This window comes from Achroia grisella, unplaced genomic scaffold (genome assembly GCF_030625045.1).
Source record: "Achroia grisella isolate CSIRO2021 unplaced genomic scaffold, CSIRO_AGI_Agris_v1 utg918, whole genome shotgun sequence".
Classification (NCBI taxonomy): Eukaryota; Metazoa; Arthropoda; class Insecta; order Lepidoptera; family Pyralidae; genus Achroia; species Achroia grisella.
The window spans coordinates 1,211,812-1,788,527 of record NW_026713067.1 but is presented as its reverse complement, the minus strand read 5'-3'; the positions used below and the strand labels follow the sequence as shown (position 1 = coordinate 1,788,527).

General features: G+C 33.1%; 14 protein-coding genes across 20 annotated transcripts in view; 7 read left to right on the top strand and 7 right to left on the bottom strand.

The window, feature by feature from the left end:
• The window catches only part of LOC131853987 (protein FAM114A2), a 9,334-nt gene extending 5,490 nt beyond the window's left edge, over positions 1–3,844 (top strand). The window contains exons 7-10 of the mRNA XM_059205105.1: positions 250–394; positions 1,117–1,308; positions 1,989–2,112; positions 2,965–3,844. Coding sequence (XP_059061088.1) covers positions 250–394; positions 1,117–1,308; positions 1,989–2,112; positions 2,965–3,039 — 536 coding nt within the window. The 3' untranslated portion in view covers positions 3,040–3,844. The remainder of the gene's footprint in view (positions 1–249; positions 395–1,116; positions 1,309–1,988; positions 2,113–2,964) is intronic.
• Positions 3,845–19,975: 16,131 nt separating this feature from the next.
• Positions 19,976–38,323, top strand: LOC131854009 (uncharacterized). Its single transcript, XM_059205131.1, has 2 exons — positions 19,976–20,815; positions 37,488–38,323. The coding sequence occupies exons 1-2, from the start codon at positions 20,347–20,349 to the stop codon at positions 37,541–37,543; spliced, it is 525 nt and encodes a 174-aa protein (XP_059061114.1). The 5' UTR covers positions 19,976–20,346; the 3' UTR covers positions 37,544–38,323.
• An 80,273-nt stretch (positions 38,324–118,596) lies between these two features.
• Positions 118,597–167,036, top strand: LOC131853960 (cyclin-dependent kinase inhibitor 1-like). Its single transcript, XM_059205057.1, has 3 exons — positions 118,597–118,669; positions 121,387–121,846; positions 166,053–167,036. Exons 2-3 carry the CDS (start codon positions 121,405–121,407, stop codon positions 166,199–166,201), a joined length of 591 nt encoding a protein of 196 aa, XP_059061040.1. The 5' UTR covers positions 118,597–118,669; positions 121,387–121,404; the 3' UTR covers positions 166,202–167,036.
• An 11,479-nt stretch (positions 167,037–178,515) lies between these two features.
• Positions 178,516–292,053, bottom strand: LOC131853984 (homeodomain-interacting protein kinase 2). 4 transcript variants are annotated; one of them, XM_059205099.1, is made up of 25 exons: positions 291,597–292,053; positions 281,510–281,695; positions 205,145–205,290; positions 200,372–200,556; positions 197,631–197,700; positions 196,748–196,883; positions 194,047–194,265; positions 193,486–193,640; positions 192,666–192,842; positions 192,316–192,469; positions 192,037–192,138; positions 191,423–191,533; positions 190,571–190,756; positions 189,948–190,064; positions 189,292–189,521; positions 188,666–188,731; positions 187,555–187,665; positions 186,841–187,148; positions 185,896–186,065; positions 185,169–185,351; positions 184,187–184,264; positions 183,611–183,783; positions 183,220–183,312; positions 182,632–182,829; positions 178,516–182,077 (listed from the first exon to the last, which is right to left on the bottom strand). In XM_059205099.1, exons 2-25 carry the CDS (start codon positions 281,690–281,692, stop codon positions 182,065–182,067), a joined length of 3,564 nt encoding a protein of 1,187 aa, XP_059061082.1. In that variant the 5' UTR covers positions 281,693–281,695; positions 291,597–292,053; the 3' UTR covers positions 178,516–182,064. The 4 variants fall into 4 exon arrangements, with proteins under 4 accessions (XP_059061082.1, XP_059061080.1, XP_059061084.1 ...); XM_059205097.1 differs by having other exon boundaries at positions 291,731–292,053; XM_059205101.1 differs by having other exon boundaries at positions 186,841–187,127; positions 291,731–292,053.
• A 1,776-nt stretch (positions 292,054–293,829) lies between these two features.
• Positions 293,830–313,238, top strand: LOC131853997 (uncharacterized). The gene is made up of 15 exons (XM_059205118.1): positions 293,830–293,926; positions 298,873–299,063; positions 301,150–301,328; positions 301,954–302,506; positions 303,190–303,340; positions 303,972–304,116; positions 304,479–304,587; positions 305,479–305,561; positions 305,730–305,821; positions 306,227–306,347; positions 306,456–306,691; positions 306,980–307,186; positions 311,632–311,758; positions 312,408–312,531; positions 313,018–313,238. The coding sequence occupies exons 1-15, from the start codon at positions 293,839–293,841 to the stop codon at positions 313,168–313,170; spliced, it is 2,559 nt and encodes an 852-aa protein (XP_059061101.1). The 5' UTR covers positions 293,830–293,838; the 3' UTR covers positions 313,171–313,238.
• Positions 313,239–316,930: 3,692 nt separating this feature from the next.
• On the bottom strand, positions 316,931–323,009 carry LOC131853983 (nuclear transcription factor Y subunit alpha). Of its 2 annotated transcripts, none has more exons than XM_059205095.1 (9): positions 322,881–323,009; positions 321,929–322,102; positions 320,880–320,943; positions 320,220–320,345; positions 319,726–319,817; positions 319,226–319,408; positions 318,808–318,890; positions 318,467–318,554; positions 316,931–317,575 (listed from the first exon to the last, which is right to left on the bottom strand). In XM_059205095.1, the coding sequence occupies exons 2-9, from the start codon at positions 322,091–322,093 to the stop codon at positions 317,501–317,503; spliced, it is 876 nt and encodes a 291-aa protein (XP_059061078.1). In that variant the 5' UTR covers positions 322,094–322,102; positions 322,881–323,009; the 3' UTR covers positions 316,931–317,500. The 2 variants fall into 2 exon arrangements, with proteins under 2 accessions (XP_059061078.1, XP_059061079.1); XM_059205096.1 differs by lacking the exon at positions 322,881–323,009 and adding an exon at positions 322,644–322,867.
• Positions 323,010–323,871: 862 nt separating this feature from the next.
• On the top strand, positions 323,872–326,304 carry LOC131854008 (uncharacterized). The gene is made up of 4 exons (XM_059205130.1): positions 323,872–324,038; positions 324,125–324,301; positions 324,849–325,177; positions 325,312–326,304. Exons 3-4 carry the CDS (start codon positions 324,855–324,857, stop codon positions 325,967–325,969), a joined length of 981 nt encoding a protein of 326 aa, XP_059061113.1. The 5' UTR covers positions 323,872–324,038; positions 324,125–324,301; positions 324,849–324,854; the 3' UTR covers positions 325,970–326,304.
• Positions 326,305–330,878: 4,574 nt separating this feature from the next.
• On the bottom strand, positions 330,879–332,119 carry LOC131853981 (uncharacterized). The gene has a single exon (XM_059205089.1). It carries the CDS (start codon positions 331,961–331,963, stop codon positions 331,283–331,285), a length of 681 nt encoding a protein of 226 aa, XP_059061072.1. The 5' UTR covers positions 331,964–332,119; the 3' UTR covers positions 330,879–331,282.
• A 335-nt stretch (positions 332,120–332,454) lies between these two features.
• Positions 332,455–437,146, top strand: LOC131853958 (N-alpha-acetyltransferase 15, NatA auxiliary subunit). The gene is made up of 16 exons (XM_059205056.1): positions 332,455–332,612; positions 332,889–332,973; positions 334,118–334,380; positions 335,131–335,438; positions 335,834–335,968; positions 337,054–337,194; positions 337,715–337,982; positions 338,312–338,468; positions 338,733–338,857; positions 340,019–340,232; positions 430,052–430,149; positions 430,919–431,017; positions 433,166–433,274; positions 434,864–435,027; positions 436,041–436,217; positions 436,680–437,146. The coding sequence occupies exons 1-16, from the start codon at positions 332,556–332,558 to the stop codon at positions 436,923–436,925; spliced, it is 2,646 nt and encodes an 881-aa protein (XP_059061039.1). The 5' UTR covers positions 332,455–332,555; the 3' UTR covers positions 436,926–437,146.
• On the bottom strand, positions 342,189–357,112 carry LOC131853957 (uncharacterized). The gene is made up of 2 exons (XM_059205055.1): positions 356,872–357,112; positions 342,189–345,981 (listed from the first exon to the last, which is right to left on the bottom strand). The coding sequence occupies exon 2, from the start codon at positions 345,979–345,981 to the stop codon at positions 342,658–342,660; it is 3,324 nt and encodes a 1,107-aa protein (XP_059061038.1). The 5' UTR covers positions 356,872–357,112; the 3' UTR covers positions 342,189–342,657.
• Positions 437,147–442,074: 4,928 nt separating the features above from the next.
• LOC131853928 (probable deoxycytidylate deaminase) lies at positions 442,075–443,281 on the bottom strand. The gene is made up of 3 exons (XM_059205018.1): positions 443,225–443,281; positions 442,904–443,114; positions 442,075–442,132 (listed from the first exon to the last, which is right to left on the bottom strand). The coding sequence occupies exons 1-3, from the start codon at positions 443,226–443,228 to the stop codon at positions 442,075–442,077; spliced, it is 273 nt and encodes a 90-aa protein (XP_059061001.1). The 5' UTR covers positions 443,229–443,281.
• A 24,406-nt stretch (positions 443,282–467,687) lies between these two features.
• LOC131853927 (deoxycytidylate deaminase-like) lies at positions 467,688–477,931 on the bottom strand. The gene is made up of 5 exons (XM_059205017.1): positions 477,891–477,931; positions 470,732–470,881; positions 468,879–468,940; positions 468,564–468,768; positions 467,688–467,829 (listed from the first exon to the last, which is right to left on the bottom strand). Exons 1-5 carry the CDS (start codon positions 477,929–477,931, stop codon positions 467,688–467,690), a joined length of 600 nt encoding a protein of 199 aa, XP_059061000.1.
• Positions 477,932–486,447: 8,516 nt separating this feature from the next.
• On the bottom strand, positions 486,448–517,187 carry LOC131853978 (deoxycytidylate deaminase-like). Of its 3 annotated transcripts, none has more exons than XM_059205085.1 (5): positions 517,101–517,187; positions 496,971–497,129; positions 495,591–495,661; positions 494,201–494,414; positions 486,448–487,120 (listed from the first exon to the last, which is right to left on the bottom strand). In XM_059205085.1, the coding sequence occupies exons 2-5, from the start codon at positions 497,066–497,068 to the stop codon at positions 487,033–487,035; spliced, it is 471 nt and encodes a 156-aa protein (XP_059061068.1). In that variant the 5' UTR covers positions 497,069–497,129; positions 517,101–517,187; the 3' UTR covers positions 486,448–487,032. The 3 variants fall into 3 exon arrangements, with proteins under 3 accessions (XP_059061068.1, XP_059061067.1, XP_059061066.1); XM_059205084.1 differs by lacking the exon at positions 517,101–517,187 and adding an exon at positions 498,389–499,011 and having other exon boundaries at positions 486,448–487,116; XM_059205083.1 differs by lacking the exon at positions 517,101–517,187 and adding an exon at positions 498,389–499,007.
• An 88-nt stretch (positions 517,188–517,275) lies between these two features.
• Positions 517,276–522,748, top strand: LOC131853977 (alpha-(1,3)-fucosyltransferase C-like). The gene is made up of 3 exons (XM_059205082.1): positions 517,276–517,360; positions 520,964–522,044; positions 522,363–522,748. The coding sequence occupies exons 2-3, from the start codon at positions 521,050–521,052 to the stop codon at positions 522,655–522,657; spliced, it is 1,290 nt and encodes a 429-aa protein (XP_059061065.1). The 5' UTR covers positions 517,276–517,360; positions 520,964–521,049; the 3' UTR covers positions 522,658–522,748.
• Positions 522,749–576,716: the final 53,968 nt, after the last annotated feature.

Here is a 576,716-nt window from a genome sequence, read left to right as displayed (position 1 = left end):
TACTGTTCCGATAAATACCTTCGGGGTTATTTCCTGCTGAATTCATCACGATGGATTTCCTGGCCTCCATTCTCATTTTATCAACCTCCACTGATGCCTCGCCAATGTATACCATTTGAGTATCATTCTTAATTCATCCATCGAAGGACAAAACTGTGCTTAATTTCATTTACATATCTCCTTTTGAAGTAGAAAGACTGTTTAACACCAAATAGTTGTATGAATCAAATATAAATATTCATTTTTCAGAACTTTGCGAAATGCCAGAGGAGGATGACGATGATGACGAGGAATCATCGGCGAAAGATATGTCGAAAGCTGACGCATTCCACGAGAAGCTGCATACTGCAACGCAGGATCTTGGTCTTAAACTGCAATTCCAACCTTTGATAAAGTAAGTTAATAAAGACTACTATACTATATACATTTCAATTGAATTGCATTAATTGATTACACATAGGTGCCTGTGTGGGGGGTACCTTTGTCTTACCAATTTCATCCAATAAGCACCTTTGTAATTTATGTTTTGTTTACATCAAGACCTACACAAAGTTATATTGTACCTACTAATTAATACCAATCATGAAATCGAGAATTGAACCCGCAACCACTGGAAGTAACTAGGTGCGGTAATCCACTAGACCACTAGTAGTAGTCGTCTAGATTTGAAGTATATACAACAAATATACCGAATACATTTTTTGTATCTACCAATAAGAGAAAAACATTACACAATGAATGGGTAAGGAAGAAGCAGAAGATGATGATGTGCTATGCCCTCAGTTTTAAATGTGGAGAGAAGAGGATTGGTAGGATTAAATACATAAGTGGAGATCAACCTGACGTGGTATATAACAATGGGGCTTTCCATTGCTGTGTACCATGTCAGATTGATCGCCACTCAGTTCCTCCTGGAAACCATGTTAAAACTTTAAATTCATATAAAGCAAATTCACCAGGAATTTACCTGGTGAATTTGCCATGCTATGCTAACTGACCTGACCTCATACTCATCTTATCAGTAGATATGTACCCCGCCAATGTATACCATTAACGCAGGAGATTGCGCCATTCTATTAGCATCCCTTTAAAAAGTGTAAATATGTATATTTTCAGGCAATATTCAGAGATATTAACTTGGCTGGATACTACAGATGCTGATTTGACTCAAAAAGCTGTGTACAAACGATCAGTCAGCGGACTGGCTCAGTCAACTGCATTGTCAGTAGAATTGTACCACAAAACAGCTGAAATGCTTCTCGTCAAGACCAGACGCTCTACTGCAGATGAAGCCGATGCTCTTACTCAGTAAGGTTTTGCTATTTATTATTGTATTGTAACATGTAAAAGATTTAATGTGACATGTACAGTTTAATAATTTTGCTTATAGTTCTTGACCTATTTTACTTACTTGAATCTGTATTCTGCATATGCCAGTAGAATCATACTATTACGATTCAAAACATCTTAAAATTTAATTTAATTTGAATAAGTATTTATATTATATTTTCTATGTAAAATTGCATGTTTAGGCATGAAAAAAAAAAACATTTTTGATTGAACTTAAATCATTAATTATTATTAATGATTTATGTATTGACAAATAATTATTTAAATACATATTGTATGAGTCTGCTGTGACCCACACAATCTTGATGCTATGATGTATAAATGATAAGTCCGGGGTGCTTTCCAATTTAATATATTGAGTACACAATTATTTTGGACTGATGATTGCTTGTGACTATTTGGTGTACTGAAGGGAAAACGGTATGTGTGGGCGTTATATGGACGCGGACGCGGACATATATTATTAAGGATAAATCAAAAACTACTAATCTAGTCTTGATCAAATTTATATGTAAACATACTAAAAGCACTAGCTTTCAAATAATCATCAAAATCGGTTCACATAAAAAAATGATAACAGTTAGTTAAAAGTAATTTTTTTTTGTTAATATTATTTATTATGCACAATTTACTTGCAGGATGACAGTGGCTCTCACAAAACATGTTAGCGAATTGGCGACATTGTTCACGGAGAAATTGAACTCTATACCTGTTGAAAATAAGGAACAAAATAATAATTATATAACTAACATATTTTTGGAGGTGAGTACTACATAATTGATTACGTCTTATAGCTTATGTTTATGTCTTTCGCCAATAATGTTTCCACTTCATCCGGAAATACTAACTGGTGTTAAATGGCATGCGCGCACGTGACACTCTTGGTGTTTCATGCGTCCATTGGCTACAGTAACCATTTACCATCAGATGGGCCGTTTGCCACCTACGTAGTATAAAAAAAAATGAAGGACGCCAAAAACGTTATGCCGTACGCCCGTAATGCTCCTCAATTGAATATACCGGGTCATCCGCGTCCCCCAAGAGGGTGCAGGTTGGGCCACGGAGTGAGCCTTTTTGCCCCGGCATTGACTCCGGGAAGAGAAATTCCCGGTAGACTGTATTTTGTTCCTTGTACATTTATTTTCTGAGGATATTTGCGATCAGTCTTAATAGAGGGGAAAAGGATTGTTAGTAATGTGGACTAATAACCCCATTGCTAACAATGTACCATGGCAGGTTGGCCTCCATGCGGTACCCCCTGGAAACCACCGTGGTAAATTGCCATTTGCCAAGATGGGCTAACTCACTTCATCTTGTACATGGGCAAAAAATCTTTTTTCCCCTCAAGCCTTGCCATTCTAGAGAAATAAGATCAACCCACTGTACTCTGAAATTTCACTGCCATGTGTCATCATCCAAACAAAACACTTTTACAAAGTAAGCTTCACTGTTAGATAAATGGGTGATAAAGAGCAAATTACTTTGTACAAAACCACATGGAAGAACTCCCTAATGAAATCGAAACAAATATAGTAGAATCGAAAACATAATAACTCATTAAAATCTCAAACTTATACGAATATTATTAATTGTTATTCTGTATCTTGTTCACAGGCGGGAAATAGTTCGACATATATACAAAATGCATTCCAGTTAGCTCTGCCGATATTACAAATTGGTGCTGTATAGTTAAAAGTAACTGACTGTGTATATACATATATATATGTAACTTACTTACTAACTTTACCATATATTCTTGAAGCCTAAGTTCAAATTTTTAACTACTGATTTATATAATACAAATAAATATTATTTCCAAATATTACTTCAAAGTGTTAATTACGATGATAATATAATATAATAACAACATTTATTTACAAAGAAACATTGTACGATATATATTTATTAAATCATATGTTATCTGTTATAATTTAGATATATGTATATCTATATTAATATTAAAAGAGGAAAGCTTGTGAGGTTGTAGGGTCCAATCTATGGATCTACTGGACCGATTTATTTTAAAACCCTATAATTTTACTGTCATTTCTCATTACTAATATAATATAGTAGTGCAACTCAGCAATAATAGCAAAGATTTATGTAGATTTTTAGTACAATATGTTGTGAAAAATTAAGATCTTTTAAAATACCTTATATCTCAGGCCAATTGCAAGTACCATTTAGTCCCAAGCTAAAATCCAGAGCAGAGGTCCTGTTATAAGTAATATAGTCAACTTATTACTTATAACAGGACCTCAGGATTAGAAATACTTAGATTTTTTTATAATTACATACCTAATATGCACAGAAAACATCCAGAGTTATACAAATAATCAGACTCATGAATACAAATGTTTGTACCACACGAGGAATCGAACCCGCGGTGTGCTAAACCATGAGACCACCGAGGTGTCAAATAATACTACATTACAAGTTAAAATGGCTTCCACTCAGCTTTTGCCGAAGATTGTACTGCAGTATTAATTTTACTTCTTTCTTATTTTCTTTCTTCTACATAAAATATATTAATACTAATTTCAAGTCATTGATCTATGACTATATTGTTCATTTTTAACTTTTTCTATTTTGTCAAAATTACATTCTATTTCTTTTTTTAAGTTGCACTTTAAAATTAATCAGCATTTTCTAGTATATCCAATTGGCCTATTTACATATAAAATATATTTCATATGTTTTGTAAATTAAACACATTAAAATTTCAAAATAATATATTGTATTTTTATATTTATTGTAAAGCCGATTATGTGTTCTTAATTTTTTTTTTATAAGATTTTACTCCGTTCGTCGTGTGGTGTGGGTGACAGCTGTCGACATGATGCTTTCTTGTTTTGCCACACTTTGATGCGCAGACTATAATGTGTATAAATTGTATATGTATTTTGTAAAGATATAATTGTAAATAATAATATATTATTATAAAATTATATATTTTTTAATTTATTTAATATAGCTAGCTAGCTAGCTGTCCCGCGCAACTTCGCTGCATTACACTTACTTGACATTTATCATTATATGTCCAATTTACAAAATATCTTTTTTAATTATAGCCTATGTGTAAGCTATATTAGATACTGTAAAGTTTCATCAAAACCTGTTCAGTAGTTTTTGTATGAAAGAGTATTAAACATCCACCTATACCCACAAACGTTCGTGTTTATAATAATTGTGTGTGTGAATTAATAAGATAAGTATATGCTAAACATCTGGTTAGCATTTAACTGAAATAACAAATATAAAAGATATCTAAAAAATATATAATTATCATAAATATTTTCTTATTTTCACTGTCCACCCAATGGCAGTCTGGAAGAGATTGTTCAGCGATAAGACCGCCTTTTGTATCAGTTACTGTATATTTATAATTTTTTTTTGTTCTGTAATTGGTGCAATAAAGAATATAAATAAAAAAAAATTACAATATTATAATAATATATATTAATAGTCTATGGTAATGTAGATACATTAGCATAAAAATATTAATAAGTTGATTCTTTTATAACTTAAAAGTTTTATCGAATTTACCGAATTTGATAAAATCTCGTAGATTATAGATATGAACATTTCATTATAGAACAATTGAGACTAAGCATGAAAGCTGGATATTAATGGCTTGATCTGAAGATGAATTGGAAACTGGTCACTGCATCTACTGGATGGCAATAAAACATAATCCTAGCAAACGAAATTAATATTGTTATTAAAATAGTAAATTATTAAAATAGCAATGAAATAGAAATAATGTTTTTTCTACGATGTTATCTACTAGTGTTACTGTATAAGTAATATAATAATGTACTTTAATCGTATAAACCTTATCGCCATCGATAAAAAAAGGTATTATTTAATTTTCAATGCTATCTATAAGCTCCTACCAATCCCTGTATTGATACGCCGTGCTACTTAAGCTCAAATAAAATTATATATACGTACTAGCTATGCTCGCGGTTTCTCTCGCATGGAATTTATAGTTTATGTCTTATTCTAATGTATAAGCTATATTAATTAAGTTTCATCAAAATCCGTTTAAATGAACAAACACTTCACCTGTGTGTAGTGAAAGTTACGAGATTTCGGTACTGTCTACTGAATCAAGATCAGTAAGACCAATATATAATTATTACGTCCCGTAGCGGCACCCTCGTACCTTTCTCATTGATAATATTAACATTCTGTACTGTAACATTGTATTCATCTCGGATCACTCTCAATATTGACGGCCTCGCTAGTCTAGCGGTTTAGCGCAGCGCCATGGTCGCGGGTTCGATTCCTCGTACGGTGCAAACATTTGCATTCATGAGTATGATTGTATCGGTCTGAGTATTTTCTATGTACAATATGTATGTATTTATGAAAAAAGATTGTATCAGTTATCTAGTATAGTACCCATAACGCAAGCTTTAGCTAGCTAACTTGGGTCTAGATGGCGCTGTGTGAATTATCCTGAGATTATTATTATTATATTCAAAGTCTATTCATAGAATTTCTGCTGACCGTACAATAACAAAATGGCGTCAAATAGATATCACAAAGGATCGCAAGCAAATAGGCATAAAATAATAATAGCCGAGATAATCTGCGAGCCGGCCTTTGTCCGACCACCTGTTACTACGTGCACCGAGTAAAGTATTGTATGGACATGACCATGATATGAATTTTGATACACTACAAAGTCTATATATCCACATATCAATGTGTCCCCATAATAATACAGCGTATGCATTGGCGTAGTACTTGTTTATAATACGGCATGAGCGTATGTGAATCTGCCCCTATGCTTAAATTTTTTCGAGTCGGCGTAAAAACTGAAAAATGCCTTCGCTTTCAGGCTTAGATTTTTACAACATAAATACTGACATACAATTAGTATTGCTGTCAATTATTGTGGCCGTTTTATAATAGATCAAAATAATATAATCAGTGAGTGAGTCACCGTAATGCAGCTTTATATATTATAGATATATAATAGATTTTTTACTAGTCAGAGGCATGACGGTGAGGCGAGGCCGCTGATAATCTTTAGTTTCAAATGCATCGAACACAAACAATATACTTGACGTGTCAGTGATCAACTTTTCAAAGGTGCGTTAATAACGAGATGTATATTCTACCAAGTTCGAATTTACCGCTTGGGATATGATGCTCCTCTAATTCAGGGGCTAATGTGAATCTTGACACTTTGCATTTGATATTATACTGTATTTATTTAAACTCATTGTTGGTAAAAATAGGTTATGTACCTCTCAGCCTTGTTATAACCTAATAAATAAATAAATATTATAGACAGATATATATACGACTTCGACTTCATATGCGTCGTTTCCAGAAAAAGGCGTGTTATTTCAATTAACATTGTTCTTTGTAAACGATTGTAATAAATGAAGCATTTCATTTCAAACACTAAACTCCTATAATAAAGAAGTCAATACATTCAGGCATTCATATGGATTGTCGTTTCTGACATTATCGCGTACTATCCCATAGATGAGCAGATAAAAAATCCATTTAATTTCTCTCAGTAACAACACCTATTACATGTATAAAAAAATGTTTTTTAATACATTCATTGTACCTACATAACATAAAACAGAATTAAAAAAAAGGTATCACGCGGCATATCCATATTATTCTATATAATTTCACGAAAGTCGTTCGGCTTTCATCCCTCGCAGATCGCCGCATACAACATGTAAACACATCTGCTGCAGGCAAGGGTTGCTGTAGATTTGTTATCGTCAGTCGAACGTTTGACGACTTGTAATGATTTATGATGGCACTGATTGACATCTATTCACGTATGTTTGTTGGTACAGATTCACTTTATTGTACACTAGAGGCCCTACTCGGCTTCGCTTTTTTTAAATTTTGTTAGATACCACTATCTATATGATAAATTTTAACACTTATGTACCCACACACACACATCCTTGGATATTGATGTTCTTTATAAAACTGTCGTATTATTTTCGCTTATGTTCATCAGGGATAACGTGGTATTCAAATGGTGAAAGAGTCTTTTAAATCCACTCAGTAATTTCGGAGCATATGGTAAAAGAATTTTTCAAATCGGTCCAATAGGTGCAGAACCTATTCGATGCAAAAGAATAATCAAATCTTTCTTTATTTACAATATTAGATATTATTAGTACAGATTAGCTATTACCCGTTACTCTGCATTTTTTGAGATAAATATAGTCTAGATCTGACCCCATGATGTAATATATATATGTATATACGTGTTTCTGATGCCTTTTAGTACTAAACTGCTGAGGTGTCTTGATTGAAGTACTGTTCAATTAAGACCTCACAGCTGTTTAGTAGTAAAAGGTGTCAGTAACAGACGTAAGGACATATTCCGTATTTTTAAAGTTGGTTTTTAGCACAGATTATATAATATTACATAGTTTTTAGAAAAAAGAAAAAAAAGAAAACATATTAAATAAGCGATAAAAATTAGGTCATTAATTGTGGTACGGAATAGCTCTCCGTATTTTAGGGACTGGTATACTAATAATAATATTTACAGTTCCAAGTTTTTCCAATTTGGTCTATACGAATTAGTAAACTAATTTAGTACTTAAATCCTATGTGTTAGTACCGATTTTTATTTGCAGTCACAAATTATTAAAAGTTAGCAAAGATAGGTACTTACCGGTCGTCGCGTGCGCAGTGTCATTTGTATCAAAACAAAACAAAATGAATAGCCTGGCAATATTCGTGATTGCTGCTCACCACCCTCTGTCATTAGCGTAATGCTGCACGCTTGAATGACTGAATTATTACTTTTTTTAAAGTAAATGCAATAGCAAACAATTACTGCAATAGTTGTTTTTTTTTTCAGATAATTTCTACGAGCAAAGGTGCGTCGATACTGCTAAGATAAATTATTAACCGATTTTGACAAATAATACGATTTTGTTAAACAAAACTGCAGTATGTACATCTGTATGTATAATCTCTCTAATATAATTTTTAAGTTATTCTGAAACTAACACCAATGAATCTCGTCAGAATAAATAAATAAATTATTAAATTATATATGAGACCAAAAGGAAAACATAGGGTATATATCCGACATAAATTCTTTATCTTTACATAGTTTAAAATCTGTCTGTTCCCTTAGAACTTTTAAACTACGCAACCGATTTTAATGCAATATTTAGTAGTACATAGAGTGATTCAAGTGGAAGGTTTATATGTATACCTAATACATGTAGGTACACCCGTACTAAGTCGGGGCGGGTAGCTAGTAAGTAAACATATTTTTTAAACAAAATATGTAATTCAAAATGTGATTGGTACTCATTGCCAAAAAATGTTATGTTACTATTATATATGCACCAGGAATTAACCAGGATAATAATAATAATAATTTTATAGCATATAGGACAAACGAGAGTGGCTCACCTGATGGTAAGTGATTACCTCCGTCCATGAGCACTCGCAACATCAGGGAAATTGCAAGTGCGTTGCGGACCTTTTGAAAAGGAATAAGCTCTTCTCTTATAGGTTTAAATATCGTATCTGTTTGGAAAGTGTAGTTCCATTGTTGGAAGGTGATTCCACAATGTGGTTGTGCTTGGTAAAACTTTCTGGAAAAACGCATGGTGGAGGACCATCATTCATCCAAATGATCAGGATGGTATTTATGGACTTAGCTAGCAATGAGGCCTCTAGTTCATATTACTACCCAACAGCCGACTGTTGCCAATTGCCATAAGGGGGCCGACAGCTTATTTGCCATTCTGTCTGTAACTAACAGACAAATAAATGCTACGGTCACGGTGTTCTAACGGTTTAGCACATCGCTTTACATCCAACGGCTGCGGATTCGATTCCTCGCACGGTGCAAACTTTTGTATTCTTGAGTACGATTGTTTGTGTAGGTCTGGCTGTTTTCTAGGTATATTACGCATAAAAAAAAATATCTAAACAGACGAATAGTTGTCTAGTACCCATAACACAAGCTCTGCTTACCGTGGGACTAGATGGCGCTGTGTTAATTGTTCAGGATCATTTATTATTATTTAAATAAAGGGTCGAGAATGCTGTTAACATTAAGCTCGCCATTTATACCATATTTGGTCAGCGGCAATAAAGTTATTTAAATAAATAGGTGTCACTAAATTAGAGGCCAATATCCTTACTTCAAAAGTAACTTTGTCTGTCTGTCTCGCTTTCACGCCAGAACTACTGAACGGATTTAATTGAAATTTAATACATAGATAGTCTAGACACTGAGAAAAGCTATAGGCCACTTTTGAATGCGAAAAAAGGGTTGTAAGAGGTTGAAGGTTGTATGGAAGAATCGTCATTTTTGAAGCTGGAAGCGTGAAACCTATTCTTTAGGTTGTTGATTGAGTTGAATGAAATTCTGTATGGAAATTTATAAATTTTGCAAAGGTGCGTCGTTATAGTTTCGATTAATTTCTAGCAAAGCCTTTTATTTAGGCTTTTATTGGGTTATATTATTAAATATTTTTTTATTATTTAGTCAAGATCACTATTTTACTCGGACGAAGTCGCGGGTACAGCTAGTTAATTATATATTACTTCCACGTTGCTCTATTGGTGGTTTATTTAGTATTCAGTCACAACTTAACGTGATTCCCAGTAGTGGAAATTCGACCACACGCATAAGTTTTGAACCACAGAACAAAAAAGTAGACTAGTTTGTACTGTGGTTTGAACGGTTCTATTATTTATGCAGAGAAGAGATAATACAAGTAGTTACGACAGTGTTCGCTTGGCGATGGCACTATTGTGTCCTATAATTTGAGTTTGTACGAGTCAAATCTATGTTAGTTAGGGTACAATGGGACTGGCATGTACTTAGATGGTACAAAGTTCCTAAATTTAAAAAGAAATAAAAAAATAATCTGTGATAGTGTGTGGAATGTATTTGAAAAGCATTATTCTAAAAGTAATGTCAGCTGTCTGCATGTCATAACTAATCTAGTGGTTCAGCGCATCACTTTACATTTGGTGGTCGCCGGTTCGACACTGCAAATATTGATAGTGTTGAGTATGATTGTATCGGTCTGGGTGTTTTCTATGTATACGATGTATGTATTTAAATATTTCTATCAGTTATCTAGTAACCACAACACAAGTTCTGATTAACTTAGGACTAGAGGGCAGTGTCTGAATTGTCTAGGGTTATTATTATTATTATTACCTTAGTAAAAAATTTAATTACCTTTCCTACACTTTCAAAGCGGTTATAATTTCTTGTTTCACATATTAAATATTAGTATTCAGCCACAGCTTTACTTAAATAAACAAAGTTGCATGAACAATCATGCATATATTAACAGCGACACAACGATGACAGGTAACTTTCGAGCCATATTTGGTATGGTTTTTAAATTAGTATTCGACACATGGACAACATTCGTGAGGGCCGATTTAAAACAATTTTATTTTTAAACTGTGTAACTTATAATATACTAGCAGTCCCGACAAACGTTGTTTTGCTATAAAATAAAAAAAAATTTAGGGGTGGACTACCCCTATCATTTAGGGGGATGAAAAATATATGTTGGCCGATTCTCAGACCTACTCAATACGCTCACAAAATTTCATGAGAATCGGTCAAGCCGTTTCGGAGGAGTATGGGAACGAAAACTGTGACACGAGAATTTTATACATAAGATGTAGGTGAATAAAATCGAGAGTCGAAATAAAAAGTAGATACCCATTGGTAGACCACTACACTAAAATTAGGGACAATATCGAAATAATAGCGCTGGGGCTAAAATTAAATCGGCAGGCACACTATGTGAAATCAACCCCGATTGCCCACATCCGAGGCCGTCTAACAAAAGACACAGGAAGTTCCTCACCACTGCTCCGATATGACTCCGATTTTAGGTCGTATAATATTATAAATGCAATGTAGCATTTCAGGTTGACCTTTATGCGGTTCCCCCTGGAAACCACCATAAATTTCTGGCGAATTTGCCAAGATGGGCTAACTGACCTGACCTTATGCTCAGATTATCATCCTCTACCGGTAGCGTGAACCGTAAAGATCACCATCCCATTAACATCCATTAAAATATTATAAATGCGAAATGGAGTCTGTTTTGTATAGTTATACTTACATGTCTTAAAAGCTTAATCAATCCACACGAAACTTTCCACATTGATAGATAGTTGTCAAACCAGCTAACAGTTCATGCAGACAAAATCGCGAGCGGAAGCTAATACAAAATTTACTCTTTAATTGGAGTCAGTAAAATAAGTATTATACATGTAAATAATTAAAATATACAAGTTATAGAATATGATAAAAAAATCTAATCCAATCCAGTCAATTGAATCTAGATACTTTACTATCTAGATTCAAATGACTGGTTACCAGATGGAGGCAAATTGCGAAGAGCTCTGTCGGCAAGGACCACAACGAATAGATACCATCATAAAAGCCAAAAGTGAACGACTGAAGAAAAGGATGAAAGAAGAAAAGGATTTACTATCACAGACTATAATGGTAACGCGACTTCGTCCGCGTGGAATTTAACTTTATTTTTCTAAAATAAAAAAAATCTAAAATAAAAGTAGCCTAAGTTACTCCTTATTACATCAGCTACTTGCCAAAAATAGTCCCGTCAAAATCCGTCGATTTCAGAGATTAGCCGGAAAAAACAGACATACAGACAGAGAGACAAAAATGTTATTTTGGTGTATGTACCATATTTATATACATATGCATGCAGTAAAAAACGATTATTTCAATATTACAAACAGACACTAATATTATATTGATTAAGTAGACTGAGCTCGATTTGGTATTAAGAATCTTGGAGGTCTGCTGCATCACAATTAGGTGGACCACACAGACGTACTTTACATTCGGAACAGGTGTTGAAATGGTAATCAAAGAATACCGCTTTCCCATAATAATGAAATATTCAAGAATAAATCAGATTTTTATTAAGTTTGAAACAACATTCTGTTCTATGTACAGCACTTTTTTTAACACATTTGGTTACAAGGATCTGTTACCTTCCTCAGTTTGTAAGTGGTCACTAACGTTCGTCTACAGTTTGTGTACAGCACTACGGATCATTCAAAATTGTAACCCAAAAACGTTTTATCGATAATTTCTATACAAACTTTCATCCCCTATTTTATTTTACCTCCTAAAGTTATTTTATTTACAAAATTTGAATCTCATATTCATATTTAATACACAGGCTATAAATCAATTTCAGATTTAAAGATGACGATACAACATTTCATCTCCTCTTTCATTCATTACAAATAGTTTATGTGCTTTCTCAAAGTCTAGACCAGACTATCTGTGTACCAAATTTCATTTATATCGGTCCAGTAGTTTTGGCGTGAAAACGCGATAGACATACAGACAGACAGACAGTTACTTTCGCAGTTATAGTATTATTATGAAATGAAGGATTCATTCCTTGGCTAAATGGTTGTACAACCGTATAGTGATATGTACATTGTACATATTTCATCAGTACGCTTGAAAAAAAAGTCTATTCACAAATGTGCCAACACTTAAGCAATTCAACGATCCATCTTTATGTTTGTTTACATTATTATTATATATAATATATTAGAGATACTTGAACATCTCATCTGTCCGCACTACGAATAGAAAAGGTGTTTCATAGCATCTGCGTTCTAAATTCCTAAATCCCTTTTCGCCGACATACGGCATCTCTTGATGTGCCATAAATTATTTCTTTTAACAATATGTCGGCTTTTCGTGTTGGACGGATGGGGAATAATTAGGAAGTTTAGCAGATGTGAATTAAGAGGGATAGTTGGTAGATCGAACGCTTTATGAATTTTATGACTTGAGTATAAAATTTTGCTATAAAGGTATGAGTACCATTTGGAGTATCCCATAGTTTTCTGGTTTTAGTGATTTTTTTTGTATTGTGTAAGAAAAGGTAAGCCTGTGTTAGGTAGTAGATAATTGATACAAATACATAGATAGATATGGATATGAACGAGGATAATATTTTAAGAAAGGTGTTACAAGTGAATGTGGATGGTTATAAGGGCAGAGGAAGGCCGAAAAGAGATGGATGGACTGTGTGAAAGATGATATGGTAAGAAAGGAAGTAAATAACGCGATGACAGGGATGAATAGAAGCGAAAAACATATTACACCGACCCCAAATAAATGGGATAAGGTAGAAGCAGATGATGACATAGATAGATATATATTTTTGTCCTAAATACATACATATATTTAGACATAGAAAACACCCGGACCAATACACACAATCATACTCATGAATCAAAGGTTTGTGCCGTGAGGAATCGAACCCGCGACCATTAGAAGTAAAGCGGTATACTAAACCGCTAAACCACCGATGCAGTCATCATTCATCATTATGTTCCCCCTAAAAGTAGTTTAATTACTCCATGCACTTGTGTTGTAAAGAGTTCTTCTTCAAATATGACCTGTGCACTCTAAATTGTAAAGACCAATATATTTGGAGACGGAAACATAAAGCCCACGCAAAAAGTAACGTTAGCAAAAAAAACCGCATTAGTGTGCAGGTCTGCGCCTGCGCCTGCGCGGTGAGGGCGTGAGACAATACACCACAACTTCCGAGACATTTTACAGGTAAAACAGACGTACATACACCAACACAAGTGTTTGGAGTTGCAATAAATATACATAACATTTAAAAATGCATCTGCAGAAACTTTTATCCCCTATTTCAGTCTTCGAGATTGTTTTGTGATTAAACGTAGTTTGTATACATCCTTGTGAAAAGGAAATAACCAGACAGACTGAGGCATTTTCGCATTTATACTATTTTATTAGTATATTTTTATTTCTTTATTAAAAATACTTTAACGCATAAAGACACAAACAAAGGTGCACATGGAGAACCTAACAATTTGAAGCATTTTCTCCCGATCAACCATACAAATAGAGATTCGTGTGGGTGGTGTATATTGCTAGAACGAATATAATTTGTGTGTATTTGGTATTACTATAACGGATAGACAAGCCAAGACACACAAAACTTTAAAAATAATACGTAGACATCATCCCCGTGCGCATAGGTTGCCTTTCAGGCGGGCAGTGTCGCGGTATACAGCTAGCAGTAATAATAATTCACCTTAACACTTTCGTATATGCGTATACGACTGTACCGGAAGTTGACCGGTGTAAGTACTCATTGTGTACGTTTCCGCCATTTTTATTACACCCTCCACGAGATGAATGCGAATAATTTGCGATATTAAGGTTTTTCAAATGAAACACAATGTTTCATTGTTACTGATATTTATGTAACTTTACCAACTACGTAATAGTGGAATGGAAATAAAGCCCACTATAGTCCCACAGTTGGTATCAGCGTCCTTCATAGAAATTATCTTTCTAATATTATAAATGCGAAAATCAGTATTGATCGAATGATGGATCTTTGTTACACTTTCACACAAAAATATCTGAACGGATTTTGATGAAACTTTACAGTAATATAGCCTATATATCAGAAGAATAATTTAAAAAGATATTATGACAATATTTCTAATTTTATGAGCTAATAAGATGATACAACATACTTACAAACAGGCAAAGACTGTACTTTTTTAACATACTAACTATCCGCCCCGACTTCCTATGGGTAAACATGTATTATACATTCCTCTTTAATTACTTTATCTATTGCTAAAAACTGTGTTAAAATCATGGCATTACATATAATATATCTAAGGGAACAGACAACCAAAACGACTTCATTTTATATTATTTAAAGAAGAATGAATACACGGAATAAAAAACATTATTTCAACATAGTAACTAATTATATAATTTTGTTGTTTAATATATCATTATGCATTGGCACTATAGTCCGTAGGTACCATTTAGACCATATTGTACCTGCCGATTGTCCGCTTCTGACCCTAACCCTAATTTTACGGTGGTTGGACATTGGCTAGCATTTTTCAATTTAATTTTTCCCTATAACGATTTCCGATATTACAATATGACACCGAAATTATTATTTTGCCGGGGAATTAATTTGAACACGTGCTTTTTGTTAACATTATTGATTTAAAATTTGACAGATGTCTATAATGGATATTGTTTAATCAAACAGGTAATTTGTTTATAATGTTTGCATAGTATAGAACCAATTCACCGGCGCTGTCTATTCGCTTATATCTTTTAAATCAGTTTTCAGCAATAGATAGAGTGATTCAAGAGGAAAGTTTATGTATAATAGAAGCCGAGAAAATCAAAGATTTGCAAAACATCCGTACGAAACCTGGACAGATCGCGTAGTTGTATTTAAAATAATAATAATAATAATCTCAGGACAATTCACATAGCGCCATCTAGACCCAAGTTAAGCTAGTTAAAGCTTGTGTTATGGGTACTAGATAACTGTTACAAATACATAGTTAATTTTTATTTTTCGTAAATACATACATAATATACATAGAAAACACCCAGACTGACATAAACAATCATACTCATGAATACAAATGTGTAGTGTGTGAGGAATCGAACCCGCGACCATCGGACGTAAAGCGGTGTGCTAGACCGCTAGACCACCGAGGTCGTCAAAATGAATTTATTAGTTGTACTTTAACCACGGAACATGATTTTATCGGACTATGTCTATGTTTCTAAATCGATTCTAAATGTGATATTATCGGAATATTTAGGAAAACGAAAATAAAATTAGCCTATATGAAGAACATGAGACATGTTAGTTTAGGTCTTGTAATTTCGAACTTATGTCAAGGAAAACGACGAGTACATTTAAATAGACTTGTATAATAAAATTGAAGTCACAAAATCACGATCAAAACAAATATAGATAATTATTTACACACATTTAGTACAAAGAATCATTCTTTTTTATTTTGGTTCTGTTTATACTTTAATGGAAAGGCAAAGGGAACTGCGTCTATACAGTCATCATAAAACTTTTTTTTTGTTTTATTTATCCTTATAGGTAAGGCAAGGACTCTTAGCCCATACAGCCGTCTTATTTTGACAAGTGATATTTTGACGTTTGTCAAAATCAAAATTAAATATTTTCTGTTAGTATAGTATTATTTGATGGGTTTCAGCCCATTCACCCGGAGGTTTTTGCCCCGGAGTTAATGCCGGGGTAAGGTGGTTCGCCCCGAGGCCTCAACCTTCTCCCTAGGGGGTGCGGATGACCAGACAGCAGCATATTTCTGACACTGTCAAAAATAATATAAACGTGATCTACTATAAAATAAAATACGACCAACTGTTTAGCATTTTTTATATTTAAGATCCGTACATATCTACATCCATAGATCTAAGAATCATACAGAGTTTCTTTGGCAGTTGGATAAACACTTTCGATATAAGGTGTAAAATCAAGTTTTCTCAAATCTTTTACAAGTTTCAACGAGCTAAATTAATTAGTGTCGTTCCCACAGCGTGATAAGGAACAGGACTTTAATCCCAACGTTTAATTAAATTGAATGTATAATTTATTAAGTAGTTGTTTATTTTAATTCGTTTTAAACTCTTACACATGTTGTTCGGCAAAATCATCATATACTAATTTTATTAATTAACTTTTTTACATTCCGTATATTTTGACAGGAAATCTCCCTAATATTATAAAAGCGAAAGTTTGTGAGTATGGATGGATGTTTGTTACTCTATCACGCAAAAATCACTAAACTGATTATGATGAAACTGTACAGTATTTGTAGCTTATACATCATTATCATCACTAAATTTTACGCGTGTAAAACCGCAGACAAAGCTAGTACGCAATAATGATCTGACAAAATATTGTAACACAGATAAATAACATTAAGTATTTACTAATAAATTATCAGATGTCGATATAATTTTACAGGAGTTATGTAATAGTGATATTTGTCAAAATAAGCTTATGAGATATTTTTTGTTTTATTAAGAAGGCTTCTAGCTAATAGTAGGCATATAATGTATTTGTTAATTTTTCGACAATTGTTGGTTAATAATATTTATTACCATCACTGGAATGTCGGTCAGAAATATTAAAAATGTTACTCCGACCCCAAATAAATGGGATAAGGAAGATATTCATGAGTGTCAGCCATATCAAAGAAACACAAAGTCGACAGGATTCAAGATCACGACCTTAGAAAAGTTCTAAATTTCGATATCAAACCACTAGGCTATAAAAAATTGAATACCTCTTAAGTTGAATATGATTAGTTAAATTATTTCAAGTGTATCTTGAAATAATTTCCCATAATTAAACTACTAACCTAACTTAACCTACTTTTTTTAAAGATAGGTTCTAGTCCTCAAGTCTACAAGGTGTGTAGGTACCTAGTAGTAACAGAACAACGAGTAAAGATTTCAACAGCATTTGTTGAAAACGCTTCACTAAGTTCCTTATTGCAGGCCTACTAGGGGGATGTCGAACATTAAAATGGCACATATACGATCTTTGCGTTGCAACAATTGACCATCCATTTTCAAAGTAAAATTCAATTATCTTCACTCGTTGTTCTGTTGTAAACTTATCCATGATAAAAATTTCCAGGGATTATATTTTTTAATTCTGAAAAGAGAAAAAGAAATATATTAATAGAAAAAAAGTTATTTAATTTTCAAAATGTAAAGTGACTTCTGGGCCACCCTTTCGGCGCTTAGACTAGTGATATCAGAAGGTCGCGTGTTCATATCACGTCGAGGTCACCAGTTATGGGCTGTACCAGGATTATATCTTATACCTATACAACATTCTCGTGTCACAATGTTAGTTACCATACTCCTCAGAAATGTTCATTTTTATTAAATTTTATATACATATTCAGTAGGACTGAGAATCGGCTACTACCTAAGTGATAAAGGTTGTCCTACCCCTAAAATATTTTTAACAAAATCTTTATTTTTATAACGTGGAATTAAAAAATACATATGTCCCTAAATTATAGGTATGCAAACCTACTTTCGTAACTTATTGTCTCTTTAAAAACTAAATTATATAAACTTTCGCTCTGCAAATTTATTTAATATAAAACTAGCTGTTCCGGCAAATGTTATTTTGCCATATAAGTTAAAATCGCTAGGGTTGCTGATAGTGAAAATTTAGGGATATATGTATTTTTTAATACCACGTCATAAAAATGAAGATTGTGTTAAAAATATTTTAGGGGTGATTTTTAAAGAGACATGTCACTGCCATACATATAATATATGTATACAACCGCATACTCAAAGAAAGAAGCACTGTAATATAAATAACATATAGGTAACACTTAAAGTAATGTGGTACATCGTCAAAAGCTAACCACTACCTGTCTTACATTCAGGCTGTAATTTAGGCGAATTTGTAATTCTATATATTACATATATTACAGTCGTATAGAACGAACACAATGGAAAATAAAATGAATGTTGCGCTATAACAGGAGCAGTGAAAATGTTTCAAACCGCTTCTCAACAAACATTAACTAGAAGGCTCTAATTTAGAGATCTTTTAGTTCATAAGTATATCTTATTAATATTATAAATGATAAAATTTGTTAGTATGGATGGATGTTTGTTACTCTTTCACGCAAACACTACTGAACCGATTTTGATGAAACTTTACAGTAATATCGTATAACGCTAACAGGCTACAAATATCAACTGGGTGAAGCCGCGGGCACAGCTACTAACTTTAACCATTTCGTGTCTTTTGCAGAGATAGTAAAAATATGTTATCATAATATTAATAGTATAAATAATATAAAACAATAATAAATAATATAATAAAATAAATTATACTATTAAAAATACAGATAAAATAATTTTATAAACTATGTACCTACCTAGTTCTTTTATAGGTATACAAAAGTTAGGTTTATTTAGCAGTTAGGTTCTAATATAAGTTAATTTCATTATTCAGACAATAACTGGTTTAGCTAAATATTTATATTTGTTTTCTTACACGTTTTTTTTATTTTATTCTAATAGCAGATGGAGAGATAACCTCAAATATGTTGCAGAGTCGATGGATGTAATATTTTAAATGGTTTGAATTCAATACGGAATAAACTCAGTACTTAAGGACAAAATATGGAGTATATGTATATATTATTATGCCTATTTTGATTCTCTTATTAAAGTTTAAGAATAATGGAACAATGTAAAGTGTAAAAACTAGAAGAAATTAAACTATTATTATTAATTTATTGAAGTGCATAAGTGGCATAAATTGTTCTATCTCGAAAATGATTTTATTGCTTCATGAATTTCCGATGCATGTAGTGTCATGAACAAATGTTACACTTGGTCCCACTACATTGGACTGGTCTAAACTGGACTGGACTATACTGGAGACTGAGTCTTCATTTAAATTTACCTAAGTAAATATATATAAAAACAGAAGTAAGAAATATTTCAAAGTTACACCAAAGTTTATATAAAAAATATGTTAATAATAAAAATGGTAAGAACAACAGAATAATACGTCTGGTCTTACTTATCGTTCAGTAGCTAGGTACAACTGATAACGTAATTCTGATCTATAAATAAATCTCAGTGCCCTCGCCACGGCCGCACGTCGGTCGCTAAGATCTCGGTACAGTATTATTCGAGCACGTGAATAGTTTATAGAAATATCCCCTTTCTTATTCATTTCACCTGTATTCTGAGACGGACAAAAAGACGTCCTTGATTCTATTGTTAAGGGTTTGCGCGCCAAGTGACTGCCAAAATCGTCGCATGCGCAAGCGCGGGAAAACGGCAGCGTCAGTCGTAATCGGTATGGACGCGCGCGCAGACGTAACCACGCTGTCGTTTATAGGTTAGAATTGGCGCGATTTCGTCCATCCGCCAGGTGTACTCGTTATAGTCTTTCCCCTTCTCGCATACTATTCTTTATATCCACCCTCTCGCTCCCTACCTGCGCGCAACAGCTGTTTTCTCGGGAGATTAGTCAGATGTTTCTCGCGAACCAGTCGTAGCTCACCTGACGCTTTAGTTGTGCTGATATGGCCGAGGGACGTACACCGAAGCAAAGGAGGTTCGAGATGGCTGTACCATTGAGGAATGTTTCCAACACCCCAAGGAGAAGACGGGGAAGCTGTAAGTGTTTATTCGGAGCACCAGACCGGGACGAAACCAAGCGTCTGGTGGCGGAACAGTACGCCAGAGATAGGAAGCGGTTTATAAGACGTTTCAACTTTGATGTGGAAACGCAATGTGCGTACAAAGCTGCCAAATTGGATTCGCCTGTCAAGTTCTACGAGGAGGATAAGGAGAACGCTGATAGTCCAGTCAGAAGTGGAGCAGGGGTGTTGACGTGTGTTGGGAACACGGGTCTGAGGTCACCATCACGGCGTAGTCCTGGAAGTGCTGGAAATAGCCCCCGCACGCCGCGCACCCCTCGAACGCCTAGAGCATCTCGCACGCCCGTCACCCCGCGGACTCCGGCATCCAGGAGGCAGCTGCAAATGACAGGTCAGTACTTATACATAATTTAAGCATAAAAATATCATCGTAGGTATACTAATATTAATAGCTTTGTGTCAAATTAATTTTGAATAGTAACGGGCTCTGTGGACTACCTCACCTAGTATTTGCAAGTTCAATCCCTAATACAATTTCTTTACAGTTTAGAATAGTAGTCTTTTTTTATAATACGTATTACACTTGTGTAGAACGACTACGACTTCTGCTTGCTTTGGCTCTAGATGACTGTGTAATATGTCCAGAATTATATACCACTAGCTGTGCCCGCGGTTTCGCCCCCATGAAATGTATAGCCTATGTGTTGTTCTAATGTATAAACTATATCACTGTAAAGTTTCAACAAAATCCATTCAGTACTTTCTGCGTGAAAGAGTAACAAACATCTATCCATACTCACAAACTTTTATATTTATAATAATATTAATAAGATTAATATATTTTAATAATAAATGACTTCCATACATTCCCTCCCATTGAAGTAGACAGAAACAATGGATCGCAAATGCTTCAATTTAAACATACCTCGTTCGTCATCCTCATTAATTAATCTCTACATATAAAAACTCCAATTAAGTAGCTTCTATAGAATTTAAACCAGTAGTTTCTCTGTAACACGTAACTTAAAATTGACTATTTTATAGTATTTCTTTTTAGCTGAATAACACAATACAATGTCATAAATATTCATTACTTGCTTATGCCAAAAGGAACACCATTAAACTTTATGGCCCTGCCAGGTCACAATGTTCACTTAGATTACTCAAAGGCATAATACCTATGAAAACTAGGCCAGCCAAGTTTATCGTGAACAACTTGTACAAACATCAGGATAGCAAACACTTATGTTGAGTTGCACCTGCCTGGGTGACTACAAATTCCTCAGTTACGCGAGTTCCTGAAATAATTCCAAACTCGTCATGGTATATTATATCTGTACATAATCTTATTAACTTCTTATCTAACTAAATTACTAATAGCATAAACGCGAAAGTTTGTGAGTATAAATGGATGGATATGTTACTCTTTCATGCAAAAACTACAGAACAGATTTTGATGAATCTTATCAGTAACATCGGAGTAAAACATAGGCTATAATTTAAAAAGATATTATGTATTTTGGTGGAAATATAGATATAAGTCTGAAGCAGACAAAGTTGTACGGGTCAGCTGGTATACTTATATAGCTGAAGAGTTTTTGTCCATTTGAATGCATTTATCTCTGGAACTAGGAATTGAATGTGAAATTGACATATTGTGTTTCAAACCCAATTCTTGAAAAAATTTTTATGCAACTAGCATAAAACTTACAGGATATGTGTTATTCCAATGCATAAGCAACATTACTGTAAACTATTTTCAAAATACGGTCAGTAGTTTTTGCGTGAGAAAGTAACAAACATCCATTGATCCATCTACCTATACTCACAAACTTTCGCGTTTAATAGAAGCTGAGTAAAAAAAGCAAAAATGTACGCAAAGCGAGTCATTAATAATTGGTCGGTACTGGCTGTATTCTATAACCGTTAACAATCTTATCTTAATTAATATTATAAACGCAAAAACTACTGAACGGATTTTTATGAAACTTTACAGTAATATAGCTTATACATCAGAATAACATATAGGCTATCATTTGAAAATATATTATGTAATGTAGGTGAAACCACGGGCACAGTGAGTAAACAAAAAACATAATATATAAGATTTATGACGATATTGACACCAAAATTACGCCAAACTTTTTTAGTGATTGTCCGTCTGTTTTTGTTTGATGTTCAACTTATTGTTTGTCTTTACCCGTATTAATAAGTCATTACAAAGTAGTCAACATTTTTTTTATTACACATGCACATAATATGATGGAAATGCATACCTATTTAAATATAATTGCACCTCCATACTGATATTCAGTTTCGTTAAGTAACTTTTGCATAAATATGCATTATTATAATTTTTTATACACTTTTATAAAATATAATGTCCAACGTAATTATATTAAAATTAATATTTTATCTCGCGTCTCTTTTGTAATGAAATAAGGTGTTGCACCAGTAGCAAATAAGGCATCAGAATAGCTTCGCGTTTATGGCTATCTTGCTATTAAACTTCACCATAAGATTTAAGGTGCACTAAACATTATATATAGTATACATACAAAATTTATATATATAATATAAATAAATTATTTACTGGTTTACTTACTTACGTTTCTATTAAGAGTGTTAAATTTAATATTTAATTTATGACTTTCTAATAACAATTCTTAGAAAATTTATGTCCTAAAATGAATCCATGATTTAAATTTTAACTTTCTACATCTGATAGTTTTGACTGTGCATTGATAGTCAGGACAACCCAAATATAATATATACAACTAGCTATACCGGCGGTTTCACCCGCATAAATTTATAGCCTATGTAGTATTCTGATGTATAAACTATATCATTGCAATGTTTTTATTTAATACATTCAGTAGTTTTTGGATGAAAGAGTAACAAACTTTAGCGTTTATAATTAGTATTATTATTACTAATATATATATATTTCAAATAATATTGTAAGATATACCTATTTGCTTTTAATGTTTCAAGCGTTAACATAGTACTAGAACAGATAAGAGAATATTACATAATACTATCTGTAGGTACTACATTACGAATGTCGTACATAAAAATACTAATACTATAATTAAAAAGGTGCATTTTCCGGTCTGGTTACTGTTCAATACGACAGCTGAACAAATCTTAATGTAATTTGACGTGAAGATAGATTGTATCAAGAGGACGGGACACAGGCTATATTTATCTTAAAAGCAGGCGAAGTCGCGGGAAAACTACAAGTAGTTTGCTATATAATTAACATTCGAACCATCTCAGTCAAAATCCATTGGATCATGGTTTTTGAGGTCATTGTCCGGTTACGTCATCTAAGGTCCAAGTTTTTGCTTTGCTCACTGAGTTCCTTCCTCTGTTTGTTACTAATGTGCTCCGGTAATTTAAACTTTATTTCCTTAACGCTATAACCTATTACGGCTTACTTGCGTAACTTTATATTGCCCGTAAAGAGTTTATAGTCTCTCTAAAATAAAAAAGCAACAATGAATCATTTTGATATATAATTAACATTGATCGCTTCTTCTTCATCGTTTTTCTTTTGTTTAATCTTATAATGCGTTCAGCAAATTAATCTCAAGTAACAGTTTGACTTAAAAGCACCAGTATCTTAAAAATTGTAGTAAATATTAAATGGAATATATCTACGAAATAAAATAACGATATAGGTAATTTTCAGTATTCGTTATCTCTTCAGAGACATTGCGTCCTCACGCAAGCACGATCGCAATACTTTCAAATTTTCTTTCGAATTTTAGAGTAGAACGTAGAACTTTTAGAGAGAGAAAAATTAATTATAATAATTTGTTTCATTAAATTGAACATCTTAATGTACATCTTATTGAACATCATAGTTAACATCTTAATCTTAATAATATTATAAACACGATAGTAGTGAGTATGGATATTTGGTACTATTTCACGCAAAAATACTGAACGCATTTTGATGATGTTTTACAGTAATAACTACATCAGAATAACACATAGGCTATAATTTTAAAAGATATGAAAATTGGGCGAAATATAACTTGTAATGCAGACGAAGTTGCGCGGATCAGCTAGCAAAATAACATAATTAAAGGTGGCAGGCGGAACAATAAGCAGAATTTTTAAGGACTATCATCTAATAGCACTAATTCAGAGTTAAATTGATATTCTGCAGATCCCAAGTCTCGTAATTATAACATAATAGTTATACACAAGCATTATATAATTTTGTACATTGATAATATATATTTAATGTACATTATTTACATGCGATAAACTGTCTAGGTAGGTTAAATTCCATTAAATCTGATACAGTATCCAAATAAATACGAAGTCGAGTGTTGGCTCGGGTGTGACCACTTGACCCGATTATCATAGCAAAGTTTCAAGTTTTTTTGACTGAAACACAATAAAACATGGTTATTAAACAAAATATGGGAGGCAGGGTATTGTTAGTGGCTTTTCAATAATAATAAACATCTTTATTTGTCTCCAATAAAGTTGTCTATAATAAAATTTGAAAGTAATATACGAGACGAAACGGTCTATAACTCAGAGGGAGCAGTGAGTCCATCCTCTCTGCTATTCTGTTATATTAATACAATCAGACATCGATTCAGAAGAAGAGATTTATTTATTTATAAATTGACCACGATTGCCCTGATAAATTGACCTGACTTCATGAATCACCTTATCCTATTAAATCAATAAAAAACATAATTATACAGTTAGTTATACTTATTTTTATTTTTAATATTCTATGGCTAATAAAAAATAAATCAGATAAGTCACTTAGCTAATTTACATATGTACGATTGCATACTTTTTGATTTATTTGTTAAACGAATCATAATTTATTATATGTTATACTGGTGCCATAGCAAGTTCATGTTGAAACATGTTAAGATTATTTATAAATATATGTTTTATTTTTATTAGTGAAAAGATTAGTTTAAGCTGTTTTCAGTTATCTACCATCTATCTATAAACGCAAGCGTGACTGATTTGACATTTGTTTATTTAAAAAAATACCTGCCATAGATAATATTATTATTTTCAGAATATATTTTGCTGTTTGTATATTGGGTGCCAGTATTATTTATACTCTGAATCATTACTTTTTTTTAGTGTAAGTTATAACTACGCTACTTATAAGGCATGCAAAACAAAATTCCCATATTTATATACTTAATGTATGTTTTCAGAATTTAACTTATTTTAACATAAAATAATATGGACACTTATATATCCATACACTTACATGTTATTTAAATTAATTACCATCTCTGAAGTGAATAAGGAATACAAAAATGTTGTGGTAAAAAATATTGATTCAGTCCTATCCGAGAATAATAGTTACCCATTATGATGATTATGCGTCATTCCAATGTGTTATTAGTAAAATGCAAGCCTATTTTGTAAATATTTAAGCGATGTTGATTTTTTTAATTAAATCTAGATAATCCATGCAACTTCGGGAAAATCACATATGCAACGGAAGTTCCGAATAAGAATAAATCTCCGTTTTGCACATTTTCATTAATGCTCAGTTCCTGTGGCTCGTAACGTTATATTATATAATAATATAACCTTAAGCCTGCTTAGATAAATGGCTATCCAACATATAAAATATTTATTTTATTCAAATTAACAGTGCTTATAATATTTCCTTGCATTAAATGTTATTTTACGTACAACCAAACAAACGAACTCTTCAAATTTATATTAGTACAAACAATATTCAATTAAAACTGTTTCAGTACTTCTAAGACAAAACAATAAATACATCGCCGGAGAGTTAGAAATATAAATTGACAACAAAAGTTATTTTTGCTTTAAAGTTAGATTCAAACTTACTACCTTTTTGTCTAAGCCGTAATAGTAGTCCACTAGGCTATGAAGCTCTCTGAAAAAACACTGTCCGAATATAAAATAGTATTAGAGAGTCAGTTCTAAAGAAGTTGTAATTTATATCAAGGAATAAATGTAATTTACATATGTGCCCGTGGTTTTATAGCGTATGTGTTATTCTGATGTATAACCTATATTATTGTAAAGTTTCATCAAAATTCATTCAGTAGTTTTTGCGTAAAAGAGTAATAAACATATTCCATACTCACAAACATTTGCGTTTGTAATATTAGTAAGATAAGATAAAAACCTCGAATTATCAGATAAATGTAGAAAGCTCTCCACCTGTAGTATGGCCTCAATTGACGTAACGCTCATGACCACACCCGGTCTGACCCGCCGACGATGACCGAATCTCACGTGAGTCACGTATCAGGAATCGAACCTCGGCATTTTGGGTCAGAACTGTGTAACTACCTACCTCAACGTATTTTGAGAATGGTTCTTTTCCTATAAAAGTATATTGCAAAGTGTCTATTACTGAGCACCAAAATAATAACAATATAAAAAGCAAATTACTTTACAAGAATAAAAATGACAGCCTAGCACACCGACTTAGAGGTAGGTCGCGGGTTCGATTCCTCGCACGGTAAAAACATTTGTATTTATAAGTATGATTATTTGTATTGGTATAGATGTTAGATGTTATTACAAAAAAAATTATATGTATTTCTATCAGTTATCTAATAGGTATATAATATATAACACAAGCTTTAGGTAGCTTAACTTGGGTCTAGACAGGGGTCCATGATGTCCCAGGGGTCTATGACAAACTGCAAGGGGTCTACGACAGCTGTTATCTTGTTGTTTTTACTATATGTTTTTAACACGAAACTTTACTACAGTTAGAAATTTACAAAAAATCAATACCAGGTAAGAATGGGGGGTCTATACAAACCAGAAAAATATCGCAAGGGGTCTACGACACAAAGTTTGGGAACCTCTGGTTTAGGTAGTTGAGAATTGTAGTTTTTAATTATAGTGGGTTCAACCAAACGGTTTAGGTGTAACAAAAAAAAACACCCAGACAGATAGATAGATTTTTATAATATTTGCAATATATATATATATATGTCATTTACTGTTGGTCAATGATTACCATATTTATTTGTTTATACTTGCACACCCATATACCCAATAAATTTACATATAATAAATTAACAATACACACATGGAGTATAAAAATATCGAAGAGTCATTTCATATTTTACTATAACAAAAAAGTGTATATATGTGTATTTATATGTAGTTAATACTTGTCATTCAACAGATGGGCTGACATAGTGGTTTCTCCAATTACAATAACATAAAAATTACCAACACTATAATTTCACGCAATAATTTATTCTTCAAATGAATCGTTTTAAAACAGAAACAGCATACAAAATTAGTAGTATAATATAGAATGTTTAATTTCGAACCCAAATACCTAAATTCCTTTCGATCATCCAACATGCACAGTGGAGTGGCGGAGAGGCAATTGTTATACCCTGCAGGCACAGACGATAATGCTTAGAGATGGATACACTCTCAAATATTTAGGATTATTTATTCATACTAGCTGATTCGGCAAACATTGTTTTGCTATCTTATCGAAAACTTTTGAGTATGGATGGATGTTTGTTACACTTTCACGCAATAAGTACTGATCGGATTCTGAAACTTTACAGAAATATAATTTATACATCAGAATAACACATAAGATAAAAATATCAAGCGAGCGAAGCCGCGGGCCCAGCTAGTATATATATAAATTAATCAATTATCGACTGCCGAGAGTAGAAAAAAGTTAGGTTACTACTTACTATCAGGAAGATCATCAGCTTGTTTTCTATTCCACTAAAAAATAAGCAATTATTTTTATATTTCTAAAGTTTAAGATTTCCTTCCTGCTGAACTTTTATAACCAAACTTTATGTTTTTTAGAATGTAAGCTCTCTGGCTTCCACGTTTGTTCTCAGAGAATAAGAATTATCCAATTAAAATTCTGTTGTCTCTGAACCGGAACGGAATCGGGAACCGTGACGCGCTACCCCACCGAACCAACAACCGTGCCCTATGGGAGAATGCGCTTGCGCTGATTCAAAGTCGACTCCAAGTTTCATTCTAAAGTTATTATTTTAAAATTTAGATGAATAAATGTTGGTTTTATATATTTTTAAGAAAATCTTTAAGTATTTTAAAATCTAAACTAACCTAATACAACTAGAAGTATTAGATTCGTGTATTGAACTCTATAAATAAGATTTAAGAATACTTTCATCTAAAAATTTACATAATCAGAGAGTTATATAAGTATTAGGTACATACATAAATATATATTTTAATCCTACATTCCTACAATATCCAGTATTACCATAGACAAGATGACGTTTAACAACTAGTAATATAATATAGAGAAATACGAAAGAAATTTAAAAGTAGACTGGGCTGTACGGTCGAAGGATGTTTGCCTGTTCCATCATTGAAATGGAGATGGGCAAATATGAAAGTAAATATAATGTATGTTTTTTATTGAATTCTAAATAAGTTTTACTTCACGATATTAACAGAATCAAATTATAATATTAAACAGTTACAAGATAGAAAATAAACGCCGAATCAAAATACAATTGTGAAGCAATCTTCAAACCCCGAGGATAATGACCTCGATAAAAAAAAAGAAAAAAATATAACCTCAAGTCAGGAGTCACGAGACTGTAAAGATGGGCAATTCTACGAATGATACTTATCTCTCACATATAAAGATCAGATTGGTTTGAAATACAAGTTTCTAAGTGCAACACTAACTTTTACAATAAGAAAGAAACGATCAAACAAAACGCTCACTGTACATTACTGAGTAGCCATCAATAAATATTAAAACGGGCTGAATAATTCACGCAAATTATGCACACGTAAGATTTTTTATTTCCATTGTTATTAGTAAATATCTAAATATGGGTTAGTTGTAATTAATATTCAGATATTTATTTTATTATAGTTAAATAAAGTAAAATAAAATAATAATGTTATATTAATAAGCAATTTACAGTCAAATCAATTAAAGTATAAGTAGTTTTATTTAAATTTATCAAAAAATATCAAATATATAATAAACGCGATGTAACAAAAACAGGAATTATATATTTTTCATTAATTTACAATTTCATTTTAATGTCTCAAGATTACACAATCCAAAATTAATCATTGTGATTTTGGGCATTCAAATATTGTTATTAATGTTTAAATAATTGAATATGATTTATAAAAAAATATATTTCTTATCTTACTTTGTTTTAAAACATGTCTTAAAATATAGTCATGTAATGCGTCCCTTTATTCCGCCATTTTGAATTTACTTAAACTCTCAAATGAATGCCCTCAATGAACTGAGTGTTCTACATATTGCATTGCAATGTAATGAAGATAATATTTATGACCTAAAATTTTTTCAGTTAGGTATGCAAGTACCGTTTTGTACTCGTATAACATACAGCCAACAGTATTTAGTGTATGATCCTTGAATAATTCGATTGACTGCACTGACAGTATACGCTGGCGGGGCAGCAGTGGAGGATGATAGGCTGAGGAATTCACTAGATCTCTTCTAGAGTAAAATTTCAAAATCAAATGCAATTTCAAATTATACTATTCTTCCAAAACATAACAGGACTAAAATGAATAAATCCATAACAGTCTTCGTTCTGCCATTGGCACAGAAGTATGTAATTAGGAGATTGCTACTGTATATTATTCTGAGTATAAAAAACTACGAACATAAAATAAAAAACTGCACACTAAAGTCATTGAATCGCAATTGGATTTATGAATAGGTCGGCAGTTCAATTAGCCAATCGTGGTGAGTTCATCTGGAATTAACCTGGACGTATACCAGGTGGGACGACGCGAAAGTCGAACGTTGTAAGCATTGGAGGTATTAGTCTCCATTACTAAGAATCCTTTGCTACTATATCTGTTATATTTTCTCATGGATGATAATGGAATTGTGCACCAGCCTGCGGTGATGGTTTACGCTGGCAGGGTACCAATGGAGATGAGCATGAGGTAAGATCAGTTAACCCACTGGTAAATTCACCATGAATTGGTTTCCACGATGGTTTCCAGGGGTACCACGTGGAGGTCAACCTGACATTGCCAGCAGTAAGGTTATTAAACCACATTACTACCAATCCCCTTCCTCTTTATCTGTTATATTATACAGAAAATATTTTTTCTGTTTGTAATCTGTACTCGCTTGACCTCCAAGTACAAGGAGAAAGGGTCCAATTATCCGGGGTCAATGACCACGCGTGCCCTGATAACTGTTGGCCCTTGTTCGAACCTTATCGGATGACGATAACATTAAGTTAGTGCTCTCGATCACGCCAGAAAACCATCTGAGTTGAATTTACCTCATCAGCGCCATTTAACGTAGGGCATCGCCCTGGCTGATGGCTATGATGATGGTTTTAGTCATTAAGATGAAATGTCAGCCAATAAGGAACGCTATTTCCTTAGGGTAGTCAGAGAGGACCTAAGTTAGAGATGAAGCCAAGGTATATGATTTTACCCTAAATCCTATACCTTCACCTCTCAGGTAGGTAAAGGTAAAGCCCGAAATAGGTTTATGTTTGTTTAAGTTACAATTGTCAACTAGACTATAGGTCTTATTGACAGCCAAATAGATTACTAAGAAATTATCTCCAATAATGATATTCTCGTATATTAAGTTATTGTTGAAAGTTGTATTGAATACATATTTTATAGGATAAGTAACAAACAGACATAAAAGCCGCAGAGCACCTCCACAAATCGTAAATTCAATCATTAAAAAAAACATTTAAAGGTACATTTTACATATTGGTAATTTAGTCTATATGTAATTTTTTTTTAATGATAGATTTTATGACGATTTATTATGATGTAATTGAGTCGGCCACTCGTTGTATAGTGCTTTATTTCCCTTGGCTGTGTATAGATAGAGTGATTCAGGAGGAAGATTTATATATATTATATATAATATATAAGTAGTTAGTCTAAAATAAAAAGGAGAAAACTAAACTAAAAACTAACTAACTAAACTAAACTAAACTAATAAATAGTAATGTATAATACCTGAATGTTTCCGTAAACATTCTGTTTACCAACATTTATGTTGCATATACGTGTTGTATGGTTGTACCGTATCCCGTTATTATGGCGGGTGAATAACCTACATGTGTACAAACACTCCACAAAACAAACGTATCCAACACTAATATAGAAATAATACTAGTAGTTAGATGCAGTACATAATCTATGCAATTGTGTAATAATAGAGTTTTTATGTATTATTATTTTTTTCTAAACTTGGAAGTGCTATACGCAGACTATATGTATATATATGTGGGAGTATCGCGAGTGATATTTGAAGATTAGTTGTTTAGAATATATGGTTAGTAGCACACAAATTTCATGGGGGTAAACCTATGCTAGGTTTCACCCCATGAAATTTGTGTGTTTGTTCTATGTTTGAGCTATATTACTATAAAGTTTCATAAAAATCTGTTCAGTAGTTTTTGCGTGAAAGAGTAACAAACTTAATAATTTTAGGTTAGGAATGAAAATAATTCCTTAAATTAATTTGTACAACCTTATTATCTTAATTATATTAATATGAGGACTGAAGTCTACTCTACATGTATAAAATATTACATAAGTATTTCAAAATACTCTAACAAAATTAAAATAATAATTATTTTTGTATGACTATCAACAGAATATAAACTTTAATTCTACTAAAACGATAATAGAATAAGAAAGATCTATAGTTAATTTGTGTACAGAAGAATATTATTAATATATTGTATTTGTATAATATAATTATATTGTATTTGTGCCTTAAAATTTTACAGAATAATTGCATACTATATACAAAAAGACCTATTACAGTATAGAAAAAGATTTCTTTGAGATAACATCAGGGAACATAGTATGCGGCGTTTACCCAAAAAGAACACAATCGAATCGAAATCTTTTTGTACTCGAATTATAAAAAAATATACTCGAATAAGCACAGACATATTTCAAAGGTGTAAATTGATACCATCGATACATAAAACAACAATTTGAGTATCAAAAGTACAATGTTTCGGCGAAGGAATGCACTGAGACTACAAGAAAGGACATGCCGTTAAGTTTCTAAGAATTTAATTGATATGTATTGATTGTCTTATTAATTTATTTTAAATTTCATATTACTAGTGGTCGCCCACTGCTCGAAATTCAACCATGATTAATCTATACTTAATATTATAAAGACGAGAGTCTGTTTGTTTAAACACGCTGATCTCAAGATCTACTGGTGCGAGTTGAAAAATTCTTTTTGTGTGTCAATTGGTCGAGGAAGGCTTTAAGGTATATTACTTACGCTACTACCAATAAGAGCGGAGCTGCAATAAAAAATATTGCAAAAGGTGGCGAAATGAAACGCAGACGATGTTGTACGGGTCAGCTAGGTTAAATTATTAGTCGGAACATTATAAAGGTTTTATTGTCAAGGGCCATTCTATTCTCAAATTGTTCACAGACTTTGTCGATAAACAAAAGAGTCTGTTATATTTTTACATTGATTTAATGAAGTTTTATATATATAATTAAAAAATAAATTAGTATTCTCCTTCGAGAATATTAGATAGTAAAAATCGATAATATAGATATAGATGGATAGAGAAATTTAATACACTTTTAGTTGATATAAAATAAACTAAAAGTGTATTATTAAATTTCATACTACTCTGTCCACGCAATTTTCGTAAAAAGAGATAAAAAGTTTTACTTTATGCGTATTGGTGTATATTCGCTAAAGTTATTTACAATTGAAAATGTATTAGGATCATAGTGATTAAGCAGTATACTTATATTATATATAATAATCTTTGTTTTGAATATAATTTGAGTTTTAGACACAATATGCATATAAAGGTGCATATTCGTGTCAACAATTTATGACTTTTTTGTTTATTAACCAATTAGAAAAAACAATTACTACTTTTTAAGTTATGCTTACCATATTATATTTGTATAATAACAATCAAAGCCTGAGATTCATTCAATTCTAACGATAATTATTTTGAGTTCTGTATATTTTCAATATACAAAAACGTGCTCACTGCATTTTTATTATTATATACGTATAAACCACCAAAATCATTTCTAATTTTATCTGTACATTCATAAATTGTAAAAGCCACTACAGATTAACAAAAGCTTGCATAACAGAAAACAAAAACGCAATAAACATTATCAATTGTAAACATAAAAACTCAGTTGCTCATTCTACAATGGTCCCAAACGCGTAACCCAGGTAGCGTCTGTACGTTTGTTTTTTTTTCTCACTCGTCGAAACTGGTTTTTCGCTACAACCTCCTGTCTCAGACTTAGAACGCCTTCAAGTCATCATTTTATTTTTTCTTTTTAGGGTCCCGTCTGGCAGTGATATTTCAACGTCGTCTGATCGTAATATATGTAGGTTTTTTACTGTCCAAATCTAAACAATGTCATTGACTTTGAGTTTGACTAATTGCAATAGCTCGGTATTTTTATATGATACATAGTTTTTTTTTACTACAGTTATCATACATATAAATAAAATTGGAGTGACTGTTTGTAATATTGAAATAGCCGTTTTTTACTACATGCATATGAATATAAATACGGTACGTACACCAAAATAACATTTTTTACAACTTTTGTCTGTCTGTCTGTCGGTCTGTTTGTTCCGGCTAATTTCTGAAATGGCTAGACCGATTTTGACGAGACTTTTTTTGGCAGGTGGCTGATGTAATAAGTAACTTAGGTTACTTTGATTTTAGAAAAATAAAGTTAAATTGCGCGCGGACGAAGTCGCGGGAACAGCTAGTAGTACATAAAATCTAAACTATTCATGTGTAATTGCATCTCTCTATTTGTTACTTATTTAGGAGTGAACGGCAATACGGATGTCACCCTGGAATAAAGTATATATGACCCAGCCACGCGTTGCTGTGGCTAAGGTTCTTGAATAAAATAATATTGCGACTATAAATTGAGATGTAAGCTATCCAGATAGGACAGTTGATTCAAGTTGTGCAATTAAAATTTGTTATCGGTTCAGTAGTTTAAGAGTCCATCGCGGACAAACATCGTGATACGTAACTTTTATATATAAAAATATATATATGAGAAACCATAGAGCAGAACTTTTCTAATCTGTGTTTAAAACAGTGAACGAAATTTTCAAATCGTTGCAGTGCTTCCTTTCTTCATACTTAAATATCTCTCTTTTTAATATTAGCATCAATTTTTTATATTAGGTAATTCCAATGGTAAACAAGTTGATAATGTACCTGATGATAAGTGGCACTCATCTCGTCCACGAACATGCCGTCATCAAATGACGCTCTCGTGCATTGCTATTCAGGGTCATCCCTCTGTCATAGTTCTTCGTACTCAAATTTGGACTTGGACCCATCTCTCAGGTGGTATCGAACCAATTAGCCTGAGGCGAGACTTCGCATCATTTTGTGTGTTCTACCGAATATACAATTGACTATGTTTTCAAAGATTATTCGACATGATGCCTACGGCTACCTTTTACCATCGCATCGCTCGGCATCTGGAGGGAATTTATCCGCACACGCTAGAACTTAAGTTCGTAAGTTAGTCTCGGACGAAGAGCATCCTCCCGCGTACGCTTAGATTGTGGAATTAACTACCTGCTGAGGTTTTCTCTAGAGACTACAGCATGGGGTTTTCAAGAAGATTTCTTAAGGGTCGGCATTATACAACATGCGATGTTATCAACCAGTTCACCATGAGTAGTGTGAGAGTAGTTGTTGGCGGTGCAAATATAAATAAATCATATAATAGACAATAAGAGTGGCAAGAGCTCCACCGACAAGAGCGTCGCTCTTAAATTATGAATAAATAGACAATACAGATAAAAATGTTTTATTTCTTAATTAGTTATATGACCATGATTGAACCATATTTGAAATTTATTTTCTTCTTTCTTCTGTAAATATATATGAATAAATATCATATATATCTATATATACACATATATGACATTCAAATCAGCCACAAATAATGGTAGAAATTAAAAAAAATATAGTAGAAAATATTGATGTTGTGGTAATCGCAACACTTGACATGCCCACATTTCGCTCAGTATATTGAAATCCGCTTAATACATAGTATGTAAAATCAAAATACTCTTAAAATGAACTCGAATATTCACAAGAAACGACCGACAGTGGTGAATTTTTGGAATTACACACGTGATATCGTGATCGGGTATTTTAATCGGAATCGAATCGGCGATACGTTTTCAGTAACAGGAAACAATTTGGTGCGGAATGGCTTTGTTGCATTCATTTCTAAGAACGTTCAAGCAAATTAAACATGATACAGTTAAGCTCCCAAATTCTGTTTCCTAAATTGCATTATTTAACTAAAACTAGATGTTTCTTGCGAGTTCGTCTGCTTTGTATTAAATAATAGGTTAGATATTTAACTTTTTTTTTTAAACTAGCTTAGGTTACTCCTTAAAACATTAGATATCTACAAGTGAAAGTCCTGTGCAAATCTGTCCAGCCATTTCAGAGATTACAATAGGCAGACAGACAAAAAATATTAAAATATATTTTCAACGAAGTACCGTAGTGTACTTTCATATAAATTTAGTGGAAAACTATTATATACTGAAGTTACAAACAAACACTCAATATAATTTATTAGATAAATTTGAAGTATCTGTTACACATTATGTTATATATTATATACCTATACATACACACAGATACAATACCACGAGATGACAATCATTGGTCTGACGCGTGATGATGCCGAATTGAATCCAGACTCGAGTAAATTTAGAAGTTTTCTAAAATCAGCCAGCAATTCGCAGCCAGACTGGCCAATGAACTCGGCACTTCCTACCGACCGTACCTCATATGTTGTCGCTAATTTTATTTGTCTATCTTCACGCCTCAGACTGTTTTTCTGGGATAAACAGAGGCATTGTCATCTATCGACTGTGTGGTGAAAGCAACACTTAATATGCCAACATTTCGCTCGGAATATTTAAATTTAATGTACCGAGTTTATGGTTTGTTATTCGAGTGTTCATCACTAGGGAGTCAATCAGAAACATAAATTGACACAATCAGTCAGATTTGAACTTAGAACCTCTCAATCATCATCATCGTGATGGTATCTTTGCTTGGTTTTACAATAATACGATAATTAAAAAATCCTCATAATGACGAAAAATATATTTATTAAGTGAATTTATTTTAGAAAAATATTTTTATAAAATAAAGTCGCTTCCGCTGTATTCGCTTAGATCTTTTAAAGTACGCAACGGATTTTAGCCAATAGATATTTTGATTCAAGAGCAAGGTTCATAGACATGAACCCGTACGAAGTCGGAGCGGGTAGCCAGTTGAATATAAGTAAAGTTTTTGTACACAGTGATAATGCATTTATGAGATAAACAAACACAACTGAGTATGAAATGTACATATATAGGTTTAAGATATACATACGTACTGTTTTTCGCCCCCCACATATATAGTAATTTAGTAGAAATATTCTGTTTGCATGCGAAACCAAATGTTTGGCATTGGAAAATATTTACATTGAGTCTGGCTAAAGCGACATTGATGTATGACTTATATCATAGTGTTACAATATATATATTTTCATATAGATGCCAGCTATTTACAATTCTCATAGTATAAAAACAAAAAGTATATTACAATTTTTTAAATAGTGGATAGATGCACTCGCCTCCACTAACAATATGCACTAGCGGGGTAGTAGATAAGCATGAAGCCAAGTCAGTTAGCCGATTATGTTTGCCATAATCGGTTATGGTTTCTGGGAGAACCGGGTAGACTTATCATGGTACATAGCTAGCAATGGAGCAAATTTTGATATAATTAATCTATGCAATAACAGTGCTAATGAAGTCAATCAATCAACACAGTACTTAGTTACAGTATATAGTAATACTTATAGATAAAATGTCTAATTGTATAATAGATAAAACTCTATCGGTACTCCCCTTTAAAATGTATTTATAGTGGTAGTAATAACTTACTTAGTTTAAGAGTTTATTAAAAGAATGTTTTCTTTTTTTTCAGATTACTGGACACTAAGGAAACATGCAGACGCTGCTACCGGCGATAAAGAAAATTAGCTAATATTTTTAAGTCCACACTTACTGTAGTTAGTTTAGTTTATAGTTTTGTCAAACATTTACTAATTAATTAATATTTTGTTACATATATAAGAAAATTCCAATGGCGTATACCGTCAATGGAAGATATAGATATGTACAATGAATTGCTGTGGAATTATATTATTCTTAATTATTCCATAGTATTGCCAGATATTTATATAATTTATTCTTAAAAATGTAGTGTGATGTAACATTATGGTCTCTGGTTGCTAAATATGATTTTGAAAAAAAAATCAATTTCGTTTACTCAAATTTAGAAAATTCTTTAATATTTCTTCTGTATAAATTGGTACTAATGTTTTTTGTTTGTAAATCTATATATGTATATAGGTAAATTATTATTTCTAGGCAAACTGATTACACTTATTAGGCACAATTGTGTAAGAGGCTAAAAATAAAATTTTTAACTATTTTGATATTAAAAAATTGTCCATAGTGCCTTCTTATAGTTAGCGAATATTCCAAAGGAATCGATATTTTCAAATCACTTGTAAATAATAATAAGACATATGTCATTGGTGCTTATTAAGGAAAACCTTTACATAGATGATACTTAGAAAAAAAAAATGCAAAATTATTTACAGTAACTTAAAGTATATTTATACCCCCCTATTTGTAAATACACCTAAATACTAACTAATATATTTTGACTGTTTTGTCTTTTTCTTTCCCTCCACTTTTACAATTTGAAAGAAAGTGACAAAACACTATAATAGTAATATTATAAAGCTGAACAGTTTGGTTATTGCTAATCTCGGGATTCATAAATTATACTTTACTTTAAAAATATATATTTTAGTGTTGAATAACGCATTTATAGAGGGATAACCTATTTATAGAGGAAGACTATAAAATATCATGCCACCATGATCCATGACCAAAATAAATATATCTTTTTATAGAAGACAAATTCCGTGGGTAGTAGAGAATAAGGGGGTAAATATATACTAATCGAACAATAATGTCATATTCTTTGTTTGCCTAATGATATTTAAAAAAAAACAGGAATATTCTTAAAGGGACAGTATACCGAATCAATTGATAACACTGAATAACAACTAACTCCCCGACAAGCTATATTTTTACTATATTTTTAATCATTATACAATAAAATAGAAATTTATTTTTTCTAACTTTCATACAAGAATATATATAAAAAAATTCTAACGTACAAACTGCGCGGTCACATGATTAATTTCCACTTCGTTTTCTGCTGGAAGTGATTCAGTGTCATGAGTCTTTCGGATTATAATTCCTTTTACAACACATCCTGTATAGTGTAGATATATATTTTTAATTAAACCATATTTGTATGAATTACAACATTATCATTTGAAACAGATTTTATCACTTTGAAATCTAAGTGTTAGCAATTACGTTGCATAATTGAACACCCGAACTCATGTTAGTTAAGTTTCTATGTAGAATCTAGTCTGTGATCTCTGCAATATTAAATATCGCCGTTAAATAAGGTTGGAACAACATCTTAATAATCTGTCCTTTAGTATTTTAACGTAGTATGTATATAAATATTATCTAGTATAGTTTTAACAGAAATATCACTCTTTATTATATATGTAATAGGTATTTTCTTAATACTTACTCCTATGATTATATTTTTATCATAGTTCTTTATATTTTTTAAAACATTGCTCTGTGGTTCCACATTGTAATTGACAGTTTTATGAATGTTGACACTGCCCAATAAAGAGAAATATGAGAAATAAACCAAGATTGAATCTGTATAACTAACAAACTGTTTATACACAGGTTTCACATTAAAACTGCTTTGTTTTAAGTGAGTATCTGCATGTATGCCATTAAAGCAATCCCGCCTTAATTGCATATATGCAGAGTAAAAATAAAAAAAAAAACATTAGTTTCACAGATTCACACAAAAAAATGATTTTGTTCCTAGTGTTGCAAAATCTAAATTCTAATTTGGTAACTTACCATATCCTACTTTTAATACTTACATGAAATTGTACTAAAATCTTTACAACTTGTAATTTAATTTTAGAATTTAAGTCAAATTAATATTAATAATATTTTTAAGAAAATAAATTATTATTGTAAAGCGGGTCTGTTGAATATAAGTACTTAAATGAAATATTACTGACTATAAAGTTACCCTCATATTTAATGGCAACATCGTAATCTTCTGTCAAGGCTTGAATAGTTATAACTAATGAAATAACAAATACTGACATGCAGACATGCCTGTATGGGCGCAATTCCCTTTGCCTTTTCTTTACACATACAAACAGAACAAAAAAAGAATATTAAAACAATAACAAAGTTATAAAACTACTTTATAAAATTTGGAATTTAGTCTATTCTAAATTTGAATTAGTTCAATATTCACAATTGTAATTAGCCAATTTAAAAAGATATATATTTTGGTTCGGTTTTTCCCAACCTAGGGAAAGGCGAAAGGACTTAGTCCATACGGTCATTTTCTTCGGTAGATACAAAAACATAAAGATAATACATTTGTATTTTGTTTTAATATACCTACTTACTATTAGGTTTTAGATACACGCTTATTCATCCTTTATAAAATTAATCCTATACTAAATGTGATGTAATGATTTATAGTAGGTATGACAACAAAATCATGTACTGTGTATGTAACGTTATAAAACTCAATAACTTGACAAGAGATTACAAACACTGCCATTCTAAAGGGTAAGAAGGGGGCTTCTGAAAAAATCTATTAGGTATATTATATTATTTGTATTTATATATTACTGATTATATATAAAAAACATGAATTAATATCAAATTAAGTCATTATTAATACAAAGACGGATATTTCATGTACACTAATTATAATTTAGGTAGCTAACTAAATCATACGCTTTGTGAAGAAATGTGTTAATAAACTGTCACTATCACTATTATCTGTTTTCTTTTACACTCTCCAAAACTATCATAGCCATAGATAGCAGTCCATTAATTGATAAAACATGACACCGCAGTCCTCTGGAATTATAATACATGCATTGCATCACGGATCACATGATATCTTTAGTGCTATTCGTGTATATAGGAGACGGTTACCGCTTTTACATCAGGTGGGCACAACTAGCTTACTCTTCAAATTTAAAAAGATCTTCATTTTTGTGTTATTCCCTATTCCCACCTAATAACATGTTTTTTATTTTATATAATTAATTTCATACCAATAAAACTATTTCAATAATTAACATACTCATACGCATATGTATATTATTGTTTTATTACAGTTCTTTCGTTCATTATCTAATCATTCTGAAAAAATCTAAGCAACTGAATGGCATATTTTTAAATTATTCTGATTTAAAATCATACTACAGAAAAGATTTTGTTGAGCTTTCTATGGAATCAACTAAACATGTACATATTTTTAAATAAAAAACAATTTTCCTAATCGGCATAACTGACAGTTCTGAGGTATTAAAATGTAAAAAGATACAATAAAATTGAGAATGTTCTTTTCTAAATTACTTAAAATTAAATATTAAACTTTTATAATTAATTTTAAGTAATTAAGTTAGTTAAAACTTAGTACTAAAATGATATATACAAATCGACTTATAAATGACTGTGTTCTGAGGTAAAAAGTGGATATAAAAATTAAATTAAATATAAAACGTCGTTTAAGTTAGTTAAAACTTAGTACTAAAATGATATATACAAATCGACTTAAAAATGACTGAGTTCTGATCTGATGAAAAATGTAAATAAAATACAATCAAATTGAGAACATTTTTGTTAAGTTAGTTAAAAAATAGAAGTACTAAAATTATATAGGTATAGGTACGTAAATTATAATGAGTACCTGTAGGATGTAAATGTTGGAATTCTACCGAAATAGGACCAGAATGTAGGTTATAGAATGAAAGGACTATATGTGTGATGTAAATCAAACAATGGATAGAAAATGGTAAATACTTATAATGAAGGTACGTGTACAAAAAGTGACAATAAAAATATATGACAATTCTAAAGGAAAATACATTTAAAATTGGTAGAAAAATAAACATATAAAAATATGCAAAGAGTTTGCAACGGTACATATAGGGACTCCCTATAATTTCACTCCCACAAAGATGGAGGTCGGCACTTAGAAATACACTTACATCATTACACAATTTCTGACATAAACTGAAAAAGTCGAATGCAATTTCAATAAAAAGACAGCTTGTGAGTCATTGCGTTAATATAATGACTCACTTCTCTCCCTCAATGTCCAGATACTCAACACCAGGAACGCATCTCACGGCCATGACTCATTGCATTTTGAGTGTTACTAAGTCGCTTTTGTTTCTTTTCCATTAAAAATATGTCCATGAATCATCGATTCTGAAATCTATAGTAACCCTGGATAGTCTATACTGTAGCTTCCAGTCTTGAGCTAAGCAGAGCTTGTTTTATAGGTTCAAATACCTAATACCTAATAACATAGGAATCGTCCACACACCAGATCATGTTTGTAGATAGATAGATAAAATGTTTGTTTACGATAACACAATTTTACACACACAAAGCACATATTTACAATAATAATTAAAAGTAGATACACAATTACATTAGTCAGTCAACTTCTAGTTGTACTGTGCGAGGAATCGAACCTGCGACCTACGGAACTAAGGCGGTGTGCTAAACTACCGAACTACCGAAGCCGGTCAACATATGTATGATGCAAGTTGCCAAGATAGTCTTTCGATACTTGCTGTGGGATCTAAATTTTTACGGTGCACTATGTTAATTCACTAATCTTGAAAATATTAAATAAATATTGCATCGTATCCTACAAAACACACTGGAAGCATAAAGATCTTAAATAACTTCTCAACACGAATTTCAGTGATACCTAAAGTGTACAGATAGACAGCTAAATGTCATACATAATTATGCAAAATACGATTTTCAAGTTGGCAATTACGTATAAATATGATGATCCTGGTATGTCAGGTGTTTATTAAATGCGGCTGTTATACGTAATGTATGTACAAGAAGAGAGTACCATCAGGCTGGTGATATGTAAGTGTAACATATATAGTAGGTATATACATTTATTTTTATGAAAAATATTGTTATAATTACCTAATATTGCAACATGTAATGCGCCTGCTAAGGTATCAATAGCAAATTGTTTGTCTTGTAAGATTAAGACGAAGAAACGATTAGGTGTGTTCTGATTTTTTTAATATTTGTTAAAGAATTCGTTATATTTATTCTAATATCAAAATATTATTTTTATTAAATTTATATTTTTCATGATATTAGTTTGCATTAAGATATTCTTCTTATAGTTAGAGGATCTTTACAAACTTATATTGCTTTTCTTAAGAAGCAAAAATGTAAGCGTCGTCACCTAGCGGCTTACTACCATGACTTGATCTCAAACTGACATCTTAATGTCAAATAATAAATATAACGGGTACTTATCCTGACTGCACAGTTTTTAGTAGTTTTACTAATGTTTCTGTGCAAGAATCTTTAAACTTAAGTTACAGACAAAGAGAAAGCCATCACAACTAAATTTATTACATCAAAATATTCAAGGCTTTCTTGGCAAAGAATTAGAGATAGAATTATTTATAAGTAAATTTAATATTGACATTGTATGCCTCACAGAGCATTGGTTAAAACAGTCCAACATGTTATTTCAGTTACCAAATTATGAAATATTGAGTACTTTTACACGGCAAATTTCAATTAGAGGGGGTTCAATTATTTTATTAAAAAATAACATTAAAGGGAAAGAACGTAAAGATATTGTAGCACTTTCAAATGAATGCATTATAGAATTATCATGTGCAGAATTAGAGAAACACATAATTATATGTGTGTATAGGCCTCCTAACTCAGACTATGAAAAGTTTGAGTCCACCATGGAAGATGTACTGAAGTTAGCATTCAAAAGTAACAAATTTATTTTGGTATGTGGGGATTTCAATATTGATCTTCTTGTTGATAATCCTGTGAGTAATAAAATTAGAAACCTTTTTAAAAGTTTTGATCTTGATCATATTTTCTTTGAACCTACTAGGATTACATCCACTACGGCAACATGTATTGATAATATATATTGTAATTTTAGTATTTTAAATAAATCGATTATAAATAGATTGCCGTCAGACCATTGTGGACAAATAGCAACATTCGCATGTAATGAAAAAAAATGAGATTATGTATAAGTTCTGCAGACCAACAACAGCATTTAAATTACAGAATTTTAAAAACAGATTAAATGGAAGTTTACCGTTTTTGATATTTGATAATATTGATCCAAATATATCATATAATCGTTTTTTCAATATAATAAAAAATCATTTTGATAAAAATTTTACAGTAAAGAAACTTAAAGTCAGTAATTCTAAGTACGCTGAATGGTCTACATTAGGTATCAATATAAGTAGGGAAAATATGTATCAATTATATGATATTAGATCCTATTTGCGTGATCCTATATTCGATGAATATGTCAAAAATTATTCAAAGTTATTCAAAAAAGTATGTAAGGCCGCCAAGGCACTTCATTTAAAGAATAAAATTAAGTTTTCTAAAAATAAAATAAAAACTACCTGGAATATAATAAATACAGAAACAGGTAACATTAAGTCGTGCCAGTCAGAATATGAGTTAAAAGCAGAAAATGGCGTTATTATTGATAATAAACAACTAGTTGCTCAAACTTTTGATAATTTCTTTTCAACAATACCTCTCAAAGCTACGGAAAATTTAAACTCATCACCTAGTTTAGCTGAAACATTATTAAAAAATACCATAAATCCTTGCGTTCATGACTTTACTTTTCATCATATCAGTTGCTCCTGTGTAATAAAAACGTTCAACGCTCTCAATCTAAAAGGAACTGAGGATATCTGGGGTATGTCAGTTAGAGTAATGAAAACTGTAATAAGTGAAGTTGCTTCACATTTGACTGAAATATTTAATATGAGCATTGATCAAGGTATTTTTCCAGATCTAATGAAAGTGAGTAAAATAATACCGCTATTTAAATCCGGTGACAAAGACAATATATCAAATTTTAGACCTATCTCAATTTTACCAGTATTTAGTAAGATTTTTGAAAAGATACTACTTACACAAATGTTAGCTCATTTTAATACACATGATTTATTTCATAAACAGCAATTCGGATTTATGAGTGGACGGTCTACTACTGATGCAGGCATTAACTTAATACAAAGTATTTTCGGTGCCTGGGAAGATTCACAGGATGCCATTGGTGTCTTCTGTGATCTCTCTAAAGCGTTTGATTGCGTTGACCATATATTATTACGCAAACTAGAACATTATGGAATTAGAGAAAAGTCCTCAGAACTCATTGGATCATATTTGCGCGATAGAATTCAAGTGGTAGACATTAAAGGAAGTAAGTCCAAGGGGTCATTTATAAAAATGGGTGTACCCCAGGGTTCTATACTTGGCCCATTTCTTTTTCTTGTTTACATAAACGACTTACCATACCAGTTTCAAAACATACTTGACATAGTATTGTTTGCTGATGACACATCACTTATTTTCAAAGTGAAAAGAAATACAAAGGATTTTAATAATATAAATATTGCTCTTGAGGATGTTCTAAACTGGTTTACATCAAATAATCTAGCGCTTAATTCAATGAAAACAAAATGTGTTAAATTCTCTTTACCAAATGTAAAACAAGTAACGACAACTGTTAGTCTGAATCATCATGTTTTGGACTTTGTTGATGAGACTTCGTTTCTTGATATTGTAATAGATAATAAATTGCAGTGGGGTCCACATATATTCACATTAGCCAAAAGACTAAGCTCGGCTGCTTTTGCTATCAGAAAAATTAGACAGTTGACTGATACTGCAACAGCGAAACTAGTGTATTTTAGTTACTTCCATAGTATAATGTCGTATGGTATTATATTGTGGGGAAGAGCGGCTGATGTAGAATCAATTTTTATATTACAAAAAAGAGCAATTCGTTCAATATATAATCTACCGTGTCGCGAATCTCTTAGAGAACGCTTTAAAGAAACAGGTATCCTTACTGTTCCCTGTCAATATATATATGAAAATATTATGTACGTACGCAAAAACTTAAATTTATTTCCAAAAAATAGTCACTTACACGCTTATAATACAAGGAATAAAAATAAATTAAATATGCCTAGTTATCGTCTCAAAAAAGTAAGTACATCTTTCATGGGACATTGTATACGTTTTTATAATAAATTGCCAGATAGTGTTTTAAATTTAAGTGAAGGCAAATTTAAGATACATGTAAAAAAAACACTTTGCTCTAAAGCTTATTATAAAATAAACGACTACTTAAATGACTACAATGTGTGGACTTAATTACAATTTTAACTTTTGTTATGAGGCATATAATTTTTCCCATTGACATGGATAATGTAATAACATTAAAGAAACTTATTATAAATGATTTTTTATAATTTGTAATGACATATTGTAAATTAAATAATGTAAATTTAATATTGTAATGGGTGAAAACTGTGATCGGTACAGCCTATGCTGTAAATAATATAATTGACGTAGTGGAGTAACCTGAAACAGTCATGCTCGCTATAAAGTTCAAACTTGTGGCGGCGTGGTGGGCCGGGTCGATGTGCTCCCTCAAATATGGTTGAGTACAATGATGGCTGGCTCATACGTCATACTCGTGAACGGGTGCTACTTGTGGGGACTGGTCTGTTCAGGTTGTGAACACTGATTAAATTTTTTATTCTTTGCGATAGCATATGCTGGTGGTCACTCTATTCTCCCAAATTTGAATTTTAAAAACTATATTTATTATAAACATGTTCCACTATTATTTGAAAAAAATACGAGCTGAGTTTCTTGTCAGTTCTTCTCATCTCGATATCATTCCGAACTGACGGTAGATTTGACATATCATAAGAGTCTGTAATAGACCTACATGAATAAAGATATTTTGAATTTGAATTTGAATTTGAATAACAAATATTCCTGATTGACTCCCCAGTAAAGGACATATCGATAAAAAAGGCAAATTGAGAGACGGTGGTAACGCCTGCCAGATTGAAATTAATATAAAGCAAAATTTGGATATATCAAGTTTTGCTCTCATCGCGGTTTACAAAGTCTCTGACTGCCCTATCTGGTATAACAATACTGAGTTTATAATTATTTTATATACGTTATGAATTATATATATAAGTATATAAATAATTCATAACGTTACCTCACATAGAATGTTTCTTAAAAATAACGTTATTTTACTAACAAAACAATGGAAATGCCTATGTAAGGCCAGCTTACTACATATATCTCATCGCATTGCCATTTTAAAACATTGTTAGTTATAAACAAGATATATAATATATATATAGAATATAGTAAAAATATTGAATAATTATTAGTATGTAGTAATAATTATTCTTTGGTAAATATATCCTTATATTATAGACGCCTTGAAAAAAAGTCTTAGCATGTACACAAAGAAGAGAATATGATATGCATATCTTAGGCTTACCTTCTATAGCTTGATGCACAAGCTGTGAATTAATAAGAGCTCTGTTGTTAAGTAGAAACTATGAAATTAGTCTCTTAACTGATAGAAAGATAGAAACGTTCTAAATTAGAAAATAAACCAAATATCTTATTTTCAGCTCTCTGGCTTTTTAGTACATTTTTCTGCGGGTACCTACTTAAATGTGCGTGATATATACATTATCACGCACATTTACATTTTCATCATCATTACATAGTATAAAATAAAGTCGCTGTCGCTGTCTGTCCCTATGTATTCTTAAATCTTTAAAACTACGCAACGGATTTTGATGCGGTTTTTTTTAATAGATAGAGTGATTCAAGAGGATATAATACAGGTACACCCGTGCAAAGCCGGAGCGAGTAGCTAGTAAACAATAAATAAATGTTAAATAATAACATCTACGATACGATGGTGGTCAAAGAATTTTATTGACGTTTCATCAGCAACCAAGTCAGTCAAAAATATAATTTGATTCACAAATTTTATAGAAATAGTAATAATAATGATTTAAATAAACTTAATATTGCTTATATTTCCTATCAGATTTGAAATCACGATCTTCAGATGCATACCACGACCTTCTGCACCTGTATCAATTCTTCTTTATATATTTACTTATATGCCTAATAGTATTTTTTAAGGATTGTTATTCTTAAGGATAATATATTCATATCAAGATTGTAATACAAAAATATTCAAATTTGTGTTGGGTCATTTAATTCAATTTTAAAACCACACTCATACGCACATACACACAATAATACGACACGTGCGAGCACCATAATACCAAATTACCGTTAATTTGCAACCCATTTTTATTTTAAATAGTTTAAAAATTGGTCATTTTTCATTTCAAGCACAAACATTGCAATTAGGCTCAAAGGGAAAAATTTAAATATCGAATAATTTGGAATGTGTGGATGAGCGATGGCGCATGCGCGGTGAGCGGGTTCTGATTGGCTATTGTTTGGTGTGCAGCTTGCAACCATCAAGAGGTACTCACTGCAACATTTTGTTCTTGTATGACCCGTCATGCAAGAACAAAATGTTGCAGTGATAATATACCCTGATACCCGTATCAGGGTATATTGTTATGCTATTTGAGTATTTTATAAAACCGTAGATTCTACATAGTAAAATTATTTATTTCTAGATTCTATATATTTTATGGATGATAATGGAATTGTGCCCGCTTGCACTAACGGTTTACGCTGGAGGCACCTGTGGAGAATGATAAGATGAGTGTGAGATCAGTCAGCTTGCCATTTTAATTAGATAGAAACATATCAAAGAAGTTAACGACTAACCGGATGGTAAGCAGTAACAGTCACCTATATACATTAACAGTAACAGCACACAGATATCACGTTATTATGTGACATCTGTGATACCACTCATAAGTTGCCATTCCAGAGGACCAAGATGTTATGCCTCAAAACCTTCAGTTTTCACTGACTAATCTGTTTAGAAATCAAACGGACCCACTAAACAGCCTTTTATTAAGTCTACCTCAGTGTTTTACAATTACTATCAGTCCTATATATACAATATTCCCTAATTTTGTTTAAATTTAAAATACTCGTACCCAATTAGTGGTGATAAATAGTACTTTAATTCCACAAATATAGTAATAAAAGAAAAATTCCCGCCCATAAATATAGCATAAATGAAAATATAAATTAAAGTTTAAAAAACTAAAGTATTTCTTTAACTAAGAAAAATTAGATATAATTAATTAATGGTACATATTAACCAAAATTTCATTCCTTATTAAAAACGGCCCGATTCTATGAAAAGTCGTGTTGTCCTCAACAGATGTCGCTGCAAGTTGTAAAACAGTCGTCTAACAATATATTTTTCATAACTTTCATATTGTTTCAAACCTTTCATTTTATTTTCTTTTAATACAAAACGTTTTTATTCTATTAATATTCCTGTTAATACATCATCAAATTACATCTAATATATATAAAATATTAAATATGACTGCACTTTTTGTCCATTCGATAATAGATGGCGTTAGTGCAAACTAAAACGGGTGTTACTGCCATTTATCGGTATATTTTATTTTATTTACCTACATATTTTAAGGAAATATTTTTGTCTTTATTAAAAACTTATTTTTAGTTTGTTCATATTTATGAGGTGCTATACAATTAATTTCATTAAGATAAAATTTTGTCAACCTAAGTGAATTAACTGAAGTTGTAAGTTTTGATCCGGTATAAATGTGAGATATGGTAAAAAAATTGAGAAAGAACAGGGTACTAATAACAGGCAATAATGCTAACTTCGATAGACCTTTATAATCCTAATTGGCTTTTGTCATGTATAAATTTAACGCATGACGAGTAGCAGGCGGCGACGGGTCAATGTGCAGGCTTGTAAATAATAATACATCTGTAATTATGCGGTATGCCGCTTTAGAAAGAGGGTTGTTTTATTTTCAGTTATACGAGTTATTTGTGTTAAAAATCAATGAGCTAAGTTATTCTTATAATATCATTGCCTTGCCTTTATCCCATTATTTGTGGTCGGTGTAGTATGTCATCTTCTTCTACTGATCCGGCCGTCATATACCATATGAACATACTCTCTTTTATACATATCGTCTAAATGATTTCTGTATCTATATAATAATTGCGATAAATTACTAACTTAATAATATAGTAAAGGTGAAATTGTGTCTGACAGATTGTTGATATTTTTTCATGACAAAAATTGCTTGAAATTTTTTAATATATTTGACATAAGGATAGATTGTATCATGAGGAAGGACATAGGCTATCTTTTATCTCAAAAAGCAGCCAAAATAGAAACATATAATATGACATATATTTTATATGTTTTGCACTGCAATACAAACGTATTAAAATCTTATATTATAATTAAATTATTTTATTAATTATTATAGTGAAGGCTGTATTCATCGCAGGATTATTAGGCTTCCGGTATACAGCTAGTAAATTATAAAGTTTTAATTTATTGAAACATTAGTTGTAACAGTCAAGCTTCTTCCATAAGTGAAAAACATATAACGCCGATCTCAAATAAATGAGATAAGGAAGAAACAGAACAATATTATTGTTTAAAGATATCTTTTGATGTGAAGTTGTAGTAGCTACGTTGAATTTCATATATATTTTTTTACGTTAAATGTAGGGGTGTATAATTTGAGGCTATATATAAAGTTTAAGTACAATACTCCCCAAAAAACATCTTGAAGGGTAGTGCACACTCCAGGTGTCTGTTAAATTGGAAAAAAGCTAATTTACCACGGTCAACCCCTGGCGTCTTATGCGCTTAATGAAGACACTATTCCTATAGACCAACAAATGTTACAGACTGGTAGGGCCGCAGCTTTATTTCTGTATGTTTGTAACGATTAAACTTGAAAACTACTGAACCGAATACAACCTGAGTGATAATATAATCTATATTAATAACAAAAAAATTTTGAATCCCGTAAAACTTCTATATTATTACTATATATGTGTATTATGTTAAAAAATTGTCATAAAAATTCTTTCATCGTATGCGCTGTGGAAATGTCCACCCGTGCAAAGTCGGGTCGTACCGCTAGTCTTTATATATTCCTGTTTCAAAGTGCGTAACTTTTACCGAAGTGTAGTTTGTAAAAATACGTTGTTGCCGAACAGTATTTATTGCCCATTTTTATTATCTATTATACTATTATTTAGTATTTATTAACTATTGCCTGATGATGCCTCGTTCACAGATGAAACACGTATACGTCGCAACATGGGTCTGTTTGATCAGTAATAGAGATGGTCGTACGGCTTCCGCTTCTTTCTTATTATTTCGAGTAGTAATCGTCGTGACTTAACATTTGTGGTCTCACACATGCTAATGGTACTCGAATTAATCAAAATTATATAAATACATTAGCTAATTTTCACTTTCCATCAGAATTAGCCTTAAGATGAGTCTGCGTTCAGAATGAGTGGTAGTATAAAAAAATATGACTTTTCAAAAGTACTTGTATTGAGTTTATCAAGAACACATTATTGTACCTACTTAACCAACATGCTGCTATTCCGAAATGATGATGAATTCAACGATGACTTCTATTTATAATATGTAAATATTCACCTAATTTTATTTATTTCGAGGAACTTTATATCCATATAATATAACTTATAGTATTAGTGTGCATAACGCACCTTTTTATATGATAATTATATTTTTTTATATATATTTATAATTTATATTTAAATATTTTACGTTTCGTTCCTTTTTTATTGTCATGTTTGAAATATATGTCTTTTACCATCAGCGACCGTAGTTTCTCTTGTAACTAAAATTAAAATATAATAGTATACAGTCCTTAAGAAACATCAGTCATTAAAAATTAGTATTATCTTATCTTGCCTATAGCCACCTTGATATAGTATAAAATGAAGTCGCTTCCACGGTCAGATTTTTAAACTACAGAACGGATTTTAATTCGGCTTTTAGCAATAGATGAAGTGATTCAAGAGGAAGTCTTATATGTAATACATGCACGGGTAGCTGTATAAAATAATAACAGAAATAATTGTTTCTGTGGTCACGACACTGTTGACGGCAGACTTCCACGATTTATAAGGATCATGAATTTTGATTAACAAACTGTCTATGCTATTCTTAACCCCCATACCAGATGTTTAAGGACCAGTAAAGTTATACACCTGGCGATGCCCAGCCGGCCGGGACGGGGGTGTGATCGACCCATTGTCTTAGATTCAAGCAGATAACAGCTATTATAGGGTTCATTTTGGTACCGTGTAAATGTTCATTAGATTTTTTTTTATGTTGGGGAGAAAGGGCAGCTCCTTAGACCTTGATAGGGCTGATTGATATTAAATAAATATCAATATTTAGAGAGATAATATTAATGTTAAATCCTTAGTAATATCGATACATCGATGTTAAATTAATGTAAATGTTAATGTAATATGGATTCTACTCTCCACATTTAGTCTCTCATCTGGGCCGTTCTGCATGTAGAACCGAGACTACTAAAGCAGCCAGCCAAGCTCCTCCCAGAAGCGCAGAAGCCTCCTTGTGTCTTCACAGGCTTCACCGAGTGACTTCGCCGTTCCAAGGATTTGTGTTCGTTGTGTGCCCACTGCTGTGCGGCCGTTTCTTCGGCTTTGCAGCCTCGACAAAGGGGACTGTCTGTAGCATCTATTGTGTACAAGTGTTTGTTTAAGGGACAGTGGCTCGTTTTCCTATTATTATTTTAAGGTTTTATCTATTTAGGTTAAAGGGTGTATAAATGACTCTAAAATCAGGAGCAATATTTGAGCAAATATTCCCTCCCGGTTCTAAATTGTATAGATGACCAAGTGTGAAGCGAAATCATCGTCTGTTCCTCATAATGTCGATTGACGATAATCTCGACAATATCGACATAATAAAACATCTTAAAAAGTACCTTGCAGGCTAAAAAACCGTTTATTTAATGCAACTTATAATATTTAATTTAAAATACAATGTTGCCATAACGTAATAACTATAGTAAGCATTGGCGATCGAAAAATAAATGCACTTTTAGACTACGGATAAACTTCGATATTTCATTATGTCTATATTTTGTTACTTAAATATTTATCATACATTATTTTTTTGCGTGTAATAATCCGAGAGGCGACTCTCTCATCCGTCGCCTTTAGGTTTCCCTCCGTAACCTGCCGCCACTTCATCCAACCTGAGTTAATCCTGTGCTTTATGGTTCGGTCTAGACCAGTCCACACAAGCAGCACTCGTTCACGAGTATGACAAAGAATAGTTTCTAAATCTAACTTATAATATGGGGTTTATTTCCTGTCTTAAACATATCTTATTCAGTGCAAAGCAAATGCGTGTCGCTAATTATGTATAAAATTGAGGAATACCTTCATTTTTGGACACAAATTCCCCCAAAACCGACACGAAACCCCTACTACATACCTAATAACCATATCTACATTTAAATCGATGTCATCACAAAATGAATTCTGCGGTGGTCGACACGAGTAACATTAGACATGTAAATTGACCCAACCCATCTGCCACGCCACCTGGCGGCCGATAGTTGAATTAATTACAATATAGTGGCACGCGCCATGCGCCCGCGCATCATGCTACCTACCATTTTATTGTGATCTACGCTTATATGAACTTATACGGAACTAGCACATTGCTACGGCATCGGATGACTGTAATTATTGTAGAGATATCTAGTTTCTTTAAAAGAAAATACAGTACCTATAAATATCTGATTACGTGGCTATCTATTTGCAAAAGAATTTTTAAAATAGACTATTATTTGAGTTTATCTGTTGCAAAATAATAAATACTTTTTTTCTGTAATATAGATTTAGATACGTTATTTAGATAAGTACATATATAATTTTAATGTTCCAAAAATTATAGGAAATCTGCAGGCAAACTACTGTAACTTAATTACGACGCTATCGAAATTTCAAACAATTCACAACTAGAAGAATTTCGATGGTGTATAAATAGGAATCCCTTGTTATTTTAAACACACGGATATTGAAAATTTGCGATTAAGTACTTGACGTACTTACACAATTTGTGAATATACTACTCAGGAATGGCTACAGAGAAAGTGCGAATTTCAAAAGTATAGACTCCTTCAAATTCAAAATAATTTATTCAGATAGGACCTTTTGGCCTCTTGTGCACGTCATATTTTTATCACTATTCGTAGTGTCCTGTTCGGCTAGCTATTTCAGTTGAGAAGAACTGTTAACAAACTCAACTGGTACATTTTTTTAAGTTATTAATATTATTTTTTTGGTAAGTTTCTATATTTAAATAATATTTACTTCTCTTTATGAATAAAAATATATTTAATGCTAAAGTGTATCTGTCTGTCTATATATCTTTTCATGAAGAAACGTCTTAAAGAAAGATGTGAAGACAAATGGCATCACCATTTAATTTTGATAAACAATTTTCATTGTGTTCGAATTTTTAAAATAAATAATACTGTTTATTTGAGTATTTCAGTGCGTTTCATCATTTTACTTAAAACCCGAGAGCTAATATATACTTAGCCCAGAACGTAGGTTTGGTTTTTCAAAGAAGCAACGGTGCCAGTGTCTTCAGAACACTGCTTCGATGTGCAACATTGGATAAATTTTTTTTTGTGTGAAAAATATCATAATGTCAAATTTATTCTTTGACAATCGAATAGACCCAAATTGAAATGAATTCATTAAGTTTAATTACTCTAAACTATTTAACCAACTCGGCTGAATTGAAGCGTCTCATTACATAGGGCTCAATTTATACTGGCTAGTAATTAAAGTGAATTAATTAGCATGTCATTGTGCCATACGACGCCCACTATCTGATGATCTTAGGGATTTTTACGACCTTTGTTTATGGCGTTGCTTGGTTAACTGTATAATTGTAATTACTACGTTGTTTCAGGCGGCCTCGTGGTTAGCTACCCCGGTTTACAGACCTCAAAGGTCGTTGGATCAATTCTTGCCGATTCCATTTTTTCATATTTCAATTTAAATTGCTAACTGACTCTCCGGTGCTATTAGAACACCGATATGAAACTAAATGCTTTTTGCGAGAATTGATATAACATTTGATCTAGTCATTATTATTTTGTAAATCATTAAAAAAAAATGAATATTTCATTTCATGCCTTCTGATTATGAGCCGAACATTTGTGCCCTATTTTATTGTAAGACCTACACTATTACGAAAACTATGGTCAAAGAAATAACTTATATATTATCTAATTCTATGTAAATTTATCTATTTATCTAATGAACCTAGAGGTAAAAATTTGTCTGCTTGAGTACCTCAGTCTCATCTAATTTAGCCGACAAGCAGATAGCTTTGTAAGCTGTTTCGAGGGTGCTGAATAACCATAGACGTTAGGTACGGGAAAAGAGGCATTTGATCGTAGTATTCTGGAATGGCAACACATGAGTAGGATTGCAGATATCATATAATTATGTGATGTTGATGGTGCTGTTCATGTATATAGACGACGGTTACCACATACCATTAAGTGGGTCCTAAATTTGTTCGAAGATATATCGACAGACGAAACCGCTAACACGAATACCACATAAACATATTTATTTAAAATGGTATTTTCATTTAAAACAATGAATCACTATAAAAATACAATGTCTTTATTATGTATCTTGATATCCGCGCGTTAAACAATTATTTGCTATACGACAATATTATAATGCACTTAAATAATAAATATAACAATAGGTATATATTAGTTCTCAAGTTTCTCTTCAATCTCTAACCTTTATACAAAATTTTTGTTTTTTGTCAGCACTTTGGCGCCAAATTTATTTTACTTTTTTAATATTGATTTTAAAGGCTACGGAACGATATGAAACAGTTATATTTGCATTGTTTAAATTAACAAATTCTTAAAAACAATATTATTAAAGTAATATTAATAGTAGGATATTGAACACCTTTCGTTACGTAAGAGTGAAAGTCTTGTTGCTGCATAATCAACAAAGGGCTTATCAAATTACCGATGCAACGCGAGTGAACCAAATAGTAAATAATTTGCATACAATGTCGGGTTATCAGACTATATCGTTGTTTTAATACATTCATTACTCAGAGTATGTCGACCACCGGTCATCAGGGGTCGATAAATATATTATTATAGTTTGAAATTAATAGTAACAAATAACAGGAAAATAGAATGGTAAATAATTAGTATATACTATAGATAAAAAAGGAAAGGAAGTAAATAAACTAGCTTTTAAAAAAAGTAATTCAATTGTGTTTCCTGCCAGTTCTTCTCAATTGGATCTATATACTGAACTGGACGATAGGGAAAAATATAATATAAAAATTTGACGTTCATAAGCGGCTATAATGTCCTACATGAATAAATGATTTTTGCATTTTGAATAGATAAATAAGATAATAGTAATCTTACTAACATTATAAACGCGAAAGTTTGTGAATATGGATGGATGGTTGTGTGTTAGTCTTTCACGCAAAAATTATGCAAGCTGAACGGACTTCGATGAATTTTTATAGTAAAATACTATAGCTTACACAACAGAGTAATACAAATGCTAAAAATTTCGTGGGTATGAAACCACAGCTAGTATTTTTTTATAGCAAAATATGTACGATTGTTTGCATTTGTTTAATGTATTTGTATCGTGCGAGAATCGAACCCGCGACTTTTGGAAGGTAACCCGCGGGGTAAAGTAAACCACTAGACATTAGGTATTCAGATGCCATTAAAAAACTTACAATATAACGAATATTTATAAACAAGATTGGAAATACTTATTATTATATTATTCTTAACAAATCTATTGATTTAATCATTTAATCTCGAAAACGGCGTTTCAACGTGTGCGTGCTTTATCAGCATAGTTTGTTTGTCAGTCTGTATGTCATAGCTACATTATTATTGCTATTGTCACTGCGGGATACCGGCAAAAGTTAGCAAGAAGAGGCACGTTCTGTTAAGGAGATGTAACGTACCAAAAAATATAAATCTACTTTCTTATATTTTTATACTATTTGTGTCTTATATTTGTTAGCTTTTTGGTTTGTAAACAAGCAAATATAATATAATAATAAGCTATGAGTCCATAAGGTATTCTCAAGCGAAATCACAATTTTGATTATATACTACAAATTCAAAAAAGTTTAATAAATTTATATCAAAACCAACTGTTACCCGTTACTGTTCTCGATTGCATAAATTTTCACTACCGACTTAACCGTCTTTTACTTTATTTATTGAAATAAAAAATAGCCTATATACTATGTATCTTCACATTAAATTATATTAAAATCTGTTCAGCAGTCACATTTTTGCAGTGTGAATGTGTGTTTTTCAATAATTTTTTTACATGAACCAAATAGCCTTTCGTCGTCTCTTGTGATATCTCGGCGTGATACTTAAAAAAAACTAACAGGAATACAATTAAAGTAAACTTAACCTGTGTGGAAACAAAAGAACTTCCACTTAACACAGACTTGACAGGGCGCGTGCGTCGCCACGCATGTCCAGCAGAGGCCGCCACTGATCGTATCTATGCGCTTGCGCATCTGCCGTGCGCATTACAACCTCATTATTGTTACACACAAATGACATCTCGATAAGGAAATTAACGTTAAATTTTTAATATGGCTATGAGTGTTATTATATAATTCATTTAATTGTTTTGAACATTCTAAATTCTTCAGAAAACTTTATTTATTAATTTATGAAATAAGTTACAGTTTTCTTAGGGACAAAGGAGCTTGCGGCTCACCTAATGGTAGTGATTACCGCCACCCATGAGCACCCGGAACACCAGAGGAATTGTAAGTCTGCCAGCATTTTAAGAAGGAATAACCTCTTTTCTTGAAGGTTTCAATACCGTATGGGTTCGGAAACAGCTGTAATAATTTGTAGAATATGTTTTAAATGATAATGTTGTACAATATGGTTTAAATGGCTTTTAAGCCAATGAAAACTAATCAACCAATAATAGTTTTTAGTTATTTAACTGGATTGGCAAACAAATTGACAGAAAAGAATATATAATATAAGTTATCTTCATCGAGTCAGCTCTAAGCTAAAATAGGCTTATCTCACGGATTGCACTACAAGCATCATGTGACTATGATACACGTACAGAAACAGTGTTTAATAATACAAAATAGTTTATTTCACAGTTTATTGCATTTTATATATGTATAATAAAAAAAAAAAAAAAAGTGCGTGAGCCTTATCCTTTTAAGTTTGTATAAACTTGTATTTTTTTTTATGAATGATAATGGAATGGTGCACCCGCCTGCGCTAACGGTTTAAGCTGGCTGGGCACCAGTGAAAGATGACAAAATGAGCTTGAGGTCAGGTCATTGGGCCCATCATGACATATTCACCAAGAATTTATCACGATGGTTTCCAGGGGGAACCGCGGGGAGATCAACCTAACATGGTACATTGCTAGCAATAAGATCATATGTCCACATTACTAACCATCCCCTTTCCCCCCTATAAACTAGTATTAGGATTAGACCTCTTCCTCAAGATGTTATCTTAGTACTTGTGTTATTATATGACATTAACAGAAACGTCGACCTCGGTGGTCTAGCAGTTTAGACACCGTCTTCCTTTCCATGGTAGCAGATTCAATTCCTCGCACAGTACAAACATTTTGTATTCATAAGTATAATCGTTCGAATTTTGTATAATCGACTTTAAAAATGAATTTTTTAAGGTTGTTTTTCTATAATTTATTGTAGGCAATGTTGTCGCCTAGTGCTTTACTACCATGATTTACAGCCATGAGGTTGTGACTTGAAATCGGGCCGACACAAAAAACCTTTGTGTTAATATTTCTGACTAACTCTCCGGTGATGTTTATACCGATATCAAACCAAAAATAATCCGAGAGACGTCGCTAGTCTCGCCTCTGCCACGTTGATATAATAATCCTATTGAAACGAGGGCATTATTTCATTCACCACAACATTGACTATTACCAGTACCTCTGACTACCCCACCTACTGTAACAGTCATGATGGTATTTTTAAAAAATATATTTTTATATTTATTAAAACGAAAAGCATTAAAGTCGTTTTCCCAAAACTTATTATTATATATAACTAGCTGTGCCTGCGGTTTCACTCGCATTAAATTCAATATATAAATTTTATTAAAAAATATAGCCCTAGTGTTATTCTGATGCATATATAAGCTATATTGCTGTAAAGTTTCATCAAAATCCGTTAAGTAGTTTTTGCGTGAAAGAGTAACAAACATCCATACTTACAAACTTTCGCATTTATAATATTAATTAATAAGAGTTTAGAGTTAATACAGTTTAGTGTTAATATTAACTAAACTTGTGGCAACGCCTGCACTCTCCCACTCTCCCACTGTAATCAAGAGACGATTTATAACAATTTTTTAACAGCAGGGCGCCGCGCATGCGTCCAATACACTTTTTATTATGACTACATGACGGTTGCATCTGCCGAGTGATATTAATGATTCGGCTTAAAAACACATTTCTCATTGTACAGTCCGATTCACATACTTTCATGCAACGTCAAGAGTGTTCACAATTATATTAATTAATAATAATAATAAAAAAACAGCAAAAGCTGAGAAAATGAGACATTAGTGAAAATAATAATAAGTGTAAACCAGAGGTTCCCAAACTTTTTATGTCGTAGACCCCTTGCCATACTTTTCGGTTTTGGGTAGACCCATTCTGACCTGATATTGATTTTTTTTGTAAATTTCTAACTGTAGAAAAGTTTAGTGTTAAAAATATAAAGTAAAAACAACAAGATGACCGCTGTCGTAGACCCCTTGCAGTTTGTCATAGACCCCAGGAGGTCGATATAGACTTTGGGAATCACTGGTGTAAACGAACCTACAACACAGCCGAATACATATAAACCAATGCAAAAAGCAGCAATATTAAATATCTGTCGTATCGTGCGTAAACTTTGATAGGAAGACAAAGTAACAATTAATTAAACATATTATTATTAACTCCAACCCGTAATAACGAATTTTGAGAATATAAAATGTATAAATAAATAGTAATAATAATAATATTGTCTCGAGGACAATTTACACAGCGCCATTTGGTTCCAAGCTAAGCAGAGCTTGTGTTATAAGTACTTAGACTACTAATATAAATATATAGATACATTTTTATTGTAAATACATACATAATATACATATACATATACTAACCACATAAATACATAAACTTTCCATCATGTCATCATCGTCATCTTCCATCACACTCAGGTAACGAGTTCTGAATTGTGTATTTACGTGGTTAGTTACCCATTATTTGTGACAAAGTACAACAATTAATCAATTATGTTATTTTCTAAATCTATAAGTATTATGTACGTATTATTTTCTATAATAAGAGTGGAAAGATAGATAGAGAAAAGGAATGAAACGACTACCAAAAAGGTAATTGGTTCAGAAAAAGGTTAGTTGCGCGCTTGAGTTGTGGAGAACAGAAAGTGTTAAGTGTTAATTATTTATTCCAAAATATTGCATAACAATAAAACATTGATGTGGAGTTTTTATACTATTACTAATTCACCCCGCGAACGCAGTTCCGCCTCAGAATTAAAGGAGTTTTGAAGTTTAGTTACGCAATAAATTTCTGAACGCACCCTGTTATAGAGTTTCTATAGGAAAATAGAATTGAATTTTGCTATTCTCCATGCAATTTCTTCATATTTTATCACCTTTATGATATGACACCTGATTAAACCTTCCCTGGACTTCCACGATTATTTCAATACTAAAATTAGCCAAATCGGTTCATCCGTTCTCGAGTTTTAGAGAGACTAACAAACAGCTATTCCTTTATACATATATATAGATTGTATAAAATGTAAGTACATCGATAATATGATTAAAGCATATTCAATATTCATTTAATTTTTATGTACTGTGAACACAACTACTATTTTAATTAAAAATCAAATGATAGTAATAAAAGTGTATATTTCCCGAAAGGGCTCACAGCGAAAAAATAACAATAGTCAAAAGTAACACATAAAAAACAGATATCAAAAATACAAAGTTTCTAAAAAGAATGGTAGACGAGCTGCCAGCAACATGTAGAAAGTAAGTATTAGTGTAATAATATGTTATCTGTGTATTAGTTATAAGGATATATCGCATATTTAATTATCGCGTTGTATAGCTATCACTTTCAATATTTGCATAAGTTCAAGTGCAGAATTTCATTATTTTATTTTATTATTCGTTGATTATTTTAATACTACGTAGGATAATAGGATGAAAACAATTTTTTTAGTAATAAATGTACGAGACATAAAAACTCATTATATTTTTGTTTTGAATTTTGAATTTCGAATTTCGAAAGGAACATTGAATAAACGGCTTACATATGGATTGTATGTTAGCACAGATAACATAATATTACATAATGTTAGACATAAAACTCTTTTGTATTTTTTAATTTCGAATTTGGAAACGTATTTTGAATAAACGGCATATATATAGATTGTATGTTATATATTGTACATTTTTATTGCCACCTGGTTTCCTATATACAATTCTATATACCATAATGGTTCTATTAATACAGATTCACTTTTTATTGATAAAGATACTATAGGTTGTTAATGAATTAATGCCCTCATGCACCCGGCCTTTTTTTATTTCATAATAAGTGAATAAAAATCTGTATCCAAGTGGTAACCGCAAGGCGCCGCGCACAATAGACCCTAGTGTAGATACGGGTTCATTCAGGATTGTAAAGACGTTTCACACGTTGCCCTAAAGTCTGCCATTGACGACGCATCTTAATATTGTTGACAATATTGCTAAATTGTAGCTGTCAACACCATATTCTATTTTCTTTCTCTCCGATTTGTAAAAGCCCAATGGTGGTTGTTAAAATTAATGTGCTGTATAATAAATTAAAACTAAAATTGTAATCCAAGAAAGTATTTTATTTATCCAATATATAATATAATGAAATATGGTGAAATTTATTCCCCAAAAATATTTTTTATGTTTACATGTATCTTCTTGTCTGGTTAACCGTACTTTTTATTATATTGATGATTATTTTTTTGTAGGTGTTATAAATATTTTTATATACTTAATAATAAACAAGCTGATGGCTCACGTGAGTGAGTGGTAACCGTCGACTATGAACATAAACAGTACTACGGACTTATTACATCGAATTATTAATTTTGTTGCATTTTAGCGGAATTACACAAAATAATGTAAATTAGTATATTTGAGAGAACAAATATTCTGTGCGGAAACCTGACTATCATTATACTGACTGGTTATCATCGGGCAATGAGTAGAGCTCGGATATAACTTAGAAATGTAGAAAATGATTGTTCGTAGGAATAGTGAAGACCAGACTTCCAAGCTTCATAATATTTTGTTACAAGATGCGCATGCGCATAGGGGACGTGTGTAGCAGTCTTTAGAAACGATGATGTCTGTTACAAAGGACTGCGTGTGAGATTGCTGAAACACTTGTAGTACTCATTGTCAAGTGTATATACTTCCTACTTTCCTTTATAATATATTGTGTGTATACTTCCATTGTTGACAAGTGTGGCCCCCAGTAGAAGTATATTTTTCTACGACAAACTATCGTTCAGCTTCACCCAAGTTAGTGTACATGGGTTCGATTCCTCGCACGGTACAAACATTTGTATTAATGAGTATGATTGTTTGTATCGGTCTGGGTGTTTCTATGTATATTATGTATGTATTTACAATAAAAAAAGTACTATGTATTTATATGAGGAGCCAAGTGCCCATAACACAAGCTCAGATTAACTTAGGACTAGATGGCGCTGTGTGAATTGTCCAAGGATATTATTATTAAATTTAATTTAGTGCGCATGCGCATAGGGAACGTGTGTAGCAGTCTTTATACTCGGTACTGTCTATTACAAAGGACTGCGTGTGAGATTGCAGAAACACTTGTAGTACACATTGTCAAGTGATTCAATACTTTCATTGTTGAAAAGTGTGGCCCGCAGTGGAAGTATATTTTTTCTACGACAAACTATCCTTTAGCTTCACTCGAGTTAGTGTGCACTGATAATAATAATAATCTCAGGACAATTCCCACAGCGCCATCTAGACCTAAGTTAAGCCAGCTAAAGCTTGTGTTATGGGTACTAGATAACTGATTTTTTTTTCGTAAGTTATCTAAACTAGTTACTGTTGTGAGTGAATTATTATCAGAAAAAGAACAGACAGGACAAACTTCTACATTATATACATATATTACTTTATTATTTTTACATATAATAAAATCGTGACTCATTAAAAGTACTTTGATTTTCATGAATTAGTACTATTTGGTAGTTTGTATTCATACATTTCAATTTGAAAATGTAATGTTACAACAATTACTTAAAAGAGCAATACGCAAGTTCCTTGCTCGTTCTTGTGATGAGACAGATATCCGAAATAAGAATCAGTAGATTATAAAAGTAAATGGTTAAATATAAGTTTATATAACTAGAGGATTTTCTATTCTGTTTTATACTAGGTAAAAATTTAGTATTTATTTGTTTGTGCTAAGGTTTTATACTACTGTTGCTACAACATTTTCGATATATTTTTTTTTATTTTTATTAATTACTAGTGCGAAGCCTTGGTGGGTCGCTTTAAAGTATAAAACAATTTCGCTTCCCGTTGTCTGTCTGTACCTAGAGTGACTTTTTTTTTAAAGGATGATAATGTAATGGAGAATGGTGCACACGCCTGCGCTAACGGTTTACGCTGGCGGGGCACCAGTGGAGGATGATAGGATGAACATGAAGTCCGATCAGTTAGCCCAACGTGACAAATTCACCGTATCACGATGGTTTCCAGGGGGAACCATGTGGAGGTCGATCTGACATGGTATATTGCTAGCGACCCCCATGCTATCAGTCCACATTAATAACAATCCTCTTCCCCCCCACTCAAGAGTGTGACTCAAAAGAAAGGTTTAGGCTATATAACATCCCACTACTGAGCACGGATCTTTAATCGCGCGATAACCTATAGTCCACGCGGACTAAGCAACGGGCGGAAAGCTAGTCAACTATAAAAATATAATACGCATACAACTGCATTTTATATTAATGAAGCGGTACAAAGCTCTAACATAGACCAGATGGGTGAAACATAACACTGTGGCATGAGGCGAAACTTTTTTCACCACAATTTTTTGCCTAAAAAAAAGATAAGCAAACCATTTGGTTTTCGCTATGATTTATGTTACTGTGGATTGAAGTAGGCCTATGTTTTTGTGGGCATAGAGTTTTGTGTTTCTATACTTATCTTCTACACGGGTGCTTTATTGTAGCCGCCACATATTGCAGAACATTGCTCCCCAAACAATAATTAAATTCAATTATTAAATAAAGATAATTGACTCAGCAAACACAGTAACTAAACACGAAACATTATTTATGATAAAAACTACTTTTTTTAATTCACTTTGTTTGTATTATTATGGGTGTTTTATGTATATTTTCTCTATCTTAATACTATTATAAACGCGAAAGTTTGTTAGTAAGGATGTTTGTTACTCTTTCACACAAAAAATACTGAACGGATTTTGATTGAAGTTTACAGTAATATGTATAATATGCATTAGAATAACACATAGGCTATATTTATATTGAAATTTAACGCGGCGGAACTGAAATTTATCTGTACTGTATCTATCTATCAAATCTACAATATATCAGAACTAAGAGCGAATTGACAAGAAACTCGTACTTATTCATTTCAAATGATCTTGTTACTTTATTACAAATATACAGATTCATGTTTAAATTCAATTATATTGAATCTAGTGACCACCAGGTTATGCTATTAATCAGCAGTTGTAACCCGAACAGAGCAGTCATCAAAAGCAGCACCAGTTCACGAGTATGGATTACCCAGCTATCATTATACTCAACTATATTAGAGGTAGGGTAAAAGCACAAATAGTGGACCATCGATCTCCATCAATCAACGAACACAATCCTTCATCGGTCGCGCACGGCTTTTATCCCCGCATCTTAATAGTTCATTAGGTCGCATCGTATTGTCAATTGGAGTTGGTTCAAATCCAGCGCAGCATCCAACAATCGATTTGTTACGGTTAAGGTAAATTTTTCGATAATTGAGATGAATTTCTCACATGCGACGTTGTTTTATACAGAACGTTCCATTTTAGACGGACTTTTATTTTATACTACGATGGTGGCAAACAAGCATACGGCCCATCTGATGGTAAATGGTTACTACTATTTACTTTAATATTTTTTTAAATGTAATTTTGATGGTAAATAAGCTGACTGAATCGTTAAGGGTAGCACAATACATAGATCTATGCCCTCCATCTATGATAAACAGGTATCCAACGTTTTAGATATTTCCAGTAAAATAAATAAATGTATTATATATGTATACTAAATTACTTTTAATAGCTAGATATAAATGTAACATCTTACTAAATAAATGTATATGTATTATAATAATAATAATCTTTATTTAACTCAGTAGGATCGTTACAATATTATTTATACAATAGGTACACTTTCAAAACAATATTATTATTATTACTAAGTTAGTTTAATAGCTAGATATAAATGGAACAGCCTGTATATTGATGTGCATGAAGCTGGCACGGATTTGATGCATCGTAACAGATTTACAACAGAATCATTCGTAACATGAACTAGGATTGTAGCGGCAAATTACCTTTAACAAATTATTTGAAATAGTACAAATTTGTTACAGCAGACTAATATTATAAACGCGAAAGTACTATTTCTAGAAATAATCTTTATTCAAATAAACTTAATATAAGCACTTTTGAGTATGGATGGATGGAGGTTTGTAACTCTTTCACTCAAAAACTATTGAATGGGTTTTGATGAAACTTTACATTAATATGCATTGGCTATAATTTAAAAAGATATGTAAATTAGGCGAAAAATAACGCTAAATATCAGCCATGTCTAAAGTAGCATGAGTCAGTTATACCACAGATAACATAATTATGTTATACTATGTAATGTTATCTTATCTGTGGTTATACATACTAATATTCGAAAGTGCGTCTGTCTATCTATTTCTCTGTTTATCTTACCTTTACACGACTAAACCACTTTGTGGAAATTAATAAATAAGGATGTAAAATATCTCAAAATATTGTCTGAAAGGGGATGAAAGTTAATACAGATGAAGTCGCGGGTAAAAAATCCTTTACTTTGCGTTTAAAATCATCCTTTAGCAGGCTAGTGCAACATTTCATTATCATATCCAGAAAAATCACCTTAAGGCCTTTTTTCCCAGTCAGTAGGTAGAAATACACTTTGTCCAAAGTGTGTAGCGCTTTCCGTTTCTCAGACGACTTCATACAAAGTGGACGATACGAGCAGTTGCAATTTGCAACTCTCACGTCAATAATATTTCTACTTTAAAAACAATTTACTAACACGACTTGTATGAAATGAGTGTGTAATAAAAACTGATGTTTATGTATATTTCATTGGTCCCCACATCCCTGCGCATGCATTGAATTCAATTATTATCTCCTGCATCCGTTAAACTTGAACGTATCGCGTAGTTCTACCCTCAAATTGGTTCTGGTGTATTGAATTAAACGACAATAAAGAAGATAAAGTTTAATTGAATGAGTTATGGCAATACCCATAATTATAATATGCGAAATTTGAAACATCGGTGGTCTAGTGGTTTGTATGTCAGTCTTATTTCCGATGGTCGCGGGTTCGGTTCCTCGCACGCCTCTTCGGTATCAACATTAGTAGTTTTCTATGTATTATATAATGTTATTTATATCAGTTGTCTAGTACGGTATTTCCCAATTCCCAATTTCTTTTCTATAATAATACTAATAATAATGTCAGGACAATTCACACAGCGCCATCTGGGGTCAAGTTAAGCCAGCAAAAACTTGTGTTATGGCTACTAGATAACTAATGGAAATATATTTTTTGCTGTAAATACATACATATTATACACAGAAAACACCCATACAATCATACTCAAGAATACAAATGCTTGTGCCGTGCGAGGAATCAAAGCCAGTATGTATCATATATGTACAGCAGTATGGACATCACATTATTATGCCGTGCGATAAAGGAATCAAAGCCGCGACCATTGGAATCCACGTAAATATTCTGTGGTACAAGGTGTCCATTGGAAGTAAGGCGATGTGATAACCCGCCAATCCACTGAGGCCGTCGTTTTATATGTTCATGTATTTTTTCTATACCTCATGTCAGTAATTGGTGAATAAAGCATTTATCTGTCTATCTATCTAATAATGCTAACTACATTGCAAGTAACTAGTAACTTAATTTTTAATACCACAACCATTCCTGTGCCGCAACAGCTGCGAAGAATCTACAAAAGTGCTTGACTGTTACGACAGGAAACTAACTCCACTTCCTAAGTATCGAATTATACCGACTTCCTTCTCGTATCGCATTAAATTTTACTTCAGTGATGCAACGCTACGCATTTGCAAATACTGTTTACTAAAGCTAGAATTTAATTCTAAATGAAGAGACATAAACTTTAATTAAATCAGATCTATTGTTTCACAAATTTCGTGTTCCTTAATATAAAATATACTATGTTTATCCTCCTGATATCATCTACCTATATGTCAAATTTAATTAAGATTCAGTCGTTTCGTGAAAAGGTAACAACAGACAGATAAAAACATGTGTGACATCTATAATATCACTATGGATTTTTCTATTGAAATATCCACTAGGTACTACAAATGCTTTATTGTAGAAGATATTTATTTATCTTAAAATAGGTTATAGTGAATTAACCTTAAAAGATAGACAAATATTGTCAGGGACCTTTTTTTATAACATTTAAAGGAGAACAATTCCATCGTACATATTTTTTGAGTAACTTTAACCATTTACGCGGTAAACTTGGAAATTGACATCCGGACATCATTGTTATATAATAATAATAAAAAAAACCATTTACGCAACGCAAGCAGCGGAGGCACTCCAACTCAAGGAATACATATTTCGCCACATTTTTTCATTGCAGTTCCGCTCCTATTGGTCGTAGCGTGATGTTACATAGCCTATAATACTCGGAGATAATATACCTTGCTAACAGTGAAAGAATCTTAAAAATCGGATCAGCAGAAATGGAGATTACCACGAACAAACATACAAACTTTACTTCTTTATAATATTAGAAAACTAAATACTCGCCCTGGCTTCGCCCCGGCTTCGTCCGGGTGTACATGTATTATACATATAAACCTTCCTATTGAATCACTCTATACATTAAAAGAACCGCTTTAAAATCTGTTGCGTAGTTTTAAAGATTTAAGCATACATAGGGACGGACAGACAGCGACAGCGACGTTATTTTGCACTATGTAATGATATATCACAGACGTTGCGTTGGTAAACGCATATAAACAGATATTATGTATTTAACTAGCATATTTAAAATTTGTCCCGTGGGAACATAGAGGAGTGAATCAGCACGCAACGCGATTCAATCTCAACGTTACGCTCTCCTGCGTTCACACTGATCCTGCGTAGCTATCCTTCGGTTTTATTAACTTTAACGACTTCAAAAAAATGAGGAGAGCTTAACTTAACAGTATTTTTTACTATTCAAGCAAATTTAAAAAAAGAGCAGCTTCGCATTTCAGTTGTAATTTATTAGGAGTTTTTACCTTTTAATTTTCTTGAAGTAATATTATTAATTGACTAAAGATCTAAACGTAGTTTTTGAGTTATCCGATTAAAATAATATGCTATTGAGTAAAATAATGTATTTGTGTTTCTTGCCAGTTCTTCTCTAAAATAGCTACCCAGACAGGACGGTATGGATAGTGATAAAAAACTACCACCTACATTGTAAGTAATGACTAAGTTTAAAAACTATATTTAGTCTCAAAAAGCAATTTCAATCGGTAACTAATACTATTATGGGTATTTTATTAAATTACAATAATTGTCTGTTCGTTTGTGTGCGGTTTTCACTAATATGTACTTAACCTCACTTAGGGCTTAACTCAACTTTTGGTAAAACAAAAAAGTTATTCTGTACATTAAATTTACGAAGTCGCTGGTTCACCTATATATATAACAGACATATAAGTACATGTTCTTACATAATTGTTATTATATGCGTGTGTCAAGATAACCATCTGAGTATGGTTCGACAGGTCTAACTCTCCGACAGGATACTGGGGTGCATTCTGATGAGGTCACGGTTCGATTCCCCGGAGGGAAGATGTCCTGATTTTGTTGCGTACCTACTTGTTACATTTATATACTAAACGTCCAGTGGACCTTAGCCGACAATTTTTTTAATGGCAATGATTTTAACAGCCTTCTACATCAACAGTATACTCTGGTCGAGTACCTTAGGATGAGGATAAAGACATGCCAGGTAGATCTCCAGCTCGTTCAGGTTTCCAGGATAGACTACGTTTAAGTTGGCATGTGTGGAATTAAATTTACAAAAACTGTTCCCTTCTTCTTCTTCTTCGTTTTAAAGGACAATATTTTCCCAGAATGTTGCGACGAATATATTCTTCAACAATTACAAAAGACAGGTCAATAGATGGGCCATAGTCTGGGATGGCGCTCTGCGGTATTCGGGTGCTCAAGGTCAGCGGTAATCAGTTGCCATCAGATGCTCAGGTGCCACCACGATACATAATATATATACATATAGTATTACACAATAGCTAAATGCCGAGGGAAAAGGGGATTGTTAGTAATGAGGACAAACAATGTCATTGACCTCCATGGATACCATTGTGATAAAATCTTGGTGAATTTGTCACGATGGACTAACTGACTTGACCTCATGCTCATCTTTTCATCCTCTACTGCTGACCCGCCAACATTACCCGTTAGCGTAGGGGGGTGCAACATTCCATTATCATATATAAAAAATAGTTATATGCCCAGTTGCCCGTGTCATTATTAAAATGATGTTACGTTTTTTTTTTCCAACATCCCGAATAAACTTGTGTACTGGACAAGTAATAAAAATACTGAAATACATTTTTTTAGTACATACATACATAATATATATATATAGAATACACCCAAACAGATACAAACAATTATACTCATGGATACAAATATTTACATCATGCGAGGAATCGAACCAGCGACATATATAAACTAAGGCGGTGAACATTATTAATTCTTAAGTTAACAAGAATAAATGATACAACTAGTAAATATTAAATAACTTTATTTGAATTAAATATGACTGTTGCAATAAATAAGATAAATAAAAAAAATCCATCACAAATATATTATTGCACAATGGTATTGTCTCATAATATAAAAAAAAATAATTAATTTAAAAGCTAATTTATTCTGCATTATTGCAAAAATTATAGCCTATCTATAAAATTAGCAAAAGTTATGGCCGCACAGACTACAGTAAAAAATTACAAAACACTGTATTTATTATCGTAATAAAATTATGGTAAGGAAACAGCCTGTATAACGTGTAAAACTCCTTCTTTCTTCTCCTACTTTAGAATAATTATATGGTCTTAGTAACAATTATTCTATGGTAACACAAATACAAAAATGAGTTTGTTCGATCATCTTATATTGGATATTAAATTATTCTGGTCACGCGGTCAAAACCTGGATAAAACTTGGTTATATGCTACGGCTCTCTCTAAGCTAGATTTATACATGAAATAATAATAATATCTTAGGACAATTCATACAGTGCTATCTAGTCTCCTGCTAAGCAGAACTTGTGCAATAGACAAGTGATATAAATACAATGCATAGATACATTTATTTTTTAAAGACTTAGAAAATATACATAGAAAACTTTCAGACCGATCAGATCAGATTACACTCATAAGTACAAAAGTTTGTAGTCTGCGAGGAATCGAACCCGCAAACCTCAGGGAGTAAAGCGGTGTAAAGGTGGCATCAAAGCCATATTCATTCAAGTGGCATTACATCATTGACAAAGAGTGACACGAGTTAAGAAGACAATATAGCACAGTGTATCAAACGTTGAAACAGCAAAGGGTTACGAACAAACTCACTTTTTAATTCATAATATAAATGTGGTAAATATATAAATGACTAGAGATCAGACCACATACAACTGAGAGAAGTATAGAGAAAAAAATAAACAAAATTATATATGAAAATGCGTATAACGAATGGGTAAGATAAGGCTCTGAATACAACTCCTTGATAAATGTTACATTACATTTTATAATTGTTTCTTTTTACACTTTCCTTTTTATGTCATTATTATAGATACGGAAAAAAAATCTAATAATATATATATAGGTATATATATAATAAACCAAGATTCTAATGTACCATACATTAGAATTTTAGTACAGCTGTCATCGGATTGCGTTACTATACACATTCGATTTTTTTTTATTAATCTACATCAGTCGCAAAATTTCTTTCAGCATTTAATATTCGCAAACAAAATCTATAAAATTAATCTAAGGAAAGAGCATAGATTCCTTTTGTAGATTTTGTCCGCATCTGCAAGCCAGTCTCAAACAATAAAAACATACGTTTCTATAAAATTGTCCAAACATTTCTCTTCTAGAAGCAACACAGGTTGTTACACGGATGCAATTCTGAAAAGGCTTTCTAAAATATAGTATTTACTATATTTTATAAAGCACCTCCCATATATGTATAGCTAACTTATAAGTCTTATCTATATTTATCAAATTGAATCCTCAGAAACTTACATATCATCAATCTTCGTTACCTCCCCTTCAGGCTATATTTAACTGATCAGCTCAATTATTTGAAATTATTTCTTCACTATTGACGCAATAATTAACGTACAAATATTTTTATAAATATAAAAAAATGCAGCCTTATATTTAGAAAAAATAATGAAAACAGCATTTTAAAACAGATATACGTTACGGTTCGTACATAATAAAAAAATATATAATTTTTAAGTACACGCCACACCTATATTTATACATTTACATATTTCATTTAGTTATTAAATATTCAGATATGATGATAAATATGATAAAAATAGACAAATATGATGTTTTCCGAAATACATTTATCAGGTTTCTCTTTTGTATTTTCTGTCACTTTTAAAAAAATCATTAAGGCAACAAATATATTAATGTTATAACTATATCTGATACGCGTAATCGAGTCTGTGTCACAAATTCCCATATTGCAATATTTTTCATTGCAGATCCGGTCTTAACTGCCTCAATGAGATGTTAATAATTTGTACAAATTTGTTTAAGATAACCTGAGATAACTCCGAACATTCAAAGTCACAAACAAATAAATATGAATTACATATATTCTTAAACATTGGCCTGCATTCATATAAATATTGTAAAATAGTGTTTACATATCATCATTTAGTCTTACATTATACGAAAATAGTTTTTTCTTCACATATGAATATATATTGCTTATAATCATCAATACGATTTGTTCGACCTTTTATTAAAATTAAGTTATATTCGGTGTTCGTATTCGTCCTTTCTTTTAATTTATATCGAGAAAAATATTACAGTGATTTTAAATTAAACTATACTATAATGAAAAAATTCCGTAAGATCTATGAATAGCATAATGCAAAGTCAATGTTTTCCTCTGTCCGTTTCTATGCTTAATTCTTCTAAACCAATGGATTTTGTAGGTGTACTGGATACTTTAGCTTAATCTCAATAAACATTTTAACCTACTTCATTATTTTTATTTTATTTCTTTTTAAAAGTAATCTAGACTGAATAAATCGATAAAAATGTCAGTTAATTCTTTCTGTGATAGCCCTGGTGTTCTAGCGGTTTAGCACAAAGCCCTACTTCCATTGGTCGCGGGTTCGCGTTTAATATTGCGATTGCAAGGCTACTACAGATCTATAGACTAGCGGTCGTTCAGTGCTCGAAATTCGACCATAATTATTTTATTAATAATTAATTTGTCTGTAGATATACTGAGTGCTAAATTTAGCACTCAGTATAACTACAGACAAATAATATTTAAGACAAGTAATAGTAATATATTCTCAATTTGACCACAGATTTTAACAATAAAGAAAATAATATATGTATATGCGTGTGTGTGTCATATATAGGGTAGTGTATATAATGTTTTTTTTATTGATGTAAAGTATTTTTGTGCATAATAAAAAAATAGCTTTCTGCACTCCTTCTCTATATAAACAATAAGTGCGCAAATTTCATTTCATACTCCTCCGAGCAATTTATCGTGAAAATAGGTATAAAGTTTATGCCTCATGTATTGTTTATATAGATTTACATAGATAACATTTACCTAATTCAAAATTGTCAATATGGCAACTAAACAAACTCCTAACCAAACTATGTAACGCAGTAACTAATGACTCTCATTGGATTATGAAATTATGAAAATGTAATTTGTTATTATATATGAGTTGCAATTCTAAACCTTTCAAATCTCAAATGATCATAAAAACTTAAAAATATCTATTGTTAGGCTGCAATTCAGAATTGTTAGCAACTGTGTTACATAATAAAGTAGCACGTCTTATATTTATATAGTTTTTTACATACTGGTATAATTTATAAATATGAATAAAATATGTTTGTAAAAAAACTATCTTATATAGAATTACATTTGTAAATTTTTTTTAACTTCCTTAGAACGTTCTGGTCTTTCAGTAACCGTATTACTTTTCTTTGGAGTGGAAGCTTCACCATCGATACTATTCTGTGGAGTACCAGCATTAGGAGCATCAGGTTTATTACCTTCGTGATTTTTCTCCACCTCCTCACCGGGTTCCTTTCTAATTCCTATCAAATCATACCTACCACCTTCAGTCCATTGATAAGAGCCTTCTACTGGAGAATCAGTCGATATATCAAAGTTATACAATCTCAACATTTTTTCTCTATCTTTTATCATTTCTTCTTGTAGCTTGTTTACGGAATTATCAATATTTGCCTCTTTATTGCTTGGTTCGTCATTAAATAGATTTCTGCTAACGTTTTGACTCGCCTGCCTTGACATCGTGCTCATTTTTAGGTAGATTATTAACGAAATGACCTGTAAAGAAAAATCTACGTTAGTATAAGAACAGATGAAATCGAAAATTCGCAGTTCAGACTCTTTATTATGACATGACATGAGCATGAGTTGCCATTCCGAAGGATTAAGATGGCAAGTCTCCGTACCTTATAATTTCACTATCATACCTCACCCTTCAGCCGAAAGCATACAAAGCAAGCTGTTCAGCGGTGGTCATAGTTGAAACACAGGTATCTAATAGACATTTTACGTTTCAAAATATGGTTTGTTGTATTTTGAATGAGTTCAATTCGATATTGTATATAACAGAGATTTAAATAATAGAATATCAATCCAAAAATATAATAATGTAATTTTTTTATAGCATAGGGGACAAACGAGCTTTCGGCTCACCTGATGGTAAGTGTTTATTGCCCATGAACATTCGCAACACCAGGGAATTAGCAAATACGTTGCCCAGCCTTTTAAGAAGGATTATGCTCTGTTCTTAAAGGTTTCAATATCGTATCGGTTCGGAAATAACATTTCTGGAAGGTAATTCCACAATGTGGTTGTGCGTGGCAAAAACGTTCCTAGAAAAACGCACGGTGGATTATAAATACAGTAAACGATTTTTATATAATTTTTTATCTTAGTCTGGCTTCTTTATATCAACCATTAATGAACTGTGAAATAAATGAATGGAATTTGTTTACGTTTATTCGGCAGGTGAAGTCTAATTTTATATTATATATCGTAACATACAGAATACGGAATTTTATACCAAAGAATCAAGTTCATAGAACAAAAAATAATTATAATATATCTTGTCGCAAAGCTTGTGTTATGGGTACTAGACAACTGATATATATATAATTATAAATACATACATAATATACATACGCTAAACTAGTAGACCACCCAGGCAGCCGATATTACCGTACCTATTGTGGACTATATGAAGATATATTTACTTTTAACAAAGATAGTTAAATACAAGATGATAGATTCCTTAACTACATTTTTAGATAGAAAATTTAAAAATGTTGCATCGTGCGAGGAACAGAATCCGTGACCATCGGAAATAAGACGATGTGTTAAACCGCTAGACTACCGAGGCCGTCAAAGGTTTTCTTAAACAATGTTCTAGAACATTCCATATAGCGATCGGATGTTTATAAAATAGTAGTCTGAACAATTAACAGCAAATCAGACTGGTTGTTGAATGACGAGTTAATATTATAAACATTGTATATGCTGTTTTTGTTTAGTGAGGATATCTTTATAATTCTTTAAAGCGAGCGTAACCCGAAAACGCAAACGTAGTAACGTATGTAAGCTGTTTGCTCCTTCTCATACATTCATTCTGAACTTCTATATATGTATCTATGATTACATCAATTGCACATATACAGACAATAAACAGACAAACGTAGTTTATAAATATTGAGGTCACTCTTAATTGGAGCATTAAACGATTGTTTTCACATCTTTTATGTGTAATATCACAGATAACATAATATTACATAGTATTTTATTTTTAGACAGTATGCAATTGACACAAAAGAGGTCGACATGACTCGACATTCTGTTATAATGAGGTCATGTACGTCAGGACACCAGGGCTTTCATGTGAAGGTTAATCTGACATAGTATGTTACTAGCAATTAACTTACTAACAATCCCTTCCACCATTATTCTTATGGTAAATATAAATTTAATTTTAAAATAAAATCATGCCATAAGCTCCATAGAAGAGAAAATTCGTTTATTCAAATAATTATATTTAAGCACATTTAAATTATTAGACTTATTTTTAATCTATCACCCATTCGACACATTGTCTTCTCAGAACAAAATGAACGAGCAAGAAACTTGAGTGTTGCTTTAAAATAAATGTAGTAATCGTTAGGGACAAGAATTGAAGGATATTCTTAGGGGCGATGGTTTTTATCTCCTCAGGATAGAGTGTAAACTTTCGAAAGGAGATATTACGTTTATGCATGAGTGTGCAGTCCAGATAGGATGTTTAGTGGCGTTTCCTCTTCAGTTTTGGCAAAATCTGCAGATTTTTGTTGTGCACTTGACTACTGGGTTTTTTTTATGAATGATAATGAAATGGTCCTCCCGCCTGCACTAACGGTGTACGCTGGCGGGGAGCCAGTGGAGGATGATAAGATGAGCATGAGGTCAGGTCTGTTAGCCCATCGTGACAAATTAACCAAAAATTTATAACGATGGTTTCCAGGTTTCGCGGTCGGGTTGACCTCCACGCAGTCCGCGTGGAGGTCAAGCCGACATGGTACATTGCTAGCAATAAAATAATCCACATTACTAACAATCCCCTTTCCCCCCTGGGCTACTGGGTTACTGTGTATTGGTGCTGGAGCCGGATCCGTCCGGGTAACGTTATACGTTGGTGCACCAGTAGAAGATGATAGGAGGTTAATATGAGGTGAGTTACGAATTCAGCAGGAATTAACCACGATGATTTCTAAGAAATACCGCTAATTAGCAATGAGACTACTAGTTATTACTCGAAATTTCTCATACATCCCATACATGTATTTATATCTATATTCATATAATAAATATAATTATATAAGATAATTTTAGGTAAACAACATAAAATACTTACAGGTGTAAAGCGGCTTTACGTAAGAATAAACATTCCCATAGTGACACATGTTCCCATCGTACCCACAATACGATAAAGATTTGCAGAAAATTGATTACAATGTATCAGGGGAGTATTACATTGTCAAATATTGAGACGAACTTCAACTCTCCAAAGACAGACTGTATAAAGTCGTCTGCATGGATACATTAGGCTATTTCAGCAGTCAAGCAGCTTGCTTACTTGCTTGTGTTAGTTGCTTGCTTGTAAGCTGTGTATCGATTGTAGGGTGCAGATTAGGGAATGAAATTACAGGATAAGGCATGACATATTAGTTCTCTGGAATGGCTACGCATGAGTGGTACGAGTATCACATGAGAACGTGACGTCCATAGTGTTGCTCATTGGGGAAGTTTACCACTTACCATCACGTGAGCTTTCGGTTTATTTGCCATTCCAATAACAAAAAGATGTCATGTAGCAAGGACTGAATCTAGTAGAACTATTACTCCCACATATACAGCGTATAGATTAACTATACAATAGTTTTTTTTTAATAATCTACGTTTTCTAAGTCATACACGATATTAAGAAATATTATAATTATATTGGAAATAAGAGAATAGAATAAAAATAAGAATGTAAATTCATAATTTGTCCGAATCTTTTACATTCAATATTTGTTGATGTAATGCCTCCTTCTATATACTATCAGAAATATTATCGAACAAATAATCATATTGAACTTTATCTTTCGAGTTTCTTATCTACGAGTGACTTCATTTGTTGCGAAATATGTTCATTCAATCTGGGATAGAACTTGTTAAATTGTACATCCATTTCTATTTCTAATTGATTGTATGGTTATGGAAACAACGATAAGAAATAAAAAAAAAACGATATATTATATGAGGTGTCATGACTCATTAAGAGAGAAATTCAGAGACGCAAATATTCTCGCCTTTGCTTCTCAATTTATATACTCAAAAATTCTATATGTACGCAAAAATCTTCACTTATTTCTAAAAAACAGTTATATTCATAACATTAATACTAGATTTAAAGACAAACTTGCTGTCCCCAAGTATCGTTTAGAAAAAGTCAATGGGTCTTTTATGGGAATGGGTATAAAAATTTACAATAAGATACCAAAGAATATACTGAAATAAATTCAAAACATCTGTTAAATCATATTTACTGAGCAAAGCCTATTACTGACTGAACGATTACTTGAATGACGAGCGTGCATGGCAATAGTTGTTCATGCTCGGCATTTTCATTTAATATCAGACAAAACTTGCCCACGACGGCCAGACATAGGTACGTCATTTTAGTAAACGTGAAAGTTCTTGTTTGTGAGTCCCCAACACAGGTAAGAACGATCCCCAAACATGAAACCTGGATCGTGGTTCGTTAAAAAAAATCATATCAAATTCGATATTTTAAGAAACTCCATATTTTCATATATTGTTCGTAGCATTATTATAACTTGCGCTGCTCATTGCAACCAACCCCCCGCCGGACCCCCCTAAACTATACTATTTTAGAAATAAACTTACGTCATTTTAATAAAGCTGAAATTTATATATATTATTGAGAGTTCTCTCAAACTGAGTTTCCTAAATTGCCAGACAGTTTTCTTGGTTCCTTATCCTAATCATTGAAACCGTATATTGGGTAACAACGGTGTAACAATTTCATATCAAATTCGTTATTTTAATCATTTATTCACATATTTCTCGTAACAGTATTATAACTTGCTCTGCTCGTTGCCAGACCCTTAGCCCAACCCCCGCCGGACCCCCCTAAACTATACTATTTTAGAAATAAACTTACGTCATTTTTATAAAGCGGAACTTTATATATTTTATTGAGAGAACTATTAAACTGAGTTTCCTAAATTGCCAGACAGTTTTCTTGGTTCGACAACGATCAGAGCAAGTTATAATACTGTTATAATAGTGCTACGAACAATATATGAAAATATGGAGTTTCTTAAAATAACGAATTTGGTATGATTTTTTTTACACCTTTGTTACCTCGCCAAAGGAACCACGATCCAGGTTTCATGTTTGGGGATCGTTCTTACCTGTGTTGGGGACACACATAAAGAACTTTCACGTTTACTAAAATGACGTATATATAAGTAAACATTGTATATAAACTGGCTTTTAAAAAAAAGAAATTCAATTTCGTTTCTTTCCAGTTCTTCTCAATTGAATCTGTATACTGAACTGGACGGTAGGAAAAAAGTAGAATATATAAAATTTTGACGTTCATAAGCTTCTCATATCGTCATAAATGTCCTACATGAATTTGTATATGAAAACAGAGGCGAGGCGGTAGATATATATTGATATTTACTTATATTTGAACTAGTAAAAACAAACAGAGATTGTTATAAGTAACTAGAATAAATCTCTGCTGATCTTGGGATTAAATGGCGTTATGTATATAAACCCAAATTAAGCAGAAATTATGTTATGAGTAACTAGTAGTCACAACATAATCTTGAGATTAACTGGCATTATGTCAAATGTTATTATAGCAATTATTATATATCTGTGTAGCAACATAATGTTGTAGTTTTAAGAAAAAAATAAGGGGATTGCGCATACGCATTTATATTCATGTAGGGCGAAAAGGGACCCATATCATTGGGATCTTTACGCGCAGGTACACCTACATTACTGAGATGTACTTTAACAGACGTAAACGCATTAATGACCACCGCGGAAACTTTGAGAAACACCGACTAGAATGTCGACGGTAACGACATTTGTATGAATGGGGTCCTCCACAGTGCGTTTTTCCAGAATATTTTTGACACGCTCAACCACATTGTGGAATCACCTTCTAGTAATGGTATTTCCGAATCAAAACATGAAACCTTTAAGGAAAGAGCTCATTCCTTCTTGAAAACCGGAAACGCACTTGCAATTCCCCTGGTGTTGCTCATTGTATCAGTCTAGCCATAACCCAAGCTTTGCTTAGCTTAGGACCAGGTGTGTGAATTGTCCTGGGTAATTATACTGACGGCCTCGGTGGTTTAGTGGTTTAGCACACCGCTTTACTTCCGATGGTCGCGGGTTCGATTTCTCTCATAGTACAAACATTTATGTATTGTATTGTGTTGTGTATGTAAGTTATGTATTTATAAAAAAAATCTATGTATTATTTCAGTTGCCTAGTACGCAACTTAACTTCGGACTAGATGGCGCTGTGTGAATTGTCCAAGAATTATATCATTATATATGTATCTTATTAATATTATAAACGCGAAAGTTTGTGAGTATGGATGGATGTTTGTTATTCTTTCACGGAAAAACTACTGAACGGATTTTACATCAGAATATCATATACGGTTCGACTCTTCGTACGGTGCAAACATTTGTATACATAAGTATAGTTGTTTGTATCAATCTGAGTGTATTCTATATATTTACAAAAAATATATCTGAGTATTTATACAGTTGTCTAGTACCCATTACACAGGCTCAGCTTACTGTAGGATTAGATGGCATGTTATTTTCACGAAATTATTCGGTATTATAATTATAATACTCTAAATTTAGAGTTATAGGTCGCACTGACCAAGTAATTCTTAAAATATCTTCCTCAAATATTAAGTCTTCCTGTAAAATCTCGCACGATACGACAAATATTTAATATTGTTTCCTTATTATCATTATTTTGCATCTGTTTACGTTGATTCCGCTTTGTAGTATATACCAGGGATGTTAGGGAGCTCCGTAACCGTAACCGTATCCGAAATAATAATTTCGGATACCATCGGATACGGGCGAAGCCTAATTGGGACACGTTATTTAATAATTGTATTAGCTGTTTTTATTTTGAAATTCCTTAAAAAATTGATATCCGTAACCTAAATTATCTGAAACTAACGGATAATCTGAAATAATTTCATATCCTATATCCGAATCCGATCCGTATCCGAAATTTGATATCCATAACATCACTGGTATATATCACACTTACATACAGGCCAGTGTGTGTATATGTGTGAGTATGTAATTTGTGAGTTGAGTGCGTTATTCATTTGTTTGGTCGCCTTTCCAGCAACTTAAACTAACATAAAAGTAAACACATCTAGACTAGATTATAATGTCGTGTTCCTAACGTTCCAGGACCTTGAAGTGCGAGTTCGTTTGCTCCGATTCGGTCTACTGCCCACAATAGGGAGAAGCATCATAAAAATATAGCGTTTGTAACTTTTACTCTCACTATGATAGCGAAAGTTATTGCCGTCCAAAGATAGATAGATAAACGATTTATTTTATACTAGCTGTACCCGCAACTACGTCCGCGTGGAATATGCTTTTATTTTTTCTAAAATAAAATATTTTTTTCTAAAATATAAGTAGCCTAAGTTAGTCCTTATTACATCAGCTACCTGTCAAAATCGGTCCAGCCATTTCAGAGATTAGCCGGAACAAAAAGACAGACAAAAATTGTAAAAAATGTTATTTTGGTGTATGTACTGTATTTATGTTCATATGCATGTAGTAAAAAACGGTTATTTTGAATATTACAAACAGACACTCCAATTTTGTTTATATGTATAGATGTATAGACTAGCTGACCGTAGCGACTTCGCACCCGTGTTATTCAGATCAGCTTATAACTTTATTTGTTTTTAAAGAGATTGGAACAAAACTAACCCTTAATACTTAGTCTAGCTTACTCGAGTATTATGACATGATCAATATAGGATAAAACGTCTTTGAAGTTAGCACGCACAATCTCACAAACAGACAATAATTCTAATTTTTTAGGTTCTACTAATATTATTATGAATTCAATAATAATATTAGTTTAAATAAACATATCGTATATATTATTGGTAAAAAATTCGACTACCTGTTCAGTGAAACTTCGTTCGCGTCAAAAATAACTTTTTTTTTATTACAATAAATAAGATTTCTAAAAATAAAAGTAGCTCAAGTTATTCCATTTAACATTAGCTGTCTGTGAGTGAAAGTCTCATCAAAATCGGTCCCATCAATAGATTGTGACAATCGTTTTACCTGCTCTGATAAAACTGGGTAATGTAATATGGGTAATGTTTACCTACATTCTAATTGTACGAGTGTAAAACACATTCCCATAACTGTCAAAGGCGTCCGCGGAAGCGGCAATGCGTTCTAAATTTAAACGGAGGGTACAGGAGTCTGCAGTTAATAACATGCGCACGCGCCGCGACTCTAGTGTTGTGCTACACAATAGAAATTAACGAGAACATGTCGATAAATGTGACTTTATATAGTTCTTCAAATTCAAGATAAATTAATATACCTATATAATGGAACAGTCTTAAAAAAAAGTTTTCGAAATCTTCTGTATAGCGCGCGCAAACATGATTGGAATCCAATACACAAACCGCGCTAGAAAAAACATTTCCAATACTTTCTTTTGGTGATCGAATATTTTTAGTGCGGTTTTTGACGCAATTTTCTCCAATATGAAGTCTTGTCGGTCTACCTGTGTCAAAAATGATTCGATTCCACGTTTTGTTTGGCATTCTATTTGCATTATAAAATTAAAATTTATTCTTATAATTAGTGGCTTTCCAATAATCTGTGGTGGATTTCCGTAAGGTCACGCATTAGTTCTCTTAGGGCATAAAAATAGCACACGACGTTGCAGCATTTGCAGTTTCAGAAATAAATGCAGTTATTTTAAGGTATAAAAAATGTGTCACGGAATGTAATCCGATTTTACATTTATTCCAATTCCAATTGGATGTTATCATGAGAGCGTCACTCTCGGGGAGGACGGGAGGGAGTCAGACATTTTGAAAATATTTGTATATTTTTATGCTATTATTTTTTTATTATATATTAATAAATACAACTCGCTTTTCCTTCTCCTTAGTAGGTACAACCTTTCAGTACAGCACTAATGCAAGTTTTTGGAAGGAAAGGATTGTTAGTAATGTGGACTGATGATCTTATTACTAGCAATGTATCATACGCGGTTCCCCCTGGAAACCACCGTAATAAGTTCTTGGTGAATTTGTCACGATGGGCTAACTGACCTGACCTCGTACTCATCTTATCATCTTCCATTGGTGCCCAGTCAGTGTAAACCGTTGTCATAGACGGATGCACCATTTCAGTATCATCCATAAAAAAAAACAGATTTTTTTAATATCGACAATAATGCAATAATTATAAATTACTAGAGCATCCCTAACAATGCCGCACGGATGCAAAATGGCGTCACAACGAACCACTTCCCCCCGAAAGCCGGCAAGTGCATCCGAAACTGATATTATACAGTCGTTTATACGGAGTACCTTTCTTACTACCTATGTTTAACAAAAACTTAGACAAGAGTATAATATATCTTTTTATTCTTCTTTATTATGAGTCGCAACGTAATGTTAAACAGATCACAACGAGATACATGCGTTTGTACACATGAGTCAAAATTCAAAATTCAAAATGTCTTTATTCATGTAGGTCTATTACAGATTCTTATGATATGTCAAATCTACCGTCAGTTCGGAATGATTTCGAGATGAGAAGAACTGACAAGAAATTCAGCATTTTTTTTTAATAATGTTGTGTAACTATAATTCAGTTTCATTTAAATTCAAATTTGGGAGAATTGAGTGACCACCAGCATACGCTATTGCAAAAAACAAAAAATCTAATCAGTACCTGAACAGACCAGTCACATTCAGCACCCGTTCACGAGTATGACGGATGATTGTTTGTATAGGTCTGAGTATTTTCTATGCATATTATGTACTAGCTATGCCGACGGTTTCACCTGCATGAAATTTATAGCCTATGTGATATTCTAATATATAAGCTATATTACTGTAAAGTTTCATTAAAATCCGTTCAGTAGTTTCTTCGTGAAAGAGTAACCAACATCCATCTATCCATCCATGTCTGGGTGTCTAAATGATGAAAACACGTAGATTATGATAGTAAAATATATGAATATACTGCTGCGAACTATAGTAAACACAATGAGACAATAAGTCAAATATATGAAATAACATATAAAAAGAAAAGTTTCAAAAAATATAATATTAAAAATAATAAAAAAAACTAAAAGAGTTCGAGGCGGTCGATCGCCAACATAAGCTCTGCTTAGTTTAGAACTAGATGTCACTGTGAATTATCCGGGGTTAAAAAAATTGCCCGGAATTCTGGCAATACCTAAATCTTCACACGAAGACAATGAAATGAACAAATTATCACCGGTCGCTTTTATTAAAAACGAATAACGATTAATAGCAGTTAACAGATAAATTGGTGGTCAATTTAAAGATATTACTTAATAGGAGTACATTGCAGCCGGGTATTAAGGCCCGCATCTGACTGTCTGTCTGTCAGTCAGCATCCCTCTTCTTCCTAATTTACATATTGAGGACTGTTAGATGTGGGGCTAGTGATATGTAGGGTTGCCATCTCTAAAATTTGGAAGCCAAGACAAGGCGCGTGAAAACCCCGGATTTTAAAGTCCAGAAACCGGACATGTCAAAAGATTTTTTTAAACTTAGTCAGTATAATAAAAAACAGTTTAAAATGTCATAAATCACCTTTCTTATTTATATTCAGACCTTCAAATTAAATGTAGTATAATTTTTTTATTATTTTTTAAATGTACCTAACAAAACAGAATCTTATTACAGTTTGTTACAAATTGTTTTAATAAACAGTTCGTTTTTTTTTTTGTTTTTAAAATAAAACACAAATTATTATTATACTTTAATATTAAACCTAAAAAAATTACATTAATATGTACATATATTACTGTACGTTAGGGAAAAAATATGGAAGCAAAATCTTATGTCAGCTCATACCTAAAGATGCTCCGAGGGTTTTAATGTTCTTTATCACGTACCCAGGGCATGTGTTAACACAAATTCACTGATTAAACACTTTATTTCACCACTCCTTGTAATTATATTTTAGGAACATCGCGCGTGCGTGTTGTTCGTAAGAACATGTCAGCAATGCCTAACAATTTTCTGCAATTCTGAACCAAAATTGTAAATTAGTGGTTTATTATACCGACTTATATTATCTGTTCCTGTCTGACTTATATTACAAATCTTTGTGTATTTTATATCAGAATTAATGAAAATACTGATAACCCTATTTAATATTTATTTAATTAATTATTCTAAGGTTCGGTAGCCTGTAACGTTGTTCAAGAAATAAACTCAAATGCAAAAAGCTGTCTGGTAATTTCAGGGTAATCTCACACTATCATGATTTATTATCTATACATATAAATAAAATTGGAGTGTCTGTTTGTAACATTGAAATAACCATTTTTTACTACATGCATATGAATATAAATACGGTATATAGACCAAAATAACATTTTCTACAATTTTTGTCTGTCTGTGTGTTTGTTCCGGGTAATCTCTAAAATGGCTGGACCGGGTTTTACGTGACTTTTAGCAAGTAGCTGATGTAATAAAGAGTAACTTAGGCTACTTTTATTTTAGAAAAACAAAGTTTAATTCCACGTGGACGAAGTCGGGGTTACAGCTAGTATTAGTATAAATCTACACCTATACATTTAAGCATCATGTTTTTCTATGTATATTATGTGTGTATAATATACATAGAATATTTCAGTCAGTTCACGTATAACATAAGCTCTGCTTAACTTGGGACTAGATGGCGCTATGTGAATTGTCAAATAATTATATCATTATATATGTATCTCATTAATATTATAAACTCGAAAGTTTGTGAGTATGGATGGACGTTTGTTACTCTTTCACGCAAAAACTACTGAACGGATTTTGATGAAACTTTACAGTAATATAGCTTACATTAGAATAACATTTAGGGTATAAATTTCACGCGAGTGAATTCGCGGGCACAGTTAGTTAAGATATACATTTCGTATGGATTGCTCTAAATTCATAACCTATTTCCTGCGTTTATACCCAATCGTAGTTTTTAATGTATTCACCAATTTAAAGGACGATTTGATTCCACACGGATCACTCATCCGTGACGTCCACACTCCACAGGATGGGAGCGACTTCCTCTGACACGTATCCGTACCCTAATAGTTGGATAGCAATGCACCGGATGACTTTTCCGTTATGCGAAACAAGATTCTACATACCTATCCACTAACTATCTCTGCTAGCTGTTTCACCCGTGAAATTTATAGCCCATGGGCTAGAAATGTTCATCCATCGATCCACACTCATAAACTCCCGCGGATATTATATTAGTACTAGCTGGCCCAGCAAACGTTGTTTTGCCATATAAATTAAAGTAAAGATAGAAGGGTGAAAATTTCTAGTATCTATTTTTAATGCCACATTATAAAAAAAAAAATATTAGGGATGGACAATCCTTATCAATTACGGGTATAAAAAATAGATAGTAGCCGATTCTCAGACCTGAATATGCATATAAAATTTGATAAAAATTGGTCAAACAGTTTCAGAGGAGTGTTAACATTGACACGAGAATTTTATATAGCTATATAAGAATATACTAGCTATACCAACATTTTACCTATAGTTTAATTTAAAAGAAATTGAGGTTGATTTTTCTTTTTATTATTAGGTTCCTAAGGATCGCAGAGTCAATTTTAATAAACTTATAAATTTCACTCTAAAATATCATAAAAATATTTTCTAATCTGGTTAACATAACATACATACATACATATAAATGTAATTTTTTTCATTGAAGACAGTCTGTGGTGACGTAGTTGTTTAAAACTGTCTTACCTTGTTCATAATCGCAGGTTCGATACTCACACATTAGCGCGGGTATCAAACCGTAATGTTATTAATATATAATTTGTATTCATCAGTGTTTACGCACTGCTTATGCATTAAAGAAATGTATTTCTTTCAGCTGCTTAGCATCATCAGTATCCGAAGGTAATTCGCTTAGGCGGTATGTGGATTATCAAATACTGCTGTAATTTTTGAAATTAGACTTTTATAACACAATTATAAAGTGGACTTTCCAAAAATTGTTATTTTTGAGTTAAGCCAGTATTATAATAAGTGTGAAATAAAATAAAAAATCATTTATTCATACAGGACATTTTAGCCGCTCATGAACGACAATTTTTTTTTGTACACAGTTCAGTATATTATTCAGTATATACAGATTCAATTGAGAAGAACTGTCAAGAAACTCAACTGAATTTCTATTTTTTTTAAAGCCAGTTTGTTTACATTGTGTATTTATGTAGGTGTCTATGTTTAACATGACGTGAAAATCCCGTGTATGAACTACTATTGCCATGCACATTCGTCATTCAAGTAATCGTTTAGTGTATAATAGGCTTTGCTCAATAAATATGATTTAACACATGTTACTCAGGAGAGTATATAATACAATTGACAACAGTCAGCAGTATCGTATAAATTAATTAGTGAAATCAGTTACAGTACGACACGGCTAGCCGGTTTAAAACAATCGGCGACAGGATGCGTCCGCACCATATCGTGTGGTCACCACTGCCGTCACCGTCCCCGGTCCTATTGTTCAGAGATGACGGAGCACTTGCAATAGGATTAATTACATTTGACGACTTGCGGTGGCCTAGTGGTTTAGCACGACGCCTTGCTCCCGATGGTCAGGAATTCAATTCTCTCAAAATATTTAATATTATTTATTGTTACAGTATATCCTTTAAATCTAAAGTCAATCAAAAATACATAAAAAATGTTTTTTTTTTATGTATAAATTATTAATGTTATCTATATATTACTTCGCTTAAATTTTTATACCCTTATTTTTAATGAAAAAAGTAATTATATATTTTGGAATAACGAGGCTTTTTTTAAAAGAACGCCTCCCCACTGTAGGGACGATTTGGGGGTATGTAGGACTCTTATGTACTTACTAAAAAACCAAATGTTGTACCTACGAGAACCATTTTTTATAGCCTAGGGGACAAACGAATGTGCGTCTCACATGACGGTAAATGACGCCATCCATGAGCAACCGCAACGCTAGGGGAATACAAGTGCGTTGTTGGCCTTTAGGAAGTAATAATCTCTTTTACTAAAGATTTGAATATCGTATCGGTTCGGAAATACCATTGCTGGAGGTTCCACAATATGGTTGTGCGTGGCAAGTTCCTGGAGTCATTTCCAGAGTAGTGAGAGGAGTCCTAGGCAGCACATAAAATCGCAAAAAAGCAAATTTGCAACAGCAACAAACCCAGTCAATCGTTTATAAGAAACATATAACGTATCAAAACAGGTCATTCGATATCAGCGGGTCATCCGATTGTCTCCAATACTATTGTATCGTAAACATCCTGCCGATTATGTGACACCATCCGAGCGTAACTGAGAATCGAACCCGTCGTCTATTGTGAAGAGGAAGTATCGATTCAGAATGATTAGAACCTGTAAAATTGAATGGACTCTGGTTAACGATACATAGAGTCACGCAGTGACGCCAGTTTGGGCGAATACCCCAAATTTGGGGGATTTCGTGGCGAAAGTGGAAATTTGGCTAAAACAAATGTGTGGGGAGGGTGTTATATGGATTTTTGGGTCATGTCCAAGATGTAAAAAAACTAGAACTGTAAACTAAGATGTCTAAAAATGTACTTAGTTTCATGAACCCATCGAAATATAAAAAGAAGAATCATTATAGAGCAAGCGGGCAAGAAAACAAAAAAAAGACATCAAGATTGTAAAAGGACTCCTAATGCAGACATATTTGTTGTTGGAAGATTTTTCTTCAAGTTTACATTTTGGGGAATATTGGACAAAATTTGGAGGAAAACTAAAAAATCACCTAGCAACACTGTCGTCACGCCACTTTGCAGCTGATTTCCGTCAATTGTTCGTTTTTATTTAGTGAAAGTATTTGTGGCGTGATCCTATATTACACTATTTATGTACAAATTTAACTATTTAGTGTAGTAATATAAAACAAATTAGCTATTTTCATCTGTCTCTACTTACTTCTGTTAAGTTATGTTAAATTACTGTTAAATTACGCAATGGATTTTGTATACCTAGATGTTATCCGCGACTTTTAAGATAAAAGATAATATACATCCTTTTTGTTACTGTCTTTATATCATTTCATTAGAAACCGTTTAGTCATGAATAGGTAACAAATAAATAGATGACTCTCTTTCGCAGACTATATACTATTAAGCCCATTCTTTATCAATATGTATAGTCCCTTGCATTCTTTGGAGACGTCTCTATTACTACAACTAAGATATAACACATGTATCTTGGGTAGAAAGGGGATTGTTAATAATGTGGACTAATGATCCCATTGCTAGCAATGTATCATGTCAGGTCCCCCTGGAAATCCACGCGATAGCCCTGAAAACCAACATTATAAATTCCTGGTGAATTTTCCACGATGGGCTAACTAACCTAACCTCATGCTCATCTTATCATCCTCCACTATTGCCCCACCAGCGTACATCGTTACCACGGCCGGGTGCATCATTCCATTATCATCCATAAAAACATATGAATCTACAAATCTCGTTATATTTCAAGTGTTCATGTTACAAGTTGAAGTGTAATAAATGCAGCGGAAATTGGCTTATACCATATAATAATATAATGGACCAAGCACGCGTTCAATCATAACATGCGCGCACACATACGAGTAGATTGCTCCTCATCATATCCGATGGAAGACGAAATCACGCAATTTTCTCCATATGGATTATGTATCAATTTTCAAACTGATTCAACAAAATTGAATATTTGAAAAGAGATTTTATTCTAAATGATACATTAAGTAGATATATTAATTTTGTGTTTTTAGAGAAAACTAGCAATCCGTATGGGCTTCAGCTTCGCACGGATGCATTACAAATCATGGAATTTCTTATCTCGTTGTATGCACATAAATTATACATATAAACCTACCACTTCAACTTCACTTCACTCTATCTATTGCTGAAAACTGTACTAAATCCGTTGCGTAATGTAAAAGATGTAAGCGAACAGACATGGGCGGCGACTTTGTTTTATATTATGTAAAGATAAGTACTTAAAACTACAAAAGGAAAATCAGGTGAATTGTCAGTAATTAAATAAATATAATAAATTAACACATTGAGTAGTGCTATTACTAAAGTCACTCTATGTGACGTTACGTCAGGACAAACATAATTATAATAGGCTAGTTAGTGCAACCATCGTATCTGATAAGTTGCGTAATTGTGGTCATGATTGCTGCACTATACCATGGTAATTATAAATAACAACTACGCTTATAATATTACGAACATAATAATTACTCACCCGAAGTCACAGATGTAAATAATCTTTTAGATAGAAATAATCTTTTTACAAATAAACTTAATATAAGCAATTTTTTAGTCGGCCAAGAATTAGAAAAATTTTAAATAGTCACTTTTTTTTCGACTATTCGTTCGGAACGCAGTCTCAACACAAGAAGAATGAGTAAAAAACTTGTGCGTTGCTCTTATAAATATTGTATCTCTCGTCTATCTGATAAATGTTGTTCTAGCAGGGCCGGCGCTAGGGTCCTAAGCACCCGCATGCAATTTTTATCCTAACACGGTTTATGTCTCCGTATTCATAGTTAAGTTACATTATTTATTACAATTTATTAAGTACTCTATAGATTGTACATTTTAATAAAATTATATTATAGTATATATCCGAATCTCGTGATGGCGCCCGTACGATAGGCAAGCGTGGCATGCCCGTTTCCGCCGCCGGCCCTGAACTAGAATGAGGGGCTTTGGCGATAATTGAACAAACATCCAAAGAGTAAGGTTTTATATGTTAATGCCTAGGTAATTCTAGTAATATAAAAACCTTACTTTTTGGATGTTTGTTCAATCAGATTATCGGATAACAATTCTAGAGACAAAGTTTAACAAAGTTAGATTTTTTCTACAGAAACATTATTATCATTTATAAATTCCTCAATTTTATAATAAACTATTATACAAAGAAAATGTTTTATAAGACATTTGAATCTTTTTTCGGACAAGTTGAGGAGCAAACGATGGTGAAGCATTATCATCGATTATTATTTTTCAACTAATAGCTGTATATTATATAAGTATATATGAAATTTAAGACAGAAATAGCCCATATCGTGGTTATTTTTTTCTATGGAATGGCGCTTCCGCCTGCGCCAAAGTTTGCGCTGGCAGGGCAGGCAACAGTGGAAGGTGATAAATGGTAAAATAAGCATGAGCTCAGGTCAGTCAGCCCCTCGGGACAAATTCACCAGGAATTTATTACGATAGTTTCTAGAGAGATGATGATTACTTGAGCGCTCAGTTCGTTATTCCTCTTTATTTCGTGAGGAAATTTGTACTAGTATTATTATATTATGCATACTATACTAGTTGCTAACTGCGACTTTGTTTGTTTTTAGAGATAAAATATAGCTTATGACTGTTGAGAAACTCTTTTGATATTAATATATTTAAAGTTTATTTTTTGTATTCCTTAATCAAAACTATAAATCAAAATTATATATATGTCACTTTACTGTCTCTACCATTTACCATTAAATATTTATCCCTTTATAAATAGTTTTACTACATATTTCTATAACAATGATACCTCCTTCTGATAGGTACATTTCATCATGGTATAAAAATTTATTAAAACGGATACACTTACAAATTTATAATATCTATGTGGACGAATTTCTTCATTTAACACAATTTATGAAGAGCAAACTGCAGTTTAGCCTAAAAACAAGGAAACTTCCACCCCTCGCTCGCAAACCGGTAAAGTAACCCCACACTAAACTATAACCAAACAAACGCACGCGCAGCTTTGAAAGATCGATTTCCTATCCCCGCTTTTGCATGCACATCTGTTAAATCTCCATCAACAGCGATATACTCCTCTATATCCGCAATATTGACTATCCATTGCTCTTTTCCACTTACACTAAGATTTAAATCGGTGAATGTTCCACGCAATGTATACAAATATTAGTAAAGTGTTGTGCACGTATAGAGGTGAATCTTCAGTCATATTACAAGTCTATATTGGTATTTATAGATTATTATAGAGGGAGTCTTAAATCAGGGGGAGCGGTACAAAATTGTTTTCAAAACTCTACATTTACGTCAAACTTGTTTCATACTTCCTCTGCATTGTGAGCTACTTTTTGACCACTGTTTTATTTGAATGGTCAATTATAAACACGTTATGATTATTCTCAATCAAGTTAAAAATTAAGAATGTTATTTGTATTAATTTTTTAATTTAAAATATTTAGTTTGGTATATTAATTGACTCGTGTAAACCTAGTCACGAATGTAAACGTAGCACTATTATGTAGTACAACCATCATAATTGATGATTATTTTCAAGTTATAGCCTGACTGTAAATGATTACTTTAAGTGATAAAGCCGCGCTTTGCATTGCATGCATGAAAGTGTTCTTTCTCTATTTATTTTTTTTAGTGGGCAATAAAGAGTTATATTATAATCATAGAACTATTTATATAATAATAATTGGGGAGTACAATGGATATCTTAGACATTACAATTGAAGCTCTTCTAATTTGGTAACAGTCTGTTCTGTCTGTTGTACAGTGTCCTTAAGCAGCAGTGGCCTACGGCGATTACCAGCCTAGGTTGTTTAGTAGCTAGCTTTTCCATCACAGTTTGCAATTGCTGATACACTTTCAGTAGTTTTTGCGTGAAAGAGCAACAAACATCCATACTTACATACTTTCGCGTTCATAATATGATTAAGATTAAAATGTATTGAACAAAAAATATAAGACAACGTGTTACTGGCAGCTTGTCCACCATTCTTTTTATAAACTGTATATTTTTGATATCTTTTTTTTATATGTCACTTTTGACAATATTGTTTTTGTTACTTTCCTTCTCGCTGTGAGCCCTTTTGGGAAGAATACACATTTTTACTAGTAATTTGTTTTTATTAAAATAGTAGTTGTGTTCCCGCTCCAGTAACACAACGTAAAACATTTCGTGAATTTTGTTAAATCTAAAAAACAGTTTAATCAACTGCCTGATAGAATGTTATATGACGGTTCATTTATTACAAACGGTAATGATATTTGTGAAGCTTTCATCGACTACTTTCATTCTGTTTTTGATAATTCAAGTCATAGAAAAAATTCATGCAATAGCCCACGACATAATTCAATGACAGACATACACAATATTAAAATAGAAAAATGATATATTATATTATATATAAGGGAATTAAAAACTATAAATATACACAAAGGAGCTGGTTCTGATGGTGTACATCCACCTATAATCCGAAACTGTGCTGAGGAATTACTAGTAACTATAAATGTTCCTTATCTACAGGTATTCCCTTCCCTTCCCTTCTATTTGGAAAAAAAACCGTAATAATCAATTCCTAAAAATAATACTTTACAACAAAGCTTAGTTACACAGTACTGCCTCATATCTGAATCATTACATAGTATAAAATAAAGTCGCTGTCGCCGTCTGTCCCTATACGACAGCGACTTTATTTTTAAAACTAGGCAACGAATTTTGATGCAGATTTTTTTTTAATAGATAGAGAAGTTCAAGAGGGATATTTATATATATATATATATATACACTCGTGCGAAGCCGGGGCGAGTAGCTATGTACAGTATAAAACAAGCTCTGCTTAGCTTACGACTAGATAGAGAGCACTGCGTGTATGTCCCAGGTTCTCATTTGTTGTTATAATATTGAACTGTACCTAGTAATGGTAATTATAGATTTATGAGCCTGTTTGATAAGAGAGGTCATTACGCCCTAAATGATGTATGAGTATCCTCATTGCGAACCTAATACATATTATTAGATTATAATTACTTACTGGAAGCATGCTTTATTAACGCGAAGTATACACAAATCCTTTTCTTTTTATACTACAACTAGCTACTCGCCCCGGCATCGCCCGTATGTATTATACATATAAACCTTCCTCTTGCTTGAGTCACTCTATCTACTAAAAAAACATCTTCACAATCCCTTGCGTAGTTTTAAAGATTTAAGCATACATAGGGACAGACAGCGACAGCGACAGCGACTTTGTTTTAAACTATGTAATAATAATAATGATGTCAATAATAAAATTATAGTATGTATAAGATCATGTGTTATGCCATAGCAACGACAAAATATATTATTATTTAGCTTGCAACTAATAGTATATTCGGCAGTATACCGAATAACGAATATTCGGCGAACCCCCTGACCGATTAAACGATTATAAAAGAAATAGATAGATGAATATATACGGAATGAATCTATTTTCATTTTACCAAATATTACCCTATAACAAAATATTATTATTTATTATTATTATTATTATTTATTATAGCTTTGCATTCCATAATTTTACAGTAGTTACTATATATTACTTAAGTATTCGGTATTCGTCCAATTTACAGGTTATAGCGTACCATACCATGTATCTATAAAGATTTCTGTTATTTCTAAGCAAACAAGTATAGGGCCTATTTGATAGATATACTCTATGTTTAAATACATCGAAATCCTTACTGCCTCTGTCTATATATCTCTATATCTCGTTTTCACGCCAAAGCTACTGAACCGATTTAAATTAAATTGGGTATACAGATACTCTAGACCCTGGAAAGGACATTGGCTACTTTTTAATGAGAAAAAAGGGTTGTAAGTGATTAAAAGGGGAGATGAAAGGTCTATGGAAGTATCGTCTATTTTAAAGCTAGATTTGAAACTTATTTTGTAGGCTGTTGATTAAATATAAATAGATGTTATATTTATTGATATTAAATGTTTGTAAAAATGTTACTCTTAATGGGGTAAAATAAAATAGGAGTTTGTATGAAAGCTTTTGAAGCTAGAATGATAACACTTTTTTCTTTGCTTTTTATATTTAGTCTAAATAATAAAAAATGTTCTCCAAGGTCACTATTCCACGCGGACGAAGTCCCGGGTACAGCTAGTATAGAGTAAAAAAGGTTTAGTGACTGTATTTTATACCATTATAAAATACTGCGGCTCTGTTGGAATATGAATAATATAGTATTAAGGAATAATTTAAAATAAAATAAATTTTAATTTACATAACAAAATCAGTACCTTAGATTGTGACGTCGTGAAGTTTGGCCTTGAAATAAAAACGTTTTCACTACGTACTCGTAAGAATATGAAACTGCTTGGCAGTCTGTTGGCGCATAAGTACACTCATTTTTACTTCTACTCAATTTTCAATTAAACTATTATATAATATAGAACTTAAACTATTGCATTTTTTCGAGCTTTTTCATTTTAATTTAAATATTTCCTTACTTGAACAATCGTTTATGTTAAAAACATTTTTAAATAATCGTGGCATCCTGTACCTTCTTACCACCGATTCAATATACTTATTTATAGTTGTTTGTCTCATGCTATACTTGTTGTTTTTTAACCTTATACTCATTGCATTGATATTGTTCTAATGCCTTTTTCATTTATAAGGAGAATATTACATTTTCTGAATAACAAATTGTAGTTTCTTTTACATGTCTTTTTATATTCTGTATCTACCTAGTGTTTCAAAAGACGTATTTGTATGTTATACAATTTTTCATATTTGAATTTAAATAAATTAATACCACGTCTGCTAATGCTTGAACAATATCGACCTTTATGTTAAACTTACACAAAACAGATCTTAGTTTGTTACATATATTGTTTATATGTATGTTCCAGTTAAAACTACAGTCTATTGTGATACCTAAATAAATTCACCATATCGATATCTTCACAATTACATTGTATTCTACTACTGTGAAGACATTGATTCAATATAAATAATATCGATTCATCCAGTCACACTTGTTTGTATATATATATACATTGTGTATATATATATAAACCTTCCTCTAGAATCACTCTATGTATTAAAAAAAAACGTTGCGTAATACTAAAGATTTAAGCATACATAGGGACGGACAGACAGCGACAGCGACTTTGTTTTATACTATGTAATGATGTACAAGCATACATTTAGTTTTATATACATTCAATAATATACCATTATCATGGGACCACATCAAGATGTTCTCCAGGTCGTATTATATGTGTACATTTTTCAATACTTTCGATATTTCTATCTGCATATACCAAGCACGTGTCGTCTGCATCCATATATGTCGTAGGTATAATAATTTATTACGTTAATCATACTATATACGTGCAATGTGTAAGGAAGGGGCGTCCATAAATTACGTGAGGTATTTTTTTCTGTAAACTGTACTGTACTGTATATAACACAGACACACTTATATTGTCAAAAATGTCAAATTCATTCGCTTGCAAATTACTGATCTAAATGAGTTGTTAAATTAATTATTATTTGTTATTTTTAATTCTGTTATTATATACACCGTCATATATTCAATCTTTTATTAATATCACTCCTTCTGTATATCAACACGCCAACCTAACCACACACGTATTACCCACTCAGCTCTTACACTCTCGTTTATAGAGTCGCACGTTCGGCTGACAGTGGCGCGAAAACTAAGGACGGGCTGCACTGTACTGTAAATTCAGATTAAATTGAGGTATTTGGTATAAAATAAATATGGTAGTTTGACAGTCAGTAGAATAGAATAGAATAGAATAGAAAATCATTTATTCAAATAAACTTAATTTAAGCACTTTTGAATAGTCATAACAATTTGTTTTTATCTACCACTCGTTCGGAAAGCTGTCTCATCACAAGAAGAACGAGCAAGAAACTTGTGTGTTGCTCTTTTAAATAATCCTTGTAAGTTTACATTTACAAGTCGAAACGTGTGAATACAAACTACCAACAAGCACTAATTTTTTGTTCAATCAGAAAAAAATCATGTTATTTGCCAAAACGCCCCCTCTCTCCAACGTAAGATTAGGTGAGATTTCACTCGACCCCCTCCCCCCTTAAACATCTCACGTAAAATATGGACTCCCCCTAACCAACAGGCCCATTTACCGAACCTGTAGCCATTTTTACCACAACCATAACCACATCACTTTTCAAATAAAATTCCTGACCGGATGTGACATTAATTAGAGTGAACAGTTGTCTATTATGTAAATAATTTCGGAACCATTCGTTTACTGGACCACTGATTCCACATTCCCTCATTGCCTCCAGTAGCTAGTCCACATGTACTGGACCAGGGTACAAGGTATCAAATGCCTTTATGATACCTATATATATGGTTGATTATGGAATGGTGTATGGAATTTTAGTAAATTCACCATTAATTTATCATGATAGTTTCCAGGGGGAACCGCGTGGAGGTCAATCTGACATGTTACACTGTTAGCATGGGCTTCCACTGGTGCCCCACCAGCGTAAACCGTTAGCGCATCGATATCGATATTTGGCGGTTGCATCATTACATTATCTTAATACTATAAACGCGAAAGGTTGTAGTAAGAATGTTTATTACTATTACACAAAAACTACTGAACGGATTTTGATGAAACTTTACATTAATATTGCATCAGAATAACATATAGGCTATATTTTTTATTGAAATTTAACGCGGGTGAAACCGCGGGCTCAGCTAGTCATCCATAAAAGAAACTACAGCATGTGCATTCATGAATCGGATCGATGTCAGGCAAGTAATAAATATATATTTGCGTTAACCTCAAAATCTACTGAACAGATTTTCATACAGTTTTCATTTATTAAGAAAATAATTGCTGGCGATGGTTTAAGTCTATAATATAAATACTACCCGTGCGAAGCAAGGGGGACTACATCATGTTAGGAATATAGAAAGCAAAAGCATCTAATTCCTGATTAGTTACTGTTTTCCTAATCATCTAAATATAGATAATAGGTACGTATTTAGATATTAAACATGTTGCAACCTGCATCGATCGGTCGAACAATGATTAATAATAATATAACAAATGAAGAGTGAAAATTAATTATTTAATTACAGAAAACTCTAGGTACACTCTAGAAAACTCACCAGATTAATCTTGCACTTAACACTCGGGCACTAATAGTTTTTATGGTAACACAGTTTTCAGTTAAATTAATGGAAACAAACGCGGGATGTTCACGCGTCTGTACTAGCGCGCACTCTGCACCAAACAGCTGATTGTGCGACGCAACAGGAGCCGAATGGTAGATTGATAAGGAGTCGCGCATGCGCTTTAGTCTATAGAGTTTGTCTATATTTTAATCACTGAACTTCTTAGGACTACTGGCCGAAGAAAGTGTCGTATCGGCGTTTCAGCACTGTACACAGTATCTACTACTGTGTCTGTACACAGGATAACATTTCTGTCTGGTCTATAAGGTATTTATAATACAGGCCATTGGTAGCCTGAAATTAATAAATAAAAAAATATATAGACTATTTTATATATTACCAGCGGCCCATCCCGGTTTCGCATGGGTGGACATTTTTACAACATTTTACATTTTTATCATTTTACATTTTGATCCTACCTAAATTGACTAATTTTGTTTATATATATTTTCTTATGTATATTTTATGTTGCTTTTGTTATATTTTTCCTTTTTTGTGGTTTTAGGTGTGTGTATTTATTTTTAAGAGCTTTTCTTTGTTTTTTTGTAACCTCAAAGCTTCACTGTACACTATGTTTGCAGTGGTATTTGTAGGTGATAATAAAACATATTGATTTTCAGGAGATCCTACTCGAGAAAGGGCAATATATAATCGCCCATGAGAGAAGCACTCTTTTCTTAGGTTTGTCCCTGTGATTTATTTATCCTAAGGGCAAACGATACCTTCACAGGAAACTCTAACCTTTTGAAGGACATAGGTAAATCCGTTGCAGTCATCAGGATTCGCAGAGCGAGCTGTTCGGCCGCGGGCCCAGTGTTGATTGTTGCTACAATCACATTGTCTCGTAATTATTTTGTCGAAAGTCTTGTACCTACTGGGACTGGGAGGCACACATACTGGGAGGGCTTAAATTTCTCAATAGCATAATGAAACTAAAATTAAAAGGAGGTACTCCCCTCCTTTTAATTTTAGTTCGTGGGGTGACAAACCGACACGATTGTGACGCAAACGCTCTCTGATTTGCGAGACGATCTGAATTTTCAGAAGATGTTCTCGAATACTTGGTATTTTTGCTAATCACGCTTGGGAAAATTTTGGGCCAATATAAGCCTGAAATAAATAAATAAAAAAAAAAATATAGACTACTATCTATCGCCCACAGAAGATGTTAAAAATTGACATAAAATTAGATAAATGAATCATTTGACGGATGATATGGCGAGAAAGGTAGTGAATACAGAAATGTTGAATGAATATGAAACAGATAAATTGACAGGTAGGAAACAGGCAGAATAAATGTTACGATGATTTTAATGGTAAGGCATATGGGAAGGAAGATTGTCGTAAAAGTGATTGAAACGCGTCTAGATCAAACATGCAATATATGCGCATTCGTAGTCGTTTAATGTCATTGTTGTCGCGCAAAGACCGTAACGTACAGTTGTCATTTTACAAAGAAAGAATTAAATTAAAGAGTTAATAACCTGAATGTTTTTATTTTTCGGACTACTGTAATGCTGTCGGCCGCAGCTGGCCCTTACAGCTTCACCGGATGATAGGGGGCGAGTGCAAACGGCACTCCAAATCCGCGGAAGAACTTATGGAGCGGCTGCAGACCATCTCCCGCTTGACGGATATGACTTTAGTCTGAGGGCACCTAAGGGTTCGAACCTCGGCTTAGGCCGTCGTAATTTCGGTCCCCGTTTGAATTGGAAGGGGGATCGATCGGAGGGGAACCTTAATGACGTCGTTCTATAATATTTATAACCTAATGTTACCGTCAGAGATCGCTTAGATTTTGTTCGAAGTATTCTAAGAGGATACCTCAGTTACCTCCTCGGTTACCTATTAAGGTTACAGATGCTAAGCAGCATGCTTTGTATGCTGTATTTCTGTTACATTTATTAGGTGATGAATATAGGATAATAGCTTAGCATCTTGGTCCACTGGACTGGAATGACAACGCCTGAATGGTATTACGGATGTTACATGAAAACGTGATGTTCGTAGTCATATTCATGTATTTAGGCGACGGTTTCTTTTTTTTTTATTATTATTATGAGTGGAATTGTGCAACCTGAATGCGCTAACGGTTTATGCTGGCGAGGCACCAATGGAAGATGATAAGATGATCATGAAGTCAGGTCGGTTAGTCCACTGTGACAAATTCACCAAGAATTTATCACGATGGTTTCCAGGGGGAACTGCGTATGGTACATTGCTATTGCTATCAGTCCACATTACTAGCAAAGTCCCATTTCCCGACCTTTAGGCGGCGGTTGCTATTTACCATCACGTAAGCCGTCAGCTTGTTTACCATACCAATTAGGTACATAAAAAAATTCTGTCTCCTCTATATCTTCCGGTTTGTAAATAGCTCTTCTGGTAAATAGCTCTAGCTTCTTCTTGGAGGGCTATATGGCTGTAAAATTACAATGCACGCACAATGCACACCTAGTCCTCAGAACGGCCAATAAAGAGGTTCATGTCTTCGTATTCCAAAACAGTTTTAAAGTTGATTATCAACACGCTTAACTTTTTGTACTATGACTGAAATGAAATGAAATTATTTATTTGCGAAATATTGCTACAGACTTGACTTGACAGTTATAAATATCACTAAGTCAGTTGGTCTGTAAGGTATATATATCATGGGTCAATGGTGTTACTTATATAATACTAGCTGACCCCGCTAACGTTGTTTTGACATATAAAATAAATGAAAAATAGGGGTTGGTGATAGAAGGATGAAAATTTAAGGTTGTACCTATGTATTTTTAATGGCAAATTATAAAAAAAATGTCCAAAACAAAAAAAAATGTTAAGAGTGGACAACTCTTATCTCTTAGGGGTATAAAAAATAGATAGTAACCGATTCTCAGACCTACTGAATATACATATAAAATTTTATAAAAATCGGTCAAGCCGTTTCTAAGAAGTACATAACACGAGAATTACAAAATTATTGTTTGCATCAGTCTGGGTGTTTTTTATGTATAAAATGTATGTATTTACGAAAAAATAAATATCCATGTATTTGTATCAGTTGTCTAGTACCCATAACGCAAGATCTCTAGCTAACTAAACTTGGGTCTAGATGGCGCTGTGTGAATGGTCCTGAGATTATTATTGTTAATAATGCAACAAATTTAATGTGTATTAATTACGAAACATCAAAATGAATAGACGAAATGAATGGTTGCGTGATATGTGTCAGTGATTTTAATATATTATGCATCACGCATTACACATTTCTCACTATAGTGAGAAATGTGTTATATATATATATAAAACGGTACCGCTGTCCGTCAACAATGGTATCTAAAGCATAGCAACCAGTGATTTGTTCACGCAATTATTAACTAATGTAATGAAAGACCCGTGGTCATACTCTGGAACGCATTGAGAAAGTACATCAACTATATTACTGTATACCAGCAGGATATAGAGAAACGTTTCGATTGAATATTAAATTATCTTTAATACTAGCTGAACAACTTCGTCTGCACATCACTTACTTGACATTTATCATATTTCGACCGGTTTACATAATATTAATTTAAATTGTAGCCTATGTGTTATTCTGATGTATAAGCTATATTGTTGTAAAGATTGATCAAAATCTGTTTAATAGTTTTTGCCGTAAAGAGTAACAAACATCTATCAATACTCACAAACTTTCACGTTTATAATATTAGCACAGATACTATAATATTACATAATATTAGTAAGATATAAAATTCTTATGAATAAGTCGTAGCAGTTTAGCACACATTTTTTTATTTCTGATAGTCACGGTTTCTTTTTATTATTATATAACTAGACTGACAAAAAACTGACAGCGTTATAGTAAGTGGTACATTACCATCACCGCTGCCATATAATTCCAGCATTACAATAGTAATTACCACTCATGCGTTGCTATTCCAAAGCTCTGAGATGTTACACCTCCATATACCGTAATTTAACTGCCTTATCTCTCTTAAAGCAGGTATTGTTTTTATTGGGTGGTTTGGGCTATTGTCAGGTGTTTTTTTTAGAGGATGATAATGGAATGGTGCACCCGCCTGCGCTAACGGTTTACAAAGACATAAAGTCAGGTCAGTTAGCACATCATGAGAAATTCAGCAAGAATTTATCAAGATGGTTTCCAGGGGGAACCACGTGGAGGTCGACCTGACATGGTACATTGCTAGCAATGGGATCCTTAGTCCATATTACTAACAATCCCCGTCCCCCCTATTGTCAGATATTTGTAGCACCTGTAGCACTGCGATCTACATACATCTATTGTGCTCGCCCTTTTTCAGAGTTCGCTACCTAGACCCACCCGTCAGGGACAAGAATTGAAGGATATTCTTAGGAGCGATGATATTTATCTCTAGAGTACTAGTAAAGCAGAGTACAAAGCCGGCTGCTTGAAATAGGTGAGACTAAAGTATCTCTATAGAAGACTTTTTATAAAGTATAAATTCTCGCACAATACAAACTATTTCGACGGCCGTGATGACCTAGCGGTTTAGCATACTGCTTTACTTCCGATGGTCGCGGGTTCTATTCCTCGCAAGGTACAAACATTTGTATTTATGAGTATGATTGTTTGTATCGGTCTGGTGTGTTCTATGTATGTATTTACAAAAATATATATCTAAGTATTTATATCAGTTGCATAGTATCTAGTAGTAGTATATAGTCTAGTAGGCAACACAAGCTCTGCTTAACTTGGGACTAGATGACGTTGTGTGAATTGCTCATAAGTATTATTATTACTTGCATTGCTCAATGTGATTTTATTAATATTGGTAATCGCTGCACGGCTAGTGTAACCTACTTGAAAGAGATATACCTTTATTTCCCATAAAATTATTCGTTTCATTTTACAAGTTTAGCAATTCAAAAAGCGCATTGTGCTGTCATGTTTTCATTCACAGATTTACACTCCTTACCTCTACACTTCATAATTTCATGTCGAAAATTTTATACAAAATGGCCGACCAAATCACATCAGTCTTTTAATCAACACACCGGCTGTTTAATTGACCACCTTAGTAGAATTCATGACATACTCAACATACTTGTAAGTAGCTACGTAGAAATAACTGAGAACGGCCAAGCGTGAATAATTCTTCTACATCATTGATTCCGTCACTCTATATATATTAACAGTTCAGTACCCAGAATTGACAATTAGAATAACTTTATACGAAAAAATTAAATCAAAATATCTTTATTCATTAGGTCTAACTAATATTATCATATGTAAAAACTACCTCAGTCAGTTCTTTAGAAGAAAGGAAGATCTAAGAAGAACTGACAAGAAATGTAACTCTTATTATTTTCAAATGTGCTTGTATATGACGATAAGGATATACAGTATTACCATTTAATAATAACAACAACAACAATATCTGCGGAGATCCAGACGACCAAGTTGTATATAGATTTCTAGTTATACATAAACAAGGCGTTTCGGTGGTCAGTTACATGGTGTTTCTAAAACAAACTGATTTAGAAAAGCTAGGAAATTATATTATCTAGCTGAACCCGCGAACTCCGTTTCACCTCAAAATTAAATATGTCAAAGGTTTTAGAAGTTTAGTTACGCAATAAATTTCTGAACGCACCCTGTTTGACAGGTATCGGCAGATTCTATTGGAAAATAAGTGCCGTTTTTACTATTTTATATACAATTTCTTCATAATTTATCACCATTTAAACATTCTCTGGACTTCTTATAATATTCGTGATATTTCAAAACTAAAATTAGCCAAATCGGTAATAAAATAAATAAGAACTTTTGAATTGTCACATTTTTTACCACTACTTGAACTCAAAACAAGAAGAAAGAACAAGACACGTACGTGTTTCCCTTTTGTATAAATGTTCTTTTAAATTCTTGTCTATGTTTATTTAAATATTTAAAATTTTAATTGTTTAAATAATTTTTAATTTAAATTAAAATTTTAAATATTTAAATAAACTATATCACACAAGCGCTACGCACACATTCTTTATTATGCAAGATTTATGCTTTTGACTGCAAATTTGAAAACGACCTATATAACAAGTAATATTAAATACTATTCAATCTTATCATACATATTTTTATGTTGGAAATTGGTAAAATAGTACTGTATAGTTCTGCCTGGTATGGCAAAACTCCCGGCCCATTTAAACAAAGATAAACTATGTCGGTTTGAGCCGATGTTCGAACCGCTAGCGATACTCTCTAACTAGAGTCGTATCTTTCAGGCCGATTTGATTTTGTCACTTGATAAGTCCTTCCACGGGTTTCGTGTGACATCTGCACTTGTTCCTATATTCATACTCAAAGGCCAGCTACGAACAAAAGCTTTGTAATTGGTCGAAAATAACTTACCGAGACCTACAAAAAACATGATCATCACAGAATACACGCGCCGCCTCCATGTATTGCCATTTCTGAGGACCAAGTTCGCAGATGTTATTGCTATGCTATATCAGTAACCTGTGGCCCTAAACACAACTTACAAAGTACGCTACTTATCGACAGAATTTTGTAAGATGCAACGCAACACAACACGTCTTTCTATAAAGTCTAGCTCTAGTGATTAGTAAACAGACACGAACGTGTATATATATTTGTGTTTTTCAATTATATATATTTATACAACACAATGCGTTACAAGGAAATAATTTCAGAGCAAATACTGAATATTCGGTATTTTAGCAACTCTTCGCAAGCGATGCGTCGATCTGTATCATCGTAGCGTCGCTTGCTGCAAATTGTGACTCTGCCGTCACCTAACACAACTTGCATTGCATATTTCAAAATGTATTTATTATACGTCGGTATCAGTGTGTGTACAGTTTATTTCGGAAGACTATTATTTATGAATAAAACCGCAACCGTTTGCTAACATAATAATATATATGCATTCACATAAGAGACAACAACCGTTTTCTTTTATCGTAAAACGCACTAATAGTTTTTAAGTATTAAATTCATTATTAACCGGAAGAAATTAATCGGAGAAATGCAATAAAGTTTGTGAATGTATGCAGAAAAGTTAGATTTAGCATATATTAAACTTATTCCATATGCGTAAATGAAAAAAATGTAGCCGAATAGGCCGTATAATAGATGTAGAATATTCATGGCCTCTCCAAATATTACAACGGTAATAGAAACAACAGTGTATGAACAGTTCTACCATAAGGCATATATAGCTATAGGATTAAGTTATTCAAACACATAGGGTCCGTAATGCCATCAGCTCAGCGGAACTCTAAAAATATAATAGATGAAAAGGGCATTGCCCGGAGGGACGACCCTCCGAGATTCGGGTTTAAGAACTATGCCGACAGGCAGGCAATCGTGAGAGCATTCCGAGATACGGACATATGGGATTATAAGTATGTACATTACGTTCGCAGATGTATTAAGTAATCTCCGGTAGTGTGCTTTGAGGCAGTGAATAAGGAGTCTTTGTTATATTGACGGTCTCGGTGGTCTACTGGTTTAGCATACCGCCTTACTTCCGATAATCGCGGGTTAGATTCCTCGCACGGTACAAATATTTGTGTTCCTGAGTTGTTTGCATTAGTCTGGGTGTTTATTATGCATAATATGTATGTATTTACAAAAACAGGATTTAAGAGACATCATACATATGATGATCTCTTACTATTGCATCTTGCTCTCATAAAAGACCCAAATACATTTGTCTTACTAGCTATACTATTGTAAGTAGCCTCAAAAAGATTAAGATATTTTTCTATTCTATTCTATATTTCGAATATAATAGATGTATATTCTATTATATTTTCTATAGGAATTTATGTAGGCGTAACTTAGTACAACTAACATCCTCTCCATAGAACCATATTAAACAATTACTAACCTAAACTTGTGCCGTACCAAATCGCGGCTAAAATATATCCATCCATTAATTATAAAATATCCAGTAATTAAACACAACAAAAGAGAAACATATAAAATACTAACAGACCCGGCCACGCGTTGCTGTGGCTAAGGTTCCTAAATAAAATAATATAGTGACTATAAATTGCGATGTAAGCTGTAATCTTTCAAGTTGGATCAATTTGCACGCAATGTACAAATTAAAATTGCAATGAGTTCAGTACTTTAGGAGTCCATCGCGGACAAACAACGTGACACGAAATTTTTATATATAACGATATAAATCAAAAAATACTACATATAGTAAATTTAATGGATTTACATAATTTTCTTTAATTCCGCATGACGGCCTCGATTGGTGTAGCGGTTAACCACACCGCTTTACTGCCAATGGCCGCAGGTTCGATTCCTCACACTGAAACATTTGCATTTGTAAGTATGATTGTATCATTCTGTTTGTTTTCTATATTACGTATGTATTTACAAAAAAATATCTATGTATTTATATCAGTTATCAAGTAGGTACCCATAATACAAGCTCTGCATAGCTAGCTGATGTGTGAACTGTCTATAGATATTATATTTTTAGTATGTATGTGACCACAAATATTCAGTGCGAAAACCTGACCGCCGATACTTGATGCGACCTTCTCTATTAGTGATTGATTTCCGACCGTTATTGTATTATCTACAAACACCTCTGCTTACAGCTTGGGAGCCTGATGTTGACTGTTGAAAATGAAATGAAATTAATTAAGTAATTTATTTGCGAAATATTCGTACAGTAGATATGATGTTACATGAAATATTATTGATCAGCAATATTTACCATATAGGCATGCAAATTATGTGAAAGTATTCGTTTTACTCAAATATTCTTGGACATTGTAAAAATTACTAAGTGACAGCCAATGTTTTAGTTTGCGTTTGAACAATATATGAGATCTCAGTTCTCTAATCTCTGTTGGAAGATTGTTGTACACTTTCGACGTAGACAATGACCGATCACTAGAGCTCTATTAATCGGATTAAATAAAATAATATTAATTCTAGAAATTACGAACTAAAATATATATATTCAGTTTCACTAGCTTTCAGCTTAATGTACTGTAATGTAAAGGGATACTCTCTACAACTAACCATTTCACAATAATGATAATAAAATAGAAGTATTTGAATCGATTCCCAATTTGACCATCAAACATACTTCCGTTCACCACACCTGCAAAAAAACAAAAGACGAAACGCAATTTGGAGATGCATTCATGGATAAACTCCATCCCTTCTTTGTTTTCTATTTTTTTTTCTCGAATCTTCTGATTAATTGGACCATATTGTTTTTGATGGAGTCCGTTGACCTCCACCACGTGTGGACACACGTGTAAGTTTGCTTTGTCCAACATCTTTGTCCGAAATCTTTTTGAAAGTCTTTTCTAAGCTCTAAATTTTGTGACAAGGGCAACTTGGAACAGAGAAAGATAGGAGTAGTGGAAATATTTAAAAGCAATTTATTATTTATTCTACAATAATAGGGACTCACAAAATATTGTAATAATATATTTTATTTTTACAAATATTCTCTATCAATTATGATCAAATGGTTTACTACCCCAATTTATAGACCCCAAAAGTCGTAAGTGCCAATCTGATCGACAGAAAAACTTTTTATGTCAATTTACATTTCTGACTGACACTTCGATAATAATATATAAATGACTACAATATACTAATTAAATACGAAAATTGGTAGTAGTTTGCCCTATACATTAGATTAAAATATACTCGGCGAAAGTTAAGCATTGCGTTCACCACGTCATCTATCGTTTTAATTGCCTATAACTACTCTCTATAGGGAAGTTGTGATGTTAAATAATTTATTTTCATAAGTAAAAATAACAAATGCAACGAATTTCATGGAATATCCTGCGATGAAAATAATATAGTGCGTTGATTTTATTCATTGGTACTTTACTATTATAATACTAAATAAAGAATTGTATCCAATTTATTGATAATCAATCAACTACACTTCTAAATAACAACGATAATCAACTATGTTTAATGAAATATATACTTGTAAATTATTCTAATATCATCATTTAGTTGACTAATATCATTATACAGCGTACATTCTTACTTAGCGTTTCTACTACTGTAGGAAGCTGAAATTTAGAACATATGCTTATTTTACAAAAGTAAACATCTGCTTAAATAAAATCAAACCAGAAATCATTTATTCATGTAGTTCATTTTAACCGCTTATAAACGTCGTCTTTTGTATTCATATTTTTTCCCTACCGTCCAGAGATACAAATGCAATTTAGAAGAACTGGCGAGAAACTCAACTGAATTTCTTTTTTTTTAAATCAAGTTTATATATACTAATAATAATAAATACTAAAACTAAAATTCTAATAATACTAATAAATTATAAAAAGACGAATTTAATAATAGACGCTCCATATTTTTTATGTCCAAACCTTCCAAACTCAAACCCCTTTCTTAGAAGCTAACACTTGTTATATTGTACACAATGAAACCCTCCAATTTACTCTCCATTCAGGTGTGACATCAAAAACTCCATTCTATTCATTCAAACAAACATATAAAACGTAATATATTTATATCATAATTTGTATACATAGAAATAAGTTACTGGATACTTTAAAATTTATATATAGTAAATATACAGTTATTTTTAAAGTATCCTATAATATCCTAATTAGTAACTTCTAATATCCTAATTAATGTTATAAACGCGAAAGTTTGTGAGTATGGATGTTTGTTACTCTTTCACGTAAAAACTATTTAACGGATTTTGATGAAACTTTGCAGGAATATACTTTATGCATCGGAATAACATATAGGCTATATTTTTATTGAAATTATATATAGAAATTAAACGCGGGTAAAACCGCGGGCACTGCTTGTAATATATAATATCACTACACAATTAACACAGCCTCATAGCCCAAGCTGCCTGCGTTGTAAATATTAGAGAACTGCATAAAAACTACTGTAAATGCATATATGATATGCAAAGAAAACACCAAATAAAAACAATAATAATTATAAATACAAATGTTTTGCTGTGCGAAGAATCGAACCAGCGACCATTGGAAGTAATGGCGGTGTGCTAAACCGCTAGACCACCAATGTCGTCTGTCCGTATAAATTGGCAAACAAAGAATAAAGGATTCCCTAATTTGAAGTGTGTGTAAAAAAAAATTAAGTGAAATTATTGGGTATCTTGGTCCTCCGGTATAACAATAATGTCACGAGATAACGTGATGTCCGTAGTGTAACTCATGTATATTTCATTTTATTTTCAGCCCATATTATATACATATAGGTGATAACATCAGAAGTGAGATTAGGGCACCTGGAAGACATTCCTGGCGATAATAAGGATTAGCAATTGTAAAACAAAACGAAAATGAGTCGGTCCACCAGTGGGACTGTTGTCGACAGCGGCGCGAGCAGCAACGCTAGCAATGGCGCTAGCTCTGATATATATACATATAGCTTAAAGACTAACATATCACTTATTGTTCAAAATCTACCCTATACTCGTTGTAAGCACAGACTATTTTTCAAGCCCGTTTAGTTTCAGGATAGCACGTTGATGGCGACCAGGGCCACAAACGATTTGAAGCTCACGTTGTATATAGGTACCGGGTACCACTTACCATCAGGTCGTCCAAAAGCTTGATCGTATTAGGCACATTGATTTTAGAAGAAAAAGTCTAATCAATCATATTTAAAATAAGTAATGGTGCTAAGTAACAGTTTATAAGTAACATGCAACTGTGATCGGTACGAGAACAAATTATATTTACTGCTGTATATGTATCCACTGTATATCTCCATGAGATCGTCATTCTAATTACATGAAATAATTCTACTTAATTATTAAAGATTTAATTGTACAACCCAGTCGAATCATGCCATTGTTCGTAAATGCCATGATTCATGGTAATAACATGACAGTTTGTTGACATCCCCATTACCATATCAGTCGAAATGCAAAATTGAATAATATATTACTCCTATATATATATCCTACCCTTAATGAAATACTGTATTAACTCAAAAACTGAAATTTTGGGGATTCGACTCTAAAGCTTGAGTTTTAAAGTCTTCGTTCCAATGAATTATTTTCGAGTTAATGCACTATTGTATTACATATTCGATATATGCTTCCGTTAGTAACATAGTTGGCTAACCGCAACGTATTGTGACATTTATAATATAATTATCTATTATTATAATTTAAACCTTGACAAGTTGACATAAACCATAATGTTGCTTTTTCTATATATTTGTTATTAATTACGTTATATGTCTTTTTGCGGTTTGTTTTCGTTGAATTATTATGTCAACTATGTTTTTATATATTACATGATGTTACATTGTATCATGTATTATATGTATTTATAATTACGCTGATTTCTAATAATGTGATAGAGTACATACATTATTAGATTTTTTCATAAGACCCTATACTAGGGTTGGCAAGCTCAAATTTAAAAAAACCAGGACTATCCAGTTTAAAAACAGAACGCAGTTATAGTATTGCAATAGTTATATTAATATCTAGTGAAATTCAAGTAATTAATATAATCAGGTTTTTAATCAAAAGTATTGGATAAAATTATACTGTTTACAATCAGTAATTAAGAGGCGCACATATTTTAAAAATCCAGGACACTGCCAAATAACTATTCATGACTTCCCAGGACACTTCAAAATACTATATGAAGTTAGTAAAATTATAGGCTAAGAGCCACGACAGTCTAGTCCTCTAGAATGGCAACGAATGAATGGTGTGTCACATAATAACGTTAATTCCGTAATGCTGTCCATGCATATAGGCATTAACTTGTTTATTAAATGGTAAATTACAATGTAAATTAATTTAGTATCAATTACATGATATAACAGACCATAGGAAATAACAATGAGTTGGACTTCGTCTATATGTATATATATATCCTATAATTATATTAACTGATCATATGATGACGTTATCCGTGGACAGAAAAAATTTTTTAAATAATTTCAAAAGTAAAATACAAATAGCAAAAAATGTAAAACGTCTTTTATATAATATATGTATATATATCATTATAGCTATATATATTATTATAGCTTTCGTACCGGATGCATCTATGAGCGTTACCGCAATAAAATCGAGAATATGTACTTCGCAATCTATCCACTTAAAGGATACACCGTGATGATATGCAATTCGATATCAACAGACTGATGCAGGTATCAAGCAATGACACTCACAAATACATAAATAACTTCCTTGTCCATTGCGCATTGGTGATCATTTATTTTGTATGTCACTTCAACAAAATCGGAGATGAATTGAGTGCACTATATGTCGGTTTCTAGTAAGGTTCGGAGTAGGGGTCCTGTAATAGGCGGCATCCTCCTGCAATCACTGCCAAGGAGTTCGTGACGCGTGAACTCATTTTTGTTCTGTGGTAGACACACAGGACTAGTTTTTTTTTATTGTAACGTAACGTATAACTCCTATAGATCGCCCGAAGTAAGAATTCAATTTCAGAATCAAAAATCAATTGCCAGTTTATAAAAAAAAATTTTTTTGCTATGTGACAGTGTTACCAAGAAATTTTTATTGTAACGTAAGGTATAATTCCTACAAATCGCCCGTACCTAGGGAATAATGCCACAAAGCTACAATGTAATGTTTATTTTTCTATTTTAGTTTAAACTGGCAATTGATTTTTGGCAGTTGAAGTTAAAACTACTTATTAAATAGATATCTACCCATTTCTGTAGTAATATGATAATGAAGAAAGATTTAATTTATAGCGTCTTTGTAATAAATAAATTAACAGTTTCAAAAACTCTTTCATTGTTTGATAGATGAATTGGTTACAGAGTGATATAGTCTATTTATGAGTTATGAGTAGTAAAACCACAGATAATATAATATTACATAGTAAAACTAAAGCAAACTAGTAAAATAAAGCAAACCCGGGGCGATATACGATTTAATATACATATTTTACCAACTCCAATAGGAAGTGACGCATTAAAAAAAAGCAACAATAAAGGCACAAATCCCAGTTGTGAGTTTTTAATTAATAGAATATGATATATCTGTATTCATATTTGTTTTAAATGAAATGAATAATAGATGCACCTACTGTCTCAATAATAGATTTAATTCGCATGCACTCAAACGTTTAAACGATCAGATTAATAAAAAAAAACCTGGATACTAATATATGTAGATATAAATAACTTTAACATTATATTTATAACTAGCAACCCGCCCACACGTGCATATGTATTATACATATAAACCTTCCCCTTTAATCCCTCTATTAATTGCTAGAAACTGCATTAAAAGTTGCTTAGTTTAAAAGTGAATAGACAGCGGAAGCGACTTTATTTTACAATTCCCTAGATAACTTACACCAAAAAGGTGATGAATTGACATATCTCGTCGAAAAATTCTGTTAATTTCTACGTCAGACTCCATAAACTACAAATTAACGCGAGAAGTAGAAATGCACCTTGAAAAGTTGAATCAAATCTGAAAAAATAGTGTTGTTGGTAAATGTTAAAATATTTTAGAAAAATTGTAATAAGTATAATTAATATTATGTTAAATTGAAAGAATTCTTTAATTAATTTCTAAACTTAACATGATGGTTTGTATCATGTAGAAATGAAGTTACGGGGAACCGATACTCTCATACTTTAGTAAAACTATACTAATTGCGTCCTATAAATCAATCACATTATCATATTATCATTAAATCACATCGTGTGGGCCGCGCCGCCGACGCGCTGCGCCTGCGCACGTACAAGATTGGCACCTGTCAACCTCCGACACGCTGCGTGACCACGATACACATTATTGCCTCGTTACATCCACACAACAGACAGTAAAATGACGGTCATTCAGTTGAAAGTCGCCTACTGCACTATATTCTGCAGTCACGATGAACAAGTCTTCTTTTAATCAACTACAGAAAAAATGTTCTATTTATTTGGTTATGGTTACTGATTAAAATGTTTAATTTTGACAAAAATGCTAATAGGATAGCCCGATTCAATTTAAACATGAATCTGTATATTTGTAATCGCGTACAAGCTCATTTGAAGAATAAGATCTGTGATTTTTGTCAGTCCGAACTGACGAGCATCAGTCGTTGCCGATACAAATTCAATAAAATGATCTTGGTATTTTTGCCGAAAACCGGACCCCTCTTATGAAAAAAAACTATTAGTTATTTAATAATAATAATAATGAATTTCAGGACAATTCGCCATCTAAACCCAAGTTAAGATAACTAAAACTTGTGTTATGCGTACTAGACAACTGATACAAATACACAGATATATTTCTTTTTTCGTAAATACATACCTATTATACATAAAACACCCAGATCGATACAAACAATCATACTCATGAATACAAATGTTTGTACCGTGCGAGAAATCAAATCCGCGAACATTGGAAGTAAGGCGGTGTGCCGCTAAATCACCGAGGTAGTATCGTATTATTATACTCGTATGACACTTGTACAGTACAGTTGCACTTGCAAATTCAGAGCACTAATCAGTTATAGTTAACACTGTCTTATATAATACTAGCTGTGCCCGCAGTTTCACTCGCATGCAATTTATAGTCTATATGTTATTCTAATGTATAAGCTATATTATTGTAAAGTTTCAACAAAATCCGTTCAGTAGTTTTTGCGAGAAAGAGTAACAAACATCCAATACATAACATACATACTCACAAACTTTCGCGTTTAAAATATTAATAACCAGTAATTAATATTAACAATACGTAACATACCTCTAAAAAAGGGAGTAAATTGAGACATCTGTCAGTCCCTGATAGATGTTTTGCGGCAAAAATCGTGGACTTGACGATGTTGCCACAGTAGATTTAAATTACCATACGAGTCTGTAACAGACCTACTAAGATATATTTATTTGATTAATTTGCTTTGTACTTAACCCGAATAGTATATTAGGTGATTGGTTACCTGATGGTAAGTGACAACCCTTGGTTGTATATAACTAGTGTATACATAAATATATGACGTCAGTGATACATCACATACGTTGCTATTACATTGAACTAGGATATAATGCTTTCGTCAGCTTGCTTGCCATTCCAGGTAATACTCCAAATAGAAATAGAAATAGAAATAATCTTTATTCAAATAAACATAATATAAGCACTTTTGAATAGTCAAGTTTTTTTATTCTACCGCTTATTCGGAATGCAGATTCATCACAAGAAGAATAAGCAAGAAACTTATGTGTTGCTCTTTTAAAAGGCCAAAGCCCGAAGAATTGTGAAACAAAAGTGGCAATGACCAGGGCATATAGCTCGTAAGACAGGTGGCCAATGGGGCAGTAAAGTCCTCGAATGGCGACCGCAAACTGGAAGACGCAAAAGGGCTTTAACAAGGTGGACCGACTATCTGGTCAAGATCGTTGTTCAGAAGTGGACGTCTTCCGGGCTGAAATGATGTTGATGAATTTCTATATATTCCAATCAGTCAGAGTTAATAATTTCTAACTGCAAACAAACTAAATACACTGACCTATTTAAAATGCTTCAGAAAAACTATTAACAATATATATTATAATAGCCTGTATCATTCCTCATTGGTCTCGACAATAACTACATTACAAATCAGACAAAAACTAATCTCAGACAAGAAGTAGTCATGTCTTATTACCAGACCGTTTTGTTAGATCGCTTTCAATTTTTTATTGATGAGACCGTTGGTATGTACATAAAAACATTAACAAATTACATCGGTAGTCAAGTAACTATTGTCATTCGAAGCACGGTCATAAGAAACCATATAAATAAATGTATTGAATGTGTCTAGACAAAAGTTGAGTATACCCACATTATTAGACATTACTACAATAGCATTATATTCAAAGCTAGCGACCAGTCCTAGCTTCGCTCGGATGCTTTACAAATCTTTGAATTTATCTATACCATAACACTCATATATTATACATATAAGCCTTCCTCTTGAATTACTCTTTGTATTGCTAAAAACTGCATTAAAATCCGATGCGTAATTTAAAAATTATAAGCAAACAACGGCGGCGAATTGTTTATAGTAGATATAGATAGAATATAAAGATAGAAAAAATAATTAGGGTAATTAAAAAATAAATCAACTGGCAACTAAAAATTCATTGCTAAGCGCAAAAACTCAAAACTCTGTTGAAATAAACCGTATGACATGAAATAAACTAAAATTAAACGTTTACTTGTACGGAATGTCTTATGCATGATGATTATTATATCGTCCTTGAATAAATTTAGATATTTTTTATTTTTCTTCATACAAACCGTTCCTATTTGTCTTATGTATGATTATTGTATCTATGGTTGTCTTATGTATGATTATTGTATCTATAGATTCACTCCCATATCGGTCCCATTAAAAAAAAATTGAAAAGTATGCAGTTGTTATTTATTTAAAAGTACTTAATAGTTAAGTGTCTAAACATAATTTATTTCTTTCTACCGTCAACACAATCTTACAAACAAACCAAATTTGTCAACGCTTCTAAGACATCAGTCATCATCTACTTGCTATAAATATAAATCATAGTTGTCATTATTGTAATTCTTAGAAATACTCAGGCGGCCCTGACGGTCTAGCGGTTTAGCTCACCTTGCTTCCGACGGTCACGGAATCGATTCCTTGCACGATGCAAACATTTGTATTCATGAGTATGATTGTTTGTACTAGCCTGGATATTTTCTATGTATATTATGCATGTATTTAAGTATTTCTATTATTTAGTACTAATAACGCAAGTTCTGCTTATTTTGGTACTAGATGGATTTTCGAACCGATACGATATTTAAACCTTCAAGAAAAGAGCTTTTTCCTTCTTAAGAGGCCGGCAACACACTTGCATTTTCCCTGTTTGTGATCATGGTCGATAGATAATCACTTACCATCAGGTTAGTCGCAAGCTCGTTTGTCCTCTATGATTTAAATAAAACTCTACAGTCTACAATAGTAAAATTTCTAACAAAGGTCTATTAAAATTCTAATAGAACCAGTTTCAAAGGTGTTGTCGAGTGGTGTTAATAAGTACGTGGCACTGATCATAATGATAGTGACCTACTTTTTAAAGGAAGGAAGTAATATTTAAAATGTAATTTACAAGATAATATATATATATGATAAAAGAAGTTAATTTCAGCTGCTTTAGCAGCTGTTTGTACAAGTGATAATACATTTTCTATAAATAATGTCTTATTTAAATGCTTCGTGTGACAATGTACTAGTCTTACGTAAATATATAAATCTACACATTTACGTAAGACTAATTTTGATCTGCAACTTCGTCCGCATGGCCCTAATTGACAGAAATTAATAGTCAAAGATCCTATGCATTTCAAATGGTCCAAGTTTCGTCACATGAATTTAATCATTTTAGATCTTACTTCCCTGTCACAGATAGTCACATTAGTATACTCACCCCTCTATAGTGTGACGTCATATATATTGCGGTTTTATTAAATATAATACTAATTTTAACTTTATCGTTAATAGTTAAAATTTCGTGCTTTAAATTATTTTGAAATGTGACGCTAAAGAGGCATCACTCACTTTTGTTAATATTTAAACATACTTTTATTGTACATATTTATATATAAAATACTCAGATCGCTACAAACAATCATACTCAAATACAATGAATACAAATATTTCTATCGTGCAATGAATCGAACCGGCGACCATCGGAAGAATGGCGGTCTGCTAAGCCGCTAGATCACCGAGGAATGGTTGACAGGTGTTTGACTGCAGTTTTTTGTTGTTTCCAAATGGAGAGCAAATGTATTTCCAATATATCATCTGGTTACACAATATCTTTGACTTCCCCTTCGTAACGTTATTACGAGTGTTTAAAAAAAAGATGAGCGTACTTCTAAATATAGCCTGTAGTCCTGTTTCCGTGATATTTTATAAACCAACCAATCTTTATTATACCAGCCAAAATGGCAAATTAAAAAATAAAAATTTGCTAACGCAATGAGACCTGCCAAAGTGGCAACGTTGAAATATAAAATTTTACATTATCTACTAAATAAAAATGGTATTTTTGTGTACCATTTCTATAAAAGTAACACAAAATTGTGAGTGCAGTGTAAAATTTAGTCATTCATTTCCGTAGGTTAAAATCTCGTATAAAAATTGTACGAGAACGAAGATGTCCTAGTACCTCGTACTAAAGACTAAAAATCTCGTGCGGGTAGCACGAGAATCCTCGTGTAAGTATTATGGCCTTCAAGAGCGTTGCCAAGCCTAAGGGTTTTGAGAATCGATTTATGTGTTCACAATTTATGTTCAATTGTTTTCCATAAACGAAGTGTTCATCTAAAATTTATTTAAATCATCAATGAGTAGGTACTCATAATAGTCATTGGTTCGATACTTGTTAACATTAATAGTGTCATGAAGACTCCGTTATGGTAAGCACTATGAAAAATTCACACAACATAACTGGACTGTTAATTAGAAATTAAAATTAACGCAGTTTTAAGAATATAATCCACTATTTTAGTTAATGGGTCGTGGACACTCGTGGAATCAACTACTGATCTTCTGATGGCTCATCGAAAGAGCAGCTAGAAAGAAGAGACTTCGGCATTCAGTGGATGACACTTTTACTTGTGCGAGGAGAAAGTAAATAATCGTATGTCCTAATATTCTCTTATCTGTGGCAACGGGGAATGATGGCTTCATTGCAATATAACTTTGTGTCTACTAGCATGGTTAATTCCTGGATGATATCCACACGAAAGGCGGCTGGTATGAATTTCATGCTCATCCTTCACTGGTGTCCCGCCAACATACCTTTAGCGCAGGCGGGTCCTTCTTTCCACACAAATCCAGGCAAAAAAATCCTTTCTTAGTTCTCTCAATTGTTGAGAGCAGGTGGATCCACCGTTCCGTATACATCCACACAAAAAACTAATTCTTCTTTAGTTCTCTCAATTGTTAATTCTGCTATCAAATATTAACATTCGTTTCTATAATATAGGCGTCCTGCAGTCAGTATCAATTCATAGAACGCCCAAAACTCAGTTACTTTTTAAACAAGCTACGGAACTTCTCACAGAGAAAGCAGTTTTTTCATCGTTCGTAAATCACGTTGTGGTAATTTGTGGCACATCTGCATCGAACGGAAACATTTTTTGTTTCAGCCGCAAGCCAACATCGATTTCCGTTATAAATAGGTCAATATGCCAGAAGAAAGATTCCCTAAAATGTTGGAAACATTAGTAAAAACAGTAACCACCTTTGTTTCAAGTATAGTAGTCCGTTGATAAGCGGTTACTTTAGTCTGTGGACTAACAGATGACTACTTTAGTCTGTCGGCGAACCAGAAGACCAGTAACCCCAAATAATTTTTATTTAAAAATGATGCCTGTCAATTACATAAAAACGATAGTTTAGTATCTATGGAGTAACACTTGATTACCTAGTTACCTAACCAAGTGTTACGCCATTTTTAGGATACTTACTAGTCAATGTCTGTACTCAATTTGTCGTTTTTTACAGCCCTACTGAGCGAATTACTTTAAAAAAACCTTTAAGAAAATCGTTCAGATAAATAGTTTTAGCTAACTTCTTACTAGATGGAGTGGCGACGGCTCTGGAAATCATCACAGTTAAGATGAGTTGAATGCATACCCAATATATTATACGTACCTATATAATATATACTTTATAAGAGTAAACAATTAATAGCAAATCTCATTCCAAAAACCTCAGTACTTGTTGCATAAAAAATTCAGATAAAATATAAAAATTGGAAATACCGTATGTGCTACGTGTACAAACAATTCAATATTACATAGTGGATACTTAATAAATTAAACAACGCCAATTAGTAATGTCTTGAATTACTTTTAGCCAAAAATATTAATAATAGACAATTTCCAAGACTTCCATTGTAAATAATTTCAGCACAAAATTTACCTACGCTAAGTCAGGTTGAATAAGTGAATAAAGTCATATACTATTGTAAATAAATAAAAGGAATGATAAATATCTAGAAAAGCACGCACTGCCGAAAAGTAAAAGGCGCGAACGATTTTCCATCTGTAAAACTCGTGCGCTGCGGAAAGTGTCTCATTTCCGGCCATCCGCTGCCTCGACCAACCGAAAATTGGCGCCTAAAAATCCTACAGCCAATCACTCAAATGGCCGCCATTTTCAGCCAATGAATATCGAGCCCGCGCTCTCGCCACCGCGTCATTGTCATAACTTGAAAATTAGTACGACAGTGCAGTGAACCCCGTCGGTAAATTCTCGATTTTCCACGGATTTCATTATAATCTTGTAGGTAAGTGTTAAAAAAAGTATTTGTAAGATATTTATTTAAAAAAGTACGAATTTTATACACCGCGCCATATTGTTTCTCTCAGCGTAATTAAATTATTTTGCTATTTACTAACACATACTGTAACAGTAAAGTAATATTTGGAACATAAAACTTAGTGAATAAACTTTTAAATTTATTTAAAAATATTCTACACTTTTAATAGCATTTGAAATTATGTTACTAATATAAAATATCTGTACTAAATTACGAAAGTATTCAACGCATAATCGAATCGACTAATTTTCGTTTCGGCAAAATGGCGGCGTCGTTCTTGCGCTATTAATACATTTGCTGTCTCTTTCACATGCGCTCGCATATCGTATTTAAGACTGAGATAGATATATGTTTGACATTGAGATGCGAATAATGCAGCACACGTAACTAGACACGTCTTCGTAAACAAAGCTATAATGTTGCCACTCCTAATTTAATTTTTTCCTTGATTTCGAATCATTGTTTTAAATTGCGCGTTACAATATCAAATGTTTTCTTTTGTACAAACAATTTGTTCTATTAAAGGTTACGTAAATGAAATTCATTATAGTTTCGTACGGCGTTACTTAACATGTTTTTATACAATGTTTTTTATTACTGAAAAATATTGGTCTTCATAATTTTTATTTTAGGTTGTTTAACTATAGATAAATAAATTAATTTAATTTAACCTTTCAGTTCAAAATTAAATTAAATTAAAACTATTTATTTTTCCTCATAAAGAAGACACAGAGATACATTAATGTTCATGAGTAGTTTATTTCATTTAAAAATATAAATATTCGTATTAATGAGTTTGTGTTTTTTAAATATTAAATTTAAGTATCTAAGATTTTTTTTTATTATAAAGTGTTACTAAGATTGTATACAATATACTTATGTAAATATATTGTTAATTTTGATCGTATTTTCTTGGCTTTTTGTTACATATATAGATATATGTCTATTGTTTCTATTTATATTTCTGAAATCCATGAAGCGGAGGTGAGGTGCTTGTTTGAGGAAAAATACCGAGATAATTAAGATACAACTAGTACGACAGCGATATATAATAGTACAAAAGGGATGTCAAACAAATATGAATATAAAATTGGATTAATACAAATATGTACGTACAACTAAATTAGGTGTAGCCCACGCAGTTAATATTTTTTAAACGCTTATTGTATTATTATCCCCATTAATTTTGCCATCATTATCTTCTGTAATATATATTTTAATTAATAATTACAGGGCTATATATATATATATATATATATATATATAAACATATAATATAAATAATAATAATGTAACTGTATTCAGTATTATTATGTGGGTCAGGATTTGAACGTAAGAGTTTATATTATTAGTTGATAGGTAAAATTGTTACACATAACCACTAAGCCAACCAACTGATATCATATAGTTGTGAATTTAGTATTCCTATGACATAATTGTATTTATATTTGTATAGATTGTTTGCCATTTTTATTTATTTATTTTGATTACAATCTACTAACTAAACATATATATATATAGATATTATATAGATCTTGTAAATAAAAAATACTACAGCGAGCGAATTTCAAAAGTTAGCAAAAAAAACTTAATATTTTGAGCTTGTTGGCGCTAGGTGGCGCTGAAAATTAAGTTCTACTGAATTATCCTAAATCAATATACAGTTTTCATTTGAAATTTTCAGAAATTACGTATATTAATATCCTGTTGATTTTATATAAATTACGTTATTTAATAAACAATCTTTGAATATCTTTTAGAAATCAGTAATATAAAAAAGAGAACAAAATTTAATCAGATATTAAATTTATTTAAAAAAAATCTATTCTTTTATTTTTGTCTTCCAATATTTGTGCAATATTTTATTGTATAAATTAGTCTAAAAGCAATACTGGATTTTTTAAGCGTTTTTACGTAATTTGTATATTGAAATGAAATTGTCAAATTAAATAATAAAAAATATTATACAATACATATTTTAGTTTTTATAGTATGACATCAAAACGGGGAAAATAAAATATGCGAAAACACTCAGTCTAAATTAGTCAAAAAATAAATTATCGCATTAAATTTAACTTCTTGAACTTAAATAATAAAAAACATTAATAACTATTTCAGGTTTGATTTTGTAACAACAAAACGGGGAATATAAAAAATAAGCGAAAACACTGTAATATTTTCATGTAATGGATGCCAGCGCCGACGCACTGCGGCTAATGCCACCTATCGTCGAGAAGTGGAACCACAGACACAGTACATTTGTACGCGTAGATCGTGACTCCCGTGACCGGTGACGCTTTGTTCGCTTGTCGAACCGAGTTCCGACCAATCCAACCATCAAATCGATTTGATCGACTTGCAGTCCACCATTCATAGTCGCGACTCGCACGCACACTCGATTCACGACCAACCACGCGCAACGCTGCGAGTCCGCGACGGACTCGACTCGATTCAACGACGGACTCGAGCCTCGATTCAGTCTGCGATTACATGTACTAGAGTGTGCACGCGTTGCGTTTACTCCGCGTCTCACCGCGTCATTCACGACTTGTTTACACATACAAATCTAATAACAATTCGTATTCTTATTGGTGCGTGATGGACACAACAGTTAGTTAGTTATCTGCTTTATAATTCACAACGTGCTCTCATCAGTAACTGAATTTTGACCTTGTTTGCGCTAGGTGAAGAGAGCGTCGCGGATGCTATCTGTGAAGTGCGTCAGTGCTGCAGTGCGCTTGGACTTTGAAGACATGTCAACGTTAAGTGTTAGGGCACCCGGCCTACAGACGACCACCGTGCTGGACACAAGGTCGCTGCGTGTCCGCGGAGTGACCACGCTCGACAGTGTTAGAAGGAACCTGTTTGGTTCCATCGATAAGGAGGAAAATAGAAGATTCGTTGAAAGAGAACTGGCGAGACAGTTGGAAATAGACAATCAGAAATGGGAATACGACTTCGCTAATGATAAACCTTTGCCTGGCGCTCAAAGAATCACATGGCAGCTGGTTCCCGCGTCTACAATCCCTGCGGTTCTAAGAAGTGCACCGATCACAATATCCACTGCTGTACCAAGTTCGACTCCTCAAGAGACAAAAGTAGTCTCTAGTCCCGAGAGCAGTAAAACACAGAAGAGAATAACAGGTCAGTGCCCTTATGACATTTTTATAAAATTGTGTTTCAAAGTGTTCCAAATTTAAACAATACTATAGGCAGTATAAAGTAAATTAATCTATCCAACGTCACCGTACTATGAAAACCTAGTAAGTAACATCTAACAAATGTATCTGTATTTTTTATTTAATATTCATTTCTGTGATGTGAATGAATATACACTATAAAACAATAGATTATAATTAAATGATGGTTATATCTACTGTAAATTTTGGTTTCACGTAGTACATATTGTATTATTTTCTAGTTACAGTTACGACAAAATATGAATAAGTTTATTTTAAAATTAATATTTTTTATATGGTTAGTATGATTGCACAAACTCACATAACTCGTATCATAATTTTATAATATTATTGTACCTACCAAATGAGAAGGTTTACGGCATGTGGTCTAGGTACACCACAAAAGAAAACTTGCGTAATAAAATTTATTATAATAAGAATCTTACCAAAAATATTCTTCTGATAGTCAATTGGGAAATTTTGACTTTTTTAATTCAATTAAATCATGAAAGGGTAGATACATGGTTATTAATTAGGATATAGGACCCATTCTTTTTTTTTTGTCCGTAGGGAAACGAATGGGCTAAAGACATTCACCATACTGCCTACTAAGCTATTTATAAAACATATAATACCATAATATAAGTGATGCAAGCTGTATACAAAAAAAAAACACTAAGTCGTAGATTAACACTAATATTTTATAGTCTGTGATTGATCGAGTTAGCTTGCCCTACCTTTTAGTGTCTTGTAATTATGAATCATTGGTAATTAGGTATATAGGTATTATGTAGCCACTTAAAAGTCCACAGATAAGATTTTGGTTTCCTGTCATAATATGGGAATGTATCGTTCAGAAACTGCAGTATCTATTAATTATCTATATTATATCTATTGGGTGGGTCTTTATATTATTGTTAGACATATTGTAACTGTCTTTTTTGCCATTTCTACTTTTTATATTAGTCATGAAAATGTAGGTAATGTAAATAGGTAGGTACTTAGATTTCTCAGCAACAATCCTAACTTCCTAACTAAAGATAATAAATTTGAAATCGCTAAAACTGCTGAAACGGTTATGATGAATTGTGGTATGGAAATAAACTAAACCCTGAAGCCGGTTGTAGGCAAATCTTTCACTCTAAGAATCTTATAAGAAGTGGTATGAAGGAAAGTGTAATTTTTTTATGAAACCTTATTTTGTCCTATTTGCGTCAAACATTGTAGTATAATTGTTTATATAAATCATAATTAAAAATCGATATTAATACGACCGAAGTCGCGGGTAAAATATAGTTGTATTTATAAACAACGCTTGAGTTAGTAGGCATTATGGCAGATGTCTGTACAAAGTAACATGACATAATGAAGCGATAAAACAATAGGTATATAACTAACGTTAGGTTCTTTTGTTATCAAACATAAGCCTTGAAACAATTAGATATTATTATTAACATTATAATTTTCAGAAACATTATTTGTGGTAGATACACTAACAAGTACTAACACCCCATCCAAATGTGGACATCACATCAAGCAGTTAACATGCCTCTAACTACCCCAACTGAGACAAAAGTCGTGACATTCTGAATAATATTTTATTAATATTGATGCTAGACTAAAAAATGCTACGAGTAAATAATCACATTAGTTATTACGTTTTATATTACACAGTCCACTGAGCAAATAATCACTACGTTTTAACACGGATTTATATGTATTTGTTAATCATTTATGCATAACTTGAGTGGTAACGATTTTAAATCGCACAGCCAAATTATCGGCATAATTATTCAATATTTAAACAATGACAGAAATTGTAGTAGGTACTATATATATTTTTTTAATTTTGAGGCCTTTATTACAAGTAAATAATGATATCGTTTAAAAACTTTTCCAAAATACATTGATTTTTATTTAATAAGAGAGGTTAAGACAGTAAGCTTATACAGCCATGCCTTTGAACAAAGTAAAATCTATTCATACAGCCCTAAATATTTTTTGTTCACTAATCTGATACCTTTCTTATTCAATGTTATTTAGCCCCTGTACTAAAAGAAATCGCTTCATATATAAACACAAGGCCAATGTTAAAAATATTTTTTGTCCACCAAGGTGTCAATGAGTTCATAAAGGGTCCAAGACGGAAGCGTTCATTAAATAATTTACTGGCGTATAATTAAAAATTAAGATTTAATAAATCTTTTCTTAGTTCAATCCTAATGACTTTTTTTAATCTAAGGGGACGGAAATAATTGTATAACTGCTTATTAAATTGTTTTTCTGCGTTTAAATACAATAACTCTTCAGCTATTATTACTAAGTTGTTAATAGTCTTGCGTATTTAAGTTCGCGATTTAGAGGGTTCATTTTAGTTCGCTGTTCTTCTGCCAAGTATTTCTTGGATTTAGTTCGTTCGCTGCCTACTCATGTTGAAGCAGTCAGGCTGCCTTATCCTATTTTTTAGACCACTATTGAGGTCTCGATTTTTATGCCTTAAATGTTTTAAGTACTTGTTACTTTTTAAGATCGTAAATACGCGTTGTTAGTTTTCAGCCCACAAATATGTGGGCTAAAAACTATATATTCGTATATTTTAACAACATATATATTGGATTCTACAGACAGAAAAATAGATTAATTGTGTGAAATGATGATATGTACAAAAGGAGAGTATGCTCAGATATGACGTCCCTTGAGGTTCAATGGAAGAAAGTGACATACTGCGCCAACTCCAAATAATTGGATAAAGGCAAGGCATAGTTGATTATATAATATAGTATTTTTCGATGTAGTAACGAACGAAAGAGCGCTTTTGCGAACTAGTTCGTTCATGAACACAAGTCTAATTCCTAAGTTGTTTTGTTACAACGGAGAGCCGTGTAGGAGGGCGTATAGTTACGCTGTTATAAACAGCATGACCTAGATAATGTTTGTTTTGACATATTGCCTACTGAAGTGTACGTACAGACATCTCCCACTCTTGTCCCATTTTAGATTGCACATGTGAACACTCAAAGACATTAGTATCGTTGTAATAATAAGACTACTTACTACTTTATTTACTATATTGTAGTCTAAACAAACATGCAAATGAATAAACATTCAATTGTAATACACAGTAGAGTTCAATTTGCAATGAATATTAATTCGTATATAGAATTTACATGTGGTAAACAATGGATAGGACACAAACAATATAACCACAGCTTTTTTTTTTTAATTGACAAAGTACTCAACAATAGATTAAAACTATTCATGGACACTGTGGTATTAATGAGCAAGTAACTAATTTTAGTTGTAGATATTTCATGACATAGTTAGCAAATATACGATAACGTAACACGTGACGTCGTAAGTGTAAAATGACGCATAAGATGAGATGAACGCTCTAACGCGCATCCTGTGGTACTATTGGAAAAAATAATTAGAGGTATTTGAATTTATCAGGATCTGAGGCCACAGATTACGTTACGAAATTTTAACTATTAAAATGTAACTTTATGACCAGTTTAACACTAATTCACTGAAATACGAGAGACAGAATTGATGTAAATCAGCAAAATGAAAATAATATTTAAAATAACGTCGTGTATATGCAATACTAGTTTAGTCAGCGACTTTACCCGTGTAATCGGAATAAAGCACTAGCCATTGGTTACTAGCCAAAACGCACCCAAGTCAGTTAAGCTATTTCTGAGACTAGGCTGCACAAACTCACAGCCAAGCAAGTAAAAAATATAACAAACATTGTTAGGGTTCGATTAAATTAAAGTCAACCAAAAATAGTTTTTCTCATATATATCCTATTATATTTGAATTATCAAGTCCAATTACTATATTACGTTATACACAATACATATAATGTACAGTACAGATTTTACTTTAATAATTCGTTTAAGTAGGAAAAATTTATATTAATATAGAAAACATGACGTTCAAAAGCGGCTAAAATGCCGTCCATTAATATATTATTTAATTCGTTTAATAATAAAAAAAATTAATAATAATAAATTAGTTTAATGCTTTGCTAATAATATCTTGTTCTTGCAGTTTGTTTGCGGTGTAAGTTTACCCAACTATGCATTTTAAAGAGGGTATTATTTTTCAATAGGAAATCTTATAACCCTCATAAAAACGTTAGCCGCTATTTCAGCAGATGTACACATTTGGTGTATTTTCGAAAAGCTCTCAAACAATCAGGGGTCACAAATCTTTTTGTCTGTAACTGACCAACCGTAATATCGTAGTGGGGGGTAAGGAAACATTCGGGTCAACATCTTACCCTTATTTCTTACGTAATTACACCTTACTAGTGTCATTGAACTCTAGTGTTTAGAGTCGTAAGTGGACTAAGCCGTGGGGTTTCTTATTGTTGCATTAGAATTAGAAATAGTTGCAAATTTGAATGGGGTTCCTTCACCTCTGTAGAACAGAAGTCATACGCGGTCAACAATTTTTTTGTTACATTAATATTGCCGTTAGAAATCTGTTCTGCATTCGAAATGCGTGGTTCGTATTCAATCTATTACTACACAGAATTGTAGAAAGAATCATCGTTTGATTTTATTAGGTTTTATAGACAAATTAGCATTTCTTTTTTCAGATCTTTTCGTCCTTGCTCTTTTTTGTTATTAATTTCGCTACTAAATTACTTTTACTACACGTGATTCTACTTCCGAACAGATTTTATTACAGAGATGCATATCTGACTGACAAGTCTGACAAGCGCTGTACAAAAACTATAACATTGATTTTCTGTATTATTAATCTGATAGTGAATTTGTATATTTGCATACTCTATAGTATAAACCCATGTTATTTTAATTAATTATTTAATAAAAATGTAGTAATAATAATAGTATTCGTGATGAAGAAGGACTACTTTTAATCCATGTAATAAATAAGATAATAGATTTTTTGTACATTCATCCAATAATAGACAAACACAGACAACAAAAATAGATGTAACACTGTAGTGTCGTAAAGTAAAGCAATTGTTAACGTCAACGAGGGTATCAGCGAACGAAATCGTGATATAATAATGGTGAAAACTAGTTTGTGTATTTCATTGATATATCACCAAACACAAAGATTAATATAAATAATCCTGAATTAAGCGCCATCTAAACCCGCGGTATGCCCTAGTGTAATAAAATTTTTATTTGTAAATAATAATAAATATACTGCATTGTATCCGCAGTGATATGTCACCGTGGTGTCATAATGGCGCAGCCGGCGCGTGCGCCGCCACCCCTCTACTTTCACCCTCGCGGACACTGTCTCACTAACGGTCATATTGATTTTTTAACTGTCACTCCGCACCACATTGATTTGTGACTACTTTCACAGTTAGAAAAAGTTAAATGTACTTTTTTATTTAAGACACTAACTTTGTCCAGTGTCTTTGCTCGTGCGTTAATGTTGATTTTGTCAATTTGATTATGAAGTAGAATTCTTTGGAGTTTGATGCAAAAATAGTTAGGATTCTTTGTAATAAAATGTGCTTAAATCCTCCCTTCACTGTACACAATGAAATAAAATTATAATTAAAATCTGTTTGTAAATAATGAAATGCCAACATTTATGTATAAATTATTCACTTTTGCTTAAATTAATTTAAACAACTCTTTGCTTGTCTTGGTCATAAACACAACAAAAAAAGAATAACCCAATAGGGGCAACCCTTTGGAACTGATAACGTTGCATACATTCAGCAATTGATTTTTATTTATATTAGAGTGTAACTAGAAGTTTATAATCTGTTACATCGGCGTCAAAACCGTCAACCTGTTACCCCGCAATCACATGACAACATTATTTATGAACCGTTTTTGTACAAGCGTGACATGTCGCGAAAACGATGCGGGTGATTACGAAAAAAACGGTTGTCAACGCACGTGTTCCAAATTTGAAAATTTCAGCAGATAGGGGAATGTAACGGTTGCGCCGCATCTGCGTTACCCCCGCGAGTTTAGCACCCCCACTTGCGTTGCTGGAGTGTTAGCAACCCCTTGCAGCTAGGGAGCAATATTGCCCATGTTTCACCCCCGGGCTATATTCCACGTCCAATGACCGGGGGATGCTTATGTTTGCTGTCATCTGTTAACAAATGTCTGAAGGCAGGATATTAGTTTGCGTAAGTGAAACAATTCAAATTGAAGTAATTAGATTGCTTTCTAATTGTTAATTTTGTGACAACTCCGATACTTTTTATATATATAACAATCAGAAATATATGTAGTAATAACTGTATACTCGTATAATTAATTTGTTGCGTGACGAATATTCCTATTTTTGTTGAATTAAAGTTTATGGGTTTTTATTGAGCACAATTTGAGTACTGATCATTGAACTAATAAACACTTATATTATGAGTATATATTAAGAATTGATACTGTCTTTACGAGAACGAAATATAAATAAAAAAAATATTTTGTTTCCATACGACAAGACCTAATTATGGGAAGTAAAACTATTAAAAAAAATATTACTTAACATAGTTTGTACTACAAAACGAGTTAAATTCGACATAATGCACGTCCATCACGATCACTCGCCATCGTTGTAAAAAGTGTTGGCCGACAATCCTCATTATGCACTTGCTAATGCAGAAACGTAATTGCTGTATTCACCGGCACGAGACTAATGCCCTACGTTATAGTTCTCACGGCTACCACCTCACGTGTGCACCAGCCCTAAGGAAACTGGCCAGGACATGGTTCAGTGCCAGCAACGGTTACAACTTGAAATCATAAAAACTGCCCTTTCACACACAAAAACAACACTTTCACAGGGCTGAGCAACGAGTCACTTTAAATAATGCGCTTGAATCCACTGTCTAATCGTCTGATATTATATTTAATTATTTTTTTTTATTTGTAAATCATATTTGCAGCCAGGGATCAATATACAGTACAAGGTGCATCTGCAATTTATTGTAGAAAAATATTATTAGGAAAACAAAAATTGATTCAAAAAGTACAGTGTCCTCATAATATAAGAATTAAATTCTAAATTTAAAAATTGGCTAAACTTAATACAATCAATTTACTTTTTAAAATGAAAATTATCATAAATTAGCCCTGTATTGTGACATGCCAGTAGTATTGAATAATATTCTATAAGTTATTTTTGATCATTATTAATGTAATTAACACTTGTATAACAATTGCATAAAGAAATATTTCATTTCCAGTTTTGCTTATTTACAATTAGTAATGACATCTTGTTTAGTGGGCGATGCGGCTAAGGCAATTTGTTCACTGGTGAGGTAATGGAGTGATTGGTTTTAGGGTACAATGGGACTGACATGTACTTAGATGGTACAAAAGTCCCTAAATTTAAAAAGAAATTAAAAAATAAAAATCTTGTTTAGTACTTATTATTTATTATATCTCCTTACAATTTATTCTTATATTAGTATTTTTTACTAATTCACTAGTGACACAGTGCCTGGACTTTTCACGGGTATTTAAATTAATTTACTACCGTTAGCGCAGGCGGGTGCACCATTATCATCAATACCTATATATGTGTAAGGTTTTAAATTCTTATCAATCACTAACGGGTGATATCTAAATAAAGAAAGAAAATCTGTACATCTATACACATATAAATAAAATTGGAATGTCTGTTTGTAATATTGAAATAACCGTTTTGACTATATGTCTATGAGTAGAAATACGGTACATACACCAAAACAACATTTTTTACAATTTTTGTCTGTCTGTCTTGTTCGGGCTAATATGTGAAATGGCTGGACCGATTTTGATAGGACTTTTATTGGCAGGTAGCTGATGTAATAAGGAGTAACTTGGGCTACTTTTTATTTTAGAAAAATAAAGTTAAATTCCACGCGGACGAGTCGGGGGTACAGTTGGTATATAATGAATTAATTAATATATGTCATACGAAATCATCTCATGTAGGTATAAATATAAATGATGCGATCGTTCTAAATAACATTACCTTGTATATATAAAATTGTCATTACGTTATCTCGTTAATGGGTTGTTTGTTTGTAATGAGGACAACATTAACATGGCATTGAAACAAAACAACATATTTTAATAACACTAACTATATCTTGACTGTGATTGCATGATTACACATAACTAACAATATTCCACTACCATCCTTGTGTTTTGGGCTGTATATCTTTACATAGTATAAAACAGCATTTACGCAACTTTTTTAATGCACTTTTCACCAATAGATAGAGTGATTCAAGAGGAAGGTTTGTATCATACATGCGTGGTACAGTATAGAACAAACCGTGAAATTCAAAGATTTGTAATGCATCCGCGCGAAACCGGGACGGGTCGCTAGTATGCTGTATTTTAATCTAGGGCATGGTCTATACGCTATCCGTGTATCAAATTTCATTCACATCCGTCCAGCAATTTAAGCGTTTACAATGTAGGGTACACTGCATCTCCATTACGATACTCAAAATTGAACTCTACATCATCACTAATTATTATTAGACATATTTCACTTAATAATAATAACATAATAAAGTTTCAGGACAATTCAGCACCCTCTAGGACCACACTAAGTATAGCTTGTGTTATAGGCACTAGACAACTGATATAATTACATAGATGTTTTTATATATACGTAATATAGATAGAACATACCCAGACAGATGCAAACAATAATAATAATCCCAGGACAATTCACACAGCGCCATCTAGACCCAAATTAAGCTAGCTAAAGCTTGTGTTATGGGTACTAGATAACTGATACAAATATATAGCTATATTTTTTTGATATATTATAGATAGATACATATTATATATAGAAAACTCCCATATCGATACAAACAATCATACTTATGAATACAAATGTTAGTACCGTGCGGTGAATTGAATCCGCGACCATCTAATGTACGACGGTGTGCTAAACCGCTAGAACCCCGAGGCCTTCAAGAAATTAAAGTTAGAAATGTTCTAAAAGAAGTCGGCTTTTTTTTAAATTAATTAACAACCTTATTCATTCCCATAAACAATTTTATCGTAACCTAGATTTAGATTTATATCAAATGACGGGAACCGCAACTTTCTTGTATCAAATATGGCGTCCCTCCCCCATTCCTCAAAGCTCTATGGAAGCGGTGTCATAAAAACAGCTGACGGTTCCGGACGAGGGGTCCCATGGGTTTTTGTAAATACTCAGTTCGCCATAGACCGTAAAATATTAACTTTCTATTGTAAGAAAGCGACATTAAAATTTTACTTTCATTAATTTGTAGGATTACATTTAATATCATTCGAGTTAATTAGTATAGAGATAATATAGAGATAAGCTTGTCTGTCGTAACATATGTGTTCCACGTAAGGCTGTTATTACATTAACAAATAAATAGGACAATGCATGCGTTTTTGAAATATATTTAAATTGGTTAATACCTAAATTCAGTAAGCTCATAGAATTTTTTTGTTTTATTCAATCAAATGAAATCAAAAGTCATTTGTTCTTGTAGGACTTCATTTCATAATATGTAAAGATACACATACGCAGACTATATAATGTTTGTATTGTATAGAAAGAGAATCCGCGACCATTTGCTGACAAGGCAGCTAGTTAAACTACACCGGTCAAGTGTAACAGACCTCCGTGGCTCTTGTTTTATCTGGTCAGTTCCCATAGCCCGTTTACATTTATCTATAATTTCCCAATAGTGCACGATTCAATAGCGTCGGTAATTTCAGGGGAGATAATTGATACTATCAACAATATATCACCCTTGTTAAATGTTTCCCATGAGCCAACGGGAGGTACACGTGCGATCGATACTGTGGGAAACACGAGTTATGGTTTATTTAATTAATAAACTGCTATATAATATAAATTCCCTGTTTTGTCTCGCGAACGCAGATACACGCACAGTACTGTTATCGTTGTACGCCGACTTATTATGAAGGGTATAAAGTTCATAATATATTATCAAATACTATCAAAATTTACATATTTTATATTACCTATGTTCATGTGTGAATTAGATTTTAATTAATAAAACTATTATATTTGTCACTATTGCGGTACTCAAGTGTACTTGTAAAATTAAGTTCCAAATTGTATTTTCAATCACATTTTCGTTACTTTTTATTATATTATAATTAAACAAAGAAAAGTATAAACCAACGTCTGTGGACATATTTAACATCTAAATTTCTGCAGATAGGAAATACAAATAATAAATTAATCTAAGCCAAGAATGACGTTAATTTCGTCTTCTGTCACTTTGAAAAGAAATATATAACGGTGTTTATATTAAGTGACATAAGTATGTTCATTGAATAGTTGACAATATTGACTACCCCACCAACGATTTTAGTCGTGAAAATATGTTATTCGGATACAATTTTTTGGTTGCGTGACAAATTTAAACGTTGTATCAACGCATACCAGCTGAATAGTGGCTCTATTATCTACTCAATTATTAGTTATTGTATCGTTACATGCCTATTAACGACAGCTAATATTTAGCCAACAGTTATCAATTGGTACACGATACACAACGGAATTACCTCTCTCGTTACATAGAGTTCGTTGAAACAATACGAGGGGTGATATTTTTTATCGCACAAGCCCTTGTGCACCGGATCAATAAATAATTACCATATTGCAACTGTGTGAACGACCCCTTATCGTACTTATTGCCGTTTTTAATGGAATGGCAAACTAACTGATAACCAAACAAAAAGTGGTCATCATGTGATGCTTTTTCTGCGGAGTAAACTTTCATGCCTATGTGCTCTGTAAGGCAGAAATAGGTAAGTCAGAGGTAAATCCTCTTTATGTAAAGTCGCCACTTTCCATCATGTGGGCTGGCAATTCTAGTGACATAAAAAAATTACCTCCATCGCTACATAGAGTTCATTGAAACAATAAGAGGGGTGATATTTTTTATCGCACAGGCCCTTTGCACCGGATCAATAAATAATTACCATATTGCAATCGTGTGAACGCTCCCTTATCGTACTTATTGGTTTTTTATATTCACAACTATAGACAACGCCTTGCATACTAGTATTTTCATTTATTTATGTATTTGTTTCATTTAATACTAGCATTCAGCTCCAACTTTATACGAAGCAATTATAGTAAGCAGAGAGGCCAACTATACGAGGATCCTGTTACAAATATATGATATTTGACCTATATACGAGAATATTTTCATCCTCATACAAATTTTAACGAACAAAAATACTATTATTTACGAGGTTGGTGTGAGAAATTGAGTACAGATTTTTATTTCATTATACAGTTACATAGACTAATTGCAGCGACGACATACGTAGGTTGAAGGCAATAACTGGATGAAAATGTCTGAATATTGGGGTCCAGTGGCGTGCCTTGGCAGAGGCCTCTGTACAGCAGTAGATTGCAGAGCGCTGATAATGATGCTACAACACTAAGTGTTTTAAGATTGGCAACACTATATAGTAGCGAACACTATTTCTTAAAATTGGGATGTATAAAACATAGGTGTTACTCGTAGATTAAGCTTTCTATAGGTTCTAAGAATTTTTTAAATCGTTCAACAACAATTATCTGTCAGGAATAAATGTTTCTCCTTTTAGTATAGAAGTATATGTTGTTCTAACGACTTTTAATTAAATTACAACGGAAGGGATGTAGTGTATTTCCCGCCAGTGTAGTATTGAATTATTGTCGAATTAATAAATAATAACATTTCACACTCTTACGAACGTAAAGCACTATTCCAACAAAAGCACTCAATCAGATTTCATTCTTTTCAATTTGCCACCGGCCGTTCATTATTGTTTTAAATGGTACGCGTCAATTTCAATTTTCGAACGCGTCGGATTTATTTTTTTTCTGCTGTCGAACAGCTGTCTGGAGACTACAGAATAATGCGTTGCGATCAGACCTGGGTCTGAACTAAATCTTTTAGATAATAATAATAATAACCCAGGATTCATACAGCGCCATGTAGTTCCAATCTAAGCAGAGCTTGTGATATATACATTTATTTTGTAATTACATACATAAACACAGAAAATACTCAGACCAATACAAACTATGAGTTTGTATGAACCCTTATAATGTGTGGTTGGTTATTTCAGTAAGGTACAGTCCTCTCCATTTAAATAAAAACGGTAATGTTCCGCATCGTGCGCCCGCGCTGATAAAGTACCTAAAGGGTAACTAACAGTCGTCGGTTTCAAACGTAACGGTCAGATATTACAATATTCGTTATATATATTTCATAATTTTTAACATTAAGACGTTGCAAGTATATTTGAACTGATTTCAGAAGAGAGAAGGTTGAAATTCATCAATGCACATATTTTGAGTGTTCATTATTACAGAATGTATAATATTTAACAGTAAAATTAATAAAAAGCCAATTATGTGATATAGATGTGAAGTCTGAAAATTAACTGTGATATCTACAATTCTAGTTTTACGCTTGCTTACTTTGTGTTTTATAATCCTACATCCTACAGATCTAAAGGTCTGTTTCTTATCTGTCACGATTAAACTGCCGAACGGATCTTAATGAAAATTATCGTTACGATAGATTACGAAGCGAGTAACAGACATTTTATCTCAAACAAATAGAGACAATATCGCAATAGAAGCAACAAGTAGTTCTGTATGATCTTATCTGTAATATAGATATACTGTATAGCTACCTGTTTGAGTATTTAAGTCGTAACCGTAAGTAATTATTATAAGTTAAATAATATACAACCACGTAATAAAATTCGATCACATCTCTAATAGAGTAAAGATCCTTACCCAACTCAGTTCCACATCTTTTCGTGTTTTCTTTTCTATTTCAAACAGAAAAGAAAACGCAAGTAGAACACTGGAACGCACTTAACGACATCACGCATCTCGCAACATGCGTCTTACGGAAGTGAGTCTAACGACGTGGGAACGTTGCACCGTAATTATATGTCGCAATACATCCTGCTAAGTTGGTTAGAGTAATAATTGACCCTGCCTAATGACGTCGAAGACCATTCCCATGGTATCTTTAGCCGATTTACGCCTAACATAATCTAACGCAATTCTTATTTTGTTTTGAAATGAGCATAGTTAGTTCATCTGAAAAAATTTAGATAGGACTATGAGTAGCTTACTTTAGATTTAGTTGCTATATTTAATATAGCTTTTAAACATGACTGAAAGTATACAATATTAGATCATCTCGCGGCACTACTTGTATGGAATATAGGTGATCAGCTTTTTATAGATAGAAAAAAATATACATTCAATCAAGTTTTTTTTTTATATCAGCAACGAAATGACGATTTCATCATCAAGATCAAAATATTTTCAGTTTTGACGAAGATATAAAAAGCATGTAGTGTTAGTAATATCTTCTCTGTTCATCTTAGTAAGTCTTCTCTGTTTTTTTGTCAGCTAAAAACTGCAGATGAGACATCCTTCAAGCATAAAGAGTAATTCACGAGTAACATGTAAATCATAACATTGCAGTCCAAATATTTCAAAAGAAACACACTTCGAAATCCTTTCCCGATGAAACATTGCTTCATCATTATGCTAATAAATCTAGCAATTGTTGTCAGTCATGTGAAGGGCGTGAAATGATACATCGCTCTTTCAAAGTACATACTTTGGAGACATGGAGGGGCATCAACACATTATTCATTCCGATATTACGGATGAGTGAAAAACATAATCGAACCACTCGAGACGTGGTCGGATTAGACATCTCCATTCGTCGTACATTTTAATATATTTTTATTGTTATTGTAAAATCTTGATGCTCTATTGTGCACAGTCAAATTGTCAACGGACACAAGAATATTAATAGCCCAAGGTGTTGATATGTAGAACATAATACTAATACAGAAAACGCTTCTCACGTTAGACGAAAAAATAAGGTTGGGAAATTCGAGCTTGAGTAAACTATCAACATCTTAACAAGAAATACTAATTTTAATAAACAAAGCAAACAGCCACAAATCGACAAGCTCTTGAATTTCAAAATGTTAAACTAAGTATATTTGTCCAAGCCGAGATCCTACAAAAGCGGGTCGTGTTCATAAATAGACGACTAGTGAAATGCGTAGGCGGATGGAAGGACAAATATTCCCGGAGAATGTCCACTCCGGGTCATTTACAATCAACTTTCGCTTTTTTTAGTTGCTTCATGTTGAATTTGGGGTCATCTATACAATCTATTGTTGTCAACCAACGGCTTACACCACGTGTGAACTTTAGCTCCTCAACGATTTACTCGAATAATTCCCTTTTCTCAATATAACACTTCATTCTTTGTGACAATTGAACTGTCACAAATGTCCCGTAAGTGCGCATCCATCAAGAGGTTTCTTACCCCGCAATGATGGATAGCATTCAATGAATGGGAATTTAACATAAATGTTAAATTGAAATGCTAATTCCTAATAATTATTATTTCGTTGAAATAGAACTGAATGTATAGTAAATGATTACTGTTGAGTTCACATCTTTGTTCATTGTGCGTGAGGGACGAAACATCAATACGACATGCAAGAATTAAAAAAGCTTGCTTGTATTTTCTCGACATAATTGATCTGCAAAGAATATTTTACATTTGTCATCAAAAACTCAACACAAACAGATCGAACAACAAAATGCACTGTTCAGCAAAATGTAACGAAAGTAGGTGACTATAATTAAATTGAATCATAAGAGGAAATGAATGTAAATAATTCACTGGCGTTTTATTAACCACCAGCTCACTGACAGTGAGTTAATAAAAAAAAATTTACAAACTTCCGCTCCACTTTAGAGCACATATCTACGATATAAACGAACATTTACAACACAAGTAACAAAGTTAAATAAAATTGTAACCATCTATCTAAAAAGTCGACATATAGCAAATGGCTCCAGGCTCTTTGACCTGTCCATCCACCCGTGACACTGTCCCGCCCTTTGATTGATAATCTCTTTCAAGAACGACTCTAAAAAATGTTTTAAGTCGTCCCTTACTGCATTCAATAAATGACGTAGCTAACTTTGAAAAAGACTCCCACTAAGAATCGACTTACGTTTATAAGGGGCATCATTGAATGGAAGCCACGACAATAAAAATATTATACTGTTAAAGTAAAAATTCATATTTCATACTATTGTCATAGTTAGAATTAAAGATATAGAGTTACAATCTGAATTTTAGATTTGTTTGTATTTTGATGGGTACGGTATGTGAATGAAATGTATAATGAAGCTAATTGTGTGTGAAGAGACATTTACAGATATGATAAATATGAATATTTATGATAATAATAATCGCTTTAGGCCATATGAAGGGTCAAGTTTATGATTGACAATTATGTAACTGCCGAATCATGTGTAATAAAACAAAACTATATACCTAAATTTGTACTGACCGAAAGTGAATATTTGTAAATAAATGATCTCAGTAATAATGATCTTTGCTGAACTTTTTATTTATGGTCTGCTTGTAACGTCAATGCCTACTAGGTCACAGGCAATGACTTATTAATACTCCATGGTCGCAGGTATGCTGCCAATGTCATTTACTTCATAACAACTGACTCACTGACTACACGTAATTTACTAAATGAGGAAAGTGATAATTTGCTCATTCAGGTAAACCGCAAATGGATGGTCATGAAAATAATGTCATGCCTTTGTAACTATTGTTTATAAAAGTGCCATCCGAGAGAGATATTATAAAAGTTTAAACACCTAAGATTATGATATTATGGGTGTATCATTTTCTTGTTAAGAAAAATTATGAACTGTAATGCACAGTTTTATATAATCCAAATTTGGATTTGGATATTTTAAAGTATTGTTATTACTTATTCTATTTAATTCGGTTTTAATGTGAGTTCTTCTAGTTTTTAACTGTCATCAAAATAGTTAAAAAATAATAGTCATTTAAACCACAGCCATAAAAAGGCTGCGAATTTACTACGACAAATGTAACTGAGCTCTAGAGTCGTTCCGTTACTTGGGGCCCTATAGGGTTTCCAGCTAACGGTATCGCTTGGCTACTACGCCTGAGGTCTGTAATCTTGAGAGCCTTGGACTCTGCTTTACTTTGATGTAAATCTAGTAGTTAGTTTTAATTTACATATATTTCTAAGTTTAGATTAATTCTACCAGTCAAAGTACTATGTCTAGACAGCTGAAATTTGGTGTTTGGTTTTGTGCATTTCAATAGCTGCACGATGCTAATGATGTGCACGCCGTTTTGCGTTATTGTAAGCCGTAAGGATTTTTTTTTTAAATTACGTCCCCACCAAAATATTGCCAATATCTATCTTTCTTCCTTACCCGATTGATTTGAGGTCGACAGCATATGCGACACTACTAGTACTACTTGTACTAGTGGGTTTTTAAAATATTCTATAATAAGGACATTTAGTCCTTAAAAATTAGTACCTTTTATTGGTGGTTTTGATTTCTATAGTTAATATTTTGTTAATAAATTTTTTTACAACAATTTTATTAAAGTATTTCAATATCCTAACAGTAAATAAGAAACAAAAATTATACTTTACACAATACAATGTTGTTGTTTAATGCAGTTTACATATATGGCATCAAATGTGAGTCAGCTAACGGTACACAACTAAGTTCACCCGGCGTTACGTGAGACCAGTGTCATAACAGGATGCGTCGATGCCCATATATTTGTGTATAAACCTATGTTAAATTGTTTTATGGATACGATGACCTTATGAGACTATTTTGAACGGTAATACTTCATTATAAATGGGTTAAGTGTAAATTAAATTACAATATAATTTATTCTATTATATAAGAAAATTATGGAACGGCAACATTAAAAGAAAAAGATACAATACACATGCATTACTCATAAACTTCAATTTATTATGAATATGTTTTATGAGAAATTACCTTAATTATCCAATTCGCATTTTAAGAAAATGAGCGGCCAAAATCCTTTGAATGATATTACACCGCACTGTAGAATGGTATTTTCATTCAGATGCACGCAAGGACCTGAGTAAGTTAAGAATCACGAATAATACAATTGTATTACCATTCATTGAATCTTCATATAACCACATGCAAAAATTGCCCAAAGTTGAATTCGCGTATTGTGACTTTTCCATATCCAGTATCTTTGCAAACGGCGCCGGCGCATCGAGGTCGTCGAACCGACGCCACAGCGATGTTATTGAACGTACCACAACAACACACACACATTGACAAATGTATACGAATAAATGTTGTGTCAATGTGTTGAATAGTTATTAAGTTAGTGAACTTTAAAGTTGCTAGTAAAGTAGGAGATACAATTGAAAATAAAAAAAATAATACTTGTCACTCATAAACATTATAAAATCATTATAACAAATAATATCAAGAAATCATTGTAACAAAGGAACTAGAAACGAGATTGTGTATACTGTTAACAAGTGGAGTATCACAAGGTACATTTATAGGACCTACAATAGGTAACTCATGCAAAACGTGATGAAGCTTATCACACTCCATCATATAAATGGAACTGTATAATATTCATCCAACTCGAAGGTATAGCGTAAGTATGAATTAAAATAATTGTATCTCGAAATGTCAAAACATTTATAGTGTAGCACTACCCTAAAGTATACGACCGCGGTAGCTCAATTAACGGTATCCACGACAACAACGCCTTTCGCAAAGACTTATTCTACATTCAAATAAGTTGGTGCGCGTACACACATTGTCAACGTAAACAAAGCAACGTTGTGACAAACAATTTGCTTAGCCGTGAGTTATTGTCATTTGCATTTCTCCGTTCCGTTTGTGTAGACTTTCCCACTTCTTTGCAATTAGTTCCAGAAATTGTGTTAGTTTCTGTTACTATTATTTATTACTTTAATTGTGTCGTTGTCAATACCCTTATGTTCTATATTTACCAATATTTGTATACATTGTATGTAATATCATTATCTTTATTGCTTTGTTTATTATTGAAGTATATAGGTACGTACATTGTAATTGATGAATAAAAATATAAGTTACAAAGTAGCGTACAAAAGCACCTTACTGAAGTTACAGCGTTATCTTGTATGCGTACGCGCACTAAACAACTTCAAAGAGCGGAACTCGGTAACAGCAATTTGGAACGCTAGTTACTCCCTCAAAAGAGCGTAGGCGGAGGTGCTTGAACTCGCCACAGTTAAACTTTTGGTCATCAACATTCATGCTTAGATGAAATTTCGCAAATTATCCAATGGTTGGTTTCAACATGAACTTAATACATATATTTATGTATAGATCATCCTAACTAATGAAAACATGTCATAAACTTATGTTAGTTCTTCTATTTTGTCTTTTCTTTCAATAGTCGAATTTCATTTCTAAATAAATTATTTGTCGTCTCGTTACTAGATTGCGGTAATTTAAATTTATAATAAGAATATAAAGTTTAAATATACTGTTATTCACAAAATTTTGAGGTAAACGTATCATTGAGTTGGTGCGCCTCGCACCTATGCAAACAACACGTGTGTAGTGTTTACGCAACGAAAGATTTTTTTACAACCAAAAACTGTCGTTATAAAATAAGTAAAATTAATGTAAGCAGAACGTATATAGTAGTAGATAGCATGTTTTTTATGAGATGTCGGTGGTCCCATCTGCGCTAATGGCATTCGTTGTCCCGTGGAAGATGATAAAGTAAGGATGAAGTGTAATGGATGAAAATATTAGCCCATGCTTACCAAGAAATAACCATATTGTTTTTTTGGAAATTTGGCCACTAGTCCCCCGTCTACTATGCTCCACAAAAATCATATAATTCACTGAGTAACAGTGTCAATGTGCGGTAACTTTCTGCAGTGCTACGTGCAATTACATTGTATGTTTGTCACATTTACATTGTATGCTTGACTGTACGTTTGAGAATGGTGTCGAGAGACAGTGTCGCTTGTTTGGCGAATTCGAATATAACCATAAAGAAGAGTTTACAAACAAAGTTGGGTTCGTCGCACTCAACACAAGTGTATGTGCGCAATAGAAGCGCAGCTTTAAAGCGAGCGTCGCTCAGAGGACGCCGATTGAGGTTATTCAACCTTTTTCGGATTTAGGAACAAAATGATGCATTTTGCTCTCTACAATCATAGGTTCGAGAATAGTTCGATTTTGGTGAAGGAAATTATTCTATTTTCTATTCTATCATAACCTCAGAATGCTTCAGTATATATACCTTTATATAGTACCAGTTATTACGGTAGTATCTAATATTAGGTGAGGGAAGATACTACTCCATTTACATTTACAGTATGTATATACCATTATACAAATCACCACATTACATTCCTTGAAAATAAAAGTAAATTTATTATCGAAAACAGTTATCGGCATAGGAACCTAGTACAATTTAATTTTATAGTAAAAACAATCTATATCCTACATTTGAAGAAAAAGACGCTCACTATGTGAATCATAGAAGTATAAAATCATCATTGAACCAAAAATAGCTAAGAATCATTTCAATTAAATAAACTATTAATATCATGGAAACTTAAAAAAATCCAATATAACAACAGTCTATGCGTCGAGCTACTGCTATAGTGTAACATATTATTACATATAGCATTTATTAATAATCTTATTTACTTAGCGTATTGACGTTAAGTATTTATAAATAGTAAACCGCGTGATTTGATATTACAAAAGTTTATAGACCGCCGCAAATAAAACATCGAATGTTCGATTGTTTGTTAAGAATACACAAACATAGGTATATATGGATCCTGAAGTGCATATAAATCAATAAATGTTGCCATGGCAATAGATAAACTGATAACACAACTGGCTCGTACACTATCTGGTCGGTACTTTTCTAAATTTATCATAAAATATGTTGTATTATATAGTAAGTTGATAATAAGTTTCATGAGTATAAATTGATGTAACTAATACTATAATAGTTAGAGTTAATCCGTTAACCCCTGATATAAAATTTCAATATTATTTAGTCCCGAATAATTTTCTACGAATAGTACTACAATCTTGTATCTATTTGTTAGATGTAGTTAAACATATTATTGATAAAATTATTGTAAAGTATACTCCTCAATTGAATAAATTGGTTGAATGATGTCAAAGGTATGAGCTCTCGTGTATCTCAGTGTACAGTCGGAGTTCACGAAGATTTCAACAAACCGACCCTAACATAAACAAGACTATATTTACTGCTTTATTCATAAGTTGTAAAAAGAGTCATTAAGTATGATGGATGACATGGAACAAAAAACTATACACTGCATGTCTATGTCTTGTTTCATTTTGCTATAATGTTTTCGTTACTTCGTACACAACACTGCAATTTACTAAGCTTGTTTTTATTTGATTTTGATGACGGCCTTTATGATGCATAGGGATAATTGTCACCCACAAACATTATCAACACCCATCATAACACAGGTTGCAATTTTAGTTATGTTAGCAATCTAATAAATACCTAATTTGAAAATTGATGATATACAAACTTCTTTTATATTCTAATAACTAGCTGCAATGCATTTAATACCTGTACATGATACTAAAACCACAGCACAACCACGTGAAAGTGGATATCGTAATTAAACCAGTAACCGTTGCAGCGAAACATGTCCCCGGAGCCCAGCGTAACTGGATTAGAAATCTACTGACTTGATTACACTCGGCGCTGTAACTTGTGGGCGATTATTATAATAAGCTATCATTTTATCCTGGTCCGATAATAGTGATTATACAGGATCTCACGTAATATTTCAAGTATTATAGAGCATAACTTTTGAGATAATTGGATATGAATGAATAAATATAAGTTTCAATACTAACCATATTCATATTATAAAGATAATCAGCAAGTGCTATATTTCATATAAAAACATCTCTGTCATAGTAGCCCCGTGAGAAATATTTGATATTTTACTATATTTTTTAAATATTCGGGAATACGTATAAAACTCCTAAGTTTTATTTAGAACCATAATTGTCCAATTAGACTTGTTGATTGCATTAATTTAGTCTTTAACTGCTAATGCTAACGATGTACGTTATTTTTTCCAGGTAAGCAACATGTTCTTGCAGTAATTATAGCGTCATACCGTAAGTACACTAAGAACTCCAATTATTTATATAACAGACAATCGAGAGTTTATTCACTCTCATCTATAATTCACTCAAATTAACGTAATCTTTCATAATCTATTCCAACGTGTAATTTGAACGATTTCAACAAATCCCTTCTATTACATCCATAATTATAGAACATTATACAAAACGTATCCATAATACTACATAATTTATTAAGAATTTAAATTCTTGAAGATACACCATATTTTATACTTTGTACATTTATGGTTAATTATATTCGGTTATTTCTTTCTTATCAGACAGTTACTAAATCTGAGAATAATCTAAACGTTTCACGGTTTACCCAACACATTGGTTCAGCCAGTCTTGTTTAATAAACACATTATGACTCCTACTTTTGTCTTGGGACTACTTAGAACGTTTTTGTTTCATCGGCTGTTTAAATACCTGTGTGAAAAAAGCTATAGTGCGTGAGCGACTTATTTGTGGCTATGTTTAGATTTTTTCAGGTCAAAAGTTCCCACTTGTAAGCTAAATCCCTTTTAAGTTCTGATTCATAGTTAAGTGGCAAAAAAATGTTGTTTCGATTAGCTAAAAGCGAAAAAACGCAAGTGATAAAGTTGAAAAAGGTTATTGAAATTTTGTCCACGTTTAAGTTAAAATGACTCCTCGTATTTAATTTCTAATCTATACCATGCTGAAATCAGTCCAAGCTCAAATTAGAATCTAAAACATCCAATTCGAGAATGCTATGTAAGTTTAATAATATAATTTTATCAATAACACATAATACAATTGTTAAATTTCATCAACAAGTACCTACTAGTAAGTACCTAACCTCCGTCCACTTATACCGTCTAGACAAAAGTAAAAAAATCTAAATTACTATTCGTTTAAAATATCCTTGTCACTAAAAATATCATTCTAAAACTCAAAGCCATGGCTTTTAAGTAACATTACGACGTCTGTATGGGGTTAAACTGCGATAAGAAGATCAAGGGGTATCTTGCAGAGTACACCCAAGTGGGTTACTATTACTACGAAAGTCCTTCGCGTGTTTTTTGTCCCACTAACCGCCTTTAGGATTCTGTCTGGGAATATCGATAAAAGTATATCGCTGTCATAAAAATGCTATTACTTATGTAACTTAAAAACAACTCTCCACCCGCATGTTTGCTTGAAATATTACAATACTGTATGGTTGAGATTATACGAGTACATATATTTTTTCAATGTTAGAGGGATAATATCTACTTCTTAAAGATAATTTCTATCTATAAGAAAATTTTAGTTAGAAATATATTTAAAACATGATACATGAACATAGAAGGTACTATTATGGCGTAGAATTACCTTAGCGCTTCTAAAGAGTCTTTAATTTTTCAATCCACTTACACATTAGTCGTCAATTTTGTGCATGTACTATTCTTTTTCATGTTTTATTAATTTTTTACTTTATTGGCAACACAGGTATAAAATGTATGCGGCTTTAATTAAAAAGTACAAACCGGACCCAACCCAGTTTCTTATAGGAGCTCATCTTCGTACACTATCATTGTAACTTCCTTCATGTTTTAATACTTTGGAGTTTAAACAAGATAACGTATTGATTCTAGATAGTATTCTAGTTACTATCGTAGCTTGTTGTGCTTCACGTTGCGTCGTCTATCTTTGCGATAAGATTATAGTAACTTGTGATTGTGTTCAAGTAAAACAATTTGATTTTAGTGTTGACTATGGTGAACTAATGTTTTTATCCTATATTTTTGCTTTATTTTTGCTTATAGCTAATAAATAGTTTTGTTAATTTCATCTTTTGTGCACATACTAATTATCTTAGACTTTACATTACGTAACTAATGCGGTAGTATATATTTTTTTTATAATATTGTTGTAATTTTTCTGACTGTTCTAAATTAGTAATGTTCACTCCAGTAATAATGGTATAAAATTGGTTTCTTGGTGCAAGATAATTAAGAGTGGGTGTCTTATTAGACGAAAAGCCACGCCAACGCAATGCATCCTCTTCTAAGAAACCTCACATGGGATTATTAAAGTCCACTGAAGTGTCAGGTTCTTTTTCACTCCAACAATGGAGTGAGAGGAAACATACGCCCGCACTCTTCATTTACTATTCGTGAGCGCTCGTAAAATGATTTTGGGACCGACAAAAAACTGTTTTGGTTTTTTCTAGCCAGGATTCTGGTCGTGTCAAAAAAACACACTCCTCTTGTTGGAGATTTTGTACTGTCATAAATAAACTACTACGGGACGTTGTAGTTTTTTGTGGGAGTGAAATTCAAATTTGTTGATCCAACGGTCATTTAGGCCACGCTTCAACGGTTCGGGATGAACTTATCGCGTTGCGTTGCCTGTGTTGTATGGATGTATGGTTTTAGTTATTGCGTTGTATTTCTCTTATCTCTTAAAAGTGGGTCAGTACTAATCTAATGTATTTCGCAAGGACTGTTTCCAGTTACAATTTTCATAATTACAAACTAGTATAAAAATTAGAGTTAAATTATTACGCTCTTAGTGCCGAATAAAAATAGGTAAGTTTTAATTGGTCAGAAGCTGTGGTAACATTTGTATAGGGGAAGCTGCATGGTGCTAGATGCAATCTCGTCGAGATGCGCGGTCAATGACCGTGTGAGAGAGATATAACAGCAGGTGTGAGCGAGAACAGTATGATGCGTACGCACAGAAAAGGAATGAAAATTATTGTATTATTGTTTGGTCCTTGTAGAGTTTTGTTGTGTCCTTATGTGTGGGTGTGTGCGTGCGTCTAATCCTGATGTGTTTTGTTATTGTTTAGTTTCGACTCCGTCAGTATTGAGGCATGACCACGGAATATTAAGTATCTAACTAAATATTATTTTTAGAGTACAAACTCAACTATGCGTAACGTACGGTAGTGGGCGTGTGTCCTAACTAAAATGTAATTCTAAAAACATCGTAAACTAAAAATATAAATCCATATTATGTTATATTAAGCCGGAAGGGAATTGGACACAAATTGACTGAATACGCGATTAAGCGCGCGATTACGACAGTTTTTTGGCTTAGTCCTTCTCCCGGCATATCGACACGTTTCTAATTGTATCAATCAAAGCGTCACAATAAAATGTTCCAATAGACGTCTATGCCATGATTTATAAAGATGCAAAAAAATAAAACCTGTTCGTCATCTGTCAAAGTCACAATTCCCGCCAAATTGTATTCCCATGCTACTGACGAGAGCAAAGCTTTACTCTCGATAATTTCTAATGATTATGCATCAACGCTACCTGCAAACTGCAGTACACGAGCTCACGCAACGGACAATGTGCATTCATCCATTCACATTGTAATTCTTAAAAAAAACTCACAATCGCATAAAACGCGCTGTTTATTGCTCAAAATACACAAATAATGCCGGACTTGTTCCATTGAGGGTCAAAATGGTGGCATTGTTGCTCTAAGTTGTCTAACTTGAATAGGAATAGGTTACGAAGGGACAAAGGTGGTGACATGTCTAAGGAGATAGAATAAGGGGCCAGTTTCGGACGCTTAGGTTATGTTAATGAAGTTTAATTGAGTTTATAATGGTCAGCATGATGGATTCGTGCATGCATATACGGGGCGCGAGAACTACCGTGACTCAGCTCGACTTTTTAAAATTAAATGTCGCTGTACCCATTCCATTTTGTGAATAGCAATAAACTAATTAATATTGTAATTTTTTGCATCTTTCTTTACAATTGGAATCCCAAACAAGTTTATGGAAAGTGGTAACCGTCGCTTATGAAATAAACTACGGACATGGCGATATAAACTGTGGCGCCATTGTTATTAATGAAGTCTGAGATGTCTTCTTAATAGCTTATAATTTCACCTTTTGAAAAGGAGCACAAACTTTGTACAATGTCTCCCTCTGGTAAAATATTGGATAGCCGATAGAGGAATTTAGAATAACAACAATTATTACCCGGTTGTTACCAGATAGATTTAGACCCAACAGTTAAGGGCCATCAAGTTCCTTTTAGGCCAAACCTGTTACGAGATTTTTTTTATTTATTTAGTATATTGCTTATTTCATGTACTACTACAATTTTATTCTGTTCGACGATTATTTCCACTTTTTCTTTTAGTTTTTGAACCATAAATGAATACTCAAACCTACATAGTGTAAGTACACTATACAAATTTTGTAGTATGGGAGACAAAGAATATGACTACTTGTTTAATCAAATTTACTCAAATCTTAGTTTATATTAAACAAAATTTGGAAAATGGAGGATAAAGAATGCGACTACTTCTTTAAAACTCACTCAAATGAACTACTTTGTTTTCACAGAACAAGGATTGTCGTCTTGCTTTCCCCCAAATTATACTAAAAATTTAGGTTTTGAAGGAAAATCCAACAAAGAAGACTTAGTGACCGTTTCCCAAATATATTATTTTATTATATTTATTTTACTTTATATTCTTAGTCTTTAAACCAAAAAGCATCAATTTTATTTCTACCATAATCCCACCATATTTTCTCCGTAAAATACCGTTAAATTTGGGAGAGAAAACCCAATCTGGCATCACTGAAATAGAACGCGGCCTACGTACACAAGAACTATAATTTCTAAATAGGGAACGCAGGAAACCGCACCTGCTCACTCAAAACAGTTATCACCGATCCACGTTAAACAATCGTCAAACAAGAAACAATACCATGCTTGTCATCTATTATCGCAAAGTAAATGTAAGTGAATGGAGGTGTTCAAATGAAGCGATGTGCCGCGGTAGATCTAGTGGTAAACACACGCACGTGCTTTCAAACCAACAAAGGATGTTACACATTTTGTAATTAGCTATCATTCTTCTGTTACCATATTACAATCATACGGCTTCATTACGTAACACTGTTACTGACAAATATTAGTGTAACTAATCAGATCTGAACACGAATAATATTACAGCATTTACATCTCTTGACGTTTCGTATTGATTTAGGATTTTCTATGAATTATTCGAGAGTTGACGTTTCGCAAATGCAGCTGTGAAATGGTCCATACACATTTGCCAATTCGTAGATTTCATTTATTTAATAGAGCAACACTCCTAAATAATTTAACACCTGTAAGAAGTGACAATATGTTTTAAAATATCTACTAAAAATGTAAATACTAAAATCTATATGTATTCAGTATATTATTAATTTAAACTCGTGATTTCATCAGCGCGACCATGATTAACCGTATCAAGACGCTACGTATGCACCAAATTTCATTATTATTAGTCAAGCCGATTAAGGCATAAAAGCATACAATCCGCATTTACAATATTGAATACATTAACATTGACTTGAGGAAACAACCGAATTTATTCAAGTGACTATAAATCTAGATGTAATTTCTGAACAATAAGTCAAATACCTAAATGCGTACAAGTTAAGGTAAATGAACTTTGTATGTATATTTAGCTATTGTTATAAATATGCTTGCAAACAACATAATAAGACGACAAACCGACTGCAATGATTTATTATACTTACAATACTTTTTAAAAAATCCTTCGAGTAACATTTGTCAAAGGGTCAAAGGCCGACCTCTTTGTCACCCTTGCCCAAAGATACAATACGTGAATGCAACAAAGAAATTCTCACTAATATTATGAACGCAAAAATTTGTTAGGATAGATCTTTGATAAAAAAATATTTCGATTCCAATGAAATTGGCTACACAAATAGATCGAATCCTTGATAAAAACATTGGTTGCTTTTTATCCTCATGGTTTATGCACATAATCAGGCTCAGTTTAAATAACAAATGCGAAATGGTTCTGTTTATTAACGGGTCTCAATGGAATTTGTCGCTATATACATAGGACGAACTTAAGAAATTCAATTGAGTTTCTTCCCAGTTTTTCTCAATTGAATCTGTATACTAAACTGGATGGTAGAGAAAAAGTATAATACAAAATATTTTGACGCTCATAAAAATGGCTAAAATGTCCTACATGAATAAATGATTTTTGAATTTGAATTTAGACTATATTTCATCTAAGTGCGAAGACGATGTCTCGAGACGTAGTTTAATAGTTGTATTTAACTTAGCAAACAAAACATCTCCATATGACGTATTCTGACAGAGGCCAATGCAGAGATGCAAGTTAAGAATATCCACACGCCACCTCCCCGATACACGGAGATTCCGTAAATAAATATAGTATCTTTTACGAGCTGTTTTTACAAGTACAGTCATCACAGTCGACGTTGACACATATGTTTTTATCGGTATAAAAAAGTTTTGTTCAATATTTTAAAACACGACTATTTAAATAACAATTTTGTTGCACAATATTTACGGTAGTCCTAAGAGTAGATTTTAATAATCTGGTCGCGATACAGCGTTGTGTAAGCAACTTCGGTGGCTTAGTTGTCGCAGGATATAGATCGATATCTCTCACTATACAAAGATTCGTATTCATTATGATTGTCTGGGCGTTTCCTATTATTGGTGTATGTATTTACATAAAAAAAAGTATTTTTATCAGTTGTCTAGTACCCGTTATATACCGTAAGTATGTCTGCTTAACCTGGGTGTAGATGACTTTACAAGTTAATATCTTATAACCGATCTTGTACATGTAATAATTCAAAATTCAAGTTCAAATTTAAAACAATATCATTTAAATAAATCCTGAAAGACATAGGCATGTGCTAAAAGAATTTATTACAAATTTTTACAATGATTCGCTATTCTCATAAAAGAAACGTTGGCATGAATATTATGTATCAAATCGCTTTAGATAAGCAAACATTTGCATTGAAAAGTGGCATCGTGTAGACAGGCAGTCTGCTCGTTAAACTACGGTATCAGTAATAATATTTCATTTAGCATTCTACAATCATTTTTTACGAGTGTATAAGTAGTTATATTACGTTTTGTTTGCTATTATACTATGCTATTGTTTTCCACTAATAAAAAGAACTTATGCAACACACCTAGCTTCTGTTATTATGTCACAAATGACGATAATTATATCTTTAATATTATAAGTATCGTCTTCTTAAATTAATATTTAACTTGCATTGCATCTTAAATTATAAATATGTTAAGTTAATCGTGGTCATTATTTTATAAGCACTGCTTCTAAAGACGCTACTATTTTTTTTATAAAATAATGAGACAAAGACATTGTTCTTATAGTCATAAATGTTTATCACATTAATATTAATTATTAGCTTCTTTATATATAATTCTCACTATTATGTGACATCTGATTACACTGTATAGCAGATTTTCTTCTATTGCCGTTGTCATATCCAAACTCCATACATTACGACTGCCTGTCTAACTAAATGGCTGAAGAGATCGTAATAAAAATTTTGACGTGAAGATAATTTCTAATACTAGCAAGGACTTTTATTTCAAAAATAAACTGGAAGGGTGAAATAGGGTAATAGGGGTAAGATATGAAGCCTCTGAACGTTTACAGCTAAAATTACATAAATATTGCCAGTTTTAAAATTTTTAATTAAACGATTGGCACCCGTTCATTATGGTAACATTCCCATACTATTTGCCGTATTCTAATTTATAGTTCACCCTCCCCATTCCGTGCATAAAGGATTTTTGGAGATTTAATTTTGTGGGAACCCATAATCAAGTTACGCTACGATGGACTCTCTCTGATTTTGTTTTGTTCATTTGTTTTATAAAGCAGCGTAATTTCTCGTTCCGAGTGGCCGAATCGATGTTAGATTCTAAATTGATGTTCGTTAAATTGTTTTGTTTATTAATTTACGTACGTATTACATAATATTATGTCAAATCAAGCGTTAATTTAAAGTTATTATAAGCCATTCATTTTTTTTATACCGATTTTTCTGATATATAATATAAATTCGTAACGGTTACGTGGTCTCTATACAGTGATACGTGACGTTGATACCTTTCTTCTTATCTTTTAAATTTAAAATACGCTACTCAATTATTGCGCTAATTCTGAACAAAATATAATAGTTTCTGAAATCGATATAGTTCACTGAATTGTAAATACTAATGAAGTATTAAGTAATTAGATTCTGTTTCTCGAAATCTTATAAATCTATAGAAAATTCAACTTAAAAGAAAGTAATAGTAGTAATAGTAGGAAGTAAGTATCGAGAGGAAAGTCAGGTCGAAATAAACTTATGACCTTTTAATAATTCTTTTGAAATTCGAATTACATAAAAACGTCTTGTACTACAGTAATAATCAAAACTTACAATCCACACAACTCGACTCGTTGTCTAAACACAGCGTGACTCCCTTTTGTCTCAAGAACGTTACAAAATATCGAATGCAAATGTTACACAATTAAAAAAAATAATCCTGTAATAACACAGTGTAATTGAGGCGGAATTAATAGTACTCCATTCATTCTATTTTGATGTTTTGATTGTTGCAACTTGTTACTTTGTTAATTTATGTTAATTCTAACATTTGTTACCCTTCAACTGGTTATGTGAACACTTTCGCTAGAGAACCGTTTACCTTTTGTTTTTTCTCTTGTCTCCATAACCTCACAATTATATGTTATGTCAGGTATTCGTCATTTAAAATAAATGTTACTATTAACATGATATTTATTTATTGGTATGACATTTTAGTCGACCGGAATGGCAAATTCGAGTGGTATCACAGTTGTTGGATAATCGTGATGTCCTTTTTACTTATATAGGCGACGTTGATATTTACCATCTTGGGTTGCTTGTTGTATGCCATTACAAAAAAATAAGAATAAATTCTCAGACGTGATTCTCAGAGTCTGTCCTATATGCAATGACTTTCTATAAATTTAAATTCCTATGTAAAATGTCGCATGTTGTTAAGCCGCCAATAGTACTAATACCCTTTTGTAATGCGTACAGTAAAGTAAAATAAATATATAAACAATAAAATTGTAGAGGATTGACAGAAACAGCATTTACTGAATACAATAAAAATTGATATCTACAAATAAGTTTGTAAAATCAAAACATAAAATGAATGCAATAATAATGAGACATGTTACGGTGGAAAAAATATAGGTTGAATGATTGTCGAAACAGATATGCAATGTGAAAGTGGAAGGATAAAGGTACGGTATAGTTTGTATATTTGTCACACAACGAATCTTGATGATTCTTATTGTGATTAATATGTTTTAGTCCAAATTTGTCATATCCCGTTAGTTTTATTTTGTGAAACAAAGAATTTAGTATATTTTGGTTGTATTGTGTGCGTACGATGCAGGGATATTAATATGATATATAAAGTAGTTTATTACTAAAGGGGCAACCTTTTATTCATAATCTGTGGTTTCTATTATTCGTTAGGCATATTATGTTAATTTGGAAGGCAGTGACAAAATACACAGTCAAAGTAAATATGTAGAATGTTTTAGTATCTATGAATAATAAATAGGCTTCTATTAATTAATTAATTTCTACATACATACTCGAAACTGCACAAAACACACACAAAGTTAAAATATATCTGTAGTAAGTTTTACTATTTATGGCTTCTATTAATTACTTTTAATAAGACATAGATACGCGAAACTGCACATGTAAAATTAAAAATAAAAATAAAACTAGCGATTGCATAAAGATTATAAAAAATAGATAAAACAGCGTAGCCCAGTTCGATGAAGCTAGTACAAATCTGTATGGGTTTCGTTTTACACACAATTTGCATAGAGTCGCGAAACAGGTCTGATAGGTTACTGGGCTTACGTGTTTCCCACGATCACATTGCCATCACTCCTCCCCGCGGACCACAAGCTGATGAGCCAAGGTGTAGAATTTACATTTTACAACTACTATTATTTAGATTATTTGATAAGAATATTTTATTTTATTTATTTACACTTTGTTGCATAGGATACAGAAAATTATTTATAAAAAATAAGAGGCGGTAATATCGCTAAGCAATTTCTTCAGGACAACCTTTAGGTAGATGGTAAAGTTAGAGAAAGTATAGAAGGTACATATTATTACACATATTATTTGTGAATGGGTGATCTGTATTTGTAGACAAGAATATTTGTTATGTAAACATTACACTTCAAAATTACAAAACAATTTTGTTACAGTACTATTTATAATTACATAAAAATTATTAACTACTTTATTAGCTAATAATACGTAAATATAATGATAGTAAATTAAAAATAATAAAAAAACAATGTCGAATCATAACAGTAACAAGTAAAAATAGTAATATCGCTATAATTATGTTTAATTACACATTTTAAATAAAACGAAACATATTTATTATCGTTATTCTACTTGAATTTTACCGTTAAGGTGTTAAAGTACTAATTAGAAATAAGTAATGAGCTTTGCACGGAAATAATACGGGACTATGTTTTTATCCAATAACATGTGCTTTTAACGTATATATTTAATAAATTACATAACGTGTTTTGTACATTAACAGGTAATTATATTTTAGTCGTCTATTAAACATTTTACAAACAATTTTAATAATTACTGCAAACTGCGAAGAAAACTTATCAATAGGTATGTGTAAAAAATAACTTAATTAACCCACTTGTTCCGCACTTGCTAATTAACTATTAAACTAGTCAGTTGACGGGAATGCATGTAAATATATTTGTATCGATATTTATGCAGTATGTAAAGTACTGTATTTTTTTACAAAAAAAATACAGTATAATTAAAAAACCTAAATTTTTTTAAGTCGATTCAAACGTGTTCAGTTTGCAGTGTATTTACACACATTATGTGCAATAATAAAAACTAACCGAAAAGTCTCAAAGCATTTCCTTTCCCAAGACCGCGTCTGACCCATATTCATTACTTCTTATTATATGATTATTCTATTTGATCCGTCAATGCTTGACCAATTGAGTTTACGAGCGACCCCGTTCGCTCGGTCCGAATTTCCAAACGCATTATAATTTTACGACTCTTGTGTCAAACTACCCCTAAATGCTTTACTTTCACACGTTTTAAAATGTGGAATTTGTTGAAACTAAACGAGCTGACCGCTCGTAAAAGCTTGTTAGTAAAAAATCATACGACGCCTGCATAATAATGTCGTAAAAATTATATTTATGTTGAAAATCATTTCGTGGCTATAGCCTTTTATAACAAAACGATTTTTATACGTTTTAAACGTTTTATTGCCCATAACGATGCTTGAGACCGTTTCTAACTTTACAAATCTTCGGACACCCCAAAACGGTTAACATTAGTACCTCAGTTAAGGTAATTAGAGCTTCGTGACGTCCGAAAAAATATTTACACCAAATTACCAGTTCGTAGGTAGCTTTTTTGGAACGGGTTGAAGAAATAGATCATTCCCTCGGGGTGGGTGGTCCTGCGCGCCTCGCGCCTCCCTCCTCGATTGTATCAGTTCAAACGTTAACATTTTTTGCTTAGACACACGACTGCATTGTAGTTCACGTTCAAATGTGACGGAGCCATTAAAAAGGGCCCCGAAACTATACGCATTAGTTTTCGCCATTAACATTCGCAAAGCTCTGTCGCGACACTTTAGATAAGCGTTATCTTTGACACTCAAAACGATAAGTGGTTGTCAAAATCACAAAGCTAAAAATTTCTAACGCTTGTATTCTATTATATTTGAAAATACCAATAGGCACTTCAAGGAAACTCAATAGCTTGATAAGAAACTTAAGCCACGGCGTTGCAACCCAATAGTTGGAGCGAGAGTGCCTTGCTAATCAAGGCCAGATGCGGAGGCAGCTGGGCGCCATAGCCGGACTTCTAAACCACTTCACCGATTATAATAAAATTGTAGACGCCGTTGCATGTACCAAATGTCGCCTTGTGAAAACTTACGTTACCTACGAATGTATCCACTTTCGCTTAGCATGAGGCTATCCGTTTTGAAACTACAATGTAAACAATAGCTCATTGTCTGCATAAGGTGTGTTGAATGGCTGTAGACTACAATCCGTGCACCGAACGCCGCTGCGAATGTTAATTTCATTAATTTACCTAACAATGCACGCCATTACAGTTAGCAGAAACATCTAAATAGTGCATTTAAATATGAGATTACACGCAACGTGCAACCCCAAATATGCACGATTTAACTCAAACGCGAATTCGTTATACACGAAGACTTATCTTGAGAAAAAATATTATGGACCTGTCGCGCTCGTTATTACCATAGCACTGTCTATTGTGCATTATATTCCATATTCATGGGTAAACACACACCGCTCTTTGTACCTATTGTTTGGGTAATACTTAGCAGCATCGCCCTAGCGGTAATCTCGTCCTTTTATCCCATTGTCCGAGAACATGAGAGATGAATCGCAGCTATCCCTATTTGGTCCATAGGTCAGACTTTTAGAGTGACCTGAGGTCGTTTTATACAATGCGTTCAATCGTGTTTACCTTTTAAAACCGATGTTTAGGCTTTCTCTGGTCCAATATCATCTCTACGATTGTCGTGAAGAATAGATGACATCTCGGAACAATGCGGGCAACACAATGCTAACATTGTTCTATGAGATATTTAGCTACCGTTTTAACCGTTACGGTCTTTTATTATAGGTATTATCGATCTCATTGTGCTACCGATTTATGACGGCTCCTGTTTCAATTCCAAATTTGAATATTAACGATCCTGGGAAAGAGGGTAGCGTGTCCAATCGTTGATCTCTACAGTTCTTGAATTTTTTAATCTTGTATTTTTTTACGGTGGCCGTGGACCAGTTGTATCGGTTATAACTGAATTATGGTTGTGGTTGATCGAAATCGGAATGTGATTTGCTCTCTGATTACATTTTTTATTTTTAGTGGACGTTCTCTTTACTAATTTATATTTAAACCTAACGATTTATTTTAATGTAACATTATCACAAAGTAAAATCATCAGTGAAATAATCTTAAAAAAAGCCTTTGTTATATTTTGCACAAGATATTAATAAAGGTTTAAGGAAGAACGGTGAAAATTTAAAGTCCTTAGCGTATACAAATTGGTATAAAACAAATTCATAGAAACACGAATGATAATATATCATAACTGTATAAAAAATAAGTGAAACGAGATATGATAATCGATTGTAAATCAACTCACTGCGAGTTCACATTCATGTAGATAATTTTGTTATTATGCGCCTTTTTATAACTCACAAAGTACAAAGCGATACCGCCCACAGCCCACAAATTTATGACGTATTCGCCACAAATTTCACATTATCCCATGTTGATACATTATCAAAGACACCGTGTATCTCGGTAGCTGATTAAATGAGTATCGATGGCTCCACCACTCACGTGGCGGATAATGGCGGCACTTTGATGGCCTCTGCGCTCGCGCATCCGTTTGCTTTGATCGCGCCGCGAGCATCTTAGTGCATCTTTATTGGTTTGCGCGGTCCCATAGCGAACAGAAGTGGTCTTCTTTGCTCTATATTGCTCAAACTATAAGTTCAGAAATATGGATCTCTGTTTGACAAACTTTTAGTGTGATTATCACTCTTTATGTCTATATATATATAAATTTACATGATATTTCTATCTTAAAAAAGTAGGTATTTCTATATAAGCAATCACTTATCATTTTTGAGCATGCTTTTAGAAAAACAGAATATTTAGTTTATTTGACTTCTCTTTTATTTTACCCAAACTTATGAATCATAATACTTTTATTGCCTAGGCAAACATAGACTGTTTTACGTTCAAGTAACTAAAAATTTTATCATTAACTATCTATCTATTCGAGAACACTTTCTGTGTGTTTCTTTAATTTCGAGAACACTTTCTGTGTTCTCGAAATTAAAGATAATATATTAAAAAAATTATGACATTATATGTTTACAGAAAATTCTTAACAATTAGCATTTTATTAATAAATTATATCAGTATCTTTAAAAATAACAATGTTGAATTAGTAAAAACCTACTAGTATTATAACAAACCCTACGGTACCACAAACAAGACGGTTTTTTTTATTTCGTAATTCACAGCCATACATATTTTATGAATACCTCATATCTGCTTATCCTGTTTTCAAAGTTAAAAACGGTTTTTTCTCAAGAATCAAGATGTATAAAATTGCTTTGAATCGCGAATAGCTACATAACCACGCGATATTATCGTCGATTTCTTCTTGCAATTTTATATTGCACTTATCTCATGCATTACCTAACACCACCTGTTCCTAGTAAAGCCGATCGTTAAGGGTGAACGAACTGCTCCCGTCACCCGTCCGAACCCGTTCCACCACCTCGCATCAGTAGCCATCTACCAATCTCTGTCTCCGTGCTATAAACACCGTCGTATGTGCAACTAGTTTGTTTAGATTTACAATTTACTTCGAGTACTGAGCAACAAATTGTATTGTGATACATATACCTGATCTGTAATATTACAAAGAGGAAAGATTTCATACATATTTATAAAAGACAGTGAATTTTTACAGCGGAAACATTGCATCGATATTAGAAATTCTTGCAATGTTTAATAAGTACATTATTTCAAGAATGACATGGGATAATATATACAAAACTCACAGTCTGATCCCGGAATGTTTTAAGCACTCGGGAGAAACCACTACACAATGTTACAAAAAGGAAATATAAATTATTTCCTCTTTTATTTGTTTGTATGAATTGATTTCTCAAAATACTTGACTGATGTTTTTATTCACATATAGAAAGCTTTGTAATCAGCGAGTATAGGTTTTTTGTATTTTTTATATATATGTATATATATGGGTGCAACAAAAAAAACTACCCAAATCAATACAAACATAAAAGGAAACCACTAGACCTTATAATAGAACACTAGACCGTCATTGAATTGGAATCATCTATTTTGATACTACAATATTTTAAATTTCACTAAATGCATATGAAAGTATTTATATTATTTTATGTTTCCGAGATTTTTCAAATGTATGAATATTTCATAGCGATTGCATACTAGCAAATTACAGCATGCCGCCGGCCACGCTACAGCGACGCCTTCCATTTCAAGTTTCTTACTTTCACAATTACGTACACCCACATTTTCTAATATGTCGAGCGAGTCGAGCATTCTTATGATTCATAAGCACATAAATAAAAAAATTTAAGGATACAATAGTAGATATTATTTAGTGGTTTCTACAAATCATATCAGCACACCACAACCATTATTGAAAATAACCTTCCTTCTCCAACTCAGAAAGATAAAAATATTATTACTATAAAGTTATAATTAGTTAAGAGCATCGTTGCCTAATAGTTGACTGTTAAAACTAAGACTAGAAGGTCATGAGTTCGAATGTGGCAGTCAAAAGATGTTCAGACTGACTCTACTGTGGTAGAAACACCGATGACATACTAAAAATTAGTCCAAGAGACGGCGGTTAGATCATTAATTCCAACATCGATTTTAAATATACTTAGCAAAATGTGGACATGTTAAATATTCTTCACAACAACATCGATTATTCGAAATACTTCTGACTACCCTATCTGGGATAACAGTCGTGATGTTATATTTATTGATTTTATATAATTCGCTATGAAAAAATTCATAATATATTTATTAATTACATTGAACTCCTATATCGATTTATCCGATATCGTTTCCGGTCGCCATTACAGATATAACGCGCAGTAGTAACCTGAACATGTTCAACGTACCTATAACTGAAATTTCATACAACAACATAAACCTATATCAACAGTGTGACACTTTCCAGACTACAACAACTATGTCATCATTAATGAAAGTAAAAAGTCTTACGACTATGATAAGTGGTAAATAGTATGAGTCATATCCCTTGTAGTGTAAAGCTCACAACTAAACTTGACATTGAAATTTGATAATTGTGTAAACATCAATATATCAACGGTTATCGATGTATCCATCAATCAGGAATCGATGCTAAGTATACTCGTACACAGAAACTATTTCATAGTTTGACCGACGTTTCAATGAGCAGGGAAATTTATTTATAGACCGTAAGGGGACTCATGTTTGCAATTCATCAAATTTACAAGACTACTACGACTATCAACTACTCCACAAGAATCTATAAAATGTGTTCTTTGAAAGAAGTTATTCTACTAATTACATTCACTTCTAACAATTCTAATTTTAGAATGTAGAATAATAATTTCTAAAAAACTACAGTATGACCTTATACTAGAAGATAGATTTAAATATAAATGGTCTAATCTATAGTCCAAATTCCAACAATATCGTTTAACAGAAGTATTTCATTATATATAACGGCATCAGAACTATTAGCTCTTTTTATATCTTTAAAACATTAGAAATATATATTAATAATAGACACGAGATTCTAAAATAAAACCATAGTTTTTGTCTGTTCCATGAAAAGTACAGCGGGTACTTAAGGAATATTTATAAAACCTCTCAGGGGTAAAAGCTTTAAGATAAACCTGTGGTCAACATAAAGTGCTTTTCTTGGGAAATGAAAGCATTTGTTAACGGACACAAATTTTTATGTTTACATAATGGATTTTGAGTTAGATTTATTGATGCAACTCACGTATCTAATACTATTTTGTATTCTTCTGAGGACGAGGAGCAAACCAATGGTACATCTAAAAAAAACTGGGTATAGCTGTGTATACGTAAACAACAATGTAATACTAAACACAATATTACTCGTAATACTCCTGATGGAGATTCATTTGGTAATGGAATATAGAATAGGAATGAATAGGAGTGGTCTCCTAAGGAGTAAAGTACCATCTCTTCATTATAAAATTATTGATAAGTTCAATAATTTTATTGGAACACTAAATTAAACTAAATCTCTATATCGATAATCCAAACAAGGCGTAATAGTTTAAGTAAAAAAATACTTAAACTTAATTCCTGTATCAAGTCTAAACTCCAAGCAAAAAACACAATTTACAACATCCTGCCCCGGAGATAAAATCTGAATAATTGTAGTGCAGCTTAGGTTCTAGCCTAGCTAAACTGTGATATACCTAGGCAGTAATTTTATATCATTATAGGTGGTACATGAAACCAACCATTATTTAGCCGTCTTTGACTTACCAAAATCTGTTTTTATGTGAAAAGAACACGAACTTATCGTTATAATGGAATGGCAAAAAAACAATGCAAACTAACAAAAATGAATGGCAACAAAATCTTGTTAACGAAAATGAGATAATGTATTAGAGCGACTTCAATTAACTAATAAGCTGAACCTAGAGTTAGGTCAAATATATGATTCATATAATGAAACCGGCAGTTGTACTTCCTGTTGGCATTGCGTCACTAAGTGTGTTATTTAAAAAAGATGCAACACGGTAAGCAAAAAAAAACTAAAGTAGACCGCAATCCAAACTATATCAGATAATATTTAACAAATGTGAAGAGGGGTACAATGCACGCTACCTGAGTGCATGTCACTTATTTGTTTAGGTTGCCACGTTAAAACCAGTAGCCCAAGCACCAAATAGCTATATATTGTGGAGTTATATGCGAGAACGCGGGATTACTTTTTGTAGCTCTTTTTATTCCCGTCGTCCAGTTGTACTAGAACTTCTTTTCTAGGGTTGACATCGAACGCATTATGAAGTTTGCTTTAGTGATTACGTACTTTTTTGGAATAACAACAAATTATATAAAGCGAGACGTTTAGTTGCTTGTTTCCCCCCTGCCACGTGTACAAATATAGACCACAAAATGTTATGTTGCAATAAAACTGAGTCAACCATAGTCACTGACTCACTTCTAGGCTTAACACACAAGACAAGTGGTCTTTAAACGAGTTAAATTTTCAATAATATTATAATAATGCGACTGGAAAAAGGGCATACAACCATACAAAGTTTTTAGTTCAAAGTGATGTTTTATTTTATTATTATCTACCAATCGATCGTCGCATCTAATATTCTCTCTATTTGATATACAAACGGTACATGACGGGGAATTGAAATAAAATATATTACAGCCACGCAGACGATTTTTGAATGCAAACCGCCTTTCACTCGGCCTAGATATTTTGGAACTCGTTCGTAATCACATTGCTAGCAATCAAGCTAGCGGTTTCATTGAACAAGCTAGTCTTCTTTAACTTTTGTTAATCCTGAATGGTAGATATTCACTAGTAACTTTCATGCCATCATGTAATAAATAATGTAGACCACATTTCCGCCATATCCATTACTTTTAATTGAATTAATGTTTAAAACCATAGTAATCATTCTAACACAATTTATAGCCTAAAAATATAAAAATTATGAGATCTTGAAACAGATTGAACATTTGAATATATTATACGAATATTGAGACGATTTCTAGCTAAGTACCCAAGTTATTGTTCATATTGACCAATTCAAACAATGCTTACTAAAGAACAAATTCAACTTTCTAACCAGTTATAACTCAATAATAATAGAAATCGTGTGTAAACAGCCCTACGTAACAAATCAACAAAAAAAACGAACTACGCTAGGACAGCCAAGCTCCGACGAAGCAACCTGTTTGATCGAGCTGCCACGGACGCCCACGGCTCACAAATCCGCGCCCGTTCGTTACTATACAATACACAACGCGTCATATACATAGCTATCTATAGATAGTATCCATCATCTAGCTATAGATACCAACTTGTATAGTATGATGAAAAAATAAAGACACTTCAATTGAACTGACTAGTAACTACTAGCTGGAATGTTTCGTCAGCGTTTTGATAACGCTATGTCGTCATACGGCCTATCCTATTCAACGAAATGACGTCACAAATTAAACACTACTCAGTTATAAGTACATTTTCCATAAATATATTATTTTAAAGTAAATTTCGTAGTGAACATTAGTATTAGTAACTGACATTATACAGTATATCATTTTACCTACTTCACTTATCCTTACGCAGCCTTCCACTTAGATCATTACGAGTCATACAAAGGAAAAATATCTCGTCTTCCCTTCCTGAACCGTATCCCTATAATTTACATTCTTCAATACGAAGAATGGACCAATCTTGAGTGCCGTTGGGTTGATTTTCTCGTATGTCTATTGACGTAATGACGGCCACGATTTCTCGAGACCCTGGATCGTGACCCGAGGCCTCTCGTCATTCCCACGAGCCTAAGGCAGCAACGTTTGGGTAACATTTGCATTGAACAAGTCTGGAATCGACAATCTTTCTGGGTGTTTCCAACAAACATAAAAGCAAGTGTAATTTCCCATTTGAACAAGTTAATTTTCGTTAATGTAATGGACGCTAAACATGTTATATACGCATTGCACCTGCGGCTATAAAAACGGTAAACAAGTGCTTAACGTTTTCTTATAAAGAAAGACACGCTCCATGATTATCTATTCAAGTTGCGCATTGTTGTTTCCTGGAGGACTGCCCAGACGCAGTCGGTAACTTTAAAGGCGGTGGTGACAGACACCCCCGCCGCGACGCGCTCTACCGAGTCACGCCGTGATTGCAGTAGCGTGACTCGAAAAAAGCTAACTTAACGACAGAGGACTCTCCATTTTCCACGGAACCTTTTAATTTTTTATCTTCTACAATCAAGAATTCTAGTCGTCAACGAGAATCTTGCAAGAACATTGAACGCAGTCTACGATGCGCGTGCGCCGCATAATGCGCATCAATTTACAATGCATTTGAACAATTTATATCGTAGGTAAGCACAAGTAACACTCATAGAATATTATCTAAAATTACAAATCAGGTACCGACGGATTTCAAATAGCGTTTCAAATTGTTGAATTTAAACAAGACCTTCGAGATATGCAAATCTGTTACCAACGGCCGCGTTGGTTTATGTCAAAATCTTAAAATGTCGACTCATAACTGCTTGATTTTAAAACTGGATGCACGCTAAACATATTATATGTAGTAGGTACTTCGCAGGAGAAGAGTTGTGCGCCCGCGCAGATATTTAGGTCGACAAAAATAACCGCGACGCGAGCCGACCAATAAACGGACTCACAAACACTTGTTGTAACTCTACTAAAAGGTTATTAGTTTCAAATTAAATTGAAATTAAAGCGATAACTATAATGTTATACATGTATATGATATAAATATCATAATTAATTTATATATGTCTTTGAGTATTTGATTAGTGAAATTTTAGGCTAAAATATTAATAGCTTCAATATTAATCATGTCCGTTGATATTGTAAAGTAAGTTTACGTTACGCTATGGAAATTACTTATACGTGATAAAAGATTGATAATAGTAATAATGTGTGCGAGTTGTTTGCAGAGACACGACCATGCCCGGCGCACGCGCACGCTCTCAAGGCCATTTTGTTTACATATACACCCGCATGTTTACGCGTACCCGTTGTGCTACCCGGCCGACCTATAAAACACTCCGTTTAATATTCAATAAACTGATCGAGACCACTTCGCGAATCCCCCGGATTATACGTGCAGAAAATAGCGGGAAACGCTCCATTGAACGTTTGGCGGGAAACGTCTTGCATAACATAATCACGTGAAAGTATTTTCTCCGGATTCAATGCTTATTTATTAATAAGATCAGGATTTAATGAAAATTGTCGAGTATATGTTTACGGTGTATAGACACTTCTGTTATTTTTACACATTACGTTACAAAATGTGTATTTGTTTGGACTCACGTGGTCGTCTGTTGAGAATTTGGCGGGAGTCCGGCGTGGTCCACCAGTCGACCTTGGTGCCACGTGACGTCACTGACATAGTTCCAGACTGCACAACCGCCGCCACTTTTTGCCATGATTCAGATATTAAAACCGCTTCCGTGCGTTCATATTCAACACCTATAGCCAGTATATTCAAATTACAATTTATGAAATCGAATACAATGGATGGCAATTCAAATTTAGTCAATTTTGTGAAACATGAATTATAAATTAAACTTAAGTATTTAAAAATCTTAAATATTATACGTTGTTTGATTTTTTATCATGTAAAATTTTAAAGCTACTACTAACCTACCATCAATTTTTATGAAGGTTAAACGTAATTTTTGGACAATTGACAAATTGGCATCAATTCTGTCTTGTTTTTACCCATTTAATAATATATATTTAAAATTTAAGAGATTTCATACTGAAATGAGCCTCATCTACTAATAACGATTGTTAAATCTGTTGATGAGTATAAAGAAGTTGCAATTTTTTTACTTTTAGTGTAATATGTTATATACGTCTTAGCTCACTCTACACTACATGAACAATTTTAAATTAACCATTCAAATATATTGAGTATAGTTACACATTTTATGAAAATTTACAAATACTGCAAACATTCCATGCCTTCGGTGTATAGTAATAAAACATTTTAAAATAAATATTAAAAGCGTGTACCTTGTCATACGTAATTTTTGACCTTGGTTAACACCAATAGCTATATTGACTCAAGGCTTGTTTTATTTTTCAATTAGATTTCATCTTATATCTTTATTTATAAAATATAGACTTATGTTAGCGAAAGCGTGATGCCATTCCAATTGTGGCATAGAAACATATAATGCCTAACGTTTGAGTTTCGACCTTGGCATCATCGCGTGTTCGCCCGTTTTTTGTTCATAATTTGGCGATTATCAATGTTAGCTGATCCACTACTGATTTGCTTCTGTTTTATTTGTTCGTTCGTTTTATTTTCTATATTATATATATTGCGTTTTATGTTTTCAAATAAATCATTATCATGATTGCTGACAGCTATTGATTATTTATAAACAAAATCACATAAATTATTATACTTATCCAGTATATTAATAGATATTTAGGTCGGCTTCTCCGATGTGAATCTGTTATATCCTAATGACGTGGGTTTTTAGGAAATCGTAAGTTGATGTAATAAAAGAAACCTATCTAGTAGTTTAGGCTCTACGTTGATAGAGCCAGTCAGTTCTTAAGTATGTCGTTTTGAGAGGATCTGCATTTACAGATCTACTACGATGACAGAAATAATAATTTATATAATTCCAAAAAACTTAATTAATTAATAAGGATGAGAGAGGCAAACGAGAAAATTGGCAAAGTTGTCAATAATAGGTAATTTTTCTTTCCAAAAGTAAATATTGTGGTTCATAGTGTGTGAAATTTGAATAATGATAACAGTTTTGTTTCAATGAATAGTACTGGCACAGTCATAAAACTTAAGATAAAAGTATGTAAAGATCTTAAACACGTAAATGAGCACAATGTATAAAACGATAATTGTATAAACTATCTATAGAATAATGCGGCCATAGCAGAATCTTACTATTGTTTGATACTTATAACTTTAGGTATACGTGTAATTATCTCTCGTATTATATTACAAAAAACAACGATACGGCTAAAATTGACTGTCGTAGACCGATTGTAGACAGCGCGTAACAAGATAGCTGTACATAATGTCGCCATGTAGACTCGCCCGGCGATAGTGTGCTGTATGGCTTTAGTATTATTATAACAGAATGACACAAAAAAAGATATTAAAATTTTATGGTTACAAGCTCATAATTCTTTAAAATTAGAAATGCTCAAAGGCTGTCGCCGCTGAGAATTTCAAAGGGTTCCGGTGCATTAAGTGGTACATAACTCATATGTATTCCTATAGATATGGTCGTAAAATTCGCCTTTTGCCCTATGAATTGGTGAACGGGCATCCGGACTCTGGAGTAACGAACATTCTTGCGATCATAAAATTTTACCAATTGCCACGGCCAACGGGCACGCCCACTGTGTGTTTTACGACTTGTTTTATGCGTTGTTACATCGGTAACTACGCCGTGCTGCACCCTTTCACAATGTCTATAATAGACGATATAATGCACTTTGCAATATTTCAATGATTTTCTTTATCATTATTATTTATTAACGACGTCTTACGATATCTTATATTAATTCTCCTTACTTTAATTTGAGCCTTAAGACTAATTTATAGCACAACTCTTTAGTTTATCTACCATACTGCTTAATCCTTTTACGTTTATAGTTCGTTTAAACCCAATAAAAGTCGAGTTAAGTTAAATTTACTGCAATATTATTCGATTGTGTAATTAAGCCAATTGTGCTTTTATAAGACATCTGTCCATAGAATTAATGACTGTTACGTACCTACTATATTTAGTTATAGAATCTCAATGGTATTGTTTCTTCTTTGCAGATTTTATGAAGACTCGCAAGCGATTATCGAATACGGGCAAGAAGTCACCGTCGCACTCACATAAACACGAGTGCGGGCATGGCGCCCACATCCGTCCCCCGAAGGTGGCGAGGCGCATTTCAAACGAACCAGCTAGGCGTCTGCTCTGATCCACATCCTGAACTGGATAAAACATCGAATATCTTTTTACCCGGCAGCTACACAGATCATGATAGAACAGTGTAATGTACTAACTACATCATGGATTCTTTTTTCTTTTCCAGTGGGAGTTGCAATGTGTACATTTTTTCTTAATTTATTTTGGATGTTATAACTTTTGATTGGAAAGCACGCGTGAATATAATAATGTTAAGTAATTTGTAAAAGACTGTCAAATGTAGTTAGTGGTTTCGTTATTTTATAATTCAGGACAGAGATTTTTATATTACGATCTATTAGAATCCACTAACACATTTCACAAATTCTCGATTATAAATATTAATTGTCTTGTGAATGAAAATAGTTCTGTTCGTTAGGTTAGCCTCTGAACGTATATTAACCTGAAGTTTCCATTTTGCCACATCACAATATGGTATCGAAACAAGAAATGGGTCAATTCAACGGCGCACTTTCCTTTCGGAAGGTGCGATGTTCAAATTGTCTCATGTTTCATTTGGCATTATAGCAATCTGTTTTCACAATGCGCTATTATGTTCAAACGAAATATCTTTTACCATAATATATTATATTCTTTAAAGCGTTGCAATAATATAACATAATTACTGATATTAATTTATAAGTTTATTATGATGATCTCTTTGAAAAATAAGTAACTTAAGTTATTTAGGTTTAGTTTTAGAACGATAAATGTTAGAAAGTCCAAATATAAACCTCAGTTTAAATTCTTCTAAGCTTACGCCAAGCGCGTCTATAAGGTACATAAGGTTCACAAACTCATTATTATTCTTTTTTGTTATATTTCGATGAACGGTGGAAATGAAATTTCTGCCTAAATTTATCTTAATATTTCAATGCAATTATATCACTTTCTTCAGAAAATTGGTTTCTTTTGCGTCTTTGTTACGCCCAAATATTATTTCTCAGGCATTTTGATTAAACTTTTCAGAAAATTTCTAAAATCATTTTTAGCTAGACAAATGTGGGCGTATCTGGTGTTGCGTTCACCACAACGTCGACAGTTGTCAATGCTACTGTTTACCCCATCAAGGATATCGTCGTGACGGTATATTAATTATTTTATACATTTAATCTGAATACAATAAAATTAACTTGATTTTTATAATTATTAAAAAAATATATTTTTGAAATTCAATATTTGTATACTTAGAGTACAAAATTTTGGAAGCCCTGAAAATAATGAAGCGTGAAGGATGCATAAGACATTTTTCTATACATTACAATATCAATATTTAGCTTAAGCGAAATACAAATACTCAATGAGAGGATTACACGAGTAATAAATATATTGACAATATTTAAATAAACTTTAATTAGATACAATAATAATAATAATAATGCTTTGAGTATTTGTGTTTTAATTCTACTCCCATTACAAAATTAGGTTTATTTAGCACATATTCTAGGTATGTTTGTTTTGTTGTTGTATTTTAATGGATTATATTGACAATTGTTTTTAATATTCGATATCTAAAAGTTTAACTATAATTTATCCTGTTTGAATATCGCATGAAACTGTTTCCGTGGACACATTTATAGTATAATTCGGTAACTAACCGCGGCCCTTTATAAAAAGTACAAATTATTTTCACGAGCTCTAGGTAAGAGGGTCGAGGTCAACACAATGCAAAAAGACAAAATATCATTTATCATTTCATCATTATGTTTAGGTATTTAAAACGTTATATTATAATTTTAGTAAGTGGTATGTTACATACATTGGGTATGTTTTTTTATTTGATACAGAAATGTATAATTATGTATACCGAGTGCATAACCAAAGTACTCCGTCGACATGGTTCGAGGAGGCCAATGAAATATTAAATGAACTTGGATTTGACAATGCAGAATCATAGCTATTTACAATAATGTAATGTTACTAAAGCTGCTGATATACAGTCGGTTTGTTGTCAAGTTTCGCGAATGCCACTATCGTTTTGAAACACTGCAATTGGCATATTAGGTTGGGTATACAACCTGCCCTCTTTGGAGATGCGGCCAATCAGATCGACCGTTTGTCGTATTCGGGCCACCTGACAAATGCCCGACTGTATATCGGCAGTCTAAAACGTGTATATTTCTTTGACGTGTGACAAGTGTTCGTTTAATTTATAGCATGTTTAAATTGACGTTATCCTTGATTATATGAATTATGTACTTGTGTGGCCTCGCAAATGAATGCAGTTCATATTTATTGAGTTTTAAACTTATATTTATGTGTCGATTTGTAGTCTCAATAAACTGAGACTAGATAACATACATAAATACTTACATGGAATACATATTATGGACGTAAAATTTAAATAGACTCAGTAATAAATGTTCTAAAGTATGATTCATGATACACTTGATTTGTACTGAATTATAATGCTTTCCTCATTACATACTCTTAATATAAAATAACTTATAAGAACACTACTTTTACTTCATTGCAAATATCTGGGATATTTTGTAAAATAGGGAGAAAATTGTATTACAAAATACAACTTTATAAAGCCTTCGTTAGCGAGACCACACTTAAAAGTTTTGATATAAAATTTGTTATGTAATATTTTTATATGAGAATTCGACGCTTTATTAGAAATACGGAAGAAATCTGAGTTTATATACAAAACCAGATTAACCAATATTTTCAATGTTCCAACTTCATAATAACACACTTGTATACCTGTAAAATTCTTAGAACTCGATCCAAAAACGTGTAATTTTAATTTAATATTCTAACACCTGTGATGTATTAAATATGATCTCAACCATAACTTAAATATACGCAATGTCATATTTGTTTAAAATAGTGTTACACTAAGTAAAGACACTGGTATCCCTGTGGCAATGTGTGAGAAACAATTTAATACATCAGTTAATTTTATATTGTTTAAACGTTAACGTAGTTAGAGCCTTCTGTTCGGAAATATCTGGAATCGCAAAAGGTGGCGGCGTGCTGAACTTCGAAGCACTGTACATAATATGCACGCACGTGTATTTATTGAGGACGGAGTCACCGCGCCGCAGCGATAGTTAGGGGATACGAAAATTATTAATATATAACTATAGTATATATATATATTTAAAGCCGCAGAGGCGATATAAACGATATTGTGCCAAATAACTGTAATTGTCACAATATATTGTGCGTTTCTCTCAAATTGGGCGTAGTTATTTGGTGAACTAACTTACGTTTGGTTTGCCCATGATATATATACGGTTTACATTATCGTAGTTCTCTTTATATTATATTGCTGATGCTTATTTAGTGTCTACTAAATTACTATTAATTATAGTAGCAAATTGCAGTTTAAAAATATAATTATGTGTATGAATATTCTACTAAAATTGTTCCGCCTGAAATATTTGTTGAAAACCGACAAATTAAAATATTTTTTTATTCGATTAATGCGATAGTATATTAGTTTATGCCAAAAAATTTGTTTAAATGGAAAAATATAAGAGAACTATGTTTATTGTAACCAATACAGTGCGCGCAAACCACTACCGTTGTATATATGCGCGAGAAATTCATTCATAATTATATTATAGTGTTTCAATTAAGTAATATGTTTCATGTATAAACTGTAATTTAGTAAAAAAGCTTATTCGATAGCTTTGGTTGTTTTTTTTTATATATATATCCCCACCTCCTTAGTCGAAAGGATATACGCAGTTTGAGCAGGGAAGAACGGTCGCTGTGAAATAAACCACGCATGGTGTTTCTAATTGGGCCAATAAAATTATACAATTCTTTGATGATATAATCTGAATGCAGCGGTCTGTTTTAACGGTATGATGCTGTTAGTCCAGAATAGCACTTTAATAGGTCCGAGACTTAATTACAATTATGTAATGACTTATATATGAAACAGTTCTTTTTTATGGATGACAATGAAATGGTTCACGCTGGCCGGACACCAGTGGAGGATGATAAGATGAGCATGAGGTCAGGTCAGCTAGCCGATCGTGACAAATTCAACAAAATAATATCATGATGGTGTCCAGGGGGAGCCGCATGCAAGTCAACTTGACATGGTACATTGCTAGCAATAAGATCACCAATCCACATTACTAACACTCCTCTTTCCCTCCTATGAAACAGATTAAATCACACCATTTTGTAACAGTTGCAATTTCAAACCGCCCAACTAGCTCGCATCTGCAACTCTTAATATTAAGTTCCTAATCCATTCGAAAAATTTCTTTTTATATGTAAGTGATTGATTTTTCATCGAAGGGTGACCTTCGAGCCTACATCACCACTCAAAAAAATCTGATCGGTCATGTCCTTGAGGAATCGGTGATAAAGGTTGGCATTGACTTATCATGGCGGGAAAAATTCACGCGCTACTAAAATCAATTTAATTTTAATGGCCGACTTTTTAAGATTAAACGCGCTCCGCTCAACATGTGACCTGGCGTGCAAACAACACATCGGTAACAAACAATACATAGAAAACAGCCAGACAATACAAACAATCATACCCATGAATACAAATGTTTGTACCGCGCGAGGAATTGAACGCACGATAATCGAAAGAAAAGCGGCGTGCTAAACCGCTGCCAATCTGAACCGAAACCACATAGGCCGTCAAGGAATGGAACTTTAATGGTAATAGGAACATAATGAAACAAGTATATTGGATGCTCGTATGAAAATGTTTACTGATATCACAATCAATTCTACACAACTACCCGATTACCCATCACCTTCGTGTACACGCCCAATGGATGATACATAGAGATACACTTTAAATTAGTACAACGCCCCAACACAGCCGGCGACACTGGCGTACACGTAACACTAAACACAATTTATTTACTCATGAAACAGTGACAATACCTGGATAATATGCAATACATCTTTCTGGCGTGCTATAAAAGTTTTTATTTACCTAAATCGCTAGTACATACACCCAGACACACTCATTTATACCATTTAATGATTCGTGACAAGCAGTAACGTTGTTAATTTAAAGTACATTAATTGGAAATGATATAAATGTGTATGTTGCGTGTAAGACAATTCCAGCTACGTGTTCACAATAGTTCAGGAGTGGTAAACAGTAAAAAAAATTCTACTCGAATAGAAAATTACTTGCTAATCAGTACAGTACTATATTTGATTGAAAACATTAATAAGTTCACAATATGAAAATTAGTATTAAAATTTATATTAATTAAAAAAAAGATCAACCACAAGGATTTAATTAGTATTAAAGTAAAGCGTGCAAATATTTTGATTGAAATTAATGAATTTAGAAAAAGAAGTTATTGTCTCAAAGTAGGTACATCTTGGCTTTTCATTATACAATATTACAATGTAGGTATACAACAATTTGTTTGTTTGTAACATCGCAACGCATGGAGCCGGAGCATGCACGCAAAACGATCTTGAGACTTGTAATAAATACAATAACTATACAAACACTATGTACAATTACATTAATAGAATATTACACTTAGGCACATCAATTGTTATAAAATTACGATTTAATTCGAAAATGTGATCCTGTCACCGATATTTGACTATACTACCACGAATCTAATACAAGTGATTAATAAATATACGTGGGGTTCAAATGTTAGAAATTAACGAAAATGTATATTTAAGAATTTTATTAATAATTAAAATGAAAGTTACTGAAGAAATCTCTCTAGCTACTACAACATTTATTTAACTTTTAAACAATTTGAATGCAACATCTTTCACTTATATAATACTTAGTATATAAGGAGAGAGCTTTAAAGCATTGCAGACTGCTGGGAATGTATGATAAATTTGTACTTTTAATTTCCCTTAGTTACGCAGTATAATCAGTGCTAAATCGTAGGTAGCATATATTATATTAGTACTTATTATGATAATTATAATTTGTGTATTAGGATATATTTAAATTACACTAGTTTGGTCGTAAATGTACGTTACTGGATCTATTCTAGCATAAAATAGGTAGATGTAGGCGGCATCTAGACATCCACCAGGAGGAACCACTACGAACATCAAACACTGACCGATACGATACACAGGTTGCTAACCCTTGGACGCTAGTACAATAATTATAATTAAATATTATATAGAAGACAGCAAATCTCGAATAAATTGGACATTTAAATCACGTTTTATAGAAATAACAAAATATTTAAATATTACAAAACTGCGTTATCTAAGTATAAGAAAATCTTATGGTGCAGGGGACAACAAGGCCTGGGGCGCAGGTGGTACAAATATTTCAATAATTATATTCCTTTTTCTTTCCGCCCCTAGTAATGTTTATGCATTTTCTGTGTTACTTTATTTTCATTATAGTTCAAAATTTATTTTGCAATGTACAATAAAGTTTCATGTGCAGAATTTTAATCATAAGCAGTAATGAAAAATATCTGTAGATGCCGATCCTGCATAGACGACAGTAAAAAATATAATAGAGCCATAATAATAGGTAAACAGTCACAATTTACCTACGAAAGCAATTAAAAAAGTTACGTCACAAAATGATAACCAAATTCAGATCAGAATAAAAATAAAAAATCATAGAGTACCGATTCATAATCCAGGGAAGTCCAAAATGTTGCGAATGACTTATAGATTGGCATAGTTATAATTAATACAATAAAGTTATTATTATTCATTTTTCTTGTGAAAGATATTGTACAATAATTGTGTTATTTATGAATAAAACTGCAATTATTTATATAGTCCTAACTGCCTGGCCCCGTCGTCACACTGAGTTCTAAGTCACTGATAGTAGACATCTAACTAGTACTACACAGATAGCTACACTCACAGCTCATATAAATATTTGATAAAGTTTTCTAAGTTAAAAAGCCGACACTACATCTAATAATCCCTGATATTCTTTTAACTACAGTAGTATGCTGACGTTTTGACAGTAAAATACTTGTCATTTGTTTATTTCAAACTAGAACGATTGCTTACCGTATTCATAAAAATGTATAACGGTGTAACATGACAAATCACTTTAGTTTGAATCTTGACAAACTTGAGAGCGTTTATCATTTAACATATCTAGTTGTAAACAAGTCTAATTTGAAACATATTGAAATATAGTTTTGTTATTGCGTTGCATTGCTGCATAGTCGAGACTCGTGTATATATAAAAATCTAAAAATTCATACGCTAATCTGTCAAATGCTATGTTTTAATATAAGAATTGTTTACAACTGCGTCGTATAATGAAACTGATGCGTATGTAAACCCTCTTTATATTTAGAATGTAAAGAGAGATTTTGTTTCGAATCGAATCAAATGCATTCTGAATATAAAAAGAGGTTTTACATAGGCATAAAAACTCTGATTATCAACTGCGTTCCCTTATCGCAATTTCCATTATTTTAAAACAACATCCAAACCACTGTCTTAACACTAGTACAGCCCTAATCACTCTATAAGCTCTATGTAAATATAAAATATTTTGACATCTATAATTTTAAAGTTTAATAAGTTGGTTTGGTGTCGTAGTATGCGATTACATATAGAACGAATTACTTCAAGTATCGAATATAAAACAGTCCAGCTGTCGTAGGTACATCAGTACGGTATGGACGGCAAATCATTTGGTGAACATCGAGTTTAGTCGAGAGACTATTATAACAGTAACAAATAAAGCATGATATAAATATTTGTTGCAGTCGACGCAGCGACACCAGTCACAATATGACATGTCGCGATATACATATTTTCGTACGGCTAATCAGGTAACATACATGTGATATATAGAATTGTGATAGCAGATCACCCTCGACGCTAAAAGCAAAAATATCGACACTGGACCGCACTATAATCTAAAACGTTACATGCTACAGACAAAATCACATTCATTATATTAGACAGTGTAAAAATAATATATATAAACATTGGCCTATAAGTTAGAATTCATTGTACTTGATCTAGTTGAAAAGCTTATTGTTATTATCACACATACAGTTAGGTACCTAACAGGTAGATATATCGAACGTTGATTATACAAAAGTTACACTATACATAGAGCCTAGTTCAGCAGCACACTAACACTAATAACAAACGTGACATCAGACTTGTAATAGTTACAATGGTTACATTACATCCTAAGATATTCCAGTATTAGCGACTTGTTCCCACACCACCCTATGCACGCGGTGCGAACGCGTAACAAATTCTACACAACATATAGCGTATCGACAAACCACATCAAAAGTAGTAAACATTATATATATATATATAAACTACGTTACGTTAACTTGTATGGACTTTATATTAGAACGATGGCAACACTAAATGTGCAAAAATTCAAATCTTTGTGATTGTTTTAATGTTTCCTGTCACTTTACATCTAAACAATAGGTGCAATATTTAAATATTAATGTTGTAAATATTACCCGTATATCGAAAAAGAAATGAATGGCGTGTCTCTTAGAATTACATAATATATCCTATAAATTCTATTTAAACGGGCTATAAACGATCCATATGAACATATAGATCTGTCGTGTATATTATTTATAATTATCTATAAAACTGTTTTAATAAAAATCCCACATAGACATATTTATATATTTTGGGATTCGACTCAATCAAATCTGGAGTTAAATTTAGATTTAAAATATCTGAATTTACAGCCCAGTTGGACACTTAAAAAAGCGCCTACACTAACGAATGACAAGCGAATTTTAACAGTCAGTCAATATTCAAAGTTTACATATAAACAATCTACACATTGATACCATTTTTAAGACACTTAGTGTACGAGTAGAGGTAAATTAATAATATATCTAACATCTAACGCCATGTCCTAACGACGCCTGATAAAAATCTCATATCAATATATCGAAGAATTATTATATAGAGCTAAAAATTGTTATAATATGACATTAAAAGACTGAATGAATTATAAAATAGTGACATCTATATAATTATATTAATGCAACACTCAATTAATAGTATAATAAGACTATAGTAATAATGATGAATAAAATATTAATAATATTACTACCATCTATGATAGAAGTGAAATTTAAACGCTTGTATCCTAGTAGATTGAAGAAGATGCAATAATGATGCTTATAAAATATATTAAAGTCCAGAAGATATTCAAAACATCACTAAAACTGATAGTTTTGACGAGGTAGCGACAATATTTTATATTCAAAATCAGGTTCGTAAAGTATTATAGAATTTTAATTATAATTATATTTAAATGCAGATTGCATTTAAAATAAATACCTTCCATATTTGTGTAATAGTGACAATAAAATAATTTAATTAATATATGTGTTCGGTTGCTAATGTTTTATGACTCATATTCTGCAGAAATAATTGGTGTATACGTATCAATAAGAGACTATTAGTCATTTTATCCCTTTTTTGCAGCGACAGTTTCATATAGAATGATATTTAATCTGCACCAGATATCCTAAATCGTATTGGAGAAGCACAAATATATAATATCGACCAGTGATGTTACTGGTTATTAGTTTTCCTACACGCCACAAGATGGCGTTAGTTTGTATTTCACATATACTTTGTAATCATAAATATATGAAAAATCATCACTTTCTTTTACACTGCATCAACTTCTTGTTGTACCCATAATTCAGAGTCCCGCAGCTCGTGAGACATAAAAAGGACTTGCGTGCATTTCGAAGATTTTTTAACAAACCATTTTTTGGATGTATATTATCTGATGCAAACTGTTAACCTGCATATCATTTTCATTATGACAAAATGGCCTTTTGAAAATCGCTATTAATTCTGTCTAACTTTCTACAAATCTAATCTACGCTGTCGTCATTGAACTACTAAATTTTATTATTCCAAAATACATTATAAGTCAATTTCAATTTTGATCTCTAAACTAGCAACACTACCCAACATTCAATAAAATTGAACAGCCAAATGGGGTTACTTTTGTATATTCTAATTGTCTCATTTTTGTACGTAATACAGCCCTATAATTTAAAAAGAAATAATTTATAGATACAAAAATGTATGCACAAAAGAAACGAAATCTCTAAACCGTAAGGTCTATCTCTAACGCTCTAAAACACTATATATACTGTACGTAACCTATGTTACTAATTAGGGGCGAACTGAAATGTATCTAATTGGGCAAATGATAAAAATGATTATTGTCTGACACTGGGTTATTGTCAAGACAGCAGCTCGGCGCAAGCGCCACACTATTGACTATATATAGTAATAAAATAATCAACGGGGGCGCGGACCACTGTGGCGAATACACTCCTGCCTTTATAATATATATACAATTCTAAATATATATATAGCGACTACCTAAGAAAGCAAAAGTAATATTACATTTATTGATTAATAAAATCCAAGATGCACAGAGATATAATGTAAAACTAAATAAGCATCTACTTGTGTTGGTGTTCTTACATGTATTGTGAACTGTAAATATACATTTTACATAATCTTAAATATATTAAGTGAAATAAAAAAAATTAACTTATTTATATTTGAATTACTTCTAAACAGGTGCATGCAATCTTGGATTTTTATAAATTAAACTTTATATGGAACTAAAAAACTAGATTTAAATTGTAATATATGCATTGTTGTGCGGATAAAACTTTCATCGTGGCATTTGTTTACCGCAGTCACCATAGTGGTAGCGACCACAGCAGTCCGCGCCACCACCACGTAAAATAGAGTATCACTAGTTGCAATAAGCACACGCAGGCAGGCCCACCGCCCACAAATAACAGGGACGTACGGAGGAACAAAATAAAAATAAAATAAAAAGGATATCTGGATGTTTATTTACAATTTCATGTCTAATAATTTGATAATAATTAAAGGAAAAACTTAAGCGAAATATCAGTGCTATTCTTATAAACCCACATATTATATTGTTAATCGTTTCCACTTGCGTTAACACAAGCTACTATATGCTACATTAAAACAATAACCATTAATATAGTTAGCCATCAACACGTACCGGCCGGTACTTCTAATTCAGTGTTGCAAAACATTAAAATCATAACACTATACTATACCAACTATATATACTAATACCAACTAGATGACCCAACAACTTGTTATTTAATAACAGAGCAAATAAGATCTCATACGCAGATTTCTTATTGTGATTTATTAAATTTAGTTTATTTAATGCTATAACAGCACTTTATAAATTCCATTTATATTCGAGTGACACGTTAAATTATAAAGTATTAAGATCATTTTGGGATATTTTCTAATTCTATTAATAGTAAACATGGTTAGATATTCGGAGTTCATTTTAATTCATGGTACGTTATCTAGTTGGTATTGTTGATCTATTGCAATTGCATCTCATCGCAAATATAATTAATGAATAAAACATAGCATTACAATCACAGTGGAATAGAATATAGCGCCGACGCGCACCGGGACTGAAACTCATAGTACTAAAAACTTTATAAAATGAAAAAGAACACAATAGCAAAATTCACATACCATATGGAGTATTTGTACATTCAATCGGTCGATATATACGATTTTGGCAATACGAACCCACCCACGTTTGAGGCGTCGAAATATTGTAAACAAATATACACAGAACTTCGAAACAGTGCTTCGCAAAATGCAATTTTATACATGAGTAAGTAAAATTTTATTGCAACCGCCCAAAATTTACAATCAGTTCTCAACTAATAATTAATTACATTGAAATAGATCACAGAATTTCAGATTTACAGTGCATGTATGTACGACCGAGTAGGCTAGGGAAGAATCTCCATATGCACAATACTAAAGCAACGTCAGCTCCGACTATATATATACCATACTCAAATAAACGTTTCTACCAACTAAGAAAATAATTACACAGTAAATGTTAACATTCCATCGTTAATACGCTTAAGAATAAACCCCAAAACTCCGACTTACTAATATGCAATACATCACTAAAAACTTATAATTTGGCCGCCCGCGGTCAGCGCAAACCGAACCTGTATAACTAATATATGAAAACATGTCGTTTTCTTTTACGAAAAAACAATGCAATTAAAAACCATCAATAACATAGATCTATGTTAAAAAAAATCAAGTTCTGCAATATAGAATTAAGAACGTATTTAGAAGTCAATTGATCTTTTTCTAAATAAAACTGTTTAGAAAAAAAACAAGTTCTTCAAAACAAGTGTTCTTTAAACAAGACTTCTTCTTGTGTGAAGAAATTTGACGGTAACAAAAAATATAATTATACTAAAAAGTGTATTGCAAAATTTATTATGTACCAAATATATTTAGTATATTTTGGACCACAGACAGCGTTGTTTCTATACATAATCCATCGGTATTAGTGAAAAGGGGCTAGTGGACTTACATTGTTACATTGTTTTTTTTAAAGCATAGTTAAACGAGCTTGCGGCTAACCTGATGCTAAGTGATTACTACCGCCATGAGCACGTGTAACTCCAGGGGAATTGCAAGTGTGTTGCCGGGCTTTTAAGAAGGAATGCGCTAATTTCTTGAAGGTTTCGACATTGAATCGGTTCGGTTTACGCTTACCGTGACACGGCGGTATAGAGATACGAATGGGGGGTTACAAGGGTGCAGTGTACAGAGATCATTGACTACGCATAACTAGAGACAATCTCTTACTACGCTGACATACACCTAAAGTAAGAGGCTACATTACAATAAGCTTTGCCACGAAACCATACACTGCAACTTTCCACTCATAATTTTAGTGCAATTTACATAAAAAAAAATATGACGTATTATTAAAGTGCAAAGTTACAGAAATGATTTCTGACAAAATTTATACAAGTGCAAAAAACATGAAAGAATAAAAGAAGCTTGGATGTGACTAAAATGTAGTACTCGAAAATATTTAAAACAATTAATTATTCCATTTTGATTAATAGAATCAAATAGCAAAGCCAGTAATTAATAAATAATAGTTGAAAAGAAACTTAAAGACAAAGAAAATTAAAATAATATAAAATGAGAAAGTTTTGCATTATTGAAATACATGTTTCCACATGTACATACATTACTAAGACAAATTAAACATTATCGAAAAAAAAATGTATAGTTTAACTGGCAACATCTAATGTTTAGGTGTATGCAAGTAAACATTGCAGAGAGCAGGCTTTATTAAATATAATTATCTTTACTATTAAAACTTATATATTTCATTTATTATTTTATAATCATAAGATTTATTTATAACAGAAGGTAGTATCTCAAATTAATAGAACAACAGAAATTAACTTTATGTGAATAATAATAGCGTATTCAATGCAATGTTCAGACGAGTCACATAGTTGATACAACCAAATTAAATATATTGATGCATTACAAAAAAAAAAACTAGAACCAAACTACATAAACTTAAATAAAATATTATTGTCACGCAGCAACAATTCACTAAAAATACAATTAAATGAATATAGTTAGATAGTCTTGTCATAAAAGTAATTTTTATTCGTTAAAATTATATCAACATATCGTTATAAAAGAACGTATTCGAGTCCTCTGTTAGAGACTCGATTATATGTAAATTAAACACTTAAAAATATTGGACTACGCTAGGTGTAAGCAAAAACATATTAATAATAAGAACAAAAAAAAAGGAAGGGCAAGCGAGGCACGCAGCCGGTTTCACGTGGTTGTACATATGAAACTTGTACACGCAGGTACGTATCGTCTATAAGTATCGAAAGAGTAAGTACCGATACTTATAGGTACGATACGTTCCTAAAAATTATTGGCAAAATCACCTATTCACCATTACAGACCAAAAAGAAACTCTACGAACCAAATAAGACAAAAATATGAGGTATTGGATACCTGCTATAAAGTATCGACTATCGAAAATTGATACTCGATACCAAAATACATCGACACTTTGTCTATATACCGATGCATACGACTTATATATTACTTATATACAGAGATATGCAATGCCGCGTGCGTGCCGTCGTTACCGCTTGGAACTCAATACATCGGTGCTCAAAAGATACGCATATCGTAGTGGGGCCTGCCAGACAGCGTAATGTAAACAAACTGAAACATCCAGCCGTAGACCGATGTGTAAATTCAGCGAAACGTGTCACTAAACACTACACAATAAATCCTACATATGCAGTCGCAAAATAAACGCTTTATTATTAATAAAAAAAAATTAATTTGTTATGTTTCCATAATTTCCATCTATCTAATGAGAATAATATACATGTACACTTGTTAACTATTTATTAGTGCGTAATAAATGTTTATAAAACTCTTATACGACTTTTTTATATCTTTTTTTATATATTTCAATCTACGTCTATACAAGTAGTCCATCACCGCGCCCTAAACACATTAATCTACATAATACAAAGTCGTTAATGCGAATATAGTAAACACAGCATAATTTTTTAAACATATGGGATGTACTCCCGCTACCACGCTACCTGATATGGAACATAAAACTCCATTCTAGATATCTAAAGCAATCCATTAATTACACACTATATTAGAAATTAAAATGAAAAATTATAATTGACAAAATCACCGGTCACGTACAACTAAAACCCTACACGCAGACGGCCGCGCCCACGCCCACGCTTCAGTACTGCGACGGCTGTGACGTCACTCCATATTATATATTACATCCCCATAAAAAGATTTGGTACAAACACTAACGCCTACGATAAAATATTAGTAAATGCAATCCTACTTGCAGACATGCTGCAGCAAAATAACGATAATGAAACGCCAAATTTACAATCCATATAATACACGTGAACAAAACTTTATATCACTAAAGTGCGTACTTACGTGCGTACGCAAACAAATAATAATGTATGCAGTGCTAACACAAGGCAACGCGCGAGACTGTCAGTCTCGCAAAATATCGAAATAAACGTAAACATTCTATACTCGTTATAGATCTAATACGATTTATACTCCATAGATCGTTATTACAACTAAAACTGTTCTAGCCAATCAAATTTACAGAGAACCCGTCGACTGCACGTCGATGGGTGGTGTTTGTAGGAACATGGCGGCACACGACGCGCAACACACACTAGTCATAGATTTAATTAAAAATTGCAGTGTGGGTAAATCGATCGAGCGTGTTCGGTTCCCGGGTGAGCACTCGGGCTCCCTTATAGGCGAACTGATCGCGTAGTAGAGGCGTCTCGCTCGTCGATAAGGGCCGCTGAGTGCGGAGATATATAAACAAAGAATCATCATATACTCTATTCACAAGTAAGAGATAAAAAGAGAAAAAAATCAGCATACATATGAAGTTGGTGTACAACGAATACTATTAATTACGATTACCTATTTATTATTATTGGGAGTCATGTATCAAAAGCTAATATATTTTTTAATTAACCTGCTTTTACCAACATCTATTCCCAATTCGATTATAGAAATAAATGTATGGCCTAATGTCGTAAAAGATTGTCGTTATTAAAACAATAAATCTGTTTATCCCAACTCACAATGTATGACAGATCGAACTACCTTATCGTCTCTCTGTGAATAGAGTACTTGAAAGATTTCCAAGTTATAGTTTCTGGGCTATTCCACTTTTGACAGACAAACGATTACTATTTCTTGTAATTACTAGTGTCGTCACTTCGGCAAATATCATTGGAGGGAAGCGACGTTTCCTTAGAGCACTCGTCGAATGATGTCGACACGCATAAATTTGTAGAACTAACATAGTCCGTGCTGTGCTCCTCTAGACTGTAGTAGTCGCTTCGGTAGCTATCGTTGATGAGCGGGGGGCTGAAGTAGTGGAAGTAGACCTGGGGCTGATCGAAGACAGGCTCGTAGCTGTCCAGGCGGAGCGGAGAATCACCCGAGGTAAACGCTCGTGAAGATATAGGGGAGAGTTCAATCGGTGTACCTACGGAGATATAAGAATATATGTTAGCGTACGATTCAAAGAGATATATTATGTTATATAATATAATATTATATATACATAAAGATGATAGTACGAATTAAATATTTATTTTTTAACTTCTATTAAAAGTAATACACTTTGCTTAATAAATATGATTTAACAGACATTTTAAATTTATTTAAAGGTAATTCCAGTATATAGTTGGTATCTTATTGTAAATTTTTGTACCCATTTCCATAACTTTTTCTAAACGATACTTAGAAACACGAAGTCGGTCTTTAAATTCCGAGTGTATATGCCACGATGAACTAACTGATCTAACCTCATACTCATATTATCATGCTCCACTGGTGCCTACTACTGAGGTCCATACTATTCCGTCACCAGCCATAAAAAAAATACAGGACAATTGCAGGATAAGAATCATGATATCTCAGTCTTCTTGAACGGCAACGCATGAGCGGTATGAGGGACATCAGACGATGACCCGATACCGGTACCGCATTCGGTGAGGCGTCACCGTAATGATATAAAAGAGTAGAGAGCGTCGTCACCAGAGGTGGTGCTGCGGGTGCTGGGCGTGCTGCGCGTGCTGGGCGTGCTGGGGGTGCGGCGCGTGCTGCGGCACGAGGTAGGTGGGCGAGTACGTCTGCAGGTAGGGCGGCAGCCGCGCGCCGCTCGCGTGGTGCGCGGGGGGCGGCCCGCCCACGCCGCCCACGCCGCCCATGCCGCCCACGCCGCCCACTCCGCCGCTACACCACACGACAATATCATAAGTATACTACTCCACATAGGCCTCTCACGAGGCACGACACTGGGCACGGTCATCGACCCTTATTTTTCACCTGCTACCTACACCTTTTCAGTCTTGGAAATTGATTTCAAAATGTATTTGCTACTGTTAGTTCTATAGAAAAAATGAAAACTAATGTACCAATTATGTTTTTATAAAAAAAATTAAAATACAATTTAAGATATAAAAAGTTCTTTAACGAGTGATTCCATTTTATATAGAATGAAAAGTCAACTAGATTCCATTCCATTTTAAATAGAGAATTCTTAAGAGATATTCACAATTTGTAAAAGTGTCAGTTATCAATGATAATGTGACTACGTATATATGTATATATATTTATACTTACGTATGATAGTGGTAAGTAGGTACGTAAAGAGGCGGCGGCAGATATCCCGGAGATACGCCACCGCCAGGGGATAAAACACCACCACTCCCAGTTCTAAAACAATATCATTTATATATTAGATAAAATAAAATACGAATTACACTACAATTTTATTAAAATACATGTTGTAAAATATTATCATTGTGACTTGGAAATTTTTATCAATTTCTCGAATACAAGATATTAATATATTTTCAATACATATATACTTACGAATTCTATGAGAATTCTAAAATGTGTTTTATTTCTGCAGACATTTTTTAAAGTATGATGGACTAGAATATCCTAAAAATATCCTTCAATTCTTTATTATATAAATGTATGGAGAATAAGATATAAATGAGGTACTGACTTGTAGTGTGGATGTGGATGGTGGTGCCATGCGTGGGGCGCGGCGTGCTTGTGAGCGGCGGGCGGGCCGCCCACGCTCACACTCACGCCGCCCACGCCCGCCACGCCCGCCACACCAGTCACACCCGCCACGCCGCCCACACCCGTCGTCAGGTACTCGCCTCGACCGCCGCTCTAAAGGATACAATTTGCTATTATACTACAATTTCATCGTAAAATAGGTCAAACTGCAACATGTATAATAATAATAGTAATATATATACCTTTTATTATATTAATCGCCGTCGACTCGTATAATTCATATTAAATCGGATTAAGTATATTGTTAATATAAATATAATTTACCAAATTAAACCTAATTGTTGCTGTTATTACTATCTATTTATTTCAAGTGTATAGTGTACTTGAGAGACAAATATGTTTTTTTATTATATTGTCCATTTTTAGTAGTTAATATGAATTTAGTTTAAAATTAAAAACACTACAATATGTTATTCATCAGCCAGTAACATAAGATATATATTCCAGCGTGACACTATCTACAGGTCTTATATTACAAATATAATGTGGCACTTACACTATCCCTCTTATTGTGTTGCGGCGGAACATATTGATTGCATTGATATTCGTTCGTTTGACGCACTGTTGAACCGCTCTGAAAAATAAGAGAAATTTAAATTTCTACCTTTTATAATTACAACGAAAGTTTAAAATTGAAGTAACTTAGTATTATATACTGTTTTAAACTTGACGCGGTTTATAATAATTACAAAAAATCGATCTTACCACGTTTTATATTTATTTGCTGAGTTCCCGATATTTCGGTATAACTTGATCACGGGTAAACCCGTTTACCCTTGATCATTTCCTATAAAACGTGGTAAGATCCCCCGTGATTTTTACTAATTATTATAACTTAGTATTAGTTTTCCTTTAAGTTTTAATTACAGCATTTTATAAATAATCCTGAGGACTTTTGCATTAATAACCACGGTTTTATATAACAAATTTACTGTACTAGATAGTCACAGATGCATCTACAAAAACCAAAACTAACTTAAGCTACACAACGAAAATAAAATTTAAACCTGACACTAAATATGAACATAAGATTGAGTTTTGGACATTTTATTTAATAATGAATATTTTCTTTTCTTTTTCAATTTTAATCATTATGACACCTCCACTGATTTACTTTTATTTACTTACTCAACCAGTTAGTTGTATATTTAATATTTTCTGTATTTGAGTATTTAATTGAATTAGTGCAATTTGATAGTTTGTATTCACACACTTCAACTTAAAAATGTAAAGTAACAATAAAAATTTTTAAAAGAGCAACACGCAAGTTTCTTGCTCATTATTCTTGTTTCAGCTTTCCGATTGAGCGGTAGATTAAAAAAAAATGTGATAACTATTCAAAAGCGCTTCAATGTAGTTAATTGAATAAATTATTTTCTATTCTATTTTATTTCTATTATAATTGTATAAAAAATAATTAAGGTTTTGTGCAAATTAATTTGAATCCCCGCTGGGACGGAGAGGTAGTTGAACCTTACCGGTGCGTAATGAAGTTGGTGTTCGGGCTGCGGCTCCCGCTTGGCCTGCGCCTCTTGCTGCGCGAGCGCCAGCAGACGCTTCTTCTGACTCTGCGGCGTGGCCTGCGGTGCTGCCCGCGAATTCGCCGGCTGCGGCTGCGGAGGCGGTTGTTGTTGTTGTTGTTGCGGTTGTTGTTGTTGTTGCTACATGGAACCAACAATATTTATTTATTAGCAAAGAAACCAGATTACATTCAGTATAAGAATTTGATTCGGAGTGAGTAATTTGGTATAAATCTGGATTGCAATCCAACACTATGTATGCATAGAAGCTAAAAATTATATAGGCTAGATATACGCTGGATAACAAAAATTACACTAAAGAAGAAAGTAATATATACTATGTAATACTATAAATAATTTTGTTAAGACAAGCTTATTAAAAAAATACAACAATATCTATACAATATCTTAATAATATTATAAAAGCGAAAGTTTGTGAGTATGGATGGATGTTTGTTACTCTTTTACATAGAAGATAGTGAACAAATTTTGTTGAAACTTTACAGAGGTATAGCTTATACATCAGAATAATACATAGGTTATAAAATTCACGCGGCTGAAACCGCGGGCACAGCTAGTTAAATATAATTTAATAGCCCATTAATCTGACTGTATACTGCGGAACTTCGACTGTCTCTGGAACTGTTAGCTTAAAACCGTTATCATTCATTAAAGAGAAACGTACCAAATGATGATGATGGCAGGGCTGGTGCTGCTGCTGGTGATGCTGGTGCGGCTCGTGCTTGACGTGCCTGTCGTCGGAGGAGCGCGCGCTGCATATGACGCCGCCGGTGACGACCGCCGCTCCGCCGCTGCTGCCTTGTACGCCCGTCGCCACGCACTCGCCGCTACTGCCTGTGGATTACGACATTTACATTTTATTCCTATACATACTAGGACCGCCCAGTGGTCGACATTCGTTGAACACGATTAGGGTTCTATAGTCAAGGATTAAATTTGAACTTAATACCTAGAACCTTCAATAGATGTAGACCGTTAAACTGCAATAGAACTCTAAAAGATTATTCTGAGCGATGAGGGATATTGGTATCTTATATAAGTTGTAGTTTTTGGAAAAATATTTTAACTAAATATTATATTTTTAAATAATATAAAAGACGTAATTTAAATAATTATTTTCATGCATTAATAAATATTATATATTAATGAAATAGTTATAATGAAGACATAGATAAATAGCTTTTCTTTGAACTAATATTATTTTTGATCTTTTCAGTTTTCTGGTATTATTGTACCAGACATGCAATCCTTTAACTGTATATAGTAGTCCCTTTAGACACGTTTCGTCCGAGAACAGATGCCGTAAAAGATTATTCTGAGTGATGTAGGGATATTGGTATCTTACGTCTATCAGTTATAGTAAATTTTTGGTAAAATTGCTACATATAAATACATACATAATATACTAGAGAGATAAACACCTTATATATGGTATATACCTAACGATATATATCATTAAAAATACATACATAGCATTTAAAATTATTCGATCTCCAGATAAAACTCATATAGTCGACAATAGAGAGATAAAATCTTTAGTTAAAACGCGTATAAATAGAGAAGAAAAAATGATTATGTAAAATGAAAATGGGAAAATCAGTCGCGTTACCTCTGTTATTGTGCGGCTGCGGTGCGTCGGCGACGTGTTGTCTGTTGCGGCGCGGCTGGTCGCGGTCGGCGTCGTCGTCCGAGTCGGAGATGGTGATGACGGAGACGGCGGGCGACGGCGTGTCGCGGATGGTGATGGTGTGGTGCGCGCCGGCGCACGCCGCCCCCGCCGGCCCCGCCGGCCCGGGGCCCACCCCCGCGGGCCCCGCCGCGCCCGCCACGCCCGGGGCCCCCGCCGCCGCCGACCCGCCGGGGCCCTCCCACGCGCCGTTCGCAGCCCGACCGTTCCTGGACATCGACCATATTGTTCTAAATCGACAACAGATCGACCAATTATATGCTCAATAGTATATCGAATACAGACACAATTTTATATATATATTATTATAAAGAAGATAATTTTAATACTCATAATGAACATAGGACAGTTTTATAAATATCTAATTGAATATTTTAATAATTATTATCAATTATGTAATACGTAAAAATCTTATTACATTATGTAAAAAACTAAAATATTACACTTATGTATCTATAAAGATTAAAAATGAGAACTAAATAATTTTAATAAGATTACCATCTTATTATGGACTGATTTTCTACTGAACTTAAATCTGAAGGGGTACTAATAGAAGAGTCTCGACTGTTGACAGAAATATTACAAGTATAGGCATAGGTCAATCTAATAATTTCAAACGTCAGGTTTATAACTCACGTGTGGTCGTGATGATGATGTCGGTGCCTTGATGGTGGTGTGCCCTCTTTTACCCTTTTCTTGACAGGCGACAATTGAGTTGGTTCCTTCTTGCTTCCACTGTGCGCCATACTGATCAATACATACAACATTATTATATGTTGTCAGGAGAAATTTATGGCGTATATTAATATATCGCGATATTTGAATATGTGTTGCATGAAACTTGAATACCATCGAACTAATAGTTAACAAAAATACTGATGCTCCGAGAAATAATGTGTTTTAAATTAATAATTTCATTGTATAGTATAACACGGATATTACTAAAATTTTGCGTTTTCAGATACGACGAACGTTTCTACAAAAATTAAAAGTGACTTAATAATTTACATCGATGCTGTTTATAATTAGAGTCAAAAATATATGTGTTACATCAGATTACATTACTTATATGGTCGGATTGTTTCCTATTTAATTTAAATAGAAAATGATTTTTTAAGAACGTTTTCTTATGTAAAATAAATTATAAAAAATATTACTACATAATAGTTAAGTTATATAAGTTCGACTGAAATTGCTCTAATGATGCTTGATTGCTACTATAGTTGTGATGTGACCTAATTTACTACGGAAGCATAAACAAGCAGTAAGTATAAGATCGTAAATACTAGTGAAATAAAATGTTATATTGGTCCACAGAAACTAGAAGAAACTATGTCACAATAAAGCGTAATTGATTTTTATGTCGTAGGTGACAAAGAAGCATACGACTCATCTGATAGTACAAGGTTACCCATAGCCTATGGACTAATTATACCATTATTTTAATATCAGTCTTCGTTTTTATTCAAATACACTTAATTTTAATGAAATTTTATTTCCTATATTTTCTTTTTTACTCCCAAAGCAATATTTGACGTGAAAACTTATGACTTTCCTAGAATAAGAAAAAAAACTACCAAACGGCATAATAAAAATTAAAGCACTAAATAAATATATAGTTAATTAGCAGTTACTAGAGCAGACATGTGTGTATAAGTCCAACGTATGGACACCGGACAATTTATAAAAATATATAAAGTTTATATAAATATATAGTTTATGTATGTTCACATATCGTTATAAGCACCTGTATTGATGCGTTTGATGGTGCGGTGGATAGTGCGGTACGGCGGCCGCTTGCTGCTTTGTGGATCTGTTGACAATCCTATCATTATTACATATATGTACAGTTAAGAGTACTATTGAACAAAATTCTACAATTTTTATACTCTATAAATGATTTGAAATATTTATTAATATACTAAGTAACTTTAGTCAAATATGCTCCCCATAGAATAGAACCTGGCACATATTTTACGAAAGACAATGTATCTACTATTGGGTTGCGATAACGCTAATTAGAAGTATATTATATATAATAATAGTAATATAATGTTTTTCTTATTTGTGAATCCCTAACCAGATATATAAATTTGGAGATACGGACATTTATATAAATAATTTTACCGTAATACAAAAAACGTGTTGCACAGAATAAGCGCTGTTTGAGCATGCCGAGTGTGGGCCATATTGAAAATTATAATATCATTTTGTACAGTTTTCTTTGTATTTTGTTGTTTCTTTATTGTTAACCAATACGTAGAGGTTTCCACAAGAGATTTTTTTTTTAATCCTTTTTCTCTAACATCAGTTAAATTTTCCCTTTATATCACGTTGCTAATAAATGCAGATAGTAGACATGTCTGAACATACCTTTTGTGCGGATGATGATGCTGCGGATGGTGCGGATGGAACGGGTCCCAGACCTCTGGTTCCGGTAACGGCGCTGGTTCCACAATTAATGGTGCCCGCCACTCGCCCACATCTCCCACGCCTGCCACACCCGCTACACCCGCCACGCCTGCCACGCCTGCCACACCTGCTACTCCATGCTGGTGATGGGCTGCGGCCGCTGCTGCCGCCGCAGCGGCTAACTGTTGCACCTGGAGAAGGGAAGGGTATTATTAGTGATTTGGATTAATTGACCCCATTGCTATATTGGTAGCAATGTACCATGACCGCCACGCTGGAAACCATCATATCAATCATATATCATCCTAAAAATTTCCTAACTTTAATTAAAAAAGATGAAGATCACTTTTGTGAAATTGTTAGTTTTAACAATATGACATACTAAATTATTGCATCAGTCGGCAAAGAGACAAAGTCCCGGAAACTGCTCAGAGTTTCCCTCGTTCTCTCCCTTTCCTCTCCTGCACGATGAATCCAAAGAATGCTAAAAATAAGAGATGAATCTCTTATATACTGGATTAATAACCCCATTCCTAACAATGTATCATGTCAGGTTAACCTCCAAGCTGGAAACCTACATATTATACTAATCTACGTACACTATTACTATGACATACCTGATAAGCAGGTTGGCACAGTATCGACGAGACGAATTGATGTGGGAAAGGTTCGGCTGCACGAGTATACTGCCTCGTTCCACCCACTGCCACCCGACCGCCTTGGTATAGTTGATACTGTAAATAAAATACGAGTTTAGAAAACAGAGTCAACATACTATAACTACTAAGATACAGATAAATATTATTGTATATATAGCGGACCCAACACTACAAGATCGGTACACGCTATTAGTATTTTGGGGATCTATTTTAAATTTTTACTATGAGATTTCTATTCCTTGAAAAATTACTAATTCCCTATACAAATCTTCAAATATGAAATTATAAAAAAAATATTTGAAATTGAGTGAATCAATCATTCTATTCCAAATTATTCTTTAAGATTCGTTCTTGGGATAAATTAAATATTATTAAAGTTAGTTCAGTCGTTATATAGTACTTAAATTAGTTTTATATCAAAAAGTTGGTAGTGAATGAAACCTTCATTCAATATTCCGGTTCTTTATGTTGAAATACCTTGACTAGTGCAGAACGATAGTAAATTATACTACAACGAGTACATTTTCCTTTCCCTCCATACGATGAACCAGTCACCTGCAGTAAATCCATAGAATACTGACCAGGTTGTCGTAGGGCGCGGCTCGGAGCCGCTGCTGGTTGATGGTGAGGGCGAGGTGGTGAGCTGCAGGCGCGGCCGCGGGCGCCACCACGCCCACGCCCACTCCCACGCCCACGCCCACGCCGCCCACGCCGTACTCGGCGCCCACGCCCACGCCGCCCACACCGCTGCCCGACCGCCGGCATACCTACCACACACGTTACTACACTTATGACTTATCCTCTACATATATGTCTTTTTATGGAGGTTTTGGGCTATTATTAGATGCTCAGACCTGTAGGACTGCGATCTGTATAGATCTCTTGTGCTCGCCCTTTTTCAAAGTCCGCTACCTAGACCCGTCAGGAACGAGAATTGAAGGATATTCTTAGGAGCGATAATTTTTATCTCCTCAGAATAAAGTGTATACTTTCCAAAGGAGTTATTTTGGGTTATTTTTTAAGTTTAAGTTCTACTATTTCAGAAACAACAACAAATTAAATACACTCTATATGCAGGAAAAATCTTATTATGACTAATTTCCTGTTAACATTTGATCTGCTAAAATTTATACAATAAATATGTTCAATCCTATATAAAAGAAGAACCACATTACTGGATGTAGTAAAATCAAACGGACAGATAACGAAAGCAACCAAATCTCATAAAAGCTAATTGGCTGATCGCAAATAGACAAAGAGGAAACAAAATCTAATTTACACTAACATTAAAATATGAAATAAAAATAGCTTTTATCTACAATAATGTAACTATAGTACCAAAGTTATATATTGTTTAGTCTGTTAGACTATTACAGGTGACATATAGATGTATTGTTGAGTGTCTCACCCATAAAACAATAATATGTACGTACCTCCATCATTTGTACGGAGGCCTTGACGTTGTTACAATGTGCGTAGTCGACTAAATGTGCCAGGGTCACAAACGCATGGTTCAGCGCTTCGCCCGGCGTTATTCTCCGCTCCTGTAATGAAAATTTTAATTAAATTATAATTTTAACCTAACATAGAATAGAATAACATACGTACGTCCATTAATATGGACATATATGTATCACTCAATTTCATTTATTGATTTAAGATAAGAAACACAAAATTAGAATGCTGTATAAATTAATATCGCTATTAAAATCGCAACGTTCTGGGGAAAATATATTTAGTTTCCGTTGAAACGAAAGAAGAAGAAGCTATTAAAATATAGGGGTTTATGGTAGAAGGGTTAAATTTTTAGAGTTGAAAGTATTTATTAAAGTTAAACCATAAAAAAAAATACAATGGATGTCAAAAAAATAAAGAACAATTTGTTTTGGTCTCGGAAAAAATTGGTTCAGTAGTTTAAGATTCTTTCGCGGTCAAACAATGTGCCACGAAATTTTTATATATCTATTATAAAGATATTAGAATTATGTATACAAAACAATATTTTTTAAGACAAGAATATAAAGTAATATAAGCAGAGAGTACATACCTGGTCCATAGTTAGCATTCTCTTTAATAAATCTATGAATTCCCTTCTATCTGCTTTCTCAGCCAATAGTTGGCCACCTTCAAGATCCGTTGGTACGTTGACCTGAAAATATTTGATATAAATAAAATTAATACACCCCTTACAGGAGTGGAAAATATATAACTTCAGAGTCGAGCAATGACGCGTTGACTATCTCATTCATTCCTATAGCCTATAGACTTTGCTCTAACAAACTTTACAATACAAATTCTTCTCTGCACGCTTATAGATTTTGCTCACCTGTCCTATGTCGTCGAGGCAATTGAAGATGTACTTCCGTGCCTCTTTACTCTTGATACCGGTCTCCAGTTCATGTTCCTCCGGGGTCTTTAGCCGCCAGAACGGATACGTGCTGTCCACGTCCCGGTAAAAGAACTTCGCTGTTTTGCTTGCGCTGAAAAATAGAATTATTATAAAAACACATTTTTAGGATTTCAATATTGCCAATTCTACATATGACTTGATGTTTATTATGCTGCTCATGTACAGAGATGTACATGAGCAGCACCATAAGCAGATATACAGATCTGCTTAGCTTGGGACTGGATAGCGCTGTGTAAATTGTCCTGATTATATGGTACAGTACTGACCTGTTAAGCATGTGTTCTGTGGGCAATCCTTGCGTCTGCGAGATGTACCGGATCTGGTCGTACTCCGAGGACCCAGGGTACAGTGGCCAGCCGAGGAACAGCTCCGCGACCACGCAGCCCAGGGACCACATGTCGATCGCCTCGCAGAACGCCAGCCCCAGAATTATTTCTGGTGCTCTGTGGATAACATTACAAATAAACTTATAAACAAAAAAATATCTATATGATATGACCATTCAAGTGCTTATATAAAGATTATTTCTATGTCTTCAAATAGATATAAATAATCTAGAAGATATTACCTGAAGTGCTATTATTATGCAAACAATGCTAGTAAATTAAATAACAATAAAAATCCATTACAGTCTTAGTCTCTCAATAAACAAAATAAAGCTATCGTCGAGTAATATTTACTACATTGTTTTTAATCGAGAGATTCCTGCAATAATTGCATCCGTGCCAAGTTAGGATGAGTCCAAGATATGTAAGAACCTGTAAAGGCCAGCTATGGCTAACACCGTTAGAATAATTCGGAATGGAAAGCATATCTATGATCGATATGCACGATTGTGTAATATAATATACCTATAAGAAAAGGGGATTGTTCGTAATCTGGGCTGATAACCCCATTGCTAGCAATGCACCATGTCAGGTTGACCACACGATTCTCCCTTGAAACCATTATGATAAATCCTAGTGAATTTGTCACGATGGGCTAACTAACCTGACCTTATCATCTTTCAATGGGGCTTACCAGCGAAAACCATTAGCTCAGGCGGGTGTACAATTCCATTATCATCCATTAAAAATATATATATACCTGTAGTATCTGCTCTGTAGGTATGTGTTGCAGACGGCCTTGCTCACATGCGAAGCGCTTCCGAAGTCAATCACCTTCACACGGTACGGCTGACGCGCCGGCTCCACCAGCATAATGTTTTCTGGCTTCAAGTCCGCGTGGATTAGACCCAGTTGCTGTAAAAAAGGAAGGGTAACGTAGTGACACAGAAGGTTTCAAATTCCACATACAAGTTACAACTTTAATACTTAATATTTATCTAACTATTGGACAAAATTATTGTGAGAAATGGGGAATACTTTTAGATGACAACGGAGTTTTACTGACTCAGGTAATATGTTTTTCTCTTCCATCCATCCTTGTTCACAGTTATGACGTTATTTACTACCTTTCTTACCATATCATCAGTCATTCAATCCATCCATCTGTTTTTCGATCTTCCTTTGCCGTTATAGCCTCCATCCATCCATATTCTTATGTACCATCTTCCTTAAGATATGATCTTCATTCCTACGCATTACATGCCCATAGTGAGCAATTATTATTATTATTCATAAATTAAAAAACACTTTATGTACTCACCTTGAGTTTGAGCAGCGCCGTTAGCACCTGCTGCAGTATCGGCCTGATGTACTTGAGCGGCAGCGGCGAGAACTTGTTCTGCTTGAGGAAGTCGTACAAGTTCTGCTCGAGCATCTCGAACACGAGGCACGTGTGCGACCTATGCTGGAAGCACTCGTACGCCCGCACGAAGTTGAACTCGTCCGCCGACTCTTGCGACAGGCGAGACAGGATCGACACCTGCAAGTATTGAAAGTCATACAAATTAACTAATGAAAATTACAATTACTTATTTTCTACTATTATATCTATTAGACAAACTCTTATTTAACAATTGCGATTCGTATTATTCTAATTACTCTAACTATTGTTGAAAACTATTAAAATCCGTTGCGTCATTTAAAAGATCTAACAGTACAGACAGCGATGGCGTCTTTGTTTTATACTATGTAAGGACAACATATATATATAAAAGTGTCTGTCTGTATGTTTGTTACTGTTACGACTAACAGGCTGGACGTATTTTATAAAAAAATGGACGAAGTTGCAGTTCTCAGCTAGTATCATATGAAATATTATTGTTCATATATCATATAGGTTCATTAAGTATTATGTATTGAAGATTTATGAAATGCACTATCACCATATGTAATAAATGTCATAAAAAAGTATTATTGTAACCATAAATTTGAAGATTTACATAGCTAATCTTTAAATACATATCTTAAAAAGCATTTATATAGCGTAATATGGACTTTGAATTTATAATATTAATTTCAATGATTATCTCAATATTAATTATATTAAGTATTTTACTTTAAGTTTTTCCTGTAACTATAAAAAAATACAAATGTGTCACAAACAACTACATTAACACTTACTTCTCTTATTTCAATACAAAACAGTCATTGTAAAGATATTCTTCATACCTACAATATAAGCTATAAAATTATATGCAGTTTATATCAAAGCTACACTTAAAATAAAAACGAATACAATTAATTTCGATTCTGTATCCATACTATTATGAAATCAACCTGAATTTCTTGCAATACGTATTATGTGATATTAATATTGTGCATCGAGTTTATAATGTGGAGAGGCACTCAAGTCTTCAAACAGGACTTGGAGCATTGCCAATGTGTACAGGGCCGACATTATTAGGGAAGTCCAACGGAATAATGTCACATATCCTGTCCCGAATATGCTAATTTTAATATAATAATAATAATATCTCAGAACAATTCCCACAGCGTCATCTAGTTCCAAGCTAAGCAGAGTTTCATTTATGGGTACTAGACAACTGATACAAAAACATAGATAATTTTTTTTTTTAATACATAATATACATAGGAAACACCCAGACCGATACTAACATTCATACTCATTAAAACAAATGTTGGTGCCGTGCGAGGAATCGAACCCGGGACCATCGAAAGTAAGGGCGTGTGCTAAACCTCAAGACCACCGAGGGAGTTATATATAAATTTTGTAATGAATAAACAAAAATACTTAATTGTTTTTAATAATAATAATTATTATTATTAAATAAGATCATTCCTCTAGTAATCCCGACTCTATGTGCACAAAGGCTCAACTGTGAGGATAAATGAGGAAAATAGTCCAACACAACACATACAAGGACCTTATTCCAAACTGCTACAGCTTATTTATTTATTTATGTGTATATACTTAATGCGCATAAACACGAAATTATCGCACGAAAACAACCTTTTACAGACCGATCGGCCTTGTCATATTTTCTATCAAGAAACTATGAGTGATTTAGAGATAAAGATTTCTTAAGGATCTTTGTCGTCTCAATTTATGTAACGTTATTTACTAGTACTCTACACAAATTAATTGCTGAACTGATCTTAAAATAAGTCCTTATTTATTATAGTAACTGAAGCCTTATTTGATTGAAAACTTTTAATGAGAATCTTTATAGGGCTCACAAAATTAATTAAATTCAAGTTTCATTAATCAAAACTCTAAAGTTACACAAGTCATTTGGGAGATCTTAAGTTATTAGCCGGCATCGCTGAAGCCCATGATAAAGTCTAAAACTCATTACCTACAGATCCAATACAGCCAATTTAATCTTATTTATATATATAAATTATATATATAAATAAGATATATATATATATATATTTTAATGTAATATTTTATCTTAAAATAACCTAATAAATCTGGACCCTTGATAGGTTAGAAAATCTATACAACATGAACATGGGGATTGGAGTGAGCGGATTGTCAATAATGGAGTCTGGTGGTTATTCTCCACTGATGCCCCTTCAGCTTAATAAGTGTTAGCCACCATTATCGATAAAAAAAACCATGATACTTATTTTTTTTTCTAACATATTTTAAACAACTAAAACATTTAAAGAACCTCAATATTATTACGATTCTGAACGTAAATTTATATATTTGATCCTTTTTGGCTTTATAACGAATCGAACAAATATCACCTATTAAATGTTAGTAATATTCATAAAACAATATACTATTAAACTTATGAACAATAAGCGATATTAAGAAGAGGGCAAATATAACAACTAAACAAAAAAGTCTATAACGATTACGTGTAATATATAATTATAAAAAAATACATATTTAGAATATTGGCAAAAAATATATAACTACAAGAGTGTTATTGGTTGTATGTTAAAAAGAGATATTAATACATATATATGATCTATTTTCAAATACATGCCTCAATTTGCCCTTGGCGTGCATAGCTGGGGTGGTTCTTAAGGATCTTTATGGCGACTATCTCATTGGTGCCCTTCTTCCAGCACTTCACTACTTGGCCGAATGTACCCCGCCCGAGGAACTCCAACACCTCGTACCTGAATAGATTAATAAGATTTTTTAATTGTTTCATAAGTACACGCATAGGTTTAAGTACATGTAGTATACAGTACTGAATATTTAGACGAATGTAATAGTATATAGGTAAACCTGCTGTATATGCCACAACTATACAAAATGACTCATAGCTCAGTGTTATGTGTAACCAAGTTTCTATATTCACTTGAGTTTATAAGTAAACTCAATACTTATAAACTCAAGTGAATATACAAACTCTTGAGACATTTTCATCCAAACTAATCATATCTCATACAAATCACACTGGCCAAGAGTAAGTCACATATCAAACTATACTTTAAATTATCGGCAGTCATTCAAAGTAGACGTTAGAAATAAGTACAGCTGATACGTCTGATAAGAAGTCTTCAAAATCTAATATATATATAAATATAATTAGTCGCTGTCTGTACATGGACAGACATATTCAGATTTAGAAGATACTAGCTGCGCTGCGGTTTCGCCAGCGTAAAAATTATAGTCTTCTGATGTAAGCTATATTACTGTAAACTGTCATCAAAATCCGTTCAGTAATTTTTGCGTGAAAGAGTAACAAACTTCGATCCATACATCCACACTCACAAACTTGCCTGTTTATAACATTAGCAAGATATTTAGATTATTCATCCGAATACCACGCCATAACAAAGTTTTACGCTCATCCAGTATTTGAATATAATTAACTACAAAAGTAGAATAAATTAGTATATGAATAATGGATAACGTACCTATTAGACGAGGAGTAGAGCACCTCATGCTGCACCAGCTGGTAGTCGCCATCTCCACCGCAGCCGGAGCCTGTGGTATCCCCATCAGGTGCATGCACAGACATACGTACACGTATTAGTTATATAGCACTAATCACGAAACCAACTTCAATGAAAAGTGTTATGGAGTTATGAAACTGTTTTTAACATTTTTAAATATATAATAATCTTAATGAGACATAAACTTTCTGATTGTTTTCATGTTTAAGTAAACAACGTTTTCTCAGAATATATTGTCAAACATATAGGCATTATTGGAAAATATTGCCACTCAAATTGGGCAATAATTAATTCAATGAAAGTTTTTAATACGTTGCTTACACTTAGAATTATTTCATCCATTCGTTAATCAAATAAATGTATACAACACTAGTTATTTTCAAACTTTCACATTATTAATATGGTTAAACGAGTTTTAACAGTTTACTATATATAATAGTATGTAATGTAATAGTAATTAAATTAAGAATAACTAAATAAACAGTGTAATATATATAATCAGTCAGCTCGTGAACACGGCAGTGGAACCTAGTCTACACACTAAGAGGTAAATAACTTTATTTACCATAAAATTATTCGTGTTAAAATCTGTTCAACTATATTAATAACGTATACAGCACTATTTAATAATAATAATAATAATAACCCTGAACATTCTGATTTATTTATCCCTCTCTTATAATATCTATAAGATGCATATTATATAAATTGGCTGCCTTATATAACGCAGTTAATTAACAATTGTCAACTCTAACAGATTCAAATCAATAGGTTTGTTTATTTTACGCGTTATATTCCTTGCGGCCTAGTAGTTATTACCCTGAATAACGTCCAAATATTGAGAGTTCGAATCTGACCAATATTTAATAAATTCGCACGTCAATTTATATTTTTAGACTGATTCTCCGGTGATGGAATATAAAATATAATAGCCGTAAACATATATTATTATTGCTGATTTTCTTTATTATACTATTAGCAATTGTTTAATAGTCTCTATTTAATCGCAAAACAGTAGATTGAATTTGTTTCAAATAAAAAAATTAAGATCTGCGTTACATAAGGAAGCCTGAATATATTTAGAAGCAAGTCAATTAACTAGAATTTTATTCCTATGAACATGGCAATGACGTCGTCATCAAACCGCGTTACTTAATTAAACATCTAAATATATGAGAACCAATGTTTACAAATTATTGCTATGGACATTATTCTAAGCTATGGACATTCTAATTTTGTCATTTCATCGTTGACTGACATCGGACCTACGTAGGGACCGGATGAGCATAGTTAGCGACTAGAGGACTCCGTAGATGGTCAAACGGCTTAATTGGCTTTAGTTGGTCATGCACGTGATTTTCTATCTACCCATTCTACGTTCTACACTTGCATTAAATTGCTACAGAACCAAACATATAATTTCATAATAAATGCAGTACATTTAGTTCCAAGAGGAAGAACAAAAAGTAGGGGCCATCCATGAGTAATATTTTTACTGTAAAATAATAAATTGGAGAACGTCATGGTATAATGGTTTATTACACCAACGTAGACCGAAAGATCGTGAGTTCAAGTATGGCTGACATTAAGAAACTTGACTGATGATTGAAAGATAAGAAAGCGAACTAATCTGGGAGGCGGCCAAAAACTACGTCCCCTGCTACGTTGGATTCCGTGGACAAAAAAATATTTCAGTTCTATTCAACTGTTACGTCCTAGAGAAAACATCACAGGAAGGCTACAAAAATACTTTGCAGAAAGACATATAAATAATTTAAAAGGAAGAACAGACAATTTTCCTGTTATTTGTTTACTATTAAAACTAAATTCCTACTAAGCACCTACATTAAATTTATATCAAATACGTTTACGTAACTTGCAAGGCAAAGACGGTGTGCTACTCCCCGTGTTTGCCGTACAAGTGACAAAACGCTTTATAAAACCGTTCGACCTTCCGCAGTCCACTCAAAACCTGCGCAGAAGAGATTTCCTCAGCGGAGGACCAAAGTGTAGTCCGCATACTTCCGCGAACACTTACACGTCAATGTTTTATAACGACAAATAAGTATCCGTCAAGAATTTTACTTCTCTGCCCGAATCTTTATGAAGGATAGTGCATGAAATTTCAAACAAAATACAGGTAGTGTCTGATAGTGCGACATTGTTACCTCCTGTCAGATTGGTTGAAGTTTTATACAACATTCCAATATTAATGTGGTTCATAAGCACGTGGTATGTTGGTGTGAAGTAGTGACTATTCTATTTTTATAGAGTACCTAGTTCTTATAAGTGAATTAACTAATAGCTGATTTTGTAAAACGAGCAAAAGACTATCAGAAAGTTATTTGCGTGGGTAAATTTATCTCATCTATTTAAGTAGCCAAAGAATGGACGAACGAAAAACGTAAATGGTACCACGAGTGTCATACAATAATATGATAACTATGATATTGTTCATTTATATAAGCGACGGCTACCACTTACCATCAGGTGGGCCAGCGGTAACGTATCCATCATTTATATAGGCGACATTTATTTTACAAAGTGATAAGCACCATCAGATGTTAACGTATCTGTGTGTGCGTGCGTGATGCGTGTTGTAGTGCGTGCTTGCGTACGTACGTGAGTGTGTACGTGCGTGCATATGTGGGTGCGTGTGCGTGTGGATGCAATAGGAGGTAACAACAATTGGTTGACATTACGTTTGTGGTTACCTTGCGGCTGGGGCGGGTTGGGCCCGCCCGCCGCCAGCTGCTTGCTGTGGGCCGTCGTCGTTGCGACCTGCGGCGCCGTCTTGTGTCGCGCGGCCGCCGCGCTCGCCGCTCCCGCAGCGCCCGCAGCGCCGCTGCCCACCTGTGCCCGACGCTGCTCGCCGCTATCTCCAACACTGGACAACAACAAACAAACACAACATTACTACGTGTAGTTAGTACAGCGTAGACTAGTAACTACTACTGTGCTGATTTGATGGAGATCGTCGAAGCCGTAAACAGTTTAAGCCGTAACTACCTAGTAAGAATTTACAAAAAAAAATATTCCGGTTACAAAATAACTATATTAAAAATTATAATACAATACTAGATTAAAATAAAAGTAAACAGGTAGTAGTTTTCTGTTCATTAGATATTATGTTACAAAAAAGTTTTATAAAATCATGTAGTCTATATGTTCAATAGTCAATAGTCTATATGTACTAAGATTACACTCATAGCAAGTTTCAATATTTAGTTTCTAGGCCTGATCAAAATAGTTTAATTACGAAGTTGAATAACCCGTTTTAGTGCTGTAAACATTTATTCAAATGTTTATTATAATACAGTAACAAGTCGACCTAGTTTTATTCAGAAATGGTATTAATTATCGAATCGCAATTAAAATCAGCTTAGGCGCTTCAATGACCAACTATAGTATATAACTATTAGGTATGCTAACGAAATAAATTGTAAACTAGAAGTAGACATAGGTTCATAAGTAATTTTTTTCTGCTGACTTTAGTGTCGAATTAGTCTAGCAAGTGAGGAGCTATGGACAGCATTGAGTGGTTTCACACGCTAACTGCTATCTAATTGTAATACAAGAAAATGTGGGAAGGGGGTTGTTAGTAATGTGGATTCATGACCCGAAAGTTAACAATGTACCATGCCAGGTTGACCTCCACGCGGTTTCCCCTGAAAATCATCGTAATGAATTCCTGGTGGGTTTGTCACGGTGGGCTGGCTGCCCCGACCTCATGCAGATCTTATCATCTTCCACTAGTGCCGTAGTAGCGTAAACTGATTCATTACCATCAATTTAAAAATTATATATCAAAATAAATATTTTTAATAGCTTTAACCAATTCTAAACAAAACTAAAGATTTGTCATTTATGTTGTTTTTTAAACCTAACTTAAGAATTCTATCTAAACTATCGGCCCCTTGAAAGAGACATATAACCAGTGTGCCGTACACAGGACAGTTATACTCATACATTATCGGATAGCGGCATTTTTAACATACAGTTCAAAAGATAATATTTTATTGACTATTAGTTAATTCTCTAGAAGGTTCCAATACAACAATACAATACAGTGTACCGTTTGAATACGTTCTTTTACCTGAATTTAAATGTCCGAAACAAGACAATAGGAATATAAAAATTCGCCATAAAATAAAGTTTCTCGTCATTTTGTCAATAGAAACTCATTACTGTGAAAGGATAAGATAACGCTCAATGGTTCTTTAGACTTCAAGTTTAACAATTTGTTTTATTGTTATCCGAAATTCCAAGATTTTCAAATTAAAACTCATTATTAATATGAATCGTGAGGGTCGTGGCCTAGTGGTTAATTCCGATTTAAAGCCATAAGGTCGTGAGTTTGAATATGACCATCACTAAAACATGACAACCTTGGTAGTGCTGTTATTATTTATCTCAGGTACGAATAGATGCAAATTCTATTCCCGCAGAATAGAATTATTTATACAATACAATTAATAATTCATGATTATTGTTTGAATAAATTATTCATATGTGTATTAAACTGTGTTTTGTATACGTATTTGTTAAAAAATAGGCTTCATTTATTTATTTTATTAAAACTATTTGCACGTTAAATATTATTACTGTTCATACGTTTAGTCTTGTAACAAACATAGAGACGCACTTTCGCATTTATAATATTAGTATAAATAATAGAAATGGTAGAAAGTACTGAATTAAAAAAAACTTAAGTCTCTATATATCTTTATACCACTATTTATATGTTTAGATAAATCAGGCATGTATTGAGAATAAAGAATATATTTATAAAAAAACCATTCCCAACATGTGTGGAACACCTGCAGCTTTGCACCTAACATTACGCTTTGCACCTAATATTACTTTAGCCGATTCAGTTTCGGATGCTATTTGGCAATTTTTTGTAAGTTAATTCACTGTTTGCTACCTGAACGTGTTCATCGCAGTATTTATTATTATATTTATGTTGTTAGTCATTATTTGAATAATGGCTGCATTAAGATAGTAAAGGTAGTACGATAAAGCAGGCATTAATAAATTAATGACAAATAACACAAAGCTCAATAAACTAATTATGTAAGTGTTAATTCCTAACGCATAAAGAATCAACAAAATCTGCAGGAAATTGCCAAAAATATACCGCGAGATATTCACAAAAAACTATTAATTATTTAGTACTATAGTTCGAGACAAGATGCTATGTTTTACATCTATGTTTATTTATTATTAATTTCTTTAAATATTCTCCACTTACATGTCGGCTACAATATATTCCTCTTCTTCATTCAAATAGTCGTCTTCATCAAACTCAAACTTAAGTCTAGGCATCGTCAAATCCATTTTGATATATTTTATTGCACTATTATATATACACTATAATTTCACTTATATCATAAGTAATCTAGAACGAGTATTAAATTATATATTACACTATTTTTAAACGCTACTTGGTTTGCGTCGCTGCGTACGCGCATCGTCGAGGGGGATGACGAAACTAAGCGTCCCCGGACCCTTATTCAGAGGGTAGCCGTCTTATCGAGTGGTGGGGACGGCAGGTAGTAGCTGGGGTAGCGTAAAACCCCGAATTCCGCGTATTGTATACGGAGCCATTCATCGACGGAAAAAAATAAATGCACGTACTCACTTATTTTTTTTTTGCAAATTGCTAGAATCTTACTTCAAATATTTGTATGTAGTTGTTTTTACTCATTTCTTATGTAGACACATATAGAAAGTACAGTAGTTTATTTCGCTAATATCTGAAACTACTATTTTTGAAGAAGCTTCAAGTTTTTGTATACATGTACTCGTATATTATAGGATCTTACTTTATACTAGACATGCCGGCAAACGTTATTTGGCCATATAATATAAAGTTAAGTACCAATATCGCTATTAAAATTAAGGGTCATAGAAGGGTGAAAAATTAGGGTTGTATTTTTAAATAATAAAATAAAAAAAGATCGTGAAAAATTTAAATAAACATATAGGGTTGGATCCCTCATGATTGAGAGGTACGAAAAATAGATATTGGCCGATTCTCGGACCTATATGCATACAGAATTTCATTAAATTCGGTAAAACCTTTTTGGAGGAGTTTGGTAACAAATATCGAGACACGAGATTTTTATATATTAGAATATCTTCTAATCAATTACCTACTACCGTAGGTACCGTATTAAGCTACGGTACCTACCGATTGTATACCTGTTTATATGCGGTACTCCAGCTTAATATAACAATAATATAAATACACGTATGTACTGAGTTTTGTAACATGATAGCTCGTGTTATACGTGACATATTCGATTAAGATGAGACGTAATTCAAAGAATTCTTACTTTGACTTTTGCCTATTACCTCCCAGTGAATGTTATATTTACACTATGCCCTTATATCTAAATAACAATTTAGTATAAAAATATTTATTAAATGAATCTAATACTTTTAGCTATGATTGTACACTAGATATACCCTAATATCAAAATAAAAACTGTAGTACAAATAAAAATATTTATTCAATAAACTTAATTGAGTTAGGTAAGTTTAGGTTTTTATAATACACACTAACCAAAACTATTATACTACATCAAGTATAACCATTCGTATCTATGTATATAAATCTGACAGACAAATCCCTCCCCGTCTTGAACGGACCAGACGGACGATCAAAGTCGGTATTAATTTCAAAAATGAGTCTCTAAAGCAAATTTAAGCCTAAAGTTCGAGAACAGCTTTTGAGAAGGTTCTTATAAAGAAAAATTATTGCACGGAAAACGTAAAAATGCTAACTTGATTTTTCATTTACGAACTGGAACAGTTCGTATATAAATTAAATATGTCATAGAATATACGACAGAACAGGCATATCATACACGCGAAAGTTTGTGAGTATGTATGGTTAGATAGGTAGATGTATGTTTATGACTCTTTTCTTTCACACCAAAACTACTTAACGGATTTTAATGAAACTCTATATTAACATCGGAAACACATAGGCCACAAATTTCATGCGAGTGTAAGTTATGACACATTTACGAGACGGGTCGCCTGTTAATTAAGAAACTTATATCGATATTTGGGATTATTTTTTTATAGAGGCTGAGTTGAACTTCAGAGAAACGGCCAACAACTGGGGTAGTAGCAAAAACCTATATTGTAGGTAATACCCAGAAGATTAAGATGCTATACCTCTTATCCTATGATTTATACTAAGTTCACCGTATCTCCTTCATAATATAAATTATAATGTGTGGGGGGAAAAGGATTGGTAGTAGTCAGGTTCACATGCGCGGTTCCCCCAGAATCCATCCTGTTAAAGTCCTGGTGGATTTGTCACGACGGGGTAACTGCTCTGATCTCATATGTATCTTATCATTCTACACTGGTATGCCACCAGCATATACCATTAGTCCAGGCCGATGCACAATTCCATTATCATCTCTTACAGCAAACAAGAATGTGTGTATACTAACGTCGCGTCGCGGCAGCAGGGTCTGGCGCAATGCACGGGCGGAGCGGGTGGAGGCGCGGGCGGCGGGGACCGCTCCGCATCGCACGCGCGACTCGGCACGGCGGGCGCGGCGCAGCAGCCCGGCCCGACGCCTGACCAACACTTGTTCTGAAAACAATCGAAACCACCTGTTAAACCTCATGTCTATTGATAAGCATTGTGTTTGAATAAAATCTACATAGATATTTGTTCTGCTATGTCATCATATGCATTGTTATATATTTTTTGGATCAAATCAAAAATCATTTATTCATGTGTCCTACATGTACCGTGCAGTTCAGTATACAGATTCAATTGAGAACTGGCAAGATACATAACTATCTTTTTTTTTTAATTAATTTGATTGAATTTTGTAGTGAAAGATGACGGTATGAACATCGTGAAGTCAATTGCCTATCGTGACAAATTCAGCAGGAATGAACGACAACTGATTCCCAGATGAACCGCGCGGATGTCGACGTAATATGATATATTCCTATTAATAGAGCCCTATTACTTAAAATTTCCCACCACTGTTTATGTTTATTTTATTAACAACAACGCTAATATAGAAAGAGTAGCTAGAGTAAATAAATGTCAATAATTTTACTCCAAATGAAGAGGTTAGTGCTAGGCAAGTACTAAATATATCAAGCAATAATACTCCAGTGAACGCCATTACTCATAATACGAAAGAAACCTTTTGAAATAAAAACAATTTAATACTACATTATTTAAGCGGCTTCTTCTTATACAGTTAGTGAATTTATGATACTAGAATTCCAGTTTTAATGTACATTTCCAATGCAATAATAATGAATGTGTTGCATGCCTGTTAATTATAGACTGAATATACGATTCATATCTGTATTATGTATTTAACATATAACATTTTATGTAACCAAATCGGATGCCTGAAATATTTTTATTACGTCTATATCTTGGACCACACCGATTACAAAGCAAAAATACAAGTTACATATAAATCCTGTAAATATTTAATATAATTTTATTTATATCATGATATAAATAAATTCGTTCCCTATATACCACAGATTCCTGTGTGGTATACAACCAAACTCTGTCTGTTGACATTGCAAATATATTTACGTACGGCGTCGACATATCAACGAGTAAGATTAAAAATTTGAACAAAGATTTTAAAAATATACTCTCTTCAAAAAAAGCCTACAAAAATGTTTGTTAATTATCGGGTACGTAAGATTTTTAGTTTAACTTGAACGGTAGATAAGCCGCCTGATATATGCAGTAATCATCGTATATATATATATATGTATATGTATATGAACAATATTACGGACATCACGTTATCATGTGACAACCGTGATATTATATATTGCCAATCTAGAGGACTAAGATGTACCATTTACCCTGAGATTTGTAGTTCTTTACTTATATCAAAATTGAACATAATCGTTACTAATTATAGGTCTTTTAAAGTTAATACAAAATATCTATTCTTAAATTACTCATAAATCTTTAATGTACTTAAATGTCCGACAATAGTTCCAAGTAAGAAACATAGTGAAAGGATTAATTTGCAAAAAATAGCAGTCATTAAGAGCATTAGGAATATAATCAATTACCAGTTCAATAGTAATGACTGTATTGAGAGTGAACGTTTTGTAAGAAGTCCATTGTCACCAGACAGATAAGGCAGAACAATTGTAACAACGAAATAATACCATGAGCATAATAAAAAATGTAATTAGTATGGTTGGTTGTGATTAAGTTAAAAGCATTCTCAGGCTAAGGAACTTTTGTCCGCGATCTACAAAATTGTCCTTTGTGTACGCCGCGTACCGCGACAAGTTTTAAGGACACGTGCATTCCTACTTATCTATATATATACATAAAAAGAAGTTCTATACATGAAAGATTATGAGAAAAACATTGGTCGACCATATCAACGTAATAGAACCCAAAACTCTACCGAGTGTAGCACAGTGGTACTAGTACATACTATACTTTCTTTTCAGTCTACTTTTAAAGGAATAATTTTATATGTATATATTTCCCAAAATGGTCCGCAAGACAGTCAAAATCACATATGAAAATAAAGGTACCAAAATAATATAAATATATATATAAAGAATTATGGACAAGCTTGTCCATAATTCTTTATATATAACCAGCAACAGTACCATATACACCAAAAAATATAATCGAAATGAGTAAGTTCTTTTGGTAGGTAGAAACGCTGACCATGTATCCAACAAACTACCGCCCACGTGTGCGTATGTACTATGTAGGTACCTACAGTTACCATGAACCTCACTGCAGTGCTATCGACAGCAACGTTTGGTAAACCAGTCCGACCACACATTAAGTGGTACTGTAGATATGGTACCTACACACTATGGTATCTAACACGTTAGGGTCGTAATATGGTGAAATCGTTAGGCTACACGATCAATAACATTGTGATCCACGGCTTAAATTGAATTTTGACGGATGTCAATATAGATCATCGGATTATCAATTGATATCGTGACATAAATAACGATAATCACTTTAATGTAGCCTTCACACATGGGAACTTTGCACATAGAGTGTAATGACTACATTTTACATTAAAACTAATTATGTTATTACTAAACTTGCCTTTAGGTTACAAATAACAATAATATCTCCTTGGACAATTCACACTCCTCCTATCTAGTCCCAAGTTAAGCTGAGCTTGTGTTATGGGTATTAGACTACTGATATAAATACACAGATTTTTTTTATAAATACTTAATATACATAGAAAACACCCAGACCGATATAAACAATAATACTCATGAACACAAATGTTTGTACCGTGCGAGGAATCGAACCTGCGACCATCGTATAAAAAGTAGTGTGCTAATGCACCGACGCCGTCAAAAGATATTTGTTGATAAAATTCCATTTACAAATTTTACGAACGCAAAGTAAATATATTTAACTTATGCACACCGAATTTTAATAACGTATGTTAAAATGCTACCGTCCTACTAATAAAACAATTAAAGATTATAATGCAGCTGAATAATACAGAGCACCATCAGATATATTCATACAACCTCTTGCTTTCAATCAATTTAGCACTTGTTATAATTACTGAAATGAACCTCTGTAAAGTTTTTGACATAAACTTTACAAAAAACCGTATCAAAATTTAATTATTCAAATAGGCCTTACAAAGTTCAATTTAGGACCAATCTTGACATAAAATATTATTGTAGACATTATGATATTTCATATTATATACGAGCTACTGATGTTTAGTGGTAGCGATGTACATTCCGTACGTAGAAAAAGATTAAGAAAATCGTAATGAATGTTTACATCTATCTCCATCTATGTACAGTCGACCCAACCAGAACACTTGTAACAGCGTCGAAATATCGGGAGCTAATAAATAATATTGTCACGGTATATATTCTAAGTATACAATATGTATTGTACAATTATGAAACAACATACCGTTAAGATTTAGGTTGCCTGGAAGAAATCGCTATTTAGCGATAAGGCCGCCCATTGTTACCTCTTTATTGTAATTATGTTGTTTTTTATATTTGATATACATATTATTTTTTCAATTGTTATATCCTTATTGTGAGACGAGCAATAAAGAGTTTTTCATTCATTCATTCATTAATCCATGTTAGTGTAGTCAATCATAGCGACCATTGAAAGAAAGGCGGTGTGCTAACCACCGAGACCGTCATGTGAAGTCGTGTGAAGTAAGTAGTAAGATAAATATATATGCAGTCGTAACTTGCGACATCTATTTATGACCATATCTGTGGTCAATATTGATGCCAATTGATCGTGTATTACACAACAAAATGTGTCGGCGATACTATCTCGATGGTCATGGCCTACTAGTGGTAATAAACCTAGTAGGTAGAGTACCGTTTTTACCATTAAGATACTTTGTTGCTTGCTCTTTAAATAGTTTACTCTTATGACCTACGGACAGATAAGAAACAAACTGTACCATGCAAAATCACAGATAATGCTTTAATTAACGAAATAATTTATTATTCTCACGAAAACTTAAACTTCTTACAAGGATTGTTTAAAAGAGCAACACACAAGTTTCTTGCCTATTCTTCTTGTGATGAGACAGCTTTCCGAATAAGCGGTAGATTTAAAAAAAAAATTTTTTTGACTATTCTTTTCTAGTGCTTAAATTAAGTTTATTTGAATAAATGATTTTCTATTCTAAAAATATGGGTGAGAACTTCCAAGTATCCAAACAAATAAATAAAATACAGCGTCTGTTTGTAATTTAAAATTAACAGTTTTTCACTAAGTGCATATGAAAGTATATAATTATAAATATTTTGATTTGTATGTCTCTCTGTTCTTGTTAATATCTGAAACGGCTGAACCCATTTTTAGGGTACTTTCACTATATGTACAATGTTATTAGGAGTAATTTGGGCTACTTTTAATTTAAACAGTATAATTATTTTACCAAATAGAAGTAAAGTTTATAGGAAAGAAGCAGGAAACAAACTAGTTTCAGTAATATTAATAATTTCCAGTAGTTAGACTTCTCTTGACCAAATTTGACTCAAATACTATCATGAGTCCGAACTTATCATTTACAACATTAGTAAAGTTTAAAAGTTGAATTAACACTTAAATGCAATAAAGTCGTAATTCGAATACAGTGAAAATAAATCAGACGTTGACGGTTCAATCCAAGACTTTCAAACCATTTATTAAGTCTCAAACAATCAACAGAAGGCGCGAGACAGTACACTCATGTGAAAACGTCCACAATGGACAGTTAGCTTCATAAATATAAAGTGTCTTTTGTTATAACTTCAATTATACTTGTCAGTCACTGAGCGACCACATCAAGAGGCCTTAATAAATATCGTGCTCGAAATATTAATAACATATTAATATCACTAAAAGCCGATATCAAATTGTCATTCAAAACAATAGATAGAGGGGTGTACTCATAAATCTGTAGGTTGTTAGTACTAAAAACTAAACTACTTGTTCCCTGCGACTTCGTCTGTTTTTCGAGTTAGAAGATGGAGCGTTTTTATAATACAATATATCTTCACATCAATTTTATTAAGACAGATAGACTATCACATTTAGAATATTAGTATGGAAACAGATAAAATAATGTTAGATAAGAAAACTTAACATAAATACGAAATGTTGCATCAAAATCAGAATCTCTTTTATTTCAGTTGATTCAACAGTACCTAACATTAGCTACAGACTTTCAAACGATGCGTCATGAGACTGTATATGTATCGATCCCTCAAAATGTTTCATATATTTTTCGAACAACATTAATTGAACATCGGTGTGAAACTATTCACAGTACATGGATTAGGTATTTCATAGAGGAAAATTACAAATAATGTAGTAGGGAGGTAACTAGTGCGGTATTGATTTGTTGCATTTTGTATAAGACAGGAACACGCGAATGGACACCTGTTCTCTGCCAGATATTTATAATTCAATCGTGCCATGAGAATGTCTTTTATAAGCACTTTTCTAGAACACGATGAACGTTATACTTGACGTAACCATTTATATTATGACTAACAACGAGACAACGTTTTCATTTTCTTTATTAATTTTTTTTATTATAGTTTTTGAGATAATTTGTATATAGAGTTATAGTTTTTTTGAAAAGTAAACTCACCTATAATCAGGCGGTTTCGTAAGTCAGTCCAATTTTACGTCCCCGTGTTCTTTTCGGGGACATTGGGACCACGCACCAAAACAAAAGCCTGTTACATTCAAAACAAGACATACGTGTAAGACTAATCTATAGGTTGGTCTTACACGTATTAATTTAACGAACCTATACTAAATCGTTTCTTTAGGAATTTCGGGAAAATAAATGTCCAAGTCACACTTGATGCCATAAATGAAGATTACATGCAAAATTTTATGTTCAAATTTCAATTGGTCAAGCTCTATGTGCATTAACAAACGAACGAAAGAAATCCAAAAATGCATGGTGCTGTTCATATATATAGAAGACTAATTACCACAATTACATTAGTCAGATTAGTGTTTCACATCTAAATTATGTTAGAATACAATTAGACTTTCAAAAATATTCATTAGTTGACTACATGAAAACAAAACAAGCCGCACAACACACAACACTACAAAATTAACTAATACGTATTCATTAGAAACTGACAATGCTACGTTTAATTACAAATGGTAATGTATTATAATGCGACACCCGTTGAGTGCTATATGGAATACAGGCATAGTGTTAAACACGTACAAACACGCATGCATGTCCTGAAGTCGATGCCAGTGCGCGCGCGCAGTAACTCACGCCACCGTACGACACCAACTTTCAGTTTTCATCTCGCGTATTGGAATCTACCCATGGTGATGTTCACCGTAGGTAGCTAGTATAACGCATGGGAAGCATGCACTTAACTATATATCTCGTGCTAGATAGATAACAAACTCATAAAACTTATCTAACGAGTTTTAAGCCACATTGCACTACTTACAATATGCATTATACCTAGAAGCGATACTATGTTTATTTTTTCTTATAGCGAGCAGGTTGCTTGTTATTGTATTACCAAAGAATAGACTTGTAAATAAAACTTATTGCCTATTTACATTCGTCATGTTTGTAGCAAAGTACAATGTATAGGACAGACAGTTGTGCGAACTAGTTATACAGGGGCGAATCACAAGTGCCTCTGATCCTATTTTCTTCACACTTTGCTATAAAGTTGATCAATGTAAATCGAGTTGAGGGTTAGTAGATTAGTAACCAAATACTAAACTTAAATAAAAATACTTACAAAAAAGGCAATCTTTGTAATATAATTCATTTTTATTTTCATAATATCCATAAGCATTACTTAACAAATATTGAGCTAGTAGCATAATATTTTGGTATGATAAAATTTATTTAAATATGAAATCGATAATTTTCAACATAAAATTGTGCTTTGTTACTCAGCTATAGACAAAATGATATTAATACTACAATAGCTTTATGAGTCAGTTCTGTTACTAACTGCATCACGTAGGATGATTTTAATGTGGGCCAAGTTAGTTAATGAGTCAGTGTTCTCTAAAATAATATTATTATTCGTAGGTTTTAGACGTCGTGACGATGACGAGATGTGACGATAGAGTTGAATAGTCTTAAAACTTCTTTAATATACATGTACCTATATACGACGCAAGTAATACTATGTATGATTTATTAACATAAAATATATAATTTGTACTAAAACAACTTTTAAGTAATGCTTTTCTTTCAATATGAAATTTATCTAAGGAAAAGAAAAGCTAAGAATCAAAATTATGTTGGAACTGAATGTTCAGAGTGTTTTAACTTTGTTACCAAAATTCTGAATTTGCGACATCTATATAAACCATATCTGGGGTGTAGACATTATGATTAACTCTGTTGTCATCATAAATATAAGAAAAAAATTGAGACAAGAAACACTAAGTACTAGAGGCAAGTCCGCGCTGTTGTTGAAAACAACACGGATGACAAAAACCAAATGCCGCAAAAACTAAAAACAGAATTTTCATTGCAACGAATTGCGTAGCATAATAAATATTATTAATGTACGAGAATGCGGACAGTGTTAAACCGAGCGAGACTTATAAAACTGTTTTGTTTTCGTTTTTTTAAACAATTACCGATTTTCATGATTTATAGAATAAAATAAATAACTATTTAAACACAAATAGAAATTTTATAATTATAATTATAAATATTAAATGACATGCACACATAATAAACACGGTTAAGTTACAAACGTAATTTTATTTGAAAATAAAAACCACTGAATGAATTTCGACGAAAGTATGCGATCAATTTGAAAATATACACTCTCAAATAAAAAAGGATTTTCATAATCGGTTCATAAATGACCTATATAACCATTCTGAGGTAAAAAATAATCGAATTTATAATTCCCCATTTTTATTTAGAATAATTATTATTAAATAATTAACACTAGTGATAATAATCATAGATTACAATAAAATTATGTCCGTTAGTGTAGTATGTTGTTAGACAGACAAGAAAAAATTACATTAATTATAACATTAACGACAAACGAACATTTACATGCCCTTGAAAATTTATGACAATTTCAAATACAATTATAGTAGTTACATCATCTAATAAGCTTAGGTAAGCTTAGTTACATTATAATTTATATAAATGTAAAACTAGCAACAGACAGACAGACCGGTCATACAACAGTGAGCAGCGAAGCTTGCAATATTACTTGTCATGATGTCACAGGCAGGCAGGCCCCGCTCGTGCCAGGTACCCATTGTACTGAGAATAATGTGAAGGAATATGGAATAATGTCGTTCTAGATAATTCTAGAGCATAGGGCCGAGGTGGAATGTATTCGATTGGAAAATGATTGATTGTGACGTTTCCAATTACCTACTAAGAATTTCTATTAAGTTGATAATAAAATAAATATGCTTACTATAACTACGAATAAAGTAGGAAGTAGACATTTTGGTTGATTTAACGTTTGGTAATCCACTGCAAGTTAGTACAAAACTTAAAAGTATAGAGTTTCAGAGTACTCAACAAACACAATTTCTTATATTTGCCTTGTTTGGAAATGTATCAGCGTTATTCACAGAACTGTGACTTCCAAATTATTGTGGTCTATGTCGGTATTATGCATTAACAAGAGTATTTATTGCAAGCTAATGAGGCAAAGAAATTACATGGTGTCTTTTTGCTAATTTTTAGTCACACTAGTCTAGTTTACATTTCGTCAAGTACTTAATATACCTATAGAAATTCACAATAAAGTCGTGGACTAGATCGATGTCTAATCATGGAGCATAATTTGATAATTAATTTAAGATGATGTTGAAACAAACCTAAAGGGCTACAGTTTGTCTCTTTTTCTCTCCTTATGAATGATAGAGCAGGAAACGGAAAGAGCAAATTACCTCCTACTGCTGTGCGGAGCGAGTTTAACTAATAAGTACTAGTACTTATTTAATATGCACTTAGCGGGAGCATGTTCCGCCTACTTGTCAGGCGTCAGGGCGATTAAGTTAACTATGTAATTTAAGAATTAACTTCATTCAAACATATTTTTACTTGGACAGTAATTGTTGGGCTTCTAATGATTTTATTTATGATATTTATTTTATTATATGTATAGGACAGAGTTCATTGTAACTCAATAATAATATACATATACTATACGATATACGACAAAAACAGGAAATACATATATGTAGTTTTTCCAATACTCAATTATTTATTATTACGAGTGCCATTTTACTTACCCCATCCATAAAATGACAAGGATGGAAATGAAATTAAACCGATGAAAGTCAGTGATAGAATATAGAGAATGTGAATAAGCAATGGATAATGAACTTAAACAATATTGAAGACTAAAAACAACATACTCGTTCATTTTGTTATAATAAAAAGGTTACCTATGATCTACTTATAGACGTTTTAAATTATTAAGGCCTATTTCGACACGTAACAAGCGTATAAATGTCGGCAGCCATAGTAGGTCGTTAGTATAGTCGTCGTGATAACGTACTCACCAAACTTAAGGGCAAAAGTTCAAACTCCAAACAATGAATAAACGAGAAATTAATTTAATCGATACGTAGGCAGCTGTGAGTCATAATGAATAAAGTACTATAAGCATCGTGTGAATAGATTTGCGTCAAGGAAACAAGTATGCGAGGCCTACGCTAGTGTTACTCAACAGAAAAGAGTATTCTTTTTTTAGTACCTGATATTGAAAATAATTAATCAATTTGTTACTTTGCGAATCAGCATACGAATTCATTACTTAATGTATATAATTTGTGACCTCCTGCGGTGTTGGATGCTTGATGATATGCTTCTGTAATTTTACCCCGGACAATTTACAAGATGGATGGCAACATAGGTTATACAGACTTATAAAAACTTCTTGCATGTAGAATTCCAATTGTTTGCTACCTTTAAAAAGTACATATAACGGAATATTTACCGTGTTTTTTGAGCTCCTGAATCAACCCAAGACCAGTATTTTTATCAAGTTAAACATGTCCATGAATACCACTATATTTTAAACGTTTACTTTGTTTGCTCTCTTCCGACTTGAAGTGTGAGATATGTCAATGAAATTTCAGAGTAAAGGCCATGGAGGACATGTTAGTCCTCAGACATGACAACACATAATAAGACACAATATATTTTGTGATGTCCGTAGTATACGTGACTAGTGTCACTTGCCATTAAATGGACCGCCAATGTGTTGTAGTTTTATTTTCATATGTATATAGGTAAATAGAAAATAAAAGAAATATAATAGGAATATAGAGATTTTATATGAAATTGAAATATAAAGAATATTGTACAATAACAGAACTATAAATTCAAATAAATATTTTAGAGTAAAAAGACATTTCTAATTGGTCAATTGGTTGGTTCATAGAACACAATGAACTGCTTGTCTGCTAGTTACATATATATAAAACTGATATATGTAGTAAATATTGCTTTGTATAAATATATAAAATAGTATATAAAAAAAATGTAAATCAGTCTATAGTGTCAGTGTCTGTTGATCAGAACACTTTTGAGCGAATGACCACTGCGTTGTCTGCGACGTTACAAGTATATATTTTTAAGACAGTATACAAACATAAGATATATGTCAGTAAATATTGCTTTGAATCAATATATACAATTGTTAAAAAAAAAAGTAAATCCGTCTATACTTTTATTTACGACCGTTACATCAGAGAGTTTTTTTGTGGATGATAATGGAAGACCACCCGCCTGCGCCTCACGTTACAAGCTGGCCATTATTTTTAAGACAGTAATACAAACATAAGCATTCGATTCAGTACATTCACATCGTGACAAATTCAACAAGAATTTATCACGATGGTTTCCAGAGGGAACCGCGTGGAGGTCAACTGCTTGTTAGTAATGTGAATTAATGGGTTCATTAGTCCAGGTGACATTACTAAAAATCTCATCCCCCCGGTACCGGGTTAAGACATAGGTATTACTCTACACCTAGTAAAATCATAATTAAAGTAACAATTATCTGTTTATGTCACCTTGAAAACGGTCAAGGTAAGGTCACTAAATTACTTCTAAATATGACAATATCACCCATCGTAGAACATTCAGTAATTATACACAGATATAAACAATAATTATGACCAAGGACAATTCACATAGGGCCATCATATCCCAAGTTGAGCAGTGCTAGTGTCATGAGCATTATAATTTGTAAATACATTGAAAACGCCGCCTACATAACAGTTCTTAATATTGCGTCAGGGGGTAAGGGACTGCAAGTAATGTGGACTAATAACCCCATTGCTAGCAATGTACTATGTTACATTGACCTCCACTCGGTTTCCCCTGGAAACTATCGTGATAAATTCATGGTGATGGGCTAACTGACCTGACCCCATGTTAATATAGATAGTAAAACAATGATAAATCGTATCTGATTTAGGAAGCGATCCAGTGTATTCCCCACCACTAGTTCAACATTACCCCTGTATTTACTTTCGTGTATAGGCCATTTTAATTAATGAACAATCACGTAGATTATAATAATATAATATATTTTAGGACAATTCACACAGCGCTATCTATTTCCACGCTAAGCAGAGCTTGTGTTATGGTTACTAGACAACTGATGAAAATATATATATATATATACATTTATTTTTTGTAAATATATACTTAATATATATATAACACACCCAGACTGATACAAACAATCATACTCATGAATATAAATATTTGTACCGTACGAGAAATCAAACCCGCGACTATCGGACGTAAAGCGGTGTCCTAAACCGCTAGACCACCGAGGCCGTCGAATATTGTGTACGTATCGAGAATACTGTGTATGTATCTACTTACGTATTAAATTTTTTGTCAGTCCAATTTAGTTGCGTGTCTCGCTTGATTCAATAGTGCCGTATAGCTACCTATGTACGATAAATAGAGTACGTATACATTCATGGCCAATCGGTTTCTTCCATATATTGCGTAGTTTTATTTTATCACAAACAACGTAAAGATTCTTAAACACTAATATTTTATGTATACGTGTTTCTTCAATGGATGATAATGGAATATTGCACCCGCTTGCGCTAACTGTTTACGCTGGAGCGGCACCAGTGTAGGATGGTAAGATGAGCATGAGGTCAGGTTAGTTAGGTAGTGTGTATTATTATTTTTGCTATAGAGTGAACTGCTACGTTTTTCTCATTATAATTTTTATACTATAGTTAGGTTCAATTTTCTGTTCCGTTTCAGTCAATCGGTTATTTTATTTCAAGAACATGTACTTGTTAAGCTACTTTCTGACACTATACAGCAATAAATATAAATTATGTACATAATCGTCCACAAGGGTACCTCTCTCATATATATTTATTATTTATTTGCTTTATTGACCAATAAAATAAATTACAAAAGTACAAATTATTTTATAATATTAGATACCCTATTGCACAAAATAATAATGTAAATAATGAAATAAATATATATTTTCCAAAATATAATTCGATAGTATTCCGCAAAAAGCAAACTCAAGGCGGAAGGAGACTTATTAATGGGAATTAACAATATATCATATCAGTTCGACCTCCACGCGGTCCGTCTATAAGATGAAACCATGGTTGTTAATTCCAGGTGAATTCACCATGATGGACTAACTGATCTAACCTCATGCTCATTCTATCATTCTCCACTGGCGTCTGGCAGCGTATACAGCTAGCAAAGTCGGCACCATACCAAAACATCAATTAAAAAAAATTAACAAACTCATCAAGATATACTACGCACAGCCGCCACATTGATTAGCCACACCGTACATGGAAATAACTCAGCTGCCATGTAATTTACCGAATTCAATCACCGGAACATTGATTGAAATCTGGGTACATTTGGAATTAACTTGTGTATTAATTAGAACACGGTTCCGAATTCCAGTGTTTTTCAAACTGTGGGTCGAAGGTACTGGTGTCGTAAACTCCTAATTTTGTAGTGCGACCCAGAATGTGTGGGACATTTACGTTTTTTTATATTACTATGGTGGCAAACAAGCATACGGCTCATTTGATGGTAAATGGTTACCATAGCCTATGGACGCCTGAAACCAGGATATTACATGCGCGTTGCCGACCCTTGAGAAACCTCAATATGCCCTTTCTTGAAAAAACCCAAGCTGTAATTTCGTGAGAAAATTCCGGCAATTTATTTTCCTTTAAAAAGTGATTCTAAATCAATAAAAAAATTAAATTTCAGTGAGAATTATGTATATATTCAGTAACTAAAAAGTTTTTAAGTGGAAATTGTTGAAATAATTTGTAAGTAGTAGTTAGTAGGTTTGTATATCTATCTAGTATACATTATAAATTGAAGAAGTGTTCAATTGACTATTTTGTTAGAGAGTCAGGCGTCACTGTTATGAATAATGATGGGTTGGTATTTTTAAAACTATATTCAGTAATGGCGTAACAGTATAACAGATAAGATGTAAGCAGTAATACATTGTAGACAGAGCCAGTGATGTGAGAAGTTGATAAGACAAGGTTAACATTGTGTCGTCGCTTGTGACGGAAAACGGGATAACATTATGTCAGTAAGTTACATCCTATACGACACAAATGAATAAATATAAAAAAAATATTATAATCACCAACTGTTATTATTAAGTTAATTGATGATATTAACCTTTTTGGGATGTAATTTTTTTTTATTCTAATCTGTTTGGCAGTCCTAACCTAAGCCATGAAAACATCTATACATATAAATAAAATTGGAGTGTATGTCTGTAATATTGAAATACGTTTTTTACTACATGCATATGAATATAAATACGGTACATACACCAAAATATTTTTTTACTATTTTTATCTGTCTGTCTTTTTGTTCCGGCTAATCTCTGAAATGGCTGGACCGATTTTGACGGGACTTTTTTCGGCAGGTAATAAGGGGTAACTTAAACTACTTTTATTTTAGAAAAATTTCTTTTCATTTTAGAAAAATAAAGTTAAATTCCATGCGGACGAATTCGCGAGTACAGCTAGTAGTAAATAAGTCTTACTATACTCGTTTTCTATAAAATATTAGTACAGATTAATTAAGAATTGTAGGCAATAATGAGAGCCCGTTGTTATGGCAATATTAAGGGTCTAGTAATAGAGCATGAACATCGAAAAAAAACCGAGATCATGAGTCACTTGACTTTCTTTTTACTTTTGACTTGACCTTTACTTTTTTCATCATAAACTCAGTACATCCACAGTACCCCAGTTTATCCATTTTGTCCCTTTAACATTTTAGTACATTATCATAAAATAAAATTACAAACCATGACGAGACAAGACATTATACGACACTTAATATCAACGAAAACCTTTACAGAGCAGTCTGCATAGTAAATTCTGATACATAATGCAACACTTGAGAACACTTGGTTAAGTTGTGTTTATGTACTCGATCGAATATCTAGGGAAGCGAAAAAATAATCGATTACGGAAAAATTCTATTATTATTCAATAAAAAAATTGATTTTAGAGTAAATGGAATGGTATAAAAGATGACCGACTTGATGGTAAATTGTAACCATCACCCATCACGGAAATCACATTATCATCTGACGCCTGGATGGAAACGAATGAGTGTCACACTCATTCGTTTCCATTTCGGAGGACATAGATGTTATGTGCGTCTCTATACCCTGTAATTCAGCTGCCAATGATTGCAAAGCCAAATATTCACTGCACACATTAGTGTTATAGGGTCCAAAATCAATAATCATATAATGAAATATTTTAAGAGAACTTCTATTTTTTATATTTTAATCATTATGTTAAAAAATGAAAACGATCAATCGATTTTTTATACATGTCACATCCCTACGTGTGACCTCGCAGTCGTTTAAGCAAATTGTTCACGACGCTTGTTTGCACACTACGTAGGTATATCGGTTCGATGCGGGCATTAGTTGATGGGCAGAATTGGAACAACAAACTTGTGCGTAGGTTTTATATGCCTAGTTAAAACTAGATGTATACGCATCTTGAGTAGAAAGTAAAGTAATTATAGTAATCGATCTGTGCAACATCCATTTACTGTAGACCATATCATATGCATGTGGTATTTCTAAATTTCTAACTAATGCTATAAGTTTGTTTTGAAGGCAATCATTATAATATTTGGCACTAGCTGTTCCCGCGACTTAGTCCGCGTGGAATATTTTTTTCTAAAATAAAAGAATAAAAAAAAAGCCTAAGTTACTCCTTATTACATAAGCTACCTGCCAGAAAAGTCCCGTCAAAATCAGTCCAGCCATTTCAGAGATTAGTCGGAACAAACAGACCGACAGACAGACAAAACTGTAAAAAAATTGATTTTGTTGTATATACCGTATTCATATGCTTGTAGTAAAAAACGGTTATTTCAGTATTACAAACAGACACTCCAATTATATTTATATGACGATGATGATGATGATGATGAATAGATGTATAGCTTACTTGAGAACGATAATTAAAAAGTATTTCGAATGCATACATTATAGAATAACTTTGATATTATTACTATGAATTATATATTTTAACAGTAATATCTGTAGACATAGATTTCAAAAGTACAAGATACGAAATCGTATTCGTAACAGATTGCCAAACAAGACAAACTGTAAATGAAATTATTAATAATGATACGATAAATCTATTACACTGAGACAGACAACGTAGCGAGATTTCAGCTCATTAAATAGCCCGTATATGTACATAAATCGCATATCTCATCTCTATTTACACAATACTGTGTAAACGAGATGCAATATAGATAAAATCACCCGCAATTCACGGGTGCACGTTACCCAGTTGGGTTTCCAATAGCGACTCGTCATTTCACTAACAAGTTTTTTGTATGTGAGAAAGCCGACTATTAAAGCGTATAGTGCAACCAATAGTTTCTTTGCTATAAAAATATAAATAAAAAAATATAGACTTTCAAGATCGTGGGTTAGTATTTTATTTTATACTAGCTGTACCCGCGACTTCGCGTACAATTTAATAAAAGTTAAATAGTTTTACTTTATTTTCTAAAATAAAAGTATCCTAAGTTACTTCTTATTACATCGGCTACCTGCCAAAAAAAGTCCTGTCAAAATCGAACCAACCATTATCATTGATCGACTAATCTCCGAGTCGTAACAAAAAGACAGACAAAAACTGTAAAAAATGATATTTTGATGTATGTATGTATTTATATACATGTAGTAAAAAACGATTTTTTTTAATATTCCAAACAGACACTCCAATTTTATTTATATGTATAGATGTATAGATTAGTGGATTATTCGTCTTGACTTTAACGGTGTTATACAATAAACTAAAATTACTTAAAATATATTTGTTATAAGACTATATAGATCTGGATATGGTGCCTAACATTAATTGGTTTCAAATGACTGAAATTGATGCAATATGGATGGCTTATTACAATGTTTAAAAGCGGCTAAAAATATTAGAATAGGTGCAGTCGTAGATGACATACAAAACACTTCCAAAATGCAACACTTTTTATAATACCTATAATAATGCTCATGTGTTAGTATATAACATTTAAGCTATCATTAATAATATATAAAAATACTAACATGTCATTAGTACAAAATTACAAATAGCAAGTCTACATTAATAGTAGAGCGTAATTCTTGTAATTTGATTGAGATTCAAATTGACAGATTGCCAATTATGAATAAACCATTTTGACGGTTGCGGATACAAACCGAGTTCTACGCAACTGCCACCCACAAATGTTTCTTAACATAATCTCAAATGACAATGTCAATCTGTTTCAAATAATAATTCATTGCGAATGCGTTACATAAACAGGTTCCTGGTTACGTAGGAATAGGAAGGAGGGAGACGCGTCGTAAACAAGCAACATCTCTGAATATACAAGTATACATATACAATCTGAGAGTATAATTTGCGCAAGTGTTGTTGATTTGACGAGGGTGGGCGATATGTCAACTTACAGAGACTGAGCGTGGAAAATGTTTCCACAGACATAGAGAAAAATTCCTGGTAGTCTACAAATTGTCAGTACTATGAAGTTATTAGTTCGTAGACTATGAGAATATGATCTTTCAGTCAGTGTTAAGTTACAGTTAATAACCGACAGAAAGTAACAGCCATATGTAGAAAGAAGAGAAAGGTATCTATATATATACCTTTCTATAGATAGATAGAGCACTTCATATTAGCAAGCTGTATATGGTACTTTGGAGTATCATATATCTACTAAATGTTTAGTGATGAAAGCTGTGCTACTATGCAAAGCAAAATGAAATTACGTTACACAATATATAATTACATCACATTTCATTTATTAAAAAATCTTCTTAGACCTTCCAATTAAGTAGATTGATTAATATATCGCCAAACAAGATACGAACTTCTTGGCATTTCATGGATTAACCGTGCGGGTGCCGGGTAATCGTGTGGCTGACAGAGAAACTCCAAGCAGCTCCCGGGACTTGTGATCCGGGTGTAATGGGCCCCTTTGATAACAGCAAGTAACATTATACGTATAAATGTATAAGGTTTCCTTTACCATAAAACATTGAAACTCACAATTATGAGACTCATAAACAATTTATAATTTTCTTGCATCAATTGGCAATTGGCATCCCTAGTTTACTATGACATCATGAATTTGTTGCTAATAAGCATGATCACCTTAATTTTTAGCAATTTATAGAAATATTAAGTCCTACAAAAATGGAATTTAGCGTACATACTTGGCAATGGCAGCCATTTAGTAGTTCTAATACAAACTCTAGGTATACCTACGTTTATAATTACCATAGCAGTATTAGGTACTTAGGTAAAAATATAATATACAGATGATTTTTAATTTTACAACTAAAGTCTAGTCTGTATGTATGACAGTTAATATGACAGAAATATGTATTTTTATTATCCCTACGTATTATTAAGTAGCTGTCAATATATCTTTAAATAAACAATAACTAATACTTATAATAATATTTTTATCATATTAAAAACAATATTAACATGACTGTAATCCCAGATGTTTGTGTAATCAGTCGCATTATTAATTATCAAGAATATGATAAGCATAATATACTTACGTAAAATTATTAGGGTATGATTATGTATTATTACATTTTCCGATCGCGATTTTTATTAATTTTACGAGCTGGATGGTCTAGCGGTTTAGCACACCGCTTTCCTTCCGATGGTCGCGGATTCGATTCCTCGCACGGTACCATTTATATTCGTGAGTGTGATTGTTTGTACATAGAGAACACCCAGACCGGGTGTTCTGTATGTATATTATGTATGTATTTACAAAAAAGAAAACTATCTATGTATTTGTATCAGTTGTCTAGTAACCATAACACAAATTCTGCTTAGCTTGGGATTAGATGGCGTTGTGTGAATTGTCCACGGATATAATAATATAATACAATATAATTGTTAGTCAATATTTATCAAAAATTGCAGTCTGAATTTGTATCGCTTGTATGTGTTGATACATTGAGTGTAGCTAAATGAGTTTCCATTTAGTTTCGGTAGTAATAACAAACAAAGACGAATATAGATTTGTTATAATTTATCATCTATCCGGTGTTCATCAGTTTGCCAGAGATCCGATTGCAACAATCATGAAATGTTACTAAGAAAATACAAAAAAGAACACGCTTAGAAACCGTTATTCTATAATATTATATTATTATAATATTTATAAATTAACGGTATTTGTGAATAATATAACAAAGTAATTAAAATAAGTACTAAGTTTATTAATAATAAACAAATTAATTAAAAGTAGTGCCAACCCTACTGCAGTATTTCCAGACAGCCGTAAAACTTCTCGATTAACTCTAGAAGCGCGTCACGCACACCGTTACTTCTCGGCAGTAAATAGCAAACTGAGGTCACACCAACTTAGCAATGAACTTTAAATGTATTAATATTGTACAATAAAAGCTAATTTGTATACTTCATTTGATATTTCATCGGTTAATAATATAATGAAATCTATAAATGATAATGAATAATTTTATGATAATACTAATTGCAACATTGTAAACGTAATTGTAAATATTTTAATGCTTTTGTAGACGGAGGTCAATATTTCGCGTGTTTTTGTCTCCCACAAAAGAATACACAATTACATGCAATCTACAACCTACGCAATACGAAAATAAATAGTGTCAATCAATACTGATTTAAAAAAAATATATTGACCCTGTCTGTTTACTTTTCACGAGTAAACGCGTGAACGGATCTCACTGAAACATAACGTAATATATATATACATATACTTATATATGTATACGTAAATCATCATGATACAACATTATGCTGTATTTTATATCAAAACATATATTTTCGTTCTCTCAAAAATATGTCTATTTAAAAGATTTCGCCGTGTTACTATTACTCTAAACAAATCCACAAATACAAAAAAAACTTACTAATTAAAATTTTAATTCGACCACATTTATCATACCTAGTCTACCCGGTCGATTCCATATTCGTCCGTAGTGAGCCAGTGTTAGTCGTAGAAAATACTGGAAGCAAATCCGCAGAGAGCACGCATGTCGCGGTCGTAGGTTCGTGATCCGCGCGGAACGAAACGTGACCGTACTGACGTGCCCCGACCGCAACTAAGCTGATCCACGGATATGGATAAAAATATATTTCGCAACAACACGCTGTACTTTGCGTGTCAATTTTTGGCCCTAAATTGTTACATATAACTAGTTGTTAGCAGCGAGTTCGTCCTCAGTGATTGAAACTTTATGTTATAAATAACATTTCTAAAATAAAACTTAGGCTAAGTTACTCCTTATAACATTAGCTATCTGCGAGTAACAGTCCCGTCAAAATCGGCCCAGCAGTTTCAGAGATTAGCAAGAACAAACAGGCAAAGCTAAGTTAAATTAAATATTTAAAACAACTGTTAAATTAAGTTTTATTCTATGAGAACGAAGTTATGGGCAACAGCTAATTATTAATAACATCGATACATAATTAGGGGCCTGATTACATAACACTGTTGTATTCAATTCTTACTTGATTTAACTCTAAGATCTACGATTATATATTGACTATACCACTATATTTTCTATTATAAAATTTATAGTTCATCTCGGATTATCATGTCGTATATACATATTTGATTATTATTCAGATTTTCAGTTGCACAATGAAGGTAGGTTATATTTTGACATTTCATTCACAGCTAATTATATGGAGCAAGGTAAATAAACATCCATCATAATAATGAAAAGGTAATTTGTGTAAAACGTATAATTAAAATAATGGGTTTGTAAATATTTCCTAGTATAAATTAGACAAGTTTAGTCAAACCAAAGTAGTATTAGTAACAGTAGAAACTGTTAGTCTTGTAGTCATAACTTGCTGTACATAATTTTTGTTTTATATAAAGGTGTACCTTATATAAAATAAATGTTAGATCTTAATATGAAAAACAACAAGAGACCAAATAACACGTATAGAATTGTTCGCAAGCGTAAATATAAAAACAAATTCATCAAATGTCATATTACGTTAGCACGTATATACTCAATTAAATTATTTTTTAAATGTAATTTGAATGGAAAACAAGCTGACGGCCCACCTGATGGTAAGCGGTAACCTCCGGCTATCGTATGATACTCATTCGTTGCTAATTCTGGAGAACTAAGATGTCATTACCTTTTAACCTGTAATTTCGCTGCCTAATCTGTGTTTCGGTTGTAGAACCGAAACACAGCTCAAAGTCAGCTGCTTGGTGGCTAAAATAGATGAGACTGTGCAAACCACAAAAATAGGAGAACTGCGAGATTTCACTCGCTAATCTGAAGCGATTTATTCTTAACGCTTTGACTTTTAATGTTAAAATAAGTGACATTTAAATTACAACTGGAATTGGTCCGCTAGCATGGCAATTAACACCCAGCTGCAAACTGCAGCATCGGGGTCGCGTTGTGAAAGCTGAAACAATGCGGTGTTTGGCAACGAACATCAAAGTTTGGCAGGCGCCGGGCACTTTCGAAACGGCCCACATTACTCGTCTGGCACGACGCGACGCATGTATACGTGGATACGAGTAGTATTGACTCATTCAACTGTTATACAAATAAATTAGTAATCAGAAAATAACGCTATGATATGAGCCATTGATTAGATGATAAAAAGTTTAATTTGTATTCAGTGAAATTATATAGGTGATTAACCTGTAAAGGGTATTTTTTATGTAACCGGAATGGCAAACAGGCCGCTGGTTCTTCTAATGGTAAATGGTAAACGACGCTTGTGTATACATGGACACCACCTACGACGACCACGCATGAGTGGTCATAACACCACTCATGCGTTGCCACTCCACAAAACAAATATAACTTTCCTCTTATCCTGTAATTCATGTTAATGTAAAGCAGGCGTTAAAGCCAATGAGAATTATTTATTTGTGAACATTACTGAACAACTATCCCAAAGTGGAAGTGGTTTTTGAAATCTGTATAAGTTTTTATAAGTACAGTTACGTGATCAATTTAGTATGATAAGTTCAAAAATCTCAGTTTTCCACTTTGTTTATTGGTGAAACTGATTCAGTTTCATGCATACACTTCCTGACGTCATTCATACGTCTGGTCTTTTAAGAACTCTGTATATGTATATAAAAATTGTGACCTTACTTGCAAAAGTTAAAGAAATAAATTCCACCTTTAATTCATTTTATAACCCGTTCACATTGCGTGCTAAAATCGGATTTCGCCAAATTCGAAGTATAATACAGTTATAATGTGCTTCGAAACTCGACCGTAGTATTTTAAAAGTAGCTCAGAATCTACTGAGCTTTCTTATTTCTTAGGATAATATTAAAATGCAATGAAATGTATTTACGTGGGATGGGAATAAAGTTATGCGAGCATATTCTAATTGCGTGCTAATATTCTTGAACAAATGTAAAATACGTTATTAAGAAAGCATCAAGGTTATCTGCTTAGTACTTTTATACGAATATCATTAAAATTAAACTAACGACATTTTATCCATTTATACAGAAAATAAGTATGACATCAGAACTGATGATTTGACATTAGACAGGATTGATGGTTTGACATTAGAGACGTCAGAACTACCTATACCAGTATATACAACAAAACACCGACTTTGTTTGTGATCTAGTGAAACAGGAATCTAGTAAAGTTGGAATGGCCGGTAATCCATGCCTATTTTCCGAATCTAATTTACTTTAATGCAAATTACGGGAGTGTAACTGTTTTAAACGCAATTTCTCCGATTGTACGCATCTCTGCGTTGCCGGGCCGGGCAGACTGATACGCAATTAGAGAGCCGGCGCCGGCGCGAGATTGCCTGCCAATTGAGTTAGGTAAACATGCCGCGCATTGCCACCCCTGCATCTGTAGCTTTACCTAGTATGATTCTATTTCTACCGACATATTTTTAAAAGCCTTGGTGGTCTAGTGGTTTAGAACACCGCTTTACTTCCGATGGTCGGTTCGATTCCTCGTTCGGTGCAAATATTTGTATTCATGAGTATGATTGTTTGTACTGGTATGGGTGTTTTTTATTTACAAAAAAATATATATCAGTTGTCTAGTACTCCATAACACAAGCTTTGCTTTGCTTGGGACTGAATGGCGCGTATGAAGTGTCCAGCTTTATTATTGTTATACTTTTCTATACAATTTCTGACCGTAGCAGTCCTCGAAGAAAACCATCTGGGTACTTTTGTCTCGGAATTTCATCCGCCAAGCAGCTTGCTTTGTCAGCGTTTCCATTTAAAATACGACTGCGCAATAGAAAGGCATTAAAAGTTCCATAAGTGAAGGAGATATTAAACCTTAATTTTTTATTAATATCTTTATAGTACCCCCAAGAATTCGTCTCAAGCGTGCTATTAAAAAAATGTATATGTATGTGAATATCAAACCTCACCCTCGCTTTTACCGTTTCCAGGCAGACGTAGACGGTTAGATTATGACGCCTATCCATACAGAAGGGAGCGGGCCCCTACACGAGCACAATAAGCGGGTTCGCAAAGTGGTGGAATGAAAATAGAAATAATCGATGTATTATCTCATCCAACACTTACTACTAACTACCAACCCGTTTAGGCTTCTTATGGGTGCAATTAATCTAAAACACTCCTATTATTAAAAAAATCAATATAGACCATGATTGTCATTGATAATGGAGCTTATTGTGTAAGTAAATGACGCTTTACAATTGGTTAAGCAAGTTCTGAGTTTATACATTACAAATAAAATATCAGTGATTAGTTAATTCATAAAAATAAATATATTACCATTAAAAAGAACATATACATACATATAGAATTTCAAAAAGAAACCAGAATACAGTTACTTTCAGGTACTAATGCGTATAAGTAGATTGCAACCACACACCGCAAACACAGAATACCTAATAATAACGACTAACTTATTGAAATGTGACAGCAGAGCAGGTATGATTTATAATACCATTTTGTACTTTGAAACAATAACGTACATGAGTTTATTTGCTAACATTATCTAAACTTATAAATAACTGATAAGTTAATAAATGTTCTTAAACGTGCAAATAATACAACAAAGCAACAACGCATGAAAATGTAAAGGAAAAGTGTACATATAAATTGTGGTTAATAATGTCTTCTGATAACACTTTACAATGGAATCTTGTCAATGCAATGTGTAATTGTTACGGGGAATAACAAATACAGGAATTCTGAACAAGCGATTATATTATACACGAAGTACTTGTAATATATCAAATCCACCTTCGAATGCCTCCAATTAAGAACGAGACATCTGTGACATCATCAGACCTTGGATTAATGAATACGTAGGCCCTTTAGGTATAATCAACTAGAACAAGTACAAAGCGGATCTAAATGTTCCAAATTCAACTCCAAGTCAGTGAATATATTATTTATGCAACTGGAAAGGCAACCAAGCTGTTAGTCCACCTGACATCCGGTACTGGTAATCGTCTCTTATATATCTATAATTATAAACAGCAATACAAAGATTACAAACTGAATTTGAACATGACAGTGTCATGCCTTCGCACTCGTCAAACAGAAACACAGCTCACAAAGCAAACTGTTTTACGATAGAAATAGATGAGACAGAAATATATGCAGACAACCTTGTCCGAAATCTACCTCCCTCTAAAGTTTATACGTATATAGCTACAGAATAGTATGTCTATAAAAAGAATATTAGTCTTTATGAATTTGTTAGTGATCTTCACCTGCGTCACATTTTTGCAAACATTTGTAATAGCACCGCTCCTATTGTTTTTTTTTTCGGACTACTCTAATGCTGTTGGCCGCAGCTGGCCTTTACAGCTTCATTGGACGATAGGGAGCGAGTCCAGATGGCACTCTAAACCCGCGGAAAGACTTATGGAGCGGCTGAAGGCCAACTCCCGCCTGATGGATACGACTTTACTCTGAGGGCACCACCAGGGGTTCGAACCTCGGCTCAGGCCATCGTAATATCGATCCCCGTTTGAATTCGACAGGGGATCGACCGGTGGGTAGACGCTCCTATTGCTCATAGAGTGATGTTATATAGCTTCTATATATTCTACATATCCATACCAAAAAAATGACCAAAATCGGATCTACAGAACCGGGGATTATCTTCAACATTTATACTGACAAACATTATTTGTTTATAATATTAGTACAGGCACTGTACTAGAGTAGAATTGTGAATATCCGAACGTAGCTACTGCATAATTTATCAGATAAAAATTAAATATTTTTCAATGTTAACAATGTACATTGTATGCCAGTAGTAGTAACAAATATCTTTATATCTACGTACATAGCTTCAGCCTGCGTATTATAATGGGAGCACACAAACATGTTTATTTGCGTAGCTGTGTCGACCAAACAATCCTGATATTAAGCGTAATTGCTAGTTAGTGCTGTTAACTTGCGTTACGTGTTCATTAGTGAACGTGTTGATTATCTGTTTTTAAGATAAACTGTAACCTTATTCGCTTTAGGCAATGCAACACAAAGTGATGATTTGATAATGATATAATCATTAAAAAAACTTCACTAATTTAAAGTTATATTTATCTGTATTATATTAAGTATATATGTAATCTGTAAAGGATTTTTTTTTATGTATGTCTAATATAACCCTATGAATTGGTATTCAGGATAAATTGCAATTAATACCTTGATAAATATATTACACCTATCTATTATATCCAGATTTAGATTTACCAAAATAATACTTTTATTATTTAAATTATTATTAGGTAAATTCTATAATTTACCTCCAAAATTAAGTACTCAAAATTATCTTACTAATTTTGAGTAGGTACTTGATACATTTCAATTTATATAAGACAAGTTAAACATATTCGAAATGCTTCGATATATTACAATTAAAATTTACAAAAGATATAATAAGTTAACTAAACTGAACCGAGTCTTGAACTTCACCAAATTCAAAAATAGTGAAAGCTTACTTGCACTCAACACATTATCAATTCAACAGAAGTCTGTAGAAAGTTTTGCAAATGGACATACAAATTGCCCGTTGCCTCTTTGCCGTTGGTTATATTGTTAATTCAATTCTTAATAAAGTTCAAGAATCCGAAATTTATAAGCAAGTAAATGACTTCTACTTTAATAACAAAACACAATCAATCTGTATTAATATAATAAAAGCCAATATATGTCTTGTTTGTTAAGTCTTTACGGTAGTCTCTCTGATTGGGTTCTAATGAACGTCAAAAGGTGAGATATGGTCTATATCCCACGTTTTGATATATCTTAAAACAGCAGATGAAATATTAACAATTGCAATTACTAAAAAGTAAACTAGTTTATATCTCAACCTTAAACAGTGTAATATACCTTCTTTCTCCTCAAAAATAAAGAAATATAAAATATTATTCGAAATATTACATAAACCACAAAGCCCTCATATACATGACAGTATCTTAAATAATGTTTTAAATTAAACGGAATTAAACCGGGATTTCAGGTCTGTAACGCCAGAAATACGATAATAAAACAGCGCTGTTTCTCTGACCAAGTTATTATTCGAATTTCACAAAGTAAAATAAAAACAGCTTTATAAAAGTTATGAAATATCTCGGACTTGCGAAAAGTATTATTGCGAAAGACAAAAGGATGTTTTTACGCACTTGGCAAATTTAAAATGAAACATTACTAAATGTACTTACTACGCAGTAAGGAAATTCATATCATTCTAAAATTCGTAAGCTAAAATATATATTATATTTATCAGCAACGATGATATAGAATGTAGAACTAAAAATATAATAATCCTAAAAACAATGACTATAAAAAATATTAAAATCATATTTGTATTTACTAACTACTAAATGATAAATATCATCAACACTTCATTTAATGATAAGAGAAACACGTAAACATTAATATTAAATACATTAAGTGTATGACAAAGAATGTATCGTTAATATCAGTCCCGCTTTGACATTTAAACGATTTTGGAGAATATTTTTTGGGCAATGCATAATAGTAGCTATCTCGGAAAATATGGCGACGAGTAATATCTGTTATTTTGCATACACAAATAGTTAATCAAGTATTCAAATGTTGCCTCGGATGATTTTGTCCAATGTTAGATAAACAAGATTGAACGCAAATTATTTATTACGCAACTGTACGAAAATGAAGCACATGTGATGTGATAACTTCGCCATCTCACAACTACAACTGATAACCTAAGTAAATTACTACAATCAAACTACGGTAGTAAAAACATGTCATTTATTTAAATTACATAAATTCACACTTCCGTTCACGTCTATTCTCATGTAAAACCACTGTTTTAAGGAGATAACGCATTTGCGTAAATGATCAAATATAACTGGGCAGCTAGTATCCTAAGGGTTTTTTTTCGAACTATTCTAATTCCGTTAGTAGCAGGTGGCCTTTATAACTTCACCGAACGATAGGGGGCGAGTGCAGATGGCACTCAAAACTTGCAGAAGGACATATGTAGTGGCTGAAGGCCAACTCATGCCTGACGGATATGACTTTAGTCTAAGGGTACCCCGCTAGTAGTTCGAACCTCGATTCTGGCCGTCGTAATTTCGATCCCCGTTTGAATTGGACGATGAATTGATCGGAGAAGATAGGGCAATAAGTAATAAAGTCTAATGAAATAATGTACAGAAAAAAATATGTCGTATAAAAATTACCAACGGACTAAGAAATATTGGATTACGAGCAAGATTCACAAAAATGGGTCCCTATCTGGGTACCATTCATTCAAGCGTATTATTTTCTTAAACAATTTCTTAACAGTTCGTTGTGGCCAACTTTATCCATCAATATGTTATAAAAATAAGTCATCCCATGATAACTTTCCAATTCTCTTTACATCATTAATCCCTTACAAATAGGTAACATTACATCACTTTTATAATTGTGAGCGATCACGAATTTCACATTTTATCGATAACGCACATTACTAATACATTTCTAACTATATGTATGATGATTATAAATAAGTTACATGTTTCCAAACAATGGCCTTCAGACAATGAACGCATTTTCGTAATGATTGTATAGATCTTTTAAACTACTATTGGTTGTAATATTAGAGAACATATAATGGTACTACGTAGTAATGGCGAGTATACAGTTTTTTTTTATCGTGTCTATCAATCTTGCGTTTATTCGTGGTTGGGCGGCTATCTGAATATTTTTTTCGTAAAGCGTTTTCGCCAATGGAACGCTCTGGGTTTGTTGTAAAAGAATGTTGATTTTTATCGTTAACTATATAATTAATATGCAGATATTCTTAATGGATAATCATTGATGATATTCGCGAGTTGATTGCTTTTGAAAGAAATATGCAATTTTAAAATTGTAGCTAAACAGTAACAGCAAAACTTACATATTATTTATTAATACAAATTATAACATCAAGCAAGTTGTGGTAAAACGTTATTTAAAAGTAAAACCGTCACCTATTTCTATGAACTCACAGAACTGGGATTATCACAGAATACGCTGTGTCGCTCGCATGGGAACTCAGATTTATGTCCCGTACCCTGTAATTTCACTGCCATAATTCACCCGTCAACTTTTCTATTTGCGACTAAGCAATGTTTTATATTCTATGTCACAGACACCGAGGGGTTTCAATGTATTGCGTCATACTTTTAAAATATCCCCTATATTCATACGCAATGTTGCTACATTAAATTCAACCCCAGCTAATTCTTTTAAATGTTTCAATATAATTGCGTCATAGTTAAAAAAAAAATTTATACGTGATGTAATGCTAATTTCTAGATACTTATCTACGAACATAAAATCAGTGTGCATACTCTTTTGAATTCGTTTCAATGTTCTTGCGTCATACCTTTGAAATATTCTCCCAAATTACAAAATGTTACAATGCTGTATTCTAGAAACATAACTCCTAACTTTAAATTAGCCCCTTCAAATCATTTTGAATAAGAATCAAGACATTTACGTCATACTGTTGGAAAATCCCCCAATTTTCAAAATGTGATGCAATGCTCTGTTAAATACTTATTTACCTACTTATTTAAATTGGTGGATTAACCTTGAAACTGTAACAATTTTTTTATTTAAACGCACTAGCCGTATTGTTATTATGGTTAATTCTAACCTTTTTCTTATTAATTTTAATTACTTATATACTTTTTGACGCAATTTGCATGTAGTATGCTCAAATAGGTTAACCGTATCTTAGGTTGATTGTATTCATGTTAATAAATAATTCTAATAAATTACTATGAGCTTCATAGAATTCTTAAATTCTATCATTTGAAAGACCTCGCAACCGTGTTATGTTAGTCTTAACAATGAATGATTTGGCTTTTTAAATATGCTATTGTACAATATTGAGAAATATAATTATAGTACGTTCAAAGTTGTCAATGATCGCCCACTCGGCACCACGTTGGGGACTGTGGGTCCGTTTATTTTGATTAATTAATGACCTCTAGCTTATATCCTATTGAGCAAACACTTAAGCAACATCGAAGTGTTGCTACATGCCGTGTAATATACATACATGAATCTAGGGTCGACAAAATGGGATAGGAAGGGATTTTTATCTTTATGACACTGATAAATTTATAACCAACGATTTAAAGTGACACGAACTAATATATGCTAATTATTTTGATCACCATTACTCCTCATATGTTTATAATTAAATATTTTACGAGTTCAAATATGTAATAGTATGTGAAGCAACTACCTACATTTAAACAAAAAGTAGTGATTTATTCTAGTATAGGATCTAACTGTACCTATATAACATTTCATTCTTAACGTCTATATATATTTACAAACTTTCACATTTATAAGTTTAGTAGAAAAAGCCTGTGTTTGCTTGGACTATGTACTTGTAAGTCATACCAAACAACTTATAATATAAAAACATTTATACTCATCATGAAAAAGCAGCATCATAATTTGTTTACATAAATCCTCATTTCAAGTGGTTTTTAATTGGATTGGTCAAAATATTAAATTAAATTCTTTGGAACATCGTATTACTACGTGAAACATTCTCGTCATGATTCTACCCAGCCTTCGTTGTACACGAAAGCCAATGCCGTGGCTTCCGGAATTTGAGAACAAAATACCCTTTCACAGGCAAAGATCAGGGAATGTTATCAGATGGTAATTACAGTACTACCTGACTAATGGTTGTTCCCCGATTTATTATCAGCGAGGTGATTTATCAGGTCACTTCTGCAGAAAGTGTTCCCGGCGGATTTAATTGGTAACCATTAATTACAACAGCTGCGGTATCGATTCATCACAGCTTTGGATGTAGTGGCCGCTTGTAATTACAAATAAGGTGTAGAATTGCTAATTCGAGATAGATGAGATTTCTTAGTTCTATTTCCAAACATCAATACTTATTTGCTTGGTGGTATTACATATGACATTTTGGTATTAAGGAATTTAACTACAATTTATATTGTTTCTGTAATAGTTAATAAACTAATGTCATTTACATCTCCATGATTATCTATCCTGGACTTTGGGCTTGGACAGGCCGGGGCTCTTGTACAAAGTTTCTCAACGTGGGGACCACGTCCAACAGGAGGACAATTTAATTGTTAAGCGGGTCATTCGCAAAATTGATTCTTTAATAAAATTGCATGGAATAGTTTTGAAAAATTACTTACGGTTTCATTAAATATTTCCTAGTGATATCTTCCTAGAACACATTATTTTAATTTCTTAATAATTTGATTTTTTAATGTTATAATTATGTATGTTACATTGGGGAGGGGCATAGAATTTTAGAAAGCATAGCACAGAAAGCTTGGGAAAATCCGATCTAGATTATTTATTTGATATTTATAGATTAGTTATTTGATGTTGCCGAAGAACAGAAACTTTTTTTAATCTTATTAAGATAGTTGTTATGACAACAAAATAGTTTTGTCTGAATAGTACGAGACTAATATTCATTGTATTGTCAACTGTATAACAGTAAATTGTTACTCATATTGATGAGTTAAGAAAAACACTTCAATCATTACGATATATTATCTCAAATAATTTACTTTAGCTAAATAATTTACAGATACCGTTTGCACTTTGGTTCAGTGGTTATCGGTTACCAAGAGAATAAACGTGAGAACATAAAAAAAAATGTTATTGCAATCGTCAAGTAAGGACAAAGCTTAAATAGAGCATTGTTACCGCGGGACTTGTTAATTAAAACGTATACAATGGTAAGGATGTGAGAAAGGAGCGAAGCAAGTGTTTTTGTGAAACAAACATTGTTTGCTAAGAGTAGGGTGGACGTACTCAACAAACTTTATAGTGAGTTGTATATTTTAGGTTGTGGAAAAATAAGTCTCAAACTATTGCCACAGGAACCTTTTTTATGTAGCTGGATTTCCAAAAAAGCCTAAACCTACATAAACAGGATCACGGATATCACATCATGGGTTGCCATTCCGAAGGAATCCCTATCTGGACCTCTATACCATTTAGTTTAAATGCCTTAAGCAAACACGTCATTACAGACATATTACAAAAATAGGTGATTACAGCAGATAAATATCCAGATCATGGTATTATTAATTAAACATTCAGTTCTCTTTTAACAATAATAGAACACTCCAAACTAATACTATTATAGTATATAACGAAATTGTTTTTGTTTTCTTTTAATACGCTTTCCCGCGCATCATCATGAAATTTTGTATACCAATTTGGGATACGAAAGATACAATCCCGGACGGAAGCTAGTATAGAGTAGAATAATAATTACGAATAACTTATTAACCAACTTTTTTCATTTATATTTTATTCAACAGAGAATCAATTCAATGCAATCGCCTAGCGGAAAGTGTTAATTTTTTAAAAACAAATTCCGTAACGTTTTTTCAAATGATCGTATGTTGACAATTTTGCCATTTTATAATATGATGATATGAAGTAATCATATCATATTAGTCTTATAAAAATATCGTTATAGTCCAACATTTACAACCAAATATAAAAGTAAAATGACTAGACTAAAAAAATAAGTATCCACTATTTCAATGAAACACGAGTTCCCAATCCTAATTGCCTAAAAAGGTAACATTAAATCTAATTAAAGTACCACAACGACTAGGTGACTCAACAACCGACTTATATGTAATGCGCAATTTAGACGTTACGCCATATAAAGGTAAATGAGAAAACAACACATCATTATAATTTACGAGGGCATTTACGAAACTGTCCACATATTTAGTCAACTCTTTAAGGTGAATTACAAATACAATGGTTATATAGGCTAACACAAATTTCTATTTGTTCTAATGATGCTGGTTTTTAAGAGAATAATAATATTTCCAAACTAACTTTTAAAACAAAAATAAATTCAGTTTCTTGTCAGTTCTTCTCAATTGAATCTGTATACTAAATTGGACGCTACGAGAAAAAATATTGAACAATGGTGGAACCTTCACGACAATACTGGTGTGGTGACCAACAGAGACTAGAAATAGACAAGTAGCTAAAACCGATATGTACCTATCTAGAAATACTACTTACGGAGAGGTTTGTTCTAACGGCTCTACAAAATACTAGTCAACTTAATATTCTGCATATAGGGCAGCTAAGGCTTTCAAGGAATTGAGACTGGAACCGAAAATAATGGTTCCTATGCATACAAAAACAGCAAAAGCTAGTTATATATACACTTAATTAAATTACCTAGGAACTCAGTTAAATTACTGCATTAGTATGGTATAAAGCCGCTTAATGGAATATTCCTGGCGCTTATAGACTATTTCATCTAACGAAGACCGTAATGTTAGTAAAAGTTATAGCATCTAGGTGCTATTAACACAAAATAGCAGTTAACACTAACGGTGTAACAAGCAAAACAACGATTTGTTAGTGTCTAAATAAGCGTATTTCCCGAAATTTACCTCTCATAAAAGTCCCAGTTTCTGTTTCAAAAGACTCGTTGAAAACTCTTCATTACCTGAAAAGAATATATAATTTGAATGAGTAAACATTGAAAATAGATTTTAATATTAATAAACGTGAGGACAGATAGATTATTTATAAATAAAAAAATAACAAAATGCAAATATAGTACCACAGTGTCATGTCATTAATACCAATTTGAGATTTCATTTCCCATAAAAATTTTATTTAATTAAGAAAAAAAAACTTTGTGTTATTCTAAATAGTTTCCAGGAGTTTTATTTGATACAAATTAATCAATTAAAGGTGAATCATTGTCTTCTGTTGTAAGTGAGAATCATCATAATCTGTTCTAAGGACAACATGTACCTAATAGTGAAACTCTCCAATATTGTTAGGTGAAAAATTATAATAAAACTACGAAAAAATAAGTAGCGATATTTTTTTCTAGCTCCATAATTATATAAACCTAGGTAAAAGTTACAGAGTCTAACTAAACCTCATTACAGTAATCTCATGTTTAGTCGTACATTATAATAGTCGAAGAAACAAACTACCACAGCTAAGTTGGTATCACGAAAGCGGCAAAGTAAATTGTCTTAATAAACCACAGTTATTATGTCCTTTGCAAAACGCCGACAGTTTCAATTAGACTTTACGGCGCAAGAAATGAAAAGTTATTGCATAATTGTGACGTCAGGTTTGACAAAAAGACAATACAAATACCGCAATACCTACAGCAAAAGTCGGCCACTTTGTAGTTTCGTTCATAATAAAAACATAGTGATCTCACAACTTGTATCTAATTTATTTACCTTGAAAATTTTCCTCACAATTTATACTTAACTAGTTAGCCGCCCTAGCTTCACACGGATGTACTAATGAAGAAAAAAGCAATAACAAAATGTCAATATTTTATTACCCTACAGATATTTCAAACCGATATGAGAGAATTGTAGAGTGTGATACATTTCATTTTCTAGTTGTTATTTACGAGTAGATCCATCAACGAAAGACGCTGAATGTCGAAACACGGTCAGATAAAAAAGAGATGGTATTAAATAATCTGTCAGAGTATACTTGTGTCTTATTTTGTAACTGTGTATTACAGATAAAATCCAAATAGTTTTATATTATTGTCATTAAATGGAATAAGTACCTACGTCAACTGGGAATAAAAGGATTTACATATTATTGCTAGTCTCGAGATGTTGCAACTAAAAATAAAAATTCCTTCACAAAAAACAACCAACTCCAATAGGCAGAATATTAGATTGCGACCCAATAAACTCCAATATTTCTAATTGGTTCAAATTTGGAGAAGATATTTCATAAAGTACTATTATGCCTACAAATAAATCCAGTCCAATTAAAACACTCCTTTTTGAAGTTAATAAAAATCATTACATGTTGCTACATTTATCCGTGAGTTTAGCGAACATACTGTGATATTTTAATGTCCCGTGATATGGAAATAGGGAACAATATTGAAACGAAAAACCTTTTACCTCATGCGTAAAATGAGAATTTTTTACAAGTCAAATATTACGCTTAGAATATATTTTATCCTACACTATCTGTTTCACCCTGGTCTACATATCTTCACCAGGTAAACCGATCAGTTGAGTAGTTGATTATTGTTATTAAATTAAAAAATATATCAGTAATATGGTCCCATGGCATTAATTTGTCGAAACAGATACAATTTGTCGAATACGTAAGGCTAGAATGTAAGTACTGGAGCAGACTCAAAGTGACTTTTTTTCTTGGGGTTAATGGAGACCCGCCCGCCCTGGGGCAGGTAAAAGGGTACTGCCGGATCTTACCGGCTAAAAATGTCAAGGTCCTTTTCTTAATGTTTTTGTCAAAGTTATTCTAATCCGCTAGCAATCTTCCACATCCCTGAAGGAGACTCAAAGTAACCTAGTCTCCAGCTTGTGTGTATGCAAGATACGAGTTATGACAACGACTCAATAGTAGAATATATAATCAATGGTACTCAGTTCTCTATTTATTTATATTTATTTAATTCAGACTACATGGCCCATATTATAAATACCTTATAGATTAACATACATAAGAAATAATAATAAAATATGAATTCAATTGTCTCAGTGGTCACGATACTGACGGCGGCAATCTGCCACGGTAGCACCGATATACCACCTCGTTCGGCCAGTAGTCCTCCTCCATGAAGGTGGGCAGCATGTTTTGGTGGGAAGAACCCTTAGAAGCGCGAACTTCAAAAGGTCCCACCAAAACATGCTGCCTCGTCACCCTCAATGTCAAATTACTTTTGGATATAGTCGTCGATGTCCTGTTCCTACAACTTACGTGCCTACCATTTATGTCACTAGATGTGACTAAAAATAGATAAATAGATAAGACTCGCAACAGTAACTACTCGAATGTTTAAGTCTATTGAATTATCGGTAAACGCATGCGGGTCATAATTTTGATTAAACTAATGGCCTAGTGAGTTTACGTCCCTGCACCCTACATGTTCAAGCTTTGCAAGAGCACTTAACTAAATTACGATCATATGTTTTAATAGAATTATATAACTGTCTTTTTCTGTGGGTACAAGCCATTAGGTCGAAGATTGCTAAAATTATCAGATAGAATAGGACACAGTTCAGAACGTTATGACAATAATCTTATTGTTCTTATAATTTAAATTAATGGATAATATAAGTTTTTGATATTTATATATATTTATTAAAATATAAAAAACAACATAAGAAATAATAATAATACCGACGAAGATTTATTGGAAGAATCGTCTAGAAGAAAACTAAACACAAAATTGTACAAGGACAGTACTATAAAAATAAATGCAAATTTAGAATATAAACATCTTCTTGATCAACCAGTATTATAATATATAACCAATGCGCATTTTTGTGTATTTCAATTTCAAATATTATAATAGAAGTAAGAAGCATATGTAATACCAGGAAAATCTCTCTATAACCTATTCAAAGACTAGAACGAGAATACAAAGCTGCATTATCAGCTTCATATCAGATTTGTTTGGCCATACAGAGCAACACGAGTGGTTAAAGGTGAGTGTTGATGTCACCTACACCAGTTTCACAGATATCAAGGACTCTTCTGTTTTTATTTCCTTGCCACACGATGGACCCGGCACCAGCATGGTGAATTCATGAAATAAAAATAAAGAAATATCTCTCTCACAATGATATAAAAAATCTTAGGTATATATATATTTGCTTCATTTTAATAAAGTCATATAGTACCCGAAATATGTCGATATTACCAATATTACTTCAAAGTAAGAGTTCAATGACATACAAATAAATTTAAATTGTATACCTCGAATAATATACATGCCAACAAGCAAGGGCCGAGCGGAATTCTAACAATTAGGCAATCCGTGATTGAAAATGAAGACGTAATAAATTCTGGGAAAATTTAAATTATATATTATACGAATGAGCATTGAAGTCAAATCCAATTAGCACATCAAAGTACCTATGTTATTTTTCTAAACATTTGAACGAATATCCAAAAATGATCTATTTATTCATGTATATGAATAAATAAGTAATTTGGGTATATTAGTGACTGACTGAATCATATAATATTTTTTTATAAATACTGATGGAATCATACACTCGCCTGCGTTAACGGTATACGCTACCAGTAAAGAATGATACGAAGAAGGATGATGAAGTCAGTTAGGCAATGGTAGCGAATTAATTAGGAATACTAATGAAATTTAACGATCAGACATAGAACAATATATATAGAAACAGATGGAAGTCGAGGGTAACAGTTAGTATACTACAAATATATTAAATTAATTAATTTATTGCATTATATATATATATATATTCGTGAATCAATAAATTTAAGGGTGGCATTACAAGGAAAAGTCATTAAATACATTGTATGATAGCTGGCACCTCGCCTCGCCAACACATAGGAGTGCCAAACCCAATTAAATTTATAGTGACAGATGAACAGAAGTTAAAGAAATGACTCATCATATCACTAGCTTTTTCAGTGACTTTATGGGTAGTCATATATCACTAGCTGTTCCAACCACTTAAATGCCGGTAGTTATATTCTATCACTAGGTCTTCCAGCGTGAAATTCGTTATCGTCCCCGTGGAACTTTGTGACTTCTCTTATGGCTAAGACCTTGATTTCACGAGAAATCTATATATCTGAGCGATACCAACAAATATCTTGTTTTAGTAAAAAAATAAAAATACTAATACGTTGTGATATTACAATCTGATTGACAAATTAATTTACAGTACCATTTAGATCGTTTTGTTTATTCTTTCCGGATCCATTTGTAATCAAGGTTATCTCAGGACAACATTCATTTTTTTATCGAAGGGCTGTTTGTAATAAAGGTACCTATACATAATTTTATGTTACAATATTTTTTAAAACGGGCGTAAACGGATAAAATTAGCGTAAATATAGAGAGAATTAAAGCTGTCACAATCGGAAAATATGACACTGTGTTAAATTACGACAATAAAATTGACAATTTTATTATGTTGTATGTGATTTTACACAAGTCATACTGACGTGTATTTAGATCGTCACACATTGAACCTTGAACTTATCTTTATAAGGTACATTAAAACCGCGACAAGGCCGAACCGACACGAACCACACTCTATCGATCATATCGAGCGTCATGTGAGCGTCTTTCTGTGCCATGATATATTGCGACATAAATAGGGCTACGACACCTCCCAGTCTAGATTCTTCATTATAATTTAATTATTATTTTGAACTAAATATAAGTTCAAAACTATAATTAAAATTATAATGAAGAATCTAGACAGGCTGACCCGCGTAACTTCGTCTGCATCACACTTACTACTACTACACTTACACGTCTATGTGTTATTCTAATATATAAGCTATGTTACTGTAAAGTTTCGTCAATATCCGTTCAGTAGCTTTTATGTGAAAGAGTAACAAAAATTCATCCATTCTCAGAAACTTTTGCGTTTATAATATTAGTAAGACTAGTTGTTATCCGCAATCATTTACTTTATTGAGATTAAAGAAAACGTATATCCGTCCAACGATCCTTCATGCAGTCTATATTTAAGACGAATTTAATTAAGATCCGTTTAATTGTTAAGTCAAAAAATAAATAGTCAGACTGAGAAGTACATGTGCTTTTATAGACTACAAACGCTTTCTTAGATACAATATTTCCGTTTCATCCTACCATAATATAAAACTAAAGAATTATATTTGAAGAAACAAATATAAAAGGCTTAAATAAACGCTTACTCATACATGCGAATGAAACCTTTATATTCGAAATAATTCACACAATCTTACACAACACCAGTCTAGATTGAGCAAAATATGTTTTACATCCATACACATAATCATTCTTCTAATACTGATTGTTAAGTCTACATCACATTGTGATTAGTCAAGTTTCAATTTTTTGTCACGTTACGTAAAAAAAAAATAAGTGGGGTAGATTATTAGAAATGCATAGAACAACACTGAAACACTGAATTAAAATAAAGTGAGCAGACAACAAAATTATTGCCACGTTTTAGTTATTTTTTTATTTCATGGACTATGGTATGGACACCCGCCTACGGTAACTATGTAGGTATGCTGGCGGGGACCAGTGGAGGATGAAGTCAGATCTGTTAGCATACAGTGGTAAAAGCACCAGGAATTAACCACGAGGGTTTTCAGGGTCCTGGAAACCAACGTGGTACATTTTCGTGCGATCCTCCACGTTGATGATACCCTATCATCGAATATTGCTAACAATTGGACCACTATTACTGACATAATAATAAATAATATATCTATAAAAAAATATTTTATTTAAAAATATACAGTCCTTGTCAGCTTTATTATTAGAGAAAAACGACAACGCACGCGACGCAATTTTTTACTCCATTGTGAATACATGTATTAGGTTACTTTCCCCTTTTATTAATGCCCTAACCCAGAAGCTAATTACGATTAATTAATTATTTAATATCCTAGATGTACCCGCGACTTCGTCCGCGTGGAACTTAACTTTATTTTTCTAAAATAAAAGTAGCCTAAGTTACTCCTAATTACATCAGCTATCAGCACAGTCAAAGTCAGTCCAACAATTTCAGAGATTAGCCGGAACAAACATACATACAGACAGACAAAATGATAAAAAAAGTTATTTTGGTATATTAATGGCTTTATAGTAAAGGCAGCCCTACACATAGAGGGGCGACTGGTAACTACAAGATAACGCATTCGGTTAACCGCTGTGCGCTCATATCACTTGTTTTTTGTCGGTCGTCTATGGCTGTCTTTCTATAAGGGTGGGCAATTGTAAAACTGTTTGCTTTATTGAGGGAGACATATGGTAGCCAGTTCCCTACCAGGATATACACTATTTACCTAATTTTGATATGAAAACAATAATAACACCAGGTTCAGGCTACAAAAAATCGCATTCACATGGCCAAATTTATATGAAACACCGGAATCACCATTCAGATAGAAAAAAAAAATTATCAACATCACTTCGTAGATAAAAGACACAAAAAATACAATGGAATTGAGAATCTCCTTTTTTTATAACTTGGTCAAAAGAACATTAATTGCTTGCCGGCTACAGATAAGCATATAAATATAATAGATTTAGCAACTACATGTAATTTGCGTGTGAATTTTTGACACTAAATTATAGATATACTTGTATTGTGTAATTGAATCGTACTAAACTATAAGTCGGAGTTTGGAGATAAAATTTAGAACCATAGTAAAACAAAATATAAATACATCTTATATATAAAGTGCTCGTGTCACAGTTTTCGTTCCCATACTCCTCCGAAACGGCTTGACAGTTTCTCATGAAATTTTGTGAGCGTATTATATATAATTATATATAAGCATATATAGGTCTGAGAATCGACCAACATCTATTTTTCATCGCCCTAATTGTTAGGGGTAGTCCACCGCTATATTTTTTTTTAAGGCAAAACAACGTTTGTAGGGACAGCTAATGTTAAGTCAAATAGTTTAGCAGTGACACATGTAGTTTTCATATAATTTCATCATTTTTTAAAACATAATGTATGGAACACAGTTACCTAGATATTCCAATCGTATCAGCAGTACTTGCAAATAATTATAGACGGTAAGCCAAATAAATATTGTTTACTAAGCACTGCACTAACCGTGTCATCCGACCTTACGTTTCATTACTATTATCTTTACATAGTATAAAACAAAGTCGACACCGCCGTCTGTTCGCTTATATCGTTTAAATTACGCAACGGACTTTAATGCACTTTTCAGAATAGAAAGAGTGTCAAAAGGAAGGTTTATATGTATAATACATATAATGCACATAATTTCAAATTACATATATCAAGCGGCATTATCTACCAGTCAACCATGGATGGTGTTATAGTATAGGACAAGTGGAGGAGTTCAAAGATTTGAAATGCATCCGTGCCTAGCCGGGACGGGTCGCAGGTTTAGCTATATATATAAGATCAATATTACAATATACATTTTGTCAGTTCTCTATCATCTATCAATATATATCGTCTCACCATACAGCATCGTATTACTATCCCGCAACATTACGTTAGATGTTATGACGTCAATCAATCATCATCACACCGACACTTTATCATCCCACTGGCGGGCAGGGGATTTTCCTATTATAATGATCTTTATAAGAATCGGAAACGCGCGGGTTGTATCTTGTATTAAAAAGGTTTAAATGTTTCATTGGACGGCCTCGGCGGTTGTGCTATACCACGCCTCTGTACTTCCGATCGTCGCATGTTTGATTCCTCGTACGGTACAAACATATGTAGACATGATTATGATTGTTTCAGTCTGGATGTTTCCTATGTATGTCAGTTGTCTAGTAACCATAATACAAGCTCTGCTTACCGTAGGACTAGATGGCGTTAATTGTCTAGAGTAATTATTTCTTATTTTTATTATTGGAAGTATGTTCCATATATCAGGCGAACCGTATGCTTGATTGCCACACCCGCATTATATAGTTGGTTGTCATTTAGCACTAAATACATTTGTTAACTGTTAACCTCGTAATATTGTCTAACCTCGGTTGTCATAGTAACTTCAACAGGCAAAGACTTAAATTAATTTCTTATCGTGGTGCATTGACTTCTGTACAGTTTGAGTCCAATGACTATCTAGTTCAATGGAAACGAGATAAACACGACGTCAACAACCTAAATTACTTTAAATGTGTAGGGGCGTAATGGATGACAACGAACGTGTTTAAATATGTAGAAAATTCACATATTAATTGTTTATTTTGTTTTGTATTCTATATTCACCTCATAAAACAGATATTAAATACTTTTTAAGATATATAATATTGTACTGTAAGATCCCGGAGAAAGTCTGAGTAAAAGTTCTGACCTAGACTCCACTCCTCATCCCTCCTCGCCTCAAACTCCACTTTTACAAGGAATAATTATTGTTTTATTACTTCAAAATGCAACTAGAAATTGTAAGGATATTTAAAAATGGTAAATAAAGATTATTTTTATTATATTCAAATTAATAATCACTTTCAAGTCAAGTCAAGGATTTCTGTATCATTATTTCTTAAAAATAACCATATGGCATATGATATTTTTGAAACATTGTCGCTCTTCTACATAGATGTATCAAGTTATTCCCGTTCTTGGCATCAATTTATTCTAGTATACAATAAATCACTCGTTTCCGAACACCTGCCTTATGCCATCAACGTATAAACATAGTATGCAACAGGGATGTCAACCATACGAGGATCTTCGTACAAGTACAAGATTGTACTCCGGTACAAGATAATTTACACCCTCTTATCTGTACGAGATTTTGACCTACGATAATCGGTCAAAATACTATAATGAACGAGGTTAGAGAGCCAAATTACGCTAATATATGAAATTTTATCAGATTTATATCTTCGTAATAACGTTTAACGCAGCCCTGGCAAACAACAAACATACACGAACCTGTCTGTCCCCTCCGTTCACTACCAGTTTATATGAGCACTAGATTCTAAAGAACGCAGAGCTCACGTCCTAGCAACTAAAATAGATAGGGAAGCGAAGTAACTTAGTACAACCACTGAGAAAATAAACACTGCGTTTTAATAGAATTGAATAGATGTTATCTTTATTAAAATAAATTTAAGCAATTGCGTATAGTCACATATTTTTAAACCACAAATCATTCGGAATGCAGTGCATAGTTGGCACTGTTCTTGCGAGTACTACACTGTTAAACACACATTTAATATATGTATCTATCTGTAAGACTGCACAAATTGTATAACTCCATGAAAATATTACATTAAATTAATAAATCTAATACATTCAATTTTGTTTGTTTATAATACAAAAATATCTTTACATGATGACGAAGTAATGATACGATATATCCTTATATCGTATTTTTACTCCGTCGTATTATAAGTATTATCGTATTATATATAGTTCGCATCTTAACCAGTGTTTAGTAAAAAGGCGAGTAATACCAAAGAAGAATACACCGTACACCAAGTATTATTACAACTAGCGTTGTAACGCAGTTTAACGAGATAGACTTTATCGTTTACATAGGTACTACAAAAAAAATTACAAATGTACATAGACCTACAAGTCTAATCTAGTACTCAACAAGACAAGGTAGATTTTGTAGGTAGGTGCCTATGCAATACCAATGCATAAGCGATTTGCTTTCTGTACATGTTTGGAGATGAATTGAATGAATTGAAGCTGTGAAATTACAGGGTAGATAAGTATTACTCCTTCATCCTCATGTCGCGTAGCAACGTATGAAGGACACTTCCGGCGATCTTCAAATAAGAGGAGTCGCTTGTGTTCAGATGTGGCCTAATGAGTTGTTATGACTAGGAACGTTGAAATGCCGATGTCTACCTAGTAACAGTTGTCATTCAGCGCCTACGGTTTGGCAAATCGCCTGTCACTCCTCATTGGCAGTTAGAGCATGAACAACGAAGGTCACTGCAACCGATATCGTATCGGTTACCATCCACAACTTATCGGCGTAGTCACTAGAATGATTTTAACGATACGTTCGTTAAAATCATTACATTTTGTCTATTGAACAGTAAATGGCGGCAATAAAGTAAACATTACGATTTCATTTTACTGTAAAATAATCATTGGCATCTATTCAATGGATTTTACGTAATTTTAGGTAATGCTTTGGTAATAAACTAGACTACGACGAGTATAAACAACAGACCATTTTAATAGCATTAAATCGATCTCAACTTAAATTAAATTAAATAATATTCTTGAAAACTTCAAGCCATTGACTAACTTCATCTATTGGACACGATTTTAATTTCTTTCCGAAAGGCATTCTCTAAAATCCAGTATTAGTTTGAAATCCCGAAAACCCAAAAACTCAAAAAGTATAAATTACTCTTTGTAGCATAGATTTCTCTCTTATAGAAAGAACACTGTGATTTGAGACAAATATTATACACTTATGGAAATTCTTTATTACGACGGGGTAACATCGAATGTTAATTTTAATTATTCTTAAGTGAATTTCAACCTCTTGATTTTGAAATTTTACAGACCTTCCCACGCTATGTTAAATTCGAAAATCGACGCATGTTGTCTGGAACACGCACTTGCGTGTTGTCTTGTCGGGCCGGTGGTTAAGTGACTAACGTAAGCTGATCCCCCTTTTAGCAGACATCTCACTGAGTTTGAATGGTCGGCGACGATAGCATGGAGGACAGAGGGTTTAATTAACGCTGGACACCATCAACCTCGGTTCAACCGGTTCTATGAGTATCCGAACGAGCTTGCGTTAAATTTTGATAAGTTCATATTTGTATCGTTGTGTAAAAGGGTTTTAAGTGTCCTTTGTGTTTAATGATAATTTGTATGTTCTAGCACATTCAAATCTTCAAGCAATGTACACTTAAAAACAAACATGTAGACCATGAGACCTTCTCTACGGGTCTGCTAAAGTGTCATCTACTTTGATCGTCAACTTTAAAAAAATATATTTTAAACTAGTATATATATTTGTATTTTTTTATAATACATGTATTTTTTGTCATTTATATATTTAATTCAAACGTCTACTTACCATGATTGTTAGATAAACTTACGCAATTACAAAATTAGGTATATAGTTGTGAAAGAGGATCTGTTTGTTGCTTAACGTCTTATCTATTGACTTAAGCTATCAACATGTTTAGTATATAGGTAGTGAGTGCATACGTAGCATTTGAAAATAAGACGAACTGGTGCTTTTTAACCGGACCATTTATTGTTACACGAATGAATACCGTTGGTACATGAACGAAATATAATTTATTTTTTATATTCGTTAATGATGTGTAGTAGAGTAAAAAAAAACATAATTTCAGTATTAATAGTTATTTGCTTTGTATATCATTTATGCTATCAATTTATGGAGAATTAAAGTATATTTATTTCCTAATATGCATTTAAAAATAGCGTTCATTTTGAAATTTAATTTAATTTATACCGAGATAGGCATTGTAGAAAATATAATAACTCCATCTTCATTCCATCAAATTAATTTTAACTACCACTATTATGTGAGTACAAAGTAAGATAGTAATACTAAAGCGAGATGAGTTCAATAGCTATATTTAGTTAGTATAATAGAAAGCTTAATTGTACCTTAGTAGTTAAAAATTTCTCAAGTCACTCCTACAATCACAATACTTGTGACCATCAAATTAAAACTATCACAATTTGATATCTTCAAGCGACTTTGGCGATATAGTTGTTAAGACACTGCCTTATCTATATTTACAGGCTTGATCTCTATACCATGCAAATATTTGTATATTGTACCATATACCATTAACAACAACAACCATTTACAACTCATACAATTACTTAAGAAAAGTCTATATTCAGACGGGATATGATTTAAAATTTCGTATATGGGTGATGACGACAACAGTTCAGAATTTATAGATTTATTGGTGAAAGCCGAAATAATGGTAGGTATTTAGATAATAGTGAGCGATTAGAAAACAAAATAATATTTTATGATAACAAGAAATTACTACTAATCTTTATTATTATTATAAAATAATAGAGTATTTTTATGTCTATTTGTATATTACCTGCTATACGAACCGACAATAAACGAATACAAATAACCTTTTTTATGTAATTTATGTAATTGTATCGGATTCCTAAAATCAGCACATCTTTATTGTTTTAAAATTAAAGAGAGACTATTATTTAAATTTTATTTTAATATATATTATCTCTATGGACACACTTTTATAAACTGAAATTGTAGATTTATGGTAATTACATATTTAGCTGCAATATGATCAAACAATTTTGAACAAATATTATTAAAACTAATATTATATACAGTAAATAATTATTTATATTTAAGTTTGTAATGATAACTGATAGTCTCACAAAATATTTAGTCTATTTAAAATACTCACTAAGCATATTTTCATGTGAAGCTGTAAAGGCCAAGAGCATTAGAGTAGTCCGAAAAATAAACATTCTTTCCTTTTTCAAATCCTCAAATTAATCATAACATTTATCGTTCATTTTCAAAGTAGGCACTCATATTCCTATCTCACAATATTTACAATGTATTATATAAACAATTCTCTCATGGCAACGATATTTCGCATAGTTTACAATATTTGCAGCCAAGAGTGAGTTCCAAACAAACTCGGAGCGAGTATTTCCGTCGCGTCGATGATTTACGGCACGGTTGCTAAATATTCCGAACATAAACAGCAATGCACGTCGAATATCAAACAGAGGGAATAACAACTGGCCAGCAATTAGATGTTTGTTTATTTGAGCACCTAAGGCCGAGAGGTCAGCTCTTGAATCCAATTCGACTGGGTGGCATTCGGAAAACTACACTAATTTTCAAAATACCCTCAGAGGTATAACACCTTAACAATAATGTAGTGTACCTTAACAATAATGATCATTGCCTTGCCTTTATCCCATTATTTTTATTATGTAATGCGTAGGAATTAAGAGAATATTTTAAAAAAGTATTACAAATGAATGTGGATGCTTATAGGGCAGAGGAAGGCAGAAAAGGAGATGGATGGACTGTATAAAAGATGATATGACAAGAAGAAGAGTATATAACGAGATGATTGCGTACAGGTATGAATAGAATAGAAAAATATATTACGCCAACATCAAATTAATTAAGAATGAAGGTTAAGGAAGAAGCAGATGATGGTATCAAATTTTTAATTAAACATTTTACATGAACATGTAGATTTTTTTATAGAAATTTAAGCGAATGGGATCACGAGAATACGAGAATACGAGATACCCCTTGTATAGTATGGGTCTTAGACGAAAGTCTTTAACCAGTTTTTTTCCTACTACTTAGTGCTCGCCGTGTAAATACAACTTACTTAGCGAGTAATGGAAAGGGATACTCATATATCCACAAAATTACAATGCGTGGCAGAATCCGAAACGAGAATATTTGTAAAACTAAAGTGATAGATATAGTCAGCAACACAAGTGGCACAGTGCCAGCAGTAACCGATGGGAAATAAGAGGTCTCGAGTAGCAATCCTATACATATAAGGAAACGCGGTATATTCCCTATGGGATGGGAGACGAGTAAACAATTTCATACTGAGCCATGAGTCATTTTATTGCCGTGGCACACACATATTTAATGTATTAGTAAATTTTCCATAATATAACATATATTACTAATATATTTTGCTAAAAACTAAACTTTGAGTATAATAAAGTTACAAATAAAATTCTTATTATCTGTATGAATGTCGAAACAATGTTGATTATTTTATATTTGTTTATTGTATTCTATAACACTGTCCGCTGGTAAAAAATATTCTGTGTGATAATGTATTCTACATTATCCAGTCGTTTAAGCCTTATTGAGTAACAAAGATCGAAACAAAAAAAAATATAATGTCAGGAGGTAAACATTTTTCTCAACAGCAAAAGATCTTTTATCTTCTCTTTATCATTTATTTATAAAAACCAATTTCTTCACGTGTATGTATGGAGTGATTAAAATAAAATAGAATAACTAACAAGGCATACACCTGTCACATATCGCTTTATCGTATTATACATTTAACATGTCCATTTCAAGTCCGGCACACCTTCAGTTATCAACAATTGATTCGATAATCTTTGAAGTGCGATGACACAAAACTTTAGGTACAAATGCCCTTGAAGGCATGAATAAACCTTACTGAGAATAAAATTATAATATCGTCCTACAGACGTCATTTTGACTGGAAAAGCAGCGACCACATCAGGTTCAATTATGTTTGCAAGCTATATATGTAGAAATCCATTGAAACATGTGTGCACACAAAATGTCATTAAAATCTTGACTCGTTCTAAAAGATGATGACAAGCAGACATACAGAAAAGTTATATATATATATATTAAAACTACTGTATACAAAAATTATATGACATTGAAGCGAGCGAATATGAAAATATCATGTAGAACTAAACATTAAAAGTTTAGCATCAGACGGGCCGTATGCTTGATTTCTACCATTGTGATATATAAAAAAAAATCTATTTGACTAATGAAGGATCACTGTAATTCGAGACTGTCTCTAAACTACACCTTACATCTTTCTGAACAAGAAAACTGCCTATATATACACGATCTAAAATACTGTTTTACGTTAGCCTATTAAAAATCTACATCATATAGTGTACGACATAGTAACATTTCATTAACACCTGACCTGACTACAAATCTGATCAATACTGAAAAACTTCATGTCAATTTATATACCTGACTCTCTGGTGATGGCAACACCGACAACACAACAAACAAAACTATATTAACGACGGTGGTAGGCTCATCGCTCGCCACTTTGCTAATTTGGGGATGTTAATTGTGTTCACCATACCTCCGACAGTTGACAACGGCTCTGCCTACCCCGTCTGGGATAACAGTCGTCAAGGCATACAACAAGCAGGAGAGCTCTAGCGTGTCCGCAAGGCACGCGGACCATCTATAATTAGTTGGAACGTATACTGTGGCCTCCAACAAAGATGCGGGTGTATCTATTTTTATATAGACACCTCGTGTGATCGAGTTTACAAAGCTTCGGTCGAAGGCGATAGTTTCGGTATAGCACAGCCATATATCATGCAGTAAGAAAGTTATGATTAAGTTCAGAGTTACGTAAAAACACACCTACCCATTTGCGGTGTGTAATTTTAGATATAATGTACGGAGGAAAACTTCGTAAAATTTTCTGCGAAAATTAACTCTTTCTCCAACATTTATAAATGATTTAAAGGGTAAACATTGCCTATAATTTCTACGCAGACAAACCCGCACACGCAGCTAGTATTCAATAAATATCAGGTACTAAAATAAACAAGCCAGTTATTTATTACAAAACTGGCCTCGAATATAAGTTCATTACAACATTAACAATTCAAAACGTTTCAATTATAAAAATGTAGGTCGACCAATATAAATACACTTATAGGCAAACTAGTAATATTGTTGTTAATTTGCACTTACTATTAACCGCTAGGCAAAATTTAGGCATCAGCATCTCAATATGTCCTACATTTCATCGCCCATAACTAGAACATTAATAGAAACTACAAACTCCAAGTTATGGACTAATTTATTGAGTTCTCTGCGTAATAGCTCCACGTGTTCAATAAAGTAGATAGAAATACAAACAATGTTGAATTAGTTCGGCAGTAAAAAATAATAAAGCATTAAAATGAAGACATAAATAGGTCGGACCTACTCTATCATAGTGATATACGTATATATCATGTGATATACGTACTCTTTTTAAGTAAATTATTGTACAACACGGATTAGATCGGCCTAGTACTATTCGATTAGGCTTCAGGTCTTTTTAATGGGTAATAATGGCATGGTGCGCTTGCCTGCGCTAACGGTATACGCTGGCGGGGATGGATGATAGCATGAGCATAAAGTCAGGTCAGTTATTCCACCAGATGGATATAGGTCTGACTTTGTACACCGCTTGGAATGGGAGCGACTAGTCCTTATTAACAATCAGTCAAAGACAAAACAGTCATGAGGTAGCCCTAATAATTAAGGTTCTGATGGACTTCGTTCGTGGTCGATTGCCGCATTTAAGAATAATAAAACCGTAAAGGGCGGGGCTTAGCAACCAAATACGTCAATCGTCAATGTACGGAGCCCATCGAAACTTAAGTTATATTAGAACAGTACAGCAATTAAACGATTGTATTGTATTTGACCACTCTCATGAAATCCAGTCCAGACAAAAGTAACAACTCTTGAAGGTCAGAAGTACTCAATTATTACGTACAGGAATATGGTTGCCATCTCTTAATTAAAAAATCAAGGACTTGAAATTTAGTTTAAAAAGGACGCAGTAATAGAGTTGCAATAGTTAAATTAATATGTAATGAAAATATGTAAAATGATATTAAATTGAAAGCTAATACTTTTTTAATTTTAAAATATAAACCCAAGGACGCTTTTTAAACCGTTATGACCGTCCCTACAAAACGTCACTACAAAAACTAAGACATGTCCTGGGAAAAAGAGTACGGTTGGCAACTCTAATATAGGCGGAGAAAGGTCCAAGGACGAACTTACCACAAAGGTGATTTCGTCTTTTTTTATCCTTCAGACGTTCTTATTTCGTGGTCCCAAAGAGACTGAAGTATAATAATATTCATATAATATATCATGTGTTCACGTCTACTCTCGTAGATTGACTATAGGTAGTTTAATTTTGTTATTCCCGACAGATTCGTTCCTAGTGGTATTTGAGAATGAATTTCATTTGTATAAATTATAGGTTATATTATCACATAATATCTGACATAGTACGAAACTTAGGTACGTGAATGAATACTCAATATGCTGCAAAAACTAAATAACGCTGATGTGGTATAAGCGGAGTCGTAGACCTACATGAATCAAATACCTGATATATATGATGAAATATTGTGAAATTAAAGTAATTAATTATTTGAAATGCTATTCATAAAAACTAAAATCAGCTATAAATTTATTTATTTACTGGAATTTTTGTGGTGTTGTTCTATTGGACACTAGGATAACATAAGTACGAAACACGATAGAAGAAGAGGTAGCGCTTAAAAAGTTAGTAAAGATCCAGACCAATACAAATTAATACAAATACAATACAGTAATACAAATGTCCTTACTGTGCGAGCAATCGCACCAGCGACCATCGGAAGCAAGGCGGTATGCTAAACCGCAAGACCATCGAGCCGTCAAATATCCAACACGTACGTAGCTAATATAATAAAACAGAAAAGTGTTAGCATATTCTTGTTTCATATTCACAATGAGAACCAGATGAAAGGAATGGAGGCGAAAATCAATTTGGACTGGTGCGTGGCTGGTATTCCCGGGGTGTGCCGGGAGTCACGGCCAAGGTCGGCCGCGCAGCCCCCGCCACCCCGGCCGGCACCCTCGTCCCCCTCTGCCTCCGACTACGTCGATACCCGCCGCTCATTGAGCACGCACACATAAACAAAATATGTATTATGTATAGAGAACTACATTTAACACGTGCCACGAGATTCAAGGTGACGGCGACCTACCAGAGAAATGGTGCGAAATTTATATATCTTATTATGTCTATATATAATTAGAACTACTTATGTGTTACATACGAATGTGGATGGTTATAACGGCAAAGGAAAGCCGAAAAAAAGACGAATGGTCTGTGTGAAAGATGATAATATAAAAAAGGGAGTAAATAACAAGACGACTGCCTACAGGGAGAAAAACATATTACGCCAACCTCAAATATATGGTTATCCCATAGAAGACGCAGATGATGATACAATTAGAACTACTAAGAAATTATTTTTAAAAGAAGCTTAGGTTTTCTCTCGTCTCAAAGTCTCAGTCCCATTTACAAAATCTCATTGAAAACGTTTTAACCAATAAAAAGACAAATTTACATTGATATCTACTTTGATACTTTCTTTATAAAGAGAATGCGAATTTCTTGTATATCACCTCAAATGGAAAACTTTTGTAGCAAATAGATATACTACAAAAATAATATACATACCTATAATACAAATTGGAGCAGATCGATACGTTTACAATATCATCATAATGTAATTTATATTGAATTGAAAACTGTTTTAAATAAAAAATATATATGTAAAATAATAATAATATAATCTATTATAAACTAGCTTAGCCATTATAAGAAGTAACGATTGCTCTAGAAACTCTAGATAATCCAATGGTCAGAGTTGCCAGTGTAACTGGCGATTACCAGTACAACGGTATATTACAACATAGCGTGACTTAACCCTTAATTCATATGAACTAGATAACACTATCATTATATGTTTTATTCAGTCGTATAGAATAAAGCAGACGATAAGCAGATAAAGCAGTTTGTTTGTAGTGAACGATATGGAAATAATGATAACGTTGTATCAGTAAAGAATGAATATCGGGCATTGTCGGGGCCGCTTTGAGATTTGATACGATTGATAGCTAACGTTTATTCTTAGCTTTTCCTATTGTGAGTACAGTAAAAAACGGTGACTTCTATTAACAAGAGACAATATTATTAACATTGTCTATAAACTGAAGTAACATAAAAATTCTGAACATCAACTTTAAGACTAATACAATAAAGTTGTTTTTCGAAAAACAACTTACATCTTTCCGATGTTGTTCATTTAATTCTTAATATTAGCTGAGAGGTTTTCCCCGAACATTTTGTAAAATAAAGAATCCGTAATAGGCCATTATGACAAAAGAGATTTCTGATTAGCGAACGAGAACCGAACTCTGAAAATAAAGGTGATCATCAGTTCTCTGAAATTATTTTAGATGAAAGGAGAATAACGTAAGCGCGAGATTGAGTGAAAATTCCGATAAGATACGCCCTAGAGGGATATACGTCAATCAGATCAGTGACGTATTGGAAAAGGGCCAAATAAAATCGAAACCATCGAACTTGTATGAATAGATTCATAAAAGTAACCAAAATAGGTATGCATGAATAGAAATATATAATTTGTTAATTAGCGTCTTTTCTATCTACCCCATATATTACGCTATATACTACAAAAGAATTCTAAAAAATAAGTGTACTTTGTATACTTCCAATAATTTGTGTTGCTTCCCGAAATGCCTTCAAAACGGAAACACGAAATGTTAGCCAACGATTAATGGTGACCAGTCGAGGCCGCGCAATCGAGTTTCACCTTTGCCTCAATGCCTTCATACGGGCTAGCTTTAGACAACTTTATCGGTGGCCATTGCTTAAATTGCAAAATCGATATACCGAGTGCGAGTTTCAATATAAAAAATTCATGTAACACGACAGCTTCTAGAACGTTGCTCATACAACATGTATGGCGGATTGTGTATTAGAAAATTTACACATTATACTGATTGTGTGACATTTTGTTGGGACGGGAAAATACAATGACTTCAATTACTAATATATATTTCTCCTCTTGTTACGGAGTACTTTTATTCCAAAAGTGACAAAAGATGATAGTATATTCTTTCTCTTTTCAACATTACTTCGGTTTTTATTTTTCATTATAATAATAGTCACTTATGTATTAATAGTGAGGAATATAATTGTACTATGTTTATTAAAGCCCCGTTTTCGCAAGGATAAATATGTCGCACCCGCAGATAATGTAGCGTCCTATAGGCTAAAGTATTTTTAAAATCATGAGTTTATCCATTACAAACATGCGAAATTTAAAATCTTTATAATAGTTATTAATATAGATACGTGACCTTGAAGTTAAGAACGGTAATTTTTTATTATTATATGCTGCGCTCTGGATGATATTATGTGCTGCAAACACATTAAAATTCCATTATACGAGTGGAAATCTTGGAAGCACGATGCAGACAAACCGAGAACAATGATTTAATATTCGAAACAGTAGCATCGCTGAAACTTTATAATATTCATGGATACAGCATCCGTATATTTTTCATTGTTCTACGGAAGGCAGTAAAATAATGGATCCATCGAGACGGAACCGCCGTCGGCGACCATGCTGATTTTGATTCCGACTGTCTTGCGAACGTAAAACCAAATTGTTGATACTGATATATCTTAAAGAAGTTGCTATTAAAGGCATTAAGTTATATTTCAGATACTGTGCTATATTTGAAGTGATTTTAATTTTCAACAGAGAGATTTAGAATTTAGAAGTTTGTAACAATATCAGAATACAATGACCGTGATAGACGGCAATAATCTTTTCATAGTATAAAACAACCAACAACATTAGTGCCTAGCCACTAGTAAATATATAATTATCAATCCCACATATTTGATTAAGGTGTAACATAACAAATCTTTCCCATTTGTAATAAATATTAGTTTACATTTTATCTATGTATGTATGTTGTCTAAATATTTGATACTCAAACACCCTTAATCATATGGGACGGTATTTAAATGATATAACTGACAAATGCTATCTTAGAGTAACTATTTAACTAGATAGTTTTATACTAATTGAAACTTATAATAAGTTATATTTAATAACTTATTGTACAGAACTCAAGCAAATGTCTTTTTCAAAATAATCTCTACCAGCCAATCAGAAGGCAAACAGAGAAATTAGTTTCCGACGCATTAACATTTACAAAAATGGGTGGAAGCCCATTCATCAAACTATAACATCTAACATAGATATAATAGTAGCATCTAATTTACTAATAATACACATTATTTTGCTACGGTTTATCTAATAACATTGGTTCGAAGTAATACCTACTAAACCTATAAGGTTGAAGTTAGACTATAAAACTCTCCAGAAACTTCTTACCAGAATAATGTAAGTAATCCCTATTGGTATCAAAGAGTCGTTAAGCAGAAAGGGGTGCACTGCCACCCTTGAGGGTGTGACTTCCATTGAGAAAGCTCTCGGTGTCTGCTCCGCTATTTTTATTCAACTATAAGTATGCTGTTCTTTATGTAATCTGATTATCCTTTTAAGAATGTAATATCGAATCTAGTACTTTAATTGTCTTTGGGTCGGGATTTCCATTTCTATATATTCATATGCTTTGAGCACAAACCACAGATAAAAAATGATATACAGACTGTATAAAGATTATCATTCACAACTATATGGACGGAGTTGTAACGCACACCAATTTGCTCATTCACCAATAAACTATACCACCCACCAGGCCCACCAATAGTCTGACATCTCCCTGAAGTCTAACTAAGCTGTCGCCATGGACAGATAATCTGGCTTATTGTAAAAACATTCCTTTTATACCATAGTGATTTTGTACCAAATAAGCTTGTGCTTTTTATGTACTGAAGACTGAGAGGATCACCTAATGTTGTTGTTACATAAAAAGTTAGTGTATATAAAGGTACGAAGCTTAAATACACTTAGTCATCAATATCGACGGAATAGTAGTGTCAGAGACATATAATATACATAATAACTTTAATTGCCATTGGTTTAGTCGCAATGTTATTTGTTATTCCTTGACATATACGTAAAGAAGAAATGCTTAAATTTAAAAGAAACCGTATGCAAATACAGCCTCGACATTTTCCTGTAAAACCTTCAATTTTACAGCGTCTACTCTTTTTTATGGGCGAATAATAAAAACCAGAATTCATTCGCCCGCCCCAGTCTACGCGTGTAACATTTCAACATACATTCGCTATTATAGCTACACTTCATTCTGCAGTACGGCGAGGTGGCAGATATAGAAGCCCTCCCGCGAGCCTCCATTGAGCGGCTCCCGGGCTCAAGCATCTATTTTTAGGGGCCAGGGGTGGCTAGACCCCCGCGCCTTACGTCACGCCCCTCCTCTACCACCCTGACTGAAATGATCGCGAATTTCACTGAAGCAATGATAGCGAAACTTTCGCGCTAGTATTCGCTTGTTATCGACGGAATGGAAAAATTGGAATCCTCCCAATCATTGGCGAGGATTGTATGTGAGATTTTGTGTTCGTTAATATAGAAATTCAATGGTGTCCATGAATGTCTGTATCGTTTGTTTTGGACTATGTTTCTACTAGAGTAGTGTTTAATCTTGATGTTTTGTTTACTAAACAAATGTCATTGGCAATAACAACAACGTTACAAAGTTTCTTAAAGTAAAATCGGAAACAGAAGTCGTACCTACTATGAAAGAGGAAGTAAAAATAGTACGACATAACATTGAAAATGGACAGAATTTATACGCCTTCTGATCGTTTAAATGAATTAAGACAAGTTTTAGTACTTTAACTTTATTTATTTTGGAGATTAGCGTTAGTTGTCATTACCAAGCCCTATAACATTGCAATAACGTAACAGTAGGCGAATACAGACATCTAAATCACTATCTCCAATCATTCTAAACATCAAGTGATTTTGACATTTCAATTGAAAGAGAATCAGCCAGTATCAGGTTAAACAAAAAGATAAATGTCTCCTAGAAACACAGTACACTTTTATCATAACTGTATCTGCGACTACTTTTTAAGAGTGCAAAGGCGATAAGATTAGACGGCATCAGACATAAACAGTCGGCATTGTTCCAATGAGTGTTCTGTTTTATTTTCTCAAATAAAAAAAAATAACCGAGCCACATCTCTACTCTGTAGCACATGTCAGCGGTGCTCTCACGGTACACAATGAGACCGTTGTGAAATCATTGTGAATAGAGCAAATTGATACCAACGAGACGCCAAACGAGCCGAGCCAATTAGCACTCCAAAAATGTGTATATTATTCCATCGGAATATTGTTTTGTCATTGATTGTTCAAAATATGTATACACACTTCTCTATTACGTTATTATATTCAATTTCATTAAAAAAAAAAGATACAAATAAAAATATTACCAGTGAGTCGACTAAGTACTGGGAGTAGAGTTTACGGCTATTTCAACATTCCATTAAATAAATTAATGGAAATGTTGAAATGGTCAAACAGAGATGTGAAGAATGCATGGTTGTCTTGGGTAAGTTATCTTATGAAATTAATATTTTTTTAAATACCTACTTTGCGTTAACATAACATCTCTCTGCACAATATTTCGTATAACGTAAAAATTTATATAACGGTGAAGTATTCTAACACGACCACATTTGATAAAAAAAACTGATTTTAAAAAGCAAACTGCACTTATTTTTGACATGATGTACATACGAAACTCTTTCAATTATTATTATATAAATATTAATAAAAAATATAGCTTATGTGTTATTCTGGTGCATAAGCTATATTACTGTAAAATTTCATCAGAATCCGTTCAGTAGTTTTTGCGTGAGAGAGTAACAAACATCCATACTCACAAACTTTCCGTTTATAATATAATTAAGATTTTTAGACACACAATATACCTACTACATAACCTTTTATATCCTATATTCCAAATCTACTCAACTTAAAATAGGCCGACTTAAACATTTAATGCTGCTAAAAGCACTAAACGAATCAAAGTCAACAAAACCACATTCTAAACTTATATCTCCAAAAAGGTGGGATGTACTCGTCGTTGTTTACTTACCGACCTAGTTTAATTTCCAACGAAAATGTTTGTTTACCTGTAACAGAAGAAATTTAATTTAGTGAGACAGCGAAAACATTTTAGTGGTCATTTATTATTTAGTAACTGTATCCTGAAGCTTGCGCAAATGTAATCCATTTGTTAATCTAGAGCATAGTCCATGCTGTATCAAATTTCTTCATAATTCATTCAGTCATTTGAACACGGGTAAAAACAGTCTTATAGATAATAATGGATGAGCACGAAGTTGTGCGGTATTATAAGTCCACGTTACTATCAATTCTATTCCCCCCATTGCCTGCTGCCGAATTTTTGGCCGAATCGAGACTTATGACTTTATTTTATAATTTTATTTTGCAATCGAAATGGCAAACAACTGTACGGCCTACCTGATGGTTAAGGGTAACTGTCGTTACATACATCAAGAGTACTACAGACAAATGGATATCTTGTGAAAGCCGTGACATCACTTAAGTGTTGCCATTCCGGAGAAGTATGTCATGCCTTTTATCCTATAAATTCAATCCCTTACTTTCTTCGTCCCTATAAACGAAATAGCTTATAAAGCAAGCGGATTAGCCGCTGAAAGAGATGAGACTGATGTACCCACGCAAACGACTCCGTACAAACTCCTACAGACTCTTCTTAGGTATATTGTAATTAATTCAGTAGCTCGGATGCTGTATCTGTATAGGTAGATTACGAGCGTGTTGTACTAGTTACAGTTGGAGGGCTAATGACAAAAATAGCTTGTTACGTTATGCATAATGTACCACGTTAAGTCTCGTATCTACATTAATGATGACACGAGTAGGTGCCTGTGGCCAACGACCTCGGTATATCTGAACGGTTAGCATATCTACCATCGCATTAAAATTGTACTGACATCCCTCTCTGTCTATTCTCAGATTTCTTCTATCGCAAACAACAGGAACAAATAACCCAAGGATTACATGGGTTATTTGTTCCTACTGTGTTTCCTATGTGAATTTAGTTTAAAAATATCAGATATGTAAACTATCCTTAGATAACCTTTCTATGTACCATATTTCTTTTAAATATTTCGCTTAGACAAGCGAAGTTCAGCAAACATTGAAATTATTTATTTATAATTATAAATATATAATTTAAATGCTGAAATTGAATTGAATACTTTTATAAAACCTTATAAAACCACTTTCCAAAAAGACAATTTGTAGGATCCTACTGTAGGTCCCAATTTCACGTTTCATGGGCAAATAAAAACGTATTAAAATAGGATACTACTTTACATAATTATATGTAGTCCTCTTTGATACAAAACAAGCGTTTAGTATGCAGATCTCGTGTCGTTATCTGAAATGATTTCGAAATGAGTAACAGTAGTAAAGGACGAGGTATCGTTCAATGCATAATAATGTAGTTTCAATGAAAAACCGATTGGCACACGGCCGGGACTTAGGATCGGGACGCTATTTCTAAATGACAGCCAAGATTATCTCAAATAGGAAAGGTTTTTGTTATAATAAATTGCTATTTATAATTAAATATTTTTTTAAACTTCGACGTAATGACAGAATTACATATTTATGTATGTATCAACTAAATAAAAAAACTGAACTGGGCTCTGATGTTTGAGACACATTACCACACGAATCAGTTAGGTGTAAATGTAATGTCGAGACCTCCTAGAAGTTTTTACTTGAAATGACATACTAAGATTACTTTTAATACGTCACAAGTCCGAACGACAAAAGTTTTGGATTCCACAGCGGTGGCAATCCAGCATAAAATCCATGTGACGATGAACGGTTACTGCAGCCTATTAACGCCCTAAACACGTGTCACATGAGCGTTACCGACCCTTAAGAAACTTTAATATACCCTTTTTAAAAACTCCCATGTTTTCTCTAGAGAAAACTTGGCTGCTAAGTAGTTCATTCAGGTATAGGCAAAGTAATATGAAAACATAATATCATACATATATTCATATGTGTATTCGACATGTTTCAACTAGGTTGCACACTTGTTGTAATCACGGCTAACCTGTCAACCGTCGAGGCAGGTAAATACGTTGTTTACCATTAAATTATTCGTATTAAGACTTGACAAATAGTATTAATAATGATGTAGTTTAAGTTATCCAAACATAAAATATATATCTATACCCCACCGACATGCTGCCCACCTTCATGAAAGAGGACTACTGGCCGAAAGGTGTGGTGTATCGGCGCTACCGTGGCAGATTGCCGTCTGCAGTGCCGTGATCACACAGACAATATCATTGTATTAGTTTTTAAATATTATATTATATGTATGTTAGTCTATAAGGTATTTATAACATGGGCCTAGTTGCCTGAAATAAATGAATAAATAAATAATAACACATTATGTCATTAGGTTTCACGCGGTCGATGATAACGGCCAGTTTAAAGATCAGTGACACTTCAATAACACCACAGAATATATAGATCAATTGTTAAATGCAAACACGTTATAGACTAGTCTTCGAGTGGTGACCGTATCGGGACATTTGTATGCGCTTGCGCACTTCGCAATGTAATATTACTTGGACTGTATCGATCAAGATTTATATTTATAGGATAACATGAAATATAACAGGTACCGGATCTAGCATGTATCGACCTCTACTTGTTATCTATTACCCTAAGAAAGGGCTGTACTGGATCCAAACGAGATGAGGATAGGGAAGGTCCTATTTAAGATTTCATTATTTTTATAAACTTTGTGACATCCAACCCCAATGTATACAATGTCATTATATTATTTATGTATTTTTGAACAATTATCATTATTATAATCTACATCTACTTCATATTCTTGAACATGACAGTCATGTAGTTTTTTTTATTCATATTTCTTTAGTAAGTATTGATAACAAACCTAAAATATTCAGACCTCGTGATTTAGTCTCAAAAAATTGAAAAAAAAAATCAAACGAAACGAATAGAAAAGAGAGCTTATAGAATAGTAGGGTCCATATCCACTCTTTACATTGCCTCAACAAGAATTACGTATGATGACGACGTTAGCAACAGCAAAACTAAACAATTCGCTACCTCTTTTACATATTACTCATTGTGGCGATAAGAAAACGCAAACCGTCGTATAAAAAGAATAAAATATCTATATAAAATTAGTCTTGTAGTATGACTTGTTGACTTTAACACAACAGCAGAAACAATAGCATGTCACGACTTGCCAGTCAATTGTTATCTAGAACCTAACGAATAGGCCAATATACGCATTCTAGAGAGCAATGCACTCAGGCGGAATAGCAGCATTGGCTGCTCTGAAACGAGTCGGTCGCAGTTGAAGATACTAATTGTGGTAGACAAATGTAGATCCATATAGTACGTAATTATATTTAACAGAGCATAGAAAACCAAAAAAATCATATATATAAATATAATAATAATTATTATTTTGAGACATGTCACATAGAACCATCTAGTTCCAATACAAGTACTACTTGACAACTGATGTACTTTCTATATTTATAAATACAAGAAAATCATAAAATATCTGTGTTGTGATGGAATTCCTTTCGTAACCATCGGAAAGTGAAAAAAAAAAAAACTGAATTTTTATAAGTCACATTTAGACTACAAAGCTGTCTGTTTTAAGACCACATTAGAATTCTTGTCATTGGTTTACAGAATTCATATCGATAAATTGAAAATTGTAAAGTGGATATAGAAATATGAACGTAGATCTCCCACGTAAAGTACTTACCTTGAGAGACGGACCGTGTATAGAATACTTAATTTACTATACAATATGTGTATAGTAGAGCACTTTGGATGCTCAGACAAGATGTTTATAATAAGATACTGAGAGCTCCTTCACCACTCAAGAATCATAGAAATAGAAAATCAGCTACAGTACAATTTCAATGTCAAATATTTAAAAATCTTCTAAAATACTTTAAAAGCAATTAAAAGTTTTTAAGGATGGTCTGACCAGAAAGATACAATACTTTAAGTAATTTCTGTAAAAGGAAAGAGTATAAACAAAAGACAGAACATATTCCAGACTAGGCTTTTGTACAAAACAGTAGTAGAACACCGAAAGAATCCATTTCAAATAAACAAAAAGTGAAGTAGGAAAAACCGAATTTACTCGCTTGGTTTCAAATCCACCTTCACATTGTCCAATTCAAAAAACCAGCTTTCACCAACGATCGCTCTGTACACGAGCTGAGTACGAAACTATATACACCTACAGCTATAGTTATTGACATTACGGTCCACATTTACACAATAGATAACACGGGCTGCGTCTACTCGCAGCATACAAATGTGCGTACAAACAGCACCATACAGTTGTGACAGCCGGCATACTTCGATACAATAACTGGTGACATGTGTGTGCATAACAATTCGCGTCAATACAACCGTCACGCAACGAGGTCTGTTGGAAACAGGAGCCACTGACAAGCCGAATTATATTTTGCACATATAATAATATACCTGGACAATTCACACAGCGGCATCTAGTCACAAGCTAAGGAGAGCTTGTGTTATGGGTAGTAGACAACTGATGTACTTTCTTTTAAAATACATACATGATATACATAGAAAACATCCAGAATATTATGATAAATTCTTGGTGAATGTCACGATGGGCTTACTGACCTGACCTGATACTCATCTTATCATCCTTCACTGGTGCCCCGCCAGTGAAGACCGTTAGCGCAGGCGAGTGCACCATTCCATTATCATCCATAAAAAAAACACCCAGAACAATACATACAATCATACTCATGTATACAAAAGTGAGTAAAAGAGTAATATGCGAGGAATTGATTGACTATCGGAAATAAAGCAGGGTGATACATAACATATTCCAATACTTTTTATCTTGGAATTGCATACAAGCTTACGTTCCACATTCCGATAACCCCTCGCTTTGAATATATCTGCTTATACTATGCTCTAACACGGTTGTATTATACATATAAACCTTCCTATTGTATCTCTATCTATTGCTGAAAACTGCATTAAAATCCGTTGCTTAATTTAAAAGATATAAGGAACAGACAGCGGCGACGACTTTGTTTTATCCTATGTAAAGATACAGTAAACAGTGTAGGTACAAACAGTTTAAATTTATGTTTCTAAAGATACTTCTATCTATTTGGAAACAGAAAAACAACATGTAAAACAAATTTGTATATCTTTTGTATCACAAAGTAATTACGTATTTCCATTGATCTATGATTAATGATTCAAGTTTTGCATAAACACTTTTTAAATAATCATTCAATACCCATTCAGCAAACGTAATAACAAATTGATTGTCAGAAGCTGTGACCGAACTGTGACAAAATACGTGACCAGAATTTTTACTTATTGAACTCATGAGCAAACCAGGTCTACGCTAAAAATTAAATATCGAATGAAATTAGTGAATTCCTTCATTTCCCGTTTTTTTACACTCTTGAATACACTATCGAAGTATTGATTGCATATTTCATGGTCAATAAAAGACCGAACTGATACTGTTATCAATTTATTAGGTTTAGTCTTGATAACAGTTACAAAAGAATAAAACAAAATGGATTGGATTGTAATCAATATTGATGATTATCTGCTGGATCTGAATATGTCTAAAACGTACACAAACAATACAAGGATAAAATGTTTACATATACATTGTATGTAAAGAAAAAAAGTTTTTTTTTAACTAATATAATATTATAGGTACATTTTTGTATCTAAGTAACTGTTTGTAATGGATTGATCAAAAATAACTTTATAAGAATTGGCGAAAAACAGCGAAAACACTGAAATCTAAAAAATGTGAAACCTTAATGTTATATGACTAAGAAGTCATTATTGATTGACAATTAAAATCTGGATATTCTGCCAAAACGAAATAAATAAAGAGTAGATCCATTTGCCTTTATTTCCTCGTATATATGTGTACAATTCAAAAGGCTGAAGTAGACTTTATATAGAGAGATCTGTCCCACAGCTTTGTTTTTAGCTGTTTCAGCTGTAGGGTGAGATTTGGCAGTAAAATTACAGGATACGGAGGCATCTTAGTTCTCTAAAATGACAACGCATAAGAGGTACAACAGGCGTAATATAATGACGTGATATCCATTGTGTTAATTGTATATAAACGACCGAAGTGACCTATCATCAGGGGCCCTCAGTTAGTTTATCATTTCCACTAACATATCATTTTAATAACATGAAAATACATCATTCATAAAAAACCAAACCAGTCCGCTACAGTACTTATTGACGGGAAAATAACTGAAGTCCGATTTCTCTGCTTTCAGCACCTTGAACTACTTGATTTACGGCCTTGTTTTTGGTATTTTTCGTTTTTTATTTACATAGTTACCAGTTGTTTAATGTTGGTTCAGCTTGATTGGCAATGTCCTGCCTAGGTCATATTTTAATGGGATCATACCAAACGAATGAGAATTAATTTGCAATTTAAGATGTCGACCTTGTGACGTGGGTATAAATGATTAATTTTAAAATATATATATTTTTATATCCTTTTAAATAAATGCGAAAATATGTTTCTCTGTCTTTTACGTTTTCACGTCGTAACTGCATCTTAAAAATCTTCATGAAATTAGACACACCTAATTGAATTTAGGTTTGGGATGATAAATTGATAACGCACAGCTTACTTTTATCCCGGTAAATATTCGTTTCGTGAACAGAGTCGCGGATAGAAACCAGTTTCATTAAATATAATGTGATTGCAGGCCAACTCTGCCTGATGTTTTAAGCTATTAATTTATATAAATGTTATCTGCTACTAAATAGACAAATTTATACTATAATAACATTACTTTAAATGGCTAATATATTAAACTAGGACGCATAAAAAACAATATTATTACTCGCATTTATATTATAATTTTCGTTGTCTGAAACTTTGAGAGTAAGTCGAAGAGACAACAATCTCTACTAAAAAGTCACAAACAACGAATATTATAGGCTTCCAATTCTGTCGTTATAATTAACATACAAACGGAATTTTCCTTTCCAACATCTAATTAAATTTGTGTAGAATGAAAGGGAAGTAGACTTTGTACAATCTCGTAAGCATGGATACCTCTGTCTCACTCATGGTATGAACCAGCCACAAAGCAGTTTCAAGAGGAGCAGGAAAGAATTTAGAGGGCACTGAGGTCGACATTTTAGTCCTCTGGAAGTACAATGCAAAAGTGGCACTACGGGTATCACATGATAACAGTTTTCTGAGTAAGCTCTATAAGTAAAACCCTAAGGTGGCAACTACTTTTATCTCTGTAACCTTTAATAGGAAAAGTGGATGTTTATATTAATATCTTCGACGAATAAAATCAGCAAGAAAAGTCAGATTAACATATGATAACGTGATATTGTTCATACATATAGGTGACGGCCAACTTGTTACCATTGCAATTATATAAAAAGTACACTAATAGAGATAACGTATATCATTGCATTGATAAAATTCGGGGCGTCATCGGTCACATGATGACTGTTGTCTTACAAAATCAACTACATAGGTGTAAAAAATTTCCATAACATTATCATTTGCAATATTATTATGGTAGTTGAATGATTATTATTACGTCTATATTTTTCTAAGAAATATATATGACTATATAAATTAAGTACTACTTCGATTAGTAGGAAAGGCTAGTTATTGCCTTTGCTTATAATGACACGTACATATAGAAAAACAATACAAAGACATTTTGGACGCTATGTAGATACATTCTATGAAGTACTAGAAAGACAGAAAATCATTAGAAGATTAATTAAAACATTAATTAAAAGAAAGATTAGAAGGACTATGATTGACATGTATAGTATTGTATAGCCTAACTCGAGACGTGAAGATTGTAGTTGACAACGTATGTATAACTGGGTTTTTTTTTTTTGTGGATGATAATGGAATGGTGCACCCGCCTACGCTAACGGTTTACGCTGGCGGGGCACCAGTGGAGGATGATAAGATGAACATGAGGTCAGGTCAGTTAGCCCATCGTGACAAATTCACCAGGAATTTAACACGATGGTTTCCAGGGGGTACCGCGTGGAGGTCGACCTGACATGGTGCATTGCTAGCAATGGGGTTATCAATGTATAACTGGGTTAAGTCGTGGAGCATCTTGTATACTATATACCCATATAGTCCCGTATCGATAGTTCTTACGACTGTCTCGGTGGTCTAGGGGTTAGCACACCGCTTTACTTCATTCGCAGGTTCATTTCCTCACATGGTGCTAACATTTTGTATTCATGTGTATGATTGTTTGATGTATTTATGTTTTTAATGGATGACAATAGGATGGTGCAACCATCTGTGCTGACGGTTCAGGCTGGCGGGGCACCAGTGTAGGATAACAAGATGAACATGAGGTTAGATCAGTTAGTCCATCGTGGTAAATTCACCAGGAATTTCTCACAATAGTTTCTACGGGGACCGCTTGGTACTTTGCTAGCATGGAGTAATTACTTCACATTACTGACAATTTCCTTCGCCCCTGTACTTTAGTATTTCTATGTAATGGTAGAATGGCCTAGTCACGAGTGTACCTGTGTACCAACTTACCACACAGAGACCCCCAGGTTCGATTCCCAGCATTAAATTTTTTTCCCCCATCCAATTCAAACAGGGATCGAAATTACGACGGCCTGAGCCGAGGTTCGAACCCCTAGTGGTGCCCTCAGACTAAAGTCGTATCCGTCAGGCAGGAGCTGGCCTTCAGCCGCTCCATAAGTCCTTCCGCGGGTTTGGAGTGCCATCTGCACACGCCCCTTAACGTCCGGTAAAGCTGTAAAACCAGTTGCGGCCAAGAAAAAAAAAGTATTTCTATCTATGGATTACTACCCACAGTACAATCTCTGCTTATTTTGGAATTAGATGACACTGCGTGAATTGTCTTGGGTTATCTTTACATTATCATTGTATTTTCCAAACATTGGAGCGCATAGCAACAACATGGTACAAGACCGAATCGTGCTGAGTGCCACGAGCAACGACTGTGGGCGACGGACGCCGAGGTTATTGGCGTCGTCCGCAGCGATAAAAACTATTGAGTTACCCGCCGAGTTTCTTTACATTCTGTCTCTAAAACGTGGGACTGACTGTTGTTTTCGGTTACTGACACCGACCCGTCACGAAAATGGAGGAAAAAATTTAAAGCAAAACTTAGCTCGTCGCGTCGACATTAAACTAAGAATTTTACATCAGTTTCACAATTTATAGACATGAGTCTAGAGAAAAGTTTTGTGTATACTATTAATAAATATTTTGAGAAACTTTTTTAGTAATTTGATATGTACCAAAAATTAATAATACAACTAATTTAGTGTGTAAGAAATGAAATATTTAGATATAATTACAGGTCAGATAGATGTCTTCACCATCGTCATTGCCAGCTTCTCCATAGGAATTAAAGTTCAGTTTTACCTCACCACTGTCACTGATGGTCCTGCCACCTAAACTATGATCCCATATTTTCTATTTTAGTACATTCTTAGGCTAGAATTTTATCTTTCGAGGTACAATTCAATTTCACCGTTCGCTTATTCACATCAGCAAATGTACTATCCCCTAAGACCTGACTTATCCTTCTCTAAGAGTGACGCCTACGAGTTTTCTGTCCGCTGGCCTTTGGCTGGATATGAGTAAAGCTTTTGTTGTAACGCGATTTCTAATACTAAATTAGATTAGATATACATATATATATATAGACTTTTAGTTTAGTATCCCGACTTGGATAAAAATATCGTGAGATGAAATCTAGTTGACAAATAACCTAAACTTTGTGTGTTAAATTTATACACCCTCACTGGGTGTATAAATTGATAGAAAAAATCTTAAGCCTGGACCTGTGCTTAACAAAAATCTACAGATTTTGCCAAGCTAAAGAGGAAACACCACAACACACGTACAAACAACACAACGAAATATCTTCTTTGGAAAGTATACAATCTATACTGAGGAGACAAAAACCAACGCTCCTAGGCATATCCTTTAATTCTCATGCCTGGCGGGTCTAAGTAGCGAACTTTGTAAAGGGGCAAGAACAAATAGACTATGCAGGTCGCAGTGCTAGAGGCCCTAGCATCTGACAATAGCCCAAAATCCTTAATAAAAAAAAAAAGCCTTGGATAATATATATTAATAATGTAACTAGGTACTAAACAAATAGGTATAATATTTTTGAACGTACGTCAATTATAAAGAGTAGAAAGTTTTTATAATCTTTTGTTTTGTTGGCCGTAAGCAAATTAGCAATTCAAATTATCTACACATGTAAACCTATATGAACACCAATTGTTATCAGTTATTTACGTAAAATGTATCTAGAGTACAATATATTGTGTGAAAAATTAATATTCTAATGAAACTGATATAGTGAGATAAAGAATCGTAATTACGTAAAGTCGCTGTTCGTTATGCAAAATTTGACCGTTGACCAGCACGTGTTTATTTTTTAATTCAATTCAATATAACTTATGTAAAGTTTCAAATCTTATAGTTTAGTGGTTCGAATTGGAGTCATACAAGGTTATCTTTATATCTTATTTATTATCTTTATCTTTACATATACTCGCATAATAAAATCGTAAAATCGTGACTATAAGATAACTAACTGATTCAACGTTAAGAGGCTTCACATACAAATAAATGGAATAATTAGAATGAAATTTTAAGATAAAATATTGACCAACATATAATCTTGAGAAATCTTAAGAAAAAAAACAATTACTAAAATTTGCTCAGCCAAAGAGGTCAAAAGTAAAATAATCTCAATTTCTTTCTTATTAATAGTAAATAAGCAATCTATTGTTGTTAATTAATTTATTAAAAAGAGTAGAAATAACATAGGCTTTAATTACTTTTATAACGCGATTATCGTCGTTTGATGACGTCTACGAATATATACGATGCCTATGTCACGGCCTAAAATTATAGAGTTCTATTTACTAAATAAGTTAGTAATCGCCAGCACCACTGTACTAAAAGAAAACATATTTCATTTAAAAATTATTCTATAAGGAACCAGTTAAGCATGATGTTATGACGTAAATGCGCTATTATCCTAAAAAGTAAATTCACAATATAAATAAACATTGTGAACTTTAAACTTAATTTTTTAATTGATACAAATATTTAAATACGTACATAATATACATAGAAAACATACAAAAATAACTACCTATGAATACAAATGTTTGGACCGAGCGAGGTATTGATCATCTATACTCTATACATATAAATAAAATTGGAGTGTCTGTTTGTAATATTGAAATAATCGTTTTTTACTACATGCATATGAATACGGTACATACCTACAGCAAAATAATATTTTTTTTCAATTTTTGTCTTTCTGTCTGTCGGTCCGTTTGTTCCAGCTAATCTCTGAAATGGCTGGACCGATTTTGACGGGACTCTTTTGGCAGGTAGCTGATGTAATAAGGAGTATAAATTACTCCTACTGCTACTTTTATTACTAGTTTTATTTTAGAGAAATTCTTTTATTATAGAAAAATTAAATTAAATTCGATGCGGACGAAGTCGAGGGAACAGCTAGTCGGAAATAAAAGGGTGTGCTAAACGGCTAGACCATCAAAGCTGTCAATAATAAGTCAAGTTATATAAACAATAAATTAAAGGATATATGTTATTTATATTGTTATGAAGTGTATATAATACATGTATGTATATAAGGAAAACAATGACACATACAAAGTCTTTATAATATCCACATATAAATTCAGGTAAATTTAAATGCAAGATAAATATTTTCCATATAAATTAAGACAAAATTACTTGCGTGTTTACTTGACAAAAGTTTTCAATACATCTCAGTTGAAATAATAACGGTGTAACGACTAATGATGAAATAAATATTTCCGTGTATTGACGAAGTAAGAATACATGTCATCATTCCTCTTCATCTCCAAGTTGTGGCAACAGCTCATTAAAGGCACAAAGCAGAAAAAAAATTGTCCGAGGTAGACTTTGTAGAAAGTCCTCTGCGTGTTTTTTATACCGCACTGGTAACAATGAAGCCGTATAGATATAGACACTGAATATGCATATAAAATTTCATAAAAATCTATCAAGCCGTTTCAGAGGAGTACGTTAACTAACATTGAGACACGAGAATTTTATATATAAGATTATCGTGTATGTGGTCATGTAGCACAGGTCGTCATATCACCCGATAGCTGGTCCACTCGCGAGCTGCCGACATACTTTAGATCAAGTCGTGAATGTATCGATTGACATCAATGGAAACGGAGCCGGGCAAGTCGCGCCTTGAGCACAGGGTTGCCATTCACTCGTTTAGTTGATCGAGAAATTTAAATGTTGCCGTGGTATTACTTTGTACCAATTCATTCCGGTAAGCATTTTATTTACGTCAGCCGAGAACCTAACGTATCACCGTGTCTAAAGGTTTTCTTTGAATTAAACAATACTTGTATATCTAGCGACTTGAATATCACTAATGTAAGTGTTTTACTGGCAAATAAATATTCAGTAATACAAGTACATAAGGAGAAAGGGGTAGTTACTAATTATCACATTGCTAGCAATATACCATATCAGGTGTATCTCTGTACTGTCTCTTTTGGAAACTATCGCAGTTAATTCGCGGTGAATTCTTCAAGTACTAAATGACCTGTCATCGTGCTCATCTTATCAACTTCCACAGGTACCCCGTCAGAGTATAGCGTTAGCGCAAGCGGTTGCTACTACTCCATTATCTTTACATAGTATAAAACAAAGTCACCGCTGTCTGTTGGCTTATATCTTTAAAATTAAGCAACGGATTTTAATGCAGTTTTCAGCAATAGATAGTGATTCAAGAGATAGAGTGGTTCAAGAGGTAGGTTTATATGTATAATACATGCACGTTATAGTATAGAACAAACCGAGAAATTCAAAGATTTGTAATGCATCCGAGCGAAGCCGGTACGTGTCGCTAGTAATACATAAAATATTGTAAAATTGTACATATTATATATATGTACAATTTTACTAGATAAACGAAAGGTGACATTTCATACTTATTCAATGTTTTCTCAAATTAGTAGCTGACCTACGATAGTAATTTATCATTATAATAATAGCTACTATGTATTGTTATAAATTTTATTACGATGTTTTTAAGCGTTGGTCACGTGAGTCAGGTAGGTACGGTTCATTACTGCATGTTGTTATTCAGTATTCTTATGCTACTTCATGTCATAAATATTAATTAATTCAAAATGTTTCATGCGCCAGGAGGTAGCACGCTTTCGGATGGCCAATCATTATTTATCAACTTTTATTTTCATGTTTAAATATTCTACAAACAGATTATTAAATAATATTAAGCACTGACAGCCATGACTAACAGCTGGTAACACAGTAAAAAGTAGTCGTATACGGATTGTCAGTACATTGTACCACAAGATTACCATTTAATATTTCATTATAAATAGATAGAATATATTTAAGAAGAGTTACAACTATACAACGCGGCAAACATTGGGGTTTAACTGACGTAAGTATTTCACTACATAAATCGAAAGTTGTATTTTATAAGTAATAACAAATCAAGGCCAATTGAGGAAGTAACTTAATTTATTAAGCATAGTGTTCGAGCGAAACTAGGCTTTCTTATAGCCGACGCCAAATGAGAAATTCGACATAATTAATTTTTTTACTACAACTTTGTATTTCAATATATATATATATATATTTAATATAGTATATTAAAGATATTGAACATCTCGAACAGTTTAATGATAGCTATAGTATAATTTAGAACAAAACTATTTATAGTACATGTACGCTAAGAAAAATTAATGTTTCTCATTCTGTTGGGGTCACACACAAGTACAAAAGCCATATCGGTAACAACCGTGAAAGTTTAACGTTCTGACCCGGAGATACAATATCCTATAGTGCATGGAGGTGAAAGTTTGTGACACTGACTAATCGCCATGAAATAGAGTGAACTGAACTGAATAACTTTTTGGTCTCGATGAAACAAATATGGAGTTTATCTTTGGCGACTGAGACGAGACATACGGAACGTCTGATGGTTAACAGTTACTGTATACTACGGTCTAAAACGCCAGGTGCATCACGTATGCCGTTGCCAACCCTTATGAAAAGTTGAAACCATGGCCTTCTTGAAAACCCCAATACCGCAGTCTCTGAAGAAACGTCGCTATGGAAAATCGCTCTGCATATCAACATTTCAGTTCTGGGGTGTAAGGGTGAATTCCCTGTCGATAGCGAACAGAACGATATTAGAAGTGGCTATTATCAAACGATTCCTCAATACCGTACGTTTTTAACTTCCTTTCGCAAACAGACATGTTGGTTAACCAGTTGGGTAAACTGTTTGGAGCAAGATGTCGGGCAGTGATCGGGCGAGATCACAAGGCGAAAATAATCATGGCCGAGATCAACTTTGGCAATGTCGCGGTGAGAGTGGCAACAGCGCGGTTAGGTTACGTAACACGCGGGACGCAGGGAGGAGGGGCTACAGGTTACTGACCTGTATGGTCTGCCGGTGCCAATTCGCCCATCACATCACATCACGAAATCTCCGTTGCAAATAGTGCACTGGGAAAAAATGGAACGCACGCAGAACCGTCCTACGCTCAAAAAACGATGTCAAGGCATATTGTAGACTCGAGGTAACAACTATACGTGATAAAGCAAAAAAATAGCTTATTTTTACAGTTTATGGGCATATTAATTCCACAATTAAGTCGACTTGACAAGCCATTGACAGTGACACTATTTTTAGTTAAACGTTGCGCTAATGACTCTACATGCACAATACATCTACACCCAAAACCTTTATCTCTGCTATAAGTGAATATCAAATAAACTCAAATATAGTATACTAAAAAAATATTCTAATATTATTTAGTATTGCGTTACTGCTGCGCAGTAACGATTTTATTCAAGCACTATAATGTGTTAAAATTATTCAAGAATAAAGTCTATATTGTTCACATCTCATCTAAAATGTTCGAAATGTGCGAAATCACGAACAAACAGGTCAGTTGCCGTAAACAATTTTACAAACGGATATATAACTTGTATAGAGACCAGTATATTTTATGTGAACAAAATTCAAATTATATAATCTACACGAATATTATTGTAAATTGTGACAATTGTAGGAAAAACTTTCTTTTTTAGCGTGGTAAAATAATTTATCAGTATCTTTATACATTGTTAATGAACAGCATGCCAAGGCGTGACGCCAATATAAGCACTTGTTTTAAATCTAAACTACCAAGACAAGGAACACCTTGAATTTTTCCAATGATCACGAACAGGAAACAAGATGCGAACTGTAGGTACCTAGATACAATTATCGCAACCATTCACGACATCCGGGAGCAAGTCGTCCTTCGTAGTTTTTCCAGTGTAATTGAAATCTGATGCGCAACTCTGCGCGAGAGCACTTTTTTGATGCAACGATCCGCAAAATCGACACAATAAGAAAAATTTCACAGAACGGCAACGCCGCTCAACTGGAGATCAACTTAACAAACAACATATAACTACGTGCAGAAATGGAAAGAACGAAATGAGTTCAATATCTTTTAATTATATGTTAAGTAGAGATAAAAATATATAGCGGTATAACTGAATTGAATTGCTTTGCAAAGGTGCAAATAAAATGTATTAAGAACAAAGTTAATATGAGAAAGTATTTAGTGTTCAAATAATTTGTTTATGGGCGTCCCAAAAACTTTCAAATCAAGTTTCCACAATTCTATACCTCTCGCATAACCTGTTATGTAAAAACTGTTTTCGGCTATCCATCAAGTTGTCATCACAGTGAAACGGAATATATTCGGTAATGGCAACACTAGGTAGTTAGTAATAAAAAGTAGGTTCCCGGTAACCATCACGGAGCCAAATTTGGCGTAAACACGAATTGGCAACGTCGTGCCAGTTGCTCGCAAAATGCACGTAGCCACTTCAGTCCACGTAAACAAATACTATTGCGTCATGCCACATTGATTGTATTTCCATAATCGCACTTAAACGTCTGGCATTAAAGTACAAATTTAGTAACCAGACTGCGAGACTGATTAAATTGTTTTCACAAATTTTTCGCCACGCATATAAGAAATTCGGGACTGGATATAACAATGTAACATTATATAAGGTTTTAAACAATAATACAAGTCAGAGTCCAATGATAAATCCAATCAATTTGACTGTTATTGAACAAGTTGAATGTTTTATCGACATTTAACATAGAAATCTCACAGTAAACTATGTGCATGTAGCAAATTATTTACGAAGATATGAAACTAACTAATATTATATAACTATTATTTCCATGAGAAATAGAACGAAATATAATTTCAAGATTTCAGAAATAAACTACAAAGAACAAAATTCAAAGACAAACATATATAAATTCCTTGCAGATAAGATACTTCATGGTTGAATGGAAGAGATAAACCCCTTTGAGATAAGTCGGTCTTTTTAGTTTGTATATTTTACTTTAAAATTATGTAATATATTTGTTGGTCAAAGCAAAGAAATATATACCTATGTATTATCTTCATAACAAGATACTCAGATGAAACTGACGTAATTATGAAAGCTTTTCATTCTCCCTTACAGAGCCAGAGAAAATATATCCAGCAACAAAGACTCTCACTTCGATGTGTGCATTTATTCAGAAAGTATTTATAGAGACATATACTCATACTCATATACCTAAGTCTTATAAATTAATATATCTCTTCAATACACTGTATGCCATTTGAACAATAAACGTAGCCACAACTCAACCCTAGCAGCAACGTTTATTTATACTTCAATCATAATGAACCACAATGAATAGAGTGGTCTACGCAGGTCATATTCCCGTCGCTGGTCGGTTCCCCTCGGCTAACACTCGGGTCACGTTGCCAAGCCATCCCAAGGTTTACACCGACCGTCCACGTGCTTTTACCACTTGCGTAAACTTAAGTTATTTTCCATTTAAAACCCGTGGCCGGCGACAATGAAAATATTGAGAAATTCTGTTATCGCAAAAATAGATCGCTCAAAAGAATGCGATTTCACTAACGTCAAAAGCTATTATTAATAAGCAGCTCGTTAATTCACGCCATATTTTAACACGAAATAAATTGCTGTTACAATGTTGCAGACATAATAGAGAATGGTAGACACAAATTCCATATTAAATTAGTTAATGTATTTATTTCACCAAGTCTTAAAATATGATGGCTACCCACTACCTACCGTACTTCTTAACTAAATAAGTTGTAATTTTGTTTGATATATAATATATATAGGTTATTGTTTATTCATTCTCATATTGTATTTGTGCATTTTGATCCTGTGAAGTATATCATGAAATTAGTCATAAATGCATTTGCTATAGACAAGGACATATGCTCTTGTTTTCCACAGTCAATCATGATTATACGAACGTAATCGCGGGCAGAAGCTAGTACTTTTGACAACAAATATATGTATTTACTTGCATTAGTTCCAAGCCAATGTGCGCCGACGTTATCTATCAGACATGAGGATTTACATAAATCTACATAATTCGGCAACAGAAACGAAAGCCGATAATGCACAATAAAGGACTGCAATCTAATTTCGGTTGCGCTGCACAACAAGCATTGTCGTAGCGGGAGATACTTTCAAAAGTGCCCCAGATGTTGGGTAACGGTAAAGAGACCATCTCGCGAACTCGCGACAGATGTGGCGCTGCACATTGCGAATACACGTTACCAGTATTTTAACCAGCAATTATTCGATTTACGAATTTTTTTTATACAAATGGCAAATAAACTGTGGGCCTCATGGAAAGTGATAACCGTCTTCCATAGACATAAACAACACCGTGAACATTACCATATAAACGGTGATGTCCATAGTTACGGCTTAATACTACCATTCTACCACAATAACCAAAACTTATTTTATACTTGGAAAATACCCTCATGATCATAACCACCTCCTAACCTACCCATAAATTAAGTCATATATTATAGGCGCTACTTTATTATCTTAGTAAAATTTATCAAGTTTCATGAGTCTTTTATCGGGATTTCAGTTTACCCTTTGAGATTTTACTATGTTCAGAAAACTGTTTATATCAGGGTAAAGTTCAATAACATTTTACTTCATACAACCTATTTTTAATTGGATATTTGATATAATTTCAACCTATTTATTTACCCTATATTAAATGGGACCGTCGGGCAATGACCGTAAAAAAGATAACCAACCCTTTGACTATGTACCTGTATAATTAAGGAGGTAAACATTAATTTCACAATTTCAACAGAACCCGGTTAATTAGACCCTCGACTATAAACATAGCAATATTAATATTGCAAACAAAAAAAAAATATTAGCAAAGCCCGTGACTTCGTATCCATGGTATATAGAATAACAGAACTTCACTTTTTTGTTTGTAAAACAATCATAATATATTAAACAATACTTAAGTAAAGCTTACCAATATTATAGTCAATATCGCATCAAAATTGATTAAGCCATTTCTTGGATTGGCCAAACAGGAAAACAGATAAAAATTCTAACAATCATTGTTTGAGGGTAAAGGTGATTGTTACTAATGTGAACTGATGATCATATTGCTAGCAATTTACCACGTCAGGTTTACCTCCATGCGGTTCCTCGTGGAAGCCATCGTGATAAATTCTTGGTACATTTGTCACGATGGGCTAACTGACCTGATCACATGCTCATCTTATCATACTCCACTGGTCCCCGCCGGCGTAAACCGTTAGCGCAGCGGGTGCACCATTCAATTAACATCCATCAAAAACACCAGCTTTATTAATGTAATGTTGATTTTTATTTAATTGACGTAGTTTTAAGTACCTATACTTTGGCACGTCTAGAAGACATTATGCCCTGATTCGAATATTGGAACGTCTAAATATCGATTTGCATAATAATGAACTGTTCGTTTGCCAAAGCACCGCACCTCAATGCGAGGCGACAGAGTTCACTCAATTACATATTCATCAGGCGGTGTTCGCCTAAACGTCACGCTGAATTAACTGGAAAACCGACTGCGATACATCGTTATCATATCGCATATTGACGTAATTGTATCGATATTTCCTATCATATCGAGTAAGAGCGGCGCCGGCGAATATCGATAACGTGCGATAATCAAATGACATTTCAATGATATCGATATATTTAGACGATGTGCGCAATCTAGCCTACTAGTAATATTATACGAAGTGTAAAGAAAAACCAGTAAAATGATTGCAAATCTAACACGTATTGCAAGTAACCTTTTCCATCCAGTAACAACATGTTCATGTAAGTCCACTTGTAATATAAGTAACTTAGACTAAGATGTAGTCCTTGTTAAGGATTGCTATCTCATAATTAGCTTTTATATTTCGATTTTATTATATTTTTCTTATGAATTCTGTAAATACTTTGTACGTGGGATGACAAATAAAATGAAATTTCAATTTTACTAGGGACTACTTCAAATGAGAACAGCGTCTTGAATGCCAATTTAATAACTTAGAATATTGTAAATTACGACGATGATATCAAAATATACTTTCTGTATAAAATTTCCTTTAATGTATCAAATTAAATACATAAAGACTGAAACTTTATTGTAAATAATGTTATTTAAATACTATCCTACGTATAGACATAAGCATAATTAATTTATACGTTTTAAAGTGCTAATGGAATAATGTGGAAAGTAGTGAGAGAAATCGGTGAAGTTATCTTTCTTGGCAAGAAACTACTCTTTAAATAAAGTTTTCCACGGCACTACGATATAAATGCCACAATATGTTAAATTGCGGATTGCAAGAACTAAGTACGTACATATATTAATTAATACGTATGATACTTATACGATATGTATAAGTATCATTCTCGTTTACGTACAGTCGTATATATATATGTTTAAACGTACGCGAAAGTAAATATTTACATATAGCTAAATTGATAAAAATTTAAAACCATTTTCACTATTATTGTTTACCACTATATCACAAAGTAAAAACATCATCAAAAAAACAAGAACAGTTTGTGCGTATTTCAGGTAAGTACATTCTACGTTAATGTTGTTTTCCACCAGTTCAAGTTCATTCTATGTTTTGGTTTTTTCCTCACGTATTAATATAAATATAAATAAACTTATATTAGAGGATGTTTTACCTTGTAGCCGGTGGTGTCTGTTTGTGCGTGTTGTTGCGTGTGTGTCGCGGTGGGACTCAGCACGCGTCGTTTCTTGGCTGGTTGTTGACGCGCCGGCGACACGGCCGGCTGGTAATCAGGCTGCGTGCTCTCGGGCTGACTTCTGCGATATTGCGCCGGCGGCTCCGTGTACATGACATGCATTCCCTGTTAAAACAACAGTCGCTTTATTAATTGAAAAAGATGTATAAATATTTAAATTAAAAAAAAAATTATATATATATATATACTGAATTTTATTGATTTTATAAACGCAAAATTTTGTGTGAGTATGCATGAATGGCTGTTTGTTACTATGTATTTCAAAAACTACTGAAAGGATTTTGATCATAGTTTACAATAATATGTCTTATAAATCAGAATAACACAGGAATTTCTGCGGGTAAAACCGCGAGCACAGTTAGTAAAAACAACTATATTTTAATACAAATTAACATACCACAGTAATAAATGCTATGTAATAAATGTCTCATTACTGGAAGATCTGGGCCATACAGAGCAAGACAAAGATTGTTGTGGACAAATAGATATAGTTTTTGTTCCCATAAAGGCAATATTTTTGGTTAAAAATAATTTAATTATATAAAGGTGTACGAGCTAGTATCGTACATCATTTTGCAACATTAACATTTAATTTTACATTTCACAGTTAATCAGCTATATTTTAAGTTTCAATATACAGTTTTAATCAAGTTTCTATCAGTATCATTTATCAGTTTTACCATCAGAATCTTTATAGTTTCGGTACAACCCGAACAAAAGGCATAAACATGAGAGAGACGGACAAATTTCCATCGTTTTTATCACGTTTTTCATTGATACTCTGCTCCTATCGGTCGTAGCATTATGTTAGGTATATAGTTATGTGTGTGTTGTGTATGTATATCATCTGTTATAACATTCCTTTACGAATAAATTATCTAAACCTACACGAGTTTCTCCATGCAAAACAGTAGTTCCTAAGAATAAAAAAGCACATTAAACCAAACAAACTTTTCAGTTCTAGAATATTAGTATAGATTTTTGGTACTTAATCTACAGTTACTCAACGAGAGATAAAAGTACTTAATTGTGAATGATAGTATAATGTACTTAACGACATGTTGTGTAGGTATACTAAACGCTGCGAGAAAGTAATGCGTTGGGCAATTCCTCTTGTGCACAATGCCCGTTATTAGCCTTTATGTCGCTCATCGCATTCAGTTGTCACGTTTTGAACATAACGCGCATTAATACGATGTTTGCACACGTAATGACTGGTGTAGACTGTAATTAACGTTTTTCATGTGTCAGATTATAATTTTCACGCTTATCTCTATTTCAGATTGCGACCAGATACAGTTAATTTAACAGTCTGACATATTGATTGTTAGAATGTTTGTTCATGCAACGACAAGTAGGGATGACAGAAAATTATATATAATTTGCATAATCTCGCTCATGTATCAATTTTTCAGGTTTATCTGGGTGTTCCAGGATTCAATGTAATGTATAAACATGTTCCACTATTATTTGAAAATAATACGAGCTGAGTTTCTTGTCAGTTCTTCTCATCTCGATATCATTCCGAACTGACGGTAGATTTGACATATCATAAGAGTCTGTAATAGACCTACATGAATAAAAATATTTTGAATTTGAATTTGAATTTCAGTATTCAACGAAAGCATATAATCAGTCTATTTAAAAGGTATAAAACTATTTCAATAAGATCACATTTTGTTTTTTTTTTTTATTGAATTACATAATAAAAAATAACCGCGTGTACGTATGAATTCGTTAGAAAAAGGACTAGTAATAATACTTTGACTCGACTTCTATATGGCGGGCGGCGGGGTACTGTGCCCGGGCAGTCCGAAGGTCAGTTGACACGGGAGCTTCTGTCCCGGCCAAAGCCGTCGTTGTACGCACAATATAAAGTTTTACAATAACACGATTTTGAAAAACTTTTATGTTAAGAATTAAAAATTAATTATATCTTAATCCTATTGCCCTTATCTGTTTGATAGGAGTGATTAGAATTGTACACATCTAATGCCCTACTGCCTCGATAACAAATCTTAATACCTACCTGAATGAAAATCAAAACTAGGTATGTTTAAACGAACTATGGCAATTGTACCAAGCTCGTATAAAGCCTAGAACGAATCAGGCTTTTCTCTTGTACGCCATAGTGCCATATATCATAAGCTGCTTGGCAACTAAAAAGTGTTTGAAGTTGATAGTCTATATTAAAAACCATCACTCTTGTTTGCTGGAGGAATATTGCCATGTTTAATTTGTTTTAATTGTAATAAATAACATATTTAGAATATATTGTACACAGATTTTAATAATGACGCCACGGAATGTTCGAGAAGTTGTGCAAAATTGTATATAAAATAACATCAATGTTCTGTGCCTGACGTTCCAAATTTGAATTATCATAATTTTATTTTTAAATATATTAAATGGCTTTTTGCGATCGCAAACAACTCTATATTATTATAGTCACCGTAACCACAAAACTTACAACTCCAACCATAACGATTAAGGAATCATTAAAACCTGCATAGAAACGCTAAAGATATCTCGTAACAGTATAAAATAATCCAAAATGATAACCTGCATCGTAGTTGTCCATTGACCACTGGGTACACCCTTCCATTCAAGTAATTCACACTATAACATGTTGGGTCGGTTCACCCACGCGTTTGGTTTAGAAAGTCGATGGGAGCGATATAATGCCTGGTTTTGGAGCCAGACCGTTTCATTGTTCTACCACAATAGGATTATAGGATATCATAGACATTTTCACTTCCGCTTAGCGTTAGCAGATTTTCATTGCTCGTTTATTATAGTGGCTCTACGGTGATTACCATAGTTTTGTCTCTCAGTTGCGTTATGGTAATGGCATAGATTAATATTGTGTGTGTTGTTTATGTAGACTGTAGTGAAACAAGAGCTAGCAAGATGAACATTAGACTAAACACTACAAATGGTTTAATTCTACAATCACAAAGTTTCTCATTTCTCTAATTATTCCCCTTATTCGATAATATGTGTGTGTAGTGGCTTACTGTATTGTTTTTTTTTTTTCAAACAGCAAGATTTTTTAAGTTATATGAATCTTATACCATTCCTGTCTACTCTACATAGGTTAAAGTACATAGAAATCTTCCGTAAAAACATCTAAATGACGTTATCAAATGAGTTGTGTAATTTTTGTAAATAATTCCTATGGTAATTGGCTACCGTAATCGTTTACCATCAAATGTCGTGTCGTGTCGTGTCGTGCTATCGTTGTCGTCGATCTCATATTGTATTATTTTACTGATAAAGGCTATAACAGAATAGCAGAGAGAGTGGACTCACTGCCCTCACTGAGTTATAGACCGTTTTATCTCCTACAGTAGTTTTATTTCTTTCTCCTTCATTATTATTGTATGGGCCACAATTATATTAGTTTATGATTGAGACAAATAAAGATTATTATTATCAAAATAACCGTAACTGAATTACCACCATCATAGTATAAAAAAAAATTATAAGAAGTAAACAGAGATACAAACATTACTTATAGTATGCAGAACGGTTGGATCCTGTATTTGCGTACAAATGTTACAAAAAGTATCATTACTGTTACTCAGTGGAACCTTACAAGTGTCCGTCTCAGATTTTATTGTAATAAGCGGATTTCTCGTTCGGCCGAGGCACGACTCTGTGTCGGCTCAAGGCGAATCGGGTTACATTGTAAGTCTAGATTGTTTTGCATCGCTCCGTGTTGCTCTGGCCTTCCAATATAAACAAGCAGCGGAACTTCTTAGTAAATGTTGAACGTCATAACATTCTAAGATTATTTGCTTTACTTGACCCTGGTAGTTTTTTTTTAATTTCGTATAAAAATCTTACTGGTCAATTTGCGCCGCCTTGCGCCTTTTTTGGGAGAGGGGATTATAAGTAATAGTACTAGTTGTCCCATTGTTATCAATGTATAATCAGAACAACCTCAAACCTTAGCCCAATTCCTGGTAAATTCGTCACGGTTGGCTAAACTGCTGATCCTATCATTTCCTATTATCGTTTCGCCAGCCTACCTATACATTTAGCAAAAACGGGAGCACTATTCCATCATAGATGATTAAAAACAACACCTAATTTGACCACAGACATGGCGGCTCTTAGCAAATGAGAATTCGATTGCTAAGGCATTTTCTATGTAATTACTTTAACAAGCGTCAGAAAAAGTATTAAAAATATCCGACCTTGCCGGTAAGTTGGTGAATTTTGCATGCCCCTGGAGACTATAATTTCATGGATAATTAAATTGATATCGCTTTCAGAAGATAAGGCTTTAAGAATGAAGGGCTCGACAGAACGATGTAATTTCTATGATAGCTGCGTGATACCTAAATATTATATAAAGCTTTATCGTTGTTTACAATATACATTTTTTTATTATCGTTCAACATTCGTTTATACATAATACAGGCTGATAAAGGGGCGGCTTTCGGAACAAACAGAGTACGTACAATGTGGGCGATGATGTCGATTCTATATAATTCAAACTGTAGGCTTCACTCTAAATGTTCGTCCCATATTGACATTAATATAATAAGAATATTTTTTACTAATATTATAAACAGAAAAGATTTAATTTTCTGGGCATAGACTGAAAAAATATTATTGTCCTATTTTAAAAATTCTTTTAACTAGATTCAGAAAACAACATTATCAGGAAGCGAAATATACCAAGCCGGCGGCAGTGCCCTATTAGTTGTAGAGCTACGTAATAAATATATATATATATATATATATATAGACACACAAATAAATACACACTGTCGTTACCTTATCCGTATTTGGGTAGCCTAAAGAGAACTAAAGTATCAACTGAATGAAAATTATTTGTATTTTATTTTAAATAAATGAATATGAATAAATCAGCGATTATAGTGGGGCCCTTGGGGAGGGATAAACAGGTTCACATTCATCATACAATATATGCATTTTGCTCGTACGTTGCATTTCCACTACAGTAACGATCATAACAAATTTGGCAAACAAGCGAATCCAATTCAATGAGGAACGATGTCGCAACTCGCAATAAATAGCTTGTATTGTTCTGTTTTTATTATGTGTGGGGACGGAGTAAGTATACATGTGTCGCAATTCCTGTCCATCATCAAGATGTCGTAAGAACCAATGGGGAACAAAGCGCATAAGTGTCATGAAAATAAATAAACAAAATCGGATGTTGTAATGAACTATAAGCCTTCCAACATTGGAAACTTCTATGGTATGTTCAATAGGTCCACTATTGGGCATACCATAGGAGCGTAACACTTTGGGCGTACCATAAATTTATGGTTTATGCAAACTGTGATAGGAAGACGTGAGTACCTCAATCAAAAAACTAAGTGCGTCATTACCTAACTACTAGCCTTGATGTTACAAAAACTATTTATTGTTATGAAACTACTTTATATAATAAAATACCATCTATCCTTGTAAGTTGTTAGACATTAATCGTGTCTAGGAACTCAGTATTGAAATGTAGTAGTTTAGCTTCGTAATATAGAGCAAAGAATTGACATTCAATGTGCCGTAGAACATGAGTAAATATAGTTTCGAAATCTACTTCAGTAGTCCATATGTATGGTGTTATTCTTTTGTTTGACGAAAAGAATAATGTGTAAAGTATTGCATTGTATTGTACACATATATTTACTTTACAATAAAATAAACGACTACAATACTATATAATTTCAAATTAAATCATTAGTGAATATAATACTTAAAATAGTCTTGTTTCTTGTATTGTGTATATATTGCAGAATTGCAACAATAGCTGCGAAATTAAACTGCTATCAATTTAAAGAGTACATAGAAATCTACACAAAAGAAATGTTCATGTGGTCAAGTGAAAGTAGGCCAAATAGAGACTTCAAGTTGGAAAACATCTGCATAAGTCGTAACTTCTGATCTAGTGGATTCAAATAAGCAACGTTGATTAAAACGGATTAAATAATTGTTAACAACATATGACGGAAATTAAAGATTACATTCAAAATCTGCTTCAAATGGATTCCTCTCCATTCTTAAAACCTATTCCGAACGTTAAACAATTGTAACATATGCTTCTTTTGAACTCGATGATACACTAGCAACTTAAAAAAGAAAAACAAAGTAGCATCAAATTGGTTTTAGCAAAAATTATCAGCGAACTGAGCATCTCCTTCATTTGCCTATATGCCGGCGCGACCCGAATTGAAAATTGAATTTTCTGTGAACCCATTTAGAAAACAATCGCTTATTAATTCTCCTAGGGTCCAAAAGTTTCGAGTTGAATTTAAGGGTAAATTATCATCATAATCAGAAATCAGCTAAACAGAAAACAGAAATTCTCCATGGAAAATATTAGAATACTTTGAGAATCACGATTATTTGGCACTTGTTATTATAAAGAAATAAATTTAAATGCGTGCAATTCCGTATCAGAAAGAAATCTACGAATGCTGCCAAATTTTAGTTACCTACTAATTTCACAAAAAAAAGACTCAAGGTTTTGGCTGGAATGCTTTTTGAATGTTGCAAGGCAAACTAGCCAACAATAAAAATTATTTTAAAAAATTAAGTAAAGTAAATGCATCACGAGGTCTGGCCAAAAATATATTAGCTACTATTAAAAAAGGCGCCTGAATGTCTGCAAGTTTCACTATCCACCTGACAATAAATAGTTTCTTCTTTTATACCAAACAGAGCTCGCCAATGACCGACCGACTACCAAAGAAACTCTCACTTCAACATTTTAAGTGGGTATTTATATAATTTTATATACTTTCTTGAAATCGGCATGATATAGTTTACCCCTCTTGGTCCTATTAACGTTGAACGAATGGGATGGGACGCATGTTGACAAAACTGCTAAAAAAAATCTAATTAAGATTTTGAAATACTCATTTAAATAATCACTTTTATTGTACCTGAGAGATATGTACAAATATTCCCAAATTAATACGGCTGTTTACTTCGAAGAATTATTAACAAGGTACTATAATAAAAAACAGAGATAAAGCAACACAAATTGACATAAATATGCCATGCCACTCCGCACAGTGCGAGTTGAATATGAAATAGGCACCTACAGCCTAAAGAGACTGTTGGTTGTTGACCTCTTTAGACAGTGTCGCGAATATACCGTGCATCACTAAAGAGAACTCCCTACTTTTCTTTTCTGGCTTTTAATTTGTCGCAGTAAGACGACTGACATTTGAAGTGTGTCAGTCTTAGATAACGAAATTTTTTAATAAAGAGTCATTTGAAAGAAAATGCAACTGACATTGAACGAAGACAATTACTGTTGATTGAAACGAAAGGTTTTTCAACAAAAAGAGGGAAAACTGAACTACAAAAAATATAATAAAATAATTTATACATACTTATTACTAGTAAGTACTACTTATTACTAGTATTTAATCCGTATAAAAATTTATTAAAAAAAAATATTTAAAGAGTTTCCGTACTTGGCTGTTTTTACTACATGTTATCTGGAAGATTTAACGATTTTGTTTACAATCAATAAAGACTAAACTGACTCTTGTTTGTTTCACGCTAATTTTATCGTTTCCGTAGTTTTTTTGTGTAACTTGTCATTATTTTGCGTCATCTTCATATTTCATTTTACTTAAGTAATATATTTTAATGGACCTGAAGGTCCATTAAAATATATTACTTTATGGGAGTAGTGCAAACACAGTTCAAATTAACAACGCTAGGAGTGGACTAATACTAATTTGCAAACTCGTGTTACCAAGCAACCTGAATTCATAAAATTTAATTGGCTATAGTTTTTCGTAATACAACAAAATACCTGCTATCTAAATTCGTCTGAGTGAGATCTGTATTTAGCGAAAAAACATACAATTTCAGCAACAATGGTAGAATGTAGACTGTTGACGGGCAATAATACAATGCTATCGTTGCCGTTAGGTACGCATTTCGGTTTTCGTGCAGTATAACGGTGCCGGCGACATTTCACGAACGCAGCCAGATTCGACATCGCGACCTTTATAACTTGAATACAACAATTTAAAACGTGATTGTGTTATAACATCTTTTTATTTACATAAAAAGTGTTTATAGAACAGAATGAGTTTGAAAGGAAATCTTAGCAGAAATATATTAATCTTTTTTCAAATAAATTAATTAATATAACAATAATATAGTAAATACTGAATTTCTTCTCTCTGTTCTGAATTTTATTTATCTCTACCACTCTAAAGCAGACTAATCATGAGAAGAACAAAAGAAACTGTATACCTCTCTAAAATCTTGTTCAGTACTTAAAAGAGCAGCAACAAGCAAAAAGAATAATTATTTTAATTTCATTTTAACAGTCATCTCAAATGATATGCTAATCACACAAACATTATATTCAAATTATGTTGTACTAGCAACTAAATATTTCATTACTATGTATATGCCAGCAAATTTATGCAAGTAGACTGTATACAAAGGCTACATGGCTTCTTCAATATAACTTTTCATCTCAAATGAAGTTTACTTTACTTGTAACAGTAATTTGTTTTCCAATAACATAAATTACCAAAGAGGAAAGTATAGAAAATTGTCTATTCTTCGCTCTTTCTAACTATGAGGTTTTCTTTAAGTATCCGGAGGGAATGGTGAGATATTGAAGTTAAATTCAGGGTACAGATGCATTAAACATTAGTTCTCAGATATGATACACCGATGCTCATACCTCTTATGAGCATTGGTATCTAAATCAATGGTGGACTTTTGTACAAACAAATTTGTTTCTTTCATTAGGGTAGTCAAACAGGGCAATATTATAGAACAATCCAATGTACACAGATCTACAATCATTAATTGCTTATGAGAAATTTCAGTTCATATTCATAAAATAATGATTAGAACTCATAGGTACATTAGTTATAAAGTTATATTATACTGATTGTTTTATTGATTCCATAATTGATGCTATTCATTACTACTATATAAACTATATCTTAACTAACTATATACAAGAATTAAAGAGCATGATGGCAGATCACGGAAAGTGGCAAGAGCTCCACAGACAAGAGCGTAGCTCTTAAATTATGAATTAATTAATTAATTAATGAAACTATATCTTAACCAACCTCAAAATTTTATCAGTATGGATCTCAACATAGCAAACTTACATATTGCATATGTTTAACACTAAGATATAGATTGTGTGAATTAAAATAACAATTGATAAATTATGAACATGCTTCATTTATTTCAGCCTCTGTCGCCTAGCAGTTAACTATACTGCTTTATTTCTGATGGTTGCTAGTTAAACTCCTCACACTTTACAAACATTTCTATGTATTTATGTACAAAAAATATCTAAATATATCTATCATTTTTCAAGTATCCATAACACAGACTCTGGCTAGCTTGGGACTAGATAGTGCTGTGTGAATTGTCCAGAGAGTATTGTTATCTGGGCCATATTTTTTTTAATATCAATATGAATATCATAAATGTGAACATGTGTCTATTTGTTACCTTTCCACAACTAAATGATTTTACAGATCCTAATGAAATTGGTTTTGAAGATAGATGATACCATGAGACGTAAAGAGATACATCTTTTATCTCAATTAAGCAGATGAAATAATGAACAAAATTAATACAAGCACAGACTCAGTAATATATTATTTCAAATGTAACAAATAAAAACATTCATACTTGTTTATAAAACAGCCAATAATTTGGTTATAAACATAAAATAAGCTTACGAACTGTACAACTGACTAATTCATGTTATTGATATTAGAATTAGGTAGGAATCTTTATTGGATACAGAAAAATAAGATTCTTATAAGAAATCTATATACGTAAGCACGTACTAAAAATAATCTGTCATGTGTTTACCTCGACTCGAGTGTCGAGAACACGGCAGGAAATCAACACCAAGCTAAAATTATATCAGAATATGTCATGGACGACCCACGTACGTGCCACAGACTACAATATTAGTTTACTCAAGAAACAAAAAAGGTTATTAGAAACTCACACGTTGCAAGTGAGCGTTTCGTATCGCTTGCGTAGAAAGCAATCGACCGATACCGCACTTCGGCGGGAACCAGTACTTTTCCACTTCACGTCGCTACACCAAAGCCATTAAATCTTATCAAGGACCTTCCTCACCTCTCGAAGTTAAACTTGTGACAGTACGATCCCACTATCATGCTGAAAGAAGTACACAAAAGCGGACAAAGGGTCCTTCAAAACACAGCCATTTTGAAACAGTTAATCCGAAATTGTTACGTGTACAGCAAACGCTTACTGTTTATGGACCAAAAAAATACACAACTATCCGTTCGCACTCATTTTGCAATCTCAACACTAAATTAAACTAACACTAAACATTTCACACACTTTTGTACGATTTCACTTCATACTTTCGCACACACCCGATTACGTCGCACAAGTCCGTCAAACGGAAGCGACAAACTCAACAAACCAAAGAATGATCGTCTACAAAATACTGCGACGTAAAATAACAGTGTTGCCATGACAAGCAGATAATTTCTACCACAATTTATAATATGTAGGAATCTAAATAATAAATTAAACTTTTTTTGTCTTGACATTTTATCTCTTTTCATACAAAATTATTCGTATGTGATGTTATATTTTTGTATTTATTCAATTTCTTTGTAAATACTATGCTAATTTATAAAATAATGAATAAAATACATACCTACCTCGTAATAGTTGATATTTATTACTGCATATTGAAACCTTTATGTTAACACATTATGTACTCCTACAAGATACATTTTTTTAAAAAAAGAATTAAAAAAGATATCAATTTTTATTTATTTTTCCACCAATTTTATATCCGAAGCGTAATTGTATGCCTAGGGATGTAAAAATAATCTTCCGTACATTCATAGTTCTAAAACATTGAATCAAACTTAGTATGTTTAAAAAAAATATTGTATATAATTAGTTTTATGACGGCCGGAGGATTAAAAAAATCTGAAATATTTTAATAGATTCAATTGCGTATTTCAGTTAAGTCTATTTGAGCGACTCTAGTACCGAAGTTGATTTTGTTCCTTTTGTTTAACACGAGATCCCTAATCAGTAAATGGTTGCCAAACAGAGTATGTGTGTGTGCTGCTTACAGAACGATGAATTTCACGGCGCTGAATTTCTAACGCTAAAATCTGCAACGGCACAACGTACCTAATTACATTTTATTGAAATCAAAACGCCAATTATATTAAAGTCATATTTATAAACATATTAGAAAACATAAGTTCTTTTTAAACTCTGCTATTTTTAAGGGCATATTTTTTATACTACTACGACAAAAAGTATGTGGCTCATTTGATGGTAAACGGTTACAGTAGCCAATGGACGCCTAAAACACGAGAGGTGTCTCTTTCATGTCGTTGCTGGCCCTTAAACCTTAATATACGTTTCTTGAAAAACCCTATACTGGAGTCTCTCGAGAAAACCCCGGCAGGTAGTTCATTCCACAATCTAAGTATACGAACATACTAGGAATCTTCTCTGATCCGCATTGTCCGGTCCCCTTAGGTTCCAAGTGTGTGGAGCTGAATTCTCTATCGATGGCGAGCGATGCGATTATTATTACTGGTATTTATTTTATATAAATATAGGTTATTTTTTATTACATTCAATTACTTATTTGTATTACGAAGTTAACAATTTAAAATCTACTAAAATAGCAGATATTTCAATTAGAGGTAGCAAGGAAAACGACGTCTAAAATGACAGTCATAGACTATTTTAAAAGATCTTGACAGTAAAAGATTTCATGACTACCGAAATAATATTAGCCATTTTCTGATCTTGTATTTTGTCAAATTAGAAAACATTTATCTTGTTCGCCGTTTTAAAAATATAAATTTACTAAGGTATTTTATGACCAAGTGAAGTTTAGCTTGTTTATGGTTTGCCCAATGCGAATGCGCGGGCATTTTAAGTGTGTTGCGTAGCAACGCAGTAACAATCCAGTAGAGCAAAGCACACACTGGCTTATTAGTATTTTGACGATTTTGGTCGTTTGTTGGGCCGCAATGAGTACAATTTTAAAACAAGTGAATAAATTAAATAATAATACCTCTGGCGTAGTATAAAATTAATTAGTTAATAAAAATGTGTAACTTTTACATTTATTTTCGGACGCACAAAAATTATAAACAATAGTAATTATAAATATAAAAATATATACATTAAAGAGTTAATATTAAGTTGTATATAACGTTAATAAAAACAATATGCAAAAGTCAACATTTTTATTGAACATATTGGGAACATATATTATTAAATATGTTATTGCCAACGAATACGACAGCGACGATAAACGTAAGTCGATTAACCTATTAATAGATAAAAGCACATAAAATAAAATAGTACTTTATGATCATGAGACTATGGAGTAAATTATTTAAACTTCGCTTTATCATTACAGTAATTACTTGCTTGATAATATTCAGCGTGTAGAAATGTGTTTCACCGAATTAAAACAACTGCAAATATTTACATTTTTTTTTATTTATGCAAAATTTGTTGGTACTTATAATGTTTAATATTTTTTATCCATTATTTCTAACTATAATAAAAAAAATATAGACGCATATGACATAATCTACATTTTAAGTTTAAACAGTTTTATACTAACTTATTATTCATAAATATTTAAATATGGCTGTGTTTCCGAAATATGCAACGAATTACATAAACTTATTGCTTTACAAACCGCTTTAAAAGACCCATGTGCTGTGAGTTCGATTCTGATCCACATTGTCTTCGTTTTAATAAGAATTGAGCTACTTAAACAAAAACCGTGACTGGAACATACAACTAAGTAGGATTAGACTAAGTCATACGGTGCTGTTCATCTATGCATGATTTAACAGTTACCATAAGATCGGCTGTTAACTTGTTTGCCCTTTCAGTTACATAAAAAAAAAAGATTAGCATTCTTATGAAACTCTTACATGTTACAGATATCACTGAAGTAGATACATTTTTCCATGTTCATATCGTATGACATCTATGGTGGCCTTTTTTTTCATAACGATGCAACTAAAAACCAGCAAAAGCATGGTCGCAAAGAACATATTTATTTTATATTATTATTATTTCTTATTAATATTACAAACGTAAAAGTTTGTGATTATGGATGGATGTTTGTTAATCTTTCACGTAACAACTACTGAACGGAGTTTGATGAAACTTTACAGTAATATAGCTAAAAGATGTTATGTAAATTGGGCGAAATATAAAGATAAATGTCAAGTGTGATGGCAGACGAAGTTGCGCGGATCAGCTAGTATATCTATATATAAATGTTTTAGTCCAAGCGACTTAGTACATTCACGGTATAGGTACCTTTATCGTTGATAAAATAGTATATCGCGCAGTGACATTTCATTATAGGTAATGCGAAATAATACATGTTTATTATATGCTGCATCGTCACAAAATATCTGAACATGACGGGAGATCGTAAATGATTATATCAATCAAAAGCAGGGGTCACCACGGTCGGATGCGTGTGCGCCGCTCCGCTCCGTGCACGTCCGGTGTCCGCACAAAAGGATGCGCACGCTGACCGCGTGAAACAGTCTCCATTACAACGCTATTATATGCCATTTTGTTTGTTACCATCTACCATCAACCTGGCCTGTGTATACTCCACAATAACGAGGACCTACTGTGACTGGGGGGAGGAGGTCTTATGGATGATAATGGAATGGTGCACCCGCCTGCATTAACGGTTTGCGCTGACGAGGCACCAGGAAGGATGATAAGATGAGCATGAGGTCAGGTCAGTTAGCTCATCGTGGTAAATTCACCATGAATGAATCCACGTGGAGGACAACCTGACAAAATGAGACATATATACGAGTATATACATTGCTAGCAATAGGCTCATTAGTCCACATTACAAACAATCCCCTTCACCCTGTGCGGAGGGGGTAGTAATGAAACCCCATTATATGCGAGTGAAAGTCCCGTCAGGTCTAGTCGTTTCTGTGATCAACAAAAACAAACAGACAGACAAATTTTTAGTAATTAATTTTTATGTAAGTACTGCATATACTTTCATACGTTTTCATTTTTTCATTCTTTTTCATTTAGTAAAAAGAAATTACAAACCGAAAACTTCAATTTTATTTATCTGTTTGTATTGTTATGTATCACCATCGTAATATAATATATAATTATATGTATTGCCTACTTATGGATAAAGTTTTATGATCGTTCCTTCTACGTAACACTATGAGACACGCCTGTTATTGATCAAATAAATTGGGCTGAATTTTGAAATGAACGCCATCCCGTTACGTTATGAATTTCCAGCCTGTTATGTTACGGTGCCATAAAACTGACGTGACATGACCAATAATGTTGGTACCATCCTGTGAGCCGCACCTTTTCCGCTATGTTTATCCGCGTTTTTCGTAAACACGATTGCCAACCCCCAAATAAAATTCGAAATTCCTTAGCAATTAGTCAATAAAAACTAAAAACCAAAAGATTGCCTCAGGTATACTTTAGGTATATACATATCCCTTTAAAAAGCTTACAATACATAATAAAAATTGGCAAAAAAAATAAGTTATCAAATTTATAAGCAGCCTTACTTATACTATTTATAAAAAGTAGAAAGTGAGAATTGTTATCAAACAATTCTCACTTTCTACTTTTTATAAATACCTATCAAGGTCTAATTATTAATAGTAAATCCTGAGAGTCATTCATTCAATTTATAGGGTCATTCATAAATTAGAATCCACACATTATCACAGTGTGAAGTCACGTATTTTAAATTTCTAAAACTGATGAACTCACTAAAAAAATCTACAGTTCTGAAATTAATTTTATTATTAAATATATTATACGTATGTGTATAGCAAAACGCTTATTCGTAACGTGAACAACATTTGAGGAAATGCGTTTTCCGCCGTACAAAGCACGGCGAATGGTACGGATTGGTGCAGGCAAGTCCGCGTGGAAAGCGGATTTTAATTTATAAGAATATAGCGGGGCCACGATACATACCTACATAAAAAACAATTTGTTTTCTATATAGGTATGTATGGAGTTTCTATATTAACGTTATTCCATTAATTTAAACACTGGCATTATTATATCAAAATGGATACAGTAAAAAAAATATATTCAGCCTGTTTTTAAATTATTTCATCTATTGTCATATATTATCTAGGTTGCTTAATGGTCGGCAAAGCGTACCTCTGGTGTTTGAGACGTCCTTGGGCAATGATCACCATTCCGACGTCGTAGTATAAAAAATCTATTTTAAATATTTATTTATCAATCTCTAGTAGGTAATATACATCGGTGAAAATAGTATGTAATATGGTTAGCGCAAATTACTAGCTATGTGCCTACTAACATATTGTTAGTAACACCTGAAAGATGTATGTCATGTGGAAATAAATGGAATTTATTTTATATATACATATTATGTGTTAGTTACACCAATTTCTAAAATATATTTCACATAATATATATTATTTATGGATTTATACGAATGATATTATATACATAGAGTTGTAAAAAAATTTGACTTGCATAAGACATTTTTTTATAATTCTACAAATATCTAACTCTAGGTCCTATATGGATAAATATTTTTTTATTCTGAGCTCGCGTAAATATTTTGTTAATGTGATTGTGAATAACCTTAAAAATAAATATAAATATATTTTTTATACGGGAAGTATAAAATATATATTTATAAAAAATATTTATCATTTTGTAACTAGCTTTTGTATATAGCCAATTTAAAAAAAATATATACCAGAAACTTGACGTAGACTTGACGGCACCAATCAGTAAACTTGGGTCTACATATTCTTATATGTCTATAATATACATCTCAGGGTAATTCACACAGCGTCATCTAGTCCCAAGCTAAGCAGAACTTGTGTTGTGGGTACTGGGTATGGACAACTTATATATATTCAGTTTTTTTTTGATAATACATACATATTATATATAGAAAACACCCGCAAAGATACAAACAATCATACTCATGAATACAAATTTTTGTACTGTGCGAAGAATCGAATTCGCGACCATTGGAACTAAGGCGGTGTATTAAACCGCTAGACAACCGAGACCGTTATATATGTATATAAATATTAAATCATGTATTTCGAAGTTACACGAAGTTACAGGCGGGGCCGATAAACTTTAGTTTCCGAGATCACGCGACGAAGAGAAACCCCGGAAACGACTACCCATCACAGTTGCGATGCATCGCGTTACTCAAATACAAATGTTTTGAAATATTTCACAATGTACTGAAATGTAAATAAATATATATATTGCGTGTTACATTTATATTCATGAGTATGATTGTTTGGTTTGGGTGTTTAATATGTATATTATAACTTCGTTTGCATCACACTTATTTGACAGTTATCATTATATTTCTCCCAATTTACATAATATCATTTTAAATTATAGCCAATGTGTTATTCTGATGTATAAGCTATATTTCTGTAAAGTTTCATAAAAATCCTCTAAGTAGTTTTTGCGTGAAAGAATAACAAACCATCCAAAAAAAGTAAAAATCATCTCTACTTCATCTATACACGGCAAGATTCTTGCTCGGTTACCGAGCTATAATATTCTTCCACTCGAATATAAAAATATGATATTCTAAAGTTTATTAGAATAAATCAAATCAAATCAAAATATCTTTATTCACGTAGATCTATTAGAAACTCATGATATGTCAACTCTAACGCCAGTTTGGAGTACTTTCGATCTAAGAAGAACTGACAAGAAACTCGGCTCTTATTATTTTCAAATGAGCTTGCGCATGTTTACAAAAATACAGATTTATTTTAAATTCAAATTACGGAGAATAGAGTGACACCGGTATATGTTATTGCATTTTTGTCAAAAGGAAATACTCTAATCAGTGACCGTAAGCCAAATGGAAATAGTTCCCATAAGCAGCACCCGTAATGAAGATTATTTGTATTTCTTTTTAATAATTAGACACATGGAAACTGAAGAAATACATTTTTTTTAACTTTCGTGTTTAATATGCATTATTTATATTATTAAGCGGGTCTTAAAAAAGCTGTTGGCACCTACATTGACATTGCTGTTACTCCAGTGAGCTCGTGACCACGGCTAGTGTAACCTAGTCGAAACTAGGATGGATAGAAATAGAGGATAATAAGGAAATACTAATATTTTAATAAGACCCGGTTAATTATATAAATAATGAAGAAATACATATTAAAAGAAATAATTCTTAGTTTACATGTTCGTGTCACCGGACCAACATGAACATACTCCACGTCTCGAAGATTTCTTCTGGACGGGCTCGGGGGATGGTCCGCCGCCGCCCCCAGACCTGCCACTGCCAACTCCGCCACAACCCGCCACGCCACTCATTCGTACTACAACTGTACTCGCTACAGTGTATTTGGACTCATATCCGCCACAGGTAAGAAATTGAAAATGGTATGAAGATGCCTCTAGTCTGGAAATGGGAACAACTTATCAGGGACCCGTAGGTTAGATCATTAATTGGTCACAAGGATTTTCGAATAAATCAAATGAAGCGCGAATTAGAATTTAATATAGGTAAGCATTATTTCAACAATTAAAAAAATAACTTTATTTGTACAACATAACATGTAAAAACAAACGCCTGTGTCTGCTATAACGACTATCTCCGACGTCAAGTGGAGTATAGTAGTTTTTCCATACCCAAAGATGTAGACGCTCAGACAGCCGCCATGGACTCATGGTTAAAGAAACTACTGATATAGTCAAATGCGTCTGTCAGTGTTCCTCAGTTTCACCCATTTCAACCACCTAATATGCCAAACTGCTTACTCTGTAATTTGTGTTGTTAGAAAAATGAGTTAAGGAAGAGAAATTACAGGATATGAAGCCGTAAAGTCCTCCGAAATGGCAAATTAGTGGTATCACGAGCGTCATATGGTAACGTGATGTTACCACCTGTGGTACTGTTCATGCATATTTTTCTCTCTTTCTCCTGTAAGTAATATACTCACGCTCATACACACAACACACACATTAATTAGATATTGGGAAACACGTTCTGGTATTTATTGCATGTATATATAATTGTAAAATAATTCACCACAAAATAATTAACCTAATTGTAAAATAGTCAATTGAAGTGTACATATACTGCATATTTTTGGTATCCGCGCTCCCAGCCCCCAAGATACAGGCCTGACCTAGTTTGGGGACTACAGATAATAGAAATATATAAAAATTGTATTGTATTGTAAACATGTAAATGTAAATCTATGTAAATGTTAATCTATGTAAATAAATAAATAAATTAATTAATATAGGCGATGGTTCCCGCTAGGAGGAAGGGGATTGTTAGTAATGTGAACTATTGACTCCACTACTATATACTAGCTATATAACATGTCAGGTTGTCCTTCACGCGGTTCCCCCTAGTTACCATCCTGATAAATTCCTGGTGAATTTATCACGATGGACTAACTGCCCTAACCTCATGCTTATCAACCCTCCACTGGTGAAACAGCGTAAACTTTTAACACAAGGGGGTACACCATTCCATTATCATCCATAAGATCTTACCATCAAATAGGACGTCATCTAATTTGCGATGGCTGTAACATAAAAGAAAACTAAGTCAACGATTCAAGATTGTTTATATTTTGGCTGTCAGGTACAAATAACAGTACCTAAACTACACGAATAACCGTTCAAATGAATTAATAAAATTTATAGTCATTTAAATCCCATAAAAGTTCGTTTATTACGTACGAGCTACGGTCGTATATTTACTCTATCTTTTGGGTCGCATACAGTTCGAGTATTCATATAATACCAGCGACATTGACCTGCTTTGCTTCTTTTCATAAAATGTCGATAATGGATTTAAGTAATATTGGTAAAAAAGATTGTCGAACATGTTTTTATGATGGTACTTTTCTATAATTTCATTAATCACACTTTTTAATATGATTAAATGCAAATCAATATTATTTTTTTATAGTAATAACTTGAGTAGGTACCCAATGACGGAATTTGGCAACTGTCGCCTATAATACATATATGTGTATAACTAGCTGTTCTCACGACTTCGTCCGCGTAGAATGAAAGTGGAATTTAACTTTATTTTTCTAAAATAAAAGTGGCCTATGTTACTCCTTATTACATCAACTACCTGCTAAAAAAAGGTCCGCCAAAATAGGTCCAACCATTTCAGAGATTAGCCGGTACAAACAGACAGACAGACAAAAATTGTAAAAAATGTTATTTTGGTGTATTTATATTGGTGTACGTATTTATATTCATATGTATGTAGTAAAAAACGGTTATTTCAATATTACAAACAGATACTCCAATTTTATTTATATGTATGTGTATGTATATCGCCTATAATACATATATGTAATATGTAATATAACATATTACATATATGTCACAGTGCCCTGCCAGCGTACAATGGTCAGCGCTAGTGGGTGCACCAATCCATTATCATACATAAAAAAAATCACTTCCTAAGTACTTTATAGGCGGTGACCGATAAAACCACTGGTGAATGTGTACTCAACTGCGGAGAAGCAGTTCCTGACAGTTTGGAGCCAGAGATACCGGAAGACCGCCGGTATTGGTTGCTCACCGTCATCCAGGGTTCCACACCAGACAGCCTCCAATTAAAACTCGCCAGATTATATCAGAAAGCATTTTTAAGGTAACTTAATTATTATACGCCTTGATAGATTTTTTGTGTTGCCATTAAACGGTAAACAAGCTGACGATCTACCTGATGGTAATTGGTCGTCGTTTAAATACATTAACGTATGTCACATTATCATGTGTTGCCTGTGATACCACTCATACGTTGCTTTTCCAGAAGTCTTTATCTGTCATATTCTGTAATTTCACTGCCTAATTGCTCTTGGTCCTGCTTTACCTAGTCCTAGGATTCATGAACAATGGTTTCCTAACTTCCTTTTTACCATTTCAACTTAAGAGCCACGAAACAATGAAGTGAAATAACTTGTAGCTTCGAATTTCTACGATTTTATAATGCCATAAAATTATTTTAAACATGGACTATTATTAGTTAATAGGAATAGTAGCTGAGGACTCATAGAAAACAGAACTCTTAGACAATTAATTTGACGTTAGATACAATTTAATTTTGAATCCAAACTCAACAGAGATTTCAAATTACTGTGAAGCAATCAAGTACCTACTATTGATCTCACTGATTTTCTTTTTTAATTTGAAATTATTACCTAGGTACATAGAGGAATACATAAGAATAATACTTTAAAACATCTTACTTTATTAAGTTTCTAATAATATTTCAGACAGCAAGAACGCCATCTCGGCATTATCAAATCATTAGACGCACCAGCTGGTAGAAAGAAACATGATGTCCACTCTTTCGTTGTAAATAAAGACAATAATAATCAAATAAATTCCATCAATTCAGAAATGCCTTTCAAATATTATGATATACAGAGCTCTATAGTTAATATGGAATCCGTTACAAATGGGTTAGCTTCTGAAAGCTCAGTTACACCATCTTCTGATGTTTTATCAAATTCTTCAAGCATATTATCATTAAATTCAGAAAATGTTGAAGTCTTTTCTAATAGCAATATTAAAAACGCATCCTCAAAGTCAGAAATAAAAGCTACTACAATAAACGAAGTGGAATCATGGATATTAGTGACTCCAACTAATGTTGTAAAAAAAAGAGAAGTGTCAGATCGGGAAGAAGTGGAATATGAGAAAGAAGAGTTGATAGATATTCCATTAGAAGAAGATTCAGAGAATGGCACGATGCTATTCAAGAGGGAGATTATAAAGCCTGAGCAACAGCCACCAGTACAAGTGCACATTCAAAATATTACTGAGGTACGATAGAAAATTAATACTTTTTATTAATATAGTTAAACGGTTTTTAAGACGAATAATTTTATGATAAATGAAGGTATCTATCTCTCTCGACGACAGTCAGCTCGTGACCACGGCGGTAAATTTATTCTGTGACTTTCTCCATAGCAACAACAATTTCAATCCAAACCTTACAAAGTTTATTGAATCAATGCTTAATTAGCATATCAAAGTGCGGAACCAGTGTAATTTAGACGTGTGTAATTGAATTTAAGCCCTTAGTATATTATGTATTTACAAATGTAAATATATTATATTTATGTATAATAATAATGTAGTAGAAGTAGATGAGATAATAAGATATAAGTTATATTTTGTTTACTAGTGTTCACCCAGCGGGTGGAATTTTTTATTTGAAACGTTCATATTCAAAATTTCGACCGCTGGGCGACCACCATATGTATGCACGGCTTACAAACTGAGCTGCTAGAAACTTTTTATTTTGAAATCAGTGACAATGGGACTTTTTAACTGTCTCCACTACTTCTCCTATGTTAATATGAATGACACATAGGCCATAATTTAAAAGATATTAGTCAAATTGGGCGAAATATAGGATAAATGTGAAGTAGGTGTGATGCAGACGAAGTTGCGTGGGTCAGCTTGTGCTAGCTAATAAGATAATTTTAAATTACTTGCCACAGTCAGCGGAGTCCGGAAGCGTGCAGATAGTGTACGTGGTACTGGTGGGTGGAAGGGCAGTCCCGGCAGCAGTGGCAGCCAGAGACATGAGGCTAGTCAGGGATGCTGAAGTGGCACATGAGCTGGGTGCCGTCGTCACCACCAAGGCTGAGCGTGAGTTTTTTTTATAATAATAATATATGGTTGCTAACTATTGGCCTCATGAATACGCTCAGAGTCACTTAGAGGGCAATGGAGATGGCTATGCTTGGAGTTTCTCTGTGTGATCGTATCAGAAAAGAGGGCAGATCGTCGTGGAGAAGAACCAAATGATAATGATGAATAATATATACCCTAAACATCTTCTGTATACTGCCAAAAAATGCTGAAGTAATTGGTAATGGGTTACTCATAGCACTATTTGTATTATTATACTATTTGTACCATTTGTAAAAACATAACATTATCATGTACTTGACTTAGGCCAGTACTACATACATTATTATAAAATCAATTATAATAAAATGGTAGTACATATTAAACCGAAACATTTTTTGTGACGAGTTACTCACTTGTCAGTGTCTTGTTAAAACATGCAACACTAACGTTTACATTAAAATTTGACTGAATATTAAAAATAAGGTTTTGATATTATGTTATCAGAATGCTATAATTCTTTATAGATTATTACGGAGGCGTAGAGGCAGCCTGCGCGTATGTGGAAATCGTGAAGACATGATGTTACTAGACCCTAGCTTACTAAAATACCTATAGATTCGAATTTTTCTATAACTTTTGCCAGCAGCGTACCTGAAGGCAGCCGAAGGTCTCGAGGGTGAAGCCAGTCCTGCAGGAGTGCACGGCACCGAACTTTGGGCGCTGGCTATTGGTGCCACCGTAGCAGTACTTCTACTGCTGGTCATCATTGTACTGCTATGTATTGCTCACAGGTAAGACTTTGAGAACTTCGTACCCTAATGGCCTAACACTGATTTCGGAAAACGGAAGATCATCAGTTTGAGTCTGAGAGTAATAAAGATCTATTTCATAATAATTATTGGATACTGCGCATAGAGAAAATACAAAGAGAAAACAATATTTTGGATCATATATTGACGGGAGTCTAGAGCACACTGCTTTAATATCGAAAGGAAGTACCCAGACTTATGGAAATATTCATACTCATGATTACTAATGTTTGCATTCAAGCAAGGAATCGAATCCGCGACCATCATAAGCAAGCTGAACTAAACGGCTAGATCACAGAGCCAGTCAATTTAAAATATTAGTGTAATTTTGTGTTTATTTTCAGGAAAAAATCAATAAAATCAGCGGCCTCCCTGCGTGCGTATAGAAATGAATTGTTGAGAGAAGCTGAGCGAAACCAACTGAAGCAAGTCCATGAAGAAAAGGATGGCAGGGTTAGTCGAATTTGATCTTTATTTTGCATTAATTTAGGATTTAACTTGCATGCTGACTCGCGCAATTTCCTCTGCGTAATACATTACCCGTTTTTACAACGTTTTTGCAAATTGTAGATCATAACATTTCTCAAAAAATTGGCTATCTAACAGAAGAATAATTCTTCGATTCGAACCAGTAGTTCAGGAGATCAGCACTTTCAACCGAACAAACTCTTTAGCCCCATAATAGTTACTCAACCAGAGATTAAAGTGCTTAAATTATTGTGAATGATAGTATAATAAGCTTAACATGTTATGTAGGTGGTCGTCCTCGGTAAATAGGCTATCCAACATTAAAATTATTTACAAAATGGACGGCTCTTCAATTTTATTTATTTGTATAGACCAATGATGAGAAACATGCAGCCCGCGAGCCGCGAGCGGCCCGCCAAGCGTTCCTATAATTGAATAAATTTTTTCGATCTTCACCCATCAATATATCGTTAAAATTAATTATAATAAATAGTAGTAGGTACATACGAATCCGAATTAATTTTTCCTGACGAGTCTGAGTAACTCACTTATCGGTGACTTGTTCAATGTTCACACATGTAATACGAACGCGCCGCTTCTGCGTACCATTTTATTTTCCAAAAAAATCTTTACTGTTTTTTTAATTTTATATTTTTTCATTGTAATGTTTATTATAAATAAAGTTTCAATATGTGCGTCCGCCAAAATATTTAAAAATTGAAATTGGGCCGTCCATGAAATAGTTCTCTCAGCCCTGGTATGGATCTTTGAAAAACACATTGCATGCATATATATAGCACTCTTTCTGAGACTACACTCATTATATTATTGTTCTTATAAATAACTAATTTATGTTACTTTTTTTATTTATTGCAGCTGATCAGCGTCGTATCACCGAGTAGGACCAGACCGAGCAGTAGTACTTTATTACCTATATATAGAGCAGCCAGTGCTTCCAGGTATTTAAATATATTTTTCTATCCTCAAATATTAAAACATTTATTTAAAAACAGAAACAAAGTTTAGTGAAAAACTGTTAATAAGAAATTACAAAAAGACACTTCAATTTTGTTTATTTGTATAGGTTCAGAAGAATATAAAATTAACTAATTATTGTTACTTTGAAGTACAAGTTCATCAGGCGTGTCCGAAGTGGCAGCCGCAGTACGAAGGCGACAGAAGAAGCCCCACGCGCTCAGAATGCCGCAGAAGAAGAGAGGTTTGGATATATTATAATATCAGATAAGAATTAAAAGTATACAGAAACACTCATTTACATATATTTTTTATCTGTATTGTTTGAAAAACTAAACCCAAAATCCAGGGGTATTATTATTACTAAACAAAATCAAACACCGTAAATTGCTGCACCTACCTGAGTCACATAATGCGGAATAAATAATACAATCTTCTGCAATTAATCATACAGGAAAAAATCCAAGGCTACCGAAGACCAGGCAGACCAGGCGCCGTACTTCGTGATTGAAAAACCTCACACAGTGGTTTAGGATGAGCACCAAGTCCCTTTTAGGACTGCCATGGACAAAATAAAGATCGCCATAATCTCCAATAGGAGATGGCACCTACAGAACAAGATTATTATAACTATTTGTGTTATTTTCAGTGGGTACCACAGATAGTCTTCTGGAGGCAGCCGGTGTGGACAGTTCGGACAGTGGACAGCCGTCCGTACCACACACACCCACCTCATATCTTTCTATGCCGTCTGTCAACTCGTTCCCAAGGTGATTAGGTTTCCGTACTTATGGTTTCACACATGCTAATGGCAGCGAAATTAAACAAAATAATATAAATCCTATAAGTTATAAAAATAACTTTCATATTTTATTCAGAGGGAACATAGTAGAACCACTATCAAGGATCTTGGAGCCAGTATCGGTACGACATTTGGATGTAGACTCACCAGTCATCAGTCCTAAGTCCAAAGAGAAGGGACAAGATAGATCCAAGAACGTGGTACCTCGCAGACAGATGGCCTCACAGCTGGTCAGGTTGGGCAGTATCGACAAGGATCCAGGCGTCATCGGGCCGCTGGTCTGGGATCTACACTGCCAAAGAATTAAAGATGGTGAGTAGTTTTTTATACGTACTAATTAGGAAAAGTTACGGGATCTTACCACTCTTTAATTATTTTTATAGGGTTTCCGATATTTCGGCAGTATTTCCACCGCCATGATCATAGGTAAACTGAAGAGCAGCGGGTGTTATACGTACAATTAGTAAAAATCAAGGGACTCTTACCTTTGTATTGAGTTCCCGATATTTGGGCAGTGTTTTAACCGCCGTGGTCACAGGTAAACTAAAGTGCAGTGGGTCGATGTTAAATAAAATCATCGTGGAAAAATTATATTCCCAGCATCGAAACCATCAAGTCCAGCCAGGTCGACTGCCGATGCGGGTGATGATGGTCGCAGGGCTGCCGGTGCCGGTGCTGGTAGAATGCGGCGAAGGTTCAACGAGCTGATGGATGATGCATTCACGCTTTTCGGTAGCGCTGCATCCAGTCCCAACTCACACCGTACCTTCACGGTGGACGCGGAGAAAGGGAGAGACAGGAAACATGGTAATAATAATATATATACATATAATAACAGTATCTCAATATAATTCCCACAGACATACATAAATACATACGTCGTATATCGTCGCTTCCACAAAGCCTAAAAACAAAGATGCGTTAACAACAAACAAACAATAATCAGTGCGTTCTACCTGTTATGAGAAAAGTGTCGAAAGGTGGACACTGACGATATGACTGGTCCACCAATTCAAAATCGCTCAACAGGCTCTAGAGGGATAAAATCTGAAACGATGTAATTCGCCAGAGAACTAAGGTCACCGACATAGCTCTTCGTATATATAAGTTGAAGTGGCAATGGGCTGGTCATATCTCTCGCAGAAACGATGCTCGCTGGAATAGGCGTATTCTAAAGTGGAGACAGCAAATTGGCAAACGTAGTGTAGCACGCCCGGCAGCTAGATGGAGCGACGAAATACGTAGGGTTGCGGGTAACTGAAAGAGAAGGGCTGAAGATCGTGCCTATCGGTGTGCCTTGAGAGAGGCCTATGTCTAGCAGTGCAGTGGGCTGATGATGATGATGATGAAATACATACATAATGTACATATAAAACTCCCAGACCATTACAAACTATCATACTTATGAATACAAATGTTTGCACCGTGCGAGGACATGAACCTGCGACCATACGAAGTCCGTAGTAGAATAAACCTTCTAAGGGGAGGAGGTTGTTAGTTGTTATGACTCACACAATTATAATAACTAACAACCTCCTAGATACAGATATTAGATATTCCTAATATTTAGTAGAACACAAATCTATAATATATAAAGCTGCATTACGGTGACTCACTCACTGATTGACATAGTTGTTCTCCCAGAAGGAGCGTCCGGGGGTCGAGACGATGTATGGGGGAAATGTTCCTTTGGCTAGGGTGACCACGAGAAAATTCCGAAATTTGGGAAAATCCAAGATGGCGGACAAAGATGGCGGCTAACTTTTACAGTTTCGCTCGGATCGATTCCGTTCAAAGAGTGATTTGGCACGTCTCGGCGGGACCCAGAATATGGCGTAAAAACAAAAAATTAAAATCCAAGATGGCGGCGAAAAAATTGCCAAAAACTGGTTGAAAATTTTCTAGGGTTTCAAAAACCGAAATTCCCAGGGTAGTTGCGGGGGTGCTGGCGACACCGGTTGTAGGGCATAGGAAACTCGAAGGACCCGACCTCTAGGGAAAATTATGAAATTTCGAAAATCCAAGATGGCCGACGAGTTGGGGGCGTGTGAATTTGGTCCTAAAAATCCGGATTATTTTCAAAATCATTTTTTAGGTACAGGGCAACCCCGCAGCGAGTCGGCTTCTATGGGGCGATGATGGGTCTCGGTAAGAAGTATTGCCAGCGATAAAAAGAATTTCCGAATTTAGGGTAATTTGGGAGAAATGTCCCAAAAAGTGGGAAAAAATTTTTTCGGCATTTTTGACAAAAGAGGCATCAAGGCCTATCGAGAAACATCCCCTAAAGGGTTTTAGGTGGGTTTTGTTGGAATTTGCTGGCAACACCCATACATGGTTTGACCAAAATAGAAATTGGGGTGTCTCTCCAAAAACTGAAATTCCTAGGGTACTTGCGGGGGAGCTACCGATCCCTATTATAGGGCATTGGGAGGCTGAAAGACCCGGCCTCTAGGGAAAATTATGAAATTTCAAAAATCCAAGATGGCGACCAAGCTATGGGAGATTTAGTTTTTGGAAAAAATTTGGGATATTTTCAATCGAGTTTTTGCTGCACATGGCAACCCTGCAGCTAAACGCCACCTACTGACATGGGTAAGTCTGAGTAAGAAGATTTGCCAGGTCTAAAATTTTTCCCCGATTTTGGGTTAATTTTGGAAAAAAGTCCCATAAAGTGGGAATTTTTTTTTTTGACATTTTAAATGAAGAACTCGTTTTGGTCTACTACAAATCGTCCCCTGAAGGGTTTTAGGTGGATTTCTTCAGAATTTGCTGGCAACACCCATACATCATCGGACAAATTTTGAAATTGAGGTCTAGCTTCAAAAACTGAAATTGATAGGGTACCTACGAGTACGCTAGCTCAACGCACTGTACGGCGTCGGATAGCCGAAGGACTCGGCCTCTAGGGAAAATTATGAAATTTTAGAAATCCAAGATGGCGGCAGAGATAGGGGAGTTTTGCTTTTCGGAGAAAAATTGGGATATTTTTAAATGTAGTTTTAGGACACTTGGCAACCCCACAGCCAGTCGACTACTATGGAGAGATGATGTGTCTCAACACAAAGTATTACCTGGTATAAAAATTTTCCCCGATTTTAGGGTAATTTTTGAGATAGGTCCTAAAAAGTGGGAAAATTTTTTTTTGGACATTTCAAACAAAAGAATGATGAAAATCTGTCAAAAACAATCCCCCTATTGAGTTTAGGTGTTTTTTGTCAGAATTATCTGGCAACACCTTACATCAGTTTTCTTAGAGAATAGAACTAGAAGGAGTCGCTGAGGCTCTATACAATGTATGAACGAAATGTTTCTGTCACTAGGGTGAATATGTCAAAAGTATTAAAAAGTAAAAATCTAAGATGGCGGCCGAGTTAGGGTACTTAATTTATGTTGACAATTTTAGGGACTTTTTAAAATTCAATTTTGGGGTACAATTAATCCCTGACGCGAGTTGACTTCTATAGAGCTGGAAACTCTCGGTGGAAAATTTTACCTGGTCTAAAAATTTTCCCCGATTTTGGGGTAATTTCGGAGAAAAGTAAAAAAACGTGGGAATTTTTTTTTTCGTTAATTTGAACAAAACAGTGATGAGCATTGGTTCAAAATCATCCCCCAAAGGATCCTAGGTGGTTTTTGTCAAAATCATCTGGCAGCACCATACATCGATTTTCATAGTAAACCGTACTAAGGAACTAGAGGTGTAACCTGGGCTCTGTACAATGTATATATGAAGTGTTTCTGTCACCAAAATGTATGTGTTAAAAGTATTTAAAAAGGAAAAATCCAAGATGGCGGCCGAATTAGGATACTTTATTTATTATGACAATTTTAAGGTCTTTTTAGTAAATTCAGTTTTGTGGCACCTATCAACCCTGCAGCGAACTGACTTCTATTGAGGAATGGAAACTCTCGGTGCGAAGTATTAACTAATTTTCATAGTAAACAGTACTAAGGAAGTACTAGAAGGAGTCACCTTACATCTGTACAATGTATGGACAAAATGTTTCTGTCACCAAAGTGGATAAGTTAAAAGTATTTAAAAAGGAAAAATCCAAGGTGGCGGCCGAGTTTGAGTATTTTTTCTCTGATGATAAATTTACCTGGCTTCCCTGCAGCGAGTCGACCTTTATTGAGCCGTGGTAGATTTCGGTTCGAAATATTATCTAGGCTACAAATTTTTCCCGATTTTTGGGTAATTTTGCAAACCCAAAATGTGGGAAATTTTTATTCGACATTTTTAAACATAAAAGTGACGGGTATCTATAATAAATCTCATCTAAATAGTTTTATGCAATTTTTTGTTAAATTAGGTGGCAACACCATGCATAGATTTTCGTAGAAAGTAATATTTACTAAGGACCCACTAAAGGGACCGTGTCTCTGTACAATATATGGACGAAATATATCTGTCGTCATGTAATATATATGTCAGAAGTATCAAAATGGAAAAACCAAGATGGCCGCCAAGGTTAACTTTGAACAAAATTTGGAAGATTTTTTTATTTTGGTACATGGTAACCATGCAGCGAGTCCGCTTTTATGGGATGGCATTGAATCTCAGTATTGTCAGCCAATTGCCAATAATAACCCTAAGGCTTTTACCAAAATTATTTGGAAAACTTTACTATGAAAACCGATGTAAGTTGTTACAACGGTTTTCATAGTAAACTATTAGAAGGAGTTGACAATGTATGGACGAAATGTTTTTGTCACCCGGGTAGCTAAGCCAAAATAAAAAAAAATAAAAAGTAGAAATGGTATATAGAAAGGTAGGTTAGGTTAGGTTTTGTATTATGATCTCTACATTAGAAACTGTGAACCCAAATTAATATAGTATACAGAAAGGTAGGTAATGTGAGGTTTTGTATTGTGCCCATTGCAATAAAAATTAAAGCCACAGGTCGAAATGGTATATAGAAAGGTAGGTTAGGTTAGGTTTTGTATTGCGACTCTTACAGTAGAAATTGTGGCCTCAGGATAATATAGTAAACAAAAAGGTAGGTTAGGTTAGGTTTTGTATTGTGACTATTACAATACAAAGTTTCGCCACAGGATGGTACACGTGAAACAAAAATTCACTGTTACAATAGGAAGTCACCTAATCGTATCAAAACAGACAACTAACTCTACTTGCCAACCAAGTTTATTCGAAAAGAAAACCGTCTTCACAAAAAAAATCAACGACAACCCCTCGCGGGCCTCTTGATCTAGTTTAATTCATAAAATTAAACTGGATTGTACCTACTTTGCAGAAAGCGGAGGTAGAGAGGGTGGACGTCGCTCGCCGCTAGCTCAGGCGCGCAATGAGCTTGTGCGGTTGCCGGGGTCGCCCTACTCCGCACTTGCTACTGTACGCGGTCGCTCCGCGGACACCCATATGTAAGTATTAAAATTGTTGATTAAAATAGGATATGTAACAATGTTATCTTGCTTTTGTTGTCCAACCAGGTTTCTAGTTCTCGGCTATTTCACATAAGTTGGTTAATATACGTTACTAATTCGTTTTCTTATTAAGTATGTTATTTAAACGTTTATTTAATATGTAGGTTTATATTTTAAGTTTTAAGGCTCAATGGGCAATGCTTATATTTTAACGTTTACCATCAATGTTGCTTATCATATAAAAGAAATCTTAAAGAAACTTTACAAGCGGCGACATTGTTAAGAGCGCATTTAAGGGAGGCTATTCGAAAATGGACTCTTTATTAAAATAAGGAATGTATTTACTTTCTGTTTCATAGAGAATTTCCTAGTAATTTCTTTCTAAAACCTATTATTTAAGTTCCTTAAGTGAACAATTCAATTTTTTAATGTTATAATTTATGTATGTTACATTGGGCTTAATAATTATTATAGTAATAAATTATCTATGTTACATGGGGGATTGGGGGGTGGGGGGGGGGGGGATATAATCATCAAGACTAAGGCATGAGCACTGTAAAGTGTTTGTTTCCCATGGTACAGGGAGCACTACCAATATTACACATTCAGTTTTTTATATAGAAGACCCATATATATTCGTATACAGTAGAGAACCAGCGATGGGTACAGCAGGCCCGTCAGACGCCCGGCCTCGAACGTCGTCGACGAGGCCGACCACAGAGAGGAAGGCGCCCCCACCGGCGAGGGCCTGGGGACCCACCCCACCGCATGTAAGCAGTACACACTAGTAGTAATAATAATAGAATAATAATGTCCTTGCACAATCCACACAACGCCACCTAGACCCGAGCTGTACAGAGCTTGTACTATGGGTACTAGACAACTATATATAGATAGATATAGATTTTTTTGTATATCCATTATAAACATAGAAGATATTCAGACCGATACTATCATACTCATGAATACAAATTTTTGTACCGTGCGAGGAATTAAACCGGCGACGTAATAAAGCGATATGCTAAACCGCTAGAGTACCTAGTCCGAGCTATGACGTGCCGTCTCTTTATCCAAATTTATGTAAAGAAGTTATAGCTGTTGTTGGCCATATAAATTAAAATCGCTATTAAAATGGGTTGATAGTAGAAAGGTTAAATTTAAGGCTGTATGTTGAAATAAAAAAAAATGTTTGTATATATATATTTTTTATTTATGAATTGTTTCAATTATATTATTCACAACACTATAATGTGCAGTCGTTAACGTCTCGCCTGCCGCCAGCTCCGGCAGTGAACACGGCCTTGATCCGAGCGGAAGGTGCCCTGCCAGCGGACGACCCCGCGTTACCGCTCATATCAGCCATCAAAGATGAGATACAACGCATAAGGGACCATGCTAAACCTTCGTAACGAACTGATAATTCACTAGAATAACTATAGTTTTATAGCGATATCGTACAAAGTTATCTGCGTATATTTGTTTGTCTTACATGATCATCCTGTACATCAACATTTTTATTCACCCTCCTGAGCTAACGGTGTACGCTGGTGGGCACGAGTGGAGGATGACAGGGTGAGCACGAGGTCAGGTCAGTTAGCACATCATGGTAAATTCACCAGGAATTTATCACGATGGTTTTCAGTGGGAACCGCATAAAGGTCAACCTGACAATGTACCATACATTGCTAGTAATGACGTCCACCAGCTGTTTTCTCGTTTGAAGAGTGAAATACGCAGTGAAAATACGTGGGAAGTCCTTCACTGAACACTGCGAACTGAATAAACACTTGGCGAAATAAGACCTCAGCTTAACATCAGTCTGCAAATTTGGCTATGCAGAAGAGGAAACGCCACTACACATCCTATGTGGTTGTACTCAATCCAGAGAAGATAAAAACGATCGCTCCAAAGAATATCCTTCAATTCCTCTCCCTCACGGTTAGATAGTGAACTTTGAATAAGGGTGAGCACAATAGATCTATACAGGTCGCAGTGTTACAGGTTTTAGCACCTGACCATAACTAAACCTGCCCAAACCCCCCAATAAAAAATAAGTCGTCCAGAGTGGCAGTGAGAGAAAAAATTTCAATGGCACAAGTACTTAACATTTTTTTAAACTAAATAATTCTAGTATAAATAGTTAAAAGGTATACATCTATACGTATCTAAGTTGCTGTAGGTAAATAATAAAAATAGACCAATCATAATGAAAACTCATAATAATATGTAATTGTTTGTAAATTACTGTTTATGACATTATTGAACCTGTTATGTACAGCTTTATTTATGAAAAATTATTATACATAATACAGGAGATTTCGAAAACCAAGTCATTCCATTGTTTTAATGGAATAGTACCTTATAAGAAAACATTTAAAAATTCTTTTTCGATATTATATACAACGGTGGATAATTGATATAAATTAGGTTTTAAGATGAAGTGCAATTTTATAGTTTTAAGTAATAGTTTATGATAATATTTTGCAATAATATGGTAATCTGATTGTTACTTTATATTTTTTATTAAATATATTTGTTATAAATCAAGTACATATATATTACATTTATAATTTTTATATTCTGTTCTGATTTCTATAATTTAGAACTTATACATGTTCCCAAACTATATAAATTCAAACACTCAAGAAACTGTAATTTTTACAGTATTTTCCGTCCATTTTAAACTTAAGTCTTTAATTAAGATACACATAAATTAAATAAGATAGTAATAATGAATTGTTTTACAAACAACGGTACTCTCAGCTATGAGTAAGCTAAGTACGTAGTAATACTAAGCAAAGTATGCAAAAAATAAATAGGTTATACTAAAAAAGAACAGTCCCGACCTGTTATATCTACCCCAAAAAATATCAATGTGGAATGTGGGAAATAAATAAATAACATCCAATATTTTAGGTAAACTGTTCATAATTTAAAATATTCATGTTATATCGGTTTAGTTAATTAAAAAAATGTTGTAGTTTTCGAATCTTCTAGAAGTTGTAACTTATCTACAACATAGCTGGCAGTTGGCCTTCAGTCGCTCCATAAGTCCTTCCACGGGTTTCGAGTGCTCTAGCACTCGCCACATTTTTTTCGTCCGCTGTTAAAGTCAGTTACGGCCAATAAAATTAGAATTGTTCGAAAAAAAGCCATAATATTCTGGACTAAAAGAGATACGCTTTATGAGATGAGAGGGTACCGTATTATTAAATCAATAGACATCAATGAAACTCGATGCCAACACTTACATTGTAAGCAAGCTAATATAACTGAATAATTCTTTTTGAAATTTGTTTATAACACCTTTTTAATAAAATTGTTTTATAAATATACATCTTTTATTCAAACCTTTCAAGAAAACAACCAAATTCTGTGCAGTTATGTTTATTTTGTACTTACACAGTTGTAATATAAAAGTTCTACAGTAACTCTACTCAGTCCTAATTTTAATACAATCGGTATTTACATTTTTTATATTCCTCCGTACCTGAGCGGCTGAGCTTCGCTCGATTTTTTAGAACGCTTTATTTCAGGGAAGACGCTTATATACCTCAGACTTGAAAAGCAAAATTATTTCGAAAGATTTCGGACAGTGTGTGTCTATGTCTATATATACAAAACTTACTCCAATTATATAATTAGAGAAGTGTATTATATCTGAACCTGATTTTCCTTTGGTTAAAACTTAAAAGAATAAAGTCACAACTGTAATACCAGTTAGTGTACTCTTGAATCTAATTTTAATAACGATTTCATGTCAATACAATTTTGACTCATTGTTTTGAAACATACTTCTTTCATTGACCATGAATATATATGGATACTGTCATCTATCTTATATGGATACTGTCGTCTATCTTATATATAAAATTCTCGTGTCACAATATTAGTTACCATACTCCTCCGAAATGGCTTGGCCGATTATTATGAAATTTTATAAGCATATTCAATAGGTCTGAGAATAAGCTACGAACTATTTTTCATACCCCTTAAGTGGCAAAAAAACGTTAAGGGTGGACACCACACCACATCCACCCCTCACATTTAAAAAATAATACTTTGACAGTATACAATACGAGAGTATAAGAAAGTTCAAAAAGACAATCCAATAGCAGTCGATCGGAATTGGTTTCAAGAGTACACCCGGCTTGAGTGTTTTTCTTTCATTGTTAACTATTATGAACTGTTCAACTGATCATTTGACTTATTACAATACTAATGTGATGATCTAACAAATATAAAAATACCTAATTATTATTTAAAACACATTTAGTTAGCTTAAAAGACACTCTGGAGTGTTACAGTACATAAACACCTTTGATTTTTTTATAAATGATACAGTAAGTACATGTTAATTATAGGTTCAAAATGAACATTACAAATTGAAAAATTGACTGTATCAGCATCTTTGTTATACATACATATGCTAGTATATACCATATATTATTTTTACAATGAGTGAATTAGTATATATTCATCATAATATTCATAATATTCATCCTGTCCTCACTCACCTCATTTACAAAAAAGCTAGTGAATACCAACCTCTCAGAAAATGAGTTGGTACCATTAGACAGCCCACTCTACCATCGCGTGGCCTCGAGAGTCAAATAAAAAGGGCGTCTTTCCCCGATTTCTTGCTAAATCACATACAAATTGCAAGAAATCGAGACGACAGATATTACATATCAAAAACCATGTATGATCTCATTTTCAAAATGGAAATTATTCTAAACATAATTGGATATAAACTTATTTTAATTGAAAAATTCAATATTAACAACTATGCAAATAAAAAAAGACAACAATAATTTAAACAACTTTAAAACTATGTTTCATTGTATATAGTACTAAAAAATTGCAACTCCGTCCTTATAATAATTTAGTTGTGTCTGTCATAATAGACGAAAGGGGCCTACCATCATCTTAGTTATTTCTTGTAAACATTATCAATCAACGTGCAAAAAAAGTTATATCTAACAAAAGCTTTTCTAGCTTCAGTAAGATTCATAAGACTGGCCAGCAGAACATAAATAACACTTTGGTACATAAAAGCAATATTTAGGTCCGCCGCATATTATCATAAATGTTCTGTTGTACATAACTTACTAAGTCAATTATATACACTTTATTACACATCACTTAGAACAAAATATGAACAAATATGAATAAATTCATACCAATTTTTATATTAATTTATTCATAACTTTAACTTATTTCCAATCAATTCGCTGTGTACTATTAAGTTCCCATTCTCATAAACACACCTTTAGGGCAGTACAACAAATGTACTAGCTTATAAATATGAACTCCTAATTCCATGAGTTACTTTCATAAACTCAAAAGAGTCAGGCTTGCACTATATACAATATATTTAAACCAAGAGATCATAAACTCTCAAGATTAATATCAATTTCTTCTATTTATTTATTCTATCCATTTCGCGCGCATATTCTAGTAAAGTGTCTGAAGCCTTGTCCAATGTTACCAGCCACCAAATTTAGCCAAATCAATGCATTTGATTTGGCCCAATTTGGCATATCACTACATATATGTATATCAGAACATTTCTAATTGTATATGGACGGCCTAACTGCTAATTTCTATTTCAAGGTCATATACAGATTAGTGACACATCTTACACTTGTCTAGTCGGAGATCACAGATGATATGGACATCCACATTTCACTGAACATCACAACTCAGTCACATTTACACTTGTTTCATTTGTATCTGCTACGTGGACTGGAGTGGTTGATGTGGAGCAAGTCTCCGCCATTGGTTCGGTTGCCTTTCTGGGGTATCCTCATCCTGTAAGATAATTTATTCATTATGTTATTGTGGTATCTCATAAGAACTAAGTTACTATATTTTTTTCATATGGTTTCAAGCCCACGGTAATTGTTTTTTTTAATGGATGATATTTATAATATGGTTCATCCATCTGCGCAAACGGTTTACGATAGCAGGGCACCAGTGGAGGATGATAAGATGAACATGAGGTCAGGTCAGTTACCCCATCGTTATAAATTTATCACTATGGTTTCCATCAAGGTCCAGCTGACATGGTACAGCAACAGAAATGTCATCAGACCACTACTACATATATACTTACTAACAATTCCCTTCAACAATAGAGTTGAGATAAGAAATATAGTAATGAAGGTAAATAATAGGGTTAACAAAGGAATAATCCAAGACCATTCACACAGTGCCATTTAGTCCCAAACTAAAAAGACCCTGTACTACAGATACTGGACAACTGATAGATAGAAAAAACATAATTTGCACACGAATAAATACAAATATCTGTATCACATGAGGAATTTATTGAAGCCCCTTCAATCAGTACTAAGGCAATGCTACAACGGTATACGACCGGGAGGTCTCAATGGAAAAACATTTATAAATATGTTGCAGTTTCCTGTTATGACAGCACCCTCTATAGTACAACTACTATGTACAGAAGGGCTCCTAGGTGGCGCTGTATGGTCCGGGTGACTAACACAAAGTTGTCTCCATTAAATGGATCAAGAAACACCCGTTGATGCCACAATATTTGCTCCTCATTTCAAATAATTAGGGTCGGCAATGCGCTCGTGACACCCCTGGTGTTCCAGGTGTCCATAGGCTATGGTAACCGTTTACCATCAGATGAGCCGTATGCTTGTTTGCCACCTACATAGTATAAAAAAAACTTACATGTATGATAGTGATGGACACTGTCTCTGGTTTCAAATCTTCCAATATTTTGATATCTGGGGAGAGACTTGAACCGTCCATATTGTTCCTGCATTAATAAAATACAATAAATAAATATAAAGGAAACAATATTATATATCGCTACAAGGAGTCTTCAAGAATACTAGCACTACTTATTTTTTTCTTTCTTTCTTTAATTCTTTCTTACTTCTAGTACTAGTAGTCTTGAAGACTCCATCAATCGTCATAAATTATGGTTAAACATGTTCACGCACATTTTTTTTGTGTTAAGTAGACGAAATTGACTAAACTAACAATAGTATAACTTTTACTATACTTACTTTCGACTTCCGGAATGAAATCTGCCTCCTTCACCGCGTATTCTGTTCATAGCGTGTCTGTGTCTTGACTCGTGTAAGTATTTCTGTAACATAAAGATAACAAATCTGTTATGTGTATTAATAATAATATTTTAGGGCAATCCACACAACGCCATCTAACTAAGCAGAGCTTGTGTACTGGAGACACGAATTTTATTATAAATTTGTATCGCCATATGGAAGATATTATTTTTGACCATACTTAATTTTGTTCCATGTATGTACAATATAGTTTTTGGTTCAAATGAATAAACTCTAAAAATACTAAACAGATTTTTACATTACTTTTCAGATAGCATATTGCTATCTGAAAAGTAAGCACCATGCATGTATGTCCTATTTAAAAAAAATAGACATGTCTACAAATTATGGAACATACCGGTCTCTCTTTAGGTATCTTGCCCTGTTCATGTAGCTTGGCTCTGGCGGCTCGTCGCTTCAGTATCCTCTTGTACTGTCGCGCGTTCACATATAGGAGGGGTTCTTCATCAGAGCCAGCTGCGGACGAACTCGCGCCCTCCGCGGCCGCAGCTGCATTATTGTTATTGTTACCGTTTACCATCTGTAAATACAAAAAAACGAATAAAACAAATGGAACAGTACAATTTCGGTACAGAATATGTGGTAATATTATTTGTAAAGTTTGCTATAGGACCCTACATAACAAAATATGATATAGTTTTGAAAATAACATCACTACCATCTTCCATGATAATTTGAGAATAAATAAAAAATTAAAACACTGATTATGTTATAAAAATTACATAGTTACTTACCATGAGGTGGCCCTAACTTATTTGCGATTATATTGCAAATTACTATAGGACTTAATATATGAAGAGTACTAATTAAATTAAAGATATATATACTATATATTACCATAACAATGTTTGGTTGATTGACAATTTGCTGTGGTTGTACTGTATTGCCTACACCAGCTACTTGCACCAGGTTTCCATTCAGATTAATAACTGTAAAAATTACATAAATAACCAATTAGAATATAACTAATATCTATGCATACAACAAAATTGTGAATTGTGAAAAAATACAATCTGTTTTAATTATATTTGTGTGTTAAGGTTTTGCTTGAAAACAACTGGAGACGGAGAATTACTAAAATGTTTTTTTTTTCAAATTCAAATGTATTTGTGTAAGTAGAGGAAAGAAAGGTCTTACAATAAATATTATGTTTCATACTCTTCTAAAATGATGTGTACAAATATGTGATTTAATTAGATTGTTTTTGCGTACACATAATATATATTTTAACAACATATTATGTGTACGCAGACTGAGAAAATTTCATATAAAATAGAAAGAGCAATGTCTGATATAAAATTTGATAAATAAATTATACAACTTGTACCAACCAGCTGGTTGATGGATAATCTGATGCTGATCTATAGCAGGCTGGGCACTGGCTGCTGGTTGGTATATGAATGTTTGACCGTCTGCTGTCTGCACCAGCTGCATTGGCTGTATATTGTTGCTGGCACCTGGAAGCAGTTATTGAATGATGAATACTTTAGCTATATGATGAATACTTGGATGAGTAATAGGGTTTCAATGGTAGCATATACAGTCAGTATAATCTAGGATGAGACTTGAGAATCAGCCATTGCATATGGGTTAATAATATTGTCTGAGAGGAACAGGATTGTTAGTAATGTGAACTAATAACTCCATTAATTGCAATGTAACATGTCAGGTCACCTCCACGCGATTCTCCCTGGAAACCATTGTCATACATTCCAGGTAAATGGGTGGTATGATGGGTTAACTGACCTGATCTCATAGTCATCCTATCAACCACCACTGGTGCCCCGCCAGGGCGTTAGCATAAGTCAGTCCAACATTTCATTCTCATCTATTACAAAAAAAATTGTTTTGTCCAGTCAATGTAAAAGAAAATATGAATTAATACTAGCTTAAGACAGCCATTTACAAATTTGTGGAGGATTATTTAATTATGTTTGCTGTAGAAGCTACATGAAATAAAAAACTATTATATTAATATTACTATAATTTACCCTGAAGGCTGGATATTGGCACAACTTGCAATTGTTGCAGCTGTTGACCATTAGGAGTTGCCACCTGGAAATAAACAGAACAAAATTAAAAGAAGCAAGATGTTTTCCACAATAATTGTGTAACAGTACTAGGTTCTCCAATATCTATTACTTGTTTTTACAAGACATTTTTACATTTTTACAATTTAAATATAGCATAGCTGGTGTAATCACCATTATGCAACATCATAGACATTAAGGTAACTAATGTAATGTAAGTTGTACTCTATTACCCACATTTGGCCTCTAATCTAGGCTGTTGTGTGATTTATGGTAACTATATATTATAAAGAATTCTGCAAGATTGATAACTGTTAAATTAGAAAATAGTAATAATACTACTACCTGGATCTGTGGAGTTCCAATCTGAATGCATGTGTAACAAAAATAATTAATAAATATAAGTGTAAACTGTGCTATGTATACCAGACGCAGCAGAGCTCATATTATAGTTATAAAAGAATGATGTATAGACATATTCTAATATATACCACCTACACCAATACAAATGGTGTTGATCTAGAGGTATAGCACACCACCTTACTTCCAATAATGCAGGTTCAATTCCTCATGTGATGCAAATATTTGTATTAATGAGTATGATTGTTTCAATTGGACTAGCAATCGACTTAACAACTATTTAAGTATTTCATTCTCTAGTACCCATAACATAATCTCTACTTAGCTTGTGATTAGATGGCACTGTGTGGATTGTCAAGGGTTATATCATTATTATATACTCATAAATATAAATGTTTTTATTACTTGAGAATATTACCTAAACCATTGGAAAATGTGGCAGACTGCTCAACTACTACACAACAAACATTGTTATATTAATACAATTATTACAAATTATAATTGACTAGTTAACCCATGCAACTTTATCACACACACAAAATTCTATCTAAATCTTTTCAGTAGTTTTTGCATGAAAAAGTAACAAACATCCATCCACACACACAAACTTTCACATTTATAATATAAGAAAAATGATTAATGAATGTCACCTGTATAGCTGGTCCCGAAGATGGTATTGCATGAACAACAATCTGTTGTCCATTCGGGCCTTGTATCACATGTGGCGAATTGTTCATTTGCAACACTTGTAATTGTTGGCCATTGATGGTCATCACCTGAGCACCATCGGTACTTTGGATCTGAGCATGCTCCATATTGAATCACTAGAAAGAAAATATGTAAAAGAAATTAAGTAATCGAATATTAAAAGTGTGTGGCCATTATAAAGTATGTATTTAAAATACATATATGTAAATATTACTCTGTACAACTTTGTTTTTATATCATAAGCATAGTGGTAGGGCATATTCTCCGTAATATAGTCTGTATACACAAAGTACATTTCAAAAAGACAATCATATTGTTTATCTTATAATAGAACCTGACTCTCAGTTGAACCAATTAAAAGAAATTGTTGTAGGTCAATCATCATGCTATTAACAAATTTTTAGGTTTGTAAAACTTAAGAGATTAAACTGTTCTGAACTGAACTTTCGCCTGACGTTATATTTTTTTATCTAATTGATATCAAATATTGTAGAGTATTATATTCCCTCTTCCATATGAATTACGTACTCTTTTTAAGTCATAAAACAAATATGTGGGATGCGGTATCTGTAGGTAGAGTTGGTACCCAAAGCTTTACAGCAAATTGCTTGATACTATGTTAAATTTAAACTAACAATTGGGAGTGAGTAAACTTACATATATTAAGTACCCAATTCTCATAATTTTATTTACATGTGCGCTATCTTTTCAAGATATGAAACACGTCACAAACGAAGGCCGAGAACGAAAGCAACGTAACCAAAATGGCTGCTTTGGTAATTTCAACATGCATGATAACATTTTTTCCATTTTTACGTACAATTTTATAAATATCCCGAATATACATATAAACAACAATCACAAAGGGAATTTCGGCGAAAATTGTAAACTTACATTGGAAGTCCTCACTGGTTTTTCGATGATTGGTTGACAAAAGATAGACCAATGGATGAAGTCAATGATCCTAAGAACGCAGTAGATTGGTTCGACGTAATACCACTCCTAAAGAAGCGCGGTTAACTCGCTACCCAATCGTTCTCGTAATTAAAAATTGTCTATGGTTAAACTCTGGATCAGACCATTAGATTAAAGTAAAAAAAGTAAGTCTGTCAAGAAGTAATTAAATTTGTACTACGAACTCAAAAACATTTCATGATTATCACGAATTACGGGCAATAATTTAGTTATGGCTTTATTATAGAATGCATTTAAATATTAAGGAATGTAGTTAAAAAGACAGATTTGCGATTATGCAAGAACAGTTTGATATTTATAGTTGTGAATGCTACAACTCGGTTCATATCTATCGCATATATATCCAAAATACAATAATGTATAATTATAAAACTCTATATCACTATGATTACAATAAGAGCCAAATGTAAGGCTAATATTTACAACTGATACTACCGGCTTTGCTTAGTAACTTCCACTGTTAAGTAAATACAAACAATTTCATCAATGAAAATGAAAGAAAATTTCAATTATTTTTTCTAAATTAATTTTGAATTAAACAATTAAACCTTGAATAATGAAACCATAATAAGTAATAATTTGCGTTCTAAACATCATTTATTACTTCCAGTCAAAGAGTAAAATTAGTGTACAAGTCTAGTTGACTAGCTTAAAAAGTTTTCTATTGGGTAGTAGAAACAGACACAAATTACGTAGTAAATCTTTAGTTTTGTGGTGTTCTTTAGTTACAGTAAATATTATTAAAGATTACCTAACAACCATAGAGACACCATATCTGAAGTGTTATGAAATGTTACATATTCTGTGGCCATTCCTTAAAAAAATAAGAAAAAAAAAACAAAACAAACGAAATACATCACAAAAGATTCTGTTAGACCATGTTTTTCTCATAATTTCATAATTTAAATAAACGTATATTTGCTTTTGTGAAAATTGTGAATCAGGTGGACACTTACATCTTAATATTAGTTAATATATTTGCGAATGTTTATATAACACGCACCCGTAAGATGAATTCTATAATATCTGATGATATGACCCGAGATCATTTGGCATTAGAAGCAGCAAAGTGTATTGGTAGGTTATGTTTTAAAAGTGGAACTATTAATTTCAGTCAATTGTTTTCGAAGTTTATATTGTTGTTGTGTATAATTTTATTTCAGAAAACATATTTACAAACAACCAAAACGTTAGAACTTTACATAAAGACTTGCTGGAAATAAACCTTTCGATCACAGCGTACTTATTAGAGAGTAAACGACGCTTGAAAGAGCTCCGATTGGAATTGGCACACGAAGCAAAGAGCTCACAAAGGGTTGTAGAAATACTGTCTGAAAAATGTGAGTAAATATTAGAAATTAAGTACTAGTAGTAGAAAGAAATTGTCTCTAGCATTTCATGGGATTATACCTACTTAAACAATATTAAACACTGAAGACCCCACCCTCAGTTATTTGTTGAACATAATATACATATTATTCTTTATCATTGTAACTATTTAAATACAAAGTAATTCTTATTGGAAAAATGTTTTATTTATATGTATAAAATGGCCCCAGTGGTCTAACACACCACTTATCTCTGATGGTCGCAGGTTCGATTCCTCCCACAATACAAACTTTTGTATTTGACTTTATTCATGTATATATGGTTTTTTGTGTCAATCTAGGTGTTTTTTATTTAAATTGTGTACATAAAGGAGCAACAGTTCAGTTATATTGAACATTTATTATTTGAAAATTATATTGTTAAATTAAGTAAATTAAAATTAAAATCTTTTATTCTGTAATTGACTATATGTCAGGTATAATTAATATTCTTATTTGTGTCAGATCTAAAAGAAATTGAGTATGTTTTGATAACAATTATTCTGTTTTTATATTACAGTGTAAAATGTCTAAATTACCACACATGCAATGCAATTCATCCCAAATGAATAAAGACGAGTCACAAAACAAATATAGTTATACAAAATTCACTGAACACCACCAAGCTAGGACTTTCATAAATTGGTACAAACACATGATTGACAATGAAAGACAGAATCTCTGCTTGTACCTTGCTGATGATGCCATTCTAGAGTGGTTTGGTAGAACTATAAAAACTAGGAAAAAGCTGTCTGCGTTTCTCAAACATGATATGCAGTGTTCAAGGCATGATCTTACTACTGTAGAAAGTATAAACAAGATTGAATTTAGGCAGGGCAGGATCTCCAGGTATGTAATTGGTATTTCGATGTAGATAGACATACTTTTATGTTTGTGCCAATTCCTTAATTATTATAAAATAATTGTGTAGAGGTACATTTTAGGCAAATGCTACAAATTCTAATTAACAATATAATTTTCAGAAAAGATGATAATCCAATTGCCAGTCCGCTTAACTCTCCTGACATAAAAAATTGTAAAAGAAGTCTCAAAACTACTTGCAACAGTCCTGAATGGGCAGAGGGGTGTAATCCACAAGATGATATAAAAGAGTTGGATTTTGTTAACAAGCGTCTAAAAAGACATCATGTTGAACATCTCAATCATAATGATGAAGATGTGGTACATATGAAAAATGGACTCAAAAGAGAATGTAGTGCAGATGAAGGTGTAGAGGTAAATAGTAAAGGTGACAGTGTGCTTAGGAGACGAGTGAAACGAAAATGTGTGCTGGTCACACCTCCAAACTGCGAAGTGGGGCAAGGAGATTGTTTGCCTTCTACAAGTGGGGCAGATTCTGATAGATCCCATGATACACTCAATGCCCAACTACCTAAGCTAGCTGTTGAATGCAATGGTTACATAGAATTTGCCAGATCAAGAAATAGTAGGAGCACAGATACAATGAAATGGGATAGAAAGTGTAAAATCCAGATTAGTTATTCACAAGACCCGTTAAACATTGGTGAGTATATCATATGGGCATTGATATATTCTGGTGAAAGTAAATGCAGGAGAAATCTTTTAGCTGCCTTTGAAGAGGCTGCTAAAGAAGAGGCTTTGCCAAATTTTAATGATTAGCATTATTTAATACTGCCAATATCAAAATAATATTTACATTAAAATATTTGACTTTTCAACATTTGACAAATTCGACTTTTTAATGAATTTTATTGATTATTTCATGATGTTTAATGTGGTGACAAATAAAGATGTTGTGTCACATTATGATGTAATGGCGCCCTTCACATATATAGCCGACATCCACAACTTACTATCAGGTGGGCAGCCTGCTTTTTTTTCATTCCAATTGTATTAAAAAATAGTTTCACAGCTAAAGTTAAATTCTACATGTTCTCATAGATAGCTTGAACAATTGGGTCACCAGACAGGCCAACAGACTTGGTCAAGTTTTTAGCAAGGCCAGATGCCTTCTTCATCATTTGTCATTTACCTTTGCATGTAATGTAATCCTTTGCAATGGCATGTTTCTTTACATGTAATAAAATTACATGAAGATTTAATAAGGCATCATATTTGCCATTATAATTTTAAAAAAGAGAAAAAATGATTCATTTTATGAAGTAAATTTTGTCAATATGAAGATTTCGTTATATACCTCATCTAATATCTATCTCCTGTAGATATTCTGTCCTAGTTTGGTACACTGTATGTCTATTATACACAAGTTGTCTATTATAACTATACAGAACATTTATTTTTTCCTCTTTTTGAGGATATTTTATATGTACTTGCTGAAGTATGTGATATAGTGAATAGTAATAATACCTTTATCTTTTAGGATTAAATTTTTAATTAGGTAGGTTTACAATATGACTATTTTTGTACCATGAATTAAGTAGTTGCAATATACTGAAAGTAACTATTAGTTTTTATGTCTTGATTTCATATAGGGGGACCAATAATATTATTGTTTGGTAATAATTTGCATGGAAGTTGAATTAGGTTTTATAATATTAATACATTGTGTTAAACTGTAACAATGTAATTTTATTTAGTTTTTGTGTGTTTTATACATTAATTATATGTAAGCTGAGTGTTGGATAACTTTTGGACAGTAATGTTTGGATTTTTAACACAAATTTAAATAATAGAATCTCTTATATCTTATGCATTGTTGTGTAAACTGAAACAGCTCTTAAGTCCTTCGGGGACACATCTCCCATTTTGATCTAATGACGCTATAAAAGATAACTGCAGCCAATGGCATCCTAATATTTCGATAAGAATTCCTATTTGTCTTTGCATAACTTAAATATATTGGTAGATATATGAATACAGCAGATATACAGGTCATAATACAAGTAGCAATACTATAATCTGAATTAGATTTATTTTATCTATAAATTTATAGAATATATTGCAATGATGTGCAGGATTATTTTTTATAGCTAATTTCATAATAAGTAATGGAGTATCGAATACGGCTCGCAGGTCGGTTATGTAAAGTTTAAAGGCCTTATGCAACTAGATAATGAGCTATTGTTACGATGGGAAAATCTGCTTTATTTCAATTACCACCGATTTATAATTTAGTCTCAAATGTTAGAGAATGGTAAGTTTTAATTTTGTGTTGTTTTTATCTGTTATTAAGTGATACTAGCTTTCATACCTGAAATTAATGTATACGCTTGATGTATGCAGATTCCCCGGGGTAATAAATACAGAATTACGTAGCATTTGTATCCGCTCCTATTATATGGTAGTGGACAGAGACCATAGTTACATTAAGTACACACAAATTAAGTATATTTTTTTATAGTGGATTTAATTTTTTTTTTTCATATTTTATTATATGTGTATATCATTTCAATACTAAAAAATCATTTATTGCAATACGCTAGATGGCTTCGGTTAGTCTATTGCCCTGGGTGAGATAACAATGTAACAAACCATCATCAAGTAGGTAGGTACGGTTTAAATCATGGGCTATTTGAAATTTGCATTATACGCGATTTATAAATACCCGATAGCTTAGTTACAAGATGATGGACGATTATATAAGAAGTTTATAGTAAACTAACTTCTCAAACTGCCTATATGTTATAATTGAAAGTAGTTAAGTTTAGTTTCATTGGAAATGAAAACGTTTTCTTTTGTATGTTCAGGAATATGCAAGTGATTCTGTTAATTAAACAAATAGCACTATTTCCCGAGGAATTACCGGTTATGATCTTCATTCCGCCACCTCACTTCGAAAGGCGGAATAAAGGCTTTTTATAAGAAAGAAACTATAAATGATCTTCCCAGGTCTTGAAAAAATCCAGCTAAAACAGCTGGGTCTATGCCATTATATGAATTCTAATGAGATTTAATTAGGTCTATATTATATTAACTTTTAAGTTTTGTTACAATGTCGTTACTTGTGAAGTAATAAAAATACAAAGATTTTTGTTTATACTAGAGATTATAAGGTAAATAAAATTTTTACAAATAACAGTGGGATTTTAATTTCAAGTAAAAACACATGTTTATAAAATATTTATTTGTCCTACGTTACAAACAGGAAGAACAACTTGCCAATATCAAATATTCCAATACATATATCACAATTATTTCATACAATAAACAAGTACATGTTACTCTTCCGTGGTAACCCTGTTCCTCCCAGCTATTGCACAGAATTACATTTTATTTATATAATCTGAATGGCAAAAAGACGGCAAATCTAATGGTCAATAGTAACCATCGCCTCTATACATGAACGGCACTACAGACATCATGTTATTACGTGACACCCGTGGTACCACACCATACGTTGCCATTCCAGTAGATGCTGTCATGCCAATTCGTGTAATTTCTCTGCCTGATCGAACCCTACAACCAAAACAGCTTAAAAAGCAAGCTGCTTGGCGGCGGAAATTAACATTGCGGCTAGTCATAAAGATTATCAACTATACTCCATATACACATATTTCTACCTTTTCCTCCTAGTTAGAGGATGTACCTGGAGTTATGAATACATAATAATAAGTGTAAAATCACGTCTTTATAAAAGTAAAACATTGTCAACGTACAACATAAAAATCATTAGTTGTTTTATTTATACATATTATTCAACAAAGTCCCCTGCTGCGTCTATAGGACGCGTATTTACGGACGGATTTTCATGCTGTTTCCATCCATAGACAGAGTAATTAAAAAGTTAAGATGTTTGTTGTTCTTTTGTAAATAAAAATACTAGTGCGAAGCAAGGGGTTGCTAGTACACAATACATATAAATACAACAGTTGATTGTTTTACACTTGCTATTTTTATAAACAATAGGTCTTTTAGCAAGTAAAGCTGCCACTAAGGAGGTTGCGTCTTAAAATTCTACGCATTGAGAGAAGCTGGTGCGGAACGGATTTGTGATCATTACACTTGTGATAATATATGAGTAGATCACATAAATAAATCACGTGGTAGTCATGACGTCAAGGCATAACTTACAATATTTCTGAGTACATTGTTTATGAGACATATACATTGTTTAAATCTATAATTTAATTTACAATATCATGTTCAATATGTATAAAACAAAATATTTAGATACTTGAAATTAAAATAATAATGTTATAATATGACACAAGTATCTCAAGTACATTATAAATTAATTTCAATTTATAAACCACATCTGTCATCAAACAAGGTACGGTACAGAACTTGGAATACACATAACATCTAAATAGTTAATTCTAAAATGATTCAAATCACTGCATATATAACAGGTTAGTGAGGTGAATATTGAGCAAAAACTAAACCTCATTTTAAATGAGGTTTTATACTGAAAGAATGGCAATGTCTATTTCCAGGTAGTTTCACAAGTAGGATATTATGGGGTTCATTTTTCAACCATAATCAACACTTCCACATGTTACTAAAAGTATTTTAATCAACCCATAATTTTAATTAAGGCCTCATTATTAAATCAGACATTGCCAAACTTGGCCAAGTCTTTTTATATATACTAATATTATAAAGCCGTACAGTTTGTTTATCTCATTCAATGCCCTAATCTCGGCAACTACTGGTTCGAAAAGATTCGAAAAAGGCAATTCATTGCGCTACGTCCAATAAGAGCTGAGCAACAATGAAAAATGTAGTTAAAACGGAGGAAATGCATTCTTTTTAGAACAGACGAAGTTGCGCGTTTTGCTAATTCATAATTAAATTGAGATGTAATTAGTGAGTGCCATTTCCATAATTAATCTGTAACAGATGCTTTGCACTTATCTGTAACATAATACCTACTTATTAATGTTACAGATAAGTGCAAAGCATAAATGTATATTTTTAATACCTACTAGTATTTAAAGTAATTATTTAATATGATGATAATTGAAATGTTAGGTTTAGAAATTGAAAATGTCAGATCTAAAATTAAATTTTGAGGCACTCCTGATGGCAACAAATATTACTTAATAATGAGCTATGGATAAATGATGTCACATCAACATGTAACCAAATGATTTTAGCCTGCAGTTTAACAAATATGATGTCATAGAACAACATAGGACTATTATACTTAAACCCAATAATGCAATATCTTGGAAAACAAGTGTGCTTATTGTTCTAATGTGACTTTCATGATTTACTATTATTTTTAATTTTATAAAATGAAAGTAGTATGTGAGTTATACCCAAATTAGATTTAAAAATAATCTTCACAGACAATATTTCTAATAAAACAAATTATTGTTAATGTACATACAAAATATAATTTCTTATGTTACTGTACTTAAGAAAAATAATGTTAGACACATATGATTAATGTAATTAATGTTGGTATAAATCAGAAATTCATTTAATAAAATTAAAAGTTTTCTAATTTATTTCTCTACCAATTTATAAATGCAAAAGTTTGTGAAAGCAGATGTTTCTTGCAGCTTATGTTGAACAGATCAAATCTTGTACACAGGTATACAATATTATAAACTAAAAAGTAGCACACTTATTGGAATGAATTAGGTTAAGTATTCTTTATCATATTTTTTATATGTATTTGTGTCCTAAATATTTATTATTGCCCCTTTGTTTCAGAAAAATATTATATAAATTCAATGTTTGCAGGAAACAAAATGTTTTCAATCAATACAAATAATTTCAACACAAACTATATAATAATAATACCAACAACATTTTGGACTCCTTCTATCACTACTATTTAACCACAATTTTGAGTATCTGTGGTAACATTGCAAAAGAAACATTTATTTAACAGTTTCATGTAACTTCAAAATAAGATCAGGTTTCAGCAATGTAGTATTTATGGCTGATATGCTACTTATATATAATTCTAGTCAATTTTGTAAAAAGAAAAATAAAACACATGTTTTATGACTTCATACTATTCAGTCAGTTATATGGCATGCCTAGACCATACATAGTCTATTAGAATTGAGGGTCAAAATCTGGAGCCTCATTAATAGCATTTGTATCTTCTAAGTCTTCTTTAGCTGCATTGTCTTCAATAACAGGCTCATTAATAGGATTGTGGACATTAAGTGCTGGGCTTAACTTCGGAGGTAGCGCAGCTGGAGTCACCTTAGAAGGAACTGCAGCTGCACTTTTAGTTGTTAATGCAGATTTCAACCGTTCAATTTCTTTTTCCAAATCTTCAATTTTCTGTTTCCTCTCTGTCAACTGTGTTGTTAATGTGTCCTTTTCTAGCCTCAAAGTCTCTAATGTAGCAGATTTACTTAATTGTAAGTTTTGCAGAGACTGTAACTCAGTCTTACAAAATTCTAAATCGACGCGCGTTCGGTTGAATTCCTTTTCCGATTTCAAAATCTTGTTTTTATACTCAGAAACGTCGTCGGATAGTCTAATTTTCTGTTTATCTAAATCGTTAACTTTGCTTACATACCCATCTCTCTGTTCCAGTAGTGTGAGCGACTCTTCCATACACGATGTCTGTTGCTTTGAACATTCCTGAAGCTGTGTGCTAATTTCTGCAACTCTAATTCGCAATTCAGCTTCCATACTCCAACTATTGAACAGTGAAAGTAAAAGTAAGATGCATAACGCGAAGACAATGTACATCGGCCAGCGTCGCATGTTTTCTATACCCATAACTTATTATAATTATGATATAACAAAAACTATTAACGAAATAAAAAACGTACTTAAAAAATATTTTATAAATAAATTGAATAATAGATAGATATTATTATTTTAGTTTAGAGATGTTTCGTTAATTTAGTTAGTTATTATAGCTATACTTATTTATTAAATTTGACATATCCACTTTGAGTATTTGACTGACATTATTTTGATTTTGACAACACGATTATTCTACCATTTGTTTGAGAAGGATTTATAGAATTAATGACTCTATGACAATTAGTACATTGAATTATTATATTTTTTATTTTCATTCCGTCATTATGTTATTAAATATTGCGTTGTAAATTCTAGATTACACTAACATTTATTTTAAGTATATCACGTTAAATGTTCATATCTCTCTAAATTTTCCATTAGTTTTGTTTGGAGGGTGAACAAAATTTGAGATTGGCAATGTCATTGATCACGTGACCACTACTCTAGCATCCATAGACAACAGTTCTTCATCGACTTCTTTGGTTTATAGCCACGAGGTTTTTAGAAATATTCGGATTTATTAATAAAATAATAAACAGACACTTCTTTTTCTTTGAATAAAATGCCACCCAGTAATCCTTTACCGCCTAAAGAAAATGCACTTTTCAAACGAATTTTGGTAAGTCCTCGTGTAAACATTTGATTTGGTTCTGTTCGACTTGTCATTATTTTTCGTTTTGCACTTCAATTCATATAATAATAAATTATATTTGGTTACCGCCAAAAACATTTTGTGGATATTTAATTTTTAGATTAATATATATCACCTTATAGTAATTTACGCTATATAATTTACAAGAATTGGCCCATATCAACCTTGCACTATTTGCTGCAATGAATCTAATAATAAATATAGGTTACAACTTTGAATTATTAACGTTTTATTATATTTCAGCGGTGTTACGAACACAAACAATACAAAAATGGGTTGAAATTCGCCAAACAAATATTAACCAATCCAAAGTTTGCAGAGCATGGAGGTAAGGTTTCTTTATCTGTGTTAATTTAAGATTTTAAAAATGAATTGCATCTCTTAAATCTGTAGAAAATAAAGGATAAATTATCAAAGTTAAACAAGAAGTCTATGCCAATATTTATTGCCCAACTTAATAGATTATAAAAAAGGTGTGCTTCAGTTACTGTAACTATTATATTTAGAACAATCTCAACAATAATTTAAGCATCATACATTTTTACATCTTTTAAAATATTTATCTAATTTCAATATCTGTCTGTACCATTGAAAATGAAGACTATTTGATTCCCTAAAATATACAGATATGTTTGTAGCCTTCCAAAAATAGTTGTCTGAGTCAGTCAGTCTAAACATTGCTCCCTGTTATTTTGTTACTTAACTGCAATAACTGTGTTTCTTGTAAATGTTAATATCATTGTTCATACTGAGTGTGGTGAAAAACCAATGGGAATTACTGAAATGATTATTATGATTATTTTTTCTAATTAAATATATCCTCTATAGTTTGTATTTTAGTAAAACTAATTTAAATATATTTTTGATATTTTTCTAAATCTTGAATAATGTTTTATTACCAATTTGTATACCAATAAAACATTTGCTGAAGTCTAATATATGTATACTGTTACTACTGCTGGTTAATTTACATAGTTTATTTGTTCTTGTATGGCGTCTAAATATCTTGTACTGTTTTAATCATTGGACCACCTTCATCAAGTAGAAATTGGACACCCTAACTGATAGTATAAAATTTAATGTAATTCTTGTACGAATCCTACATTTGATGCCAATGAGGATTTACATCCATACCCTGTAAATAAGTTCCTATACCATCACAGGCGATGCATAGCAACACAGTTGTCAAAGCATTTTGTTTGATGTAATAGAATGGATAGAAGTGCTCATGCAGATGTCTTAGTCTAAAAATTATTTCACTAATTAAAAGTTACACAATCTATAAATCAAATAATAGAGTGATAGATTATGTACTTCATTGCCTCTATCAGCTTTACCATGTTGCATTGTTACCATTGGGGCAATCAGTCCCCATTACTAACAATTTCTTTTCCCCCAGTCTTAATCACCTAAAATTGTTTATATTCAAATTGTAAACAGTAATATAATCATACTGACATATAATTTTTCAGAAACATTGGCTATGAAAGGCCTGACTCTAAATTGTCTTGGACGAAAGGAGGAAGCATATGAATATGTCCGTAGAGGCCTTCGCAATGATCTGAAGTCACCCGTTTGCTGGCATGTTTACGGTCTTCTACAGCGTTCTGACAAGAAATATGATGAGGCAATCAAATGTTACCGTAATGCTCTCAAATGGGAAAAGGAAAATATTCAGATTTTAAGAGATCTATCGCTTCTGCAAATTCAAATGCGAGATTTGGAAGGTTATAAAGTAAGTATAGTACAGCAGATATTATGAATAGTAATCAATCATTTTTAATTTAAAGATGTATATTCAAAGAATATAGTTTTGGATCAGTAAATACAATTCTATCAACTGATTCATTTAACTGTGCTCCTTGTTAACACTAGATTGATATCTAAGATTCTTTGGCAAAAAAAAATTCATTTAAACATGTAATACTTTGAAATTACATATTAATTATTTAGTATTGAATATATACAACAAAACAAAAAGTATGTGTATTTTCTATTAATATACATTTTGTAAACTGTTTTGCACATCTGAGAATTTTGTTTTAAACTATTTTTTCAACTCCTAGTCAACATTTGAAATCTTTAGCAGTGTGAAGTTACACATATAACTGAGATCATTAACAGATTCATTAGAAACTTATTATTGTTTGCTTGTTTGCACAGTTACACTGGTAGTGAATAATAAGAAACTAGGATGCATTAATACTACTAGAAATAATCTGCTTTAATTTTACAATTACAAACTCAAAGCAAATAAGTTTGAATCATATTTTTATTTCAATATGAAATTCATATTGCATTCAATATATTATTGCATTTGAACTACTGCTAATTTCATTATCCTATGTAGTCTATAAGAAGAATAATTATAAGGATATATAATTATTTAATTTTTTTTAAATAATTATATATCTGTAGACAATTATTATTTTTATAACTCTGAAAATAATTATTGGTATTACTTATATATCTCTTTATCTTGTAGGATACTAGATATCAGCTCTTCATGCTCAGACCCACACAAAGAGCTTCATGGATTGGATTTGCCATGAGCTACCACCTTCTGGGCGATTATGAGATGGCGAATAGTATTTTAGATGCATTCCGCACAAATCAAATGAAAGGCCCTTATGATTATGAGCATTCAGAACTGCTGCTATATCAAAATATGGTTATAGCAGAGTCAGGCCAGTATGATCGTGCTTTACAACATCTACAAAAGTTCCAAAGCCAAATTTCAGATAAGTTATCAGTAAAAGAAACCTCTGGTGAATATTATTTGAAACTTAAGAGGTATGTGTTTATGTCTTTTATTTTGTTATACTATTGTAGTGTTAGGATCCTTTGATGACTCCTGTACCATTGATTAATGGATTATTTAAGGATGTAAATGCAAGATAGGAGAATAGACTCTCCATTACTTTGGGTTGTACCAATTGAAGCTGTGACTGGAGAGGGAACACAAAAACTAGTATAAAAAAACAGAATAATTGTATTATATGTTTATAATTCCTAAGAAGGCTCACAAAGAAGTATTCAAAAGTAACATATAAGATAGATAGAATAAAATTAAAGTACCAATACTGAATCCCTGTTTTAATTATAATAAAATTTAAATATATTATAATGCAGAGTCAGAGTCCTTTTCAAAGCGGCAAGTTTTAATGACTGATATAATTGTTTTATAGGTTCAAAGAAGCAGAAACTGTCTATGAGGACCTTTTAAAGAGAAATCCAGAAAATGTTATGTACTATCAGAAACTTATAGAAGCTAAACAACTTAGTAATCCTGATGACAAAGTGGCCTTCTTTGATGTATATAAGTGAGTCTTTTGTGATTTAAATATGAACAATGGTTATTGCATGTCATAAGGTTGTGTCTATATATGTCTTATGAGTAGTATAACCATTTATGAGATAGACTTTGTTTAAATTCAGGTAATTTCCAATATTATGTATATACTAAAATAAATAACAAAGCTAGCACCGTCTAATGTGTTACCACAGATCTCCCATCTATTATAGAGTACTACAACATACTTAGTTGTCAGTACCCACACCTCAACTTCGACACTTCAACCGAGCTATACAAATTTTGTAAAATGTGTTTCCTTTGAAGGGTGATATATGACAGTAAATTTATAGAGTATGGGGGCATTAAACATTAGTACTTGCATGGAAATGCCAACACATGAAGTTACCCCTTATTCATCACATGGTATTGTGATCCTCATGAATATTGCCAGTTGCCACTTATCCTAATTACAAAGAAAGACAGCCCTCCACTTAAATAAAACAGTAATGCCAAAATAGCATTACAGATTTTACTGTGTAGCAGAGTGTGTGTAACAGTCTCTATTTTATATTTCATGAGGAACATGAGTACTCTTGATTCACTTGATAAAATTTGTAAAAATTCTAGTAGTAGTTTTATAAATTCATAAAATTCATTGTTTATTGTTATTTGTACAGAATTATGTAATGCTTCTTTATTCCATTTTAATTCAATATTTAAGTTATACGTTATCAATTTAATTGACGCAAATTATAAGTGATATTACAAAAAAAATGTATGGACCTCGCTCTCACCACTTCCGCTACCAAGAAATTTTCTTTGTAACATGTGTTTTGGTTGAAGTCAGTGAAATTACAGGATAAGAGACATGATATTTTAGTTCCATCATAACGAGATGTATGTGATGCTGTATATAGGTGATGGTTACCACTTACCATCATCCATCCATGTGGTCCATCTGTTTGTTTGCCATTTCAATTACATAAAAAAAAAGCTTTCCGCACCGAAATAATATAAAATTCTCCCAATATTCAGGTGTATGGTCACCCGTATCCAATAGTGAGGATTGGGCGCCTATCAAACTGTAACGAATACCTAAAAATGGTTTTACAGGAAAGAGTATCCCAAAGCAATAGCTCCGCGGCGGCTACAGTTAACTGATGCGCAGGCGCAACCAGTTTTCCAACGACTAGTCGACGAGTACCTTAGGCACGGGCTGCATAAAGGCATCCCGCCGCTTTTTGTTGATCTGAGGTAAAATATCTTTACTTATTTATTTGTATATTTTCAATGCACATAATACTAAGATATGAATATAATTGACGGCCTCTGTGGTCTATCGGTTAAGCACACCACTTTACTTATGATGGTTGCGTGTTCGATTCTTCGCACGGTACAAACATTTGTATTCATGAGTATGTTTTTGTATCGGTCTGAGAATTTCATGTATACTGAATACAATACTACTGATATTACAATTGTAAATAAACATTATTATTAGTATATTTCCATGCAACTATTATTATGAGGTCATGATATTTCGACGCTGTACAGAAAACAAGCTAAGTTATTGTTTATTCATAATACTTGTTTGTTTTGTTTAGTTCATTAATATTTCTATAGTTAATGAAAATTATTAAGATATTCCTTTACTCGCGAGTTGTATAACAAAGATTAAGAACCCCTGACTATAGAATATATGTCCCATATAATCAAATAAAAAAAAAGTTTATTATTATTATATAATCTAAAAATATGATATTCCAATTTGCAGATCGTTATATGCCGACCAAAGTAAAGCGGACTCTATAGAGAAGTTAATATTACAATACATAGAGAATTTATCAAAGACTGGCACGTTTAGTTCGGAAGCGAGCGAAGTGAAACAACCGGCAAGTGCGTTACTATGGGCGTATTACTTCGCCGCGCAGCACTTCGACTATAAGAAAGATACGGATAGAGCATTACATTATATCGATGCAGCGATTGAACACACCCCTACACTTATAGAATTATTTATTGTTAAAGGGAAGATATATAAGGTATGTAACAAATTTCAACTTTCATAAAATATCTTTTCTTTTTTCTGAATCGTTTACTGTTTTTTTATGGATGATAATCCAATTGTGTACTCGCCTGCGCTAACCGTTTACGTTGTGCATTGGAGGCTATGGTCAGGTCAGTTAGTCCATGGTGGTAAATTCTCCAGGAATTTATCCTCCCTGGTGTTTCATACGTTCATAGATTATGTTAACTGTTTACCATCAGATAGACCGTATGCTTGTTTGCTACCATCGTAGTATAAAAATAGTATACAGTGCGAACTCCAATCTCAATAGTGTGTAATAAGGTCCAATGTTGATTCCGACAGCATGCGGGCGACCCTGTGGCGGCGTATCAGTGGCTGGAGGAGGCGCAATTGCTGGATACGGCCGACCGGTACGTGAACAGTAAATGCGCCCGCTACATGCTACGAGCTGATCATCTAAAGCGGGCAGAGGACATGTGTGCCAAGTTCACTAGAGAAGGTATTAATGCAAATTTGAAGCCCTTTGACATATATTTTAATATAATTTGTCGTAAAACAATAGTACTTTCAGATATTTGCGCTCACTCGATACTGGACTTTGTGGAAGAATATGTTACGCACATATTTGTATGCTTTATGTTACGTAAAAATTCGACAAGATACATTAGTATACAAATGTTTGTTCAAACTTTGAATATATCAATTGACGTATAGGTTGCTATATCTACCACGTAGTTTATTTGTATTTTTATATGGTTTATAGGCGTGCCTGCGACAGAGAACCTGAACGAAATGCAGTGCATGTGGTTCCAGACAGAGGCGGCGGCCGCCTACCAGCGGCTGCAGCAGTGGGGCGAAGCGCTCAAGAAAGCGCATGAAGTCGACAGGGTTAGTATTGGTTTTTAAAAATATGATACATTTTATTATTATTAGCACTGGGTTCTTTCTGCCTAGGGCCCATGTATAAATTACGTCATACGATGGAAGGGGGTCGCCAAACTGTGTGTGGTTTTGAGGTTCTAAATTTTGTGACGAACATTTCAGAATGTAATATATCTAAGCATTAACACGAAGTTTGAATTATTCACGAAAAAATCTACTTTATCATTAAAAAATAAGGTTTAAATTATTTAGTTGACACGATTATTGACGGGTTAGTAGTATAAAATTCAAAGTGTGTGAGGGAGGGGGTAGTCTCTAAATGAGCCCAGCTGTTACAAAGCTGGAGGAAAATGATAATATTCATGTAGAGTAATTTATGAAAGAAAATGAATGAATGTCTTCCCTGTATATGAATGTGTATAGAAAGAAAGAAATATACATAATATACCAGACGCCCCGTCGTCGTGCCGGGTTGCAATTGTCCTAGACAACTTTTTTTTAATATAATTTTCTTAGCTTTACTTCATAATACCACCTATACCTGAAATACAACAAAGTACCTTCGATTTTGGTAAATTACCCCATTTAAGTACTGGCAACATTAACAATTTCATTTTAGCCTAGTATTAAAATATTTTCTTATTTTCTGAATAATACTTACTGAAAGCATTATGCTTTATCTTGGACTACCAAGGCTTAACATTTAACCGGTCAATTCGGATTGTTTTCTTTGAGCTCGTTCCTTCAATTAAGTGCCATTACCACTGATGTACTAACAACAAACGTGTCGATAGTTTTATGTTTACTTGATATGGTGCCATTCTCATGCAACACTCAATCAGTCTATAGGTAATTTGTCTAAGACTTGGACATATTTTTTATATATGGAATGTCATGCAAGCTGACGGCCCATCTGAGCCTAATTTGTAACCGTCGCCTATGTACATTAACACCAATACAGACCTACGGACCTGTGATACAGTTCATGCGTTGTTATTCCAGAGGAATAAAATGCCATGCCTCTTTTGTAATTTTACAGCTTTATACAACCGAAAGCATTGCTTATAAAGAAACTGCTTGGCAGTAGAAATAGCTGAGACTGAGATGCGACTTTTTTACATAGTCTGCCTAAGTATTGTAATGAAATGTATTTTATTGTATTCACAGCACTTCTCCGAAGTAATGGAGGACCAGTTTGACTTCCACTCGTACTGTATGCGGAAGATGACACTTCGATCGTACGTAGGACTGCTGCGGCTTGAGGATGTGCTACGGTCGCATCCGTTTTACTTCCGGTGCGCACGCGTCGCCATCCAAGTGTACCTGCGCCTGCATACGCAGCCCCTCAGAGACGTCCCGCAAACAACCGAGCCTGATACTGGTGAGTACATAGTATTTATACAAAATTCTTAAAAATCTAATTCTAAACAACATTATAAGAGAAAGACGCAAGATTCTTGCTCGTGAATTACAAATCTTATATCGGAAGTTTTTAAGGTGTCAGCAATTTAGGTAATTTATGTTGTTATCTTATGTTGGCAATTTTCTTTCCATTTATTCTGTACCTGATGAAAAGTGACCTTTGCTTTATAGACATGAAAAGTATCACTGTAATTGCGTTGCCATTCTCACGCTTCAAATTGCTACATTGCAAGCTGGTTAGCAGTAGATATAGGTTAGATAGAGGCACCTTCTATCAGAAACACGCGGACAACTCGTCTGTTTCGTTTCTGGCTCCTTGTATAATTCCTTTTTTTCCGAGTCATTCATTGTGCATATGCCCCACTACTCTAAAAAGACCCGGAAGTAATAAAATTACAATAAAAAGGCTACTTTCTTATCTAGAGGGCAGATCAGTCAGTTAGATAGGCGTGAATGTTCTATTATAAATTATAAAATTCATCATTTTAAATAGGGTTACAGCAGTACTTGTATATTTGGATACTTATACATTTTATGCCTATTAATGGTAATATATTCTATTTATTTATTTAATTTCAATGCACAAAAATAAAGTATACATATGGCGGATTTAATACTTTGCGGCGTTAATTATCAGTCAACCATGGTGAAAGATTTTTGGCGGTGCACTAATATAAAAGAGACATGTAAAAAAGTATATAAATTTCTATAAAAAACAAATGATAAGTCCGGGCTGCTTTCCATCTAGATTTATTGAGTACACGATTATTGTTAGTGTGGACTGATGCTTGTGAGTATTTGGTGTACTGAAGGGAAAATGGTATGTGTGGGCGTTATATGGATGCGGAGCGGTGTAAATGCTGACGGCTGTACAATACATAATGATTGTTATTGCGTTTTTACCAATATGCATTATTTTATTTAATAAGCGATACCTTGTTTTAACAGAGATATATATTTCATCAAGAATCAATCGTGATATTTTCATAGTTACACTAGAAATTTATATAACATTAAGTCATTCGGCAAAGAATTGTCCATTTGTTATTATAAGAAATAAGAAACAAATTATAGACGGTCTTTTTTTAAGATTCACCAAACGCAATGAGCCAAATTTTATAAAAATTGGATAAGTAATTTTTCCTGAGACGGAATTTATCCTAGTCGAATATAATAGTATGTATATGAAATTTCCTATTTATATTTTTTATAATGCATATATATATTTTATTATTATTATATATACAGTACATATGTTAGATACTTTAGTTTGGTGTGAGTTACTATTGCTTGGAGTTTCCAAGTAATATAATTCGCTATTAACACAAGGCCATAACGGTCCACTTGAATAAACGGCAGCCTTGTGTACGGTTGAGAATTGATTGCATTTGTGATACTGTAATGTTATCTCGTATTTGCAAACTATGATACATTTTTAATATTAAACTAGCTGACCCGCACAACTTTGTCTGCATCGCACTTACATGACTTTTATCATTATATTTCGCCCATTATACATATCTGTTTAAGTTATAAAAATTCTTTCAGTACTTTTTGAGTGTAAGAGTAACAAACATCCATCTATACTAACAAACTTTCGTATTTATAATATTAATCGTCAGTAATGTCTTACGTAGTATAAAATGTTACAGTGATATTTATAATAGTTTCATCATTCATACTTAGTGGCCTGCTTCATACCGCTGTTCATTATTTTATTTTATTTTATTAACATAATATATCTATAAATTATTTCACTATCTATGAATCCACGATCAACGATACAGGCATAGCTTAGTGTAGACTCATAGATGAAATGTTACTTATGTTTTTCGAAATAAATGTTATTCTAATCTAATTTCTCTATAGGTATGAACAAAAACAAATTTTATTTATACAAAATTTAATGTTTTATTATTAATCATCTTCGTTTATTAAAATACAAAATCACAATGATTTCTCATTAATTTGTTTATATAACAATTAGATAACAATTGTTTTCATTATTGCGTATATTATAACAATGCTCACTATCATTGTTACACTACAACATATCACATCACTCTTGACAGTTCATAAGAATACTAACATAAATAAATTAGCTATCATTATGCATGCACCACAGTCTCTTAACAATAAATTAATAAATAGTTTATCAAGATTACACAGCGTCCTTTATGTTGCACAACATTGGCGCACGTAAAAACAAATTACAGAATAATTAAATAAAAACACGTGTTTTAAATATTATGGCAATGCGGACTTCGCCCGCTAGTCTTTCGTTCGTTACACTACTTAGGACACTTAAAACATCACATTTGCGCTTTATATTTACACGGCACGTCGCTAAAGCGGCGTTCACTGTTCAGACTAGAGCTTTGGTTTCACCGTCCGTAGCCGGGCTGCCGGTACCTTTGGCGGGCTTGTGCAGCTTGTGCTGCTTGCGCTGCCTGTGGTGTTAAGAAGTACACGTGCGCGCCTTCGCCCGGTAGCCGGTATGACACAAACGAGCCAGGCCTACCCTCGCCCGCCGCGTTCACAGGGGATATCCATTCCGCGTCTGGGTTGATAGGCGGTAGCGGTCTTCGGTAATTAACCGCCGTATCATCACCCAACGCGGGCCTATTAAGGTCGTACTGTTCGCCGGTGTATTGCGGTCTTTGTACTTGATTTTGTACCCTGTATTGCTCCGCTGCTCTATATCCCGGATTAGGTATAGGGATAAATTCGCTGTCCGGGTTGATAGTTGGCCGTGGTGGTCTCTCGTTCACCAGCGTGTCGTCGATCAAAGACGGCGGTTTTTGCTGGACTAACTCTGCATTTTGTTGTCTCTGTATTACGGGTTCGCTGTCTGGGTTGATCGGTGGACGCGGGAGACGATCATTCACAAGTGTGTCTCTGTCAAGCGATGGTGGGTTTGGACTCTGAGATTCGACGATCTCGTACTCGTATTGTAGATTTATATTGTTGTCAATTGGAGTCCTCACAGTATTGAGCGGCGGTGTTACCGCTAAACCATTAACGTCTCGCGTGCTGTCCTCAATTTTTTTGCCAAATATGTCGAATGAGTTCTTTGTGATATCATCTAAATACCTCTCATCTTGCTTAGTGTAATAACCGCTTTCGACCGGGTTGGCCGTAGTGCTCGGTTGTCTGTTTTGTACTTGAACCGATGCTGGCTTGTCATTTTGTATCGGTATGTGATTTCTATTAGCCTTAGATCGAACATCTTTGTCGTTTAGAGCAGCATTGTAATCTGATTCACGTAATTTCGTTTTAGGATAGTATCTAGTCGCTATTGGGTTTTCTGTAGTAACTATGTTTTCTATTAAGTACTGTTGCTGATATCCCGGTGACACCGATGGAGTGATACTATTGAATTCGTTACCGAAATTAAAAGGTTTGCTGTAACTCACCATTGGTCTGAATGGTTCAGGATCCAGTTTAGGTGCACGGAAAGTCAATTGTTCTGGTCTTGGTTTAGTTTGATAACTGAATTGATATACCGGTCTGGACGTTATGGCTTTAGGCTTGTGTCCGTGTGGTCTATGCGAATGCGCCTTAGGTCTCTTTGTCGTGAATAAATCTATCGTTTGTTGAATATCAGCTATTTGCTGGTAGAATTGGTCTGGTCGTTGCTTCGGTTGTTGAACGTAAACCGCTTGATGTCTCGGTTTTTGTACACTAAAGTACTCTTGTGTGAGTGTTCGTGGTCCTTGTTTTTGTGGCCACAAGAATAGAGCATCTGTTTGATCAATCGCTCCGTATGAAACATCAACCGTTGGTGTGAAACCGGACTGAGGATTAATGTTTTGTTGCGTAAACGGTGTTTGGCTGACCGGTAGTGTTTTATAATAATTCTTGCCATCGAAAAATGTTGCAGGTGATGGTGAGGTCTTTGGCTGTTCATCGTAGAAGTAGAAAGAAGCTAATGGATTTTCTTTAGGTTTTTGATTATACACCGGCTGTAATTTAGTCGTAGGCACTTCATTATCCGCATTAGAATAGTATGCTCTTAATGGCACTGGAGTTGATGTTACTACATCATCAATAATTATGTTGGGTGTCTTTTCCTGTACATTATATATTATATAGGGTTTTTCAGATGTTGTAGGTATTTTTGTATCATAAATAGGTTCTGGGTAGTCATAAATTACTGAAACTGATAGTGGTTTAGACGTTGGTTTTGTTCTTGTTTTATAAACAGGTTTATCTGTTTTTGGTCGTGTAGTGACATCGTCTGGAAGATTTTGAACTCGTATAGGAGCTCTTGAAGGTATTCTTTGAGGTTTTCTTATCTTTGGATATGTTACTATTTCAATTGGTGCCGGTGTAGTTATCGTACTTAGTATTTCGGTGGTTCTGGTAGGTTCTGATGTCGTGCTCGTTGGTGGCCTTGTCTTATATTTATAGCGATTCACTAAACCAGGTACTTTCGTAGTTGGTTTCGGCCGGGAGTATGTTGTTGATGGTGTACTTGTAGTTATTGACTTTGTAGTTGATTGCTCTTCAATTGGAGCAAAGAAATCTGGCGGTGGTGGTAATATTATACCAGGTACTAATGGTCCAGCTGGTACGCTGTTATTGTAATCGGCGCGGTAAGAAAAATTGTAAGGCGGCGGATAGTAGATCGAAGGGTCGTCTTCGTCGTACAGGTCTGATTGGTTGCTCGGTGGTGGTAGAAACACTGCGCCCGGAGGAAAGCCTTCTGGAAAAGATCCGTTTATGGGTGGTGGGAAGGGGAATGCTCCTTCGCTCGCATTCCCAGGTAGGAATGGGAACGGAGGAATTGGCAACGGCGCTCCCCCGGCAGTAGAGTTTCCCTGATAGTCACCCGGGGGATAGGGCGCTCCTTGTGGGAATGGGAATGGCGGAGGAGGTAGAGGGCCTTCGCCCTCTCCTGCAGAGTAGGGAGGGAAAAAGCCCGCAGGGACGCTACCGTTTGGCGTAAGGAAGACGAGCGGTCCGTTGTCGGAGAGTTGTACCGGAAAGGGCGGAGGCACTTTGGGTTTCTGTGGTAGTTTTACTTGCCTTCTAGGCGCCTCGTAGTTGTCAATCGGTGGCCATGGTCTATTATCATTTTCTTTAGTTCGTTCTGGGAAAGAGCCTCCTTTCAAAACTAACAAATGATCCTCTGCGAGCCATATTTCATCTTTATTTAGACCTCCTAAATTTTGAAGGTTATCCTTTGTTCTCGTTTCTGAATTGGGCTCATAACTTATTATTCCTGGCCGTTTTGGCGTTTTTGCAAATATTTCATTCTGTATGAGACCATATTTTCCTTCTGCCACCTGATCTGACAGTGTCTTTTTGTCCTCCTCATCTTCCTTAATTTTTACAGCTTCCTTTCCCTCTCCGGCGCTGGACATGAGCATGCCGTCATCCCAGATGCCTTGGTTCCATCCTACGGTGCCGCCTGACTGGTCCGGCGCAATCGCGCTTACGAATTTACCAGTTTCACTTTTGTCGTTTAATGAAATGGAATTCTTCGCGCTACTGTAGTCCTTGTTTTTCATATGTCCGCCAATAAGCCGCTTGATCGTGCGCTGAGATTCAGCAGGGTCGATATCCGTCGGCGGGGCGTAGCTGCGCTGATCGCGCACGAACGAGTCAGGCGGCCGCACGTAGGTGGGCACCAAGACACTGGCGTGTGCCTCGCACGCCCATGCCAGCGCTAGCACGAGCGCCAACGCCGCCCCTCTCACCATCTGAAAGTTTAGAAAACATGATTTATTAAATTGTGTTGCGACTCCACTATCCTATTTACTCTAAAGTATAAATTAGCGAACTTATCTAAGTAGGGGTTTCTTTATTATCGAATGGCGCACCGTCGTCGTACATGAGCGGTCGGAGTGAAAGGCGCGACGGAGACAAAAGCGGTGGCCAGTGATTTGGACACTGACGTGCCGCGTGCTACCACCAGCCTTTTATCAAGTTTCACACAGCGACCACCTCCGACCCGCTGGCATTGAGAATCAAGCGTTTAATTGGAAATTGAATGGCGAATAATGCCCGCGAGACAGGAAGGCCGCGAAGCCTAAATACGAAAAAAATCGAACTGTCATGCTTAATTCAAGTGTCTTCGTATTCTAGTTTCATCGACAAGGGCCTCATTGTTCGTGGAGTTTACAGCCTTAAATGGAATGTTCATTAGCCGAGTTGAGGTTTAACCACATAGAAATCAGTTTTGAAACAATAATGGGGCATTTTTTCAATTTCAATCGGCACGAGAATCGTAACGCAATCTCTCGTTAGTCACGAAGACTTCTGTTGGGTGTGAATAATCGTGTTTCTTTCAGACAATATGCGCTTTAATGTTTTAAGTGATGTGGGTGGGATGTGATAAAATGCTGTGTCTAGTTGAAAGAAAGATTATAATAAGCGGTGACGAAAATTGGGGTGTATAGCGTTGAAAGCGTCGCAAGCCTGCTGTGTCTAGCGGCCTAATAATAGGAGTAGGTAAACTGGGACTGGTAGACGAGGGCGCCGCTGGCCGGGTGGGCGTGCCAGGGCTCGTGAAAGGCACGGTCGCCTGACTAGTTCGATTTCGCCTTCGGTAAACTGTACCAACTTGTAATTGTTGTATGCTGCGCACTGAAAGTGTACCAGATCAGTAGAACTAAAGTTGTCTATACACGGGATTATTTAATTATTGGGTTAACGAAAACGAAACGTGTAAATAAAATATAATTTTTGCTTTTGTGTACATTTATAGTATATCGGTTGCATTTCTATTACATTAACTTATTACTCTGTTAATGTGATGACTTATTTTGATGTCCACTTGAGTATACAGACATCATAATATACGCATACGCTAACTTGATGTAATTTTACTCTCCATTAATATTGTATAGATGTTTCTAAACTTGTGATAATTTTACTATAAATAGTAAGTACATATTCTGAAATTATCCGTAGTAAAAGATTGTTGCTTTTGCACGATAACACAACTGTTCCAAATATAATATAGTTACACTTAATCCTTACCAAATATATGCTAGGTGTCTTCGTATTATTAATCAAAACTATAAGATTGATTGTCTGTGCATGAAATTTTATATGTAAAAATATTACTTTAGAATGTAGCTTATGACCTTCATAAATTAAAGTAAAATTATTATTGATAGGTTTCTGTATAAAATAACCTATTATTATTAAATAATTTCTTAGCGTATGTCATATTATCGTGATCGAACTAAATTTCCTCTGCTAAATTGTCAAGAAACATTATCATTCAAGCGGTCACGCTCATTATTTTACAATTATATATTAAAATTTTTTGTAAAAAATGTATCCGGCGTCATATTAATTCTTCGATGACAATAGCGTATAATTTTATAAATAACCTTGATTTAATCGTTTCGGCGTTTGATGGCGGCACTCATTAAGAAACGGTTTGCATAATCAGTTGTTTCAATTTCGGAAATCAATAACTATTAATTTGATCAAGCAATATATTTATATAAATGCAATTGCATTAACGCTGCAAGGATTTTGTTGCATGCCGACCTCAAGTGGTTGCTATGCATTGACATTTGTTCGACTCATCCTTTCGTTTGTAACATGTTCGCCTTCGCGGTAATGTTGCCGCGGAATCGGCTTCATTTAGTTGCGACCATTGTTGTAATTATATGACATGAGCAATGTAAAACTAAGACAAGCGTGAGCGGCCTTGCAGCCGCAAGGTGCTCGATTTTTTGCGGTCAACAAAACGTGAATGATTTACCAACAACGGCTTGGGAGTGTCATGGTGGTCCGCGCTTACGGTTTTAACAATGCTGGACAGCCTTGTGGTCGCGCGCACCACGCTTCGCTTACAATAAAAAAAAAAAACAATTCGAGATTCGGAATTCGAATATGTCGTAAGCTTTCTTTGCGGTCTCATTTCACTCAGACGCGCCATGTTGGGAAATGCGCCCGAGTGATGCATTGTTGATCATTTGTATTCAGTACTCGGTCCACAGCGGGTACAACTTTCCATCGGCCTTTGTAAGACGAACCAACAGGATATGCTGTTTCGATAGATAAGATATTTTACGCTTTCCAAACTAAAATATTTTTTTTCAAGCTTGATTTCAATGTAATTAAAAATAAAGTTTCGACTTTATTTGTTTTTCTCCGCTGTAAAACAAATTTAGTTAAAATAAATATTATCTTCATTTCCTTGATCTCAGATCCGACAGACTGACACACCACGAGAGTTATTTATATAATTACGTAGATAAGTCAACAAGAAAATAAGGCCTAATACACCTGCTGCTAGTAATTGCATACATTGATCTCCTTGAGTTTGCGGAACGACGGAAAACGTAGCTATGTTTATTTATTACAGCCTACCGCAACCCGAGCGATAGTTATAAGTTATAGACATAGTATTTCTTAACTAGTACTTAATATCCGTGCACTTGTAACACAGTCGACATAAACGTTGAAATTGCGCAATGTAACAAGAATGAGTTCAATCGTCGATCAATAGGAACATGAGCGTATGTTAAGCGAGTTTGTCGCCTTATTCGCCGGCTTTCGTAACTGCATCGAATCGCCGCTAACTGTGGCATTGGGACCCCCGAGCGACGCAAATTGTACTATTATGCCCGCCGTCCTTACGTCGCGTTAGTTAAAATCCGAGGAATATCGCCCAAATGGCACGTGGCACGAACTTACATTTATCATTATTAATCTGGAGCTCTAAAATGGTTACCAGATCTAAAGAGTAATGGAGTGTGCGCAGTGGTATCATTAGCGGTGTCAGGGTTGTCTCGAATATAAAATAAATTTTTAATCGTGCTCGTAACGCATTGAGAATCAATTGTTTCCGCTGAATTAAATACGCAGTACATAAATATTTCTTTGATTGTTCTAATATAATTGCCCTAAGGAGTTTGTGTTGAATATAGTTTTAGATAACTGTTAGCCTTAGTTCAATATAAATGGGAATGTAAATGTGAACGCTTATCTTAGGTCATGACTCGATTAAATCATTTTACTTAAATTCAAAGACGTCTAAAAGATAATGTAGTCGCTAGTAACATTATGATAATTATCTTTGTGAGAACCCTAACGATGCGCAGACGCATCGCGCGCGTGCCGCTCTGATTTATTTACGGCCTCATTACCAAAGCCTTTACTAAATATAACTTCCATCGTCTTTCATATCTATTCTTTTGTTTATATCAGATTTAATGGTATCAATGCATTGTCTATCTGTACTTATTAATTTAAAAAAGACGCCTTGCGCAACTTAATTCATTAATAATGATTTACAACTTAACGTTAATAATGAACAAGCTTGGATATAATTGTAAAAATGATTTGAATATTGCTATACAACAGATGGCTTTCAGATTTCACGTTCATATAAAATATTAATGAGTAAATACATACATATTTATATAAACATGCAGGCAGATGTAGACTGTAAACATTTTGTAAGTGCTAAAACATGAATTGTAATACACGATGACTAGCTATTGACCACTGCTTTACGTGCGTTGTGTCATAAAAATGAAATTTTCAAATATCCATTCTAAGAGGAAGACTACGTTATATAAGCCAATGTCAAAATTTCGTATTCTATACTTAGTTATTTTTTCAGTACTTTGGTAAAGAACATTTTAAGTATGGATTACAGTATTTATAATAACATTTAAACGTGCATCTAAAAGGGCTGTGTCTATGACCATAAATACTGACGCTTCGCTGACATTTTCATTGGATCTCAGAGATGCTAATCGTGTCATGGATTTGCACATAGCGACTAGCTAGCATTAGTCGCGGCCAAGGCGAGTCCATCTCGAACCTGTTTACACTATGCACCGGCTCATCTTGTTATGTCATACGACAACGTAACAAATACTAACTTACTCCTTAGAAATCCGCGCTCGTTACAAATAAAATTCAATGTTGTTAAGGTCCCCATTACGGTTTAACCTTGTATTGTCTTTGTGGGAATTCTTTTATAAAACGCATTCATATCTTGTTAGTACTAATTTAGATTATCTAGCATAATATTTTTCAGTAATAAAGCATTTACTTTGCGTAAATGAATGTCGCTTTATGTTGTACTTGGTGTCCTTGAATCGAGTTCATATTTAAGATTTTGTATTAGTGAACACTTTAAAATATTAGTATTTTGAAATTTTATATTAAAATTCTTTATTTGTGAAGGTAAGGAAAGTCTTAGAATGTATTTTAATACTTTTGTTACCTTTATAAATAAAGAATTTGAAATTTCATATAATGTTTAATTCTTTCAGTTTTCTGCAATTAAGTTTAAATTACATCATATTAAAATTACATTATGCTTACATTATCAAGATATTGTATCTTGATAATGTATGCGCAATGTAATAAAAATGTTTTCAGAAAATTATATGTAGTCATCTAGAAATACACTTAAGCGATACACATATGAAGAGAGTGGAATTTATTATGAGGAAAATAAAGTCTGAAACCACTTCACCAATTTGAGAATTTATATCACTTTTTGAAAATTAAATTATTATAGAATGCCATATTTTAAACATTAAGTTAATGAATTTACTATACTAGTAATTAATACTTAGAGGACTTGACCAAACAAAGGAAGATGCGTAAGCTTGCTAACAACGTGTAGTCATATTATTTTATTATTGAATATTGTTTATTACTTAATACTGCATTCTTTCTCTAAAATGATTTCAGGCTTCATGCTCTCTTACGATTAAAATTTCATTTCCCCTAAAATATCACTTCAATGGCTAAAGTAGCAAATTGCATTGTTGTCTGTGTTATTTTAAGGTCACCATATAAAAAAAATGATCTGATTCTTCTAGTCGTGACTGGCTACGGTCGTGGAGTGCGCACGCGCCGACTCGGGGCCATTCGCGGTGAAATATTTCAAACTATTTCTACTACGTGTTCTGTCATGTGCTCTATTGTTGGCAGATTTATGATTTATGGCACGATACAGTACCTTTGTAACTTTCAAGGTTAACGTTTTGCCTAGCGTTGGGTTGGGTAAGCATATCTAGAGATACATGACCATAATCAATCTCTTATCGTTCATAATTCATAATATACACTCAGATTTTTATATGAATTCCAATTTATGAGTACAATGAAATTATGTCTCACCCTTGAAAAGTTGATTACCTTCACACTAATTAAATATCAAACTTCCTTATAACGTTTTGTTTCTTTAAAAAATACCATTAAGCATTTTACTAAAAAGGTATAAAACATCGCCTCCTTTTATGGACCTTGTAGTCTATTAGATACCTAAAATAGAACAGCCATTACAAAAACTATTCTTTAAAAGTCCATCACACTCATTAAGAAACAATTGAGATTATTATTTCTTCTAATCTCGCTATTATCTTAGATGGGATTTTCGTAGGAGCAGTTAAAACGCGTGATACGCTTTTGTTATGAGCGCGCTTTCCTTTCTTTGTTGGTGACTTTCTTGCTCTTTGTTTCGTAACGTCACCGTCCTATCCAGCTTTATTGTAACTACGTAATCGGCCGTGTAATGCCTGTTCTCATGTCGTCCAACCGTAATTGCTATTACAGCATCTTGGAATTTTCGTGATTTTCATAATGATACAAATATTCGTAAAAGTACGCGTACGTGGTGCTCGTTGACTTGTGAACTCTTTTCCAATTTGTTCTAAACTAATGCAACATATATATACATATAAGATGATATTATGTTGATCAAGATAATTTTAATTGAACAATCTAAAATATTATTTTTTTGTTACAGGTAAGTTACATTTGAAGTTTCTCTTGGTAAGTATGTTTACTATTTGGGTACTCGTACGCCGGGCGGTATTTATCCGCGTTCCTATCGGAGCCGTATGAAGTAAACATCAATTAACTGATTCCATATTGATAATCGGTGCTATTAGTTAGTTCTGTATTGTTTAATATGAGCGCACCTTGTGCAACAAGTTTCAAAATTTTTCCGCTATTCTGCTGTTACCTTTTGGTGTTTTTCGGAGCGTGGCGTATAATAGGCAACCTTAGATTGCGCTCGAGTCCTTCGCTCTGAGTCGTGCGAGGAAAAGCTGCATATTTTAATAACGCGTTTTGTAATTTGGTCAGTTACACTAACCGTTTAACTATCAGATTATCGTTTAAAGCAATTATTCTCAAGGTGAAATGTTATTTACTGTAAGTAGTTATGCCTATGTGCTGCGACAAAGGGTCGGTTATGATGAGTGACGTTTGACTCGGTGATTAGTGCCTTGTCGTAGACTTCGATGCGCGAGCGCAACTAATTGCTGGGAGCGCGCCTATTGTTTAACACAACAAACGTGCGACAACCGTGTTGCTACACACCAAAAACAAATTGTGCATACACATTGTTCTCTACTCTCTAGTTTTCACAGAATATGTTATAAAAGTAGACAATGTTCTCGATTAGAATTGAGCGTTCGTTTTTTTTGATAACGTCCACATGAGTTTGAGCCGGATATGTTTTTTTGTTGACGTTCGCCGGAGCCGGTGACGTAACCGTGTTTATATTATCATCAGATGTAAATCATCTTAATGTCCAAGATAAATGGAAATGTGTTTTTAAGTAATTGCAGTAGTGTAAAGCCTTTATTTTCATGACGTATTTTGATCGGTGTTTGGCCGCCGTAATTTTGAATTTTATCAGAAATTTGGATAAATTGGAGCAAGGCTACATTAATGATAACATGTTAGATTTAGTAGTAAATTGGGAATTAATATTCCTGACCTAGTGCCACAGTTGTGTTTGTCTAAGTCAGTAAATCTTGACAAAGTTAAGGTTGCTTTGTGTATAAACATCGGTATATCTTATTCTTGTTTAAGTTCAACTGCCTAACGTATTGGTCAGTAAACATTATTTCAATTTTATTATTATAAAAAAGTATTCATTTGTACACGCAGAAAAACAGATTGTTAACGACCTTAGTCTAATTGTTACAATTACATATGTACGTCTATTACTACGTGTCGTTTTATAATTTGTCTCATGCATGGCAGTTTTAATATAGGTAATTTAAATACATTTACATCTAATCCATCAGTCAAAATGACAATTACCATTCAACTGTGTTAATTTTATTATGAACTATAACGCTAATAGTTATATCGTGATTATGTTTTATTGTTTAATGGCAAGTTATCAAAAGTATGTCGATCATATCAATTAAGTGACAGTAAATGATTGTCATTGAGATAAAGAATTTTGGTCGCGTGCTTTTATGTTAACATGATATGTGGTTGTTTTGCATGTCGAATGAATAAGCCTTGTATAAATTTGTACATGTCAATAATTTGGACAACTGTACCACTAAATATTAATGAAACTACAAGTTGCTTATTGAACTAATGCAATTTTCCTGCTTGTTAGAATTTACAAAAATCTTTGGATTTAACTGTCACTTACCACGAAGCTTATAAGTGAATTGACGCGAATAGTATTTTTATTATAATAAAAAGGCTAATATGCTAACGATATTATTTATTAACTCACCGCGGAGTAGAACGGATGTCCCAAATTGAAGTAAAGAGAGCAAGCGAGGTAAAGGTAAGGATTGTACGATGACTTAACAATTAACACAAAAATATTTGAGCGTGTCTGAGAGGCATAAGGATACTGTGGAGTGAAACTGTTGAGAACTGAAATGATGACGATATCTGAGCAAGGAATTAATCCAGTAATTATTATTTTAAAAAAGCCATTAATTATACCACGTACAGTTTATTTAACTTTCTTATGCAGATTTGATGCGATATTTAAGCAGTTGAACAATTTCTATATAACTTTCTTATAGAGCACGTACTTTTGTATACAAAACAGTTCACCAAGGTTGACCAGTTTCGTATTGGTATTTGTGTGGCTGCAAACTTGTTATGCGAGATTGTAATCTAACGTTATTGTTGATAAAATTTTTAATGCATTTAACTTTACTCACGGAAACTGAAATGTAGAATTGTCGGTTTTGTATGTCCGCATTTTAATTGAATTTATATGTTTTTCCCACGTTGCAAACAGTAACAATGGTAAGTGTAAATTATTTCAGTACCAAATGATACCCTCTAATGAGTATGTTGAGATGGATGCTAACGAAATTGGATAAGTTACTAACGAAGTAAGCCTGAAAATAATATTCGATAAGGTGAGATTAGAGGTTAAGTTGGTAGCGACATGTAATGATAACATTGAAAGACAATTATAAGTTACGCAACAAAGACAATTAGATACTAAAATAATTAATATGACTTGTATAAACATTAATTTTTAGCAACTAGCTAGAAAGTAGTTTACTAACATAATATGGATCATGAGTATCCTAATTTTTTTTTTTAATAATTATTTTACTAATATAATGTTGTCAATAATTCGTTCAATTGTTCAAAAAATTTTTATCGCTAGATTCTTTGCTAAGTTATTTAGTTTACCTACTTTTTATTATCATATACGGTAGCGTGCGCTGAATTGGATTAAAATATAGGGCTTTTAGTTTCGACATCGCAAGAAGTTAAGCTGTTAATAATTAACTGTTTGGGACCATTAATACCTCATCAGCTACGGTGTACACATCATTGCATGTCTATGTATTTATTTACCGAGTTATGTCACACTGCATGGCAAGAACGCGTTGGTGCTACTTTCAAAGACACTTGTAACTGTACGCCACTTTCATTGGCTTCAATTTTATACCTATCCGTCGGAAGGCATCAATTTGTGCTTTACAGGCGAGTATTATATTTAAATGATATAAGGAAGTAAGCCATTCGATATACAGTATTAACTTTAATTTGTACACGTAATACAATAGTGATATTAACGCGTATATTTCAAATGTTTGGACCTACACTTTAAATTAAAATTTTAAGAGTGGATTACCAAAATTTGCAATTATTTTTCTAAAGCGTATTGTTTTAACTATGCCAAAATGATTGGTTCATTCACTTGTTCTTTCTATTATATATATTTGATATACATTTTTTAATAAAAAATATTTTTTTAATTAGTTGTGACCTTGTTCTGTGATCAAATCTGGTCAATGTTTGTCAGCCTTATGTTTATTGAGACAAACAAATTATTCTACTCTAATATGGTAGTTCTAATTTTAGAGGGTTCTATTGTTTTATTACAATGTTCCTATAACCACCTTCCGTTGAATTATAATTAGCTTTATGGTATCATTGTTACAAAAGTTACATAGGTTATCGAATTTTAATGCAATTTCAGCAGTTGGTTTACGAATTTTTAATGTACGGGCAAGATATACAAACGGAGCAAATTTAATAAACAATAGCTTGTAATAATCATATAAAGAAATAGAGACGTCGCGATATTATATTATAATGGTCGCGATTTACAATATTAAACTGAGAAATTCAATACTGACCTTTTGGGAAGGTGATTTATTTTTATAACAAGAATCGACGCGAATCGTATGTTATAATAGAAACGACATTATTGCAGTTTTATTCAACTTCCTTTGAAATTAGCTATGGAACGTGATATAATATCGCATTATTACCTGGTTTTTGTTAATTATAATCACGTAGCATTGACGCGTTACTCATAAACAATTCACTCACGTATTCAAGATCTCGGTTTTTTTAGTTCTGTTATCTTTAAAATAACTATTGTTTTTATCGGATTTTCCAAAACAAATGTGAGTACAGGTGTCGTATGAAGAATAGCTATTGTTTGTGAGTAATACAACCAAATATGCATCTCTCAATCGCGGTTTCATAAGCATCTACACTAATGTTGCACAGAAGGAATTAATTGCGAACTCGGTTCTCATATTTGTATGCAGTAGTTATGATTGCGAGTACTATACGATTATTGCTGTGGTTTTGGCTTGCAAACTTTAATTGTATTATTACGTTTGTTTTAGAGGAATCAGATGTGCACGTATGTTTGTACTGAATGTATTCATGAAATTTGTTTTATATCGTTATTTTTCCATATGAACTTATTAATAACAGCTGAACTAATCGTCATTTCTAATAGTGATTTTTATGTGTTTATCGCAATTGCATTCGGCAGGTTGCCATGTTTATAAATGCCCGAGTACGCATTATGAGTAAAGCAACTATAATTATGTCTTACCAATCCATTCATAAAGTCCTACGCTTTCCAGGAAAATGATTTGTTTTAACCGATTTTATTGAGTAGGCCGTAATATTTATTATTTAAATAAACAAAGATTGTATTTGCACAAATCGATACCATTCGCTTTACATTTGGTTTTTATATGCGAACTTGCGATATAAGTAAATAATATTGCTCCAAACACGAATACGATTACAAGCACATTTTTGTATGGTTAAGCAATAATTATTTTGAGTGTACGTTGTAAGTACATTGCAATTTACTGAAACTTTTGTTTGTATATTCACACAGATGTTTCGCGTCGCGTCATTGAGGTTTTCTGTCGAAGGCTGTGAAACCGACTTTAATATTGTGTCGTGATAGTCGTATTGTTTCTGGAGTCACATGCTTGCTGCGCCGGCGTCTACCCCGTGAGATCTGGGTCGGGGACCCGTCTAGGACTGATTGTCGTCGCATACGCATAACTGACATGTTAAATATTAGCTATTTCGTGAACGAATCTTACATTTTCTGATAAGCGGAAGCTGCGGCTGAAAACTTTTAATCACTGCTCGTCACCTTATCTTCAGCACATCACACGGGGAATGTCACTTCACTATAGTTTTTTTTTCACTGCTGTCCAATCACTGGCACATGTTGGGGACGCGTGCGGTCTGTGTCATGTGTGGTTGGGTAGTGGTGTCCCGGGGTCACCGCGACGGTCACTGGTGACACGTGTGGTCGGTAGGTCGCGCGGCGCATGAGTGCTCGCGGTGGTAGGGGGCGCCGGTGTAAATACTCCAGTGTAGCGCGTGCGCACCGCCCACGCACACAGGTCGCGTGTTCGCACACTACTCTGGAGCGGCTCATAGAGATGCGCCGTGACGTGCGCAGGAGTCGATGAGCCCTATCGTATGACGGATATCGAGATGGAACCGATGGGTGATCCCGACACGGATGTCGCGGTAATTGTGTTGTAATGAATATATTTGTTTTCATTGCTCACAATACACTAGTATCGTATGTCTATTATTTAAACTATTGTATTATTTTATTACTATGATTCTGAGTGCTGGTATTCATAATAATTGCTGTTTGGTTTTATACATAAGAAACTAGTGTTCTTATGGATGATAACGAAATTGCGCTCCCGCCTGCGCTAACGGTATACGATTGCAGGGCACCAGGGTAGTTGGCTCGTTGTGGTGAATTCATTATGAATTAACAACAATGGTTTCCTGATTGATCTTATATGGTTCATTATTAGCAATAGGACAACTATTCCCCATTACTAACAATACTGCCCCTCTTAGATCTAGTTATTATAATGGCCCGCTAAGTTAGTTTTGATTAATTGTGCCAAGACGAATCGGTTCGTATATTTGCAAAAAATATATGATTTATAGTATAGTAAAGTTTACGTGGAACACCTCTGTTATCTATTACAGCCGCCAAGCACCTTGCTTAAAGGGGTTTTGTTGAGGGATGAGATAAGGTATATTACAGGCATGACATCGTAATCCTCTGGAATGGCAACGCATGAGTGGTATCACGTGCTTTACATGATAACTTCATGTCCGTGGTGATGTTCATGTTTAGATGACGGTTACCATTTACCACTAGGTGGACCCTCAGGATGTTTGATATTACAGGTACATAAAATAATAATAATAATGTGACTCAATATATTTTGGTTTGAGTCACTTATCGCAAACGACACACCTTTGGAAGTAAGAAAAATATAAATATAAATTTCTTAAGTCAGCACCTGCAATGAATCATCTCAGAATAAATCTAATTAAACGGAATTTAAATCATAAGAAATATTAATAAAAGTCCCTGTTTTGTGCATGCGTACCAGTCATAGGGATTTACGTCTAGCTTATAGTTGCATTTTGCATTCATTGTATGCGGTTAACCCAAGATTCTATCAGTTTATTAAATGATAAAGATGCTCAAATAAAGGTATATGCACAAATGTGATTGTTGCTTTGTTGGGATTTGATATCAGTGATTTTATTAATTCCAAAACGTTTTATTAGTTATTTATTTATTATCATGGTAGCCTGTTAATACAGCGAGGGCAGAGATTCAGTTTTATTTGCTCGAACTATTTTCAGAACTGACGGTAGATTTGACTTATCGTAAGTGTTTGTAATATACCTATATGCATTATTTTGATTAGCTTTGGTTCGATATAACTCTAACTAATTTTTAGTACATTTTGCATATGGTTCATTATTTCCTTACGTTTCTTGTACACGTCTGTAGTTTATTATGATTATTTAGATCATTTTTGATATGAAGTAGCAATTACTAGAATAGTCGTTTGAATCGGCTCTGTGAATAGTAATTGTAAATTAATATGGTATATAGCACGAACAAAATAATATTACGTCATCTAAAATAGTAAACAGTTATAAAAAATATGATGATTATAATAAGCCGTAGAATTGTCCCATATTGTATTAGTAAACAAATTATAAAACTCGGTTTATATCCGCCATTAAATATTGTAAGTAAATTTCCATTCCATATTTGTTTTTTATCTGCGAGGACTTTCAATCCCGTCTAAATCGGTCCAGTCGTTTCAGATATTAGCAAGAGCAAACACAGACAATTTTTTTTTAAATATATTTTTTTTGTAAGTTTCGTATATACTTTAGTGTGCGATTAGTTAAAAGCTCTTAATTTGAAATTACAAAAAGACACTATATTTATTTATATATATTGATAGAATTTTGTATAAATATTAGTTATATTCATAATACCAATCTAGTCCAGAAAGTTGTTGCGCAATATATGAGCTACGCGAGACGAGTCATCGACATCGAAGCGTCCTCGGAAGGTCGCCTCGGTACGCCATATTGGTCCCCTTGAGACACTAGTGGACTATTATTTTGTTAATGTAATACGTTCCAAGATTAATCATTTAAAAAAGCCTAACTCTCAAAATAATTGCATTAACACCCGAATTAACTTAAAAAACATTTTGTTTACAAAATCATTAGCCAAATCCGTTAAACGTGCAAGTGTATATGAATGAACAATATCGGTAATCGACAATTTCATACCTGATTATAATTAAAAAATAAGTTACGAGTAATATCTATGTATATCCTATATACATAGACATTATACAGTATTATTCAGGATTATCAATGGATAGCCATTTTATCAGTCATGTGTATTATTGTTAAAAGCTACGCCTATTTTTATAACTATACTGTTTTTATTAAGTTAGTCTGCTTTTATGGAGGCATAAAGTTTGTCTATATTCTCGTAATATAACCTACCGTCACGACAAATTTCATTATGATCCGTTTAATTTAGATCACAAAATTTGAACGAATTTTGTTTTAATTTTACGGATAGTTTCATGATGGGTAATACACTATATTACCCTTCATGAAACTATAATAATATATAGTCTTTGAGAATGTACCATATATTCTCAGAGACTATATATTATTATTATGATTTTATTGATTTGGATTATGGCTATGAAACAGACTGTATAACTAAGTTTGCTCGTCCATTTTGAATAATTAAAAAATCGGGAACAGCACAACATTAATATTACCTATAGTGTTTACGTTTATTATGTAATGTTTACTTATTATATAAATAAATTGGGGCATTTAAAAATATATACTAAATATGAATCAGTTGACCCGGAAATTTTGTTTGATAGGATGGTCTGACATCTGACAAATATCATTGTCTAGTCTAGTACACATTTAAATCAAGGACAGTTCACGAATGCCGTGATATTTCACTTTACAACGATTTCCGTTGCTCAGTTAGGCTTAACGTTTCGTTATGCCTGACTAAATTTTATATTTCATTATTACAATTTACAACTTTACGTTTCGTTTCCTATATTTAGATATATTTCGTACAAGCGACCCGCTTTCCACGAGTGCAAAATAGAAAACAAGAAAAGTCCTATTGTCTATAGGACAGTCAGTAGAGTCGTGAATATTCCAAAAATCGGCTGTCCCGTTTGATACATTTTATTTGGTTCCTAAAGACAGGACGTATGGCAACTCTATAGGTTACTTACGCAATCCTATTAAAATAAAATACTGTTTGTTTCAATTGCTTGTAGCTATGTTCATTCCAATAGGAGATAGAATTTATAAAATCCGTAATTTTCTTATTCATCACGAAAATCAAGTCTAACCTGTGCGTAATATTAGTTTTGATTATAGAGTATCAGATGAGTATGAATTAAGTTAGCTAATTCATACTCATCCGATTCATTATAATTATTTTCAGGAAAAATAAATACCGAATTTTTACTATTCTATACTATTTTATTATAAAAGTTCTGAGTATTTTATTCTATTTTTATATGTTATTTTTAACTCATGACATTATTATGCATATCAAAGATTATTGAACTCGAATAAACCTGTATACCACAGATGTAACTATGAACAATAATGCTAATGTCGCGTAAGAAAATGTCAGGGTAGGGCGACGATCCGCCCCTTGGCTCCAATAGTATTTTAAATGACTACAAATAGTAATGCAACTATCTAAATTTAAAAGAGCAAAACAAGTAAGTTCTGGAACAGTTGTTCCCAAACTATAGAAACGCGTTCTACTAGTCATAAGGGACATTGTGAGACAAGATGAGTGTCACCAGGAATTAGTTATTATGTTTTCAAGGGACCACGTAGAATTTAATTACCTGACATGGTACATTGCTAGCAATGGAAGCATTCTATATGGTCAAAGATTAGTTAGTAATAGTAATAATATCCCTGGACAATTCACATAGCGCCATTTAGCCCCAGGCTAAGCAAGAGCTTGTGTTATAGGTACTAGACTACTAATATAAATAAATGTGTATATATTTTTTGTAAATATATACATAAAAAAGACCCAAATACGATACAAATAATCGTACACATGAATATAAATGTTTGCACTGTGTGTTGAATGGTTCCCGCGACCATCGGTAGTAAGGCCATGTACTAAAATGCCGTCAACATCGTAATGTTGTTGAGGTTTCTAAGTATCCTCTTCCCCCTGATTTTTGTTTAGGGAGTTATGGTGTCGTTAACTTTGGGAAACGCTACTATAATACTCTTGCTTTGAACTTTTTGCTATTTTCGATCAGTCCAATCCAATGCATTAGTTCAAGACCAACTCAATAGACCAACTCTCTATTATTGGGTGTTAAAATATGTGTAATTTGTATATAAAAGGTGAAATATTTCAAATTACAGTGTACGGAGTCATGTCACGTTAGTTCTTCGGAATTATTATTCCTTTTTAATAGATATAATGATATCGTTACCACCGACGTCTCGTCATTTAGGTTGTTGCATCTATACAGGCGACTGTTGTCATGTACCTTTATTACTTGCCATTCCAGTTATAAAAAAAATACTAGTTTTACTTTCGTAAGTTTCATGTAAACTGCAATGTAGCTTGTAGCCGGCGGCTATATATATACAACAGTCTGTAACAACGAACAATTCACTTAAATTATGTAATCAAATATTCATCACGCCTTTTAGATCATTACTTCTTTATCGTATAATTTTATCATCCGCATGCGGTCTCTCGCGGTGCTGCTATCGATATTTATAATCGATTTCATGTTTATTCGATACCACAGTTTTTTTTTCTTTTAGCCTAATGTACGGCGATTTCCGTTTGTTATTGTTTTGTTTTTATTAATATTAATGTAACAATATTACAATTGCGATGTTACGATTTAAGTAGGTTAGATTTCGTTACGAAATGTTAAATAAGGGCTCTAAAGATTTTAAGATAAAGATTTTAAGGGCATTTACAGTCTTGATTCTTTAACTGTAGTTTAGAGTATAATACTGGAATCATGGTCATCATGCCATGAAAACATTGGATTGCTTTTTAATACAGAGTCCAAGTAAATGAGTTTACTTTATTTTAAACTAGCTACCCACCCCGGCTTCTCACGGGTGTACATGTATTATATATATCAACCTTCCTCTTGAATCAATCTATTAAATATACCGCTTCAAAATCCGTTGTCTAGTTTTAAAGATTTAAGCATACATAGGGACGGACAGAAAGCGGCAGCAAATTTGCTTTATACTAAAAGTGATGACTAGGTATATAGTAAATTGTCCAGGTAGAATGTTAACACGATTTCGACTTTAGCAATGCGCTCGTAGGTACACCGTCTGGTTTTTAGTGGGTAAGATTCCCACACACGTCACCCCTCTGACTGGGAACGGTCTTTAGAAGATTTTTCCACACGTACGAGTATATAGTCACGTCCGTTATCCCAAATGAGGTAGTCAAAGGCATTGCTTCTCTCATTCTCGGATTTTTTTATTTTAATGTTGAGTAAAATAGTGAAATAAAATAAAAAGTAGTATATAAACCATTATTATATATTGGTATTAAATGTATTGTTATAGGTTTATGTATTAAATGTATTGTTATATTACTTCTTGACCTCAGTATGAACGCATTCAGTGGGTATATTTGAATCCAACGTGACAGGACGAGCCTGATGCCTCCCATTTTATATTTTATTTATTACTGATGTTTTCTTTACCGCATAAATATTAATGGACACACAAATTTTGTTTGGTGTTAATTAGATTTGTCGGTGTTGCATTCACAGAATCCAATAGGATCAATACGAATAAGGAAAACTAAAATATTAATATTCATTATTATTTTATTTCATTATATGTTTGGTTATTGATTAATTTGCGAAAAATATTTAACATAGTGGATAGGTTAATGGTGTTTACAATACTGAACGGTAATGCTATCAATATTTAATACTTTTTATATCTTGTATACTAGCTGAGCCCGCGACTTCGTGTCGTGGCATTTCCTTTTTTTATTGACGATAATGGAATGGTGACCCGCCTACGCTAACGGTTTATGCTGGCGGGCCACCAGTGGAAGATGATAAGATGAGCATGAGGTCAGGTCAGTTAGCCCATCGTGATAATTCTGCCAATTTATCAATGGTTTCCGGGAGAACCACGCGTGGAGGTCAAACTAACATGGTACATTGCTAGCAATAAGATCATTAGTCCACATTACTAACAATCCCCCGTCGTGGTATTGTATGGTATCAACATTTGATATATTTTATATCATGAATACCAGCTGAGCTTGGGACGTCGTTACCCTTAGTACCAGTTAGTATTAGAAATAATAGTTTGAAAATCGACTGGAATTAAACGGAAACATAATTTTAAGTAAAGTTTACCAGAATTATTCAAAACCATACCCAAATCGGTAGGGCCATTTCTGAAGTTAGCAAGACACAAAATGAACAAAACTCTAATAATAATCTTGGATTCATGCCCAATAATAGTTTTTCTCGTGTTTCTACCATGTTACAGACAGCGATCAGTTACATGTTTATTATATATGTAGATAAAAATATACAAGGACAATATTGTTGTTCTACATCATAATAAGAGTTGCCTACTCAATATTATGGTCGGAATATCTTAAATTCCAATAGTTTGACGTAAAACTGACGACAGTATGCGACAATGACGAAACTGGTTGTAATAATGTGGCGCCTTGTGTACTCAATATTTTAAAATGTGACTGAATTAAGTTTATTGATCCACAATAATATAATATACTAAAGCTGAACATTTCTGGATTCAGCTTTTAGCTTAGTATTTCTTTATGGATGATGATGTACAGTAAACATAATTAAATATAATATGCAGGAGGATGCGGTGCCAAAATATGGCATCAGAAAGCGGCAGGGGGTAACTTTGAATATTATCAAAGTCACCCTGCTACAAAGAAAACGGTCACTAGTCCAAATGACAAAAATGAATTGTTTAAGTTAACCTTAATCAGCTCCCAAACAGAAATAAACTAAAAACATACGTCACATTTAGACAAAATATATAATTCAGAAACTAGTTTTGCTCCCACAAGAAATAAAACATACAAAAATAGGATCAGAGTAGAATTTGATAATATAAAACAAAGAGTCGAAACATTCTATTATTACATCAAGTAAGAAATTCGCCAGCTCTAACGGTGTACACTGGCGGGGTAGCGCAGAAAGACGATTATGTTACTCTATTTTACATTTACATTGCTCTTCCCCGTCGTTACAATGCATTCTGCTATGTCCGTGCTGCTATTGATGTACATATACTTATAGAGCATTTTACCACCAGGTTTTCTACTTATGTTTAACTTACGGTTCAGTTATGTATGTTATGATAATATAAGATGTTACATGACTTGTGTAATCAAGGTTGAACATAATTATAATTTAAAGATTGATCTTGAATTCATTGTGACAGTTACAATTGGAAATGCTGTTCACCTATCAATCAATCTACTTCGATATGCACAAGTTTTCTTTTTGTTTAACGTAATAAGTTTTTGAGTTGTGTTATTAGGTAACTACTAACAGCGTACGCATATTCTGTGCTTACAAACAGTAGTGAGGGGATTATTAATGGGAACTAGTGGCCTCATTGTTAGCAATGTACGAGTATGATATTAGGTTGCCCTCCTCTCGGTCCTTTTAAACCATTGCGATTAATTCCTGGTGAATTCGCCGCGTAACCGTAACCAAGCCGAGTCCATTCTCATCCACTGTGTTAGCGAAGGCGAGTGCACAGTTGCATTACATTCAACCATAAAAAAACATTGTATTGTAACCAATTAAATAATTATTTGATATTAATACTAACTATATACTTTGTCGTATGCACCATCTAACATCTCATCTATATGCTTTGATCTGGAGTGAATTTTTTTTTGTTACCAAGTATTTTCAAAGTAGCAGTATTTCACTCGTTACAATCCTAATAATGATTGATTTTAGCTGCAATATTGATGTCCAGCATTGGACGTCTTCCGGGCTGCGATGATGATGCTGATGATTGATTTCTATAGAAATTGATTGACAAAAAATAAAAAAATGTCATTGAGTTATTTTAATTTCTATTGTTGACAAGTTCTAAACATGATTCTGTTTTCCGGCAAGTTGTAACACGTATCGGAAATCCGGAGAGTTCTTTCCGGCACGCCTGCTGTCACCAGCGATAGTCATGAACTCATGATGCTGTGTAAGTGTAGCGTCATATTTTATTTGCTTACAACGTTTTATTATGTTCCTTTAATGTGTTATTTCTTAATTTATTCATTTCCCTGTACATTTAACTATTACGACCTATAATTTAATAATTTTTCAGTTTTCTTCATATATTTTTCCATATGTACATATTTCTATTTATCTATTTATCGAAAAATACTTTTGTAAAGTGTTTCATCCTCCAAATCTGCATTACCTTTCATATTGTGCAATTCAAAGTACATAGTTACATATATTTGTACTTTAATAGGTTCCAAAACCATGTAATTATTTAAGAATTTCTATCAGTATTAAAAAGGTACATTATTTCAGAGAGACAGGCTAGATTCAAAACTTCAATTTATTAGCACCCAGACGAAACCGGGTGTAGGGTCACCTATCACACAATATAAAATTTAAAAGTATAAGTAGACTTTTGACATGAATAAAGATATATGAATACATACATTGTTGAAGTTTATTTTTATGAATTTGTGCGTTAACTTAAAATAAAAGAATGACTCTTTATCTTTAAGAACCTTTGTTCATCTTCTAACAATGTTGAGTGTATAATTGACCACAATTGATACAATTAAATAGAACTGTGCTATATTATTTCAATTGTTCGACAGGTTTTTATGCATTTCTCATGGTGTTGCAACGCTCCTGGACCTCGTTCTAATTATTTTTGGCGAGTATTTAGCACATTTCAGTATGTTAGCACCCTCGTTTTATGCAAGCCAATTAGCGGTGTGTTATTATGAAGTATGAGTTGGGGAGACCTTTAAAGGTAATCTTACGAAATGCACACGTAGGGTCCATCGTTTTTCGTGGTGTCAGTTAGTGGTCAGTCATTCATTTGAGTAAGATTGATGCAGTTCATAGAGTAATGTGAAGAATTTGTTTTGTTTAACATGTTAATACCAGGAAATACTGATTACAATTAAAACAAATATTCTAATCTGGAATATCCTATTTATTGAAAAAGGCTATATAATATATTAATGAGCTAATGATATTGTAATATGATTGTCTTCTGGCCATTTTATAAATATTCAACAAAAACGAGATTATTTTACTGTATTTGTTAAATGTTTATTACTTTACTACACTTATACATCATACTTCTTAAAATCAAGAAGATGTACAAATTTTTGCTCTAACTTAAAAAAAAAAACATTACAAATGAACAAGAAAATAACAAAGTTATGTACGTTTAAAATTACGTCTCTAAGTAATAAGTAAGAGATAATCTATGACTTAAAATGATGGCATTCTGTAATATATGTATCTTATACAGAGTGTCCTCCGTTTACGATATTTATCATCGATTATAATAAGCTGTATGTTTAAAGTTCACTTGTTTGTTATTGTTTAGATGGATTTAACGATCAGCTGATACATTTTGACATTTACGCTTAAAGTGCAGCCAATAGAGATGTAATGAAAAATTATTAATTTACGTACATTGTGCGTTCTCAGTAGCATGTAATCAAACTATATGTGTAATATAGTTGTATATCTCTTTATATAATTTTCATTAAAATGCATCTAGCCCTATAAGTCTAACAATAAAAAAGGAATGTATGCTGGGACACTTAGTAGAAGTTAAACTTTAACGGACAAGTCTCTTTCTCTCACAACGCGTAACGGACTCCCCGTTCTCTGCTGCCGATGTCCTCTCGCCGCCGCCACCAGCCCTCTCCGGAAACATTTTTTCGTGACCGAAAGTCCTAATACACTCCGTCTATATAAAACTTTCAGTTTAATAAAGCTCAGGCTGAGCATCTTTAACAATTTGATTATATTATATTATTTTTAAGAATTTGTGCGTTAACTCTAATTATTATATTTTTAGGAAGAATAATTGTATATTAAATGGTAGATTGTAATGGTAGATACGAGTAGGTTCAGTTGATACTTGTAATTACTTACAATTACATGTTGCTTACATTTTATCTGATAAATTATTTCAAGTATTGCATATAGTTAATGGTATTGGACAAGAACTTGGAAGACAAGAAATTGGGAAATAAAATGACTCTCAGCAATTTTGGCGACTAAGTATGGCTATGGAATGTGTACACGTGTTTCTCAATTTATTTTTTAAGTTTACTTCAGCCTAATTCTGAATATTCATTTACTTTAGTAAATTATACGATGATCCTGTTTTGTAGACATTTGTGATATCGTAGATCTGAAACTCATCGTGGCATTAAAAAAACCCAAAACATAATCTATGTTCTGTGGTTTACGTTCCGTTGTCAGACATGTAACCTAAAGATACTGCACCGTTATATTTTTTTACTGTTATAGCAAACCATAGACGCAGAGGAATTATTTACTAAACGTGTTACATTTTGTTATGTGGATTGTTATTGTTACAGCACAAGTTATTGTTTACGGGTTTACTTACAGTAACCGGTAACAGACTATTAATTTAATAAAATACTTAAAATATTAACATATTTCACCACAACGTCGTTCTTTGTACCCCAAAGTTACTTCAAGGAATTAGGTAACACCATTATCAGAGTAATTTATCTCGAACGGAATGCATTATACAGGTATCATATCTCGAAATAAACGCCGTTTACTGCTTTACATAATTGTTCAGCGAAGCCACAAAACAACAAATTCCCTTATTTTTGAAGTATTCGATAATAAATCGAGTGATAATACTTGTTCGATGTTTATTTATTTATTAGTAGTACATGGTGTAGTGGATTATAATATAATAATCAAATATAACTTCGTAGTACATATACATATGTATACACTGTGCAAAAAGATAAAATATATAAAATATACCATGAACACGGGTGCTATTTTTGTGGAGTTTTCTATTTTATTATTAAGTAACTTACCAGCCATAATACTAGCTAAATGATCATTAAATCGCTTATGTTAGTAATAAACAAGCCAATCTTTATTACGTTATTTTTAAGAAATTAAAAGAAGAGTAATTGACGGGCTTCTTCGAAATGTTATTACATATATGTCAGGTAGGAGTAATGGATGATAAGTTGTTGGTGGTAAAGCGCGTCCTTGTAAGGATTGTTATTCATAACGGACCACAGTCGCAAGGTCGTCGCACTGCGGGGATTGCGGATTTAGCGCCGGCTGGCGGCTGGCGGCTGACAAATGCCAACGAGCGGGATGTACGCGGAACTGGCCAGGGTTGGTGATGCGACGTGAGATATTAACATACGCAAGTTTTGGAATATATAATGTAATGTAGTTCTCGCGGTGTTGCAGTGAAGCTCCGATGCTGATCGTGGTTTTTTTGTGTACCAGGACTAGCAAAACATGTGTCATGTGACACCTGTGCATCTATTTAAGTTATGCATTTCCCTTCTCAGGGACTAAGGTGCAGTGCCGTAAATGCAGATTTTAATTAATTTTGGTAACAAGGTATTTGTTGCTTATTATACAAGCGACTTCATCCGCGTGATCACTGTTCGGTTACCACCGGGTTACAGATGTTAGAAATGGTATAATTTTACTGGGGATAGAATTTGTACAGAGTTGTTAGAGAGGCACTTATTACTCATTTCAGTCGCCAGCTGGTTTACCATTCCCGTTATAAAAAAACCTTTATAAAGTTTATATAAACAATATAAGCGTAGAAGGGGTGTGGTAACCCTCAGATTCATGGCAAGGTAGGCGCCGACGGCGAGTCCAGACTGCTAAAATTTATGTACTCCCAACTGGATATTAACACTGCCATATCCAGATTACATTGCCACTTTTCCAAGTACGTAATATAATTTTGTGTTAATATTCAAATTAATACGATTATTAAATTTCACAGTTAATATTTTCATTATATTACACCAAGGAACCTTAGTTCGTGTACAGAAATAGTATATAGTTTTTGTTATGTTACGAAATATTAGTGGTTCCAGTAGAGAAGTTTCTAGATTTGTAATCTATCTTCGCGCTATTTTGTTTATGGGATAGGTAAATAACGAAATAGCTTGTATAAAAAATTGTTCTTAAAAAAAGTAGGATATAGTGTAATATTTGAAATTAGTTTATTAAAACATCTCCTCTATTTATCGCTGTTTACATTTAACATCATTATATTTCTGTAGTTTTTATACGTACAATAAATTAAATATAATTATGCAAAAAATGTTCGAGAATGTCATATATTAATGCGCTAAAAAATCATAAGGATTAGTACTCTGTGTTTGTAAATTATTTAATATTTACTTTATTTTATAGCAGCTCAGGTCGGCCGGTAGTAACCTAGTAGGTTGATATTCAGCCGACCTGAAGAAGAATTACCACACAACCATGTCTATTCTGGAGTTTAATCTCAATATCACTCACTGGTCTTTATATATGCTGCCACTCCTAAGCGACATATGTCCATGTCCACACGAAGTTTGTCATGTTTCTATTCGAGATGAGATGATTTCTAGAGTTACAGATTAAAAGTAAAACTTAGGTGTAGAAATCATTTTCAAAGTATACTAACTTACTATTGTATACCTCAAGCGCTGCATCATTTATAAGAGTCATATGACGACTCGAAGTCTGTTAGGTTTCTAAAGTACATATTAATGCGACGGTTACCACTTTCCATCAGGTTGGCCATCAGTTATTTCCCATATACCATCCCATATATCATTTTCCACCAGATGAGATAAGACCAAGTGCAAACTCATTTATAATAGTAATATAAGACAATCTTTATATTTCACTCTTCTATTTACTTACATGTCGTTGACCCGTATTGAACAATATTTATATCATTTGTAGAGTAAGTATATTTTTAAATCTATACATGTAAACATTGAAAGTATGAGTAAATAATTATTGGTTACATTAAGGTCGAGGTGACTTGGAAATTGTCAAAAATGTCATTCGGTGTACTCATAACCTGTGGCTGTATGAAAGTCGAAAAGTTATCATTCATAAATGTTATCATTTTATATATGAATATGGATAGTGCCCTTGAGTGTTGTATATGTATGTGAATGTTATAAGGGCAGAGGAAGGTCGAAAATGAGATGGATGGACTGTGGGAATATGATATGGTAAGAGAGGGAGTGAATAACGAGACGCGAATAGGGATGAACGGAAGAGAACAACATATTTCGTCGACCCCAAATAGATGGACTGAAGTGCCAGTGGAGGATGTTAATGTTCTCATGTGAGAATTGAAACAAATCAGGTGCTCCACTGTGATTCATCAGGATGTAGTCCAGATGGTTCCCAGTGGGATTACGTGGAAATCAACCGGATATTGGCATTTCTAGCAATGGAGCCACTAGTCCAATTGCAAACAAATCTGGTTATAAATAATTAGGTATTTAATTGTAAAGAATGCAATTTTAAAATTACCTGCATGTGTGCACGTTGGGTTATGCAACGGATATGCAATGTGTGTTCTAGCGGATGTAACTAGTCTAGAAAGTAGTCGGTAAGAAAATTTACGATGTGGTACTGTAGGTACCTACTAATAAAAAATCATAGTATTAGTAACTAGCTGTCATCACCAGTTTCACATGTATGCTTAAATATCAAGGCATCTCTAATATTCTTAAAACGAAATACGTACTGTATTGTTGTCATGTCATGTCGATGATATTCTAGTCATTTGAAGGTGAAAGAATGCTCAAAATGGGATAAGTATTCCGTTAGTTTATTCATTATAAACAAAGAATAAAATATTTCCTCGTTATAATATTAGTTTAGAAAAGAAGAAAGTCAGTTTGTTTATTTGTTTGCTTGTGGTGCTTTCACGCTCAATTAATCATGAAATTTGGTATACATACAAAGTTTACTTTTAACGGTCAGTCATGGCCAGTAATATCAAATTTATTATATATTTTTATAACAATAATGTATCTGTAGTCCTATCTGTAGTCTGTCAATAGTATATCTCAAAAGGATTTAGAGATTACATTGGAAATAATATATATTTTTATTATGCCAAAAAAGACCGTAGGTTTATATCTGTTACCTGTCAGTACTATATCTTAAACGGATTTAATGACTATTTAAATCCCGACGAAGTTTTTAGGTACAGATTAAATATAAGGCTTACGCTGCTATTCAACCTATAATAAATATTGTATTGACAATTATATTCACATTTTATATACACCAATAAAAACCTTTCGAGGGCCTTGTCAGAGTATAACGAGAGCTATTGTTACATAGATAATCACAAGATATTGTTCGTATAATCTGTTATTTACGGTCTACATTGATTTCCATATTATATCATTTGTACCGGCACAATAGGCCTGTGGCATTGATTGTGATAAACGATTACAGCCTCTACGGAAGATATAATAATTTGTATCAGTACCGTGGGCTAAAGATGGATGCATATTGTAGTCGAGAGTGACAGATTCACTGTGTGTACCACGGTCTCACCTATTTCAGCCGCCGAACAACTTGCTTTGTATGTTGTTTCGGTTGTAGGGTGCAGATTAGGCAGCGAATTTACCAAATAAGATGCATGACATCTTAGTAGAAAAGTCTTAGTTTTAGCAGAAAATTTCAATAACTTTATAAGATTCTTAATATAAGAATAGATTTTGTTCTATTATTTATACTAAATTTATTGGACCACCATTATTGAATATATAACAACTTAACTTTGAACCCGGCACCTAAATGTTTACGATGGAAATAAAACTACTACTAATATATCCATTAAGTGGTTTAAAGCAATCTTGGGCAAAGGTAGAACCTGTTAATTTATTCATGAGGATTAGATTTCAAACTACTAAAACCAGGTTCTTATTGCATCCTTCTTAGCTTGTGCTTATGTTACGCGGTATGTTGGTTAAATGTAGTTAGGTTACATGATTCCTTTTAGAGTTTTACTCATATTGAATGTCAAGTTTAGTAGTCTGATGTGGTATTCCAAATTATACATCTTTATTTTAATAAACTATAAAGTCATAGTGTTTTTGAAAGAATGCTTTGGATAGTTCCGAAAAATTATGGCCCTTCGTAATTCAGTTTATCCAGTATAGTAAGCATATATCTAAAGGTTTAACTTTTATTTAAAAAAAAAAAAGGAATTTATATATAATGTGATTCCTGGACAAAGCTAACGTCCCAAGCTAAGTGGAGCTTATGTTATGGGTATTAGAAACTAATATATATACTTAGATACAGATTTTTGAAAATACATTCATAATATACATAAAAAACACTCAGCCCAATTCAAACAATCGTACTCATGAATACAGATGTTGGTTCCATGCGAGCAATCGAACTCACAACTATAGGAAGTAAAAGGGTGAGCTAAACCGCCAAACCATCGAGATCGTCAAGTTATTTTAAAAGTGCTGTCGACTTTTTGGATTATCACATTGCAGTCAAATACAGTTCGAAATTCTGCCGACAGTGTCGCACTAGTATGATTCGCGTATCGGCAATGGCGCCAGTGTATCGCGAGTATGCTAATCAGAAACGCAAAGCATGCCGAAAGTTCGCCATCTCCGCATTCCGATACAATTGGTTGTGTGGCGTCGGCGCGCCGATCTGCCGGCCGCGCATCGGCTTAACATGTGATTTGTGGGAATTCCCAAAATAATACAAAAAAGTTTCATATTTTGGTATCGGAGAGGTCCTTTTATAGGATTAGTATAGTATTGTTTGACGGTATTTAGAGCCGTGATATGTGACGGTAGGGAAATATATTAATACAAAAATTTGACTTTTATAGGCGTCTAAAATGTCTTAGATTTGTTGAATAAACAGTTTCGATGGTTCAGGATTATCAGTTTACTTACACTTGTATATTTATATTAGCGACATCACTACATATTTGGTTTTGAATGCACTCGTCACATGATTCGTATCCTTTGTTGAATCGAACTTTAATAACTTACGATAATCATATACAATTATTTTTTTTTACTCGTAGTATAGCTAATATACGTGTATGTAGGTAGGTATTTTATTAAGAGAGGTAGATTGTTCGCGTTAACTTCACGTTTATGTTGAAGAAGATTTGTGTAAAGTAGAACAATAATTCAAGATTCTTAAATTAATATACCGTTTTGAGACGTAATAATCAGAATTGTGCTCTATTCTTTAAGAAATTCAAAATATTGTAACTTCTTGCGTCTTAATTTGAAATACATCCATTTTTTTTTATTACACTCGAGAGCCTACGTTGTCTGTATATGGAGTCTGCGGCATCTAATAAAATACAGAACGCATTGAGTGATACAGTTAATCTCAGCCTTGAAAGTACGCACTTATATTGTTAACATATAGTTTGCATGACACCGAAACCACATCCAAATCGAGATTCCGTAACAAAAAAGCGGTATCTTTTATTGTAATGTTGGCGCCGTGGTATATACAAACCACTGGTTTTTAAACAATACTTCACCAATTTTGTAAAAGGCTTGATTAATGTGGAGTGGCAATAAACAAACTCGTTAATAGAACTTGATATGGTAAGCAGATGACTTCTGTGTAACAATAACATTCTAAGTATAACAACAGAGGCGGATTTTATGGTTATAAATATATAAAACCTATCATTAGCAGATATTGCAGACAATTGGTGCTATAAAAATACGTGTTATGGATTTATTAAGTTTAATTTGCAGGATTATGGTGGACCACAAGCAGCGCTACATATCGGCTTTAATGATTGTTTATTGAATCAATTATAATAAATTAATATTCTTATATTGATTGTTGACAAGTTCAGTGAGGATTTAGTAATTGATAAATAGATGATGTAACAAGTAATAAGAACAGTTTTTTATAATTATATTCTCTATTAAAGTTTATTGCGCTAGTTGCAATGGTCAATTCTTCATAAGTAAAGTAGTATGAGTATATAAGTATTATTACATTTATTTTTCGTTAATAATAATCAAAGTTCAAAAGGAAGTCAGCATTTAAAGTGATTTTCTGGGACTGTTTCCTTATCAACTCGGTTATCTAATGATTATGTCTATATTATGATGGATATTATTTCGGCTTCTAATACTCCTAATATGTCGTTCTTATTGGTGTCTTAAATATTTTCTATTGTGTAGGCAGCGTTATAGTTTTATTATGCATAACAAAGTTATTGAAACTGTTATCTATCGTGATTCTAAATCTACATTCATATTATGAGAATGAAGTTTTCCATCATTTTGCATGCATAAAATTAATTAATTTTAAAAAATTCAATACGTATACGGGATTTCACTCTTATTGCATCCATTGTTTTCTGGAAAATTATGTAGTTTTTGTTGTTATCTGATTGTTAATTATCATGAATTATACTTGAGAAGTAAGTACTAAACTGGAGAAATGCCCAGCTTCCATGGAAATATATTAGTAACTGGAAGAGATTAATAATAAGATACGTATAATTTAAAAACAAAAAAATGTTTTTTGTAGTACACAGGTTTGTGGAGTATTGAAATCTCGTAATATCGTCATTCTATAAATAGAATGTTGCCGATACTAAATTTTTTATATACATTTTTTATAAAAATAAAAAATGTATATAAAAAATTTAGTTGACATATTATATATTTTTACATATACATTAAATATTTTGACATATTATAATAACAAAATAATGCAAGAAAAACTGAACCCAAGTTTTATTCCTAACATAGAAGACGCATTATTTAAAGATAATAATTATTTAAAATGATTAGTCTTATAGAAGATTTTCACAAAATTAATTACTTCTGTTCTTTTAAGGTATATTTTTCTCAGCTTCCGTAAGCCATGTTGTTATTTAACAGCATTCTGTAAATGTCACCATACTCGTTGACCTGCCACATTGTATAAGTGTAACCTATGGATAGTTTTCGTTTGGTATGAATTTACTGTTTGATTATATGTAAAGAAGACGTTTCAAGACTAACCACATTCTTGGTTATTGACTGTCTTTTCACACGGGAAGCAAACATTCGCAAAACAATGGCTGCGGCCTCGACACTGACAATGAGACGATAACCCGACTACTTTCCACTTTCCCGCCTCATCTCGACAGGGTTGCTACATATTGAAAAACCAAAATGATATTATCGCTTGGATAGTGTCATTTCATCTATTATGTATATTCATCTATCCGATTAGTAGCACCGTCTGAAGGAAAAATGATGAAATTGACATTTTTCCTTTAGTTTGTGCTACTTTATTAATATTATTTCTATTTTATTTATCACTAAACAATAATTTTGAGAAAAATTGTAAATTTCAATGTAGTTGGAATAATAATGTATTTATTTTCCATTTAGCTAGCTCGTTTACCTACTTGTAGCTTTAAGCTTTACATACCTAGGTCGATTACCTTGAAATTATTTCTTTCACTTTTATTTAAGACTAGTTGAGCCCGCAACATCGTATCCTTATCATTTTTTATTTGTAAACAAACTGGAATAAAACATGAAGCTTATTACAATACATTAGTGAAAACCGCATTTAAATAGCCTTAACCGTTTCTGAGATTAGCGCCTTCAAACCTATAGATACACAAAGAATTATTATAACCATTGCTCTAGTTTCTATTACGTTAATAAAGTCGCCCAGTAATAGTTTTATATCATAGTACTTGAAATACTATACTTATAAGTAATTGGAATTGTCGTTGGTAGCAACCCTATCACTATCTTTGTGACGGAATGGATGAAAAGTACCGCATTATCATCACTGCAAATATTTGCCGTGAGTTATTTTTAATTAAATTAAAAATAACAATATAATGTGATTTTAAGCCCATTTAGACACATATCTTCATCTTTATAAGAGACTTGTCTTAATTACGTAATTATGTTATTATTATAATATTATAATAACCGATTGTCAAAAGAAGTTCTCAGTTCTATACTATATTTCTGTGTTATTTTTACACGATGTGTGGTAAAGGAATGGATATTGATGATTCATAAAAAATTGTCACCATTGGTAGTCTTCCTTGAACCGAATAAACTCGTCAGATCTCTGTATCGACAGAGATCTAACGAGATTATTCTGTTCAAGGAATGTGTATCTTTGTTATAATATAAATGGGCTTTTTCCATTTATATTATAAAAAAGACACGATTCGCAAAAAAGCCATAGTTACAGATATAAATCATTCAGTAATTATTATAATATATATTCAGTAATTATGTTTTTCATTTTAATTATGTTTCAGTATTGTTTTCTTTACTTATATATACAACTTGACATTACTATATAGTTATGATAATATATTTTTTGTAAGTAGCTATAAATGGTTAAGCATTATTATATTTAACCTCTACTTTTTTATTATAATATTTCAAGGTCGCAAACGTGTAAAAACATTTAGTTTTACAAGCGCATGGTTTTTATAATATCGAACACTTTCGTAACGATGCATAATAATAATTTATCATAGGGCGTAGTGAATCTGCTCCTGGTGTTATTTCCTGGTCATAGAACAGTGTGCAGATTTGGTCAGATTATCTCGTGTTCAAAATAGAGCTCTAATGTTTTTTTTTACTATTTTACGTCACTGGAATGACAAATTGGATTGGCAGTCTGACGGCTGACAGAATCCTTTATTCCGTCAGCCGTCTGACTGTCACTTTAATAATTGAGACACCAAGGACATCACGTTGTCAAGTATTGACCGTGGTAATTCTCAGTGTTGCCATGCCCTACCTTTATTTCACGGCCATTTCTCACTCGTCCTTCAAACCGAAACATCTCACATCATCTTCAAAAGAATACTAGTATTCTGTAAATACAGACTGTGAAGTTTTTTCAGAATACTAGCACTCCTTGGTCACATTGCGTAGAGAGACAGCTGTCGGTGATAAGTAAGCGGCATGGGGCAACTTTACCTAAGTAAACTTAGTACAATTCTGCATGGGCACCTCGGTCTCGGCAAACAGTTTTCCGTTATAATAAATATAGCATTTAGCCTTAAGGAGCAATGCATTTCTAAAATTTCAAAGCTTATAAGAATTTTTATAAGACGCCTTTCATGAACCGTTTATGCCTCGATACGGGCATACGGCGACATTCCTCAGCAACACTTGTCTGGTTAAGTTTCTGTGTGACCGATGTTGGGTCTCGGGTATAATTTGTACCCAAACTAGTGTCGCCGAGGTCAGTCCCACGGTACAAATACATTGTAGTGAAATATTTAGGTTGTGTTGGCGATATTCTTTTAATGCAGAGGTTCTCAAACTTTTTATGCGCAATAAATTTATCACATTTCAAGAATTCGTCAATAAATCTGAACGATGGAAATTTGCGACGCAGCTTATTTTCAGCTCTAAATTTGAGGTGGTAAAGAGACAAAGAAAAAATAGTATATTTTCTTGTCGTCTCTTATATAGAAACATGTTTTTATACAAGTACGAATGGTAAAGCAAAGCCAATATTTTTGTTCTTTAGTTTCGAAACTTCCAGTCACAATTTGTGAATCCTCATGTGTTTTATTACTTATGTCGAGTATCCAGTGGACCACTTTGAGAATCACTGTTGTATTGTAACATAACAGCGATTATTGTACGTGCTTCAAGATAGTAATACGTTGATATAAACGTGCTACCCAACTTAATTAAGTCGTTTAACTTTTAGCTGTCAATTAAGTTTCAGTTTGTAAATCTCACACAAATGACCATGAACTTTTTTATATTCGGCCATTGAAATATTTCCCCTATTGAAAAATCCTTATTCCGGATTATTTACAAAGAGGGCTATTGATATTTTGATCATTGTTATTTTGTTTTAATACTGGATTTTTTAAATAAATAAGTCTAAAATGTCAACGCATGGCAACGCATGAGTGTTAACATGATAACGTGATATCCGTAGTGCTATTCATGTATATAAGTTAGCTTGTTTGACTTATTTTTTCAAGCGTCAGATTGATGAAAGCGTAACAAATAAACAAACCCAATTTCGCATTTATAATATTAATTGGGATGCCAATGGATTGATGAGGCGTGTCGGTTAATCAATGTCGAACGTAATCAACCCGACGTAATCAGGATGATTATTAATTTCTCACACAACCGGTATCTGAAATCATGTTTCTATACAAGACGTAAATAAACTAGAAGCGACGTACTCCCCCGTCGCCCCTCACCCTGTTTTGTTACGAGGTTATACCACGTATGATAGTTACAAGTTATACCACTAATAATTTTGTTGTGTACAATAGGTACTTCGCAATCTGTCTGCTTTCCTGTTAAAATGACTACTTACGCTCTTTAAGCCACGTAGTAGTCGGATGTAGTAATATTTTAAAAACTGTGATTGGTGTGTAAAATTTCTGCGGATTTGTTTCGATGAAAATCATAAATTATTGTATTGATTTCTGTCGACTACGTATAGTCGTTTCGAGGTAGGTCATTGTGTTAGATGTTAGTAAATATGAATCATAATTTACTTGTTAATTATAACAATAGTTAACTGAAATTAACATCATAATTTTGTATGAAAATGCTATAGATATACTATAAGGACTATTTCTAATAATAAGTACCTGATGAATACCTACATGGGTTACGTTTTGAAGGTCTAAGGTGATATGCCTTTATAACTGTAATTTCATTGACATCTACTAACTTATATTTAGGATATGACTTAAAAGCAAATAAAACATTTAGTACGTCGCAATTTCACATTTTAATCACCAAATCTGTGTTATCTACTGAACTGTATTACCTACCACATGTATTTCATCAGGTAGGCCTTCAGATTATACGCTGTTTCCAGCAGTTAAACAAATAAACTCTTAGTCATCGCGTTATATGTTAAAAAACAAAAATCATACAAATTAATTATTACCTTTGTCTGCACGCTTACACAAGAATATATTAGTGTCATAAATACGAGTACATATCTACCTACGGCTATTTGGCGTAAATAATTTCAGTTTATCCCAGTGTTAAAACTAAGAATAAAAGTCTTATTCTGTACTACCTTTGCCTGCGGTTTTACCCGCGTTAAATTTCAATAAAAAATATAGCCTATATGTTATTCTGATGCATATTATTACATATGCATCAGCTATATTACTGTTAAATTTCATCAAAATTCGTTCAGTACTTTTTCCGTGAAAGAGTAACAAACATCCATACTCACAAACTTTCGCTTTATAATATTATTAAGATTATATTGTAAGTTTTACTACGATTTTTCTTTAAAAAATCTACTTTAATAACGCAAATATGAATCCCACTCAACATACATATTGTATAACTAAGTTAAAACCATGGTATTTATTTTCAGTAGGGCCACAAGTAATGGTAACAAATAAAACATTGCAACATTAGCTTGTAATACTTACTAGCTATTATCCGGGATCTGATTTTTTTTCAGTTAAAAGATTCTAATAATTTATCTTGACGTTTATTCCTGAGAAGGTAATAAACTCAAAACAGTCAATTTGCATTTATAATATGAGTTTGGATTGAATAACATTGTTTTTACTGCCTCACCGTTAAAACAATAACAAATTATTATTTTCTTTTGGGAATTTCCAGATACAACTACAATACAAATGTTGTACAATATGTAACTTAATTCTAAAACAGCGACGCTACTCGTATATCGCAAAGTTCCTCCGTAACTTGTTTACTTAAAATTACACTTTTTTATATACACCGTAATGGGAATCCCACATTTTGACTTGTTGTATTGTAATTAGATTTTTTTTGCACTTTATTCTCGCAACCGTGACTCGTCTCGAAAAGTGTTTAGTTATGTAACATCGTTAGGTTTGTGTTGATTTTGCGCATGTAGATTAACCGTTGGAGCGCTGATGAAAATTGTTTTTAATCTGGCATCGAAATCATACATATAGATATAGTTTTTAGCCACATAAGTAAATTAAAAAAAAAGGAGAATGATTTTTCTTTTTTGTGGTCCGTATGTGATTTACATTGTTTATTACAATGAAGTCATTATTTTTCTGTAGAAGAATATCTTCATTATAACTCGATTGTTTCTGTCTATTTCTTAGTTATTCTATTCTATTCTATTCTATTCTATTCTATTCTATTTAATCTGTTAATTTATTCCCTAGTGGTTAAGTTTGAATAATAGTAGGTAATAATGCATTTAGTTTATACAACCATATTATTAGGGTAAATAATCATAAAAGTTAAGATTATACTGTCGAATACTTATTGTTGGGCCTCTCTGCATGGTCCTTCAGTAAAGTCATCACTTGTAGTTATTGTAACGTCTTTCATTATTGTAAATTTGTGGTCGCCCCGCCTACACTCTAAATTTGGCGCAGTCATCGTATGACCACATTGCTTAGTTCAATTCAATACTGGCAGTCAGTAAAGGTCAAGTTGAACAATAACCAAAGTATAATATGATCTGTCGTTGCACGGAACCAAAACACGGAATGTTACAGTCGGTAACATGCTATTAAGTTAAAAGTAAGAGCACCGAAAGAGCTGTTGTAGAATTGACTCTATGTACTCAGTCACGTTAATTCTTACTTCCTGATATTTCCTCCTTCAATCGAGCTTGTTTCATATTAAGGCTATATTTTCAAAGGAATTTAAGAGTACCTGTTTCCCGTGGATATGCGGGGCTGAATTTGAATGTAAAGTATCCGATGTGTATATAGGATATAATCTATTTATGTACCAAATTGCATTCGAATCTGTCAAGAAGTTTTTGCAAGGAAAGCAATAAATATCCATCTATCTGTCCAGCTCATTAACTTTATCATTTATAATATTAATAGGATGGTACTCCTTAATCAGTCTGTTATTTTCATTTTAAGGTTTTAAAATCCAGAACGTTGGTATCACATGAAGTACTTATTACCCCTTAGAATTTATTTAGGTTTTTGTTGTGTTCTCCTGATATGATTGATCATTGATTGTTTGTTTTATCTGATAATATACAGCTTTCAACCGTTGGAGCTAGAAATTTGAAATTACTGAAGTACGCTCCTAAATATAACATCCCATAAGAAAAGATTTCTTGAAATTAATAACTCCTTATGGTACATACTGAACAAATATAAATCAAGAAAAAAAATACCCGTATGTTAGTATTATAACAAAAAGCGATCTTATTATATATACAGTTTCTTACAAAACTGTGGAGTGCGTCGCATAGAGGTCGTAAAGAGCAACTACCATACCAAGACCATAATAAGAGGCACAATTTGAAATATTCAATTTCCAACCATATTTAATCTATGGACATGAATAAGTGCATTAATCTTTCAATTGCCGGCACCGATTACAAGCCTACAATTGGTATGATCTAATAGAGTAAATGGAGTATGACATGCGAGGTCATTGCCATTCGTAGCATGTTACACGCGTCATGATTCAATTCGACTCGACTGTAGTTCGATACTGCCAGAACTACGTGTTACCAGAATATTAAGTATGTTATGTACTATACATTTTTTATTGCATAAGTATTTGGTTATGTGTATTTAATCTCGCTCAATTTTCGTCAATGTCACGTTGGCGGGAAAGTGTGTTAAGTGTTTTAAATTAATTATTATATTTTAACTTTTTGCCACGTACAGCCATAGAGTGGAATAACCTTCCAGCAATGGTATATCTGAACCGATACGATGTTGAATTAAGACAAGAGCTTGTTCCTTCTTAAAATGCCGGCAATAATTACTTATAATCAGGTGAGTCGCAGGTTCGTTTACCACTCTGCTATAAAAAATCAGGTCTAAAACTGCCGTTTTAATTAATCATAAAAGGAATAAACCGTATGAAAACGTAATATTGGACCCTCGAAGAGAGAGACCTACTGAACTCGGCAGGTTACAAAGACAAAGACGTTAGACTATAAATGGAAATAGAATTACGTATGTATAAATATATACTACGAAAATACTGTTGTATGTAATTAATATTAATAGCTGGTACTGTATTAGACAATGAATAGAAAAATAGAACTATTAATACAAATGCAAATTTAGTGCCTACTGTCTGACAACGCAATAACTTGTTTAGATGTTAAGTTATCTGAAACCGTCCATTGAAATCTAGGGCAGTCTCTGAAATTGGTACCGCCCGTTAGATAGATGGTAATCAATTTTGATTATGTAGGATGCCTTTGATGATTGATAGTTACCGATAATGAATAGATAGTAAAAATTATTCGCACCATAAATTTTATTATAAATTTACATGCATATTGTGTTAATATAATTCATCGTTATTTATAATAAATTTGTTGTTGTAAATAATACGAATGTAAGTGTCAAAATAATATAGTAAATATTGCTGAAATTTCGATATTTGTTATTTCCTCTTTGTGCATGTAGTAATATTTTGTAAGTGAACATTCATTCATTCTTTCACAAAAACATAGATAATAATTATAATACAATCCTGACAAAATTAGAGTAAAGTGGAATTGTTAATGATAACATTCAAAATTTATGGTTTATGCCGAATAAGTTGGTGAGTTACGGAAATATTATCACGTTATAGTAATACAAAAATACCTAACACGTTTGTTTCATTGTTCATAATTTAATATATTTTTGCTAACGTAAATGAATTATTTATGTTAGACAAAAACCATTAACGTTGCCAAATTAACGAATGACAATGTATTAATTACCGTCTACTTAATTAGGCACGTTGATTTGATTTATTTACATTTTTCAACCTGTTATGTCCTTATTATTCTCCCACAAGCGTATCTCTAAAGTTTGTTTTCGGGTTGTTTTTCCTTAGTTTTTTATACGCCTTTACATTGATGACTCGTTGAAGTCTAATTCTTGCGGCTTGGTTTTCGTGTAACGTTAGTGTTATCACTTACTGCTATATTTAAATACTATACTTACTAATATTATAAATTCGAAAGCGTGTCTGTCTATCTGTTTGTTTATTTCACGGCTAAATGATCTTAATAAAGATATATCACGAGGATGGCTATAGACACTTCTAGTTGATCAATAATTTTAAAATAATGTGCTCTGTGAGACTTTGTATCTTAATTTTTTGACCTAAATTAAGCTTTTTCTATCTTGCTTTAACTTGTTCCTCTAAAATGTGAATGTTAATATTTTCTGTTTTCATGTAAATACTGCTATTATTACTAGTACTTACGTCGACTTGTACTTGTCTGTTAATAACTAAAGGGCTTGCTTAGTGTCACGTTATATTGGTCACATATGAAGCCAATTTCTTTACTGGAATAATTTCTTAAAATAATACATTTAAAATTCTAGAAAGAATACAGTAAACTAAAATATTTCTTATTTAGTTTTTATCTTCTTCTGACATAGAATTTTGTTTGTTTTATGTCTGTCGAGTAAACATTTAATGACCGCAGGATATTACTCAGCGGAAAACCATAAACATGCGCGCGCGCTACTTTCATAAACGCAGCATTTGAATATTATGATATTTTTTGTAAGGTCGAATCAAATGGAAGTTTGATAGAAAAATATTATGATAACCAAGTTAAATTATTCTTTTGTTAAGGAGTTAAAGCTTCCTTTATATACTGTATTTCGGATGAAAGGTCGAGATAAGGCAGCGAGGATTATAGGATACGAGGCATGGTATCTTCGTCCTCAGGAATACCACTCACACAATGCCAGATCATGTTAAATATGTAGTGAAACAAGAATTATCCCTCTTATCATTATCAATACTTACAATCATCGAATTTCTTTATTCTGAAACTAGGTTAATAATATCATTTAGGCATTATCTCGATGGCTATACGCGATATTCTTAACAAAAGTAATGTTAAGAAAGTAGTTTCATAACATGTTTTGTAGTGTCAGTTAGACCTTATACATGAATATACACATTTATAAAACCAAATTTCTGTAACTGGTTTCATAGTGTCAATTACTCTTTACGTCGGTGGCCGAGTAACTTGAATATGTAGGTCGTGACCCGAAGAATGCTGCGCCATCGAACCGTGTCGCGAATGTGTTACGACGGACCAACCAAGAACTTGACCTTTATCTCTGTAATGTTTGGATACGTGGACCGCTATTTTTACCGAATTTATCTTCGTATGTCTCATGCATCAAGTATACATATTCAATTTACTGCAGTTTCAATCGATTTTCAAGAGTAAGAGGTTAAAAATTAGATTATCGTCCGTTACCGATTCAAATTAACCGGTCAGCTCTAATAGACTGATTTACATTTGGTAACTAAACCAGTTGATTAACTATTGTTTTTTAACTAAAAAAGTTTGACTCTAATGAAATTTAATTACAAGTGACATGCGGTAGTTTTAAAGCGCAAAACACAAATTTCTTGCTCATTCTTCTTCGCTTCTCTTGCTATATTGAAAAATGCTTAAATTTATGTTTATTTGAATTAACAATTTTCTATGTTCTATTGTTAAACAAAAAACCTTGACAAGAATTGAAATTATATGACAGTTGATTACAATTAAATCCCGTAAAATATATAGAAACAGTTTTTGCTCATCGTTGCAAATATTTATTACTGAAATTAATGACGTCTAAATTTATGCAGTGCATTTCGTAAACCAGTCATTTATGGATATGGTTATACTTGTATTCGTGAACTTGACCCCATCCGATGCGCTGACCCAAGAACCATTATTCGTTGACCCCTCTGATTCTGTAGGCGTAGTGTAGGCTGTAGGTATTTGTTGTTTTCGCAAATTGCCATATTTAATCTGTGGCAGTGATCCGATCCTAATATGGATGTTCTTGTGCCCAACTGACTTCTGGTATGGTGACCATATAGGATGTATACGCGTATGGTTGGCGTGTCGTGTGCATTGGCGGATGTGCAAATCCTTGAACCTGACCTTGCAATGTAATGCGATCACGTCAGATTGATGTGCATAATTATTTTGCTCCGCAAGTGTACTTTACTGTTTTATAATTAGCTTTACCATTAAATATGAAACTGTTTATAAATTGCAACAATTTGGTCAATATATAAAATACTAACGGGTTCCAATGGCTTGAAATTTATAGCCTATGTATTATTATTGTACTATGTTACAATTAACTTGAACTTAATTGATAAGCTATATTACTGTAAAGTTTCATCAAAATCCGTTGATTAGTTTTTGTGTGAAAGAGTAACAAACATTTTTTTTTTGCTCTTTATTTTTTTTTTAGTAAAATTTTTTGTTTAGTTACAATAATTCTATATATAAAAACATTATTAATAAAGTTCGTAAAATTGAAAAAATAGTACTATTTATAACTTGGATTTCTTCTCTTGGATCAACTTCTGATGTTACTTTTAGTATATATTAATTGTATGTCTACTCAGTAATTTTAAGTAGCATGTTTTATATGCAGTCTTGGCACTTTGATGTCCAAGTAAGATTTTATAAAATTAATACAACTCTTGTTGTATTTAATCTGTATTTTGTACTGATTATAATATTATAACACTATATAATAGTGGGTTTGCTCGTAAAATTCTAACTTTAGTTTTGCAATTCTTTCTAAAGACTAATACTGTTTTCAAATATCTATATAGAAACCGGTTATTACATTTTTATTTATTTAATTAAAAACATATGATCTTTATATAGTATCGATCGAATTTAATTGATGCATTTCGTAATAAGATCTGTGATGTGTTTTGATTACTGTCTGTGACCGCGGGACGGACGAACGCCGTGAACTTGACCGTTTCAACGGATGCGCAAGCGCAGCGGTCAGCACGCTCTAAACGTGCCGTACGCGTCCGCAGGTTTAGAAATACCATCTGCGCATATTAGAATAAGGTGCCGATACTTTGATCTTGAAATTTTATATTTGATGCATGTTATGTAAGTTTATGATGATTGATGATTTTAATAGTTATCGGAAGGTTATCATCTTATATATTAAATAACTAACAAAAAAATACAGGGTATTATAGTAGTGATATAGTTTTTAATTAATTATGGTGTATATTCCTCTGTGATAATGTAAGTTTCTATGGGTGAAACAATTTGGTTATAGGTCAAGTATTTTTGAATTTACAAATAAAAATCATATTTCCCCTTTATAACACTAATTTATATATATGGGCTGTCTTTTATACTGACTAGGTACTAAAAAAATAGGTTTAAAAATGTAGCAGTTAACATTGCCGCATTTACCACAAATATTGATACGCAGTTTTTCAGCAGTATTACAAACTTATCAATTGTGAATTCTCTCATTTTCTCGTACTTTAAAATAATACTGATTGTGTTATTTTAAATAATCTAGTAATGGAATTTGTTATTGCGAAAAATAAAGTTTTATTATTATATGATACTTATCTGTTTTGTAAAATATGTTCAGGAACGCAAATGGCTCTAATCTCTATTTATGCTTCGAAAGATCTACTAAAGGTGTTATATAGGACAATAAACTATACCACTTACAGCTTAATTTGGTCACGCTTGACGTTTATGATTTATAACTGCTTATGCTGCTTATTTGCCTGTTGTATTATTCTATTTGAGCTTTATTCAGATAAGTGCCTAAGTGCGGAGCTAGGTTGCTTCATCAATAAGAGATCTTACGTAATGTGGGCATGTCTGTTCAAAAATTACCTATTATGTGAATATTTTTTCCCCGTTTTACGTCAGTCTTTGAATTAGATCATATTTAAAAGTTAATTGTATTTGAATTGCCATTACTGTGGCAATAGTAATATAGTTCAGTCATATATTTTCACAATCCTGACTATTGTGTATATAGTCATAGTGGTATATTACATTGCCACAATGACGTTTCAAGTAGATGCAAACGTAGTTGAAATATTTTTCATTAACCACTTGGACGGGAGATCAAACTTGGTTGGCACAACAAACTAAAGATACCCACTTAATTAGGAATTTAGTTTTCGGTAATAGGAAACATTATTCATAATAGTCTTCTTAATCTATTTCTAGAGAATAGTGAGGAATATGTATAAATTAACTATCAGATTTTTGTTTCGGATGTAAACATCAATATATTTTATGCGTTGTACGTAACATTTTCCTTTAGACTTTCGATAAATAGTGAAAGTGGTGTGTGCAGTGCATACGAATGAAAAATAATTTGCATGTCAGCACATTTCGTATTTTTAACTTTACCTACCTAAAGAGTAGGCTTGACTCCCGCAAACTAATATGTAGTACGTTTGGAGATGTAAAAAATCTCGCTTATTAGCTCAATTTGACTCGTACATCATCATATTTTGACCGAACTCTGTAGGTCAAAATGTAGTACAAAATTGTACTAGGATGAAATGACCTCGTACCGGAAATCATAAAAGTCGTACAAACATTGTACAGTTGTAATCCCTGCATGTGGATTACTATGATAATTTTACTGCATTTTATTACAGATGCATACTATATAAATGGAATTATGTATTTTGAATATTTGTATTATGCTAATAGGTACGTTATCTCCAAGCCAGCTGACGTCAATGGGTTTTTGATGTTTCCTATATACGGCCATTAGTAGCTTTCCTTACCTCTTCTGTCTTTTTTCCTACATTACTATTTCGTTTTTATTAGTGTATGTGATGTTATATCAAAAATAATTTATGTACACGTTGAATACTATTATACGAGATAGTGATCTTTAAGGTATTACTACATCTATAAACTGCACGACATTAATTTTGCAATTGCAAATTCCTCAGGTCGTCACGGAACAAGTTTATCTGCATGTATGCGCCTACGCACCTGGCGTCTATTTCAACCAGATTACAATGTGACTTTGTCAGTTGATATGTCTAGAAAACAGCGCATGTGTTCTTGTCTACTTTCAGACATCCATTCCCTATTGTTATAGTGAAAGTTATTTCAAACAATTTCACTTGTATTCAAATATCCATCTTTAAGCGCTGCACCGCACAATGACGCCCAGTAACAACTAACCAATAAGTATCTAAGAATATTATTATATCTTTGGAATGTTAAGCGAAAGTATTTTGGGTAATTCCATTATGTTTAACCTTACTTTTTACACTCGCAAATAATGTATGTGTATTCTATTTTGACTTTATTGTTCATTCGTTTCTTTGTTTTGACAATAGTAAATTGTTATGACTGAGTGTCACTAGTTTTTATTCTCAAATACTGTTAAATGTTACTTTAAAATATGGTACTATGTAGGTATCATGCCTACAAACAAATAGATTTAAAAACGTATATGTTGTTGGTTGGTGGTGTATTAAATGTTCTTAATGAAAACATACACTTCTGTAAATAAAATATAGTAAATTAGGTAATATGTATAACTCAATTTACGACTGTTGATATAAGCGGCAGAATGCATAAGTGACTCGATACTCAATAATGATTATGAAATTAGATTTTTTCCGACAGCCTTACCATTTTTAAGAGGTTTTTGACTGTAGTTTTTAATGCTTGTGACTATAGCAATTGAGAATAAAGTATTTTACTCTTTACGCCATGCCGTAAATCTCTTTCTACTCATGGTAATCAGATGGCGGTCAAAAGTTATTGCCTAACCAGCAATGCAACCCCACATGGCCGGCACGCCGCCGCCGCCGCCGCCGGCACTGGTTCCGTTCACTTGCGTAAAACTAGAGCGATATCAAAATTTAATGACCGCACCATAATATTTTATGTTTTTAATAGAGCATACAATGAGTTATATGATGTTTCCATATATAGGAATGTTCCAATGCTGGTAGCATTCTATTAACAATAAATTTTTAAAGTATCTATGATATTTGAATTTATGATGTTGGTTTTTTCATTTTTTACGTGCAATAGTTTATAACACATAAGACATGTCTGTTTTGTTATTGTTATCACTATGTTCTTTTAACACTTGCGTTTTGGTTCCTATGGAATTAGATTAAAATTAATATAGAATTTAGTTAGATTACGAAACTCTTACAATTAGTTACGATTTTGTGCTTAAAATTTTCTACAATTGTGTTAGGTTTCATAGATGCTGGAATTATAAAGTATATGATGTCATAAAGATATTTATATCTCATTTTATTATATAAATATGTATCTTGATAAGATTCTAATATATTTATTCTATTTATAACATCTGACCAACACGCGTGCACACCATTGCCTGCTAATTACCATCTAAGTCACAGCAATAGGTTGGCTGGAAGAGATCTATTTCAGAGATAAGTCATCCTCACATTATTTTCAATATTGATAATACCATATAGTAATATTTTAGGACAATTCACCAGCGCTATCAAGTCCCAAGCTAAGCAGAGCTTGTGTTATGGTTACTAGACAACTGATATATTTATATTATATGTGTTTACATATAATTTTGATTTTGTAAATGCATATTTAATATATATAAATCGAAAACACTCAGACCGTCACAAACAATCACAGTCATGAATACTAATGTGCACCGTGCGAGGATTCGAACCCGCACCCATTAGAAGTAAAGCGTTGTGCGAAGCCGCTAGACCACCGAGGTCGTCAATATTCATGTACACTTTTAAGTTACAAGTGCACTAAATAGTATATAAATAACAGATATGATATCATGAGGAGTCATGTTATTGGTATTACATAAATGTTTCCTTTTGTTTTTAATTTGATATTAATTCTACAAGTATGGAATATTCAGTAACATTTTCTTAGAATACATCTATCTATAATTGGTGATGGAATCCGTTTATGTATTGATTGAGCATTACAAAGGTTTGTGTCATTCCCCGCGTTACTTCTAAGAAGCGAAACTGTACCTGTCCGTATCTGGAAAGGTTTATTTAACAGTACATATTATTAAGGACATCAGGGGCCGAAGCCATTAGGGTTTATTATGATGCCTAAGATCTAAAAGTCGTGAGTTCGAATCTGACCAAAACACAAAAACTTCACCTATTTATGATATGTACATTGGTAATGGAAACATCGTTAATTGACCAAATATTAAACCGAATGACGGTGGTAAATAAAGATTACGTTCACCATAACATCAACAGCTGATAATGGCACCCGATCTAGGAAGACAGGATAACGTCTGCCTTATAATTCAAATAATTTTCTCATGTGGAAATCCGAACTGAGGGTAGATATGACATATCATAAGAGTCTGTAATAAGCCTACATGAGTAAAGATATTTTGAATTTTAATTTGAATTTGAATTTGGATGATATAGTAATAATTATTTAAAAAAACCTTCATCAGCATACTGTTTGGTACTTCCAAAGTAACGTAAACTCTTATGTCATGAGTCAATTCCATCCCAAAAAATAAAGATTACAAATTCAATTTTAACAGTGTAGTTTTTGGTTCAACCTTTTTTCGTGGTTTTTCCTTGAACATTACTTTTGGTCCTCAATAACCGAGACAGGGCAGTCCCAAGGTCCAAATGAGATATACTCAAAAGGTAATTCACTGCGTTTCAAGGTTCACCGAGAGTCGTTGACCCAGAAAGGTATAGTTAGAAATCGTGACATGTAGAATTCTTAACGTTACGGTATTTTGATTATTCAACTTGTAATTATTTAGATTCCATTTGATTCTTTTGTACCCAGAACGTGATAGCGTTTTTAAGTTCAAATTATACAATACAATTAGTTGCGTATGCATGCACTGTTACTGTATTGACGTAACTTTTGTATATTTTATTAATAATGATTTATTTGTATTTATCATACATCATAACATTGAAAGGAAAGAGAGTAAAATTAAAACTAGGTAACTAAATTGTAGAATTATAAATTCAATACATAGAGCAAATATCATAGAACTAACAACATCGAAAGGAAATAATGAAAATATAAATTAAAACTAGGTTACTAAATGGTATAATAGAGAGTTTGATCTTTAGTATTTAGCGTTTATCTATTAATAATTAATTATCTTCATTTTTTATGGTTTAGTTCAATAAAAACAACAAATATAATTCAAAACCTAACCTTTTAAACCTTAACCGTGAGTCCACCATTCCATCATTATACATTTAAAACTCTCATTAATTAATATTCCAGTGACAATATTTACATTTTTTCTCTACAAATATCGGTATCTCGTAATCAAATAATGAGAACGAAATGCATGAATATACAGTCTCTATAAAAATGCATCCTCCGGTGCAACAAATACTGATAACCATGTAAATTAATACGAGAGCGATTTTAGACAGATATGTATAGAACGAAATGTGGGCGTTGTATTTACGTCTACAATTGATAATGCCTCTATCTACACCATCTGGGATAATAGTCAAGAAGGTTAGTTTGTTTTATCATAGAAAATAAATAATAGTTTAGAAATAATACAAGTGTCTTTTTTTGAAAGTAAATGTATATCCATTATTTGTGACCACAAAGTATTTGAACAGAAACTGACCTTGTTGTAATGGTTAAGTATCTATACAAATAAATAAAATTGAAGTGTTTGTTTGTAATTTAAAATTAACAGCTTTTGCTAAACACTAAATGCATATGTATATAAGGTACTTAAATCTAGATATAATAAAAAAAAATTGTCTGTCTGTCCTTGTTCTTTCTAATATCTGAAATGGCTGTACTGATTTAGTCGGTTCTTTCAAAATCAAAATATCTTTGTTCTTATAGGTCCATTACAGATGCTTATGATAAGATGACATGTCAAGCAGGTTTACTAGCAGATACCTGATGTTAAAAGGAATAACCTAGGAGTAGCCTAGGTTATTATTCCTTTTAATATCAGGTATCTGTTATCTTGTTAGTTTTAGTTAAATTATATTCGACGCAGATGAAGTCGCGGCCGGTAACAGATAGTTTGAAATAAATGTGGTGTCTTATAATAATAGTGATCTACAATAACTGATATGAATTCAAATAGTTTTAATGACTGTTATAAAGTACTATAGAATGAATCGCATGAAATAAATTTGTGCAATTAAAAGTGGACCACATCCGTTTTATTCCAATACATGATATTATGATTTATTTGTGATTCAAATTCAAATATGTTAAATGAATTAGTAAGTCATATATTTTCTTAGAACTCTACGATTTTTAAATATAATGAAATGACGCTGAAATACACAATTTGTGGTTGAAAGGGAAACATATCTCTATCTTTCTCTCAGGAACACATATGATTTTTGGGATGAAACTGCTAATAGGATGCTCCAAAGGTCTAAGGTATTGTCAATTCTGAACGTCGAATTTAAATGTCTGAATGTCCACACAGGTGACAATCCAACCGCCTTCTCGGATTAATTTATTTTGTTATCAGTGTCCCATCACCGGGGAGTCAGTTTGTAATGTTACAAGTGCATATTTGATTAATTGATAGTGTTCGCTGGTGATGCATGAGTCAGCGCATTGCGGGTGCACAAGGTTACGAAAGCATGGCCTTTGTGTCTTTGTGGGCGCCATCCACTCTTATTATTTATGAGTAATTTTTGTATTATTGTTTAGACAATTGTCGTGACCTGATATTTCGGGGTCTGTTTGTGGATTTTAGAATCTTACATTTGTTTTAAATATACAAATATTGTCAGAAATTTAGATTAAGTCATAAATGGCCAATAACAATTAAAATTTAAATCACCTCGGAATAATTATACATGCTATTTCTTAGGGTAACAACACCTTGTTGTTTTGCTCAATATTCAAGAGGCAGCTTATATACGAAATGTGATACATGCACAACAAGAAATAGGTGGTAATCTATTTCTTGCTTGTTTTGTATGCGGATATGCTTGCATGATTGTGTGTCAGTTTGTAATACTAAATAGTAACTAGTGTTTTGTATTGTTACTTGAGAGAAAGAAAACATTTCCAGAGGGATAGTAGTAGTCTAGTCTAATAGCTTTAGTCCTTAGCAACTATAGTCCTAACCAAGAGTCAGGACTAAAGTTTGTGGTAACGCGTGACGGATCTCGTCGAGAGTATAGTGCATTCATTGTTAATATAATATTTTAAATGCTACTAATTTACTATATATTCATAAATTCGTTCATTATTTCCGATAACTGCTTATTTGCCATATACATAATACGTATCATAATCAAGTAAATGTCTACCTGTTTGTTGTATACCTAGATATCGTTCGATATCGTTCGCAATTAGATCTACACATCCCGCTGCGGAAATGGAACTGGAAACTAGATTGTGAAAGGTAGACAGATTAACCGCCTTATAATTAACAGTTATATTTTAATTGACTCATAATTTAGTATTCAATTCAGTGTATTTGGACTTCACAAGTTACTTCCTAATCTTGTTTTATGTTAAATCCTCGCAATGTAACGTGAGAATATTACATTTTATGTTTGCTACGAAGATAAATAGCATTTTGTAACGTTCTGTATTTTAATGTTACAATAGACTTGCTAAATAGAAATTGCTGCGAAATGATGTACAAATATATGCACGAGTGGAATGTTGTAAATAATCTGTTACGCGTAAATAAAATGAATTAAAAATATCTTATACACACTTGAAATTGTACCCATCATTATTTGCTTGTATGTAAGCATTTTATAGGAAAGGCTTTCTTGAAATATCAATAGTAATGAGACATTTTAATAATGAAAAAGAAATTATTTTAATTTTAAAACTTACGGATAAATTCGACAAAGCATATTTACAAAGAATACGCATACTGTGCTATAATTACTTGCCTTAAATATTGTTTTTAATTAGACTGACAATATAATAATCTGCATGGAGTACTGTAAAGCAAATACTGGTCTTTGTATTGCTCGTACATTTGTTGTTTTAATCATAAAAACTGCACAAAGCAAAACACACTCATTAATAAACAACATGATTGCTCATAAAATACCACCTTCATTACAGTGTTTCAACAAGGAATTAAGACATTTAATTTGTATGTCGAAATAGACCCCGAGTGTGGGAGACATTGACAATGTTTACTGTTATAACAATTTGCTATATTGTGTGTTAAATGCATTTTGTGCCGGAATCAACATTTTGGTTGAAGGCTAAGAAGGTTGGAGCATAGTTGTTCTTTTTATTTTTACTAGTTATGCCCTGCGTCATTCAATTTGGGGATACAGTATCTCATTTGTTGGTACATACATACTAATCTTACTAATATTATAAGCATTTGTGAGTGTGGATGGATGGTTGGATGGATGTCAGTTCCTCTTTCACGCAAAAACTATTGAATGGATATTGATGAAACAACGATAATATAGCTTGTACATAAGAATAAATCATACATAACTAAATTGCACGCGGGTGAAACGATGTGCACAGCTAATACAAATGAGAAGATGTGTCTGTCTGCTTGTTACCATATCACGACTAAATGACAAAACGGATATTAATGAAATTTTACTTGAAAATAGATCATATTACGAGGGCGAACATAGAGTGTCTTATATTTTAAAAAAGCACACAAAGTGCAGGTAACAGGTAGTCTAGATTATTATCTATGAATCTACAGAATTTTATTCGAATCCGTCCACTAGTTTTTTTTGCATGATGTAGTAACAAAAAACTTTACAAAAATTCGCGTTTAGAACATTAGTAGGATTTTATTGATTGTTGGGGTTTTCCGGTTGTTATATATAACGTGATTTAGATAGAACCAATTTATTTTTTTATTAATCCTTAATCACTTGCAAAGGACCTGATCCACCTAACCTGATCGTGAGGTATAAATAAGATATTAAATTTCAAATTGAATGCAAACGGTACTGTACCGATGAAGTCACTTACACCATTGTTAATTGAATCAACAGTGAGGTGAATAGTAAATCCCACTGTTTAAGTTTGACTTTTTTTGCACATTCGTATGTACTTTTAGTGGTTTGTACGAAAATGAAACAATTTCGTACAAACCATTTTATTAGTGTATCTATGTTACTTTAAATAAATTATTTGCTAGACTACGTGACTATGTATAAAGGTTAATTGGTAATAATAAAATAGAGATTCAGTTCAGTTTCTAGCCACTTAGTAATTGAACAGATGAGATGGGCGGAAGGGAAAATAGTATTAATAAAAATTATACATATATTTATAAGCGATTGAAATATCCACGAATAAATGATTTTCGATTTGATTTGGTTTAATGATATAGCTTTCTCTACATGAAATACCTATTTGTTTTTTAGCTTTATCTATTATAATTTAATATTTTGTTTGTGTATTAACACATACAAAATATTAAATAATTTATTTTTATAATATTAGTATAGTTATAAGATTACATGATATTAGTATATTATACTCATCCCTACTGATATAAAACAAAAAGTGTGTCTGTGTGTTTGTTGCTTCATCAGATCGATCGTGATACATCAATGGTCGTGATTAAGGTACATGTTTTGTTTAAAAAAAATGTAGATTAAGTTGCGAGAAACAGTTAGTACGTATACGCAGTACATTTGTCTTTGTAAATCCTTGTCCATTCATTCTACTATCCTCATACTATAGATGAGTCTATTATTCGTAACAGGTTGCTCTCCTATTGATATATAATAAGACAATTAACATTTGGCTTCGCAACTGCACTGTTCGTATTGCTTTGTCTATATTGCACATACCTCGATTAGGGTGTGGTCGGCCGGCCAGTTGGTATTAAACACGATTTTGGCATTGTACCGGCCGATAAATGCACTGAGTTGAATTGGAGCTCGCTCACGACGTTATTTTACACAATTCCACTGTTAGTAGACTATATCCGTTTTATTTGTTGTCCGCTTCGGGATTGCTTAATATGTTATTGTTATTTTTATACAGGTTTGTAAGAGATTTAATGTGAAGATAGATAAATAGATTATATGTTTTTATATGTAGATTACTCCTTATAACATTACCTATCTGCAAGAGAAAGTTCCGTCAAAATTACTCCAATCGTTTCCATCGTCATTATCAAGAACAGACCGACAGACAATTTTTCGATGTTAGTTCCGAATAAAATTATAATATTTGTAAATTACAAATAAATACTTCAGTTTTATAGTTTTGTATAGTACATACAGTTATATTATGGGTATAATATTTGACATGCAAACAATGACTTGGTGGCTATGTATCGCTCTATCTAGACAATAGACGTTGAGAAAATGTTAGAGGGCGTGAATTAATAACTGTATTAATCTGTCGTTTTGTTATGCAACACGGCAACAATACGCTGTTCATTATACAACAAACATTTATTTAACTATTTGTTGCAGAAATAGCATAAAAAGGAGGTATGCGAACCTCATGATGCTCATGTTTTGTACCAATGCACAATATTAACTTTTATGGGAGCTGTTATAATATTTTTTTTAAATAAATTAATAATTATGTTACCTTTCTATCTGAGAACAAAGATTAAAAAAAAATATAAACTTATCACAGTATAATATTTAAACTATGGAAAAATTGTGCATTGATTTTTCTAAAAGATTAGAACTTGGAACGCATGAAAATGACCTGTAATTCTTTTAATAAAAAATTAAATTACAGCATAACTTGGACTCCAAAAGTGAAGTAACATGCAAAATTCATTTTACAAAACAAGTCCTTTGTTTCCTTTGTTCAGCGGACTGATATTCGAGATCAAGCTGCAATTAAAATAAAGAGATTAGTTCAAATATAATAAGCTTATATTATTATATCCATGAACATAAAGCAAAATTAATTCGCTATAGCAACAAAAGTAATATGCATATTTATAAAAGCTTTATCGTCTACAGTACAAACATTAATTAATTAGTTATGCAGCAACGAACATGCCGGAACGGAATGACTTAGAAGTATTGCGTACACGTGGATTTGACATGATTTAATTCAGCTTTCATTGAGCCGTAGGCAAAATTCACATGTTTTGAAATAAATGTTTGCTGATGTTATCTTTTTTTGAGCTTATTATCGTAATAGTGACAGTTGAGTCCATGGACACTTGATGGTTTTGACAGCAAGGATTTCTAATAACTTCTGGACTGGTCAATGATTAGAAGTTATTACATTTCTTTAGATTAGTATCTATAGTGAGCTACATAAGGCAGAAGCAATGTTCTAGACAATTCCAGAAACAAAGCCATAATACCACAATTGTCTCCCTTAATGATAAAGATGTTGCAGGAACACAAATACTTCAATTGTCTTAAGTTTTGTCGGCCTCTAACGAAATTTCTGACTGGAGTCTGGAATATAATCTATTTCTATATCTCGTTTTCAATCCAAAATCAGAAGTATTACTATTAGAACCTGTGATTCGAGTTTCAGAAGAATGACTGTCTTACACATTCCTAAAATTCTGACATTTGTCTTATTTTCTGATTTGATACTAGTAGTAGGTTCTAGGCTTTGTTTATATATGTCACTAATTTCTACACGAGACTAACAGTATAAACTTGTATACATAACACGGTTTGATGTCACAAAACAGCGTTGGGTGCAATGACATTTGGGTCGGCAGACCCTAACTGTTACAGTTTTTGACAGTTGTGCAATAAAGTGAATGTTTGATGGATAACAGTTAATATCAGTTTGCGAAATGATTGATCGATATTATGTTTGGCGTTCGTGCGTGAACGACACTGGTGAACTTTTTTTAATTCGTAAAGGGTTCGGTAAAGGAAACTTGGATCTGTTGTTGAAGAGATGATTGAATTTTCTGTAAATTTTTTTTTATATCTATCGAAAAAAAAAACTGAGTTGGGGTAACAGTGCACGAAAATAATTAAGTTTTATATTATTTCGTATATAAAATTATATAGTTCTGTATTGGTCGGTGTGATAAGTTGTAAAGGAGCACGTATAAAGTGATTAGGCAAATAGAGCACTGAGTCAGCAAAAAACATAGATTTATAAAAATAATTTTTACCAATTTTTCGCTTTCCTTTTTCTCTTGACAACAGCGCAATAGTAGGAATAGTCTTTCTTTTATGAAAAGAAGGGGGGGCTAATGAGATGACAAGGGGTTGTTATGTATTGTTGAAATACTTTCACTTAAAGATAAAATCATTACATACAAGATACATAAAACAAAAATGTAACTAATAATTATTTAATAGCCCGAGTAATTAATAGTTAAATGCAAATACATCTTACAATAGTAAGAATGCTTAGAAAGATCTGGACGAATAGATTTTCACACGGCTTGCGTACATTTGTATAGGTTTGAATGATTTCTCTGTAATAACACTGGTTATATAACAATAGTAGCTTCTGGACGTCACTTGAGGTAGGTCTACATCACAAAAAATTAAAAGATAATTGACATCGTTGCGACGCATTTAAACCGTTGCATGCGACGACTGTTTTTGTTGTCTTTTTCGTTATTAACTCTATGCAAATTGAATTGACGTCACAAACTAACCATGACATAATAAAATGGGAAATTTGAATTAAGTGAATCTAACAAAGTTGATTTACTCAAAGTTTAATTTTTAGTAAATAAGTATGTATTACAATTTGTAAACTACAAATATTAGTCTTCAATGAAATTGGAATTTTGTTTAATATAGCTTTAAAATGTACACCTATTACCAAAATAAAAATAGGACTTTTCGTTGCCAATGCATTTCTAACTAATTTGATCCCAGGGTCGATCCCGGGATCCCGGTATTATCTTTCAGTAATCCCGAAATCCAAGGATTAAGAAAACTAGTCGGGATCGAATTCTCTAGTTACAACTGAATCTATTCTAAAGATTCTTTTACCGTTTAAAATATTATTCTTAAATATTATGAATTTTATTAAGATTATACTTTTACATAATGTTTCACCACATGCATATGTTGAATACTTTTGATAGTTGGATTTAATATACTATTCTTTCTAGTGTTATATTGTAGTTCTATATTGATGATAATGTATGTAATGTCGTTGCATTGCCTTTTTTCCCATTATTTGGGGTCGGTGGAGTATGTATCCCTTTTTCGTAAAATTAAAATTTCGGTAAATTAAAATTCTGAGTACTCGTAATTTTCATTAATTATATACCAAATATGTTTTACCCAATTATGCAGTTTACCTTTGATATTTATGAGCCCAGTATAAACCCGATATAAAAACTAAGGTGTAATATGGTATTTGAAAGTTGAAACACTTGGTAATATACAGCAATGTAATGTGAGTTTTCTCTCTTTTAGCTACTTGTACCACACAAGTGACGATTATAAAAACTCGTCACAATATCACTTTTACTTAATGACTGGATGTTGTGAGCACACTTTCAGTGTACATGTGTGTATGTACTTTGTTTTCTATTACTTAATCTCTTTCAATTTCAAATCATAATCATAGTTTTTCAACCGACGACAAAAAGAACGAAATTTTTCAGTACATTGTATTTTCATTATCACTCAACCTGTATTATTTATAAAAACTTCGATTGTTTTAGCTATTAACCTATTTTGCCCTTTTCTTTGATGTTTTCATAATTTATATAGAACAGTACTGTTTTAAAATCCTTTGAATAGTTTAAAAGATCTAAAGGAACAGACAGGAAGCAACTTCATTTTATACTATGTAAAGATGTACAAAAATACTATTACATGAGTTTCAATAAGTTTTTTTGTTTTTATGAATGTGTTTGCTTGTATGTAGTTTTCGACTTCCAAATACTCAATTAACCTGTTCCACTCATTAGTATGATTTGTTCAATACACGAAAACAAAATCGAGGTGGATATTTAGCACTTGGAGAAAAATTTGAATTCATTATGAAAGGTATGCATTTGGGCTAATATTAAAACATGACTTCTGTTGTTCAATAAATGAAAACTCGTGAATATCAAGCAAGTAGTGATTTGAAGGTTTAAAAAATATCGATACTTTTTATATAACAAAATAAAAATATCTGTGATATTGACTTCTATTGACTTCTATAACCGCTATTAGTTGTTCTTTTTTTATTCAATTCTTGTTTGTATCAACTACAGACCAATAAATCTGTTAATAATATCGATAATGTCGTTTATTCGAGAAAAAAATCCAATATATAGATATTGGATTTTTTTCTAAGATTATAAATGTGGAGTACACTAAGACTTTATAAGTTATTTTATATTAATAATAATATAGAAGAATACAAAGTATGACAATATTTTAAAGTGCGTGTTTTTGTCACTTAACTGCTCTACCTATAGTTCATGACTACAGCTAGTGTAACCTTTCTTTACTATAAAATTATTCGTGTTAAGACCCTATTACCTATATTAATAACTCCTAAATGGCTCGACCACCGCCTTAGATGAAATTTTGTGTGTTGATTATAATAGGGTCCTGGAGGGCATGAAAACACAATGGGCCTTTTTTGGGACTCTTGCGGACAGGAAAAAGTCTGCCGGGAATTTTGATAAATATCGATATCGATATTCTGACAGGCCTATTTTAATTGGTAAACAAACGTTGTTGTTATGGATTACTATTTGAACACGCAATGTCTTCAGAAACATCTTACGTTTGTATAAGCCTTTAGATAACAGTCAACCAGTCAGTTTTTCCTGTCCCTTATCTATTCAACGTGTTCTTGATGTAACTTGCATGTTTGTTTGTACCATATGCCGTATTAATTGGACTTTATGTAATACAATATGCAACGATGTTACTTCATTTCTTTATTAGTATACTACTTTGTATTTCATTATATACGTTACATGTATCAAAGTAATTACTTGGCAAGACTATAGTATCTATGTGGTTTCTGTAGACAACAGTCAAGAAATAATTATTTTGTGTAAATGACAACTGGTCGGTCTTCCATTGTAATAAAATTGTCATATGATTTTCAAAGATATAAATATGTGGATTGAAAGATGATATGGCTAGAAAGAGAATGAAAAACGAGATGACTGCGACAAGGATAAACAAATGAATGTGATAAGGAAAAAGGAGGTGATAATGATGATTTTAAAATATATAATGGCGTTGAAAATTGTAGTAAATAAATTGTATGCATAGTTTTTCCCTGGTAATTTAGCTTACACGCTGCTTGTGAGATCACCACAACTGCATTGATATCGATATTGATTAGAGGTAAATAATACAGGTTAAAGTGATGAGTTGAGATCGGATCACGGATAGATTATAATATTGTTTAAGACCATCAATTTTTTATAACTCAGTTAAAAGTATATACGAAACGCGTCATACGTTCTTTATATTTAATTCGGTGTAAATATAAGAAAATACGTTGACTTGTAATGTCAATATAGGTGATGCTATATCACATGAATTTACACTAAAACAAATAATGTGGAGTGCTCCCCAAATATTCATAATGTTTAGTTAATTGAATTATTGTGTTGTGTTATACATTTAATCGCCGTGAGAAGAGTTCGTTATTAAAATAATTATCTTTACATATAATAAAAAGGTAAAATCGTGACGAAGCTAATGCTATATGTTTATCTGTTTGTGTATTAAAGTTTAAGGTAATAACGATTGCGGGAATTAAAACGAAAATATCACAGAATATGTTATTAAATATAGAATATAGAAAAGTGAGAAAATGCGTTTCAAAAGGTACGTTGGTTAGTTTAGCTAGGTTAGTAGTTTTTTTACGCGACCTACTTATTACTTTATCAATAAAATAATAGATAGCGTCATTCAGTTGTTTTCTTTATTGCTGTCGTTTGATTATTATTAACATATGCCGTTTAGGGAGAGGAAAGGTATTGTTAGTAATATGGACTAATGTTAGTAGGTGTACTATGTCAGGTCGATCTCCACTCGTCTGGAAATCATCGTGATAAATTCATCGTGAATTTGCTACGATAGGCTAACTGACCTGATCTCATGCTCATTTTATCACTCCCCTGGTGTCCCGCCACCGTAAATCGTTAATGTAGACGGGTGCATCATTCCACTATCAACATTTAAAAAAACAGCCGCCGTTTACTACCCCCACTAAGTCGTCAGCACAATTGGTGTATAATAATAATATTGAGTAGGTATTATATTATAATAGTATGTAAGTACCATTATAGTATTTTCAATATTATTTTTACGGCATTTGCCTGTATAACTATAGTAGTGGTAAATGAGTTGAGTTGTCTGTTTGTTTGAAGTGTTAACTGCCGTTTATTGATATGAACGGTATATTATAAACGTCATAGAATTGTATCGCCAGTTTCATACTATCTCTCCTGAGGCTTAAGTGAATTTTGTATTGATGTACATATCCAGATGAACACATAAACGTTTACAGAGGTTTACACATAGAGTAAATTTCTTTATTAATATAAGACGATTTATTCCATATCTGGCAAGTCCTGTCACAGATATTTCTTCATTTTTGTATATATATCATAGAGCTTGCTGCACACCCAAAAATTTCTATATAATATTTAGTTGTTTCGGTGAAGTTGCACAAACAATTGATAACAATAACTATATGTTAACTGGATGTTCTATATTTGGGGTTATATTTTTACGACGTTACTCTTTCCAATAATTGGAATCTAATCTCACAATAAATAACGTTATTTTACATATTATTTATACGGCGTCCCATTGCATTCGTCATGAAAAAATCGGATTACGCTGTGAAGAAATATTACTATATATATACTGCTTGTATGGTCGTTTGCAAGCGTCGTGTACACCGGGTTTTATGCCATAATTATACCTAGTAATTTGTAAGTGTCAGTAGTTCCAAGCGTGACATAATTGTGCACTTAATTTCCATACAATTAAAACATCGGCAAACCTCTCATTAGCTACACGTTCATACATAAAATATTAATTTATTGCTACGGTGATTTGTAATTTAATATTTTTATCCTTTATTTAATTTGCTCATATTTAAATGTTGAATTTGTAATGTATGATTGCTTTTTATTAAGAACTATATATGAAGCGATTGAAATTATGCATTCTTTTAATATTTTAATGTAAATCGGTCGATAAATAATGCATCTGTTGACTGAAGATATTTACTAAGATAACTTCAATTACTGGTGGTTGAAATTCACAACAATTAATTTATCATTCAGTAAGAATATAGATAAATAATATTAAAGACAAACAATAATCTATTGTCAAATTGACCACAGAGTGGTATTATATATGCGAAGTAGGTACGTATGTCAAATACATATGTTTTTTTATTGATTAAATTTTTTTTTTAATAATTAAAAAAATTACATTTTGTACTCCTCTATATAAATCATGAGTGTGGGAAATTCCTTCGACCGCGAAATTTTCGTATAAAAGAATACAGAGTTTTGCTTCGCGTTTTATTTTTTATTTTTATTAGTATATAAATATAACTCTCACTAAAATTCTTACAAAATTAGTTTTCAAAGAGGTTCTTTTTTAGCTAAAGTGTTACGTAATCTAATCAAGCCCGTTTCATCTGTGGCCCATTATTATTCAGAGCATTAATTAATCGTATCGATAGAGCTAAATTCATGCCAATATGTTATCCAAACATGTGATGTGGTAGCTATTGACCGGCCTGATTAAATTCCTCTACACACATAACATACGCTATTTAGTTTAATTACACATTAAGTTTTTATATGTGTGTGTGTATTTGAATGCTCAATTATAAAGCATTGTTGACATTATCAAGTCAGGTCGTGACCAGGGTGCAGCCGGACCCTTGGTTACATTGTGGATAAGAAATTTCATAGATAGCACACTTTATAACAACGGCTGCACAGTTGCTGTTTGTAATTATTGTTTTAATATTACATTAATTAAGTTTTAATTGACTTTTGTAACCGCCACGGTACAGTCGGCGTGATTATAATTTATGTATTAGTCTACATACATTATAAATATTGTTACGCCCGTGGCGCCTCTTATGCTGTATCGTATCTTTTATCTTCACTGTTATATTTCTCATTCTTTTTAAGCACAAACAGCGTGCGATGCATGGTGGTAAACTGTAAAAATAAAGAGACAGAGGTATACATGAAGACGATTTTGTACAAAGTTAGTAATAATTGGTGTCGAGTTTACTTTGTTTAAATATATATTGTGCATCGTTATGATGGTCGCTTCTTATAAAGTCTTGTCAGTCTTCACTTGAAATCAATTAGAGAAATATATATAGTGGAGATACGACTTACAATGAAATGGGCAATTTTGGAACAATCACACAGCGTTGTCATCATTGTCGCAAGATAAATATACATGTTATGGGTACTAAACAGTTACATACAAACTCATGAATGCAAGTGTTTATATTGTTCGAGGAATCGAACCCCCGACCATCGGATGTAAAGCGGTGTACTAAACCGCTAGACTACCGAGGCCAGTTCATGTAGGTTAAGTCCCTTCCTACTGAGTGTCTTCAACCCACGTCCAATTTACAGTATCAGGACTGGATCGTGACCGGGGCGCAGCCACCTGGTGTTGACTGACTGTTATAAAATTCCTTAGATAGTAAAATGAGATTGTATGTCATTGTACTGTTGCACTATTATTTTCCTCTGAAATTATTTAATTTCAATTCACTTGATGCAGTAGAGAGTTTAAAATCGACTATATTTTTTGTATTGTATAGTTGTTATATATTAATATTATTGTTTGTGTTTCTTTCATTCCATCCTGTTCCAACTACCTTTTGTCTTTTCTCCACAACCCAAAGGTTGTCTGGAAAAGATCTTACTAGGTCATCCCAAGACTGCTGTGTTATTGTAATGCTATTGTTTGTTATTATAACACCCCCTAAGTTATGCTCGTAACGGGATCTTTTTACAGGGAATAGGCATTCTATATTTTCTATTTTCAGTATTAACTGTGTAATATAATAATATAAAGATAGCGAAGTCCGAATATATTTGACGGCCTCGGTGGTCTAGCGGTTTAGCACACCGCTTTACTTCCGATAGTCACGGCTTCGATTCCTCGCACGGTGCAAACATTGGTATTCATGAGTATGGTTGTTTATATCAGTCAGGGTGTTCTTTATATGTCTGTTATGTATTTACAAAAAAAATTTGACCATTTATATCAATTGTCTAGTACCCATAATACAGGCTCTGCTTACCATGGGAGTTAATTGGCCAGGGTTATTAATTATTTATAAAGATATATATGTATGAGGTTATATAATAATTGTATCTCAAATAGAGCTGCAAAACTAATTCCGGCTTCGCTTCACGGATGTCATTTTACACACATAGCTATTATGCATTAGTGATATAAATATATGCCATCATAATAGAACAGCCACAGTGTTGTGTTAATTGCAAAAAGGTTGTAGACGACCACCTTAATTGGATATATATTGCACTATTCTTAGTACACTACCTGCTAATGATAGTAGATTATTACGGGTAGTCTGTACTTATATATGTTATGTATGTAAGTTCTATGTAATATATTTAATTGTAAAGAAACTACAAGGTTGAAGCCAGGTGTGAGTTTTATATATATATAGCCTTTGTTGGATATTTCTCCGTGACGAAGATTGACTTTTTTAATAAAATATAAAGAGGATCTTTCTAATACTTACATACTGTATATAGTCTTTATGATAATCTTTACCCTGTGCCAATGTTGACCAGAGACTAATATTTTTTTATTTGACATTATCAGACTTAAAATTTTTAATCTTTTGTCAGTTATTGTACTATTTTTTTTATACAGTAATCCGTATTTGTTTAAATCCTTAGTACGCACAATGCGGGTTATATTTATTTTACATGTTAATATATAGAGTGTACATCAGATGATAAATAATGTAACCCGGATATACGGCTTATGCCAGTACTCAACTCTTGCCAAGAGAGAATGCATATTTACGCGATATGTGACTAAAATAATTATGATACATGCTGTGATTTAAAAATACCAATTGGATGACACATTCTTAGTATTTATTAAGTTAATTTGTAACAACCTTCAATGGTGATGCATCGGTAACTCTTGTCTATTTATAGTCCAATAATAATGTTACTTCACGACTTAACCTAGATGGGGTTGCCAGTCATTGTCATGTAATACTTGACATAGGTACTCAAGTATCGCTTGGTAGGTATATTTGAATCTTAGGTGACAAGGTGCGCCTTAATTTAGTTTCTTATTGGTGATTCTATTACCGGAGAGTCAATCCAGAAAAAATTACACCAAAATGCTTGTGTCGTGGAGATCAAACTTACAGATTTTTGGGCCAAGCTTGAGCCATTTAACTAGTTAAACATACGGGGTGTTTATTGCGAAAACTATGTATTGTAAGAAGAAGAAAGAAAGAAAAAAAAATCTCTTTCATCTTTGTAATGCCTTTCTTGTATGTAATGTCTCAATATCACCATGTATAATATTATGATGTCATCTTGAACTGATTTATTTCATGTAAGATGACTAGATACTGTATCGGGTTTGAAACAGGTCCAGCGTGCTCCTTCAAACAGCCCCGGGCACTTGTTTTTGTACAAACAGGATTGCAACTCACTAACCAGTTTTAGATGTCACCTTGACACGGTTCCTACACTTTTATTCTTATATACTTTTGTATATTGATCATAGTCGTTGTCTTTTGTTATGGAACAAAAGATAAAAACTATTACGAGAACGAAAAATAAAATATATGGACATTTTCTTTTTGTTTTACACATATAAAAAATGGTGTATTTACTTGATAGTTTAAAAAGTAATTAATAAGGTATATTATTTACACAATTTCTTGAGACTATAATTTTACATATTTTATGCCTTTAATTTTCAAAATCCCAAAAAATTTTTTTATGTAATTTAATATAAACGCTCCATATATTGTGTTTTCCTAATACTGACTTGAAAAAAGAGACGGTTTTTGTTCAATTTAATAAATGAACATATGATACCGAATGAGTGATAGATAAAAAACTATTCAAAAGTGAAATTTTTTATTTGTATAAATAATACAAATAGTCATAGTTTTTTATTTATTTTATTCTTATAGCCTACATGTTGTATGGTAATTTAAAAAAAAAAACTTATTTTGTTTTGTTTTAGATATTGTCCACTTTCTTGTTGGTGCTGTTGCACCATATTTGTAGGTTTGATTGGAACGGTATTTTTCTTGTATAGTAAATATAAACATATTGCATATATACTGTTTTAAACTTGACGCGGTCATTATTTATACGTATAATTAGTAAAAATCACGGGATCTTACCACGTTTTATATTTATTTGCTGAGTTCCCAATATTTCGGTAGTGTTTCAACCACCATGATCACGGGTAAACTCAGTTTACCCGTGATCATGGTGGTTGGAACACTACCGAAATATCGGGAACTCAGCAAATAAATATAAAACGTGGTAAGATCCCGTGATTTTTATGTTGTCTATAAATTCCATAATTACCTACTTGTCTCTTCAAAACCAACTTGTGAATCATACTATTATGCGAACCTACACAAATTATGTGTTCAGCTACTATGAAGTAGGTACAACATTGTAGTAATCTAAGATACTAATTAGTACAGCATCCTTGTGTTGATTGAAACGAAAATTCGAGTGGGATGTAGGCGGGGCGGCTTTAGAACAGTGACAGCGCTGTACAGCATATTGATAGCTAATTGTACTATTATTAATGCTCGTTTTAACAACCCATAGTCATTTTAAACGGAATGTTTAACTGCAAGTGGTTTTTATCCATCCATTGATTGAAAACTTGTTTTAACGTTTCGGTTATGATTATTATACGCCGTAAATACAATGCCAATTGATTATTTAAATGTATTATTTGTGGTTATTATAATTGTTATAGTTTTACAGAACACGGCACTTACACGTTATTTCTGTATTGTAGTTTTCCTCGTTTTTTTATATCACTATAAACTATTGTTATGAAGATTTTTCTTTAAATATCTGTTATTTTATTATATATATGATTATTTCTAATGTTTAATGTCATTGTTATTGGGAACAAAAAGAGACTCGTTTAGTGTTAATTATGCACAATACGAAAAGTAAATTGACGGTCCATACAATAGAAAGTCGTATCTGCACCACGCATATGTAATGTAGAATACATACCGACGTATCTCCTATTTCTACTTCCCATTTTTATATTTTAGTCCTCAGAAAGGAATATAAAGTGTCGTATATCTGATAATTTCAGAAGCATATACATACTATTTAAACAGGGGACACAACTTGCAAAGTCATTTTCTGTCTGTCGATACGTACTATATAGTAACTATAGTAACAATATATACTAGTGATACATAAAACAATAACAGTAAAATTTTAGTTTAAGTGAACATGTAGGTACATATCTTCACGTCTGTCTCTCATTGATGTAGATAAAGATAATGGAACGCCAAATTTTCTTTTCATACAGAAATGTTTTCTTAATAAATGTGAGAAATCTTTTGCTTCTTCCATTTTGTAAATGTGGCATTTCTAAACCTAGTTATATAGAACTAGATTCTTTAAACAATACTGATTTTCATGATTCTTTCGAATATACTTCGAAAAACGATGGTTTTAGTTCCCTAGTTGGCCACAGTGTGTATACGAATTTTGTCACGATTGAAGTTTTTTTGTGAAGTACTGTATGTATTACAAAGTCGTATATACAGGATGTACATGTGTTATGTATAACAAAGGCGTAGTATAGTCACGATCTCTTTTTTTATAATATAAGGAAATAGAAACAAAAGATTCACTGGAACCCTTATGACCACTTATAACTATTATGGTCATGAGTAACTTGCTAAATAGCGTATCGAATTGACGAAATATCGTGACACTGTGTTGTTAATCCACAGAAAGACGGTGAATCATGTGTAACTAACTCCTAAATAGGCTATTAAATATCTGCAAGTATAGATTTCTGCCGGAAATATTAATTGTATTACTACTACGTGTATTTTATACAAGATTTATTCGTCAGAATCATTATAATTACATCCTGTATCATGTTTAATCTCTAGGTGTCATAGCAAGTTCAATGTTTTTTTCGAACGCCGCTTGGCCTCTGGCCTTTACAGCATCGCGGAATAATATTCAGACGAGTGCAGAAGGCACTCCAAATCTGCGGCTAGGACTTAAAGAGCGGCTGAAAGCCGTTTGAGGGAGAATGCATCTCCGCTCCTATCGTATATTCGATACTCGTTTGAACGGAAAGAGGGATCGATTGGATGGTACCTACTATAATGATGAAGTATTGCCGTGTTATTGGTGATGACCGATAAATACATAATGCTGACATAGAGGGAAAATAAAATGCAACGAATAGTCATATTTCAGACATAAAATCTATGTTTTTTCCACGATCATATTGACGGGTACTTACTATTTTATCATGCGCATTTATGTACTTAGAACTTTTTCTTAAACTACTTATCATTATCATTAACATTCACGTGTATGCAAATGCTCTTTAACGTCTCGGAAAAATCCTTACATTGAATGTTTTTAACAATAAGATACATTGTCCTTGTCAATCGTAGATTTATTTGTTCCCACAGATTCTTGGTCTATTACTCCAGACTCATCCGGCCATGTCTAATGTACCATTCTTATACGCAGTTACAGTTTCCTCGAAGTCATATTACGTGGTACATTTTAATATTGATGAAGTGCAAAGTGGATTCCGGGTTGACAATCCATTTAAATTCATCCGCATAGATTTTCCTATTTCGCAATGTTTTACAATTATGTACTGATATGTTAATATAGTTGATTAGTAATGTTTTGAAAATAAAAGATTTATGTTCGATAATTTAATGCATTTGTCATCTCATTTTGCATTTATCTGTATTTCCACTTGATTGTACATTATGAATTATACATATTGATTGTAGCGGAATTAAATAAAATAATATAAATCCATTAAGTAATCGTATCCTCATTTTTAAACCATGTACGATCCATTTAAAGTCAAATTCCGACGTCTAAAGTGTATCACACTACCTGGATATCATTATATATGTATAGCACAATCAGTAATGATCTTAATACTGATGCTAATGAGATTAAATGCAGATTAAATCATTCATTACTAATCAACACAATCTGACAGTACCATATTTCATACCTAATTAAGGACTTTTGTTTGTGATTGACTATAATGAGGTCGTTTTGGAAGCCATGAACTGTGCTCTCTACTTCTTAAATAAATAATTCTTTGTGTACATAAATCGTTTATTATCGTACTGCTGTAAAGTAACATTTTGACCGAAACTAATTTAATACGGTAGGTAACTGCCAGCCTTCAGGTTTTGTTTTACTGTGTTTAAATTAAATTAATCATTTCAAATGAATATATATAAAATAATAACTATTATTAATGTACTCCTGTAATACGTAACTTGATAATTTTTTGAAATATTATCTTTTAGCTTAGTTTTTATACATATTACATAATAATGCAATATGTAACTGTGTTTGATAATAAACGGTAAAAACAATTTAATTATAGTTTCTTTCATAACAGATTTAATTTATCTTTTGTGAGTTAAACTACAATTTATATTATAGTATATAATTGTTGCTTTTGTGTAAATAATAAAACGTTATAAATGAAAAGAAATATATAAATATCGTATACGAAACAATATTCATTATTCTCATTAATATCAGACGATTGTAAACTACATAATATTACATTCTTGCGATCTATACGGATATTGTGCATTATCGACTCAACGTGTTATTTTTATTATTTTTTTGCTCGAGAAATGTCTATCCGGTTGTGTTTTTTCCAGTACGCAAGGTTCCGTATCCGGGTCGCTGGCCCCTTTGTTATTGTAGATTTTGTTTTTTGAATTATTTAGACGTCACAATTTGGTCCATACCAATAGATTAGATCAAATTATCTCCCTATTTTAGATTATCATTGTTGTTTTGATCAATGTCCTTGTTTGCTTAAAAAATGTGGGAGGAGCCGTGGAATGTTTGTGTGACAAGAATGTTATTATTATAGTAATAGTAATAGCTAATAATACATTTATCATAAAAATATTCTATAGAATTGTTTGTTAAAAGGTTTCAGAATTTAGATTAGATACATAGAATTGAAATAAACTTGCACTTAATAGAAATACTTAATGCGTCATATAGTGTTATTCCTGACGACTCTAATTCTGTTGGCAGCTGGCTTTTACAGTCACTGGATAATTTACGGGGGCGAGTACACATAGCACTTTAAAGCCGCCCAAGAACTTATGGAGTGGCTACCCCCCGTCTGACGGATATGATTTTAGTCTAAAGGCACCGCTAAGGGTTGGAACTTCGTCTTAGCCATCGTAATTTAGATCCTGAAGTTGTAAGGTGTTCTTCTGTCTACATACAGTATTTCCCTGACAAAGACGGAAGACTGTAGTAGAACATATTTCGCAAATATTCCATTTTGTTTCTTCTAAAATATTTTAGTCAGTCAATGAGCAATTACCCGACCCGCCTGAAGTGTAAACTATGTTTACTGCAATATCAGGAGCTACAAAACCCGCATAGATTAATTTAGGTTGGTTTTTTATGTCTATTGAATTGATACCTCTCAACATCGCTCCTCCCATGAGTAAAGGATATTCGCTTATGATTCGCTTTTATCTTTTGCTTTCTCTACCGTTGGATATATATTTCTCAGGATTATATATTAGTACGTAATTAAAAAAAAAAGATTGTACTTTCATTAATGTTTCTCTCGTGTCACATCTAAAAATAAACAACGGTCATGATGAATAACAATATTAAATCAATGAGTCAAGCCAGCTGTCCAATCTCAGTTCAAGTTCGTCACACCATGTCATCACTTAACAATTACACGACATACCAACTGCTGGTCTACATGTTAATGATGTCATTGTGGTTTGACAGTAATATAGATTGAAGCATTTGGTCAATGATGTCATTGTATGTGTCCGTGCCGTCACGCCTACTAAATCATTGTTACGTCACGTGTGTGACGAAACGATCATAGAAACAGATGTGCGTATATCTTGCGTATTGCACTGAATTATTATAAACTACGTCAATAATGTCATCGTGTTTCATAAACCTTTACTTTAGTCACGCATAGAAATGTCTGAAAAATAGAAACCAAAGATCAATTTTGAAATATGAAATGTGAATAAATATATATAATAGAAATAAACCATAACTTATGATAGAAATTATGATTACGATATAATTAGAACTGCGTTATTAGCTGCATAAATATTAAAGTGAGTTTTGAGTAGGATTTTTGGCAAGCCAATACATAATACACAATTCTGCATATGTTTTATTCATTCTTCACTATTTCAATTAAAAAAAAAAAAACACATTTTATGTGTAACAGTTTTAAATATAAAACATAGCACATGACGTTGAGATAATAAATTAAAAAATTATAATTATCTAGATATACTTTTAAACGCCTTATGTTTAAATATAGTAGAAGGTCTTACATTCTACAAAATATTACTCGGAGCACATTAAGCGGTGCATATAAATTGTTTAAAGATGCTTTTATAAACTAATATGGTTTTGATTGAATAATATATTTTAACGGTAATAAAACAAATCACGCGCATTGAAGGTTCATCGTGACTTTAAGTAACTGTTCCATAATATTAGATTACTTATTTTCATAAGTAGTTTTTAGTTGTACGATAATGCATCCATCGGTTAATAAGAATTACTCTTAAATGCATTTTTGCCTTGACCTCTAGCGTTCATTAAAAACATCGGCAAACTAACTGACAGGTGATGTATGGTTTGTTCTCGTATGTCAGTGATTATAACGGATCGGTGGACTGTATGGGTGTCTAAATGATGAAAACACGTAGTTTGGAATAATAATATATTAATATGTACAATTGCGAACTATAAGAAAGACAATGAATGAATAATTGAAATGTATCAAAAAACATGACGTATAAAAAGAACTGTTCTAAAAATATAGATTTAAAAATAATAAAACTATCAAAAGAGGTTGCGGCGGCCGGTCGCCAACATACCGGGCCCCCAGTGGTACACTAACTACTGGTGGCGACCGACTGCGGCTCTTCTTGCATTAAAATTAATTTTCGGACTGGTCTGCGCAACGTACCGCCTTTAGTAAGGACGTCCGCCACGCGGACCACTCCGTCCGGGCCTGGATAGACCTTGACTATTCTACCTAGGGGCCAGAGGCCACGAGGTAGGGAAGAGTCGGCGATGAGCACCACATCACCCTCAGCTACGGTTGCCGTCCCTCTGTGGGGTCCTCTTGACCGGAGCGTCGGTAAATATTCGCGCAGCCACCGTGCCCAGAAGTGATCAGCCAGACGCAGCACCCTCCTCCAATCGCATCTGCGTACTAAGTCGGCGTCTGTTAGCGAACTTGTCCATGGTGTTGTTGATGAAGTGCCCAGGATGAAGTGGAATGGCGTTAATGCCTCGGGTGCGTGTGGCGATGGTGAAATATACGTGAGTGGCCTCGCGTTGATGATGGCTTCCGCTTCGAGTAGGAGTGTAACTAATGTTTCCTCCTTTATTGTTTTTCTGCTCAGACAGGATCTCAAGGCTGTTTTGACGGTTCGCACAAGTCTCTCCCAGGCTCCGCCCATGAATGGCGACGCAGGTGGGATGAAATGCCACTCAATTTTGTGGTTGGTTGCGTACTCTACCACCGGGTCGTCATAAAAGCATCGTAATTCACGGAAAGCACCAACAAAATTCGTACCATTGTCCGAGTATATGGTACAAGGGGATCCTCGACGAGCTATGAAACGCCTCAGACTCATTATGGCGGCGTCGGCTGAAAGCGAAGGTACTACTTCGAGATGTAACGCTCTTGTGACTAGGCATGTATAAAGGGCGACATACCGTTTTTCGTTGCGACGATGTACGGTAACTACAATAGGGCCAAAGTAATCGAGCCCTACATGTGTAAATGGTCTTTTGCTGTGGTCAACTCGTTCTAGCGGTAAGTCGCCAGTCTGTGGCTTGATTACCTTGCCTTTCCATCTGCGACACTGCATACATGTGTGTACTACGCTGCGGATAGTATTTCGCGCTCTTAGTATCCAAAATCTTTGTCTTATTTCGTTTAAGATGAGCTCATTGAATGCATGTGCTGACTGTATGTGATGATGGAGAATCAGTAGCCGCGCGATATGGTGGCGGCCATCCAGAATGATAGGTGATTTCGCATTCTCACACACGTCTGGGGCACGTTTTATACGAGAATCTATTCGTAATAATCCATCTTCGTCTATTACCGGTGCAAGTGTAGCAATGCGACTGTTTCTGGGCAGGGGCTGCGTAGTTTGGATGGCTTTCAGCTCTCCGGGGAAGCTGTCTATTTGAGCTCGACGGAATAGCATCTTCTCGGCTTCTATGACGTCCCGAACACGAAGTTGTGAGGGAGATGTGGTGTCATCTAGAAACAATTTAGAATTTATGTTAATTGGCCGAGATAGTTTAAGCCGAAACAGACGTGCACCTTGGAGAACGCGAGCGGTAGCACGTAGTAAACGAAGCCACGAACTGAATCGAATTGCAATAGGTACTGGGGGATCAGGTGATTGGACGCAGGAGAGCAACATCACAAGTTCCGACTTTAGCTCGGGGTCTGGTGAAATCTCCTCTGCGTCGCTTTCATTCTCAGTCGGCCAAAGAAGTGGTGGTTCTAAAAGGAATGGTGGACCGGTAAACCATCTGTGAGATAGAGATAAGTCTATATTTTTGGGTTTAGTGGCATCATCGGCCACGTTGAGAGAGGTAGGAATCCACCTCCAATTGCACGGATTTGTGGTCTCCAGTATCTCTCCCAACCTGTGGGCGACAAAAGGTTTAAATGTCCGAGCGTCACTGCGGATCCATTTAAGTACAGTGGTCGAGTCCGTCCAGTAAGTTATCGTGGAGGGGTTAAAACGATGCGCGCGTAGAATGGTTTGTGCGAATCGCGAAGCAATGAGTGCTGCCTGCAACTCCAAGCGAGGTATGGAGAGCGGTTTTAAAGGTGCGACACGTGCTTTACTACCTATAAGAGCAGTGGAAATTGAACCGTCGTTGTAGGTAAAACGCCAATATGCGACACAGGCGTAAGCCTGTTCGCCGCCGTCAGCTACGACATGCAGCTGAACGTCGATAGGATCTGACTTACACATATACCAACGTGCGATTTTGATATTGGCAGTACCCTGTAATTTAGTGTACCAGTCTTCACATTCAACGATAAATTTGTGAGGTATGGGGGTATCCCAGTCAATACCTGCTCGCCACAGTTTCTGAAATAGGATACGACCCGAGATGATGATAGGCATTAATAAGCCAAGTGGGTCATACACCTTCATAATATTGGATAGTAAGGTACGTTTGGTTAGAACGTCAGGTAATTGGTGTCCTGTACGAAAGGTGAGCGAGTCATGGAGAGGGTTCCATTTAACGCCTAGAATACCAACGTCGTTGTTTGGTGGTAAGTAAACGTCAGAATTCGATTCGCTTCTGAGGTTTTTGGGGACGAGAGACAATGCTTGTGAGTTGTTTGATATCCAACCCCGCATTTCAAAACCGCATGTTTTATGTACAGTGATTATATCGGACGCTATCTGTGCTGCTTCAGTGACATTAGAGTGGCTTCCGAGGTAGTCATCCATATAATGATCTTCCACTATTGCTTTATATGCGAGGGGATAGGTGGCCTCTGCTTTCTTTTTTGGTCCTTCGAGCCGGATCGGTGGACTGTATGGGTGTCTAAATGATGAAAACACGTAGTTTGGAATAATAATATATTAATATGTACAATTGCGAACTATAAGAAAGACAATGATATGAATAATTGAAATATATCAAAAAACATGACGTATAAAAAGAACTGTTCTAAAAATATAGATTTAAAAATAATAAAAGTATCAAAAGAGGTTGCGGCGGCCGGTCGCCAACAGTGATGATAATGCTTTATTTGGCTGCGTCACTCCCACGCTGGTGATCATTACACCTAGTGGTGAGGTCGTGTGGATGCATAACACGTGCGTGCGCCTACGCGTTACATACACGGTGAGGTGTATTTAGGGCTTCTGGATACGTTTGTTTATAGTAAACAAAACATATATTATATCACTGAAATACTGAAGTATTTTATTTGAAAGTGATCGTTTATCGGTTTCGGTTATTGTCAGGTGCTTAGACCTGTGACACTGCGACCTGCATAGATCTTTTGTGTTCGGCCTATTTTAAAGTTACTGCCTAGAGCCATGAGGGTCAAGAATTAATGGATATTCTTAGGAGTGAGTTTTACCTCCTCAGGATAGAGTGTAGATATTAACGTTAGTAACTTGTAATTTTATTTATTATTATTATTATTTCTTTAGTGTAATAGGTGTTGAACAAATATATTTTTTATAATAATATTGATTATAAAGAATTATAGTTATGTTATGTGTGGTATGTGTTACAGTATCTTTTAGAATTCATTGGTTGGTAAATAGATTTCTTCACGTTTAAGGACACTTACATCCGTCTTGAGTTGAAGGTATTGGGCACTTAAAAATATGGGTATTTTTACCTGATGGAGAAGTATTTTATGAACAAAAAGACAAAAGGAATGTAAACTAATTGTCCGTTGGATTGCAAAGCCAATGGAAGTGTCGAGATTATGTATAAGATCAATCTGTACTGTGTAACACTTCATCATCTGCGTCTTCCTTATCCCATTTATTTGGGGTTGGTGTAATATGTTTTTCTCTTCCATTCATCCCTGTTTGCAGTCATCTCATTATTTACTCCCTTCCTTATCATATCATCTTTCACACTGTGTAACACTTGAGTGCACAATTATCATTTTATATACAATATTAAGCTACTACTTCTTCCTATACAATATATCATACTTGCTAAATGTTTTAGGGATCAATTTAAGTTTCAACTATACGGCTTGTACGATAACAACGTTTGCAGTAGTACTAATGCCAATCATTCCAGTGCCATAATAGCTCATCGTACACAGGAATCGAGTGGGTTTTTCTCAGTAATATTACGCGGCAGTCCTCAACCATGTAGTGAGGATACCGACGGATTATGAATTCTGTTTGTGTCCGATGTTGTCCAACGGAATATCCGAGTGTTAATCGGTTTGTTTGACTGCCAATAATGATTTTCGGAGAGTCGCCTATAACTGTAGAACTGTATGAATAATCATATTTATATGACAAATATAAATATGTTGTAAGATTAGTAGTTGACCGTTCCGCGAAATAATAGTAATTCATCAAATATGACACTGTTTTTAAGCGACATCCAAATAAGAGGGTTCTGAATTTGAATACAATTTTTGTGTGGTTACCACAATTTTTTTTATTATTAAGCCGGCACACACTTACATGACATGTTTATTACATAAAATCATGTTTTACCAGTGATTCGCTTTTCTTAATTAATGCGTATTTATATTATTAATTGTCGATGTATTGGTTTAGATTATTTGTTGCGTATTCAACGCATATATATATATATATATATATAATATGCGTTGAATACGTCACAAAAAATATACATATTTGTTGGTGTAGTAGATGTTACACACTGCTTCATATTTCGTTCAGTCAACGTATATAATGTACAACCTACAACGTATTTACCAATATGCTAAGCCTTACAAATTGTATCTATTCAAAATTTCTAATTTCGGACCTCCGACGGCTTAGTTTCTGAATAGACAGAAATGATATCTAATCTCATTACACTTACAATTGTGTCGGTCAATACAATTCATTTTAAAATACCTTTGAGTTAATAATAAGACACGTGTCGTGAATGCCCTTTCAAGGCGTGGCCAGCCGGCCAGGTGAACGCAGTGAGTACCTAATGGCAATATAGTTTTTCGTCATCGCCTGTCGCCAGTGATGCCAGATTGAGGAGTTTCACCTCCAATTTAGGTATTTTTGTTTAGGAGGGTAATTGTTTAGAACCCACCTGAGCATTTATTTATTTCCCCTAATTGCCCTTCTGAGGGGAATAAAATAGTTGGAGGAAGTGGTGGTAAGTGTGCTGTTAATGTATATATTCGACTGTTATCGCTTACCATAAGGTGGGCCGTAGGCTTGTTTGTCACATCACAAAAAGAAACCAGAAGAACATTATTTTTAGCGAAATGTACTCTACAAACACTAACTAATCGACTTTCTGTACTGTGAGAATTTTTCTTCAAAACCTTTTAGAAAACATTTAAGCAATTATTGGGAAGAACATTCGATTATCTGGCAACATTGCCCTGTGGCTTGCGCCCTTGCCGGTCGGTATGGTACACTCTACCGATTTGCCGACAGATATGATATTAACCTATAATTAGTTGATCAAGTACTGATAACTATATGGTTCTTAATTATCTGTAATAAGTACTAGGAAATTTGCAGCACTAAATATGATGCCAGCCTTGATGTACTGTAAGGCGTTAGGAATTCATAGTATGTTTGATGTAATAATTTAGTATTAAATAATTTGTCTCTATTATTTGAGAGACAGACTTTTTTTTGTTGTTTTTAAGAGATGTGTTTTTGAGACATGTTTTTAAATCTCTTTTATCTAAATAACACGGATTCAACTTATGGAATGAAATGTAATATAAATTAATGTTTTCATGAACTTGTAATTTGTTCGAGTATTAATATCCTTATTTAAGTCTAGACGTGAAGATGTATAAGAACTTTTATGTTAATATGTAAAAAAAAGTTATTCTAAAATTCTAGACTCGTTATGTCAACACTACTTATTAATATAATTCTATTAAATACTTTTGGGTAGTCGTTGTCTATCTATTATGTATACATACCTATACTTACATGTAGTTATAACATTAATGATTGTTTGTACCAAAATAAGATATATAATAAAAAAAAAACTTTATATGTTAAAGATTTGTATGGTCACATACATACACATAATATTGGTTTCATCACTAACGTCAGTAAAGTACTTATCCTGTTAAATAGTTTGGCAATGTACCGTGACTGCGGTTTATCGGCATCGAATCTGTGACCGTTTTCTGCATTCGGCCTACATTTTCATTCAAATACTGTGCAATAGGTGAAAGTGGCTTTATGGCTTATGGGTTTGATATACAATAACATATACCTAATACATTTAGGTACCTGAATTTGAAATATTGTTAATTCTCTTTCCCTTTATAAAAGCTTGTTACAGTTTCTGATCATAGGATAAGATCCATTTGTGAAATAAGTGTAATGACATATTATAATTATTCATAGTTATTACTTAAAAATTCACACCATTGAAATTTTGAAGTTAAAAAAAATACATTTTAGTTAAAGTGCCATCTTAAGATACCGAATCCAACACATGAATTGTTAAGAATAAATAAAAAAAGCAAGAACTGTTAAAATGAATTATTTATTTAATATTGTTTTTTAAATGAATTACTTGCGTACTAAGTATTGAAAATGAAACAAATTTCCCAACGCAAATATCTTAATGTTATCTTCACAATTTATCTCTCCATTTATTGAACAGTTTTATTGTATCATATCTAAAGAATTCTTGATCATGTTACCTGATTGTTACATAATATGAATTATTTAATTATATAATTATGAAAACAATTTATTTTCGTGTAACTGGGATTATAAGGTGGTAACCGTTGCCTATATAAAGTAGAACTTATTTAGTAGTTTATGAACTTCGGTACCCAGACCAACACTCATGTTAAACTCATACAACCCTCTGTTTGCGTGTGAAGTTAGTACTCGGTAAATAGGTACAAAGTACAAGTACGTGAAAATCATAACATGGTATTTATAGATTTTCTGCAAAATAATGTGATGTGATTTCACAAGTATTTGTCATATAGATCATTGACGTTGCCAAGTCGTATCAAATTTATGAAAAACAGCAGCTGTTAATGCTAAATTAGCAAACCATCCAAGGTTGATGGGATTTCTATGAGTTAATGAGTCATGACTCCGATTTAATTTGGCACGTAAAGTGAATATATCGTTCAGTGAAATGGCGTTACACTAGAGTGATCATGATCGCATGAATCTATATATAAGTCCTTAAATAAATAGCGTAAAGGGTTTTAACGGGCGATGATGGAATAATGCTGACGCCTACGCTAACTAGTGAAAGGTGATATCATGACTATGAAGTCAGTTAGTGTGGTACAGAATTCACCAGGTATTATTATAGTTTATAAGAGAGACAATGTGATTGCGGACCATTTCTTATGAGGGTCCCATTTTGAATAAATTCGAATCATAATTATGATGCAACATCCGTGATAATGCAACGTCCGTGATACCACTTCGGAGCACTAAGATGTTTTGCCTCCATATCCTGTAATTTCACTGCCTTTCACCCTTGCCTTCAACCCAAAGACAGCTTACAAAGCAAGCGGCTTGGTGGCAGAAATAGGTGACACTGTTTATAGTATAACTCACATTTCGCTTTAACTATTCAGTATGTATATGTTTTAACAGTTTTAGTACTAAGCAATTTTTGCAAGAATGCGGTACATATTTTAATTTCTTTAAAGTTAAAACATATTTTGTCAAATAAAATACTTTTAGATAAATATCAATCAATTTTAATCATTCTTTTGTGAATATGAAAATATAAACAAAATTGTTTTTCAAAATTAAAATAAAACACTGAATCTCACAGCACAAAAGCTCTTGCGTCGTGGTTACATACGATGGCAGCCCTTTTGCGCCGCGTAGCAGTGAAAATTACAAGATACAGATGTAAGACGCTTTAGCCCTTTGGCAATGCACAATGAGCGTCCCGTATTGATGATGTGTCAGTGGTGCTGTTCAAGTATATATATATATATATATAGGCGATAGTGGTCACTTGCCTTTAGGTGGGGTGTCAGATAGCTTGATAGCCATTCCAGCGGACATGAAAACAATATAGAATGCTATTATTTTCGAGTGTTTTTGTATACAGCTGTATTTGTGTATGGTTAAACACACTACAAATAGCTAATATACTTCTATTGCTGGCAAATTATCTTGTTTAACTAGAAATTGGTCCCGATTGGATAAAGACAGGACAAACGCGTACATTGATGTACGATGCAGCGCACTGAGCCGACCTTCTTAGAATTGACTATCTTTAATTTACGAGTCCATGCTTTGAGGGCAGGCCAACAGGAAAATGATGTTTCCTGGACTCCCAGCCCTGTTTGTGTAGTATTTGATTGAATATCCACAACCCAATCACGGTCAATTTCTTCCAATAAGGAATAATAATATTATATTAGTCTAATTATTGAACGCTTTTATCTAAACGAACAATATTAGGAAGAAATATTTAAAAAAAAATAAAACAATTGTAACTTATTTTATAAATTGTCTCGCTTGTAAAGTGTTACATTTTCAGCCAACGGCATGCGTTGTATTTTATTAAACAAAATAGACATCACTACAATAATTGCACTATTTCGCCATATTTTTTTGTGTCTGATGTCCCTAGAACTTTTCTGTGATTTTTAATTGATTTGTTTAGATACTTTCTGTTCTCTTCTCGTGTGGTCTCTTATAAAATAGATCAAGATCTGAGTAGTACTTTTTGAATTATTTGTGTACTCCTATGTAATAATGTATGTAACCAGTCCAAAAAGAATGCTGCGTACAAATTGTACTAAGCAAATTTTGAAGTCAACAATATTTGTATAACCCAAATTTATTTACGGATATTTATTTATGCAAATTTATAATTACTCACATAATATGTATTGAAATATAAGAGAAAAGTCATCTTAAATAAATGTGTATATAAATATTTGGTTGAGCAACAAAGAGCAATTATTCTGCAGTATGAATAACGTGACTTATTGTCAGATTGCAAAATAAAAAAGAAAAAAGTGTGTATATGAGAATAATTAATGTATTAAAATAAATTCACACTTTACAAATATAATTAATATGTATAGATAAGGACATGTGGGTATAATAAATCATCATTTGTAATTTGCAAATGCAAACGTGCAACATTTTTAGTATGACAATAGGACATATAGATTGACGGGACTGTCCCACCCAAAACGGGATGTAGGGTCATGTTGGGTATCTATGTAGAAAATTTATCATCGGGGCATTGACTCGTTCATAAATGCTTAATTGTACTTTTGCTTCGCCTGTTAACAACATTCAGATACGTCATTGTTCTTTTAATGAATGATAATGGAATGTTGCACCCGCCTGCACTAACGGTTTAATCTGGTGGGGCACCAGTGGAAGATAAGATGAGCATGAGGTCATCTCACTTAGCCCATCTTGATAAATTAGACAGGATTTTATCACGATGATGATTTTAGGGTGGGGGGGGGGACACTTTTAGTTTAATTTTGAATTTATGTATGATTTTAATTTGATTATAACTTTTTGAGGTGACGTGCATTAACATTAACAAAAGCACGGTTCAGTCTGAGGATAATAATAAATAAAATAAAGTAATATCAGCATGAAGTCGCGGGCTGTGGTAGTCTGTAATGTAACGTAAACACATAATAAAAATGACGCCTCTACAGATTTCATTGTGCCGCAGCACAGCAGGTGGTTCACTTTCACAATCGGACCTGATGTAATTATTGATACTAACCGAAGCTGATTGATAAAAGTATATAAATAATGCTTTAAATTACGTAGGTATGACTACTATACCAATATTACAGACAGGTAAAGTTTGTGAGATTAAATGTTCCAGGTAGTCTCTAGTACTATTGAACTTACAAGATAAGAAGAATGACATCTCAGTCTTATGGAACCAGTATGATAGTATCATGGGTGTCACATGACAAAGTAATGTTTGCAGTGCTGATAAAAAAAACTGTTCCGATTTTGATAATTCGCTTAGAATTGGCTAACCTATTATAGAGGAAGGCTATACAACATCACGTTACAACTAATAGGAGTGGTGCTAGAATGTAAAATGTTGCAAAAATGGTGACAATATGACACAGACGAATTTGTGCGGGTCAATTAGTAATATTATAAAAATAAAAGTTCAAATTCAAGTTCAAATTTGGTTGACATGGAAAATGTGTTTACCTTTACGTCTGATTGAGTCTTCCGTGATGAAAATACCGATAACAAACCAAATTAAAGCGAGCGACAACAATAGACCACCCGACTTCATAGTACGTGTGCCATATTCGAAATGTTAATTTTAGTATTACAAACGTTGTCAACTGTTGATAATGACTCTGACTATCCCATTGTGGTTACAGTCGAGATAATATATTATTATCTTTAACATATAAGCACTTAGCTTAAAACAGTCATTGCCTGTTCTTCGGATTATTTCTAAATTCAACCGCATTTCACTATGCAACAACAATAAATAAAAAATACTGCATACAAAATCTCAATTTTAAACTTATCGGAAAGGAAACAATGATGTAATAACCCTGTTAATGTATAATACTATGTAACAACTGGATATGGTAAATGGTCAAATGATCATTAACAAAGCTGTAATTAGAACTGCAACGAAAGATGCTTACCTACATAAAATGTTACATGAACACCTGCTAATACTTCCTAATGTATCTGTTACGAATAAACGCTTACAATTGATGTTGAATAATTGATCATATAAAATATATTCAGATGACTAATGCTCAGTAGTGTATTAACTATATTACAATATTCTCGACTTATGTGTGCATTTGTTTACTCCGAATTTGTAAAACCGCGATGTACATATGTATATGTACTTCTATATGTATAGGATACGTATAGTAGTATACATATATATTACATACGATATACATATGTATTGGATACTACTACATACATATATTGTATGTAGTAGTATCCTCAGTAACACGTTTGCTTAGCTTTGTAGCCCATACTGAGTCTGCCTTGTAATAATTCACACAATGCCATTTAGTCTCAAGCTAAGCAGAGCTTGCGTTATGGGCACTAGACAACTGATATACTTACTTAGATTCTTTTTGTAAATATGTACATAATATACAAAGAAAACACCCAGACCGGTACAAATAATCGTATTCTTGAATACAATGTTTGTACCGTACGTTGAATTGAACCCGCAACCATCCTAAGTAAAGCGGTGAGTTTAACCACTAGACCAACGAGGCCGTTAACATTTTTAGTATGCCTATCTATAGCAGGAACTTTCAGTATAGTCAAGCAGTTGCTTGGAGCGGAGAACATTGCAAGGCTTTCAAGGACGGCCATGACGACTGCTGTCGTGACGTTGTTCATTTATATAGGCTACAGTTGCCACTTTCCATTATGATAACCGACTGATTTATCCCAGTTAATAAGGAATATTAAATATCTCATAAAAATATTAATCTCTTGCATTAATTGAATATTTCGTCCGTAACCGTGAACTTAGTGCGAGTATAATCATTAATTTATATCGTAACAATTATTCGCATGTGAAATCATTAATTAATTTCGTCACCTTAATGATCGGGCGAGAATAATGAAAATCTATGAGCTGTCGATTGTTTTTAGAGTTCCCAATCCAGATTGTAATTCGGAACCTCTTCTGGTATAACTCGTCCACCCGTCGCGATCGTCACCGCTATGTTAAGAACGGTTAGTTCTGTGGAATTGCAAGTAATTGTTTAAAATAGATGCGGTTGGCCCTATCATAGTAGAATAAAATCGAGAAAAAATCTTAATTTTTTATACCTTATGAATTAATTAGTTAAATGTGGAAGTGGAATTAAGTGGGAATTCTGTATTATAATAAAATAAGGCGAAATTAGTAAAATTTGTATCACTTTTTGTTAAACCAAGAAAGAGCTAATCATATTGAAGTCGTATTATTTGTAGTTTAGTAGTTTGACTTTTATATTTATACCTATATGCATTTAGTTTGATTTTATAGCATGTCTTTTATATCATTAATCATTAGAAACCTGTTTACATCAATTGTCAGGAACCCTCGGTTTTCAACTCGGACTTGCGCTGTATAGGTTTCATGAATGTATCATTAATTTAATATAATAATGAATTCCTAGATAAATTAATTAGACTTTGCCGTTTTCGTAAAGTATCTTGCAGAGTAAATGAGCTCGAATTATAATTTCATAAAGCAAACAGGTCTGATCTAATAATACGCTTGATATTTTTAAGGACCGATACAATTGTATTCAATCAGTGCTTCTCGATTGCTGAAAGTTGCGTGAAGATAGTATGTTTGTTATAGTTGAGAGTTTAAAATATTTTGGTTATTTTCATTGTAATTGGGAGTAAAATATCTAAAATTATTCTAAACAAACTATACGGCTCCAACCGGTAGTAATTAAAAACAATGAGAATCGCCAATTCAATATACAATTTTGTCAATTATAATATATATTTTTGTATTGAGATTAACAATAGATTAATTATAGATTAAAAAATTTCCACATTTCCGTTCTATTTTTAAGTCAAGTAGGTGTAATCGTTTAAAAGATTTCTACTTATATAAATGTATTCGAAATTTAGAAATTGATATTTGTTCATATAGATTTCGAGTCGACAGAGTTTTTAGCTTCTGAAATGTTCTAGACTATTTAATAGGCTTCCGTTTGGTCTTTTTGGTTCAGAACTCTAAAAAGCGCGCGACCTCCTCGACCTGTGGCGTTCCACGGCCGTATTTCATTAGCTTTGCGAAACAGCAGTGAATTAGAGCAGTAATTTGTGTGTGCGACGTGTCCTAGGATTAAGGCACATTGTTACGTAAATGTCCGTTATTTGTTGAAAGAAACGTCTGCTGCGTGTGCGTACCCGGCCACCTATAATTGTAGACTGAGAGGGGAGACTGCGGGGGAGAGGGGATTATTCGTATTGGGGACCAGTGACTCCATTGCTAGTAAAATTATTTGTTTGATTCAGGTAACTTAATATTATTTATATAACTATACTGGCCCATATATAATAAAATAATAATATTGCTTTTGTGGTCACCATATTTACTATGGCAATTTGTCACGGTAGCAGCCGTACACCACTCCCTTCGGCCAGTAGCCTTCCTTCATGAAGGTGGACAGTATGTTGGTGGCGACTCGGGCCGATGTCATGTCATATTGTCACCTCCACCTTGTTAACCATCGTGGTTTATACCTGGTGAATTTATGATGACTATCATCCTTCACTGGTAGGAGGTTTTACTTTTTATAAATACCTCCTGTAAGTAGTATATGTGAAATTATACAGTAATAATAATTATTTATTGTCAGAAAAATACATTGTGATTGTTTGAATTGTAAAAGGATGAAAGTGTGACAAACCCACTTTCCCATTTATAAAATTAGTTTGAATTAAAGCCATATTAGATAAAGTGATTCGTGCTTATTTTTTTTGTTTGTATGAAAGTGACAATGTCATTAAATCGGTGAGAAGAATTCGAGGTTATCCGTTGCATACAAAAAATATAATCTTTTCTATTTGTATGCGACATAGAGTTTTACAATGACAGTCTGTATCAAGGATATATACTTCCTATTATAAACATATAAATATACAATCGTCATGCATTGTGTATTTATATATTTATAATAGGAAGTATATATATTTGCAAATAACTTCCGTTATTGGAAATAAACAATGTCACATGTTTTCCATCTCGCGTTCCGGAAGTAGATTTTATTAGGTATTAATATAATAACTGGGTGTGTGGACCTCTGGTTTTGCTAACAATAAGTACCATTGTTCCGTGTGAATATTAAAATGTGAATAGAAATTGTGTAATTATATATTACGATCTGTTGTCTGTTTATTTTCTTTTTTACTCACACTATTGTTTTGTTTATTACATTTTACATAAGAGAAAACAAAGGACTCCACGACTAATTCATAAGGGAAGCTGTAATCATACCAGCAACGTTCAGACAGCGTAGATGTTAGGGCAATTTATATACTTCTTTAAAAGTATGTTCAGGGTGACAGGGCAGAAGACCTGGCAAGGGGCGAGTCTGCCATTGTCACTCGGATTAATGATTAGTTTTGTTACATGTTACTATACCTTCAAATTTAAAATAACAGTTAATTTTTTAGCGTTAACTAGATTTGAACTCTCGATCTCTCTTTGGTGTAATTCACTACGCTACGACGCGTACTGTATTTATGATTCGATGTTCTATAAAAGTCTTCAATTTTAATAACATCATCAGTATAAAAATATTTACTTAGTTCACCGATGAATTATATTATCAAGACTATTATTATAGTTCGAGACTGTCATTATTCCACTTATTAAGTTTCATGGGTGGCGCGTGGGTCGCGCTGTGTCGCAAAACATTTGCGAAACCACCCAACATGTTCTATGGCCTCCGTAGACGAGGGACAGTTCGCGGCGTACATTTTTGTTCGTTTCGATACAATACAAATGTATGAGATATAGTGTGTTAGGTATCGGATTTCCGACGATTGACCATCGTATAGTAACGTTATATTTTATCGATGAAATACTATTCATAGTGGGTCTCACGCCTCATCCCTCTGAATGACAACCCTTTTTTAATTTAATATCTCGTATTTTTACGAGTTCACTGAAACTATTTTTTTTTTCATATTTTCATGTTGCCCCCATACACAAAAGTAATCTTATTGGAAAGATTATGATATTAAACAAAAAATATTTTAAATGCTGCTAGCATTTAAAATATTTTGTTAAGAAGTAATGCAAATAAGAAAATAGTGAAATTTTACTAATTTTTTCGACTAAACTCTTTAGTTTAGTCACATTTCACAATTTTTTTTTAGTTAATATGCGCTACCTAAAAACCAGTCCCTTAACACCTTGTTTTTTTTTATTTAATAGTTCGCAAAGAACTGTATTAACATAACAAACAAACATCACATTAGTATTGATATTAGGCCTAATAATTAAAAAAAAAGTTGTCCTAGCACTTACGTGTCAAAATTACGATACGTGGGTCAATTATCGGAAATCCGATACCTACACACTATATATGCACTTGCGAGGACAATTTTGTCCTCCACCGACAGATTGTCCCTCTTCGTCGCAAACTTCTATGGTCAATGATTTTAATGGAGTGAGCATTGTTTACAAAGTACATCCCCATAGTTCCGGTGTGTCGTTTTGTTACCATGCGTGCCCTAATTGTATGATGAAATGTAATAAATAGGTGAAAAAGTGGAATTGCGACGGCATAGGTTACATTAGGTTGTTTTGTGTTTGTAATACTTTCTCTTTTTGTTATAACCATAATACTACAAGTACCAGTGTAGGTGTAATTATTCTAAGCCTTCTAAGACTAACAATATATTTTTTTTAAAAATGCAGCCCATGGTATTTAAATTTATCTCGATAGGATTCGTTAAAATAGAAATTTCAATCTTCAATCTTTACTGATTTCAAACTTCTTATTATTTTTATGTATGTTTTTATTTTGTCCATTGCAAACAAAAAAAATCTTTTTTGTGCTTTTAATGGACTATTGAATTAAGTTACATACAAATAATATTTTTTTTTTTATAAATTCATCACCTTTGACTATGTTGATTTTTTATTATAATAAATAACCAAAAGTAACATATATAAAATTATATAAGTACTTTAAGGTTGTATACAGGAATTAATCAATTGCATTGAAAAATGATCTAGCGTTTGACTATTTTGTTTCTATAATAGTAATCTACAAATTTGAAGTTTTTGTTATAATTTCCGCTGCTGTATATGATGACCTTTGAATTTATTATACCTGTGGTTGACACCGAAGGAAATACGGAGGTGGTAGCCATTGATCACTAATAAAGAAGGTCATTCAGCCTCTACTAATGATATCGTCAGTCCTATACAATAAATCTTTGTAATATACCAGTTACATATATATCTAAACGAAATAATAGCATAATGAGGGTTTGAATCAGTACCAAATCGTATCGTTTTGATGACGTTGTACTTATGTTCAACTCTATACTTTTTATATTGTTATTGAAGGGGTATTTCAAATATAAGTAATTGATTTATTTCTTTATTTGTGTTAATAATTACTACTATATGTAATTGAATTGACCATGTACAATGAATACTTATTACTGATTTTGATGATAAATTTGATATCTATTTGACTTCTCTTGCAAATCAAGAGTCAATACTAGGTTTGTTACCGGTGTATTGTTTACCAGCAGGTTACATATAGAGCAGAGTGCATTTTTTTCTTAAATATTTAAATAATTTTTCAGTAGCGTGTGCATTTTTCATCTAATAAAAACTATGCTAAGCTTTATCACCGACCATTACTCAAGAATAAGATCGATCGAAATTTATTTGTGTGGTAAACGATGTAGGCCCGTAGTCCTTTGATGAAATTTTGGTCTCGATAAGAGGAGTATCATTACAAAGAGTGGAAATCTGATCTCTAAGATCTTAATAATGTCCTCATTAGCATACTTTATACATCGGAAGCGTTGCTTATTTTTTTCTCTTGTATACATGTGTCGTATCATATGTACATGTCACATTTTAATATCGTATGACGGCTATTTGTAACTGCACAGTTCGTGCGTACACGCTCGTTATGCTCCATTTCATTATCACTTGACATAATCGATTGCCCCGCGCTATGACCCTATTAACTATTACAAGGTTTTTTAATTTTCACGTTCAAGGGCCTTTGTAAGCCAAAATAATCATTATTGGATACGCTGCAACGTGTCAAAGTAGTTATTTTATATATCTTCACGCTAAATTTATTATGAGATAGACAGAATCGAGTGACTTTGTATGTTAGTTCGTAAGATTCTTGCCTCATTCATATTTATGTTTCTCATTTAGTACAGAGCCTAAGCTCCCTTGGATTGAACTCTAGTTAGAGTATCACGTGATCGAATTAATTTTCAAGAACCTTAAAGGATCACTTTTAATTAATTAAAATATTATACTCGATGTAGTTCTTGTCTTTGGATTTGTATATTTTAATAATATAACATATTTCTCTATTGTCAACAGAAAATTTGGCGCCTTCGGAACTTAAGAAACTTAGGAATAAACAGAGGAAAGCGAAACGTAAAGCAGAACAAGAGATTGCGTTAGCGGCACAAGTTCAAGTGAGTACCTACATACATATATTTATTACTGTAAGTCAGTTGGAGAAGTCAGAAGCATATTCAACTATTGGCGTTGTAATAAATGCAGTATTCGCCATATACATATTTCGCGGCATTTTTTTTGATGTGGTAGTGGGCTTGTTGTTCTGCTTACTCTTGGATTAATTTGTTATCGATATTTCTATCGTCGGAGAGACAGAAATATAAATTAACACAAGTTTTTGGCGACGACTAGTTTCGAACTCAGTTTTAATTCTTAGTTTACTTCAGTTTTTTTAGTTCTTAGTTTACTTAATTTACTTCAGTTTAGTTTTGAACTCTTTTGCCTTTTTGCCACTAGGTCGCTATGTTTTCAAAAAGATAATTATATCGTCTTATATAGTTGTAACATACATAACACATTTTTTTTCCTATTTTTTACTATTAAACAAAGATATATATAGAGTTTTTTGAGAAGTGTACTATTGCCGTCATTTTTATTTGTGTGACGCTCATGTTATTTCTCAGAGAACGATTTTTAATTATATAACTGTAAAAGTTATTCATACTTCATTTATATAATATATTACATTTGTTTAAACATTTCATTATGGGCATTTAAATAACAACGAAAGCTATTGTAGTTACCACTATCTTATCAGGTTTTATTTTGAAAGCTTATTATTTTTAACATAGCTACATAAAGCAATAAAACAATTTCAATTTAAATCTATATCAATCACAATAAAAACCGGAAACAATTTTAAATGAGTTTGATTGAAATATCCAGGTGAAGCGTGAACAGCATCATAAAGCACGTCAGCAGCAGGAGCAGGGTGATCCTGAAGCACCACAGCTCGATGAGCTCATACCCGACAAACTAGCGAGGGTGAGCATTTAATGTTTTTTTAATGGTACACAGCCCTGTGCTTACCGTGTAGATACACAGGTGGTGCACCAGTGGAGGATGATAAATTAGTTTGAAATTAGGTCAGTTAGCCCATTGTAAAGATTTATTTTGTAAAGAGTCGCCATTGCCGGAGTCACGAAGTCACGTTAGCATTCTATCTCGACTCCGGTGGAGTTAACCCGCTTTGTAGATGGTGTAGGGCAGGTCCCGTTTCGTTGTTAGGGCGACCTATTTCGCTTTACTCTTGGGCTAACTGACTTATCTTGATACTCTTTCTAGCATCTTCCACTGGTGGCCAGTGTATAAGGTAAGAACAGGTGGCACACAATCATCATCCTTAAAAATATATTTGTAATTCACAATGTGACACATGCACCGACAAGTAGCCACATACAGTTATATATACCTATATATCTATATTGCGACCTCGTCTGCAAGGAAATAAAGTTTTTTTTTATAATAAACTAGTTTTTGCCCGCGGCTTCGCTCGCGTAGTAGTAAGTATTATTATTAATTAGGTGTAGTTTTTGCGGCTTTACTTTTGTTTGTAAAAAATTAGGACTTATACAAACTTTCATCCCCTGTTTTATCCCCTTGGGGGTAGAATTAATCAACATTCTTTCTTAGCGGATGCATATGCCATAACATCTACCTGCATGCCAAATTTCAGCCAGATCCGTCCATTATCAGTATGTCAGTCAGTCAGTACCTTTGAGTTATATATATATTTAGATAAATAATAGTTGTAAAATAAAAGTATCCTAAGTTACTTATGATAAATGTAACTATCTGCGAGTGAAAGACACGTCAAAATCGGTCGAGTCATTACAGAGATTAGTAATAACAAAACAACAAAATATTTTTTTTATGTAAGTACTGTATATACTTTCATATGCATTAAGTGAAAAGCTGTTAGTATAGAAACAAAAAGACACTTTAATTTAATTTATTTGTATAGATGTATAACTGTATGTAGTTAATAGTAAGTGTGCTTTGTTATATTGAAAGATCACGATTTGCTTACACGACTCGTACCGCGATATAGGCACGATCTGTTATTACAAATATTCATAACATTCCGTTTTTTGGCTACTCTTCTATATATCCTAATAAAGATATTATGTGTTGTCATCTATCTACGTCTCAATACGTGACGTACTAATATTTCGTAAGCACATGGCTTCTCTCGGAAATATTATTTTCGATCAGGCCAGATTGAATTCACGATGTTATGAGTCGAAATAGTGGATCACTAAGCTACAGCCCTCGATAGCTGCTACCACCTTAAGCTACTTTGTTACTAATAAGTTTATAGGCTACTTAAAGGGCGTCATAAATGTTCTAGTTTCGTACTAATGAGTTTATTTGTATCTCTCGCCATCTTAATTTCTTAAATAAAATTTTTACTTACACGTAATATTTAGACAGGTTTATGCCTATGTCCATATTTAGACAGCATTATGGCTATATAAGGCTACTTTTTCTTGGATTGTTTTGTAAATGCAATAAAATATATAGAAAACATCCAGACCGATACAAACCATTACACAAATGTATGCACATGTTTATGATGTGCGAGGAATCAAACCCGCGACCAATGGAAGTAAATCGGTTTGCTAGACCATCGAGATCGCCAATAAATAGTAATAGCAATATGTGTTTGAAAGACTAGTAGTGCGTGCGACATCGAACGCGTGTTCATTTGTAAATCACCCTCTATATATATTGTTGACAATCAAAGAACACAATATATGTATAATTGTAATGAAATTTGAATTGTATAAGTATCATTAATGTATATTATGACTTGCCATATATGTAAGAAAGTTTTTTACAATATTACATAGTATAAAACAAAGTCGCTGTCGCTGTATGTCCATCCTTAGTATGCTAAAATCTTTACAACTACGCTACGGATTTTGAAGTGTTTTTTTTTTAATAGATAGAGTAATTCAAGAGGAAGTTTTATATCTATAATACATGTACACACGGGCGAAGCCGGGGCGAGGAGCTAGTTAATCAATAAACGAAAGATATAATAAATATAAATAAACGCCGTTCCCTTAACAGATCAGGCGGACAGTATCAAGAATGGTGTGATTTATTTGTGGTGTTACATGTTTGCAGGTGGAGGATCCATTAGAGCAAGCAATCAAGTTCCTACAGCCACTGCGGACGTTGGCCGCGGATAGAATAGAAACATATTTAATGGCCTTCGAAATATACTATAGGAAAGGTATTAAATTTGTTAATATTATTTCTTTTGTCTTTGAAGTAGCAATGTTTTATGATTTTTATTTTATTTTGTGTGTTTTATAGTACAAGTTTTTTTTATAAGTTTAGTTTATTGTAATTGTCAGTGTCGTGTATTTAATCATCTACTGAATAAATACTACTTAATTTAATTTCATATTATAAAGATTTTGTCATGGGGAAACACCGCTGTAAACCTATACTTATATATATTTAAATTTATACATTTAAAACATTATTTTTTTAATTGTATTTTTCTGATCGTACCTAATATACTAGGCTATAATAGTATATCACGATATAAGTGTATTGTGACGGTTATAACACGGGAAAAAATTTCGACCGAGGCAAAGGCCAGGGCGTAGTAGAGCCGAGTGTGTTAAATACGCACGTATATCGTACGACGTTTTTCAACACACTTGATTTTAAATAAACTCAAACATAAAACTGTGATGTTACCTGTTGCCTTCCCGCCGTTTTACTTTTTTAAATCAGCACGCTGCCTACTGCCTGGCGTCTCGCGGCGGTCAGTTCGATAATGATAAAAAAATAGTAAATAGTGCGCTATATAATAGAATATAACTTCACTTTTTGAGTTTTATAACTGTTTCCTCATATATGTGTACATTGATATGCCAGACAGTGCATCCCAAGCTTGTTTTGTTTGTTTGTTTGTTTGTTTGTTTGTTACGCAAGCTGTTCTTGAACTCTTGATGAACTACTCTTATTCATTCAGTGCTATTAAAGCCAAAAAATAACGCACGCGTGTTTTATCAACTTGCTTCATATACAGAAAACCGGTGCAATTAGATCCACTTTACGAGCAAGTGTGGTGAAAAATATATATTTCAAGAGCCATACAGTATCACTGACATGTTGTAATAACGTTGTCATTCCGGAGGATATGTCATGCCTCCTATTCTGTGATTTCAAAGCTTTATCCCACACACACACACACCCACAACCGAATCACAGCTCACTATACAAGCTGCTTGGCGACTCAGACGAGTTTGAGGGAAGAGGATGACTTTTTACAGTCTACATCTGGTTGTATTAATGCTTATTTATTTAAGTTTAAAGGACTGAAGAAACTAATATTTGTGAGTGTGGACGGATGTTTGTTATTCTTTCACGCAAAAATTACCGATCGGATTTCAATGAAACTACAGTAATATAGCTTATACATCAGAATAATACATAGGCTATAAATTTAAAAATACATTATGTAAATTAGGTGAAATCTTTGAATAGTATAAAATGATGTTCTTTTACTGGCTGTTTGCTTAGATCTTTTAATCTACGGATTTTAATGCAGGTTGTATAGAATATCTCAGGAATTTTATATCTACGTCTAAACTTTATTATTTTAATATTTTATTTACTGCCGAATTCTCTTATTTCCAAAATTTTGCAATAGATAGAGTGGAGAGAATGCTTTAAATGTATAATATGTGTACATACCTCGTGCGAAGCCGGGGCGCGTAGCTAGTTTTTTATGTAATATAGTATTCTATATGTTAATTTATGTTGTTATAGTAATTTATTTGCTTAATAAAACATTGTGCATTCTAGAGAAACCCCTACTGATGCTCCAGAGCATAAAGCGCGCGTGGCGATTGGACAGCACGCATCCACATTTACACGACTGTCTGGTGAGGTTCCGTTGTTGGCTCGATCGCTCCCAGTCCACGCTGCATCCGAATGTTGTAGCGGTCATCGATGCCGAAACGAAGCCGGTAAGTTTTTACGTTAGATTACTGCAGATTTTTACGTTAATTTTTGTTTCATGTATTTGTAGCGCAGGTGGTTATCATTACTGTAGTGTCATATATAATGTGATGAAGTGTCATATAATTTATTGTTTATTATAGTAACTTGGTAGTGAGTATACCGGTGAAATAATTGTACTATTTATTGTACATCAGTAAGTCTATTTGGTAGTATGCCACGAATGTACACGTTACTAATAATACTATTAGTAACGTGTACATTCGACGCGCAGTCGTAACGTGGAGTAACTTTACACTGAACTTAAATCTATGTTATGGGAGAGGTACTAATAGAAGGGTTATTAGTGTAGACAGAAATATTAGATGTGTAGGCACATATTACTAGCAGAACGGCACAACTTTGTCTGCGTCATCTTTTCTTAGTTTTTGCTATATTTTCTATTGCAACTCGATTCTTATTGGCTGTGGCGTCAGGTTAGTTATATAGCGTTCCTCGAGAAATGAGCTATCCAACACTAAAATACGTTTCAAAATCGGTTCAGTAGATCCAAATATTACTCCCAACTTATAATCTCATAAACTGTGGTGGTTTATGATTTTCGTATAGATAACTGGAATGACCCATTTTATGGAAAGTCAAAAGGCATTTAACCGATTATCAGAATCCTTACTGTTCTTAAAAGCAGTAGGCATGTTGACACAATTTTTTTATTTTGTACTTTTTGGCGGAACGTCAGTTTTAGCTAAAGTTTTAAGTCATAGTGTAAATATTTTTTTTTATTTTAACAAAGAATAAAGTATTTTGTTTAAAGAAATGAAGGTACTGGCCTGGCCATGATAAAGTATATATAAAGTATATCGCTAGAGGGTATAGGGTTTGCTATTGCCAATGGTACATGAAAATATTTTGTATATTGTAAAAGTCTGTGGTCAAATTGAGAATACATTAATATAGTTAGTCTTTAATATTATTTGCTTTGAATTTTAAATTAATTATGGTCGAATTAACTATGTCGCAGATGATGCGTGGGCGCAGCGCTCTCCAGATCGCGGAGGAGTACCTCGCGAGTGTGAGCGGCGGCGGTCAGTCGGCGGCGTTGTGGGGGGCGCGAGCTCTCAGGAGGCTAGTGCCGGCGCGCTCACCACACGCACTTCAGATAGCCACCAGCCTCACGCACAAGGACCTCTCCATCCAGGTATACATAGCGTTACGGTGGTTATCTCAGCTGGGCTAGTCAGGGAGTAACTTGCGAGTGTGATTGGCGGCCAGTCGGCGGCGTTGTGGGGGGCGCCAGAACTTAGAAGGGTAGTGCCAGCGTGCTCACCACAATTGCTGTTAATAAAAGCTCATATTCATAAATAAAATTTATATTTATGAATATAATTGTTTGTCGGTCTAGGTATTTTCTATGTATGTATTTATAAGAAAAATATATCTATGTATTCATATCAGTTGTTTAGTACCCATTACACACGGTCTGCTTAGCTTGTGACTAGATGGTCTTGTGTGAATGGTCCTGAGATATTTTTATTATATTGTTGCTCGATTATATCAATTATTAGGTTAGAGCTACAAGAGAAGCTATCAATGCCTAAAGGTGTAACATTATATTTTGCCTCTGTTAATATTAGTTCAAATTATTATTTTCTTATTCTAGGGCTGTGTGGAAGTGTTGGATAGCCTAAAAGCTGGTGACTTCGGTGCTTGCGAGAAGGAAATAGAACAATATATAGCAGCGTGTCGTGCCAAGTTCCCCTACGCCATCGCGTTCATGCCGCCCTCTCCCGCCGCCCCCGCGTCCGCCCCTGCTTCTGCTGACTCCCCCGCGGGGGTGGAATGCTCCGACAATCATCTGGACGAGAACACGCCGCTCCAGCCTAAAGAGATAGAAGTTAACAACTAAACAGGTTATGGGCCCAGAACGTGTGAGTTATCGATTTCACAAAACGAAATAAGAGTGTTGTAACATTTGTTCGATTTTGATGGAACTATTCAAAAATTTACTGTCTTTTTCTCTCGTATTTAGACTGACTGAAATGGAATGAATGGCTGTACCAGATATTGTATACAGATAAATTTGTTAAATGTTTTATCTGTGGGTTTTTTGAGGAACTATGTTGAAATTTCAATTTGTACCATTCAGGTACAAATTGAAAGCACACGTAAAACATAGGCAGCGCCGTAAAGTTGTACTATCAGGTCTTTTTTAACACTCATATGAACCTTAGGAACTGTGACATGATACCCTTCTTGTAACATCTTGTTTGTGTTAAACAATTGCTAATTTATAAAAATCGCAGTGGTGGTCAAGCCAATTGACGGGAGAAATTGGTCTGGGACTGAATTATAAATAATCTAATAGGGACATTTGTTAATTAGTTACTTTGTTTTTAAAATAACACTTCTTTAGGATTTTAATGAAAATAATAAAAACCGGTGATGTCACATATCTATTTATAGTAACACAGCGTTTCAAACAAAAAAATATATAGTATGCCGTCAAAAGACATTTTCACCTTTTTTTCATTCATTCAGCCCTATCTTCTATACGTTGCGAAAAGACGCGTGTTGTTTATCTATCTGGTACTGCTAACTACTTAAGACTCTATTTTTCAGTGCGTTTTTTAAATAATTAGTTATTTTCTGTCATTAAGGGTCCTTTTAAGGGTATCTCATTAAATATTACTGTTAGAAAATAGAGTTTGTACTCAATAGCTAATTTAATATTTGAAGTTTACGAATAGACGAAAATACCGAACAAATGTGGTCGACTGTATTTATATAATTTTTAAATTTTATACTTGTAATATTTCACTAGACTTTGAAATGTGATGACTTACTATTACGATTAAAATGTTCGTGTCTTATGATTCGAAATGCCTTTTCACACATATACATACACAGTATCAGTGGCGTAACAATAGGGTGACAAAGAGAAAAAACAACGGGATAAATGCTACGGACCACAACCTCCCGTTTTGTCCGTAGCACGCTATCACAAAAACACACGACACCGTCCTTGCCGGCGAAGACGACGACCTCAAACAATATGCCGTTTCAGCTCGTCCCGACGCTCACAACGGCGCCACCGATAACCCTTTCGATCAATCTCCGGCCTATTCAAACGGGGATTGAAATTACTACTGCCTGAGCCTTAGGTTCGAACCGCTAGCGGTGCACTCAGTCTAAACTCATATCCATCAAACATAAGTTGGCTTTCAGCTGGTCCATAAGTCCATCGGAGGGTTTGGAGTGCCATCTGTACTCGCCCCCTATCGTTGAAGGTGTAAAGGCCAGCTGCTACCCAACATTAAAATATATCGAAAAAAAAACAGCATCTCACATGTAACATGGTTTTCTATCAGTAAAACAATTTTCAAAAACGGTTCAGTAGATCCATAGATACCACCCCTACAACGTTATAAGGTTTACATAATGTATCATAAGGTTTTCTTTATAATACGCGGATCACAGATTGTATAGTAACGCCTCAGCAAAGTACATACATATATGGCGCATAATATAATATTGCATGCAATGCATGTCCATTAATCATTTGATAGGAGTTTGTATCTTTTGAAATTATTCTAGTAAAAATAATATATGTTTTATTTATTGATAAATTCACTAGCTGGTATTATAGTTTCTTGCCCGGGCAAGAAATTAAATACGTATTTAGGTGGTATATTAAAAAGTCACAAAGGTCTGTGATAGGCCTAGATGAATCAATTATACTATTTAATACATTTTGAGTTGCTTGATAGTTTTGAGGTTTTTGGGAATATTAATGTGAAGCGATTATCATAAAAACTGAGTCGGCATACTTAAACCCCAGCAAATATAAATGGTGTGGTAGTGTAGATGTAATAAACGGATAGAAGTGAAATCGTATTTGTTTTAGTGTGACCGAAATGTAAGCATGATTCTTCGAAAGTCATTTTGATGGTTTTATTTATAATCGATAAGGTTTTCTTCACGTTAGGTCTTGGCTGTTGAAGTATTTTTTTCGTGTGATCACAACCTAACAATCTTAATTTATTACATTTGTTAATGATATTCAAATTTAGATAATACAAATACTATATGTGGCAATTCCTACAAACAATACCACCACTAGGAACAGACCGACAAAACCCCGGTTTTGTCGAAACTCGCGGGCGGGCGGGCGCCCACGCCGTGGGCGCCCGCCCGCCCGCTATTTGTAAATATCAATTTTATGAATAGTAAGTTCCCTGCAATTAGATAGGACACACGCGATTTGATCGACATAAAGTTGGCCCTTGAGTTTTGTGTATTTTATGGAATAAAACAGCTTTCCATTTAACTAAGGGGTATTTATCTCACACCATTCAAGCCTGAAATCCTCATGCCTATAAGTATGTTTTTATTTCGGCTATTTTTTTAAATTAGATCTCTGTGTACAGAAAATTTGTTGTCAGAAATGTAATTTTTGGGATATTATTGCCAAATAGGCCCCAAGCAATTATTGTTGCTTTGCATACAAATACGAATTCGATTTTTTTTTTGAACTACATAATTATTATGTAACAAATTATTTTTATTATATTACGGTGTAATTTTGTGCAAAGATGGAAAATTGTGGTTAAACGCCTACTATCGTCCTTGTACGGTGCAGTAATGACTTTGAAATTGTGCGGACGCCCGGTCCCTCCATCTAATCATATTGGTAGCGAAACATGTTCCTTGTTCATTAGTTTATAAGTGCGTATTATATCCTGTTTGTACTAATAAAATTGCAGCTTTACACTGCATATTTGTCATGCGGTATAGAAATTGTGGCAATAATTATCTCGGATATTGTATACGCATTGCCTTCACTAATAAGCTGTTTAGAGAGGTCGGTACAGTAACGTTGAAGCTCGTAATATTTTGCAGCTCACAAGACACAGATGTGGCTTCGGGCAAGCGACAATATTTACATCCTTGAGCGTCTAAGGCCCTCGTAGGCGAAGGCTACATCTAAAGTAACTATCACGATTTATATCACGATATAGTTTGAAATAACTGAAGTAATTTAGTCTATACGTTAAGTAGATATCTGCTATGCCGTGGATCGCAAAGTTTACAGACTTTGTAGCCTTCACCTTAGATTTTTTGAGGCACTTCCGATGACAAAAGTTGCTTCCTATAGTGTCTTATGGGATTGTAATAATAATTAATATTCATCAGTTATCATTAACATTATCAAATTGTCTAGTCTGCTATTTTTTCGACCATATAGTAATGACAGTAATTTGTAAAATAAAATCTTGGTATAGTATAAATGTATATTGCTTTTTTTTCGAATTTATCCTAAGATATGTTTGTATCTAAATCTCTGTAATCTCTTATGACTCGGATTTCTTTGTAATGTTCATAGTGTGTCAGGCCACAAGTGTTCAAGTTTTTCATGTAATGATCTCAGTGGGGTATCAAGCGGCTTTAGTCAACACCAGTCTTGCCGCTTGTAAAATAGGTCATATGTCTTACATATGTCTCAGTGGCAAATATATAAGCGCTTAGCTTCAGCCGCTTGGTAGACCACGGAGGCCCTAACAGCATATTCTGATTAATATTTGTATAATTCAATGCGACTTGTATAAAAATGTGTGGCAAATATGTTAACCTCACGCAATACTGTCTACTCATGAGGTTTGCTTTGTAAATAATTCTTATAATTAAGTTTGTACTATAACAATATTGTTAGTATTGTCCAAGTGTTTGTGGGCTTGGACGGCGTCGAGAGCCGCAACGTGCGGTTAATTAGTATGTAAATGTTTGTTCGAGTGGATTTGTGACATGGACTCAAATGTAACCCGGTTCAGTTGTTTTGTAGATATTTGTAAAGTCGGACAATAAATTATTGAATAATTAAATTTCTGTTGAGTGACATACGAATTAAAGCCTGGGAGCTGAATATATTCGTAACCACTGCTATTTTCACTGAAATTTAATGAAATACAGTTAATGTCGTATAGAATAATATTCGATAATCCTGATGAGACTGTGTGTGGTAGTAGTATTCAGATATATTAATTTCAGTTACATATACAATGTATTGTAGTACAAAAATATGACGACAAATTCGTATCGATAATGTTTTCATTGATTTAATATTATAAAAGTATGTAACGCTCAGTGGAAATAGTCTGTCAACTTGCTCTACCAACAAATTAGGTTATATTTAATTGATTGCGAACTAATTTTTTACCACCATATTGATTTTATGGGATTCAGAGTCGTGTGATTGGACTATTTGTCACTTTCATTCTTGTACATAAATTAATAAAATATTATTTTACAAATTTATTTATATCTATGTTTTATTTCATTACAGAGTCCTATGTATTTATTTATATTTGTATAATTGGGCTGCTAATATACAGTCGGTTAGTCGGTAGGTTGCCCTAATGCGATTGCACTGATTGCGCGTTTGTTTGGTACACCACGCCCTCTGTTAAGCAGCGTAAAACAAACGAGGCTTGTACTTAACTGACTGATTGATTTGTTTACGGTACAATTTACAAACACTAGATATTTTGGAACCATCCATAATGAGATCAAATGATGATACGCATTCATGATGTGCCATGCATCTTGCCACAGAGGTGTTTGTCGCGTATTGAACTCATAGTTCTGACGAATTTGTTCTGTCCATTGATTTTTTATGTTAGAATGTCAAACGAGCTGACAGAGCACCAGATGGTGATCGACCTGCACCTGGCGGTGCACCAGTGCAGGATGATGTATGAGTTATACATCATCCTGCACTGGTGCACCTGCCATTTTATTATTATTATTTCTTTTCAGACCAGACTAATATAGTGCAGTACATGACATTAATAAAACTTAAAAATGATATATTTATTTATTTATATTTGTGCGATAATGCAGGCCAACAGCAACGTCCAAACTATCTTGAAGTTTTCGTTTGAAGAATAAAGTTGCTTTTGGTATGTAGTACAGTTCTCATTTTTTGTTTGACACCTTGCTCTTCATTTGTTTCTTTGGAGGTTCGTAAAATACGTTATATTGCGGCGTCTCTTCAGATTTTATGCCAACTTTCTGCTTCTCTTCAGTTTTGGCTCACCTAGTGGCGACACTTGTTGACTGCAGTTAAAAAAATTAAATAGTAATGTTATTAGTATGTTATATTATCTTAACTGTGGTATTAGTGACTGATACCGGTAAGATGTATGCTAGACATCTAATATCATTAAACTAGGAATTTAGCAGATAAAAAAATTAAATAGTAATGTTAGCAGCCGCCAACAGTTTATTATGTAATGCTAGCTATTAATATCATTCAATTTAAGAATGGCTGGGAGATGACTGTATTTGAATGCTGACATTGAATGTATACACATGCACGACATGAGACCTTAGTTTTCAGGAAATGTAACGAATAATCTCTACCATGGGTATCACATGACGTGTTTCCGTGATGCAAAACAAAATGCTATTGGCAGACGGCAGACTACTTGTTGGGCAGTAGCATTCACTGCCCATCAAGTAGTCTGCCGTCAGCTTGAATATCACTTTTTTGTAACCCATGTCTTAGTCTAGACTTCTGAGGATTTTTTAATGCATGACTATGAAATACGCAGCAGCGCAGCATGTTTGAATGGGAATGAATGTTTGCATAATGACGAATTTAATAAATCTCATGAGACTTATCAAATCAAACCAATTCAAACAGGAGAAGTCACATAGGTAATTGTCATGATTTATGACTCCACCCTTTCTCTCTCCCCCTGTCCTCGTCCCTGTTACCGCTGTTACTACACATACATTTCTTTAGAAATTATTAAATTAATGAACAATGGTTTGTCCCACAACATCACACTAATACAAATATAAACGTTTCTTGTAAATACATACCGAATATCAATGCCTGCGTCCTCTAACATTCGTCTAGAGGCCTTGTATTCATTTCTGTCTCCTTTTTGGTCGGAAGAAAATATTACGCTCTTTATGCCAGATTGTATGACCATTTTTGCGCATTCATTGCACGGGAATAACGTCACATAGATACGGCAATCCTTCACTTTTCCAGGCGCATTTAGTATTGCGTTAAATTCAGCATGGGTTACTGAAAATGGAGACATTTACAATTACAATGTAAAGATTAACGAGATTGAAATTAAACAAGTAGTCGTTATACATAGTGTTTAATTTTTTACAACACATTTTAATACTAACTCATTAATTTCTTTATTGTCTTGTTGTACGGATAATTGTTACCTTTTGCCCAACAATTGTATCTGTGAAAATAAATGTATTCATTAAAAATACGTACGTAAGTACAATAAATATGAGTATATTATAGAATAATACAATATATCCTTACTTCTTTATCCTTATCCTTACTCCTTACTTTATTATATATTTATATTATTATATTAATATTATAAATGCGAAAGTAACTGTCTGTCTGTCTGTCTGTGTGTCTGTCTGTCTCGCTTTCACGCCAAAACTACTGAACCGATTTCAATAAAATTTGGTACACAGATAGTCTAGACCCTGAGAAAGGACATAGGCTACTTTTTAATGCGAAAAAAGGGTTGTAAGGGGTTGAAATTGGGGATGAAAGATTGTATGGAAGAATCGTCATTTTTGAAGGCAGAAGCTTGAAACTTATTTTTGAGGCTGCTAATTAAATATAAATAAATATGACATACAAAGTTTTTAAAAATTTTACCCTTAAGGGGGTTAAATAAAATAGGGGATGAAAGTTTTTATGTAAATTTGTCATTTTTGAAGCTAGAAACTGATTTTTGAGGCTGTTGATTGACTATAAATAAATAAGCCTGGAAATTTTGTAAAAATGTTAACCTTAAGGGGGTAAAATAAAATAGGGGATGAAAGTTTTTATGTAAATTCGTCATTTTTGAAGCTAGAAGCTTGAAACTTATTTTTGAGGCTGTTGATTGACTATAAATAAATAAGCCATGAAATTTTGTAAAAATGTTACCCTGAAGGGGGCAAAATAAAATAGGGGATGAAAGTTTTAATGTAAATTCGTCATTTTTGAAGCTAGAAGCTTTAAACTTATTTTTGAGGCTGTTGATTAAATATAAATAAATAGGCCATCGAAGTTTATAAAAATGTTAGCCTTAAGAGGTTAAATAAAATAGGGGATGAAAGTTTTTATGTAAATTCGTCTTTTTGGAAGCCAGGAGCCTGAAACCTATTTTTGAGGCTGTTGATTAAATATAAATGAATAGGACATTCAAAATTTTTATAAAATTACCCTTAAGGGGGTAAAATAAAATAGGGGACGAAAGATTTTAGGTAAATTCGCCATTATTGGAGCCAGATCTATGAAAGTTTTTTATTGAATTTAGTTAGTTTATTAAATACCTTACTAATATTATAACTGTAAAAGTAATTCTGCCTGTCTGTCAGTCTCACTTACACGCCAAAACTACTGAACAGATTTAAGTGAAATTTGGTCCACAATTAGTCTAGATCTTGAGAAAGCACATAGGATACTTTTGGATGCGATAGAAGGGTTATAAGGGGTTGAAAGGGTACATGCATACGAGATTGTTCGACCTACGGTTCCGGCTGGGTGTGACTGGATGTCGCATCCTAGAAGTGCCAGGCGCCGATACCGGCGACAAAGCGAACTCACTAGCCGCAAGGTTAGTGATCTTGCCAGTAGAAAAAGTCCGGGTCACCAGGCCGGAGAAATTGGCTGAGCTGAGACTATGTGATCTGGACGACTCGGTAACATCTGAGAACGTCGTTGCCGCGAGTGGGAGGATGCGCGGATACAAGCATATAGGCGGACGAGGTCCGGTGCACTCCCTCCGGCGTGGGCTCAAACTGGGTGTAATGCCCGGTTGCAGCAGCCTAAACCCTAATCCAGGCGGGTCGGATTAAGGTAAAGTGCTTGCTCACGGGGCACGTAGGCCAACGGTGCACTGCAGGGGAAGACAGCAGCGATAGGAGCTATCGCTGTGGTCAGGGCGGCCACAAGACCGCGAGATGTGTCGCGCCATCGCCACGTTGCTGGTACTGCGCTGCGGCTAACTGCAAGTCGGACCATGGAGTCGGTAGCACAAAATTGTGTCGCTTGCCAAGGCCAGGGCCGCGGCCGCAGCGCAGGTCACCGGCGGGAGGGGAGGATTCGATGGACACCTGTGTCTATCAGCATGGCCATCGAATCCATATTTGACCCTAGTGTGGAGGATTGTTAGGGCGATCCGAAGCTCACAAGGGAGGCATTAAGGTGGCGTGCAGAGGCTATTCCCTGCACGCCTAGATGAAAGGTCCTTTCAATGGGAACCGTGCCGGTAGTCTTGGAGAATGCATATGCGATCATATAGCTACGGCGACATGTTCGAGGAGGAATAGTCGTCAGGTTTTTGGCCGATATGAATCCGGCAGTCCCCATTTGGCCCCTAAGCCTCTATGAAGATTTTTTCCTGACGTTAAAAAAACACGGTTGTACGTAAGAATCGTCATTTTTAAAGCTAGAAGCTTGAAACTTATATTTTAGGTTGGTGATGATTGACCAACCTAAAATATAAGATGATGAGATGATGATTCATAGTTTGTAATAATTTTACCCTTAAGGGGGTACAATAAAATAGGGGATCAAAATTTTTATGTAAATTCATGACTAGCTTAAAACTAGAATGATGAAACTGTTTTCATTGGCTGTTTTGGGTTTATTTATTAAATACCTCACTAATATTATAACTCTGGATCTCGCTTACATGCCAAAACTACTGAACCGATGTAAATGAAATTTAGAACGTATAATCTAGAAGACCCTGAGAATGGATATAGGGTATTTTTTAATGTGGAAAAGGGTTGTAAGGGGATTGAAAGGTGCAAGGTTGTATAGATATATCGCCATTTTCAAAGCCTGAAAGTGATTTTTAGGCTGTTGATTAAATATAAATAAAGAAAAATGGGTTGTAAGGAATTTAAAAGAGAGTCAAATGTTTATATGCAAATATTGTCGTTTTTAAAGCTAGAAACTTGAAGTTTAATTTTTAGCCTATTTATTAAATATATATAAGGGGTTGAAAGAGTTATGTATGGAAGTATCATTTTTGAAGATGAAATGATGAAACTTTTTCATTAGGCTTTTATTGGGTTAGATCATTAAATATTTTTTTCATTATTTAGTCAAGTTCACTATTTTACGCGGATGAAGTCGCGGGTATAGCTAGTTACTTATATTCCTAAGAATTTAAATGATCTGGCTTTTAAAATTGAGTCGTTTCCATATCCAGTAGGTTTATAGAAACTACTCAATTTTAAACGATAATTAGATAGGTAAGTTTTGCCTAATATTCTATTATGAGGCGAAACTTACCTTACTCCCTAATAACAAGAGATTAGAAGGACAAATCAGATATCTATGTACACCACGTATTTAGTTCAACCAACTTCTTTGTTTGATGAGTCCTGATCAGCAATAATATCTACTTTGAAAACAGTTTTTTTCCTCTAGTTATCTGGAATCTCAGAGTCCTCGTTAAGATTGAATTAGAGCACTCGATCCTGTCTTCTTTCCTATTCTCGTCGTATTATTTAAACAGGTGTTCATTATTATTTTAATTTAAATATTAAGTTTTTTAATTACTTCCAACTAAGTTATTTTGCTTTTAAATACCAACTACCGCCGCACTCACGAGTCTTCTAATGATTACTTAAGCAACTCCTGCAGATTAGAGAAAAATCCTTCTCAGAGTCAGCTTATGGACGATAAGTAACCCATAATGACAATTAATAGATATGAGTGTAAGGCCAACCTGTACTAAAACTATATAGGTTCATCTTTTTATGTCAATTACTGGGTGTTTCTCTCTTTTCTGATTTTTCTAAACGCTTATAGGATTTACAGTATAATTTTTTTATACAAGTGTGGTAGACAAGCATACGGCTTCATCTGATCATAAACAGTTACAGTTTGTAACAACACCAGGGTTACCTATTTCTATATTATTATATTAAATCGCTGTACCGTAATTCGAAGCCTGTAAATGAGAGTAGCGATGCTATTTTTCGGTACTGAGGCGGACGTTACGTCACTTTTTGCCGGAAGTACACCTGCATTTTGTTAGTTCAACTTTCCTCCACCAGGTGGTGTTAGTTTACTTGTGTTGTGCAGAGTCCCAATTTAGGTCATTGGCGGTTTATTTTTCGTGCTGAGCGGACCGTTCTTATGTACGCTGAGGCCACGTAAGAATAAAAATTGTTGCATCACTGTATTTTTTAAATTATTTTTTCAAGATAACGGTGTTACCGTTCGATGTTACTTACCTTCAATATATATTTTAATAACAATAATTCATTCATTAATTTAAAGTTTATTGCAACGGTTTTTATTTTCAACAATTATTTTTTTTTCAAAACTAGATTATATTTTAGTATGAGTGATACAAGTAGTGATAGTAGTTCTTCAAATTCGCCCGGAAGTATCCAGAATGTACCTGCAACAGAACCTGCCGAAAATGGTGAAGGTTCTCAACGGAAACGACATGGCACTCCGCAGAAGAAGAAAGACAACAAACGACGTAGAAAATCAAAGGAGCTGCGCAGGCTCAGTAACGAGGTTAGTTATTTAAAACAATACTTGTCTCATAACCAATTTAATTCGGCCCCACATATTGCACCATTTGGTAACTATACGACACAACCTCTGTACGAAGATGATAGCATTAGCTTAAATCACAGTGGTGAATTGTTTTCCGAAGGCGAAAATGTTTCAACCTTGGATAACTCTGTCAGTCTATCAACTACAAACTTCAACTTACCAATTAATACTGTTTTGAAAGAACCCACCATTACCAAGTCAACGGACGAACACATCAATTTATTGAATTCGTTACAACATTTTAACAGTTCTCAATGGTGTGACGTGAGGTTTTCTGAAGTACAAAAGAATTATACATCGTCCCCAGGCTTCATTGATCTGGAATGTAATGACGAAATAAAATCTTACGATAAATATCCTAATCTATGTACTATAGTACATAGATTAGGATAATAGAAAAAAGTTTCGCCGCTATTACCCAAGCGTTACTTAAACAGAGAGAGGCCGCGCAGGCCGGTTTTGAGTCTTTACTCTCATGGGCATCTAGTTCATGACCTATCACCATCAACGATTAGACAGAAATGAAACGAAATATTTAGTGAGGGTACTTTTAACAAAATATCTAGTGACCTTCTCCAATTATCTTGTGGTCATCGAGCAGATATAATTGAGCAAAGGCGAGATAGTATACTACGATCCGTGAAAGATAAGTATGTACGTGCTAAATTACGAAAGATCCCTCCAACACATGAGTTCCTTTTTAATAAAGAATCTTTTTCATCTCATATTGAAAAATCTGGTGGTGTCGGTAAAATTTTTTGGCCAGTTCGTAATTCAAACCAGAGAGCCAACTGGTCCACTATGCAAGCAGGACCATCAAATATGAAAGCGCCCGCGCAGGGCCTTCAAGATTTGACATTCAAAGGACATCCTAACAGAACATTCAATAATAGTTTTAATTCTTTCATGCCACACATGCATTCCTCTGCTTACGTACCCTATCATATACCTACATTTCCTACGCAGGGAAATAGCTTTATACAAAACTATAATGACAGAAAACGGTTCGCGCAGAACCATGATAAAACAAACAGACCTGACTCGCACAAAAGATACAGATCCCGACCGGACGAAGTATCTTATAAGGGCCAGTCAAAGAACTCGCGGCCAAGTCCTGGTAATTTTCGTTCGAAACGAAAATTCTGACTCTGTGAGTTTTGTGGGAGGTTGTTTAAAAAATTATGCTCATGTATGGTTAGAAATGGGTGCCCCAGAACCAATTTTAAAAATTATTCAAGGATACAGAATTCCATTCGGACAAAAACCTCCACTTTACATGCCCAATTTCAAGAATCACAAAATTCATACTCGTTTCTCTCTCCATATGAAGCAAGCCATCCAGAACATGATCGATTCGGGTATATTAGAGAGCGCGCAGCTCTCTCCGAGTTTCATCTCCAATATGTTCCTAACTCCAAAGACAGACGGATCCATGCGTCCTATATTCAACCTCAGAAACTTAAACGAATACTTAATAATAACGAAATTTCGATTGATAAATACGCAAAAAGTTCCCGAATTTTTACAACCCTTCGACTGGCTGGTCAAAATAGACCTATCCAATGCTTATTTTCACGTACCAATTCTAGAATCGCACAGAAGATTTCTGAGATTGATTTTCAATCAAAAACTATTACAAATGACCTGCCTCCCATTCGGATTAGCAACGGCACCAAAGACGTTTGCCATTCTTACACTCTTGCAAACCCTGAGAGATCGAGGCATGCGCATAGTTACATACCTAGACGACTTCTTGCTAGTAAACCAGAACAAACACCAACTTTCAATCCAGGTCCGAGACACTGTTTCACTTTTGAAACGGCTGGGATGGCAAATAAATTACGAGAAGTCGATTCTAACCCCCCAATCTCGCTTGGAGTTTTTGGGGATATGCTGGGACCCCTGGTCAGATCTGAAGTCATTGCCTCTGCTGAAATGTCAGTCCCTCGTAACAAAGATAAATCCTATATTGAGGAAAAGAACTGTGAAGTTGAAAGAATTGCAAAGTCTGATTGGTCTTATAAATTTTGCCAGTTTCGTAATACCTCGAGGAAGATTAAATCATCGCAAACTTCTCCATTTTTGCAAAATAATCTCCCAATCAAATTCTTCCCGCCGCTGGGTAGTCCCCGAAGGTGTCCTGAAGGAGATACAATGGTGGATGAGAAATCACAAAGAGTCATCCCTCCTTCATATACCACCTGCCAGCCATTTTTTAACAACAGACGCATCCGATGTAGGTTGGGGAGCTCGCCTGGACAATATAGAGATTGCAGGTCGTTGGTCCTCTCAAGATATGAATTTACACTCCAATCTAAAAGAAATGTTAGCTGTATTTTACGTCCTAAAAGAGCAGCATCGGTTCCTGTCGAAATCTTCACTAATGCTGCAGAGCGACAACAAGACGGTTATTTCCTTTTTAAAGAAAGAGGGAGGCTCGAAATCTATAAGGCTCCTGAACACCACAAGAAAAATCTACAATCTCTTAGACAGACATCAAATCCATCTTATTGCTCATCACATACCAGGCATATTCAACAGCGAGGCCGATCGCCTATCTCGTTGTCAAATGACTCCCGAGTGGCACCTGCTACCGAAGGCCACTGCCAGGATCTTCAAGAGATGGGGAGAACCCGTCATCGATCTTATGGCATCGAAAACGGCTCACGTGGTACCACGATATGCCAGCTTAGATCCAACAGATCAAAAAGCATGTCTTTGCTATGCCTTCAGCCAGGAATGGAACTTTACACTGGCATGGATATTTCCACCACCCTTCTTAATACCCAGAGTACTGTCACACCTAAATACAGCGAAAGGAATTTATCTAATCGTAGCCCCGGTATGGGACAAGGTATTTTGGAGACCGGACATCAAGAACCGGGCATTATGCCCCCCATTTACACTATATCACCTAGATCAGGTTCTAGTGGACACGGCGACCGGCCTGCCACCACCAAGAGCCCTCGAGATGACTCTCGAGGTCTGGAGATGTGGGGGTGGACGCCGTGCCTAAAGGACTGGTCGTCGGATCAGATGGAGTTACTCAAGTCAGGTTGGCGAGACTCTTATGCTAAAACCTATCAGAATGCATGGCGTAGATGGCTACATTGGTGTAAAGATAACCAAATTGCGTCCCCATGCGACCCTACAGGCTCACAACTAGCGAGATTCTTAGCGGACCTATTTCAAATATATAAACTTTCTTATAATACAATTTTGGTACATAAATCTGCTATTTCTACACTTTGCAATCCAAATGTCACCGACAGGCTAAGCTCTCATATACTTGTAAAGAAAATCTTAAAGTCCATATCCCTTCGAAAACCTAAAAATATAGTAAAACCACCTATCTGGGATACTGATGTATTATCTAACTGGCTCCAAAATAATGGCAGTGATATTAACAATTTATACCAGTGTTCAAAGCGAGCAGCCACTTTGTTACTACTTTGTTCAGGAAGGCGTGTCCATGATCTGACATTACTAGCTATTGATAATAACCACTGTATTATTTCTGATAATTACATAATATTTTGGCCTATGTTTGGTTCTAAAACTGATAATTGTGACACCAGGCAGTCAGGGTGGCGTTTACTTTCTAACAAAGATAATAATTTGATTGATCCCACGTTTTGGATAAAGAGAGTAATTGAATTGTCGTCCACTAGGCGTAAGATCTGTAAAACTAATAGTTTATTCATTACAGCTTGTGGTTCACCCAAACTTGCATCACGTACAGTAATAGCTGGTTGGGTGAGGAAGTTACTTGAAGAAGCAGGAGTTAAGGCCAGTCCCGGTAGCATTCGATCTGCAGTTGCCTCTAAGAACTGGGTACTCAATTACCCAATCGACGAAATACTTGCAAAGGGAAATTGGCGATGTCTTAATACTTTTACACAATATTATTGCCGGGAAATCAAACCCGTGCAATCTAATCCTCTACCTGATATGTTCTCACCCATACAGTAGTGACATACTCTCCTCGTTTCATTATGAGTGTTATATTATCGATTCTCGCTTCACTTTTATTAATATATTAACTGTATTGTGTTTTTGTCTTGATGATTGACACATATATATATTGTTTCTACTTAATATAACTAATTAATGGCAAATTAATGGATTTCATAATATCCGTGATTATCAGAATGGTATTATATGATATATAATTTTTTTTTTCTTTATTTTTATTAAATATTGAATAATTACAACATTTGGATTTTAGTTAAACCTGTTTTCCTCACATAATACTTGATACGAAATTCCATGCTTCATTGCCACAAATACTATAGTATATATTTTTATTTTACATCACATTGGCGTTAAATCATCTTCCACCAGGCGACACCAAACACGTCTCATTTACAGGCTTCGAATTACGGTACAGCGATTTAATAACAGTGTTTTACCTTACAATAAAACGCTTATTAACTGCTTACCTAATTCGAAGCCTACTTCTAACTCTGCCTGGTGTAAATTCGAACGCAATGACCTAAATTGGGACTCTGCACAACACAAGTAAACTAACACCACCTGGTGGAGGAAAGTTGAACTAACAAAATGCAGGTGTACTTCCGGCAAAAAGTGACGTAACATCCGCCTCAGTACCGAAAAATAGCATCGCTACTCTCATTTACAGGCTTCGAATTAGGTAAGCAGTTAATAAGCGTTTTATTGTAAGGTAAAACGCTGTTATTGTTATTGCAATACATCAGCAAGATGTGAGAGACGTATGTGGGCTCCTTGCCACTCTGGATTCAAATATAGTGAAATGGAGTTTATATTTTGGTAAATGGTAGTTTGTATTCACACGTTTCAACTTGTAAAATGTGAACTTACAAGATTTATTTAAAAGAGCATACACAAGTTTCTTGCTTGTTCTTCACAGCTTTCCGAATGTAATGAGCGGTAGATTAAATAAAAATTGTTATTACTATTCAAAAGTGCTTAAATTAAGTTTATTCGCATAATGGCTTTCCTATTCTATTCTATTCTGCAAGCAAGTGTTGCATTCGAGAAAATGTCTCTGATTAACCCATCTGGTATAACAGTAGTGACGGTATGTTTTAGCGCTCTATTGAAAGAAGATCATAATGTAAAACAAATTAAAATTAAAAAATATATGGTACTACATCATGCATCAACATGTTAAGCAAATTTTAATTGTTTGCTTTGTTACTTTGGAGTGGACAAGAGTTTTTCGGCATATCTAAATTTTTTACACACTCTCTCTCATACAGACACACACACAGAGTTTTCATGCAGACACACATACCACTAAATACAATATACTATATCACAAAAACATTTATTAAAATTTTTAAGATGATTTATTACATAGCACAGTAAGTCCTTGGAGAGAGCCTGGAGATCTGTAGTAAACCTCCTACAGGTTCCGACCTAGTTCAGACTTCAGACTTTCACAAGGAATATAACTTGTAAGTTTAAATATATATTTTTGTTTTTTTTTCTACATTGTAAGTTGCCTTGTAAGCAGTAAATAAAGATTATTATTATTATTATTATTAAAAAATTATTATTATTGTTATTAAAAAATTATTATAAAATTCCTTACCCACGACTAATGATCTCGTTATCATTATTCACGACTATGGCGCCCACTTGAAAATGTGGATCTTTACTTCGTTTGGCTTCCCAGGATGCTAGTCCCATGAAATATTCATCTTCCCCCAAAGTGACTCGTCCTTCTACACGATATGTTTCACTGTAATAAGTATAAAAAATATTACTAAATAAAAGTAAACTGTTTTAAAAATTTACTCAATAATGTGCTGACTTTGTTCACTTTGTCCACGTGGAATAGTGACCTTAACCAAATAAAGGAAATATATTCAATAATAATCTAAATATACAATCTTTCATCTCCGCTTACAACCCCTTACAGCGCTTTTTCGCACTAAATATGTAGTAGCCTATGTCCTTTCTCAGGTTCTACACTATCTGTGAACTAAATTTTATTTAAATCAGTAGTTTTGGCGTGAAATCGAGACAAACAGACCAACAGAGTTATTTTCGCATTTATAATATTATAATAGTATAGATTTGCAATAAATCAGAAAAATAATGTCGATTTGTGTTTCCTACTGTTTATGTTGACTGTTAAGTGCACTGTGTGATGTGTCGGCAAATGATTGAGGTCTTTTAAGTATGTTTTTATCTCATTAGTCTTTGTTCACCGTGGTACAACGTCAACGATTGTTTAAATCTCTACAAAACAACACCGTTACGCCGCCCATAGGTTGATCATTTTGCGGATAACTCTGAGGGTTCTATGAACCGCCTCAGCTATTTTTCGATTTACCATAGTGCACTCATCCCAGATTATTAAACAGTAATAAGTAAAACCTTTACTTTATCACGGATATCGCATTTAGAGAGATACCACAGACAGGGTGTACACTTATGTTCAAATCTATGGGGACCTTGAGCATCGTTTCAGCAGTTTTGTCACCGGGTAACAAAGTGACCGCTATTTCAAATGGCGCTACAACAAGGACTATTTTGCCTTGACCTCGTAATTGTACCAATATTACTTTAGCGAGAAAGGTTTTCCCGTCTAACTGGGTGCATCCAGAAACAGAATTTCCCATAGCTATTTCCACTGGATCACAATTTATTTTCGAGCGTATTCTTTATTAATGAGGGATCATATGAATAGAGAATACGCTGCTGAATTCTGAGAGAGAGAATCAATATCCATAGAACTAAGTCTCCTTCAGGGTGAGTATGGGCATAGCAACGCGCCGTAAGACTTTCGGACAAAGTCGACACAATTGTTGCTAGAGACGAAAACATTGTAAGCTCATTAAATTAAAGAATAGCGCCATCTATTGATTTTTTAGAGAATAAAGTTTCAGGTTCTCCAAAGCCTTTGGTTAATGTGTTTAAACTAAATAATACTAAATTTAAAGGTATTATTATAATTATTATGACAATAATATATTCTGTTATGTTATATATTATATTATTATTATATTATAGTTATTCATGTTATATATTATGTCTGGGAATATTGGACCAAAATTAACAAATGACGTGTCGTTCTCACTCTTTAAGTCAAAAAGACTTTACTTAAGTAGATAAGTGGTGTACTAAGCTGAATAAGATATCTACTATATGTAGATTTCAAACACTTAACTAATATAACTATCCCATTAAAAGTAAAAAATCAAGATGTTGACCGGGGATGTTAGCTACTTCTATGTAAAATTTCATTTAAATCGATCCAACAGTTTCGGATAGCAGCCTGTACAAACAGGGAACAGACAGAGAAACAATCAATTTGAATAAAATCTAAATCTGTTCTATTCCACTCCTAACATCCATGTGACTCTGTTTTTGACTTTTTTTTTATGTACAGAAATTCGACTTTTACATTTATTTATTTATTTATTAGCATACAAAACAGATTACAATCAATATAATAATATAATTAGGGGCGTGTAGTTCGGTACAAGACTGGATTGTAATCCAACACTATGTATGCCTAAAAGCTAAATTATATAGACGCATTGAATATATCTACGCTAGATAGCTAGATAAGGTTATATAATGAAAAGTAAAGTAAATAGAAAATAATATATAACTACGTAATGCAATGAATCATTATGTTAACAGAATTTTATTTATATTAAAGAAAAAATGGGTACAATATTAAATATAATTTGTCTCTTTATGGTGGAAATTTAATTGTCTCCGGAACTGGACCAGTGTTGAATGGAAAATATCTATATTCGAGACAAGAATTTCATTGTATTGGCGACACATTCGAACTATTGGATTATAATATGAAGTATTATTTGAGTAAACCTGAAGATAGAAGGTGTTATAATCATGGTTGTGTGATCTAAATCTCGTATTAAAGTTTAATAGAGAAAGAAGAGTGGACGAGTCCAACTGATGACGAATAATTTTATGTAACAAGGTTAGGTTATTATTTTGTCGTCTTATATATAAAGGGCCCAGATTAAAGTATTTTAAGTTTACGTTTATGTAGTCTGTAGAAGGGAGACCAGATATCCGAGTTATATTCTAAAATACTACGTACGAGTGAGTAATAGATACTAATTAAGTTTCTACTCTGCCGAAAGTTTTTAGTTGATCTTGTAATGAACCCAAGAAGACGATAGCTACGGTCAACAATATTCTCATAGTGGTCTCGAAATGTTAGTTTCTCATCAAAAAGCACGCCCAGATCTTTTGCGACACGATTACGTTCAAGAATTTTATCCCTAGGGATATAGTCATATTAGAGTTATTTGTTTTTTTAGTAAAAGTTATAACGAAACATTAACCACATTGAGCTGCATGAAATTACGCTCACACCAATCGGAAAGTGAATTTAAATCCGATCGCAATCTATGAGTGTCAGTATTATTGTTCACTGTAGAAAATATCTTTAGGTGATCTGTATAAAGTAGACAAGGACAGGATAGGACATTAGGTCCTTTATGAAGACATTGTTATATATGTATAAGATTATTTTAGTTACGATGTTCTCTTTGCTATATTATTATATCATTGCACCTTACTATCCATTTTACCCTGGCACACATTTTACAAAGTTCTCTGCGTACGTTCGCCGGTTTCACACATTTCAGCAGCAAAAATATTAGCTTTGTAACTAGGTATCTGTAGGTATTTTTATACCTACAGATACCTAGTTACAAAGCTTTTACGAACATATATATTTTGCAATTGTAATAAATAAATATTAGTTTATAAGATAGTAGTCGTACTACTATCTTATAAACTAATATTTATTTATAGTGTAGCTACATACTTCATTTAGATATTATTAAAATAAAATCCAATAAGATTTTTTTAGTCAGGAATAAATATAAATGGTATTTCACTTTAAATTAACGAACTAAAAAAATAAACCTTATCCATTAGATTAGATACCAATAAAAGACTATTTTGATGCAATACGATTCTTCACAACATTATATTTTTATAAATTAATAATAATTCAGTATTTTTTCGTATAAATGGGTCCAATAACGATAAATTCTAACAAAATTAAACTAAAGAGTAGGTTAATAAATAAAATATAATTAGGGTTTTTTTTTTAAATTTCAATTTGTCACATTTTGGAAACGCTAAAGGAAAATACGCAATATTTTGCTAAAAAAGTAGGTTAATTTGTTATTGAAAAATGAAAATTTTTAAAAAATATGGAAAAATTTTCCAGCTTTACATCCGTAATTTTATACAGAGATAGTGTTCAAAATTTCAAAACACATCGGTGCCAAAGTTTTGAAGTTATAAGTGGCACCGACTTTGAAAACATGAGTTGTAGGAAAAACTCTTCGTTTTACGTTTACGTTTTGAACACTAAAAAAATTGTGATGAAACGTTCATAAGCGAGTTCTATCGGCTTACCTCACACTGAACACGACACAAGACACAACACTCTTAAGATATTATGCATTTATTCGAAATAAAAATAAAAAAATCGAAAAAAGAAATTTAAACCCTATTAATGTTTTTTTTCAAATGTAACCTTTTAGAAAAAATTGTGAAATAATAGTTGTTAATTATTAGGTATATCACCCATAATCCATCATTTTCATGCGAAGAAAATACTGGGAGTAATAGCTTCAATTTTTGTATAGATACATAGTTTTATCACTATGACGAAAAAATTTAGTTCGATATTTTACAAGTTATGCATTTGATACAAAATATCACCACAAATATAGCAAAAACAATCGGTTTTAATTATACCACATCTTGTTGCCGAAGCCATATCGAAAACAACAACAATATATATATATATCAGTGTCCAATAAAAAACGCAAATTTAAGTTGAACACAGTAAATGAGGGAAGTTAGTTGTAACTCGAAAACAAAAACTGTGAGAGAAAAACTGTAGCTATATTAAAACAATACGCGCTAATTCAAGGTAGAAACGGAAAAAATCGAAGGAAACAAACAATTTTTGTTTACGCATCCTGCAAAATTTTATATTTTTGTAAAAATGAATCTATTCCATTTGTTATACTTGATACCATTTTTGAAGTTAAGTTATTAATATTTTTTTTATATAATTATAAAAATAAGACTAGAAACTATATACTGATTAATTATAATTTATATTAAATTAAATTGATTTAATGGCAGGTATATGGTCGTATTAATTAAATTGAGAGGATGGATTGAGTATGACATCGTGGTGAATCACGATCTTTACCAGGGAGAATTGCGTGGATTACCTTATTAACAAAGTATATTATTAGCAATGGAGTCGCTACTACCTAATACTAACTATCCCCTCCCCACCTCATCAATGTGAGGATCATGTTGAGCTGACCACAGTGGTTTCCAGGGGACAGAGAGGACCAGTATATTTATGTGGACTAATGATCCCCTTGCTAGCAATGTACCATGCCAGGTCGACCTCCACGCGGTTCCCCCTGGTAATCATCGCGATAAATTCCTTGTGAATTTGTCACGTTGGGCTAACTAATCTGACTTCATGTCCACCCGATCATCCACCACTGGTGCCTGTCGGCGTAAACCGTTAGCGTAGGCGGGTGCACAATTCCATAATCATCCTCTAAAAGAAGCAATCCTTTCCGTCTAATGGCTATTTATGGTTTGGAAATATAATACTGAAGTGTGAAGACGTGGTAAGATTAGCCAGTGTTATATTTACCAGTCTGAAAGTAAAAGTGTTTCAATAATGTCTTCACTCATTATGTTGCACTTGGTTTTTCGCAAAATGACTGATTTGTATTTTAAACACTAAGACATTAAACACACTGTGCTGTTATGTATGTGTGACTATATTTATGTACACTCTGATAATGGATATGAACATGTTCGGTAGAAATCAGCGGAATTGACATATTCAATCTTTGATAAACAGATATACATAATTAATCATTACTTCGATACTAATGTTATAAATGTGAAAGTAATTCGGCATATCTGTCTGTCCCGCTTTCATGTCAAAATTACTTAAGTGATTTGAATTAAATTTTGGTACACAGATAAAGAACAAAATATTTTTGTAAGGAATTGAAAGGGGAAATGAAAAGTTATATGTAAGTATCGTCATGTTTATAGCTAGAAGCTTGAAACTTATTTTTTAGGCTGTTGATAAAATATAAATAAATATAACATTATAAGTTTCTAAAAATTTTATCCTCAAGGGTGTAAAATAAAATAGGGGATAAATGTTTGTATGGAAATTCGTAATTATTTAGAAAAGAACGGTGAAACTTTTTTCATTTGGCTTTTTGGGTTCGATTATTGAATGCTTTTCTGTATTTGGTCAAGGTCACTATTACACCAGGACGAAGTCGCGGGTCCAGCTAGTTTACTATATTTTTAATACCTTTATCTGTGTATGCTGATATATATCTATTTTTTATGGAAGATAATGGACTGGTCAGCGTTAACGGTTGACACTGGCAGGGCACCAGAGAAGGATGATAAGATGAGCGTGAGGTCAGGTCGGTACAAAATATTACAGTTAATTATTTAAAATCAGTTATATTGTCAGTAACGCGTAATGCAAGATCATAGAAGTGCTTAAGAAAAAAACGACATTTAGATACCTACTATTAATAACCCCCGACAATTTATTCTCATTTCTCTTTTCCTGTTCGATTCCAGGTGAAGCCTCAGCATCAATTCAAGGTTATCATATTCTTACAATATAATAGAAGAGAGTTTCGTATCATAAAATTGTCGTATCAATAGAATTCGTAAGTTAGAACCCTTTTCTTTTATATAATGATCGTGCCAGCCGTTTTCTCTACAATAACTCCTTATTAATGAAAAAATGTGAATCGAAGGAATAACAAATATCAAGCGAAAATGTTGGACATCAAGTATAGTACAATATATTAATAAATGAGTTAAGTCGGATGATAGCCGTAATGCGAAAATTTATATTACATAGATAAAATGATCCGGATAATATAATAATATCATATAGATAAATACTAATTACCTTAAATAAAATGTGTTTTAACGTGTCTTAAGCATAGCTTTAAATAGTTCAAATTATTAAGACACACGATATTAACAATGATTTTAACATTATTATTTAACTATACATAATAAATATTTAAAAAAATGTTTTTTATTTGTTTATGACACTTTTAAAATGTTTAAACTTATGACTACTTTCATACTTCACGAGGTTCCCCTTAGAAATCATCGTGATAGATTCTTGGTGAATTTGTCATAATCGGCTAACTGACCTGACCTCATGCTCATTTTATCACCCTCCACTGGTTCCTCGCTAGCGTAAACCGTTAGCGCAGGCGGGTGCATCCTTCTATTATCATTATTAAAAAAAAAAGTGTTGTATTATTTGTCTTCAAACTGACATTTCTTTTCGATTTGTTCGTCTAAATCTTATTCTAAAACCCTATCTAACTTAGTAAATCGCCATTCAATAAGGGATCACTTTTTAACTAAATCACGAATTAACTGATTAGTGTGACCATTGCTATTTTACAGGGGGTCATAGAATTGGGCTCTAAAGTGGATTCTGGCTGTTCTACCATATGGGTAGAAAGTGAATGGTTGAGTACTCACTCACAAATAATACAGTTGAAGTAGTTGCTAGCTGACTCAATACTGATAACACAACACAGGATGGAATATCTGGTGGTTGTACCGATATACGCTTATTCTCGGACTTGAACTGCCCGTTATCTCGTCCGCCCAGGACTCCCACTATGTTGCTGCCTATGAATAAAATGAACGCGCGCTCCGATCACAAAGCTCATTCCGATTGTGTTTTATTGGTGTTTGCTTTACGCGACAGACAGACAGTACAATATTTGTGACTATACGGTGCTTTAATCGGTAATTTAATAATTATAAGGTAAAAGAATTATCTACTAGCATTTGGAACTTTTTAAGGAACTGTCTGATATTGTTACTCATAGTAATAGACACATAAATAAATTGAATGTGCTTTAACATAGGAAAAATATACTCAGTAATAACGCGTATTGTATACGTACTTCAATCAACTAGGCAAATGGGTAGAAAAATACATAGTACGAGCTGCATAAATGTTTGAAAAAAAAAATATACTTAGTTTAATTTGTTTTGTTGAATACTAGCAATTTAGAATTAAATTCTTTCTCACAAAAGGGACAGAAAAGTAGAATTAATTTAATGTTTTAATTTAATAATTAAAATTTGGTCCTTTTTTATAATTACTTATTTATATAATTTTGTAATGTGAAACGTCTTCAACGTGACTTAATGAATAACCTCTATGGCAATTGGTTTGTAGATAAGTAATGAAATTTTTTGATACACCAGATAACATAACTTCTAAGTTATGTTATCTCTAGATAACATAATATTTATTTTAAGCTGTAAACGAGGGAATTCCCCTTTTTAATTACTAAGTAATAAGTACATAGTATATAATAAGTACGTTAGGCCAACGTAGTCTTATTTTTTTAATTTATATATAGTTACTAATATTATAAATTGGTGTTTCGATGTTCAGTGTATAATCAGATTCTGCTGATTCGATTTAAAAATGTCTTTCACTGTTGGAAAGGTATATTACAGTAAAGATAAATGAAGAATGTGGCAAAAATATTCATTTCTAGTGCATCCGCTGCGTGTGCTGCATAAACGATTAAAGGTACGCAAAAATAAGTATGAGGGAATTGTTGTCCTTTAAAATTTAAAATAAAATGTCGTAACAACATATAACTATCTTTTTATCACTATAACCTTTTTATAGTAAACAAATTTCTTCTAAAATGATGCATTGCGAAGGTGTTTCTATGAACAAGATGTTAATCTTTATATAGATTTTGAACAAAATTATCCTTTACATCATTTGATTTTAAAGAACACATTATGAAATATCTTAGTTTTAACAGAGATAAAATAATATTTTCTTTTTAATAAAAGAGGTACCTCAAGGACTGACTGATATCAAAAATGTTTATAAATTCTTATAAAAATATGGAAATTCGTAATTATTTAGAATAGAACGGTGAAACTTTTTTTATTTGGCTTTTCGGGTTCGATTATTGAATGCTTTTCTGTATTTGGTCAAGGTCACTATTCCACGAGGACGAAGTCGCGTGTACAGCTAGTTTACTATATTTTTAATACCTTTATCTGTGTATGCTGATATATATCTATTTTTTATGGAAGATAATGGAATGGTCAGCGTTAACGGTTTACACTGCCAGTGTAAACCGTTAACGCCACTGGGCACCAGAGGACGATAAGATGAGCGTGAGGTCAGGTCGGAACAAAATATTACAGTTAATTATTTAAAATCAGTTATATTGTCAGTATCGCGTAATGCAAGATCATAGAAGTGCTTAAGAAAAAAACGACATTTAGATACCTACTATTAATCGCGGAAAATTGAAGATTTCCCGTGAGATAGTTACAACTCTATAGACTTATACGGTTTAGTACACAATCTACTAAAATTATTTTGACCCAAGGCAAAGTGTGAGAACAACACATCATCATCATCATCATCATCATCAGCCCACTGCAGTCCACTGCTGGTCATAGGCCTCTCCCAAGGCACGCCACTGGGCACGATCTTCAGCCCTTCTCTTCCAGTTTTTGAGAACAACACGTCCACATTGTTAATTCTGTTGAAAAATATCACCTTACATTAGAGTTGCCAAGTTTTTGAAGTGTACTGGGAAGTCCTGATAGTTATTTCTCATATTTTTCAGCGTCCTGTGTTTTTAAAGTATGCGCGCTCTTAATTACTGATTTTCAACAGTATAATATCAAATACTTTTTATTAAAAACCTGATTATATTAATTACTTTTAAAGTGGTAGAGCAAGCTGTACGACCACACGTGGTTGTTCAGCTCGATTGGGCCGCTCGAACCGGGAAATACCACACCTCGGCAGAAAACCGGCGTATCGCGTTATCCGGTAGGTTCCGGACGCCCCTCCCCCTCCCCCTAACCCTTTTCTACTTCCTTCCCCTACCCACCCCTTTTTTACATACCATGGCAGCGGATTATAAGAGATTTTTACCCCAGGGTGGTACCAGTAACCATGTTACTGGAGAATCCACCCCTGAGATATCACACTCACGCTGCCCTGCGTATTCTGGGGTGGGCAATACTCCGCTCAATTTGGCCAAAAGGAAACCGAGCAAATCTCCATCGGTGTTTCCCTTGCTCATAGTCAGTTTTTGCAACATCAGGGGAATTCATTCCAATCTCAACGCCGTTCACCACCACCTAGAGACGGCGAGGCCGGCTTTGCTCTTCCTTACGGAGACGCAAGTATCCTGTCCCGACGAAATTTCGTACCTGACCTACCCTGGATATAAATTGGAACACAATTTTATTCCACGGGCCGGTGTGTGCGCTTATGTCAGAGATTATATTTGTTGTCGCCGTCTTGGTACACTTGAAGGTACTGACCTGTCCATTTTATGGTTGCGTGTAGATTGCGATGACCACCCCCGCATCTACATATGCATGCTTATACAGGTCCCATAGCGGTAACACCGAAACTGACCGACTCATTGAACACGTCCAAATGGCTACAGATTTTTTGCTCCAACAGATTCCCTCCGCCGAGGTCGTGATTCTAGGTGACTTCAACGCCCATCACGCCGAATGGCTCGGTTCACGTACCACCGACTATGCGGGGAGATCTGTTTATGGCTTTGCTTTGGCATATGTTTTGACGCTACTGGTATCCTCGCCTATTTAAGAACCCCAATATTATTCAACGGGACTAAACTGAAAGTGTAACTTTTCTCTCTGGGACGTAATATAATAGAAGTTGAGATTTTGACGGGATGTGGTGTTGCCGGGATAGCTTCTTCCGTTTCGAACGTGTAACAGTTTCGGTGATGGTGTTTTACGGATTGAAAATTAAAAAAGCGCAAAGGCAGATGCTATGTATGACGGGCGTAGGTCTCAGCGTCAGTTGTTTCTTGCACGGCTAGCTTTGTGTAGCTTTCTCCCGTGTAAGTCAGCTAACTAATTTGTCCATGTTCCGAATCAATTTACGTCTAATGATTTATTCTCATTTCTCTTTTCCTGTTCGATTCCAGGTGACGCCTCAGCATCAACGTTTACGTTACGTTACGTTAATTTTTGTTTTATGTATTTGTAGCGCAGGTGGTTATCATCACTGTAGTGTTATATATAATGTGATGAGGTGTCATATAATTTATTGTTTATTATAGTATCTTGGTAGTGAGTATACCGGTGAAATAATTGTACTATTTATTGTACATTAGTAAGTTTATTTGGTAGTATGCCACGAATGTACACGTTACTAATAATACTATTAGTAACGTGTACATTCGACGCGCAGTCGTAACGTGGAGTAACTTTACACTGAACTTAAATCTATGTTATGGGAGAGGTACTAATAGAAGGGTTATTAGTGTAGACACATATTAGATGTGTAGGCACATATTACTAGCAGAACGGCACAACTTTGTGTGCGTCATCTTTTCTTAGTTTTTGCTATATTTTCTATTGCAACTCGGTTCTTATTGGCTGTGGCGTCATGTTAGTTATATAGCGTTCCTCAAGAAATGAGCTATCCAACACTAAAATACTTTTCAAAATCGGTTCAGTAGATCCAAATATTACTCCCAACTTATAATCTCATAAACTGTGGTGGTTTATGATTTTCGTATAGATAACTGGAATGACCCATTTTATGGAAAGTCAAAAGACATTTAACCGATTATTAGAATCTTTACTGTTCTTAAAAGCAGTAGGCATGTTGACACAATTTTTTTATTTTGTACTTTTTGGCCGAACGTCAGTTATAGCTAAAGTTTTAAGTCATAAAGTGTAAATATTTTTTTTTATTTTAACAAAGAATAAAGTATATTGTTTAAAGAAATGATGGTGTTGGCCTGGCCATGATAAAGTATATATAGGACTATTTCGCTAGAGGGTATAGGGTTTGCTATTGCCAATGGTACATGAAAATATTTTGTATATTGTAAAAGTCTGTGGCCAAATTGAGAATACCTACATTAATATAGTTAGTCTTTAATATTATTTGCTTTGAATTTTAAATTAATTATGGTCGAATTAACTATGTCGCAGATGATGCGTGGGCGCAGCGCTCTCCAGATCGCAGAGGAGTACCTCGCGAGTGTGAGCGGCGGCGGTCAGTCGGTGGCGTTGTGGGGGGCGCGAGCTCTCAGGAGGCTAGTGCCGGCGCGCTCACCACACGCACTGCAGATAGCCACCAGCCTCGCGCACAAGGACCTCTCCATCCAGGTATACATAGCGTTACGGTGGTTATCTCAGCTGGGCTAGTCAGGGAGTAACTTGCGAGTGTGATTGGCGGCCAGTCGGCGGCGTTGTGGGGGGCGCCAGAACTTAGAAGGGTAGTGCCAGCGTGCTCACCACAATTGCTGTTTTAGATTAGATAGCTTTCCAATTTGTTGCTTGCTGAGTTTACCGTTGGTCATGTGATCCTCTGTGAGATTCTGGTTCGCCGTCGAGTCTCCAGAGTGAGCCCCGCAACTGGTGCCCACTTGCACAAATTGTTAAGAGCGATACAGTGCGTAATCCAACTACACAAAGTGTACTTTGTCTAGCAAGAGTACGCGCTAGGATTGCAGACCGAGTTTGTTGACCCAAATTCGTTGCTGCAATCCACATGCGACTGCCTTACAGTGCGATCACATGCCCTTTCAGGGCGGAATTCCCTACCTTTCGGTAGGTTCGTCGTGGGGTTCCAGCCCCCACACCACCCTCTCCCACCCCTCCAGTCCCCTTTCCTAGTACTTCACCCTTTCGTGTCGTAATGTCACAAAGGGGCAAAGCCCCCAGGAAACCTCCTGACAGGGGAGCTCCCCGAACTGTTGTGCGTCGGGATCTGAGGAACCCGACCAAGCTGGTCCCCGCCACTGAGCTGGGGACCTTCCACGTCCGTGCGGCGAAAGCCATCACCCCTTCCGCGCTCACCCTCCCCCCGCCGGATAGCGGATTATGACTCGGATTTCTTTGTAATGTTCATAGTGTGTCAGGCCACAAGTGTTCAAGTTTTTCATGTAATGATCTCAGTGGGGTATCAAGCGGCTTTAGTCAACACCAGTCTTGCCGCTTGTAAAATAGGTCATATGTCTCACATATGTCTCAGTGGCAAATATATAAGCGCTTAGCTTCAGCCGCTTGGTAGACCACGGAGGCCCTAACAGCATATTCTGATTAATATTTGTATAATTCAATGCGACTTGTATAAAAATGTGTGGCAAATATGTTAACCTCACGCAATACTGTCTACTCATGAGGTTTGCTTTGTAAATCATTCTTATAATTAAGTTTGTACTATAACAATATTGTTAGTATTGTCCAAGTGTTTGTGGGCTTGGACGGCGTCGAGAGCCGCAACGTGCGGTTAATTAGTATGTAAATGTTTGTTCGAGTGGATTTGTGACATGGACTCAAATGTAACCCGGTTCAGTTGTTTTGTAGATATTTGTAAAGTCGGACAATAAATTATTGAATAATTATATTTCTGTTGAGTGACATACGAATTAAAGCCTGGGAGCTGAATATATTCGTATCCACTGCTATTTTCACTGAAATTTAATGAAATACAGTTCATGTCGTATAGAATAATATTCGATAATCCTGATGAGACTGTGTGTGGTAGTATTCAGATATATTAATTTCAGTTACATATACAATGTATTGTAGTACAAAAATATGACGACAAATTCGTATCGATAATGTTTTCATTGATTTAATATTATAAAAGTATGTAACGCTCAGTGGAAGTAGTCTGTCAACTTGCTCTACCAACAAATTATGTTATATTTAATTGATTGCGAACTAATTTTTTACCACCATATTGATTTTATGGGATTCAGAGTCGTGTGATTGGACTATTTGTCACTTTCATTCTTGTACATAAATTAATAAAATATTATTTTACAAATTTATTTATATCTATGTTTTATTTCATTACAGAGTCCTATGTATTTATTTATATTTGTATAATTGGGCTGCTAATATACAGTCGGTTAGTCGGTAGGTTGCCCTAATGCGATTGCACTGATTGCGCGTTTGTTTGGTACACCACGCCCTCTGTTAAGCAGCGTAAAACAAACGAGGCTTGTACTTAACTGACTGATTGATTTGTTTACGGTACAATTTACAAACACTAGATATTTTGGAACCATCCATAATGAGATCAAATGATGATACGCATTCATGATGTGCCATGCATCTTGCCACAGAGGTGTTTGTCGCGTATTGAACTCATAGTTCTGACGAATTTGTTCTGTCCATTGATTTTTTATGTTAGAATGTCAAACGAGCTGACAGAGCACCTGATGGTGATCGACCTGCACCTGGCGGTGCACCAGTGCAGGATGATGTATAACTCGTACATCATCCTGCACTGGTGGCCAGTACGTTATTATTATTTCTTTTCAACTAGACTAGCAAACTGACATAAGTGCTAGAGAATGTCGGAATTATCGGATTATCTTGAGTTTGATAAGTTATTTAACTATTGTTAAATAGCTGAATATATATATGTATATGTTACAGTGCAGAATATTATTATATTCTGTGGTTTCAGTATGATAAGTGGCACGATACAGCAGTGATATTAATGTAACAAGGAAACATGACACCATTTCCAGGAATGGAAATGCATAAGTCACATTGTTATCCTTACTATGTTAATAAATAGGTCATATTCAAAATATGTAGATATGCTAAAGATGACGGTCTCGAAGGTCTAGCGGGTTAGCAAACTACTCTATTTCTGAGAGTCGTGGGTTCGATTCGTCACATTTATTCGTCACATTCAACAGTATGACACCAGTGCAGGATGATGTATCATCATCCTGCACTGGTGCACCGCCATCGTATGGCATTAGCCCAGACGGGTGCAGTACATGACATTAATAAAACTTAAAAATGGTATAATTATTTATTTATATTTGTGCGATAATGCAGGCCAACAGCAACGTCCAAACTATCTTCAAGTTTTCGTTTGAAGAATGAAGTTGCTTTTGGTATGTAGTACAGTTCTCATTTTTTGTTTGACACCTTGCTCTTCATTTGTTTCTTTGGAGGTTCATAACATGTGTCATTTTGCTGCGTCTTTTCATCATCACTGTTACCTTGCGCCGCCAATTCAGATTCTGTATAAACTGGCGGTGACACTTGTTGACTGCAGTTAAAAAAATTAAATAGTAATGTTATTAGTATGTTATATTATCTTAACTGTGGTATTAGTGACTGATACCGGTAAGATGTATGCTAGACATCTAATATCATTGGAATTTAGCAGAAGTTAGCAGCCGCCAAGCAGTTTATTATGTAAGCTATGTTTCAATTTAAGAATGGCTGGGAGATGACTGTATTTGAATGCTGACATTGAATGTATACACATGCACGACATGAGACCTTAGTTTTCAGGAAATGTAACGAATAATCTCTACCATGGGTATCACATGACGTGTTTCCGTGATGCAAAACAAAATGCTATTGGCATGGCAGACTACTTGTTGGGCAGTAGCATTCACTGCCCATCAAGTAGTCTGCCGTCAGCTTGAATATCACTTTTTTGTAACCCATGTCTTAGTCTAGACTTCTGAGGATTTTTTAATGCATGACTATGAAATACGCAGCAGCGCAGCATGTTTGAATGGGAATGAATGTTTGCATAATGACGAATTTAATAAATCTCATGAGACTTATCAAATCAAACCAATTCAAACAGGAGAAGTCACATAGGTAATTGTCATGATTTATGACTCCACCCTTTCTCTCTCCCCCTGTCCTCGTCCCTGTTACCGCTATAACTACACATACATTTCTTTAGAAATTATTAAATTAATGAACAATGGTTTGTCCCACAACATCACACTAATACAAATATAAACGTTTCTTGTAAATACATACCGAATATCAATGCCTGCGTCCTCTAACATTCGTCTAGAGGCCTTGTATGTGTCTCCATTTTCGTCGGAAGAAAATATTACGCTCTTTATGCCAGATTGTATGATCATTTTTGCGCATTCATTGCACGGGAATAACGTCACATAGATACGGCAATCCTTCACTTTTCCAGGCGCATTTAGTATTGCGTTAAATACAGCATGGGTTACTGAAAATGGAGACATTTACAATTACAATGTAAAGATTAACGAGATTGAATTTAGACGAGTAGTCGTTATACATAGTGTTTAATTTTTTACAACACATTTCAATACTAACTTATTAATTTCTTTACTGTCTCGTTGTACGGATAATTGTTACCTTTTGCCCAGCAATTGTATCTGTGAAAATAAATGTATTCATTAAAAATACGTACGTAAGTGCAATAAATATGAGTATATTATATAATAATACAATACATTACTTATATTCCTAAGTATTTAAATGATCTGGCATTTAAAATTGAGTAGTTTCCACATATAGTAGATTTATAGAAACTACCCAATTTTAAACGATAATCTACTAGAGCTGATCAAATAGAGAGTAAGGTAAGTTTTGCCTAATATTCTATTATTATATTATTAGTAGATTATCGTTTAAAATTGAGTAGTTTTTATAAACTATTCTATTACTAGGCGAAACTTACCTTACTCCCTAATAACAAGAGATTTGAAGGACAAATCAGATATCTATCTACACCACGTATCTAGTTCTACCAACTTCTTTGTTTAATGAGTCTTAATCAGCAATAATATCTACTTTAAAAACAGTTTTTTTCCTCTAGTTATCTGGAATCTCAGAGTCCTCATTAAGATTAAATCAGAGCACTCGATTCTGTCTTTTTTCCTATTCTCTTCGTATTATTTAAACAGGTGTTCGTTTTTATTTTAATTTAAATATTAAGTTTTTAATTACTTCTAAGTTATTTTGCTTTTAAATACCAACTACCGCCGCACTCACGAGTCTTCTAATGATTTCATAAGCAACTCCTTAATGTAGATTATAGAAAAATCCTTCTCAGAGTCAGCTTATGGACGATAAGTAACCCATAATGACAATTAATAGATATGAATGAAAGGCCAACCTGTACTAAAACTATATAGGTTCATCTTTTTATGTCAATTACTGGGTGTTTCTCTCTTTTCTGATTTTTCTAAACGCTTATAGGATTTACAGTATAATTTTTTTATAACAAGTGTGGTAGACAAGCATACGGCTTCATCTGATCATAAACAGTTACAGTTTGTAACAACACCAGAGTTACCTATTGCTATATTATTATATTGTTATTGCAATACATCAGCAAGATGTGAGAGACGTATGTGGGCTCCTTGCCACTCTGGATTCAAATATAGTGAAATGCAGTTTGTATTTTGGTATATGGTAGTTTGTATTCACACGTTTCAACTTGTAAAATGAGAACTTACAAGATTTATTTAAAAGAGCATACACAAGTTTCTTGCTTGTTCTTTACAGCTTTCCGAATGTAATGAGCGGTAGATTAAATAAAAATTGTTATTATTATTCAAAAGTGCTTTAATTAAGTTTATTCGCATAATGGATTTCCTATTCTATTCTATTTTGCAAGCAAGTGTTGCATTCGAGAAAATGTCATCTGGTATAACAGTAGTGACGGTATGTTTTTAGCGCTCTATTGAAAGAAGATAATAATGTAAAACAAAATAAAACTAAAAAAATATATGGTACCACCATCATGCATCAACATGTTAAGCAAATTTTAATAATTGTTTGCTTTGTTACTTTGGAGTGGACAAGAGTTTTTCGGCATATCTAAATTTTTTACACACTCTCTCTCATATAGACACACACACAGAGTTTTCATGCAGGCACACATACCACTAAATACAATATACTATATTACAAAAACATTTATTAAAATTTTTTAAGATGATTTATTACATAGCACAGTAAGTCCTTGGAGAGAGCCTGGAGATCTGTAGTAAACCTCCTACAGGTTTCGACCTAGTTCAGACTTCAGACTTTCACGAGGAATATAACTTGTAAGTTTAAATATATATTTTTGTTTTTGTTTTCTACATTGTAAGTTGCCTTGTGAGCAGTAAATAAAGATTAGTATTATTATTATTAATAATTATTATAAAATTCCTTACCCACGACTAATGATCTCGTCATCATCATTCACGACTATGGCGCCCTTTTGAAAATGTGGGTCTTTACTTCGTTTGGCTTCCCAGGATGCTAGTCCCATGAAATATTCATCTTCCTCCAAACAGACTCTTCCTTGTACACGATATTTATCACTGTAATAAATAAAAAAAAATATTACTAAATAAAATTAACTGTTTAAAAATTTACTCAATACTCGCTGTGCTGATTTTGTTTACTTTGTCCGCGTGGAATAGTGACCTTAACCAAATAAAGAAAATATATTTAGTTAGATTATAATCCAAAAAGTTTCACCGTTATACTTAAAAAGACGATACTTTCATACAACCTTTCATCTCCGATTTCAACCCCTTACAACGCACTAAATATGTAGTAGCCTATGATGTCCTTTCTCAGGTTCTAGACTATCTGTGAACTAAATTTCATTTAAATCAGTTCAATAGTTTTGGCGTGAAATCGAGACAAACAGCCCAACAGAGTTATTTTCGCATTTATAATATTATAATAGGTAGTAAAGATTTGCAATATATCAAAAAAATCGTAATAATAATAATATTGTTTGAATATATTACCCCCGTAAAAAGGGAGATATAATAAATATATATATAATAAAAACTCTTTATTGCGCATAACAAAAAAAATAACACTTAATTACAAAAAATAAAGAAAGAAAAATATGCGAACAAAAGGCGGCCTTATCGCTAAAAGCGATCTCTTACAGACAACCAGGGAGATAAAAGTATTGAGTGAGGGAAAGGTAGGTGGCGCACTAAAAAAGAGTGTTAAATATTGTATGAATACTAAATACATATATGTAGATACAAATACTAAAGGTATATATATATATATATAAAATACATGAATAAAATATATAAAAAAAATACATATATGACGAAACAAAACATTAAAGAAAGATTTTTAATTAGAGAGAAAGTGACATTTGACTAGTTTTTTGAAAATGGAATGGGATTGAGCAGATCTAATAGAAAGTGGCAAGGAGTTTCAAAGATGAATAGCCTGGACAATAAAGGATTGAGATGTGACATGTCCAATTGTGTTTCCTACTGTTGGCGCCCTTATGTTGACTGTTAAGTGCACTTTGTGATGTGTCGGCAATGGATTGAGGTCTTTTAAGCATGCTTTTACTTATGCTCATTAGCCTTTGCAACGATTGTTTAAAATCTCTACAAAACAACATCGTTACGCCGCCCATAGGTTAATCATTTTGCGGATATCTCTGAGGGTTCTATGAACCACCTCAACTATTTTTGGATTTACCATAGTGCACTCATCCCAGATTATTAAACAGTAATAAGTAAAACCTTTACTTTATTACGCATATCGCATTTAGAGAGATACCACAGACAGGGTGTACACTTATGTTCAAATCTATGGGGACCTTGAGCATCGTTTGAGCAGTTTTGTAACCGGGTAACAAAGTGACCGCTATTTCAAATGGCGCTACAACAAGGACAATTTGCCTTGACCTCGTAATTGTACCAATATTACTTTAGCGAGAAAGGTTTTTTCGTCTAACTGGGTGCATCCAGAAACAGAATTTCCCATAGCTGTTTCCACTGGATCACAATTTATTTTCGCAGCGTATTCTTTATTAATGAGGGATCATATGAATAGAGAATACGCTGCTGAATTCTGAGAGAGAGAATCAATACCCATAGAACTAAGTCTCCTTCAGGGTGAGTACGGGCATAGCAACGCGCCGTTTCGGACAAAGTCGACACAATTGTTGCTAGAGACGAAAACATTGTAAGCTCATTAAATTAAAGAATAACGCCATCTATTGATTTTTTAGAGAATAAAGTTTCAGGTTCTCCAAAGCCTTTGGTTTGTTGTGTGTTTAAACTAAATAATACTAAATTTAAAGGTATTATTATAATTATTATGACAATAATATATTCTGTTATATATTATGTCTGGGAATATTGGACCAAAATTAACAAATGACGTGTCGTTCTCACTCTTTAAGTCAAAAAGACTTTACTTAAGTAGATAAGTGGTGTACTAAGCTGAATAAGATATCTACTATATGTAGATTTCAAACACTTAACTAATATAACTATCCCATTAAAAGTAAAAAATCAAGATGTTGACCGGGGATGTTAGCTACTTCTATGTAAAATTTCATTTAAATCGATCCAACAGTTTCGGATAGCAGCCTGTACAAACAGGGAACAGACAGAGAAACAATCAATTTGAATAAAATCTAAATCTGTTCTATTCCACTCCTAACATCCATGTGACTCTGTTTTTGACTTTTTTTTTATGTACAGAAATTCGACTTTTACATTTATTTATTTATTTATTAGCATACAAAACAGATTACAATCAATATAATAATATAATTAGGAGCGTGTAGTTCGGTACAAGACTGGATTATAATCCAACACTATGTATGCCTAAAAGCTAAATTATATAGACGCATTGAATATATCTACGCTAGATAGCTAGATGAGGTTATATAATGAAAAGTAAACTAAATAGAAAATAATATGTAACTACGTAATGCAATGAATCATTATGTTAACAGAATTTTATTTATATTAAAGAAAAAATGGGTACAATATTAAATATAATTTGTCTCTTTATGGTGGAAATTTAATTGTCTCCGGAACTGGACCAGTGTTGAATGGAAAATATCTATATTCGAGACAAGAATTTCATTGTATTGGCGACACATTCGAACTATTGGATTATAATATGAAGTATTATTTGAGTAAACCTGAAGATAGAAGGTGTATGGGTATGTATAAGGGTAGATAATCATGGTTGTGTGACCTAAATCTCGTATTAAAGTTTAATAGAGAAAGAAGAGTGGACGAGTCCAACTGATGACGAATAATTTTATGTAACAAGGTCATTATTTTGTCGTCTATCGTTATATATAATAAAGGGCATAATACGAGCAATATGTGAAAAAATGGAGCATATTAAAATAACGAATTTGATATGAAAATGTATACACCGTTGTTACCCAATATACGGTTTCAATGAGCTGGTAGGATAAGGAACCAAGAAAACTGTCTGGCAATTTAGGAAACTCAGTTTAATAGTTCTCTCAATAATATACATAAAGTTCAGCTTTATTAAAATGACGTAAGTTTATTTATAAAATAGTATAATTTAGGGGGATTCGGCGGGGGGTTGGAACCACACTGAGGGTCTGGCAATGAGCAGAGCAAGTTATAATACTGTCACGAGCAATATGTGAAAAAATGGAGAATCTTAAAATAACGAATTTGATATGAAATTGTATACACCGTTGTTACCCAATAAACGGTTTCAATGAGTCTGGTAGGATAAGGAACCAAGAAAACTGTCTGGCAATTTAGGAAACTCAGTTTAAAAGTTCTCTCAATAACATATATTAAGTTCAGCTTTATTAAAATGACGTAAGTTTATTTCTAAAATAGTATTGTTTAGGGGGGTTCGGCGGGGGGTTGGAACCACACTAAGGGTCTGGCAACGAGCTGAGCAAGTTATAATACTGTTACGAGCAATATGTGAAAAAATGGAGCATCTTAAAATAACGAATTTGATATGAAATTGTATACACCGTTGTTACCCAATATACGGTTTCAATGAGTCTGGTAGGATAAGGAACCAAGAAAACTGTCTGGCAATTTAGGAAACTCAGTTTAAAAGTTCTCTCAATAACATATATAAAGTTCAGCTTTATTAAAATGACGTAAGTTTATTTCTAAAATAGTATTGTTTAGGGGGGTTCGGCGGGGGGTTTGAACCACACTAAGGGTCTGGCAACGAGCAGAGCAAGTTATAATACTGTTACGAGCAATATGTGAAAAAATGGAGCATCTTAAAATAACGATTTTGATATGAAATTGTATACACCGTTATTACCCAATATACGGTTTCAATGAGTCTGGTAGGATAAGGAACCAAGAAAACTGTCTGGCAATTTAGGAAACTCAGTTTGAGAGAACTCTCAATAATATATATAAATTTCAGCTTTATTAAAATGACGTAAGTTTATTTCTAAAATAGTATAGTTTAGGGGGGTCCGGCGGGGGTTGGAACCACACTAAGTGTCTGGCAATGATCAGCGCAAGTTATAATAGTACTACGAACAATATATGAAAATATGGAGTTTCTTAAAATAACGAATTTGATATGATTTTTTTTACACCTTTGTTACCTGGTACCTGCCAAAGGAACCACGATCCAGGTTTCATATTTGGGGATCGTTCTTACCTGTGTTGGGGACACACATACAAGAACTTTCACGTTTATTAAAATGACGTATGTCTGGCAGTCGTGGGCTCTTGGGTATATAAGATATTATTAAAATAAAATTCAATAAGATTTTTTTAGTCAGGAATAAATATAAATGGTAGGTAGGTATAATGGTAGTTATAAATTAACGAACTAAAAAAATAAACCTTATCCATTAGATTAGATACCAACAAAAGACTATTTTGATGCAATACGATTCTTCACAACATTATATTTTTATAAATTTAACATTTTATCGCATAAAATACAGACTTTAATCAATTTTCAGTATTTTTTCGTATAAATGGGTCGAATAACGATAAATTAGGTTACTAAATAAAATATAATTGGGGGGTTTTTTGAAATTTCAATTTGTCACATTTTAGAAACGCTAAAGGAAAATAGGCAATTTTATGCGAAAAAAGTAGGTTAATTTGTTATTTTAAAAAGAAAAAATTAAATAAATTTGAAAAAAACTTTCCAGCTTTACATCCGTAATTTTATACAGAGATAGTGTTCAAAATTTAAAAAATATCGGTGCAATAGTTTTGAAGTTATAAGGTTCACCGACTTTGAAAACATGAGTTGTAGGAAAACTCTTCGTTTTACGTTTACATTTTGAACACTCAAAAAATAGAAATGAAATGAAATGAAATGAAATGTATTTATTTGCATGAAATATGGTATAAATATTAAAAGAATGTCAGTATTAATAAAATTGTCCACATATTTCGCCATTGTTTTGGCATGCAAAAATTTTAGTAATATACAAATTATACAATAGAATTAATGAATTTACGTTTAGAAATTGTATTATGTGTCAAATACGTGACATTTATTTTAGTTAGGTGTCAATCAATATTATACAAATATATCAAACAATACTACTAATTTTGTTATCTAATAATTCTAAATATAACTCCTAGCTTTTAGCTAGCTTTGTTTTTTTATTAAATAGCAACTTTTTTGATGAAGAGAAGTTTTACAAGCAGGGATAACTAATTTTGTTGGATCCCGTCTATCAAATCTGGAGAATGCTGTAATCTTTTGGAACAAAAGTGGATGTTTTTTAACGAATACACCGATCTCCATGATATACAGAGAAGTCACTGTGAGAATTTTATTGTTCCGGAAATACTGCCTGCAAGACATCCTAGGTTGTATACCATAGATTGCACGTAAACATTTTTTTTGTGCAATTAATGCTTTGTTAACAAATGTTGAATTACCCCACAATAATATACCATATCTAAGTAAAGATCCGACATAACCGTGGTACGCGGTGAGGGCAGTGTTTACATTTGCAGTATTTCTTAATCGTTTAAGTGCATATATAAATTTATTTATTTTGGTACATAGATTATTGATATGATCTTTCCAATTGCAGTGCATGTCCAATGTAAGTCCTAAAAATTTTATTGAGTCAACTTCTTCGATTAATTGGTCGTTATACTTGACTGGTATTGTTTCAATTAATGTTTTATAATTAGCAAATTGAATAAATTTTGTTTTTGATATATTTATATTTAGGCTATTTACTTCTAGCCAATCACCTACTTCTTTAAGGCAGGAATTAATTTGGTCTTCGTAATTGAAATTTTTATTATGATGAGGGATTATTAGTGATACATCATCAGCAAATAATACACATTGTGATGAAACGTTCATAAGCGAGTTCTATCGGCTTACCTCACACTGAACACGACACAAGACACAACACTCTTAAGATATTATGCATTCATTCGAAAAAAAAATAGAAAAATCGAAAAAAGAAATTTAAACCCTATTCCTCATTAATGTTTTTTTTTCAAATGTAACCTTTTAGAAAAAAATTGTGAAATAATAGTTGTTAATTATTAGGTATATCACCCATAATCCATCATTTTCATGCGAAGAAAATACTGGGAGTAATAGCTTCAATTTTTTGTATACATAGTTTTATCATTATGACGAAAAAATTTAGTTCGATATTTTACAATTTATGTATTTGTAAAATATCACCACAAATATAGCAAAAACAATCGGTTTTAATTATACGACATCTTGTTGCCGAAGCCATATCGAAAACAACAACAATATATATATATATATGTATATATATTGTTGTTGTTTTCGATATGGGTAGTTTAGTAGTATATATACATATATATACTACTAAACTATTATTTAGTATATCTGTATACGTCTACGCATCCTGCAAAATTTTATATTTTTGTAAAAATGAATCTATTCCATTTGTTATACTTGATACCATTTTTGAAGTTAAGTTATTAATATTTTTTTTATATAATTATAAAAATAAGACTAGAAACTATATACTGATTAATTATAATTTATATTAAATTAAATTGATTTAATGGCAGGTCGTGTTAATTGAATTGAGAGGATGGATTGAGTATGACATCGTGGTGAATCACGATCTTTACCAGGGAGAATTGCGTGGATTACCTTATTAACAAAGTATATTATTAGCAATGGAGTCGCTACTACCTAATACTAACTATCCCCTCCCCACCTCATCAATGTGAGGATCATGTTGAGCTGACCACAGTGGTTTCCAGGGCACATAGAGGACCAGTATATTAATGTGGACTAATGATCCCCTTGCTAGCAATGTACCATGCCAGGTCGACCTCCACACGGTTCCCTTTGGTAACTATCGCGATAAATTCCTTGTGAATTTGTCACGTTGGGCTAACTAATCTGACTTCATGTACACCCGATCATCCACCACTGGTGCCTGTCGGCGTAAACCGTTAGCGTAGGCGGGTGCACAATTCCATAATCATGCTCTATAAAGAAGCAATCCTTTCCGTCTAATGGCTATTTATGGTTTGGAAATATAATACTGAAGTATGAAGACGTGGTAAGATTAGCCAGTGTTATATTTACCAGTCTGAACGTAAAAGTGTTTCAATAATGTCTTCACTCATTATGTTGCACTTGGTTTTTCGCAAAATGACTGATTTGTATTTTAAACACTAAGACATTAAACACACTGTGCTGTTATGTATGTGTGACTATATTTATGTACACTCTGATAATGGATATGAACATGTTCAGTAGAAATCAGCGGAATTGACATATTCAATCTTTGATAAACAGATATACATAATTAATCATTACTTCGATACTAATGTTATAAATGTGAAAGTAATTCGGGATATCTGTCTGTCTCGCTTTCATGTCAAAATTACTTAAGTGATTTGAATTAAATTTTGGTACACAGATAAAGAAAAAAAAATTTTGTAAGGAATTGAAAGGGTAGATGAAAAGTTATATGTAAGTATCGTCATGCTAGAAGCTTGAAACTTATTTTTTAGGCTGTTGATAAAATATAAATAAATATAACATTATAAGTTTCTAAAAATTTTATCCTCAAGGGTGTAAAATAAAATAGGGGATAAATGTTTGTATGGAAATTCGTAATTATTTAGAATAGAACGGTGAAACTTTTTTCATTTGGCTTTTTGGGTTCGATTATTGAATGCTTTTCTGTATTTGGTCAAGATCACTATTACACGAGGACGAAGTCGCGTGTACAGCTAGTTTACTATATTTTTAATACCTTTATCTGTGTATGCTGATATATATCTATTTTTTATGGAAGTTAATGGAATGGTCAGCGTTAACGGTTGACACTGGCAGGGCACCAGAGAAGGATGATAAGATGAGCGTGAGGTCAGGTCGGTACAAAATATTACAGTTAATTATTTAAAATCAGTTATATTGTCAGTAACGCGTAATGCAAGATCATAGAAGTGCTTAAGAAAAAAACGACATATAGATACCTACTATTAATCACGGAAAATTGAAGACTTCCCGTGAGATAGTTAAGACTCTATAGACTTATACGGTTTAGTACACAATCTACTTGAGTTATTTTGACCTAAGGCAAAGTGTGAGAACAACATATCATCATCATCAGCCCACTGCAGTCCACTGCTGGTCATAGGCCTCTCCCAAGGCACGCCACTGGGCACGATCGTCAGCCCTTCTCTTCCAGTTTTTGAGAACAACACGTCCACATTGTTAATTCTGTTGAAAAATATCACCTTACATTAGAGTTGCCAACCGTCCTGTTTTCCCAGGACATGTCCTAATATTTTAAGGGTACTGGGAAGTCCTGATAGTTATTTGTCATATTTGTCCACAGCGTCCTGTGTTTTTAAAGTATGCGCGCCTCTTAATTACTGATTTTCAACATTATAATATCAAATACTTTTTATTAAAAACCAGATTATATCAATTACTTGAACTTTACTACATATTCAACTATTGCAACACTATTATTGCGGTCTGTTTTTAAACTGGATAGTCTTGGTTTTAGAACTTTCAATCCTGGTTTTTTAAATTTGGGCTTGGCAACCCTATACCATATTGCTTCCGTTTATGGTAAACAAAGGTTAATAATTATAATAGTGATTATATTGTGAATTGTGAGAGATCAATTTTGACTGCGCGAAATGACATGCTTACCAATGTTGAAGAAGAATTAGTGGAGTATAGGTACTTCTCTCAAGCGAGTAATGGAGCGAGATGACGTCTGTGTGCCTCTAGATTTCCATCGCACTAAAAAATATTTTTAAAATGGCATCCTTATTATTTTTTTACGAAATTTAAGAACCACAATATTATTCAACGGGACTAAACTGAAAGTGTAACTTTTCTCTCTGGGACGTAATATAATAGAAGTTGAGATTTTGACGGGATGTGGTGTTGCCGGGATAGTTTCTATACACCTAATTTCTATGACTCCAAATATTGACCTCTTCCGTTTCGAACGTGTAACAGTTTCGGTGATGGTATTTTACGGATTGAAAATTAAAAAAGCGCAAAGGCAGATGCTACGTATGACGGGCGTAGGTCTCAGCGTCAGTTGTTTCTTGCACGGCTAGCTTTGTGTAGCTTTCTCCCGTGTAAGTCAGTTGACTAATTTGTCCATGTTCCGAATCAATTTACGTCAAATGTCGTCTAAAACAAAATTGAAAATTATCGTCAACCCTCGACAATTTATTCTCATTTCTCTTTTCCTGTTCGATTCCAGGTGAAGCCTCAGCATCAATTCAAGGTCATCATATTCTTACAATATAATAGAAGAGAGTTTCGTATCATAAAATTGTCGTATCAATAGAATTCGTAAGTTAGAACCATTTTCTTTTATATAATGATCGTGCCAGCCGATTTCTCTACAATAACTCCTTATTAATGAAAAAATGTGAATCGAAAGAATAACAAATATCAAGCGAAAATGTTGGGCATCAAGTATAGTACAATATATTAATAAATGAGTTAAGTCGGATGATAGCCGTAATGCGAAAATTTATATTACATAGATAAAATGATCCGGATAATATAATAATATCATATAGATAAATACTAATTACCTTAAATAAAATGTGTTTTAACGTGTCTTAAGTATAGCTTTAAATAGTTCAAATTATTAAGACACACGATATTAACAATGATTTTATTTGTTTATGACACTTTTAAAATGTTTAAACTTATGACTACTTTTATACTTCACGAGGTTCCCCTTAGAAATCATCGTGATAGATTCTTGGTGAATTTGTCATAATCGGCTAACTGACCTGACCTCATGCTCATTTTATCACCCTCCACTGGTTCCTCGCTAGCGTAAACCGTTAGCGCAGGCGGGTGCATCCTTCTATTATCATTATTAAAAAAAAAGTGTTGTATTATTTGTCTTCAAACTGACATTTCTTTTCGATTTGTTCGTCTAAATCTTATTCTAAAACCCTATCTAACTTAGTAAATCGCCATTCAATAAGGGATCACTTTTTAACTAAATCACGAATTAACTGATTAGTGTTACCATTGCTATTTTACAGGGGGTCATAGAATTGGGCTCTAAAGTGGATTCTGGTTGTTCTCCCATATGGGTAGAAAGGAATGGTTGAGTACTCACTCACAAATGAAGTAGTTTGCTAGCTGACTCAATACTGATAACACAACACAGGATGGAATATCTGGTGGTTGTACCGATATACGCTTATTCTCGGACTTGAACTGCCCGTTATCTCGTCCGCCCAGGACTCCCACTATGTTGCTGCTTATGAATAAAATGAACGCGCGCTCCGAACACAAAGCTCATTCCGATTGTGTTTTATTGGTGTCTGCTTTACGCGACAGATAGACAGTACAATATTTGTGACTATACGGTGCTTTAATCGGTAATTTAATAATTATAAGGTAAAATAATTATCTACTAGCATTTGGAACTTTTTAAGGAACTGTCTGATATTGTTACTCATAGTAATAGACACATAAATAAATTGAATGTGCTTTAACATAGGAAAAATATATCCTGTAATAACGCGTATTGTATACGTATTTCAATCAACTAGGCAAATAGGTAGAAAAATACATAGTACGAGCAGCATAAATGTTTGAAAAATAATATATACCTAGTTTAATTTGTTGTGTTGAAAACTAGCAATTTAGAATTAAATTCTTTCTCACAAAGGGACACAAAAGTAGAAATAATTTAATGTTTTAATTTAATAATTAAAATTTGGTCCTTTTTTATAATTACTTATTTATATAATTTTGTAATGTGAAACGTCTTCAACGTGACTTAATGAGTAACCTCTATGGGAATTGGTTTGTAGATAAGTAATGATATGTTTTGATACACCAGATAACATAACTTCTAAGTTATGTTATCTCTAGATAACATAATATTTATTTTAAGCTGTAAACGAGGGAATTCCCCTTTTTAATTACTAAGTAATAAGTACATAGTATATAGTAAGTACGTTATGCCAACGTAGTCTTATTTTTTTAATTTATATATAGTTACTAATATTATAAAGTGGTGTTTCGATGTTCAGTGTATAATCAGATTCTGCTGATTCGATTTAAAAATGTCTTTCACTGTTGGAAAGGTATAGGTAAAGATATATGAAGAATGTGGCAAAAATATTCATTTCTAGTGCATCCGCTGCGTGTGCTGCATAAACGATTAAAGGTACGCAAAAATATGTATGAGGGAATTGTTTTCCTTTAAAATTTAAAATAAAATGTCGTAACAACATATAACTATCTTTTTATCACTATATCCTTTTTATGGTAAACCAATTTCTTCTAAAATGATGCATTGCGAAGGTGTTTCTATGAACAAGATGTTAATCGTTATATAGATTTTGAACAAAATTATCCTTTATATCATTTGATTTTAAAGAACACATTATGAAATATCTTAGTTTTAACAGAGTTACTTCAAGGGCTGACTGATATCAAAAATGTTTATAAATTCTTATAAAAACAAAGGGAAGGATATTTTTAGTAATGTGGACTAAAAGCGCCATTGCTAGCAATGCACCTACTGTTGACCTCTACGTGGTTCCTCCTCAAAACCATCGTGGTAAATTGCCATTTGCCAGATGTGCTAACTGACCTGAACTCATGCTCATTTTATCACACTCCACTTGTGCTAGCTTACCGTTAGGGCAGAGAGGTGCACAATTCCGCAGTCACCAATTAAAAAAACACATGCGAAACCGGGGCGGCCTGCTAGTTTTTAATATAAGTTTAAAGACTATGAAATATGAAATGTTAACGTTTACGTTAAACTACAAAACGTTTTCAGCGACGGCGAAGTGATGACCTCATACACTCCATCTAACGTAGTCAAACGTCCGCCTACGCCCGTTTGGGCGCTGCGTTGCTCCTCCCTTCGATGCCGTCCAATTCAAACGGGGATCGAAATAACGACGGCCTTCTTTACCAAATCCACAATTTAATTGTTTAATTTAATGAAAAAATTAATAAACAAATTAAAACACTATTCCACTTCACTACATTACATTGCAGAAAGGAGCGTAGGTATACCGTAGGCGCAAACACGAAAGCATTAATTCGAAACTCGCCTCCGGAAAAATAAAACACGCCTGAGACGAGGTTCAAACCCTAGAGGTTATACTAAAATCGAATCCGTCACCCGGGAGTTGGCATTCAGTCGTTCCAGCTCCTTAAATCCTTCTGCGGAACGGAGTGCCATCTCCTGAATCGGAAGAGGCCATCTCCTGAATCGGAAGAGGTCATCTGTGGCCAACGGAATTACAATTATGAAAAAAAAACCCGCTCGGTTAATAGGGTCCTAAATTATGTAATCGTAAACCCGCTAGCGTTAACTAATTGATGATTTATTTATCGACAAATAATTCATTAGTGTAGAACCTATTACTATTATTTGTTAATGTAGACTAAAAAAAATATGACTAGGTACTGAAAAAGTAGTTATATTAAATTTATTTAATTAAAAGTAAAAATAAACTGAGAATTTTATATAGCACCATCGTATTTTATATTCTAATTATTAATGGTATATGCTGGTACTAATTAAGTTGATTATGGAATAATAATATCTAATACCCATTTAAAAGCGCTTCAATAATGTTAAAAGTTTAAAATAAAATAACTAATTTATTAGACACTAAAACATTAAAGAGACACAACACTATTGTGACGTCACAGTCCAGCAGGACTGTATTTATATTTATTACGATAATGCACATGAACATGTTCGATTGTTTTTGACATGATTGTCTTTGTCCGACGAATTGAAATTAATTCGCCCGACAAAGACAATCCTGTCCTTTATGGAACAAAAGGATGACCAATCAAGGTCAAAAAATTAATAAATAACATTATGTCCATATGTAGGTACCAATGATGTTGAATACAGTTGTTGTTGTTACGCAGGAAATCACGTACGTGTACTTTATGGAACAATAGGAAGACAGAGGAAAGTTTTGACCTGGATTTGTCGAGTTTCAACTCGTCTGACAAAGACAACTCAAGGTATAAACACTCGAACATGTTCATGTACATTATCGTAATATACCTATTTGATATGATACCAATGATGTTGACTATAAATTGGTATTTTCATATTATAGAACAATACGATGGTATTACACCGCGGGTTCCAAGTACGGGGATTTAATTTAGTAATAAAAAACACATGCACCCGCTTGCGGTAACTAATTAATGATATAAATAAATTTGCTGACAAATACGGTAAATAATTCATTAGTGTAGAACCTATTAATGTAGCCTAAAAATATGACTAGGTATTGAAAAAATAGAAAATTTTAAATAGCACCACCGTATACAAATAATTTCAGACTAATTATATAAAAATTGCAAATTATATTCTGATTATTAATGGTACATGCTGGTACTAATTAAGTTGGAATTATGGAATAATAATAATAATACCCATTTAAAAGCGCTTCAATAATGTCAGTCATATTATTACACTTGGTTTAAAATAACTAATTTATATTAAAGACACTGAAAACTTAAGCAGACACAGCACTATTGTGGCATCACAGTCGAGCAGGAGTGTATTTATATATATTATGAAGATGTGCATGAACATGTTCGAGTAAACATACGAACTTTCCGACGAGATGGAATCCATCTCGTCCGCAAGTTCGTTTTCAAGGATATCGATAACATTATGTTCATATGTATTTTCATATCATTATTGTTCAACAGGAAACCACGTACGTGTCCTCTATGAAACAATGTGATGGCATTAGGATGGTATTATACCGCGGGTCCAAAGTACGGGATTTAAAAAAAAGATTAAGTTATTGATACCATATAGTTATTTATTGAGTTTTTATTTAAAAATATTACATTTTGTATAAACTTAGTCACAGCAGTATCGTATATACAGAAAAAAAAACAATTTAATAGTATATGTTGCAATATGTATTAAAATATTTAGTTCATGGGTGATTAATTAGTTTTATTACGGGTCTGTAAATATAACTTTTTCTCTTTTAAAAAACGTCTCGTGACCATTCAATGCGTGGCATGATATTAACTAACACGATTAAATTATTAATTACACATTTGGGATCGATCCATAAATTACGTTCACATTAGTGGGATGGGGGTTGACAAAATATGCCTTTTTATAACAAATTATTGGAGAAGTGGAGAAGTTCCGAACTTTAAAGAGAGTCTTAGATTTTGTGATGTATTATTTTATTTTAGTCTTAGAATACCATTAGATGGTGGATTTTATAGTACTGATGATATTGTTACATTATATATTGTTGCATAAAATAGGTCTAACAGTCGCCGAACATTTAGATCGCGGTTCATCATTTCAATATAATTAGGACCACCATAAAACACAAGACAACATGGTGGTCTACGCAGTACGATGAAACATGTATTTATTTGTTATTCTAATTATTATTGTTCAGTTTGATTTCATTATAATTATCTGGTTCTTGGTTAGTAATTATTGTAGTAATTTTAAATGGAATTAGATAATATATGTCCATTGTTTTATGATTCATACAATTTATACAGTAAACATTCAGAAACAATGGAGGAAAAATAATATTGCATTTATTAATTAAATCAAAGTTCGATCATATCATTCTATAATAATAATCCACGACAATTCACACAGTAGTATCTAGTCCACAACGGAGGACTTGTAATGTGGGAACTTAAAATTTATAAAAATGAGTACCTACTTAAGTCTATTTTTTATAAACTATTTATATACAGACCAATACAAACAAACATAGATACTCATAAAAAATATTCCGTGCGCTTATCGAACCCACGACCATCAGAATTAAGGCGGTGTGCAAAACCGCTACACCATAGAGACCATTAAAAATTCAAATCTGTTCTGCTGAACAAATTTTTGCATAAAATAGTAGATAACAGACATTTATCAGTGGATGCAAATTTTCGCATAAATAATAATAATATGATATTAAAAGTTACCTCTTAGCACAGCTCACACAACTTCCGCTCGTGAGATCCAATGAGAGAAATTGATAAAAATATTATAGCTATGAACAAAAGTTCATACACTTGTGCAAAATTATTCTATTTATAATAACATAAGCAAATACTAATAAATAACTAAAATATATAATTCACTAAAATTGTATCTAAGAGATTCCCATAGAAGGTATGGTAAGAAGAGATTATTTATTATTATTTCATGTTTGTATTTAAAATTTATAGTTCCTTTTGTAGATTCTTGTTTTGTTACTTCAATTCCTTTTTTCTTTTCTGTTAAGTCAGTAGTCTAAATTAATATATATTTTTCTCCGTTTACCTAGTCTTTTTTCTTATTACTACATGAATAAACTACAACAGTTATGTAGTCGAAAGTCTAAATATTTAATTCATTTACTTAAATGACAATGCAACGTGCATGGAATAGTATTATATATTTTCATTTAATGTTTGACATAGATACCTGTCTAATTAAACAATGTAAACGAACGGGCATTTAAAAAAAAAAGAAAATCTTTGGGTTTTTTGTCAATTCTTCTGAATTTAAACCTATAACTGGACAGTAGTAGAATAATAATAATATAATAAATTTGACGTTCATAAGCTGCTTAAATATCCTACATGAATAAATGATTTTAAATTATAACTTTAATTAAAATATGAAGTTTACTAAGGTTACTGTCAAAGGCACAGAGATTTCACTCACGACTACACAAATTTTTAATCTATACTTACAGTACATATATTTTCTATAATAAAACAAATAGTTTGTAGCATTCCTTCTTCATATAAACTTTAACTATGCCTTTTGTATTCCTCCGTCGGCATAATTTTCGACAAATGGGAATATTTTTTTTCACAATACATACATTTATATATTGATAACCTATCAATATTAATAAGTGATCAATAGATGGGGTAACAACATTTTGACAACCTAACTTATAAATAAAGTTGCTTCGGACTAGGTGAGCGGAGGTAATTGCATATACCCCATTTGGGGGAATTATTATTATCTGACCCAGCGCAATTTCGTCTGCCTGTTTCATCGATTCTCCACACCTATGTTATAAAGCTGGTAGCCTTCCTTGATAAATGGTGTATACAACTTTTTTTTTAATTTGAACTAGTAGTTCTTGATTAGTGCGTTCAACCAAACTGTTGAGTTTAATAACATTAATAATATGGATTATTGTTTGTTTAATACTACTGTAATTAAATATATTTATTGAGTTATGTCTGCAGCCGAGAGCGAATCATCGTTGTCCTCTTCAAAATCTATGACCATTGTCCTCGTCTTTGGTATGTACTGGCTGGAAAAAGTAAAACTGTTAATCTCTATATTCAATACTAATTATTGATATATCTATGGACAATTTACACAGCACCATCCACTATTAAACAAAGCAGAATTTATTTATTTATTCTTTTGAAGTCAAAATTGTATACTTTACTTAATTCCTGATGGCATTCTCTTCCAGTTAAGTTTCGTGTTGATCAGAGATAATAAGGCAGTGCAATTAATAAGTGATATATATTTGTGCTATAGGTACTAGACAACTGACGGGTTTTACATTTAATGTTAGACATAGACACTTTTGTAAGTAAACGATGTTGAGAAACTAGATTTAAAAAAAAAAGAAAATTTGTGAGTTTCTTGCAATTTCCTATCAATACAATCTGTATATAATATAATAGGTTGTTCACTATTAAATTATACGCACGGCAAAACTATTGCGAGAAAACTGCATCTAACGCCGCAAGAAGAAAAAAGGTTATGTTTTGTTGTTTGAAAAATTGGATTATCGTTGTTGTTATTTTCGTAATAGTCGATTTCTTATATATATTTATTTAATAAATTAGTCGTAAATATTATTAGTTCATTTATGAAATAATAACAAACGCAAGAGAGTGATATAACGGAGAGCACTTATTGTCGGTTTTGGCGGTAAACTATTCAAAAGGTATGTTCGAACGAGCCCGCAGTTCTGGGAAGGCTGGCTGAAACCGAACAGGCAGTTCTCGAAGTACATTGTGAGTGCTTTCCTTAGTATAAATCAATCTCTTGCTCAGAATCATAGTGTCGTAATTATTCAATCCACTATACACAACTGAATCGACCTGATATCAGTTGTTTTCACAACATAGTAAGTACAACAGTGTAAGTAACTGAATGGTGATTGAACTGATGAAATTTTAATATAAAAAACGTGACGTTCATAAACCGCTAAAATGTTCTATATAAATAAATGATTTTTGATATGGTTTGATAGAAATAATTAAATTATTTTTACAAATAATCATACTCATTTATACAAATGTTTGCATCATACCAGGAATATAACTTGGAGTCATCGGAACTAACACGACGTGCTTAACCGATAGACCACCGACGACGTTACATATAATAAAATCGTGTAAAAATGTCTGTAGGAGTTACGATCAAATTTTCACAAAATACTTTGTGATTATTTCATTATTTCAATCGGAATTTATTTTAAACAATACTATTGTGTGCCGCAGCTCGCCTTTACAGCATCGCCGAACGATACGAGTACAGATGCCACTTCCAACCAGCGGAGGACTTATGGAGCGCATGAAGGTAAACTCCTGCCTGACAGATGCAACTTTCTTTAAAGGGTTCAAACCTTGGCTTAGGCCGTGATTTCTATTCTTTCGTTCTCTGTCCCCACTAGTTATACAAAACGTTTGTTTTTTCAGAGTTCATAAAATAGTCTTTAGAATTATTACGTTTATGGACTCTAATATCGGCAATGGCTTAAACGACTTTAAAGTACAACTGTCATTGACGTAGCAATTTCTCCGTAACATGTTTTACTGATTGTGATTACTGTTTTATTCTGATTGTATTATCATTTCAATCATTTAACAAACAGCAAATTTCCTCGAACAAATTGAATTAGTGAGAAATTGAAGTAATGGAAATCGTACCTACATTTTTATTTATGATCTAAAAATATAATTTATTACGAAATTACATCATGCAAAGCTTTATTTACTGCTATAATTAGATCACTATCAATAAATAGATTGCGAACTACAATAAAACACGCGTATGATATTGCTATCATACTATATATTTTTTTTGAGATCATAAAATAGTTTTGTGGATTTTTGTCCGCTTGTCTGGATATTTGTGAACTCTAATCTCAGCAACGGCTATAAACGATTTGATAGTTCTACGACGTAGCAAGTTCTCTGTAGCACATGTTAACTGTTTGTACTATCTTTTCAATTACTTCAAAAACAAAAAAATTCTACGAAGAATTTTATTGATAAGATTTATTAAGTCATGAGTAAAATATAGGTAGGTTATATTATATTTAATTCGATTCATAGTTATTAAACTGTATAACAGATCGATGGATTGTATTCGTGTCTAAATGATGAAAACACTTCGATCATAAAGTTATAGAGCAGTATATCAAAATGCCGTTGCGAATTATGGTAAAACAATAAGTGAAATGTATAAAAAACATGACAGATATAGAACAAATATTTTATTTTGTGTCTGTCTGGATTTGCCTTAACAATTGCAAAGATGGGGACCATCTTCTACCATCAGCTGACCGCTTCGAATTACTCGATGATGTTCCAAAATTTATTAGACAGACATGACAAGCGTGTATTAGCTACTGCATAATTTTATCAGGTCAATGTCATCTACATGTCACCTCTTTTAATATTAATAATATACTTTATTGCGAATGCGTTTGCGCTTGTCATGCATGTCAGTCATAAATCTTGAAACATTGCCGAGTAATGTTTCAAGATTTACATAAAATAGCCATCGCATCGTTACATAAAGTATTCATTGCGCGTTCAAATGTATTAATACGTTATATGAAAGTGTGAATACACCCTGGGCTTTAAATCGATTCGTTCGATGAAGTTATTATGTTTCATTTACTTGCATGGAAACGATTTATTTGTGGTTCCGGACGTAATATATTTTTGTACACTGACTGACTCACCGTTATGCGTCATTATATAAACATGTATGGTACATGTAAATTAACATGTTCGAGCTTTTCTCCCGAGCATGACTACAAAAGATAATAAACAAGACGATTGAATGAGAGTTAATTCAGGGAATCAATCGACAAAAAAATTATGTTCGGCGATTATACGTATTCGTGTATAGTTATTGACACGACGCATGCGTTCATGGATAGTGGTAACATGGATTCATTTATTAGGAGCTCTTGTGCTTATAGATTTCAGTTGCCGATACGTAAGTGCAACGTGTCGGTGACAGGACTGGGTCAGAACACTGTATAAATATATGGCGTACGTATGGTTCCATTATGTCTAAGCATTGTGTCGAACCGCGTTTTCAATTGCCATGAATGAAATTGAACACGTGTGAACGCCGCCACGCCTCGTTCCCCTGTGTTTTCCTTAACCCACATTTCCTGAACATTCACGCTATAGCCTGGTCCTTCAAATTTACTGAATCAGCACCTAAAGGACTGGTACAGTAACAAAATATAAAAGAGAGTTTTTAAACTCTGCACTCCACTGCCCCATATTCGCCGTTTGGCCTATAAGGCATTTACAATATCGGCAATCTATGTGGAATTAAATAAAATTCTTATCCTTTCGCATTAATAATATCGTAAAGATAATTCCTATTAATATTATAAATGAAAAAGTAACTCCGTCTGTCTGTCTTGTTTTCAAGCTAAAACGTATTTAAATTAAATTTAGTACACAAATAATCTATACCCCGAGAAAGGACATAGTAGTTAGATACTTTTGCGAAAAAAGGGTTGCAAGGGACTGAAAGGAGAGATGAAAGTTTGTATGGAACTATTGACTTAACTTTAAAGCTAGACGCTTGAAACTTATTTTTTAAACTATTGACAGAATATAAGTAAAGCAAAAGGGGTTAAAAGGGGAGATAAAGAGTTGTATAGAATTATCGTCATTTTAAAGCTAGAAGTTTGAAACTTATTTTTTAGGCTGTTCGTTAAATATAAATAAATCTGACATTCAAATATCTGAAGTCTGTAAATATGTTACCCTTAAGGGACAAAATAAAATACGGGATGACAGAAAATTGAACTAATTATTTGAAGCTAGAATGATGAAAATTTTTTGGTTAGTTAGTTTATTAAATAACTTACTAATATTATAAATGCGAAAGTAACTTTATCTGTCTGTCTATCTCATTTTTCGCCAAATCTACTGAACCGATTTAAATAAAATTTTAACGATAAAATAATCGATCTAAAGAAAAGACTACTACTAGGAGGCTACTTTTTACTGCAAAAAAAAAGGCTTGTAAGTGGTAGAAAAGGGAGATAAAAGTTTGTATGGAAGCATCTTCGTTTTTAAAGCTAGAAGCTTGAAACTTATTTCTTAAGATGTTTAAATACAAATAAAGAAAAAGGGGTTGAAAGGTGGCCTGCCAGAGAAAACCGTTAGCGCAAGCAGGTGCACTATTCCATTATCATCCATAAAAAAAAACAAAAAATCCCGATAATTAATCTGAGTTGATTTTTTAGATACTTTGTCATCTAATTGTTTTATGCGTTTTCGGATCAGTTATGTTGTTGGAGATGGATTCCCACTTTTTGCAAACAATCTGAATACTATTGTCAAATTATTTGTATGCAAGCCGTTGATTTTTAGAAGTGGCACAGCAGTCTTTTAATAGACACTGCTTGTTATACCTATAGTAACAAAATGTTTCTTTGTATGTAATACTTTATTGTATATTAAATACATTTCATTACATTTCACTTAATTCAATTTAAATTCAAATTTCAATTTAAATTACATTTTACTAAGGATACAACTTTCGTAACGAATGTATTAAGTAGGCTTTGATATAGACATTATTGATATATAAAATAAACCCGTAAGAATCAGCTCCATATTAGCATGAATAAACATACAATTATCACGATTGGCGCAATTTTTTTTTTTTTATGGCTGATAATGGAATGGTGCACCCGCCTGCGCTAACGGTTGACACTGGCGGGGCACCAGTGGAGGATGATAAAATGAATATGAGGTCAGGTCAGTTAGCCCATCGTGACAAATTCACCAGGAATTTATCACGATGGTTTCCAGGGAGAACCGCGTGGAGGTCAACCTGACATGGTACATTGCTAGTAATATGTTCATGGGTTATGAGTCCATATTACTATCAATCCCCTTCCCCCCGGCGCAATATTGGTTGTAACTACCAAAATGGCTTTCAGCGACAAAAGAAAGAATATAAGATAATGACATTGAATTATTTTTTGTAGTGGTAGTTGTCGCTGCCGTCCTAGTCAAACCTGCTCTGTAGATATAAATTAATCGCTGGGCTCAATAAATCTTATTAATATTATAACCGTGAAAGTTTGTAAGTATGGATGGATGTTTGTTTGTTGACGCAAGAACTACTGAACAGATTTTGATTAAACTTTATAGCGATATAGCTTATATATAAGAGTAACACATAGGCTATAAATTTCATGAGGGTGAAACCGCGGGTGCAGCTAGTAGGTATGTTATATAATTGAAGAAAGTCACATATTACATGTAGAGATTATATTAGATAGATATCTAATATATAATCTCTATATCTAATAGTAATCGTGATATGTAAAATATGTGATATGCAGATACATATCAAGTATGTTTTGTTAACGTTTGTGGACAATTGTACCAAAAGGATCGTAACATACGATCAATATAGTAAAGATAAGTTAAGTATATCAATTAGAATTAACTTGGAGGATTAAATTTGGTGATAATATCACAAAGTTCCATATAACATCGATGTATAAACAATATATATTTTATTATATATAATATATTTATAAATCTAAATTAACAAATTAATAACACGTGTACTGCCATCTATAGGTGCATAGCTAAATTACAACAGACACTTATACGAACCGTTAGCCACAAATTAATTATTAACAACTTGTGTACAAATAAAAGAGTAAAATTGTGAAATAACTACACAAAGGTCTACACCAAAATCTACTAGAGGGCGCTCATTCTCACGAGTAAACTACAGTTTATAATTCCTCAGATCACTAATTGGTTATGAATATAAAATCAGGGCCGTCTTTCACCTATTAGAGGTCCTGGGTACATTAGGATAATGACCATAGTATTTTGTTAGAATAGACAAGTCATTTTTGAACATGACTCATTACAAATGTACATATATGGGAATGCGCTCCCTTAAAAACAAACCAGGCAAAAATAATTTTAAAAAATCATGTGATGAGGAGGTCAAGTTCTCGTTAGACATTTATAAAAAAAATAACAAAAACGAACAAATTGACCATAGTCGGTATGCATTTTTAAATATCGATTTTCAGGCGAGATCGCTTATCGTTTGGCAATGGAGTAGGAACTAGACTAGACTAGGGAGCCCCAAACCATCGCGGGGCCCTGGACATGTGCCCAGTGTGCCCAGTGGGGAAGAGAGGCCTGTATAAAATGCAATATAATATGAAGTAACATAAAATTACAACAAGAAAGTATAGGAGCAATGTATCCAATGAGTCATTAACCACATTCTTTACATCAACACATTCAGACTATCTAGGCCAAAGTTTAATCTGTCTACTATTTGTAATGTGGATAGAGAATAAATTAAAAGTGAGATAACAACTCTAAAAAGTAATTTAGCAAGAGCGAACATAGAAATAGATGATTTTATACAGGAAATAAACCTTTTGGTTTATAAGAATATTTTTCTTGTCAAATTAATTATATAGTCATAAAATAGTTTTTAACTACGCCGACATAGTAATCTAAAGATTGATATTTAGTACTCTTTCACGCAAAAACTAGTACAGGGATGCCTATTAAATTTGGTAGAGACAGTTCATATCCTAGATTAACAGGTTTGTTTCCCTGCACGTTGAAAACATCTGTATTTATGACTACAAACTCTAGATCCGTACAAATACCACTTGACCGGCATGGATACAGCGATTATTCTTGGAAAGTTGTCCTAACTTGATGACTGAAACGAACGCCATCCAAGAAGTACGAGAATACAGGATGGCAGGTGGTCGAACACACTTTAGTCGTGACAGCGAATAAGTTAATATAGTTACAAGTCGAATCAATCGAGATTCTTAATTGTAATTCGAATTAAATAAGTTAATTGAACTTTCTTTGTCTTTTAAAAAACTGTCCGAATGTAGATATATAGTATGTCCAAATATTTTATATTACATACGTATTTACAAAACAATGTATCTAAGTATTTATATCAGTTGTCCAGTACCCGTAACTAAAGCTCTGCTTAGTTTGGGGCTATATGATGCATTGTTAATTGTCCAGGGTTGCTATTATTATTAACAAATTCACGTAGACAACACCGCTAGTATAAAATGAAAACATACGTGCAAATAACTCCTGCATCCTGTAACATTCGCCTGGACGCTTTGTACTCTATTTTTTCAGCCTTCTTATCCGAAACGTATACCACCTCTTTGATACCGGATTGTATTATAATTTTTGCACATTCATTGCATGGGAACAATTTGACGTAGATAGTGCAGTTCTTCACATCTGATGAGTTTTTGTTGAGGATTGCGTTCATTTCTGCGTGACATACTGAAATAGAAGGTGTTTTATTGTTATTAAAATAGTATAAATAATATTATTGGACAATTCACACAGCGGTATCTAGTGCCAAGTTAAGTAGACCTTAAATTATGAGACTAGATAACTGACAGAGGTACTTAAATACATTTGGTTTTTGTAAATATATACCTAATATACATAGTATAATATTCAGACCAATATAAATACACTTATGATGGATACTAATTTATTTATTTATTCATTTAAGTTGGATATTCATTCAAGTTATGTTGTAAGCAACTTATAAACTATGTTAGTAAATTACAATGTATATCCTTATAATTCTAATTAATATGTTTAAGTCCACGTCCAGATGGACTGGGTCCGCATCAGTTCAATGATGTTTAATGCCTCTGGAGCGGACAATCCGACATATTTGCCATAATAGGAGGCTGTTTGCGCTCTCCCGAATATATAAGTTTGATATGAGTGACTAATGTTTATATTGTGCGAGGAATCGAACCTGCGACCAACAATATTGACCAAACTGATAAACGTGCGTGACGTTTTGTTATTGCTTATCTGCATATATTCGCGTATTGTAATTTTTTGTGTACTGGAATTGCAATTTATTTGCAATTCCAGTACACAAAAAAACTAATATTGGAGTCCAATGTACAATGTTCTCGTAAAAAACCGTACCAGATGGAGATAAATTGTGAGGAGCTCTATCACAAAGTAGGACTATGAAAAGAATATTGAATGAATTATACTGAAATAATCACAGAATATTTGAAAAAGAGTTAAAAAATTGGTTTAAGGAAGTTTCTCGGCTTTCTTAAAAAGTAATAATAAATCCCGTCAAAGGAGTAATAAAATCATTTTTGTGAATGTATGAATAGCTACGTGAGCTACAATTTTATTCTAATTTTATTAATAAAATATTATATATAGCATTGTATAGCTGCTTTGTACATTATTGTTATTTGATTATTACCAATAGCTGGCGCCATATGTACACAATCTCGAAGTCGTAACTAGTCTTTACATAGTATAAAACAAAGTCGCCGCCGCTGTCAAAAAGGTTTTTATCTATAATACATGTCTGTTATAGTATAGGACAAGCCGAGAAATTTAAAGATTTGAAATGCATCTGCCTCGGGACGTGTCGCAAGTTATAAATAAATATCAATGAAGTAAACATACCATATAATTTTTTAATTCCCTTGTCCCATGGGTATATGTCGTCACTACATCCTCGTGGCATACCATTGTACCTGTGCACAGATTGTAATAATATTAATGTCTTATTAGCCTATTACACGGGGGGGGGGGGGGGAGGTTCGTTAGTAATGGGGGCTGGTGACCACATTGTTAGCAATGTACTATGTCAGGATAATCTGCATGTGGTTCACTATGGAAACCATCATATTAAATTTCTAGTGAATTTGCCACTATGGGCTAACTGAGTTGACCTCATACTCATCTTTTGTAGAAAGGGGATTGTTAGTAATGTGAACTGATGATCATATTGCTAGCAATAATTAAAATAAATAAAAAAATAAATGTCAGGTTGACCTCCACGCGGAAACTATCGTGATAAATTCTTGGTGAATTTGTCACGATGGGCTAACTAACCTGACCTCATGGTCATATTATCATCCTCCACTGGTGTCCCGCCAGCGTAAACCGTTAGCGCAGGCGGATCCACCATTTCATTACCATCCTTAAAAAAACATACCATAGATAACCTTTGGAAGATTTTTCACACTATAATAAAAAATAATCTTGAGTGCATAAGTAAATCTATTATTAATTTATCATAAAAAAAAAGAAAAGCATATTACACTTTCACAATTAGAAACAATGTTTTTAGACTCGTTAACAATGTAGATTTCAATAGGTGAAAGTTTTATTTTAATATATATACTATGATGATAGCAAACAATCATAATGGCCCATCTGATGGTAAATGGTTACCGTAGCCTATCGACACCATCATGTAGTTTGTTATTTCAGAAACATAAAAAATATTTTACCAGTGTTGTACTAGTATAATTAAGTAAAAAAAAAAAAATTAAATAACTAATATATGATTTATAACATCCTTATATCCCTATATTAATAAGAAAGGGAGGTGATAGACATCAAACTATTGAATAAGTATTAGCCAATACCATTTTAATTACTTACCTACCTAACAAAAGAAAATGCAACAAAATCAACATGCCTTTGTTAGTTATGTTCCCACATAGATATATTAAACTTAAAACAACCATCTTTATTGGGTTGTTTATTCTATTGTCAGATGCTTGGACCTGTAGCACTACGACCTACATAGATCTATTGTATTCACCCTTTATCAGAGTTCGCTACTAGACCAGTCAGGGACAAGAATTGAAGGATATTCTTAGGAGCGATGATTTTTATAGAAAATAGACTAGATAATAATAAAGTGCATAAGCATGAGTGGGCTACAACCACATCAGGAGTGTAGTGGCATTTCTTTTACAGTTTGGCAAAATCTGCAGATTTTTGTTCAACTGCAAGTGTGGAACTAGCATGATTAAAAAGAAAATGTCTTACCCAACACCGACAATTCTGTTATCCTCATTGACTATACAAGCACCCACTTGAAAATGAGGGTCCTTGCTACGTTTGGCTGCCAGGAATGCTACTGCCATGAAGTAGTCTGTCCAACCTATGTAGTTCTCTCTTTTCTTTTGGGATTGCTCATGGTCACCACTGAAATGTACAAACATATTTATTATTAACAAACATTAAATATACATGTAGTATTGTGAAGTTCACTTAAATTTATAGAATGCTTTATTATATCAGCTTTTTTTTAAATTAATTTTATTTGTTTTTCTTCTCTTGTGTTTATTTTCTCATTGGATGATGATATTAACTACTTCAGCGCAATTTGATATAACAAAAGTTTTAATTGTTTAATGTGTTCCTCTGGAGGGGATGCTAAGTTGCGACTATATAAATAAACATGTATTGTAATATATATTTATATATATTTCTTTTATTTTAAATATAATAATGGTGTGATTTAGCTTAGAAATATTAATATATACAGGTATAAAGTTGTGTCACATCCTTGTGATTAAATTCTATTCTATATCTAGAGAACATCATGGCATAGAAGTTTATTACTTAAACATAGACTTTGAAAAAAATCACACTCATAAATACACATGTAGGCATTGTGCGAGAAATTGAGTATGTGACTATCTGAAGAAGTGTACTAAACTGCTAGACTACCAAAACCATCTGTGTAATGAAAAAAAAGTGAGAGTGTATGTAATATCACTGACTGTATGTACTGAGTACATTCACTATGACATCAACAGTTGTTAATGTTTCTGACTGGCAATACCACACACAATGTCTGTAGGGGTTTAAGCCCACAGTTCCAATATAATGATAGTGATTGATCGATTGATTGATGGATTAATTTAAAAAAAATAGGTCTTGGTTAATTAATTGTTCGAGCAACATTCAGCTGCTCGGACAATTATTTTATTGGTAGTGAAATTGAATGAGGTGTAATGCATTATAAGGTGAATTTGCATGTGTTAGCAATTGTGTATCGAACAGTAAACATGTGTGGTTACAACATAAGGCATGTGTGGTTGCCTGTACAATGTTCATATATATCCTCTTGATAACCATCACCATAACGGACTAATTAACCTGGCTACATCTACATCCAATCATTTTACACTGTTGAATGTTATACCATTAGCACTAAACTAGCACACTATTACATACTTATACATAAAATCCTATTTTTTGCTTTGTTTTGTTTTGTTTGTAATTCTTTATTGTACACAATACTAATAGATACATATGTCTTAATACCTATGCTTATAACCTGAAATCTATATGTATATGAATATAGTTTATTTCTACTTCACGTAGGTAACCCAATGATGTGATTAAAGTATATTATTATGTACTTAGTTAAATAATAAAATATTTATACAACTTACTTTTGTACAGATAAACCGGCTAAAGTTTCAGTGAGATCCATGTGGTATTTTATGTTAATACTCTCAAGGTTCAGGAATTAAAATGTGTTTTTATAATACAAATTCCACTTCACCAATATAAAGATCACAGAAAGAGACCAATATATTTTAAATTGTACATAATTATTCTTCACTTCAGCAATTATTTAAACATTAGTTTGTTTTTACATTACTAAGAGTAAGGGTTTAGTTTGTTTACGTTTTTGTTCTTTTGAAGCAAGATAAGATATACAGATATTACGAAGTGATAAGAACTATTTAATTCATGTATAAACTACAATCATCAACAAATATTTTTTTTTTGTTTTGTTTATTTTTAACAGAAAGGCATAGGTAACTGCGCCCATACAGCCATGCCTGCATTTTTTTAATGTTTTCTATTTTCTTAGTTTATTTTATGTTTTGCATTATTGAAATAATGTAATTGTACAGGGCCATAAACTCTCACTCAATCCGGAAGACCTTCGAAATCCACTATAATGAAGAGCACTTTCCGCGCTCTTCAACATCTCAACAATTGTACTAAAATTTTGACTGACAAGAATTGAAACTTGTCAGTAATATTGTGAGAGAAATTGGTAAGCAACGCCGCGGCGCCGGATTGATGTTCGCAATTTATGAAGTTTATAGAAACATCGCTTTTTATAGCGGCGAGTCGTCAACGATTTTACAGTGAAAGTAATGAGACCGTTTATCGTTTACAGTCGACGATGAACTAGTTTTAAAAAACAAGTTTAATTTTCGACTATTTCTTCACATACCTAAAGGATTGGTAAACGAACGAAAATCTCTTTTATCAATGTTGTAACAACTTTCTCGATAGGCTTACACGATATACCTACGAGAAACGATAGCGACGCGACGCAACGTACTCATCAACCAGCCGACTAAACGAGTCGAGTAAACTAGTTTGTTCGTTCACGCACAAAACACTATATAACAAAACTGTTCGTTAATTTAACGGTCACCTCTATAGCATAACAGCCTAATTTTTGAATAAGTAGGAATGAGTGTAAATTTAAAATAATGAGTTATAGAACTAGCAAAACAGTTTCTCTGTTGAAGGGCGCATTAGAGCATGTTGCTGACATAACTGGGCACGGAGGAGGCACATGATAACGAGATATCTGTGATGCTGTTATGTATGTAGACGACGGTACCACTTAGGAAAATAGGTAAATAGGAGAGCCATCAGCAAGTTAAGAATTTTTACAAAGACTTGTAGATAAAGTGTATAAAGAAATTTACAGCAGATCAAGCAGATTATGTAAGAATAGTAGCTCTCATAAACACTTATCTCACTCTCTTATACTCGTAAACGGGTGCTACTTGTAGGGACTTGTTACTTATAAGTATGTATTTGTACATATTTTGATATAGGAAAATTCAACTCGCAACATTTGTTTAAAAGAACAATAGTTTCATCCACATCATTCTTGTGATCAAACTTTCCGAATGAGTACAATTATTACGTGACTATTGGAGAAAGGTGTTAAAATTTAAGTTTATTGCAATAAAGAATTTTATATTGCAAAATAAATAATGAATATAAATTTATAAACTTAATTAGTTTATTAATAAGTATAGAACCCTACGTAGGTACTATCGAAGACAATTGGGCCTTCATCAGTCATTCTATGCTCTTGTAATTAGAATTTAAGATTGGAATGATGGGTATCATTACCACCATAGTGACGGGTGGAGGGTAGTCGATCATTACCATTACAAAGACCGTCAGTTATGGTAATGAGTTCCAATCGCTTCGTCGCGTCTCCCCTCGACATTTCCACTTCGTTGAGTGTTTTTTAATATTTCTTCATTCCTATATTCAGTTCGTGATTTTATTTTAACTTACGTATATTGTTAAAATTTTCGTACATATATGCCATGAAAAGTGAAAGTTTATAAATTCACCCCGAAAACTTCCGGACGAAGGAGAAAAATTCTTAAAAAGACGAAAACATAGTACAGTTTCCCGTGCAGTAGATACTTATAAAAATATTCATATTGTGAAAATGTTTGGATATTAATTTATCCTAAATGATTGACCTACTTATAATTATACAATAGAAATCTTTATAAGATTTGATTAGCTTGAACTACTTAATACATAAAAAGATAAATAGCAAAATTTTCGTCTTGTTACGATTTTATTATAATTGTAATAAATACCTAATTAAGTAAAGAAGATATTGCATAAATAGGTTATTTTAATTAATGTAAACATTTTTGACAAGAGCATTTTTAAAGAATAATATAGTGTTATAACATTACTAAATCGATTAATTTGAGTATTTATTAAAACGCAGTGTTCTATATATATACATAAGTACAGAAATACGATCATAAACTTAACCAAAAACATTATACATGACATGTATGATGTGTCTCATTGTCAATTAATTTCCATAAATCAGTTTTTTATTGCAACATATAGCAATATAGAAACTTATCGATTTTGGCAAGAACTCCATTGTAAGCTTTATGTTACTGTAATATTTTTAATTGTCATTACGAGATAGCCGCTATCATGTAATAATCATAAGGATGATGAGTTTGACCCTTGCATTTGAGTGGTACAACGCTTAGTGTGCGAAACCGGATCGTTTACATGACAAAGCCTCGTTCTGAGCAGTTAGAACATGATTATCTGTATCCATGGAGGGAGAGCCTACTATTGGTGACTTCACACCGATTCAAATTTTTGTGATATTTTGATACAAAGTGATGACATTTTACGGTTTTGTTTCTTGAGTACAAATGTCGAAATTCGACTATAATTAATTTAAATTATAAGTTTAAACATATTACGGTTCTATTGCCAAAGATACACACGTATATAGGTAGGAATAGACCTACTTCTATACGTGTGTATGTCAAGTGGTAGCGTGTGTAATATTTTTTTTATTCAATTGATGTATTTTTTGTGCATAATTAAAAAAAAATCATTCTGCACTTTCTATTTATTAGACTATGTGTGCGAAATTTAATACACTTCCGCCCGCGCAATTCTCGTTAAAACGTGTACAAAGTTTTAACTTCACAAATTAGTAGAGTAGTAATCATAATATATGATTAGGCACTACTATATTGTTATTATCGTAAATATTATTAATTCATATAAACCGATACAATAATGAGTAGTTACTTTTAGCACGGATAAGATAATATTACATATTTCTAGTAAGTTTCTAAGTAATGGCTAACTTGAAGATTGTTTAGCCGATTAAAAAAAATAATTCACCTATAATATCAGCGATTATATTGTTTATTTTATTAAAAACAGGTGTATAACCTATATATGTTCCTCTTTTGATATCGTTTGTTATAAATTTATGTTTTTCCGTTTACGATATTTATAAAACATTTTCAATGAAATATTTTATTTTCAGTCGAGATTCTAAAACGAGTGAGAACATGTAGTATAGGAGTGGAGCGCGGGTAATGATCCGACGGAGTTTATGTTAAACTGGGGTTTAATGTCGCGGAATACTGTTTAGTACAGCCGCACTTGATATGCCGTTACAGTAATGTGCTTGAAGGTCAAATGTTTATAATTTCACTCCTGACCGTTGCCCTTCCATATTTTTATTAACTGCCTTTCATAATTTTATTTTTTACGTAATTACGTCAGTGGTGGGTTTTGTGGCATAATAGTTGAGTAACCCAACTTGCCCCAACAGTTCCAAATGTCGTGAGCTCGAATCTACTTGACACCAAAAAAAATTGTATGCCAATCTATATTTCTGACAGACCCCAGAAGACAATAATTCGACTAAATTCTGGAGACAACAGTTTCATTAAATAGAGATGCCTACAATAATGCAATTTTATTTCAGTTAATTTGTGAACCATGGCAAATTGAAATGACATTCGAGAATGTTTTTTTTAATGTTATTAATCATCATTACATTGTATAAAACAAAGTCGCTGTCGCTGTCTGTCTGTAAGATTTAAGCATACCTACATATGGACGATTTGTGCTTAAATCTTTAAAACTACGCAACGGATTTTAAAGTGTTTTTTTAATAGATAGAGTGATTAAAAGGAAGGTTTATATGTATAATACATATACACTCGGGCGAAGCCAGGGCGAGTAGCTAGTATTGAACATAATATTAGAATTAATAATGCACACAAATCTTCGGAACGGTGAGGTTGCTCCGTGCTGCCTGGGAAAACAGAGTCCAACATACAATACCATACAATTGGAAATAATATTCTGCCTGTCAACTTGCATTTACGACTGATATAAAAGGTGATATAATATTATAAGAGATTTCTAAGTATAAATACATATATTGCAACCCAATTGCGAAAGTTTTGGTGCAAAGATAGATCACATTCCTGTACTAGATCAATACACTGGATATTTACATGAATTCAGAAGGGCAACGCCGCAGGATTCTGTTAGTTAAATGATATGTTAATGAAACAGTCGTGGTTCTCTAATGCCAGATACCAAAACTGAGACCATATTTTCATTACAGCAGCTTTGAACTTCCAATTTTTCTACTTTTTCCGGAACGATAAAATAATAATTAGATTATTCAGGGTTCCGTAAAGCTTGTAATAAAGGCTGAAAAATAGCGGATTTATACGTTAAATTGAATAATTTGCGGCCGAGAAGGATATAGTAAATGAGATTGTGGATAAGCCTGATTGCTTTTAGAAAAATGGTGGATTATATGTAAAAACAAAGGCCCAAAGTAAATCGTGATTGCGTCGATCGATATTTTGTGCTTAAGTTGTACATTAGTTTTTTATTCCTACTAAAATTAAAATTATCTCATTTTGAATCTTTTCAATTTAACAAGCACACATGACGGCTTCAGTGGTCTAGTGGTTTAGCACATCTCTTTGGTTCCGATCTTCGCTGGTTCAATTTTTTGCTCGGTGCAAACATTTGTATTTGTATAGGTCTATATAGGTTATATTATTACCTTGTATATATGTTATATTATTACCTTGTATCGAGATTGTTGCTATAAAAAAACTTTTATAACATATATTCAATTATTTATATTAAACAATTGTAAACATGGTTAATGTAGCATACTGAATTGGTATATTCAAATATTAATAAAGCTTACGTGAAGGTACACATACATATGGGCGATTAGTTGTCGTATCCCGATCGTGCGTATCTCCTTTTCTTAGGGATTACAAGGTGTAAAGTCATCTTAGTAGGTAATATGAGTATTACTGAGGTGATGCAATATATATGACTTAACTATTATATTTGTTATATTCTATGGATTAAAATAATAATTATAACCACTAACAATATAGGTACATAGCGCGGGGAAAAGGGGATTGTTAGTAATGTGGACTGATGATCTTGTTGCTAACAATGTACCATGTCAGGTTGACCACCATGCGGTTCCCCCTGGAAACCATGGTGATAAATTCTCCTCTAACATGACCTAATGCTCATCTTATCATCCTCCCCTGGTGCCCCGCCAGCGTAAACTGTTAGCTCAGGCGGATGCACCGTTTCATTATCATCCATAAAAAAATACGAAGCGCCATCTAGTCTTAAGTTTAACAGAGCTTGTGGTACTTAAATACTATAGATGATGATAGAATATTTAAATATTATTTCTTGTAAATACTTAATAATATACATAGACCGATAAAAATAAAAATATTCATTAATACAAATGTTTGCATCGATCGATAAGATAATATTACATACAGCGGTGTGCTAAACTGCTATAGATCATCGTTAAATTATTCTTGATTTGTGGGGACTGGTCTGTTCGGGTTACGAACACTGATTAGACTATTTGCTTTTGCAATAGCATATTATTCGTGTTCGCTTTATTCTCCCAAATTTGAATTTAAAAATGAATCTGTATTATTGTAATCATGTACAACATTTATTTGAAAAGAATACGAATTGATTTTCTTGCCAGTTCTTCTCATCTCGAAATCGTTCCGAACTGACGGTAGATTTGACATATCATAAGATTCTGTAGTAAACATGAATAAAGATATTTTGAATTTTGAATTTAAGACTTCGAAGGAAATTTTTCTATCCGCCTGTACTTAGGGGTTACCTGTACTTATCTGTATTTGTTCGGTATATGAGCATACCTGTGATAAATACCTGTCGAGTCCCTTATTCCCGATAACGTGGTTGTTGTTTTTGCAATTGCAATTTAACTAGTTAAATACTATATCCAATTGTAATTTTCTTTATTCCATTATGACACTTTTTTCTTTTTATTCAGATTACTCCAATGCTCATGGTCGTAGCTGGTCTTTACACCTTCACCGGTCGATAGGAGGCGATTTTGATCATTACCGGCCTGAGCCGAGGTTCGAACCCCTAGCGGTGCCCTCAGACTAAAGTCGTGTCTTATGGATGATAATGGAATGGTGCACCCACCTGCGCTAACGGTTTACGCTGGCGGGGCACCAGTGGAAGATGATAAGATGAGCGTGAGGTCAGGTCAGTTAGCCCATCGTAACAAGCTCACCAGGAATTTGTTAAGATGGTTTCCAGGTGGCGGTCGACCTGACATTGTACATTGCTAGCAATGGGGTTATCAATCCACATTACTAACAATCCTCTTTCCCCCTCGTCTGGAGTCTGGAGGGAGTTGGCCTTCAGTAACTCCATTTGTCACTCGCCCCCTATCATCCGGTGAAGCTGTAAAGACCAGATGCGGCCAACAGCATTAGAGTAGTTTGAAAAAAAAAAGAAGTCGAGGACAGTGACAGAAATAAAGAACAGAGGAGTCGTGAGCAAGTTTCTACCAATACATAATTATAATTATGTTATTTCTTAATCAAATAATGTGTGGAGAAACATTAAATTTTGCAATACTGTTTTGTGCCGTCCTATAAATCATATAACGTAATTCATAAGGTAATACCCTCAATGTATACGAGTGTGTAGGAGGCACGTGTTGGGATAATAAGTGTGAGGGTGACTTTATCGGGGTTCGACAATAAAATGCACCGGTGGCTTGTCACCTCGTATACTTGTACGGAACCTCTTCTCGTTATTAGGTTGTAGAAGAAATGGCCGTGTGAAATGGTATTGCTAAACACACGATACCGCCAAACATATCAATTTTTGCGTCATCATAAATTATAAAAAACTAGCGACCGATTCCGGCTTCGCATGGATGCAATACAAATCTTAGAATTTCTCGGCTTGTTCTATACTATAACATACATACACATAAACCGTCCTCTTGAATAACTTTATTTATGCTATATTAAAACTGCATTAATGGCGTAATTTAAAAGATATAAGCGAATAGACAGCGATGGCGATTTTGTTTTATACTATGTAATGATTAATTTATTCTCTCCACTATTTTAAAATTGAGAATATCTATAAAAATTGAGAATGTATACTTACATACTACGAGAGGTCTTTGACATCGTAGAATATAATAGAATAGAAAACTCTTTATTCAAATAAACTTAAATTTAAGCACTTTTATAAATAAAATAGTCATATTTATATCAAGGAAAGCTGTCTAATTGAAAGAAGAATGATAAAAAAATAAAGTGTAATAACTCGTAAAAGACTTTCTTTGCCAATGCCTCATGCATTTATTGCCATGCCATTTATAATGACATGATGGTCATAGCACTGTTCATGAACATAATGGACGCTTACCTTCCGTCTATCTTACTTTCCATCAGACGGGCAGTCAGCTTGTCTGTCACATAAAAAATAAGAATCTAACATTGTTGTGATCTTTAGAGGAAGTAAGAATGTAATCCGTACAAATGATAGAGCACTACAATCCTTCACGATGTAAGTGTATTGTTTCTATACGATCATTTGTCTGGCTTTACATGCAATTTGGTTGGATAATACTCTCACATTCCGCTGATTTACCTGCCGAAGGTGGAGGTTGATAGGTAGAATTTGTCACTCCCAATCTTGTTCTTGTATTGAGATCCGATGAAGCAATCTAAATAAAGTTTGTGTGTTTGAAATTTGAAATCCTTTCCTATTGATGTTTTTGGTAATGTAATAAAAACAAGACGGAGGTGGGGGGGGGGGGGGGGGGGGGGTGACGGGGGACGGAAGGAGATTGTTAGTAGTTAGTGTGGACTACTAGCAATGTACCATGTCAGGTTGACCTACACGCGGTTCCCCCTGGAAACCATCGTGATAATTCATTATCATATTAAGGAATTTTTCAGTTTGCCCAACTGACCTGAACTCATTATCAGGTCAGTTAGCCCATTTTCAGGTGATAATTTTTATATTGGGTTATTTGTGCTTGCTTATATTATCTTCTTGCGTATCAGGTGCTTGCATCTGTAGCACTGCAACCTACATAGATCTATTATGCTCGCCATTTTTTAGTTAGCTCTAACTGACAGGTCAGTTTGTCTGTCACTCATATTCATCTAATCATCCTCCACTGGTGCCCCATCAACGTATACCGTTAGTCAACTCCATTCCATTATCATCAATAAAAAAAAAACAAGATGAAATATGTTACTGTGGAACTTTTGTTCTATTGTTCTAACATTGTGGTGCCCGCAGAAATGAAGGTGTGACTTGGTAGCTAACAACTTTACTTATTCAGTGTACAAACGGAATTTAGTCGCGTTACTGACATTTCCAATTACGTTGCCTTACAAGGGGGGTGTGGCACTAAATATTTACCTCGCGGCAGTGTTGTTTATATATAGATACTAGCTGTGCCCGCGACTTCGTCCACGTGTTATTGTGACCTTGACCAAATAAATAAAAACATTCAATAATTAATCTAACACAAATTCCAAAGAAAAAAGTTTCATCGTTCTAGCTTCAAAAATGACAAATTTCCATCCATTTTATTTTACCCCCTTTAAGGGTAACATTATTACAAACTTTGAATGTTATATTTATATATTTAATCAACAGCCAGAAAAATAAGTTCCAAACTTCTTTAAAAAGTACTTACAACCGCATTAAAAATTTTTACATTGCACTGAATAAAATATTTTTCTTTCTTTCTTTCTTTCAAAAAGTCTTTCCTATGCCTTTCTTTCTCAAAAAGTAGCTAGAGAGTCTCAAGGTCTAGACTATCTGTCTACCAAATTACATTTAAATCGGTTTAGTAGTTTTGGAGTGAAAGCAAGACAGACAGACAGTTACTTTCGCATTTATAATATTAAAAAAATATATATTCACTACTGTAAAACTAAACAAGGTTAAGCTTTCTCTTAATTTTTTTTAAGTAATGGCATGGAAAACGTGCATAAAGCCCACCCGACTTGATGGTGTGTGGATATTACGTTATCATGGCCATGACCATCATGGTATGTGTTGCTATTCCAAAGGATTTAGATGTTATGCCTCCATATCCTGCAATTTCACTGTATTATCTTTAAACTAAACTAGGTACAGGTGGTAAAATACAACATAGGTGAGACTGAGGAGCTCATACAAAATACCTATTATAAAATCTACCTAGCTTAGCCAGGTAGACATTTTATCGTGGTCGTTGTAAGAAGTCGTCTTAAAAAAAATGTTTGTCTCTGGCATATATCTGTATCAATAGATACCTTTCCATTAGATTAAGACTTCTTAAGGATATCAAGAGATCGTTTACTTACAAAAGGTAGCTACATATTGTCGGTCCATCTGTCAAGTTCCGAGGCAATAACTCGCGTACACTCAGAGGCCCTGATGAGGGGAGACGCGGTGTTATTTATGCGCAGACCCATAGACACGGGATCACCTTGCGGCTGAAACTGATTGAATTCGCTGGGCTCGGGCATAGTGATGAGCGTAGCGGACCATAATGTTTGGTTTAGTTTTTTTTTACTTATTTCTTTTTTAGAAGCAACATAAAAACAATGATGACTGTTGTTCTAGATGGAGTAGTCAAAGGTGTTGTCAGTAATGGATGTTACGGTAAACTTAACACTTGGGTGCTTCACATTTCAATCCAACGTGGCGTGGAGCTCGAGCTTTCCGGTGTCTCTTGTTTTTCCGGTGTCGCTGGTTTACTATCGCTGTTCCCTTCACCGGTAAGTCAGTTAGAAATATAAATTGGCACATAAACTTTTGTATCTTGTGATCTGGCCAGATTTGAACTCACGGCCTCTAGAGTATAATTCAGGATAGTAAACGACTGGGACGCTCCATAAATTATATATTTTACAGTTTTTTTTTTCGATAAAAGCATATGTCCTGACTACTAATACTTTAGGTAGACAATAAATATATACTTTCTCTTTATTAGCTGCGCAACTTTGTCAGCGTTACTTTTTCCCAAATTAGTAATATTTCTTATTGCTGCTCTACTAGTCGTAGCGTGATGTTATATAGTTTTTTTAGCTAAACGGGCTATCAAATACTAAAATAATTTTTAAAATCAAATCAGTAGTTTTGATGATTACCCCTATAGGCCAGTACAGCAAACCCAAATTAATACCACAGATAATTAATTAATTGTAATTGTACTCAGGATCAATAAAAGAGGAAAGTAAAGTATTTCATGTATTCACGTTGAACTCTAAATGTACAGTCCTTTATTTCTAATATTTGACATAGATTTTACAAATAAAATATTCTCAACCAAAAAGTTCGATTATCCAAACTCATAAACATTAGCTATTTATTATGTACATTTGAAATCGCTAGTCGCTCCGCTCGTCGTCTAACTACATCGGCTATTATTGCGCTATTCCGTGGTCGTACATAATTCACCTCCGTCCAGAATCACTATACTCTTGTTTGTCCCTCTTTTCTCTGGGGCAAAACTTGCCTGAAATAACATTGTTTTACGTATAACACTTGTTCATAATAATGGTGTTAGTACCGTCTGAGCACAATGTAACTATAGACGTTTGATATTTGAGAGATATTGTGTTCGATTCTCGGTTACGACATGATAAAATAAATGCAATGTTCAATCATGCAATCAAACAACAAGTGTCCCTGATTGATTTTTATAATTTTACTAAAAGTCTGTTAAAGCAAGATAAATAATACTTTATTCTTGACAAAATATTGACCCGATATACATAGGTACAGTAGTAACTAAGTATTAATATTTTTTTCTTTTCTCAATTTGCCTGCCTATGTTAAACTTATTTAGCGACTTGTAAGAAAGGAAGTTATCAATTTGAATGAAATGTTTTTTTATTTGTAAATAAAGAAACCGAATCCCTATAACCAATTCGGTTTCCAATACAGTTTCGAATTTCGGACATAGCACTTTTGTTCGAAACCGTAAATACGAGCTTGGCACATGAAATCAAAGTACATAGCATAGATACGAACCGTGGCTCGTAAACTTGAGTTTGTACAACGCCACTGTCGAAGTAACAGCAGTTCATTCGCAACTTTAAACATTTTGGCAATATGGCGCCACACGTTTATCAGGGTCGATTTTATTGTGCTACTTTTCAATAAATTATAACATATGCTACTCCGTGACATCTTTTGTGCGTAGATATTCATTGTAGCTGTGTATTTACTGTATGTTAGTTTGTATGTACATGATAATCGTTTCAGCAGATTACAGGGTGTAGAAATTATAGAATTTGATTACTTTTCTTCAATTTAATTGGTAAAACTATTATAAATTTCGATGACTGAACAAAAACACGTTGCCTATAATATTTAGATAATATTATTAATATTTTAAGGAAGGTGTTACATATGCATGTGAGTGGTTATTAAAACCACTTATGAGTATTTGTGTGTACGTTGAGTACAAAGTTATTTGCGTGGGCGATTCTGTCTCATATTTCAGTGGCAGATTGCTTTGGAAGTTGTTTCAGTAGAGATGTGGCAGTGAAATTTCAGAGTACAGAGGCATGATACCACGGGCGTCACATGATGAAGTGATTGATGTCTGTGGAGGTGACCATGTATATATAATAATAATATCCCAGGACAATTCACGCAGCGCCATCTAGTCTAAAATTAAACAGGCAGCAAATTTTTTTGTGTTCAATGCCTTTCATAATGAACATATAGAGCTGATAATAAAGCCACAATAATTAACAGCAATACTAATTGGACTAACTGTAAGTTAATTTGTATATTCCAAAAATGTAGGAGAACGGAGTGTTAGGGTGGCGGCATTTCTTAGTTTATGCCTCACCTCAAAAAACAATTAAGATCCAGGGCTTATTTTGGTTTTTTGTTACATTTTCTAATTCCGCTCCAGTCACAAGAAGGTTATGTTCTAAATATTTGCTGCAAACAGACTATCGTAGATGGAAATCTCTAAGTGGGCATACAAGAATGAAACCCTTATTATTATGCTTAAAAGAGTTTGAATGGCATGTGCCTTGCTCGGAGGTAATTATTCCTGTTTTGATGTGTATGATCATGGTATATTGTTTCGACTTGTTCAGAGAAAATATAATCACAAGTAAATTAATTGTTAGTAGTATCATTTTTTAAGCTATTTTAGCTGCGAATGAATATTGCCATGTTTCTTATTCCATTTATTTCGGGTCGGAGCAATATGTTTTTCACTTCCATTCGTCCCTATACGTAGTCATCTCGTCTTTTCATATTGTCTTTCACATAGTCGATTCATCTCTTTTCGACTGGTCAATGTGACTCTAAAGGTGAAACATAAAAGTAAATACCTTATTTTTAATTAAGGCATTTATATTTAAGAGTGCGATATACCGCTACAGTACAGTATAAACCCTCTTAATAAAGGATTTATAAAGAAGTAGTAAGTACATGAAGTCCCGAGCAGAGATAAATTAGAGCTCACTTTCCGAGTGCGGTCAGTAATCGGCTTAGTTGCAGGCTCCGAGCGCGGGCGTACCCGACAGTTTCTCTTGTCAATCACGCTGGACGTCGAAACTGGATCGTCTGACTCTTTACACGACTGTGTAAAAAGGAGTGCAATGTTTTAGAATATCAGTAAGACTGTTATCCCTGTTGGGGTAATCAGAAGTATTGTCAATTGTTAACGTCATGTCGAACTCTTGATATGCCAGCAATTTGCTTCGTATCATCATCATTTCAGCCCGGAAGACATCCATTGCCGAACAAAGGCCTCCCCCAATATGGGGGATATTGCTATAATCGCCACGCTTGGTATGAGGGTTGGCGATCGCAGTGTGATGGTAGTTACTTAGTAGGACGCTGCTGCCCGTCCACTAGTCGACGAATCCCTTAGTCGCCTTCTACGACACCCATAGGAAGAGATGGGGTGGTGCTATTCCTACGGCGACACCACACGCACCTATATTCTATATATTATTGCTTTGTATAGTTTGATGCAACCTGACAAAGGGCGAGCCTATTGCCATTTCTCGGATTAATGTTTTGTTTTGTTACCGGTGTATCTTTTACCGGAAAATTAGTTATAAATATAAATCCACACTCCATATTCAAATTCAAAAATCATTTATTCATGTAGGACATTTTAGCCGCTTATGAACGTCAAGTTTTTACATTATATTTTTTTCCCTACCGTCCAGTTCGGTATATAGATCCAATTGAGAAGAACTGGCAAAAAACTCAATTGAATTACTTTTTTTTTTAAATCCAGTTTATTTACAATGCATAGGTATTTATATAGGTGTCTATGTCTAACATTAAATGAAAATCCCGAACATGAAAACTATTGCCATGCACGCTCGTCATTCAAGTAATCGTTTAGTGAGTATCGAGGAGTTCTCTCTGTTTCACGTATATCAGTCACCAACGAGCTTTTTGAGTTGAAGGGATTTTCAATCTGACAAGATACGTTTCGTGAGTTAATTAGACAATTTACAATTCAATCAAATTTAAATTAATGTATAGGTACATACATACTTTTATGGTAGGTATACATAGTAAGCAGATGCATAATTTGATAGTCTTTTTAGTGTAGGAGAAGGCAGCGAAGACTAAAATGTCATAACTCCGACAGAATGCCGGAGACATCTTAGTCTTCTGGAAGTAATATTACAGATGTATGACATTTTACTCCTCTGGAACAACGTATGAGTGGTGTCACAGCGTCTTATTACGACGTGACGTCACTCATGCGTAATGCTATTCATGGAGGTGACAGTTACCATCAGGCGGGTCGTCAGCTTGTTTCCTACATATTTATAAAATAATTTAAAGAGTTACTATTTAAGACCATTAACAGTATTATACCATAACCGAATATTTAAATGACATACATTATTTTTATGTAATATATGTACGTCATGATATGAATGAATAATATTAAATTTTATTATATATAAAATTATCGTGTCACAATGTTAGTCACGATACTCCTCCGAAACGGTTTGACTGATTTTTATGAAATTTTATATGCATATTCAGTAGGTCTGAGAATAGGCTACTATCTATTTTTCATACCCCTAAGTGATAAGGGTTGTCTAGCCCTAACATTTATTTTTTATTAATTGTAAAAAAAAATACAATTCGGTATTAAAAAATATATACAACCCTAAATTTTCACCCTTCTATCACCTACCTCTATTAGTTATTAGCGATTTTAATTAGGCTCTAACAGGGTCCATATTGATCTAAATATACTAATTATAAACTTTCACTGTAAACATGAGACTGAGTATTGAGTACTACAATTACATAAAAAAAGATGACAACTAGTATTTTTTAATCCGAATGATATATCACTCACTCACAACCGTACAAAACCTGGATACAACAATTTGGTCGATAGGCTTACGTTTTGCTGCACTCACATTATCCCTAGAGGACTATAATCTGACCAAAACCCTCAGATTGCTGACTGTAGTTGGCCAAACAATAAATCTTTGTGGGGATAATCCGGTATCGCGCTGAGTCGTGCTCCGACTTTGTCCGGCTCGGATATGACGTGTCTTCTTTGTTGCTATGTATATATGTTTCTAGTAAACCTATACCAATATTATGGCATCGTTGGTCTAGTGGTTGAGCACACCGCTTTACTTACGATGGTCGCGGGTTCGATTCCTCGCACGGTACAAACATTTGTATTTATGTGCGTGTATTTTTGCATTGGTCTGCGTTTTTTCTATGTATATTATATATCTATAAAAAACCGTTAGCGCAGGCGGGTGCAGCATTCCATTATATATCGTAGGCAAAAAGCGTAGTATGAAATGAATGAATATTTGAAACCAGTGTGTAGGTATATCCCTAATAACGGACAGGACGTGACAAATGGGCTTGACCGTCGGTGACCGTCGCGTGACCGTCGCGTGGTAGCATCCGGCGCGCGCTATCACCGTAACGCAGCCGCACCGGAAGCGGAATACGCATCCGATATCTATACTTTCAATAGATTTATCGATTTCATCGGATGTTTGTATCGAGATGTATGTTTGAACATTGACCTCTCAGTAAAATTGAACGCAACGTTTATTTATAATGTTAGATTTTTTAATCCTGGACTATTCCCACGGCGCCATCCAGTCCCAACTTACGATGAGCTTGTGTTATGGGTACTAGCTAACTGATACAAATACTTAAATTTGTTGTTGTAAATATATAAATAATATACATAGAATGGACCCAGGAACAATACAAGCAGTTATACTCATGAATACAAATGTTTGTACCATGAGAAATCGATCCCACGACCATTGGAAGTAAAGCTATACCGCTATGCTATGCTATATAAGTATGCTAAACCGCTAGACTAGTGAGGGTGTCATATATCCGAAATAAATAATGAAACAATATTAGACAATATGTCGTCATGTACGCTTTTCTTTCTAAAGAAAGACAGAAAAAAATTAAATTCCTGCGTTTCTTCTTTGTTTCTCTGGGACTATCAACATGTTTACCTTTCCAATTCCATAATTTCATAATGAACCATCGTTTACGTGAGGACAGTATTAACACCTATTTCAACTGTCATGGCCTGAAAACATCTTCTTTACGTTGACTAGGGTGACTGTCTGACACGTGGATAAGGGCTATTGTCGCTTCTGTGGGTAAGCAGTATTGCGAGTCTTTAGACAAGGGTTTCATTGGGAACATAGTGCGAAGTTTTGAGCAAAGAAAATAAAGATAAGTTTACAATCGAACACTTCGTTATTAAAAGTGCATATTTCATAATCTTCTGAATTAAAAATTTTAAAATCCAGTTATTTTATAACACAATATATTAGTGGTTATTACTATGGGAAATATCCTATTATACACTGAAAACATATTTACACTAATTTGTACGCTGAGCTGTTTTTGAAAAAAAGAAAAATATTTTTCAGTGCTTTTCAGTTACAATAGAAACAAAAAGAAGCAAAGTTGTAATAAAAAATAAACAGTATTTACATTTACCATAGCAATCAGTTATAATAAAAAATAAACAGTTTTAAAATGGTGACTACAAAATTTTGAAAAGTAGTGACTAATTACTAAAATAGGTTAGTAGTAGCTATTTATTATCCAAAATTTCGTGAATATAACCCAAATGTCAATATCATTCATTCAAATAAACTTAAATTTAAGCACTTTTGAATAGTCATATTTCTTTTTTTTAATCAACCGCTCACTCGGAAATTTGTTTCATCACAAGAAGAATGATAAAAAAAATTTAGTGTTGCCCTTCTATATAATTGTTGTAACTTTACATTTTTTGAAGTTGGAATGTGTGAATTCATACAAACCAAATAAAGGTTGGTTATCTTTTGAATAACTCGGCTAATGTAGTTGATAATTTTTTTTTTGTTTTGTAATTAATCAAAAGATTTGCATAGGTTAGTTGGTGGTTAGTAGGTCTAAAGTCTAATAATAACCTGTCTGTTTTGTTCCTTTAATGTCAATAACAATGAATCTGTTTACGCAAGCGAAAGTTATATTCCCATTACGTTATTTTAGCATTAAAAAGAAAGTAGTTACAAACATTTCCCTTTGGTGCCGTATGCCAATAATAATTTAAACAAATCATGTCAAAAGACAAACAAGAAAGTAAAGAAATATCATTTAGACCGTTGAAAAGATAACATCCGTTTCCTCATTGTGATTCACAATCGAATTTAAATTCTCCACTTTTGTGCCCTGTCCCTTGTTTGCTGTACAAAGGAGGCATTATTTTTTATTATTATTTCTTTTATTTTATTGTCCGTCACAATGGCGGACAGACGGAAAATTCAACGGAAGTTCCGCTGTTATAGCGCCAAAGAATAATTGTGGTTGATTCTGTTTTGTGGACTCTGTTTGCTTTTGTTTGCCACGCGTCTTGTTGGTTTCATTTTATGTGGTTTAGAATCAGTTACGGAATTATTTACAAGTTATAATGAGTTAAACTATTCACTAGCAAAACCTACTCACTAAACGATTTACCTTTTACTTGAATGACGACCGTGCATGGCAATAGTTGTTCATGCACGACATTTTTTTGATTTTTCATTTAATGTTAAACATAGACACATATATAAATAAACAATGTAAATAAAAAGAAATTCAATTGAGTTTTATGCCAATTTTTCTGGATCTGTATACTACTGGACGGTAGGGAAAAATGACGTTCATAAGGAACAAAAATGACCTAAACGTATAATAGTAATAAACATAATAAATAGTATGGAAATAATTTTCATTCATTATTTTTTTGTAATAAATTCGAATGTTGGAATAATTTCAACAATTTTACCATATCACACTTACTTACACTAGAATGGTAAAGCATAATACGTACGATGTAAGTCACATGGCATCGTGATGTCTGTTGTGCTATTCAGGTATATATGTGACAGTTGCCACTTACACACATGTTACATAACACATTTTATAAAACATGTGATTTTTATAATTTATAAAACTTATTACTGAGATTTTATGAGTCATTCCATAGTGATCAAGTGAAATATAAATGTAGAACTTAAGTTTAAGTGTGTGTTTAAATGTCCATTAAACATAAAATACCTATCTTACTAATAAAATGATATTGTTAAAATATGTGTAGGTACTAATAATAATACACTTAATTTTTTTCCACATAAAAAAATTGTATGTTGTTAATAGGTCAATAGTTTTGTCGATAAAAGTTATCGATATATTTAACAGATTATTACTGAATACAGAAATTATTCTAAGATCATATTTTGCAAAAATCTACTGCTTATATTTCTGTTACAGTAATTTCCGTGAGGTAATTTTTCTCATGCTTTTTTCTATTAAACTTGCTTGAATCGCAACAAACCGGGACAGTCACATGTTGACATGTGTATGTCACATATTCATGTGTATAGGCAACTATTACCAATTACCATAAGATGGGTCGTCAGATTGTTACCAATTATAGTTATATAAAATAATCTCTCTTAAAATAGGTACACAGATATAATTTCTTATTCCATTTTATATCATACTTGGGGAAAATGAATAAGTACTCATTATGTACATTATTATATTATTAAATAAATATTTTTTACATATATTTCATATTACATTTCTCTCGTAATTACTGAAATGAGTATTGACTCATTAATTGAAGAAACGTTGAATTAAAACCAACCTAAATAAGTACTTTTTTCACAAGTACTACCTTTACATAACATATGTGGAGTTTTCTAATTGATCAAAAATATTTTAGTTTTGATCATCGACAATCGATACCTATGTGGTACGGTCGGAAGCGTGTCGTGGTACTTAGGTAATAGTAATGAATGTATTCAGTCCTACATGAAAAATGGCATAACACGCCACGCGATTGTACTCAGTAAATTGCTTATTTATAAACAAGAGATAGTATTATGACATCGCTACCTTGTAAATAAAGATGAGTCACCTTCACCGACCTCCCTATGTCATGATATCATTGACCTTGGTCGCCACTTCTCCAGTCCCAGTTGGGTGCGCTCCGAGCGTGCGCTGCGTCCGTCCGTCAGTGAATTGACTGCTCACAACGCGGACCTCTACAATTGTGTATTTACTCAAAATAACTCGCTTCCATAACATCTATTAGTGTCAAGTTACAAATAAGTGATATATACGCCTAAAATTTTGTGGATTTCAAGACAAAACACGTAAGAAAACAGTAGATTTCCTGCTTCGCACTGCCGCATTTTGTTTTCTCGAGTCTCAATGCGCATGTCTTGTGACGTATAAGCCGAATGAATTGAGTCGCTTGTGCAGTAGTCCAGTTGAAAATGTCTATGGTGTCTAGTGTATTTTGTCGGGTTACGTATGAAAGTGATCAAGACATTATGAAATTATTGTACCGTGTCTATATACATCGTGTTATGGTTGGAATTTGTTTAGCAAATATAGCATTGGTCAGGTATTGTCGTTGCATTGATTGAGAATTAAAACATTCAGTGTTTAATTTGCGTCCTGTTATGTTACCGGACGTGGAAATCTTGGTACATAAATATGTTATACACAGCTAACTTTCATTAAATCACTGTCACTTGTATGAAAACAGGATTAAAAAAGTTATACCTGATATTAATACAATATAAATGAATAGGAATATAAAGAAAAATGGGTTTTTTTTTTGATTGAGCATATTTTTTTAACTCTTAGCTTCTGCGTTTGCGCTTTCGGGTTACGCTCGCATTAGCAGAGAATGTGAAATGTTTTATTTTAAGACGAGTGATTGGATTTGCGATGTTTTTATTTTTTAGATGATTATATATTAGGAGATGGATTATTTACACCGTAGAGAAATGGGTTGATTTGATGATAATTTTGAAATATTTACAATAGTTAATAACCGTTTTTGGATGCATGTGAGAAGGTACGAGAACACCTATGCTTAGATATTTAATGAATGCAATAATTTTACTAATCGTTGTAGGTACCTACTGTATTTTATGATAGTGTGGACTATGACACTATGGACTATGATAAAGACATTTTTTTCTTGTGCCGTTGTTTGTATGTGTGAACATTAGCTTCAATAATTTATATTCTCTCATATGATACAGATGTTATTCGGTACTTTGTCACATGTAAATCTATAGATACATTCGTACATTACCTACTTTGAAAAGATAACCTCGGTCCATGAATTAGTGGAATCTTGCATTTCGAATGTGGAGTAGAATAATAAAGAAAAATTTCTTACTTTTTTTTATTATTGTATATTATTATTATATCATTGAATACAACAAAAATAATATTTTTACTCATACAAATCAATTTATATGAAGAAAAAATTCTATTAGAAAGAAATTTTTTTACTTCTATTCAATTACTCATCCAATTTCAGTTGATCTTGTAGATATATGTATATTGTCCATTAATTTTTTTATATATATTAGCAAACTAATTGACGGCCCACCTAATGGTTAACAGTAACAGTCGTCTAGGTATATACGTAAACAACACTACGTACATCTTATTATTATGTGACACTCGTGACACTTCAGAGGACTAAGATTTCGTGCCTCTTAAGGGGGTCTTCCTATGTGATGGGTTGAAAAAATCGATTTTTTTTTTTTTCATAAATTGCTCCCTTAACATGTCTAGAATACGGTAGTAAAGCGATTTTAGAAAATTCGAAGTCGTTTTAAAGATACAGCAGGTAAAAGAAAGAGCGGTTCGGAGCGGTGAGTTGGCAGTTAGAGACCGGGCCTATTGTGTACCGTCGGCTTTATACCTGGCCTCCCTTTTATTAATATATTTGTTTATACAAGTTTAGACACGTTTCTACAGACTTAAACAGAAAAGGAGCAGGTAAACTTACTGATAAAGTTATCCAATAAATTACAAAATTTTACGGATTAGCAATTCGACGCCATCCAGATTCGCTTGAAGATATGAGAAAGGAAGTTTGGGCAACGTACAAATGTTCTTCTGATGAAAACCCTCAGCATCAATTTTGTTCAGAAGGCGAAGACAGTTGGTGTAAATGGCGTAAGGCTGAAGCTAATAATGAACTAGACCAATTTCATCACGATAAACCACCTCTAATTCCGCAAGTCCAAGAAGCTATCAAACCGGTTTTCGAAGATTTATCGAAAGACGAATTATTAATTCGTTGTTTAGGAGCAGAGACACAAAACAATAACGAATCTTTGAATTCTTTGATTTGGACTTTCGCTCCTAAACATCTTCATTCTGGTCCCAAAGTTGTTGAAATTGCTAGCTACTTAGCAGTTATTATCTTTAATGAAGGTTTTCAAGGTATTTTAAAAGTTATGTCGATTATGGGATGCCCTGTTGGTCGTGAAGCCCAAGCGTATGTTGAGAAACGGGATGAAAAGCGAATCTTACGCTCTGAGCGGCGCGTAAGTGATGTCGTTAAACAAGCCAGGATTGACTCAAGAGCTGAACAATCTGCTTTAAAAGAGTTTCACGAGGAAGAGGAAGGAATACTCTATGGACCAGGCATCGCCGATTGAGAGTAAGTTGATATTTTAATAGTTTTTAACGGACTTGAAACTTTAAACGCGTTTTTCTCAAAACTGTGTTTTTCAAACTTTCCTCCATTGTATCTCAGAAACGGCTGGACCGAATTAATGAAATGAAATTTACAGGGCACACTCAATATATGTAAACGCATGGAATGAACTATTATCAATCGAAAATTTTCAAAACTTCGATTTTTTTATAGCAAAAAACAAAAAAAAAAAAAGCCTAATTTGCAACTTTTATTTCAAATGCCTATCAAAAATCCATTTTTTTTATATTCATTTGATTATAGGTCATTCCGTGCTTTTAAGCCTACAAATTAAAACGCCGTTTTTTTTTTTTTTTTTCAGATAAGCCGATCAGCCGGAATCGTGGAGGAAGTGGGAGCTCTTTTTTTTTTCGAGGCGGGGGTGTTCAGAGCGCTGTAACTCTAGTTTGACTGAATATTTTTAGCTGAAATTTTATATTTATACTGTCCAAATATGTGTTAATAAATGATAAAAAACTTGAAGCTCTAAATATTTACTGGTCGTAGAAAAAATAATCCTAAAATATCCCTAAAAAACAGGCCGTCACATAGGAAGACCCCCTTAATCACTAATTTAATGTAACTACTGTTGGAATCTTGTAATAATCACAATTTTTTGGGTCCATCTAAAGATTTAAGTCCACTATACTAATTCCATGTAGTACAACTACATGGGATTAGTGTAGTAAGTATTCAATAGATTGTCACTATCCATGCATTGTCTAATCCTAAATATATGTAGGTATACAGAAAATATTTTATAATTATAAACTTTTTGCACATTATCTAGCAATATATTTTTAGTGTGTCCTTTATTTTGAATACCCTCTTATCTGCGAAGGAGCCAGTTATTGGACACTATAGCCCCATCTGTGAGAAGTCCTGTAATTGGTCTTACAGACCGTTGATTTGACAGCTAAAAATTGAAAGGATATTATTATAATCTGAGGTATATAATTGGAGCAGGTTTGCGTAACAAGGAATAAATTATTTTTTCTGTGAACCAATGTAACAAATTCTGTTATCAGTATAGTATATCCGCAAGAAATTGTTTGCATAAATTCGTTTTATAAATTCGTTCATTAGTCCGTCTCAATCTTGTATTAAAAAACCTAGACCACAGATAACATAATATTACATACCTAGCCGGGCCATAGCCACAAAATTTACTCTAAAATTTAATATTTGTTAAAAATGATGTGTTGTTTACTCCGCTTTATTTACTCAGCTTTAATCTTTTCAGGTACACTCAATAGGAAATTACATTTTGTTGAAGATAAATGCGTGCCGTAGTCAAGCCTTTAAGTGCCCGAGCATGCGGCGACAGAAATGCCTCATCTCATCTCTCCAGCTACTTCTCTCCACATTATACTGAAACATCTGTTTGCCCTCAGATATCTGGTCATTATTAGCTGCATTAGTTTCACCTTCTCAGTTCTCTGGATTGAATCCATTAACAGAAAGAATTTGCCTTCCATCAACGAAAATATTGTTCAAGAGGCCATCGAAAATGTGGCCAGAGATATTAGATACCTCGACGTTTATCGTAGTGTGCAAAATTTACCAAAGCAACTCAAATATATACTTCTATGGACATCAAAAGACTTTTCACCATTCTATTTCTTCGGAAATGGGCAACGGGGCTTCCTCAATAATAACTGCTCGGTGATAAACTGCTATGTTACAGATGATAGGAACTTTTTCAATGGTGATATTACAAAGTTTGATGTGATAGCTTTCAATGGACGCAATATGAAACCGTATAATCTTCCAAGAGTAAGAGCACCACATCAGAAATACATTTACATAAATATGGAGTCCAATGATAACTATCCTGTATGCAGTGAGAAATTTGATAATTTCTTTAATTTGACATCAACTTACAGATTAGATTCCGATATTCCTTATCCGTATATTTTAGTTAGAAATGCTAATGGAGATAAAGTTGGACCGAAGATAGATATGGAATGGGAAAGAGATATGGTAGATGTTGATGAATTGCCTTATACATTACATAATAAGAGCAAAGCTGTAGCTTGGTTCGTATCACATTGCTATAGCAAAAGTGGTAGGAATACATTTGTGAGAAAGTTGCAGAGAGCGTTAGAACCTTACGGTTTGGACGTTGATATATACGGTTCGTGTGGAAGTTTACAATGCCCGAGAGAACGTCAGTCAGAATGTGATATTAAATTAGAGAAGGAATATTATTTTTATTTAACGTTAGAGAATTCGTTTGATAAGGATTACGTTACTGAGAAACTGCTAACTGCCTTGCAACACAACATTGTACCAATCGTGTATGGAGGTGCTAATTATTCCAGGTAAATTGTATTCACAATTATTAAGTTGAGTTAAATATATTATATTATGATATGTACTACACTTAGTAGTATTATTAATTAAATGTGGTATATTATATGATAAAATTTTGCTGAATTACGGAGATTTGAGAATATTACTTTGTACAAAAACTTTCAATTGATTAATAAGGATTTTCTATTTTTATAAATAGGCCAAATGAATTTTATGAAGCAGTAAAATGATCAGATCTAACATCCAACCCGTAAACAGTAAAATTGCATAGCGCAAAATAAAATACTTAATATTAGAATCGATTCCAAATTTTTTATAATTTCCAGGTTTCTTCCACCAGGCTCGTATCTGGATGCTAAGCAGTACACCATTCCACAGCTAGCTGCTACCATGGCACAACTCATCAACTCGCCGAAGCTGTACCGCAGTTATTTCAGGTGGAAGTACTATTATTCGTACCACGACCCACAGGCAGTAGAAAACGTTTGTGATATTTGCGCAGCGTTGAACAACGAAACTCTTATGCAAACACCAAAGGTGTACATTGAATTTAGAACGTGGTGGAATCCAAATTATTCTGAGCGGTGCTATTTTTGGACCGTTCTCGCTGGTAGTATTTGATAAAAATGTATTTAGCAGTTTACGCTTGACGTCATTTTATAACGATACAGTGTTAGTCGTAAAAGATATATTTATATCAAAAACCAGGTAGAAAACTGAATCACTTTTCCAAAGAACCAAAGTGAGATCTGAATAATTTTCCTAAATTGTACACGTTCAAAAAAATATTTTAATTTTTCGGTTTTGTGTAATCTTTATGACTAAACCTGTAGTAGATGTTTAATTTTATTTAGATATTTATTTTAATTGAAAAAGAATGTGTCGTCACTGGTATTCATTATAAGAGATCTTATGCGCCGTTACGTTCAAATAAAGATTCTATTTTGTACTACTAGGGCACATAATTTGGCCCACCGATGAATCTAGCATATGTTAAATTTAAAAGTGTAATTGAATAACGTTATGTTTTTAAGAGCAAATGATTTGTAATGCGTGCGTCGAGACTATTTTTATTTTTAATCCTTATTATTGGACTTCGACAGTCGAACTAAAAATGGTTTGTGAATGTACATTAATATAATTGTTTATTATCTTTATTATAGTTAATCTAATAGAGAGTTTATATAACATATATATTTTATTTTGAGGAAGTTGTTCGTACTTAACAAAATGTATTATTCAATTACGTCATCATGTGTCATGGGATGTCATTTATTTTTATTGAGTCATTATTATTTATAGAAAGAAAACTAAACAAGAGTAGGTAATTAAAAATATAGTAGTTTTATACAGGGTTAGTGGTTTCGGAGAAAAAGGTGATGAGGAAAATTTAAAAAATGTATTTAAAATCTTCATACACACTGCGCGGTCATGTGATTTGTATGAAAAGATAAAATATAATTTATTTTTCCATATTGTTTTTTTGTTCAGTTTGCATCAACTCCAAACTAGGTTATTATGTGTTAGAAATCAAATTAATAGTGCTTGAGGGTACAACCTCAATTTAACTTGAACTGAAACTTACTTTAAATTGTCGTTGATCTACGCACATCAATAACAGTTTAAAGTAAGGTTTCTTTGTAAGTTGGCAATATTGAGAATAGAGTTCAAGATCTCATTTACGCATAGTAAGGAATGTACACGGTTACTACTAACTTTTTGAATGCATAATTAAACATTTGTTTATTGAAACATTAACATTCAAAAAGTTAGTAGGATATAGAATAGCTAAGATGGATTTGTTAGAAAAACAGACCAAATAGAGCAAGAGGTACGTTAATAAAAGGGATAGTTTTTATACTAAAACGCATAATAAGGAATGCCGTGAATTATTCGTAGATAATTCCTATTTATCATCAACATTTTAAATATTATATTTTTATTTAATTTGTTATTCAGTCAGGTTTCAATATTTATTTGGATTGTGTAAGAAAATCTAGAGAAAGAAAGACATTATTACAAAGAGCATTTTACCACAAAGTAAGCATAATATGGAAGTGTAGTTGATAACCGCTAATATTTTAAGTGTTAAAGTATGTATATTTTTTATGTTCGTTCGAACTTATAACAGTACCTATCTGGACAAATAAATCAATAGAAAGAACAATTAGAATGTCCGAATCTTGAAGTTAAAACAGTGACTTGCGCTGTCTATGTAGTTACATTGAATTATCATTATTTAAATGGTTGTTCTTTTAACACGTTAATATAATTTATTGTACATTCTTCAACCCCAGCAAAGTCAATGCATTCGCTGGTAGAATTGTAACTTAACAACGAGCGAGTTGAAGAACAACTCAAATATAAGTTACAAATTCTTTATAGATTTCGAATTTTAATAAAATAATATTTTATATCCTTTTATTACTCGGTATGAGTGAAATTACTGAGCGATAATAAATATCTAGTGACGGTGAAAACTTGTTTTGAAGGCAAAACATAACAAACGATGAAAAAAGTCCTTCGAAGAAAAATAGCATATTTTTTGCTATTTCAAACAAAAATACCTTTACAAGTTTTTTAAACCTTTGAATATACGATTTACAAATTAATTTTACAATAAAATTGTTACCGATGTATTGTTAAAAAATAATGCAATGTTTTATATTTTATATTTGTTATAGAAAACTTTAATAAACAAATAAGCTAATTATTACGCTATATGCATATATTTCAGAAATATTATTAAATATTAATGTAATCGTAAAATTCAAATATAATTAAAGAATACACATTTATTGTGGTTAAAATCATACAATCATAACATGTTTATAATATCTGCTTTGTATTACGTTTTGTGTTCATCGTTTATTCTATACGACAAAACAATTGTTTCTCTTGGTATACTTTGGTTGTCTTATGATTTAGTATAGATATCTACATATATATATCTATAGTTATATTTTCTGAATGCCGTGGGTTCGAAATAAAATGTCACTGAATACCTCTTACAGTGATTAAACGTCAGCTTATCAAGTCCCATCATATTACTGAACTGGTGATATGCAAGAAACCGAGCTAAATTTGCATTTAAACTATGTGTTATGAACTTATGAACTATATAAACATTTGTTACATTTGAATGAAGTCACAATAACTAATTTGCTAATTGACTTTCTAATTGTTTGGTAAACATCCAGCAGGTCTATTCTGGAGTCTAAACTCAATGTCGATTGCAATAAAATCCATTTTTGTACTTTTCTTTTGAAATGTCACAATACAAACAAATCTATAAAAATGCCAGTTCTTCCACTGAATATGGAATTAATACGTTGCTAGTGTATAATGCCTCAATCCAATGAAATGATATCGGAATTACTATTTTGAAAATACCTATGAAATGTGTAAAGTTTGGTCCGGTTTCTATTCTCTTAGTAATATTTCTCAGTTTATATGTTGGAACACAACGTTGACGTATACCCATCAAAATATATAATTATTTTCGTCATAATTTTCATGTCTTATATTTTATAATTATACGAGTGATTTAATGCCAAATTATTTGTTGCTCTACTTTATTTTTACACATCCATTATGTTTAATTACTTGTAAGAAATATTGCATTTAATTATATTAACAAAATATACTTATTAATAATTACAAAAAAACCATTTTACATTTAAAGCATAATATACTACAGCTGAGTTATAGGCTTCCTCTAATCGTTAGTGTTTATTTAAAATGTATTTCTTTGTACTTACTAGATATTAGAGAATCGTTAAAATTATGCCTTAAATATTGTTGTTGCTGATAAAATATGTTATCTGATATGTCAATAAAAGACTATAATAAAGAAAAATTAACAGTATTTTTATGTCCCCATACCGGCTTTTCATTTTACGTTAATTTAGGATAAAGAAATTTTAATATTTTGGTTTCACTTCGTCTAATGAGTCGATTGGACCTAAGCAATACGACTAAAGACGTCATAATTTTCTGTTTAATTCACTTATTTCGATGCTATTGAATCGAAAAGAGAAAATAAAATTTTAAAATTTGAAGAATGTTTCTAATACATTATTTTATTTTATCATTATTCGTTACAGCATAAAAGAAGCTAGAAATATAAACAGTAGGAGTAGTTTAACTCTTTTTATAGCTTAAAATTACAATAATAATTTTACTAATTTTGAAGACTTTGTGAAAAGTCGTCCACATCACGTATTTCCGCGAAAAGTAGCTTGCTTTGTAAGCTGTGTTTTAGTTAAATGGTAAGATATAGCAGTACAGGGACTATTGAGTATGGAGCTATGATTCAAGACATTGTGTGTGTGAGGCAATGTATTTTAAATGAGGCTGATTAGTGTTCATGTCTATAAGCCCACTTTCCATCAGGTGGGCATTCATTTAAAGCTGTAACAATAAGAAAAAGTACATTCAATTCATTAGATATACTTAGCAATTTGTTATTCTGTTACGACACCGAAGAAGTATTATAAAGAATAGAGTATCAGCAATGACATAGATCTTTGAGTCGAGTCTTTGGATCCTCCTTGTATCGATTAAATTTAATATTATTACAAATAATAAATAATATTACGAGTAAATCTAAACCACATTTCATTGTTCGTTAGACATGACCTTCATTCATTTTCTGATTGACTCTCCGGCGATGGAATCAATGATTTCATCCATAACAATGCTTCTGTCGACCTCATCTGAGTTGATAATAGTGACGGTATATCGTTATATATTATCAGTGTCTGCTAGTATGTATACGTGAGTGACATTTTCGATAAAAATCTATTGGATGCGAGCGGGGAGTGCCTATCGCTCAGTGATGTCATTACCGAAGCCCCCGGGCTCAGCGGCGCTGTACTGGAATCTAAGAAACCATTTCTGTGGAGGTCTCTCTAAAGGATACGATATCTTTTATACGTAACGAATAAAGCAGACAAGCTACTTTTCTTTTTTTGTACAATGGTAATGGAAAACAAACTGACGGCCCACCGGACAAAATATTATTTTTAAAAATAATTTTCTAATCTTTTGAGTTCATTAAAATTGAAAACAATATAATAAGTATACATTTTCTCGTAAGTGTTTATTCATGTGTCCTACATTTTAAATATTTATGCAATATTTTTTTATATTATATATTTGACCCTTTTACAGACAAGTATGTTGATATTTATTCTAGAGGTATTACAATTCGTAGCTCGTTGTAAACGTAGCAGTCAATACAAAGAGCTTGTAAGTAGATTTGCGAGCCGCAAACGACGCGCAGAGACCTTCCAGCCACTCTCATTCAATTACTACATAGCATAGCTTATTCTATATGGAGCTCACGCAGTATCATTGAGAACTCTTTTCTTATAAGCAAGTGTTATTTTTATTTTAATGTTGGTAGTACAACACATTTTTTTATACGATTAGGTAAGATGATGGAATACTGCACTAAGTTCAGCATATCACGAGGCAATAATTTTGGTGACTTGGCCAGATTTCAGGTATACTGTCTAGTCAGCCTCTACGCGGTCGCTAGTGCAAAACAATGGTGGTCAAGACTTAGCTTATTTACGACTACTGTCAAACTTCACAGGTGCTCCGCCAATACAGTACAATAGTACCTATACCTTCATCACAAACAAGCTCAACAAAATCCCTTAAAAAAAATTAAAACGGCGTGCATATCTGGTGATAATATCGTGTAAAAGAAAAAGAACATAACAAAGAAGATGTGACGTGAAAGCTTTCCGAATGAGTGGTAGATTAAAAAAATAAGTATGATTATTCAAAAGTATATATTAGTTTATTTGAATAGTATCATTATATTGATTTTTTTTGTTTTTTCGTGTATTACAATCTGTCACAATTGTACATTAAATAGTATGTTATCTTGGTATATCATTATTTACTTATGTGTGTAAAAATCTGTGTAACTATCGTATTACACAGATTTTACATATACAGTTATCGCCGTACTGCATTTGTATTCTGTTATAGAAAATACCTGTAAAGTTAAAACCTCCTTTTGGCAGTCGGTTGAGAAAAGGCCAAAATATATGAGTACGGATATATAGAACAGATTGCTAGGACTGGATACATTACTGAAGGTACACGATTCGGTTCCAATCAGGCGCGAACATTTTTATGGGCGCGCTAATTGAGCCAGCGGAAACGGAAGCAGTAAAAGTTATTAATTGGTATCCCATCCCGCCGGAAGTTGTAAACCACCGCCACTATTTCCGCACGATCGACAAACCGATTCTTTCGGGTGAAATGTGTATTGCCGTATATTTTCTTCTACATTTCTGCAACGGATATGATTGGTCAGAAGAATGTGTCATTTTATTAAGCCTGGAATTACTTCATTCATTGAAATAAATAATATTTATAACAAATAATTAAATTAACCTAATTTACTACTAGTAACATTAGCTATTTATTAGTGAAAGTTCCGTCAAAATTGCTCCAACCGTTTCAGAGATTAGCATAAACGAACAGACACAAAAAGTTTTAAAAATAGTTTTTGGAGTACCGTATATCTATACTTTCATAAGTATTTAGTGAAAAGTTGTTCATTTAAAAGTAATTGCAAATTATCAGCTTTTAAAAACAAAATTTGTAAAAACAGATACGTCAATTGTATTTATTTGTATGGATATTAGATATTATTATTGAGAGTTTTTTGGTTATATAATTGAAATGGCAAATAATCTGAGAGTCTACCTGATAGTCAGCGGTAACCATCATCTATAGGTGTGTAATACATGAACGACACTAAAGACATCACGTTATTATGTGACACCTGTGATACTACCAGACTTTACTCAGAAATCAGCAATTTTTCTGAGACTGAATTATAGTCTGGTATTTTAATTTTTTATATTTGAAATTCAGTTTTTAATTTTCGAATTGCGACCACCATAAAATTGTTTGTGATGTGTTTAAGTTGGATTCAAGTTACTTAAAAAAGTTCTATTGATTTGGTAGTTGCAATTCGAAATTTAAACACTGAATTATGTTAGTTAGTTTTTGAATTTCGAATTGCGACCACCATGAAATTGTTTGTGATGTGTTTAAGATGGCGACTATACCTGAGCCTGTTAGGTACAAGAAATATTCTTTGATCTCGGAGTAAGTGGGCTCGCTCGCCCGCTGCGTCAGCTCGAGTGTCGGAAATCACTGTAATGGATGAGGGCTACGTCTTAGGGTTGCCAGTGACAAGATAATCTGCACAGAAAAGTATTATCATTTCTACAGTATGCTTTACCACCTTGCATATGTGTGCAGCTGCATCAAAACGCGCTTCTCTACTTACTTCATGTATCTACCCTGAGGATATAAAAATAATCGTCTCTGAGAATATCCTTCAATTTTTATCGCTGGCCAGTCCTAATAGTGAACTCTAAAACAGCGACCACAATTAATCTTCGTAGGTCACAGTAGTACAGGTTTAAACGCCAAATAATGGCCCAAACTTCTTTATAAAAATATTTATAATTATAAGAATAAGGGAGATAATATAATAATTAGAAAAACAGTAAGTTGAAAATACGTCACAAAGCGGAGCTTAGAAGATAAATATGTATGTAAATATGTACATAGGAAAGGTAGGCGGCCTATTTAAATCCTGTAATTTCACTGACTTATCTCATCCTGCAACCGGAACACAACTTACGAACAATGCTGCAAAGGGATTGTTAGTAAGTAGACTGTTGACACCATTGCTAACAATGTACTATGGTCAGGTTGTTCCCTATGGAACATGTGGTTCCCCCACGTGGTTACACGTGGTTCCCCATGGAACCACGTGGTTCCCCATCATAATTGACCTGATGTTATCATTATCTTATCATCATCCATTATCCATTGATGCCCCGCCAGCGCGTACTGTTAGCACAGGCGGGTGTATTATTCCATATTCATACATATTAAAAAAAAACTAGCTGTTTGGCTGTAATAGACATACATGTACAAAGCAAATTTTGTATATTTTTTTTTTAATTTATATAGAATATTATGATTTGTTTCACCCAAGGAATGTAACTGGCTGGCTGGCTAACTTCAGACAGGCTTAGTAAAGACACCAGAGGCTTTATATAATGTTGAGACGTATTTATTCATTTATTTCATTCTGGCTACTAATAACCTTTATCATAAATATCTAGGCTAACATTCCTATGAATGATATTGAATTTCATATAAGATATAAATATAAATTGTCAGTACGGTCACGGTACTGAAGACGGCAATGCTGTATGTATTATTCTTGACTATGTAAAGAACAATTGTATACGTAAATTAATGTACCTATATGAAAAACGTATACCAAATTTGTGATAATAATAAAATTAAAACAAACACAAAAAATATTTTCAAAAATAATGTTAAACAATATTTTTGATAACCCTGGCGTTGTCCTCGCGTCTGTGGCTAATAGATATCCATTACTGGCCACTTGTCTCACACTGAAGTCAAGCACGCAATGCGTTGCTGCTCCGCAGATTAGTGGAGAAAGAGACGAGAAACGCTTTTTTAATGACCTCTTAAGTAGATAGAGATAGATTTATTTGTATAAAATCTTAAATAATAATTTATTATTATTGAAGATCATGTATATGTATATATTTGTTTTTTTTTCGGTCTACTCTAATGCTGTTGGCCGCAGCTGGTCTTTACAGCTTCACCGGACGTTAGGGGGCGAGTGCAGATGGCACTCCAAACCCGCGGAAGGACTTATGGAGCTGCTGAAGGCCAGCTCCTGCCTGACGGATACGAGTTTGGTCTGAGGGCACCATTAGGGGTTCGAACCTCGACTCAGGCCGTCGTAATTTCGATCCCCGTTTGAATTAGATGGGGGATCGATATGTATTTGTATAAATTCACTATTTGTTACTGTACTGTTACTTAATATAAACAATTAGTATGTAATTTAAAATTTAAAAATAAATTTTATTATTATTATGTACCAAATAAACTATTTTCTTTCTTCTTACTTTCTTTCTTTACTCTTGTTCCTTTATTAATTTCATATTCTCTGTTAATTTTATAATGTGTTGTTGCCTTTATATGCAGTGATGTCATTTTTTTTGGATCAGTCTGTTGTTAGTACGACGTTTATATTGATTTTATTTATGTATAGTCAGCCTTGGATTTCCTTTAATAAATAAATAAATATAAATGTAGATACAACCAAGGAAATAGAAATATAAATAATCTTTATTCAAAGTTACGGCCTATTTAAGCACTTTTGAAAATTCACCTTTTTTTATTCTACCATTCATTCGAAACGAGCATGGCAAGAAGAACGAGCAAGAAACTTCCATGTTGCTGTTTTAAATAATAGTTGTTCTAAGTAAATACACATTAAGAAGGATTAGGCATGCGACAATCAATATAGAAACCGCTATGCACTCAAGCTTTATTCAATCAGATAATATTGTCAGCGTTCTAAATTTAAAGTTAGAATTACTTACTTTACTAGTGCGTACAGTAATATAAAGGAAAATATGCAAAGAATACCAGCGTACCGGTACCTCGTCACTTCATATTCTAATTGGAGACGTATTGGAATCTGAACTTTAGTGCTTTAAAGTGATTATATTACATTTACAAACAATTGTCTGGTACCCATAACACAAGTTTTGCCAAACTTAGGATTAAATGATATCCCTGGACATATGTCCAGGGTTATCATTTAATTACCCTGGAATATCACACTCACTGTGTGATATCACACACTGTGTGATATTTCCAGGGTTATTATTATTATTATTCCATTAAACTAAATTCACTTGAAGGGAAGATGGTCTAGTTTATCTGATTACAGAATTATTTCTAATTTTAATGTTTCGTTCTTTACTAGCGTGTCGCAAGGGGTGAAAGAATAAGAATGAAATCAGAAGTCAGCAACTTTTTGTTTATTCATTATTTTTTATTGACTCAAATTTAATCAACAAATATATTCTTTTGTTTCAATATACATAGAATACTGTCATACAAACAAAGATATATATGCTCATAGATACACAGAACTTTCTTTGTTCTATGCATGAATACAAATATTTAAATACAAAGTGCGGGAATGGAACTTGAGATCATCTAAAAATAAAGCGGCGTGTTAAACCGTTAGACCATGGGAGTCAAAATATCTGCTTTAGTAAGGGGTAGAATCTTTGTAACAATAATTTCAGGCCCCTGATCTATTTAATCTACTGCTTAACGAGGTAACCCCACCGTTGTCCCAGTTAACAAGTCATCCAACTCGCATATGTTAAATTGTGAACGAGTGAGGCGTGCTATGCTTATCAGCTGTCGGCGTGCGCCGTGCCAACTCAGGAAATGAGATTTTTGTCTGATCCCATCATTCTAACGAGCGCACACATCACACAAGTCCAGTCTATTTAACGAACACTTTGTTTCAACTGGTCCAAGTCTCGCTTTCAACGGTCATTTCTTTCCATTTCAGTGATTTTTTTATTCTAACTGATTTAAAAGAGAATAGGCGATTTTCAATTAGATCGAACTCTTTTCTATATAACCAGCTGTGTGTTACCGTCTGTTGTATACTTTTTTAATGTTAAAAGATAGCAAATGTCCGACCTCGTGATTATTTTGTCATGAAAGATAGTAATAAACAGATGGATATACTTTCATATCTGGAATATTAGTCCGAATTAGGATTTGAAACTACACAAAACACAAACAAACTTTTAAACGTACAACGAAAAATATTTTATTTCAATTTCGTGTATTCTACTTGCTTTCACTTTACGGCTAATGTATTTTATATAAAAATATATATTTTTTTATTTGCTTCAAGCAACTTAATATTATTCATATAACAATATTTGCTCATATCATACATATATACCTTTAGGACTAACATATCTGTTATCTAATATAAATAATAATTGTGTCTTTGTGGTTACCACACTCACTATGGCAATATTATATGTATGTAGGTATATATTTTAAATGTAAACGCCACAATAATGACGTAACACATTTGTACTGCATAGTTTACAATAATATTGGCAGAGGGGGTGGCGAAGGGGTGGGCGGACCGTTTCAGCGTTCATTTCTCAGGTTCCACTTTCAGTATTGATATTGCTGGGTATTACGCGCCGAAAGCTGTTGGCGTTTGATGAGTTAAGTAACGTCTAGACAGGTCGGTTGTTCGAAATTTAAAAGTATAAATGTGTGAGAGTGTTGTCACCTAGTAGTCTCTCCACATAGAGACATGAGTACAAATCTGTCTAACACAAAAAAAAAAACAAAGCATGTGTGACAAAACATGTCATCTGGAAAAGAGTGAAAATGTTGATGAAAGTAACAGATGGAGAGTAACAGTTAGTTCTAGGGTATAATTTCAGACCCAACTTTCCAGTTAAAATCATGTCGACACTAAAAAAATTTGTGTAAAATATTGGTTGAGTATCCGTTTGTATAAATACTAATAGTAAACTACCAAACTAATCTGAGTAATGGCGACCATTAAAGGTTCGCTTTCTGCCATGGTATGATATGGACTAAACTGGCTACATACATCAGGAACAATACAATCATTTACAACTAAAAAAAAATGAATAAATTACTGGCTAGACCCGACAGGGTACCTTACCTTATATGGTAGCTACCACGTGGAAAGGTGCTACCAGCCCACCCTGGAAATAACCATCGTTATTAATGCCTAGTGAATTCGCTAAGATGGGCTAACTTACCTGACTTTCCTTTGTCCTTTATATTTCACTGAAACCCGCTAGCAGTCATTCCATGTTCAGTCAATGAAAAAAGTTACAATAATTTTGAATTTTCCATTGCCGTGTCTATTACATTCTTATGTGGATGTCATCGTCGAGTAATATTTGTTTAATCTGCAGCCGGCGACATCCAGCCGCAGTCTATTGCTGCTCGATAATCTAAGCTCTACATTTAACATCACGAGTTATATAGAAGTCTATAGATAACTTTTGGCGGGAACACATCGACTGGCTTCATTTTGCGTTTTAGTCGTTACTGAGTCTGTGTGATTGGACAATATGTTATAGGTTCTTTGGATTTATAGGTACGTATATGAAACTAAGAAATTCGGTAAATCCTAAGAAAAAAACTTGATTTACTAATTTAATTTTATCACACTCTAAAAACTACAAACAATTAAAACTACTCATTTGTATGTAACAAGTAATGAACAATTCATTACTTGTTTGTAACATTTTATTAATACATGAAGCGAAAACACTGTACCCCTTTTTACGAAAATTGCGCGGGTGTCTCCTACCTCCTGTCCCCTATGAAATTTCGCACACTTATAGTATACATATGTAGAGAAGTAGTGCAGAATGCTAATATATTTTTTAATTACATAAAAAGTACATTAAAGCAATTAAAATAACATTACACACGTTATCATGTATTTGACACACACACCCACATATACTCTTTTATTTAATTGCTATTTATTATTGGTACAAAGTTTTATTTGTAATTTTTATTATGATCGAATTTCGAGCACTGAACGACCACTAGTATTACTGTAATTGTCAAGTTTTATTTATGTAAAGTTAGTATATAGTAAATTTCTTTAAAAATTCTAACAGCAGATGTAAAAACAATTACTTGGAGTATGCTTTCGTTACCCCGGGGAAATTACGGCTGTAGTTGGCCACGTCTGCACGTTACACCTGGAATTCAGCACGGAATACTGGGGAAAAAACCGTTTTAGACTAATTAACTGATATGCAATATGACTGTGGAAAACGATTGCATTATCACAATGGCTTTATTGTTATCGTAATTGATTATTTATATATTTCATATATATTTTTAATGAGTGTATTAGGTGTAAAAAGTTGTATTAAAAAAAACATTTCTAACTAAAGAAAACTTTTTTTTAATACAACTTTTTGGCAAATATCTTGTTGGATTGATTTAGTGATTGTAACTGGTAATCGTTCTTTTACATGGCGCCATAGACATTTCAGGCAGACCGAAAAAGAGAACCTCTTTGTACACTCTTCATATCCTGCAAATTCATTGCTATATCTCTCTTCAACCGATATAGAGTATACAATGAATTCACATTCATATAGCCCCACGGTAAGCAGAGCTTGTGATATTCTTAGATATTTTTTGTTGTAATACATAATATACATAGAAAATACATTGACCTATATAAACAACTGACGTACTGATGAATACAAATATTTGAATTGCATCTGAGAATTGACTAAACGTTTGGAATAAGGATTAATGATTTAAAATTCACCCAATTTACAATACTTTATGTAATACAATTTCCCTAGACTAGACGACTCATATTGGCTCCAATGGATACTAAATACGTACTCATGCAGACTTTGCACAAAGTCGACCTCTGTAGTTAACTACACGCTTAAGCGTAAGTGTGTTATTACTAAACTGATTATAAACATACATAGAATTTACGCTAGATTTTTCTCTCTTCAAATATGTAATGTTATTAGAAATCTGCACGCCGACTACCGAATGTAAAAGCTTACAAGGCGGCATTATTAAATTGTCGATGGCGGAGTAGACATTTGCCCCTCTATTCAGATTGTCGAGAAAAATGTAGCGGAATTACCGAGTTTTATGCGAGTAGATATGTGTGCTTCTATAAAAATAGGTATATAGAGAGAAATGTTCATATTATATATATTTATCTACATATATAACTCAAAGGTGACTGACAGTGATCTATCAACGCACTGTCCAAACCACTGGACGGATCGGGCTGAAATTTGGCATGCAGGTAGATGTTATGACGTAGGCATCCCCTATGAAAGGATTTTGATAAATTCCATCCCTAGCCGCGGGCAATAGCTAGTATATATATAGAATATTATAATGACCACCTCTGATAAAGAACTGGTCTATTACACGTGCTTTTGTCTTTTGTTTTTTTTTATGTAAAACATAGTCATTTTCCATTCTCGTGATACTAGAGATCTATCTTTATATCAAATGTACTTAATCAAGATCTTTATTATTTTACTATGCTGTTTAGTCATGAAATGGACAGATAGACAAACTCACTATCGTGTCTATAGTAAAGATTTACAAAATTAAATATATTTATATTTATAATTTACGTTGTTGCTCTTGAACTTTGCGACTCAGGATCTACCTACATAAAATTCATATTCGTCCTACCATACTTTACTGGTGTTCCGCTGTACCGTTAGGGAACGGGTGTACCAGTCCATTATCACCTATTATAAAAAAATATATAATTACATACGTTCGTATTTAACCCCTCAGCACGACTTCCGCGGCATTAATATACCCATTCAATTTTGTCCATAAACGCTCACACTTCAATTTTACATGTCAGTTTAGTATTCAGTTCCCGGTTTATGCATTTGTTTATATCACTTTATTTGGCTCGGAGTTGTCGTAAAAATTCAATCTGAAAATTGCGCGCGGCCTACAACCGTAAAACCAGTGAGATTTTCGCGCAATCAAAAATGTGAGTGTTGCAGATGAAAACATTATCAATTGCAACAATTTTTTTATGTCACTGGAATGGCAAACAAACTGACCGACCTGATGGTAAGCGGCAATCGTCACCTATATCAGAAACACTACGAACATCACGTAATCATGTGACACCCATGATACCATTAATGTGTTTCTATTCTAGAAGACTACGATGTTATGCCTCTTATCCTGTAATTTCACTACTTTATCTCATCTTTCAATCGACAGCCATCTTTTATAACAAGAAAGCAGCAAAAGATAGTCCTAAAGAAGCATTTATAGTGCTTCTAGTAGTTTCTTGTATTATCTTTATTTTATAAAATCTATGAATAACAAAACATAAATTACTATGTTTTCAGACTAAGAAGAAATCAGTGTGATGCTGCGATTTTGTTCGTTTGTAAACGTATATATAGTTTTCAATCAAACCCGATTTGTTATCGGGTGTCGGTACTACTACGGTTTCGAATGACTTTGGCGCATTTCACCCCAATAAACACTGACAAAGGGTTATAGCGTCGATTTGTACGAAACTTGAGCTGACAGTAAAATGGGAGCATTTCGTTTTCTTGCCAGAAAACTTGAGGGTTATTTTACTCGGCTACCAAAAAAAAATATTGTTTATGTATGTTGTATCCAGCTTAGAAACTGAAACTTTATTTCCTGGTTTATAGTTTTATAGTTTAGAGAACGACGTCAGGTCAGTTGGGTGAGCGGGGGAAGTTAATAATGAGACATGATTGATTTTTCATAAATTCTCAGCAATGACTGATCCATTTGCTAGCAATGAAAATTTAAATGATGTGGTAAATTCCTGATTTTACTTTCTAATTTCGCCATTATTAGGCTAACCGACCTGACTTTTGCCACTAGTGCTGCGCTAGCTTACGGGCAAGAACATAGGCTATATTTTTTCTCAGAAATTTGTCTGAAAAGGGTGCAGTAGGGAAGAAAAATTTGTGTAGACGAAGTCGCAAGTCAGTTAGTCATCCCAAAAATTTTAGTTTTCAAGTTTAAGTTGTTTTTAATCCATTGGACGTAACAAATAGACATAACAAATTCTAGTCAGCTGATAAGTGGCAAGGCTATTTTCTGGTCCGGGTATCGGCAGACCGTAATAAAACAGATTGTCACCACATCGCAATTCGACATTGCGAATGATTATTTTTATCTCTGGGTTTTGTAAGTTTTGTTTACAAAGGTATTGTAAGAATTAGATAGGTGTGTGATTGTATTAAGATTGTGTGAAGTTGAAGAGATTGTTTGATTGAACGCGCTAATATCAAAAACTACACCTTACATACAGGCTTTGCTTAGCTTAGGACTATATGGTGCCATGTGAATTGTCTTAGGTTATGTTAATGTTTATTTTATTTATTAAACTAGCTACCGCCCCAGCTTCGCACAGGTGGCGTGTACATATATTATACATACATACAAACCTTCCTCTTGAATCAAGCAGATTTTATAAGATCTAAGCGAATGGCAGCAAAAGCAAATTCATTTTATATTATATAAAGATAATGACAATGTCAAATTTAAAAACTATAAGATATAGAATAATAGTAAATTTATTCTATTACCTATAATGTTACAGATATAGTTACAAAAATAGATACAGTTTGTAGTGTAAACATTATAAATGAGGCATCCTCCAAATAAGGGGGTCAAATTTAACAAGGTGGATATCGTTTCGGTAAACAGGTATGTTTGTTTGGCTTGCTAAACGAACCGCTCGGTGCCCAACAGTAGCCCAGGTACGTACGTGAGCAAATTGTATTACGAACTGGCGAATTTGTGTTATTATTGTAAACTAATCATAGATTAGAGCAATATCTAGAACACGGCCTCTATTAGACTTGTTGGCCTCGGTGGTCTAACGATACATACATTATTTGCAGGTTCGATTCCATGCCGGTAACAAATTTGTGTAATATTATATTTAGTATGTAGTATATTTTCTATGTATGTTATGCATAAATTAAAAAAAAATGCAACTATATATTTACATCGGTTGTCTAGTACCCATATCACAGGTTCTGCTTTACTTGAAACAAGAAGACTAGAAGGAGCTATGTGAATTTTCATTAGATACTATTAATTTTATAAAGTTTATTCAAACACTCTATTTTAAACGCATGTACCTTACATGGAAGCAAGTATCATTGCTTCCATTGTACCTTTCGGTTTCCCTTCCTGATTCGAGATATCGAAGATACTGTAGCTTTTCTGGTTTACATACATTATCCATACCTATATTCCTTGGTTTCCTTTATCGCCCATATATATACATATATGTTAGTATTGTATTTCTTTCGACATATTATTTATAATTTAATTTACACTTTTGAACTATAAAAAGTATTTCAGTCGCGAGAATAGTAGTACCTATGAGACCAAACTTTTTTCTTCTTTATTTAGCTCATAGGACCACACTTTTTTTAAAAATCCTTCCTATATTACGAATCCGAAAATTGTTCAGTCTGTCTATTTATTATCTTTCAAATCTTATTTAGATTTGACATAAAGCTAAATTGTAACACGATTTCAGAATCTTAGATTATACAAAAATTGAAAATCTGATTTTCATAAAAAATATGCATCTGCAATTATCACGTAAAGTGGACATTTTAAGCCCCTGTTCAGTTTGCGTTTCAGCTAGTATGAACACAGTTCTCGTGCTCTTAGCACGTGACCGGCCCTCAAATGCGCCTCTTACAAAAACTGCCGGCATTCAATAGATTGCCTAATCTAGTTTCCCATTGTGACTTCAGTTAGATAAGAGTTTTTATACGAGCTCCCGTATGATGATAGCAAAGCTTAAAGGTGAAAATTTTATACCTTCTATTACAGTACACAGAGATAGGAAATAAATTCAATACAAATAATTGATAATAATATTCCATAATTAAACATATCTCCACAATTAGAAATAAATAATCATTATTAAGTTTAAAAACGTGGTATGCAGCTCTTTCACGCAAAAACTACTGAATGGATTTTAACGAAACTTTACAATAATATAACTGACATGTCAGATTTATATATAGGGTAATAATTATTTACGACTATATAAAATCAATATGAATTTTGGTATAAAGATAGATAGGAACTTGGAGAAGAAAATAACCTACTCGAAGTAGTAATTTTGAGCAGACGAAGTTGCGGGGACCGCCTAGTATATTATAAATTTGAAAGAACGTCTGTCATTTTTTTACCTTATCACAACGAAATTTTTTATTATTATCAATCTACATTGATTGTATCTCGAGAATATAGACTGCTTTATATCTCAAAAAACAAAATAGGAAGACGTGAAATAAGGAATGAATATTTATATAGACGAAGTTTTGCCAGTAACAGCCAGTAATAAATAAATATTGAACCAAAGTCTGGAGTCGACCAGATTCGATCCCATTTCCCTCGAAAAATGTAACTACAAGCTACATTTTTCATTGCAGCTCCGCATCTATTGATCGTAGCGTAATGTTATATACTTATAGCCTTCCTCGATAAATGGGCTAACCAGCACTAATAGATCTTTCAAAATTTGTTCAGTAGATCCTGAGATTGCCCCCTACAGCCTCACAAACATATGGTCCGTATTCCGAACTTCCTTAGTCTAAGCAAGTAGAGTTAGTAGGGAGAGGTTTAAATAATACTGGCCACCAATAAAAATTATGTGGCCACTTAAATTTCGAATTTAAAAGTAAAAAATTATTCAAAATAAGAACTGGAAGAATAAATAACGCTTCATAGAAAACAAGAAAATTATTTGTATAAATTAATATAAAATAATTGTTTTTATTAAAACAGTACGTGGCTACTAAACAGTACATGTTACAAGTTTATGTGTTACATTGCTTACTTTTTTATTTCTTTTTTCGTACGGATTTGTAATCCTTTCTCAATAAATGGGCTAACCACCACTAATAGAATTTTCAAATTCGGTACAGTAGATCCAGATTACCACCCTACAGTCTCACAAACTCACAAACTTTATTTCTTTACAATATTAGTATAGATATGTGTATTATATAGGAATCATGACGATGATTTAGTACTGTACAATACAGAGTAGTAAACTCAGAGTAATGGTCATATATTTAATACAGCATATCGGCTAAGCCTTCACTATATTGACTCTAGCGACTGCTACAAGGGGGATTATGTCTTTGAGCTGAGTAAGACTACAGCGTTTGAAGGTATTGAATTTCATTCAGTACGCGTATATTATATTGTCTATAAATCTCTGTATTTAAGTTTTAAAATTAAGTCTCTGATGTAGTTTGTGTTAAATATTGTTTACATTGTGGTGTATGATAAGAACATTGTGGTATAGTAGATTTTCATAACATTAATACTAGTTTTAAAGACTAACTTGCTGTTACTAAGTATCGTTTAGAAAAATCAATGTGTCTTTTATGGGAATGGGTATAAATATTTACAATAAGATATCGAAGGATGTACTGGAATTACCTTTAAATAAATTCAAAACATCTGTTGATGTTCATTGAGCAATGCCTATCAACATACATGACAAACGTGCATGGCAAGTTTGTATTTTCACTTAATGTTCGACATAGATACCGAAATAAGTAAGCAATGTAAAAAAAATACTTAAAAAAAACATTTGAGTTTTTTGCCAGTTCTTGTCAATGAAATTTGTATATTGAACGGGACGGTAGGAAAATAGTATTTAAATAGTTATACATGTTAAAATACAATCATTATTGTAGAAAAAAATCCGATATTTTAAAAATATATTAAAAGAAGGTAGTTTGTTATTAGTACTAATGAAGTACCCAATGTAAATATTATTACGAATATTGTAAATAGCGCTATCTAGTATTTATAGAGCAACCTACTACACTGACTTTGGTCTATAAATACGGAGGTCGGTAGTTGAATAATCCTCTTTCGTTGCGTGAGCCGCGGCATTCAGTCGACGAGCGCAGGGCGTGCCAGTTGTGTTTTGGATATTAAAGTGAATTATATCAGCAATGGGTTTATCCCGGTCTTAGTTGGGCCTAGGGGGAAGCTGCAAGTAGTGAAGGTGAGTGTTAATGCATTCTAAAAGGGCCTTTTAAACCTACACCCGTGTCACAAGGCACGGGCGCTACTTGGGGTTTCCCTTGCGGTAGCCGGCTTCAAAGCCTCAGTCGTCCATCCTAATTAGTGCTCCTTACATACATGAATAAATGATTTTTGATTTGATTTGTTTGATTAGATACTACCAAGACTTATCCAAAAGTTCGTGACTACAAGTCTAACCCGATAACAAGTAACATTGTGTGTCAATTTATATTTCTGATTGACTTTCCCGTGAAGGAAACACTGATGTTAAACAAAAATTTATCTGAGACACGACGGCAGAGTAACTGTCGTGTCAAATTCGTATATACCCAGCGAAATGTGGACATGTCAAGTCTTGCGTTCACCACGATCAATAGTTGCTATATTCGTCCTTGTGACCACAGTCTTACCTTCATATCTTTTATTATGAGCCGTTTAGTCGTAAACAGTTAACAGATAAACAGACTGTGTGTGAATACTGATAGTATTAACATCGCACATACTGCCATGATGCTCAGCCTACTGCGCCTGCGCTCCTTGCATATTGTGCATCTGTGGCGCGTTGCGTTTGCGCGGGAAAAAACCATATTATTATATATAACTATACAAAAATGAGTTCTACAGCCATTCTTCAACTATTGTACTTCTGATCACAATTTTTTTATACCGTTTCTATATAACTATATATGTCTAAAATTTACTTTTACTTTAATAAACTACTTATATACAACCAAAACTGGCATATATATAAAGCCCCTATAATCATAACCGCCAACACAGACAAACACACTTTTACTACTTCTATATACTGACAATATTAATATTATATAGAAAAGTAATAAGCTAGTCATTATATTAATATTTCATGGCAACTACTTCTTATCACAAGTTAAAAGAAAATTTAATAAAAATACCTACTTAATATTATTTTTCTCAATAAATCGTTCATATCGCAAATATGCGTTCATTTGCCGAGAATTTCTATATTGAAATTTTATAGATAATAAAAATATCTGATATATCCTGTAAATAAGGGAGACGCGGAGAGCGGTCTGTCCCAACAAATATTTGATTACTACACTTGTTTGCTTTATCCGATCCACGGCTAAATTGTATTAGCTAATATAATAATAGTCGTTTATTTTGTTCTTTTATTTTATATATAGAGCAATATGTAGTGTATTTAGTACCTAGCAGGTGTTTTGTATACAAGTAGTAATATATTTCACCATTATTATAGTTCGTACCCGAATTTTTATTCGTACACCACTTGTGTTTCGGATTAAACCATTTTTAATTGAAGCTTATTAGTGAAAACAGTACTCAAATCGGTTAAGCCCTTTCTGAGTTTAGTACGTACTATCAATCACACAGACAAGGAAAACAAAAATTCTCGCAAGCTTTGTTTTGTGTTCTATTACGTTGGAGTCTTCTTTAATATCATCTTATATATCTACTATGTACAGTCAACGGTCAAGCTTATGCATATGGCATAAGTTATTTACAAACTGAATTATTTTTTTCACATAGAATCTTTTAGCCTTGTGCACGTCATATTTTTCACTATTCCTACCTTCCAGTTAGACTAGATAGTTCAGTTCAGAAGAACTGGCGAGAAACTCAATTGTTACACTCTTTTGTTATCTTTTTAGCCAGTTTCAATTTTTAAAATAGTGAATTCATTAGGAGATTTGTTAGATATGTTAAGATTGATTATTTCTAGGGCAGACCGCGTGGAAATAAACGACCCTGGAAATGTATGACCATTACTAACAATCTTCCTCCCAATCTTGAATGTTTTTAGTAGATACTGATTCATAGCTAGTAATGAGGCTGTATTACATACTATCAGATAATATATTCACACCCTAAGGTCACGTATACGTAAACTTCGACTGGCCATGCACATAATACCCTCAGTAATACAATACAGAGGGCCAACACTAAACTGGTATAAGTATTGCAACTCGACGGGCATTTGGCGGCCGCGGTGCGCATACTGATGCATATCTTGAGATGGAGCTCCGAAACACGTCGCAGGTGAATTGGATGTGGCATCTGTATCAGGCAATAGTCAATGTTTAGGTACACATAATAATATGGTAAACTAGTGAAGTGGTTAAAACTGTCTATTCATCAGTTTGTGCAGAGTAATATGTACTTAAAGTTGCTTAACGTATAAGCTTCTTCTTTAATTAAATCTTAGAAAATTATCTAAAGGGGTAGTTAGGCGAAAATAAGTACAATAATATTATCTCAAGATGATTCACTCAGCGCCATCTGGCCCCAAGCTAAGAAGGGCTTGTGTTATGAGTACTGAACACAGATAAATACAAACAATCACACAATAAATATAAATGTTTGTACCGTGCGAGGAATTGAACTCGCGGCCATCGGAAGTACGACTGTATGCTAAAGCGCTACACCGCTGAGGCAATTATCAAAGCAAACTAAAATATATGAGACAGAGGTACCTACGACTTTTGATATCACTTATTCTTACTCGTATCTATAATAATCTTACAATTATTAAGTATGGCGCATCCATATTCTTGGAGTTCCCTCATTTAATACTCAAGGGTAGTAACTTGGCTACTTTATTTGTGCGAGGTGAAGCTTTGAAAGTGAGATAGTTCACTCCTCTCCAATCGTTAGCACCCTGGACACGTATGTGCGGACTTTTTAACTTTACTTTCCTATACTTTAAGTGATTATAGCTGCCGATATTTGGAACAGGTTTTCCTACTAGGATCATTTCTTGAATACCCTATTTAGCATGTTTACTACTAAATAGGGCATTAACAACGATGATGAGTCATCATCATCATCGACTCAGATGTATTATCACCTCAAGTATTAACACGAATAACTCTAGTGACGTAGTGACGTAGTGGTTTAACACTATGACTTACTGATCGATATATGTTACTCTGATGTATAAGCTATATTCTTGAAAAGTTTCCGTTCTGTAGTTTTTGCGTGAAAACACACACGATGCTGGACGAAGTATTGGCGCACTCACCTCAGTTATGGCTAAACCCGACTGAAGGTATTTACTTTTATTTATAAGTTATAATTTTTTTTATGTACTTTTTAATTGTATTGTAATATTTGTGTCTCTGGTCAGTGTTCTTAAAGGTATAACATACATACATATACGTTTCCGTTCTGTAGTTTTTGCGTGAAAGGGTAAAAACACTCGTCCATCCAATCTATGTACACATACAATTTTTTACGTTTATAATATTAATAAAATTAAAAAAAAAAAACTATTTTGATGGAACAACTCTACATTTATTATAAGCTATGCTTTATTATTTTTGTGTTAAAACGTTTTAATAAACACGCACACATTCTTTCTGAGGAACCTATAAAATCGATAAGTCAGTAGGCAGTGTGCTGATTTAAAAAATTAAAACGGCGGGAAAGTAAGTATGTTGAAAAACGTCCTACGATATATAGTACCTGCGTATTTAACATGGGTCTATTACGCTCTCACCTTCGGATCGGGCTGAAATTCAGCCTAGTGTGTTATAACCATCATAACGCACTTTTATTGTAATATAATGGATTGTTTAAAAGGGCAACACACAAGTTTCTTGCACGTTCTTCTTGTGATGAGATAGCTTTCCGAATGAGCGGTAGGTAAAAAAAAAATATTTTTATGACTATTCAAAAGTGCTATTCAAACTATTAAGTTTATTTGAATAAATGATTTTCTATTCTATTCTATTCGATTCTATAATATCACATTATCGAAGAAGGTAGAATTTGAAAAAGTGATCCTAATAAACTTACAAAAGTGTACTGTGGTGTACACAAACCACTATGGCGACCCTTTAATTCTTGATAGATGTGTAATAGTCATTCGTATGAAAGTATTGCAATCTCAAGATTGGTTATTTATGAGGGGTCCACGGGTACACTTCATAAATAAATCCATACACGATGCTGGACGAAGTATTGGCGCACTCACCTCATTTATGGCTAAACCCGACTGAAGGTATTTACTTGTATTTATAGGTTATAAATTTTTTTTATGCACTTTTTATTTGTATTGTAATATTTGTGTCTCTGGTCTGTATTCTTAAAGGTATAGCATACTTTGTAAATTTATATAATAAGAACATAGATTGGTAAACGCGAAATGTGAAGTCACAATAGTTTTCTTTTACTCTCTCTTCCGGTTCACTGACGTACAATGACATGTCTCATCGTTTTACAAATATTATTATTAATCCTTCATTTCTCTATATCTATTAAAAAAAAATAAAATTACAATTTTATAGAAATAATAATATTTATATTTGACAATACTTATATTTCAAAATTAAGCACCTCAGTCTGTCTTTCAATGATCAGGGGTTTAATTCTCGTGTTATACAGACATGTTTATTATGAGTATGATTGTTTGTAATGGAATATATTTGTTAGTGTTTTCATACAATGTATTTCTTTAAAATAATATACATTAAAGTTTTTTCCTACTGGTATTACGGAGTGGTGTACCTGCACTAATTTACGCTGGCACCATTAGAGGATGAATATGTGAGGTCAGTTAGCCCATCGTGACAAGTTCCTCAGGTGAGTCCCTGTGGAATTTGTCACATTGGGTTTACGATGGTTTCCAAGGGGAATCGTGTGGACCTGACATGATACATTGCTAGCTATATTTAAGTATTTCTATCGCATGCTTAATATCCATAATATAAGCTCAGCTTAGTTTGCAGCAGAACTATATGAAGCTATATGAATTGCCCAGGGTAAAAAAAATATGTTTTTTAATTGAACACAGAAAATTTATGTCTAAACTAAAGTGTTACGCAATCGTGACAGATAATTAATTTTGAAAACAAAGTATGAGTATATCTAATATTTTATTACTTCCAATACTTAATATAAGTGCTTTTCCCTCATAGTAATAAAAGGCGGTCCATATTAAGATTCAGAGGGCAATCGGTCCTCGCCTGAGGCAGTCCTTGATCTATTGCCATCCCTCTGTTATGAACTGTATGTACTTAACACATATACTTATTTATAGTTACATATAAGGTTGGGTAGTATAAAGGCGGAATTTATATTATATTCGACTTCAGTTAACCACATTGTAAATAGATGCCTTTCTGGATCGTCCACTTTGTTTTATCTCGGATTTATGCAGGGTTAGTTCTAAAGAAGCGAAACTAATATTTTGAGCTGAACAATTTCTCAAAAAATCCTTTTTAATACCTTCATATAAATTAAGTTGTCATATGATATAAAACCTTCAAATTTCAAATTTCCGTTTTGTATTTTTTTTATTAATTCTTATTGTCAGAAATATAAACTGAAAAATCACGCCTAAAAACTACGAAATGAGAAATATTCTCATCTGAAATTGTTAGTCGTGATCGTTAGCCAACAACCATATTCATATAAATTAAGTTGTCATATAATATGAAACCTTCAAATTTCAAAATTCACTTTTGTATTTTTTTTTTTATTTATTCTTATTGTCAGAAATATAAACGGAAAAATCACGGCCTAAAAACTACGAAATGAGAAATATTCTCATCTGAAATTGTTAGTCGTGATCGTTAGCCAACAACCAAATAACATTGCCTTCCTTTTTGCCTTGTATAATATATGTATGTATATTAAGTATTGTAATAGTCGACGGCCTCGGTGTTCTAGCGGTTTACACACCGCTTTACTTCCAATGGTCGGGGGTACGTTCCTCGCACAGTACAAACAGTTGTACTTATGAGCATAATTCATTGAATTCACGGTATTGGTCCGGGTTTTTCCTATGTATATATTATGTGTGTATTTCCAAAAAATATATTTCTTTATGTATTCGTTATTATATTAGTTTTATAGTACTGATAACACAAGCTCTACTTAGCTTGAAATTGTATAGCGCTGTATGATTTATTTAGACATATATCATAGTCGGGTAAATTAGGATTTTGTTCCTAAAAACCGATAACCAACTTCAATCAAGAACATTACTGTGCAGTGTTCATCACTATGTATAAATTTGAAATAACATTTTCATTTTTCTATCATTTTATTATTATTAAATTATATGATTATAAAATTAATAATTAATCAGTTACGCACTGTTTCATATTTAAATCTAAAATATAGTATTGGATTATTATGACTCTACAATTTTTTTAATATTTCAGTATAACTCATTAATACCTATATTAATAACTAGCTTACTCACGCGACTTCGTCAGCATCACACTTATCATTATATATCGCTCAATTTACATAATATCTCTTTAAATTATAGCTTAGGTGTTATTATGATGTATAAGCTAAGCTGCTGTAAAGTTTCATCAAAATCCGTTCAATAGTTTTTACGTGAAAGAGTAACAAACATCCATCCATACTAACAAACTTTTGTGTTTATAATTTTAATAAGATTGATACCTAGCTACCTTTTTGTGTTTTATTCTAAAATATAATATTGCATTATCTTTGTCTGTAAGACAGCGGTCCATATTTCAATACAATGTGCCTTCAAGTGCAGGATTCACGTAGGTATCGACAAAGTTCTACGATCTCGGAGTGAACAGTCAATATTGATATATCGAGCTTCCTGCCCCGGGGTTAAACTTAACCCGGTTTTAAACCGGGATCAGTGCCTTTCAGTCACGTTGTTTTGACAATTTAATATATAACGCATGATAATATAGTCAACTTTATAGATATAGATAATACTTACTATCCAGTTGGAAGGTGATGATTTAGAACTAAATATTTATGTGAATAACACGATTCGTTTGTATGCATGAAGAAATAATCTAAATATATAAAGCTCAAAGGTGACTGACATAGTGATCTATCAACGCACAGCCCAAACCACTGGATGGATCGGGCTGGAATTTGACATGCAGGTAGATGTTATGACGTAGGCATCCGCTAAGAAAAGATTTTGATTAATTCTACCCCCAAGGGGAATAAATGGGGGATGAAAGTTTGTATGAAACTTTGTCAATTTTAAACCGATCGGGCTGCGACTTTGCATGCATAAAGCTACTATGACGTAGGCATTCCCTAAGAAAGGAAATTGTAAAAATCCACCCCTAAGGGGATAAATTAACGCGAGCGAAGCCGCGGGCAAAAGCTAGTGAACAATAAAATGAGAAGATTAAAAAAAAATAGCATTAACAATATGATGGCGTTCTTTATTTCAAAATGATTTTTTTTATAATATTAAATTTTCGAAGCACAGATGAACAGAAATGAAAATTAAACATTGTTCTCCTCACAGAAAAAAAACAAACATTTACCATCACTATTCTGTACAAATATATAAATATGTATACACAAATAAAGGTGTGTATGTGTGTAACATATAACGGATTTGATTCCTTGTGGCTTTTATTTTCAGTTAGCCATAGGGCAAACAGAGATTTAAGTGGGCAGTGCTGTAAATAACATATAAATATAAATAATAATAATTTTAACTAGTAATTGGTATACTACGACTACAAAATGCAGAAGAAATCCTCCAAATAGACTAACCACTTTCAATGACTGGACACGTGAATTTTCACATTCTAGTCTTACTGACATAAGAATATGATTATTTTATTTACACATACTTTATATATTAAGTTAAGATTTTTATTTTATTTCCTTTGGTTCCGTATCATTAAGTTAACAATACATCGATTCGTAATGCCATATATATTTGAAATACAGACTGACATGGACTACTCTTTAATCTTATTATTAATATTGGTTATGAGAATGAAATCACACGCATAAAACGTCGATGCGACAAATGACACCAGAATTACAGCAATACATGTATATAGTAGGTACACATATACAGATATAAAGTACGCCACAAGTCCGAGTGTACGACAAATACTCTCGCCGACTCGGATAAACATCATTTCTACCGACACTAGTCAATATACAGTCTGAGTTGAACGAGTTCCAGTTGATCTTTATTTATAATTTTTAATAGTACATTGAAAACTGACAGATTTCATATAATAAAAGATACTTTTAAAAGAGACGGTAATACAGTGATATGCGAAGCGATATGGCTTCACAGCGAAATATAGCATCTACGTTATTTTTTAATTGTTAGATCGATACAATATGCTTTATTGTAACATACAGTAGAAGATATATAAATAATAATAAAATATCAATGTACACATGTATGTATAGTTACAAAAAGGCCGCCTTATTACTGAAAGCAATCTTTTCAGGGCAACCTCAGGGAAACGTATTTAAATATAAATCTACGATTTTAAAACAATCATGTCACTTCACTGCATTAAATCTATGAGAAATATAATATTTTTTTCTAAAGTTCAATTAAAAAATGTAATCATGAATGTAGAGTAAGACGGTATATCTTTTGCGAGAAACCGAAAACCACGTATATAGAAGTACCTTTCCACGGCTACAATGTAAAGAGGACGAGGCAAGCCACTAATTGGCTGATTAATATGCCTAGAGACATAAAGGATCTGGTCCTTTCAAATGGCAATGCTTACCAGCGACATGCATGGCGCCTTAAGATTAGGAAAGCCAGAAGCCGCATACCGGAAAGACGCGAGGATAAAGAGGAAATAAAGAAAATAAATATTTATTAGACATATGTATATATTTGATAAATATTTTTATAATTAAGTATCCAATTTCTGTACCCATTTTTTTTCACTTTAATATCGATATAATGAAACGTGTTTACATCTACAAGATTCAGAATTGCGTGATTCTACAAGATACTTATCTATTAGAACATGTTTGTTAATTAGAATGGCAAACAGACTGTCCACTTGATGGTAAGTGGTAACCGTCGCCTATATACATAAAGAGCATTAAACCCATCACGTTATAACGTGATACTAGAGATACGCATGCGTTGTCATTCCGAAGAATTAAGATCTCATACATTTTAGTCAGTAATTTCACATTCTTTTCTCACTCTACAACTGAAACATAACTTACAAAACAAAGCTGTTTGGCTGCTGAAATCGGTGAGACTGGAAGACCTCGGTTGATAGCTAGCTCATAGCTTTTACTGCAACATAATCGTAACAACATAGATTTTAGTTGTCGCTGTCACGCGCATCGTATTCCGTCAATAAAACGACAATAAACCAGCGATATCGCCGTCCGATCGTAAAACCGGACCGGCGGCGCGCCCTGTGCCGAACGACTCTTATAATGTGTGAAATAAAAACGCGACTACAATACAATTGCCTTTATTATTTTACGCTATAAGACTATACGAGTCTTTATACGGCTATAAACATAAATTGAAAAGCATATATTTATGTAGGACACTTTAACTTAATATTATAATAATATCAAACCCTGGACAATTCACACAGAGCTAACCAGTCTTGGGACTGGTTAGTAGTATTAGACGACTAATAGAAATACTTAGATATTTTTTTATATATACATAGAAAACACTTAGAGCAATACAAAAACTCATAGTCATAAATACATATGTTCATCGTGCAACAATAGTCATAAAATATATCTGTATTTTATGAGTATTGTTGCATGAGAAATCAAAGTCGCTATGATCGGAAGTATGCTGAATTACTAGACCACTGAATCATGTCAATTATATGTAGTACTTATATAAATGTTATTTTTCCTTAGACATCTGACATATTTACATTTCATAAACAAATATACTGCCACGACTATTATGCCGATGAGGTAGTTGGTGGTATTATCAACTGTTGATGGTAAACGCCATACTTGACATGCCAACATTTTGCTAGGTATATGTGCACGTATCAAATCGCAAGCTTATTCAAATTTTTCAAGTATTATATCGTTGTTTCCCTAACCAGAGATTCAGTGACTATATATAAATTGTAACAAAATGACCTTTCGGTTTTAAGTTGGGATAGAAAACCTAAAAGACAATGACGCTTCTGTGGTACGTCTCAAATTAAACATAGATCAATTATAGAAGCTTAAATGTATAAATAAATCTGAAATCCAGCGACCCAGATCCTGTATTTAAGAAACTATGAATCTATTGGTGGAAATATAAAATTATGCTTTGAACTTAATTCTATCGTTTATATATATGATTTGAGGAATCACTAAGTCTTTGAGCAGACAGCTTCGGTATTATAAATTGATTGAAAATAAACGTCTAGATTCAATATCTACCAGAACCTTATTCTGAATACCTTACTATGTATTCTCGATGTAAAATCGCTTTTACGTATATATGTGCATTCTCGCACTCTTCAGTAAATAAGAAAGTCTTCAGAAGTGCTGGTATCGGTAAAGCTACTGACAGCAGTAATTGAATGATACGACTAAGAAAATTAATATAAAGTATAAGTATGATATAAAGTACTTTATTAGGTTTTGTCAGATAACAGGTACGTTCGAATTTCAAGATATTAGAGAAAAAAAATTATATGGATTACTAATATTGTAAATGCGAAAGTTTGTGAGTGTGAATGGATAGATGGATGGATGTTGGTTATTCTTTTACGCAAACAATTCTGCACGGATTTTGATGAAGCTAGAATAGCTTTTATCAGAATAACATAAAGGATATTATTTAAAAACATATGTAAATTAGGCAAAATATACTCATAAATTTCAAGCAAGTGTGATGCAGACGAAGTTGCGCGGATCAGTTAGTATTTCATAATTACTACAATCGTCTTTAACTCCTGATTTCTATTTCCTATTACTCGGTTTCTTACAGAGCATAAAGAGGTTTGTTCATACGACGGTGTATAGCGTAGCACAGAGGGAGAATTAAACGAGTTTGGTGTCAATGGTGTACGAGCGTCACTACTACTCAGGTGTCAGTTTGCATTCTATCCACATTCGCATTCAATTTCCATCCAATGGTAGCTCGTAAAGAGAGCACGCTTGGTGCACCAAGAAACTTTATTAGGTAAGCTTGTTCGGTAAATAGTATTTGCGTGTCTGTGCCTTTTATAAAATACTGAAATTTTACTTACAAAATAACAGAATATTGTTTTAAAAACAATCTTTTAGAAGTCTATATTTAGTTAACTACATAAAGAGCACGCTATTTAATGTTATCAATTAGAATAAGATAGAGAAGCAGTATTCAGCCAATATACATGTGTAGAGCACAACGTAATATTTTCATATCGTTGTTACGTGGAGATATCAAATCAATCGCAAAAAGCAAGAACTACTTAGAGATAAAGTTTCTAGTCTAGACTCTATGGACAACAAACTTGTGGTCAACGTGTGGTCAACGTGTGGTCTGCAACTATGGGGCAGCATAAGTGATTCCAACAACAACAACAAAACGAGATCTTAAGAACTATTGCACAAGTACCATGATACATAATTAACCTGAAGTCCACAGGCATCTTGACTTAGGAACAGTGATAGAGGCAATTCAGAGTTTAGTATCCAAATATAAAGAACGGTTGATTAATTACCCTAACGAACTTGCTTGCCAACTTAATATGGAACTGCGGAGACTACTAAAATGCCATCATATACTAAACCTAGAAGACCAGCAGTTGCTCTATGCTGCAGGTGAGTAGAAGTTTCCAATGGGAAGCTACTCTACATAACACACTCGGAGAAAAAAGTGTCACGTATTTAGTTAACATCTAGTTGTAACCAGCGACTTCATCTGCTTTTCTTGAGAGACAATGTATATTCATGTCAAACTCAAGATCCAGGCATAGGCATAGGCATATTTATATTACATATGCAAACTGTTTATTAAGCAAGTTTAATAGGTACTACTAATATTTCAGATTTAATGTAATAAGTAACTATGATTTGACTGAGCACTTTGGTAAGTGGATATTAAGTTTTGACAGTCCGGTTACAATTTCACAACGATAATAAAAACGACAGTAAAATACACTTTATTCCCGAGCATTATGTGCGCATCGCTTGATAGTCTGCGCACAACTGACACTAAAACTTTACGAGCGTGTCATTCAGCCCCATCTAGGAGCGGAGATTGGAAACCACGGTAAATCCAAGGCGACATCTAGCTCGTTTAAACTAGGTCTTTTATATCGTCTGAGCTTGAAAGTGAATAAAATCTAAACGGCTCCTTCGTTTGTTTAACGTTTTACGATCTGAATAGTGCTCGTTTGAAATTAAAAAGTAAAAGCAGTTTTCGATTCAATAATTGAAATTGCATTATTTTATTGTTCATGAAAGTTATGTACTATCTACTACATTTTCGTGCCAGGTCCTTTATGAGGCAGCTAGAAATACCGAATTATCTTTCTAGGCTTATATAACAATAACATACATCCGTAACATGTTATACATATATATATAAATGGTATCATCCGTACTATTAACATGTTTTCCATTAAATCTTTTTTAAATATATAATTTACAATCGACATCAGCCTGAAAATTGTTTTTGCAAAATTGAATCTGATGTATATTATAACGAAACCTTTTTACACCAAATGACCTAAGTGCAAAAGACAAAACAACTATATTCCGTTACCATACTGAATTGAAAGAAAACGTTCAGTTTAACAGTAAACCTCTGAGATTGAACTTCGCGTGCAAACACAAAAAAATTACCGTCTGCGGTCAGCCTTTGTAAAGTGGACTTTTATATGGGGCCCCGCGAAACACGACCTCTCGCCGTAAAGTATATCTACAAAGATGTTGCCAGAATGGAAGAGTTAGAATATAATACATGTCGAATTTTATTTGTTTATTCTTTTGTACACATAATTTTATAGATTGCGGATTTAATGCCTGGTAGTTTGTTATTTACTTAATCATTCTCTGGCAGTCAATATGTCGTGCGGCATTTGCATCCGAATAATTTAATTTCATTACACTCGCGATGAGATCTAGTTTTTTTTTTATAATTAAGCAATTTCTTTAATATTCGGTAAATGCATATAATAAATACTATATCACTGTTTCATTGCCCTAGAATGAAAAACTACCTTCATGAGCTATTTCCGCATGTAAAATGTCGGCAAATACTGTGATAGGGCCCAGGGTAGGAAAATGTATGGCTTACAAATTATATTTTTCTTCAATTATAACATTATTTACTTCTTATTGTACCAGAAGTAAATTATAAAGAATATAAATATATGTAATAAAGTACAAAAGGCGGTCTTATAGTATAAACAATCTCTTCCAGACAACCTTTGTGTAGAGGAGAGAAGATAGAAAGTGGTAGATGAAGCAAGAATGGACTAGAGGAATAAAAAAGGCATATTAATCAATACTAAATAATAATTAATATACAGTTTTTTTTAATATAAAATAATAAAAATCACTTATTTTCGTATCCATTCAGTAATCATCTTTGTATTTTCTCCCCCGGAGATTGAATAAGGCTCGAGTGAAGTCGACTCCGGATTTATGAGGATTCCCTCCGACATTGCACTCCTCTCTGATTGCCAGTTTATTTCGTGTCAAAGTGCGTAAGCTTTCCGTGTGAAAACGCCGGGAATGAATGGCGCTATTTTAAAATTGTTCTTGTTTCTATTTTTTACACGAATGTTCTAAATTTCAGTGTATAGACATTAATGTCTGTCTAGTGTCCAAAAAGTTGAATGTTTCAATAATTCGACTAACAATCTTTACATAGTACAAAAAAAAGTCGACACCGCTGTCTGCTTGCTTACATCTTTTAAATTAAGCAACGGATTTTAATGTTGTTATCATCAATAGACGGAGTGATTTAAGAGAAATTTTTATATGTTTAATATATGCATGTTATAGTGTAAAACAAGCCAGGAAATTCAAAGATTTGTAATGCACCACGCGAAGCCAGGCATGGGTTGCTGCTTTAACTGCACTTAATAAAACAGTACTGTCTGTAAATGTACATAATTTCAATTAAAAAAGACAAAAGTCTACATTACTATTTTAATAAATTAGATACCCATTTAATATTATCCTGTCCTAACCTAATTTATCCTTGGTTTATATTATTATTTCAATAATTTAAGACTTGGACATATGAAAATAAAACTAATAAGTAATTTCTATTTTCTTTATACATTTTACGTCTGACGGGCACTTTGTTATGGAAATATAAATTATATCACTGTTTCAATTACGTCAATAAATATATAACTATGTACAATTAAATTAATTCTCACTTATTTAATTTACTTCCTTAAATATTACAACATTTTCTCTTCAGTTGAAAGTCAAATCTGCCCGTCTACTTTTATTTTATGTAGATAATAAAATTGCTGGCGAACTATCGAGCTATATCACCTCAGTTTGCAGTGAGTAAACAGCGAAATGCTTTGAACTTTATAACTGTGACACTGATACTGTGAGCATAAAAAAGTTTTTATTTCATATGCCATATATCTGATCTATAGTTTAAATTAACGAATATATTCTTGCTAATCTGAGTAACTTCGTCTGCATCACACTTACTTGACATTTATCATTATATTTCGCCCAGTTTATATAATATATTTTTAAATTATAACCTATCTGTTATTCTATAAAGTTTCATCAAAATCTATTTAGTAGTTTTTGCGTGAAAGAGTAACAAACATCTATTCACACTCACAAACTTTCACGCTTAATATTAATAAGATGTACCATAGAAATGTATAACCCGAAATTGTATTATATTTGGAAGCTACGAAGGTTGTACAATATAAACTACCTAAACTCTTTCTATCAGAAAGTAGCTCATTTTGCAGTTCACTATTACTGTTACAAATATTACAGATAACATCATATTACAGGTGCAGGAGGACATTGTCGACTATATACAAACCAAAAGTAACCTGGCATTGAGGGTGCCGCAGCTGGAATCGAGTCACAACGCGAGCTTCAAAGCGTTCGTAGCCTGGGTCCCCACTAGTATGCTGTCCACCTTCATGAAGGAGGACTACTGGCCGAAGAGTGTGGTGTATCGGCGCTACCGTGGCTGATAGCCGTCGTCAGTGTCGTGACCATAGAGACAATTTGAATTTATATTTTATTATTATTTCTTATGTATGTTAGTCTATAAGGTATTTATAATATGAATCATGTACCCTGAATTAAATAAAAAATACATTCAAATATTGAGCAGCAAGTAGAGTATCTATAGAGTATATACATATATAAGACCTAGTTTTGTCCTCACTCTATTACTAGTAACTTATAAGAGTATCCCATTAGCACTGGCGACAGCACAATCCATCATCATCCATAAAAATATGTCTGTTAGTCAGAACAAGATTCTGAGTCCATACTTCCATACTAATATCATAAATTCCAATGTGTATCTATATGTCTGTTTATTATATTTTTAAATAAACAACTGAACGGATAATGATGCGATTTTAGTTGAAGACAGATTGTATTGTGATATATGGTATGTTTTATTTTAAAAAAGAATGGAGGTCCAGTCCATAAATCCGATCATTTATAATTATTTTATTTAATATCTTTATAACTATCTTTGTGTGACAAACTTGTGGCCAAAAAAACTAAAGACGTAGCGTCTAATAAAAAAAACAATAATAAAAGCATATATATTCTGTGGTGTTAAATGTGTTAGTATACAGAATGGGATATGAAGTGATGGTTCGCCTCTATCCGTATAGAAGACATCTGCTATTATCAAGTTTCAGCTGAAAGGCGAAAACCCCGCGTATCGCTGACAGATCGTTTCACTGCCTTTACGGAACCCATACAATTTTTACCGAACTCATTTTGAGTTATCTAATCTTAGTATACATAGACTAGGCCTAGAGACTGAGTGCGCTACTTGGAATATATTTTAACACATCACACTATTTATCACTGAAACTGTGGTCTAATTATATAATCGTTTTTAAGTTAAATATGTTGTGATAAATGAATAAACAAAATGAATGTAAAAAAACTAAACAAATAAAAAAAAAAAATAATAAATGTAAATGTGTTAGTATCGAATTAATGTAGTTACATATTTGTTTATTTTAAGTCGCTGATGTTTTTTTACATAGTGCTACATTTTAATATATGTCAATTAATAGCAAATATATAATAGGATAAATTAAATTTTAGAATAATTTGTAGTCGTTTTTCCAATTAAAGAAAAATTAAAATAAATTTAAGACCTTTTTTAAAAAAACATTAAAATAACATCGACGATATGAAAATTATGATGATGAAAAAGTTTAATATTACAGGAAACAGAGCAGCACAGTGGGTGTCTAGCTCCAAGACTACAAGGGTTCCACTCGTCATACGGTCGCATATTTTTTTATCTTCCCCCGACGATCCACTCGACGAAGGATCGGCCATTTTTCGGGTAATTTCAACCTAGAGGGGCATTACGGAGTTAAGAACGAACAATATTTTTTATGACGCTATCCCTGTAATAACATAAAGGAGACCCGTTGTGTATTTTATGAAAGCTTTCCACCAAATTAATATTTTCTATGTTGAATTGTTTTAGTTTACAGATAGCATTGTGCATGTATCAACTTGCTAACATTAGAAACAGAAAGAGCAAAAGTTTGTGAGTATGGATAGATGGCTGGATGAATATTTGTTACTCTTTCACGCAAAAACTACAGAATGGATTTTAATGTAACATGCGGGTGTAATTGCAGGCACAGCTAGTAATATATAGGTTTCGCGTTTGTAATATTAGTTAATATTATAAACAATGCCTGGTACCCAAGCTGTATTTCGGTTGTAGACTGCAATTAGGCAGTGAAATTACAGGATAATCTATACATACATATAAATAAAATTGGAGTGTCTGTTTGTAATATTAAAATAACCGTTTCTTACATATGAATATGAATACGTCGCGAGTACAGCTAGTAAACAATATTTTCGCACCACTCATTCCAAAAGACTAAGGTGCCTTAGTACTCTGGAATGAGTAGTACGAAAATCAAACTCACTCACCCGCTAATTTGGGAAACCGTATATAACTGTAAGTATTATATATATATTTACGTTTTTTTGTATCTTCTACCACCGAATTTCTAGGATATTTTCATTGGTTGTCTGATTAATTTCCATACTTTTACATATTTAAATAGTATAATAATAGATATTGCATAATGAATTACGTAAATAATAAATATACTAGCATTTTAATTGTATTGTATTTATTTTAAATCGATGATAATGAAATGGCTCACCCGCCTGCGCTAACGGTTTCCGCTGGCGGGGCACCAGTGGAGGATGACAAGAAGAGCATGAGGTCAGGTCAGTTAGCCCATCGTGACAAATTCATCAGGTATTTATTACGATGGTTACCGTGGAGACCCACGCGTTTTCCCAATGTAGCAATGGCTAGCAATATGTTCAGTTCAGTTCAGTTCATATTGCTAACAATCCTCTGCTCCCAATTGTATCGTTTTATTTTTAGCAATTTTTAGACCGTTATATTTAAAGTACTTATGTTAATGACATATGTATACACGGGCTTATTAATTTTACGTACGTAATTAATCGATAAAAATTAATTTCTAAGTATAATAATGACATTAAGTTAATAAAAATGTTCTGTTAATTCTATCAAGTATTAAAACATTATGTTCCAAGTAGAAAGTCGTAATTTTGTCAAAGGGCGTTCCTACTGTGACCTACGTAAGAAATATCTCTTGACAAATAAGGTTTACCGATTTATTTTCTCTAAAAGCACCATCACTACATCATCCAAACAATAGAGGGATATACTAACATAATATATATTATACATACTAGTCTTATAATTTAATCGAATTAGGTGTTATTTTGCCGAAGTCAGTACTTTTTATTTATTTATTTATTTATTTATAGCCTGTGCTGGTGGTAAAGTTAGAGTTGGTTTTGCTTATTTTTTATTTGTCTGTCTAGGTTCATTACCTTGTTCTAAGACATAGGCCTCGTCCTTAATGGTTAATTACTACTAAGTGATTTAAAATTTCACTACTTAATGGATTTATACTGTTTTGTTTAATTCTGCTACAGATAGCATGTGTGAGACCACAAATATTCTATGTGGAAACTTAATTACTGTTACGACCTTCTCTAAAATTTTCATTATTGAGTCTACACCCATATTGCGATATGTGTTTCGCGTCTGAACGAGTCATCATCAGGCATTGAATAGACTTCGGATATAGCTTGAACGCATATAAATTTAAAGGCCTCGTTGGTCTACGGGTTAGCACACCGCTTTACTTCCGACGATCGCAGGTTCGAACATGCAATCATCGGAATCGTCCATCGGGCATGGTACAAACATTTGTATTCATGAGTACGATTATTTGTATAGGTCTGAGTGTTCTATATGTATGTTATTTATGTATTTACAAAAAAAAATATGTAAGTATTTATATCACTTGTTTAGTACCAAGAATACAAGCTCTGCTTACATTGGAACTAGATGCCATTGCGTGTATTGTCCAGGGGTATTATTACAAATTGACATAAAAAGTTATTCTTTGTGTCGATCAGGCTTGAATTAACGATCTATCTGCCTATGTAAGATGGAGTAAAAGACTGAAGTTTGAATGTAGTTTTAATGGAAAATCAAAACAATGTATATATAATATTGGTTGACGAACTTTGCAGACTGACTTGTACTATACACATCGAACTTTAAAAGCTCCAATGCATGTGTTCCCTTCCGACACCAACTTTATTGAGAAATGGCTGCACGAATTGATTGTGACACCTCCTTCGCCCACTTTAAAACTCGCTAAAATGTCTCGTTGTACCGTTTAGTGGAAATTGTTGCCTTACTCACAATACATTAGAGTCTATTTCATATTGACCGGCCTCTTAAGGTTTTTATCTACCAAAGCGTTTTTCTTCATATATATTAGTGTTGCTCTTTTTGTGTGTAATGGATTTTTAAGTGAATAAACAACAACAAAAGTAGCTGTCAGTGCTTTTAATATTCAGATCGGAGAATCTTAGCTTTTATGGTGAGTTTAAGTGACAGAGTAACGAGGTTTTTATGGAAATATATTATTATGAATACATAATTGAGAGTTTGAGGTTAAATTATTTGTCTGTATGTGCATATATCACACAAATACGTCGCTAACTGTAAAATATCAAACCACTAAAATTTTAAGGGAGGGATTGCTCATTGGTTTTATTTCCGACATTACAAACCAAAATATCTTCTTTTATTTATACATGTATTTTTCCTGTACCTCATGTAAGTATATTGTAGTTGGAGAATAAAAAATATATCAATCAAAATAATTGTTGTCATTACGAAGTTTAGGTACAGTTGACAATATCTCTGACTACTTCATCTGGGAATACAGTTGAGAAGATATATATATTTATAAACCTTTTTACTCCTACATGGGACCGTTTTGGTCTGTGTTTTAATTACAATAAATGTTTGATTAAAAAACAATTTTGATTTTTTTTATATAATTATTTTATTACTTATTTTGTACTTCTAGCACAAATTAGATTCAGTGTTAGTCTAGATGATACCGTAAAATATTTTTACATTGACGTTCATGCCCGATGAGAATTCCTATCAAAAATTTTAATCCTAACAACTGAACTCCCTTAGGAGACTCAGCTTTAAAAATTGTTCACTTCCATTATGTAAATGATCTGATAAAGTAATATGAAAAAGATAATAATTTATTATTAGAACAATATATAAAGTATAATGTAAAATAATATTTAAAAAAATAACATGTATCAGCACTGCTTACTTTGGAACTAGATGACGTTGTGTGAATTCCAGGGAGAAGTTGAAGTCTAGGGGTATTATTGTTATTATATGGAAGATAAAAAATAGTCAGCTAGCGGTAGCGTGTTGTGATTACACGTCATCTAAAATAGCATGTAAAAAAGACAAATTGGCAGATGTTACTTTAAATGCTGTTTTGAATAAATAATATTTTGTTTTTCGCGATAATTCTCGTCTTATCATCTGGAAGTCTTTTATTGAGTGTGTCCAATGCATTTGCCGTAGCATGTCGCATCTCTTGTTGTTTTTTTTTAATAGACTAATATCTTTAAAAATATAACAATCAATAATATCAATTAATTCTTCCTTTTGCAGACACTCCGCGCCTGCGGTCGAGGTGGGCGTCGACATTGTACCAATATTTATGAAATGGTGATAATTTACAGTACAGCTGTACTGGTGTTTTCTGCTTATAATGGGTAGTCTTGGTAATTGATAAAAATCTAAATAACAACTTCGCATAGATAGTATAGGTTTTTAAAATTAAGGCTAGATTATTAATGTTATTGTTACAGTATAGTTACATATATAATGAATAGTATATCTATGTTAATTAACTTCATTATTGATAATATGTTTGAATATAATAATATAAAATAAAATAAATTCATTAAGTAATATTTTTGAAACAATATTGCATCCGGTCTACGACATAAGTTACAAAGATATTTATGTTAAAAAATGTCATATAACTGTTATTATAACTGGGGAGGTCACGAATTGTCAGTATTACTATTACTTATCAAATGGAAACCATCGTGTTTAATTCCTGGTGAATTCTTGTACTGGTGCCCCGACGTTGTATAATGTTAAGAATATTTATATCATACAAGTATACTTAATCACCAAACGGTGATATATTCACTTAATCTTTACTTCTTTGCTTTAATATAATATTATAAATGCGAAAGTAACTCTGTCTGTCTGTCTGTCTGTCTGTCTGTCGTGTTTTCAGGATTTTGCTACACAGATAATCTAGACTCTGAGAAAGGACATATGCTACTTTTTAATTCGAAGAAAGGGTTCTAAGAGGTTGAAAGGGGATATGAAATGTTGTATGGAAATATCGTCATTTTTAAAGGAAGAAGCGAGAAACTTATTTTTAGGCTGTTGATTAAATAATCATAATAATAAAAAATGTTACCCTTAAGGTGGTAAATAAAATTTGAATTTGAAATTCCTCATTTATCGTCTATTCCACGCGGACGAAGTCGCGGGCACAGATAGTTTAAAAATAAATAAATAATCCAAGTATCAAAATAGTTGAACCGTGGTACAGCGAGTAGGCAGAGCCCGAACATAGGCGGGCGGACTACGGAACGAGATGAAAAATCACAGATGACTTTTTTTATTGTACGAGTCACCACTCGGGGGAGTATCGCGTGTAATTATCGAGAAAAGTGTCTATTCATCTAATAAATGTTGGTGCAGTTTGTATTCTTTTTTGTTATATCATGGTTTTACTAGTTGTTTTCTACTATAAGTGAATATAATTTATTTTATTTTTAGAAAGTACTATTTTGTAATAATTCATATTGATAAACGACATATTATAAACGCGAAAGTTTGTGAGTTTGGATGGTTCTTTGTTACTTTTTCACGTAAAAACTACTGAACGGATTTTGATGAAACTTTACAGTAATATAGCTCATACATAAGAATAACATGTAGGCTGTAATTTAAAAAGATATTATGTAAATTGAATGAAATGATGCAGGCGATGTTGCGCGGATCAGCTAGTTAATATATAATAGAGGTAGACTTAGTATAAATTCGTTTCGAGTAAGTCTGTTTCGTTTTCGTAATTTCAGCTGTAAAACAAGTTGCTATGTAAAATGCATTTTAAGGCAGTGAATTCACAGAATAGAACCATGTAACTTTTGACTTTATCAAATGTGTTTTGGTTGAAGGTTAAGATATGGCAGTAAGTTTTAGAGAACGGAGTCCTCCTGAAACTCCTTACTTCATGGATATTGGCAACATTATCATCAGGCAAGTGCCAATCAAGTTGTCATTCCAAATACATAAAAATAAAATGTCAATAAATATTTTTAGTAGTAAGAAACGTCTACGCGTTTCTCACAATTATAAAAAAAATATATAATTGTCGTTGACAAAACCCAACGGTCTACTCCCCTCTTTATTGCGCCATAGACAACTGTCATCATTTTGGCGCGAAACCATACAATTAACTCGGTGGAATGGAACGAGACAAACGCGCCTGTCCACTATCCACCGATATTGATATTGATGTCGACTGTACCTTGCGGGTAATGTACAGTGAACAGACAGTTTTCTTTGAGCCACCGCCTTCATTTATAAAATACGGACCGTGAAAAATGTTCCCTTTCAAATGTCATCGAATGGTAAGTGTTTGGTGACAATGTAGCTTTTTTTCATAGAAATGTTATGCGTTTTGTTTCTACTATTGTTTGGACTGTGCTTTTTGCGTTTTGTTATTTTATTTCTGTTGAATAATGTAAAGTTATTTATGTTAATGGTTAAATACAATTTTCTTTGAAATCAACACTTAGGTGTACTCTCAGCTCTGCTTGTTAGAGCTTCGAATTTGTTGATTTATTATATATTAGATTTTGATGTACTCGAGACTACGTACAATCTGGATTTTGGTCGTCACGAGAATAAAATTAATAATCTATACTAAAATTGTAATTTCGAAAATATGTCTAATTATATCATACTATATAATATTATGTTATCTGTGATAATACTGAGTATTTAACGAAATTTTAAAGAATAAGTTTATGCTGTATATTATATTTACATATATAGTATACCCGCGACTTTGTCTGTTTTTTTATATAAAAGATAATTTAGTCTATATTCGTCCTCGTCATACAATCTATCTTAATATAAAAATTAATTAAAATTCGCTTGACGACTGGTTGACTGCCAAAAATTAAATAGGTTTATTTTGTATTTTACACGGCACGTTTTACCACACCGTTTAATTTCCGATGGTCGCGGGTTCGATTCTTCAGACAGTGCAAACATTTGTATTCATGAGTATGATTGTTTGTATCGATCTGGGTGTTTATATATATATTATGTATGTATTTAAAAAAAGTATCTAAATATTTTTTAGATATTTATTATTGTTTTACAGTATTACCTAAAGAAAATGAGTGAGAGTACATAAGGCACTCGAAAGACGCATGAAAATAATATGGAATGGCTGATTCAGCGGCTGAAATCCAACTCCTTGCCTAGATACAACTTTAGTCTAAAGGCACCGCTATGGGTTCAGCTCAGGTCGTCGTAATGCAGATTGAAATGGAACAGTGGATCAATGGAGCGGATTTACCGTTTATGTTATAAAAATCTACTAGCTCCAGTGACTAGTGACTTCAGTTTGTTCCACCGACCGCAATAAAATTGGTCCAGTGACATTTGCCCGTCGTGAAGTGCAATAATTTGGCCAGTCACTCGCACGCGACGCCACTGTGCAAGTATACTCGAGAATGAAAATATAGCCACTTGAGCACACGAATGTACGCCTGCATGGTCTTTTAAAAGGAAAGATTTTATTTTATTAGATCAATATTATATTTCTACATTATATTAATAATAATAATTACCTTAGACAATATACACAACACCATTTCGTCCCAAGATAAGCTGAACTTGTGTTATCGGTACTAGACAATTGATAGAAATACTTTCTTTCTTGTAAATACATATATAATATAGGAATCATCCAAACCTTTTTGTTTCTAATGTTGTATTTGATGCCCTCGGTGGTCTAGCGGTTTAACCCACTGCCGGCATACTTTCGATGTTTGGGGGTTAGATCCTTCGCACAGTACAAACATTTTTGTTCATGAGTACGATTATTTGTATAAGTCTGGCTGTTCTATATTTATTATATGTATTTACTAAAAAAAAATATTTATATTACTTGTCAACACGTGTGTGTACTACTCATAACACAATGTCTGCTTAGCTTCGGACTAGATTGTTACTGTTGGGATTGAAGTCTCTAAAAAGCCTGAAAGCCTATTAACGTACTTTTTGAAGATTTAATTCCATTTATTGTCCCATAACATGTCCATAAACAAAAACATAAAAACAATTACATGACGCTACAACCGGTTTCTGCTTATTAAGTTTAATTTTTAATATTCGCGCTCAGCCCGCGTAAAATTGCAATACACCCCGAAAAAAAACCGACAAGAAATATTCCTACGTGAAATTATTCATATTTCTCGTTTAGGGCAAAGGTACGACTAAAGGGACTGAAATTGCATTGTGTGTAATTTTTGTCAGTTTACAAAGCGACTCCCAAATAGGCAATTAGGCTCTGACGAGAAATAAAGTTTGAAACATCCGTTGTTAGTTGGTATTCACATTTAAAAGTTTACTTACTAAGATGTTGGTGCATGTAACAATATAAAAGATAGGCATATATTATCGATGAATGATCTGTCAACTCGAGAACTTTTAGAGATTGATATATTCTACTCATTATAGCCGATTATATTATGATTAATAATTTATTTATAATATTTAATGGTATTTTAATGATTGTGTAAAATAAAACATCTACTTTGGTTTGAAAAGAATAAAAGTTGTGTTGGTAATTAATTTATTATAAAAATAGATTTTATAATATCTTAATGAATATTATTCAAAAGCGTTTCAATTTATTTCATTAGCCTTTATGTCTATGTGAATATAACCAAACAAATAATAGAATGATATCTGTTTTTAGCAAATAAAACAAAAATATAGAAAATGATTTAGAAAATGATTTTTTCGAAGTCGCATAATAATATTTCAAATAGACATTACAAAAATCATAAAAACATTATTTCATTACGGTTTTATTTCAACAAATTCGCGAGGCTTGTGTTAAATTCAAGCAGATGTATTCTCAATAGTATTTATTCAGTTTACAGCATTAAATCAGCTTCTTTCATCTTTTCTGTATCATGAACCAGATGTATTCATGAGTTGAGTAATAAGTCGGAAAAAATGAGATTAACAGAAAATAAAGTAAGTGCTGAACATTTTGTTATACTAATTTATAATAAATGCTTGTAAATAAAGATTAGAGATAAATATTGGTTAATCATCAGTTGTAACCTGCGGCGTTGCTTACATATGATAATATACAAACAAATTTACTCCTTAATAATATTATTTCTAAATATATGTAGAAAAGAAGTTTTTTTTGTAAACGAAATAAACTTTAAAATCTGTTCAATGTTTATCAGAGTTTATTTATACAACAAAGACAAATTTCACCTTTATTAGAAAGGTACCTGTTATATATACTTATCCTAACTTCGCTTGGGTTCTCATTCCTTTGTGAGTTCTATTTTATTACTTATATCACAATAGAATAATGTACCTAACTTTCAAACTGTATAAGAATTTTTCAAACGGTGCAGTGGTGCTGATTTTTACTTTACTTAAAACAGAACCAGTCCGTTCTCTCAACTATACATACATGTAACATGTGATCTATGTAATCAATGGTAGAGTTTCAATATCAAGACATCGATCGTCACTGTACTTTTTTAATTACACTTTTACTAATGTTCTACTAATTATTACTGTTTTCTTAATAATTTTTTCACCAATACTCTATCGTTAACCTACTATTGATTACACTAAAAATATGTTTGTTACATATTAAAGTTGTAACAATTATATCATTATTATTTATTCTTATTACATTTGGATGTAGGAGTATATAATATATAACTAATTGTCCCACCATTTTAAGTACTAATATCGCTATTAAAATTAGGGGTCGGTGGTAAAAGGGTGAAAATGTACGGTTGTATGTATGTTTTAATGCCACATTATAATATAATAAAAATAAAAGAAATTGTCCAAAAAATAAAAAAAAATATATTATAAAAATACATGTAGCTAATTCTTAGACCTACTGAATATATAATTAAAATTTCATAAAAATCGTTCAAGCCGTTTCGAAGGAACATTGTGACACGAGAATTGTATATATAAGTCTTACAATAAGATATTTTTCTACTAATGTATTTTATACGCATCCTGAAAATAATGAAATTCTTATCACAGTTCGCCTCAGGAGCGTTCGTTATATAAACAACATTTTCCTTATATATTAATGCAAAAACTGTGTATTGTGTTGCTAATATGATGGATCGGATCTTCGACGTCGCCGCGTCGGTTTGGATTTAAAGGATCTAAGCAGTTCAGAGTTCACTCATGATGTATCACCGCTGTGGATTGCGGAATTTAATATCCACTCTCACTATATAGGTACAGATTACATTTGTTTATTGTAATATTACTTTCATCATGAATACTAAATGAAAAAGAACTCTGGTGCAAGAAGAAGTCATCTGGTTTTTGTTTGTTATCGTTGAAGCCAGTTATTTATAAAATAATTTGTGTAAAGTTTCTCTTTTAAAGGATTTTTATTATTACTTTCAGACGGATCTTATCTCAGATTTATATCTTTACATTCACTGGACTAGTATCAATGAACTATCTAACATCTGGCTTTATCATGATATGAACGCTGAAACTAAAAGCAGTGTAAACTAACGGTGTCAGATAACAACATTGAAAAAAAGAACTTATTTGATGGTTTTGTGGTAATAAATATAAATAAATCTTTATGAGACAATATTTACTAATACATGTGGTTCTTTTTCTGTTAAAAAATTAATAAGGTAATATAATATTAGTATCTAAATATATTGTAACGTCAATTTATTTGATGCTTAACAGAAATATCTTTTTAAATTGATATTAAATTACGAGTAGCAAGTTGAATACATTCAACCCCCCGACCGCTGTATGCAAACTCAAGAAACGGCAAAATAAATTCAAACACGAGATGATTAACCGTGCCTCGGCGCCGTTTTATTCATTTTTATCCATTCTATATTCATGTCGACGTTCGCTGAATGTATTCATGGAGTTACCCTTCAAAAGTTGGCGTTGAAAATCCGACAAATTTTTTTCACCACACTTTTGCATTTTTTCCGCCTCTTTTGACGGATTTGGGCGCCTCGACGCCGAAACACGACTAATCTGTTGATATTGATACTACGCCCTCTGCCAGTTATTTAGGGATTTCGGCCGCAAATCTGTCAACTTTACTTTATGAAGACGGAGAACTTTTCCCTATTAATGTAACTGTATTTGTTCATTACAAAATTGTTTTAGGAAATAATAAAACGGTATGATATTGCGTTGGCAATATTGACCGAATTATAGACTATCTGAAATTATATACAATACATAAATATATTAATAGAAAACGAATATTTCAATTTTTCGATTACTAATTAAAAATCCTTATAATTATGTCCTTGTGTTGCTAATTATGCTATTAGAAATATAACAAAGTGAGTCATAATAATTGTCTATTGTAGCAATGTATGGTACATTGGTCAAGTTGATGCCTTCTGATGCTTTGGTTATTCCATATTACTAACAATCCCCTTCTCCCCAACTCTGGGATATTTGATACATATCACTTTGAGATCTTTTTATAGCATCATAAGTGACTGAGAATTTCTTTACAAGACAATGTCATTAGTATTAGGCATAACAAAAGATATCTAAATACTGAATACAGTAAGTATGTAATAAAAGAACGTAATACTAATTTCATTTAGAATTATAATTTAAAAGCAAACTTTAGATATATGCATAATTGTTTAAATTACTAAAATTGACGCTACATTAATAAATTGTAAGATTAATAGTTTTTGAAATATAAGTATAACAACATCATATGTTTTAGTTCAAAATTAATTCAAATTCAAACAAAGTTAAACTCTAGAATATAACATAGATGTTAAAATATTATTGATTACGAAATTTTACTCTATAACAATGGCTAGTAAATAATTTTAGAAACTAAACATGACGCTTTTTTTTTCAAAATAACAATATAAAGTTAAACTTTGGAATCGTGCATAACACATATGAAATATGTTTGAATTATTGAATTTGACTTGCACGGGACAAGAGCGGGATGTCCCGCGGGCCGACACTTCCATGCAGTTCGCAGTTCGCCGATCAATTGAAATTTGTGAAACTTGTGGCCTCTAAGTCCCAACTGTGGCTGTAGAATGGTTAAGTTTTGTCCGAGTGAAACTATTACATCTATCAGAAATAGGTATAACAATAATCGTACACTGTAAAAATATTATTTTGAATCTATTCCAAGACGTATAAATTTACTCTGTTGCTATGTTTTATAATAATAGAGTCTCCTGTCATCTGCCTGTATATTCGTGATAACTTCAAAAATTGCTGAACGAAATTTCAAGTGGATTTTGTAAATTAATAGAAATCCTAAGAAAGGTTTCAGTTCCATCATCATTGCCTTGTATATTATTTACCTTACATACCATTATTTGGGATAAGCGCAATATATCATCTTCCACTGACTTCAATGTTATGATGCGTTAAGATTCTGTAGTCAATTAAATAAAAGGCTGAGAACTGGAAACTTGTGTGAATATTAACTAAGTAAGTATTACATAGATCATATAACCGTTGATGGGTGAAGAGGAAAAATTTTCCTATGGCGAACCTGTATAAACAAAATTGTTTTTTGTTTACGAATTACGAAATGGAGTGACGGTTTAAAAAATATTAACGGCGACCCATGAATGCTTTATAATGATTGAGAGAAAATAGCTAAAGAACAGAATTTATTGTCTTAATAAACTTTATTCATCAAGTTCAATTAAAAAATGATGAATGAAGCAAACGAAGTGTGAAAGAATTATGCATTTTTGCCCAACTCCTTAAGGTTCAAAGTGTAAAGGTAAACCTAAGATTATGTATATAATAGATAGTAGTTCTAAATAGTACATAAAACCAAAGAACGAAACTAGAAACGAATCTAATAAATGAAGCCTACTGTCCCCAAGATATAACGCAATAGTGTGAAAAAGTATAAAAAAGCGCAAAAAAATGGGCTCTAGCGAAATCCCGAGCGAATCCGACGAGCGACGGAATGAAAATTGGATTTGCGTCTGATTGGATTTTTATTTACTTAAGACAAGAAAAATTCGCTTCCAGTGGGGCGCGACGTCTTTATAAATGATTTAGAGATCTGTCTGAACCACTTCACTGATTAACTGGGGGCCTGTACGTTTTATACGGTTAGAGGTGTGGGTGGTGAATGGTGCAGACGAAAATGTCTGATTTCTATGTTATAGTGTTATTGAAGTAAGTGTAGAAGGAAACTTTGTTTGAAAGAATTTATGTACAACACAATTTAGTACCTATGTGGACTGTTCGATGTTGAAATTGACCATAAAAAGTCGTCTACGTAAAAAGTCTCACCTAATTTAGCCGCTAAGAGTTGAAACCAACCGCTCTTCTCGACAGCCATTTCACAGTAATAAATCCAAATAACCGCGCCTAATACCAAACTCTATTAAGTTTTGTGAATTTTTTTAATAGGCTACCTAAATATTTCTTGATAATTAGTGTTGTATATTATAAATAGTAATAATTTTAATTAGACATAGCTTCTTATTATTTATCAGCGCGCCTTCTATCATTGTGAAATAATTTAAGCGAAATAATGAAGATAATCTTTCTATTACAGCTTTTGGTCATATTTTATTAATGACATATCGTATTATGTGTTTAAAAATATGGCATAAAATAAAAATAAGTATAATAAAATTTGTGTCGCCAACAGATGTTGCTGTACATACATATGTCGTCTAACATATGTACTTCTTACATCATGATATTCCTATACAAATATAATAACGACATATTACATTAGTCATATGTTTCATTGCCAACAATGTAGTATGAAAAGCATAGGATTACGAATTCGACAAAGTACGAGTAAAGGCAAGTTCTTCGATGAATGTTATAAAATGAAGAAAAAAAGGAAAAATGCGATAAGAATTATGATTCGTGACAAAAATATATTTTTTAATCTAGAAGACAGAAAATGGCCAATATGCATTTATGGGCACTATTTTATTATTATTTATTTATATCGAGAAGTTTTACTCAATAAGATACTTATTTGTACATATAAAATAATAATAATTAAATACGAGTTATCTCATTTTTATTATTTTCATTTTTGCAAGAAGAAATCAGCTCGCATTTGCAGAGATGAAAATTAACCACAAAACCATCTACTTAATTAATTTAAAGTAGCCCTGTGGTAGATTAAACATTGTGGATGCTTAACGCTGAAATATTTCGCTTTTTAAGTACAAAACAGTTTCTCTATAACTGGAATTTATATATGATATGTACTTCCCACTATCAATAACATATTACATTTGAATATCAATGGACGTTTGGGCGAGAAATGACTGATCATTTCATCGGTCAAGGGTATGCGCAAGATTGACATGAATCCATTGGATATCAATCTCATTGTAGATACCAGACTCTATAATATTAAAATAAAGTGAGTCGCTACCTAAGACATGCCGTTATAGCTATTTTTATTAAATGCCTATATAGTTTTCGATGTTTGCCGAAAAGAAAAATTGGTGAAAAGAATTGGAATTATAAAATTACGTTTTAACAAGCACAGTTATTTAAATATTTCAGAACCACCGAACTCAACTTCGCAATGAAGCAAAAAAATCTAATTACATTAATATGCATCTATTTTTTATCTGTATATCATATTGATTTGACATTTTTGTTATTTTATATAATAATTATTAATTTTTTCTGTATTATATAAAATAATATTTTAATTAATTAAAATCATATTAAATTGGCATAAGTCTGGGTGCTCGATCGTACGTAACATGTTTTTCGTTTTATTTCAGATTTTTTTGGTGATTTAAATCTTACAATATTTCTCAAAAGCAATAGTCATAGAATCCATTATATTTCCAATAGGTATATAGAGATAGTTCGTTCCATAAGCCACACCAAGGATCCATTATGCGTTATTTATGGAGTGGCCCGCAAAATATTTATCTGTGTCGATAATGTTCGCTTTAGGGTTGTATCCTATTTATTCCCAAATCCGAGGCTTTTAAAAACCGACTATACAAGAACACCTTTCGGCTTTTAAAAGTAACTCAACAACTCAACTCAACTTAGGCTAGAAATCACTATGACTAACTTCTAAACAGATTTGAAGGTTTTTTATCAATTAAAATTTTTTTTCCATATTGACTATATATATAGTAGTTACCGTAACTATGTATATAAGAAGCTAGATGATTGTATTTATTTATGTAATTATACTTGTTGATAAAATTGTTGTAATCTATGTATAGATTACAAAGATTTGATGTACAAAGAGATATTTATTTCATCTGAAACATTACACTTCTTTATTTTTTATGGAAGTAGTAATGGTTTTTCGGCAATAATAACATTGACGGTGACGGTTTATACTAATAAGTCAAAATTTTAATTATTTCCTCAAACCTAAAGAGTACTATTAGATATAATCCTAATTGTCTGATTTAAGCAACACAACTACACAATTTGTTAAAAAATGGTTTGGCCTTTGTTAGATTGAATATAATAAAAAAAAGTACAAAATTGTCAGCCCTGAGTTGGACGCGTCGTCCTCAGGAAATGAAACCGTCGACTGCCTTCGCAAAGTGTTTTTGTAACGCAAAAATGTATAATAATAAAAATCTATGCTATTTATCACTTTCCGTCAAGGTTGCTATTCGGACTTAACGATGAATATTTATTAGATATTGGCCGTTTTGTTAGCGCCTTAGCTCTTTATAGAGAAGTTCTTTTTCAGCCATTATTTTGTAACTTTTTTATTTATGAATTAGCACCATCATGTCTCAAATTAAGCGGATAGTTTTGATATAGATAGATATTACCAAGTGCCATCTACTCCCAAAGCAAACAGATTGTACTATGGATACTAGACAGGTGATAGATAAATTTACGTTCTTTGTAAGTACAAAAATAATACTAATACACTAAATAACTAGTACAAGTACGAAGACGAATACGACAAAAACTTTATGGAACACATTCTATCATTAGGTAAAAAAAAACACTGACGTTTATATGGCACGGGTCTCCAACTATAAAAGAGGTCCAGAAAATGTATACCTAAGAGTTTATATTCTCAGGAATATAAACTCTTAGGTATATGTACATTTTCTAATCCTTATCTCTTAATTCTCAGTGATTAAGAAGTCATTCCTTCGTACTTTGTAATTACAATACGGCATGTGTTAAGAGTGACGGTTTTTTGTAACAGTTCTAATATACAGGAGAGGATTTGCAACGTGTCTAGGTGTTTGCTAAGACTTCTTGATATAATTTCTGTGGATGACAGAACTATTGGTACTATATGGATGCTTTCTGCTTTTCATTGTTTAATATTATTATTATTATTAATGATGGTATATTGCAAGATCTACTACATCAGATAATCAACTGTAAAAATTACTCTGTTATCAAATAAGTAACAGCCGAATATATATCTGAAAATATGATAAGTGTGAATTTCAATAATATGATTCGTGCGGCTGGCAGGAAATGAAACGCGGTATCAGCACAGCCGACGCTCAAGAACATAGAAATGAATGGTATAGAATGCTATTTTTATTCTTTTTAAAATATCACTTTTCATAATAACTTTTTTATAGAGAATTTTGGTTGATTTCAATAGTGAATTATTATCGAATTGTTGTATACGAATTCTACCATTATATAAGGAGTTTTTTGTGGATTAATTTTATATTTATAGTTCATAGAACACTTTCTGGATTTTTATATTTGAAGACTGTGGTACCCTGAGTTTTTTTACCAAATATACGTACTTATGTATTTATAACTCCAGGAATTTGCTTATTAGAAAGGCAGAAGCGTGTCTCTCTGTTTGATACCTTTCTCAACTGACCGGCTCGACAGATTTTTATAAAATTTGACGTGAAGGTATGTAATGAGGACGGATATAGCCAACCTTTTATCCGAAAAAAAAAATAGACAAATAACAGCTAATATTACAAATACGAAAGTCATCCTGTTTGTTAGCTGAAAGAATAAACGGCAAAACTGACTTTAATTAAGCAAAATTATATTTCTAAATATAAACACAAAATTGAACTTCTGATACAATAAAATATGTTATATCTACTTCATTCAACTCATTGTTCTAACCACTCACATATGGTTTAATGCGATTGTTTCAACGTTTTACTCCGATTAGATCATATCTATTCACATTTGATAATTGGCCGTTTAAATGTGCTATATTTGTGTTGAAATATATATATATATATATCATTACATTGTCTATTTCAAGCCCAATAATTTCACTGCCCTTTTTCACTCTTTAACCGATATATATGTTTAAAAAAAGTTACTGCGGCTGTAATAGGTAAAATGTAGATAACTTTTTACAAAGTGTTAATACTCATAGTATTAACATCGCGCATACTGCCATAATGCGCTCATCGTCCTACTGCGGCTGCGCGCCGTCCGTATAGTTTGACTCCGTGGCGCGTTGCATTTGCGCGGGAAACTGTCTACAATTTAACTTCTTCTAGAGACATTCTTCAACTATTGTACTTCTGATAAACTACTTATATACAACCAAAACTGGCATATAAATAAAGCCCCTAATTATACCGCTAACATATTTATAAATTAACACAAAGTCTATCTCGGTACACTTTAATCAAGCCTATTATTTATTTATTTCAGCCCATATTATAAATACCTTCTAGAATAACATACATGCGAATTATTAATATTATAAAACTAATATATTGAAATCGTCAGTTGTTCAGAGCACTGACGACGGAAATTCTCTTATTGTAGTGGTTTAATCCGGAGTGTAAATAAATATGAAAGTATGAATTATAAAAATAAAAGATGTAAATTGATAAAAGGCACATAAATCTATCTATCTAAATATAAAAACTCATCGTCTTTCAAAATATATGGTTCTTCTATCTGTATATATAAACTTCCAATAATTATCCTTGGTCGTGAGCAATATAGAAGCTATTTATTCTACATGCATTCAATTTTCCTCGTAAAAGCCGGCATATTTAACGGGCTAACAAGCCGGAGGGATTGTTTAAAAATTGGCCGCCGTGTACTCTATAAATTTGGGGGTTCAGTCCGCAACCGAAATAGATATTGCACAATATATTATGCTAATTGCTCTGTAGTTAGCCTTTAAGTAGATTAATGGCCGTGTGGATACGATACAAGTCTTTTTTACGTAATCGCCTAAGAAAGGGAGGGTATAGAATTTGTATTTTGAGCTGTAATACTTAAATTTACTCTCGTAAAACAAAAATATCCTAAACATTAATACTATTCCTTTACTTAATTTTAAATAAAGAATATTTATTTATGAATAATTCTGTTATTGGAATACTTTAGAACCCAAAGCATTGATTATTAGAATCTTTGTATATGTGTGTTTATGAGCGCTAATCTCAGAAACCTATTCGACTTGGGTATTTACTAATGTATAACATAATTACCAATATTATAGCTTCACTTTTAGATTTTTTAAAGACAACTAGGTAAGTCTGCCTTCTAATATAAAATCTCAAGCAATCGCATCCAATACCGATAATCAGTAGAACGAGATATTTCTGAATACAATTAACATTACCAGAGCCATCTCGTCTATTTTTTTTTTATTTTGCAACGGAAATTTTCCATGTTTATTCTGTAGAAGAAGAGATAACAGTAACTGTCGTCAACACAACGCACCGCCAACGGGAGATATTGGAAAAAATGTATGCAACTGACGCTATCCAAGCATTTTATATTGCAATTGTTTTGTTACTCGAATGGAAATGTTGCTCCTTTTTTTAATCTTCTGAAAAATGTGAGCAAAATGTATATATTAATAGAAATTTTGCCTACAACGATGTGCTTTCTAATTTTCTACATTTGTTTTAGCAGCCCTTTGCATAAGGACAGTAAGTTTTTTTGGGAATGTTATAGGATCTTATAAAATGAGGGAAACATGTTTAGCTGATTATTGATTAAGGTATAAACAATAGAATAAATAATGAAGTAAGTTATATAAATATCAAAATAGTTTCTGAAATACGTACACATACTCATACTTTATTTATCTGAATAATGAAGCAATTATCTCTGGAACTATAGAATAGTATAAAAAAATATTTATTCAAATAAACTTATATTTAAATACTTTTGAATAGTCATACTTATTTTTTTAATCTACAGTTTATTCAGAAAGCTACCTAGCTAGATATAAAAGAAACTTGCGTGTTGTATCTTTAGATTTTTAAGTTGAAATTTGTAAATACAAATTAGCAACTAGCACTAATTAATTGGAGTCAAAATATTAAATACACAAACAACCAGTTCAGTAACTAAATAAGAATAAATCTGTCGTAGTGATTAGGATAGACCGGGTCCTTCAAGCAGCACTGTTTCACGACTATGACGGATATAA

Bases quoted from the DNA above. Each gene is read 5' to 3' on its own strand.
- LOC131854009 (XM_059205131.1), top strand. From the start codon at position 20,347: ATGGCCGAGGGACGTACACCGAAGCAAAGGAGGTTCGAGATGGCTGTA. The intron at 20,816-37,487 runs GTCAGTACTTAT...CTTTTTTTTCAG, and splicing joins GAGGCAGCTGCAAATGACAG to ATTACTGGACACTAAGGAAA.
- LOC131853960 (XM_059205057.1), top strand. From the start codon at position 121,405: ATGCTATCTGTGAAGTGCGTCAGTGCTGCAGTGCGCTTGGACTTTGAA. The intron at 121,847-166,052 runs GTCAGTGCCCTT...TCTTCTTTGCAG, and splicing joins AACACAGAAGAGAATAACAG to ATTTTATGAAGACTCGCAAG.
- LOC131853984 (XM_059205099.1), bottom strand. From the start codon at position 281,692: ATGCATGTCATGTACACGGAGCCGCCGGCGCAATATCGCAGAAGTCAG. The intron at 193,641-194,046 runs GTGAGTACATAA...CCTTTTTTACAG, and splicing joins CGGCGCTGCTCAAACTCAAG to CAACTGGGTCTAATCCACGC. The intron at 192,139-192,315 runs GTGAGCAAAATC...AAATATTTTCAG, and splicing joins GCCTCGACGACATAGGACAG to GTCAACGTACCAACGGATCT.
- LOC131853997 (XM_059205118.1), top strand. From the start codon at position 293,839: ATGCAAAAGTCAACATTTTTATTGAACATATTGGGAACATATATTATT. The intron at 302,507-303,189 runs GTACGATAGAAA...TACTTGCCACAG, and splicing joins ACATTCAAAATATTACTGAG to TCAGCGGAGTCCGGAAGCGT. The intron at 312,532-313,017 runs GTAAGCAGTACA...TATAATGTGCAG, and splicing joins GGGGACCCACCCCACCGCAT to TCGTTAACGTCTCGCCTGCC.
- LOC131853983 (XM_059205095.1), bottom strand. From the start codon at position 322,093: ATGGAGCATGCTCAGATCCAAAGTACCGATGGTGCTCAGGTGATGACC. The intron at 320,346-320,879 runs GTAAATTATAGT...AACTGCTTCCAG, and splicing joins GCCAATATCCAGCCTTCAGG to GTGCCAGCAACAATATACAG. The intron at 318,555-318,807 runs GTAAGTATAGTA...TTATTAATGCAG, and splicing joins TTTCATTCCGGAAGTCGAAA to GAACAATATGGACGGTTCAA.
- LOC131854008 (XM_059205130.1), top strand. From the start codon at position 324,855: ATGTCTAAATTACCACACATGCAATGCAATTCATCCCAAATGAATAAA. The intron at 325,178-325,311 runs GTATGTAATTGG...TATAATTTTCAG, and splicing joins AGGCAGGGCAGGATCTCCAG to AAAAGATGATAATCCAATTG.
- LOC131853981 (XM_059205089.1), bottom strand. From the start codon at position 331,963: ATGGGTATAGAAAACATGCGACGCTGGCCGATGTACATTGTCTTCGCG.
- LOC131853958 (XM_059205056.1), top strand. From the start codon at position 332,556: ATGCCACCCAGTAATCCTTTACCGCCTAAAGAAAATGCACTTTTCAAA. The intron at 338,858-340,018 runs GTTAGTATTGGT...TTGTATTCACAG, and splicing joins AAGCGCATGAAGTCGACAGG to CACTTCTCCGAAGTAATGGA. The intron at 340,233-430,051 runs GTGAGTACATAG...TATTGTCAACAG, and splicing joins AACAACCGAGCCTGATACTG to AAAATTTGGCGCCTTCGGAA.
- LOC131853957 (XM_059205055.1), bottom strand. From the start codon at position 345,981: ATGGTGAGAGGGGCGGCGTTGGCGCTCGTGCTAGCGCTGGCATGGGCG.
- LOC131853928 (XM_059205018.1), bottom strand. The intron at 442,133-442,903 runs GTATGTATTTAC...TTTTAACTGCAG, and splicing joins GACGCAGGCATTGATATTCG to TCAACAAGTGTCGCCACTAG.
- LOC131853927 (XM_059205017.1), bottom strand. From the start codon at position 477,931: ATGAGTGAAGACATTATTGAAACACTTTTACGTTCAGACTG. The intron at 468,941-470,731 runs GTAAGGAATTTT...TTATTTTCACAG, and splicing joins GACGAGATCATTAGTCGTGG to ATACAATTGCTGGGCAAAAG. The intron at 468,769-468,878 runs GTTAGTATTGAA...CTCCATTTTCAG, and splicing joins GACAGTAAAGAAATTAATAA to TAACCCATGCTGTATTTAAC.
- LOC131853978 (XM_059205083.1), bottom strand. From the start codon at position 498,429: ATGGATCTCACTGAAACTTTAGCCGGTTTATCTGTACAAAA. The intron at 497,130-498,388 runs GTAAGTTGTATA...TGTACATTTCAG, and splicing joins GCCGGTTTATCTGTACAAAA to TGGTGACCATGAGCAATCCC. The intron at 487,121-494,200 runs GTATGTTTTCAT...TACTTTTTCCAG, and splicing joins GATGCAGGAGTTATTTGCAC to CCAGTACATACCAAAGACGA.
- LOC131853977 (XM_059205082.1), top strand. From the start codon at position 521,050: ATGCCTCATCTCATCTCTCCAGCTACTTCTCTCCACATTATACTGAAA. The intron at 522,045-522,362 runs GTAAATTGTATT...TATAATTTCCAG, and splicing joins GGAGGTGCTAATTATTCCAG to GTTTCTTCCACCAGGCTCGT.